This window comes from Nuphar pumila, chromosome 6, assembly GCF_984573655.1.
Source record: "Nuphar pumila chromosome 6, dmNupPumi1.hap1.1, whole genome shotgun sequence".
Taxonomy (NCBI): Eukaryota; Viridiplantae; Streptophyta; class Magnoliopsida; order Nymphaeales; family Nymphaeaceae; genus Nuphar; species Nuphar pumila.
This window is the reverse complement of record NC_143254.1, coordinates 50,011,429-50,588,144: the sequence shown is the minus strand read 5'-3', so window position 1 is coordinate 50,588,144 and position 576,716 is coordinate 50,011,429. Positions and strand designations below refer to the sequence as shown.

General features: G+C 37.2%; 3 protein-coding genes and 1 long non-coding RNA gene across 5 annotated transcripts; 1 reads left to right on the top strand and 3 right to left on the bottom strand.

Moving 5' to 3' along the window:
- Positions 1 to 148,050: 148,050 nt before the first annotated feature.
- Positions 148,051 to 154,238, bottom strand: LOC149834814 (homeotic protein knotted-1-like). Its single transcript, XM_090009458.1, has 5 exons — positions 153,969 to 154,238; positions 153,767 to 153,889; positions 153,517 to 153,652; positions 148,384 to 148,637; positions 148,051 to 148,254 (listed from the first exon to the last, which is right to left on the bottom strand). The coding sequence occupies exons 1-5, from the start codon at positions 154,236 to 154,238 to the stop codon at positions 148,051 to 148,053; spliced, it is 987 nt and encodes a 328-aa protein (XP_089865584.1).
- A 20,044-nt stretch (positions 154,239 to 174,282) lies between these two features.
- LOC149834813 (endo-1,4-beta-xylanase 3-like) lies at positions 174,283 to 192,071 on the bottom strand. 2 transcript variants are annotated; one of them, XM_090011570.1, is made up of 10 exons: positions 191,338 to 192,071; positions 191,092 to 191,257; positions 190,430 to 190,779; positions 190,041 to 190,218; positions 182,730 to 182,884; positions 182,484 to 182,649; positions 181,822 to 182,171; positions 181,433 to 181,610; positions 175,622 to 176,158; positions 174,283 to 175,516 (listed from the first exon to the last, which is right to left on the bottom strand). In XM_090011570.1, exons 1-10 carry the CDS (start codon positions 191,664 to 191,666, stop codon positions 174,413 to 174,415), a joined length of 3,513 nt encoding a protein of 1,170 aa, XP_089867696.1. In that variant the 5' UTR covers positions 191,667 to 192,071; the 3' UTR covers positions 174,283 to 174,412. The 2 variants fall into 2 exon arrangements, with proteins under 2 accessions (XP_089867696.1, XP_089867697.1); XM_090011571.1 differs by lacking the exons at positions 182,484 to 182,649; positions 182,730 to 182,884.
- A 116,040-nt stretch (positions 192,072 to 308,111) lies between these two features.
- LOC149834811 (uncharacterized) lies at positions 308,112 to 534,801 on the top strand. The gene is made up of 3 exons (XR_016432361.1): positions 308,112 to 308,187; positions 534,606 to 534,662; positions 534,747 to 534,801. It is a non-coding gene; the product is annotated as an uncharacterized LOC149834811 (long non-coding RNA).
- LOC149834812 (RING/U-box superfamily protein) lies at positions 467,504 to 471,847 on the bottom strand. The gene is made up of 3 exons (XM_090010305.1): positions 471,495 to 471,847; positions 471,143 to 471,255; positions 467,504 to 467,924 (listed from the first exon to the last, which is right to left on the bottom strand). Exons 1-3 carry the CDS (start codon positions 471,696 to 471,698, stop codon positions 467,630 to 467,632), a joined length of 612 nt encoding a protein of 203 aa, XP_089866431.1. The 5' UTR covers positions 471,699 to 471,847; the 3' UTR covers positions 467,504 to 467,629.
- Positions 534,802 to 576,716: the final 41,915 nt, after the last annotated feature.

Genomic DNA, 576,716 nt, shown 5'->3' with positions numbered 1-576,716 from the left:
ATATAAAATCCCATCAAACTTCAGATAAGTCACCATCTCAATACTGCAAAATTCACCACCTTCATCAGTTTGAAATATTTTTACCTATTTCCCAAATTGAGTATGAATACTTTTATGAAGTTCAATAAATTTTTTAAACAACTCAGATTTATGCCTAAGAGGAAACACTCACATATATCTTGAGTATTCATCAACAAACATAACATAAAATCAATTTTTTTGGTGAAACATAATAGGTGCATGACCCCATAAATCACAATGGATTTAGCATTGCTTTCTTTGCAATGAACATCAACATGTAAAAATGGAAGATGGTAGATTTTACCTATTTGTCAGCTTGAAAATATAAAACTCTTAATAGGCTTCACTTTTATAGAAATAAAATTAGTTTTGGAAAGAAAATCAACAACTTGTGCATGAACAAGCCCAAGTCATTGGTGCCACACATCTTAACTGATGTCTCTAAAGCTCAAAGAGAATAACACCTTATTGACACACACATCCTTATTCAACAAACTATCAAAGTCATAGAGTTCGCCTACTCTACTCTCGGTTGCCATCACTTTGTCTGTCCTCTTGTCCTTAATAACAAAACCATCAACGAAAAATTCAAATAAGCATGGCATGCCAGAAGTTAACTAACTCATAGAGACCAAGTACTTTTTTTTATCTTAGACAACAACATTGTTCAGACCTAAAGACTAATGATTGTTTTCAATCTTAGTCAAACAACATGAGTAATATCTAGTTTGGCACCATTAGTTACTATGATTTTTTCAAAGCCATAGTATTTGTAGTAAGTTTCGAGATTACCTGAATTTACGGTGCTATGCAATATAGTGTCAGTGTCTGGGAACTAGACTTGATCTCGATTATCAACGAGCTTCATGACAGCAAGAGCCTAAGTGACATCTTATTGCAGAGCATCCAAATAGTCGCCAAGAGCAAAGACTACATTACACGACCCACAACCCCATGTAAACAAATTATTTTGGGTTCATTTAAGTTTGAGGGGTATTTTGGACATTTGCTATTTAATTTTCTGAGAATTTTAATGCAATCATCTTAGAAAAATTATTTTAATTTTATGAATCTATTTTTGTGTAAATTCGAATCAATTTTTTATTTTTATTTTTATTTTTATTTTTATTTTTAAATTTATTTTTATTTTTATTTTTATTTTTATTTTTATTTTTTTAGGTACTGGATCTTACAGATCTGGATAGTTATAGTATCCAGTAAGATTATTTTAGGGCACTAAAGGGTTAATGGGGGTATTGGGGTAAATTTTTATTTTTTTAGCAATTTTATTTTGCTCTAAAATTGTTCAAGATCTATTTGCATGAATTGGATCTTATATCAGACACATTGGATCTTCTACCGGATCCAATTCATCTTAAATGGATTCATATTAGCACCCCCACAACTGAACCAAAATGGATCCCATTTGAATTTGTTTTACCAAAGTCAAGGGCAGTGTAGCTTGACTCCCTATTGGTGCAGATGGAGGTGGACTTAAAGTCTCTTTAAGCCCAAGTCACCTCCAAAGTGATCAATAGGAGGACACCTTCTTCTTGACCATCCAAAAGCAAAACATTTCAAAATTGGCCTTCTCATTAGCCATTAAGGTGGTAGCCTCCAACATGGCTAATGAAGGTAGTGCTACCTTTCTTCCTCCCTTAATGAGCCAAGAAAAAAGGTTGAGGGGGTATTTTCTCTCTTGGCTAGAAAAAAATTTGAAGAAAATCCATGGTAGATCTCCCCTAGTCGTCTCCTACCTTGGGATGTTTTATTTTGTTGAAGCTTACTACAGTTAGGCCGTGGTGCAGACCATAGCTCAAGGTGGGCATGAATCAGAGCTGCAAGTAAATCGTTTGTGTGTCTGTAGTTGTAAAAAATTGGTACCAACTGTTGTAGCTAATTCCTTGGTTGTGATGCCCTTGCCGAGTTGGAAGGGAGTAGATTTCCTACTGTTCGTGTTGTTTGTATTTGCGTGAATTTTAATACTTTGCTTAAACTTTACCTTGTGACTTCTAATTGGGTTTGATTAAACTTGTCTCAGTTTGAATTAGTTATACATCTTGTTTGATCTAAGAGATTATCTTCTATGCATTAGATCTTGAATAGATATTTCATACTAGCGTGTTCGATATTTGTGGCTTCTTTATAATCCTTGCTTAGTGTAACCGGAGTTAGGATAAGGTGAAAGGGATTTAACATTGAAAAAGATACATTCAGAAATGTTTGTGTGTGTAGGTTGAATAGTAAACTCCTAATGCTAAAATTTAGATTAAATTAAAGTTGTTCTTGAATCGTGTATCAGACACAGTCGCACTAATCGAAGCATAACTCTTAATGTACTTCATACAAATTGTAACATGATTTCTTGTTGGAAAGCTAACATATGTTGTTACAACTTATATGTTTATCACATTTTCTTATTTATACGTTTTAGCCATCAAAACTGGTCTACAACTGAGAAAATAGTTATTCGGGTGACTGTCAGGACTGTAACAGTCTGACTCCTTGTTTGGTTCATAGCAGAGTTATCTGAAATTCGATTCAAGTGATTTTTGTTGATCTGATTTAATAATTAAATTCTCTACAACTTTTATGTTAAATAAATTTGTTGAATCAATCATATGTATGGTCAAAAGTGTCTTGAAACAGACAGAATAGTCTCATGAGTGACTTTACAGGATTGTACTGGTCTACCATCTTGCTCGGGTCATATTAGAGTCCTACAACATCCAATTTGAGTGATTTTAGTTTTTTCGATTTTAAAACTAAATTTTCTACAACTTTTGTGTTTAGGTCATTGACTGAATCCTTAGGAAATAGTCCTCTTCTGGCCTGTCCATATTGAATAATTCCAGCAAACCCACCTGTGAACACCGGTTAGTTTATATGGTTTTCATATCGTATCTTGACCATCAGTGGTCAAATTTTCAGAATTGTTAGAAAGAAGATTATGTCGTCTACAAAATCCGTTTTGGCATTATCATTCCTGTATTAAAAACTATCAGTTTTTCAAGTTATCCAGTTTAGTTTCTGCGCATCAAGATCTATTTGGATCTTGAATCATGAATCAGCCCCTTGCTAGATCCACATCACATATTTTGCCTGATAAGCATGATTGAATTGGTGCTAATAGTTAAGAGCATTGTGGTTCATCTTATAACATATCTGAGATAAGACACCTTTCTCCTTTCCTTGACTAATTCTAGGCACAATTTCATTCAAATTAGATTTATTTTCATCCTTATTCTAATTTGATCGGCTACCACCTTGGCCGGCTTGTATGAACCTACACTCTTTGGAATTGAATTTGTGATGCCCCAAAATTTTAACCCAAAAATATATGATTTTTTTTTTGTTAATTAATGAAAGACTCTATCGATAACATTGTTTTAACCGGACTAAGTACTAGGGGCCTACATGAGCACAATCGCAAGCGTATATTAGCCCACTAAAATAAAGTTCACAAAAAAGCAAACAAAGAATAAGAATCATTTGTCACAAAAATCAGAAATACAGTGAAAATATTTATTTTGGTATGAGTTAGAGCTTTGGATGGGTTACAAATGTTTGAACACATCATCACCATTCCATAAATCACTTTAAATCATTTATTAAGTAAATGAATTGTTCACAAATCAAGTCTTAAGAACGATAAACAACCATTCAAAGCAAATTCCCAAGATTCAAATAGTTGGTTTACATGGCATCGTCGCAACATCTCACATCTTCTCTAGCTCATTCACTCATTATATATATGTTTAAAAAATAGGAGGTTAGACTTCAACAAGTCTCAATAAAAAACACAATAATCATGCATGTATACACAACACTAAGCACACATGTATTCAATATTCTTTCAGAATACATTAATGAATGCATCATTTATAGGTTTAGAACTCACACTTAGGTGCATTTAGATGTCATTGAGCTAATATATTTTTATCGCATAAATGCATCATTTATAGGTTTAGAACTCACACTTAGGTGCATTTAGATGTCATTGAGCTACGGTTCGAATTTCGTTCGAATTGGACTTAAAACGAGAGAGATATCAGATTTTTAGTGAAGCGGGTCGGACCTCGGGTGAACCGGGTCAAAAAACTGATCCAATTGGCCCATCTGGGCCCTGAATCAATGCCAAATATCCAAGATCCAACCCACCTCAGCCCATTCACATTTTTTTTAGAAAATATTTGCTGAATACCCCCTCAGATGAGGCACCCAGCTAAAAAGTATGTTTTAATCTCTTTTCTAGAATGTTCAGAAAAGAAGCCCTTTTGTTTAAAACCAAAGTGACGCCCTAGCCTCATTTTCGTCTTTGCCTTGGGAGTTGTGCCTCCTCCAGCCGATTCTCATTCCACCACCGTCTTCCTCAGCCAGCAAGTCGCCCCACCTCTTCCTTTCTCCTTCTTGGGTGTGCTTGACTTAGCCAAACCCGCCATTGAAGCGCCATTTTCGACCTCCTCCATTCTTTTTCTCCCACATCTACCTTTCTTCTCCCCTTGCTGCACTAATGGCCCATGCTCCCCGTTTTGAAGGTACAACAGGTCATGGAGGGAGCTGCTCCTAGCTGAAACACTGTCTGCTCCACTAGGATTGACCACCCTCTCTAGTTGGTCGTGTCCTCCTTCCCATCCCTCGGTTCTCCTCCCGCTTGCGTGCTCCAATGAACTGCAGCAAAGAGGACATGGTAGCAGCACCATCGAGGCTATAGACGCACCTTCTGGGTAGAGTCCACCTCCTCTTCTATCCCTCCATTCCTCGGATTGCCGGAATAGGCCACCGGTAAGCTTCTCACCCCTTTCTTTTAGATAAAGCCTCAATGTGTATGTGGTTTATTTTTCTGTTTTTATTGCCTGCGTTTTTCCTATTGTTTCAGCCATAGATAAATGTATTAGTGCTCAAACCAGCACTGTAGATCATTTAGGTGATTGATTGAAGTGGCATTTCCTTGAGATTTAGCATTTTTAATTGTCACTAATTTGTTTTGCAATGTTAGCGCATCAACCGGCTAGGATACCTCTAGCCGGCTGAAGCTATTTAGCGTAGAGTTTAATTTAGCAAATAATATATATTAGTTATGTTTTGAGTGTGTTTACTTAGTTTCTAATTCTGTAAAAACATGCTCTCTGATTCTGTTTTAGAAGATATGCAAATGGCCCAAAATCGTGTAGATGATCTCTACCCGATTTAGGCATTGTAATGTAATTACTGGTAAGGTGTTGATTTTCATATTGTTAGAATTAGATTCAGCAGTTTACTTGTCAATTTATGAGCTGTTGCATTAGTTTAGTAGTGTTGATTAGTTTTGTTGATGAAATTAATCGTATGCATGAGGTGGTTATTATATTCATGTAAAATGCTCTCATATGCTACTTGAAGTGTGTATGGCGTTTTAGGTTAGGTTTGAATCTTTGTTTTAGCAATGGGTTGTTCTTTGCTATAGTGAAATAACTTAGGTAATAGTAGATTCATGTTGCTATGTTTGATTCATGTAATTAACATTATTGATGTGTTAGGATTAATTAGTTGTGTTTACATGCTACTCGACTTAGGTATTTAGTGTAGATATGTTGGAATTGCTTGTTTTGGTTGTTGTTAGTATTTAGTTCAGTCAGTTTAAGGGATGATTACCAGACTATTGTAGTGATTGGGTTAGTGGCTGAGTGTTGTTACTAATTAGAACATTGTTAGTGTTAGCATTAATTAGTTCCCGGTTTTAGCATTAGTTGTGTATGATAATTTATTTTTATTTTTATGAGGTTTAATGTAATGTTTAACATAGTTAGTTTTATTTACTATTATTTAGTTTTATTTAATGACATTAGGTAGGTAAAAGTCTGTTTTTGCATAACATCAGACAAGTGCAAGCAATGCAGTCGTTCAAGTGAATGGTGTATTGAAGTAAAAACCAATATTTTGCACTGTCTTACGCTCACTATATTCTGTGAAAGTTTACTAAGTTTTTCCAAAATCATTGTTCTATTCTATTCATTAGAGTGCTTACTATTTGCAAGCCAAAATTCAGCTCATTTTGAGTTGATTTGGTTTGCCTTTTAAGCGTGTTATAAAATTAGTTTTTTCGCCATTTTAGATTTCGGGTCAAACAGTTTTAGAATTTTTATCAAACTTGAAACGCTTGTATCCGGAGTATCCGGATGATTTTTTCAATTCCGTAAAGTCTGACAGACTCCTGAATCTGTCAGATAGTGAACAAAAGAAAAATACTTAGAATCAGATTTCATTTGCTCCTTCAAACTCTATGTTTGCAAAAACCTATCAGAATCCATTTTTGCAATGTGCATGGACAAAGCAGTCATTTACTTAGTTAGTTTCCGTAGTTTTTCTAACCTGCTAATTGTTAGTATAATGTTAGGTTTCTAACATTAGTTCAGAGTTAATGATAGTGTTTGGATAATTAGTTTAGGAAGTTGACTCTGGTATTTCTCATTTTACGTAGAATTAGGTTAGCAATTAATTTAGAAATAGTTATCTTGATTTCTTTAAATAGTTTTACTAACTTTGTTTCTATGTCGTGCAGGTGATATTAAGTTGCAGTAAGAGTACATCGTCTCAGTGATAGAGTGTCGCATCAAGTAAACTAATGAAAATGCCCTTGTGTTAGCATGCTTGAGTCACTGCGTGCTTCTTTTTTGTTCTTGTTCAATTTTGCTTTCATTGTAATACTTTCTATAATTGAACAAGTTCTATATCAATTAAATGCAAAGTTTAGATTTAAGCTGAGTGTATCTCGTTCCTTGTGGATTCGACTCGTACTCGTCACATTCATGGAAAGTCGACTTTTATTATTACTTGATTGATGATTTTCCAAAACGCTTTCAACGATAAAATACGGTTTTAACAATACCATTACAAAAATACCATCAAGTTTTTGGCGTCGTTGCCGGGGAATGGCGATTATACTCTGTTAATTTTAATTTTGTAATTTGTTGATATTTGCTTAGTTAGTTTGATTAACTGCATTTTATTTTTCTAGTCAATGGGATTAGTTAGTAAATATAGGATTAACGTAGTAAGTACATATAGGATTCACGATTATTTCTCTAGGATTCACAATTTTTTTATCCTTCTGGAGTGCTTAGACAGGTGAGTCCTAGATAACATAGCCTGAATTCCTATTTTTGTACTTAAGTATATTTAGAATAGATTTAATTCTGAAGTTGAATTTCCCTGTTAGCATGATTAGCGTAGTTTAATATCATGTAGTTTTAATTTCTTGTTTTTGTTCGTTGTTTATTGTTTTCTTTTTATTTACGTAGTTAGGTCACATAGTTAGTTAGGTTACGTTGCACACATCAAGACTTAGTTCCAGTGTATGCAAGGGCGCAGGAATTTGGGTGTCCCGCTGCAACCGCTCGTTGAGGATCCAAAGAGAATTATATGTTCTTCTCGAAACTGATCCGAAATGGGGGACTTAGAACCCCAAGCTCCTGTGCGCCCTCTGAGGGAGTACTTCCTACCCACGGAGTACACTCAGGCATCGTGCATTCGCAGACCAACTATTGGGGTGCCACACTACAAGATTAAGGCTAGCGTAATTTAGATGCTTCCATCTTTCTATGGCTTTAGTCACGAGGATCCCTATAGGCACCTTGACGAGTTCCTTGAAATCTGTTTTATATTGAAGATTCAAAATTTTGAGGACGATGCTATGAAATTGACCCTCTTCCCATTCTCATTGAAGGACAAAGCCAAGTATTGAATGAAATCCTTAGACACGGTAGTGATAGGGTCATGGGATCAGCTTCAACAGGAATTCCTGAAGAAGTACTTTCCCATTGGTAGGATGAATCAGTGTCGGCGAGCCATCACTAGTTTTTCAGAACTGGATGGCGAGCAATTTCATGAAACATGAGAAAGGATGAAGAACCTGCTTAGGAAATGCCCTCACCACTAGGTGCCAAGATGGTAACTGGCGCAGCGTTTCTACGATGGATTGTCTGACAGGAATCGTCAGATGATCGATGCTTCATATGGGGGTACATTTATGTTGAAGAGAGAGGATGAAGCCTGGAACTTATTTGACACTCTTGCCGAGAACTCAATGCACCATACCTCTACATCTCGCTCTAAGAGAACCACAATCACACCCAGCACCTCCAAGAAAGGTGGGGGTTTTTAGATCGATTCGACTGTCGCGCTGCAAAGCAAAGTTGATATGCTTTCTCGAAAGTTGGACCAGCTCCTCTCAACCCCATCCCAACCCCATCCGGTGTGCGCGTTGTGTGTCAGCCCGACACACGTTGTTACTGAGTGTCCTTTGGCAGCTCAGTACCCTGAATTTGTGCAAGAGCAAGTTCAGGCAGCTTAGGATTACACCAGGCCCCAGAACAACCCATATTCGTCTACATATAATCCGAAGTGGCATAATCACCCTAACTTCTCATGGAAGAACCCACAGTCTTCCACCCAGACTCAACTCATTTGGCTGCCTCAATTCACTCAGACATTTAAGAGGCCAAGCTATCCTCAATCCACTCCTTATCCTCCTCAGCCTTCACGAGAGTCTGCCCCATAAACTTCTTTCGAGGAGAGATTGCTCCAAGCATTCGACGAGGTGAAAACCTCAAGCCAGAATGCCTTTGAGCAATGTAGCCAGATGTTGAGTTCACATACGCAGTCAATCACAAAATTAGAATCGCAAATGGGACAATTAGCGGAAGCGCTAAACAGGAGACCTGAGGGAAGCTTGCCGGGTCAGGCTGTGATGAACCCTAAAGGCAAAGAATAGGGTCTGAGCAGAATGATGTATCATATGTATATACTAGAATTAGGATTTTCAGTTTAGCATTTACTTTTGTTTTTGTTTCTTTATTTGATTTTATATGAGCTTACATTTGCTTTGATTCATGTAGGCTTATCTGACATTCACCGTGTGAGTATAGGTTATTGATTTTAGGATATGGCTTTTAGAGCAGACAATCGATTAGGTCAGCTAAAAACTGAGCATTGGTGTATGCTTAGTGGTGGAGTGTGATCCAGTCAAGAATCAGCTTTGGAGGCCCCGCATATCAGGTTGTATCTATCTATTTTCCTATCTTGATTTCAAGTTCTTTTAGTGTGCATCTACATTGCATTCTTATATCTCTTCATGCCACTAGAGACAATGTCATTCAAGCATGTGGGGGTGGTTCAGTAGATACACACTATTTTGTTCTATTTATCCTGTTTCAGTAGCTAAAACTCATAAATTAGGCGTTTCAGAAATTTTTTAGCACATATGAATATTTTTGACATAATCTGACATATTAGAAATTTTTAGAAGCCCCATGAGAAATTTTTTTTCTGAACAAAGCTAAAAAGAGTGAGTATTTATGTGAAGTTTAAAGAAAAGACTGTATTCAAATGTGAAAAGATAATTTCGAATCACAAAGTATAAGTAAGCACAGTCTGAAATAAACTACTAAGTAAATGAAAAATATAAGAAAAAGCTCAAGCTCAAAAGGAAAGAGCATGCGTTAGGTTGTTTGGATGATTTCACAATCTCGAGTAAGATGAGTTCAGACGCTAGTTAAAGTGTTTGAATTCCAGCCGAAAAGGAGAGTGAAAACTTTGTGAGCCTCGAAAGCTGAGACCAGACACAAGTTGAAGTGTTTGAATCTCAGGTCGAAAGGGTAAATAAAGGAACTCACTTTTATGCCTAGTTAACACCCTCGACATACAAATAGTGGTATAAGAAGGCATTAACATTGTACAGGGCACAAAATCAGACCACACACAAGCTATCAAAAGAAAAGAAAAGAAAAGAAAAGAATCTGAAAGAATTAAAAAAAGTAGAAAAATTGAAAATCCAAAGAAAATGAGAGCTCAAATGAAAAGAAAAAGTCATTACTTAGAAGTAAAATAAAAGACTGTGCAGAAAACAATACAAGTGAGGAAAAATAAATAATATCATGATAATACATGATTTTCTAAGAAACAATCATAGATAAATGCGATTTTTAGAAGAGTGAAAGAAATTTTTTTATCGTGGAGGCATAAAATCTATAATTATGTTCTAAGAAGTGAAAAATTACATGAAATGTCTGTTAAATTTGTCTTCTGGAATTGCCTAGCATTTTAGAAGAAAAATTTAAATTTTTGCATGATTTCTGATGTTTGTGGGTAGCATCTCTGCGAACCCTCATGACACCTTGCTCGTCCACTGGGGTAACCCAGGGGTTTAAAGGGCATGTTGCATGTGCTAAATGCAACCGTGATTCCTACAAAAGTGAGTTAGTTAGTTTAATAAAATCTTCATTTTACTCGAGTAGTCCATATCTCTATTGCAAGGAGGTGTATTGCTAGAGACTAGCAATTATTCTAGCATGGGGGTATTTGATGATGCATTAATTATTCGTAAATATAATATATTTTTATTGCATAAATGCATCAGTTATAGGTTTAGAACCAGCACTTAGGTACATTTAGATGTTATTGAGCTACAGTTCGAAATTTCGTTCGAATCAAAATTAAAACGAGAGAGATATCACATTTTTAGTGAAGCGGGTCAGACCTCGGGGTGAACCAGGTTAAAAAATGGATCCAATTGGCCCTTCTGGGTCCTGAATCAATGCCAAATATCCAAGATCTAACCCACCTCAGCCCATTCATATTTTGTTTAGAAAATATTTGTTGAATACCGCCTCAGATGAGGCGCCCAACTAAAAAGTATGTTTTAATCTCTTTTCTGGAATTTCCAGAAAAGAAGCCCTTCTCATTAAAACCAAAGTGACGCCCTAGCCTCATTTTTGTCTTTGCCTTGGGAGTTGTGCCTCCTCCAGCCAATTCTCATTCCACCACCGTCTTCCTCAGCCAGCAAGTCGCCCCACCTCTTCCTTCCTCCTTCTTGGGTGTGCTTGACTTAGCCAAACCCGCCATTGAAGCGCCATTTTTGACCTCCTCCATTCTTCTTCTCCCACATCGACCTTTCTTCTCTCCTTGCTGCACTAATGGCCCATGCTTCACGTTTTGCAGGTACAACAGGTCATGGAGGGAGCTGCTCCTAGCTGGAACACCGTCTGCTCCACTAGGATCAATCACCCTCTCTAGTTGGTCGTCTCCTCCTTCCCATAGCTCGGTTCTCCTCCCGCTTGCATGCTCCAACAAACAGCAGCAAAGAGGACATGGTAGCAGCACCATCGAGGCTATAGACGCACCTCTTGGGCAGAGTCCACCTCTTCTTCTATCCCTCCATTCCTCGGATTGTCGGAATAGGCCACCGGTAAGCTTCTCACCCCTTTCTTTTAGATAAAACCCCAATGTGTATGTGGTTTATTTTTCTGTTTTTGTTGCCTGCATTTTTCCTATTTTTTCAGCTATAGATAAATGTATTAGTGCTCAAACCAGCACTGTAGATCGTTTAGGTGTTTGATTGAAGTGACATTTCCTTGAGATTTAGCATTTTTAATTGTCACTAATTTGTTTTGCAATGTTAGCGCATCAACCGGCTAGGATATCTCTAGCCGGCTGAAGCTATTTAGCATAAAGTTTAATTTACAAAATAATATATACTAGTTATGTTTTAAGTGTGTTTAATTAGGTTCTAATTCTTTAAAAATGTGCTCTCTGATTCTGTTTTAGAAGATATGCAAATGACTCAAAATTGGGTAGATGATCTCTACCCGATTTAGGCATTGTAATGTAATTACTGGTAAGGTGTTGATTTTCAGATTGTTAGAATTAGATTCAGCAGTTTACTTGTCAATTTATGAGTTGTTGCATTGGTTTAGTAGTGTTGATTAGTTTTGTTGATGAAATTAATCATATGCATGAGGTGGTTATTATATTCGTGTAAAATGCTCTCACATGCTACTTGAAGTGTGTATGGCATTTTAGGTTAGGTCTGAATCTTTGTTTTAGCAGCGGGTTGTTCTTTGTTGTAGTGAAATAACTTAGGTAATAGTAGATTCATGTTGTTGTGTTTGATTCATGTAATTAACATTAGTGATGTGTTAGGATTAATTAGTTGTGTTTACATGCTACTCGACTTAGGTATTTAGTGTGGATATGTTGGAATTGCTTGTTTTGGTTGTTGTTAGTATTTAGTTTAGTCAGTTTAAGGGCTGATTACCAGACTATTGTAGTGATTGGGTTAGTGGCTGAGTGTTGTTATTAATTAGAACAATGTTAGTGTTAGCATTAATTAGTTCTCGGTTTTAGCATTAGTTGTGTATGATGATTTATTTTTATTTTTATGAGGTTTAATGTAATGTTTAACATAGTTAGTTTCATTTACTATTATTTAGTTTTATTTAATGACATTAGGTAGGTAAAAGTCTGATTTTGCATATGTGTTAATTAGACAAGTGAAAGCAATGCAGTCGTTCAAGTGAATAGTGTATTGAAGTAAAAACCAGTATTTTGCACTGTCTTACGGTCGTTATATTCTATGAAAGTTTACTGGGTTTTTCCAAAATCATTATTCTATTCTATTCATTAGAGTGTTTACTGTTTGCAAACCAAAATTCAACTCGTTTTGAGTTGATTTGGTTTGCCTTTTAAGCGTGTTACAAAATTAGGTTTTTCGCGGTTTTACATTTCGGGTCAAACGGTTCTAGAATTTTTATCAAACTTGAAACGCTTGTATCCGGAGTATCCAGATGAGTTTTTCAATTCCGTAAAGTCTGACAAACTTCTGAATCTGTCAGATAGCGAACAAAAGAAAAATACTTAGAATCAGATTTTTTTTCCTTTCAAACTCCCTGTTTGCAAAAAACTATCAGAATCCATTTTTGCACTGTTCAGGGACAAAGCAGTTATTTACTTAGTTAGATTTCATAGTTTTTCTAACCTGCTAATTTTTAGTGTTTTATTAGGTTTCTAACATTAGCTCAGAGTTAATGATAGTGTTCAGATAATTAGTTTAGGAAGTTGACTCTGGTATTTCTCATTTTATATAGAATTAGGTTAGCAATTAATTTTAGAATTAATTTAGAAATAGTTATCTTGATTTCTTTAAATAGTTTTACTAACTTCATTTTTATGTCGTGCAAGTAATATTAAGTTGCAATAAGAGCACATCGTCTCAGTGATAGAGTGTCGCATTAAGTAAACTGACGAAAATGCCCTTGTGTTCGCAGGCTTGAGTCACTGCGTGCTTCTTTTCTGTTCTTGTTCAATTTTGATTTCATTGTAATACTTTCTGTAATTGAACAAGTTCTATATCAATAAAATGCCAAGTTTAGATTTAAGCTGAGTGTATCTCGTTCCCTATGGATTCGACCCGTACTTGCCACATTCGTGGAAAGTCGGCTTTTATTATTACTTGATTTTTGATTTTCCAAAACACTTTCAACGATAAAATTAGGTTTTAAAAATACCATCACACATTATAATATCTGAAAATTTTATCAAATACTGTAATGACATATAAAGAATTTTACTAGTTTGAATTCTTGTCCACACAAGTGAATTTTAAATAATTAATGAGTTATTCTTATTTACGATGATTTATTATTAATTAACAAATTTAATTAGGGATTTTATGAGATTCAGGATGAGGTATTTGAATTTGAACCTCAATAGAGATTCAAGATGATCAACCCTCACAAATGCAAGTTCAATCTGCCCGAATAAGCACATTGGATCCACTAGATCTTAAGTTATCCAGATTTGGATCTCTGGATGATTTAGGTGAACCCAAATGGGTTTGAGTAAGTTTTATACCCATATTGGGGTTTAAACCGAATATAAGAGAGTTCTGAATTCATTTGAGACTCAAATGGGTCTCACTAAGGATTTGGATCCATTGAAGACCCAAACAAATCTCTTAAAGGTAAACAAGATTTCAAATCCATTTGAGGACCTAAATGGATCTCACCGAAGTAAAAATGGTTTGGATCTATTTGAGACCCAAATGGATCTTGCTAATATTACATGGGAATTTGAATCTATTTGATACTCAAATGGATCTCACTAACACTAAATAGGGATTTAGATCCATTTAAGACCCAAAGGGATTTTACTAAAGTTAAATAGGGATTTAGATCTATTTGAAACCCAAATGGATCTTAATAAGGTAAAAATAAGTTGGGCCGATTCGGGACCCAATTGCATCATATAATATACATATCATATTATATATATATATCATATAATATACATATCAAATGGGTATCACCAAATCCAAGTCTCATAACCCATCGCCTCCACCACGCCCCTACTACTTCAAATAGCCAGCGTCCCTCTCCCATTTGACTATTTAAACCCATCTCCCTTAAGCTTTTTAATATAAAAACTTTACATTTCCACCCCTCCCCGTTTGATCTCTCTCATGTTTACGAGAGCTCACCCACAGCTCTCTTACCCTCTCTCCTTTGGTGGTAAGTCCTCGCCGAAACACCACCACCATTCGCCTACTCGAGCCACTCCTCGCCTGAGCGCCCTCACAGCCGATTGTTCTCTCTCTTTCTCTCTCCACTTTTTGTTTCATGGTGGCACCACCACCACCGTGAACCCCTCTTCCTCTTCCCCTGTTTGGTTTCACAGTGACCACCTCACCATCGACCACCACCTTACTTCCACCACCACCGCCATTTCTTTACCATTACTGGGGGCATCACCACCAACCATCACAGCTGCATGCTCTTCGTTGATGCCCCTTGCATGAAGCCAGCTCTACCGCTTCTCTTTTTCTTTCATTTGTTGAACCCACTTTGAACGGTTGCACCTAACAAACCCCGAGATCATTGCTGCCCATCTGAGTCACTCGGACATCAATCTTCAAATTTGTGAGCAAAAGGTGAGGCCAGTGCTTCTTGTCTCTTTTCCCTTTTGCAATGGTTTTTTTGATGGGTTATCGTTTTTGTTACCCATATGATTCTTGAAATGTATATCTAGTTATAATTTCTGTTACCCATCTAATTCTTGAAATTTCTATCTAGTTTTCTATTTTTGCTGCCCATCTGCTTCTTGAGAATTTTTATGATCTATTTGTCTATACCTTTTTTTGGTGCCAAGCTATTAAGAAATCTTGTATAGTTATAGATATTTTTATAGTTGCATCTGCTGCAAACTTTTGTCATCGCTGGGAGTAGAGATTTCATTTTTTTTTCTCAAAGCAGACTACTGCTTGAAAAGATGCAGCTTGAGGTCTCTTTGTTTTTAAGGTTTTGTGGATTAGGGGTTTAGGGCTTGTAGTTTCTTTATTGAAGGGTTCAAAGGATTTAGGAAGCTTAGTTTGATCTCCTTTTCTTTGGCTATCGTGTGTTCTAAAATTGTTGATGGGTTTGTTCATAAGCAATGGCCAAGATTAATTCAACGCTCTTTTGTTTGGAATTAGGTGTTTATGGCTATTGGAAGAGCAAACTCGGGTGATAATTTGGGGGTTTGGGGTAGGCTTGGGTTTACTTGTTTTTCTTTTTAAATTATTGAAGAACTTCTCTTTTGGGTAATCGATGCATACATAGGGTGTTTGATCAAAGAATTAAGGAAACTTTTGGGCAGAGTTCCTACTTAGATATCTTTGGATTGCCTTTTTGTACGTGGTATTGCAGGTTTCTAGATGGCGTAATTGGTAGCTCTTCTCATTCCTACGATCGGGAATGAAGGTATTGCTCCTTTTTTCTTTTAATTGTAGATCACACTTTTACCTCCAACATTAATATTTCATCCTTAGTGCTGAATGGTTTTAGTGACGAGGCTGGTGTGAGTTTTATGAAAATAATTTTTAAAACATTATTTTTAGTGAAAATCCAGTGAAAGCCCGACACCAAAATTAATAAAAACCAGCTTGCACGAATGGTGGAATCCAGGTCGATCTCAGGGAACGAGAAATACTTTGTATTCAACACAAAATCTATACTACGCTTTATTGCCTTGAAAATAAAAAGAATTAATTAATTAAAATAAACACGAGAGTGTTACCCTAAGCAGAGGGCTTAAGCAAATAATAAACAGTTTTATTACAGACTCAATTAATAATTAAAAGAATTAAAATCCTGATCTAAACTAAAAGAAGGGTTTTCGGTGCTAGAGTCTTTGTCCCCTTATATCTCTTTTCTAATGGAACAGGTAATGCATGTTTTCTTCTGCTCTCAGAGGGCTTGAGGTAGGGGTGGAAAAACCTGACACGACCCGCCAACCAGCCTCTTAGGCGGGTTCGGGTTTGGCTTAAACTAACCCGTTTAATAAACGGGTCGGCCCACCTAACCCGTTTATTAAACGGGTCGGGTTCGCGTTAGGGGTATGCCAACCTGCCAACCCGGTTGGCCCGTTTAATAAACGGGTCGGGGTTGGGTTCGCCTCTTTACCCTAATTCAAGTCCTTCACTTCGCTCTTCTTCTTGCCCTAATTCACGCCCTAATCCTCTACCCCTCTATCCTTCTTCTCTGTGTGCAGGACCTGCCTCTCTCTGTAGACCATGGCCAGTGGCCACCGTCCCGTTCGCCTCCTCTTCCACCGCTCTGGCATCGTTCGAAGGCCTGAGGCCCTCGTGGGTTAGGGTTTCGTCCCTCAGCCACGACGGTCTAGCGCTGGAGAAGCCGGCCTCCGAGAGACTCTCAGTGAGGGCAGCAACCACCTCTCTCCATAGGCCATGGCCACCGTCTCGTTCGCCTCCTCTTCCGCCGCTCTAGCGCCGTTCGAAGGCATGAGGCCCTCGCGGGTTAGGGTTTCGTCCCTTAGCCATGGTGGTCTAGCGCTGGAGAAGCCGGCCTCCAGGAGACTCTCCGTGAGGGCAGCAACTGCCTCTCTCCGTAGGCCATGGCCACCGTCCCATTCGCCTCCTCTTCCGCCGCTCTGGCGCCATTAGAAGGCCTGAGGCCCTCGCGGGTTAGGGTTTCATCCCTCAGCCACGATGGTCTAGCACTAGAGAAGCCAACCTCCGAGAGACTCTCTATGAGGGCAGAAACCGTCGTCGCGCCCAAGGTATTTGGAGTGATCTCCTCAACCCATTTATCCGACCCGACTTGTTTATTAAACGGGTTAGGTGGGTCGTGTCGGGTTACTCATTTAATAAATGGGTCGGGTTTGTGTTTGCCACAGCCGACCCATTTAATAAACGGGTCGGGTTCGTGTTGAGGTATGCTGACCCGCCAACCCGACCCGATCGCCACCCCTAGCTTGACAGAACCTCAAAGGACACATTTAGCAGCAGTCGACTAATGCTTTTATCAGTCGACCGAACAGAATGTTTGTTTTTCAGAAGATTTTAGCAGCAGTCGACTGAAAGGTTTTTTAGTCTACTGATGATATTATCAGTCGACTAATTTTTCTCCAGTCGACTAAGTTTCAAAAGTTCAAATTTTTAAACGGCTCGATTAACAGATCAGTCGACCGACGATAACTGTCAGTCTACTAATAACTAACTATTAGTCGACTAACTGATGTTTCAGTCGACTAATTTTGTCGTTTTCCTGAAACTTCAAAAAGGCGTGTCTTTTTGTTTTTCAAGCGTTTTGATCGTTCAAAATGGATAGTTTTGACACCCTTTCATACTCTCAACATATGGAAAACTTTAACTATAAATATGAGTGCATTTTACACTCAAAACAACAAGAATTCAATCGATTTGAATCATTTACTTATTACTTTTCACTCCTATTCATTCAAGTATTTGTTTTCTCACTCACTTGATATTTTCACTTCAGTTTTTCACTCAAATCACTTTGAGAGATAGTGAATTCGTGAGTAGAGTATTTCAACAACCTCAAAAGCCAATTGCATCTTATTTGCATTCAAAAGAAAGGCTCATAGGTTGTATTGTAAGTTGTTACTTATTTTTCTGTAAAAAGAAGGACTCCTTGGTTTAAAGGAGTTGTTTGCTTTCAGTAGGGTTATTACTGAAAGTGAGACCGATTTTGGTCTGTGTGATCTTGTAGTTAACAAGGTTGATAGTGGAAATCTCAAGCAGGTTTTGCTTGGGGACTGAATGTAGGTCGGGATAGACCGAACCAGGATAAAATCTTGTGTTCTTTGTGTGTTTGCTTTTCGATTTGCAAAATCCTTCAATATTCCGCAGACAAATTTTTAAAGCACTATTCACCCCCCCTCTAGTGCTCGTTGCCTCGATCCTAGTGCACTTTCATTTGGTATCAGAGCACAGGTTTGCTATTACTTTGATTTGACCATCATCTAGCATGACAACTACAACATCTCAGCACAAATAAGGAAGCTTCTTTGTTCGTCCTCCTTTCTTCGACGGAACAAACTATGGATACTGGAAAGTAAGAACGACAATATTCTTGCAATCCATGGATCTCGAAATCTGGAGAGCTATTTCAGAAAAGTACCAAACTCCATCAACTGATTTCAGCCAATGGACCGATGATGAAAAGAAGACTGCTTCACTGAATGCCAAAGCCATGAATGCATTGTACTATGCCGTTGACAAGGTAGGGTTCAATTGCATCTCTCAATGCTCTATAGCAAATGAAATCTGACATACTCTTCTCGTGACTAACGAAGGTACATCAAAGGTAAAAGAATCTAAAATTGCTTATTTAGTTCATAAATTTGAATTGTTCAAAATGAAGCAAAATGAATCTATATCGGACATGGTAACTAGAATTACCGATATAATTAACACTTTGAAATCCCTTGGAAAAGAATATTCACAAGTGGATTTAGTCAGAAAGATTCTAAGGTGTTTAACTTCTGAATGGGAGAGAAAAACCACTGCTATTGAAGAAGCAAATGATCTCAATACTCTCACTCTTGAAGATTTAGTTGGTAACCTTATGGCATATGAAGTTCAACTTCAAGACAGACAAGAAGAAGAGCCCAAAAAGAAGTCTCTTGCTTTTAAGGCTACTTCTGACTCAGAAAATTCAGAAGAAGATGAAGATGAAGATGAAGATGAAGATATTGCCCTCATCACAAGGCAATTCAGAATATTCATCAAAAAGGGAAGATTTCAAAGAAAGGTAAAGAAAGCAGATTCTTCCAATCCCAATGAAGTCAAATGCTTTAACTGCAAAAAGGCAGGACATATCAAGAAAGATTGTCCTCTTCTCAAAATCAAGCCCAAGGACCAATTCAAGAAGAAAAAGGCATTTCAAGCATGTTGGGATGATAGTGACTCCTCTTTCGATGAAGAAATAAATGAAGAAGTCGCCAACATGTGTTTTGTAGCACAAGAAGATTCAGTAAGTCAATTTGACTATGATGAATTATTTGAAGCATTCAATGATTTATATGCTAAATTTAAGAGTCTAAGTTCTAAAAATAAAGAGTTAAAAATTGAAAATTTAACTCTTGGCTCTAAAAATAAAGTGTTACTTCAAGAGATAGAAGATCTCAAGAAGGAAAACTCTTGCCAAGCATTTGAGATAAAAGAAGTTGGAGTTAGAACCAATCTCTTACAAAAAGAAATATCTGGTCTAAAAGAAAAATCAAATGATCTTCTTTTCATAGTGACCAAATTCACAAATGGTCAAGAGAATCTAGAAAAACTTCTTGGTTCTCAAAGATGCTCGGTTAATAAAACCGGATTGGGATATAGCTTCTTTGATACTCAAAATAGACCAAACTATGTGGTGAAAAATCAAAGACATTATTCTCAACCATTTGTTCATAGAACTAAACTTTCTAGTTCTAATAGAAATGCATCTAATCATGGAAACTATAATGCTTATTATTCCAGACATGATTATCCTAGACATGATTATTCTAGACATGATTATTCTAGACATGATAAATCCTTTTATAGAAAGAATATTTATTATCAAAGGAAACCGAAATCCAAATGGATATGGGTTCCTAAGACTAACTCTCATGGACCCGAAAATAGAAAGGGGTCAAATGCTCTGTTTTCTAATTTTGTTGTAGGTACACAACATAAGGAGCAAATGGATATTGGACAGCGACTGTTCCAAACATATGACTGGAAGGCCGGAGTTATTTTCCACCCTCCAAAATAAGGATGGAGGAACCGTCACCTTTGGTGACAATAACAAGGGAAAAGTAATAGGTATTAGTAATATTGGTAATCCAAAATTTTCCTTGATAGAAAATGTTCTTTTAGTAGATGGTTTAATGCATAATTTAATATCTATTAGTCAATTATGTGATAAAGGTTTTCATGTTTCTTTTGAAAATGATTTATGCTTAATTTCTGATTTTCAATCTAAAAAGATCATTTTTAAAGGTAAAAGAAGGAACAATGTGTATGAACTATATCTAGATGAATTATCCACTTTTAATGAAAAATGTCTTATTGTTTCAAATGAAACTCAATGGTTATGGCACAAGAGACTTGGACATGTTAACTTTAAAATTATTTCAAAGTTATCCAAGAATGATCTTGTAAGAGGCCTACCTAGAATACCATATAAGAAAGATCACTTATGTGATGCTTGCCAAAGGGGTAAACAAATCAAGAGTTCTTTTAAAGCAAAAAATATAATTTCAACAAAACGTCCTCTTGAACTTTTACATTTAGATCTATTTGGACCATCTAGAATTCAAAGTTTGAATGGTAGCAAGTATGCTTTTGTTATAGTAGATGATTATTCTCGGTTTACATGGGTAATTTTTCTAAAAAGCAAAAATGATATTTTTTCGGAATTTTCTAAACTTTATAGAAGAATTACAAATGAAAAAGCTACATCTATTATTAAAATTCGTAGTGATCATGGTGGTGAATTTGAAAATGAATCTTTTCTAAAACTTTGTGACTTACATGGTATATCTCACAGCTTTGTTTTTCCTAGAGCGGCTCCACAAAATGGAGTTGTTGAAAGAAAGAATAGAACTTTGTAAGAATGTGATAGAACCATGCTTCAAGATAAAAATTTACCAAAATACTTTTGGGCTGAAGCAATTAATACAGCATGTTATGTTCTAAACCGTGTTCTTATTCGACCAATTTTACATAAAACATGTTTTGAATTGTATTATGATCGTATACCAAAGATCTCATATTTCAAAATTTTTGGTAGTAAATGTTTCTTGTTAAATACCAAAGATAATCTTGATAAGTTTGATTCAAAATCAGATAAATCAATATTTATTGGATATTCTTCTAGAAGTAAAGCTTATCGTATTTTCAATAAAAGAACATCTTGTATTGAAGAATCTTTACATGTTGCATTTGATGAGAATTGTGAGCAGGTTATACCTCTAAGCGAAGGAGAAGAAGTAATACTTCAAGAAGAACCCTTGATAGAGAGTACTTCTCAAGAAAATATTCCTCTTCAACCGGTTTGGAAAGAAGTTCCTAATCATCCACATGAACAAGTTATTGGTGAAATAAAGAGTGGTGTCCAAACTAGAAGGCAATTAGAAAAATATATTTCAAATGTTGATTTCATATCTAAATTAGAACCAAAGAATATCAATGAGGCTTGTGATGATGAATTTTGGCTTTTGGCCATGTCTGAAGAACTTAACCAATTTACTAGGAATGATGTTTAGGATCTAGTTGATAGACCAAAGGATCATCCAGTAATTGGAACAAGATGGGTCTTCCGAAATAAGCTGGACGAAAATGGTGAAGTCATTCGTAACAAAGCAAGGCTAGTAGCACAAGGCTATAATCAAGAAGAAGGCATAGATTTTGATGAAACCTATGCACCAGTGGCTCGATTAGAGTCAATTCGAATGATGCTTGCTTTTGCTAGTTACATGAACTTCAAGTTATATCGAATTGATGTTAAGAGTGCATTTTTAAATAGACACATCAATGAAGAAGTTTATGTGGAGCAATCTTCAGACTTTGAAAATGAGAAATATCCAGAAAAAGTCTATAAATTGAAAAGAGCTTTGTATCGACTCAAACAAGCACCAAGAGCATGGTATGAAAGACTACGAAATTTTCTAGAACAATCTGGTTTTTTCATTGGTCGGGTAGACTCCACTTTATTTATTATAAATCTTAATTCATATATTCTTATTGTGCAAATTTATGTTGATGACATAATATTTGGTTCTACTAATGATTCTCTTTGTAAAGAATTTGCTAAAGCTATGCAGGAAGAGTTTGAAATGAGCTTGATGGGCAAATTAAACTACTTTCTTGGACTTCAAATAAAGCAAATTGAAGAAGAAATCTTCATCAATCAGGCTAAGTATACAAAAGAACTTTTCAAGAGATTTGGGATTGACTCATCGAAATCAAGAAGGAATCCTATGAGTATAACTACTTCTCTTGATAAAGATGAAAATGGTAAAAGTGTAGATACTAAGCTCTACAGAGGTATGATCGGATCTCTATTATACTTAACTGCTAGTCGACCTGATATTATGTTTAGTGTGTGTATGTGTGCAAGATTTCAAGCTAATCCAAAGGAATCTCATTTAACTGCCGTAAAACAAATTCTTCGTTATTTGAAAGATACTTCAAATTTCAATTTGTTTTACCCAAAATCATCTTTCTTTGATTTAGTTTCATATAGTGATGCAGATTTTGCAGGAAGTAAATCTGATCGCAAGAGTACTAGTGGAACTTGTCATTTCTTAGGAAATTCCTTAGTCTCTTGGTTTAGTAAAAAGCAAAATTCAGTATCACTCTCAACAACTGAAGCTGAATATATAGTGGCTAGTTTAGCATGTTCACAAGTACTTTGGATGAAACATACCTTAAAAGATTTTGGTTTGAATTACTCCACAACAACTATTTATTGTGATAACACTAGTGCTATAAATCTTTCGAAAAATCCTATTCAGCACTCAAGAACTAAGCATATTGAAGTTAGACATCATTTTTTAAGAGATCATGTGTTAAAAGGAGATATTTTGTTAAATTTTATTTCCACTAAAGAACAACATGCCGATATCTTCACTAAACCTCTTAAGAATGAAGATTTTATAATAATTAGGAGAGAACTAGGTATTTGCGCATTTTTAGATTTGTAAAAATGCTTTTTTTGAACAAAATCTCAAAATTGCACTTTATTAGTCGACCGATAAAATTCTAGTCGACTGATGTTTTAGAATTTTAGAATGAATCGCACCATATTAGTCGACCGATATATTTCTAGTCGACTGATGATATTTTTAGAATGAGTCGCACATTTTTTAGTTGACCGATAAAGTTTTAGTCGACTAAAATTTTTAAAAAAATTTAAATGAAGGGACCTGATACCCCTTGGATTTTTTTTACCTGTTTTTTTTAAAATAGGCATCGTTTCACTTCGTAACTTTTCGTTTTTCTTAAAAACGAAACCCTTAAAACGAAAACCCTCTTTCTCTTTTGCCTCTCTCTCTTCCAAAAAACCCTCAGAGTGTCGTTCGATCCCATCTTCGCCGGGATTTTCTTGCCGTGACAAGGAGACGCCGGAGTCTTCTGGCCGTGATCTTGAAACGCCAGAATCCTCTTGCAGTAACTGACGCATCTTCAAAACACGCCAGAACTCTCTTGCGGTGACCGTGTATTTTCCGCCATTGCCAGAATCCCCTTGTGGCAGCCTTCACACTCGCCGTCAGCCATCGTATTTTCCTTCGTTTCTGAACGCCGGACAACATTTTCCTCTTGCCGGAAATCGTTTGGAAGCCGACATTTTTTTTGATAAATCTGTTTTTAATCATGCCTCATACGAAGTCTGTATCTGCAAAAGGTTTAGGTTCTCCTCCTCCTACACCTACTTCAAGACATGGTTTTTCACTCAGATTACTCCGAAATCCTCTTTTATATGATACTTTTGGATCAATTTCTGCACTACCTATTTTACCAGGCCGAAATGTTCTATTTCACTTATTTTCTCGTTACAACATAAGAGAATTATTTCTTGGTATTTCACATCATTTTGATGCTTGTGCAGATACTCTTCACTATCATTTTCTTATTCACTTGTTTTACACAAATCTACAAATGGATCATGGAACTGGAATTTTGTCCTCTCTTGTTCGTGATGTTGAAATCGAGTTTGATTCAAAACTACTTGGAGAAATTCTTGAAATTCCACCTTCAGACACTCTTTTCAACACTATTGAATTAAATGATGAAAGAGTTTTTGAACAAATTCTTCTTCCAGGTGCACCTCACTGCCCTCCTTTCAAAAATACTAATCTTCAAACTCGTGCACGCATTGCTGGACGAATCCTTGCCCACAATGTTCTACCTAAAACTGGTTCTTTTGATTATTATTCCACAGATCTTTCTACGACTCTTTATGTTTTATTTGGAAATATTTCTGTCAACTGGGCCAATGCGTATTTTACAAATTTGTGGAAACAAAAACCATTTCTTCCTTATGGTTGTCTTTTAACTCGTATTTTTAGACATTTCAAAGTTCCCTTAACAAATGAAAAATATATTGAGCAAAAAAAGTTCTTTGATCAAACAATTTTTAAAAGAATGAAAATTAAATATCTGCCTCCTTTAAATGTTGATCAAACTGAACCATCTGATCCTACTGAACCATCAATTTCTGAACCTTCACCTTCTGCGACACCTTCATCACATGCAAAAAGAAAGAAATTTTCTACAAGTCAAGACAATGATGAAGTTATGCAGAGACTGGAAGCTTTGGAGCTGCATCAACACACTTTTCGTGAAGATGTGACTCAACAACTATCTTTGATTCAGAAAGAGATTACTTCAATCAAGGATTTGCTCAACTCACTTTTCTGATCTTTGTTGTCTAAACTTTCATACTTTATGGGTTGTAATATTTTAAACTTGTATCGCTATTTTGCTTATGCTATTTCTGCCCTTACTCTTTTTTATTATGACAAAGGGGGAGAAAAAGATAAAAGATCTTGCATTAAATTGAATTTGCAGGAGATCTTGCAAGAGAAAAATCTCATATGGAGAAAAAAATAAAATGCATGAAGTAATGATGAATGGAAATGCAAACCAATCAATATGTGATATATGTGCTTTGAAAGTACTAACTTCTAATGTTTTGCAGCATATTGATAGGGGGAGTAAAATCTCCATCTATGCATCTAAATGCTTCATCTTTGATTAAGTTTGTCATCATAAAAAAGGGAGAGATTGTTACGACAATGAAGCCATACATGATACTTCAAGTACAAGGTTTTGATGATGAGTAAGTGGAATCAACTGCATTTCAGCTAAGGCTATGAAGAAATTGAAGAATTCGATGAAGAATCTTTGAAGACTAGTGTGCAAATGTTTAATTCATTAAAAGTCTTAGATTCTTGTAAGAGCCTTACTTAGAGTGCATATTTAGGTTGCATTTCACCGTAAAAGTCTTAAGAAAAACTTTTCTAAAAGAAACCCTCTTGAAAATGTTTTTAGAAAACTCTTTTCTTAAATTTTCATGTTTATTAGTCGACCAATCGACTTACCAGTCGACTAATCCTTTCGCGCCATATTTTATAAAAAGTCATTTTTGTCAAATTAGTCGACCGAAGGTTTTATCAGTCGACTGGACAGAATGTCTGTTTTCTGGAAAATTAGCAGCAGTCGACTAATGGTTTTATCAGTCGACTGAACAGAACATGTGTTTTTTGAAAATTTAGCAGCAGTCGACTAATGCTTTTATCAGTCGACCGAACAGAATGTTTGTTTTTCAGAAGATTTTAGCAGCAGTCGACTAAAAGGTTTTTTAATCTACTGCAGTCAACTAATTTTTCTCTAGTCGACTAAGTTTCAAAAGTTCAGATTTTCAAATGGCTCGATTAACAGATCAGTCGACCGACGATAACTGTCAGTCTACTAATAACTAACTATTAGTCGACTAACTGATGTTTCAGTCGACTAATTTTGTCGTTTTCCTGAAACTTCAAAAAGGCGTATCTTTTTGTTTTTCAAGCATTTTGATCGTTCAAAATGGATAGTTTTGACACCCTTTCATACTCTCAACGTATGGAAAACTTTAACTATAAATATGAGTGCATTTTACACTCAAAACAACAAGAATTCAATCGATTTGAATCATTTACTTATTGTTTTTCACTTCTATTCATTCAAGTATTTGTTTTCTCACTCACTTGATATTTTCACTTCAGTTTTTCACTCAAATCACTTTGAGAGATAGTGAATTCGTGAGTAGAGTATTTCAACAACCTCAAAAGTCAATTGCATCTCATTTGCATTCAAAAGAAAGGCTCATAGGTTGTATTGTAAGTTGTTACTTATTTTTCTGTAAAAAGAAGGACTCCTTGGTTTAAAGGAGTTGTTTGCTTTCAGTAGGGTTATTACTGAAAGTGGGACCAGTTTTGGTCTGTGTGATCTTGTAGTTAACAGGTTGATAGTCGAAATCTCAAGTGGGTTTTGCTTGGGGACTGGATGTAGGTCGGGATAGACCGAACCAGGATAAAATCTTGTGTTCTTTGTGTGTTTGCTTTTCGATTTGCAAAATCTTTCAATATTTCGCAGACAATTTTTTAAAGCACTATTCACCCCCCCTCTAGTGCTCGTTGCCTCGATCCTAGTGCACTTTCAAGCATTGGGAGTGAAGTACTCCCTAAGAGGATGAGTCAAATATTGATCTTGGACCATGGGGACGGATCGATGAGCACTCCTAATAAAGGACTAGGGGTCCTCAACTAACTCAACAAGCTCGGGGTCAAGCGAGTGTCACCCTTGCATGCACCTCAGGGTAAACTAGTACAACAACCGTCCTAAGTACAAGCTTTCTACCTAACTAAGGTACAATGCGGCCAAACCACAACAAACCACAAAACAGGTAAAAAAGAAAAATAACTAGAAAGCAGGAAATAAACATACACCACACACTTGTACCCAACAAATATTTTGCAAGGGACGTGTGATAGGAAAGAAGAGAGAGAAAGATAGGCAAAATAGAGAATGGGATATATATATATATATATATCAAGAGAGGGGGCATGAGGTAGGGGGAAGAAAACCCCTCATTTATAGCTTCCTTGTGAGATTTCTCAATCCTATATGGAAACTTCTTCCTTTTCTTCTCAAATTGCCTTTCCTTATTTTTTTTATGCCTATATAAAAATCCTAAGCTAATTAGGATTCCAAAAAAAATAAGAAATTTTTAAATATCTTAAATTTTGTTTAAGTTAAATCTACATCAAATCCAATTCTAAATTTAAATTCACATTTAATTCAATTTAAATTGAAACTCAAATTCAAATTAGAATTAAATTGCAAATACATTTCACTTCAAATCAAATTAAGATTCAAATTAACTTGAGATTCAAACTCAAATTAACATACAAATTAAATTCTAATTTAAATAGTAATTCAACCCAAATTCAAGACATGAAAATTCATCTTTATTGATTTAATAATTATAAAAAATTTATGGGTATTACATAATTGATGCTTTCTTTTAGGGCGGTTTTGTTGGTTATCCACTCTATGACCAACGAAGGCAGAGTTTTGATTCATACCTTTTTTATGCATGGAGCGCATAGTCTCATGACCCTAAAGCAAGCCAACAACGTCATCATATAATGGAATTGGGGGGTTTAGCATCGTGATAACAAATGAATGATGCTCATTACCAAAACCATTCAGAAACTAAAAGACCATAGTTTGATCCTCAATAGGGCCAATTGCAGCAAATTCATCACAGATCTTTTTGAAAACTTGAAGATATTCAGTAACAAAAAGATTCCATTTTCGAAAGAATTAAAGTTTCTGCATTAGCAAGAACTCATGTTCCTTGGACACGTGAGCAAAAGACTTTAGTAAGGTATTCCAAACCTCAAAAGACATCTGAGGACAACAACCAATCTGAGCACTTCTTCAAACAACATGCCCATGATCCACCCTTTCAACAGTGGATCTGACTTCCTCCAAGGAAAAAAATCAAGATTTAATTGGTTGCCATTGACAGTTGGAGACAACACCAGAGTCTCTCCATCAATGAACCCACTCATGTCTTGGCTTTGAATCAAGCCAAGAAGATGAGTCTTCCATAGGGAAAAGTTGTAATGGTTGAGTTTGATCGTGATAAAGTTGGCAACATTTAGGTTAAATGAGTAAGAAAACTTGATAGAGGTCGCGTTGGACAATGAAGTCATGGTAGATAGGATCTCTCTCTCACCTAAGACGATTTGCTCTGATACCATAAAAACAAATGATGCACACACAGAGAGAGACACGATTTTAACGTGGTTCAGCGTAATGATCACCTACATCCATGATAACTCCACTCAACGGTTTCAAGTGGTGGAGCCTTCCACTATTTATAAAAATACAAGAGAGGGAGATTTAGTTTAAAAGATTTACAAGAATTGTTAAATTATCTACAAGACTTGGAAACTTTATCAACAAGGAGACTTAGAGGTTAGAGGATCCATTGGATCTCCTCTTGAATTGACGCCGTTGTTGGTTTCCTAATCAACATGGAGTCCTTCCTTGTGAGGCTTCTAATTAGGAGGAGGATACCCAATCTTCTAGTTTCTTTCTTGATGTGTATAAGGCCCTCTGACTAGATCAGGGACAGGGATCCTCTCACTAATAACATGGTGCATCATCCCTAATGGCCGATTTTAGCAAGACTGAGATAGGGTTAAGTAGACTAATTGCTAAATTGTGCCATCTAATCGATTTGTGAGGTTGGTTATGAAAGTTCTTGGGCTTCCCATTTCGATTGTCCTTATTTTTAAATCAAAGTCCAAAAAATAACTAGTTAGTATTTTAAAGATCATTAAAGAAGGTTGGTTCTGGAGCCGCTGTTAAACAGAAAAAAAGTATGGTTGTTTATTCATATTTTTTTTTGGACAGCCGGATAGACAATCATTCAAAACCATGTCTTTACATTATGATATTAGGTTTGGTGACTTTTTACACATGGGAAAAGTAGTGTCACAGGCTTAGAAGCGAAGGCCCCTGCGACGTAGCTTCAGGATTTTGCAAACACCGAAAGCAGGCATTTTAAGCGCACAAGCAATGCACAACACATGTACATGAGCGGAAGCAAGAGTACGCGCATATACAAACACAAAGAGAGCAAAGAGACAATGATGCAAAAAGCTTCTTTATAGATACTTGAAAGCAAAGTACATCAAGAGGGAAAGAGAGGGTCCGAATACATGGGGTTCTTAAGCCGTAAGGCCTTGTGGGGCATTCTAGAGTGTCAAAGAGGTATATACATCAGAGCAAAAAGGTAAAAAATATGGCGGTCCGGAACACGCTCCCCCGCCTAAGTTGGCGCCGTCCTCGACACCAATTCTTCATGGTAGCCTTCTACAAGTTGTCGATGTTGAAACATACTGCTGGACTTCTCCCAGGTGGCTTCACATTCCGACAATCCATTCCACTGCACTAAGTACTTTTTGACTTCTCCTAGATAGTTGTTGGAATGGTTGAGGATGACCTCTGGCTCTCTGCCTGGTACACTGATTGTTGATGGAGCCCGTTGCAGGATCGAAGCACGTTGAGGCATGCTCCGTTAAGAATCTCCTTCATCTTCGTAGAACGACTTCAGGTTACATACGTGGAACATCAGATGCACTTGAAAGTTTGCTGGCAAGTCCAGCCGGTATGCCAAGTTTTCCACACGTTTGATAATGGTGAAGGGACCATCATACTTGCGAATAAGGCCTCGGTGGTGGCCTCGAAAGATAGTTGTGGTCGGGAAAGAGCTTGGCCAACACTTTGTCTTCAACACAAAATTCTACTGGACGACGCTTCTCATCTGCCTATTTCTTCATACGCTTGGTCGCCTTGTTTAGGTATGCCTTTGCCAACCTTGTTTGATCTTGCCAGTTCCTGATGATCTGGTATGCATAAGGTGCTTTGCCACGTCCTCGCGCAACAAGGGAGTGCGGAGTCTGCGACTGTTGTCCGGTTGCAACTTCAAATGGACTGTGGTCGGAGGACTCGGTCTTTTGAAGGTTGTAGCAGAATTGAGCCATATCAAGTAAATCAACCCAATCCCTTTGGTTGGCACTAACAAAGTGTCACAAATATTTCTCTAGCATACCATTTATTCTCTTTGTTTGTCCATCTGTTTGGGGGTGAAAACTTGTGCTGAAATGCAAGTTTGTCCTCATTAAGCGAAACACTTCTTGCCAAAACTTGTCAGTGAAATGTGCATCATGATCGTTGACGATGCTCTTAAGAATTCCCCAATACTTGATTATGTTTCGCACGAACAACTTCGCAGTATCTGTAGCTGAGCAGGTGGCAGGGGCAGACATGAAGACAACATACTTCGATAACCTATCCATAACCACATAGATCGAACTACAACCTTGTGCTTTCGGCAAGCTCACAATGAAATCCATGGTTATGCACTCCCACAGACGACTTGACACAGGTAGGGGCTCCAGTAGTCTATCGGGTCTCTGATTAATGAGCTTGTCTTGTTGGCAAATCAAGCAAGTCTGCACATAAGCATCGACATCATCGAGCATCTGCGGTTAGTAGAACACGCATTCTAACAACGCTAAGGTTCTTTGTTGCCCTGGGTGACCCACCCAGGTAGTATCGTGGCACTCGTGCATCAAGCGTCTCATCAAGGTATCCTGTCGTGGAATATATAGACGGTTGCCCGCTGTGCGAAGCAAATCATCCTCTAGCCAAAATCTCTGTGTCTTTCCTTCCTTCACCAATGCGATCAATTGTTGAGCCATCGGGTCACTTTTTGAAGCTTCTCGCACCTGTTCAAGAAGATCGCTCGTCGGTTGGCTTACACTGGTGTCCCAAGCAAGCAAAGATGTGAGTTCCGCCTTCCGACTCAAGGCATCGACTACAACATTAGTCCTGTTTGGCTTGTATTCAAGGGCCATATCGAATTCTACCAAGAAATTCTGCCAGTGTGCTTGCCTTGGACTCAGCTTCTTCTGAGTCTGAAAGTAGCTTGTCGCAATGTTGTCAGTACGCACAATGAACTGCAACCCCAAAAGATAGTGCCTCCATGTGCAGAGACAGTACACAACTGCCAACATCTCACGCTCGTGTACAATGTATCGATGCTGAGCGTCATTCAACTTTCTGCTTTCAAATATGATAGGTTGTCCTTCTTGAAGCAACACCCCACCAATAGCGAAGTCAGACGCATCGGTCTGCACTTCAAACGATTATCGACAGTCGGACAACTTCAACACTGGCTCCTATGTCAGAGCATGCTTCAACCCATCAAAAGCCTTCTAGCAGGCATCAGACCATAGCCATGGTCTGTCTTTCTTCAACAGATCTATGAGCGCCGGAGCGATCTGCGAGTATCCCTTGATAAAGCGTCGGTAATAATTTGCAAGCCCCAAGAAGGAGCATAACTCTGGAACCTTAGAGGGCGGCTCCTATGCTTGAATAGCCTCAATCTTTCTGTGGTCCATTTTGAGAGTGCCTCCTTCCACAATATGTCCAAGAAAATGGACTTCCTTTTGACCGAATAGACACTTTTCTCACTTGACATACAACTCGTGGTCCTTCAGAGTTTGAAACACAATCTGAAGGTGCTGAACATTCTCCTCCATCGAGTCACTGTACACCACTATGTCGTCCAGGTACATGATGACAAACTTGTCAAGGTGCAGGTAGAAGATCTTATTCATTAAGGTTGAAAAGGTAGTAGGCACGTTCGTCAAGCCAAAGGGCATGACAAGGAATTCGAACGCCCCATATCGTGTTACACAGGTAGTCTTTGGCTCATTCTCTTCTGCAAGTCTGACTTGCCAGTAGCCAGATCTCAAATCCAACTTAGAGAAGACCTTCGCCTTTCCAAGTTGATCAAACAAGTCTGCGATCAAAAGAAGCGGGTACTTGTTCTTCATCGTGATTTTGTTCAGTGCCCTATAGTCGACGTACAACCGCTTCGACCCATCATGCTTTGCTTTAAATACTACGGGTGCTCCAAAGGGAGCTTTGGATGGTTGGATGATCCCTGCTTCAAGCATATCATTCAATTGTTTGCGTAATTCCTATAGCTCAGGAATTGTCATGTGATAAGGAGCCATTGTGGGTGGTCGTGCACCTGGTACTAGTTTAATCTGATGGTCTACCTCACACCTCAGAGGTAGCTTCTTCGGCATCTCAGCAGGCATAACATCACCAAACTTCTTTAATACTGGCGCTAAGGCCTCTGGGACATCCGCGACTTCTTCTGCCTCATTCGTAGTGCGGATTGTGACAAGAAAAGTCTTGTCATCGCTTTTCATGCTTCTCTTCAACTGGAGAGCAGACACCAAGCGCTCACAAGGCTTCTCTGCTATCGCAGTAACCATGCAGGGCTGATTCTCACTCTCAAAGTTGACAACATTGAGGTGAGGCATCGGCACTGCCTTGTTGTTTCTCAAGAATTTCATCCCGAGGATGACTTTAAAATCATCCATAGGTGCAACTGATAACGTAATCCTTCCCGACTAGTTATAGGTCCACACTGGTGCATCACGAGCAACGTCGTAAATGGCCTTAGCCTCCGAATTAACCGCTTTCATGCTGCTCTCTTTTTGTTCCCACTGTAATCCCAATCGTTCTGCTTCTTCACGCAAGATGAAGTTTGCGTGACACCAGTGTCTACCAATGCCTTGATAAGTTTTCCGTTGAGCAAAAGTTCCAAGTACATCAACTCTTTGCATATTATCAGTTCTGCAACAGTTGTGATCTTTACTGCATTCATCATCTGCATTGCACCAATTGTTGGTGCCTCTGCAGGTTGATCATCTTCCTCACCCTAAACAACATTCATAGCTCAGGGTGCTCGGTTATCTTCATTCTCTTGACCGCGGTTTCTATTGGAACATGCATCCTGCCAATGATCCCCGTGGCAGATACGATAGTCACGACGACGATAATTGTTGTCCTGAAAGTTATTTCAATTTTGGTTATTGTTTTGGCCATCTTGTCGGCCATGATTCTGCTGGTTCTCCCGGCCAACATTCTGTCCTTAGTCATCCCTTCGGTTGTTGTGATCATTTCCCTACCGTCTACCTTGAAATGTAGGGTCATTTCTATCAAGCTCGACAAGTTTTTCTGCAACCACGAGCGTCTCAGCTAGTGTTGCAGGGCCGTGCTGAATGAGTTCTTGGTTTGCCCATCCTTGCAGCCCATTGCCAAAATAGAACAACCGATCTTGATCATCCATTCTCTCAACTTCCAGCATTATCGAAGAGAATGCCTTGACATAGTAATGTACTAACCCTGTATGTTTCAACGCCAACAACCTTTTGCGGGACATTTTTTCTTGATTTTTAGGTAAAAAATAGTCTCGCAATTCCTTTTGGAGATCCTCTCATGAGACTATAACAATCAATCCCCGTCGAGCATCACCTAAGTGACGTCTCCATCAGAGAGTCACTTCATCCGCAAAGTATATTATTGTGGTCTGCAGCCTATCTGCATTCTCCTCTATCCTCATAGCTTCTAAAAACTGGTCCATCTCATAGATAAAATTCTCGAGATCCTTTGAGTCTCACGTGCCTTTATACTTTGTGGGCTCAGGTAGCCTGCAACATGATCTATCTACGTATGTCGCAACGCCGCCAACCGGGGCAGTCCTCAACTGCCACTCCAACTGTTCATTCTTTCGTCAGACAACATCCAATTCAGCAGCCATGATGTTGAACCGACCCAACAGATCATCAAATCTGGTTGAAAAGTCCTTCACCGAGTAGTTAAGTTTAGTGGCAAGACTTTTTACCGAGTCTTCCACTCCCTCTACTGTTGTCTTGATCTCTGCATTGAGATCATTAAAAGTGACATAAGTTTCATTAACCAACTTCTCTATGTTGGTCGCTATCTCAATCAGCTCTGAAACATCGCGCGAGATGGCTGACACTCGATCATCGGCCATGAAATCTTCTTCAGCAGGAACCATACTGCCCGAAGAGATCATGACATTCTTCTTTGGGGCCATTGTCACTCCCAATGTCGACAAGGCTCTGGTACAAACTTGTCACGGGCTTAGAAGCGAAGGCCCCCGCGGCGTAGCTTCAAAAATTTGCAAACACCGAAAGCAGACCTTTTAAGCGCACAAGCAATGCACAACACACGCACACAAGTGGAAGCAAGAGTATGTGCATGCATAAACACAAAGAGAGCAAAGAGACAATGATGCAAAAAACCTCTTTATAAATACTTAAAAGCAAAGTAAATCAAGAGGGGAAAAGAGGGTCTGAATACACGGGGTTCTTAAGCCGTAAGGCTTTGTGGGGCACTCTTGAGTGCCAAAGAGGTATATACATCAGAGCAAAAAGGTGAAAAAAGTGGTGGTCCTGAACAGGTAGCATCCTTCACATTCAAATTTTCATCACAAAAGACAAAGCAATTATTCTAGACCTTTATTTTCTTATTTGGAAAGAATATCTTAAAAACTCAAATAGCAAAGCGTTTTTTTTTTTTGAGACATGAGCAAGACGCTTGTTGGGCAAAATTGAGATGTCAATAAAAGTATAAAAATATTAAAATTGTATGAACAATGTCTAACGCGTGTCACAACTTAGCCATTTTGTTTTGTTGCGTTTTATCCCCTAGACAGTTGTGACCCTTTTTGACGAGCTGCCCTGTAACATGGAAATATTATATAGGCAATATTTTCAGTTTGGGAACAAAAATAGAAGCCTAACTTGCAATCAAACTATGTAGAGTAGAGCCGCGATGACGCCAAAATAAATTAAAAGAGCTGGAGTTCCTTACTCAGCAATGAGAACATATAAGAATTGCCTGGCTACCCTTGTTGAATAATTACCAAATAGGAGTTGGGAGTTGTTTCATATCCACCGAGTTAAAGACTTTCCCTTCCTTAGAATTGCAACCACGTCTTGGGTTATTATGCTTAATGTCTAAAAAAAGGTACATGACTTGTCACGTAAAATCATCAAATTACCCATCATAGCTAATGGGTTTGACAAACAGACAGTTTCATAAGAGCAGCTACGTGGCCATGTTGGTTAGCTAACAATGACACAACGTATTGATCGGTTGGAGAGAAATAGGACCTTTGAAGGCTTGGCCGATTCAGATCCAATTGGTCCTTAGCCGATTTCAATCGATTTTTTTTTTTTTAAATATCATTTAAGGGGTTAAAATTTTATTTAGGGTCTTTTTTAAGAAACAGATTCACCTGGTGAATCGATTTTTTTTTTATCTAGCTCTGAAAACCTACACTGTTCCGGAGTAATTAATTTCTTAAAGATTTTGGAACCAAACACATCAAAATTTGGTATCAATTCTTGTAAACTCATTGGTCAAGAAAATATCGGTAAAGTTCTTATAAACTCATCGAACCATAAAATTATAGGACCTTTTTTTTTTTAATTATTACAGTATCCTTTTTGAGAGAGTACTATGACACCATTCAAACTGGTGATCAGATACATAATAAGTTGTGATTACATACATTATACATATCGTAGATGAAATCGTTTACTGCATTATCTCATACTGGGTCCTGTGGTGTTGGATCCACAGAAAATGGGTAAAATTTTTATTGATTTTTTTGTGCAGGAGGGGCAAAACGGTTCAGGTAAGACCTGTTTCCAAGCATCTGTATTTACCCAAATTCTCATCCATATCCGACTAGACCTGGTCACATTTGTACTGGATTTGACCGAGATTCTGGCCTATATTGTCAGATCCAACAACATGGCTTGGATCAAGTTCGATACTGGGTCAGAGATTCAATCCATTACTGTTGCAAGCTAGTGGTGGACATTGGGTCGGGCTGGGCTGGCCCAAATAGGCCATGGTACCTTATTTAACTAAGGCTGTTAGCTTGCACAACAGTTTAGGTTTGGGCTGCCAGTTTCTCAACCTGACATAACCCAAAGCAAAACCTTTAACCGTCTGTAAGGGTGTCATCAGGTCGGGTTTGGTTCAGACCCAGGTGGAACCATACCTGGCCCCGATATCAGGTCCAGTACTTGGGTCTAATCGGACACACTATAAGAAAAACTATACCCGGACTCTATAAGAATTACATGAACCAGACCTGGGCCATACCCGGTAAAATAATAAATTTTTTTATTTTTACATTGAAAATTGCGTGTCTTAATCGAAACTCAGGTCGGGCTCGGGTCTGGTATAAATTTTCACAAACTATACCCGGATCCATGTATTAATTGGACCTTCAGGTCCGGACCAGGGTCTTAATTGGGTCTTCTTATTTATCACCATACCCGGACCCTATAGGGTTTGGTAGGGGTCGGGTCCCGGTTAACCCAACCCAACCCAACCCAACCCAACCCGTTGACACCACTAAACGTCGGAACTTTCTAGGGTTGGATTCTCGTGGCCCCAAAGCGGGTCAGATATCTTAGCCGTTGACAGCCTTTCCATTGTCTGCAAGTCAGAACTAATCCAAACACCACCTTGCTATTTCAAACAGGCAGGGATCCCAAACAGAGCCTTACAGAAGGCAATGGAATTGCAGAAATTTGGCGGAATTGTGAACGGCAATTCCGCCCAAATTTCGGTCGGTGATTGGGGGGATGTTTTATCCTTCGGTCTATAGCTCAAAAAAGTTTCGCCAAAAAACTGGCGTTCCTTGTCTTGTTTCAGTTGCCTTTATCTGAGCGATGCCTCAAACCCAACCCAGATGGGACGAAACCATAGCAGCATGTTTTAAGATCTAAAACGTTCGATTGAAGAGAAACACGAAGTTTATTGTAAGGGGGAAGAGGTTACAATCAAAACCATAGCGGTATGTTAATATGGAAAACGAAATTAACCAGCAGTAAATGGAAACGAAAAAAAAACAGTGTGGGGAAAGCACGATGATGCTCATAAAATGACGCAGTACGACGAGGCCTGAACCTCGGGCTCCTGCAAGGCGTCGGTTGCACCCTCCAGCTTGACCCCAGGCCATGAACGGCACATACAGTGCTGCCCCTCCTTGATCTGCCTATGCACCGAGGCAACGTGCCTGCCGCACCCTCCCCATGTGGTCTTCCCGCATTTGGAACAGCTCACTTGGTAACACATCTCTTCTTCCTTTCTTCTCAGATGCAGAGCTAAGATGGATTCTCACCACAACCACCAATCTCGCCGCTCTTTATAACATACTTCATACTTTCAGCACCCGGTGTTGACTTGGTTTAATAAATTGGTTCTCTCTTCCCACAATTAAATTTTGAAAACTATGGGCGATCAAGGATTGCGCCTGTTTTTATCATTAATTAAGTGTTAGACTTGGTCCGGCAGGCTGAGTCTAAGAGGACTACTCGGCTGGTTTTTGCAAGATTGTGACTAGTCAAGCCCTATACCCAAGGTTTGCCGAGTCGTCAACAGGTCAAGGAGCAGTTGGTGGCGGGTGGATTATTTCATCTGGAAGCTGTAACCTTCTTATTCATTGACTATGACTGGAGCTCACCACCTCTCGACCAGTTCTGCCACTGACTTGACGAGCAATGAAGGGCATATTACCAAACCTGGTTCATCAGTCAATGCAATTGAAAGACTTCGTTAGCGATCTTTCTTTTTTTTATGACACACAGAAACCACTTTCAGGATGGGAGACCTATTCGCGCTGGCTTAGCCTGCCCAACAGATTCTTCCAGGGACCATATGCAGTGCGCGGCATATCATGAAAAACCAGAGCCGTACCTGTGTTTTATGGGGCCTGAGGCGGAGGAAAAAAATGGGCCCCCTATTAATAGTAGGAGTTCGGGGCAGCGCCTCCTAATTTTTTTTAAAGAATCAAAATAACAATAAAATTTGCATTCACATTAAATAAATATAATATTCCAAATATTTATATTATATTAAATAAAAATATATAAATATTTATATAAACTACCTAAACAATACTCGTCTGATTGTTTTAGAGGCAAAAATAGTTATCAAATTAGTTTAATCAAGTTCAACATTAATTAACAAAGATTAACTAATACAAATATTTATATTATTTTTAGATTTAACTAGCAATAACATCAATTAACAGAAATTAACTAACAATAATTAATAGTAATTAACTATCAAAAAATAACTACTAACAAAAATTAGAAATCAGAAATTGCAATGAAACAAGAAAGTCAAGAGAATAAGACACAACCTGATAGTATCATCATTCAAATAACGATAAGATTTATATTTTTACTAAACAAATATGATATTCTAAATATTTATATTATATCAAATAACAATGTCTAAAATATTTATATAAACTACTTAAACACTACTCGTCTAATTGTTTTAGATGCAAAAATATTTATCAAATCAGTATAATCAAGTTGTTCAACCATTTCTTTCTCAATTGACAACATAGTCAATCCATTCAATATGTCCTGAGACATAGTTGATCTAAGATAACTCTTGATTAACTCCAATTTTGAGAAACTTCTTTCTGCTGATGTAACGGTAACTGGTATTGTTAGCAAAATCTTATAAGCAATATAAGCATTTGGGAATAAACCATCCAGTTTCGCCAAATAACGTAGTACATCAATTGTCGTTCTTTCAATGGTTAAATAACACCTCAAGGTCATCAACTCTGTAGATAAATCATAACCATCAATATCTGAATGTCCATCATGACTTAAAAATTTCTCAAGCTTATCACAATACTTCTTTAAGCAATTTAAGGGATCGGCTTCAGTCTTCAACTTCTCTAAGTTTAACAAAAATCCAAAAGTCTCTTCATATCGTTTAAATTGTTCAAACCGGAGTTGAAGGGAAGATCGAGCTTGATCAATTATAAACAGAAAATATTCCACTCTAAAAGATTCTTCACTTGATAGTGTTACATCGTCAGTGCCACTTTCATCAAATTGTTTCTTTCTTTGGGTTACGTGTTTTTCTTGAAATTTAGGTTCAAACCCCATGTCACTTGCTAGTTTCTTAGACTCATCCATGGCACTGGAAAATCCACATTCTCTATACTCATCAAGAAATACACTAAGTCGTTGTAAGAGGTTGACTGCAGTGCCAATATCCATACTTTCAGACTGAAGAAACTTACTGACATTATTAATTGCATATAACAATTTGTACCAAATCACCATTCCAAGTAAGAACTCAAAATTTTTCAAATAAAAAATTGCTAAGGTCTTGGCCTCACTCTTTGTTTTGGAATCTTCACTTTTTTCAGCCAATTCAAGTAAAGCATCTCTTATTTGTGTAGTTTGATCTTTTATAGCTTTTACACTCTCAACATAACTTTCCCACCGTGTTTGTGACAATGTCTTCAGAGTCAGACCAGACCGGGTACCATATCTATAAAAAATTTCCATCTCTTTGGAGAAGAAAAAAACTATGTGTAGATGCGTTTCACTACTCCAAAGAATGATTTAGCTTTAAGACAACATTCCACCATATCCACAATCGTCAAATTAAGACTATGACAACCACATGTAGTGTAGAAAGCTCTAGGATTCATTTCAAGTATTCTTATTTGGACACCTTTGTGTCTTTCACTCATGTTAGCGTTGTTGTCATACCCTTGCCCTCTTATATCATCAATATCAAGCCCAAGTGTAGTTAGCACATTTTTCAATTCAGTTGACAATCTAAGTCCTGATGTATCATCCACCTTAAAAAATTCAATCCAATATTCTTTTATTTTTGGTGTGTCTATCGAATCATCAACACATCGTAGTACTAGAGACATTTGTTCTTCATGACTCGTGTCAGGAGTACAATCAAGAATTACTAAAAAATATTTTGCATGTTTAACTTTCGCAATGATTGCACTTCTCACTTCGTTGGCTAATGTCAAAATTAACTCATTTTGAATTTTGGGTCCAAGGTATGTATACTGAATTTCTCGTGCTTGAGCATGCCGAACGTGCTCCTCTATTACTGGATCAAATTCAGCAACCATTTCTATCATTTGCAAAAATAGGCCATTGTTCTCACCATAGAGTTTCTCATTATCTCATCGAAATGCTCAAGTGTTTTTGACAAGTCTTTTCACAATGGAGATTATTCTTGTCAAAACTTGCCTCCAATGCTGCCTCTCTTTGTTGATTTGAACTTGCACACTCTGATCAATTGTTTGGTTTGTTTTGAGTCGCTTTTCTAAATCAACCCAATAAAACATGCATTTCATATGATCTCTACTAGCTTCATGATTTCTATGACTTCTATGCGTATTATGCCAATTGTTGTATCCATGATTGCCCAATTGCCCCATTTTGCTCATCATTTGTGGTGTTTTGAAGAACTTGCAGCAGAAACAAAATATTTTATCTAAAGAGATAGAATATATTAGTCATCTTCTATCAGATGTCTGCCCATTTGTCAGTACATGTGTATAATGTGATGAATCAAAATGCCTATTGTTTTTATCTTTACGAAACAAGATGTCATCCACTCTATTTGGACCCATTTCTACTAAAAATTTTTGGAGTTTCATATCGATGTTATTCCAATTTGCACAATCCTCTAAATTCGTAGTTGAATCTTCAGTTTCTTTAATCTCTTTAGTTCGAGTTCCATCTTCAGTTTCTTGAAACAAGATGTCATTCACTTCCTCATTTTCATTCAAGTTCATAATTTCATTCACTTCCTCATTTTCATTCAAATGCATAGTTTCATAGACTTCCTCATTTTCATTCAGATCCATGAATTCATGGGCTTTCTCATTTTCATTCAGATCCATGGTTTCATGGGCTTTCTCATTTGGTTCCACAGTTCTATTAAAATATTTGTTGATAGCTCCGGTTTGACTTTCAATTAATATTGCTTTTCTTTTCCTTCTTTTTCTCTTTAGAGCACCAGATTTATGCTTAGGAGGCATTATTTGTTGCTTATAATTAACAAATCACAAATCATAAATACCTGTAATCAACAAATCACAAATTAGAAATCAGAATTTAACAAAAATACCTATAATTAACGACCTAAAAATTAATGAGCAATTAACATACAAAAGTATCAAATTTCAATTTCTTGGGAGATTTCATAAGATGCACCTCAAATTCTGGAAAGCAAATGAGGAACCCAAATTGAAAATGCAGGCATCGAAAAAAAATCAGAAATCCAAGAAACCAATCCCATGAAGTAGGCACCGAAAAGCAAAACACATCACATAATCACAACTTTCATCACACCCCACCACAAAATTCCCCAGAAAATGCATCAACCTTATTTTGGGCAGTAAAAAAATGAATCCTAAATAAAATCCCCCCAAATGGATTCATGTAGAAACAAACACATCTAGTACAAATTCACATGATTTGCATCACCCCTTCCAAAGGAGAGAAAAAAATGAAAAAACTCACACAACATTCAAGAGACAAAAAAACATGCAAACTCACTTGGATTTGGGAGGCACACTAACTGTCATCACAAATCTTCTCGATCGAGAGCTATTGCAGGGAATCACCATCTTTGTGAAGGACGGTTGAGAGGGGAGACACCGTTTCAACGCTATGGCCGCTCTAGAGAGAGACATAAAGCAGGAGATGGTTGGAGGAGAAGATAGAGGAGATCACCAACGATAGCTTCCTTTTGGGAGAGACGCTTGGGGTCGAGAGCTTGGCTTCCATTGTATCCCCTGGCTACACCGCGCTGAAGTGGGCCCAACTTTTTTGCCCCTGATTTTAAATATGGGCCCACGTTCCTGAAATTTCAAATATACTGAATTTTTCTTGAAGAAGACGAGAGGGCGCAGGGGTTTTAGATTGAAGAAGACGAGGGGCACATGGGTTTTTAGTGTTTAATCAGATCCGGGTCGGGTAAAGGATCCAAGTCTGATCCTTTACCCGAACATTTTCAAAACAAATGGGAACTCGAGCATTAAAAATGAGCCCCTAAATTTTTTTTTGCCCAGGGGCCCTGCCTCATTGGCCTCTTTACAGGTCCGGCTCTGTGAAAAACATCCTGATGTAACTCGCATGCTTGGTGAAGCCACGACTATGTGGGAACAGTTGGGACTGAGATCCTTGACAAGTCAAGTTGGCAAGGGCCTAGCTGATAATGCTGGTTCATGATCATGTTGGGTTACACCCTCACTAGGCATAATCTGGACTGTTGAGTGCATTTATGTGAATATATAAGTAACCGAACAAGTGCATATCGACCGAACTGAACGTATTTCCGCATCCGAACTGAAGCAAACCATTAAAGAACACGGCATGGAATCAAATATCAACAGGAGATTCTTGATCTTAACGATATGAGTTTCAAAATACGTGATGAGTCTCAGTCGTATCACCATCACAAGGACTGCGGTATCCATATTTCCTGTGTGTTTCTAACAAGGGGAATGATCGGCCGAATCTTGAATTTTATTTTGTGGAGATTTTTTTTTTTTTTTTCAGCATAGCTTATGTCGTCGATAACTTGCAGGGAATAAAGGAATCTGAGATCACAGATTCACGCAGAGGTGCTCTAATTAAGCATGACCGCTGTGATAAGCCATAACAAAGTAAACGTTGAGAGCACCCACTCAAGTCTTGAAGAACTCTTGCTTACGCACTTGATGATGAATGGCAAGGGGGCCTAGATCATTGACTTGTTGCCACTAGGCAAACAAGGACGTCACTAAGGTGTGGTCAATACGAAGGGCCACCCGGTGCAAGTTTATATATATGTACATATATATGGGGTCGATGGGAGGCAAGAGTTTGTATCTCCAACAAGTTAATTCATTAGCCAAGAAATCATTAGCATCTAACATCGCTCTTCTTCATACAAATTCAGACCATCGAGGATGTGTTTCACTGCGAATTGCTCTTCGTGTGGGAAGACCACATGGGCTGGCTGTGGAAGGCATGTAGCCTCTGTTCATAAGCAGATCAAGCAAGGCCAGCACTGCATGTGCCGGCCGTGGCCCGGGGTACTCGAGACAGAGATCAGATCGTCCACACCTCAGGCCTTCCCCGTTTCGGCCAAGGAGAAGAAGGCCCAACCATCCGTCAAGCAATCCTAGCCTTCACCTTCTCAATTCCTTTCTCGTGTCATAACATTAATAAGAGCTGAGTTAGCCGTGCTTGTTGGTGTTACTTTTCCCGTGGTGCTTCATACATTGTTCGGGTTATTCGTTGCGTTCATCTGGTATTTGGTTCAACCACAGGTGTTGAACCGTAAGGTTCTCCTATTATATTGTAACCTTTTGAATAATGTTATTGTTGATTAGTTAACCACTTCTCCCGATGTTACTCCTTGCCTTGAACTGCTTCATTTGCTTCTTTCTCGGTTGAGAGGGATTGAGAAACACAGAAACAGGAAAGAAATGCGTGATATTGAGCAACCAAATGAGCTCTAGGAACAACCTTCTTGCGATTTGTATTGATTCACTTTAATTTCATCATATTCTATGCACATGGCAAACAAAATGGGGTAGGAAACTTCCCCATCAATTTTGATTAATTTAAAGGGTAACCCATCAAATTAGTTTCGTTTAAGAGTTTAAATTTTCTCACATTTTGGGTTGAACATCATATTTTACCTATCCGCAGCAGCAGGCTTTAGAAACTGCGCTTAGAAATTAGAATCTGTCAAAGTGTGCTCATAAAGGATGGGGTGGAGCCAGTGGGCTCTGAATTCCTAGCAAAATCTGGTTCAAATTTTGCCATTTACAGCAAGCAGCCTATAAAGGAACCATCCGCCAGCACAGAAATCATGTTTATAGAGGACCCGCTTGTGGATTCTCAAATAAATTTGAAAATGTGGGTAGGTTTACATGGTTCATTTAGCACTAATCATGTGATAGATGTAATCTGTGCCATCCATTTTTATCCTTCCAAATATAATCTTTAATGTTGGATTTTATGGATCTGTTTAGCATCTGAACCATGATAAACCATGTATGCAGTTCCATCCACTTAAAAATGTGTGGATAACGTTCATTGATAACAAATTTATGCTACGCATATACAGGCACTCTTAAAAGTTGAGTGAAATTAAATTTCTGTAAAACAATGTAGCCAGGGTGAATTGTACATGAAAACAAGAACGATGAAAATTGAAACATTCTTGTAATATTGTACAAGGACTTGGTAACTAAAAAGGAGTTGACAAAGGAGATGATTGGGGTGCCCAATGTTGGAATTGCCAATGGTAATCAACAGGGGTTGTAGCTGGATTTGGGAGGTGGAAAGGGTTTGGGGCTAATGTAAACACCTCAATTTTTTCAAGTCTATTCCAGACACCCTCATTTCACAGAGGTCAGTCTTCTGCAGGGCAGTATCAAGTCTCACCTCTAGGTTTATCCTGGTGTAAAGGTCATTTTACCTCGTTTTGATAATAAAATTATAATTTTGCCCCTAGGTCACCCTTAGACCTTTTGTTAGTTAGGTTTAACCAAACTCATCTCAAGTTCAGAAAAATTAGAATATTTGTCATTTCCAACTCCCCTGAGCTCACGATGAACGAATCCTGATCATTTCTGACTATTTCAGCTAATTTAGCGCATCTCAGGCGGAAAAAAAGCTCATTTTAGCTCAAATCTTAACCAAACTTTAATTTTTCGACTCAGTCAAATCCTTTAGATCTCATCCTCGTGAGTCTGATCTAAGTTCATCAGGAGTTTGAATAACTCAGTTTCAGTTCAAAGTCACTCAGACTGTTGTTTCAGCTCATTCGAGCTGACTTCAGTCGGTTGAGCTAGTGTTCTGGCTCCGAATTTAATTCATCTGAGTATAATTGGTTTCTTATTCAGTTCATTTCAACCCAATCTAGTTCAATTTAGTTTAGACCAGTTATGTACCATATTTCTACCCTTACAGGGCGAAAACAAAAAAAATACAATTTTTTTAACAACACTATTTTTGACATTTTTTTGAACTGGGACAAGTTCTAATTCAGACTCAGATTAATTTCTTCGTCTAATGCCTTATCAATATCCGAGATCCAATCCATTTCAATTAGGATATTAGATCTAATGCTGGATCTGATGTCTAATTTCTTCCCAGACTTGGATTTTTCATCTGATTCATTCAGAAATCCATATCCAGAGTCCAATTTATTCTTTGAAACCTGTAATATCTCATCAGATATCCAGGATCCAATTGAACCATTTCAGATCCATTTCAGTCTGGATCCACCTTCTAATCCATTCAAAAGTTCAATCGAATCAATTTCTAAACTCAGATTAATCTAACATCTGAGATCCAATTTCTGCTTCTTGGATTTTGATTCAGAACGAAGATTCAATTCTATCTTTTGAACTGGATCCAAGATCCAAAATCAAAATCCCAATTTTTATTATGAATTTGGGGTTTTCCCATTTTGCACTTATTCAGAAATCCATATTCAGGGTTCAATTCCCATTTCAAACAAATTTCCTTCAAATCGAGATCCAGATCCAATCTTTTTCAAAACTTCGGATCCAGATCCTTTTCAAAATTCAATTTTTATTCAAATTTCAAATTCAATCTTTCGATTTTCAAATTCAATCTTTAGATTTTCAAATTCAAATCCATCATTTTGCAAAACTCCTTTGAAAAATACCCTGAATCCAATTCAAAATTCAGTTTGGATTTCGAAATATCAAAATGGATCCATATCCATTATCAAAATCCAATTTTTATTCAAAATCAATTTGGGGATTTCAAATTCAAAATCAAAATCCATTTTTTATCCCTAATTTTAAAATAATCTTTGAATTTCAAAATCCAAAAACACCATTTTTTGCAAAATTTCTCAAAACTCAATCTGGATCCGATTTTTATCCAATTTTGATTTCATAAATCAACATTGGATTTTTGAAATCCAATTATTTCCAAAATCCCCTTTTCATTTCTTATATTTTATTTCCCCTTTTATCTTAATTTCAAAATAAAAAATATTGTTATCAAAGAGGGGTGCTACTTCGCATTTTCAAGATTCAAAATCAAAATCAAAATCGGTTTTTAACAAACCTTTAAAAAAAAACCTTGCTTTTAAAAACCCACATGAACATCACTCACAAGTGATGCCATGTGTTAAATTTTCAAATAAAATCCTACTTTGCCCATCTACAAAATTGAAAAATGACTCACATGGACACCCTCTTGCAAGAGGGTGTCATGTGTCAAATTATTTTGGCAAAGGGCATTCTTGCCCATGCAACAAAGCATAAAACCCACATGGGATTGGTGCCAACCTCTCCCCCCATGTGAACCTTGCCACATAAGCCCTAGATGCATGAAAATATCTCAAATTTGAGATGCCCATATTGCCCTCACCTTGGTTATAAAAAGACCCCATGGGGGCAAGTTTTTCAAGAAGAAAGAATAAAAAAAATCCTCCTCTCTCTCTGAAGTGTTCCTCATCTCCTCTCTTGGTGGCTGAAGTGAAGAAGAAAGAAGCCCAAGGTAGGCCCTCTCTCTCCTCTTTCTATTTTTTTTCTCTTTTTGTTTCCATTTTCTTCCAATTTCCCTTTAGCAATTCTTCAGAAATCCATATTCACGGTTCAATTCCCATTTCGAACAAATTTCCTTCAAATCGAGATCCAGATCCAATCTTTTTCAAAACTTCGGATCCAAATCCTTTTCAAAATTCAATTTTTATTCTAATTTCAAATTCAATCTTTGGATTTTCAAATTCAAATCCATCATTTTGCAAAAATCCTTTGAAAAATACCCTGAATCCAATTCAAAATTCAGTTTGGATTTTGAAATATCAAAATGGATCCAGATCCATTATCAAAATCCAATTTCTATTCAAAATCAATTTGGGGATTTCAAATTCAAAATCAAAATCCATTTTTTATCCCTAATTTTAAAATATTCTTTGAATTTCAAAATCCAAAATCACCATTTTTTGCAAAATTTCTCAAAACTCAATCTGGATCAGATTTTTATCCAATTTTGATTTCATAAATCAACATTGGATTTTTGAAATCCAATTATTTCCAAAATCCCCTTTTCATTTCTTATATTTTATTTCCCCTTTTATCTTAATTTCAAAATAAAAAATATTGTTATCAAAGAGGGGTGCTACTTCGCATTTTCAAGATTCAAAATCAAAATCAAAATCGGTTTTTAACAAACCTTTAAAAAAAAACCTTGCTTTTAAAAACCCACATGAACATCACTCACAAGTGATGCCATGTGTTAAATTTTCAAATAAAATCCTACTTTGCCCATCTACAAAATTGAAAAATGACTCACATGGACACCCTCTTGCAAGAGGGTGTCATGTGTCAAATTATTTTGGCAAAGGGCATTCTTGCCCATGCAACAAAGCATAAAACCCACATGGGATTGGTGCCAACCTCTCCCCCCATGTGAACCTTGCCACATCAGCCCTAGATGCATGAAAATATCTCAAATTTGAGATGCCCATATTGCCCTCACCTTGGTTATAAAAAGACCCCATGGGGGCAAGTTTTTCAAGAAGAAAGAATAAAAAAAATCCTCCTCTCTCTCTGAAGTGTTCCTCATCTCCTCTCTTGGTGGCTGAAGTGAAGAAGAAAGAAGCCCAAGGTAGGCCCTCTCTCTCCTCTTTCTATTTTTTTTCTCTTTTTGTTTCCATTTTCTTCCAATTTCCCTTTAGCAATTCTTCAGAAATCCATATTCACGGTTCAATTCCCATTTCGAACAAATTTCCTTCAAATCGAGATCCAGATCCAATCTTTTTCAAAACTTCGGATCCAAATCCTTTTCAAAATTTATTTTTTATTCTAATTTCAAATTCAATCTTTGCATTTTCAAATTCAAATCCATCATTTTGCAAAAATCCTTTGAAAAATACCCTGAATCCAATTCAAAATTCAGTTTGGATTTCAACAACAACAACAACAACAACAACTACGCCTTCATCCCAAAACAATTGGGGTCAGCGATATGAACCAAAAAAGAAATTCATTTTGGGTCTTCCACATGAATCCTTTTCCTCCAATCATTTCTATCCAACGCCATGTCCTCGGTGAGGTTCAAAGCATTCATATCCTTTCCTATCATCTCCATCCAAGTCTTCCTAGGCCTACCCCGACCTCTTTTAACTAATATATTTTCCCATTTCTCCAACCTTCTAACTGGAGCATCATTAGGCCTTCGCCGAATATGTCCAAACCACCGTAAACGATTCTCTCGCATCTTATTTTCAATTGGTGCAACACCTACCTTCTTACGTATCTCTTCGTTCAGTTTGGATTTCGAAATATCAAAATGGATCCAGATCCATTATCAAAATCCAATTTTTATTCAAAATCAATTTGGGGATTTCAAATTCAAAATCAAAATCCTTTTTTTATGCCTAATTTTAAAATAATCTTTGAATTTCAAAATCCAAAATCACTATTTTTTGCAAAATTTCTCAAAACTCAATTTGGATCCGATTTTTGTCCAATTTGGATTTCATAAATCAAGATTGAATTTTTGAAATCCAATTATTTCCAAAATCCCCTTTTCATTTCTTATATTTTATTTTCCCTTTTATCTTAATTTCAAAATCAAAAATATTGTTATCAAAGAGGGGGTGCTACTTGGCATTTTGAAGATTCAAAATCAAAATCAAAATCGATTTTTAATAAACCTTTAAAAAAAAACCTGGCTTTTAAAAACCCACATGAGCATCACTCACAAGTGATGCCATGTGTCAAATTTTCAAATAAAATCCTACTTTTCCCATCTACATAATTGAAAAATGACTCACATGGACGCCCTCTTGCAAGAGGGTGCCATGTGTCAAATTATTTTGGCAAAGGGCATTCTCGCCTTTGCAACAAAGCATAAAACCCACATGGGATTGGTGACAACCTTTCCCCTCATGTGAACCTTGCCACATCAGCCCTAGAGGCATGAAAATATCTCAAATTTGAGATGCCCATATTGCCCTCACCTTGGTTATAAAAAGACCCCATGGCGGCAAGTTTTTCAAGAAGAAAGAATCAAAATAATCCTCCTCTCTCTCTGAAGTTCTCCTCATCTCATCTCTTGGTGGCTGAAGTGAAGAAGAAAGAAGCCCAAGGTAGGCCCTCTCTCTCCTCTTTCTAATTTTTTTCTCTTTTTCTTTCCATTTTCTTCCAATTTCTCAAAATCCCCCCCCCCTTTTCTTTCCTTCTTTTTTGCAATTTCTTTTCAATATCATGTAATAGCAATATAGATTCATCTTAATTCCATGTTAATTTCTATTTTCTATGATTTAATCCATTCAAATTGTTATTTACTTTGTGTATTTTCATTTTAGCCATTTAGAATTGAGATTTGATCTTCAATAGATCAAATTCCATATTTTATGGGAAAAATCAACTTCAATTTATTCTCTAATGCTTTTAATTTCAATTTTAGATAGTTTAATTCTATTTTTTTATTATTTTCATCATTATCTATTATCTAGAATGATGACTCTCACGTTTTGATCATTGGATCAATTCACAAATGAGATACTATATCATTTAATTATGTTGAGATGATATTTTTCATTATGGTCTATTTTTTATTACAGCAATTCACATATAATTAGGCATCATTTTTATCTGACAATTTTATGACATTTTCATGCATATGATGTCGGGATCTCCACCAAAAATCAAACTAATCTGAGTTGATTGACCCCTCAAAAAAATCGGGATTCAGATCCTACCATTTGACCTTGTCTGAATTTGACCCGAAATTAGACCAACTTCTTTGAGTGATTCCTCCCTAAGCAGAGATGATTTATAAAATATGTAAAAAAGGATGTCTCCATCATTGAGTATAGTTTGTTCATGCCAAAATTAATTAATTTCTATGGTGTTTTCATACCCAATTTTGGTAAAAAACCGCAACCCTATTATACTGTCTCACTTTTAGGGTATAGTTTTTTGCTCATCTTGTTAGAGTCATATCTCCATAATGAAAGACCATTTTCAAGATTTGTAAAAACGATCTTCTCCATCTGAATGTCTAGTTCATCTCAGTATAATTTCATCCATTTCTATGAATCATTTCTATTTCTTTTACACTTTAATTTGAAACCTTGCCTGTTTGCAATCTCAGGCATTGCTTAGGCCTAAGATCAACTTGTTGCATTCATATCTCCCTAATGGGAGATTAATTTTTTGATCTATAAAAAGGATATGTTTCCTTAAAATGTGTAGTTTATGCATGCCGATTTTAATAATTTTTCATCAATTTTTTATTTGCATTCGGATAAAAAACTAGAACACTATCATTTTTTTGTCAAAATTTTTACAGGCTTATCTCAGGTTTTTGGCCAACTTGATCAGATTGGATCTCCTCAATGGAAGATCATTTTATAAATCTGTAAATTAGATATTTCTCATTTGTATGTATATTTTATCTTCATAAATTTTTAACAGTTTCTATGAAGTTTTCATTCTGATTCTTATCGAAAATCAGAACCCTGTCATGTTGCCTCATTAAGCCTTTCTTAAACTGCAGTTCAACTTGTTTAGATGTGTCCTTTCTCATGAAAACTTATTTTCAAAATATGTAAAAAAGGTTTTCTTCCATTTTAAGTCTAGTTCATTCACATAAAATTTCATAAAATTCTACGATCATTTGACCCTTCATTCATTTTATTTTCCAAAACGATTTTATAAATACCATTTTCTTTGTTAAAATAAAGTTAAATTGGGTATTTTAACACTTTTAAATTCAAATTTTAAACACAATTCATGTATTTCATGAAATAAAAAAAAATTATCAAGTTAGAATGCCTTAACCTTATTTTAAATAAATTTTAGAGTTTATTTGCTTTTTATTTCAATCATTTTCAATGTATTTTCATTAAAACCTCAATTTCAAGGTTAAATTCATTTTGAATTCAAGTTTTAAAATAAATTTCTATGTTTTAAACCCCAATTTTGAAAATATAAAAGTCCAAAAACATATTTTGAAATACTTTTGCAAAATTCATGCACATTTGCATTTTATTTTGATTTTTTCTTATTTTTTAGGGCATAAATAGGTTAATCTTGGATTTTCCTTCAAATTTTTAATAATTAAAGAAAATCCATAAATGCCTACATTTCTAACATGTTTGTTCATTTTGCAGAATTTTTCTTTTCTTTATTTCAATTATTGTAATTCATTCAAGGGTTGTAATAATTACATTAATGAGATATTTCATTTTATGCTTAGTTTAGAATGAATGAGCATATAAATTAATTTCAAGTTAATTGCTTATATTTTATTTTTCTTTTATTTTTAATACACTATGAAAAACATGAATGACATGTGCACCATCTAATAAAGGATAAATAGTGCTAAGTAAAGTTTGCATTTTTGGCCCTAGCCAGAATATGAATAATACTTAGAGTTATTATTCTTTATTAAATAAAAATCTGACCTACACTTTTAGGTCATTTTCAAAAATCATCATTTCTTTCATAAATAATAATCTTTTCTTCCTTTATTTGAATTAAAATAAAGATTAATTCAAAATATATTTGTGGCCTTAGTCATGAATATGTTAAAAATTTAATTTTGTTTTAATTATGTAAAGGTACAAAATTCTTTTCTTTATTAAAATTTTAAATAAAGATTAATTTAAAATATATTTGTGGCCCTAATTATGAATATCTGAAAATGAATCTTGTTTTTAATTCTATAAAGCATGAAATTCTCTTTAAAATCCAAATGATTTTTCAAAGAAATGGCATATTCATCATTTAAGATAGAATTACATCATTTTTTAAAATTATTTCAAGTCATTTTCAAATTTCCAAGTGATTTTCGAAATGATTTTAAAAAACAATTTTCATTTCTAAATTCAAAAACCATATTTTCATTATTAAATTCAAAGTTATTCTTTTTAATTTCATTTCCAATTTCATTCAATTTTAAATCCTATTTCAAATTTCTATTTTCAATTCCCAAATTTTGATTTTTATTCTCTTTTTCCATTTTTCAAAATTCCAATTTTAATTTTTACTTCTTATTTCAATTTCAAATATTAATTTCAATCTTTTATTCAAATTTCAAATTTTGATCTTTATTTCAAGTTTAAAATCTATTTCAACTATCCATTTTCAAAATTCAACTTTGAATTTCATTTTATTTTTAAATATCAATTTCAAATTTTCCATTTTTAAATTTCAATTCTTAATTTCATTTCAATTCTTGATTTTTATTTCAAATTTCTTTTTTGGATTTCCAATTATAAATTTCAATTTCATTTCCAAAATTTTAATTTCTTTAGTTTAAATTTCAAATTCAATTACATTTTCAATTTCAGATTTCAAATTTCAAATTTCAAATTTCTCAATTTCAAATCAAAGTTCAATTTCAATTTCAAACCTAATTCTGATTTTCATCTTCAAATCCTAAAATTCCAAATATAAGTTCAAAATTCCACGTTTGATTTCTGAATTCAATTCTCAATTCAAAATCAAACTTCAATTTCAAATCAATTCAGATGTCAAATTTCAGAACTTAACTTTGAATTCAATTTCAAAACTTTCAATTCAAATTCATATCAAATTCCAACTTCTCAAATGCAAAATCGATTTCTGAACTTCAAAGTCATTTCCTAAAGAATTGCTTCAAATCCATTTCAAAATCACTTGGAAAAACCAGTTTTTTAAAGTATTTCTAAAATGCATACATATTTTCAAGTTTAAAATCATAACACAAGCCTGATTCAATGTGCATTTAGGACTTACAATGATTTCTTAGACAAATTTAGGCAAAGCAAAGGCATAAATTCTTTGGTTCAATTACCCTTGGTAAAAGCGCCAGGAATGGTTGAACCTCGTATTGATAAGCAAGCTTCGTATCTCCATTTTCTCACATTTTTTAAAAATGGAGGTGCGTAAATTTTCAAAATCTTTTTCTAAAGGTCAAGTGAGACCTTATGAGAGTTTTTCTCTTTCTTTCTAAAAAGGAAAAAAGAAATTTTTTTCAATGATCACAGATTTGGCGACCGTGATGGGGCTTGTCTTCATTTGGTCAAATTAATGCCTTTGCCTTGTTCAAAATTTGGCTAAATTCATTATTCATAAATGTCAACTTTATTTTCATGCAAACTTAGGAGCCCAGACTCTGACCCAGCTGACAAGATGCATATAGGCTTAAGTATGGTTTGGTAGGACCAAATTGAGGAGATTTATTCATGCTCACTTAGACTTAGGTCTGAAACACAACTTTCCTCAATCTAGAGATTGAATGCAAACAATGTATGCAAGTCTATGCTTCTTTATGATTTTCAAAATTCTATCTCTTTTGGACTTTACATTAGAGACATCTGATTTCTTGCATGATTAATCATATTTCTAAAAACATCCCTTACCTATATTGTCTCGGTCTTCATGTTGCTGGGCTTTCTTTATGAACCGTAGTTCTGGAAAAAGCCTCACAACTGGGCCACTTATTTGGGCTAATAACCCCCCTACCACATACTAAGGGCCTTAGTTCAAAGTATATCGACAGGTGCTTAAGGATGTTGGAAAACCATTACCTTAGAACTGAAGATATTTTTATGCCACGTACTTTGAGCTTTGGCTTGAGTATATCGGCATAGCTTGATTGGATTCAGATGATCTAAACCTTAGATTTAGGATCAGGGTCCTACAACCATTTTTAAACTTATGCATTTAGAGTCAGCTTTTTAGGGAGTGTTGTTTGCGCATCCTTGTTTGTATAGCTTTAATTCTATAATGCTTATGTATTTCTTGTATCTTCTTACCTTTTCTAGAATATTTTTTCTCAAACCTTGGGTATTTCTTTCAAAAATTCTCCTCTATTTTCAAAACCCAGGTGTATATTTCCTATGACTTCACTTTTTCAAATCGGTTTTCTCAAAAACCTTAGAAATCTTTTCTAAAATCTCCTTTGTTTTCTAAAACTCCAGGTGTATACCTCTTTTTCCTCTCTGGATCTCGATTTTCTTCAATCATACCTTCTATTTTCTTCAAAAGTCCTGCATTTATCATCATTCTAATCCTTATTTTTTTCAGTATTATTTAATGGCATCCGATTCACTTGACAACATCTTTCTCAAAGACCATATCTTACATGAGATAAGGCAAAGATTTCCAGATCGTCAGGTCATTCACACCTATCCATTCTTCCCTCGTTGGTATTATTCTTGGTTCGCCAACTTCTCGCGTATGTTTCCAGACCATTTGGATGACTGTGGATTAGAGCTGACATCGGCAGTTGGCAAGCAGACTATCAATGAAAATCTTATTCAAGCCTTAGCAGAATGATGGAATCCTCGTACCTGCATATTCTGGTTCCCATGAGGAGAAATGACTTTGCTCATGGACAAGTTCAACGATATTATGGGATTACCAGAACCAGCTGGTCAACCTGAAGATCCCCGTAGAGCAGCAATTTCTGATTAATATCAAAGGGTTAGATGTTCTTGATGCTTTAGCCAAAGCAATCAGACATAGATCTTGGCCACTAGTCGAGGCAGATGGAAGTCAGTTTGTTAACTTGTTCGAGCTTTATTGCCAGTATGGGACATATGAAGAAGTTGACACCCTATCAGGAGTAGCCAAAGAAAGAATTTAGTGTGTCATGGACTCATGGTCCTATGCACAATAGTGTTAGCTTTTTTTTAAGATGGCCAAAATTTTGTTGACATCTGATTTGTCCAACTCTTGCGAAGATGGAGGAGTCAGCAGACCCGTCATCTCTCAATTTTCATGGCTGTCCTAGCTTTCCTCTACTGTGGTTTGACTCATTTTGCCCTTGGTGAAACTATTTTGGTAATAGGATGCATTTATGCCCTGCAGTCATGGTTCTTGCGACATGTGCCATCCAAAGCCAGTTCATTCAGGTTCAATGGTAAAACACCGCAGTTAACCCCCAGTATCGAGCCTTGATTGAAAGTTTACATCAAGAGGAGATCATTTGGGACTTCTTCAACCAATAGAAAGCACTTCCTCGTTATACTTATGCGCGTAGCAAGCACTACAGATTACGTGGTTCATTCTTTTGTGTTGATTACCAGCCTAAAAGGTGCATCAGACAGTTCTCACAGTGGTAGACTTATGTCAACACTCATTTTCTGACAGGGATTATGCCAGAATTTGATTTGCGGTCAGCTCAATGGTCCAGAGCGTACCATGCGGCCAAATACACTTGGGATTCCTTTGTTACTCTTTTCATTTTCCCTAAACCCAATGTATCTTCTGATTATCAATAGTGGTGGCAAATTGTTTGTTCACCCTCTCTTTGTCTTTGATTTGGCATCAATAAAATTACTTTACTTTTAACATTCTCTCAATGTCTTTTCAAAAAATTAACAATTTTGATTAAACAAACAAATTTATTTCAGTTGCTTACTTCTTAGAAGCAATGTAATGGTCACACTTTTGTGATGACCTCATCCTTGGTAATGGGGTATTCTTTCCAAGTGACAAATCAATCTTCATACTTCTTCATCATGGTTGATGACCTCGCCTAGGTAGCAAGGCACATTTTCAGTTGTTATGAAAATAATAACGCAATGGTCACAATTTATGTGACAACCCAATCCCTGGTAATGGGATAATCTTCCTAAATTATCAACCAAACCTCTAATTCTTCCTTTTTAAAAAAAATTCATTGCTAAATCATTGTCCAAACAGTCTAACCCTTCTTTCTGCAAAGAACCTTGGCATTATCAGATGGTCCAGACAAGGTCAGGGAGAAGAACAATTTCATCTCAGTGCAGTCTAAGTGATGATGAAGGTATGAGTTCCACAGTGTCAGCAAAAGAGCAGAATCAACCAAAGGATGATGGCGTCGACCCGTCAATGTATAAGTTGTTTCAAAAGATGATGAACAAGATGTTGGTCGAAAAGGATAAGGAAGAAGCTAAGAAGGCTCCTATCAAAAAGAAAACCAAAGGCAAGTCGATCAAGAAACATATCAAAATCACCAAAAAGAAAATTCAGATTGATAGCACTTCAAAAGAATCATATTCAGCGGAAGAAATCTCGGATGATGAGAAAGAAACACCTTTCCTAGCCTATCCCGAGCCCAAAAGGTATATCTCTGAACCAGAAATTTTTAGAAAACCAAAGGTGCAGCCAATTGAGGACACTGTTCAGAAGCAGTTGAAGGAAATGACCAGAATGGTCAAAGATTTACAAGCAAGAGACAATGGTAAAAAGGTCTATACAAGCGATGATTTCTATGATGGATTAGAAGGTGATTACCACTTGAGAGACCTCCCCAGAAAGTTCAGCAAGTTTGATGGATCAGGCGATCCTAAGGCACACTTAGCAATGTTCTTCGCTAAATGTGCCAGATTCAAGAGAGACAACTGAGCTCTATTCTTGTGCTTCCCTCGAAGTCTGGAGGGAACCACGGCCAAATGGTATGCAGAGCATGTTAATTCTATCGAACTGCGAGAGTTTGATAAAGTTGTCAATATGTTCATCGAAAGATTCCTATTCAACACAGAGGCCTTACCCACTCTGAACCATCTATGCAATTTAAAACAAAAGGACAATGAGAAAACTCATGATTTCATCTGCAGATGGAGGTCTACTTGCAATAAAATGAGGAATTCGATCTCGGGAGAACATGTGCTCCAAATAATTCTAAATAACTTTGCCCAACCATTGAGAAGTCTGATTTCCACATCCCCTTCTCGATCTTTTATCGAGTTAACAAAACGAGCATAATGGCTCAAAATGGGGATAAAAAATGGGGTCTATAAAGGCATCACTATCGCCAAAGCAAGTCAGGATGCCAAGAAGAAAGCCCACTTCACCTTTTCTGTTGATTCCTAGAGCAAAGGCAAAAAGAATAACCACGTCAATAATGTAGAAGGGTTCAAAGGTCAAAAGGGGAAGTTTTTCAAAGGTAACGATAAGCCTCCATAGTCCAACCCACAATAGAAAGACAAAGTTCAAAAAAAGCCTAAGCACAAGGATTGGGGTAACAATAAAAAATTCACACCTCTAGATCAACCTTTAGAAAAAGTCATAGACTACATGTTGTCCCAAGGGATGATCAAATTTCCTAGGATCGCTGATCCCCCGATAATCATGGGCAGATTCAAGGAACAATTCTGCAAATTTCACAAAACCATGAGACATGACATTGAGCACTGTTTTGTCCTCAAAAACATCATTCAAGATTATATTGACCAAAATCTTCTGGTAGAGGTGAAGGAAGAAGAAAAGTCGACCATCTTAGAAACATCATTCCCAAATCATACAACGACAGTGATTACCGAACAAATCTTTCAACCCCAAGACCACATTTGGTCATGTTCCCATGAAGACATTCTGACCCAACATCAAGTCTAGGTCCTCCAGTCTCATCACACTTAGAGAAAATTGAATATTATGGCAACCTTGAGCAAGGTGAATTCAGCAGTTGAGCTCGTTGGGGCATCTATCAGTGTAGCTAAAAGAATACCGGCCTTCCCTAAAAAATTCATCAAAAAGCAAGTCCTTGAAAAGACAACATCAGGAGAATGTGCAAACTCGGTGCAAAGGCCAATCACAACCTTGTCCAACGTATTCATTTTGGAATTGGCCAGGAAACTCTGGATGATCTATTAAGATAAATCAAGGTGAAGCCGAGCACCACTCTGAAGGACATGGCAGAAATTGTCAATCAGACAATGACCAATGCACCTATCACCTTCTCAGATGACGACTTGCCAAGACCTCATACTTTCCATAACAATGCTCTATATATTATGGTGAGAACCAGAGGAATGGCGGTTCTGCACGTGCTTGTCGATGGAGGCAGCAGCCTCAATATTTGCCCAGAAATAATTGCGAAAGCATTGGGTCTGAAAGAAGAGGAATACTTGCCAGACCCTATTACCATTTACGATTTTGATAACCATGGCCAGGCTGCTAAAGGAAAGATCTTCCTCGAGATTTTTATCAATTATTCAGTGCATAAAGTACTTTTTCATATTGTCAATGTACCACCCACCTACAATCTTTTACTTGGGCGCACATGGATTCACAATGCCAATGTTGTTCCTTCAACTTTGCATCAGTGTATCAAGTGGTTGAGAGGAGGAACAATCACCACCATTATGGGTGAAGACCCTGAAGAGAGGCTATCACAACTGATGATTCCTCGTCTAACATTTACAGTTGATATTCCCAGCATCAGGGAAAGTAACGACATCAATCTCAGTGAGAGCCTGAAAATGCTCAAACTGAAAGAAGTTCATCAAACAGAAAACGTTGCAGCAACAGTCCAATGGCAAGGACCACAATTCTTCAAGTTGGGAGGATGTGTCGACTACCACCTCTTCAAAGATCATCCCCTATTTCCTCAGTTTGCCAAAACTAAAAAGGGATTTGATCTTCTGCTCAAACATGGTTACCAGCCTTTCCGAGGGATGGGCAAGAATAAAGATGGCAGAGTAGAGCCAATCATCCCCACTCGACACTCGACCAATGCAGGGTTGGGATTCACGGGTCAAGAATCCAATAAGAAAACCATATTCGTCAAAGGGGCGAAATGAGAAAGATGAATGCCAAAGTTTTCTGCTTTCTTCCTTTCTTCAGTCATCTTATAGGGACAAGTCAGTTCTAGTCTTTTGTATCCTTTTTGGTCAATACTTGTAAATATTCAGTCCTTGTTATCAGTTTTTCTCATCAATAAAAGAATGATGTTTTTTTTATATCTTGATGCCCCATTTCTCTTATCTCTATGTCATACTCTTTGCTTTCCAATAAAATTGATGTTTGTGGTTTCTCCTAAAAACCCCTATTTTCGTTTTTAGAACAGTTAAAACATGCCTCCCAAGTCAATGAGAAGGCTCATTCTTAATCCAAGATTTTCCGCAAACAATTCAAAGTCAGCCAGGATCCATAAGATAAAGGCAGGAGCAGAGGTTAGCAAAGCAACTGAGCAAACTGAAGAGCCAACAAAATCGTCTTGACTTCTTTTCTTTTTCGCTCATCAGCCATCCTTTCTATGTTTTGCTGACCCTAAAGCACTCGCTGCTATTGGTTGTGTCAGGGCTTTGCTCGTTGGGGTCTCCTCTGGGGCTGGGGAAAGATAAAATCCAGAAGGCGGGACCCTGAAATGAATTCGACTAAGTGAGAAAATTGTAACCAACGAGGTGATATGACGCCTGACTCAGAGCGAGCGCCCCTCTCCCTCTGGGTGTTTGATGAACAGAAACATATCGTGTCTGCATCACTTTCATCTTGCCCTTTCACTCGCATGCTTCCTAGTTGTAGCTGCCAGTTGACTCGCTCTGTACATTCCACTCTCACTATCTCTCGGGATTATTCTCTTTCAGCCCTTGCCACCTCCACTTCTCTAAGAGCAATCACAAGCGGTAACCATTCAAGAATTGCCAAAATTTGCTCATATTCAGAAGCAGGATGAATCATCATCTTTGGTTCAGGATTTGACAGAGGATGTCAATATCGGCTCAAAAGACGATCCTAAGATCCTCAAAATTGGTTCTATCCTGAATGAAGATGAGAAGGTAAAGATCATCCATTTTCTCAAACAACACCAAAAAGTCTTTGCATGGACTTATGAGGATATGCCACGCTTGGATCCCAAACTGGTCGAGCATCGTCTCATGCTAAAACCCGATTTTAAACCAATCAAGCAAAAGCTAAGAAAATTGGATCCTCGAATTGAGCAACAAGTTAAGGAAAGACTTGAAGATTTGCTAAAAGCAGGGCTCATTCGAACCATTGATTATCCAGACTAGCTAGCAAACATTATGGTCGTTCCTAAGAAGAATGGCAAAGTCTGAATCTACATTGATTTCAGAGATCTTAATAAGGCCACTCCAAAAGATGATTATCCACTCCCAAATATTGATCTTTTGATCGATAGCATGGCAGACCATGCCATGTTTTTCTTTATGGATGGATACTCAAACTACAATCAGATCAAACTGGTTGCTCGTGACCAATCAAAAACTTCTTTCACCACACATTGGGGTACTTTTTGCTACATAGTCATGCCATTCGGGCTCAAGAATGCTGAGGCAACTTATCAGAGAGCGATGACCATTATTTTTCATGACCAAATGCATAAGATCATGGACGCTTATATGGATGATATCCTGGTCAAATCCAAATAAGAAGAGAATCATCTTGATGCTCTTGGTCAAGTCTTTGAAAGACTTATTTTCTATAAATTGAGACTCGACTCTCAGAAATGTATCTTTGGAGTGGAGTCGGGTAAGCTACTTGGCTTCATAATCAACAAGAAAGGAATAGAGGTGGATCCTGCTAAAGCAAAAGCCATCATTGATATGCCGCCTCCAACCAATCTCATGGAATTGTGAAGCCTCCAGGGGCGTATCCAGTCCATTAGTCGGTTCATATCCAATTTGGCAATAAGATGTGAACCTTTTAATCACTTGCTAAAAAAAGAGTAAAATTCAAATGGGGGTCAGAATGTCAGCAGTCATTCGAGCGCATCAAGCGATATCTCCTTAATTCACCTCTTCTGAAGCCGTCAGAACTTGAAAAACTACTCCTGTTGTACATTTTTGTCAATCAAAATGCTTGCGGTGGATTTCTTGCAAAATATGAAGAAGACAGTCTGATAGAGCACGTCATCTATTATGTGAGCAAAACATTCGTCGATTATGAAAAGAAATATTCCCAGATGGAGAAAACATGTCTAGCTTTAGTATGGATATGCAAAAAATTAAGACATTATTTGTTGGTGACTGAAGTCAAGCTTCTCTCGAGGCTCAATCCTCTCAAGTACATTCTTGAACAATCATTTCTCAATAGATGGATTGCCAAATGGTAAGTTCTTCTGATGCAATACGACTTAGAGTATGTTTCTCAAAAGTTGATCAAAGGCCAAGTCATTGCAGATCAATTGACAAATTTTCCTCTGATAGAAGAAATTAAAGCAGAAGATGATTTTTCTGATGAGCACATATACAATATCCAACAATCTCTAGTTTGGAATTTATTTTTTGATGGCTCTAAAAACATGGCTGGCATAGGGATTGGAATCCTACTGGTCACACCTGAGAAGAAAATGATCCCCTATTCTCTCAAACTTAGCTTTCAATGCACTCATAACATGGCTAAGTATGAGGCTCTAATACAAGACCTAAGAATTCTGTAAAATTTTAATGTCAAGACAGTGCATGTCTTTGGTGATTCATTGCTCATCATCAGTCAGGTCAAGGCTGAATGGCAAGTGAAAGATCAGAAGTTGATCCCTTATTAGAAAATTGCTTCAGCCCTCATCAATAGTTTTAAGGAATTTCAACTCAATCATATCAAAAGGGAATACAACCAAATAGCCAACGACTTGGCCAGCCTGGGCTCCATCATGTCTTTCAAAAAAGGCGAATCTTGCCATTCTTTTGAAGTTAGCATACTTGATCAACCTGCCTATATTTCAGTCATACAAATAAACCAAGCCGAGCAAAGAGGAAAGCCTTGGTATCAAGACATCAACGATTTCATTAAAACTGGTGATTTTCTACCAGAAATGCCAAAAAGGGAGAAAGAAGCAATCCAGCGCATGTCTGCCTGATATTTCATCCTTGTCGATGTCCTTTACAACTGCAGATTTAGTTCTGAGTACGCCAGATGCTTAGACAAAGATGAAGCTATGAAAGTTGTCCAAGAGGCCCATGAAGGTATTTGTGGTGGCCATGTCGGTTACCAAACTCTTGTCAAGCAGGGTATTGTTGAAAAACCATACAACAAAACTGCTACTGATTTGTAAAGAAGTGCATCAAATGTCAGATGCACGCACCTTCCATTCATGCATCAGCCACATATTTGTAATTTGTTGTCTCTCCATGGCCATTCTATATATGGGCTTTCGATGTTGTGGGCCCAATTACTCCTTCTGCTTCCAATGGTCATAAATATTTTTTTGTCACAATAGAGTATTTTACCAAATGGGCTAAAGTTGTCACACTGTGTATAGTAGAAGGCCGCCATGTGGTTTCTTTCATTCATAAAAATATTCTTTGTTGTTTTGGCATACCGCATGACATTGTTTTAGACAATGGTAGCCACTTTAAGAATGAGAGGATCAAGGTTTTCTGTTCAAAATTCAGGATCCATCATCATTTTTAAACTCTCTATTATCCTCAAGGAAATGGTCAGGCAGAAGCCACCAACAAAATCCTGATTCACATTTTAAAAAGAACTGTGGAAACGGGTCGTGATTGGGATGAGAAAATTCATGATGCACTATATGCGTACCGAACCACCATTCGGACTCTAACCAATACTACTCCTTCAGAGCTGGTTTATGGGACTGAGGTAGTGTTACCTCTTCATGTTCAAAAGTCTGTCCTCAAATTTGTGTCACTCTTGGAATTGTCGCTTGATCAGTATCAGCAACAGAGGTTGGTACAACTTGATCTACTGGATGAAAAAAGGCTCAAGGCAGCCAAACATGCTCAATCTTGTCGTCAGAGGATAGCCCGACATTATGCTTAATCGATCATTGAGAGAAGATTTTGAGTTAATGATCTGGTCCTTAGGTCAATGGCTCATCTCAAGCATCATCCATGTAGCAAATGGTCGCCGAATTTGAAAGGCCCTTACGTGGTTAAGGAGGCGTTACCTCGCAATTTGTATCGTCTGATAAATGCAGATGGAGTGGAGTTGCCTGATCCTATCAATGCCTTACATTTGAAGAAATTTTACACCTAAGATGTGTATCCTATCCTTTTGTACTCTTCAAAGAGTCTTCCTCAATAAACAATGATCTTTTATTCCCAACCTTCTTCTCTTCTACACTGGGGCATCTTTTGTAGAAGTTCATTTTACTTCAAAATTTCTATATGCAAGCAAAATTCAAATAAAATTCTTCATCAATTTCCTCTTCTACCCCATTTAGGGTAAGGGATAATCCTAAAACATTATTTTTGCCCATAACATCTTGTGGACATACGGGATTGAGAGGGTCTTTTTGCCATCAATTTTCATCATCTCTTTTTCTTTATTCTCATTCAGAATAAGGGATAAATCCTGAGACCATGACCACAGGAATAATGCAACTTTGTTCGGGTCATGAACCATCTTAGATTGAGAATTCTCATAAATTTCTCATCTTAATTGGTAATCTCCAGATTCAGTTTTCAATCGTTATCGATTTTTCTCAAAATTTGATCTTAGATTGAATAATTTTCCAGAAACCCAGTCCTCAAACTGGTTATTTTCAAAAAAATTGATCTTAGATTGAACCATTTTCAAGACCTAGTCCTCGTACTGGTCATTTTCAAAAAAATTGATCTTAGATCGAGCCATTTTCAAAACCTAGTACAAGTCATTTTTAAAATCTTCAATCTTAGATCGAGCCATTTTCAAAACCTAGTCCTCGTACTGGTCATTTTTAAAATTCTCGATCTTAGATCGAACCATTTTTGAAACCCAGTCCCAGCACTGGTTGTTTTCAAAAATTTTGATCATAGATCGAATCATTTTCTAAACCCATTCCCAACACTAGTCATTTTCAAAAATTTTGATCTTAGATCGAACCATTTTCCAAAATCAGTCTCAACACTGATCATTTTCTCAAAATTTCAAATCTTAGATCAAACCCCTTTTTCAAAAACCCAGTCCTCGCACTGGCAATTTTCAAAGATTTGATCTTCAGATGAAATACTTTTTCTTCAGAATCTAGCTTTCGGATTGGTCGAACTTCCGAGTTCAACTTCATGTTTAATTCCATGTCTTACAGTCAGACCTTTGGGTCATCAATTCCAAAATGTTTTCCAACCTTCGGGTTGCAATTCTATCAATTTCAATCATTCTCCAACCTTCGGGTTATAATTTTATCAATGTCAGTCATTTTCTCAAACCTTCGGGTTGCAATTTTGCCAATAATAGTCCTTCAACCTTTAAGTTGAACTCATTTTCAAGTTGGCCCAATATCTCAATCAATCATTTTGCTTGTGAAGGACACTTTCTTACAAAGAGAGATCGAGGGATCTCGTTTCTCTCAAGCAACCCATTTCTTTTCTTTCGTTCGCAAGAACCCTATTTTCTAGGGAGAGTTTAAAGGGACTCGTTTCTTCACGAACTGTTTGCAAAACAACAATTTCTTATTTTACACAAAGAAATCCTTTTTTATAGGGAGAGCTTCGAAGGAAGCTCATTTTCTTTGTGGCCCCCTAATTTTTCATTTTGGCATCCCCGTCATAGAGGATTCTCTTTCCAGGAAGAGTGTGATGGACTCGCTCCTCTATGATATATTCTTCGACCCATTTCTGATCGTCTTTCCATAAGAGAAGCCTAAGATTAGGGAGTTTTGACGAAAGCTTAATTTCACTTTGAAAGTTCTGTTTTGCAAACCTCCTCTTTAGAGAAAAGTGAAGTATTTCTTGTCGTCCCGTTCAGGCCAAGGGTTAAACCTGAACTTCTCTTGGGAAAAAGGGAAGTAATTTCCAGCCGTGATTTATTAATTTGACATCAAGTAATTCTTTCACTAAAGATTTCATGACATTATTTGCCAATTTGCTATTAAAACTATTTATTGATTTCAAAATTTTATTGCACAAAAGAATCACCTCAAAATTACCTCTAGTATCATTTTCAAAAGGGTGGAGCTTTTTGCGAAAAGGAGCAAAATTTAAATCTTTTCCTGTTGGTCAACCGAAAGGATAAAGGAAAAATCCCTAATATGACCACAAAGGAACATTCAATGATTTTGAAAAGCCAGAAATGAATTAATATTGATCATAGGTATGATGCATTTTTAAAGACAATTTTCTAGCAATAAGGCAGTGAAAATATCCTGAGTGATGAAGAATCCACTCAATTTTCTCAATAATGCAAGCATAATTGATTATCTGCAAAAGGAATCTCTCAATCATCACCAAGATGAAGGTTGATAGGCAAGTTTGACCCCTGGGGACAAAGAACACTTGAATCATCTCCAAGTTGAAGGAGCATGTGATGAGTCTTTCCAAGAAAAGTTCAAATCATAGCCAAGTTGAAGGCTGATGCGATGAACCTCCTGACAAACCCTAAAGAATATTTAATCTATCATCAAAAGATTTCAATCAAAGAGATAATGTCATCAGTATAATTCTTGAGATAAAGAAGGCTTGGACCACCTCCAAGTTGAAGGAGCGTGTGATGTACCCTTCCAGAGAAAATTAAAACATCTCCGAGATGAAGGATGATGTGATGAACTTCTCGCCAAACTCCAGGAAAGCTCAATTTCTATGTCTCAAAAAGAGTGCAAAAAAATCATCATGGAAAACCCCCAGATATCAAGCTGTCAAAATTGTCAAAAATCATCTTTTCTCATGCAAAATTCTTTTATCAATGTCTTTTCATCAATTGCTTTTATGAAGCTGAGAATAATTCATCTTTTTTCATATCAAGGAAATGGATAGCTTCCTTAAAGAAGCTCAATAGCAACAAAATTTGAATTTGATTCTTAATTCTATGGAGTTAACCTCGTTGAAGGAAATACTCTAAGTGAAAGAGGGAATATCTTTTGCACATACGTGCACATTTTCAACATTTGAATTAGCTACAATTTTATCTTGTTCGCAACATTTCCTAGCTATCCCGACATGAAGTAAAAAACTTGATTTTCTTTTGGTACATCCTAGCAACCCCATTTATCTCTTTTCAAGACTTGATAACTGGAGTTTTCAAGGTCCTTCCCTTTTGATTGGTCTGAGCGCCCGGGCTCTCAGATCCGCACATTTTTCTGCTTTCTCCACTATCCCACCATAGACAGTTATTTTTCAGGTTCAAGATCGAGCCTGGTCTCGCAAAAGGTCATTTTAAAAGCTCATTTCAGTCTCAGTCATGAGACACCCCATTTTCTTTTATCTCTTTTTAAGCTTTAGGGACCCCCATTTTCCATACCTTTTACAATCCCTTTCGGATTTCTTTATGCAAAATTCAAAAGTCCCATTATGGTTTCTTCATTTGAGGATTCCGTATTTTTTTTGTCCCCGTTCAGGTAAGGGTCAAACCTGAGCCTCATCTCACAAGGTATTTTTTTTTTCATTCAGAACTCGAGCCTTATTCTGACGAGGTATTTCCTTTCTCCCCATTCAGATAAGGGTCAAACCTGAGCCTCAGTTCATGAGGTATTTTCTTTCTCCCCGTTCAGATAAGAGTTAAACCTAAACCTCATTCCGATGAGGTATTTTTCATCCCCGTTCAGGTAAGGGTTAAACTTAAGCCTCTTCTCATGAGGTATTTTCTTTTTCCCATTCAGGTAAGGGCTAAAACCTGAACCTCATTTTGACAAGGTATTTTCTTTCTCCCGGTTCAAATAAGGGTTAAACCTGAACCTCATTTCGATGAGGTATTTTTTGTCCCCGTCAGGTAAGGGTCAAACCTGAGCCTCGTCTCACGAGGTATTTTCTTTTTTTCGTTCAGGTAAGGGCCAAAACTTGAACCTCATTCTGATGAGGTATTTTTCGTCCCCATGCAGGTAAGGGTCAAACCTGAACCTCGCTCCACGAGGTATCTTTCATCCCATCCAGGTCAAAGGCTAAAACCTGAATCTTTTTAAAAGGCGTATCTTGTCTCAGCCACGAGACTTCTCTATGATCAAAATCTTCCTTTTTCAAAGCTTTAGGGACTCCATGTTCCTCGCCTTTTTTGCAATCTCTTTCAAATTTTTCTTGCAAAAATCGAAAGTCCCATCACAATTTTCTCATTCTTTTCATCCAATCATTTCACTTTCGAGGATTTCGTTCTTCTTAAAGTCATTTAGGGTAAGGTACTAAACCTGAATCTCACCTCATGAGGACCATTTCTACAATCAATTCTTTCGTACACAGTCAGACTCTTCTAATTGGGGCATTTTTTAAAAATTTGGCATGTTTTCTTTTCCACTAAGCTCGGCTTTCAACCGGCATAGCAGCAAAGAGAGGCATCTATAAACACCCCAAATTTTTAAGTCCATTCCAGACACCCTCATTTCACAAATGTCAGTCCCTTGCAGGGCAGTATTGAGTCTCACCCCTAGGTTTATCCTGGTCTAGAGGTCATTTCACCCTATTTTGATAATAAAATTACCATTTTACCCCTAGGTCACCCTTAGACCTTTCGTCAATTAGGTTTAACCAAACTCATCTAAAGTTCAAAGAAGTTAGAATATCTAGCATTTCCAACTCTCTTGAGCTCACAATGAATGAATCCTGACCATTTCAGCTAATTTAGCTCATCTCAAGAAAAAAAAAGCTCATTTTAGCTTGAAACTTAACCAAACTTGCCCCAAGTCAGTCAAATCCATTAGATCCCATCCTCGTGAGTCTGATCTAAGTTCACCAGGAGTTAGAATAACTCAGTTCATATTCAAAGTCACTCAAACCTTTGTTTTAGCTCAGTTAAGCTCGTTTGAGCTTAATTCAGTCCAAAATGAGTTGACTCCAGTCGATTGAGCTAGTGTTCTGGCTTCAAATTTAGTTAATCTGAGTATAACTGGCTTCTGATTCAGTTTATTCCAACCCAATCTAGTTCAATTTAGTTCAGACCAGTTATGTACTGTGTTTCTACCCCTATAGGGCAAAAACAAAAAAAATATAAATTTCTTCAGAACACTGTTTCTGATATTTTTATGAACTGGGATAAGTCTGTTATCATCGCAAAATTTTTCCCCTCTCTTGCGAGAGAGAAACGATCCTGCGAATCAAACTCGACCAAAGTTTTGAAAATTAACTTGCCTCCGTTTTGAAAATTTACTGGAAAATTCCGTGGAACGGGATCCGCATGTCGGTACGAGGTTCAACCCTTCCTGGCGCCTTTACCATTGGTAATTGAACCAAGGATCAATTATGTGCTTTAACTTGACTCAAATATCTAAATTATGGTTTATTTTTCCTAGAGTGCACAAAGAATCAGGCCTGTGCTATGAAATTCTGAAAAGATGCAAGTTTTGAAAACATGATGTTTGCTTTGGAAAATTGAAATATGCTGGAAAAATGATTAGAAAAGTGATTGAATTTAGAATTTCTGGAAAAATCATTGAATTTCACTGGAAATCAGAAAATGGATTGGAAAATGAATTCTGAGGAAAACCTTGAATCTTGGAAAAATCGATTTTTGAGATTTGGATTACTTTTCTGAAAAAATGGATTTGAGAACCTTGAGAAAATCAGGAATTTCATTGGAATATAACTTTTGAAATGAAAAATGGATTCTCAGGGAAATGGGAACTCTGAGAAAATCGATTTCTGAAAACTTGAGATTTTGAAATTTGAGAATTTTAAAACATTGAAAAATCTTGATTTGAACTTGGGAAATGCTTTGAAATGTCATTTGAAAACTTAGGATTCTGGGAAAATTAAATCCTGAGAAAGACTTGGTAAATCCTTGAGAAAATTGATTTTTTTTAATTGAAATTGGAAAACGAATTTGAAAATAATGCAATTTGAATGATATGAATGAATGAATATGAATTTGAAAGGGAATTTTAATTGAGGAACTGGGAAATCCTTTTGAAACTTGGAGAAATGCAGTGCGTTTTTGAAGTTAGCCTAAGAGTGTAGGCTGAATGTGGCTAATATAAAGATCATAAATCTAGGTTTCATTCATATTCTGACTATGGCCAAAAATACAAATTCCAGCAAGTTTATAAACTTCATAAGAGCTTGTGTACGTGCCAATTCTGTCAACCATAGTGAATTTGAAATAAATGTGCATGAATCATACATCAAACATTGAAATTTGCATAAATTAAACTATATGCAATGCAACCCTATTCTAAGCAGAAATGTAACTCTTATTCCAAATATTACATTGATTTTTACATTGAATTGAATAAAATAAAGAAATAAAATAACTAAGCCTTCTTCTTGAATATTCCTGCAAAACTAGAAAACAAGGTTAGCACAAAAAATGTAGGTTTTTCTAAATTTATCCGAAAATATAGGAAATTATCGGACATTATTCAGATATAAAGCAAAATTCATACCCCCTTTGATATAAACATGAAAAATAATGAATAAATTTTGAAAATAAACTTGAAAATTCGAAATTGGGGTCAAAATGACCAAAATACCCCTCATGATCTTGAAATTAGGGTTTTCTAAAAGAATTTTTGTAAATTTTGGAATTTTGAAAATCAAATGAAATAAATCAAATATAATATGATGAAATATGATGAAATATGATGATATGCATTAAAATTTATGGAATTAAAGATTGAAAATTTGAAATTTAGTTCAAAATGACCAAAATACCCCTAATAACAAGACTATGGCCTTGAAACCAGGGTTTTCTGAAATAAATTTTGCAAAAAATGGAAAATTGAAATGCAAATGAGATTGAAATTAACCGTAATATGATTCTACATGCTCATGTACATGATAAAACCCTAAAATGTCGAAAATATCATAAAATATCAATTTTAACTGGATTTTTGCCTGATTTTTGCTTTTGAATTTAAAGATAAACTAACATATAAATCAAATGAACTTGGAATTGAGCCAAATTTGGCATGGACACCTAGACTAACCCTAAAAACAGAATAAAACTCGAAAATATAATTTTTTTTTATATTTTCTTAATATGGAAAATAGCTAAAATCCTAAGAAAATAAAAATTTTTCCTAAAATCCTGATTCTAAATGGGATTTTGGATATCAAACTTCCATAAACATTTCCCAAATTTTGTGGGGTGACAGAGGACAGTAAGAAAATGATTTTTGCCTTTTACACTTTCTGTTTTTGACCTATGGTCGGAGTTAGACAGCTCTGGCAAGTCGGATCGGAATACGGCAACTCTAGGATTCAGAGGAAATAGACAGGTTTCAGGAGAAAATATGGGGAAAATGGCAAAAAGATGGAAAAAGGCTGAAATTATAGAAAAATATCTCTGACAAATAGAGGAAAATTTGATTTTTTTTTTCATCATTGGGATTCGGGTTACGGTTTGGCAAAGGGCACACTGTTATCAGAGACCCAAATCTCTGAAATTTCTGGATATTAGAATCTGTCAGACAGAAAAGAAAATTTTGGGAAAATACTGATATAGTTCAAAAAATCCCCAAATTTTGATAAATGACAAAAATATATGTTAGGAACAACTTTAGTGTTGAAATTTTTTGCAGACGAGCTACGGGTTGGGCGGAATCGATGCATTAGGGTCTGTTTATACCCTGACACAGGAACATCGAGAATTTCCCAGAGGTCCGGGAAATCTGATTTTTGACAGAGGTCAACACTACTTGGAAAAACCTCAAAATTTCTAGATCATTAGTAGATTCGATTATGAATCCACTGCGATTTTTGTAGGACAATTCAAATCCCCCACATGGGTGATTTTGAAGGTTCTTGTCTGCTAAAGCATAAACTGACAATTCAGAGAGACAGAAAACTCGATTTAGGGATTGATCGGTTTAGATGGGTTCCGAAACCCGAATAGAATAAAATTTTCGACAGCAAAACAAAGACATGTAAACCTAGTTACTCTAAAATTTACAGAATTTTTAAATGCAGAAATTTACATAAAATGATGCATGGACTTCGCACAAAATTGGAATTCTATGGATTCTAAATCAACCATTAATAAAACTATGTAAATTGCATAACAAAATTGAATTAAATGCAAATTTTAGATATGAATTTATCTAAAACATGAAAATAAAATCAAAACCATCATAAAGGGGTGCATGACCTATTTTGATGTTGGCTCTCAAAACGAGAGATTCAATCCAATAGATGGATGAATCTCGTCGTTTATTTAGCTAAATATGTAAAATGAAATCCTATCATAATTATCAAATAAATAAACTATGAATAATGCATTCATACAACTGCTAATTCAATTTTTTATTTAATTCCATAGCATCCATAAAAAAAAATTTAAAAAACTTAAAACCAAAGGACGATAAGAGTGGATTTCATAGGGGCTTTATTAAGAGTGAAAAGGCATGACACAAGGGGACGATGGGTTCACCTTGGATCCACTCTTGTGCTGGTGGTAATGGTTGTAGTAGGCTGCCTTTGTGGCTCGTGGCTGCAAACAAGGGGATCTGCCCCTTTGTTGATGGGCTGGAGCTACGGCGGTGGCGCTATGGTACAAGTGTTGGGCGTGGAGGAGATGGCAGATGAAGCTGCCAAGAAGGGCTGCAACAAGGAGGGTGATGTGCCGGCTGAAGGAGGGAGCTCTTGTGGTGGTGGCTGCAGCTGCTACCAAGGAAAAGCTGGAGGTGGGCTGCAGCTTGAAGACGTTGGAGTGGCTGCTAGAAGGCTGGACTTGAAGGGATGGAGGCTTCAAAGGGGCGCCGGCTGGAGCTTGAAAGGATGGAGGCTTCAAAGGGGAAGCTTCCTTGGAGAGCACGAAGGTTGTTGGTGGCTGCCAAGGCTGGTGGCTGTGTTACTGCAATGAGAGAGAGAGAGGCATGAAGGGGAAGAGGTGGAAGACAGACAACCTCTTCTCCCTTTGGTGCTGGACTTAGGGCCTAATAACTCTTTTCCCTAAGTTTTTCTAGGTTTAATTCCTTAAGAATGAGAAGGGGGAAAAAGCTTTTTCGTGAATGGCTGCAGCCATACTGCTGTGGAGGGAAATAGCAAGGGAGTAAGGAAGAAAGGGGAAAGAAGGAAGGGAAGGAAAAGGAAAGAAGAGGGGAAGAAGGAAAAGGAAATAAAGGGGAAGAAAGGAGAGGGAAAGAGGAAGAAGGAGAGGCTGGAAACTGCCATACGTGAGGGGAGGGAGAGGAAAGAAAGGAGGAAAGAAAGAAAGAAAAGAAAAAGGAAGAAGAAAGGAAAAAAAAAAAAAAAAGAAGAAAGAAAGAAGGAAAGAAGGGAAGGAGGAAAGGGAAAGGAGAGGAGGAGAGAAAGGAAATGGAGAGAAAGGAGGACTAGGGTGGTTGATCCCCCCTTGTGGGTCCCACCTTAGGAAAAAACCAAAAATAAAATAAAATAAAACAAAATGAAGAAAATGAGGAAAAAGGTAAAAAAAAATTATAAATTAAAACAGAAAATGCAAATGGATGGACCATCTCAGAGCGGGTCCAAATTCCATTTTTGAAATTCATTTTGACGATTAGAGGGGTAAAATAGTCTTTTCAGAAAATTTCAAGACGAAACGAGCTCGGATTGTGAAGTTCAATACCTCGTTCCGAAGCAAATCCAGTGTAGAATTTGAAAATTTAATTTTGAAAGAAATCAGATTGTTTTTCTCGAGAAAATATTTCCAAATTTAGATTTCCGGGGGTAAAAATGTCAGCTTTGGAAACCCAGGGTTTGAAATTGATTTATGAAAACTTTTAAAACCCAATCTGGATTGAAATTTATAAAACTGGAGTTCTGGACTTCGAAAAAAAGGAATAAAATGTGATGAAATGTTATAAAATGCTGAGAAATGATATGAAATGACATGAAATGACATGCGAAATGCTAACCCTGAATAAAGAATTTTGAATGTCAGACCCCGATTGACACTTGTACCAGTTCAAAAAGTGTTAAAATTGACCAACTTTGCAAAATAATTCAAGAAATGGTTTTTAGACTATAATGGGTTAGAGTGACACTGAAAATCAAGGTTTGAGCTAAAATAAACTGAAATGAGTTGGATTGAGCTGGATTCTAGAGTTTCAGAACTCAATGGACTGACCAAAAACTGACTCAACTAGACTCTCCGACTAAATTTTCAAGAAATACTGTCATTTTTAGAGAAATGGTACGGAATGCTCACTGGAGTGAAGTGAATTACGAATCTGAGCTGGGTTTGAGCTAAAACCAAGGTCAGTAATACTAACATGAACTAAAATCTTAGCTCGAACAATAGCTTAATTGACTGAACTCAGCTTAATTTCAGCTGAAAGAGCTAAAATGGGCTCCTAGACACTTGGAAATGGTTTTGAACTGGAACTGGAGCGCTTGAACTCCTGGTGAGCTCAGGCTAAACTCAGAGGAGTATGACTGACTGTGAAGGACTGACTCAAAGACAATTGGCTTGGATTTGAGTGAGAAATGAGCTCATTTCTGAAGAAATGATCCCATTTTGGCAGGAAATGGTCAGAAATGAAAATGGCCTTCTCACTACGAGCTCAGATGAACATGAAATGACTGATATTTTGACTGTTCTGAACTGACCAATGAGCTTGGTTGACTTTGACTTATTGGGGTCCGGGATGACCTAGTTGTAAAATGGTAATTTTTCTAATGAAAGTGGGTAAAGTGATGATTTTCTGACACAGACTCAGGGTTTGACTCCTACACTGAGCTAACAGGGTTGGCACTGCTCGAGGAGGGTTGTTTGAGAATGGATGATGAAAATTTGGGGTGTTTACATATGCTCCTCTTTGCTACTAAGTCAGTTTGAAGATGAGCTTAGTGGCAAAGAAAAACAGACCAAATTTGGGCTATAAAAATGCCCCAGTTAGAAGGATCTGACTAGATACGAAGATATTAGCCCTGATGAAAATGATAGATATGGAATGAAGAATGAAGAAGAAAAAATTACTTCAAAGAAGTGAGATTCAGGTTTTGCCCTTAACCTGGATGGGACGGGAAATACCTCGTGTAGAAACGAAGCTCAGGTTTGATCCTTAACCTGACCGGGAAATGAAATACCTCATCAGAATGAGGCTCAGGTTTAACCCTTAACCTGATCAGGAAATGAAATACCTCATCAAAATGAGGCTCAGGTTTAACCCTTAACCTGATCAGGAATGAAAATAATGAGATTCTCGAAAGAAGAACTCATGATGGAACCTTCAGACTTCCGCATAATAAATCCGATAGGGGTTTTGCAAATGGATGAAATTGGGGTCCCTAAAACTTGAAAATGGGTTTGATTTTGGGCGCCTCATTGTTGAGACTAAATAACTTTTGAAATTGATGACCTTTTGCGAGAAAATGATTGGTGGCTAAACCTTAAGCTGAAATTGGACTGTCTATGGTGGGATAGTGGGGACACAGGGAAGTGTGCAAATCTGAGAACCCAGACGCTCAGATTATACCAAAGAAGGGAAGAAATCTTGAAAACTCCCGTTATCAAGTCCTAAAAGAGATAACAACTGATGTCAGAATGCACCAAAGATGAACCTCAAGCTCTCGCTTCACGTCAGTATGGCTAGAAACTATTGTCAAAATGTTGAAAATTTGTTGTTGATTCAAAATAATTGGGAATGATGCACATTGATTTGAAAGTATTCCTTCTTTTCTACCTGAAGTATTACCTTTGGTGGGGCTTAACTCCGTAGAATCAAGATTCGAATTCAAATTTCTTGCAATTGACTTTCTTTCAAGGAGGCTATCAATTTCCCTTATATGAACAAAAAAGAGAGTATTCTTGATATTGTGAAAGCAGTTGGTGAAAGAATATTGATAATAGAATTTCACAAAATTTAAAGAGGATTCTTGGCAGACTTGGCTGTCTGATATCCTGGGATTCTTTTCTCATGATGATCTTTCTGCCCACTTTTTTTTTATTGGCAGAATTAGAGCTCTCTTGGATTTTTTTTTTGGGATTACATCATCCTTCATTTTGGAGATGTCCTGACTTTTCTCTCTCTTTTTTTGGAAGGGTACGTCACAAACTCCGTTATCTTGGAGATGCTCTGATCCTTTTTTTGGAAGGGTACGTCACAAACTCTGTTATCTCGGAGATGATCCAAATCTTCTTTGGCCCCGGGGGTCTAACTCGCATAATTCGTCTTCATCTTGACGACAATTGAGAGATCCCTTTTGCAGATATTTAATTGCAGCTTAAACGATTGAGGAGATATGGAAATTGAATGGATTTTTCTATATCACCCAGGATATTTCGACTGCCTTATTTTCCAAGAAAGATCTTTAAAAATGTGCCATTGACTGCGATCAATACTGATCTCTTATAGCTTTGCAACAACATTGAATTTTCTTTGTTGACCATATCGATGATTTATTCTTCATCCTTTTGGTTGGCCAATAGAAAGATTTTGAATTTTGAATCCTTCTTCGCAAAAGCTTTGTCCTTTTGGAAGTAATACTGAAGGTAATTTTGAGGTAATTTTTTTATGCAATAAAGGTTTTGAAATCAACAAATATTTAATGACAAATTGGCAAAATGCTCTTGAAATCTTTGGTGAAAGAAATTGCTTGAGGTTTAATTGACACATCCCTGACTAAATTGAGTCCTAAAAAGACTCAGTAAAAGATCAACTCAAAAGTTGTGTTTTGTTTTGACTAACCAGCTCGAAAGCAGGATTTGTTGATCGACCAGCTCGACAACAGGATTTGGGTTGACCGACCAGCTCGAAAGCAGGATTTTGATTGAAAGATCGAATTTGATGATTTGAAATTGATTGACATTGATGAAGTTGTAACCCGAAGGCTTAGAAAGTGATAGATATGGATAAAGTTGTAACCCGAAGGCAAGAAAATGACTAAGGTTGGTAAGATTGTAACCCGAAGGCTTGAATTTGGAAATTGATTGCCCCGAAGGTCGAAATTAGAAATTAGTTCACTAGGAACGACGTGGGTTCAATAGGGATTCAACCTAAGAACTTGGATCAGGAGGACTTCAATCTACAAATCACATTTCAGAAAAATACCAATCCAAAAGGGGTTCGACCTAAGGACTTTAAAGAATATTGGATCAGGAGGACTTCAACCTACAGATCAAATTTTTGACAGTGGGATTAGTTTCGAAGGTGTTCAACCTAAGAACCGGGGATTAGTAGGATTTCAACCTACATATCGAATTTTTGAGAATGAGATTGGTTCCAAAAGGATTAAACCTAAGAACCATATTGGTTTGATAGTCGTTCAACCTGCAAATCACATTAGTTTAGCAGGGATTGGGCCTACAAACTATCAATTCCATAGGGATTTAACCTAGGGACCATAGTTTAAGAAGGAAGGATTCAACTTGTGAGCTTTGAATGGACCAGGTGCTTAACTGGGTTTTGAGAAAAGATTCGAATCAGAATTCAAATCTTCAAGGAAAAACTAAATGAATTGGGTTTTTAAAGAAAATTCTAGTCGGAACTTGGATCTTCTAGACCAATTACTAAATTACAGAAAAGTTTGAGTAGGAGTTCAAACCTTTAAAGGAAAGCTAAGCAAATTGAATTTGAAAGAAAACTCGAGTTGAAACTCTAATTTTCTAGACCAATTCTAGACATTTGAATTGGATTTGAAAGAAAATTTGAGTCGAAACTCTAACTTTCTAGACCAATTCTTGACATTTGAATTGGATTTGGAAGAAATTCGAGTCAGAACTCTAATTTTTTAGACCAATTCATAAGGAAAAGAAAACTCGGGTCGGAACTCAAATCTTCGAAGGAAAACTAGATCCATTGTGGAAGAAAAAGAAATTTGAGTCGAAACTCGAATCCTGAAGGAAAAGTAGATCAATTTGGAAGGAAAAAAAATTCGAGTCGGAACTCGAATCCTGGTCAATTTGGAAGGAAAAGAAATCCGAGCCGGAACTCAAATCCTGAAGGAAAAATAGATCAATTTGGAAGGAAAAGAAATTTGAGTCGGAACTCGAATCCTAAAAGAAAAGTAGATCAATTTAGAAGGAAAAGAAATTCGAGTCGGAACTCGAATCCTGAAGGAAAACTAGACCAATGTGGACACTAAATTTTAAAGTGTATTAGTATGAACACTGGATTTTGAAAATGAACCAGTACAAGCATTATGTTTTGAAAAATTACCAGTACGAATACTGGGTTTTGAAGAATTACGAGTACGAACACTGGGTTGTGAAGAATTACCAGCACGAACACTATTTTTTTTTGAAAAATTACCAGTACGAACACTGGGTCTTAAATAATTACCAGCACGAACACTAGGTTTTTGAAAAATTACCAGCACGAACATTGGGTTTTGAAGAATTACCAGCATGAATACTGGGTTTTTTGAAAAATTACCAGCATGAACACTGGGTTTTGGAAAATTACCAGCACGAACATTGGGTTTTTTTTTTTTGAAAAATTACCAGCACGAACACTGGATTTTTGGAAGGACCAATTCAATGATTGGTTTTTGGGAAGGACCGATGTTAAATCAGGTTTTAGAAGGACCAGGTGCTAAACTGGGTTTAGAAGGACCAATTCAAAGATTGGACTTTGAGAAGGACCGATGCTAAATCGGGTTTTGGAAGGACCAGGTGCTAGACTGGGTTTAGAAGAACCAATTCAAAGATTGGACTTTGGGAAGAACCGATGCTAAATTGGGTTTTGGAAGGACCAGGTGATAGACTGGGTTTGAAAGAACCATGTGCTAAACTGGGTTTGGAAGGACCAGGTGCTAAATTGGGTTTACAAGGACCAATTCGAAGATTGGACTTTGGGAAGGACCAGGTGCTAGACTAGGTTTAGAAGGACCAATTCAAAGATTGGACTTTGGGAAGGACCGATGCTAAATCGGGTTTTGGAAGGACCAGGTGTTAGACTGGGTTTAGAAGGACCAATTCAAAAATTGGACTTTGGAAAGGACCGATGCTAAATCGGGTTTGGAAGGACCATGTGCTAGACTGGGTTTAGAAAGACCAATTCAAAGATTGGACTTTGGGAAGGACCGATGCTTAATCGGGTTTTGGAAGGACCAGGTGCTAGACTGGGTTTAGAAGGACCAATTCAAAGATTGGACTTTGGGAAGGACCGATGCTAAATCGGGTTTTGGAAGGACCAGGTGCTAGACTGGGTTTAGAAGGACCAGGTGTTAAACTGGGTTTGGAAGGACCATGTGCTAAACTGGGTTTGGAAGAACCACGTGCTAGTCTGGGTTTAGAAGGACTAGTGCTAAACTGGGTTTAGAAAAGGCTTAACCCGAAGGTTGATTTTGACAAGATTGGCAAAAATGGTTTTGATAAAGGACTTAACTCATAGGTCAACTTAAAAAAAATGATGTTTTGAAAAGTGTTTGTTGGTCACGATGGGAAATTTTCAATCTTCATCTTCGCGATGACTTTTGGACGACTTTGTCGAGGTCTTAGGATTATCCCTTATCCTGAATGGGTAGTTCAGGTTTATCCCTTAACCTGAAGAAGAAGTGAATTAGATACATATGGATGCAAATAAATGCGAATGAATGAATGCAAATGTATGTAAATGAATGCAAAATGATGTAAATGAATGCACATGCATGCAAAATGAGAGATTTATTTGATCCTGCCTGTATACAGGATGTTTTGAAGACAATTTTCAAAGTAATGCCCCAGTATAACTGGGGAGTGAGAAGTTGGATGAAAGGATAAGTAATTGATATTTGAATAATGCTTTCTGACTTTTGATTGATTCTAGAGGGACTTTGAAGAGATCATTCCTTGTGAGAGATATCTTGCAAGAGAAATAAGGCAAATTGATGTTTTATTGATGTACTGGAAAAATAAACCGATAGAAGAATTGGGGTTACATCTTCTTTTCAAAATGACAAGAGTAAGATAGAAAGAATGAGAGCATTAGTATCGTCATTCTTCTTTATGTTCAGGTAAGATAGCTGATTGATCTTCTGACTCAGCCCTTACAAGCAATCCTTTGTCGATGCAATCTTGCACAATGTTCTTGAAGTCAAAGCAATATTCTATGTCATGCCCCAATGCTCGATGATATTTGCAGAATTTATTTTTCCATTTCCCCAAAGTGACAGCAGGATCGACAGCCTTTGGAAGTCTGACCATATTTTTGGCTAACATATACTCGAGCATGCTCTAGAGTGTCTGATCTAATGAGGTGAATTGGCGATCAAATCTCCAACCTTCATGTTTTGGCTTCTTTTAACTGCTTGCTTTCTGCTAGGAGCGAGATTGAAGGGGTTTGGCTAGAACGGTCGGCTGATCCGCCATTTTGCTTTCCCCTAGAATATTCTTATCAACGCAATCCTGGACAATGTTCTTAAGGACAAAACAATTTTCTGTATCGTGTCCTATTGCACGGTGAAACTTGCAAAATTGTTCATTGAATCTGCCCATGATTGTCGGAGGATCGATGACTTTTGGTAAATGAACCATGCCTTTTGCGAGCAGATTTTCTAAAATAGTCTCGAGCTTCTGGTCCAGAGGAGTGAACTTTCGATTAGTGCTCTAGTCTTTGTGTTTTGGTTTCTCCTGATCTTTCTCTTTATGTTGAAGACTAGATTGAAGAGGCTTATCATCTTCATCTGTTGTATCAGCATCCTGAATAGGCTTCTTAGACAACTTCAAAACCTTTTTGACAATCCGGTCCTTTGCCTTCTGCTTGACTTGGGTCTTCTTTGTACTGGCTTCAGCTTGCTCTGCCAGTATCTTGCTCATCATCTTTTTGAACATGGCATATATTTGAGGATCAATGTCATCCTCAACCTGCTGCCCTTGATTTCTGCCTGAACGTGGGAAATCCATTTATTCTTCTGAAGTTGTTGAATGTACCTGCTTTCGACTGGTGCAGTTTTCTTTCTTGACCTTGTCTGAACCATTGAATATCACGAATGCTCTCTGCAGGGCAAAATTGATGGTTAGGATTTTGAAAGAGATTTTGATTGGAAGAAAATATTTGCTGAGAATTTTGGTAGACAATTGAAAGAGTATCCCATTACTAGGGATTGAGTCGTCGCTGGGATTACGACAATTGCGTTGTCATTCCTTTGTAAAGAAAATAAACAACTAAAAATTATGCCTTGTTACCTAGGCGAGGTCGTCAAACCAAGAATTGAAGAATTTGCAAGATTTTTATTTATTGAAAGAAAAACATGATTGCATCAATAATAAACTTGGGAAAGAGGGGGTAGACGGACAATTTGCCACCACTCTTTATAACTAGCAGAGACACGAGGACCGGGAAAAAGTGGAAGAGTAACAAAAGAGTCCTAGTCATATCTGGCAGAATGGTATGTTCCGGACCACTATGCTGACGTAAGATCGAACTCTGGCATGACTCCTGATAGCAGCTGCATCTTTATGTGCTTCTGTCTCTGAGAAAATTGTTGAACACACTGCTCTAGATGATAATAAGCGCAGAAGAATGGACCAAGCAACTTGAATCTCTTACCATATGCATAGGTGTATCTGGGAGGCAATAATTCTTGATCAAAATAGTCCCATATCACTTCCTCTTCCTGCAGATAATCGATCAGGAACCGGTACCGCGCAACTGGAATGAGCTCCTTGCCGTTATATCTGAACGAACTAGCTCTGGTCGGTACATGCTGAAGGAACCACGACTGAAGTGCATAAGTACATCCCTCAACTAGAATGGACTCTCCAAGTGCGAAGCGGGTCAGTCCTCTGTATAGAAAAGCAAATGCGGCCATGGCTATCGAGAGACGGTTGGTCTGTCAACTTCCCCTTCTCCTCAGAAGCTTAACTATTCTAACATCCACATAATTTTGTCCATCTAGAAAGAAAGCAAGTCCCACAGTACACAGAATCATCGCATGCTGAATTCTCTCTCGAGCTATCCTGAATAACGAGCTGACTTCTGCGAATGCCCCGTACTGTCGGTAGATCTCGATCAGGCTCACATATTCATTCTCATTTTCTTCAATCAGTGGTCAAGACTTGCGCCCTATCATGCGAGCTACAACATCTTAAGGGTCCAGACCCTTGACATTGATCAAAAATTGTTGCTCTAATGAATCTCTAGGCTGACCGGCTGGCTCGAGCAGTCCCATAATCTCTGAAAATTTGTCCATCAACAGGGTCATCTCGCCCCATGGGAACCAAAATGTGCAAGTGCACGGATTTCACCGCTCTGCTAGTGCATGGATCAGATTGCCATTAACTGTCAACTTTTCTACTGTGGATGCCAGTTCTAACCCGCAATCGCTCAAGTAGTCCGAAAACATACGGGAGAAGTTTTTGAACCAAATATAGTACCATCGGGGGAAGAAGGGTCCGGTGCTGAGAGATCGATGCTCATGAAGACTTTGTCGCACCTCGTAGGAGATGTGACCCTCAGGAAAGACAGAGTCGAGCTGACTGGATGCCATTGGACTGAAAGATAGGAAGATTGGAATTAGACTTTGGAAAAATACAAGAATTTTGAAAATTGCAGGCAGGATAAAATAAAAAGCTGGAAATTTGAAGTCCAGAGGAACGAAAGAATGAAAAATCACCTGGAGTTTTGAAGAAAAAGTGGATAGTTTGGAAAAATCGTTCAGGGTTTACAAAGAAATGCTTTATAAATAGGAAAATAAAGTATTTTAGAAAATTATCCGGTATTTTGGAAAAATTGGAAAAATTATGAAAAAATAAGATGAAAATGAATATCATATATCCAATCACAAACAATTATGCACATACAACAATCCCTAAGAAGCTGACTCTAAATGCATTGATTTTGAAAGAGCTTTAGGACCCTAATCCTGACTCTAGGCTCAGATCAACTGTGTCCAATCATGCTATGCCGATATACTCGAGCTGAGGCTCGATGTACGTGGCATAAAACTCATCTCCGGGTCTAGGCTTGTGTTTTCCCAACATCCTTGAGCGCCTGCTGATATACGTTGAACTATGGCCCTTGGTACGTGGCAGGGGGCGTTAGTCCAAATAAGTGACCAAGTTGTGAGGCTCTGTCCCGAACTATGGTTCTAGAAGAGAGCCCAACAACGTGAAGACCGAGTAGACATAGGTGGGGTGGTTTTTGAAAACATGAGCACATGCAGGCAAACAGAGGGCTCTAAAACCTAAAGAGATAGAGATTTTGAATTTTTTTGAAGAAGCAAGCATTGTTTTCATACAATTCCTAGATTGAGGAGTGTTGTATTTCAGACCAAGGTCTAAGTGAGCATGAATAATTCTCCTCAATATGGTCCTACCAAACCATGCCTAGTCTACATGCAATCCATGTCAGCTGGGTTCAAGTCTAGGCTCCTAGGTTCACATGATATCAGAAATTAAAAGTTGACAATTCATATAACACGATTTTGATAATTGAGCTAAGTCAAAGCATACAATTGATCAGACGAAGACAGGTCCCATCTCAGTCGCCAAACCTGGTATCATCGCAAAATTTTTCCCCTCTCTTGCGAGAGAGAAACGATCCTGCGAATCAAACTCGACCAAAGTTTTGAAAATTAACTCGCCTCCGTTTTGAAAATTTGCGGGAAAATTCTGTGGAATGGGATCTGCCTGTCGGTACGAGGTTCAACCGTTCCTGGCGCCTTTACCAGGGGTAATTGAACCAAGGATCAATTATGTGCTTTAACTTGACTCAAATATCTAAATTATCCTCTATTTTTCCTAGAATGCACAAAGAATCAGGCTTGTGCTATGAAATTCTTAAAAGATGCAAGTTTTGAAAACATGATGTTTACTTTGGAAAATTGAAATATGCTGGAAAAATGATTGGAAAAGTGATTGAATTTAGAATTCCTAGAAAAATCATTAAATTTCACTGAAAATGAATTCTGAGGAAAATTTTGAATCTTGGAAAAATCATTTTTTGAGATTTGGATTACTTTTCTGAAAAAATGGATTTGAGAACCTTGAGAAAATAAGGAATTTCATTGGAAAATGACTTTTGAAATGGAAAATGGATTCTCAGGGAAATGGGAACTCTGAGAAAATCGATTTCTGAAAACCTGGGATTTTGAAATTTGAGATGTTTAAAACATTAGAAAATCTTGATTTGAACTTAGGAAATGCTTTGAAATGTCATTTGAAAACTTAGGATTCTGGGAAAATTAAATCCTGAGAAAGACTTGGTAAATCCTTGAGAAAATTGATTTTTTTTTAAATTGAAATTAGAAAACAAATTTGAAAATAATGCAATTTGAATGATATGAATGAATGACTATGAATTTGAAAGGGAATTTCATATGCGAAATTGGGAAATCCTTTTGAAACTTTGAGAAATGCAGTGCGTTTTTAAAGTTAGCCAAAGAGTGTAGGCTGAATGTGGCTAATATGAAGATCATAAATCTAGGTTTCATTCATATTCTGACTATGGCCAAAAATACAAATTCCACCAAGTTTATAAACTTCATAAGAGCTTGTGCACACACCATTCATGTCAACCATAGTGAATTTGAAATAAATGTGCATGAATCATACATCAAACATTGAAATTTGCATAAATTAAACTATATGCAATGCAACCCTATTCTAAGCGGAAATGTAACTCTTATTCCAAATATTACATTGCTTTTTACATTGAATTGAATAAAATAAAGAAATAAAATAACTAAGCCTTCTTCTTGAATATTTCTGCAAAACTAGAAAACAAGGTTAGCACAAAAATATAGGTTTTTATGAATTTATCCGAAAATATGGGAAATTATCGGATATTATTCAGATATAAACCCAAATTCATACCCCCTTTGATATAAACATGAGAAATAATGAAAAAAATTTGAAAATAAACTTGAATATTCAAAATTGGGGTCAAAATGACCAAAATACCCCTGATGACCTTGAAATTAGGGTTTTCCGAAAGAATTTTTGTAAATTTTGAAATTTTGAAACTCAAATACAATATGATGAAATATGATGTTATGCATGAAAATTTATGAAATTAAAGATTGAAATTTCGAAATTTAGGTCAAAATGACCAAAATACCCTTGATAACAAGACTATGGCCTTGAAACCAGGGTTTTCTGAAATAAATTTTGAAAAATTGGAAAATTGAAATGCAAATGTGATTGAAATTAACCCTAATATGATTCTACATGCTCATGTACATGATAAAAACCCTAAAATGTCAAAAATATCACAAAATATCAATTTTAACTTGATTTTCGTTTGATTTTCGCTTCTGAATTTAAAGATAAACTAACATATAAAGAAAATATACTTAAAATTGAGCCAAATTTGGCACAGACACCTAGACTAACCCTAAAAATAGAATGAAACTCGAAAATCTATTTTTTTATATTTTTTAATATAGAAAATAGCTAAAATCCTAAGAAAATCAAAATTTTGCCTAAAATGTTGATTCTAAATGAGATTTCGGATATCAAGTTTCCATAAAAATTTCCCAAATTTTATGGGGTAACATAGGACAGTAAGGCAAATATTTTTGCCTTCTACACTTTCTTGTTTTGACCTATGGTCGGAGATAGACAGCTCCAACAAGTCGGATCGGAATCTGGCGACTCTAGGATTCAGAATCCGGCGACTCTAGGATGTGAGTAAAATGGCAGACAGATGGGGAAAAGGCTGAAATTATGGGAAAATGTCCCTGACAAATAGGGGAAAATTTGATCTTTTTGCATCATTGGGATTTGGGTTACGGTTTGGAAAAGGGCACACTGTTATCAAAGACCCGAATCTCTGAAATTTCTGGATATTGGAATCTGTCAGACAGAAAAGAAAATTTCGAGAAAAATACTGAGACAGTTCCAAAAATCCCCAAATTTTGGAAAATGACAGGAAAATATATTAGGAACAATTTTCATGTAGGAAGTTTTTGCAGAGGGCTACGGGTTGGGCGGACTTGATGCATTAGGGTCTGTTTATACCCTAACACAAGAAAATCAAGATTTTCCCAGGGGTCCGGGAAATCCAATTTTGTGACAGAGGTCAACACTACTTGGAAAAAACTCAAAATTTTCAGATAATTAGGAGATTCAATTATGAATCCACTGTGATTTTTGTAGGACAATTCAAATCCCCCACATGGGTGATTTCGAACATTCTTGTCTGCTAAAGCATAAACTGGCAATTCAGAGAGACAAAAAACATGATTTAGGGTTTGATCGGTTTAGATGGGTTCTGAAACCCGAATCAAATCAAATTTTTGACAGTAAAACAAAGACATGTAAACCTAGTTACTCTAAAATTTACAGAATTTTTAAATGCAGAAACTCACATAAAATGATGCATGGACTTCGCACAAAATTGGAATTCTATGGATTCTAAATCAACCATTAATAAAACTATGTAAAATGCATAACGAAATTGAATTAAATGCAAATTGTAGATATGAAATTATCTAAAACATGAAAATAAAATCAAAACCATCATATAGGGGCGCATGACCTATTTTGATGTCGGCTCTCAAAACGAGAGATTCAATCCAATAGATGGATGAATCTCGTCGTTTATTTAGCCTAAATATGTAAAATGAAATCCTATCATAATTATCAAATAAATAAACTATGAATAATGCATTCATACAACTGCTAATTCAATTTTGATTTAAATCCACACCATCCATTAAAAAAAAACTTCAAACCAAAGGACGACAAGAGTGGATTTCATAGGGGCTTTATTAAGAGTGAAAAGGCATGACACAAGGGGATGATGGGTTCACCTTGGATCTGCCCTTGTGCTGGTGGTAATGGTTGTAGTGAAGGTTGCCTTTGTGGCTCATGGCTGCAACCAAGGGGATTTGCCCCTTTGTTGATGGGCTGGAGCTACGGCGGTGGCACTGTGGTACAAGTGTTGGGCGTGGAGGAGATGGCAGATGAAGCTGCCAAGGAGGGTTGCAACAAGGAGGGTGATGTGTCAGCTGAAGGAGAGAGCTCTTGTGGTGGTGGCTGCAGCTGCTACCAAGGGAAAGCTGGAGGTGGGCTGCAGCTTGAAGACGTTGGAGTGGCTGCTAGAAGGCTGAACTTGAAGGGATGGAGGCTTCAAAGGGGCGCCGGTTGGAGCTTGAACAGATGGAGGCTTCAAAGGGGAAGCTGCATTGGAGAGCACGAAGGTTGATGGTGGCTGCCAAGGCTGGTGGCTGTGTTACTGCAATGAGAGAGAGAGAGGCGTGAAGGGGAAGAGGTGGGAGGCAGCCAACATCTTCTCCCTTTGGTGCTGGACTTAGGGCCTAATAACTCCTTTCCCTAAGTTTTTCTAGGTTTAATTCCTTAGGAATGAGAGGGGGGGAAAAGCTTTTTCGTGAATGGTTGCAGCCATACGGATGTGGAGGGAAATAGCAAGGGAGTAAGGAAGAAAGGGGAAAGAAGGAAGGGAAGGAAAAGGAAAGAAGAGGGAAAGAAGGAAAAGGAAAGAAAGGGGAAGAAAGGAGAGGGAAAGAGGAAGAAGGAGAGGTTGGAAACTGCCATACATGAGTGGAGGGAGAGGAAAGAAAGGAGGAAAGAAAAGAACAAAGAAAGAAAAGAAAAAGGAAGAAGAAAGGAAGAAAAGAAAAAAAAAAGAAGAAAAAGAAGAAAGAAAGAAGGAAAGTAGGGAAGGTGGAAAGGGAAAGGAGAGGAGGAGAGAAATAAAATGGAGAGGAAGGAGGTCTAGGGTGGTCGATCCCCCCTTGTGGGTCCCACCTTAGGAAAAAACCAAAAGTAAAATAAAATAAAATGAAAAAAATGAGGAAAAAGGTAAAAAAAAATTCTTTTTTATAAATTAAAACAGAAAATGCAAATGGATGGACCATCTCAGAGCGGGTCCAAATTCCATTTTTGAAATTTATTTTGATGATTAGAGGGGTAAAATAGTCTTTTCAAAAAATTTCTAGACGAAACAAGCTATTTTTGATAGTTTTTGAAACGAGCTCGGATTTTGAAGTTCAATACCTCGTTGCAAAGCAAATCCAGTGTAGAATTTGAAAATTTAATTTTGAAAGAAATTCAGATTGTTTTTCTTGAAAAAATATTTCCAAATTTAGACTCACAGAGGTAAAAATGTCAGTTTTGGAAACCCAGGGTTTGAAATTGATTTCTGAAAACTTTTAAAACTCAATCTGGATTGAAATTTATAAAATTGGAGTTCTGGATTTCGAAAAAATGGAATGAAATGCTGAGAAATGATATAAAATGATGAGAAATGACATGAAATGACATGCGAAATGCTAACCCTGAATAAAGAATTTTGAATGTCAGACCCCGATTGACACTTGTACCAATTCAAAAAGTGTTAAAATTGATCAAATTTGCAAAATAATTCAAGAAATGGTTTTTGGACTATAATGGGTTAGAGTGACACTGAAAATCAGGGTTTGAGCTGAAATGAACTGAAATGAGCTGGATTCTAGAGTTTCAGAACTCAACTGGACTGGCCAGGTACTGACTCAACTGGACTCTTTGACCAAATTTTTAAGAAAACTGTCATTTTTAGAGAAATGGTACGGAATGGTCACTGGAGTGAAGTGAATTACGAATCTGAGCTAGGTTTGAGCTAAAACAAATGTCAGTAATACTGACATGAACTAAAATCATAGCTCGAACACTAGCTCAATTGACTAAACTCAGCTTAATTTCAGTTGAAAGAGCTGAAACGGGCTAAAATGGGCTCCTAGACACTTGAAAATTGTTTTGAACTAGAACTGGAGTGCTTGGAATCCTGGTGAGCTCAGGCTAGACTCAGAGGAGTATGAATGACTGTGAAGGACTGACTCGGAGACAATTGGCTCGGATTTGAGTGAGAAATGAGCTCATTTCTGAAGAAATGATCCCATTTTGGCAGGAAATGGTCAGAAATGAAAATGGCTTTCTCACTGTGAGCTCAGATGAGCTTGAAATGACTGATATTTTAACTGTTCTGAACTGACCAATAAGCTTGGTTGACTCCGACAGACTGGGGTCCGGGATGACCTAGGGGTAAAATGGTAATTTTTCTAATAAAAGTGGGTAAAATGATGATTTTCTGACACAGACTCAGGGTTTGACTCCTACACTGACCTAACACGGTTGGCACTGCACGATGAGGGTTGTTTAAGAATGGATAATGAAAATTTGGGGTGTTTACAAAGTCCCAATTCAGACTCAGATCAATTCCTTCATCTAATACCTTATTAATATCCGAGATCCAATTCATTCCAATTCGGAAATTAGATCCAATACTGGATCTGGTATGTAATTTCTTCCCGAACCAAGATTTTTCATCTGATTCATTCATAAATTCATATCCAGAGTCCAATTTATTCTTTGAAACCTGGAATATCTCATCAGATATCCAAGATCCAATTAAACCATTTCGGATCCATTTCAGTCTGGATCCACCTTCTGATCCATTCAGGAGTTCAATCGAATCAATTTCTGAACTTAGATTAATCTAACATCTAAGATCCAATTTTTGCTTCTTGGATTCTGATCCAAGATTCATTTCCATTTTGTGAACTGAATCTAGAATCCAAAATCAAAATCCCAATTTTCATTATGAATTTAGGGTTTTTCCCTTTTTTAATTCTTCAAAAATCCATATTTAGGGTTTGATTCGCATTTCGAACCAATTTTCTTTAAATCGAGATCCAGATCCAATTTTTTCAAAACTTCAGATCCAGATCCTTTTTAAAATTCAATTTTTATTCTAATTTCAAAATCAACCTTCGGATTTTCAAATTCAAATCCATAATTTTGCAAAAAACCTTTGAAAAATACCCTGGATCTAGTTTAAAATTCAGTTTGGATTTTGAAATATCAAAATGGATCCAGATCCATTATCAAAATCTAATTTTTATTCAAAATCAATTTGGGGATTTCAAATTCAAAATCAAAATCTAATTTTTATCCCCAATTTAAAAATAATCTTTGAATTTCAAAATCCAAAATCAGTATTTTTTGCAAAATTTCTTAAAACTCAATCTGGATCTAATTTTTTGTCCAATTTGGATTTCATAAATCAAGATTGGATTTTTGAAATCCAATTATTTCCAAAATCTCCTTTTCATTTCTCAAATTTTATTTCTCTTTTTATCTTAATTTCAAAATAAAAAATCAAAAATATTGTTTTCAAAGAGGGATGCTACTTGGCATTTGCAAGATTTAAAATCAAAATCAAAATCGATTTTTAACAAACCTTTTAAAAAAACCTTGATTTTAAAAACCCACATGCGCATCACTCACAAGTGATGCCATGTGTCAAATTTTCAAATAAAATCCTACTTTGCCCATCAACAAAATTGAAAAATGACTCACATGGGCACCCTCTTGCAAGAGGGTGCCATGTGTCAAATTATTTTGGCAAAGGGCATTCTTGCCCATGCAACAAAGCATAAAACCCACATGGGATTGGCGCCAACCTCTCCCCTAATGTGAACCTTGCCACATCAACCCTAAAGGCATGTAAATATCTCAAATTTGAGACGCCCATATTGCCCTCACCTTGGTTATAAAAAGCCCCCATGGGGGCAGGTTTTTCAAGAAGAAAGAATAAAAAAATTCTACTCTCTCTCAAGTACTCTTCATCTCCTCTCTTGGTGGCTGAAGTGAAGAAGAAGGAAGCCCAAGGTAGGCCCTCTCTCTCCTTTTTCTAATTTTTTTCTCTTTTTCTTTCTATTTTCTTCCAATTTCTCAAAATCCCCTCCCCTCCCCCCCCCCCCCTTTCTTCTATTTTTTTTTATAATTTCTTTTCAATATCATGTAATAGCAATATAGATCAATCTTAATTCCATGTTAATTTTTATTTTCTACGCTTTGATTCATTCAAATTGCTATTTACTTTGTGTATTTTTATTTTAGCAATTTAGAATTGGGATTTGATCTTCATTAGATCAAATTTCATATTCTATGGGCAAAATCAACTTCAATTAATGTTTCAATGCTTTCAATTTTAGATAGTTTAATTTTGTTTTTCTATTATTTTTATCATTATCTATGATCCAGAATGATGGCTCTCCTGTTTTGATCATTGGATCAATTCACTAATGAGATGTTATTCCATTCAATTATATTGAGATGATATTTTCCATATAGATGATGAGATGCTATTCTCATGAGATGATGGCTCTCATGTTTTTCCATCTCAATTCACACATAATTAGGCATCATTTTTATCTAACAATTTTATGGCATCTTCATGCATATGGTGTTAGAATAGACACAAAAAATTAGATCAACCTGAGTTGATTTGGCCCCTTAAAAAAAATCAGGATTCTACCCTACCATTTGGCCTTGTCCGAATTTGACCCAAAATTAGACCAACTTGTTTGAGTGATTCCTCCCTAACTAGAGATGATTTCTCAAATATGTAAAACGGCTCCATCATTTAGTCTAATTTTTTCATGCCAAAATTCATCAATTTCTATGGTGTTTTCATGCCCGATTTTGGTTAAAAATCACAACCCTATTATACTGTGTCACTTTTAGCGTATGGTTTTTAGTCCATTTTGTCAGAGTCATATCTCCTTAATGAGAGACCATTTTTGATATATGTAAAAAGGATCTTCTCTATCTAAATGTTTAGTTCATCTCAGTAAAATGTCATTTATTTCTATAGAGCACTTATATTTCTTTTGCATTTTAAGTCAAAACCCTACCTGTTTGCAATCTTAGGCATTGCTCAAGCCTAAGATCAACTTGTTTCATTCATATCTCCCTAATGGGAGATCATTTTTTAGATATGTAAATAGGAGATTTCTCCTTAGAATGTCTAATTTATGCATGCCAATTTTAATAAACTTTTATCAATTTTTCATCTATCATTCGGATCAAAAACCAAAACACTATCATTTTCTTTATCAATTTTTTCACAAATTTTCTCAGGTTTTTGGCAAACTTGATCAGATTGGATCTCCCCAATGGAAGATCATTTTCTAGATCTGTAAATTGGATATTTCTTCTTTGCATGTTTATTTTATTTTCATAAATTTTTAACCATTTTTATAAAGTTTTCATTCTAATTCTGATAAAAAATTAGAACCCTGTCATTTTGCCTCATTAAGCCTTTCTTAAACTTTATTTCAACTTGTTTAGATGTGTCATTTTTAATGAAAACTCATTTTCAAAATTTATAAAAGGGGTTTTCTTCCATTCTAAATCTAGTTCATCCACATAAAATTTTATAAAATTCTATATTCATTTGACCCTTCATTCATTTCATTTTCCAAACCGATTTTACATATACCATCTTCTTTATTAAAATGAAGTTAAATTGGGCATTTTAAAACTTTTAAATTCAATTTTCAAACACAATCATGTATTTCATGAATTAAAAATAATTTTTATCAAGTTAAAATGCCCTAACTTCATTTTAAATAAATTTGAAGTTTATTTACTTTTTATTTCAATCATTGTCAATGTATTTTCATTAAAACCTCAATTTCACGGTTAAATTCATTTTGAATTCAAGTTTTAAAATGAATTTCTATGTTTTAAACCCCAAATTCGAAAATATAAAAGTATAAAAACATATTTTGATTTTTTTTTGCAAAATTCATGCATCATTTGCATTTTATTTTAATATTTTCTTATGTTTCAGGGCATAAATAGGCTAATCTTGGATTTTCTTTTAATTTTTCAATAATTAAAGAAAATCGATAAATGGCTACATTTCTTACATATTTGTTTATTTTGCAAAATTTTCTTTTTCTTTATTTCAATTATTGTAATTCATTCAAGGGTTGTAATAATTACATTAATGAGAATTTTCATTTTATGCTTAGTTTAGAATGAATGAGCATACACTATAAGAAAAACTTTAATTAGCGACGGACGTTTGTGATAGAAATAATCCGTCGGCAATTTATGATGGATTAGCTAGAGAAAACTATCTGTCACTAACATTTGCATAATTAGCAACAAATTTTTTTTATCATTACTCCATCTCTACTTGGCGACGGAGTAGCGACGGAAAAATTTTGTCCCAAGTTCCTTCACACTTTAGCGACAGATCATCGACAAAATTTTTTCGTCGCTACTTCGTCTCCATGTAATGATGGAGTGGAGACAAAATTGTTTTGTCGTTAATCCATCGCTAATTTCCCCGATAAAACCGTAATACGAGCCCATTTTTCCTTTTTGTTTCATCTATCGCCTGCCCGTCGCCCACCCACTGCCCGACGACCTCCTCTCTCACTCCCCTCTCATTCTCTCTCTCGTTGCTCCCCCTCTGTGTTTTTCGGCAAGCCCTGTTCAGCGACCTCCTCTCTCGTTCCCTCTCCCATTCTCTCTCTCGTTGCTCCCCCTCTGCATTTTTTGGCGAGCTGATGACCCCAGCCCGCGACGACCCTGTCAGCGACCTCTCATCGGTGCCTCCCTCAGTTAACCCTCCCTCTTTGCCCCTTGCTTTTGTCCCTTGAAATAAGGGTCGTCGACGGTTCGACAGAGGACATCCAACCTCTGCTGGAGCCTCCCCCTTCTCCCTATGGTTGTCGGAAGGCCAGCAGAGGCCCAACAACCTCTGCTAGGCCCTCCCCACCCCTCTGTAGTCACTGGGGCTGGCAAAGGCCCCGATCGTCTTTGCCAGACCCTCCCCTTACCCTGATCTCCGATAGGACAGGGGGCTTTGCTCCCTGTCCTCTTGACTTCTCCGATAGTGGGGCTCCGCCCCCCTGTCCTCGTTATGATCGACAGGGGGACAAGCCCCTTGCCCTTTTGTTTTCCCTGGCAGGGGGTGGCTTCACCCCTCTGTCCTCGGTAATTTTGACAGGAAGCAAAGCCCCATGCCCCTTGTCTGTTTTCCTGGCAGGGGGCAAAACCCCCTACCGAGAAATTTGGCCACGGCAGAGGGTGAGACCCCCCTGCCTCATAATTGATTCCCGAAAGGGGGCTCATCCCCTGCCTCCCAATGCTTTCCTTTGGGGGGTCCCACACCCTGCCTCTTGTGAATGCTCCAACAGAGGGTTTCGCTCCCTGCCTTGACCTTACTGTCGGCATGGGTAGCGCCCCGGCCTATCTCGCTTTTAGCAGAGGGTTCTGTCTCCTTGTTCAAGCTCATTTCCAACAGGGGGCGTCACCCCCTTTGTCATCGGGTAATAAACTTCATTTTAACATAGTGTCTCTTGTAGATTTCGCAACGGATCCCGCTTGTGCCCCCCGACCCGTGGTGAGCAAATGACAAAAGAAATGCAAATCAGGTAAATATCTGTGGTAAGTAAGTGATGCATGCACATCACAGGTTATTTAATTTCTTAGATGCAACACTTTTCTATTCACACATTCACTTAGTTGTGGATATCTAGAACTGCTTTGATGGAGTTCAGAGATCATGCTAAGCATGATTTTAATGTATGAAAATAGAAGTATTCTTATTTTTGGAGTTCAGATTCTATGCTAATCATGGTAGTAGTTAGCGGGATATTGGAGTATGTTTGTTGCAGGTACGTGTTTGATATTGTTTTGATATGAATGATTTGAATGTATTGCAATGTTTGATGCAATTGTATCCATGTTGGCATGAAGTTACTTTCAATTTGATTATGCTTTCCATGTGAAATTGTATCATGAAAATATGCTTCAAATCAATGTATCGTGTTATGAATGAGTTTTCACATAAAAATGAATGATAAGTTATCAATGCTTCAAATATGCTTCAAATGAATGGTTTTGCACATGAAAATATTAAGTTATCAATGCATGCATCATAGTTCTTATGATTGAATGACATTATATATATATATGTGTGTGTGTGATATATATATATCAAATCATTACATCTATCACGAATGCATGATAAATTTGATATTTTCTTCATCATAGCATTCTTATGATTCTCTTTTAACTGGTTAAGATAATATCTGTAACATCATATGACAAAATGACTGCAAACCATGAATGGATGTATCGTAGAATAGTTGACAATGAGGTATCGCTTGAATATATGGATGGTGTTGACAGTTTTATTGAATTTGCAAAGGCAAGTGTCAGTACAGTGGATCCCACTGGTCAGATCAGGTGTCTAAGCACGTTGTGTAAGAACAATCGATTTATAGAACCTCATGGCATTAGACATCACCTATATAGGAAGGGTTTTGTGTGTGGTTATCAGAATTGAACGCTTCATGGTGGAAATTTTTAGAATAATTTTGATACACGGGTGGATGTGGTGCACGATAATCCATATATGGATTTGATATTTGATGCTGCAGGACCATAATTGGGTTCTACTATGGATCCTATTGATGTACCAACTGGGGTAGAGGAAGAATCAACAAATGATGCAGCTTGTAGATTTTATAATTTACTTAGAGATGTTGATGAGCCACTTTAGAATAGTTGTGAGAGTCACACTATCTTGTTTGCAGTTCTTCAACTACTGAATCTGAAGTCCGAGTTTAATTTGAGTCAAACGTGTTTTGACCGTCTGTGCTCTATTATGAAGAGTATGTTGCCCAAAGATAAGAAATTGCCACAAAATTTCTATCATGCAAAGGTTATGGTCAACGCTCTAGGTATGGGGTATCAAAAGATAGATTCTTGTCCAAATCACTGCATGTTGTATTTCAAAGATCAGAAAAATAGCAGATCATGCCTGCCATGTGGGCATCCTCGGTTCAAGCCAAAGACAAGAGGCAATGGTAGCATAAAGTCAAAAGAAGTGTCATACAAGTCGCTTCGCTACTTTCCTCTCACCCCAAGATTGCAACAATTGCATATGTCTTCGAGAACAGCTAAACACATGAGATGACATGCAAATAAAGTTCAACATGATGAAGACAAGATCACACATCCTGTTGACGTTGAAGCTTGGAAGCACTTTGATCGTACTCATCAGACCTTTGCAATGGAAGTGAGAAATGTTAGGCTCGGTTTATGTACAGATGGATTTAATCCATTTGGGGGTAGATCAACTTCATACTCGTGTTGTCCAGTATTTGTCACCCCATACAACCTTCCTCCAAGCTTGTGTATGAAGCGTCAAAATCTTTTCTTGTCTTTTTTGATCCCTGGTCCGACCTCTCCGGGCCAAAATCTTGATGTATATTTAAGGCCATTGATTGATAAACTGAAAATACTGCGGGATGATGGTGTTCTCACGTACGATGCCCACAATAAAAAAACTTCAATATGAAGGTTGCTGTTCTATGGACAATCAGTGACTTCTCTGCATATGGTATGTTATCTGGTTGGAGCACATATGAGAGGTTGGCATGTTCGTACTGCATGGAGGATACAAAATCTTTTAGATTGAAGCATGGAAGAAAGTCGTGCTGGTTTGATTGTCACCGTCGATTTCTACCCAGCAACTATCCGTTCCAAAAACAAAGAAATGTGTTTCGAGCAGGCACAACTGAAATGGAAGGTCCACCTACAAGGTTGTCTGCATAGAGATTTTAAGAAGATTATGATACTTTTCATATGAACTGACAGATGCCCGTAGACCGACGTCCTTTCTTGGATTTGGGAAGGATCACAATTGGACAAAGAAATCTATATTTTGAGAACTACCATATTGGCCAACCTTATTGATATGACATAATTTGGATGTGATGCATGTGGAGAAAATGTGTTTGATAATGTGTTCAATACGGTAATGAATGTTAAAGGAAAAACAAAGGATAATCTGAATGCCCGTATGAATTTAAAAGTAATATGTAAAAGACAAAAATTGAAACTCAAAAAGTACAATGGCAAAGTACTGAAACCAAAGGCAAGGTACGTGCTTGGACCAGGTCAAATAAAGGAGGTATGTCAATGGTTGAGACAGTTGAGATTTTCAGATGGATACGTATCTAACATTGCTCGAACTGTGAAGATAGACGAGGAACAATTATATGGGTTGAAGAGCCATGATTGTCATGTCATTATGCAACGGTTGAAACCTCTAGCATTCCATGATATGTTAGACAAACCTATATGGGGGGTATTATCGGAGTTGAGTAGATTTTTTAGAACATTATGCGCATCGGAAGTCGTAGTATCTGAGGTAAATAATCGCGAGGATTCTGTCGTCACTACTATTTGTCAGCTAGAGAAGATATTTCTGCCAGCATTTTTTGATGTTATGGAACATGTGATCATACATTTGCCATATAAACTAAGGGTTGGTGGTCCTGTGCAATATCGGTGGATGTACCCCTTTGAAAGGTATATATTTTTTTATATTTTTATCTTCAATGCTATTGAGAAATTTATTGTAATTCAAGATGTATATTGTTGACAGATGCATGTTTGACCTAAAAAAAAGGTTCAGAATAAAGAAAGAGTAAAGGGCTCTATTTGTGAGGCCTTTAGAAGAGATTTCAAATTTTTCATCTATGTACTTTGAACCTCACATTCCAACATGTTACACATGCCCACCTCGTAATGATGATGGAGAATAGTTTACTGTAGCTGACAAACTGTCGATATTTCAACCACTTGGGCATGCCTTTGGCAGTTGTCGGTCAAGACTCTTGGAAGATCGAGAGCAAAACGCAACACAAATCTATATCCTTTTTAATTGCTCAGCGATCAACCCATATATCGAGTAAGTATACTTAATATGTAACACTAAGTTTTATACTTGCGTATATGGTTCGGTAATATAAGTATTTGTTAAGTGTAGACAATTTGATCTGGAGTTGCAAAGAGAACTTTCACATCTCACTGATACAAAAGTACAGAAAGAACATGAAAATAAGTTTGTGGCATGGTTGAAAGAGGTGGTAAGAATGATGACATACATTCTTTTCATGTAAACAACAATAAGTTACTTAATTGGTCGTGATCATAGTCATTGTTTATGCTTGTAGGTCCGACATGGTGATGTTAAAGATCAAGGAATATATGATTTACAAAATGGTCTGACCAAAGTTGTGCAATATTACAACGGGTACATCATAAATGGTTGTCGATTTCATATAAAAGACTACGGTGTAAACAAGTCAACGATGAATAGTGGTGTGTGTGTCAATGGTAGCAGCTACAGTGAAAATGAACATGACTACTACGGTGTTATAGAAGAAATAATATAGTTGACTTACTTAGGTATAAATAATAATGTAACTTTATTCAAGTGTCATTGGTTTGATCCCACAACAACAAGAGTCAATAAAGCCTGTAGCATTGTGGAGGTGAATCATAAATCAAGGTTTGGAACATATGAACTATTCATATTAGCCTCGCAAGCTCAACAAGTTTACTATACTTTATATTCGAGTACAAGAAAGTCAGATAGAAATGAATGATGGGCAGTTTGCAAGGTGAAGTCTAAACTATACCCCGAGTATGATCAGTTACAGAAAGACAAGTTAACTGAAGATAGTGAATCAGATGATATGTATGACTTCTCTTATGGTCACGATGTCGCACATGGTATGCATGTCATATCTCCATTGTCCAATGGCACATGCATGGAAGAATGTGATTCAAATGATATACCAAGTAGATGGGCGCCCAATGAAGAAGAAAAAAAAGAAGATAACGAAGAGGAGGATGAGGAAGAAGAAGAATATGAAAGTCAAATAAGTGATGAAAAAGTATTCTTGAGCTAGTGAAATACATCTTGTAATACATACCTCTATTTGATATGAATGATTTGAAATGTATTGCAATGACTTGGATGATTTGAAGGTATTGCAATGTTTGAATGTATTGCAATGTTTGAATGCATTGCATGAAGTTATTTTCGATTTAAATATGTATCTTCAATAGGTATAGAGTTATGATTTGAATGTATTGCAATAATTTGAATATATTACAATATTTGAATGTCTTGCATGAAGTTATTTTCGATTTGATTATGTATCCATGAAGCTATAGAGTTGTGTAACTGATCCAATTGTATTGCAAGTTAAGGATAAGTTATCCATGATTAGCAAGTGATGTCATATCTTATGTTTTAATGTATTGCAATGTTTGATGTGAATGATTTGAATGTATTGAAATGTATTGCAATGATTTGAACGCTTTGAAGGTATTGCAATGTTTGAATGCATTGCATGAAGTTATTTTCGATTTGATTATGTATCTTTGATAGGTATAGAGTTATGATTTGAATATATTGTAACGTGTTTGAATGATTTGAATGTATTACAATATTTGAATGTCTTGCATGGAGTTATTTTCGATTTGATTATGTATCCATGAAGATATAGAGTTGTGTAATTAATCTAATTGTATTGCAAGTTAAAGATAAGTTATTCATGATTAGCAAGTGATGTCATATCTTATGTTTTAATGTATTGCAATATTTGATGTGAATGATTTGAATGTATTACAATGATTTGAATTATTTAAAGGTATTGTAATGTTTGAATGTATTGCATGACATTTTTTATTTGTTAGAATATGGTTCGTGGAGGTTACAGTCGTCTAGCACCCAGTGGTAGCCAGTCGCAGCCTTCATCTTCACAGGCTACTTCGATAGGTATATCATTTAACTAATTGTATACTTGATTAGTTTAAATGCGCATTGTGTGAATTTCTAACTCATTTTCTATAGATGATGTTTCGCCTGCACATGACCCACCTACACCAGTTGTTTATATAAGTCACGAGACAACGCTAGATGCAGAGTCTTCTCAGTCTGACACATGATGACTAATTCAAATAGTGTATATTGATAATCGATCGTAAGTATTTCATTTTCACTTATCCTATACTTATCTATAAATATTGTATATTGATAGTTAATGTGTACCAATTCATATGTAGTGCAAGGTTTGAGCCATAAGAAGTAATACGAGAGATTAGACAGTCACTAGTTCAACATCTATCAGGACCGATCGCTCAATGAAAAGAGTACTGAAAAGAGGTGTTGGACAGATTGTGGTCCTCATTCATGGTATACAATCGTTTCTCATAGTTAATGTGTTTCATATTTAATTTTTTGTTATAGTCATGTCTACTAACTTTCTAAAATTATTTGTAGGCTTCGAATTGCATCGTGACTACGATGGAGGAGCAAGACGTGAGGAAGGTATGGCAGAAGGTGACTGTTAGTCGATTTGCAGACATGCTACACAATATGAAGACTGCATCAAGAAAAGCATCTGGCGGGATAGATGATCCACTGCAGTGGAAGGGCCATGACCCTCCTACTATCAGGTCAGATTTTTGGGATGCAATGTGCGACAAGTAGGCAAGGCATGAATTTCGAAACCACTCAGTGAAGGTTGTACAAAACCGAGCGACAATGCCCATCTACACACAGGTGGATCTAGGGGTGGCAAAACCTGACACGACCTGCCAACCTGCCTCTTAGGCGAGTTCGGGTTGGGCTTAAGCCAACCCATTTAATAAACAGGTTGACTCGCCTAACCCATTTATTAAACGGGTCGGGTTCGGGTTGGGGGTATGCCAACTCGCCAACCCGACTGACCCGTTTAATAAACAGGTTAGTCGGGCAGGTCAACCCGCTAACCCGACCCGTCAACCTGACCCACGAACCTGAGAACCCGTTTTCCCGACCCAACCCATTTATTAAATGGGTTGGCGGGTCGTGTCGAGTTACCCGTTTATTAAACGGGCCAGGTTCGTGTTTGCCACAACCGACCCATTTAATAAACGGGTCAGTTCGGGTTGAGGTATGCTTACCCGCCAACCCGTCAGGTCGACCCGCCAACCCGACACGATTGCCACCCCTAGGTGGATCTAGGACTTTTGGGAGCCACCTAAAGAAAATGGTAAGTTATCAATATATATATTGTCAAATTTATAAGTATTGTTGCATACCTGTTAAATAAATTTTTTATCATTTAACTTGGCAAGAAGCAGAAAAATGAGGCATTGTGCCATACAAGGATGTGTTTGTTGAAACACATAAATGTAAGACCATGGGAGAGTTCATATCACAGAAGGTTGTTTACGACAACGGTATGCATTTATTGTATTAATAAACATTGTAATATACAAGTTATCATAAACATTATAATTCTTAATTATTAATCCACATTATAATCATTACTTTATAGGAGTCATACGAGCAACATATGGTAGAGCGATATGGTGATGACTTCACTCAGCATCCGCCTTTTGATCTTGCAGCATGGGTGAATGCAACAGGTGAACCCAAAAAAGGGTCATGTGTTCAGGTTTGGGAGTAATATGAACATCTCACCAGTCGTTGCCTCCTCCAGTCACAGCTCTTAGAGTTCTCTCGCCAGCATCAGCTCCAAGCATTCGACTGACCCACCTAATTCTTGGGATGGTGTCTGCCAGCTTGTTAAGAACACAATGCGTGACTATTTACATGAAGCAATTTTTGACGTTGTCTGTAATGAGTTGTGCAGTTTTTTTTAGGACAGGGAAACTTCGTCTGCAGGTGCCTGTTAGGTATGAAAGTTTCATGTCATTTGTTTCATGTCATTAGATTTTAAGCTAGTATATACATGATTTCATCACATATGAGCATGATTTCATCACTATGAAAGTTTTTTACTGCCTTATAACACATATATGCATGATTTCATCACTGTTAAAGTTTTTTACTACATTAGAACACATATAAGCATGATTCCATCACTATGAAAGTTTTTCCACTACCTTAGAACACATATATGCATGATTGAATCACTATTAGAGCTTTTTGACAACCTTAGAACACATATTTGCATGATTGAATCATTATAAATTTTTTCCTATCAGCCTTAGAACACATTTGAATTATGTTAATATCCTTCACTTTATTGCTAGCTAGACTATGTGTAATTCACTCATGTTACTTTGATTGCCTTAGCTTAGGTGCATTGCATATAATTTATTTCATTATATTTTGTTTATCAATACTAACCTTTCTTTTCTCTTGTAGGATGCTTAAGATAATCATCGTAGAGGAGCTGAAGGGGCAGCTTAAGACAATGAAGAAAATGACACACAGAATCTTGGCAATGATTAGATTCATGTGTTGAATTTGTTGTACCTTCTTGTTGTTTCAAAAGAAACTCTTTGTAAATGTTCACTTGTAAATAATTAGAACTTGGCGAGGATTATAGTTGATCGATAAATTATTTTAGTTGCTTTGTATATGTATTTTTTATGTGTACTTTGTTTTTTCTACACAGGATATATAAATTGTATCACGAGAATTTTTTTCTCGATATTTATATTTTAAACAAATTTTTTAATTTTTTTTTGCGACAGATTACCGACGAATTTTATCCATCGCTAATTAGTATCGGCCTCCAATTTAGTGATGGATCAGGGGCAGATATTTAACTATCTCAAACAGAATCGACTGATATTGTGCGATAGATTTTAATCCGTCGTAATTTTGCCACTACAATAGCGACAAATTCATATCTGTCGCAAACTCAAATCTCTGCAGTTTAACGATGACCTTGCGATGAATCATAGCATTCGCTTATTCATCATAATTTAGCGACAAAAGTAGCGACATATATGTTATGTCGCTAATTAGCGATTAGAAATTTGTGATGAAAGTTAGCCATCGCTAATCCATCACTAAACTCTACAACGACGGATTAGCGATGGATTGCGGTCGTCGCTAATCCACAGATTTTTTGTAGTGATATAAATTAATTCTATGTTAATTGCTTACATTTTTTTTTTATTACGCTATAGAAAACACGAATGACATGTGCACCATCTAATAAAGGATAAATAGCGCTAAGTAAAGTTTGTATTTTTGGCCCTAGTCGGAATACGAATAATACTTAGAGTTATTATTTTTTATTAAATAAAAATTTGCCTCACACTTTTTGGTCATTTTCAAAAATCATCATTTCATTCATAAATAATTATATTTTCTTCCTTTATTTGAATTAAAATAAAGATTAATTCAAAATGTATTTATGGACCTAGTCATGAATATGTTAAAAAAATATTTTTGTTTTAATTCTATAAAGGCACAAAATTCTTTTCTTTATTAAAATTTTAAATAAAGATTAATTCAAAATATATTTGTGGCCCTAGTCATGAATATATGAAAATTAATCTTGTTTTTAATTCTATAAAGCATGAAATTCTCTTTAAAATCCAAATGATTTTTCAAAAAAATAGCATATTCATCATTTAAGATAGAATTGCATCATTTTTTTAAATTATTTCAAGTCATTTTCAAATTTCCAAGTGATTTTCGAAATGATTTTCAAAAACAATTTTCATTTCTAAATTCAAAAACCATTTTTTCATTATGAAATTCAAAGTTATTCTTTTTAATTTCAATTTTAAATCTTATTTCAAATTTCTATTTTCAATTCCCAAATTTTGATTTTTATTCTCTTTTTCCATTTTTTAAAATTCCAATTTTAATTTTTACTTCTTATTTTCAATTTCAAATATTAATTTTAATCTCTTATTAAAATTTCAAATTTTGATCTTTATTTCAAGTTTAAAATCAATTTCAACTATCCATTTTTGAAATTCAAAATTCAACTTTGAATTTCATTTTAATTTTAAATATCAATTTCAAATTCTCTATTTTTAAATTTCAATTCTTAATTTCATTTCAAATTTCATTTTTGGATTTCCAATTCTAAATTTCAATTTCAATTTCAATTTCAATTTCAATTTTAATTTCAATTTCAATTTCAATTTCAATTTCAATTTCAATTTTAATTTCAATTTCAATTTCAATTTCAATTTCCAAAATTTCAATTTCTTTAGTTTAAATTTCAAATTCAATTGCATTTTCAATTTCAAATTTCAAATTTCTCAATTTCAATTTCAAATCAAAGTTCAATTTCAATCTCAATTCTGATTTTCAACTTCAAATCCTAAAATTCCAAATATAAGTTCAAAATTTCAAGTTTGATTTCTGAATTCAATTCTCAATTCAAAAATCAAACTCCAATTTTGATTTTTTTTTTTCAAATCAATTCAAATTTCAAATTTTAGAACTTAACTTTGAATTCAATTTTAAAACTTTCAATTCAAATTCATTTCAAATTCCAACTTCTCAAATGCAAAATCGATTTTTGAACTTCAAAGTCATTTCCTAAAGAATATCTTCAAATCCATTTCAAAATCACTTGGAAAAAATAGATTTCTGAAGTATTTCTAAAAAGCATACATATTTTCAAGTTCAAAATCATAGCAAAAGCCTGATTCAATGTGAATTTAAGACTTAAAATAATTTCTTAGACAAATTTATGCAAAGCAAAGGCATAAATTCGATCTTTGGTTCAATTACCCCTGGTAAAGGCACCAGGAATGGTTTAACCTCCTACCGATGAGCGGGCCCCGTCTCTTCATTTTCTCACATTTTTTAAAAATGAAGACGAGTAATTTTTTTAAAAAAAAAATTAAAGGTCAAGTGAGACCTTGTGAGAGTTTTTCTCTTTCTTTCTAAAAAAAAAGAAGAAAAAATTTGCAATGATCACAGCTACCAAAATCTCATCCCATCTCATGAAAAAAGTTTTGACAATTATGTGTTTTTCGGCCAAATGTTAATATCAATTGGAGAGGCTTTTGGAGGCACAAGCAAGGCCAACATGTCATATATCGACGGAAAGGGCCAAGTGTTGTGGTTGGTTACTTTTCGGTAGTACTGTTTGTTCTTTGTTTTGCCCGTTTGAATGTTTGGGTCCGGCTGCCCTATTGGTTGAGCTCGGCGGGTAGGTTATATGTTTCCCCCGGGAACACGCATTGTAGCTACAATGCGTGTTCCTGGGTCCTCACTTAGCATCGTGTGGCGCTCAGTGGGGTGTACCGTACACCATCGTACATCATGCAGGCTGGTGTACGGCTTCCCCTACACCCCACTGAGTGCCACGCGGCGCTCAGTAGGGACCCAGCTACAGTGCGTGTTCCGGGGGTGCTAGCAGTCAGAAACTCATTGCAAAAAAAACTCCTGCAGCTTATTAAATCATATGCAACCAACAAAGAGGTGCTCAATGAATTCTGCAGTGCACTCATAAAAATATGGCACTGACTAGCCAACCGAAAACTCATCCTTTGAAGGTTATCATCCAAACAGCCGTGCCCTTGGAGGTAAGTCGATCCCTCAAAGGCATCGTTCGGGCAGCCAAGTTGAGGGGGCGCCCAGCTGGTACAACTAATGTTACTCGATATGACTTTTTTTTTTCCACGTGTTGTCTCTCTATCTTTTCAGTTTGCGAAAAGCCTGGCATCCGTGCATAATCAACTGAAAGACAAAAAGAAGAATAGAAACTCATGCATGATGGAAGATAAACTAGCAATTGAATTATTTTCTACATGAACTAATTTCCGGCTTTGCGCTTAATTGTTACTTTGATGTGTTGTATGCTGAATTGCTGATCCTTTCTTGCTGTTTTATCTCTCTGTTATATGCTTTTTGCTTTGATTTTTGGTGAGCCTTTGTCACCCTTTTTTTTTTCTCCCATTTGATTATTGATATTTCCAAACACTCTCTTTCTTACAAAAAAAAAATCAATAGTAAGATTAAAATTAATGTAGTGAAAACAAAAAACATTGAAAATGATACCTAACTTTTTTGCACAATTCAGAAAATGAACTAATGTTTTTTTTTTCAGAAAGGCACCAAAGTAATTAGTTTATGTAAATCAAAATTGATTTTTATTGTTAAAATTAACATACAATGACATAGATGACAGTAATTGTAGTATAATACCATAACTGATAACCAACTATAAAATAAAGATGGCCAATTTACTATTCTCTTGACAGTTTTGCTTTTTTTGCTTGGTCAAATTCCTGGCGCTTAATTTTTTCAGGCGATAACTTACTTGCGCAAGATTTTTTCAGACAACTTAGATGGCGCCTGATTTTTTTTAAAAGACAACTTACACAAGTGGTTTTACCAAGGTGCCTAATTTTTTCAGGCGACAAATGGTAAAACCATCAAGAAAAAAAATCGATTTGCCAGATTTATCATACTTTGAATCATAAATTGACCATGTTTGTCATATTTTTTTGGTCTTAGCCTCAGTAAAATTATTGTAGTTAATACTAGCCTTTCTTAGACAAGTACAAAAATATTAACGTTTTACCCTCGAACAATATCTTATATGCCAACCAAGGCTTGCAGAGATTTTGAATTAGGTGGGTTTCCATTTGCAATGTGCATCCCTCGATTTTTTTTTATTTCCTATTTTAGATCTATTCTCTCATGTATCAGTGGTGTAGACCACCATCATCATCATCCCTATGCCACAGCAAATTGTTCAACTTATAGAAAAGAGTTCAAAGTTTGGAAGATAAGTGATGTAATAAACTTTTAAATGTCATATTTAAAATTTCTCAATAAATTTAATGCCAAGACAGTCTATGGTTTATTTTCATTAACTATAACAAATTTCAGGTGCACTTTTAAAAAATTGTCATCCGCGAGGTGGATTTTTGAAAATTTGCTGAAAACTTATGTTTCCAATTTGGAAATTACCCAAGAAAGGAAAAGAATAGACAAATAATTGAAAACCCGAAAAAAGTCATCTATAATTGCAAAACCGATGTATCAATGAGAAACAGACTTTAAGCATTTATCATGAATCTATATGCTAATCATCAACTAAGTGATGCCTCATACGCATAGTCAGTCTGTGTGTTGTATTCAACACAAATGGAAAACCACCTCTCTCTCTCTCTCTCTTGCACGCTCATTAGTTCAAAACTAGTGAAACTCACATGCAATGCATGTGCACAGAATCACATCTTTCAAATTGACGCCGGAAAAAAACCAGCTGGGTTTTTCGATAAAAAAATAAAAATTTGTAAATGATATTAATATGTATTAGCACTAGGAGATGAAAAAAGATTGTACTATTCTTGTAAAATGGCGCAATTTTGAAACTGCCTCACAATTCGCTAAAATCCTATTTTCACCACAACAAAGAAGTGGATTAGCGACGACCTCATTCCGTCGGTAACCGGCTTAGTGACGGATTAGCGATGAAGAGGCGACAGACAGCTTACGTCGCGAATTTTTCGACGCTAACTGGAGACGAAATAAATCTGTCGCCCATTCCGTCGCTAATTGCGATGGAATAATGAACGACGGATTCTGTCGCAAATCCGTCGGTACTAAACGACAACCTCGGCTTGGCGACGGATTTACATATATCACTAAGCCGTCGCTAAATTATATGTATAACGATGGATATATCTGTCGCTAATCCATCGCAAACAAGAAAAAAAATAAAAATAAAATTATTTGAAAATTAAATATCGAGAACGCTACAATTTATATTTCTTGTAACATATAAAAGGAATCTACAACAATTAATCGTTCCACTTTAAAATTAACAAGTTTAATTATTTACAATTCAACAATTACAATTTCTAAACAAAAATAAATAAAACGTCTTCAACACATTAATCTAATCATCGCCAAGATTTTGTGTGTCTTCTTGTTCATTGCCTTGATTTGTCCCTTCAGCTCCGCTATGCTGATTATCGCTAGCAACCTACACAAGAAAAAAACAGTCAGTATTGATAAACAAAATATATTAAAATAAATTATACACTATATGTGATTCTATCATGTGCTCATATGTGTTCTAAGGTAGTAAAAAAACTTTATATGTGATTCTATCATGCTCATATGTGCTCTAAGGCAGGCAAAAAACTCTATATGTGATTCTATCATGAATGATATGTGTTCTAAGGCAGTAAAAAAACTCTATATGTGATTATATCATGCTCATGTATTCTAAGGCAGCTAGAAAAACTCTATATGTGATTCTACCATGCTCATATGTGCTCAAAGGCAGACAAAAAGCTATATATGTGATTTGATCATGCTCATATGTGTTCTAAGGCAGTCAAAAAATTGAATATGTGATTATAGCATGCTCATATGCATTCTAAGGCAGTCAAAAAAACTCTATATGTGATTCTATCATGCTCATATGTGCTCTAAGGTAGGCAAAGCAAAAAACTTTATATGTGATTCTATCATGAATGATATGTGTTCTAAGGCAGTAAAAAAACTCTATATGTGATTCTAGCATGCTCATATGTGTTTTAAGGCAGTCAAAAAACTGAATGTGTGATTATAGCATGCTCATATGTGTTCTAAGGCAGTTAAAAAACTGAATACATGATTATAGCATGCTCATATGTGTTCTAAGGCAGTAAAAAAAACTTTATATGTGATTCTATCATGCTCATATATGCTCTAAGGCAGGCAAAAAACTTTATATGTGATTATAGCATGCTCATATGTGCTCTAAGGCAGGCAAAAAACTCTATATGTGATTCTACTATGCTCATATGTGCTCTAAGGCAGGCAAAAAATTATATATGTGATTCGATCATGCTCATATGTGTTCTAAGGCAGTCAAAAAATTGAATTTGTGATTATAGCATGCTCACATGTGTTCTAAGGCAGTCAGAAAAACTGTATATGTGATTCTACCATGCTCATATGTGCTCTAAGGCAGTTAAAAAGTTGTATATGTGATTCTAGCATGCTCATATGTGTTTTACGGTAGTCAAAAAACTGAATATGTGACTATAGCATGCTCATATGTGTTTTAAGGCAGTAAAAAAACTGAATATGTTAAGGCAATCAAAGTTACATGAAATCTAACGACATGCAATATATTGCATGAAACTTTCATACCTAAGAGGGACCTGCAATCGAAGTTTCCTTGTTCAGCAAAAAACTGTTGAACTCAGCTCAGAGAACATCGACGACGGTTTCATGGAAGTAGTCACGCAATGTGTCCTTAATGATCTGGCGTACATCTTTGTCGAAAAGAATAGGTTGCTGCTTGGAGCTTATGTCGGCAGAAGAAGTCTGTGAGTCGTAACTGGAAGAAGCAATAACAGGTGAAGTGTTCATATTACTCTCAAACCCGAACACACGAACCTTTTTGGGTTCACCTGCTACAGTCACCCATGATGCAGAATCAAATGATGGATAATGAGTAGCGTCATCGCCATATCGCTCTACCATCTGTTGCTCATATGCCTCCTACAAAAGAATGTTTAAAGTATGCATTAATAATTAATGATAACATTATGATAACTTGCATATTGCAATGATTATTAATAGAATAAATACATACCGTTGTCGTTCTCGCCTTCTCTGATACGAAGTCTCCCGTGGTCTTCCGTTTATGTGTTTCAACAAACACATCCTTATATGGTACAATGCCTCCTTTTTCTGCTTCCTGTGAAGTTAAATGATAAAAGATTTAGTTAACAAGTTTACAAAAATACTTATAAAATTAATATTATATATTGATGAGTTACCATTTTCTTCAGGTGGCTCCCAAATGTCTTAGATTCACCTGTGTGTAGATGAGCTTCGGGCATTTTTGCTCGATTTTGTGCAGCCTTTGCAGAGCGATTTCGAAATGCATCCCCCGCCCACTTATTGCACATTCCATCCCAATAATCTCTCCTTATAGTAATAGGGCCATGGCCCTTCCACTGTAGTAGATCATCTATTCCGCCAGATGCTTTTTTTGTTGTCATCTTCATATTATGCAGCATGTCTGCAAATCGATTGACCCTTCTGCCACACCTTCCTTGCATCATTTTCCTCCACCATAGTTGCGAAGCGATTTGAAGCCTACAAATATTTTCAGAAAGTTAATAGACATGACTAAAAAAATTTTAAATAGAAAACACATTAACTATGAGAAACAACTGTATACCGTGAATGAGGACCACAATCTATCCATCACCTCTTTTGGATACTCTTTCTATTGAGCGACTGGTCCAGGTAGATGTTGAAGAAGTGAATTCTTAATCTCGCGTACTACTTATTGTGGCTCAAACCTCGTGCTGCACATGAATTAGTACACAGTAAATATCAATATAAAATATTTATAAGATATGCAATAATTGAAAATGAAATACTTACGGTCGATTATCGATATACACTATTTGAATGAGTCTTCTTGTGCCAGACTGAGAAGACCTTGCTTCCTGTGTTGGCTCCTGACTTGTGTGATCAACTGGTGTAGGTAGGTCGTGTACAAGCAAAACATCATCTGTAAAAAAATATGTTAGAAATTTTCAGAATATGCATTTCAACTAATCAAGCATCCAATTAGTTAAATGATATACCTATCACAGGAGCCCATGAAGATGAAGGCTGGGCCTGGCTACTACTGGATGAACGACCTCTGTAACCTCCACGAACCATATTCTAACAAATAACATATGTCATAAAATACATTCAAATAATTCACATCAAGTATTACAATACATTCAAATCATTTGCATAAAGTATTTCAATACATTCAAATGATTCGCAACAAGTATTACAATGCATTCAAATCATTCACATCAAGTACAATACAACTCATTCATTCGCATCAAGTATTACAATACATTCAAGTCATTCACATCAAGTATTACAATAATTCAAGTCATTCACATCAAGTATTGCAATGCATTCAAATCATTCACATCAGGTACTGCAATGCATTCAAATCATTCACATCAGGTATTGCAATGCATTCAAATATTTCAAATCATTCACATCAAGTATTGCAATACAACTCATTTATTCGCATCAAGTATTGCAATACAACTCATTCATTCACATCAAGTATTACAATACATTCAAGTCATTCACATCAAGTATTACAATGCATTAAAGTCATTCACATCAAGTATTATTGCAATGCATTCAAATCATTCACATCAATACTATTGCAATGCATTTAAATCATTCGCATCAAGTATTACAATACATTCAAATCATTCACATCAAGTATTACAATACATTCAAATAATTCAAATCATTTACATCAAGTATTGCAATGCATTTAAATCATTTGTATCAAGTATTACAATACATTCAAATAATTCAAATCATTCACATCAAGTATTGCAATACAACGTATTCATTCGCATAAAGTATTATAATACATTCAAATCATTCAAATCATTCACATCAAGTATTGCAATGCATTCAAATAGAGGTTTGTATTACAAGATTTTGCTCACTAGCTTGAGAATTCTTCCTCGTCACTTGTTTAAATTTCATATTTTTCTTCTTCTTCTTTTTCTTCTTCTTCTTCATTGTTTACCCATCCACTTGGTACATCATTTGAATCACATTCTTCTATGAATGTTTCATCGGCCAATGGAGATATGACATGCATATCATGCACAACATCGTGACCATAAGCGAAGTCATAGATATCATCTGATTGATAGTAATCACTGTCTTCAGCTAACTTGTATTCCTGTAACTGATCATACTCAGGGTATAGTTTGGACTTCACCTTGCAAACTGCCCACCATTCATTTCTATCTGACTTTTTTATACTCGGATATGAAGTATAATAGACTTGTTGAGCTTGCGAGGCTAATATGAATGTTTCATATGTTCCAAACCTTGATTTATGATTCACCTCCACAATGCCTGAAGCTTTGTCGAGTCTTGTTGCAGTTGGATCAAACTAATGACACTTGAATAAAGTTACCCTATTATTTCTGCCTAAGTAAGTCAACTCTATTATTTCCTCTATAACACCGTAGTAATCATGTTCATTTTCACCGTAGCTGCTACCCTTGACACACACTCCACTATTCATCATTGATTTGTTTATATCGTAATCTTTTGTATGAAATCGATAACCATTTATGATGTACCCATTGTAGCATTGCACAACTTTGGTCAGACCATTTTCTAAATCACATATTCCTTGATCTTTAACATCACCATGGCGGACCTATGCACAAACATAAACAATGATTGTGATCACGACCAATTAAGTAACTTAGTGTTGTTTACAAGTACAAAATTTATGTTAGCATTTTACCAACTGTTTCAACCACTCCACAAACTTACTTTCAGGTTCTTTTTTTACTTCTGCATCAGTGATATATGAAACTTCTCTTTGCAACTCCAGATCAAATCGTCTGCAAACCATAAATATTTATATTACCGAACCATGTATGCACGTATAGAACATAAAAGGATTTATAATTGTGTTGCGTCTACATATACTTACTCGATGTATGGGTCGATCGTTGAGAAATTAAAAAGAATATAGATGTGTGTTGCGTCTTGCTCTCGATCTGTCAAGAGCCTTGATCGGCAACTACCAAATGCATGCCCAAGTGGTTGAAATATCGACAGCTTGTCAGCTACAGTTACTTGTTCTCCATCATCGTTACGGGGTGGGCATGCGTAACATGTTGGAATGTGAGGTTCAAAGTACATAGATGAGAAATTTGAAATCTCTTCTAAAGTGTACGCCTCACAAATAGAGCCTTCTACTCTTGCTTTATTACGAACCTTTTTTTTGAGGTCAAACATGCATCTGGCAAAAATATATATTTTAAATTTTAAATAGCTGTCATTAAAGAGACAAATATAAAAAAACATATACCTTTCAAATGGGTACATCCATCGATATTGCACAGGGCCACCAACCCTTAGTTCATATGGCAAATGTATGATCAAATGTTCCATAACATCGAAAAATGTTGACGGAAATATCTTTTCTAGAAGACAAACAGTGGTGATGACAGAGTCCTCGAGATTCTTTACATCAGATATTACGATTTTCGATGCGCACAATGTTCTAAAAAATCCAATCAACTCAGACAATACCCCCATATAAGTTTGTCTAACATATCATGGAATGTCAGGGGTATCAATCGTTGCATAAAGATATGACAATCATGGCTCTTCAACCCATATAACTGTTCATCATCAATCTTCACAGCCCGAGCAATGTTAAAGACATCCATCTGGAAATCTCAATTGTCTCAACCATTGACATACATGTTTTATTTGATCAGGTCCAAGCACGTACTTTGTCTTTGGTTTCAGTACTTTGCCATTATACTCTTTGAGTTCCAATTTTGGTCTTTTACATATTACTTTTAAATCCATACGGGCCTTCGGATTATCCTTCGTTTTTTCTTTAACATTCATTATTATATTGAATACATTATCAAACACATTTTTCTTCACATGCATCATATCCAAATTATGTTGTATTAATAGGGTCGTCCAATATGGTAGTTCCAAAAAAAAAGATTTCTTCGTCTAATTGTGATCCTTCCCAAATCCACGGAAGGGTGTAGGATTGCGGGCATCTGTTAATACATCTGGAAAGTATCGCAATCTTCTTAGAATCTTTATGCCAGACAATCTTGTGGATGGACCTTCCATTTCAGTTGTGCCTGCTTTAAACACATTCTTTTGTCGTCGGAACGGATGGTCGCTGGGTAGAAATCGACGATGGCACTCAAACCAGCAAGGTTTCTTTTCATGCGTCAATATAAAAGCTTTGAAATCCTCCATGCAGTACGGACATGCCAACCTCCCATGTGTGCTCCAACCAGATAGCATACCATATGCAGGGAAGTCACTGGTTGTCCATAGAACAACGACCTTCATGTTGAAATTTTATTTTTTGTGGGCATCATAGGTGGTAACACCGTCATCCCACAGTACTTTTAGTTCATCAATCAATGGCCTTAAATATACATCAAGATTTTGTCCAGGTGAGGTCGGACCAGGGATTAACAGAGACAAGAAAAGATTTGGATGTTTCATACACAAGCTTGGTGGAAGGTTGTATGGAGTTACAAATACTGGCCAGCATGAGTATGAAGTTGATCTACCCCCAAATGGATTAAATTCATTTGTACATAGACCGAGTCTAACATTTCGCACTTCCATTGCAAAGTTCTGATGAGTACGATCAAAGTGCTTCCAAGCTTCAGCGTCAACAGGACGTGTGATCTTGTTTTCATCGTGTCGAACTTTATTTGCATGTCATCTCATGTGTTTAGCTGTCCTTGAAGACATATACAATCGTTGCAATCTAGGAGTGATAGGAAAGTAGCAGAGCGACTTGTATGAAACTTCCTTTGATCTCGTGCTACCATTGCCTCTTGTCTTTGGCTTGAACCGAGGATGCCCACATGACGGGCAAGATATGTTGTTTTCCTGCTTCTTGAAATACAACATGTAGTGATTTGGACAAGCATCAATCTTTTTGTACCCCATACCTAGAGCGTTGACCAAAACTTTCGCACGATAAAAATTTTGTGGCAATTTCTCATCTTTGGGCAACATACTCTTCACAATCACGCACAAACGGTCAAAACATGATTGACTCAAATTATACTCGGGCTTCAAATTCATTAGTTGAAGAACTGCAGACAAGATAGTGTGACTCTCATAACCGTTTCAAAGTGGCTCATCAGCATCTCTAAGTAAATCATAAAATCTACTAGTTGCATCGTTTGGTGATTCTTCATCTACGGCAGTTCTTACATCACTAGGACTCATAGCAGAACCCAGTTTTGTTCCTGCGACATCAAATATCAAATCCATATATAGATTATCGTGCATCACATTCACCCGTGCATCAAAATTGTTTCTAAATTCTTCTCCATGAAACGTCCAATTTTGATAATCACTCACAAAACCCTTCTTGTATAGGTGATGTCTAATGCCATGAGGTTCTACAAATCGATTATTCTTACAAATCTTGCAGGGACACCTAATTCAACCCGTGGGATCCACTGTACTGACACTTGTCGTTGCAAATTCAATAAAACTTTCAACACCATCCATATATTCATGCGATAACTCATTGTCCACTATCGTACGGTACATCCATTCACGGTTTGCAGTCATTTTCTTATGATGTTACGAATAATAACCTAACCAATTAAAAGAGAACCATCAGAATGCTATGATGAAGAAAATATCAAATTTATCATGCAATATATGATGTCATACAATAACAAGAATTATGATGCATGCATTGATAACTTAATATTTTCATGTGCAAATTATTAATGACACGATACAATCATTTGAAGCATGCTTTCATTATACAATTTCACATAAAAGCCATAATCAAATTGAAAGTAACTACATGCAAACATGGATACAATTACATCAAACATTGCAATACATCGTAATCATTCATATCAAACAAATGGCAAACATGTACCTACAGCAAACACACTTCAATATTCCACTAACTACTACCATGCCTATCATGGACTCCGTACTCCAAAAATAAGAACACTTCCATATTCATACATTAAAATCATGCTCAGCATGATCTCCGAACTCCAACAAAGCAACCCTAAATATCAACAACTAAGTGAGTGTGTGAACAATAAAGTGTTACATCTAATAAATTAAATAACATGTGATACGCTTGCATCACTTACTCACCACGGGTATTTACCCGATTCGCATTATTTTTGTTACTTACTTACCATGGGTGGCTAAGCACAAGCTGGTTCCGTTGAGAAATCTGCACAAAAAAACATTGTTTTAAAATGAAGTCACCAAAAAAAAAAAAACCGAGGCAAATGAAAACATTTTGTATAGGCCTTGAGAAGCCTAGTACCCAATGACCTACCAAAACCGCAGGGGGTCGACCCCCTGCAGGAACACAGGGGGTCGACCCCCTGCCGGAAACCACAGGGGGTCGACCCCCTGTCAAAAAATATGGGGGGGAGACCCCCTTAATACCTGTCTCCGGATGGCGGCGAACAGCGGGGCCTGCGGACGGCGGGGCCGGCGAACGACGGAAGTGGGCGAACAGCGGGAGCGGGCGAACGGCGAATGGCAGGAGCTGGAGCAGCGAAAGAAGAAAAGGAAAAGAGGTCTGGGATTAGGTTTATGTGACAATTCGTGACGGCTTAGCGACAGATTAATTCTGTCACTAAGCCGCCGTAAATCAAATTTACGAATATAGCGATGAAATATATTCTGTCGCTAATTAGCGACAGAAAATCTTTCATCACAAACGACGTCGCTAAATGTTGTGTTTGTTATGAAAAAATATTACGTCGCAAAATCCGTTGGTAATTAGCGACGGATTTTGCAATGGGATATCTTTCGTCGCTATTTTCGTAAATTTCATTGATTATAGCGATGGATGTTTTTCGCTCGTTAAGTCGTCGCTAACTAGCAACGGAAGTATTCTGTCGCTAAATGCCATCGCTAACAACCTATTTTCTTGTAGTGTTTGATTTCTAATATTTTAACAATATTTTTACACTTGGCACTAACAAATTTGATGGTGTTCATGTGATAGATACCTATATGTCATTTGAAGGTCACAACATCTCAATAAAAAGAAGATTCACATGAATGTTTTGTAAACCTAATGAATTTCATATAAAATATTTGTAAATATGGCTAACTTGAATTCCAATACAGGATATTCACATATGAAATGCATGGATATTCTAAGATTTGCAAGCCCAATGTGAACCTTCTAGAATTTTAATTAAATTTTGAGTTTGGTAGGTTTATTTCATATATTTGTGGCAATTCTGACATTTGTGCAGACGTCATGCAAACCTCCTTTAACTATAAACTCGCTTAAAATCAAGACATACATCCACAAATGTATGTTTGACCTCGCAAATGTCCTTACCTTCACATGTTTTTTTATTTGAGCTCGATAGATTGATGTCACATATTTGAAGACATCACGACATTCGCACAGCAACCATGTGAACTTCCTGTAACTAAAAACTTGTATAAAGTTTGTATGTACATTCATAAAGGTGTGTCTAACATTCACAAATATGTGTTGTTAATGTCCTTACCTTTGCATGTTCATGATACACATTTGTGGATGTCAGAACCTTCGCGTAGATACCATGGTGTTCATGTGATAGATACCTATATGTCATTTAAAGGTCACAACATCTCAATAAAAAGAAGATTCACATGAATGTTTTGTAAACCTAATGAATTTCATATAAAATATTTGTAAATATGGCTAACTTGAATTCCAATACAGGATATTCACATATGAAATGCATGGATATTCTAAGATTTGCAAGCCCAATGTGAACCTTCTAGAATTTTAATTAAATTTTGAGTTTGGTAGGTTTATTTCATATATTTGTGGCAATTCTGACATTTGTGCAGACGTCATGCAAACCTCCTTTAACTATAAACTCGCTTAAAATCAAGACATGCATCCACAAATGTATGTTTGACCTCGCAAATGTCCTTACCTTCACATGTTTTTTTATTTGAACTCGATAGATTGATGTCACATATTTGAAGACATCACGACATTCGCACAGCAACCATGTGAACTTCCTGTAACTAAAAACTTGTATAAAGTTTGTATGTACATTCATAAAGGTGTGTCTAACATTCACAAATATGTGTTGTTAATGTCCTTACCTTTGCATGTTCATGATACACATTTGTGGATGTCACGACCTTCGCGTAGATACCATGCAAACCTCTTTTAACTAAAAACTTGCATAAAGTATGAACATACTTTCACAAATGTATGGCATGAATTTCACAAATATGTGTTGTGAACATCATGTTAATACAATGTCAATTTATTTAAACATGTTAATGTCATTTTGTGAATGTTCTTATCTTTGCATGCTTTCTAATTTATATATACAGTCATTGGTGTTTTTTTTTTCATTAGAGCTCAAACCATTTTTTTTTTACAAACCTAACTCTTTTTCTTCTCTCTTGAGGCAATTACTGGGAATTTCATCAAGCAACATTTCAATGAGGTTGCAACAACTTTTTGATCAACTTTTTGCATCTTTTGACCCCAAAAACTTAGAACAAAAGTGAGTCTCATATGTGTTTTTTGCTAGATTAAGGTTTTTTAATAAATATATATTTATTAGTTTTATAGTATTTGTGTTTAGTGTTATTATGGATAATTTATGAAAAATAACCATATTATCCTTGTAAATGGCATATTTTCTAAAATGCCTACTAATTTGCTGAAATCTTTCCATATCCAAAATCTTTGATTCTCGACTTTTGAAGACATTTTTTTCCTTCCATAAATATGGTACGACCTTCGGATATCATTATTGTGAATGTCCCTATAATGTGTGATCCTCTTTTAACAAAACACTCTTGATGTACATTCACAAATATGGTACGAACTTCACATATCATTGTTGTGAATGTCCCCAAAATGTGTAAACCTCTTTTAATTAAACACTTTTGACGTACGCCTACAAATATGGTACGACCTTCGCATATCATTAGTATGAATATCCCCAACATGTGTTAACCTCCTTTAACTAAACACTTCCAATGTACATTTGCAAATATGCTACAACCTTCACATATCATTTTTTGTGAATGTCCCCAAAATGTGTGAACCTCCTTTAACTAAACACTCCTGACGTACATCTGCAGATATTGTATGACCTTTGCATATCATTCTTGTGAATGTATTCAAAATATGTGAACCTCTTTTAACTAAACGCTTTGTGCTTGCTTACTCATTTCGAGATACATTTCTCTATGAGCTCACTGGCTTGGACTTCTTCCTTTTTATTATGGTTCACATCCTCATTTTCTTAGGACCATTTTTTCTCTTGATTTATGATAAGGTCATCACTTTTGATGTTATCCTGAATAATGTGCCAAAGGATAGAACATTTTTTGGTGTCATGCTCCACAGCTTAGTGGTACCGATAGTATATAGTTGGATCATTTTCTTTCATTTGTTGTGAGTTCTACACCTCGGGCAACTTCACCAACCCATCCTTCAAAGATCCAGAACATCTGACTAGGCTTGTTGGAACTTGGAGAATACTTTGTCCTTAGTCCATTTTGGGTTTTCATCATACCAATTTCTGTTTGAGTTTGTCTTCTTTAGGGCAGTTCAATGGTTGCTCGCCCTCTAACCCATGTTGGCCTACTTTTGATGGCCTTGGACAGTATTGACCTGACCCTTGTATAGGTCCGACTTTCTGTAGACGTTGTTGTCCATGTTGTACTTTAGAAACCCATCGCAGACTATTCTTTTTATCCCTACCTCAAAGGCGATGGTTTCTTTATGAGCTCGGCATATGTTTTCACCTGAGCCATTCTGATGAGGGTAGAGGTTGGGAGAAGTTATCCATAACTATGATCAAATCATGAGAGTCAGGGATTGACCCCTTCATCATGCTGGTCATAGACCACAATCTGTTGATGAACTCATAAGCCCCTTCTTTCTTTTGTTTCAGGTCATACAACTAGCTTATAATAGGAAGGGCCTCAAAATTAAAGCGAAATTATTCTATAAATAGGTCAATGGCTTGCTTAAATTCTCTGACATTTTGGAGGTTCAGAGTGGCAAACCATTTCAATGTCTCTCCCTTTGTGCTTTTAGAAAACCAACTAATTAACCTCCTATCAATGTTTTGATAGTTGACCATACTTCTCATAAATAGGGATAAGTGAGTCCTTGGGTTCCCCTTTTCAATGAACTTTAGGAATTTTGGAAAGGTCTCATCATCATCATCATATCCCTCCGACTGGAAGTCATCCACGTAGTATTTTCTCTGGTCGATGTCCATGTATCTCAACCTTAAGCTTAAGCTTTAAACCATGTCTTTGAGTGATTTTATTTTTTTATCTGACTCGAACGATATGGTTTGAACTGGATGGGTCAGTCTGAATCTGTGGACTCTCCTCTCCACATCAGATACTTGGGACTCTCCCACTGACTGTACTCTTTGTCCTTTTGTGGTTTCGAAGTCCGTCTGGTCCTTCTAGTCTCTCTGTTGGCCCATGCCCTTTCATATTCTGATTCATGGGCTCTTCTTACTCTTCTTTCAGCTTAGGTATGCTCTCGTTCTAACTGCTCTTGAATTTCTCTCATCATTTCCTCTATCCTTTTTATGTTTTGCCTAGCATGTTTTAGCGCATCTCTTTCTTTGGATCGGGCCTTGAAATGTAAGGTCCTGGGGGTTTGTCCTCTTGTGCACCCACCTATGCTATAATTGTTCATCTCATAACCTGCTTTGGAGACTTTACGAAACTTGTGTGTGTGTCGTTCTTCAAACCAAGTTTTTAAATGTGAGGTCCTGGGGATTCATCTTTTAATAGAGTCATCCGGCCTAGAACTACTCATCTCGTAACCCGCCTTGGTCACCTTACAAGACTGATGAGGGGACTGACGTGAGCTAGACTTGGAGAAGGTTGGGTTCTTTTCCTTTTTCCTTTCATCCATAGACTCATTAGGGATGTCAGCATAAGTCATTTATTTAGGATCATCATCAAATATGATGTTTGGCATCATATGGGGTGACATTCCGTACATGGGATTCTCCATAAGTGGTTTCTCTAGGATGAATTGGATTTGGAGTTTTTGAGCTTTAGGTAGAGTATTCATTATACCCCAAACAATTGGTTTACACAGGTCCAAACAAGTAATGAGAGATTTTTAAAAAACAATAGATACCCTAGTTTTTCTTGAAAAATATGTTCACAGATCCGCGAGATTTCTTCATGTTCTGTGGTTCAGGGTTTCCTTCTGGGTTTTCAACGATATACACAACCTAACAACTTAAGGGTACTAGTGCGGATGATCTAACACCAATATATTCAAGCTAACAACTTAAAGGTACTAGTGGAGAGATCTGAAGATCTAAATGATAGGACAAGAGATTTTTGAAAAAATCTTCAATAAAAGAAGGGTTCTTTTCCTATGAGAGAGAGATTAAAAAATAAGGAGCACACAATGAGATTGCAGTGTCCTAAATAAACTCTAAAACTTGTTGGAAGTTATATTTTTCTAATTTTTACGTGGCATGAAAATCTTCAGCAAGGGTTTCTAAGGTGTGATAGTCCTAAACCTGATGTTGATGTATATATCTAATGCAAGACAACCTATACGTGAGATAAATCAGCCTAAAAAAAATTAAGCAAAAGATCTGTCAAAGGAAAACAAGAAAAGCAATTATGTGATTTGCACTGCATTATACAAACGACAGTCATTCTGATAGAAAAGCTATTGGACGACCAATATGTCAGATGGTATGATCTAACAGATGGCAGAACTGGCCGAAATTACAGGCAGATCGGATAATATTGTTTGTGGTTGATACTGTCTGTGGACATAAAAGTAGTTTCCTTTAATGTTACAGACAGAGCATATGGCATGGTCTATGAATAACACTGTCTGTGGACATAGAAGAAGTTTCCTTCGATGTTGCGGGCAAAGTAGACAACGCTGTCTGCAGATGACACTGTCTGTGGATGGTGTTGTCTGTGGATACTGCAAACAGAAAGAAAAGCTCTGCAAACAAAAAGAGAAGTGTTGCGGATGACACTATCTATAGATGGCAATTGACCTATAATATGACACAATACCGAACGATAGAATCAAGGGACAATAATACTTCTTTTGTCATTTGATGAAGAGAAAACACAAAAATTGAGATTTTTTAGTTTGTTGCAGCTCAAAATTCTTTTGATAATGCAAGTCTCGCTATGAGAAATTAAAAATGGCGTCTTATCATAATTGCCAAAAATTGTTTATAATTTTTTTTCAATGTTTGAAAAAGATAACACTTATCCAGATTCATAAAATCCTTTTTAAAATTGTGGGGGTGTTGTTTGCAAGCTCTGACTGCCCTTTGTTTCAAAGAAAAGGTAAAGTCAAAACAGATTTTTTGATCTTTGTAGCTCAAATCGCACCACCATAGATTCAAGTATGCAATCAAAGATAAAAACGTGTATAAGCACCCAATCAAAAGATTATAAAAAATTGAAATAAGCATACTGGGGATCTGAAAATTACTTTTTTCAAACTTGAGGGTTTGTTTTGCTTTTAGGTTCCTTTTGGTCTGTCAACACCTCCACATAGGCATGAGTATTCTTCAATGGCGTCGGGACAGAGTGTCAACTGGGCATGAGTAGGCTTGTTTGTGCAAAACCAGCACTTTGGTATCTTCTTTTTAGAGGACTGGATCCTAAGAGTCAGTCCCTATTTATAAGGCTTAGAGCATAATATGGATCACAGGATTTTCTGAATTTGGATCTTGTCCTAAATGGATCTGAGTCTATCCCAAGTGAGGATAAGAATCATCCAAGAGAAGCCCTCCCGCCCTGGAAAATGCGTAGGGTGGATGAAAAAATATAAGGATAATTCAAATGGCTTATCCACACGTTCGGTGTGACGGACAACGAAGCAACTATGCCATCCCATAGTGAATGACACTCTCATTTTGTCGTTCCATAGTGGAAGACATACCGTTTTGTGAGTTCTCCCCTAGATGGATGACAATATCTTACTTGTCGTCTGAGTGTGAGAAGTGTTTGATTTCTGCTAGATACCTGCAAACACTTGTTTCGAAATATGTTAGTAATTGGGCATCATAAAAATTTTGGTGTCTGCACAAACATATGTTGAGAGTATTTAGTTAAAAGAGGTTCACATATTTTGGATACATTTATAATAATGATATGTGAAAGTCGTACCGTATTTGTGGGCATACGTCGAAAGTGTTTAGTTAAAGTAGGTTGATACATTTTTTGACATTTGCAATAATGATATGTGAAGGTCGTATCATATTTGTGAAAGTGCAAAAATGTCTTAAAAATGACAAGAATCAAAGATTTTGGATGAAAAGGAATTTTGACAGATTAATAGATATTTTAAAGAATGTGCTATTTTACAATGACAATATGGTTAGTTTTTGAAGAATTTATGTTTGTTTGCTTGTATTTTATTTAATATTTGACATTAAATTGTATATTTATGATTGTTTTGTTTTGTTTTGTTTTGGGGTAAGGGTGTTAGGGTTGATTGTGTACAAGCATTTAATTGGGGCAGTGAGATTAAGATTAGAGAGACTGATTTTTAGGGTGAGACAACAATCGTGGTTGGTGTATGCCGATGTATTAATTGAATGTATAAAGGCTATATAGATGGTCTTTTATCATGTATTATTGTCATTTGATGCATGATATGTTGTACTGGTGTAAACATTCAATATGACCTGGGTCCGAAATTAGTAGTTTTAAAGAATTCATGGATTAATTACTAGTAAAATTGAATATGCTGAGATTTGTCACTATGCCACAAATGGATGACAGAATCCTTTCTTATTTGAGTGGTGCATGTTTTTCAAGGGTATGGTTCTAATACAACAACAACTACTACTACTACGCCTTCATCTCAAAACAATTGGGGTGGGCGATATGAACCAACAAAGAAAATCATTCTGGGTCTTCCACATGAATCCTTCTCCTCCAATCATTTATATCCAATGCCATGTCCTCGGTGAGGTTCAAAGCATTCATATCCTTTCCTATCATCTCCATCCAAGTCTTCCTAGGCCTACCCCGACCTCTTTTAACTAATAGATTTTCCCATTTCTTCATCCTTCTAACTGGAGCATCATTAGGCCTTCGCCGAATATGTCCAAACCACCGTAAACGATTCTCTCTCATCTTATTTTTAATGGGTGCAACGCCTACCTTCTTATGTATCTCCTCGTTCTGAATCTTATCTTTTATTGTATTTCCATACATCCATCTAAGCATACACATTTCAGCTATACTCATTTTTTGAATATGATGTCTCTTGGCAGCCCAACATTCCGTACCATATAGTAAAGCGGGCCTAATAGTCGTCTTATAAAACTTTCCCTTCAACCGCAATGGCATTCTACGATCGCACAACACTCCAATTGCACTTTTTCATTTCATCCACCCAACCTTTATCCTATGATTTACATCTCCACCAATTTCTCCATACTTTTGAATGATCGATCTCAAATATTTGAAACAATCATCCACCGGTACTTCCTGCTCACCAAGCTTCACTACACTCCCATCACTACTTCATTGCTTACTAAACCGACATTCCATATATTTTGTCTTACTCTTAACTTAAAATCTCCTGCTTCCAATGTATGTCTTCATAATTCTAACTTAGCATTAACCCCAGCTCTAGACTCATCAATCAAAACAATGTCATCAGCAAACAACATACACCACGACACATTTTCTTGAATTGATCTCGTAGGCTCATTGTGAACACCCCAAATTTTTCAAAATCTTTTAAATATTCCCTTCTTGCCCCTAAATTCATTTCTTGAGCAAATGGGTCATTTCAAATCTAAATTCCAGTTCATTTCACAAGTTTTATTGAAATTAAATTCATTTCATATGTTTAAATTGATTTCGGATCTGGATCCATTGTCCAGATTCGAATCTGAGTCTCCTTGTTCAAATTTTAAATTAAAATTATAGAAAATACCAAAAATAGTTTTTAAATAGCTCGGACAGTCCATCCGACATCCGTTTGGATCTATCATGTTGTATTTCTCGATTCGAGTGTCAAAACTCAAACATTTTCTTAAAATCTGGGTCCAAACCCCTTTTTTGAAGAAATTTTCCCGAAATGGTCTGAAACTCTCAGGAAAATACTTTTGTAAAAATTTTTTTTTAGAAAAATACAAAAAATTAGGGTTTAATCTTTATTTGCTCGTAAAATCTTAGATTTTCATTCCAAAATATAAAAAAATAATAATATTGAGAAAAGAACAAAAAATCAAAAGTAAATGAAGGAAGTTGCAGTGGTTTTTGAAAACCCGTTTTTAAAAAAAATCTTCTTTAGAAAAACCTCTTTTTGGAAAATTTAGGGAAAAACCCCCTTTTCAAACCTCAAAATCGTGTTAGGGTTCTGGGGAAACCCTCTCGAGTTCTCCCTCTCTGGCAAAAACCCTCTTACAGCTTCCCCTCTCCAAACAGTCGTACGCCCCCATGTGCGAGCTCCTCCATCCCCTCATCTGCCTTTCATCTACAACGACGTTGCCCATCTCTCTTCCTTAATCCTCCGATCGCCAACTGATTCCTTCTCACCCTCCATCCTTAACAACCTTCCTCTCCTCGATCTTTCCTTCTCTTCTTATATAAACCAACATCACCGAAATCTTTAGGGTCGTCTTCTACCCCTCCACCTTCTTCTCCTCTCGACATTGCTTCTTCATCACGGCACCCCTTCTTCCCCTTTTCTACTGGTTTTCCCCAAATAACAAGAAGGATCGACCTTTCCCCTGCGAAACTACAGGTGAGTGACTACTTCATTGTTCATCCTCCTTCGTGGTTACTTTTTTTTTAGGCACGAATGGTAGGGTCGACCTGCATATAGCAGGATCGACCCCCCTATTGCTGCTATATTAATGGAGTAATCCGAACTCCAACACTTATTTCACCTTCTTTCTTTTAAAATTTTCCTTACGTTCAAGCAATTTTAAATATCAATCGGTTAGCATATTGTTATTTGATCTTAAATTTTTTGCCGATATGATTGATTCCCCCATTTTCTTTTTCTTTTTTTTTTTCTTTCTTGCATTTTTAATTTTAGTTTTTTGCTTTCTCTGTTCGACTTATCATAATACTTGATCTCCTGTTTTATCGATCATCGCATTTTTTTCTTGTTTTTCCCTTTTTCATCGTTTTGCATTTTCACTTTTTCGTTTTGTTAGCGGTATAAACCTGTATTGACCTGCATCCCATTCCTCTGATTCATGAGCATCAAAAGTGTTGGTAAGGGTACTGGTATAGACATAATAAAGTCCATTCGTATGTTTTGTGTATTGTGCCTCACTTGCTGAAGAAAATCTTAACGCCTGAATATCTTTTTTTTTCTTTTCTTGGGACCTCCTTATTATTGGGTTAAATCTGACTTGATTTTCAATCTATGGTTGAACTGGATGTTAACTGCTCAGATTTGTAAACTTATTTGAGTTCATTATATGCTTGGCTTCTCTGGTTGAATAATAGGGAATTAGGTCTTTTATGCACTAATTGCAGGAGAAACTAAATCTGTTTCGATCTTCTCTGTTGTTGATATATCTAATCTAAAGTGCATGCATGGTTATACTAGGTTATTGGCTAAGAATAAGTTCTGTATCTTAAAGGCTAACAAGAGCAAGATGGGTAACAAACCCAAATGTTCAGAGAAAAGCTTATTGGACAACTGATATGTCCCTTGTAAATTCATTTCTGTATTTTCCTCTGCTAAAGTCATGTGGGTGTTTCCAGTGTAATGTGTTGCGTCCCACTATACTCAGATTTTCTACTTGGAATGGGGATAACTGATGACTACTGCCCCGGTTTGTCCTATGTGCAAATTCTATTTACGTTTGTTATTGAATTAAGTTCTGTTGGCCCTTCAGTTAAACAAGATGTCACGTTCAGGCCTCATTTTGAATCTCCTGGTATCTACCTTAACCAGACTGTGTTATCATTCTTTACACCAAGACATCAACTGAGTTGATATGCAGTTTAGTAATCTGATGTCTCCGCATCAGGCTCGCCCACCTGCTAGTGAATGATGCCATTTGGTCTGAGAGGCTTCCACCAGAATATCGTTTATTGCTAAACTGGTTATTCCAAGATGAATAACTAGTCAATGGGGGCACGATCTCAGCTCCCCCCCCCCTTTTATGGCGCCACTTTGCAAAATGCTTAGATATGTTGATCACGAATTCCCTCAGGGTTTAATCGAGTTTTACTGACTCAGCAATCACGGCAAAATCTGTAAGTAAGGTGATTTCCAGCAGATCATTACTATTTGTTATTATTTCATTCCAAGAGTTCATTATCTGTATATTCTTTCTTTCTAAATTTCATTGCTAATAAGAAGTTTGCAGGATCTTACTATTTTCTACAGCTGAGTCTTATTGTCATTAACTGGGTTTTGCTGCAAAATTTAAACTGAGTTAAAATTCGTTGATTGAAGTCTTGTTGAGTGGGAAAACATCATTAATAGGAGTTGTGGTTATTATTTCCAAAGTCTACCATGGACTTTCATTGATAGATCATATGTCAAATACAAACCCCAGCGTCTCTCACCATCAGCTGGACAATTCCATTCAAAATTTTATCTATCGCCACCGTAACATCTCAATGACATTACAGCATATCCTGATAAAAGTGCTGAGTAAGAATAGAGGGATACCCATTCAGTCATGTTCTGTGGAATGCAGGCCTTTGCCAGGATCAATTTTGCAATAGTCGAGTCATTGTAAAGTCAATTCTTCGATCATTTTGCGGTTGCTAAGAAGGAAATCCGTCGATGTACTATGTTGAAGCCTTCTTGACTGGTTAAAAGGTACTTTGAAATGCTAAGTAAAATCATCCTGATCTCTTATATACCGAACCCAGAAGGTGCTCTGTATTGATAAAAGCCAATTTGTCATCAGCTTGAGTAGACAATCGGTTTGGCGATCCACTTACTGTTACAATGTATATACCTATTCTGGTTACTGTATAGCATCTCTATTAATATTTGTAATATACTTCATCTGTATGTTCACTGCATGGTGCATGACATATGTACACTGATATCTTATATTTACTTCAGTTTTAGCAAGCATCAGATTTTTTGGGTTTAACCGCAAAACACCATATATGGCTGAAATTTATTTTCACTTATATCAATGCAACATCATTAGAGGAAACATTCTGCCAAAGACTTCAGGTATGTTTCACTTCTCACAACCAGCATTTCATTTAAGCATCTTTTTTTTTTTTTGCACATACCCATTAACACACCTATACAGTGGTTGCTACACTTTCACTACATGCTTTTTGCATTTGCTGCATGTTCATTCCTCACTGCATTGCTTTATATCTTGTCACATAATGCCATTTGCGTTTGTATCATCACTACTCCCTCTGGCCATACCCTGTCTACCTATACCTCAACCTACAATGTCATCCAGTTTCCACTGACAGCATATATCAACATTTTGGGCACCTCCCCATTTGCTGTAAGCTATGTGGCATTATGCCACTGTTCATGGCAAGTCCACACTTGCCCTCACACTGGATACCTGTCAACCAGTTTCTCTATAAAACTCTGGCTGTACCTTCCTCTTTGTCATATTGCATCCACCTTCATAACTGTGTGCCACCAATCACCTGCTGTAGATCCTTTACCTTCCCCTTATCTCCTTGCTGGCATGCCATATTCTCATAAACATTCCGGCAGTAGAGCATTTACAACATCTCTCTATATATACAACAACTTTCGCTTCTTAGGCCATCATATCTTTTTACCTAATTGAAGCATTATAAATTGGCAAACATTAGGTTTAAGCAAGATATGGATAATCGTTCATGCATTGTATATGCTTACGCAAATATCCATGGATTGTCATTTAAACTTGCATATAGCTTTTCATTAGCCCGAGATATCAGATACATTCATATATACTTCATCATAAGCATGAGCATTCCATCAATATATCTTGTATATTTCCTCGTTAATGTGATATATTAACATATTCAATAGAGAGCATGTGTGGGAATTCTTTCTCTTTATGGATTCAAGGTTATATTTTATAAATCTCCCTCTATATGCATCTTTCATTTTTCATGCTAACTCATTTCTTTGTAGGGAAGTCATGAAAATTTTGTATTGTTTTCTTAGATTTGTGACTATTTCAAAGGACATTAATGAGAAAACCTTACCTTTCCAGCTTTTAGATAGAATGGATGAGCATTATAAATATCATGAATTGCCTGTTTTCATGCATTTTTTCCTTTATTTCTCAAATTCTCACGATGGTAAAACACGAATGGCACGTGCACCATTCTTCGTAAGAGGTAATTGATCCTAAGTTGATGATCCACATCAATGGCCATAGTCAGGATGTGGACAAAACTTAGTATTTTTATCTTTTACAAAATAACAATGGATCCACACTGGATCCGTTTTCAAAATTCATCATATTTTCCTTAAAAAAAAATTCCTTTTATCAGAATTTAACTTAAAATTAACTCAAAACATATACCAATGGCCATAGTCAGGGTATATTGAGAGTTTATTTCATTTTAAATTCTATAAAAGCACCAAATGTATTTTATTCTTCACCTGAATTTAAATATAGATTATTATATAATACATTCAATGACCATTGTCAAGGAGGTATTATATCTTCAATCTTATTTTAGTTCATCCAAAGAATGAAATAGCTTTTCAAAATCCAATTTCAAATTCTTTAAATTCATTCATCATTTAGGATAGAACTGCATCATATTCTTCAAAATTCCTTTTTCAAAAACTCCAAGTGATATAAATATCTTCCTCAATCTATCTTCAATTCTTATAAAATCCAATTAATCCTTTCATTTTCAAATTCAATTTTATTTTCAATCTCAAAGTTCAATTTAACTTTGAGATTTCAAAGTCATTTTTTTATTCAAATTCAAATCAGATTTCAGAGTTCAATTTGACTTTGAAATTCCAAATTCATTTTATATTCAAAACTCTAATCAAACTCAAAGTTCAATTTTAACTTTGAGACTCTTGATTCATCTTCTAAAAATCCAAATTCAAAATTTCAAGGTCTAATTTGACTTTGAAATTTGTTTGTATATTCAAATTCTAAATTTCATTTTTCAAGTTCAATTTAAAAGTTCTTGATTCATCTTTTGAATTTAACTCCAAATCCATTTTAGGATTCAGGATTCAACACTCACTTTGGATCTTAGACTTCAGATCCAATTCCTCTTTAGGATCCAGACTCCAATTTTACTTTGGATCTTAGACTTCAGATCCAATTTCCTTATAGGATCCAGAGTCCAACTCTACATTTGGATCTCAGACTTCAGATCCATTCCATTTCAGGATCCAGAACCCAAAGTCCACCTTGGATTCCAAATCTCGGATCCCATTCTGTTTAGGATCCGGAATCCAATTCCAATTCTAGATTTCAATTCCATTTTTGGATCTAATCTGAATCTCTTAAATCCATTTCTATTCTTAAATACCATTTGATTTTCTCAGTCCATTCCAAATTTCAAACTTCAAAATCTAAATTCAATTCCATCTCAGGTATCCATTTCCCTTCCTAAATTCAAGTTTAAAATTCAAAGTCCATTTCCGACTTTGAAACTTCATTTCCTTTCATTTTCTTCAAATCATTCTCAAAATCAAGATTTATTCTTTCAAACCTGATTTATTTCAAAAACTTAGAACTTCTCTGATCTATCTCAAGTTCTAAAGTTAGATTCAACCATTTCTTCACTCCTTACCAAGTTCAACTCAGAATACTTTGAAATTTCCAAAATATTCTTTTCAAAAGAGCATACATCCTTGCATTGCACAAGTATGATTCTTTGTGCATTTAGAGTTAGAATAAATTCTTAGATTATATTTAGGCAAAGCTAAAAGGCATATATTCGATCCTTGGTTCGATTACCCCTGGTAAAGGCGCCAGGAACGGTCGAACCTCATACCAACGAGTGAATCCCGTCTCTCCATTTTCCCGCAATATATTTCAAAACGGAGGCGAGTAATTTTCTAAATATTTTCAAATATAGGTCAAGTGAAAACCCGCAAAAGAGTTCCTCTTCTCTTTTTCTTTCTTTCTTTTCTCTTCTCTCTTTCTTTTCTTTCTTTTATTCTCCTCCCTTCAAAAAGGAGGAAAATAGAGGTTAGAAAAGGAAAAGAGAAGGAAGCGAGAGAAACCATAAAGAGAGGAAATTTTTTTTGCGATGATCACAGTTTTGGCGACCGTGATGGGACCCGTCTCCGTCTGGTCGAATTATGCCTTTGCTTTGCTCTAATATTCTCTAAGTCTTTATTCTTTTATGTCAGCTTCATTTCCATGCAAACCTTAGGAGCCTAGACTCTGTCCTAAGCTGACATCATTGCATATAGGATCTAAGTATGGTTTGGTAGGACCATATTGTGGAGATTATTCCATGTTCACATTAGACTTAGGTCTTAAATACAACTCTCCTCAATTTTAGGGATTGAATGCAAAACAATGTATGCAAGTGTATGCTTCTTCTTATTTAAATCTATCTCTTTAGGACTTGCATTAGAGCCTTCTGGTTTTATTTGCATGTTGATCATATTTTGCAAACATCCCTACCTATATTGTCCCGGTCTTCACGTTGCTGGGCTATCTCACTGAACCATAGTTCGGGAGAGAGCCTCACAACTGGATCACTTATTTGGGTTCGCGCCCCCCTACCACGTACCTAAGGGCCATAGTCTGAGGTATATCGGTAGGTGCTCAAGGATGTTGGGAAGCCTTTACCTTAGAACCGAAGAGATATCTTATATGCCACGTACTTCGAGCTTCGGCTTGGGTATATCGGCGTACCTTGATTGGAAACAGATGATATAAATCTTAGAGTTAGGATTAAGGTCCTACAAGCCATTTCAAATATTGCATATAGAGTCAGCTTTAGGGAGTGTTGTTTGCGCATCCTTGCTTATATATCTATGATTGTGTGATATTTTATATCTTCCTTATATTTTACAAAAACCTGGGTATATATTTTCAAAATTTCTCCTTTGTTTTCAAAAACCCAGGTGTATTTTTCTTTCTCTTCTTCTCCTTCTTCTTCTAAAAATTTCTTCAAAAATTCTTTTGATCCTGCCTGCAGGTTCTTCAATTTTTAAATCTTTACTATTTCCTCTCAAAATTCCATTTTTCCTCCTATTTTCTTCTGATTTTATATTCATGTTTATATTTTCATAAAAATCTCTTTCCATCAAGAGATATCCTTTTCAAAATAAATATTTTCTTTTTTCATATTTTTAGTTGGTTACCCCCCCTCATAGGGTAAACAACTCAATTGTCACAAATTTTGTGGCGACTCAATCCCTAGTAATGGGATACAATTTTTAGATTTCAACCTAAATCCTTCCTTTCGTCAATACTTCTCCAAAAGAGTTTCTTTGGTCTAAAAACCTCCTCTTTCCTCCACAGAGAGCACTGATATTCAAAAATGGTTCAGACAAGAGCGGGAAAAGAAACAGTTCCTTAACTCAGCGACAGTGAGGCGAAAGAGATGAGCTCTCCTAAATCAGTCAGGGGACAAGGTCAGAGCAAGAAGGATGACATCGACCCCGCTATGTATGACATGTTCCAAAAGATGATGGCGAGGATGATGTCGGAACAAGCCGAGGCCAAGCTGAAAGAGGCAGTTCCTAAAAGCAAGCTGAAGAAGAAGCCTGTGAAAAAGACAATCAGAATCATCAGGAAGAAGGTACAGCCAGACACTACTTCTGAGGAATCAGAGTCAGTCGAGGAAGAGTCAGAAGAAGAAGAGCAGATTGTCTACAAGCAGAATCCTCCGAAGCAGTCCGTAAAAATAGCCGCAGAAGAGCCCGAATTCGTCAACAAGCCCAAGTCTGGGGCTCCAGCAGAGGACCTGATGAGCAAGCAGATGAAGGAGATGAATCGAGCTATTAAGGATATTTAAGCCAAGGGTAAAGGCAAGCAGACCTACACTGGCGAAGATTTTTACGATGGTCTAGATGGGGACGATAACCTAGAGAACCTTCCTAGTAAATTTCTCAAATTTGACGGGACTGGCAACCCTAAAGCCCACTTGGCCACATTTTATGCAGAGTGCAGCCGTTTCAGGAAAGATAATAGGGCTCTGTTCATCTGTTTTCCCCGCAGTCTAGAAGGCGTAGCAGCTAGATGGTATGCTGACCACGTAAATCCTATCGAACTACGAGAGTTCGATAAGGTAGTAAATCTGTTCATCGAGCGCTTCTTATTCAACACTGAAGCCTCACCTAAATTAAATCATCTTTACAACCTGAAGCAAGGAGAGAATGAAAGAGCAGGTGATTTCATTCACAGGTAGAGAAGCACCTGCAATAAGATGACCTAGCCGTCATGACCAAGTCTCTCCCCGGTTACTCAGAAGACTGAAGATGTCAGAATTCTCCTACTTTTTTCCCTTTTTGCCAAGACACCTTGTAGAGGGCCAGTCAGTCCAGTCTTTTTGTGACCTTTTGGTCAAAGTGTTTGTAAATATTTCAGTTCTTTGTTATCAGTTTTGCTCGTCAAATGAAATGTCAATTTTCCCTTATACCTCTAATATCACAATACTTTCTTCCTCTGCCATATAGGGGCATTTGCTATTGAAAAACTATATTTCAAAAATCTCTTCATCAGCTTCTATTAAAATCACATTTAAATTCCTGTTCTTTTCAGAATGTGGGACCAATCCTGACATCACTCATGAGAGAACTGATATTACCTATGAGGGCTTTTCAAAAATCATGAAATTTCAAAAAAAAAAAATCTTCGTTATGACCAAGGAGTTCAAATATTCCTTGGTTAAACCTTTGACAAAAAATCAACCCTTGTGTTGATCATATCTTCAAAAATAAGTTTTTCAAACCATTATATTGAAAGATCAACCCTTGTGTTGGTCTTATCTTCCAAAATGAATTTTAAACCTTTATATTCAAAGATCAATCCTTATGTTGGTCTTATCTTCCAAAATGGATTTCAAATCTTTATATTCAAAGATCAACCCTTGTGTTGGTCTAATCTTTCAAAATGGGTTTCGAATCATTCAAAAATCAATCCTTGTGTTGATTTTAAATCATTATATTCAAAGATCAACCCCTGTGTTGGTCTTATCTTCCAAGATTGGTTTTTAAAGCATTATATTCAAAGATCAACCCTTGTGTTGATCTTATTATCAATTTCGAGCTGTCATTTTTTTAAAAAATCAGATCTGTTGTTGATCTTCTTTTTCAAAAATTAGATTTCAAAATCATTGCCTTCAAAAATTAACCCTCATGATGATCTCTCATGTTTGATTTAAAGGATCTGATCTCGCGCTGATCATTCTTCTTGTGGTGGATTTTCTTCCCCCAAAATGATTTCTCATTTATCTTTTAAATAAACATTTTCCTTCCAAGATCCCATATGCAGGCAGGATCAAAAAAACTCCTTTTTCTCAAATCTTATAAATCTTCAGTTAATTCTTGGTATCTTTATCTGTTTCATTCATTTTATTCATATTTTATCAAGTTTACATCAATTTTATCAAGTTTTATCAAGTTTATCAAATATTTCCTCAATTCCATTAAATTTTATCAATCTTTCTACCCTTTCAGGTTAAGGGATAAACCTGATGCCGCTTTTCCATGAGGTATTTCCTTTATTCTTTTTTCCCCTCAGGTTAAGGGATAAACCTGACCCTCGTTGTCCGAGGTGTTCCCATTCAGAATAAGGGAAAATCCTGAGACCCCTTGTAGGAGCGATGACGCTACCTATGAGGATTCTTTTGTAAATACAAGTTTTATCAATCTTTATTGAGTTTCTAGATTTATATCAATTTCCATTCGTTAAATTTTATTCTTGTTACCATTCAGGATAAGGGAAAATCCCGAGACCCCTCATAGGAGCAACAATGCTACCTGTGAGAATTCTTTTCCAAAATAAATTTTCAAAATTTCTTTCCTTTCTTCTTCTCCATTTTTATAAATCTTATTCTTCTTCCCTTTCAGGTTAAGGGATAAACCTGAATCATTCATTTCTAAATTCTCATCAAATGTCTATTCCATTTCCCTCTCAGGTTAAGGGATAAACCTGACCCTTGTTGTCTGAGGTGTTGCCCTTTCAGGTTAAGGGATAAACCTGACCCTCGTTGTCCAAGGCGTTCCCATTCAGGATAAGGGATAATCCTGAAACCCCTCGTAGGAGCCACAATGCTACCTATGAGGATTCTTTTATAAATACAAGTTTTATCAATCTTTGTTGATTTTCTAGGTTTATATCAATTTCCCTTCATTAAATCTCTTTAAATTCTATTCTTTTTCCCATTCAGGATAAGGGATAATCCTGAAACCCCTCGTAGGAGCCACAATGCTACCTATGAGGATTCTTTTGTAAATACAAGTTTTATCAATCTTTGTTGATTTTCTAGGTTTATATCAATTTCCCTTCATTAAATCTCTTTAAATTCTATTCTTTTTCTCATTCAGGATAAGGGATAATCCTGAAACCCCTCGTAGGAGCCACAATGCTACCTATGAGGATTCTTTTGTAAATACAAGTTTTATCAATCTTTTTGATTTTCTAGGTTTATATCAATTTCCCTTCATTAAATCTCTTTAAATTCTATTCTTTTTCTCACTCAGGATAAGGGAAAATCCTGAAAACACCGACAATCATTCTCACTCAAATATCAAGTATCTTAAAGAATGTCGGTGTCCCCTTTTTCTTCAAATCTCCATCAGAAAATCCAGTACTCACACTGGGGCATTTTTTTGAAAAATCCAATACTCATACAGGTAAGCCTAGCACTCATGCTAGTGTCTGGCTGACCGATCAGTTAGCCTCTCAAGATCAGTCTTTGCACTGACCCTTCATCAAAGATCAAGGCTCTAAATCCAATGTTGACCTTCGGGTCATTCAAGTCTCAAATTCAAGCCTTCATGTTATAATCTTTCCTCAATTCTCCCTAAAATTCTGCCAATCTTCTTCTATCCCTTCTCATCAACTCTCCTTTGAGATTCGAGTTTTTCGACTCGAACTTCCAACTCTTTCCTTTGAGATTCTAGCCCTGACTCAAACTTTCCCGTTTTCCTTCGAAAATTTGAGTTTTATCTCGAGTTTTCTTGCCTTCATTAAATGAACCTTCAAGTTTTGATTCGAGCCCTGACTCGAACCTTCCTGCTTCCCTTCGAAAATTTGGGTTTTGATCTCGAGTTTTCTTGCCTTCAATAAAAGAATTTTCAAGTTTTTCCTTTGAGATTCGAGCCCTGACTCAAACTTTTCTGTTGTCCTTCAAAAAATTGAGTTTTATCTCGAGTTTTCTTGCCTTCAATAAATGAACTTTCAAGTTTTCCCTTGAGATTCGAGCCCCGACTCGAACCTCCCAGTTTTCTTTTAAAAATTCGAGTTTTAAACTCGAATTTCTCTGTTTTCCTTGTAGAATCTGAGTCCTGATTCGGATACTCTTTCAAAGGCTTACCTTCAAAATCCAGTTTTATATCAAGCTTGCCTTCCGAACTTTAAATTTACATTTACCTTTAGAATTCAGCCTCATGTTGGATTCTTCCTCAGAATCCCACTGATATGTCAAAATTCAATGTTTAGCAAAGGTTTTCGTCATCAAGGATTTCAGGAATATATTGCCAAATTGCCATAAGATAGTTGTTGATCTCAAACTTTTATTTCATAAAGAATTTCCTCAAATCTCCTTGGTATTCCTTCCAAAAAGGGTGAAAACTTTTGTGAAGAAAGGCTCAAACTCCAAATTTTCTGTTGGTCAACCAAGAGGATGAAGAAAAAATCTTCGACATGACCGGTAAAGGAAATATTCAATGATGCTGAAGAGTCATAAATGAGGTGATATTGATCATAACTATGGCACATTCTTAAAAATTATTCTTTGACAGTAAGACAGTGGAAATATCCTGGGCAGTCAGAAAAGGACCTACCCAATCCATATATATTCTCAGTCCTTCAAAGTTGCAATCAAATATCCGCAAAAGGGATCTCTCAATTGTCATCAAGATGAAGGCAAATTAAGCGAGTAGACCCCCGAGGCCAAAGAAGATTTGAAACATCTCCAAGATGACGGAGTTTGTGACAGATCCTTCCAGGGAAAGTTCGGATCACCGTCGAGATGAAGGCGGATGTGATGGACCTACCGACAAACCCTAAAAAATATTTGATTTTAGCTATCATCTAAATACATTTGAGCCAATGCCATCATATATAATCCCTGAGATAAATGAAGGATCAGAGCATCTCCAAGATGAAGGAGTTTGTGACGTACCCTTCACTGAAAAGAGAGAAAAGTCAGGACATCTCCAAAATGAAGGATGATGTAAAAGCCCAAGAAAGCCCCGTGACTCAAAAGAGTGCAAAAAGATCATCATGGGAAAAATGCCCAGGATATCAAACTGCCCAAACTGCAAAGAATCTTCTTCATCTATGTAAAATTCTTCTATCAATATCTTTTCATTTCAATTACTTTTATGAATCTAAGAGTATTTCCTCTCCCTTCATATCAAGGAAGTTGATAGCATCCTTGAAGAAAAACCAACAACAAAAATTTGGCTTTGATTCTGAATTCTATAGAGTTAACCTAGTTGGGGGTAATACTCTAGGTGGAAGGAGGAATATCTTTTCAAAAGTGCTCACCTTCAAATACCTTAAAACAACTATAAATTTTATCATTTTGGCAAAATTTTCCAGCTTTCCTGATAAAGAAATAAGAACTTGACATCTGTTTTGATACATCTTGGTGTTGCCTTTTCCTTCTTTCGCATAGTCGAAAGAGTTGCCTTCCCCTCTTTCATAAGGATTGCCTTCTCCGTCTTTCGCTTTGTCGAGAGACTCGCCTTCTCCTTGATAAAAGGATTGCCTTCTCCGTCTTTCGCTCTGTCGAAAGACTCGCCTTCTCCTTGATAAAAGGATTGCCTTCTCCGTCTTTCGCTTTGTCAAGAGACTCGCCTTCTCCTTAGGATTGCCTTCCTCGTCTTTCCCTTTGTCGAGAGACTCGCCTTCTCCTTTTCTAAAAAGGATTGCCTTCTCCGTCTTTCGCTTTGTCGAAAGACTCGCCTTCTCCTTGATAAAAGGATTGCCTTGTCTGTCTTTCGCTCTGTCGAGAGACTCGCCTTCTCCTTGATAAAAGGATTGCCTTCTTCGTCTTTCGCTCTGTCGAGAGACTCGCCTTCTCCTTGATAAAAGGATTGCCTTGTCCGTCTTTCGCTCTGTCGAGAGACTCGCCTTCTCCTTGATAAAAGGATTGCCTTCTTCGTCTTTTGCTCTGTCGAGAGACTCGCCTTCTCCTTGATAAAAGGATTGCCTTGTCCGTCTTTCGCTCTGTCGAGAGACTCGCCTTCTCCTTGATAAAAGGATTGCCTTCTTCGTCTTTCGCTTTGTCGAAAGACTCGCCTTCTCCTTGATGAAAGGATTGCCTTGTCCGTCTTTCGCTCTGTCGAGAGACTCGCCTTCTCCTTGATAAAAGGATCGCCTTACCTGTCTTTTTGCGTTGTCAAAAGATTTGCCTTTCTCCTTGATTAAATAATTGCTTTCCTCGTCTTTCGCTTTATCGAGAGACTTGCCTTCGCCTTGTTAAAAGGATTGCCTTCTTCATATCTTACATTTTGCCTTCCCCTTGTTAAAAGGATTTGCCTTCTTCATATCTTACATTTTGCCTTCCCCTTGTTAAAAGGATTTGCCTTCTTCATATCTTACATTTTGCCTTCTTCTTGATTAAAAGATTGCCTTATTCATCTTTTACCTTGATCAAAAGAGTTGCCTTCTCCTTACCAAAAGGATTGCCTTCTTCATATTTCACATCTTGCCTTCTCCTTGATAAAAGAACTACCTTCTTCATATTTCACATTTCACCTTCTCCTTACTATTTCCATCTTCATATCTTCATATTTTACCTTCTCCTTGCTAAAAGGATTGCCATCTTAATCGCCATCTCCATATTTTGCTTTTACCTTCTCCTGTCCAAAGGATTTGCCCTCTTCCATCTTTTTGCCTTGTCAATAGATTCATCTCCTTGATAAAAGGTTCGTCTTATTCATCTTTCACCCCATCGAAAGATTCGCCTCCTGTTACCTTATTCATCGTTCGTTTTTGTCTCACATCTCCTTATTTTTCATTCCCAGAAGAGCTGCCTCATTCAGCTGAAGTATCTCTCTTGTCTCATCACGGTTTCAAGAAATCCGTATGGTTGTTCCCACTCAGGTTAAGGGCCAAAACCTGTACTTCCTGCGAGAGGTCATTAAATTCAAAAGTTATTTTAGTCTCAGCAATGAGACGCCCAAGACCATTCATTTTCAAAGCTTTAGGGAACCCCATTTCCTTCCTCCTTTCGCGAAACCCCTTTCGGATTTGTTCGTCCAAACTCCGAAGGTCCCATCATGGTCTCTTCACTCGAGGATTCCATATGGTCGTCCCCTTCAGGTCAAGGGTTAAGCCTGAACCTCGCCCCTCGAGGTATTTTCCTTTTTCAAGTTTGGGTTAAACCTGAGTCTCGTTTCGACGAGGTGTTTTCCTTCCAAGTCCCATCATGGTTTTTCCCATCGAGGAATCCATGCTTTGTATATCCATATAGGACAGGATCCTAGTTGAGCTTTATTTTTCAAGAGGCATTTTCCAAAAAATGTCCCATCAAGGTCCTCACATATTCCTTTCTCCATTCAGGTTATTTTGAGATATATTCGTCCCATCCAGGTTAAGGGCTAAACCTGAGTCATTCTGAAAAGTTGATCTTGTCTCACCCATAAGACTTGATCAAAATTCTTATCTTTAGTCATTTCGGGATCTTCACCCAGAGTCCCATCATGATTTCCTCATCTCTATTATTTAGTCATATCACTCCTGAGGATTTCGTCTCCCCCAAGCCATTCAGGATAAGGTTTTAAGCCTGAAAAGCCATAATTCTTCCACACCCAGTTCAGATCTGCTGACTGGGGCATTTTCAAAATTTACAGTGTTATCTTTGCCACTAAGCTCGGCTTTCAACCGGATTAGTAGCAAAGAGGGGCATCTGTGAACACCCCAAATTTTTCAAAATCTTTTAAATATTCCCTTCTTGCCCCTAAATTCATTTCTTGAGCAAATGGGTCATTTCAAATCTAAATTTTAGTTCATTTCTCAAGTTTTATTGAAATTAAATTCATTTCATATGTTTAAATTGATTTCGGATCTGGATCCATTGTCCAGATCCGAATCTGAGTCTTCTTGTTCAAATTTTAAATTAAAATTATAGAAAATACCAAAAATAGTTTTTAAATAGCTCGGACAGTCCATCCAACATCCGTTTGGATCTATCATGTTGTATTTCTCGATTCGAGTGTCAAAACTCAAACATTTTCTTAAAATCTGGGTCCAAACCCCTTTTTTGAAGAAATTTTCCCGAAATGGTCTGAAACTCTCAGGAAAATACTTTTGTAAAAAAAAATTTTTAGAAAAATACAAAAAATTAGGGTTTAATCTTTATTTGCTCGTAAAATCTTAGATTTTCATTCCAAAATATAAAAAAAAAATAATATTGAGAAAAGAACAAAAAATCAAAAGTAAATGAAGGAAGTTGCAGTGGTTTTTGAAAACCCGTTTTTGAAAAAAATCTTCTTTAGAAAAACCTCTTTTTGGAAAATTTAGGGAAAAACCCCCTTTTCAAACCTCAAAATCGTGTTAGGGTTCTGGGGAAACCCTCTCGAGTTCTCCCTCTCTGGCAAAAACCCTCTTACAGCTTCCCCTCTCCAAACAGCCGCACGCCCCCATGTGCGAGCTCCTCCATCCCCTCATCTGCCCTTCATCTACAACGACCTTGCCCATCTCTCTTCCTCAATCCTTCGATCGCCAACCGATTCCTTCTCACCCTCCATCCTTAACAGCCTTCCTCTCCTCGATCTTTCCTTCTCTTCTTATATAAACCAACATCACTGAAATCTTCAGGGTCGTCTTCTACCCCTCCACCTTCTTCTCTTCTCGACATCGCTTCTTCATCACGGCACCCCTTCTTCCCCTTTTCTACTGGTTTTCCCCAAATAACAAGAAGGATCGACCTTTCCCCTGCGAAACTACAGGTGAGTGACTACTTCATTGTTCATCGTCCTTCGTGGTTACTTTTTTTTTAGGCACGAATGGTAGGGTCGACCTGCATATAGCAGGATCGACCCACCAATTGCTGCTATATTAATGGAGTAATCCGAACTCCAACACTTATTTCACCTTCTTTTTTTTTATATTTTTGTTACGTTCAAGCAATTTTAAATATCAATCGGTTAGCATATTGTTATTTGATCTTAAATTTTCTGTCGATATGATTGATTCCCCCATTTTCTTTTCTTTTCTTTTTTTTCTTTCTTGCATTTTTAATTTTGGTTTCTTGCTTTCTCTGTTTGACTTATCGTAATACTTGATCTCCTGTTTTATCGATCATCGCATTTTTTTCTTGCTTTTCCCTTTTTCATCGTTTTGCATTTTCACTTTTTCGTTTTGTTAGCGGTATAAACCTGTATTGACCTGCATCCCATTCCTCTGATTCATGAGCATCAAAAGTGTTGGTAAGGGTACTGGTATAGACATAATAAAGGCCATCCGTATGTTTTGTGTATTGTGCCTCACTTGCTGAAGAAAATCTTAACGCCTGAATATCTTTTTTTTTCTTTTCTTGGGACCTCCTTATTATTGGGTTAAATCTGACTTGATTTTCAATCTATGGTTGAACTGGATGTTAACTGCTCATATGCTCAGATTTGTAAACTTATTTGAGTTCATTATATGCTTGGCTTCTCTGGTTGAATAATAGGGAATTAGGTGTTTTATGCACTAATTGCAGGAGAAACTAAATCTGTTTCGATCTTCTCTGTTGTTGATATATCCAATCTAAAGTGCATGCATGGTTATACTAGGTTATTGGCTAAGAATAAGTTTTGTATCTTAAAGGCTAACAAGAGCAAGATGGGTAACAAACCCAAATGTTCAGAGAAAAGCTTATTGGACAGCTGATATGTCCCTCGTAAATTCATTTCTGTATTTTCCTCTGCTAAAGTCATGTGGGTGTTTTCCAGTGTAATGTGTTGCGTTCGACTATACTCAGATTTTCTACTTGGAATGGGGATAACTGATAACTACTGCCCCGGTTTGTCCTATGTGCAAATTCTATTTACGTTTGTTATTGAATTAAGTTTTGTTGGCCCTTCAGTTAAACAAGATGTCACGTTCAGACCTCATTTTGAATCTCCTGGTATCTACCTTAACCAGACTGTGTTATCATTCTTTACACCAAGGCATCAACTGAGTTGATATGCAGTTTAGTAATCTGATGTCTCCGCATCAGGCTCGCCCACCTGCTAGTGAATGATGCCATTTGGTCTGGGAGGCTTCCACCAGAATATCGTTTATTGCTAAATTGGTTATTCCAAGATGAATAACTAGTCAATGGGGGCACAATCTCATCTCCCCCCCCCCCTTTATGGTGCCACTTTGCAAAATGCTTAGATATGTTGATCACGAATTCCCTCAGGGTTTAATCGAGTTTTACTAACTCAGCAATCACGGCAAAATCTGTAAGTAAGGTGATTTCCAGCAGATCATTACTATTTGTTATTATTTCATTCCAAGAGTTCATTATTTGTATATTCTTTCTTTCTAAATTTCATTGCTAATAAGAAGTTTGAAGGATCTTACTATTTTCTACAGCTGAGTCTTACTGTCATTAACTGGGTTTTGCTGCAAAATTTAAACTGAGTTAAAATTCGTTGATTGAAGTCTTGTTGAGTGGGAAAACATCATTAACAGGAGTTGTGGTTATTATTTCCAAAGTCTACCATGGACTTTCATTGATAGATCATATGTCAAATACAAACCCCAGCGTCTCTCACCATCAGCTGGACAATTCCATTCAAAATTTTATCTATCGCCACCGTAACATCTCAATGACATTACAGCATATCCTGATAAAAGTGTTGAGTAAGAATAGAGAGATACCCATTCAGTCATGTTCTGTGGAATGCAGGCCTTTGCCAGGATCAATTTTGTAATAGTCGAGTCATTGTAAAGTCAATTCTTTGATCATTTTGCGGTTGCTAAGAAGGAAATCCGTCGATGTACTATGTTGAAGCCTTCTTGACTGGTTAAAAGGTACTTTGAAATGCTAAGTAAAATCATCCTGATCTCTTATATACCGAACTCAGAAGGTGCTCTGTATTGATAAAAGCCAATTTGTCATCAGCTTGAGCAGACAATCGGTTTGGCGATCCACTTACTGTTACAATGTATATACCTATTTTGGTTACTGTATAGCATCTCTATTAATATTTGTAATATACTTCATCTGTATGTTCACTGCATGGTGCATGACATATGTACACTGATATCTTATATTTACTTCAGTTTTAGCAAGCATCGGATTTTTTGGGTTTAACCACAAAACACCATATATGGCTGAAATTTATTTTCACTTATATCAATGCAACATCATTAGAGGAAACATTCTGCCAAAGACTTCAGGTATGTTTCACTTCTCACAACCAGCATTTCATTTAAGCATCTTTTTTTTTTTTTTGCACATACCCATTAACACACCTATACAGTGGTTGCTACACTTTCACTACATGCTTTTTGCATTTGCTAAATGTTCATTCCTCACTGCATTGCTTTATATCTTGTCACAGCATGCCATTTGCGCCTGTATCATCACTACTCCCTCTGGCCATACCCTGACTACCTATACCTCAACCTACAATGTCATCCAGTTTCCACTGACAGCATATATCAACGTTTTGGGCACCTCCCCATTTGCTGTAAGCTATGTGGCATTATGCCACTGTTCATGGCAAGTCCACACTTGCCCTCACACTGGATACCTGTCAACCAGTTTCTCTATAAAACTCTGGCTGTACCTTCGTCTTTGTCATATTGCATCCACCTTCATAACTGTGTGCCACCAATCACCTGTTGTAGATCCTTTACCTTCCCCTTATCTCCTTGCTGGCATGCCATATTCTCATAAACATTCCGGCAGTAGAGCACTTACAACATCTCTCTATATATACATCAACTTTCGCTTCTTAGGCCATCATATCTTTTTACCTAATTGAAGCATTATAAATAGGTAAACATTAGGTTTAAGCAAGATATGGATAATCGTTCATGCATTGTATATGCTTAGGCAAATATCCATGGATTGTCATTTAAACTTGCATATAGCTTTTCATTAGCCCGAGATATCATATACATTCATATATACTTCATCATAAGCATGAGCATTCCATCAATATATCTTGTATATTTCCTCGTTAATGTGATATATTAACATATTCAATAGAGAGCATGTGTGGGAATTCTTTCTCTTTATGGATTCAAGGTTATATTTTATAAATCTCCCTCTATATGCATCTTTCATTTTTCATGCTAACTCATTTCTTTGTAGGGAAGTCATGAAAATTTTGTATTGTTTTCTTAGATTTGTGACTATTTCAAAGGACATTAATGAGAAAACCTTACCTTTCCAGCTTTTAGATAGAATGGATGAGCATTATAAATATCATGAATTGCCTGTTTACATGCATTTTTGCCTTTATTTCTCAAATTCTCACGATGGTAAAACACGAATGGCACGTGCACCATTCTTCGTAAGAGGTAATTGATCCTAAGTTGATGATCCACATCAATGGTCATAGTCAGGGTGTGGACAAAACTTAGTATTTTTATCTTTTACAAAATTACACTGGATCCACACTGGATCCGTTTTCAAAATTCATCATATTTTCCTTAAAAAAAAATTTTCCTTTTATCAGAATTTAACTTAAAATTAACTCAAAACATATACCAATGGCCATAGTCAGGGTATATTGAGAGTTCATTTCATTTTAAATTCTATAAAAGCACCAAATGTATTTTATTCTTCACCTGAATTTAAATATAGATTATTATATAATACATTCAATGACCATAGTCAAGGAGGTATTATATCTTCAATCTTATTTTAGTTCATCCAAAGAATGAAATAGCTTTTCAAAATCCAATTTCAAATCCTTTAAATTCATTCATCATTTAGGATAGAACCGCATCATATTTTTCAAAATTCCTTTTTCAAAAACTCCAAGTGATGTAAATATCTTCCTCAATCTATCTTCAATTCTTATAAAATCCAATTCATCCTTTCATTTTCAAATTCAATTTTATTTTCAATCTCAAAGTTCAATTTAACTTTGAGATTCCAAAGTCATTTTTGTATTCAAATTCAAATCAGATTTCAGAGTTTAATTTGACTTTGAAATTCCAAATTCATTTTATATTCAAAACTCTAATCAAACTCAAAGTTCAATTTTAACTTTGAGACTCTTGATTCATCTTCTAAAAATCCAAATTCAAAATTTCAAGGTCTAATTTGACTTTGAAATTTGTTTGTATATTCAAATTCTAAATTTCATTTTTCAAGTTCAATTTAAAAGTTCTTAATTCATCTTCTGAATTTAACTCCAAATCCATTTTAGGATCCAGGATTCAACGCTCACTTTGGATCTTAGACTTTAGATCCAATTCCTCTTTAGGATCCAGACTCCAATTTCACTTTGGATCTTAGACTTCAGATCCAATTTCCTTATAGGATCCAGATTCCAACTCTACATTGGATCTTAGACTTCAGATCCAAATCCATCTTAGGATCTAGAGTCCAACTCTACATTTGGATCTCAGACTTCAGATCCATTCTATTTCAAGATCCAGAACCCAAAGTCCACCTTGGATTCCAAATCTCGGATCCCATTCTGTTTAGGATCCGGAATCCAATTCCAATTCTAGATTTCAATTCCATTTTCGGATCTAATCTGAATCTCTTAAATCCATTTCTATTCTTAAATACCATTTGATTTTCTCAGTCCATTCCAAATTTCAAACTTCAAAATCTAAATTCAATTTCATCTCAGGTATCAATTTTCCTTCCTAAATTCAAGTTTAAAATTCAAAGTCCATTTCCGACTTTGAAACTTCATTTCCTTTCATTTTCTTCAAATCATTCTCAAAATCAAGATTTATTCTTCCAAACCTGATTTATTTCAAAAACTTAGAACTTCTCTGATCTATCTCAAGTTCTAAAGTTAGATTCAACCATTTCTCACTCCTTACCAAGTTCATCTCAGAATACTTGGAAATTTCCAAAACATTCTTTTCAAAAGAGCATACATCCTTGCATTGCACAAGTATGATTCTTTGTGCATTTAGAGTTAGAATAAATTCTTAGATTATATTTAGGCAAAGCAAAAAGGCATATATTCGATCCTTGGTTCTATTACCTCTGGTAAAGGCGCTAGGAACGGTCGAACCTCGTACCGACGAGCGAATCCCGTCTCTCCATTTTCCCGCAATATATTTCAAAATGGAGGCGAGTAATTTTCTAAATATTTTCAAATATAGGTCAAGTGAAAACCCGCAAAAGAGTTCCTCTTCTCTTTTTCTTTCTTTCTTTTCTCTTCTCTCTTTCTTTTCTTTCTTTTATTCTCCTCCCTTCAAAAAGGAGGAAAATAAAGGTTAGAAAAGAAAAAGAGAAGGAAGAGAGAGAAACCATAAAGAGAGGGAAAAAAATTTCGATGATCACACTCATCTATCACTATAGCAAATAGGAAAGGGCTTAAAGCAGATCCTTGATGTAACTCAATCGTTATAGGAAAATTGGTTGTCACCCCTCCACAAGTGCAGACATTGGTTATGACTCCTTCATACATATCCTTAATTATACTAATGTACTTGAGAGAAACACCGTTCTTCATCATTGTCCACCAGAGAACGTCCCTAGGTACTCTGTTGTATGCCTTCTCCAAATCAACAAAAACCATATGCAAATCTTTGTTCCTCTCTCTATTTCTCTCAATAAGTTGTCAAAGAAGATGTATAGCTTCCATAGTTGATCTTTCAGACATAAAACCAAATTGATTCTCCGATATCATGACAACTTTCCTCAACCTAGACTCAATCACCATCTCCCAAAGTTTCATAGTATGACTCATGAGTTTTATACCATGATAGTTTGTGCAATCTTGTATATCACCCTTATTCTTGTATAGAGGCACCAAAGTACTCTTCATTCACTCATTAGGCATCTTATTTGTCTGCCAAACCTTGTTAAAAAGATTTGTCAATCATTCTAAACCTTTCTTTCCCAAGCATTTACAAGCCTCGATAGGTATACCGTCTGGGCCCACTGCCCTTCTTGATTTCATTTTCTTCAAAGCCTCTGCAATTTCTTTCTTTTGAATCTTGCGCATAAAGTCATGATTCATCTCATGAAAAGGAATGGACAAGTCTCCAAGATCCTGAGCATGACTTCCATTAAATAGCTTATCAAAATAATCTTTTCATCTCTCCTTAATCTCCTCATCTTTGACTAAAACCCTTTGTGTTTCATTTTTGATACATCTAACCATACTCGGATCCCTCGATTTCCTATCTCTCATCTTTGCAAGCCTATAAATATCCTTCTAGCCCTCTTTGGTATCCAACTTATCATAAACCTCCTTATATACCTTATCCCTCGTGTTTTGAACTACTTTTTTAGCTTCTTTTTTTGCTATCATATACTTCTCCAAATTCTCATTATCACGACTCTTAGATTTCTATAACACTCTCTTTTAACCTTAATAGCTAATTTGACATCCTTGTTCCACCATGATGTATCCTTACTTAGCGGTGCATCGCCTTTAGACTCACCCAATACCTCCTTAGCCACATTTCTCATGCCACCCGCTATCTTATTCCACATTGATTCTGAATCCTTCTCGAGACACCAATCAGCTTCCTTAACTACCAGCTCTACAAACATTCTTTGTTTAGCTCCTTTCAGTACCCATCACTTAATTCTAGGATCTATCATATGTCTATTCCTTTTGCGGCATTGTCTAATTTTAAGATCTAAAATTAAGACTCTATGTTGTGTAGCTACACTTTCTCCCGGTATAACCTTACAATCGATGCAACAACCCCCATCTCTCTTTCTAAGTAGAAAAAAATATATCTGACTCGTATTAACCCCACTTTTAATAATTAATTAAATCTAAATTTTGATTCGTCATAAATATTTTCAATCTAGGTTGCTAAAAAACCTATGTCCAAATCAGATCCTTCTCATCCCATGCATAACCTAAGATTAAAATGCGACGCATATCTCTGGCTTATAGCTAGTGTTATAAGCGGTGATACAGGTATAAGAGTATGGATTCACACTATAAAAGTTATTTTCTAATAGAAAACCTATATAACACCATCGGCGTAATAACATACAATCACATGCCATCTTCTGCTATTAGTTAACATTACCAGCAAAATCATGTAGACTAGCATCTGCACCACTACTTAGATATACAATTATCATATCAGATTCAACATAGAATGGTCCAACCGGAACAACCCGCACCTGCGTATATTATACGAGGCTAAACCTATTTCATAGCATAAACGAATATACCCCCTTACATATCACCATCTCAATTATCCTACAGAAGTTTAGTTGTATCCCAACCAATCAAGGTCTGCCAAAGCAAGTTTTTTTTTTAGATAAATTATTAAGAATTATATTAATTTTCAACTATCCATAGACATGCAAGAGAACGATTGTAGAACAAAAAAGAAACTGAGGCACCTTTTTAATTATTAGACAAGATCATGATAAAAATCATATTCATAATTAATTAACAAGATCAGAGCCATCAAAATTGGACCAGCTTGGGCGCAGTGAGATACATGATGGTAAGCGGGGTCCTGTGTCAAGCTGAAGGCCCAGGATCGAATCCCTCTGCCACATGGGGCGGCTGTTGTTCTGGTAGGGTTCTGCCTAACCCCAGCTTGCCTTTCAAAAAAAAAAAAAAAACATACATGATGATCAATTCGATCAAGATCTGGTTAAAGTTGTCCGGAAATAAAGCAGTCTGCATTAAATTATTAGGCTAAAAAACTTATACGAATCCAATTTGTGAACAATGAAATTAAACCCGATCCAAATTAGAGATGAATGGGCACAGATATATGGATCAACCAATTCAGTGTATGTTCAGCACGGATGGGATTCAGATATGGATTGGAGATAACCCACCCCCTTTGGTCTTTAACGTGAGCCATCCGGATACCTTTTCAAGTTTGGATGTGTACTTGTTTGGCGGCCTAAAAAAATGACTAGTTTAGATGTCATATTTTATAGGATCACATTCACATGCGTGAACCTACAAGTAGGCCATTGACATCTATGTCCCTCGGTGGCGAAGTACCTAGCAATCGCATGAATAAACAACAAAGAGAACCAATCGCGATGTCAATGGAAACTTAATTATGTGTTGGGCGGGTCCATAAATTGCAGTATTTAATTAATACAAGCAACCTAAAGCTTGATGATTAGAAAGCATATAGAAGTTCCCAAATGAAGCCAAAGAAATCCTAGAAGTGCAAAGGCTAGTATGTACATGTATATAGAGCCTATGAGCCTATATTACTGTGACTAGAAAGTTTACAAGACAAAAGAGCACCGTCCGACCTCTAATGAGTAGCCAAAGTTGATCAAGCTCATTTAACAAAATCCCACAGTACATGGCAATGATAAATTATATATACTTTAAGAGAGACCATGTTCTACATACAAAAGGCGTGTGCAACGAGGGGACCAATAAACTCGACCACGTTCGAGCCACAGCAAGAGGGCAAAAATCAGCATGGCAGTCCATTTGAAAGACTCACATTCCCATCAAGTTAATCGGGTTAATTGGACATTGCGGCTTTCTTTTTTCTATTTTTTTTTCGGTAAGAAGAAAGCATTGTGATTTGCAGGCGACAATGAAAAATTAAGAAGTGCACCAGTGTCTTACGAAGAGTAGAGGTAAAATCATTTACCAGGACTCCAAAAGCATGCACATATAGAATATCATGAGTTGAATACATGAGCACAAGAAGTATCATAACCTTTTGAATTATGCAGGACCTTGTCTAGGTAGACAACATACGCTTTTTGTATCAAGGTGTATAGCGTTCCAAATCATGTCAATTTTTTGGCCAGATTGCTAGCCAAAACGGCTATAGCGGGGGGTGATTCGTTGTTGGAAGGATCGCCCCTCTGACTGGCACCCCATTTTTTGAGTTGTACAGTGCTTACTTATTTTCTCATATATTCAATAAACTGGTAGGGATCTGCCTAACCCCAGCTTGCCTTTCAAAAAAAGTAAAAAAAGGTGAAGATTCCATGAACTGTATTGTCGCTGACTCATTCTACATGAATGCATCTGAAGTTCACACAAATTAAGATGATCTCAGACCTTTTCAAAGTAAATTCAAGCTTATAATTGTAGGTACTTGGCTTTCAAACTGGGCACATCATTTAAACCAACTTACCAAGCACCTAGTCATGCTCCTACTGATGGGTACTACCAAAAAATGGCCTTATTTCGAGTAATGATATGTTGAGTAAGCAAGCTATCAGGAGACTTGTGCAGAATCTAGGGGCACTGCCAGAGACCAAGTCTGAATTCCACATAGGACATGAGTTGCAGGTGTTTTGGTCACGTTCAGGAGTTCACAAGTGTTTATCATGACAAGCTGTGGTGATGAAATAAGGTTTCTTAATGGGATCCTAACCAGCCAACGCTCAAACGAACTTATTTGACCAGGACACCCACGTTATGATGAAATAAGGAATGCTGCCCAGAAAAAGCAAGACCAACATCACCATCTGTGTAGAAAACTAATAATATCCAAGTCACTAGCAGCCCCACCAACTTCAGTTACACTTAATAATAGGTAGACAAGACGCAGCAAATCGTCAAGTCGCCTACCAATTTCTGAAAAAAGTATAGAAAACAGCCAAACTAAGTATGAATGAGAAAGGAAATTTTAAAAAGGGAAAAGCACCATCCTAAGTCAAAAGATTGCAGCCTTGTATGAACAAAGAACGACTAGAAATCTTAACCTTGAAGCGCTACTTTGCAAGAACAAATGACAAGGCAACATCGAGCACTCTTGACAGAAAAGGTTAACATTCTAAAGCATCAATTCGCGATGAAAATAGTTACAATACATGGCACACAGAATTGAATGGGCTCACAAATAGTTGGGCCAATATACCACCATGTTGAGCTTATCCCACAAAGCAAGCCGTGTAACTCATGTAGCGTAAACTTATTTGAGCATACTGAAGGAGACAAGTTGCTGTATAAGAAATGACATAAATACAATCAGACTAGACGTCCCCAATAACTTACATGCCCATACTTCAAGAAATGATTCAATATTTGCTGCAGGATTACATTATTGGAACACGGAAGAGTTGGCAAAAGCATTGCATACTCGAGTCTCAAGGACCAAATCGAAATGGAGTGTCACCCATATGGCGATTGTCGATATAGAAAGGAGTATTATGTGGATGATGACCCTCCATCATCACAAACTGCATGTCATCTGAAGGCTTCCAATGACGTTTCCGTTGGTTTATGAACCAATTATTGATCTGTTTCTGGTCAAGCCCTGTTGACTCAGCTAAGGCCACCTTTTCTGCCTCCTGTCAGATATCATAACATGCCAATAACTCATTTGACAAGACTATATCAAACATCTCTTTCTTGACAAGTTGGAACTCAGTGTGTGTGTGCGCAAGTATTGCATGCAATAGGAACATTGACAGCCTTACCGATGGATACGGCCATTTATAGTGCAATTCCCACCAATTCAAGAGTTTCTGTCTGGCTTCTTTGGGCAGTTTCCCTTTCTTCCTCTTCTTGGAAAGTTCTTGCTTGAGGCTTCCTAAATAACCACTATACTTTTTTAGGAGGCGGTGCTTCAGTTCGTTTTCTTCAGCTCGAGGATCGATCTCAGGAAGTTCTGTTTCTCCTCCACTACCACCCTGATCTTCTGATGATGATCCGGTTCCCTCAACTTTGTCATCTGAGAAAATTCAATTTCATGACTCAGTATAATCGTCCAAGATACAGAAATCATAGTACTAGAGAATGTAAGAGTAGTTATTTATTCCACATTTTGCTTAATCCAATCCAAAATATTGTCCTACAGATGGGGATGATCGTGGCACCAGGTAACCAACCAATAGGTCAAGCAGTCAGTCTTGGACAAGTGTTTCTGCCAAATGCCAAAACATTGGGTGTGCGGAGCAACCACATTGCACATCAAAAGTGTGCCGCTGCACCTGACTGCCCTCCATCTCACCGTTGGGCCCCCCAGCTGATAGGCTGTACCCACAGATGGAGGGCAGCCAGGTGCAACAGCACACTTTTGCTGTGCAATGTGACTGCATCCGATCTGCCCTCCACATGATTGCATAGGCATGGGAACTCCATCAGGTATTGAGAACAGTCTCAGGGATCAGTACAATTTTTCTGGCTTGGCCCTGCCTCATGTACGTGCACCTTAACTCATTCAGCACACATCTTATCTAACTCCATAAGTCCAGTCCGAAGCACATGAAAACCCCAAATGTGGGATGCACGAAAAATGGCATTATCTTCTGGCAAAATTTAAGAAAACCAAAAGAAGCATTTCAAGAAGCTAACATTTATTCTAAAGTAACCCATATTGAAAATCATCAAATATTAGGAAAGCATCTACATCCTAATAACATCTATTAGTTTGAAAATGACAGTTACAAGGACATCAATCAACATGTACGAGTAAACCATCAAACAAAAACAAAATTGCCCATATAAGAAAACCGTTTTATAGCATGACAGAAGTGGAACCTCTCAATATTATTCTGAAGAGAACAAGCAATAATTCACAACATTCCTGCGCAATACATAGGAGGGAGAATATGATGCACAAAGGTTCTTGGTACAAGAATAAAATTCAATGCATTAGCTCAGCAAGAAATCGATTTCCCTCTGCATTTCATGAAGAATCCAAAGTGAATAGTCAGCAAAAATAGGGCACTTTCAAATACTATAGAATACATTAGCATCAAGAACCTCCAACATATGGGCAGGTTTAAGAACAAGTCTGGTAAACATTACAAAAATTAAAGCAACGTATGGAGTATGGACACAAGTATGGTTTAAGATGAAAAATTTGTGTATTCTGTACCATAATTATCAAATATCTTGACGCCTCCTTTGAGTATTACCAGTTTCCTGGAAGAAAAAACAGGAAATAGTGGTATTTTAATTATTTCAAACCAATTCCATCCACGTGTTAGAATGTTTCAATTTATATATTTTCCTCATATAGTTATTTCCGAAAGGAATTGAATATTTCCTCAAGAAGTATATAACAGAATTTTCAAAATTATACTTTTTCCATTATGTTTAAAAATTAAAACACATTGATGAATAGGCAAATAAATCCTATTGCTCAAATCATAAGATCCTCATTTTCTACACAGCTGTTATGAAAAAACCCATCGTCATAGAGTGATAGGGATCATTCAGTTCTGATTAGGAGTGGGCAACGGGCCTGCCCACTAATGGAAAGGGCCACATCCTGCTTCGGGTCAGGCTGGAGTTATTATATTATATATAAAATGAATATTATATATAATATTATATATATATATATATACACACACACACGGGCCATTTCGGGAGCTTGGGGCTATTTTTTAGGCCCAAGCCCTGACTGTGGAGGGGCTGGGCCAGGCCGGGCCGGGCCCCCAGCCCGTTGCCCACCCCTAGTTCTGATATTAACAGCCCAAGTGTTTGTGCCAAAATGACTGGACATTATCATATAACCATAATTACATGCAAAGCCACCAGCTTGAGAGAGTATCTAAATCCTAATAACAGAATGTTCTGGAGATTGGTGCCTTCCTCAGATTCACCATCCGTAGAGCTATCTGCAGCAAACCTTTGAATGATCAAATGGATAAGCATATACAAGAGCCATCCAAAGTCTATTGGAGAATTTCAGTCAGAGACCTATGGCCAACATGGAAAATGGGAACTTACGTCCTTTGTGCCAACCATATACATATTTCTGATTAGATTCCATGGTGACATGAACAAAAAACAAATATATGACACAATACAGAGCATGATGACAATCAGTGCATGCATACAAATTGTGGCTTCTGTTGTTAGTATATCGTAGCAGATGCAATAGAATTGCCACAAATTTGTAATATATTATAATCACTAGATTTCATATTGAAAATTCAAGCATAAGGAATTGTAGACCAATCATGAATCAATGTGCAAAAGTTACATAGGTAAAAGTCTGAGCATTAACTTTTTCCATCCAGGATATAAAAATATCAACTAATGCAACAAGAGGAGAACTAGGCATAAGAACCTGAGACTTCTCTTCCAATTCTTGGGATTTACCACACCCAAATGTGGAATAGAGGGATTGACTGATTCAAGGAAAAAATAAATAAGATTGTGATCTTGATACACAATCTAGTGAAGAAATTGAAAAGATACAACTATTAATCAGCATAAATAAGTTGACAGTATTCAATGAATACAAAGCAAAGCTAGTTGCTAAAAGGATCTACTCAAAGAGAAATCATGGACCATAATTACTTAGGATTAAGACTACGGATGTTAGTAAGCTTGCATCCAAAAACAACTACACCTTATGGTTAATATCGAATAATGTTTGGATACAGCAATGCCTTTATCTATGCAAATCAAAAGCTACCGTTGAAAGGCTTTACAACAAGAAATCATACATTGTGTCACCAACGCAAGAAGAGTGGTACAATTTGGACCATACTTGGAAGCTCATGGTAGAATATAGAACTGATGAGACAAAACAAAATGAGACGATTTCCACAGAATCGACAGCTTCACCTTTCAAGGTATTTAGACATGAAATCAGATACATCTTAGTTAAAGGTTGGTTTGCAGATATTCATTGTAGTAGAGGTCATCCGATAAAGGGCAAACTTCATCCAGCCTATCCCTATCTTCTCCGGAAACCATTTATTTTTCTGGGGGCATGAGAATCAATACCAAGTGACAGAAGGCTATTGAAGATTCAAGAGACCCATGTAACGAAAGCGTAAGAAACTTCAATGGCACAAGAAGACTCGTCGAAATATGGCACTCAAATCACAAACAAGATTAGAACCATTTGCTGATATAGATGTCTCACGAAACAACATAGACCTTTGTACTCTTGGTTTTGAGAATTTATCCTTGTACCAACTTCAAAAGGCCAAAATCTATCCAAAAGCCCAATTTAAGATATTCTTATTTCTTCCTCTAATAAAAAGTAATGAATCAAGATGAGCAACAAATAGACCTTTCCCCATATGGGATGCTCAATATTTGCAAAACAATATCTAGCATAGAAAATCAAAATTCTAAAAAAGAAAACCCAGCTAGAATATTTTATTTTGCTCTACGACGATTTTCATGATTCAGCAAGGTGCTAGCTCTACTTCCACATGTTAACATTCTCCTACAAAACCGCAAAATCCCCATCCGTTCACTACATGACTGGCAGTTGATTCACAGCAACCAAATCAGGAGGACAAACTGCTCCGTTAAAAGTCCAAGTACGACAACCTTTTAATATAAGTTTCTACTTTCTGTATCGGCAATTCAAGCATCCAATATAACTTTCCCAAATTACCAAAACAAACATTACGGGATAGGCTACGTGAATTTCCAGCAACTAAATGACGTCGAATAAGCCACTTGCTGTAAATGCGAGCTAAAAGCAGATCCGCCACACTCTCTCTCTCTCTCTCTCTCTCTCTCTCTCTCTGCATGTCTGTGTGCGGCACGTGCATGTCGTTTCAAAACTTAACACAAGAAAATCTATAAAAATAAAGTGAATCCAAGACATGATGTATGTTCTTGTGGTGGCTTATTGAGTATCGTTAAATTTATATCTATATAAAACTAGGGGGCTCAATCACCAAAATCCCGTTTCACCGTTTACAAGAAATACGGCCTGGAAGAAAGCAACGAAGCATACGTAGATCGTACTTTAATCCCCATAAATTAAGATTTACCAACAAATGAGAGAGAGAGAGAGAGCTCTACATCAGACTACCTTCAAAAAAACTCCGTAGCAGACCGATGGGCGTGCCTTATTCTGTCTACTCGCCAAATGTTCCTCTAAACCCCTTAGACCACCATCGTGTTTCCAACAGACCATGACGCTGTGGTACTCACAGCCACAGTACGAATGACTCTAACCGCATCCGATGCTGTCGATTATATATATAATACCAAGCTACAGCCATCTCTCTCTCCTGTCTCTTTCTCTCTCTCCCACCATGACCATCTTGAAAAGTTTAAAAAACCCTAAAGCCTATCAGACCCAAAGCCACCAAGTTTTGAGCTATGAACTCATTACTAGCAGGTTATCAGACTTCAGTTTTTTCTCTTTCTTCTGTGATTGACGGAGAAAAACCCGTTTTCTTTCTCACGTGTTTTCTTTTCCATATCCATGCCGCAATAGAAGAAAGAGAAGAATGAAAAAGACACAAGAAAAAAGGACAGAAGGCGTAATTCGAGGCAAGGTAATCCGAAACAAGAAGAAACCACGCATTATATGATGGTTTACAGCATAAGAAATATTACATTTTCTCGGGGAAGAGGTTTGAAATGAAATAAAATAGATAATTATCTTGAACAGGTAGGTGAGACCCAAGTCTTTTTTTCTTTATATTAAATTTATTCGAGCCCTAACATCGGGGATAGTGAAGGATTTGTGTTGCAGATGTCTACATTATTCTTGCAAGTTTAAAAAAGTAATTAGGCTCCGTTTGTGTGGACGCTAAGAGGCGTTACTTATTTTATCATCTTATTTATTTTAGTCTAAGTAATTAAGCAAGGGAGAAGAGAGATCTTGTCATTACCTAAAGAGAAAACGCGTGCTGATCCATCGCTCAAGGAGTTGAGCTGCGACTCTATCCTCCTCATAAACTGCATAGCTTCTTGTAGAGGCCTGCTCAGCTCCTCCCGGTATTTCACAAGCATATCATGGTAGGCATCCTATATTTCATAGCCATAGGGAAAAAGCAAAAGAAGATAGAAACACCCCATTAAAATATATGGATCTTCAGTTTCTAAAAGGAAAACATTAGAAAAGGAGGGGAAGAAAAATACCATGAATTGATCAAGTTCTGGGTCACTCCCAGAGACACTTCCACTAGTTGATGCTCGGTGCCTTTGTTCCAATTCTCTTCTTATGTCACTCAATTTATCTAAAACTTCTGGTGGAGCTCCAATCTGCACGCTCAAAACATAATGAATAATGGCAAAACTACCAAAAGAAACACAAACGATTTAAACAATAGAAGGACCAAACCTTTTGGCAGTCCATGTAGGCTTCTAATAAGCTAGAGTATTGAGGATGTGCGACGATTTTGGCCTTGATAGCTTCTGTCTCTTCAGAGTTGCCTATTCCCTGATGAGGATTCAGAGATTCTTCACCTCCCTCCTGCCCTCTTCCCACCCCTTGCTGGATCCCAGGATAGTAGTTATTGCAGGTAGTGATGAGGGAATGAGAGGAGGGAACAGCAGAAGCGTGGATGCCTGCTTGCTGCTGGTGCTGCTGCTCTTGTTTTATGAAGGCCATCATGGTACTTGTGCCCACAACATCTGACGAGCCTTGTTGGCATCCGATGCTATTTCTGCCTCCAAACAATGAATTTGCAGCGTTGGAAAAGATGCTGTTAACTTGGAAATGATGATCCATCTTCCTCAAAAATTAGAACCAAAATTCAAAGCCTTTTGAAGTCTTTATCCTTCAACCATCCAGATCTTTCTTAGTGGCTATTAGTATTCACTTTTCTCCTCTACTAATTTCTCACACCTTGGTTTTTATTTAATTAATTTTGAAGATGGGATGGGGAATATGGGAGGCAATGGGATGAGGCCTAGAAAGATGGACTAGATGGGTGCTCTAGGGTGTAGACCTTTCTTTTTGGCATGTCAAATCCAATAAATTTCTTTTAGCTGTCATCCAGACCGGAGATCTATGTGCAACTGTATATACAATGAAATTTGAAGAACCCTAAGCCAGTGGCGGTGGAGCTGTAGGCCTCTTGGAGACTCTCTCTCTCCAACAAACCACATCAACCTTTAGCTTATATTTTTTTTAGTGCGTATCACTGTGTCTTCAAAACTAGGGAGTTTCATACATGATTGAGTCTTGACAGTTAGCAGAACGCAGCAGGCTGAGTCAATCAAATTGCCAATCCCTTCAGTTCATCAATCTTGTCCGATTGCACCAAAGTACACAACAAACAGAACGTGGGTAACAACAGCAGTCTTCAAACAAACGCACCAGAAAAAAAAACTGTAATCACCATGGTACGACTCCGCATCCGCTCTGATCAGATCACCCCGAGCTCAATAGGACCCAACACCTAATCATCCTCACCCCCACTCCATGGGGCCTAGTTCTAGCAATTAGTTAATCAATACCCAAGAATGACCAATAATAATAGATGAGAGAAGAGGTGAAAGACAAAAGTTTGTCTAGGGTTCTAATCTCATACATGGTAAAGGATAGGAAAAAATATATATGTTAAAAAATAACGAATAGTAAAAGGAGATCAAAGGAATCCAACCGTGGGGGAAAAGAATAGATGGGAATAAGGATACTGTTTTTTTCAATGAATAAATAAGAATAGTGATACTGTTCTACTTTTACTTTTTATCAAGGAAAATATTCAAAAGAAAAAATATAAAAGCAATTTCGGTGAGTTCAGTAGAATTGGTCACGTGTAAAGAGAGAGATCTGGGGGGGGGGCGAGACTACTGGTGAGACAGAGAAGAGATTAATGAGGGAGGTTGGGATTGTGGGATTGTGGGGACTAGTAATACGGCGACGGCGCGACATGAAGACCCGCTACACACCAAAGACCCCCGCGTCCCCCGCGCTCTCTTTGGGACCCATCACTGTCCCTCTGACCCGGTCTGGCTCTCTCTCTCTCTCAACCCACTTCCACTTGCAGTTTTCCCACTACCCCCTCCTGTTGTTTTCCTCCCCTCTAAACTAATCTTGCTTTTTTCAAAAGATTGGACGTATTCATATCACTATATGACACGTGTTTTCAGTCTGTCCACGAGACAGCAATCACAGATCAAGAGGTTTCACCCGCTACATCCTTTTGTTCTTTAGTTGGGGGCTTCTTTCTTTTTGCAATAATTGAACATTGTATTGTGCTTGTTGCCTTCTGAGATTGACTGTTAATTTGACAGATGCAGGAAAAATGGGGAGAGGGCAGCCATCTTAACCGTGCCTTTAGGTTCTGTAAAATTAAAAAAGAAAAAAGATTGCTTTTTAGTTATGCTCTAAACTGCTGCTACCATTGATTATGGATGATCGAATGTTTAATAAATCTGGCTATCGGTATCTTCTTTATTAAGACGCAAACTCCGAAAGCTAGAGGCCTCATGATAATCATGCCACTGGAGTTTTAGAGGTTGGTAACTTTGTTTTCTTCGTTTTACTTGAATGATACATAAGTAAAACAATCTAGTGCATACATGGACATTAATTTTCAGTCACTTTTTCTGGCCTATATTGGTGTAATAGTCATAGAGTTCCTTTCCAACTAGCATGTTCTTGCGTATCAGACAGAATTCATATGATGTTATTACAGTGCAGACGTTAGAGGGTCGTGATCATGCCGTAGCTGTCAAGAATCGATCAGCCGTCTGGTCCCCCTGGTCTGTGGAACCCATAAATGTGATGAGTTACTGGGTGGTAAATGTTAGATGCCATTGCAATTCAAAAACAAAAATTGTTAGATGCCATTAGTACTGCGAATATTTCCCTAAAAAAAATGTACTGCGAATATATTTCGCAGTGGTGAGCAAAATCTGAATCGAGGTAGACGATCCAGTATTTGTCCTGCTTCTTCCTTTTGTGTGGATGATATTTCTCTTCCACCTGGTTCCTTAATTTGTGGAATTTTCTAACTGAGACGATGATGTCAACAATTTTCCACCAATTCCATCCATACCAGGAGCCAACAGAGAAACCCCAATAGATGTTAAGTCATGGACGCGCATGTGCGCAGATGCACAAACACAAATGTTGAGTTGGGCCCTATAGCATGCCTTTTTGTAATGCTGCCACCAAATGTTGTATCTAATCATACTGATGTGTTTAGTTTGTTTACTACGTTAAAAGGTTTTCTCATGTCTAATATATTACAAGATCTGATTTTTTAGATGGTGAAATTCAAGGGCTCACAATTCATAATTCATGAAGGTAAAGGGGATTAAAATGATATAAAACACCCAAGTCAACTTTGACATCAAAATGATAAATCAAAAGATGTAAACAAGATTCAAATCTGCTGTTGACCACGCACCTGACAAATCTAAACGGTTTACTTTCCTATGTGGGCGTGTGTGTGACATCGGTTGATGAAGATGCACTGATATATTGTTAAAATAACTAAATTGCAAAATTTCTTGATATGACATGCAGTATCTCACTGCCATTTGCAGTGGGATACTGCATGTCATATCAAGAAATTTTGCAATTTAGTTGTCGGCATGAAAGTTTGTTTGGTTAGAAAGAAATCAACTCATTTTCAAAAAAAACTTTTGAGAAACTATGAGTTTGTTCTTGACCTCTTGAGGTGGGAGGTTACCGATAGAGCTCGTTGGATAGGGTAGGAACGGAAAATTCTATAGATGGATTATGGTGTGGACTGCTGAATGGATGACAGTAAGTACAAGTGAAGGTTGGTGCTTATGAGGTCGGTAAATGCATTGTTATCTTCTCGCTTCATGTTTGTGTGTGTGGGTGGTGTATGTGTGTTATGAGTGTGTGAGTCTCATGGTGTGTAGGTATTATTAGTGTGTTCATGTATATGCCTGTGAGTATTTCTTTCACAGATCTATGACATCTGTTATGGCCACTGTGCTATATCCCGCAGAATGCTAGTTATTGGTTGAGAGGCACTTCGGGCTAGTTGATTGGGCAAGGCTGCAAATGCTGGCTGTGTAGAAAGGCTGCTGCAAGCGCTGGTTGGTTCAAGTGGTCTAGTTTGAGACAATTTTGGATTGGTAAAGATCGAATTGCTCGTGTAGGACGGTCCCTGCTAATGCTAGTTAAATTCATTGCTGAATGGCTTCAAGCGAAATTGGTGAATAGTGTCTTAGAGCTTCTTCTATGAACCACCTTGTTCATGAAAATCAACTCACTAATATTGAAGAACAAGTTTGAAAAAAGCAAAACAGATTTTAATGCAAGAAACCCTCAATGAGATGGATGATCTTTTCCCAAATCTTTTTTTTTTTCTGTTTTTTGTTCTATGTTGCAGCAATTGATATCTCATGCACTATTATGCTAATTTTTTTTTATATTAATAGAATATATTTCTTTGAAAAAAAAAGACATTATCCGACTGATTAAATCTTCTTACCGTTTTAGTTGAATAATAGGGTGGGGCTGTATGATACTGTTTTGCCCATATCAAGTTGTTACCTGTGATTTCAAAAGTCGTGTCAAGTTAAGGGCACGCATGACATGATTTCAGTCTAATCTCAGTGAGAGCTCTAGCTGACGTTCATTAAAGAAAAAAGTGGACAAGATACTCATGTGAACAAGTTTTAAGAGTTTTCAAGCATGAAAATTTTGCCTCATAAAGTTATTATTTATTATATATCCCATTTCTTTGCAGGGCAAGGTTAAAGTCCTTTTCTAATGGCCCCGCTAAACTTAGTTTATTCATTTAAAAGGACAAAGTTGTTAGTTTCTAGTACAAGGGTGCATTTGCTTCACCCCAAAAGAGAACTGCGGGCGATAGAAGGATTCTCATTCGAGCATTTCAAGGACAGTTGAAATCTGATTATAGATCATTTTACTAGCCTTCAAGGGCTGTTGAAATCTGATTATAGATCATTTTACTAGCCCGTTATGTGATTTGTGATTTCTAAGTTATTCTATAGACATAAAAAAAAAAAGATTAACCTTCACTCTATTAAGAGATTTACGGAAAAGAGATGCATGCTAAGAGGATACTCGAACTTCTACCCAACCAGTAGAAACTATACTCTCAAAAGTACTCAAAGCCTATCTCTCTATCTATCTCTCCAGAAGACATACCTCCCCCTTCTCTCTTACCTCATATTTATAAGTAGAATTTTTTTGACCCTCAAGCAAACTTGCCAATCGTTTATCAAAATGTTTTCTTTATTAATACCTAAAAAAGGTCGTTGTTTTTCATATGACTATGAATAAATTTCTTAAAGGCTAAAAAATACGAATTAACACACCCATTTTTATAAAACAAAAATTCTCTACACAGGTTTCTCAAGCGAAGCTCTCTTAATTTTAAAAAGAGGTTGAATCTCAATTATGAAAGGTTGACACAACACATAAGTCCACGGTTTCATTAAAATTTTAAAAATGAAAAAAGAGAATTACAAAATAATAGTTAACATCTTAAGATAAAGGGTGTCTTTATTTTGTTTTGGTTTGTCATCTATCTTTTTGAGGGTTGCATTTTTTCTTAGCATTTGTATTAGTAAAACCATGGTTGCCAAAAATGGTTACGGGTACTAGTTTGGGTAAACGATACTAGTACAGGTACACAAGGGCATGCATAACAAACGGCTCTGAAAAATATTGGTACAAGTTGGTAATATACAATTCGGTACAGTTTCTAAAAGAATTGGTATGAGTTTCTAAAAAGTTGATACAAATTATATATTTTTATAAAGATACCTATAAATTAAAGCGGTTAAACATTATATGTAAATCAATAATTACTGTATAATAATTTTTTACACATTATTGTATTTATTATTTAATAAAAATAATGTTTTTATAAATAAATTTGTTATTTATATGCAAAAATGATAATAAAAATGAACATGATATTTATAATGTAATAAAAACATGTTTATATGTAAGATGGTATGAGTTTCTCAAGTAAATGAGACCAATTTATTAAACATTTGATACTTCATTTTATATATGCTTTCATAGACGAGTTTCACATTGGTATGTCTGATATTAGCTAGGGTGTATCAAGTACCACTGCAATTATGAGCAAAACTGCCACAGGTGTTCACCTGCCTCAAACTAGTGTCAATCGTCAGGTTTGGTTCGGACTCAATGAAACCAGACTTGGACCAGATTTTCGGGCATGGTATCAGGTCTGGACCCAGGCCTAATCGGGTCTATTATAAGAGAAATCATGCCCGGACCTGATAAGAACTACATGAACCAGATCCAGACCATACCCGATAAATTAATATTATTTTATCATTTTTACATTGACAAATTGTGAGTCTTAGTCAGAACGGGTCCAGGTCTGGTATAAAATTTCACAAACTCAAACCCTATAGAGTTTGGTCCGGGTCGGGGGTACGGGTAAACCCGACCCACCCATACCTCAAGCCATCCAATCAAATGATCAGATGGTCCAAACAGTCTTATGTGATCCAAATTGTTTGATTAATGAAAAAAAATAGGTTTTTGATTATATTAATGTAACATGTAACAAAGATTTTCAAGTGTCAAAAACTTCAGTTTGCAATGTACTAAAATTTCATAACTTAAAAAACTATGAATATATTTAAAAAAAAAAATGTGATATGTACTATTCTTGCCAAACAATGTTAAAAACATTTATAGAGATAGATCGAGTGTGAGAAATATTATTGAGCCTGGTGGTGGTGTGGTTGAGAGAAGGTGATATTGAAAAACACCACCAATGGTGATTTTTCTAATATCCACCTTTATTACGGTGGTATGGAGCACTATGGGGAGTCCTTTTAGTCTCCCTCAACGCCATTTTTCGTACAATTAGAGCATTTTAGTGGTACGAACATGCTTCAATGTTGTCAGTATTGGCCTGTATCAAGAGAAAATAGATATGCTTCACTCTTAAATAAGCTATTTTTAATAAATATAAAAAATACTTAAAACTATTTTTAATATTATTTTAATAGATTTAACACATGTTACATTCTGATTGATAGTAATATTTTTTAATTATTATTTGGCCAATTTAAAAAGATTCGCTTGAGTATCGTATGGGCTGATTCACCTGAATCATTTGCCAAGCGACAAAGGGCCGATACTGATACTGACAACACAGGGTCCAGACCATGTTGTCCGAGGCTAGACCCACCTCGTGGGGTGCTAGCCGGAAACCTTAGGCATGCACTTTCAGCTCACCCAATAATTGGGTGTGGGCTGAAGGCTGCAGCCCTGGTCCGAACCTATTGGTTCAGACCAGGGACGCCCTGCGTTGGACCCAGTTGGGTCTGGTCCGACTTGGACCAGACCAGCTGGTTTGTTTGGGCGAGCTTACCTGGGTGGAGTGCTAGCCGCACCCACCTTGGTGTGGCCCTGGGGAGGCCCACCGGCCTGGGTGCTGTGTGGGGGCCAGCTGCTATATGCAACACCTGGTCTAAACATTCGGTTCAGATCAGGGGTGGTGGCCCGGTTGTGGTCTGGTCTTAAGGACCAGACCCCACCATTTCAGTTGTGCCCTGGGCGCCACTTTGGCACTGGGTGCTAAGGGGGGGCTTCGGGCAACCTTGTTGCCCCTTTAGCAACCCATGGAGCTGGGTTAGCAGCCTAGGATCTGAGTCATTCTCAGACTCAGACCTGTGTCCTCTAGACCACGTAAGGTCTGGTCCGAGGGACCAGAACCTACGGTCTTGCCATTGGGTCAGTTGGCACACCACCAATCGATTTTCCCCTTAGGGGCACCAGTTCGGTCCAAGCCACCTTGGGTTCAGACCAAGGTGTGTTCGTGGGCATAGTCGGGTTTGATCCCACTGGGACTGGACCTAGTTGAGTGTCCCTTGGGAGCTCAGCGGACTGGTTACAACTTCCTCGGCGTTGCAGCGAACTTGCAAGGTGAGAACCTGTTAAGCGAGGAATCTCGTTTGTGTGCTTACATCCTACCCTCCTTTAAAAGGATTTCGTCTGTGAAATCACAAACACAAAAGTCGGGATAGTCTTCCCTTATACACGGTTCAGGCTCCCATGAGCATTCTTCGATGCCATGGAGTCGCCAACACACCTTGACCAACAGAATGGTCTCAGTATACAAAACTTTGATCTCTATGGTCCATGATCTTGATAGGTTTTCTCGTTCATCGTCATGTCCTTTTCTGTCGATAGAGCTTAAATAAGCTCGGCCTCCAGAAGACTTCTTCTGGAAAAACTTGGCAATATGCCCGGGTTGTTCACACTTGAAACACTTGCTGTCATAGAGATGGCAAACTCTGAAAGCATGATCCTTGTTGCATCGTCTACACTTTCGTTGAACACTTTGTTGTCGAGATCGATTTCATTGTTGGTGATTCTGGTAGTCTTCCTGACGCTTTTGCTTCTTTGCAGGCGGTGTGGACTCATTTCCACTGGGATCCTTCTCACTGGTACACGCAAGAACCTTGGTCTGTGATCCGGCTCCATTCCACTGGTTCTTCTGCTCCTCGATCTGGGCTTCTTCCAACAGTGTTGCTACCTCGATGGCCTCGTCAAGTGACTTTGGTCCGTTAGTGAACACGTTGGTTCTCATAGTTGGCTTCAACCCATGAGCAAACTTCATTGCTCAATCATTTTTCAGGACATACACGTTCGGACAATATCGCTCCAGACATCGAAACTTAGTGATGTAATCAGACAGGGTTGTTGTTCCCTGTTGCAGGTCCAAAAATTCTTGCATCTTCTTGCTCCGCTCATGCTTGGAAAAATATGCAGAGTTAAAAACCTCTACAAATTCATCCCACGTAACATTTCTGTTTTGAAATTTAACTGTAGAGATCGTGTCCCACCACTTCTCGGCATGGTCCTTCAAACGATATAGGTACTGAATTTCACTTCCTGCTCATCTGGGACATCTAGAATGCGAAAAATATGTTCTATCTCTTATAATTCGAGCATCTTGCCGGTGAAGGCGCATGATTATCATTTATGTGAATTATACATGCCATTGCGCGTTCGAGGCAACCACACACCTCTCATCCTACTCACCGCAGTACGCAACGTACCTGTTCAAAAGTACAACCACAATGAAAGGGGTCAACCCATAGCGAGGGTAGAAACATCTCTTGTGATCTCAAACACGTGTCATTGCACGTTCGAGGTAGACATAGACCTCTCATCCTACTCATCGTAGTACGCAACGTACTTGTTCAAAAGTACAACCACGATGAGAGGGGTAAGGATCTCTCGCAGGAAATCCCAACACATCTGCTTTACAGAAGTCCACAGTGAACTCATTCAAGTTCCAACTTATCGTGCTCGGGTCCTTTAGACAAACGCAAGCATTCTGCCTATTAGGTGAATATCAACATAACAGGATTTAGCTTAATGTGTCAATACACGTTTAGAGGTTACTACATACCTCTGGTTCTTCTCTTTGTAGCCCAAACATATCGTACGTGACTAAGAGTACAATTATAAGAGGAGGTACATGGATTTCTCGTAAGAAATCCAATAACAATACCTTCATGAAGGAAGGAAGGCGCTACTATCTTGGTTGGACCAGAAAGCCTAGAACTAGGTCTGACATCAGAAGTGATGTAACGTCGATCTAGCGGTGGTGCAAGTACCTCAATAGGATTCCCGCCCTACTCGTGCACAGGATCTTAAACAAAGTTATCTGAGTCGTATCGGATAGGCGAACTGAGGTTGTAACACACTTCTCCCAAATACATCGATTTGGGAGATCCATCCGTTATCTCTGCTTTACAAAGTTATACATCTATGAAAATAGGTTTGCACCTAAGACCATCATCTTTTGAGAACCGAAGTGTATAAATGTGTCGTGACTCTTAAGACAAGTAAAACGATATACACTATACACTCGGAGTTGTACTCAGAAAGTGCAAGCTGACAAAGGGCAAACCCGTGCACATACCAATACAAGGACAATCAAGGGGCAAGACTCGATGTGCGAAGCTGCACCGCGAGGGTAGAACACTAGAGCTACGCATGAGGTATGAAATCCTACATTGATCATTGAAACACATAGGCAGACAACTACGCAAGCAACTCACGAAGCATGAGATCATATACCGACTAAGCAAGTGTAAAGGATGACTCACGAGGCATGGGGTTGCACCTCGATAGATCGATAACCGTAAGCAAGTAAAGGAGCATACGACAAAGATAAGAATACATGCACGAAGTGCAGCAACAAAGTAAGGACGAACACATACAAAAAAGTAAGTGCAACAGAAGTACGACAACAACCGAAAAGTAAAGTACGAAGAGCAAAAGCAAGCAGTAAGGCCATGGTGCATAAAGCACGGGGCAATAAAGGTAAATGCAGAAAGCGAAGTGCGAGAACGTAAAAGAGGACCAGGATGAAATCCTATAGTAAAAAGGCAGTGAATGTCGTGGTGCAAAGCGAGGGGAAACAAGAAAATAAAGTACAGAAAGTAAAGAGGACAAGGATCGCGAAATCGCGTCCTTGAGTTAAAAGACATGAAATGTAAAGACAAGAATTAAAATCTTAGACACATATAGCGCGACGGCAACAGAAAGGAAAGTGCAAGAAAAGTAAAAAGGACAAGAATCGTGAAACTGCATCCTTGAAGGTAAAGACATGCGTATATATATTATACCTATACATATATCATTCTTCTTTTAGTTATCTTTCCTTATTTTAGCATTTATCCGCTCATTATCCTTTTATGCAAGAACCCCCTACCTTAAGGGGTTGCAGGTCCTCGTAGCCAGCGGCGTAGGTAAGTGCAAGCTCGAGCCACGAAGGTGAGCTGGATCCATCGTTCAACCTGCAATGCTAAAAGTGTTAGTATATGTCATAATATAAAAGAAAAGCGGGTCCGGTAAGACCTGTAGTGGTACCGGACCCCAAACACGAGAGTAGGCAGGGAGCTCAGCTCCCTGTAGAAAAGCAATAGAAGAGGCAATGCCTCCTGCCTACAAGTGGCAGAGGCAGGAACCCTGCATCCTGCAAACAAGGGTGCCAGAGGCAGGGGCCTCAGCCCTGCTTGGCAACAACAGCAGATGCAGGGAGCATGAGCTCCCTGTCTGCCAGCACAAAGAAAGGCAGGGGAGGGAGCAGAGGCTCCCCGCCACACCTGCCGCAACAAGGCAGGGGGGAACACCCCCTGTCAGAACACGAGACAGGGGCGCAACCCCCTGTTGGGGAGGAGACAGGCAGGGGCTCAACAATCAGAACAAGGCAGGGGGGCAAAGCCCCCTGCCAAAGAACAAACGAGGTGCAGGGGCCTTGCCCCCTGCCCACAAACAAGAAAGCAGGAGGGCTTCACCCCCTGTTGGGAAACCAAAGTAGGCAGGGGGCCTTGCCCCCTGCCGGCAAAGCACAGGAGGTAGGGGGACAGAAACCCCTGCCGAGAAGGAATAAGAGAGCAGGGGGTTCTGCCCTCTGTCGAGAAACACAAAAGTAGGGGGGGGGGGGGGGCTTGCCCCCTGTCAGGCAACAAAAGAAAGCAGGGGGTAAAGCCCCCTGCCGAGAAGCAAAACAAAAGTAGGGGGACCTCACCCCCTATCGGGAAACACAAGGCAGGGGGCGAAGCCCCCTGCCGAACACAGGATGGGGGTAGGGGGCAGAGCCCTCTACCAGAGGACCACAGGAGGCAGGGGCAAACCCCTCTGCCGACAAAACAATGGAAGGCAGAGCTTTGTCCCCTGCCGAAACAAAACAAGAGGCAGGGGCTCCGCCCCTGCTGAGAAATCCACAAGAGGCAGGGGAGGCAGAGCCCCATGCCAAAAAAGCAAGCCAACACAGGGAGCTCCGCTCCCTGCCGGCAAAAGGAAGGAAACAAGTGAGAAAGGGATTTATACCTGCAAAGACTAATGGACACCGGCGGGCAGTTGGTGATGGTTGTCAGTGTACAGATGAGGACGACGAATCAGGAAGGTCGGGGTGGGGATACCGACAACACCATCGTTGGAGGCTGCAGAAGAAGGGGAATCGAGGACAGGGTTCTGGCAAGGCGTAGCCGGCGTCAAGGTTGCTCCGGTGTTGGGTGGTGCCGGCCCAACAAGAGACAAAAAGGGGGAAGATCGATGAGGTTGTCGCCGATGGCGGTCGTTGATGGTCTCGGTGGTCGAGAAATGAAGGGGGAAACAAGGGATCGCCGATCGGAAGGGTTGACGACAACACCGAGGAGGATGGCGGCTTCAGTCGCCAGTGATCGCTCATAGACCGAGAGGCTACGGGGAACAATGACAGAGAAGGAGAGGCTGGAGGACCCGGCGTCGGGGTTTTGGCTCAGCCGACAGTCAGACAGGAGGTGGAGATGGTCGCCGAAAATCGAAGGTCGGTGGCGGCTCCGATCGCCGACGTCTGCAACACCCGAAATGAAGGCGGTGGCCATTGGCGAGTCGCCGACGTCGGTGACAGTAGGGAGGGACGGAGACGGGCGAGGAGAGAGAAGGGGCGAGAGTTTCTACCCCTCGCCCGAGGCGCTTGCATCTTTTAAAAGACGTAGGTTCTCGAGGCTTCGAGAACCGGGGTCTGGGCCCGACACAGCGGACCAAACCCCGACACGTGTCTGACACATGCAGGGCACGTGTCTGACGCAATTTTTTTTTTAACGGGCGTTACAACTGGTATTTGGGGCATACATTGCCAGCCTGCTACCTGGCTGGAGGGTTTCCCTGAGGCCGCTGATGCTTCAAAGGATATAATCCGTCAAATTCGAATTACCCTGGCTGAGCTCCAAGAACTCCACATTTTTCTTCTCCCTCGCATGAGGCGGGAAGTAGTTCTCTAAGAAAGCCTTTCTAAAAGCTTCCCAAGGAATGAGTGAAATTCCCGAAAACTGCACACCTCGGGTCATGTCCCACCAACTGAGGGCATTCTCCTTCAGCCTGAAGGTCCCGAATAACGTCTTCTTGTCATCGGGCATTGACAAGACCTCGAATACTAGTTTCACCTCCTTCACCCAGTTATCGGCCATGTCTGGGTCGGGCTTGCCATCGAAGGTCGGGGGGTCAAGCTTTAGAAATTTCTCATACGTCACTGCGGTATGCGGACTCAGATCAGGAACGGGCGCTGGTTCTCTTTGGAAATGAATATGGTCTCGCATAGCCGCTGCCAAAGAACTTAAGGGAATCCATCACGAATCCCCACTGATCTAACAATTCGTCAACAGACCCTTCATTCGAGTTCCTTGCCATCCTTGGAGTAAACACGGAATACCAATAATTATAAATCTCAGGAAGCTCGAAATAAGCCAAAAACATAAGTACTATTCGTGTTTAACATGAGTATTTTATGAAAACTCAGCAATGTTGGTCCATAAGCAGAACATGTCAAGCCACTTAGCTTAACAATGCAAAATACACCTACTAAGTAAGAGAAAAGGTATACTCACAGCGCGATGCGGATGCTCAATGGTCAAGAATTCTTGCTTTCCTTAGCTCTGATACCAAGTTGTAACGCCCCAAAATTTTAAACTTGTAAACCTTTCAGAAAAATAGACAAGCGACTAAAAAAAATCTCTTTATCTCAGTGATGGTTTATGAAATCAGCGGAAGACTATTCTTTTGTTATTTTCAGAAAGGCAAGCTGACAGTTTTGGGCGTGTTAGCTAAAAGAATCAAAGCACACGACTCATGCTACTTGTAAACACTTAGAAAAGCCACTTTCATTTAAGAAGTTCTCAAAATAGTACAAAATTCGGATATCTCAAGGAAAATCCGTTACAAAACCTCAAACGTCCATAACGCGAGCTAAGAGCAGGAAAAAGAAAGTCTTTGAGCCATCTTGCCATCACGCCATCGCCCATGGTGTACCTAATCATCACCTGCACCCATAGAATGGGTTAGTTTCGCGAAAAACTAGTAGATGCACAAGAGAGACTACAAGAAAGTGAATTATGTACATTTAATTCAGTAGGTTATGCAGTTTAAAGCAGATATACAGTTAAACAGGTAAGCAATGCAAGCAGGTGAATAGTGCAAACACGTAAGTAGTGCAAGCGAGTCAGTAGTGCAAGCGAGTCTCACGACCCAACAACCAATGTAAATAGACTTTGTGTTTCGATATTACTGGTCTGCGGGTACGCGCAAACAAAACGTAAAAACAACTGAGACTAGTTTGGGCGTCTGTTATTCTATGTATTTTGAATAACCCAAATAGCTAGTTGAGTCCGCTCCTAAAAGGATGGCTTTAGCCGAGAGATGATTCTCCCAAGGCTGAAAAGCAATGCCACCAATGCATCCAACTTCTGCAGAAGTGTTGAGCTAACTATTGTAGCCCCTTTCCCCTAACTCTAATGACTGGGGAGGCCGGATCATTGCCCGTAGGGTGGTTGTTAACAACCTGTTCATTGGAGTTTTATACCGCTATGTCCTCTCCCTTGACAGACAACAAGAAGCAAATGGGTGTGTTAGGGGTTGTTTAACTAACGACCCATTCTATGTTGTGGTCTTTAAACCACTCGAGCATCTTACTTGTGAAGAAGAATGTGAGGTCATTTTATGTAATTACAGCATTGTGCATTTAGCACTGTTCGGGGTCGCACGACCGTCTCATCTGATCATCGCAGTACTAGACGTGTCATGCACGACTACAAGTACTCTAGGATGAAGGGGGTATAGCTCATCAATAGAAGCCTCAACAGGAGTGTTTCATAAAGATGTAATGTTTATCAACTTTACCTTTGACATTCTTTATCTTTTGAAACAGCAATACCTTGTGCCAACATTATGCATGCGATTTTCTAGAATCTCATCCGCTATCGGGGTATCTACATGCCTCGCATGACTCGATACCGACCTCGATAGACGGGATATAGGTTTCCCAACAGAACCCCTGCTAAGTAGTTCGCTCAAACCCCAACTCGTCTGCAGGACTGCATACTCGAAGAGTCAGGATCCTTGCAAGGTATCTCTCTCCTTAGACGAGGATGTAACGCTAGCTCCCAACTCAACTCTCGTCGCAAGAGAGAGAGTGGTGAATGCCCCTTGCATCCTTCACGAGGATGCCTTTAAGGCATACGCAAAGAGCAAAAACTTGTGCGTCATCTGCAATAGCAAAGCAGTAACAACACATATGCAAAAGCAAGAGCTTATGCATAAAGCGCAACGACAAAGTAGAGACGGTAAGCAGAAGTGCAACGCAAAACCTCAGCACAACGCACAACGACAAGTAAAAACTGTAAGCAGGAGTGCAACGTAAAACCTTGACGCGATGCGCGACGGTAAGTAAAGACTGATAGATGGTAAAGGGCAAGGATCGCGAAACCGCGTCCTTGAGTTAAGTGCATACTCGTATAAATATATATATATATATATATATATATATATATATATATATATTTAATGGTCATTTTTAGTTTAATTGAACCTAATTCAATTATCCAAGTCTTCTGTGCAATCTTCCCCTACCTCGGAGAATTGCAAGCTTGTTGGCGTCTGCGGGTGTACACAATTGACGACTCAGGACGCGGAGCGCGAGCGGAATTCGTCGTAGCTGCAAATATGTGATATTAACATGCAATCAAGACAAAAGCAAAAATAAGGAGAAGACTCAACTTCTTCAATACATAGGGTTGGGGCAGGGCCGAACGACTCTTGCCGCCAAAAGAACAAGTGCAAGGGCCATCGGCCCCTGCTGGTTATTTTAAAAAGGCAGAGGCCTTCGCCCCCTGCTGGAAATGTACAAAGGGGCAGGGATGTAGTCAACGCGAGTTGATAACTCACGCTTACTAGGAATCCCTCGTTGAAGACCAACCATTGCAATGATCTACCCTCATCACGATGCAATTTTTGAAATATACCCAGGCCTGTCGACCAAGGGTATAGACCCGTGCACAAAGGGCAGGGGGCCATTGGCCTCTGTTGTCAAGCAAAAAGCAGAGAAGGAGAGAGGCGCAGGGGGCCAACAACCCCCCTGCGACTTTTGGGAGCGAAGGCAGGGGCCAAAGCTCCCCCCCCCCCCCCCTCTCCCTGTCGGCTTGCTAAAAAAGGAAACGAGAACAAGAAGCAGGGAGGAGGCTCAGCCCCTCCCCTGCCGTAACAGGAAGCAGGGAGTGGGCTCTGTCCCTCCCCTATCGTAAAAGGGAGTAGGGAGTGGGACTTGGCCCCTTCCCTGTCGTACGGAGATGCAAGGAGGGGGCTTGACCCCACCCCTGCAACCAAAGGGCACCAGGAGGGGAATCGGCCCCTCCCCTACCCTGCACGACACAGGGAGGGGCTCCGCCCCTCCCTCGCAAAAAGGGGGTCGCAGAGAAGGGGATTTTCCCCTCCTCTGCGATCTAGGGCAGCAAAGAAGCAGCTCCCCCCCCCCTTCCTGCGTAACGGAGAAACGAGGGTGGAAAGAAAGAGAGACAGATGAAAGAGGAGAAGAAGGGGAGGAGGAGCGTACCTGGGGAGGCTGCCAAAGAAAAGCTCGCCGGAGACGGGAGGTTGCCGACGTCGATGACAGTGGACGAGCGAGAGGGTAAGGGAGAGAGATGAGAGAACAGAGGGGAAAGGCGGTAAGGGGGGTTTCGTAACCCTCCTTCCGTCTGCCTCGTTGTCTTTAATGACAGCGAGAGGCAGTGGTCCGGGTCGGGTCCGGATCCGGCCCGAATCAATACAATTTTTTTTTTGAGTTGTTACACTTGGTGCTCTAAAGCCATCTGGATCAGGAGCCACCGGCCCAAAAGCCCGTTACATGGACTTTATAGAGAGCCTAATAGATGTTGACATTGTACATGACAAGAAGCAGACTATACGTAAAACTATAAAAATTGAAGGTCTAGGGACTTGAGCAATTAAGTCTGAGGGATACTTTGTATCTGGTGCCCTAAGGTCGTTTGCCCTGGGAGTCACTGACCCAAAGCTCATTACATGAGTCACGAAAATTGGAAATCTGATGTAGTATTCAATAAAAGAAAGAAAGAAAAAAAGTGTAAAAATTTTGAAAAATCCAAGAAAAAGAAAAAAAAGAGTGTAAAAGAAAAAGTTCACTGCTTAAGAATAAGTATTGAGAAAATCTGTGTAGAAAATATATGAGTGAGGATAAGTAAATAATGATATGTGTGTATTTGATTTTCGGAGAATAAAGCATAAATGATTATGATATTTAGAAAAGTGAAAGAAAATATTTTATTCTGTGGTGGCGTGTAAAAGACTCTAATTATGTTTTGAAAGTGTAATGATACAAAATATTTATGAAAACAAAATCCTTAACTGCTTAATGCTTCTTGAACATACATGATAAAGATGTTTGTGGGGAGCATCACTGCAAACCCTCACAAGACCTTACTCGTCCGCTGGGGTAACCTAGGGGTTGAAATGGCTTATTGCATATGCTAAATGCAATCGTGATTCCTACGAAAATGAGTTAGGTTTTTGTTTTGGTTAGTTAGTAGTTTTGCTTTTTGCTTCAGTTTGCTCGAGGACTAACAAATGATAAGCATGAGAGAATTTGATCATGCATGCATTTTATATTTTATTCATCTTTATTTATGCATGATCCATGATAAAATCACATTAAAAACTCATTGTTATCATTGTTTTTGAGGTTTTGTTTTAAATTAATTTTTTTAGAAAAATATCGTATTTTCTAATCCAGCCCTATGTTTTTAGTATTTTTATTAATTTTAGAGTTTTATAATTATAATTTAATTAGATTAGGCTGCAATTAACTTATTTTTATTATTTTAGAAATTTTTCTTTTAAACCCCTTTTGAAAAACACATTATCTAGAGGAGGACTCTTTTGGAAATTATGAAAATATTTTAGACTCTTTTTGAAAACTTGTGTTTTGACCTAGAGTAGCATTATAAATAGTTCTTTTCCAGCCATGAGAAGATATTTTTTTTCCTCTGCAGCCTGCGCCCTCTCTCTCTCTTCTCTGCCTCCCCTTCTTTGTTTCTTCCCCCTTTTCGATCAACTGGTTGCCTACCTCGTTCTTCTTACTTATTATGCTTCTCAATCTATCTTCTAAAACCCATCATCGTCAGTTCCTCGCATCCTCTCTGTCGAAGAGAGGGCTGAAGTATGTTTGGGTGCAGCAAGGTCAAAACCATCTTCTTCTCCCTCTTCTCTGTAGTTTATGATCATATTTGTTTTTCCGCATCTTCATTGCACATAGCATATATTAAGATTTTTATTCATTGCATATAGCATAGTCAGATTTTTGTTTACTTTATTTTTTCATCTTAGATTAGTTCATGGGCCTTATATAAAGTAGGTGTATTCAATTTTCTGGTTATATTTGGTTTAAGCTTGAGTGTTAGTTAATAAAATCGCAACTCGTAGTGAGAACTGATCCGTAGATTTCACTTTACCGGTCTGTTGTTTATATTTTTTTTCATATAGTTCATGTATGGTGTGAAGAGTTGTGTGACTCGGCCCATCAGATAGCAAGCTGCCCAACATGATCGCTTAATAACGATCTGCAGCAAGTCATCTCGGCCAATACTGTCTGATTTGCTGGTTCCCAGCACTATACGATTGGAGATATTGAAAAACATCGGAAGAGTTTTAGGAATACCATCTGGGTTACACATTGATATAACAACGTGAATGCTGTTATTGAGAATTTTTTTCTGTTGCAATATCGTCAATCATGTTATTCACCGTGATTGACGATGTTTGGAGTCACGAGTGATATCACGTTAACACAGCATGCGTGATTTAAGTAGGTAGTATTTTTTATTCATTTCATAGATTGCTTAAAGTATTTGTTTTAACATGTTGCATTAATTATTTTAATTATTAGTTTATTAGTTGTCGTTCTTTAGTAGCCTAGTTCATTAGACGTTCTCTTTTAAGTGCCTGATGTCTATAGTTAATTAAACTTGATTAGTTTGTATTATGAGATTGCTTTCTTTACACAATTTTTTTATATATAGTCCAGATTTAGTTATTTTTATACGTGTGTTAAGTAGTTAGCGAGTTAGTGTTTTTCTTGTTTTCTTAGCTAAGTTGTTAATACTTATCATTAGTTAGTTTTGAAAATTGTTTCATTAGTTTGTTAAAAGTTAGTTTTACTATTTTGTCTTTTCGTCAGTGCGTTAGATTAGGTCATATTTAGATTATTTGTTGAATTTTTAGTGAACTCACTTTCATTTTTTTTCTAGTTTTGTTCGCTTTATTTTATTTTGTGTTTGTGATCTTGCAGGAGAGCGATCGGACCTGCGGTGAACCCTCAAATCTACCTCTGAAGAGCCCTTTGAAGTACCTAAAAGGTCTCCTCAAAAGGCCCTTTAGGCCCTCCGAAGTGCTTTCAGAGAGCCTTTAAAAAAGCAAAAGTTCAAGAAAACATGCATTACCTCAAGAGGGACTAAAGACTCAAGCACTGAAGACTTTTTCTCTTATTTTTAGATTAGGATTTCATTTATTTAATTCATTTGGTTGTGTAATAAAACTATTTATTTATTTGTTTAAGCCCTCTACAGGAGCAACACTCTTAGTTAAATTAATTAATTGATTTTTATTTTTAGCAATAAAGAGTAGTTAGTTGTGTGCTTAAATACAAAATATTTTCCATTCCCTGAGATCGACCCGAACTCCACCACTCGTGCGAGCTGGTTTTATTATTTAGTGTCCGGCTTTCACTTAGTTTTCATTAAAAATATTGTTTTAAAAATCATTTTCCAAAACTCACACCAGGCTACCTAGTTCGCGGCTATAGTGCAACCACCATGGATAGTGGGCCACCAATGATTTAACAATGTGGAGATGCTACATCATTGCGTGCCTATTATGAGATAAGTGTAAGTCCTAATGTCATCCTGAGATTAAAGAATGAGATCTATCATAATCATTACACAATATCACTCGTGAGAGAATTAGTGAAATACGAATTTGAGAATATGGTTCAATGTGTTGAACTTAGCTTATGACTTAGAGCTATACTCACACAGTATTTGAGGACTCTAGATAACCATGGATGGTTGAGAACCATCATGGTTAGGATGTAGCATGAACCATACCGAGATTGAGATTGAGTCTGACTTCCCGGCTAGCTACAGGTGGGGTTCCCTTTTTGTTTCACTGCAATGCCTAATGGTCTAGAGACTACTGAGAGTGTATGGTCCATTGTCTGGGCAACATGTAAAATTAAGGTGTTCTACGTGAATTATTACGTCATTGACGGCTATAACCGGTATAGCCGACTTAGGATTAGTTTGGTGTGATAGAGGTTTTAAGAGAATAATTAAAGGATAATTAAAATAAATGAGCTTGTGTGGTGTGTCGAAAACTAAAATTAGACTAAGAGCTTAAAGCTCACTACAATTGTAAGTTTAAGTGTTTATTTGCTTATAATTATTTCTTACTGGTTATAGACTTACCCTCTTTATAATTACAAGTGTAGATTTTAGGCACACTAGCGCAGACAGAACGTGATCGACTTCTTCGGCAAAGTATTTGGTAGTTTTATCATTCTTGTCATTGAACATTCTTATATTTGTTATTTTCTTTTGTTATAAATGTTGAACATTGTGGAAAAAAGTGAGTTATTGAAAAAAAAAAAACCATGTTTTCTCTTCTCTGTGTGAACTTTGTATGCTTTCCTCTGAGAAGTAATACCAACCGAACTCGGATTCCCGAAGTCCCAGATTGGGGTGTTACAGGAACAGCCAAAATTTGCAAAACATATCCTGGATCTGACCCATTTGCATGCACTATGGAGAACAAACAACATCACCAGAGCAAATCAGGGCAGGTTTTCCCAACATGCCATGCAAACCAAACAGGAATCTATCTTTTATTCATTTCAAATAATATTCACGTCAAACAGAAGATGGAGAACCTTCAACCACATAATGATGAGCTTTACACAAGCAAAAATCGGTGTACTCATTACAAGTTTATTAGTTTATTGCAATCTCCAGTGGAGACTCCCCCTTGTCCACAACAAATGTTAGAGTAATCTTCTTATGCTGATGAAAAATCTCCAGGCTGTATGAACCAAGGAAACCTCTAAATTTGAACTCTCCCTGGTCATTGATGTGCCCATGTGAGTGGGACATCCACTCTTTCCTGAGGGCGAGGTACCTCCTTCCAGCTTCATTGATATCACCTTCAGCATCGACCAAGTACGCATTGTCCCTGCTCATAAACAGCTCCCAGAATCCCCATAGCATGATCCCCTCCACAGCAGGATGAGCATAGCTTTCACGAAGCATAACCTCCAAATCATCAGCTCGTATGTATTCATTGATCGAGGAAACGTCAAGTTCTGTAAACCAAATAGGAAGTCCAAGTATGCCGAGTTTATCCAACGCAGAGCGGACGATGGATCCAACAGGACTGTCAATGTGACCCTGTAGTCCTATCCCCCCAACTGGTGCACCCTGCTCTTGAAGATCAAGTATATGCTCAATGTACTTCTCAGGAGAAGATTGTGTGTCATTACCATCCTCTACGTGGTAGTCATTCACAAAAAGCAAGGCCGATGGGTCCAGTTGATGGGCTGTTTTAAACATGTATGGCATTATGTCCTTTCCCAGTCTATCTTGATAAAATGATCCGTGCAACATTTCATTGTTTACGTCGTAGTGTCTGAACTTGTCCTTGTATCTTGAGAGAAGACCAGTTAGATGATTCTGAACAGCCATCCTCAAGTCATTATTGTTCAAAGATAGGATCCATGGTTGAACCGAAGATTCCACTTCCCAGAAGATGCAGTGGCCTCTGGTGTCTATACCATGACTTCGACACAAATCCAAGAGCTCATCTGCATCCCGATAATTGAAATTTCCTTGCTGTGCCTCTATCCAATACCATTTCAGTTCATTGCCGAAGACAGCCCAATTGAAATTCTTCACAAAGAAATCAACAAAGTCTTCATTGTCTATGTTTGTCCTATTGATGCATGTCCCAAATGGAAAACTGTTTTGGATCTGTTTTACTCTTACTATAGAGCCAACCAGTTCTGAGGATGAGAACTTGAGTATGATATCACGCTTTCGAACCTGTGAAAACAACACAGGTAGCATAATGTAAAAAAAATGTCTCTTTCAAATGGAAGTATAAATCCAGAGAAGCATCAAGTACTAGGTTTATTTTTTCTAACGTACCTTATCAATCTGCGTCTTTAGATGTCTAAATCTTGATTCTCTATCAACAGGAAATATTTGGAATCCTGCTACCATTAGATAAACTCCTGATGCAGGACCTTGAATGTACACCATTACTTTTGATGGTTGTTTCTCTATTCTAAATGAACCCCCAATTTCAAACCATCTATCTTCATTAACCTCGACTTGGCCCCCATTTACCCACTGGCCATCTACACTCAAAGCAACATTAACATTCTGAGGACCATTCACCATAGACCCAACACGAACCCAAGCAGACACTAGATAAGTCAAGAACAATTTCATTTTATCTGTGATCATCTGAGCTGGCCCCATCCAGGTTTGTGTCCGATTGGTTACAAGGATATGGGAACCACTAAGAGGTTCGTGTGCTCCTAGAGACTCCCTTGCCATGGGAGGGAGCAAATGAGGTGAACCGGTAGATACAGTTAGTGTACATGGACCGAGAGGGAACCATCCATTCAAACCATTGGTCAGATTGCTGTTCTCAATTATGTTGACTCCATAAGCAGGATTCTACAGGAGAATAAGAAGTTGCAGGAAATTTTATTAGCTCAATATTTGCAAGTGCTGAACAATATCATTTTGTAAAATGATGAAGATGAGCAGTGCTTAAACAAGCTCTAGCCTAATCTGAGAGTTTTGCATTTAAAGGTTCACAATAATGCATTGGGCATAAATGCAGGCAGGAGGGAAATGTATAGAGGTAAGTCACCCTTGCCGAAGAAGCAAACTAAAAAAGAAGGGAAGTTAACTCCAAACATTCTCCCTAAAAGTCACATATAACAGTCAAAAGCAGCAAAGAAATAAATAAGTCCAAGAATTAACCACATTAGGTCATTCATAAATAGAATCAATTTTTCTCACAGTTCTTCACACTTGTCAGACAAGGAATGACCACATAAATAGTATATTTTGACAAGGAAGCAGTGCATCTTTTATGTCCATATAAATAATTTTTGTTTAGCAAAGTTGGGGGCCCATAAGAATCAGATATCAAACACTGAATATTATCCATATTGCTCTCACCTGTGGAAAATCTAGAAAATCAGAACTCCAAGTATCCAGCATCATTACTAACTGCTCTTTCTTTTAGAGAGAGGGAGAATACAAGAATGATTAAATGCACCTTAAATGTACCAACTACCAATAGAGAAAGATTTCTATGACATGAATGGTAAGTCACTGACAAATACATCCAATGAACTTCCAAGTATTGTGCATGTGTATTCCTATTTTGAAAGATCAAAGCCATGATTGAATTTAGATATTCATATTAATGGAAAATAATTGATCAAAATTTCAATGGGCATCTAGTGTTGTGAGCAGAAGTAATGGCATTCCATGATGAAGGTGAACCTCATAGAAGCAAGAGGAAATGAGCCATTTTGACCATTCTTGGACTTTGCAATAGGAATGCAAAGAAACATTCCCAAAAGTATCTTAAATGGAAAATTCATTTTATGCAGGCATCTGTTTTTTTGGTGTCTTATGCTCATACTTTCACTGAATCAGTTTAAACTAATGGACATGGAGATAGTTTTGCATTATCAGAAGTATGAATATGCAAGCAGGAAAGACAAGTCCATACACTGCCTAGTAATATTTAAAGCCATAGACTTGCCTAAAGCTTCAAAATGTGAACTTTCTGTACTTCATCCATTAAAACTTTCTTATGCTCAACGTTATCATGTGCACAATCAACTTATTTCCAGGAAGATTGACATTCTTTAATACATATCAATAATTTTAAAACCAAGTCATCTAGACAAATACAGTTTGAAGCATTGACTCATATATATGCATTTAGGAATTCATTTATTTGAACATACCTCCAGTTTTGCAACTTCAAATATACTTCAAAATAATCTTCTGGTCTTTCACGCAAAGACTCCTCTGAGTATCTAATTCTATAGGTCAGCTACATGTGACATTTGCACATGCATCCCACCAAGCTGAACAAAGGTAAGCATCTTGAACATTTTGTTCCATACTCAAGTGACCTCTTGTCCTTTAGTGCAGTCATGTGGATAACGATTCTTGGCAAGCTCTCTTTCCCAGAGCCTTTTAGCAAAATAATATGTTGATTTTATGGATTGGACTAAGTGCATACAAAAAACACCATTTTGTTAGATAATTTTAAATCTGTGGAATCACCTTGGAGAGAAAAAAAAGCCAAACCATTCAATCAATTACGAGATCATTTCACCACTATGATCTGAATTGTTGTTTCCTAGTAACCCACATAAATGTCATTTAGCCAAGTATCTGTTAAGAATACCTAAATGAAGTAGTTTAATGAACTCAAACCAGATAGCCAAATATGTCTTGGAATTTAGATTTAGTGCACTGCCTTCAAATATACTATACAGTCATACAAGATAGCTTAGCCCAGAGGAAACCTCTTTTGAGATAAGGCCAACGGTTTCTCCAACCAACACGCATATTACACTGTTAAGAATACCTAAATGAAGTAGTTTAATGAACTCAAACCAGATAGCCAAATATGTCTTGGAATTTAGATTTAGTGCGCTGCCTTCAAATATACTATACAGTCATACAAGATACCTTAGCCCAGAGGAAACCTCTTTTGAGATAAGGCCAATGGTTTCTCCAACCAACACACATATTACACTGTTATTTTCAAGGAGAGGATCTAGACACCATCTGGTTCTCAAGAACAACCGTTTGACATTATACAGGATGTCAATGTTTTCTTGACATCGATGCTTCTTGACAATCCTAGCACCAACTACTAGGATTTGAGACCATGCTTTAAGACAAGTCCACTAAAATCTTATCCCCTTAAGACAACTGAAATAAGAACAGACTTCCCATCATGGACTACCATTTAAAGTCCTAGTCACTATAGAAGCCAACATGAAATACACCCTGTATATAGGAAGCAGGACAAGGGGAAACAAGCTACCTTAATACTCAATCCATATTCAGTGCATCCTTGACACAAAATTGACATATTAAACAGTCCATTAACAATACAAATTTGATCTCTGATTTTATGCCCATGGATAACAAAACAGTTTCTTTTAGAAACTATTTGCATCTGAATGAGGACTGACCCTGCATCTAACTGTATGCTGGAATGGATGCTAATCTCGCAGAGCTAATACTATATATATATATATATATATATATATATATATATATATATATATATATATATAGCTATTGCATATTGTTATTTAGTTAATAGTAATATGTAGTCGTGAGGAAAGATTTAAACACAAAATTAATCACTACATGAAAAAACACTGAATAAGGCAATGGACATTATAAAAAAAGATCTTTAAAACCAGGGTTAATACAATATACAGGATGTGCCATGGTGTATGTTGTTTGCTGATGATATTGTTTTGATTGAAGAGTCTAGAGTTGGGGTTAATGCTAAGTTAGAATTATGGAGACAGACATTGGAAGCAAGAGGTTTTAAGTTGAGTAAGAGTACAACAACAACAACAACTACGCCTTCATCCCAAAACAATTGGGGTCGGCGATATGAACCAAAAAAGAAAATCATTCTGGGTCTTCCACATGAATCCTTCTCCTCAAATCATTTCTATCCAATGCCAAGTCTTCGGTGAGGTTCAAAGCATTCATATCCTTTCCTATCATATCCATCCAAGTCTTCCTAATATGAACCAAAAAAGAAAATCATTCTGGGTCTTCCACATGAATCCTTCTCCTCAAATCATTTCTATCCAATGCCAAGTCTTCGGTGAGGTTCAAAGCATTCATATCCTTTCCTATCATATCCATCCAAGTCTTCCTAGGCATACCCCGACCTCTTTTAACTAATATATTTTCCCATTTCTCCATCCTTCTAACTGGAGCATCATTAGGCCTTCGCCGAATAAGTTGCGGAAAGTGAGGAATAAGTTGAGTAAGAGTAAGACAGAATATATGGAATGTCGTTTTAGTAAGCAACGAAGCAGTGATGGGAATGTAGTGAAGCTTGGTGAGCAAGAAATATCGGTGGATGATTGTTTCAAATATTTGAGATCTATCATTCAAAAGTATGGAGAAATTGATGGAGATGTAAATCAGGGTTACCGGAAGCGCCTAGCTAAAAGGGGAAGCGTGCTTCCCCGAAGCGCGCTTCGGAAGCGCGAAACGTCGCGCTTCCGAAGCATGGGGGGAAGCGTCCCCCTTTTTTGGGAAGCGCACTTCCCTTTAATGGGGGACGCGTTTCCCTTTAATGGGGGACGTGCTTCCCTTTAATGGGAAGCGCGCTTCCCATCACGCTTCCCCCTCACTTCCCCCACGCTTCCCCCTCGCTTCCCCTGTTTTTTCAATTTTTTTGTATTTTTTATTTTTATTTTTTTTCGCTTCCCCCTCGCTTCCGAGACGCTTCCTAGGTCGCTTCCGAGACACTTCCCGAATCGGTCCTAAGTGGTCCCACGCTTCCCCGCTTCCTAAAATTTTGAAAGTGCCTCGCTTCTCGCTCCCGCTTCCCGTATCGCTTCCCGCTCCCGCTTCCTCAACTGGCAACCATGATGTAAATCATAGGATAAAGGTAGGGTGGATGAAATGCAAAAGTGCAACTGGAGTGTTGTGCGATCGTAGAATGCCATTGCGGTTGAAGGGAAAGTTTTATAGGACGACTATTAGGCCTGCTTTACTATACGGTACAGAATGTTGGCTGCCAAGAGACATCATATTGAAAAAATGAGTGTAGTTGAGATGCGTATGCTTAGATGGATGTGTGGAAATACAATAAAAGATAAGATTCGGAACGAGGAGATACGTAAGAAGGTAGGTGTTGCACCCATTGAAAATAAGATGAGAGAGAATCATTTACGGTGGTTTGGACATATTCGGCGAATGCCTAATGATGCTCCAGTTAGAAGGATGGAGAAATGGGAAAATATATTAGTCAAAAGAGGTCGGGGTAGGCCTAGGAAGACATGAATGGAGATGATAGGAAAGGATATGAATGCTTTGAACCTCACCGAGGACATGGCATTGGATAGAAATGATTGGAGGAGAAGGATTCATGTGGAAAACCCAGAATGATTTTCTTTTTTGGTTCATATCGCCGACTACAATTGTTTTTTGGTTCATAAAACAAGGGTTAATAGTTGCAACAATTGTTTGTATGTGCAAACGACTTAGCAACTTCCAAATTTTTTATTTTTTGGTCCAAGTGATCCCATGGATATGATCTACATGTTGTCTTTAGTGGGAACTGGCTTTTGAATCGCCGGAATCAGACCTGTGTCTAGGTTTTTCTGGAGATGCAAAAATCAACCGTTGTAAATGCACTGATTTTTTTCAACTCAAAAGGATATATTTTTTCATCGAGAAAACATGATCCAAGGGTCATTTCCCACTAATTCGAGCATGATGAACACATTTACAAGGTTAGATTGAGTCAAAACAACTTGCATCATGAGATTCAAACTAGATTGTACCTACAATCAACTGTATTAAATATAAACCCTTTAAAGTTTAAACCATCACAGAATTGAACCATGGACTTACTTTTATCAGAATTGAAACATGGACTTACTTTTATGACACTGGACTATATCATCTAAGGGAACCTTCACAGTGAAACAGCTACACCAAAAAAGGATAAAATGTCTAGCCAATGTAATTTCTCAATCCTACATTTTTCTAGTTATAGAACTATTTTCTATCCAATCAATTATAATCAGAAAAGGATACATGTGTGTATGTGTGTTAGTGGGCACATGTGTGTGTGTGTGTGTGTGTGTGTGTGTGCACAAGCATGAGAGAGAGAGAGAGAGCAGTTCACAATTAACTGACCTCAATGATGGGTGGAAGTGAAGGAGGTGGCTTGGCAGCATGTTTGAGAACTAAACTATTTAGAAGGATATCAGTGCCTGCGGGTGGTCCTTCCAAATATATAACTGCTCTAGAGACTGCACCATTTAAAAGAAACTTCCCTTGCAACTGAGTCCACTCCTTATCTGTTGCCTGTGAACTACATAAGCAGCATCCTTCTCTCTTAGTCCAAAGTACTCATCATATCACAATTAAAATGAAATAAAAAAGACCAACAAACAGCACCATATCTTGCTAACAGAGAACAAGTTCAGAAAGATGTAGAGACAAACAATAGTGCTATATCGACAACCCAAGGATGACCAAGTATCCCAAGACAAACTAACGAACATATTCAACAAAATTCTTACTTGGCAATGCCAATGTATTGTTCCCGTTGGTTTGATGTTTGAACCCACAATGTTGCTCGAACATCGGCACTGGAAGAGTTCCCAAATATTCGAACGACTGCAGTGACCTCATAGGCGAGCTTCTGCTGCACACGACCAGTTATTTCCTGTTGAATTCCATTCCAGCTCTGAGTGCGCTCAGTTGCAGAAGCAAAGGCTTTTCCACTCAATGGAAGAACTTTCCCATCTCCCATGGAATCATGTAAAAGGATCTTGCAACCTCTTCCAGACCAATTATTAAGGCCATCTTCAAACCGAGGATTTAGTATGATGTTTTCAACCCCATCATCTTTAAGACCCTCAACTTCTTCCTTTAGTATAGAAAAGAAGCACAACAACATAGTTTTAATAGCCAAGCAGTTCAATCAATGATAGAAGCATGTAAGCTACAACTTCTAACAACATTTTACTTCTTCAATTACATCCATTATCAAATGAAACTTCTACAATGCATGCAGCTCAGATGCAGACAAGTTTTTGTTTGTAGGCATTACTGCAAAAATATTGATGTAAAGTATAAACAAATGATCACACATTCTCTTGATAGATAATTACTTATTTCTGTCATTGGCACAATTAACAGAAAAATGTGAAGATCAAGGAAAATAATTTCAGGAAGTTACCTTTAATTCCTGGCCAGAGCCAGAACAAGCAAAAACGTGAAAATGGTCTATAAGCAAATCAACGCCGGGATCAGGCCCTTCCAAATAAACAACCACCCGCGTCGGAACGCTCGTTAAAGAAAACGTCCCTTCCACCTTAACCCACCTCTCTCTAGACGCCTTGGTGCTGCAACAGGGCAAACACTCACCACCAAACTCAACGGAGACACAAAGCCCATCAAAAAACACAGGAAAATTTGCGGGTACCTTGCTATGTATACAAAAGTTGGCGAGGAACCCGAGTACTCCAATCTGAGCGTAGCTTGGACACGAGATTCATGACAACCACTTACTCGAACAGAGGCAGAGATGGTGTAGCTGGAACGAGGTGAAACTCTTGGGTTGATGTCCTGTTCTAGACCCTGCCAAGAGTGGGTCCGGTTGGACACAACAGCATAGGAAGTTCCTGATTCAGAAACAACTCCTTCAAGGTAACCAGATGACTGTGTTAAATTATGTATATATAAATATATATATACATATACTTATATATATATATATATATACATTAGTATATATATATATAAGTATATATACGTATATATGTATATATACATAATTATATAGCTTTTTCCTGTTTTGTATAAACCAAAAACCCGATAGGGGTGTTTTGGTAATTCCATATGTACTTTTTTGTTTTTTACTTTTCTTTCTTTTTTCCCCTTTTTCTTTTTCCTTTTTTATTTTCTGTTTTTGCTTTTTGGAACCATAAAGGGGCCCCACCCATCTAGTCGTTTGGGCCCCAACAGTCATATTTATGACCGTTGGGTCTCCCAACGACTAGAAGGGAGCCCCCTTTATGGTCCTTCAAAAGTGCTCTCCTCCTCTATAAAAAGAGGAGGTTCCCCCTTGTAATTGTATGGGTTTTTACACCCTTCTCTTCCTTTCTTCAATAAATCCAACTTATGACTTTAAGTCATATTTTTGAGTTTTTGTGTGTGCACATTTGGTGTTTGTGTTCTTGGCTCTTGTAGTCACTCTTAAAGAGTGACTTTTGCCCTATTGGTGCTTCCGCCTCTTTTCATTACATGGTATCAAAGCTCGGTTGGTGATTGGGCTTTTCTTTTGTCATCTTGGAAAGCGTGCCTCTCAAAGTTTTGAAGAAAGGAAGGATATTTGGTGCCGATGGAACGTGACTCTAAAGTGGAGCTCTCTTTCAAGCTAAATGGGTCCAACTATCTCATGTGGGCCTCCGCTATGGAAAATCATCTAAGAGGTAAGAAACTTTGGGGCTTTGTTATGGGAACTACTCCCGAACCCTCTCTTGTTCTTACCAAAATTGAAAATGAAGTTGAAAAGGCTTTAGATGGCGCTGAGCGCATCAAAGCCATTAATGAACATCAATCCAAAATCGAGGATTTGGAAAGTAACCATGCCAAAATTTTGGCATGGTTTATGAACAATGTAGATCTTAAAAATTGTGCTAATATTGCCAAGTTTAGAAGGGCCAATGAGGCTTGGTTTTTCCTTAAGGGCACCCAAAAGGATCTTGCTCGGCAATTCTTTTGTCAAGAAAAAATTCGTTCCACCAAACAAATGGATATGAGTGTCCGGGACTATTTTAGCTCTCTAACCCCTCTTTGGGATGAGCTTGCCCTTCTTGAGCCCAAATGGGTTGCTCCACAAGATATTGAACTAAGAAGGGAACAAATTGAAAAGGAGCACTTTTTTCAATTCCTTCATGGACTTCGCCCGGAATTTGAACAAGTGAGGGCATCTCTTCTCCATAGAAGCAAAGCCCTACCTATTGAAGATGCTCTTGCCGAGGTATGTCAAGAAGAAACTCGACTTGGCTTGAGCATTAGGAATGATGAGGTTTTGGCCGTTAATAGGCCCGGATCAAATGTTAAAGCATATAGACCTCCCCACTTTAACAAAAATATCAATGGGCCTAGAAAGGGGATCATATGCCACTATTGTAATGAACCGGGGCACATTAGACCGGTTTGTCCAAAGCTTAAAGGAAAGGTTGCCGCGGTTGGAGAAAATTCTCCAAAGAAGGAGAAAGTACCAAAGAGGGAGATATCAAAGAAACTCTTAATCATATCTCTGAAGTTCTCCAACACCTTCTCAAGTCTTCTCCTTCAACATCCGGAGCCGCCATCGCCTACTCTTCATCACCTCCAGGTATGTGGATACTAGACTCTGGTGCTTCTTTTCATATGACATCTCATAAAAACTCCCTTTCAAATGTTTTTTCCGAACCCATGTCCTCCTATGTTTCAACGGCCGATGGAACATCATTAAAAATTGAAAGTATTGGAACACTTGACTTCAAAAATTCTCAAAAATTTTTTGTTCCTAAAGTAAGAGTTGTTCCAAAAATTAATTTAAATCTCTTTTCCGTTTCCCAAATCACCGACCATGGATGCCAAGTCTCTTTCTCACCTAAAGATTGCATCGTGCAGGATCTCCAGTCAGGGAAGCTGATTGGGCAAGGCCATAGAAGGGGTGATCTCTATTTTATGGACTTTTTGACGCTTCCATCTAAGTCATCTTGCAATCTTGTTAAAGACAAAAGTATTGGAATTTGGCATGAGAGACTTGGTCATCCAAATTTTGTAAAAATGTCTCTCTTCCCTTTTTTGAACAATACTTGTAAAGACAATCACATGACTTGTAAAGATTGCATTTTTGGGAAATCTAAAGCTACTTCGTTTCCTCAAAGAAGTTATTTTACCACTCGGCCATTTGAACTTGTTCATTCCGATGTGTGGGGACCTTCCCCAATTTTATCTAAAGGAGGTTTTTCGTATTATGTGGTCTTTATTGATGACTATACTAGATTTACGTGGATATACTTCCTAAGTCGCAAATCTGAAGTCTTCTCTTTCTTTAAAGAATTTCATGCAATGGTTAAAAATCAATTTTTGGGAAATCTATCTATTCTTAGGTCCGATTCGGGAGGTGAATATATGTCTAATGATTTTCAAAATTACTTAAAAGAAAATGGAATTTGTCATCAACGTTCTTGTCCCAACACTCCGCAACAAAATGGTCTTACGGAAAGAAAGCATAGGCACATAATAGAAACTACAAGAACATTATTGATTTCAAAAAATATCCCAAAATCCTTTTGGGCCGAAGCGGTTCTAACTTCAACATATCTCATCAATAGAATCCCTTCATCCTCTTTGAAAAATCTTTCTCCATTTGAAAAACTTTACAATATGTCTCCCGATTATAAAAGATTAAGAATTTTTGGATGTAATGCTTTGTTTTAACTCGCAAAAATGATAAACTTTCTCCTAGGGCTATTGAATGTATTTTTTTGGGATATGGCGAAAAACAAAAAGGATATCGATGTTTTGACATAATTAAGAATAAACTTTATATCGCAAAAGATGTCACATTCCTCGAAGAAGAAAATGGTTTTTCGCATCAACCAAATGAAAATATTGACTATTCCTTTTTATTTGACTTGTTACCTCAAGAAAACATCATAGATGATCATATTGATCTTAATGAAGATCTTGTTGAACATCCAAATAATGATCAAAACCTTGAAGAAAATGCTTTAAGACAAATACAAGTCTACTCTAGAAGGAATGAAAGAAATCCTCCTTGTGCCCTTGAAAGATTTTCTCAAAGTGAGTCGATAGAAGAAACCTCTCAAAGAAGATCAAATCACATTCCTAAGATTCCAAATAGATTTGTTTCTTATGACTCTTTTTCCCCTAATTATCGAGCATGTCTTCTTGCTCTTCACTCCTTTCATGAACCATCTCATTACAATGATGCTAAACAATATGCTCATTGGAATGAAGCTATGGAGCTTGAACTTAATGCCCTTAAAAAGGCGCAAACTTGGGAAATCATTGATCCTCCCAATGGCAAGAAACCCATTGGATGTAGATGGGTGTTTAAAGTAAAAACTAAGAGTGATGGTTCATTAGAAAGATATAAGGCTAGGTTGGTAGCCAAAGGTTATGCCCAAGAGTATGGGGTAGACTATGATGAAACTTTTGCCCCAGTTGCTCGAATGACTAGTGTTCGAGCCCTTATTGCTATAGCTTCTGTTAAAAAATGGCCCATCTTTCAACTTGATGTTAAAAATGCCTTCTTGAATGGTAATTTAAATGAAGAAGTTTATATGGAACCACCTCCAGGTATCAATTTAAATGGAAAAGTTTTAAAATTAAAAAAGGCTTTATATGGACTTAAGCAAGCTCCTAAAGCTTGGTATGACAGGTTTAGTAATGTATTAATCAATTTAGGTTTTTCTTCTTGTTATACTGACACTGTTTTTTTTGTCAAAAGAACAGGTGACTCCATTATTATGCTTCTGCTGTATGTTGATGATATGATCATCACTGGGAATGACAAAAAGGGAGTAAATGATGTTAAGTCTATGTTAAAAGATACTTTTGATATGTCTGACCTTGGTTATTTGAGATATTTTTTAGGAATTGAAGTGGCTTATTCAGCGCGTGAGTACATCTTATCTCAAATGAAGTTAGCTGCAGAAATTTGTACCAAATCAGGAATATCTGATGAAAAGAAAGTGGAGACTCCTGAAGTTATCAATGCAAAACTAAGACTTGAAGATGGTGTTCTTCTTGAAGATCCAACCCCCTACCGTCAATTAATTGGATCCCTCACCTATCTATCCATCACACGTCCAGACATAGCTCATGCGGTTCATGCAGCGAGCCAATTTCAGCACGCTCCTACTACGGTTCATATGGCGGCCATAATGAGAATTGTGCGATATATCAAAAATACCATCTCCAAGGGACTCTTCTTATCCTCTTCCTCATCTCTTGAATTGACTGCTTTTACTGATGCTGACTGGGGAGGAAATCCCAATGATCGGATCTCAATTACGGGTCTTTGCATTTTTTTAGGTGAATCTCTCATCTCGTGGAGATGCAAGAAGCAGCAGAAGGTCTCCTTATCATCTACTGAAGCTGAATATCGGGCTATGGCGATGACAACTATGGAGATTGTGTAGCTCAGAAGTCTTCTTGGTGACATGGGCGTTCCCATTTCCACTCCCACCAAGCTCTGTTGTGATAACAAGAGTGCGATATACATTGCCAGCAATCACACCTTTCATGAGCGGACCAAGCATATCGAAATTGATTGCCATTATGTACGAGACGAATATCTCAAAGGGACCATCACATTGCCATATGTCACTTCAGAGTATCAACTAGCTGACTTCTTCACCAAGGCGCTCCCAACTCCACGATTCATGTTTCTTCTTGGCAAACTTTCGGTATTTTCCCCATAAAGTTTGAGGGGGCATGTTAAATTATGTATATATAAATATATATATACATATACTTATATATATATATATATACATTAGTATATATATATATAAGTATATATATGTATATATACATAATTATATAGCTTTTTCCTGTTTTGTATAAACCAAAAACCCGATAGGGGTGTTTTGGTAATTCCATATGTACTTTTTTGTTTTTTACTTTTCTTTCTTTTTTCCCCTTTTTCTTTTTCCTTTTTTATTTTCTGTTTTTGCTTTTTGGAACCATAAAGGGGCCCCACCCATCTAGTCGTTGGGGCCCCAACAGTCATATTTATGACCGTTGGGGCTCCCAACGACTAGAAGGGAGCCCCCTTTATGGTCCTTCAAAAGTGCTCTCCTCCTCTATAAAAAGAGGAGGTTCCCCCTTGTAATTGTATGGGTTTTTACACCCTTCTCTTCCTTTCTTCAATAAATCCAACTTATGACTTTAAGTCATATTTTTGAGTTTTTGTGTGTGCACATTTGGTGTTTGTGTTCTTGGCTCTTGTAGTCACTCTTAAAGAGTGACTTTTGCCCTATTGGTGCTTCCGCCTCTTTTCATTACAGCCTGTGATACCACATACCCATGGCAGCAACTTGGGTGTCAAAACTGCAGGCCTCCTGAGAAGTCATGGTTGAGGATGATGTTGTTATAAGCCATTCAAATGATGACAGGAACAGAGAGAAGAAATAAGGGTAGGTGGGTTCACTGCAACAGCAATGACTGTGGGATGCCGGCTTGAATTGGAAGAAGAACGGGCACTGGGGGACTTGATTAATAGTTTGATACTGCCTTTCCTTTGAGTCTCAATACGTTTATATATATGTAAATGAAAGAAAATAGAATAGAGGCAGAAGAGAGAGAATCAGTCACCGTTTGAGAGGTAGTTGGTGGTTTTGACCTTTGAAACGAAGCGAGAGGGAAGAGTAGGGATGGCAGTGGACCGGGGGACAACGGGGCTCCGTCGGGGCCGTTTGGACCGAGGATGAAGGGCATGAAACGGGGACGGAGGCGGGGATGAAGGTTAAAATCTATTCCCTTGCAGGAATGGAGGCGGGGATGGACTTAAGCTTTTCCCCGCCCCTCCGCATCCCCAATCCTTTAAGGAATGACTATAGACTAAAGGGAAACGGGGCCCCGCCCCGCCTCGCCCCCGTTTGGACCGGGGATGGAGGACATGAAACGGGGATGGAGGCGGGGTGGAGGTTCGGATTTTGAAACGGGCAGAGGTGGAGACCTTGTCCCCCACCCCGGTCTACTGCCATCCCTAGGGAAGAGAGGTGTCATCCTGCTTACGTAATTAGTTTGGACATATTCGGCGAATGCCTAATGATGCTCCAGTTAGAAGGATGGAGAAATGGGAAAATATATTAGTTAAAAGAGGTCGGGGTAGGCCTAGGAAGACATGAATGGAGATGATAGGAAAGGATATGAATGCTTTGAACCTCACCGAGGACATGGCATTGGATAGAAATGATTGGAGGAGAAGGATTCATGTGGAAGACCAAGAATGATTTTCTTTTTTGGTTCATATCGCCGACTCCAATTGTGTTTTGGTTCATAAAACAAGGGTTAATAGTTGCAACAATTGTTTGTATGTGCAAACGACTTAGCAACTTCCAAATTTTTTATTTTTTGGTCCAAGTGATCCCATGGATATGATCTACATGTTGTCTTTAGTGGGAACTGGCTTTTGAATCGCCGGAATCAGACCTGTGTCTAGGTTTTTCTAGAGTTGCAAAAATCAACCGTTGTAAATGCACTGATTTTTTCCAACTCAAAAGGATATATTTTTTCATCGAGAAAACATGATCCAAGGGTCATTTCCCACTAATTCGAGCATGATGAACACATTTACAAGGTTAGATTGAGTCAAAACAACTTGCATCGTGAGATTCCAACTAGATTGTACCTACAATCAACTGTATTAAATATAAACCCTTTAAAGTTTAAACCATCACAGAATTGAAACATGGACTTACTTTTATCAGAATTGAAACATGGACTTACTTTTATAACACTGGACTATATCATCTAAGGGAACCTTCACAGTGAAACAGCTACACCAAAAATGGATAAAATGTCTAGCCAATGTAATTTCTCAATCCTACATTGTTCTAGTTATAGAACTATTTTCTATCCAATCAATTATAATCAGAAAAGGATACACGTGTATGTGTGTTAGTGGGAACATGTGTGTGTGTGTGTGCGCACAAGCATGAGAGAGAGAGAGAGAGAGAGCAGTTCACAATTAACTGACCTCAATGACGGGTGGAAGTGAAGGAGGTGGCTTGGCAGCATGTTTGAGAACTAAACTATTTAGAAGGATATCAGTGCCTGCTGGTGGTCCTTCCAAATATATAACTGCTCTAGAGACTGCACCATTTAAAAGAAACTTCCCTTGCAACTGAGTCCACTCCTTATCTGTTGCCTGTGAACTACATAAGCAGCATCCTTCTCTCTTAGTCCAAAGTACTCATCATATCACAATTAAAATGAAATAAAAAGGACCAACAAACAGCACCATATCTTGCTAACAGAGAACAAGTTCAGAAAGATGTAGAGACAAACAATAGTGCTATATCCACAACGCAAGGATGACCAAGTATCCCAAGACAAACTAACGAACATATTCAACAAAATTCTTACTTGGCAATGCCAATGTATTGTTCCCGTTGGTTTGATGTTTGAACCCACAATGTTGCTCGAACATCGGCACTGGAAGAGTTCCCAAATATTCGAACGACTGCAGTGACCTCATAGGCGAGCTTCTGCTGCACACGAGCAGTTATTTCCTGTTGAATTCCATTCCAGCTCTGAGTGCGCTCAGTTGCAGAAGCAAAGGCTTTTCCACTCAATGGAAGAACTTTCCCATCTCCCATGGAATCATGTAAAAAGATCTTGCAACCTCTTCCAGACCAATTATTAAGGCCATCTTCAAACCGAGGATTTAGTATGATGTTTTCAACCCCATCATCTTTAAGACCCTCAACTTCTTCCTTTAGTATAGAAAAGAAGCACAACAACATAGTTTTAATAGCCAAGCAGTTCAATCAATGATAGAAGCATGTAAGCTACAACTTCTAACAACATTTTACTTCTTCAATTACATCCATTATCAAATGAAACTTCTACAATGCATGCAGCTCAGATGCAGACAAGTTTTTGTTTGTAGGCATTACTGCAAAAATATTGATGTAAAGTATAAACAAATGATCACACATTCTCTTGATAGATAATTACTTATTTCTGTCATTGGCACAATTAACAGAAAAATGTGAAGATCAAGAAAAATAATTTCAGGAAGTTACCTTTAATTCCTGGCCAGAGCCAGAACAAGCAAAAACATGAAAATGGTCTATAAGCAAATCAACGCCGGGATCAGGCCCTTCCAAATAAACAACCACCCGCGTCGGAACGCTCGTTAAAGAAAACGTCCCTTCCACCTTAACCCACCTCTCTCTAGACGCCTTGGTGCTGCAACAGGGCAAACACTCACCACCAAACTCAACGGAGACACAAAGCCCATCAAAAAACACAGGAAAATTTGCGGGTACCTTGCTATGTATACAAAAGTTGGCGAGGAACCCGAGTACTCCAATCTGAGCGTAGCTTGGACACGAGATTCATGACAACCACTTACTCGAACAGAGGCAGAGATGGTGTAGCTGGAACGAGGTGAAACTCTTGGGGTGATGTCCTGTTCTAGACCCTGCCAAGAGTGGGTCCGGTTGGACACAACAGCATAGGAAGTTCCTGACTCAGAAACAACTCCTTCAAGGTAACCAGATGCCTGTGATGCCACATACCCATGGCAGCAATTTGGGTGCCAAAACTGCAGGCCTCCTGAGAAGTCATGGTTGAGGATGATGTTGTTATAGGCCATTCAAATGATGACAGGAACAGAGAGAAGAAATAAGGGTAGGTGGGTTCACTGCAACAGCAATGACTGGGGGATGCCGGCTTGAATTGGAAGAAGAACGGGCACTGGGGGACTTGATTAATAGTTTGATACTGCCTTTCCTTTGAGTCTCAATACGTTTATATATATGTAAATGAAAGAAAATAGAATAGAGGCAGAAGAGAGAGAATCAGTCACCGTTTGAGAGGTAGTTGGTGGTTTTGACCTTTGAAACGAAGCGAGAGGGAAGAGTAGGGATGGCAGTGGACCGGGGGACAACGGGGCTCCGCCGGGCCCGTTTGGACCGGGGACGAAGGGCATGAAACGGGGACGGAGGCGGGGATGAAGGTTAAAATCTATTCCCTTGCAGGAATGGAGGCGGGGATGGACTTAAGCTTTTCCCCGCCCCTCCGCATCCCCAATCCTTTAAGGAATGACTATAGACTAAAGGGAAACGGGGCCTGGCCCTGCCTCGCCCCCGTTTGGACCGGGGATGGAGGACATGAAACGGGGATGGAGGCGGGGTGGAGGTTCGGATTTTGAAACGGGCAGGGGTGGAGACCTTGTCCCCCGCCCCGGTCTACTGCCATCCCTAGGCAAGAGAGGTGCCATCCTGCTTACGTAATTAGACATCCCACTTGGGAAAGTCAAGTGGCTGGCTCTCCCTAGATTTGCCCGAGGAGTAGTTTTTTCCTGGGGATCATCTATGGCTTGACCAAGTTGGAGTTTGGAAGCAGCCGAGTCCATCCCCTTAAACTCTTAAATCAAGCCTTTGTTTGTGGAGAGATTCAAATTTCATATTGTCATAGTTCATATTATCTTAAACCTAGTCCTATCATGTAACATAAAGCTTGGCGCTAGACAGCTAGTCTAGCTACAGGCAGAAATCTGTAGGTAGGGGTAGTCTTGTAATTTTTTGTTATAGCGTGGGCCTGAGGGAGGAGTGTTATTGAGAACCACTCCAAGCTAGGCAAGGTTGGTTAGGGTGTGTCCTCACAATTTGCTGGACCCATTTTTATCTTGTAACAACTACATTGGGAGGTAACTAAAACATGTAATGATGCGTTCCTTCTTTCCAAAGCAATGTTGGTGGGAAGCAATTCCAGTCTAAGGGACCCTTGTACAAGTGAAAACCACACATCATATTATTATTGTTATCATTTCTTTCCCAATCCTTGTCAACCGAAAAGAGCAAGCGGTATCATGCTACAACTGATTGGCAAACAAAAAGATAGCTTATCGTGCAATAGCTTTTTTAGTCATCTAAGCCACTTCAAAATTTGATTCTTTGAGAGAGAGAGAGAGATAGACCAAAAATGAAAACCAAACCACAGGTTTGAATAAAATCTTTTGACAGGTTTGGATCAAATGTTTTGGATGTTAGGGTGGACCAATTTCTGTTTGAAAACACGCTTCAAGTTTTTACCAATCATGTACTCCTAGCCAAACAGTCAATTCCTTGCACGTCTGTGTGGAATGGTCAGACCTGGTTCAGCAAAGGAGGGATGTGAATTAGGAATGGACATGGGTCTAGATGTGAGGCCCGAGTCCGTGCCCACTCATAAACTTGAAAGCTCGCCTCCTTCGAAGCTCATTTGGAAAGTGTGCAGCCACATGCCTCTTTTACACGTCTGAAACTTTGTGAGATGCATGTTCACTGTAAAGCTTGCACAGATGATTGTAGATGCATTAAGGCATAAGTTTGACCTACCTTTTTTTTATGTTATTTCCTACTTCCATTGTCACTTCTTGCTCACTTCTCATGTTTTCTTAACATTTCATGCATTAATTTATTTTTAAATGCCCGTTTTTTCGCTTTGCACTTTGCATGCATATTGTTTCTTGCAACCACTTCTTTGGTAACTATGGTCCACTTTTAGTTTGAATCCCCTCCAATGCAGTTGAAAGAGTGATTGGTTTGTGTAGGAGAGAAAGCAGCTCCATTTACTATACTTTAGTAATCCAAGATTGTCTGTAGAACAGTGGCAAGGTGATTGCCAAATGGAATTGCCAGCTGCAAGTAGTGATATGATGGGGTAGTGAAAAAACAGAACTAAAAAACCAAACAAACACTATCATGCTGATGCTTGTAATTCCACATGGCAATCACAAAAAAATGGAGGTTTTGAACAAGTACCTTTCATGACTTCAACATGGCAATAAGGTCGTTTCTCAGAGCTTATATTTCAAACCCATCAAATTACTTTCCCATTAGCTGCCAACCGCTTTTGCCCTTCAACAAATCCTATTTAGAGATTAATCAAATCAAGCTATCATTTTTATGCTGCCACGAGTACAACGACAGGGATTCTTAAGAATTAACAGAGAGAAAAAAATGATCCCACTTTAATCAATCTCAGGCCATCATGGGTCCTTGTTTTCAAAACACAACAGGCCTTTTTCTCTCCTGAAAAAGATCCAACACAACATATCATTAACTCCTGCAATTGCACAGATCAGTGTGCTTAGCATTATCAATCTTTTAAATAGATCATCACATATGGCTCATTGATAGTTACTCTTTTGAGATGTTCTAGTTCACCATTGGCATAATATGATATGCTCGGACGGAACAAATGATTGTGAAGATGGCCATCCATTTCTGGATATCTTGATCTTATCATTTTAAAGCTTCCATTCATCTGGGAATGATTGAAGTAAATTGATAAATTGGTACTTAATTAATTTGGCCCCGTAAAATCGTTTCAACATGGAAGATTTTGATTCTCAACTTTGTGCTAGATGTTGGGATAAACCACCACGTTGGTGGTGGTTACCCACGATGTGGGTAACGCTCCCCATAATGATGCTCCTTCTGTTAAACCCATTACCGAATAAAAGAGAAACGGTTGCTTAACCGTTTCCATTCGGTGATTATAAAAAAGGGTTTCATAAGCAACCCATGAAAAGTGCAAAAATACAGAGATTAGGAGGGAAGAGGTTGACTCACCGTCTGCATACGGAGGCCTGCGCTTGTGGTGGCTGCAGACCGGCTGAGTTGAAGAGAGCCCTTCTCCGGCAACGTCCTCCGCCCTCCGATAATGGCCGCCTCAGGTACGCTCTGCTTTTCTGTTTTTTTTTATGCAGGGCCACCGCCACACAGGGATGCCGATTAAGGTTTCGCCGAAAAACCCCCAGCCAACCCAACATTGGGTTATGGGCCCACACCCCGCTTCTGCTGCGGGGTGTGCTCTGGGTCGTCCAGCAAAGCAGGTCACCGTGGGGTGACGTTGCTGCTGGTCGCCGGAAGCCGGCGACTGTCGCTGTTGGGCGACAGACAGATAAAAAAAAAATTGTGTTACCTCTGTTTTTGGGGGTTTTACTGTCGACGAGGATACCGCCGGCGTTTCCCTCTTTCACTCGCCATTAAAAGGCTGCAGGAACCGTCACCAGCGACTATTGAGTCGCCGGATTTCTGAAAAGGCTTCTGCGACATCAGTTTTCGCCGGCGGATGGATGGTTGCTTTCGCCGGAGGAGAAACGCCATCAGGAGCGGCGGCGTTGGTCGTCGGCAGGGGCATCGCCGGCAGGCGGTGTGGGTCGCCGGCAGGCGACGTTGGTTGCCGACCGGCGACATTGGTCGCCGGCAATGAAAAAGGGAAAACCCCTGTTTTTCTAAAAAGATCGAGGTTTTCTGCTCTTTTTTTCGTTTTTTCTATCGGGTAGAACTGGATCGGATCCGGTATATACCGGGTCCGACCCGAATCTAGTAGCCCTCGGGTCAGACCCGGATATGGTAGCAACCGGGTCAGACCCGGATCCGGTTAAAACCCGGGTCAGACTCGGATCTGGTAGCTACCGGGTCAGACTCGGATCTGGTAGCTACCGGGTCCGACCCGGATCTGATAGAAATCGGGCCAGACCCGAATCCGGTTATTACCGGGTCTGGCCTGGATCCAGTAAAACCGGATCAGACCTGGATCCAAATCTTAATTGGATCTGACCCGAATCCAGATAACCCCGTGTCTGACCCGGATCCGGCCAGTACCGGGTCCGACCCGGATCCGGACAGTACCGGGTCCGACCCGGATCCGGACAGTACCGGGTCCGACCCGGATCCGGCCAGTACCGGGTCTGACCCGGATCTAGTCATTACCGCGTCCAACCTGGATCCGGCCTGTACCGGGTCCAACCCGGATCCAGATAATTCCGGGTCTGACCCGGATTCGGTTACAGTTGGGTCTGACCCGGATCTAGAAGAGTCCAAGCACTATTTGGCCTAAACCGGATCAGGGACTGACTCAGCCCCTTTCCGGGACCGGTTCGGAGCCATTTTTGGCCGGTTCCTTCCAGTTTCTCACCAGTTCTGAGATGCTAAAACCATGTTTTCTTAAATATAAGAAAATACAGGGATTTCGGCATACGGTTATAGGGTTTTATGAACTTTTGTTCATACTTGACCCGGTTCATAAGGTTCAGAATCGGTTCGGACCTTTGGATGACCGGTTCGGGGCTGTTTCAGACCGGCTCAGAGTGCTTTAAGACCGGTTCGTGAAACATATGACATGTTCATTCAGTTTTAGAACTATTTCAAGAGTCATATGTTTGGTCCATTTGGTTTACGGACTATTTTAAGATATTATTTTGTATATAATATTGGCATTAAGGATAGTCAGATAACTTAGTGTATTTATGTTACCAAAGTTACTGAATACACGTATGTTGTCAAAATGTTGTACTATCATATGGTTTTAGTCAATATTATTGTTGTACTTATATTCATGAAACGATAAACGACCCAAAGGTAGTTTTATCATGTTTGGAATTTAAGTAGGGTAAAATAAGGTAAATGTGTTGAGATACATCATACATGTGTATCCAAAGGTACCTTGTGTTGATGGTCTAACTTCACAAGAACCTTAGTTTTACAGAATATGGTTGGTAGGCGAAGTGGTTTCGCGTGTCGGAGCTCTTACCAAAGTAGGACTTCGATGACCCCCTACACTCGCCTGGAAAGAAGCATATCAAGGGCCTTTATTATTTTTTGCTTTTTCCATTAAAGTTTAAGTCTCGTATGAATGTTTCTTGATACGTGTCTTTTGTCATGCAGTTTCTAGTTCTGTGATTTTAGATGGCTCTAGCTCTATACCTTTTCTAGATGGATCAAATTTTAGTGATTGGAAAGAAACTGTTCTTTTTGTATTAGGGTATATGGATCTAGATCTAGCCCTAAGGATAGATGAACCCGCTGTCATCATTGATCAGAGCACTGCTGATCAAAAGATTGCTTTTGAGAAGTGGGAGCGCTCAAATAGGCTTAGCTTGTTGCTTTTGCAATCTAAAGTAGCTAAGAACATTCATAGTGCTATCTCACAATGCAGAACAATGAGAGAATTCATGAATGCCATTGAGACAAAGTTTGTGAGTTCAAACAAGGCCAGAGTCAGTACCCTGATGTCAAAACTCATATCTATAAAATATACTGGAGGAAGAAACATTCGCTAGCATATTTTGGAGATGAGAAACATAGCATCTCAGCTGAATGACATGAAGCTCACCATCTCTGATTCTTTTCTAGTGCATTTAGTTCTAATGTCCTTACCTTTGTAATACGGACTTTTCAAAATCTTGTATAACACACATAATGATGAATGGACACTTAATGAACTCATGTCCAAGTGTGTTGAAGAAGAAGAAAGGATGAAAGGTGAGAAGGTGCAGAGTGCACATATGGCTTCTCATACGTCCAAGGTAGGACCAAGGAAGAATGCATTTAAGAGAAATGCTAGGAAGAAGCCAACTGGGGATAAGTCATCCCAAGACAAGCAATCGAGCTCTGCTCCCATAAAGTGCTTTATTTGCAAGAAGAAGGGACACATGAAGGCATATTGCATAAAGTATAAGAAGTGCTTGGAAAAGAGAGGTAATTTGTCATTTGTTTCTCATGAATGTAATTTATTACAAATTCCTGAAAATAGCTGGTGGATTGATTTTGGTGCTACTGTTCATATTTTCAACTGTCTACAACTGTTCCTGAGCAGAAGGGAACCAACAATGCATGAGAAAAACATCTATTCGGGAAACAAGATGCATTCACATGTGAAGGGTGTTGGAACCTGCAGGATTATTCTGAATACAGGCGTAGTTTTAGATCTTCATGATGTATTTTATATTCCATCATATAGTAGAAACTTAATTTCAATTTCAAAGTTGGATAAATTTGGATATTATTTTAAGTTTGAAAATTCTAAATTGTTTATATTCAGAAATTCAATTGAAATTGGTTCTGCATCAGTTTATGATGGTTTATATAGATTGAATGTGAAGAGCTAAACTCAGGAGTCTTTGACTTCTGAATACGCATTGGTTGAAAATAAATGTAGCACGACAGATGATAAATCTTACATGCTTTGGCATCGAAGGTTGGGTCATATCTCTGAAAAGATAATAAAGAGACTTGTAAATGAAGGGATCTTGCAATCTCTAGATTTTACTGACAATGACCCATGTGTTGATTGCATAAAGGCTAAGCATACAAACACATATAAAGAGGGTGTCAAACGCAGTAGTGAGATATTAGAAATAGTCCATACGGATGTATGTGGATCATTTTCTCTCTGTTACACAGGCGAAAAATATTTTGTCACCTTTATTGATGATTATTCTTGGTATATGTATCTCTACTTGATTTTCGAAAAATCTGATGTTTTTCAAATGTTTAAAGAATTTAAGAAAGAAGTAGAGAAACAAACCGATAAAGTTATTAAGATAGTCAGGTCTGATAGAGGTAGTGAATATTATGGTAGGTTTACTGAGATGGAGCAAAGGGAAGGACCATTAGCGCGATTTCTTAAAGAAGAAGGCATTGTGCCTCAATATACCATGCCTGGTAGTGCCTATCAGAATGGTGTAGCTGAAAGGAGAAATCGTACGCTTAAGTTAATGGTCAGGGCCATGTTGAATTATTCAACACTTCCCATAAAGTTGTGGGGCGAAGCCTTAAGGACTATTGTGCATTTTTTGAATAAGGTTTCTACGAAATCTGTGCCTAAAACTCCTTACGAGCTGTGGACAGGTAGGAAACCATCACTGTCTTATATGCACATATGGGGATGTCCTGCAGAGGCTAAACTGTATAACCCCCATATTAAAGCCTTTGATCCAAGAACAACCAGTGGATATTTCATTGGTTATCCAGAAAGATCAAAAGGGTACAGGTTTTATTGCACATCTCACTCACCACAGATTGTTGAAACAGATAAGGCTAAATTCCTAGAAGATGGTTCAGTAGGATTGAGTGCACTTCAAAACCTTAGTTTTGAGGAAGAACAGGATCCAGTTTCATCACCTGTTAAGGAAAACATCGAAAGATACCACATTGTTATTCTTAATGATAGTGTGGTTGATCATTCTATTGTTAATGCACAAATCCAAAGTGAACCTATTGTGGACAATGCGAAAGAACACGAACAAGATAATCAGGTTCAATCTGAGCCTGATGAACGACCTGTTTGGAGATCCACAAGGATTAGGAGATCTGCCATACATTCTGATTATGTGGTGTACCTTCAAGAGCCTGGTGATTTCATAAATATGGATAATGACTCATTGACTTTTATGAAAGTTGTTGAAAGCAAACAATCTTCACACTGGATAGAAGTCATGAAAGAAGAGTTAGACTCTATGGCTAAAAATCAAGTGTGGGATCTTGTCACGTTACCTAAAGGAGTAAAACCTGTAGGGTGTAAATGGGTCTTTAAGACCAAGAAGGACTCCAAAGGTAACATAGAGAGACATAAAGCAAGATTGGTTGCTAAAGGATTCACCCAGATGGAGGGCATTGACTATAATGAGACATTCTCTCATGTCTCAACTAAGGAGTCAATGAGGATAATTTTGGCCCTCGTAGCTCATTATGACTTAGAGCTATATCAGATGGATGTGAAAACAACATTCCTCAATGGGGATCTGAATGAAGAGGTATACATGGAACAACCTCTTGGTTTCTCTGAAAATGATTGTTTGGTTTGCAAGCTTAACAAATCAATATATGGACTTAAACAGGTCTCCCGACAGTGGTATATTAAATTTTCCCAAGTCATTGTGACTTTCGGGTTTACAGAAAACATTATTGATCAATGTATATACCTTAAGGAAAGTGGGAGTAAGTTCATTATATTGATGTTGTATGTGGATGACATCTTACTTGCAACCAACGATATAAAGTTACTTTCAGCGACAAAACAATTTCTTGCATCACATTTTGATATGAAAGATATGGGTGAGGCTGCTTATGTTCTTGGTATTGAAATTCGTCGAGACAGAGCAAAAGGTATTCTAGGCATCTCTCAGAGATCCTATATAGAAAAGGTGTTAAAGCGATATGGGATAGAGAATTGTTCTCCTACTTCTATACCCATATCAAAAGGTGACAAGCTGAGACTAAAAGATTGTCCACAAAACGATATTGACAAAGCACAGATGAGTGCTTATCCATATGCATCAGTTGTTGGCATCTTGCAGTACACGCAAACATGTTCTCGACCAGATATTTCTTTTGCAGTAGGGGTACTTGGCAGATTTCAGTCTAATCCAGGTTTACCCCATTGGAAGGCTGCCAAGAAAGTCTTGCGGTACTTGCAAGGGGCAAAAGACTATATGTTAACGTATCATAAAGTTGATTATCTCGAGGTCATTGGCTACTCAAATGCAGATTTAAGAGGATGCCTTGATAGTAGAAAGTCTACTACTGGGTACGTCTTCTTACTTGTTGGGAGCACGATCTCTTGGAGGAGTGAAAAGTAGACGACCACTGCTGCCCACACCATAGAGGCAGAATTCATAGCATTGTACGAGACTACTTCGCAGGCTATATGGTTAAAGAACTCCATATCACAGTTAAAGGTGGTTGATTCCATTGGGAAGCCACTGAAGGTCTACTGTGATAATGAAGCTGCGGTGTCCTTTTCGAACAACAACAAAAGTACTACGTCATGCAAGCATATGAAATTTAAGTATTTTGTTGTTAAAGAAAGGATGGAGAATCATTTAGTGCATATTGTCAATATTGGTACCAAAGAGATGATCGTTGATCCTCTTACTAAAGGGCTAGCACCGAGATTATATTCCGAACATGTAATGAGGATGAGATTGTTAAACTCTTTTTGACATATGCATATAAATAAAGTGATCACTTTCAGTTTTTGATTCTCATTATGGTTGTTGTCAATCTCCTAAGGATTACAGATTCAACTAAGGACCTTTAGAATAGAATAAAAGGGCCATTTTATTCATCAAGTTATTCCCATAAGGTTTTCTGGTTAAAGGGTTTATCGTCGAAATAAGTGGGAGAATGTTGGGATAAACCACCACGTTGGTAGTGGTTACCCACGATGTGGGTAACGCTCTCCATAATGATGATCCTTCTGTTAAACCCATTACCGAATAAAAGGGAAACAGTTGCTTAATCATTTCCATTCGGTGATTATAAAAAAGGGTTTCATAAGCAACCCATGAAGAGTGCAAAAATACAGAGATTAGAAGGGAAGAGGTCGACTCACCGTCTGCATATGGAGGCCTGCGCTTGTGGTGGCTGCAGACCGACTGAGTTGAAGAGAGCCCTTCTCCGGCAACGTCCTCCGCCCTCCGATAATGGCCGCCTCAGGTACGCTCTGCTTTTTTGTTTTTGTTTTTTATGCAGGGTCACCGCCACACAGGGATGCCGATTAAGGTTTCGCCGGAAAACCCCCAGCCGACCCAACACTAGATGCTCTGAGTTGAAGATCCCTTGATCAAAATAGCTCCCAGTGGGATTTTAGATCAAGATTCCTTCCAATTAGTATTTCAATTGAAAATCTGCCAGCCGTTTTGCTGGGGGTTTAGCTTTCACACCTAACAAGTTGGTCACGAAATTAACCATTTTGCTAAGAAGTCCATATGTGAATTGCCCTGCAATTTATGGCATGATACGCGCCCACACACACAGAGAGAGCACCAACAGATGAACTTAAAAGGAAAATATTTATAAAGTGTTATTATTATTATTTATGACGAAGGAACCCTCACCAAATTCGGGTCACTTAATGGGCCCTCCTCCCTGACAATTGAGAAAACATTTAATATCTATATCAATGAATTGCACAATCTCAGCAAGGAAAAATCTCATGATATTTCCAAAAATCTGATCTTTTACCAAAAAAAAATAGATAACATACAGTTAACATATAAATAATATTAAATATTTGCAAACGTTTTAATGTGATACTAACACATTGAAAACATGATATTTTCAATTTAGACCTTTTTAAAAATATCATGCTTTTTATGGAAAATATCACATTAAATTTGCAATATTTCAAATTATCAGCGATATTCTCAGAGGCATGTCCTCGATGGAAATTTTGTCCACTATATCCTCTATGTACTCGACAAGTTTAATTATGTCCTTGACAGAGTTATCAGCCCCGTGAATCAGAATACCGTGATTGGATGGTAAACTGACTTAAAATAGTCATTGGATTAATTATAAGACCATAGCTTGACTATCACCTGGGGCAGGCAGGGTGGTTATGAGGGTGCTGAGATGAAGGCACCAGATCAAACCCTGCTGGCGCACGGGTGTGTCCGTAGCTTTTAGAGATGGGGCACGTAAGGCAGGGTGGTCGTGGGGCCCCACCCGGGGTTTTCCTTGCTTCGGCGAGGGTTCATCATCATAAAAAAAAAAGGCTATCACGCAATAGAAGTAACTAATTATTTAATTGACTAATTAATAAAATTATATTTGTTTCTTATGGATCCTTCTCAAACGAAAATTAAGTTGTGAGTGAACTGACATGATTCGGTTCACTGGCATTCTTATCACAGGACCAACGTTCAGATTGACTTGGTTGAGTCGGAGGTGAACTCAGCCATGTTCCCAGTTCTTGGGATTTGACCTGACCTAGCCTAGCAGATTTATCAGTTAGATTGTTTGTTTCATAAGATGGGAGCATAAAATCAGAAGCATCTCATTGTCCAGACAGATAACAGAAAGTGACACAGTCACTCTAAATTGAACTACATGGCTGCCGCAGTCTGCTAAACAGAATTTTCTCCACAATACAAGCTGGTAAAAAATTTACATTTCATCAAACAATTTTCACATAACTGTGGGGGCAAGGAAACCTACAAAAGTTTTCATCTCAAGTCTAACCCTTGCATGTCTGCCCTTTGCCGGTTTTATACAGGACAACTTTAACTGCAAAATTACCTTAATCTTCCAAATCACAGGGATACGAATGAACACAATCCAATGCGTCAAAATCAAACATTATTCACACGCAAGTCAACCCAAATAGATTAAATATATATGAAGTGGAGACTAGAAAGGCAAGCAACAAATCTCATTAAGTGTCAATTCAAAAGCAGTCAATAGTATTTGCAATACCCTGAACCAGAATACATCAGCACAACTGTGACACACACTATCACCAGAAGTTGGACATGACGTTTAGTTGTCATGCACATAAGTGATTGTTGGACATGATCATGAGATATGTTCTGATGATCAAGAAAACAGGGACGACCAAGTGCCCGAAGCTATGACTCAATAGATCTACGAGCACATCGCCCAACTTTCCTGAAAGCCGGGAAATTCATATAATTTGTTAATGTTGCTGATGCTAGAAGCATCATACATAGAAAAAAAAAAACAACCATCCACATTAATAGACCAAAGGTACCTGTTATAACCCTGAATATCACACTGGTAAAGATGTGTTGCTTCTGGGTTTGAAGGACTTGCTGGATTTGGGTCGGTAAGAAGAGACTACAAAATTCATATAGTCATAGATATTGTCTCAATAAAAGACTCTCTTAGGCATTTGTGCATGCAAATGTGCATAATATTAGTGGCAATATGAGCAAACGTTGTGACAAGGTGACCAAGCATCCTGAATGATGTCCATGCACAATGTACCATCATGATAGACTACAAAAGAAACATGACAACGATAATTTCAACAATGGAACGGTAAACCAAGATCTAAGATGTAGGACATAGATTGAACTGTTAAAATGTAAAACTTTACATATATATATATATATTTCATTTCTTTCTTTTCTGTAATTTTTTTTCCTTTATTTTTATTTTTTGTCTTTATGTCATCTAGTTCAGTTTGAACTAGTCTGCTAGTCAAGTCAAGTCCAGACTTGACTAGCAATAGAGTTGTTGGACTGAAATAGAGTTGTTGGACTTTGTCCAACAGCTCTATTGAGTCCTCTTTCAGCTGTGTATATAATGGGGTGCAGCCCTTCTTGTATTTCATTCCAATGCTTCTTAAGCAATTGGTTTTTCATATCAATAAAGAATACATTTTTATTTTTTATTTTTTCCAGTTATACCCTTTTTAAGGGTTATGCTTTAGTGTCATTCTTGACACTTGCCCTTGTGAATCTAAGCTCGTGTTTCGAAGATCCCCATTTCATTTCATGGTATCAGAGCCACGAAAGTATTAAATCTTGAAGAAAAGCTGCTTCAATTTCCGTGCCCATTTGCAAAAGTGTTTGTCACTTGAAGAGAAGTGTTTTATCACTTCATTGGGGAAGATTTCACATCTTGTTGTATTATTTTTTCTTCTTTCTTTTTCATTTTCTTTCTTGTTTCTCTTCTATCCCTATTCTTTCTCTCTTTGTAATCGATGGATGACAATGATAAAGTCACCATCATGCCTATGAAACTAAGCGAAACGAACTATGTAACATGGGCTTCAATCATGAAGCACCATATATGGGGAAAAGACCTATGGGGGATTGTGGATGGTTCCGATTCGGAACCTAAGCTATCTCTTACTAAAAAGGAGGGAGATAAAGAGGTCCCTCTATCGAAAGAAGAGAAAATCAAGGCTATTGCCTCATACAAGAAGAAATGAAAAGAATGAAGAATATCTCATGCAAAGATAATGTCATGGCTTATCAATAGCGTTGACATTAAAAAATGCTCAAGTCTTGCCAAATTTGTTCATGTCGATAAGGCATGGGAATACCTTAAGAATGTGTATTCCCTTAAAGATATTGCACACGTGTGCAACCTCCAAGAAAAAGTTTGAATGATGACACAAGGAGACAAAACTATTCGTGAATATTACAATGGGTTGTCAGAACTTTAGGAAGAACTTTTTCTTTTAGAACCAAAGTGGCATTGTGCCGAAGACATCGAGCTTCGTTAGAAATAACTCGATGCTGAACATTTTTACCAGCTCATCACTGGATTAAGGTCGGAATTTGAAACTACTAAATTGACCCTACTTCACCGGGGAAAAATTTCTTCTATTGTTGAAACTATTGAAGAGTTAACAATGGAAGAAAATCGTTTCCAGAAAGGTTCTTTAAAAATTAAAGATGATTCCATTTTAGTCGTATCTAGACCAGAGAATCATGTTCGATCATATAGGCCTCCTCACTTTAACCGACAAAATGGTGACTATGATAAGAAGAAAGTTATTTGTCATCACTGTCATGAACCGGGACACTACAGGCCACAATGTCCCAAACTTAAGGAGCTAAGAGAAAAAAGAGCTGCAATTGCTGGATCAGAGCCTAAAGATCAGGATGCACCAGTTTTCCTGACCCAACTAATGGAGATTCTTCAGCCTCTCATCAAATGTGCCTCTTCCTCATCTGAAGCTTCAACCGGCGTAGCAGCCTCATCTTTTTCTAATCCAGGTAAAATTTCTTGGCTCCTTGACTCTGGTGCATCTTTTCATATGACCCCAAATAATCAAAGTCTATCCAAATGTGTTAAAAATAAAGCAAGTGTGTCAAAGGTATTTACTGTTGATGGGACTTCTCTTGAAATAGAAGAAATAGGAAATTTTGAAAAATTTATAAAACAAAGAAATTTTCAATTCCAAAAATTAGACATGTTCCCAAATTAAATTTAAATATTTTATCTGTATCTCAAATTTCTGATTATGGGTGTAATATTTCATTTTCTTCTCATGGTTGTTGGGTACAGGATCGCCAATCAGGCAAGCTGATTGAGGAAGGCCATAGAGAAGGAGGACTCTATTACATGGATTTTTTGGAAATGCCGAAGAAAGCTTTTTGTTATAATATTCAAAAAATAGAGTTGGAACTATGGCATAAGAGACTTAGTCACCCACATATAGCCAAAATCTAACATTTTCCAAATCTAGGGAAATTTTGTAACTCTGAATCATTTGATTGTAAAGATTGTATTCTCGGTAAAATGAAAAGATTACCATTTCAGAACAAAACCTTTTTTTCTTCAAGACCACTTGAATTAATACACTCGGATGTTTGGGGTCCTGCACCAATAATTTCTAAAGGAGGATTTGTTTACTATGTTATTTTTGTCGATGATTTCTCCCGACATACATGGATTTACTTTCTCAAACATAAGTCTGAAGTATTTTCATACTTTCAAACTTTTCATAATATGGTTAAAAATAAGTTTCAAAATGATAGTACTTTTTTTCGCACAGATTCAGGAGGAGAGTTTTTATCCACAGATTTACAAAATTATCTTAAATTGCATGGCATCACACATCAAAGATCTTTTCCTTATACACCTCAACAAAATGAACTGGCAGAATGAAAACATCGCCATATTATAGAAACCACTAGGACTTTATTAATAGCAAATCAAGTCCCAAAAAACTTTTGGGAAGAAGCTGCCTTAACTGCCACCTATCGCATTAATAGGATGTCATCTTCTTCGTTACAAAATATCACTCCCATTGAAAAACTTATGAACATTTCTCCAGACTACTCTAGACTAAGAATATTTGGGTGTAAATGTTTCATATTTACTGACAAAAATGATAAACTTTTTCCTCGTGCGATTCCCTGTGCCTTTTAGGATATGCTGAAAAACAGAAAGGTTATAGATGTTTTGACTTCAAAAATAATTGACTATATGTGTCTAGAAATGTCTCCTTTCTTGAAAAGGAGAGCTTCTTTGATTTTAGAAAATTAAAAGACGCCACTGAGTACTCCTTTTTGCTAGATCTAACATCAACATCTGATGAATATGACCTTGACTGTAATTTTGATGATGATCAAAGAATTATTGATCTTAATATTGAAAATGAAGAAGTTCATAGAGATACTAGTATTCAATATTCCAGGCGACAAGAGTCTAATCCTCCATGTGCACTTGAAAAATATTCTAACATTCCAACTAGACAATCATCCAGAGTCTCGAGGCCTCCAGAAAAGTTTGTATCATACGAGTCTTTCTCACCCACATATAGGGTAGTTATTGCATTAATTCACTCATATGAAGAACCATCCACATATTTTCAAGCAAAAAATGATATCAAATGGACAAAAGCCATGAAAGCTTAATTAGATGCACTTGAAAAGGCTTCTACATGGAATATTCAAGATCTTCCTCCAGAGAAGAAAACTATAGGATGTCGATGGGTTTATAAAATTAAAACCAAGAGTGATGGTACTCTTGAAAGATATAAAGCCCGTTTAGTAGCCAAAGGTTATGCCCAAGAATATGAGATTGATTATGAAGAAACCATTACTCTGGTGGCCCGTATGACAACTGTTTGAACCTTAATTGCCTTAGCTTTTATCAAAAAATGGTCTATTTTTCAAATGGATGTCAAAAATACTTTTTTAAATGAAAAGCTAGTTGTAGAAGTATACATGTAACCCCCTCGTGGTCTAAGTATTCCTAAGGGTAAAGTCATTCGCTTAGAAAAAGCTCTTTATGGACTTAAACAAGCACCAAAGCTTGGTATGATAGGTTTAGTCGTGTTATGATTGATATTGGTTTTCAATTCTGTTTAACTGACACTGTTTTTTTTATTAAGAATTCTGATGCAGGGATCATTGTGCTTCTTCTCTATGTGGATGATATGATCATCACCGGAAGCGATAAACAGGGAGTTGAAACAATCAAAACACTTCTTAAATCTCATTTTGAAATGACTGATTTGGGCTTGTTGAGATATTTTTTAGGCATTGAAGTTGCTTATTCTCCTAGAAGATATTTATTATCTCAGACTAAATTTGCTTTTGATATTGTTTTCAGGTCTGGTATTACTAATGATAAGAAAGTTGACACTCCAGAAGTTGTTAATGTTAAAATGAAGATTGATGATAGAGAACTTCTTGCAGACCCTACTCCTTATAGACAGCTTGTCAGAGCACTTTTCTATCTATCCATTACCAGACCAGATATAGCACATGTTGTTCACACAGCAAGTCAATTTCAACATGCTCCTACTTCTGTTCATATGGGAGCAGTCATGTGTATTATCAGATACATCAAGTCCTCTCTTTCATGAGGACTTTTCTTATCTTCCTCCTTTTCTCTTGATTTTAATTGCATATACTAATACTAATTGGGGAGGTGATCCTAATAACAGACACTCAACCACTGGCTTTTGTGTCTTTTTAGGAGAATCATTGATCTCATGGAGGTGTAAAAAACAGCATAAGGTATCTCTCTCATCCACTGAAGCTGAATACAGAGCCATGGCAACCACGACCATGAAAATAGTTTGGCTCCGACGACTGCTTGCTGACACGGGAGCTGAAGCAACAAAGGCTTCACAAATGTGTTGTGACAACAAAAGTGTGATCTACATTGCTAGTAACAGAACATTCCACGAACGCACCAAACACATCGAAATGGATTGTCACTACGTCAGAGAGGAATATCTACACGGGATAATTGATCTGCCATATGTCACTTCAGAATATTAGTTAACAGACTTCTTTACAAAGCCTCTCGTTGCTCCCCGATTTCACTTTCTCTTAGACAAACTTTCGCTCATTGTACCGTAAGTTTGAGGGGGGGTGTTAAAATGTAAAACTGTACATATATGTATAATAATATTATATTATTATATATATATTTTTCATTTCTTTCTTTTCTGTAATTTTTTTCTTTATTTTTATTTTGTCTTTATGTCATCTAGTTTATTTTGAACTAGAATGACTGTTGCTAGTCAAGTCCTGTCCAGACTTGACTAGCAATAGAGTTGTTGGACTGACACTGTCCAACAACTCTTAATAGAGTTATTGTCCAACAGCTCTTGAGTCCTCTTTCAGCTGTGTATATAAAGGGGTGCAACCCCTCTTGTATTTCATTCCAATGCTTCTTAAGCAATTGGTTTTTCATATTAATAAAGAATACATTTTTATTTTTTATTTTTTCTAGTTATACCCTTTTTAAGGGTTATGCTTTAGTGTCATTCTTGACACTTGCCCTTGTGAATCTAAGCTCGTGTTTTGAAGATCCCCATTTCATTTCATGAACACCAGACTAACTTCCAACATAATTCCCACAATTGCTAGGCTGTATTTTTTTTTTAGTAGTGTCTCAATCATGCAAGATGTAAGAGAATCATGAAAAAATTGGCATCACCTATTATACATATGTCAAATAAATAAAAATTAACCCAAGATGCTTCTAAATCTGACAATTCTGTAAAACAACCATTAGGAGCACCTTCCTCATCAAGACCGACAACAACATCTGCTTATGTCGAACTATTGTGCAATTTAGATTCAATTTGTAGGTCTCTGGCACAAATTGTTGAACAACAATCCCCAAACCATGGCAAATTTGTTTAATCTCAGTTTTAACATTGCAGTTAGCTCTGCACATAGCCAAGAGAGCACCTTGAACATGCCCCATTTGGCAAAAATCAAACAATCACAACCAGCTTGATCTCTGTGCGATGTTGATGCTATTAGTATTTATATCCTTAAAACCCATTTTGTTGCTGAAACTTCTCAAGATATGTAGCAACAGAAAGAAATTTAAACATAGAAAATATTCTCTTTGGCTAAGAACAGAGTTACCATGTATTCTGTTTTCAGTATGTGGTATGTGATCCATGTCCGACTTCTGGATTATGGCCACAACATGTTGTTACTTATTTATGCATTTGTTTTACGTTGAATTTCAATAGGAACAATATTGTAATAACACTTAGCTACAGTAATTTGCACACAAATATTGAATCATCACATTTGAACCAACAACCATCTGCCATGCAATTATCCATGAAGCAGACACTATGTTCTTTTCATACAAATTTTCAAGGATAAATTCTTTTTGGAACAAGTTTACACTGGAGAGTTGGGTTTGATGTTGCAGTAATGACGAGGTGTTGTAAACGTAAAACATAAAGAATCATTCACAAAAGTGGCCACAAGTAATTGGTTCCAGAATGACATGAAAACTTAATTGTAGTTCTACAAATGCCCTGACACGAAATGCCATGAAAACTTAATTTCTGACATAAAATGATATGAAAACTTAATTTTAATTCTGCAAAGGCCCTGAAACCAATAAACTCATTGAAGGGTTTGTGGTGTCAAAGTGATAGCAAAGACAAGAAACAATCACTTTTTTCCCCTTGATATGCCTTTGGGATTCTTTCTTTATAATGTGGAATGGAAGATAATGGTTCACAGACCACATGCTGAAAGCATAATACAATCCATTCTATCAGAGGAAAGGTCAATGACCTGGAACATATAAAATGCTTCATTCATGTGAACATGACATTTAGAAAATTCGTTCTCAGGAATCATAGTTGGCAAACTCGTGACTCGGATTCGGATCACCCAACCCTTGACTTGCGAGTCAGCAGGTCGACTCGGTAACTCGGGTGAGTTAGGACTATGCATTTTCTAGTGTTAAGATATGGAAAAATCAAAATCCATATTGTATAATCACTAAATTTAGCACAACACACGAATGACTAAGCTATATAAGTATTCAACCATACATAATTGTTAATATAAACATATGATTCTTTATAACAAGTATTCTTTTATGGGCATTATGCACTAAAATCACAAAATGCATGACAGAAAACACATAAGAGGAATGTGGATCAGCGGTCCTGAATGGTGACCCAAGTTGGGGTCCAATCCGGATCAACTGGGGCGATTCTCGAGTCAACTTGTTGGGTTTGCCAACTATGCAGAAATTCAACTGCCATACCTAAGACAAAAAAAAAGAATTAAGATTTAGACAGGAAAGCAACAGAAATATATAGTTCTTTACTTTTTCCTCCTGTTTCCCCAGTAGATTCTATATGAACTATCTGCGATCTATTCATCCTAGAAGTCAATAAGTTGATTTTGTGTTAAAAAGTGCTATGAAGAATAAAAGAGAGATTGAACTTGGTAAATTTTTTCTCAACTAAATCCAATCTAACAGTACTATTTCCAAATAAAGACCATAAATGATACTGCAAGCAGACAAACCCTATAGAAGGATAAGATAAATTTTTTTTTCCAATAAAATGGTATGCATGCCCATCTAGAAACACATCAAACCAATAGGCATTGCGGGCATTAATAACATTAACCTCAAGCTTTCTTATAGATTCAGAGACCATTATCATGGTGTTTTCTATTGCACTACCGAAATTCTAGTGCATCAAGCCTGCAATTTGCTTCCTTTCCAAACTGCTGACAACATTAGTTATGTAACACCGCCTAGGTGGGTTATGCTGGCCACCTTGAGAGATTACGGGAAGAGGGGAAAATGCTACCCCTCTCCCTCTCCCACAAAAATGGAAAGTGGGAGAGGGAAGGAGGAAATGTTTCCCCCCTCGTTTATGGAAGGAGGCGGGTGAAGGGGGTAACAGACCCCTTACCCATGGCTATAAAAGCCATGGGTGCCCTCTCTCTTCCCACTCGATCCAGCAGAGAGAGGGATACAGAGAGAACGGGAGAAGGAGAGGAGGATGCACAAACCCACCGGCTGACAGGTAAGTACCCCTCTCCCTCTCATTTCTTTTTATGCAGAGGTCACCGAAAACCGTGAGGTTGTCGACGAGTTGCAAGGGTACAGAGACAAAGAGAACCCTATCTTTGCCTCTTATGGAAGAGGGGGGGCGGGGGGGGGGGGTAGAAAAAGGGTTTCCCTCAACTAATACCCCCGGACGGTGACATGGGACAGGCAGCCGCCGACGATCGCCATCGGTGCCGCCCCATTTACATGGGATGCAGCAGTCCAAAAATAGTAAGGTTGCCGGAACTGCCGCACAAAAGAGGTGACAAAGGGGGGGGGGACCACCTACTATAAAGAGGCAGGAGGTCCGGTCACTGCCTCACCGTCTGCAGGTACAGATCGGAGTAGAAAAAAAAAACAAACCTTCAGAGCCTGTGAAATGGCAGACTCGGTCTACACAAAAGGCAAACCGAGTTGGCCATATCGCTTGGTTTGGGCATGACCCAGACCGAGCCAGGTTAGGTGCAGACCGAGATGACTTGGTCTCAGCATGCCCAGATCGAGCCAAGCAATAGAAAAAACAACAGTTTGACAGACCGAATCGAGTCTGCATATTAGCAACAGATCGACTTGGTCTGAATAAATCGAGTCAGATCTGATATTTGGCAGACCGACTCGGTCTGTTCAAACCAGAGTTACCAGAAGCTTCTTAGGTAGTTGGGAAGCTCATTTCCTGAAAACTCGCTTCGAAAGCGCGATAGTCCTTGCTTCTGAAACTTCATGGGAATCTCGATTCTCACATGCTTCTTCTATGCTTCATACACACATGGTATATGCTTCCTATATGTTTTTCTCACGTTTCTTTTCATGTTTTCATGTATTTTCTCACGTTTTCACTCACTTTGCATGTACTTTCTTTAATTTAGTAACCATCATTGTTAGATTTAAACAAAAATTTAACTCTTTTACTAAAAAATCATGAAATATAAGAATAATCAATTTTATTTTAGTTTTTATTTGTTTCTTGTTCGATTCCTATTCAATTACCATATTGCTTCATTTTTTTAATATTTTGCTTTTAAATTAATACTTCGCTTCCCGCTTCCTATAAATTTTAAAATGCTTCGCTTCTCACTTCTGCTTCTCGTATCGTTTCCTGCTTCCGATTCATAGTTTGGCAACCTTGGTTCGAACGAAGTCGGGTCCAATTAGCTTTAGCAGACCGTCTCAGTCTGGACAGATTGAGTCTGGTCTGTTTTCTTGACAGACTGACTCGGTCTGGATAGACTGAACCCGATTATGTTCAAGGCATACTGACTCAGTTTGGGCATACCGAGTTGAGTCTATTTTTGCGGACCGACTCGGTCCAGACCAAGTCGGGCCTAATTTGGGTCAGACCGACTCGGTCTAGACCAAGACAACTGGACTTTGATAATATATATATATATATATATACGCGTAAGTGGAATCAGACTTTAGATCCAAATTGGACCCAAAGCTCAAATCGGATCGTAGACCCCAAAGTGGATCCGAAACTAAGTGAATTTAGTGAAATTTAGTCCAAATCCAAGACTTTCCATCATAGACGCCATACATATGCTAAACCATCACAAAAAGTTTGGATCGGGCGTATCAGATCCAAGATCCAGTCATAATTGCAGTTGAAAAGCCTAAGTGATCAATTTTGAAATCAGAGTGGATCTGAATCTGGAATTTAATACGAATTAGATATGGCATAAAGATGTGGTGTAAATAAAAAATATTACATGAAACTGAGGGTGGTTAAAAGGTAAAAAGATAATTTTGCCCTCGGTATGCCTGATTAGTAAACAAGGCATAATTTGATACCCCAAAGTCAGATTCAAGTGATTTTTGGATCTTTGGATTCTCCTCTTAAAGTGAGATCCATTAGCAGGGGATGTGATGACAAATGAAAGATTGTAGTCAGAGTTTGGCATTTAAGCCTAGGGGTATTTTGATAATTTTTATAAATATGAGATTATAAATGATAATACAGGATATTCATTGATTTTAGATGAAAACTTGCAAGAAGGCTAAGGTATTTCCTTAGAGTTGGGTTTTAAGCATTTCAGGTAAATAAACATTTGCAAATTCCTTCTTAGTTAAATAAAATACATGCTAGTTGATTTAGGCATCTTTAAATGTGATTTTTTATGCTTTAAGTATGTTAGTTTTATCTATCTTGAATAAAATAATGTGTATCATGCTTAGGAATCCATAAATTGTGATATTTAATATGATGCTTAATATGATGATACATATGGCATGCCACTTGATTCATGGCATAATTTAATTATGAATGTATCTTGTATAGAGGAAATTATGATATTACTTCATGTAAAAGATTGATGTATGATTTTGAGAATTGAGTGTATAGTTTCATAGTCTCGAGGTAGGAAATATCTTGAGAATATCATACTTATGCCTTTGGAGGGGCATTGTAGGTGTCGTGACTGTCTGTAATGGGTTGCTATCCTTAAAGTTCTGACATATAAACACATGTTAAAAAGTAGTTAGTGGATATACATTGATGATTGTATAATGCACTAACTTTAAGAAATGAATATTGAAAAAATGATGTGCATAGGATGACCACACAGAGCATAATAAGGAACTCTATAAGGTGGCATGGTCTAGTGCATTATTGAGGTGTGTACTTTGAGAATATCTTAGACGTTCCTAGGTTACCCTTAGAGGTTAAAACATTGTCTACTAGACACGTGTAGGATGTAGTATGAACCACAAAACCTTGAAAACAGGTAAAGCTTATCGACACCTTGGGGGCAGGTATAGCTCCTTGAGTACCTTGGGGGTAGGTATAGCCACCTTGGCTCTTTGGCTAGCTACCAATTAAGCTCTTTGCAGCTCTCGGCTTGAAACTGGCGAGCAGCTGCAACATTTGTGTCTATAGTTTAGGCCGGTTTGAACTATGTTGTTGTGAGTGGTTCATATGTCTGGTCAACACCGTAGACTTTGAGTTGTCTACATGAGTTGCTATGTCCAAAGATGCTATATCTAGAATAGTCGATTACAGCATAGTATGACTTTGAGAATCATGATAGAGATACGGTAAAATTGGGTAAAATTCATAAACATGTGTGCATAATTAGCAAAATAAATTAAGACTAAGATCTTAAAGCTAACTACAGTTCTAATGGTCGTGTTTATTTGTAAATGAGAACTTACTGGGTTGTAGGCTCACCCCTTTCTTGGTTGCAACTATAGGTTCAGAAACAACTGCTAACTGCAGGACTTAGTAGTGGACCTCGACTCTGCCATCATATTTCAACACATTTGAAGTATGGTTTACTTTGACTCTTCTATTTCTTCTACTTATGATAGTTGTATTTGGATGGTTATGGTTATTGTAAATAGTTGTATGGACCTTCATCTATTGAAAAAAAATTCTGACATGGTTTTTGAGGTTATTGTAGTAATTTTCCTCTAGGAACTAACATCCACAAACTCAGGCTTGAGAGGTCCCGGTTTGGGTTGTTACAAGTGGTATCAAAGCTACCTTTTTTAAAAAAGTTGGATTTTGAGAAAGTTGAAGATTATAATGATTAGGTCTTACAAAAGAGATAATTTGAACCATTCAAATGAATAAGTATCAATGAGTCATAGGAAAGTCTATGTAGTTGATTAGATCCTAAACTTATTGAGTGTTTCATGTTAGTAGGAATGGACGCTAACAATAGTAATGCCAGCAGGAGCGACCGTAAGGGTGTGTGAACACCCCAAATTTTTCAAAGATTTACAAAATGACCCTTTTGCCCCTGACACCATCTTCTGAGAAATCAAAGCAAATTCTTCAGATTTTCTGAATTAAATTCCATATTGGTATATTCAAAGTTAACTTCGGATCCGAATCCAGGACTTTAAATCTATATTTCCCCAAAAACCGGATCCAAACCCATTTCTGAAGAAATTTTCTCAAAATAGCTTTAAAATTCTCAGAAAAATTTTCTTTTTGTAAATATTTTTACAAAAACACAAAAAATTAGTTTTAAATCTTTAATTTCTCGTAAAGATTTAGGATTATTCTAAAAATACAAAAAAAATGAAAAATAACATAAAAAACCAAAAAAATTGGAAAAATTACAAGAAAAGCAAATGCTTCTCAAGGTTTTAAGAAGCTTCTTGCTGAAAACCTCAATTTTCAACTGTTTTACAAAAAAATCTTTTTAAGGGGAGCCTCTTTTAGGAAATATCACAAAAATTCCAACGACCCCTTCCCGCGCCTTCTTCCTTCTCCTCTCCACCGTCCGATTGGCAACAGTCGGCCTGTTCTTCCATCCTCCATCTCCAACGATTTTCGTTCACGAACCTTCTCTTCCATCTATAAAAAAGGAGGAACAAGGGAAAGAAGGGGATCCATTTTTTTTTGGTGCCGATCATTCCCCCCACATTCCATTTTTCTTCTCTGATATCCCTTATTTTCCTAGAGATCGATCTTTCTGCAAGAGCACCCCCTTTTTTTACCCATTATCGATCGAGTTTTTCTCTGCAAAAGGCCATTGCAATCCATCGATTTCATCCATCATCAGCATTTTTCATCCCATTAACGAGGTCTTTCTGAAGGATCCATTGTTTTTCCTGGACATCCATTGCAATCCATCATATTCATCTGCAAGTTTCAAGTAGCAAACCACGAGATATCCCTCTTCTTCCCTCAATCCATCATCCATTTTTTTCTGGAGATCGGTTTTTCACTTCAAGTATCCATCAATTCCCTCCGTCGAAGCATCAAGTTCCCACCATCGATCAACTTCTTCCTCTAATATCAGCTTCATTTTGAGTACGATCGGTTTTTCTCCTGAGCATAGTGAAGCAACGCCTCTTCCCTTTAAACCAAAAGCCTCCATCACGGGTTTCTGTCCCACAAGCATATGAAGAACAGGAGTCAGCGTCATCCTGGTGAAAGGAAGTCGACTTCATATAAAAGCCACTCCTCTTCCCCCTTTAAATCAGAATCTCCATCAAGTGAGTATTTCTTTTTTTTCTGTTCTCCAAATCTTCCAGCACACTTTTTTTTTGTCTATGAAAGCATCCATGGTAACACTGGTTTGCATATAGCAAATCGGACTACCTCAAATGCAACAGTGATGGAATGATCCAATTCCGATACTTTATTTTTTATGCTTACCTCTATACTTTTTTTTTATTATTTACAATCTATCCTTTGTATTATGTTAATTCCCCTTTTTTTTCCTTTTGTATAATTTCTGCTTTAACGCCACAACACAACATTGCTTAGTTTCCCATATGTCATTATATTCTCATGTCTCTGATTACATTTTGTCATCTTCATTTTCATGTCTGTGGCTTAGCACTTTCTCTCTCGCATTTTCCCCTTTGGTACTTCCTATTTATACTTTTCTTGCATTTCAATGATGGGGATTTTGTATATCTAAGATTAATTATTAAATTTACAGTATGTTGCGATTTCAATTTGTCATTTCCTCTGCTACATCGCACCATGTCCTTTGCATCCCCGCTATACCCTTCATCTGACCTCAATTGGGTCTGCTGACCATTCATCCAGTTTGTTAGAGAGGCGGCACAAGTTAGGAATTCCCTGCATAACAATGTTCGAGATTCTGAGAATACAAATGGATCTCAGAAATTGAAATCTGAATCTGGGTGATGATCAGGAAATTAATATCACTTTTGATGAAGATTTAGCATCGGATGAGGTTCTGAATTTTCCTCAGTCAGATGTTCAGCTTCTGCAACACAACTTGCTACAAATTTTTTGTTTATCTTTCACTGCAATAAAAACCATTGATTGCAAAATACAGGATGATCATAAATAGACTTTGCAAATAATATCAAGCATATTTAGCAAAGGCTTTCTTCAAGATAATGTTACGTGATAGACCATGTCCAGATAGAGAGATTTGTAATTTTTCTTTTATTGATGATCTTGAGTGTCAAGGTGACACTGATTCAGTGGATGAATTCCCTGCAAAGGCGATTCAAAAAGAGTTTGGATCGATTTTAGGCATCATGATAAGCAAATGCTCGTGTGGCATGCTGTAGCAGAGTGTTTTTCTCTTTCTGACTAACATCATCTAAACTAAGGATCTAAATGACAGTATGAGTATAAAAAAAAAGTCTAAGCTATCCAATGATGCTGTCAAGGGTTCACGATTCATGCTTATTTTTTTTTTTTTTGAAGATTATGTGCTGAAGTGTTATACACTGGTCAACAAGCAAGGAAACCTTGAGAGACAACATGTTTAAAAGAGGGTTTCGTGTCAAAGTAACTGCAATCAGCAGTAAACCCTGAACACTTCTGCAATCTCGTGGCAGGAAGAAGTTTACTTGTTCTTATTAACTCACCTGTTAGCTTATTTGTTCTTAGCTTATTTGTTCTAAGATTGGCTCAGGTCTGTTAAAAATTCTGAATGAAGTCTGGCCCAGGTCTGTTAAAATTTTGAATGAGGTTACCATGATTAAGATAAACATCGTTGCTGTCTCAACAGTTCTGGCTGCACCCCTTCCTATGATAGCTATGTCCAAGTTTCTTTCTTAAACATCAACAAATTTCGACAGGTGGTTCTGTCATGATCTCCAGCCATTGCCTGCATTCTTCACTCATTCGTTATTCATTTTTTTTTTGATGCCCTGCATACATTATGATGTAATCTCTTTTTATTACTATTATTGTTGTTATTATTATTATTTCTCATTGACCAGGATTGTTAGTTCTGTTTAGTTTCCTTGCTCTCTAGACTGGTTCGGATGCAAAAAATGAAGACTCAGGAGCATGATCAGAGCTGCTGACATTTCTAAATGGAGAAAACATATATATATAACTGTTTACCATGAATGGATTCTGAGTTTGCTTTGAGACAAGATATCACGACCAACAGGATCGTGGAATATAGCGTTTGTCATTCCAAATTGGGTTTATCCCCTGTTACTAAGGCTATTTCAAAGACATAGGATCAAAATTTTTGAGCCCTCAATGTTTCCTCGGCTGTAGGTAATCACATTTTGGTGGATTTACAACCTATCTTGCTCTTTATGTCCAAGGTAGATGGGAGTTTTAAGGTTAGTTCTATAAGCATGAACTTCTAGATAGAAGGTGCAATAGTTATTTTTGCTACTCATCCCAGGCTATGCATCAGAAAATGCAGGAGAGACCTCTTCTTTCCGACTCGAACTTTGGGCAAGCTGCCCATAGCAATGTCCTCCCTGTAGTGCCAGACTTCCTCTATGCCATCAATAAATTGGCATATGATATCCATTTCCATTTCACATTCATTCATATTTGCCCATTCCTATAATCATTCACAGTCACCTGGTTGTCAACTCAGATGAATGCCCATTCTGCATCATGTATACCCTCTCCAGTGACAATTTCCACTCAGCAGCAAGATCCGACCAAAGCTTCTGCTGCCATTCACAGTGTCTCTGCTGCCATTGGCAGCACAGCAGCCCCATTATGCTGCCCATACAGCCCCCTGCTGCATTTGTGCTTAGCCCTTGTAGCATGACATATCACCCACTATTCACCTGCTGCTACCCCATTTTGATGCATTTCGCCCCAGAACATAGGAGCAACCACCATGTTTTACTCACAACAGCATCCCAGCCATACCATCATGGCATGACACCTGTGGTGTCAAAGCTCTTTTACTATGCACTACCCATCTTATCCCAGCCTTGCACCCACTGTGCAATATCTTCTCATCATCTTTACTAGCACTTGCCCATTTCCCTTCATCACACATACCTATCCTCATTCACCACCCACAGCAGCAGCTGCCCTCAGTCTTAAAAATACAGTCCCAACACCATCCTATCTACAGCCACCCTGTGACTATGTCCCTGCAGTCAGTCCCTTACCTACAGCCACTCATCATGTCATCCCATTTTCAGCTGTACTGTACTCTGTTCCACAGCATTTGCAGCATTCACATACTTATCACCCTTTATCACTTCCTGTTTTTTTAACTTACCTATACCACCATGTTTTACTCACAGCAGCATCCCAACATAATTTCCATTCTTAGCACTCACTGCACCATTACCCTCTGCATTACCTCACAACCTTTAGACTTCCAGCCTAGATGGTTACCATTCACCTTAAATGTCATTATAGCCCATTTCCAGTTATCTCATTTTCCAAAGTTCGACATGTCATAACACATGCAGGGGATGTCATAATTATATGTTTTGGGTCTTGATTGGTAATGCAACCTTATATTATTTCTAGATAGTAGGTTCATGTGCATTGTAACCTCCTCCTCATTTCTAAATGTCTTCCATAAACATGAATAACACTTGCACTTTTTCATCATCTTTGTCAAGTACTAACCCTGTTTTGCAGGAAATATGTGGATAAAGTCATCATTTGAAGTTGTAAAATTAAATTCATATGTTGTAATAGCTAGATTTGAATGAGAAGTTACATTTCCTGCTTTAGGTAGAATGGATGAGCATTGTAAATATCATTGAATTACTTGTCTTTCATGCATTTTGCCTTTACTTTTCAAATTCTCACAAATGGGAACACGAATGTTACGTGCACCATTTCGTAAGAGATAATAAATACTAAGTTGATGATCCACATCAATGGCCATAGTCAGGATGTGGACAAAACTTAGTATTTTTATCTTTTACAAAATAACACTGGATCCACACTGGATCCATTTTCAAAATTCAACATATTTTTCTTAAATATTTTCTTCTTTTATCAGAATTTAACTTAAAATTAACTCAAAATATATACCAATGGCCATAGTCAGGGTATATTGAGAGTTAATTTCATTTTAAATTCTATAAAAGCACCAGAAATGTATTTTATTCTTCACTTGAATTTAAATGTGATTATTATATAATATATCCAATGACCATAGTCAGGGATATATTATATCTTCAATCTCATTTCTTAATTCATTTAAAGAATGGAATAGTTTTTCGAAATCCAATTTCAAACTCTTTAAATTCATTCATCATTTAGGGAAGAATGACATCATATTTTCAAAATTCTCTTTAAAAAACCCAAGTGATTTTTTGAATATCTCTTCTTCAAATTCCTATTTCAATTCTATCTCATTTCTCAAATCCAAACTTTGAAATCAAATTCAAAGTTTAAATCCAACTTGATTCATTTTATAAATTCCAAATTCAAGTTTCAAAATCAAATTCCAATTTGACTTTGAAATTCATCCTCAAATCAATTTTCGAAATTCCCAAAATCCAAAGTTAAATCCTAATCTCAACTTGGATCCAGATTTCCAAGTATGAACTCAATTCCCCTTTGGATCTCAGACTTCAGATCTGATTCCATCTTAGGATCCAGAGTTCAAATCCACCTTTGGATCTCAGATTACAGATCCAATTCTATTCTAGGATCCAGAACTCAATTCCCCTTTGGATCTCAGACTTCAGATCCAAATCTATTCTAGGATCCAGAATCCAATTCTACTTTGGATCTCAGATTTCATATCCAAAATCCATTCTAGGATCTAGATCCCCACTCTACATTGGATCTCAGATTACAGATCCAAATTCCACTTAGGATCTAGATCCCCATTCTACTTTGGATCTCAGACTTCAGATCCAAATCCATTCTAGGATCCAGAATCCAATCCTATATTTGGATCTCAGACTTCAGATCCAAATCCATTCTAGGATCCAGAATTCAATTCTACTTTGGATCCCAGACTTCAGATCCAATTCCATTTAGGATCCAGAGTCCAACCCTATCTTGGATCTCAGATTTTAGATCCAAATACCATCTTGGATTCCAAATCTTGAATCCAATTCCATTCAAAATTCCAAATCCAAATTCCACTTTTGATTCCAATTCTTAAAACCAATTCCATTTTATTCCGGATTTCAAATCAAGTTTTCATTTCAGATCCTAAATTCAAAATTCAACTTTGAACCCTATTCAGAATCCAGATCTTGGATTCAGATTTCATCTTGAAACTCCAACTTTTAAATCAATCCCATTTCTCAATTCCTTTAGATTTCCCACATTTCCTTCTAAATTCAAAACTTCAAATTTAGAATTCAATTCCATTCCAAAATATTCATCCAAGTTCAAACTCTTAAATTCAAAGTTCATTTATGACTTTGAAAACCTCCTTTCTTCTCTTTTTATCTCAAAACTTCAAAATCACTTTCCAAAAAATACAGATCTATTTTCCTGAGCTCTTGATCATTCTAAAAGCTTAGAACTTTAATCTTAAGTTCTAAGTTAGAAAACATTTCTTCACTTTATTAGATTCACTTGAAAATTCTTCAAAATATTTTCAAAAAGAGCATACATCTTTGCATTTGCACAAGCATGATTCATTGTGCATTTAGACTTAGGATAAATACTTAGATAAAATTCTTTGCAAAGCAAAAGGCATAAAATTCGACCCTTGGTTCGATTACCCCTGGTAAAGGCGCCAGGAACGGTCGAACCTCGTACCGACGAGCGGATCCCGTCTTCCAGTTTTCCCGCAAAAAATTTCAAAACTGAGGCGAGTTATTTCAAAAATTTTCAAATTAAGGTCAAGTGAGACCCGCAAAATAATTCCTCTTCTCTCTTCTTTTCTTTTCTCTTCTCTTTTCTCTTTCCGTCTTCTATTTTCTCCCTTCAAAAGGAGGACATAGAGGAAGAGAAAGAGAGAGAATATTATGAGAGGAAAAATTTTGCGATGATCACAGGTTTGGCGACCGTGATGGGACTTCGTCTCCGTCTGGTTGAATTTTTGCCTTTTCTTTTACTTTGATATTATCTAAGTTTTTATTCTAACATATGTCAGCTATATTTTCATGCAACCCTTAGGAGCCTAGATTTTGTCCTAAGCTGACATCATTGCATATAGGATCTAAGTATGGTTTGGTAGGACCATATTGAGGAGATTATTCCATGCTCACATTAGACTTAGGTCTTAAATACAAACTCTCCTCAATTCTAGGGATTGAATGCAAACAATGTATGCAAGTGTATGCTTCTCTTCATTTTAATCTATCTCTTTAGGACTTGCATTAGAGCCATCTGATTTCTTGCATGTTACACATATTTTGAAAACCTCCTTACCTATATTGTCCCGGTCTTCACGTTGTTGGGCTGTCTCACTGAACCATAGTTCGGGAGAGAGCCTCACAACTGGACCACTTATTTGGGTTCGCGCCCCCCTACCACGTACCTAAGGGCCATAGTCCGAGGTATATCGGTAGGTGCTCAAGGATGTTGGGAAGCCATTACCTTAGAACCGGAGAAATATTTCTATGCCACGTACTTCGAGCTTCGGCTTGGGTATATCAGCGTATCTTGATCGGAATCAGATAATTTGAACCCTAGAGTTAGGATTAAGGTCCTACAAGCCATTTCAAATATTGCATTTAGAGTCAGCCTTTAGAGAGTGTTGTGTGCGCATCCTTGTTTGTGCAACTTTAGTTGTATGATAATTCTCTCATTTTTTTCATATATATGTATCAAACCCTTTTTTTCAAACCCTGGGTGTATTATTCAAAACTTACCCTTATTTTCAAAAAACCCAGGTGTATATTTCTCTCTACCTACATTTCTTTTCTCTTTTAGATCAAATTTTCTTTAAAACCCTGGAAAATTCCTTTAAAATTTCATCAACCTTTTCAAAATTTCCAGGTTTGATTATTTAAAAAAGTCTATCTGTAAGTCCTGCATTCTATCTAAAATTCCTCACTCTTCTTTTTTTCCCAGTATCATTTCAATGGCGTCAAATTCCCTCGATGCTGTCTTTCCCCGATATCATGTCTTCTATCAGATTCAGGATGGACCCCCGGATCTGCGGGTCATTCAATCTCGACCTTTCTTCCCTCGGTGGTATTATTCTTGGTTCGCCACCTTCTCAAGTATGTTCCCAGACCACTTGGATGACTGTGGGTTGGAGATGGCATCAGCAGTAGGCAAGCGAACCATCAATGGAGCTTTGATTCAGGCCATGGCAGAACGGTGGAATCCACGTACCTACACATTCTGGTTTCCCTGGGGAGAGATGACTCTACTGATGGACGAATTCAATGATATTATGGGATTGCTCGAACCAGCTGGTCAGCCAGATGATCCTGTCGAGCAGCAGTTTTTGATCAACATCAAAGGGGTGGATGTTCGAGAAGCCTTGGCCAGAGCAACAGGGAGCAGATCCTGGCCCCTTATTGAGATTAGTGGGAATCAGTTCATCGACCTATTGGAACTATATCAAAAGTACGGAGCCTACAAAGAGGTTGACACTCTGTCTCGAGCAACGAAAGACAGAATTCAGCATGCCATGATCCTGTGCACAGTAGGGTTAGCTTTCTTCCAAGATGGCCAGAATTTCATAGATATCAGAGTCGCTCAACTCTTTCGAAGATGGGGAAGTAAGCAGACCCGTCAGCTTTCAGTCTCCATGGCCGCATTAGCCTTCCTTTACAGAGGCTTGGCTCGATTTGCCCTCGGAGAGACCATTTTGGTAGAAGGGTGCACTTACGCCCTGCAGTCGTGGTTCCTGCGACACGTTCCCTCGAAGGCCAGTTCTTTCAGGTTCAACAGTAAGCAGCCAAAGACAGTCATCCAATGCCGAGCTCTGATAGAGAAGCTGCATCAGGAGGAGATTACCTGGGACTTCTTTGACAGAAGAGAGACTGTTCCTCGATACACTTATGCACGTGACAAGCGCTACAAGTTGATGGGCCCTTTCTTTTGTGTTGATTATCAACCAGAACGATGTCTGAGGCAGTTTTCACAGCGGCAGGTTAGTGCCAACACCCGTTTCCCGACAGGCAACGTGCCAGAATTCAACCTGCAGTCGGATCAGTGGTCTGGGGCATATCATGTCGCCAAATATACCTGGGATTCCTTTAGTTCTCTGTCTGTATTTTCTGGGCCAAATGTATCATCTGAATATCGAGAATGGTGGCAAACTGTCTGCCCACCCACTCTTTGTCTTTGAATGTTAATATCAATAAAAATTACTTTTTGGCCAAAATTTTATTTCTTGTATTTTGTTTATAGCACAAATAGTCACAAATTTTGGGTGACGACCTCATCCCGGGTAAATGGGACATTCCTTCCACATTTTCTCCAATATATTTCCTCATGGTTGACGACCTCGCCTAGGTAACAAGGCACATTTCTCTGTTATCATCAAGTGGTAACACAATTATCACAAATCGTGTGATGACCCAATCCCGGGTAATGGGATAATCTCTTGAAATTGTCTACCAAATCCCTTAATTTCTTGCTTTTTCTCAAAGAAAATGTGATTTTTAAAAGCTTCTCCATACTCTAACCATTCCCATATTCTACAGGAAAGCTTTAACATCTGAAAATGGTTCAGACAAGGGCTGATAAGAGGGCTGCTCAACATCACAGTGACAACGAATCAGAGGAAATGAACTCGCCTAGATTATCCAAGAAGAATAACACGGGGGACGAAAGCGACGTTGATCCGGCCATGTACCGTATCTTTCAAAAAATGATGACCAAGATGATGGCCGAGCAGGCTAAGACTGTTCCCAAGAAGGCAGCTTCTAAGAGCAAAGCCAAGAAGAAGCCCATAAAAAAGCCCGTCAAGATCAGCAAGCAGAAGAAACAACGTGACAGTACTTCTGAGGATTCCGGGTCAGCAGGAGAAGTCTCTGAAGAAGAAGAGCAGTTGATTTACATTCCGAAGCACCTGCGGCAGTCCAAGAGGCCAGTGGAAGAGCCAGTATCAGTAAACAAGCCAAAGTATGGGGCCCCCGCAGAAGATTCGATTCAAGCTTTGACCAAGATAGTCAAGGACCTGCAAATCCGTGACAAAGGAAAAAGGTCATACACTAGGCAGGACTTCTATCTCGGCTTAGAAGGGGACAAGGATCTGGAGAACCTCCCCCGAAAATTCATCAAGTTTGACGGAACCGGCGATCCAAAAGCCCATTTGGCAATGTTCTTCGCAGAATGTGCCTGGTTCAGCGAAGATAACCGCGCCCTTTTCCTCTGTTTTCCCCGCAGCCTGGACGGGATAGCAGCGAAGTGGTACGCTGAACACGTCAATCCCATCGAATTGAGGGATTTCGACAAAGTTGTTAATATGTTTGTTGAACGCTTCCTGTTCAACACGGAGGCTCTGCCTACCCTAAACCACTTATGCAACCTAAAGCAGGAGCCTAATGAAAAGGCCAGAGATTTCATCCACAAGTGGAGGAGCATTTGCAATAAGATGAGGAATCCCATTTCTAAGGAGCATGCCCTCCAGGTCATCCTCAATAATTTTTGTCAGCCTCTAAAAAGCCTCCTTTTCCCATATCCCTCCAAATCCTTCATCGAACTAACAGAGCGAGCAGAATGACTCAAAATGGGGGTAGAAAATGGGATGTATGAAGGTGTTTCTTCGGCCAAGAACATCTTAGACCCAAAGAAAAAGGCTCATTTTACCTACTCAGCTGATGTCCCGAAGATAATCAGGGCAGTAGCAGTAAAAATGACAGCGGCAGTGGCACGAGGCCCAAGCAGAACAGGGGAAGAAAGGGAAAATTCTTCAAGAGCAATGACAAATCTCTCCCAACCGGTCCTCAACAAAAAGGGGACTTTCAAGAAAAACCTAAACACATCAATTGGAGCAGGGATAGGAAATTCACTCCTTTGGACCAGCCTCTGGAGAAAGTGCTGGAATACCTGCTATCCCATGGGATGGTGAAGTTGCCCAAAATTGCAGACCCTCCAGTATTCATGGGGAAGTACAGAGAGCAATACTGCAAATTTCATAGAGCCATGGGGCATGATACAGAACACTGCTTCGTCTTGAAGCATTTGGTCCAAGACTGTATCGATAAAAGCATCCTCGTAGAAGATGAAGAGGAGGGCAAAATGAAAATTTTATCTGCTCCATTTCCAAAGCATTCAACATCAACCATCTCCGAACACTCTTTCCTTCCACAGAGTCATATACAGCCATGCTCTAGTGAAGAGCTAAAACTCCAGCATCAGGTAATGGTTCTACATCAGGATCAGCCTATGTATCATAAAATGGATATCTTCTCACTTCTTGACCAAGTAAGTGTACCAATCAAGGATGAAAGAATTCCAATCTTCCCAAAGAGCTTTCTTAAGAAAGAAGCCTGCACAGAGAAGGCAGAAACCTCTAAAGAAGCAGAGCAACGGGCTGATGATTTCCAGAAGCCAATTACGGCACTCTCCAACATTTCCATCTTCGAATTAACTCATGATTCTCTCAAACATCAGGAAAAGTTGGATGATCTACTAAGGAAGATCAAGGTGAAGCCGGGCACCACGCCCGAAGACATGGCACAGATAGTGAACCAGGCGATGACAAATGCACCTATTACTTTCTCTGATGAGGACTTGCCAAAGCCTCATTCATTCCACAACAATGCATTATACATCGTAGTCAGGACCCGGGGCATGACTGTCCCGCACGTACTTGTTGATGGGGGCAGCAGTTTAAATATTTGTCTAGAAATGACAGCGAAAGCTCTGGGATTAAAGGAAGAAGAGTATGTGCCTGATCCCATCACCATCTACGGCTTTGATAATCATGGGCAGACTGCAAAAGGCAAAGTCTTTTTAGAGATTTTTATCAACTACTCAGTGCACACAGTCCTATTCCATGTCGTCAATGTGCCACCAACTTATAATCTTCTGTTGGGACGCACATGGATCCATAATGCCAATGTCGTTCCATCAACTCTCCACCAGTGCATCAAGTGGTCCAAGGGTGGAATGATCACTACCATCTTGGGCGAAGATCCTGAAGAGAGACTGCCACAGCCTATGATTCCTCGACCGACATTTACAGCAGATATTCCTAGCATCCGGGAGGCAGAGGAAATCAATCTTAGCGACAGCATAGAGATGATGAAATTAAAAGATGTCATGGACGAAGAGAATGTCACAGCTACGGTCCAATGGTAGGGACCTTGTTTCTTCAAGTTAGGAGGACGCATTAATTACACCTCCTTCAAAGATCATCCTTTATTCCCTCAGTTTTCCAAAGCAAGGAAGGGATTCGATCTGTTGATCAAACATGGATATCAGCCATTCCGAGGCATAGGGAAAGATGAAGACGACATGATAGAGCCCATCATTCCAGTCCGACATGCGGACAGATCAGGGTTGGGGTTCACCGGCCAAGATTCCAGCAAAAAGACAGTTTTTGTCAGAGGAAGCCAATAAAGAGATGATGCCTTAGTTTTCCTACTTTCTTTTCTTATCTTTTGTTTAAATCTTGTAGGGACAATACAGTCCCATCTTTTTGTCAATGTCTTGTAAATACTTTTGCTTCGATCAATGAAAGATCAATCTTTTCCTTATATTCGGGCATCTATCATCTCTTCTTCGTCTATGTCATTGCTCTTTGCTTTATACAAAAATTTGATTTGGCTCATACTTTCTCTTAAACAACCTCTCTTACATTTTCAGGACTATTAACTCCTGAATCAATGACAAGATTCGTTATCAATCCCAAATATCTGAAATTGGCAAGGTTTCCTGAGATGAAAGAAAGAGCAGAGGTCAGTCAGGCAGTAGAGCAGACCGAAGAGCCAGCCGAATTTGATTCCACCATTCAGGATTTACCAGAATTCGCTCACATTCATAAGCAGGATGAACCCTCATCTTTGGTTCAAGATCCAACCGAGGATATCAACATTGGGTCGGAAGATGATCCGAAAATTCTCAAAATCGGGTCGAGTCTAAGCGAAATTGAAAAAGCTAGACTCATCCAATTCCTCAAAAAGCATCAGGAAGTATTTGCCTGGACTTACGAAGATATGCCAGGATTGGATATCAAGCTAGTTGAGCACCGACTCAAGTTGAAACCAGAAGCCAGACCAATCAAGCAGAAATTAAGGAAGTTAGACCCTCGAATTGAGCAACAAGTCAAGGAAGGACTTGAAGATCTATTGAAAGCAGGCTTCATCCGAGCCATTGATTATCCAGATTGGTTGGCAAATATCGTGGCAGTCCCTAAAAAGAACAGAAAAGTTCAGATCTGCATTGATTTCAGGGATCTCAATAAGGCTACCCCGAAAGATGATTATCCGCTTCCCAATATTGACCTGTTAATCGATAGCACAACAGGTCATGTCATGTTTTCTTTCATGGATGGATATTCAGGCTATAATCAAATCAAGCTGACCGTTCGCGATCAGTCGAAGACTTCATTTACTACCCCATGGGGAACTTTCTGCTATACTGTGATGCCATTTGGGCTCAAGAATGCTGGGGCAACTTATCAGAGGGCAATGGCCGTTATTTTTCATGATCAAATGCACAAAAATATGGATGCATATGTGGATGACATTTTGGTTAAGTCTAAAGAAGAAGATGATCACCTCGATGCTCTTAGTCATGTTTTTGAAAGACTTATTCTTTACAAATTAAGACTTAACCCTCAAAAATGTGTTTTTGGAGTGGAGTCCGGCAAATTACTCGGCTTCATTATCAGCAAGAAAGGAATCGAGGTGGATCCGGCTAAAGCAAAAGCCATTATTGATATGCCGCCTCCAACTAATTTGAGAGAACTGCGAAGCCTTCAAGGGTGTATTCAGTCTATTCGCAGATTCATCTCTAATCTGGCCATGAGATGCGAGCCTTTCAATCATTTGCTAAGAAAAGGAGTTAAATTTGAATGGGGATCAGAATGTCAACTCTCGTTTGAGCGCATCAAGTAGTATCTCCTTAATCCACCAGTATTGAAGCCGCCAAAGTTGGGAAAACCTCTCTTACTATACATTTCTGTCAATCAGAATGCCTGTGGTGGATTCCTCGCACAATATGAAGAAGGCAGCCTGATAGAGCACGCCATCTACTACGTAAGCAAAACATTCATTGATTATGAAAAGAAGTATTCTCAAATGGAGAAAACTTGTCTAGCTCTGGTTTGGATGTGTCAGAAATTGAGACATTACTTGTTGGCTTCTGAAATCAAGTTTCTATCGAAGCTTAATCCTCTCAGATACATTTTGGAACAACCATTTCTCACTGGACGGATTGCGAAATGGCAAGTCCTTTTGATGCAATATGACTTAGAGTATGTCTCTCAAAAGTCAATTAAAGGCCAAGCGATCGCAGATCAGTTGGCAGATTTTCCCCTAACAGAAGAGATTAAAGCGGAAGATGATTTTCCTGATGAGCACATCTGTAATATCCAACAGCCCCCAGTTTGGAACATGTTCTTCGATGGCTCTAAAAACATGTCTGGCATAGGGATTGGAGTCTTGTTGATCACTCCAGAAAAAGAAATGATCCCTTATTCTCTTAAGCTTGGTTTTCAATGCACTCATAATATGGCCGAGTATGAAGCCTTAATACAAGGCCTCAAAATTCTGCAAAATTTCAATGTCAAGAGAGTGCATGCTTTTGGCGATTCACTACTTGTTGTCAGTCAAGTTAACACTGAATGGCAAGTAAAAGATCCAAAATTGATTCCGTATCAGAAGATCGTCTTAGCTCTTGTGGACGGCTTCAAAGAATTTCAGCTCAGTCACATCAGAAGAGAGCATAATCAGATAGCTGATGGTTTAGCCAGTCTGGGCTCCATTCTATCCTTCAAAGGTGGTGAATCATGTCGTTCTTTTGAAGTCGGCAGACTTGAACACCCCGCGTTTGATTCAAATATGCAAGTAAACCAAGTCAATCAGAAGGAGAAGCCTTGGTATCAAAATATCAAGAATTTCATTGAGACTGGTGAATTTCCACCAGAGATGCCAAAAAGGGAGCAACGTGCAATTCAGCGTATGTCTACCCGATATTTCATTCTTGCCAATGTCCTCTACCGCCGTGGGTTCAGTTCTGAGTATTCAAGGTGCTTAGACAAAGAAGAGGCCATGAAAGTTATCCAAGAGGCGCATAAAGGGATTTATGGTGGCCATGTCGGCTATCAAACTCTCGTCAAACAAATCGTCCGAGCAGGATACTACTAGAACACCATGCAGCGGGACTGTCATCAATTTGTGAAAAAGTGCGTCAAGTGCCAATTACACGCGCCTTATATTCATGCTCCGGCCGCATATCTACAATCAGTTGTTTCTCCTTGGCCATTTTCTATGTGGGCTTTTGACGTCGTCGGCCCGATTACTCCTCCTGCTTCCAACGACCACAAATACTTCCTGGTTGCGACAGAGTATTTCACGAAATGGGTTGAAGCTGTTACTCTACGCACAGTAGAAGGCCGCCATGTGGTTTCTTTCATTCATAAGAATATTCTTTGCCGCTTCGGCAAACCACATGACATTGTTTCAGACAATGGAACCCATTTAAAAAATAAGAGAATGAAAACCTTCTGTTCTAAATTCAGAATTTCCCATCATTTCTCAGCTCCCTATTATCCTCAAGGGAACGACCAAGCAGAGGCTACCAATAAGATTTTGATTCGTATTCTGGAAAGGACTGTGAAGACAGGTGGAGACTGGCATGAGAAAATTCATGACGCACTTTGGGCATATCGGACCACCATTCGGACTCCGACTAATGCCACTCCTTCAGAACTTGTTTATGGAACTGAAGTGGTATTGCCTCTCCATGTCCAGAAGCCCGCTCTCAAATTTGCTTCTCTTATAGAATTGCCACTCAATCAGTATCAACAACAGAGATTGGTGCAGCTAGATCTACTGGATGAAAAGAGGCTCAAAGCAGCAGAGCACGCTCAAGCTTATCAGCAGAGGATAGCTCGACATTATGCCAAGTCTGTCATTGAGAGAAAATTTCGAGTTAACGATTTGGTACTCAGATCAACAGCTCATCTCAAGCATCGACCACGGGGCAAGTGGTCACCCAATTGGGAAGGCCCTTATGTGGTTAAGGAAGCGCTTCCTCGCAATTCGTATCGTCTAATCAACGCAGATGGAGTGAAAATGTCAGATCCCATCAATGCTCTGCATTTGAAGAAGTTTTATACCTGAAATGTTCACTCTAAAGCCTTTGTACTCTTCAAAAGAGCCATTTCAATAAAATAACGATCTTCTATCAATTCTTACATTCCTCTCCATGATACTGGGGCATTTTATTTTGATCTATAATCATCTTCTTTCATCATATGCAGGCAGGATTAGACGAAAGCTCTTTTCCTCAAATTTGGTTAATTCTCAATTGATCTCATGATCTTTATTTTATTTGGTTCACTTTTTGTTATGATCAAATTTTTATCAAGCTATTGCTCATTTACATCAAGTTTTAACAAATTTTTCAATCTTATTAAAATTTCATCCACTTTTATCTTTAAAGATTACCCCTTCAGGTTAAGGGATAAACCTGATGCCTCCTGTCAATGAGGTATTCTCTTTTTATTCCCCCCCCCCGTTCAGGATAAGGGGACAAAATCCAGAAAGTCGACCACATGCAATTAAACTATGATGGTCCATTAATTTTTACCAAAGAATCTTTATTTTCTCAAAAATTCACTTTGTTTAGCTCATCTTTACAACCCGGTCCTCACACTAGGGTATTTCCCAAAATCTTCAATCATATATTGAGCTCATTTGGAGGATCCGATTCTCGCACCAATAACTTTCTACATTCAATCTTTTGATCAAAATCCTTTCTTCTACAAAACTCAAGTTCTGATTTAAAATCTCCCAAAAGCTGATGTATTTCAAACGTCCCAGTTTTACTGGTCAGGTATTTCAAACGTCCCAGTTTTTACTGGTCAGGTATTTCAAACGTCCTAGTTTTTACTGGTCAGGTATTTCAAACGTCCCAGTTTTTACTGGTCAGGTATTTCAAACGTCCCAGTTTTTACTGGTCAGGTATTTCAAACGTCCCAGTTTTACTGGTCACGTATTTTCGAAAAGATCCAGCATTTCGTTGGTCATATATTTCAAATGTTCCAGCTTCTCGCTGGTCAGATATTTTAAACGTCCCAGCTTTTGCTGGTCAGGTATTTCAAAAGATCCAACACTCGTTGGGCATGTATTTCAAACGTTCCAGATTCTTGCTGGTCAGGTATTTCAAACGTTCCAGCTTTTTGCTGGTCAGACCCAACACCCGTTGGTTATGTATTTCAAACGCTCCAGTTTCTCGCTGGTCAGGTATTTCAAACGTCCCAGCTTCTGCTGGTCACATATTTCAAAAGATCCAACACTCGTTGGACATGTATTTCAAACGTTCCAGCTTCTTGCTGGTCAGGTATTTCAAACGTTCCAGCTTTTTGCTGGTCAGACCCAACACCCGTTGGTTATGTATTTTAAATGTTTCAGCTTCTCGCTGGTCAGGTATTTCAAATGTCCCAGCTTCTGCTGGTCAGGTATTTCAAAAGATCCAACACTCGTTGGGCATGTATTTCAAACGTTCAAGCATTTTGCTGGTCATGTATTTCAAACGTTCCAGCTTTCGCTGATCAGGTATTTCCAAAAAAAAAAGATCCAACACTCGTTGGTCATGTATTTCAAACGTTCCAGCTTTTTCGCTGGTCAGGTATTTCAAACGTTCCAGCTTTTCGCTGGTCACGCATTTCAAACGTTCCAGCTTTGCTGGTCATGTATTCCCAAAAAAAGAACTCAGCTTTTGGTCGTATATTTTCAAAAGACCCAGCTCTCGCTGATCATATATTTCAAAAAATCCCAGCTCACAATTGTCGAGCTCCCAAAATCAACCTATTCCATAAATCAAACTTTCAGGTTGCAATTTCTCCATTCTCTCATTACCAAACCTTCAGGTTTCAATCTCTCAAAATCTATCATTTCCAAACCTTCATATCTCCAAATCTCTCAAGATTATCAATTCTCCAACCTCTGGGTACAATGTTTTCAAAAAATTCACCATTTTTCTCAACCCTCGGGTTATAATCTCCCAATTTCAATCATTCTCAACCTTTTTATTAAAACCCAGTTTTTCATAACCATTCGTGTATTTCCCAAAAGACCCAACACTCGTTGGTCATGTATTTCCAAAATGTTCCAGCATTATTGTTGGTCATGTATTTTAAACGTTCCAGTTTTACTAGTCAGGTATTTCAAAAGGTTCCAGCTTCTCGCTGGTCGCGTATTTCAAAGGTTCCAGTTGTCGCTGGACAGGTATTTCAAAAGATCTCAACGTCTATTTGTCATGTATTCTAGAAGGTTCCAGCTTTCGCTGGTCATATATTTCGAAAAAGGTTCCAGCTTTCGCTGGTCATGTATTTCCAAGGTTCCAGCTTTCGCTGGTCATGTATTTCAAAGGTTCCAGCTTTTGCTGGTCATGTATTTCCCAAAATCAAAAGATTGCGACTCAAGATCTCATCAAAATCTATATTGAGTGATTATTTAAAAAAGAATTCATGAAAATGTTGTCAATTTGCTAAAAGCATTAGTTGATTCTAAAAGTCTTACTACACAAAGAGAATTTCCTCAGATTACCTCTAGCATTTCTTTCCAAAAAGGTAAAAACTTTTTGCGAAAAAGAGGCAAAATTCAAGTATTTTCCTGTTGATCAACCAAATGGATGTGAGAAATGTCCTCGATATGATCAGTGAAAGAAATCTTCAATGATGTTGAAAAGCCGGAAGCGAATTGATATTGATCTTGGCTATGGCGCATGTTTAAAAATGACTTTCTGGCAATCAAGCAGTGGAAATATCTTGAGCTATAAAAAGAATCCACTCAACCTATCTCTTCTTATTTTCGTTTAAAAGTTGCAATCAAATATCCGCAAAATGGATCTCTCAATTGTCGTCAAGTTGAAGGCGAATTAAGCGAGCAGATCCCCGGGGCCAAAGAAGATTTGAAACATCTCCAAGATGACGAAGTTTATGACAGATCCTTCCAGGGAAAGTTCGGACCACTGTCGAGATGAAGGCAGATGCGATGAACCTACCGACAAACCCTAAAAGATATTTGATTTCTGCTATCATCTAAAGACCTTTTGAGTCAATGTCATCATATATAATCCCTGAGAAAAAGAAGGATCAGAACATCTCCAAGAAGAAGGAGTTTATGACGTACCCTTCCCAGAAAAAGAGAGAAAAGTCAGGACATCCAAATGAAGAATGATGTGAAAAACCGAGAAAGCCCAATGACTCAAAAAGAGTGTAAAAAGATCATCGTGGGAAAACACCCAGATATTAAACTGCCAAAGTTGCCAGAAATCATCTTTTCTAATGCAAAATTCTTTTATCAATATCTCTTCATTTTCTGCTTTTATGAAATTAAGAATATTTCTTTTATTCTCATATCAGGGAAATGGATAGCTTCCTTGAAGAAAATCATCAGCGCTAATTTTTTGAATTTGACTCTTAAAACCGAGAAGTTAACCTCATTTGGGGGAAATACTCTAGGTAAAAGAGGGAATATCTTTTGCACATACGGGCACATTTCCAAGCATTTGAATCAGCTACAATTTTATCTCATTGGCAAATTTTTTCTAGCCATTTCAAGAATGAAATAAACATTCAAAATCTATTTTGATGCAACCTAGCATTGTTTATACCTTCCAGAAAAGTTGCCTCATTCAGTTGAAGTATCTCTTCCTGTCCCATCGCGGTTTCTTCAATCAAGGATTCCGTATGGTGTTCCCACTCAGGTTAAGGGTCAAAACCTGAATTTTCTGTGAGAGGTCATTGATTTCAAAAAGCTATTTCAGTCTCAGCAAATGAGACGCCCAAAATCATTTCTTTTTCCAACCTTTAGGGAACTCTATATTTTCCTCCTTTCGCAAACCCCTTTCGGATTTGTTCGTCCAAATTCCGAAGGTCCCATTATGGTTTCTCCATTTAAGAAATCCGTATGGTAGATTTCCTATCCAGGTTAAAAGTTAACCCGGAGCCTCGCTTCGCGAGATATCTTCCTTGCAGGTTTGGGTTAAACCTGAGTCTCGTTCCAACGAGATTCCTCGTTTGGACGAGATGATTTCTTTCAGTCCCATCATGGCTCCTCCCATCAAGGAATCCATGCTTTGTATATCCATCCAGGATAGGATTCCTACTTGAGCTTCATTTCACGAGGCATTTTTCAAAATGTCCCATCAAGGTTCTCATGCACTCTTTTCCTCATTCAAAACACTTTTGATATATCTTTGTCCCATCCAAGTTAAGGGCTAAACCTGAATCATTCCAAAAAGAGTATCTTGTCTCATCCATGATACCTAATCAAAATTCTCATTTTCCACCATTTCAGGATTTTTTCACCCAAAGTCCCATCACGATTTCCTCAATTCTATCATTTAATCACACCATCTTCAAGGATTTCGTCCCCCCAAAACCATTCAAGATAAAGTTTTTTAGCCTGAGAAGCTATATTTTCAAAATTAATTCTTCCACACCCAGTTTCAGATCTGCTGACTGAGGCATTTTCAAAATTTGGAGTGTTGTCTTTGCCACTAAGCTCGGCTTTCAACCGGCTTAGTAGCAAAGAGGGGCATCTGTGAACACCCCAATTTTTTCAAAGATTTATAAAATAACCCTTTTGCCCCTGACTCCATCTTCTGAGAAATCAAAGCAAATTCTTCAGATTTTCTGAATTAAATTCCATATTGGTATATTCAAAGTTAACTTCGGATCTGAATCCAGGACTTTAAATCTATATTTCCCCAAAAACCGGATCCAAACCCATTTCTGAAGAAATTTTCTCAAAACAGCTTTAAAATTCTCAGAAAAAATTCCTTTTTATAAATATTTTTACAAAAATACAAAAAATTAGTTTTAAATCTTTAATTTCTCGTAAAGCTTTAGGATTATTCTAAAAATACAAAAAAAATGAAAAATAACATAAAAAACCAAAAAAATTGGGAAAATTACAAGAAAAGCAAATGATTCTCAAGGTTTTAAGAAGCTTCTTGCTGAAAACCTCAATTTTCAACTGTTTTACAAAAAAATCTTTTTAAGGGGAGCCTCTTTTAGGAAATATCACAAAAATTCCAACAACCCCTTCCCGCGCCTTCTTCCTTCTCCTCTCCACTGTCCGATTGGAAACAGTCGGCCTGTTCTTCCATCCTCCATCTCCAACGATTTTCGTTCACGAACCTTCTCTTCCATCTATAAAAAAGGAGGAACAAGGGAAAGAAGGGGATCCATTTTTTTTGGTGCCGATCATTCCCCCCACATTCCATTTTTCTTCTCTGATATCCCTTATTTTCCTGGAGATCGATCTTTCTGCAAGAGCACCCCCTTTTTTTACCCATTATCGATCGAGTTTTTCTCTGCAAAAGGCCATTGCAATCCATCGATTTCATCCATCATCAGCATTTTTCATCCCATTAACGAGGTCTTTCTGAAGGATCCATTGTTTTTCCTGGACATCCATTGCAATCCATCATATTCATCTGCAAGTTTCAAGTAGCAAACCACGAGATATCCCTCTTTTTCCCTCAATCCATCATCCATTTTTTTCTGGAGATCGGTTTTTCACTTCAAGTATCCATCAATTCCCTCCGTCGAAGCATCAAGTTCCCACCATCGATCAACTTCTTCCTCTAATATCAGCTTCATTTTGAGTACGATCGGTTTTTCTCCTGAGCATAGTGAAGCAACGCCTCTTCCCTTTAAACCAAAAGCCTCCATCACGGGTTTCTGTCCCACAAGCATCTGAAGAACAGGAGTCAGCGTCATCCTGGTGAAAGGAAGTCGACTTCATATAAAAGCCACTCCTCTTCCACCTTTAAATCAGAATCTCCATCAAGTGAGTATTTCTTTTTTTTCTGTTCTCCAAATCTTCCAGCACACTTTTTTTTTTGTCTATGAGAGCATCCATGGTAACACTGGTTTGCATATAGCAAATCAGACTACCTCAAATGCAACAGTGATGGAATGATCCAATTCCGATACTTTATTTTTTATGCTTACCTCTATACTTTTTTTTTATGATTTACAATCTATCCTTTGTATTATGTTAATTCCCCTTTTTTTTTTTCCTTTTGTATAATTTCTGCTTTAACGCCACAGCACAACATTGCTTAGTTTCCCATATATCATTATATTCTCATGTCTCTGATTACATTTTGTCATCTTCATTTTCATGTCTGTGGCTTAGCACTTTCTCTCTCGCATTTTCCCCTTTGGTACTTCCTATTTATACTTTTCTTGCATTTCAATGATGGGGATTTTGTATATCTATGATTAATTATTAAATTTACAGTATGTTGCGATTTCAATTTGTCATTTCCTCTGCTACATCGCACCATGTCCTTTGCATCCCAGCTATACCCTTCATATGACCTCAATTGGGTCTGCAGACCATTCATCCAGTTTGTTAGAGAGGCGGCACAAGTTAGGAATTCCCTGCATAACAATGTTCGAGATTCTGAGAATACAAATGGATCTCAGAAATTGAAATCTGAATCTGGGTGATGATCAGGAAATTAATATCACTTTTGATGAAGATTTAGCATCGGATGAGGTTCTGAATTTTCCTCAGTCAGATGTTCAACTTCTGCAACACAACTTGCTACAAATTTTTTTTTTATCTTTCAGTGCAATAAAAACCATTGATTGCAAAATACAGGATGATCATAAATAGACTTTGCAAATAATATCAAGCATATTTAGCAAAGGCTTTCTTCAAGATAATGTTACGTGATAGACCATGTCCAGATAGAGAGATTTGTAATTTTTCTTTTATTGATGATCTTGAGTGTCAAGGTGACACTGATTCAGTGGATGAATTCCCTGCAAAGGCGATTCAAAAAGAGTTTGGATCGATTTTAGGCATCATGATAAGCAAATGCTCGTGTGGCATGCTGTAGCAGAGTGTTTTTCTCTTTCTGACTAACATCATCTAAACTAAGGATCTAAATGACAGTATGAGTATAAAAAAAAGCCTAAGCTATCCAATGATGCTGTCAAGGGTTCACGATTCATGCTTATTTTTTTTTTTTTTGAAGATTATGTGCTGAAGTGTTATACACTGGTCAACAAGCAAGGAAACCTTGAGAGACAACATGTTTAAAAGAGGGTTTCGTGTCAAAGTAACTGCAATCAGCAGTAAACCCTGAACACTTCTGCAATCTCGTGGCAGGAAGAAGTTTACTTGTTCTTATTAACTCACCTGTTAGCTTATTTGTTCTTAGCTTATTTGTTCTAAGATTGGCTCAGGTCTGTTAAAAATTCTGAATGAAGGCTGGCCTAGGTCTGTTAAAATTTTGAATGAGGTTACCATGATTAAGATAAGCATCGTTGCTGTCTCAACAGTTCTGGCTGCACCCCTTCCTATGATAGCTGTGTCCAAGTTTCTTTCTTAAACATCAACAAATTTCGACAGGTGGTTCTGTCATGATCTCCAGCCATTGCCTGCATTCTTCACTCATTCGTTATTCATTTTTTTTTGATGCCCTGCATACATTATGATGTAATCTCTTTTTATTACTATTATTGTTGTTATTATTATTATTTCTCATTGACCAGGATTGTTAGTTCTGTTTAGTTTCCTTGCTCTCTGGACTGGTTCGGATGCAAAAAATGAAGACTCAGGAGCATGATCAGAGCTGCTGACATTTCTAAATGGAGAAAACATATATATATATATATATCACTGTTTACCATGAATGGATTCTGAGTTTGCTTTGAGACAAGATATCACGACCAACAACAGGATCGTGGAATATAGCGTTTGTCATTCCAAATTGGGTTTATCCCCTGTTACTAAGGCTATTTCAAAGACAGGATCGAAATTTTTGAGCCCTCAATGTTTCCTCGGCTGTAGGTAATCACATTTTGGTGGATTTACAACCTATCTTGCTCTTTATGTCCAAGGTAGATGGGAGTTTTAAGGTTAGTTCTATAAGCATGAACTTCTAGATAGAAGCTGCAATAGTTATTTCTGCTACTCATCCCAGGCTATGCATCAGTAAATGCAGGAGAGACCTCTTCTTTCCAACTCGAACTTTGAGCAAGCTGCCCATAGCAATGTCCTCCCTGTAGTGCCAGACTTCCTCTATGCCATCAATAAATTGGCATATGCTATCCATTTCCATTTCACATTCATTCATATCTGCCCATTCCTGTAATCATTCACAGTCACCTGGTTGTCAACTCAGATGAATGCCCATTCTGCATCATGTATACCCTCTCCAGTGACAATTTCCACTCAGCAGCAAGATCCGACCAAAGCTTCTGCTGCCATTCACTGTGTCTTTGCTGCCATTGGCAGCACAACAACCCCATTATGCTGCTCATATAGCCCCCTGCTGCATTTGTGCTTAGCCCTTGTAGCATGACATATCACCCACTATTCACCTGCTGCTACCCCATTTTGATGCATTTCGCCCCAGAACATAGGAGCAACCACCATGTTTTACTAACAACAGCATCCCAGCCATACCATCATGGCATGACACCTGTGGTGTCAAAGCTCTTTTAGTATGCACTACCCATCTTATCCCAGCCTTGCACCCACTGTGCAATATCTTCTCATCATCTTTACTAGCACTTGCCCATTTCCCTTCATCACACATACCTATCCTCATTCACCGCCCACAGCAGCAACTGCCCTCAGTCTTAAAAATACAGTCCCAACACCATCCTATCTACAGCCACCCTGTGACTATGTCCCTGCAGTCAGTCCCTTACCTACAGCCACTCATCATGTCATCCCATTTTCAGCTGTACTGTACTCTGTTCCACAACATTTGCAGCATTCACATACTTATCACCCTTTATCACTTCCTGTTTTTTTAACTTACCTATACCACCATGTTTTACTCACAGCAGCATCCCAACATAATTTCCATTCTTAGCACTCACTGCACCATTACCCTCTGCATTACCTCACAACCTTTAGACTTCCAGCCTAGATGGTTACCATTCACCTTAAATGTCATTATAGCCCATTTCCAATTATCTCATTTTCCAAAGTTCGACATGTCATAACACATGCAGGGGATGTCATAATTATATGTTTTGGGTCTTGATTGGTAATGCAACCTTATATTATTTCTAGATTGTAGGTTCATGTGCATTGTAACCTCCTCCTCATTTCTAAATGTCTTCCATAAACATGATTAACACTTGCACTTTTTCATCATCTTTGTCAAGTACTAACCCTGTTTTGCAGGAAATATGTGGATAAAGTCATCATTTGAAGTTGTAAAATTAAATTCATATGTTGTAATAGCTAGATTTGAATGAGAAGTTACATTTCCTGCTTTAGGTAGAATGGATGAGCATTGTAAATATCATTGAATTACTTGTCTTTTATGCATTTTGCCTTTACTTTTCAAATTCTCACAAATGGGAACACGAATGTTACGTGCACCATTTCGTAAGAGATAATAAATACTAAGTTGATGATCCACATCAATGGCCATAGTCAGGGTGTGGACAAAACTTAGTATTTTTATCTTTTACAAAATAACACTGGATCCACACTGGATCCATTTTCAAAATTCAACATATTTTTCTTAAATATTTTCTTCTTTTATCAGAATTTAACTTAAAATTAACTCAAAATATATACCAATGGCCATAGTCAGGGTATATTGAGAGTTAATTTCATTTTAAATTCTATAAAAGCACCAGAAATGTATTTTATTCTTCACTTGAATTTAAATGTGATTATTATATAATATATCCAATGACCATAGTCAGGGATATATTATATCTTCAATCTCATTTCTTAATTCATTTAAAGAATGGAATAGTTTTTCGAAATCCAATTTCAAACTCTTTAAATTCATTCATCATTTAGGGAAGAATGACATCATATTTTCAAAATTCTCTTTAAAAAACCCAAGTGATTTTTTGAATATCTCTTCTTCAAATTCCTATTTCAATTCTATCTCATTTCTCAAATCCAAACTTTGAAATCAAATTCAAAGTTTAAATCCAACTTGATTCATTTTATAAATTCCAAATTCAAGTTTCAAAATCAAATTCCAATTTGACTTTGAAATTCATCCTCAAATCAATTTTCGAAATTCCCAAAATCCAAAGTTAAATCCTAATCTCAACTTGGATCCAGATTTCCAAGTATGAACTCAATTCCCCTTTGGATCTCAGACTTCAGATCTGATTCCATCTTAGGATCCAGAGTTCAAATCCACCTTTGGATCTCAGATTACAGATCCAATTCTATTCTAGGATCCAGAACTCAATTCCCCTTTGGATCTCAGACTTCAGATCCAAATCTATTCTAGGATCCAGAATCCAATTCTACTTTGGATCTCAGATTTCAGATCCAAAATCCATTCTAGGATCCAGATCCCCACTCTACATTGGATCTCAGATTACAGATCCAAATTCCACTTAGGATCTAGATCCCCATTCTACTTTGGATCTCAGACTTCAGATCCAAATCTATTCTAGGATCCAGAATCCAATCCTATATTTGGATCTTAGACTTCAGATCCAAATCCATTCTAGGATCCAGAATTCAATTCTACTTTGGATCCCACACTTCAGATCCAATTCTATTTAGGATCCAGAGTCCAACCCTATCTTGGATCTCAGATTTTAGATCCAAATACCATCTTGGATTCCAAATCTTGAATCCAATTCCATTCAAAATTCCAAATCCAAATTCCACTTTTGATTCCAATTCTTAAAACCAATTCCATTTTATTCCGGATTTCAAATCAAGTTTTCATTTCAGATCCTAAATTCAAAATTCAACTTTGAACCCTATTCAGAATCCAGATCTTGGATTCAGATTTCATCTTGAAACTCCAACTTTTAAATCAATCCCATTTCTCAATTCCTTTAGATTGCCCACATTTCCTTCTGAATTCAAAACTTCAAAATTAGAATTCAATTCCATTCCAAAATATTCATCCAAGTTCAAACTCCTAAATTCAAAGTCCATTTATGACTTTGAAAACCTCCTTTCTTCTCTTTTTATCTCAAAACTTCAAAATCACTTTCCAAAAAATCCAGATCTATTTTCCCGAGCTCTTGATCATTCTAAAAACTTAGAACTTTAATCTTAAGTTCTAAGTTAGAAAATATTTCTTCACTTTATAAGATTCACTTGGAAATTCTTCAAAATATTTTCAAAAAGAGCATACATCTTTGCATTTGCACAAGCATGATTCATTGTGCATTTAGACTTAGGATAAATACTTAGATAAAATTCTTTACAAAGAAAAAGGCATAAAATTCGACCCTTGGTTCGATTACCCCTGGTAAAGGCGCCAGGAACGGTCGAACCTCGTACCGACGAGCGGATCCCGTCTCCCTGTTTTCCCGCAAAAAAATTCAAAACGGAGGCGAGTTATTTCAAAAATTTTCAAATTAAGGTCAAGTGAGACCCGCAAAATAATTCCTCTTCTCTCTTCTTTTGTTTTCTCTTCTCTTTTCTCTTTCCGTCTTCTATTTTCTCCCTTCAAAAGGAGGACATAGAGGAAGAGAAAGAGAGAGAATATTATGAGAGGAAAAATTTTGCGATGATCACAGGGTGATAGGAGTGCAAGGAGATGAAGACATCCCGAAGTCATACAGACTGACCAAATGGTCGTCGTCCTCTATCTTTTTGTGACGGCCATAATGGATGTGACAAGGGAAATTGGGAGTATGACATCTTTCATTCCTCCCTCAGCTCCAATTATGGTCATAATCAACTATCGAGAGAATAAGGTTGAAGAGGAAGGGGTAGCACCACCCCAACCACCCGTTGGGGGATCGCCTGGGTCACGGGGACGTCCTCCCTATAGGCACATCAGGAGAGGATCATTGGCAAACCGTGAAGGTAGAGGAGCAACAACGTGTTGTTCGGGTTGCGGTAGAACTCGCTACAACTACTACGAGGTAGGGCCGAGCAACGCTACACCTACCAGTAGTAGGAGAAGAAGTCAGAAACAACCCAGAATATCCTATCACGAGGGTGTTAGGAGGCCAATAGTGCAACAAGACAGGAGTACTACCATCCCAGGAGAAGAACAAGCAAGAGGATTTTCGCAACCTCTTTGAGGAATATCCCTACTTAGGAGAGGTAGAGGACATTTGAATAAGCACTCATACCTGTGTGCTTTTAGCAACACAACAATAGTAGTACTGGTTAGGGTTTCTTCAGACTATGAGGATGAAGAGGACCCCACTTACACTACAAGAAAAATGTTAATTAGCGACGACAATTTGCGACAAAAATAATTTGTCGTAATTTTGCGATGGATTAGCGAGATAAAATTAGTCGTCCATAAAGTTAGAATTAGTTGTGGAATTAGCGACAGAAAAATTCGGTCTCAAAATCCATCGCTAATTAGCGACAAAAATGTTTTGTCTCAAACTCCATCGCAACTTCGCGATGGATAAGCGGCATAATTTTTTCACCACTAATTTATTGCTATTTAGCGACTGATTTTGAGACAAATTTTTTTTGTCGCTAATTTTTAATGTAAAACGGCCCATCTAGGGCACGAAATTAACATCGCGAAACTGCTCTCTCTCACTCTCCTCTCTTCTGCTGACCGCCCTCGCGTTGCTCGCCATCTTCGCCCCCGCTCTCTGACGACCCACCGACAGCTCCCTCCGGAGACCTCGCCGGCCACATCCCATTCTCCTCCCTCGGTTGTTCCCCCTCTGCCGCCCCTTTCCCTCAAGTGATCCCTCTCTCCCGCTCACTCTGCGTCCGGCCCTCTCAGGTGATCTCTTCCCCCCTCTCTATTGTCTTCTTCTTCATCTTCTTTCTTCTCCTCTCTTCTCCATCCTTTGTCCCCTGCAGCTCGTCGGCAACCCCACCCTGCGTTCGGTCACCTACTGCCGTCGACGACCTTAGCCAGAGCACCTCTTGACCTCCTATCCCCACTGCCATCTCCCTCTCTCTAGTTTTGGTTCGTTGGGCACCCAACTGCCTCCCTCTTCGGTAGTCTCGCCGGGCATCTGACCCCGGCCGACACCCTCAGTTTTTGTCAGGCAGGGGAGAAGCCCCTGCCATTTCAGAGTTCCAACAGGCAGGGGCTTCACCCTTGCCTCTCTATATTCTGTCAGGCAAGGGAGAAGCCCCTGCCATCGGCTTGGTCAAATTGACAGGGGCCTAGCCCCTGCCCTTGTTATCCCTTCGGTAGGCAGGGGTGAGGCCCCCTGCTGCCTTGGGGTTTCCGGCATGAGGGCTTTGCCCTTTGCCCCTTTTCATTTCCTTGTCCGACAAGGGTATGTCCCCTGCCCCTTCTTCTTTTATTTTTATTATTAAGCATGCTAATATGTTGTGCCTTCGTAACTCACACGATGAAGCCGCACGTGCCCCGCAGCCAGACACCTTTAGCTCGTATACTCGAGACATGTGTAACCCCCGAAACCCCCAAGGTAGGGGAAAGTGGATACAAGAATGCTAAGCAAAATGTGCACATTTAGCTCGTATATAAATGTGCATTGCAGGTGCGTAGCAGAGCAAAATGCGCGATGCTTAATGCTAAGCATCGTATGCAACTTAAAATGTCATGCAAAAAGAAGCAAGAAAAATGCAAATGCAAAAGCATGCAAATCAGGTAAATACTCGTGGTGAGTAAGTAATGCAAGTGCATCACATGTTATTTATTTTCTTGGATGCAACACTTTCTTGCTCACACACTCACTTAGTTGTGGATATCTAGGACTGTTTTATTGGAGTTTGGAGATCATGCTGAGCATGATTTGAATGTATGAGAATAAAAGTGTTCTTATTTTTGTAGTTCGAATTTCATGCTAGTCGTGGTAGTAGTTAGCAGGATATTGGAGTGTGTTTGTTGCAGGTACATGTTTGACATTGTTGTGATATGAATGATTGAATGTATTGCAATGTTTGATATGACTATCCATGCTTGCATGAAGTTATTTTCGATTTGATTATGCATTCCATGTAAAATTGTATCATGAAAACATGCTTAAATTGAATGTATCATGTTTGTGAATGTGATTTCATCTTTCTAAATACCCTTGTGATGTGTGTAAATATGATGTGATGGTGTTACACACAAAAATAGAGTTATCAATGCATGCATAATAGTTCATGGAATTGCATTTTATGTTAAACATGTTTATGGTAGAGAGGGGAAGAAAATTTATGCATTAACTGAAATAAAAAAAATTGCTCACCAACAATCACCAAACAAGAATTATAGCAAACCAATAAGGAGAAATCAGTCATTATATATATATATATATATATATATATATATATATATATATATATATATATATATATATATATATATATATATATATATATATATATCAAATCATTACATCCACCATCAATGCATGATAAATTAAATATTTTCTTCATCATAGCATTATTATGATTCTCTTTTAACTGATGAAGATAATATATGTAACATTATAGGATAAAATTGCTGCAAACCGTTAATGGATGTATCATAGAATAGTTGATAATGAGTGTCGCTTGAATATATGGATGATATTGACAGTTTTATTGAATTTGCAACGGCAAGTGTCAGTACAGTGGATCCCACCAGCCGGATCACGTGCCCCTGCATGATGTATAAGAACAATCAATTTGCAGGAAGCCGAAAAAGGAGGCATTGTGCCTTACAAGGATGTGTTTGTTGAAACACATAAACGTAAGAGCATGTGAGAGTTCGTATCAGAGAAGGCGAGAGCGACAATGGTATGTATTTATTGTATTAATAAATATTGTAATATATAAGTTACCATGAATTACATTATCATAAATATTATAATTCTTAATTATTAATCCATACTGTAATCATTACTTTATAGGAGTCATACGAGCAGCAGATAGTAGAGCGATATGGCGAAGACTCCACTCAGCATATGCCTTTTGATCCTGCAGTATGAGTGACTATAATTGGTGAACCCAAAAAGGGTTGTGTGTTCGGGTTTGGTAGTAACATAAACACCACACCAGTCGTTGCCTCCTACAGCCAGGGCTCTCAGAGTTCTCCAGCTAGCATCAACTCTTACCGTCCAATTGACCCTGCTATTTCTTGGGATGGTGTCCGCCAACTTCTTTAGGACACAATACATGACTTTTTATATGAAGTCATTTCCAACTTTGTCCATAATGAGTTGTGCAACTTTTTTCGGGACATGAGAACTTCGTCTGCATTCAACATGAGCTCTGGTGCCCGTCAGGTATAAAGTTTCATGTCATTTGTTTCATGTCGTTAGATTTCATGCATGATTGAATCACTGAATTTTTTTGACACATTTAGAACACATATATGCATGATTGAATCAATATATAATTTTTATGACAGCCTTAGAACACATATATGGATGATTGAATCACTATGAATTTTTTTGACAACCTTGCAACACATATATGCATGATTGAATCACTATAAAATTTTTATGACACTCTTAGAACACATATAAGCATGATTTCATCACTATGAACTTTTTTTGACAACCTTAGAACACATATAAGCATGATTTCATCACTATGAAATTATTTGACTGTCTTATAACACATATATGCATGATTGAATCACTATGAAAGTTTTTTGAAAATCTTAGAACACATATAAGCATGATTGAATCACTATGAAAGTTTTTTGACAACCTTAGAACACATATAAGCATGATTTCATTACTATAAAAAATTTTGACTGCCTTATAACACATATATGCATGATTGAATCACTATGAAAGTTTTTTGGCAACCTTAGAACACATATAAGCATGATTTCATCACTATGAAAGTTGTTTGACTGCTTTATAACACATATATACATGATTGAATCACTATGAAAGTCTTTTGACAACCTTAGAACACATATAAGCATGATTTCATCACTATGAAATTTTTTGACTGCCTTACAACACATATATACATGATTGTGTTACGACAATGAAGCCATACATGATACTTCAAGTACAAGGTTTTGATGATGAGCAAGTAGAATCAACTGCATTTCAGCTAAGGCTATGAATAAATTGAAGAATTCAGTGAAGAATCCTTGAAGACTAGTGTGCAAATGTTTAATTCATTAAAAGTCTTAGATTCTTGTAAGAGCCTTACTTAGAGTGCATATTTAGGTTGCATTTCACCTTAAAAGTCTTTAGAAAAACTTTTCAAAAAGAAACTCTTTTGAAAATCTTTTTAGAAAACTCTTTTCTTAAATTTTCATGTTTATTAGTTGACCAATCGACTTATCAGTCGACTAATCCTTTCGCGCCATATTTTCTAAAAAGTCATTCTTGTCAAATTAGTCGACCGAAGGTTTTATCAGTCGACTGGACAAAATGTCTGTTTTCTGGAAAATTAGCAGCAGTCGACTAATGGTTTTATCAGTCGACTGAACAGAACATGTGTTTTCTGAAAATTTAGCAGCAGTCGACTAATGCTTTTTATCAGTCGACCGAACAGAATGTTTGTTTTTCAGAAGTTTTTAGCAGCAGTCGACTAAAAGGTTTTTCAGTCTATTGATGATATTATCAGTCGACTAACTTTTCTCAAGTCGACTAAGTTTCAAAAGTTCAGATTTTCAAACGGCTCGATTAACAGATCAGTCGACCGACGATAACTGTCAGTCTACTAATAACTAACTATTAGTCGACTAACTGATGTTTCAGTCGACTAATTTTGCCGTTTTCCTGAAACTTCAAAAAGGCGTGTCTTTTCATTTTTCAAACGTTTTGATCGTTCAAAATGGACAGTTTTGACACCCTTTCATACTCTCAACGTATGGAATCTTTTAACTATAAATATGAGTGCATTTTGCACTCAAAAACAACAATTCAATCGATTTGAATCTTGCTTTTCACTCCTATCCATTCAAGTATTTGTTTTCTCACTCACTTGATACTTTCACTTCAGTTTTTCACTCAAATCACTTTGAGAGATAGTGAATTCGTGAGTAGAGTGTTTCAACAACCTCAAAAGCCAATTGCATCTCATTTGCATTCAAAAGGAAGGCTCATAGGTTGTATTGTAAGTTGTTATTTCTTTTGTGTAAAAAAGACTCCTTGGTGTAAAGGAGTTGTTTGCTTTCAGTAGGATTGTTACTGAAAGTGGGACCGGTTATGGTCTGTGTGATCTTGTAGTTTACAAGGTTGATAGTGGAAAATCTCAAGCGGGTTTTGCTTGGGGACTGGATGTAGGTCGGGTTTGACCGAACCAGGATAAAATCTTGTGTTCTTTGTGTGTTTGCTTTGAGATTTGCAAAATCCTTCAATATTTCACAGAAAGTTTTAAAAGCACTATTCACCCCCCCTCTAGTGCTCGTTGCCTCGATCCTAGTGCACTTTCATTTGGTATCAGAGCGAGGTTTGCTATTACTTTGATTTGACCATCAAATAGCATGGCAACTACAACATCTCAGCACAAAGAAGGAAGCTCCTCCGTTCGTCCTCCTCTCTTCGACGGAACAAACTATGGATACTGGAAAGTAAGAATGACAATATTCCTGCAATCCATGGATCTCGATATCTGGAGAGTTGTTTCAGAAAAGTACCAAACTCCATCAACTGATTTCAGCCGATGGACCGATGATGAAAAGAAGACTGTTTCACTTAATGCCAAGGCAATGAATACCTTATATTGTGGCGTTGACAAGGTAGAGTTCAATCGCATCTCTCAATGCTCTACAACTAATGAAATCTGGCATACTCTTCTCGTAACACACGAAGGTACGTCAAAGGTAAAGGAATCTAAAATTGCTTCTTTAGTTCATAAATTTGAATTGTTCAAAATGAAGCAAAATGAATCTATATCGGACATGATAACTAGAATGACCGATATAACTAACACTTTGAAATCCCTTGGAAAAGAATATTCACAAGTGGATTTAGTCAGAAAGATTCTAAGGTGTTTAACTCCTGAATGGGAGAGAAAAACCACTGCTATTGAAGAAGCAAATGATCTCAATACTCTCACTCTTGAAGACTTAGTTGGTAACCTAATGGCATATGAGGTCCAACTTCAAGACAGACAAGAAGAAGAGCCTAAAAAGAAATCTCTTGCTTTTAAGGCTACTTCTGACTCAGAAAATTCTGAAGAAGATGAAGATATTGCCCTCATCACAAGGCAATTCAGAAGATTCATCAAAAAGGGAAGATTTCAAAGAAAGGCAAAGAAAGCAGATTCTTCCATTTCCAATGAAGTAAAGTGCTTTAACTGCAAAAAGGTAGGACATATCAAGAAAGATTGTCCTCTTCTCAAATTCAAGCCCAAGGACCAATTCAAGAAGAAAAAGGCATTTCAAGCCTGTTGGGATGATAGTGACTCCTCTTCTGATGAAGAATCAAATGAAGAAGTCGCCAACATGTGTTTTGTAGCACAAGAAGAATCGGTAAGTCAATTTGACTATGATGAGTTATTTGAAGCATTTAATGATTTATATGCTAAATTTAAGAGTCTTAGTTCTAAAAATAAAGAGTTAAAAACTGAAAATTTAACTCTTGACTCTCAAAATAAAGTGTTACTTCAAGAAATAGAAGATCTCAAGAAGGAAAATTCTTGCCAGGCAATTGAGATAAAAGAAATTGGAGTTAGAACCAATCTCTTACAAAAGGAAATATCTAGTCTTAAAGAAAAGTCAAATGATCTTCTTTCTATAGTGACCAAATTCACAAATGGTTAAGAGAATCTAGAAAAACTTCTTGGTTCTCAAAGATGCTCGGTTAATAAAACCGGATTGGGATATAGCTTCTTTGATACTCAAAATAGACCAAACTATGTGGTGAAAAATCAAAGACATTATTCTCAACCTTTTGTTCATAAAACTAAACTTTCTAGTTCTAATAGAAATGCATCTAGAAATGATTATTCTAGAAATGTTTATTCTAAATCCTTTTATAGAAAGAATATTTATTATCAAAGGAAACCAAAATCCAAATGGATATGGGTTTCTAAGACTAACTCTCATGGACCCAAAAATAGAAAGGGGTCAAATGCTCTGTTTTCTGATTTTGTTGTAGGTACACAACATAAGGAGCAAATGGATATTGGACAACGGCTGTTCCAAACATATGATTGGAAGGCCGGAGTTATTTTCCACCCTCCAAAATAAGGATGGAGGAACCATCACCTTTGGTGACAATAACAAGGGAAAAGTGATAGGTATTGGTAATATTGGTAATCCAAAAATTTCCCTTGATAGAAAATGTTCTTTTAGTGGATGGTTTAAAGCATAATTTAATATCTATTAGTCAATTATGTGATAAAGGTTTTCATGTTTCTTTTGAAAATGATTTATGCTTAATTTTTTATTTTCAATCTAAAAAGATCATTTTTAAAGGTAAAAGAAGAAACAATGTGTATGAACTATATCTAGATGAATTACCCTCTTTTAATGAAAAATGTCTTATTGTTTCAAATGAAATTCAATGGTTATGGCATAAGAGACTTGGACATGTTAACTTTAAAATTATCCAAGAATGATCTTGTAAGAGGCCTACCTAGAATACCATATAAAAAGGATCACTTATGTGATGCTTGTCAAAGGGGTAAACAAATCAAGAGTTCTTTTAAAGCAAAAGATATAGTTTCAACAAAACGTCCTCTTGAACTTTTACATTTAGATCTATTTGGACCATCTAGAATTCAAAGTTTGAATGGTAGCAAGTATGCTTTTGTTATAGTAGATGATTATTCTCGGTTTACATAGGTGATTTTTTTAAAAAGCAAAAATGATGCTTTTTCATAATTTTCTAAACTTTGTAGAAGAATTACAAATGAAAAATCTACATCTATTATTAAAATTCGTAGTGATGATGGTGGGGAATTTGAAAATGAATCTTTTCTAAAGTTTTGTGATTTACATGGTATCTCTTACAACTTTGCTTTTCCTAGAGCGGCTCCACAAAATGGAGTTGTTGAAAGAAAGAATAGAACTTTGCAAGAATGTGCTAGAACCATGCTTCAAGATAAAAATTTACCAAAATATTTTTGGGCTGAAGCAATTAATACAGCATGTTATGTCTTAAATCATGTTCTTATTCGACCAATTTTACATAAAACATGTTTTGAATTGTATTATGATCGTATACCAAAGATCTCATATTTCAAATTTTTTGGTAGTAAATGTTTCTTGTTAAATACCAAAGATAATCTTGATAAGTTTGATTCAAAATCAGATGAATCAATATTTCTTGGATATTCTTCTAGAAGTAAAGCATATCGTATTTTCAATAAAAGAACATCTTGTATTGAAGAATCTTTACATGTTGCATTTGATGAGAATTGTGAGCAGGTTATACCTCTAAGCGAAGAAGAAGAAGCAATACTTCAAGAAGAACCCTTGATAGAGAGTACTTCTCAAGAAAATATTCCTCTTCAACCGGTTTGGAAAGAAGTTCCTAATCATCCACATGAACAAGTTATTGGTGAAATAAAGAGTGGTGTCCAAACTAGAAGGCAGTTAGAAAAATATATTGCAAATGTTGCTTTCATATCTAAATTAGAACCAAAGAATATCAATGAGGCATGTAATGATGAATTTTGGCTTTTAGCCATGTCTGAAGAACTTAACCAATTTACTAGGAATGATGTTTGGGATCTAGTTGATAGACCAAAGGATCATCTAGTAATTGGAACAAGATGGGTCTTCCGAAATAAGCTGGATGAAAATGGTGAAGTCATTCGTAACAAAGCAAGGCTAGTGGCACAAGGCTATAATCAAGAAGAAGGCATAGATTTTGATGAAACCTATGCACTAGTGGCTCGATTAGAGTCAATTCGTATGATGCTTGCTTTTGCTAGTTACATGAACTTCAAGTTATATCAAATTGATGTTAAGAGTGCATTCTTAAATGGACACATCAATGAAGAAGTTTATGTAGAGCAACCTCTAGGCTTTGAAAATGAGAAATATCCAGAAAAGGTCTACAAATTGAAAAGAGCTCTGTATGGACTCAAACAAGCACCAAGAGCGTGGTATGAAAGACTACGAAATTTTCTAGAACAATCTGGTTTTTCCATTGGTCGGGTAGACTCCACTTTATTTATTAAACATTTTAATTCAGATATTCTTATTGTGCAAATTTATGTTGATGACATAATATTTGGTTCTACTAATGATTCTCTTTGTAAAGAATTTGCTAAGGCTATGCAGGAAGAGTTTGAAATGAGCTTGATGGGCGAATTAAACTACTTCCTTGGACTTCAAATAAAGCAAACTGAAGAAGGAATCTTCATCAATCAGGGTAAGTATACAAAAGAACTTCTCAAGAGATTTGGGATGGACTCATCGAAATCAAGAAGGAATCCTATGAGTACAACTACTTCTCTTGATAAAGATGAAAATGGTAAAAGTGTAGATACTAAGCTCTACAGAGGTATGATCGGATCTCTATTATACTTAACTGCTAGTCGACCTGATATTATGTTTAGTGTTTGTATGTGTGCAAGATTTCAAGCTAATCCAAAGGAATCTCATTTAACTGCAGTAAAACAAATTCTTCGTTATTTGAAAGATACTTCAGATTTCGGTTTGTTTTACCCAAAATCATCTTCCTTTGATTTAGTTTCATATATTGATGCAGATTTTGCAGGAAGTAAAATTAATCGCAAGAGTACTAGTGGAACTTGTCATTTCTTGGGAAATTCCTTAGTCTCTTGGTTTAGTAAAAAGCAAAATTCAGTATCACTCTCAACAACTGAAGCTGAATATATAGTGGCTAGTTTAGCATATTCACAAGTACTTTGGATGAAACAGACCTTAAAAGATTTTGGTTTAAACTACTCCACAATAACTATTTATTGTGATAACACTAGTGCTATAAATCTTTCGAAAAATCCTATTCAGCACTCAAGAACTAAGCATATTGAAGTTAGACATCATTTCTTAAGAGATCATGTGTTAAAAGGAGATATTTCGTTAAATTTTATTTCCACTAAAAAACAACATGCCGATATCTTCACTAAACCTCTTAAAAATGAAGATTTTATGAGAATTAGGAGAGAACTAGGTATTTGCTCATTTTTGGATTTATAAAAATGCTGATTTTTGAACAAAATCTCAAAATCGCACTATATTAGTCGACCGATAAAATTCTAGTCGACTGGTGTTTTTATATTTTGGAATGTATCGCATCATATTAGTCGACCGATATAGTTCTAGTCGACTGATGATATTTTTAGAATAAGTCGCACTTTTTTAGTCGACCGATAAAGTTTTAGTCGACTAAATTTTTTTAAAAAAAAAAAAATTAAGTGAAGGGACCCGACACCCCTTGGATTTTTTTTTAAAATCCGTTTTTAAAGAGGCATCGTTTCACTTCGTACCTTTTCGTTTTTCTTAAAAATGAAACCCTTAAACCCTTAAACCCCTCTTTCTCTCTTGCCTCTCTCTCTTCCGAAAAACCCTCAGAGTGTCGTTCGACTCCATCATCGCCGGGATTTTCTTACCGTAACAGGGAGACGCCGGAATCTTCTGGCCGTGATCTTGAAACGCCGGAACTCTCTTGCCGTGACAGTGCTTTGCCGGAATCCCCTTTTGGCCGACTTCTCCTCATCGTTAGCCACCACATTGTCCTTCGTTTTTTATCGCCGGAAAGCTTTTTCCCCTTGCCGGACGCTATTTGGAAGCCGACATTTTGGTAACCATGCCTCGCACGAAGTCTGCATCTGCAAAAGGTTTAGGTTCTCCTCCTCCTACACCTACTTCAAGACATGGTTTTTCACTAAGATTACTTCGCAACCCTCTTCTCTATGACACTTTTGGATCAATTTCTGCACTACCTATTTTACCAGGCCGAAATGTTCTATTTCACTTGTTTTCTCGTTACAAAATAAGAGAATTATTTCCTGGTATTTCACATCTTTTTGATGCTTGTGCAGATACCCTTCACTATCCTTTTCTTATTCACTTGTTTTACACAAATTTACAAATGAATCATGAAACTGGAGTTTTGTCTTCTCTTGTTCGTGATGTTGAAATCGAGTTTGATTCGAAATTGCTTGGAGAAATTCTTGAAATTCTACCTTCAGACACTCTTCTCAACACTATTGAATTGAATGATAAAAGAGTTTTTGAACAAATTCTTCTTCCAGAAGCACCTCACTGCCCTCCTTTCAAAAATACTAATCTTCAAACTCGTGCACGCATTGCTGAACGAATCCTTGCCCACAATGTTCTACCCAAAACTGGTTCTTTTGATTATTATTCCACAGATCTATCTACGGTTCTTTATGTTTTATTTGGAAATATTTCTGTCAACTGGGCCAATGTGTATTTTACAAACTTGTGGAAACAAAAACCATTTCTTCCTTATGGTTGTCTTTTAACCCGTATTTTTAGACATTTTAAAGTTCCTTTAACAAATGAAAAGTACATTGAGCAAAAAGAGTTCTTTGATCAAACAATTTTTAAAAGAATGAAAATTAAATATCTGCCTCCCTTAAATGTTGATCAAACTGAACCATCTGATCCTAATGAACCATCTATTTCTGAACCTTCACCTTCTGCAACACCTTCATCTCATGCAAAAAGAAAGAAATTTTCGACAAATCAAGACCATGATGAAGTTATGCAGAGACTGGAAGCTTTGGAGCTGCATCAACACACCTTTCGTGAAGATGTGACTCAACAACTTGCTTCAATTCAGAAGGATGTAACTGCCATTAAGGATTTGCTAAACTCTCTTTTCTGATCTTTGATCTTTGAAAAACATACTTTATGGGTTGTAATATTTTAAACTTATCTCTATTTCTGCTTATGCTATTTTTGCCCTTACTCTTTTTGATTCTGACAAAGGGGGAGAAAAAGATAAAGATAGCATTACTTTGAAATTGCAAGGAGATCTTGAGAAAAAGATGATAGCAATTACATTACAGGAGATCTTGCATGAGAAATGCAAAATTAAGAGAAAAAGAAAGGTTTGAATGAATGTATTTCTAAATGCATGATGAATGGAAATGCAAACCAATCAATATGTGATATATGTGCTTTAAATGTGCTAACTTTCAAATGTTTTGCAGCATATTGATAGGGGGAGTAAAATCTCCATCTATGCATCTAAATGCTTTATCTTTGATTAAGTTTGTCATCATAAAAAAGGGGGAGATTGTTACGACAATGAAGCCATACATGATACTTCAAGTACAAGGTTTTGATGATGAGCAAGTAGAATCAACTGCATTTCAGCTAAGGCTATGAAGAAATTGAAGAATTCAGTGAAGAATCCTTGAAGACTAGTGTGCAAATGTTTAATTCATTAAAAGTCTTAGATTCTTGTAAGAGCCTTACTTAGAGTGCATATTTAGGTTGCATTTCACCTTAAAAGTCTTTAGAAAAACTTTTCAAAAAGAAACTCTTTTGAAAATCTTTTTAGAAAACTCTTTTCTTAAATTTTCATGTTTATTAGTTGACCAATCGACTTATCAGTCGACTAATCCTTTCGCGCCATATTTTCTAAAAAGTCATTCTTGTCAAATTAGTCGACCGAAGGTTTTATCAGTCGACTGGACAAAATGTCTGTTTTCTGGAAAATTAGCAGCAGTCGACTAATGGTTTTATCAGTCGACTGAACAGAACATGTGTTTTCTGAAAATTTAGCAGCAGTCGACTAATGCTTTTTATCAGTCGACCGAACAGAATGTTTGTTTTTCAGAAGTTTTTAGCAGCAGTCGACTAAAAGGTTTTTCAGTCTATTGATGATATTATCAGTCGACTAACTTTTCTCAAGTCGACTAAGTTTCAAAAGTTCAGATTTTCAAACGGCTCGATTAACAGATCAGTCGACCGACGATAACTGTCAGTCTACTAATAACTAACTATTAGTCGACTAACTGATGTTTCAGTCGACTAATTTTGCCGTTTTCCTGAAACTTCAAAAAGGCGTGTCTTTTCATTTTTCAAACGTTTTGATCGTTCAAAATGGACAGTTTTGACACCCTTTCATACTCTCAACGTATGGAATCTTTTAACTATAAATATGAGTGCATTTTACACTCAAAAACAATAATTCAATCGATTTGAATCTTGCTTTTCACTCCTATCCATTCAAGTATTTGTTTTCTCACTCACGTGATACTTTCACTTCAGTTTTTCACTCAAATCACTTTGAGAGATAGTGAATTCGTGAGTAGAGTGTTTCAACAACCTCAAAAGCCAATTGCATCTCATTTGCATTCAAAATGAAGGCTCATAGGTTGTATTGTAAGTTGTTATTTCTTTTGTGTAAAAAGAAGGACTCCTTGGTGTAAAGGAGTTGTTTGCTTTCAGTAGGATTGTTACTGAAAGTGGGACCGGTTATGGTCTGTGTGATCTTGTAGTTTACAAGGTTGATAGTGGAAAATCTCAAGCGGGTTTTGCTTGGGGACTGGATGTAGGTCGGGTTTGACCGAACCTGGATAAAAACTTGTGTTCTTTGTGTGCTTGCTTTGAGATTTGCAAAATCCTTCAATATTCCGCAGAAAGTTTTAAAAGCACTATTCACCCCCCCTCTAGTGCTCGTTGCCTCGATCCTAGTGCACTTTCAGATTGAATCACTATGAAAGTTTTTTGACAACCTTAAAACACATATAAGCATGATTTCATCACTATGAAAGTTTTTTGACTGCCTTATAACACATATATGCATGATTGAATCACTATGAAAGTTTTTTGACAACCTTAGAACACATATATGCATGATTGAATCACTATGAAAGTTTTTTGACAACCTTATAACACATATAAGCATGATTTCATCACTATAAAATTTTTGATTGCCTTAAAACACATATATGCATGATTGAATCACTATAAAATTTTTTGACTGCCTTATAACACATATATGCATGATTGAATCACTATGAAAGTTTTTTGACAACCTTAGAACACATATAAGCATGATTTCATCACTATGAAAGTTTTTTTACTGCCTTATAACACATATATGCATGATTGAATCACTATGAAAGTTTTTTGATAATCTTAGAACACATATAAGCATGATTTCATAACTATGAAATTTTCAAGATATGGGCATTATGAATTCTTGGTCATGACCTTCGGGCTGACGAATGCCCCAATGGCATTCATGGATTTCATGAATAGAGTATTCAAGCCAGTTTTAGACAAGTTCGTGGTGATATTCATGGATAACATTCTCATATATTCAGCCAGAAAGGAATAGCATGCAAAACATTTGAGAATAGTTTTGCAAATACTTTGATAGCATAAGTTATATGCTAAGTTCTCTAAGTGTGCATTCTATCTAGATCAAGTCTTATTTTTTGGACATATCATCAGTAAAGAATGAGTGATGGTAGACCCAACAAAAGTTGAAGCGGTGACCAACTGGCCTATACCCAAGAATGCCAGAGAGATTCAGAGTTTCTTGGGGTTAGTAGGATATTATAGGCGCTTTGTAGAAGGATTATCAATATTGGCAGCCCCAATGACTAAGCTGACAAAGAAAAATGTAAAGTTCGAATGGAATGAGAAGTGCGAGCAAACTTTTAAAGAGATCCAAAAGTGATTAACCACTGCACCAGTGTTAGTTCTACCTTCTGACAGGTGGTTTTACTGTTTAGAACGATGTGTCATATAAAGGATTGAATTGTGTCTTGATGCAACATGGTAGTATTATCGCATACTGTAAACACCCCAAATTTTCACCCTCATTCATAAACACCCTCATTCCTGCCACTGGGATCCACTCTCCATAGTCTTCAAGGGACCAGCTGGTCGATATCTGAGCCGGGGCTATTTAGAGCCTGAATTTTTGTCCCAAATTCAAATATTTCAAGATTCAATCCTCATTTTGGCTCAATTTCAATTGTCAGTTCTCATCCTCATATGAGAATCTCCAAATTCTTTTGTCTCAGCCAGGGATCCAGGATTCCAAGTCCCTCATCCAGGGTTTACATTTTATGTGTCATTGCACATTACTACATGCATTTGGCATATCATCTCATATCATTCATGGTATTGCATGTCATTACATCCCATTGTCGAGATCCAGGACTCTTGTTTTCAAAATATTGGATCCATATTTGAGTTTTAAAACTTTCTTTCAAAATCAATTTCAAAACCTAGGTTTTGATTTGACATTTTGCCATTTGCCAACCCTCAAGACATGTATATTTTAATTATTTTTCTCATAAAACAATCTGGATTCATTTTAAACTCAATTTTAATCGATTTAGGTGGTGTCACTTTTGGATTCCTTTATTTATCAAAAAACTCAAAAATTTCAGAGTCCTAGTTGGATCAGGACTTTGTATTTTCATCTTTTTGAACCTTTTTAAAACTTCATTTTTTATTTTAAACCAGTTGTGGTCATATCCCTTGCCCACTTATGTCACTTTGTCCAAAATCTCAGAATCCCAGTCCAATCAGGACTCTTTCCCAGAGTCCTAGTTGGATCAGGACTCTTTTTCTGTGTCTCAATCGGATATGAACTCTACATTTTTTACCTGTTTTTGAGAAAACCTTTCAAAAATCCTTCATTTTGGCCAAAATTCTAGAGTCCCAATCGAATTAGGATTCTTTCCCAGAATCTTAATCAACTCAGGACTCTATCCTGATTTCACCCTTTACTCTTGTTTTTCACTTGTTTTCAAAACCTTCTCATCTGATTTTCAAAATCTTCCGTTTTTAGCCAAAAATTCTAGAGTTCTAACCAGATCAGGACTCTTTTTTCAGAGTTTCAGTCGGACTAGGACTATCTTTCATCGTTATTCTGCCTATTTTTAACCAAATCCTTTAAAATCTTTCAAAAGAAGTTCAGAATTCAGAGTTTTAGTTGAACTAGGACTCTATTCAAAGAGTCCCAGTTGGATCAAGACTCTGACCTCGATTTCAATTTTGAGAGAATTTTTCCAAAACCTCTTTATTTATCTTTCCAAATTTCAAAATTATTATACCTTTATCATAAAGTTTTAAAATTCTGGGATTTTATCCCAGAGTCTTGATCGAATCAGGACTCTATCCAGAGTTTATTTTCTCACTTCATTTTCATTAGTTTTCAAAAGCTTTGTTTAAATCTCATCATTTGCTTCTCAGAAAACAAAAAATTTTCAGAGTTCTAGTCAAATTAGGACTCTTTCTTAGAATCTTAATCAGATCAGGACTCTGAACCAGACTTTAATTCTATCTTGTTTTCACTTGTTGTTCAAAATCGTTCCATTTGTTTTCTCAGAAAATCCAAAATTCTGAGAGTCCTACTTCAATTACGACTCTATCCCCAGAGTCCTAGTTGATTCAGAACTCTTTTTTGATTTCAATACTTGTTTCTATTTTCACTATTTTCACAAGTTCTTTCATCTGTTTTTTAGAAAATACCAAAAAAGATCTAGAGTTTCAGTCCGATCCGGACTCTGTCCTAGAGTCCTAATCCAGCTAAAAGTCTATTATAAAGGATGTTTTTACATTCATTTTTCATTTTCTCCATTTGTTTTTCAAAAATTAGGTCATTTTATAGAGTCCTGGTTGATTCAGGACTCGATTTCAGAGTTTCGATTGAGTTAGGATTCTAACCCTGACTGTATTTTCCAACTTATTTTTACTAGTTCTGATGAAATCTTTCAAAAACCTCTTCATTTGGCTTTCAAAATTCTAAAATTCTAGAGTCCTAATTGGTTCAGGACTCTGGTCCAGAGTCTCAGTCCGCTTAGAACTCTATTTTCAAAACCTTTGAATTTCATCTGTTGATTTTAACAATTTTTCAAAGCCATTTTAACTCTTTATTTTAAATTTACAAAAAACTCTGATGTGGGGCCCACTCAGTTGGTGCCGTATCTAGAGGAGTTCTGACCCAGTCAAGACTCTATGTCATTTCAAAACTTTCAATCTCAAGTCTACTTTTAAATATCTTTTGAAAACCCCCTCAGTTTCAAGTTTTAAAATCGTTTTTGAAAATTCAAACGGGGCCCACTCGAGGTGGCGCCACATTTGAAGAAGTCAGGGTTAGACTAGGGTTAGCCAGTGTCCTAGTTAGATTAGAGGTTTAGAAGAGTCAAATTTAATTTTGAAAATCCATTTTAACTTTGGTTTTTAACTATTGTTTTTAAAGGTTTTAAATTGGAATTTTAAAAATCAATGTGGGCCCACACTAGGTGGCACCACATTTGAATGGTTTTCTAGGTCAATTAGAAGACTAATTAGATGTTGATTAGGTAGTTAGGGTTAGGGTTAGTTTAGGAAAATTTCAAAAAATTGCCCCCCCCCTCTTAGCCAATCCAATTAATGAAGAAATTGATTTTTTTTAGACTCTCTAGCTAAACCTAAAAGTTTCTATTTAAGAAAGCCAAAGGGGGTCGACCCCCACTCTCTCTCCTCTTGAAATCTTGGAGCTTCTCTCTCCTCTCCAACACTTTCTTCTTCCTCCTTGCAGCTGCATCCATCCAAGGTAGGGTTTTATGATTTTTTTTGTGCTTTTATTAATCTTTTCTTCTTGTTTTATCATGATTTCACCATGGGCGCCCCTTGTGTTCATGGATTTAACCATGGATTCCATCCAAGAACATCAAAACCGACCTAAGAAGATGATCTAACTCATTTTGATGAGTTTTTTCAGGATTCTAATCTGTTAGAATCGTTTAGAGGTATGCTTTCTACGTTCTTAATCAATGAAATATGTGATTTACCCATTAAATCGGTTAAATCCATATTTTCAAAGGTAAAATCAATTTCAGCCATGAATTCCCTATATTTTTTTATTTTCGTATTATATTAATATTTATTTCATATATTTCAACATTAAATTAAATTTCATTTTGATGTTTAGTTTTTTTTTATTGTTTTTCATGTTTAGATCGTAGTTTTAATGTTTTATTAGATTTTCATGTGTTTTGATTCTAGGTCTATAAAAATCATGCTATTTCGTGTTTAAATATATGTTAAAAAATTCTGATTTTTTTATATTTAGTTCAAGAATGTGTCAGTAAGTCTCTGTAAAAAAATCAGAGGTTTTTAGATTCAGAAACTCTATTAGAAAAATACAAAGTCGAATCGTGATTCTTGTGGTTTAAAATCGCTATTCATATTCAAGTATAACTTGCAGTTGCAGTAGCTTTGTATTTGAATCTATTTATTATATTTTTCTGCTACTGTCTGATATTTGTCCTCTATTAGAAAGTTAAATCAACTTTTTAGAATTTGTTATATTTTATTAAAACCCTAAGCGGATTTGTGTTGATCGTATCTCCCTAACCAGAGGTTCGATCAATGATCTGTAAAAAAGTAAACTCTTTATCTATCTGTCTGCTATTCACTTCTAAAATTTCAGAATTGTTTGATAAGATTTGCTATTTTTCCTTGTATTTGCAATCGGAAGCATCTGTTTTGATAGATTTTATATTCGTCATAATTGATCAAATATTTCTAGAGCAATATCTCCCTAACCGAAGATGATTTTTCTGATATGTAAAAGGGAGAATCTTTGTTTTTCTGTCTATTAGTTCTTTGTAAAATTTTATAAATTTCCATGGTGAATTGATCCCTGATTCGGGTCTAACACTGGGACAGATACGTGCCCGCGGGTAAAAATAGCATATTTTAGAGTTTTTATGCAATTTTTATATTGGAATAATGTCAAAAATAAACTTTTATGGTTCCAATTTAATTTTAGGGTTATCATAAGTGCAGGTGTCGATTTTTATCAATTTTGGAATTCATTTGATGCTCGAATTGATTATATTGCAAAACAGGATGCCCGCAAGATCCTGAAACACTGGAAAAATCGTATTTTTTGTGTTATTTTTAATTTTCTTCATGAAAGTTTATATTTTTAGGGTTTTTTCATGTTTAGAATCATGTTAGGTCATTGAATAGTCGATTTGGATTTGATTTGAGTCTTTTTAAACCCTAAAACCAAAGTTTTACCAAAATATTTTTTGAAAACCCTGATTTCAAGGCCATAGTCTTGTTTTTGGGGGTATTTTTGACATTTTTCTCAAATTCTGAATTTCAAAGTTATTTATCTTTATTATTTCTTTAATTTTATTTCATATTTTGTTATGTTTATATCAAGAAAATCATGAAAAAAACTTATATCTAGATAAATCCAATAATTTTTATATATTACTGGATAAATCTAGAAAAGCCAACATATCTTCACTAACAAGTTTTCTAGTTTTGCAGGGATACTCTAGGCTGTATTCTCCTTTATTTTCATTTATTGAAATTCAATTAGTGATGTAAATTGTAAATAAATTTGGAATAAGAATTTTAATTTCTGCTTAGATTAGGATTTTGCATGTGCATATAGTTTATTTATTTATAATAATGTCAATGTGTGATGAATAATGATTTATGTATTATCAAACTCACCATGGTTTACACGAATGGCATGTGCACTAGCTTCTAGGGAGTTGGTAAACTCGATCGAGTTCGTATTTATGGCCATAGTCAGAATATGAATAAAATCTAGATTTACCATCTTCTTTTAAGCCACAATCAGCCTACACTCTTAGGCTATTTTCAAAAACCATTGCGTATTTCAAAGTTTTATAAATATTTTCTCCTTCTAGAATCAAATTAGATACATTTAATCCATATTTGTGGTCATTGTCAGGGATATGAGGCACATTTATTTTATCTAAGTTCTATAAGGCACATAAAATCTCTTTTTCAAACAGTTTCTCTCAAAATCGTCAAAAATCTTCTTTTCAAAACCTTATTCATGCATCATCTAGGTTTAGATGGCATCATAAACATATTATCCAGGGCTACATGCCCCCTTTTTTGGATTTATTTCTCAAATTCATTTCAGAAAATCAATTTTCCTTAAATTTCCCCAGATTCTCCTCAAAATCGATTTTCTCAAAACCTTTGAATTTTCAAGGATGTTTCAAGTATTTCCCAATTCCAATTCATGAATTTTCAAGTTATATTTTCAATTTCCAAGTCCCGATATTCTCAATTTCAAAAAGTTATAATTCAGAGAAATCAAGTTTTTCCAAAGTTATTTGAAATTCCTCATAAATCGATTTTCATTTTTTTCAGAAACATTCTCTCAACAAGGCTCACGATTTTCCAAGTGAAATTCTTTCCAAGAATTTTCCAAGTATTCCAAATCTCTGAGGCATACATCATGTTTTCAATCTGCATTTTCTGAAATTCATAGCGCATGCCTGATTCTTTGTGCATTTAGAAGATAGAACATCAATTTAGGTAAGTCGAGCAAAGCAAAACACTAGATTGATCCTTGGTTCAATTATCCCTGGTAAAGGTGCCAGGAACAATTGAACCTCGTACCGACAGGCGAGTCTCATTCTTCGGAATTATCCCACATTTTAAAACGGAGGTGAGTTATTTTCAAAATCTTTTTCAAATGTTAGTTTGACTTTCAAAAGTAAAATTTTGCAATGATAACACGTACGCATCTTGATAACTAAAAGTGCATGAGATGAATTACCCAACTCATGATCTGGAGTTGGATGCAGTAGTGTTCGCACTCAAAATTTGGTGACACTACTTATATGAAAAATAATTTGAGGTTTATATCGACCATCAAAGTTTAAAATATTTGTTCTCTCAGAAGGAATTGAATATGAGACAGAGGCGATGACTCGAGCTACTCAAAGATTACGATTTTGAATTAAAATATCATCTAGAGAAAGCTAATATAGTACCTGACACACTTAGTCGGAAAGTAGAATCCGTCACAAGACTATCTATGTCAAACCAGCTTGTCAACATCGTGGAACAAAAAACAGAAGTGCAATGTCTTCCAAGTCGGTTGATGTTTGTCCAAACGACCTTAGGGTCAAAAATTTGGGACAAAATTAAGGAGAAATAACCCTTAGACCATGAATTATAAGGAATCAGATTAGCAATATCTAAAGGTGAAGATCCATATTTCAAAGTGGATAACAAAGGTATTCTAAGATTTTGAGATCGAGTATGTATTCCTAAGAAAAAAAACTTAGGAAACAACTTCTTAATGAGGCGCATCATTCCAGGTACTCCATTCACCCTGGCAGTACGAAAATGTACAAAGACTTGAAGGACAACTTTTGGTGGAATGAAATGAAGAGGGATGTTTTTTATTTTGTGAGTAGATGCCTAATATGTCAGCAAGTAAAGATTGAACATGAGAGGCTGAATGAACTATTACAACCGCTACCTATCCCTATATGGAAGTGGATGGATATAATAATGGATTTTGTCATAGGATTCCCTAAGAGCAAAGAAGGATTAAATGCAATCTGGGTGATTGTCGATAGATTAACCAAATCTTCGCATTTTCTCGTATGCATAACAACGTGTTCCTTTGAACAATTGGCTCGTCTCTTTATTAGAGAGATAGTTAGATTGCATGGAGTGCCAAACTCCATTGTGTCCGACAGAGATTCAAAATTTACCTCCAAGTTTTGGCAAAACTTTCAAGAAGCAATGGAGACTCAATTGAAGATGAGCACAACCTTTTATCCTTCGAGAGATGGACAATCGAAAAGGACCATCCAAACGTTGAAGGATATGTTGCGAGTTTATATATTAGAGTATCACAACTCGTGGCACGAGATTCTGCCATTAATGGAATTTGCCTATAACAACAATTTCCAGGTCAACATTGGAATGACTCCCTATGAAGCTTTATACGGGAGACATTGTAGAACGCCTTTACGCTGAGACCAGGTAGGAGAAAGGAAAACCTTAGGGCCTGAGTTGGTTCAACAAATGAATGAGCAGATCAGATTCATCCATAAAAGGCTCCAAACAGCTTAGAGTCATCATAAAAGTTATGCAGATAAGATGCGATGTGAATTAAAATTTGAGCATGGGGATCACGTTTTTTTGAAGATATCACCATTTAAAGGGGTAATGAGATTCAGAAAGAAGGGAAAATTAAGTCCAAAGTATATTGGACCCTTCAAAATTTTGAAAATGATAGGGTCTACAGCCTATCAGTTAGCATTACCCCCATCACACTCTTGGATGCATAATGTGTTTCATACATCCATGTTAAGGAAGTACGTACTAGATCATTCACATATACTAGATATGGTAAAATCAATATTAGATATCCAAGAAGACTTAAGTATTCGGGATGAACCAATCGAGATATTAAAATTCAAAAAGCATAAGCTGAAAAATAGGGTTGTTCCGATGGTCCTAGTGAGTCAGAAGCATCATAATAAGAATCAAGCTACATGGGAGAATGAGGTAGACATTCACGCACAGTTTCCCCAGTTATTTCTGAGCAAGATTCAGGATGAATCTTCTTTTAAGGGAGGTGAAATTGTAATGCTGCCCAGGTGGGTTACGCCCCCCACCTGGGGAGGTTACGGGAAGAGGGGGAAATATTACCCCTCTCCATCTCCCCACAAAAATGGAAAGTGGGAGAGGGAAGGGAGAAACATTTCCCCCCTCGTTTATGGAGTAAAGCGGGTGAAGGGGGTAACAGACCCCTCACCCATGGCTATAAAAGCTATGGGTGCCCCCCTCTCTTCCCACTTGATCCAACAGAGAGAGGGATGTAGAGAGAATGGGAGAAGGAGAGGAGGAGGTGCAAACCTGCAGGCCGACAGGTAAGACCCCCTCTCCCTCTCGTTTCTTTTTATGCAGAGGTCGTCTACAACCTCACGGTTGTTGGCGAGTCGTAGGGGCACAGGGAAAACCCTGTCCCTGCCTCTCGTGGAGGGGGGTGGCAAAAGGGTTTCCCTCTGCTAATGCCCCCAAACGGTGACATGAGACAAGCAATCGTTGGGGATCGCTGATCGCCAGCGGTGTTTCCCCATTTACATGGGATGCTGCAGTTCCGACAACAACAATAAAGTTGTTAAAATTGCTGCACAGAAGAGGTGACAGAGGGGGGGTGGACCGCCTGTCGCGAAGAGGAAAGAGATGCGACCATTGCCTCATCGTTTGCAGGTACTGACCAGAGTAGAAAAAAAAATCCAAACCTTTAAAGCCCGTGAAACGGAAGACTCAGTCTGCACAAAAGGCAGACCAAGTGGGCCATATCACTCGGTCTGGGCATGACCCAGACCGAGCCAGGTCAGGTGTTGATCGAGAGGACTCGGTTTCAGCATGCCCAGACTCAGCCAAGCAATAAAAAAAAAGATAATATTTTCACAGACCGTCTCGGTCTGAACAGACTGAGTCAGGTATGTGTATTAGCAATAGATCGACTCAATCTGAATAGACTGAGCCAGATTTGATATTTTGCAGACCGACTTAGTCTGTTCGAACTAAGTCGGGTCTGATTAGCTTTAGCAGACTGACTTGGTGTGGACAGACTGAGTCAGATATGTTTTCTTAACAGACCACAGTCTGATTATGTTCAGGGTAGACCGACTCGGTCTGGGCAGACCGACTCAGGTCTATTTTTGCGGACCGACTTATTCCAGACCAAGTCAGGCCTGATTTGGGACAGATCGACTCGATCTAGACTGAGACAACTAGACTTTGATAATACATATATGTGCGCATAAGTGAAATCAGATGGGTGTAGTGGAAATCGAAATTGAGAAAATCTCGATTTTTCAATACAAATCGGATCCAAGTTTGGATCCAAATTGGACCCAAAACTCAAACCGGATTACGGACACCCAAAGTAGATCTGAAACTAAGTGGATTTAGTGAAATTTAGTTCAAATCCAAGACTTTCAACCATAGACGCCATACATGTGTCAAATCATCATAAAAATTTTGGATCGGGCGTATCAGATCCAAGATTTAGTCAGAATTGCAGTTGAAATACTTAAGTGATCAGTTTTGAAATCAAAATGGATCTAAATCTGGAATTTAATACGAATTAGATATGGCATAAAAATGTGGTGTAAATAAAAAATATTACATGAAACCGGGGGTGGTTGAAAGGTAAAAAGCTAATTTTGCTCTTAGTATGCCTGATTAGTAAACAAGGCATAATTTGATACTCTGAAGTCAGATTCAAGTGATTTTGGATCTTTGGATTCTCCTCTTAAAATGAGATCCATTAGTAGGGGATGTGATGATAAACTCTAAAAGAACGGAGTCAGAGTTTGACATTTAAGCCTAGGGGTATTTTAGCATTTTTTTATAAAGACGGGACTATAAATGATAATATGGGATATTCATTGGTTTTAAATCAAAACTTGCGAGAAGGCTAAGGTATGTTCTTCGAGTGGGGATTTAAGCATTCCAGGTAAGTGAACATTTATAAATTCCTTCTTAGTTAAATATAATGCAAGCTAGTTGATTTAGTCATCTTTCAATTTGATTTCATGTGCTTTAAGTATGCTAGTTTTATTTATCTTGAATAGAACAATGTATAACATGCTTAGGAATTCATAAATTATGATGTTCAATATGATGCTTAATATGATGATATATATGGCATGTCGCTTGATTCATAGCATGATTTAATTATGAATATATCCCGTGTGGAGGAAATTATGACTTTACTTCATATAAAAGATTGATGTATGATTTTGAGAATTGAGTGTAGAGTTCTAGAGTCTCGGGGTAGGAACTATCCTGAGAATGTTATGCTTATGCCTTGGGAGGGGCATTATAAGTGTCGTGATTTAATAAGTCTCTGGTAGGTTGTTATCCTTAAATTTCTAACATGTGAACACATGTTAAAAGGTAGTTAGTGAACATACATTGATGATTGTATAATGCATTAACTTTAAGAAATGAATGTTGAAATAATGATGTGCATAGGATGACCACACAGAGCATAATAATGAATTCTACTAGGAGGTATGGTCTAGGGTATTGTTGAGTTGTGTACATCATGTATACCTTGAGAATATCTCAGACATTCCTAGGTTATCCTTAGAGGTTACAACATTGCTCACTAGACACATGTAGGATGTAGCATGAACTACAAAACCTTGAAAGCATGTATAGCTTCTCGATACTTTGGGGCTAAGTATAGCTCCTTGAGACACCTTGGAGGTAGGTATAGCTCCTTGAGTACCTTGTGGATAGGTATAGTCACCCTTGCTCTTCGGTTAGCTATCAATTGAGCTCTTTGTAGCTCACAGCTTGCAACCGATGAGCAACAAAAGTACTTGTGTTTATAGTCTGGGTCAGTTTGAACTATATTGTTGTAAGTAGTTCATATGTTTGGCCAATACTGTAGACTTTGAGTTGTCTACATGGGTTGCTATGCTCGAGAAAACTATGTCTGGAATAGCCAATTAGAGTAGAGTATGAGTTTGAGAATGATGATAGAGATACAATAAAAGAAGGTACAATTCATAAATAACATGTATGCATAATTAGCAAACTAAACTAAGACTAGGAGCTTAGAGCTCACTACAGTTGTAACGGTGTCTATTTGTAAATGAGAACTTATTGGGTTGTAGACTCACCCTCTCTTTTGGTTGTAAACGTAGGTTCAGGAACTGCCAGGACTTAGTAGTGGACATTGACTTTGCCACCAGATTTCAGCACGTTTAAAGTATAGCTCACTTTCACTCTTCTTTTGCTTATAATAGTTGTATTTGGATAGTTATGGTTATAGTAAATGTTTTTATAAACCTTTAACTATTTGAAAAAAAAATAGCATGATTTTTTAAGTTGTTTTTAAGATTATTGTAGTAATTTTCTTATGAAAACTAACCTCCACAAACCCAGGCCAGACAGGCCTCGGTTTGGGTTGTTAAAGTTATCATAGTGACAAATGCCCAGGACTCAATTAGTATTCCATTAAGAGGGAATTATTTCAAATCTGTACCAAGTTATAATTTACCAATACCGGCGTCCAAATTTGCATAGAAGCATAGAACAAAATTGCATACCAGCAGATTCAACCAAAAGATCTCTCACGAACATAATTCACCAGAAGGCTAAAGAAAACCAACCATTTGGATGAAAAACTTCTCTGGATAATTATCCCCTAAATCAAGATCAAGGATACCGAAATCAAGATCAAGAAAAAATTAAGAGAAAACCACAAAGACTAAAAAATAATCCAGGTACCCACCCAAGGGGTCTCATCCGGACCGAAGATGGTGGCGCCCCAAACGAACAGATTATTTTCAGAGAGCGGGCTGGCGCTACAACCCTGAGACAACCGATGATCACAACGAAAAACCATAATTCAACCAAATAATCTTTTAATCAGACCCAGAAAGAGAAAGAACAACGGATTGCAAGACTCAAATACCCCAAAAAGCAAACAAAATCAAAATCTTAAAATGATCTAACCTCTGGAGGCTCGTTTCTGAGAGCTTTCAGATCGGACATGAGCCGCAGTTGCGCGGAAGATGAAGACGCCATGATCCCAATCCCGGACGAGTTTTTAGCGCCTGAAAAAGCGCCTCCTGTACGTTAATCACATAAAAACAAGAACTCCGTAATTTCAATCTCGTCACAACCAGAACCGAACACCCATTAAGAAATAACAAGGAACCCCCACAATTCCAACATCTAAACCGATAGCCAAATCCAAATACCCATCAAGAAACAAGAAAGAACCATTTACCATTCCAAAAACAGAAAATTAAAAGAAAAAAAAAATTACCAAGAGGCGGGGAGAGAGAGAAAGAGAGAGCGAGATGGAATGAATACAAGGATGGTGGTAGCGTGTCGTCTGGTTTAATGATGAGGTTAAGGACACAAACAGAGGAATCTGCAATTCTCCCACGAAGAAGAAAAAATAGCAGAAAACCGAGAGAGAGAGACAGAGGCGCCTTCTTTTACCCACAAATTCCCTCCAATAATGGGTAACGGTCGTTTTTTATTTATTTTATTTCCGTCCCTTTTATTTATCTGCAGTTTTTATTTCCTTTTGTTTGATGAATAATTTTTAGTTGGTGGAAACATTCATTCAACTTTTCCTGGTGATATGGACCATGAAAACCATGGATGGATGAAAGCGTGCGAGGCCCATGACGTATGGCTGGATCTAGATTCCTTAGGGAACTCTGAAAAGGCTTTAAGATTATTAGGGGATGATTGAAATCTTTCTTTTTCTTTTCCACTTTTTTCTACTTTTGTTAAGGGGAATAATTTTGTAGTGTAATTACATGCACATTGGGCTTTGATGGTCATATATGTAAATATAAAAATATATACATAGAGAGACGGGTGTGACATTGGACACTTTGTGTGTCCACTGGTAGCGGATGATTTTCCGTCACTTATCCCACACGGATCAGCGGCTATAAATTTTTTTCGTGTTAAAGGTCAAACAGACCCGTTCGACGATGGGGTGTTCCATGATATGTCCAATCGTCTATATATAATCATGTCAACTCATATTTGACGATTTAGTCTATCATGGACTTTGACTGCTACCATTATGAGTAGTGTCAAAGCTTTATAATTTCTTTCATGCACTGTCATTGCATGTGGGCTTTGAATGCCATGGATCTCTTTCTTTCACAGGAATCCAATGGCCATCATTATATTTTTGTAGCCAATGAATATTTTACCAAAGTAGTTTGAAGCAATTTCAATAGCTAGGGTCAAAGGTCAGCATATTATTCATCTATCAGAACATGCGCGTGCCATTTGGAAGCAGATCAGGTCATGCTGAAAATGAGCGTTTTTGCTCATGCGGGCATCTTGGCCGTCTGTTTGCATTTTGGATGCAAGCCACGTGGTTTGGTTGACTTTTGATCTTTTTAAAATGCAAATCGGATGGCCACGATGTCAGCATGAGCAAAAACGCTCATTTTCAGCATGACATAATCAGCTTCCGTGCCATTTTGACGTTTCCATGGTCATGGTACGTGATAATGACACGTGCTTCAAGAATGAGAAATTCAGGAAAGTGTGAAAGATATTTGGCATAACTTAGCATTTCTTAGCTCATAATGGACAAAATGGGAAGCAGGTTATATGTCCCCCCTCCCCTCCCCCGAAACACGCGTGTTCTCGGGTCTGAATGAGCGCCATGTATGTAAGCACGTGGGACTCGTTTCCTCGTGTGTGTCTGCATCACTTAACATTGAAGTTTGGTGCGTTTGTAAAGACTTAAGTATCTTTTTCCGTCATTAACGCTATGAAATGACGTTTCGAGTAATGTACCAAAATCTCCTCCAACAAGAAAATGAAGGATAACCTTTTGTTTTTGCCCTAAGCAACACCTCTGCTTGAAGAGTCTCCACCTCGAAATATGTCGCTCTCTTCGTTTCGGATCACCCTTACACCTCCGGAGGAGCACCCTTTGCCGTTGTCTGCTGTCGTGGGAGCATCCTTTGCCATCGTCTGTTGTCGGAGCACCTTTTACTGTCGTCTGCTGTAGGACCACCTTTTACCGTCATCTGTTGTCGGACCACCCTTTATCGTGCAGCTGAGGATCTATCAGATATTAAATCAATAAGAGCAGATTCAAAAGTATACTCTGCAACTGGTAGCTCCATGTTTTTCTGCAGAAGTTCTGACAACTCTGTATCAGGGGTCAGATCTCACATATCCTTTGCAAGCAAACGAGCTCATCCGTAATGGCAGCCCACTGCACCATTCAAATCGATACAGTTTTTCATATGTTTGTTATGTTCAATATTGTTTCAATTGGTGGTTGTACATACTCAACAAAGAGAAATAATTGAAGATCTTTACAAAGAATGGGTTGACCCTGCCAAAGGAAAGGTGATTCAGTTATTTGTAATGATCTTCGAGTTATTATTTATCATGCCAATAAAAGTAACAATTTATAGTATTAGCATGTTTTGACGCGATTCATACGACAAATATCGTAATAATTAACACTAGCAAGTACATAATATCTATTTACAATGATTCATACTTCAAATAATGTGCAACAAGTTTAATAGAAATCACTAACTGAGCAACGATTTGAATACACACATCGATGTACATATCGCATAATATACTACAAATTGATACGACAATTCATCATAATCGCTTATTCATATTACAAATCGATACAATAAACGTAAGTATTGTTATGCCTCACAAACCCTGAACAACAACAATCATGGTAACTTCATAAATCATAAATACAAATCGCGAAGCCTGATCCATCAGATATTGAATGACACATATTTTGGTAACAAAGTCAAATTGACACAATTTATGATTTATGAGTTATGATTTATACGTTTAAAGTAGAAACGATTTATACATTTAATGTAGTAATGATTTATGATATATAAAGTTACCAAGATTTGTACTCAAGTTTGCTAAATCGTACAACGAGGTTTACTGTTGAAGCCCAAATGTTACAACAATATATACTTATAAAGGGTGTGATTTATACATTAATTTAAAAGTTTGAAGCAACAATTTGTACGTTTAAATTAGAAACGATTTATACATTTGATGTAATAGCGATTTATAATTGTTGATGATAGCATTCACGTGACAACTATTTAATTACAGGTATGATGTTTTAAAGTGATTTTCATAAAAATCGCTAAAAGAGCAACGATTTGAACATGCAAATGGCCACCTCATGTCCCTACAATTGTTATTCCTCACGCATAGGTTTCAATTACATACTACAAGTATCTAACCGTAAACCCTAACCGTAAACCGTAAACCCTAAACCCTAAACCCTAAATATCTTACTAAACCCTAACATCAAACACTAAACCCTTAATATATTACTAAACCCTAAGCCTTAAACCCTAAACCCTAAATCCTAACCCTAAACACTAACCCTAAACCATAACCCCTAAACCTAAAACCCTGAACCCTAAACCCTTTTCCCGAAACCCTTTACCCTAAACCCTGACCCTAAACCATAACCCTAAACCATAACCCCTAAACCCTAAACCATAACCCCTAAACCCTAAACCCTGAACCTCTAAACCCTAAACCCTAAACCCTAAACCTTAAACCTAAACCCTAAACCCTAAACCCTAAACCCTAAACCTTAAACCTAAACCCTAAACCCTTAATATCTTACTAAACCCTAACGCTAAACCCTAAACCCTTAATAAATTACTCAACCTTTAACCTTAAACCCTAAACTCTTAATAAATTATTAAACCCTTAACCTTAAACCCTGAAACCTAGACCATAACTCCGAACCCCGAACCCCTAAACCCTAAATCCTAAACCCTAAACATCGTGTCGATTTGTTCTTTAGTAAGTCTAAACATTATATTGATTTATTTAAAGCTATTTTATTTTAGCCTTTTATGAATCAGTCATTAGGTAAATCGTGATATGATATATCGTTCACGTAGAAAACACTTGTAAAAGCAAATCACGATAGGATATTGTTCACATAGACAAAGGTGGTAAACAAAAATCGCTATAGGACAAATCGTTAACGATTTAGGTCCGTTGCTATACAGATCTTGATAGAACACTTTTTCTATAAAACAGTGATAACAATTTGCAACTTTAACTTAATGTCTGTTGCTGTACAGATCATGATAGAACACTTCTTCTATATAACAATGATAGTGATTTATAACTTTTTAATAGTTATCAAGTTGTAAATTGATTTGTACTTAATTAAGTCTAAACGTCGTATCGATTTGTGTACACATGAGTAAACCCCTATTCTATGTAAAACCCTAATATAGATCTATATAAAACCCTACCCTACCCGACCCATTATCCATGTCTAAAACCCTAATCTATTTAACCTCTCTTCATCTTTTCTGCGGCAACACAACTTCTTCTTCTTCTTTTCCCTCCGCCTTCTTCTTCTTCTCCCTTGTATTTTTCTTTCTTCTTTGTTCTTCTGTGTTCCTTCTATATGTGCTTGATAGATGGGTTTTGATGCTGATAACATAGTTGTTTCACGTCGTGAGGAAAGATTTGTATAATCTTCGATGATGATTATGGTTGTTATCTTCTGTATATACATCGATATATTCATGATACATACGTCTATGGCATATTTGTCGTGAAGTATATCGAAGCTTACGCAGAATATAACGACCATAATCATCTTTAATCGTTGCCGCCATACCACAGCAAGCACAAATATTTTGCATGATAGACAAGGGGTGATGTTGATGTTCATCTATTTGATCTATTCCTACTGTCGGATCCTCCATTGTTTGCAAACCATAATTCGTAGTTGGAAAAATATTTTCCTACCTTCGATATACTTCATGACAAATATGCACATAGTATCAGTTCCTTCTAGCGGTGAGTGCTTGAGTATTGGTTTGTGAAGCATATTCTCAAGAGTGCGCTCATTTCCTACTGCAAAGCGATTCTATGTGCCGATCGCATATATATCTCTCTAGAGCTCTTGCTAGCTAGAATATGAACTCTGTGTCAGGAGTGATAACATTTGAGGATCTCTGAAAACAAAGAATGTGCAACACTCTGGAAGCAAAGAATGTTCAGTTGAGGATATTTGCATGAGAAGCAAAGAATGTGCAACACTCATATATTTTTTAAATGAATGTAGTTGTAATGTATCGTTGAAGTTAACTCTATTTATAGTTTACTATGCCTAAACATCATGTTGATTTGTTTATTGTATTTTCCTTTCCGCCTTTTATGAATCAGTCATTGTATAAATCGTGGTAGGACATGTTCACTTATACAAAGCTCATAAAATTAATTCGTGAAAGGACAATCGGTATCAAGCAAATTGCTTAGACAAAGCTTGTAAAGGCAAATCACAATAGGATATTCAATGTATAAATCGCAATAGACAAAGCATAATATATTAATCATTGATACGACAATTCAGCATAATATCGATTTCTATCATGATTCTGTATATCGATTTAAGATATTGTTTTGATTATTAATATCGATTTAAGATATTGTTTTGATTCTAAATATCGATTTTTAAGATATCAATATGAATTTTCAAATCGATTTATGATATTGTTTTGAATCTTAATATTGATTTTTATGCTGATTCTTAATAAGGATTTAAGATATTGTTTCATTCTTAATATCGATTTAAGATACTGTTTTAATTATAAATATCGATTGTTAAGATATCAATAGGAATTTGCATATTGATTTAAGATGTTTTGATTACTAATATTGATTTAAGATATTGTTTTGATTCTAAATATCGATTTTAAAGTTATCAACATGAATTTCCAAATCGATTTAAGTTATTATTCTGAATCTTAATATTGATTTCTATGCTGATTCTTAATATCGATTTAAGATATTGTTTTTATTCCTAATATCGTTTTAAGACACTGTTTTGATTCTAAATATCGATTTTAAGATATCAATAAAAATTTCCATATTGATTTAAGATGTTTTGATTCTTAATATCGATTTAAGATATTGACTTGATTCTAAATATTGATTTCTATCTTGATTTTGTATATCGATTTATAAGCTATCAACAATAATTTTCATATCGATTTGTATGATATTTGATCATCTGATTGCGTTATACTATGACAATATTTTTGCAACAAAGGCAGATCTTTATAGCCAACAATGACATCATTTTAAAATCTTTTATTATAAGACATGAACCATAAAAAACGTGAACTAACAAAAAATCTTTGCCGGGTCCCATAAGCATTAAACTCCTCGGCTATAAAAGGAGTTCTTTGCAATATTTCCTCCTAAACGTTTCATAAAAATTCTAACATTTCATCTTCTTTCGTCGGAGCACCCTTTGCCGTCTCGATAAGTTTTTGTGTTGTGCAGGTTTCCAATGGCTTACATTCCTAAAAGAAAAAATGCTTCATCGTCAGCGGGGAAAACTCTTGACGTAATCGTCCAAGAGTATGCTTTGTATGAGCAAGTAGAAGCGTACTATAGAATAATGAAGATTGAGAATGATAAAGAAAGGGAGCAATTGTTGGTAAAGTATAGATCGAAGCCTAACTCATCAGATATTGAAGATGATAATCCAACAATGAAAAAAAAGAAAAAGAATGACGAAGACAAGCAAAATGAATAGAAGGAGAAGGATAATAAAAAAAGCAAAGAAAACCAAGGCAAAGGAAGGAGGAGGTGGAGGATAGGGGAAAGCAAAGGAATAATAAGGAGGAGGAGGAAGAGAAGCGAAGGCAAAGGGAGGAGGATAAGGAGAGGGAAAAGCAAAGGAAGAATAAGGAGAATGAGGAGAAACGAAGGTAAAAGGAGGAGGAGAGGAAAAAGCAAAGGAAGGAGAAGGAGGACGAGGAAGAGAAGGAAAGACAAAGGAAAAAGCAGGAGGAGGAGGAGGAGAGGGAAAGACAATTAAAGAATAAGAAGGAGGAGGAAGAGAAGGAAAGGCAACTGATGAAGCAGAAATATTTTGAAAAGCAAAGAAGGATAAGGCAAATGAAGAAGGAGGCGGAGGAGTGGGAAATGCAAAAAAAGAATAAGAAGAAGAGGGAAAAGCAAAGGAAGAATAAGGAAAAGGAGGAAGAGAAGCGAAGGCAAAAGGAGGACGAGGAGGAGGAGGAGAGGGAGAAGCAAAGGAAGAATAAAAAGGAGGAAGAGAAGTGAAGGCAAAAGAAGGAGGAGGAGGAGGAGGAGGAGAGGGAAAAGCAAAGGAATAATAAGAAGAAGGAGGAAGATAAGCGAAGGCAATTGAAGAAGAAAAAGGAGGAGGAAGAAAAGCAAAGACAATTTAAAAAGAGGGAGGAGGAGGAAGAGAAGCAAAGACAATTGAAGAAGAAGGAAGAGGAAAGGCAAAGGAAGAAGAAGGAGGACGAGAAGGATAAGGAAAGACAAAGGAAGGAAAAGGCTGATGAGAAAGAGAAGGAAAGACAAAGGAAGGAGGAAGAGGAAGAGAAGGAAAGACAAAGGAAGGAGAATGAGGAAGAGGAAGAGAAATAAAGAAAAAGGAAGGAGAATGAGGACGAGGAAGAGAAGGAAAGAGAAAGAAAGAATCAAGACAAGGAAGAGAAGGAAAAAGCAGACGATAGACGGAAGGAAGGAAGGAAGAAGTACAAAAGCAGAGGAAGGGAGGGGGTGAAGAGGAGAAAAGTGTGACCAAGGTACGTTAATCGCTATTGTATGTCGTGATGCACTGTTGTAGATATTATTATATATAGCGATTACTATGAATAGTGATTACTATGTATATCGATTATTACATATAGTGATTACTCTTTAAAGCGACTACTGTGATAGTGATAAATACAATAGCGATTACTCTTATAACGATTACTGTGATAGCGATTATTATGTATAGTGATTACTGCGATAGCAATTACTGTGTATAGCGATTAACTGTGATTTGATATTTTGTATTACAGGCAAGTCAAAAGAGAAGCAGAGCAGCAGGTGAAAAGCTGAAAAGGCGGTGTCAGTGGCCTATAGTTCTATCATGGTTCAGAAAGCTGAGTGAATATTAGAAAGACCGATTATAAAATATGCACTTTGATAACCTTCTGGACTAACATTATTTTGAAAATTTCTGGAACACCATGACCTACCTGGTCAATAAGTGGAACCATAAGACAAACACGTTCCAGTTTGGGGGTTTTGAGATCACCATGACCCTAGAAGATGTGGCACAAATTACGGGTCTTAAGTGCCATGGCAGTGCTATCCTAACACGGGATTCAAACTATAACCCAAAGGACAATTGCACGGCCCTTCTAGGAATGTCGATGGAGGAATGACGTGAGTGTATTTCTGGTGGAGGCAATTCCTCATCAATGAAAGTTTATTTTTTCTGTAATAAATGGGAAGGTCGGTCCGCTGCATGTGCATCTAAAGAAGCTGACTAAGAGTTGCATGACTCCCTTCTTTATTTTTTTGGACTTACTTTATTTTTCGATTGTTCTGGATCGGGAATAAGTTACTTGTGGCTGCAGTTCCTAGAAGACTTAGATGAAGTCGACAACTGAGCATGGGATGTTGTTATGCTCGCACACTTGTACAATCAACTTTATCGTACAAGTAGAGGTACAAAAACCGTTGGGGGGTTTTGGCCATTTGTTCAGGTATGTGTTTATTACATATTTAGTGCTTATGGACTAAGCTCGTTGAAGGTTGTAGTCTTACTAATATATTGTTTTTGTAGGCCTGGACTTTGGAGCATATTGTCGCCTTTCATCCTCAATGTGGCCCTGCGGTTTGTGGTTTTCCCATGATCGGCATGTGGGCTTCAATAAATGTCAAGTGCGAAAATGTTCAATTCATTTTAGATGGGTTGCAATTAAATGAGGTAAATGGTTTAAAATCGTTGTAATGTTTAGCATTCTTAAGTAATCATCGCTTTATGATTTTGTCTTTCTTAGTACAAATCGTTATCTTCTATGCATCTAACTTTTATTAGCGTAAATCGTTATATGGTTTAACATTCTTAAGTAATCACCGCTTTAGGATTTTGTCTTCCTTATTAAAAATCGTCATCATATTTGCATAACTTTCATTAGTGTAAATCATTGTAATGTTTAGCATTCTTTAGTAATCATCGCTTTAGGATTTTGTCTTTCTTAGTACAAATCATCATTGCCTTTGCATCTAATTTTCATTACCGCAAATCGTTGTAATGTTTAGCATTCTCAAGTAATCATCACATTCAACATTTTGTTTTCCTTAGTACAAATCGTTATCGCATTTGCATCTAACTTTCATTACCATAAATTGTTGTAATGTTTAGCATCCTCAAGTAATCATTGCAGTTGGCATTTTATTTTCTTTAGTATAAATCATTATCGTATTTGCATCTAACTTTCATTACCATAAATTGTTGTAATGTTTAGCATTCTCAAATAATCATTGCATTTGACATTTTATTTTCCTTAGTATAAATCGTTGTCGCATTTGCATCTAACTTTCATTACCGTAAATCATTGTAATGTTTAGCATTCTTAAATAATAATCGCATTCAACATTTTGTCTTCTTTAGTACAAATCATTATCGTATTTAGCATTTTGCATGAATAATTATGTCTATATCTAAACCACAATCTCGATTGTACAGGTTGTGTGGAGACCTTATGGGGATGGGGTGGACGAGAACGACGAGGTTGTTGCCAATGCTGTGAGACTGTCTGTCTGCGATATTTAGCTCTTTAGCAAATATGAAGTCGAGATGCAGCATGGTAGTTGAGTACTCCTACAAGCTGGTTTGGGACAGTCGATACCAAAATTGCCTCTGGTATTGAAAAGGAAGATGAATAGTGGTGGGGCCACAAACGTGAATTGGCACAAACTTTTTAGGAAACAATTGGATAACTGAAACAAAGGAGGTGTTTGTGCCATACCATATGATTATAAAGAAGGACAATATGACCCCAACTATTTTAAATAATATTGGCAACCCATGCATAGAAATTGACAGATTGAGGAGAAGCAACCTAAAAGTGAGGTCACTCTTGTCCCCAAGCATGTCGTCCTCCAGTATAGATGTAACATCCATCATGTCCATTTGGTGGATACTACGATTCTATTTGTTGTAGTACACGATAAGAAGTAAACACAACTCCCAAAGGAGAAGGTATCGTACGACCAAAGGTTTGCAATGCTGGAGAGTGAGAATAAGGAATTACAGAAGGACGTGCAAAATTTGAGTAAACAAATTGGGCCGCTGGTTGATATGATTACCAGTGGGTTATATAAGATCAAGGAAATGAAAAGGCCACTGAATAAAGAGACTCCACCAAGTGCAAGCAAGAGATAAGTTATAGGTCTATCTGAGTCGTCAAGTGCAAGTGAATAAACATATGTGATTTGTGTATCCTGATAATTCTATGTTGTAATTATGACATTCTTTGTTGTAATTATATAATTATTTCCTTAATAAGTGTAACACAGAAGTGCCACTAACTCTTTCATGATTTATACTTACGTATAGCGATTACTAGATTAGGGTTATCATGTATCACGATTCCTGTGATAGCGATTACTCTGTATAGCACTTAATATGTATAGTGTTTAGGAAGTTACAACGATTTCTACTTACGTTTGCTAAATCATATAGCGATTACTAGCTTAAAGTTTATTAATTTTAGTGTTTCTTGTGATAGCGATTACTTAATATGTCGATTACTCAGTATAGCGATTATGAAGATACCATTATTTGTACTTATGTTTGCTAAATTGTATAGTGATTACTGGTTTAGGGTTTATTATTTATAGCGTTTCTTATGAGTGATTACTTAGTTTAGCGATTAATAGGTATAACGATTATGCAGTTACCACAATTTATACTTCCTGTGATAACAATTATAGCAATTACTAGTTTTGAGTTTATTATGTATAGTGATTCCTTTAGTTGTAAGAAATGTCGCATAACATTAGTATAGGGTTTAGGATCTGACACGCTATTGATGTTATGCTACGTGTCATTCATTTACACGTACTAACATCATGTCAAAGATACTAGCAAATGAAACGACGTCTTTTAATTAATACGCAATGTAATTTATTTATTTGTTAATATTCTTTTTGCGTGATTTTTGAAAACTGGCGGGTTGTGAAACGACGTCAACAATAAATGAATGAATCATCGTGTTCCGCAAAGCACACAAGACATTTCCTTTAATAGAATGGAACAAGCGATGTTTCATTTAAAAAAGAAAATGAGCCTTTCCTATAACCTGCTTCATGAGAAACGAACATAAAAAATGATGTTTCCTCTAACCTCTTTTTAAGCGCAAGTTGTATCGATGTCAAAGGACGCTATGATTCAGTCGAACATCCACAAAAAAGGGTATCTTCGATTTTTATAACCTGCTTTAGCCTTTTTATGTCGTTTACAGTTCGTTTATTGAATATAATGCTACAGTTATTTTACTGAATATTCAGCTAATTTTAGTGTAGTATCTACAAAACAAGGTGCCAGAAAACTCAGCAAAGTGCTCGAAGAGAACATCGACCGGATGCGAGATGAATTTGCAGAAGGACACACAATCAGTAATTTTGTACGTATGAAATCACTCTCAGTTATACATTAACGTATGCCATGGGTATGTATATTAACAAATGCATATTTATTCTAAACAGACTATACACAATTTCGTCATGTATATTCAAAGCAAGGGAAAAACCATGTCGGTCTGCGTCGTTACCCCTTATTTTATGGTATATCGGTTATGTGATATGTTTATTCTGTCATTTTATTTACTAATGTACCTTCGTGTTTTAAACTTACTACTATTATTGTTTTGTTCAATAGAGTATTGTCCGCTGAGTGCCATACATGGATGGATTTCTAGACGGAATACAATATTGGGGTGACGATGACCAAATGGCAGACTTTTTTTCAAGTGAAAAGGTTTGTGACCATATCGATTTGTAAGATGTTAAATCTATTTAAGATCCTATTTTGATTCTTAATATCGATTTTAAACTATCAATAGGAATTTGCATATCGATTTAAGATATTGTTTTGATTCTTAATATCGATTTCTATGCTGATTCTAAATATCAATTTTTAAGACATTGTTTAGATTCTTAATATTGATTTATATGCTGATTCTTAATATCAATTTAGGATATTGTTTTGATTCTCAATATTGATTTAAGATATTGCCCTGAATCATAATATTGATTTCTATGTTGATTCTTAATATCGATTTAAGATATTGTTTTAATTCTTAATATTGATTTCTCTGCTGATTCTGAATATTTATTTTTAAGCTATCAATAAGAATTTTCATAACGATTTAAGATGTTGTTTTGATTCAATATTGATTCCTAATATCAATTTAAGATATTGGTTTGATTCTTAATAACGATTTATATGTTGATTCTTAACATTGATTTTTATGGTATCAGTACACATTTCTATATTTATTTTTTAAGATATTTTATAATCGATTTACAGATATTGATTCCTACATTATGGCAATTAGAAAAGCATTGGGTCTTATACGTGTTGGATGTACGAGAACAAAAATTATGGTTATACAACTCCTTGGACTATGACATTGGTGTGGACCGTGACATTGTGCATTTAGTAAGTTTTTATCTTTAAGATTACCGTAACTTACACCATAGCCCAAAATTTACTTGCTTTTGCATAAACCACAGGTTGGATTATTCAAAGACATGTTGGGTGTCAACATTGGCCCGTCTAGACTTCACGTCACAGAGGATGCTCCTTTACAAAATAATGACGTCGATTGTGACATCTTTGTAATGAAGTATATTGAAGTAATATACTATGGAGGAGCACCAGAATTCACTGTTGTATGTTGTACACTTAAACATTATTTATTAACCTATATTATTGATTACTATATTTTTATATTATTCTCATTTTCATTTTTTTTTCAGGATGATATACCTGGATTCCGCAAAGCACTATGCGAGGAATTGAAGGATTTTCTAGTTGAGGATGATATAAAAACCCAGACTGCAAGATTACCTAGAAAGCTATGAAGGACGTGAGGCCCCCAAAAGTAAGAGAAAGTCATTTTAAGCATCTACTTGTTTTTAAGGATAACGTGAAGATGGTTACGTTCTATAGAGAGAGCAATTTTTAGTTCAACTTTCAATTTCCAATTTTTTTGTGTACAAACATTTGTAACAAATTTTGTAAGACTGTTTACAAAATTTACATTGATCCATAAACTAAAATCATGAACCTGGCACACGTGTGTTGAACACGCAAATCACCACCTCAAGTGCCCAAATCGCAACAATGTAAATTCTGCAACATTTTAAGATATTATATCAATTTTTGTGAGATATTGTTTTGTATGTTAATATTGATTTGTAATATATTATGTTGAATTGTCGTATATAGATTTGTAAGATATTATGTGTTTTCTAATGTCGATTTGTGAGATATTTTTTGGTTGTTAATATTGATTTAAGATATCAATAGGAATTTGCATATCGATTTAAGATATTGTTTTGATTCTTAATATTGATTTCTATGTTGATTCTAAATATCGATTTTTAAGACATTGTTTAGATTCTTAATATTGATTTCTATGTTGATTCTAAATATCGATTTTTAAGACATTGTTTAGATTCTTAATATCGATTTCTATATTGATTCTTAATATCGATTTAAGATATTGTTTTGATTCTTAATATCGATTTCTCTGCTGATTCTTAATATATATTTTTAAGCTATCAATAGAAATTTTCAAAGCGATTTAAAATGTTGTTTTGATTAAGTGTTGATTCCTAATATCAATTTAAGATATTGGTTTGATTCTTAATATCGATTTATATGCTGATTCTTAACATCGATTTTTATAGTATCAATACGCATTTCCATATCCATTTTTTAAGATATTTTATAATTGATTTCCAGATATTGATTCCTACATTATGGCAATCAAAAAAATATTGGGTCTTATACGTGTTGGATGTATGAGAACAAAAATTATAGCTATACAACTCCTTGGACTATTACATTGGTGTAGAATGTGACATTGTGCATTTGGTAAGTTTTTATCTTTAAGATTATTGTATCTTATACCATGACCCAAAATTTACTTGCTTTTGCATAAACCATAGGTTGGATTTTTCAAAGACATGTTGGGTGTTGACATTGGCCCATTGAGGCTTCACGTTGCAGAGGATGCTCCTTTACAAAATAATGGCGTCGATTATGGCATCTTTGTAATGAAGTATATTAAAGCAATATACTATGAATGAGCACCAGAATTCACCGCTGTATGATGTACACTTAAACATTATTTATTAACCTATATTATTGATTACTATATTTTTATATTGTTCTCATTTCCGTTTTTTTTTAGGATGATATACCTGGATTCCGCAAAGCACTATGCAAGAAATTGAAGGATTTTCTAGTTGAGGATGATACAAAAACCCAGACTACAAGATTACCTAGAAAGCTACGAAGGATGCGAGCCCCCCAGAAGTAAGAGGAAGTCATTTTAAATGTCTACCTGTTCTCAAGGATAACGTGAAGATGGTTACTATCTACTGCTGAGAGAGAGAGAGAGAGCAATTTTTGGTTCAACTTTCAATTTCCAATTTTTTTTGTGTACAGACATTTGTAACAAATTTTGTAAGATTGTGTACAAAATTCACATTAATCCATAAACCAAAATCACGAACCTGGCACACGTGTATTGAACACACAAATTGCCACCTCAAGCACCCAAATCACAATAATATAAATTTTACAACAATTTAGGATATTATATCAAATTTTGTGAGATATTATTTTGTATGTTAATATCGATTTGTAATATATTATTCTGAATTGACGTATATAAATTTGTAAGATATTATGTGTTTTCTAATATTGATTTTTAAGATATTGTTTGGTTGTTAATATCAATTTGTAATATATTATGCTCAATTATTGTATATCGATGTGTAAGATATTATGTATTTTCTAGTGTCGATTTTTATGAAATTTGTAGTATGATTTCTATTGTAGAATTATAAAGAATTATAACATTACAATACAGAATTATTAATTTATAACAAATAATTATAGAATTACAACAAAGAATTATTGATTTACAACAAAGAATTATAGAACTACAACAAAGAATTATAGAATGCTAAACATTACAACGATTTGTAAGATATGAAAGTTAAATGCTACAACTATTTTGAAATTGAAGAATCCATAAGCGATTCCTGTGTTGTGTTGCTCGCTTTTGAATTGAACAAAGCTTGTCATGAAACAGAACAATATCAGACACTACATTAAGTTCAACAAGAAATGCTAATATCATCCCAAAATTGTTACATACTAAAAGACTTGTCATACTCATGCCATTGTTCCACTCAAACAGGTCACGTGGATTGCAGGTTTCAACATTATAGTGCATGTCTGTATGGTATTGTTGCATGTTGGAAATTACACAAGTAAAATATTGATAAGTTGCATGTAATACAATTTACATGGGAAGTAATATACTATTTACATACATGTTCATGCGAAGGGCTTGGTTGCTTAGGGGTTTGTTGTTTCTTAGACATTTTCTTGCCAACCAATTCCAGTGCACTCTTTGTCCTCCGACGACTATGATTAGAGGCAAGTTTCTTTTTGATACCCTTCGCTAGGTGAATATTTTCATCATAATCTACAACATTTACTCCTAACTTATCAAAGATGATGTTTACGCTTCAGCGCAACTTCTCACAAGGGACAGGGGAAGCATGATTTTCACCTACGTTGTTCGATCTCATTTTTTTAGATTGGTCTTCACGAGCTGCAAGAGACTCATGGTAAATTAACTGTACTTTTTCAAGTAGTTCCTTTGACATGTTTCTCATACATACATAAGCTTTTTCGCTTTTCGATGACAAATCTGCAATATGCATAAGTGACCTACATAGTTGTTGGTAACAGGAGGCTATCTGGCACTTCTCATCAACACTAGATGGACTCACATTATTTGTCTCTAGCAGTTCAATCTTTGTTTGTCTCGTCCATCTTCACATTATATATGACTCAGGTATTTCTTGTATCTTCTCTTGATTAAGTGCCTTTAATGCATGATGACATAAAATACCTTTGAATTCAAACATTTTGCATGTATATTCAACTGTTATGTTGTCAACATTGTACGTAACATGTGCTTCTTACCTTTTTAGATACTCTTCGCCATCCCATACAACATGGTATTTGTGCACAATCCCATATTGCATACGTCCTTCTATGTTGCAATTCATGACCTGTATAACCTCCTTCTTAGTCCATTCAAATATAGTTAGTGTATACAGATCTGCAGGTCGTGTCAATATTTTCATGCCCAAAGTTACAAGGCGGGTGTTGAAGCATTTCACATTTTGTTCAAGCTCATTCTATCTAAGACCGTCTATAAATAATTCATATTGTTTCATGAAACGAAACATTGTTAAACATGAATATAATGTTTTTTTCAGTGTGACATGCATAGATTCAGCTCTTTGTGTGCTTATCATACCTGCACAAAAGTATTGTCTTACATATGCCAATGCCCACTTTTCTTTGTTTGCATATAAATGTTGTAACCACACACAGTCTTCAAGGTCGTACATCTGAATCATTTGGCCGCAATCAGACATAAAGATGACCTCGTCTATGCTCTCAAGTACACGTTGTATGAACTTTTTATCAAACCCTGTCTTCTGATTAAAAATGTGTCCTATGTTCTTTGCTGCATTTTGAAAGATATGGCACAAACATATGCGATGATGTGCATATGGCCATACATGAGACACTACAGTTGCAATTGCATGATCACCATCTGTAAGTACAGCGCCAGGGCGCTTCCCATTCATTGCCTGTGTAAATACTCTGAACAACCACTCAAAGGTTTCCTTGGTCTGGTCATATAAAAAAGCATCACCTAATATGCAACTCCGTGAGTGATGGTTCACTTCGACAAACTCCGTAAATAGCCACTGTTCCGTATTAATTTTTACTGTCATATAAAAAACAAGCACATCATTGAAGCATTCATAATCCGCTCTTGACTTTGAATCTGCCCAAAACATATTCACAACATAGCCATCTTCATCCAGTTGCATTGCACTAAAGAAACCAAGGTCAATGTTTGATTTTTTCTGTAGGTAATCAACCAAAGAACATATTCCTCTATTCTTCATGTTTTCTGACATCTTCCTTCTCAAGTGGTTTCTTAAATCCATAGGTATGAATGATACATTCTCTCAACCACTATCTACGTGCACACATAAATTGTATGTCTTCCTTGGTGCAATGCCGGCGGTATTAGCTATTTCAGCAATTGCAGCATGCGCTTTAGTTATTTTATGGTGTTACCTTAACATAGGAGTCATAAATGAAGCGGCTAATTCATGGTTATGATCATTGATTAAAGTATGAACTACATATTTCTCATTCGGAAGTCTTCTTAACACCATTCTTGCTGGACAGCCACATCTTGAATATGGCTTGCTCCTTGTTGGATTTTCACTTGACTTCTTCCAACCTTGCTTTGAACAAACATATGCCTTTCTCGCCACGACACCCTGTGCATTTTTTTCCCAAGAATACCTTCTAACACTGAAGCCAAGTTTTAAGGCATAATCATTATAAAATTTGTATGCAGCTTCCTCATTATTAAACTGCATTCCCTCTACGGGAACAATGTCAAGTGTACTATCGCATAGACTTGAGGTGCCTGCACCTTTGTCAAGTGCATTGTCATGATCGTCTACCTCATTATCGAATTGCATTTCGTCTACTGAAATATTCAAGTCAAGATTGAATCCAATGCTTGCACCCTTCTTATCATGTGCATCACTAGTGCACATATTCAATTCTTCAGGTGCGTTGATAGTACAGATGTTTGCTGCTCCATGACTTCCCAATAATTGAGATATGTCATCTTTACTGCAACTAATTGATATGCTCAACACTGTCATGTGCAAAATATCAATTTGTGTTAGCCAGCGCATACGTTTACTACGATTTATTCAAGATGCATATAACGACTACCGATTAGTTAAGCATAATAGCTTACAAATCGATATTAATAAACAACACCATATTTAACAAATCGATACTCAAAAACACATAATATTTTACAAATTGATATATGACAATTCAGCATAATATGTTACAAATCGATAGTAACAAACAAAACAATATCTCACAAATCGACAGTAGAAAATACATAATATCTTACAAATCGATATAAGACAATTCATCATAATATATTACAAATTGATATTAACAAACAAAACAATATCTCACAAATCGATAATAGAAAATACATAATATCTTACAAATCGATATACGACAATTCAACATAATATATTACAAATTGATATTAACAAACAAAACAATATCTCATAAATCGATAATAGAAAACACATAATATCTTACAAATCGATATACGATAATTCAGCATAATATAGTACAAATCAATATTAACAAACAAAACAATATCTCACAAATCATCACTAGAAAACACATAATAGCTTATAAATCAATATACGACAATTTAACATAATATTACAAATCGATATCAACAAACAAAATAATATTTCACAAATCGACACTAGAAAACACATAATATCTTAAAAATCGATATACAACAATTCAGCATAATATATTACAAACAAAACAATATCTCACAAATCGATATACATGTTACTACAACCACAATTTGTGTTACATTGCATATACTGAGTGAATGGACGATACCGGATGGGGTAGAGGCTCTTGCTCGCATGTGTAACCAAGCATGCTTGTCAACAGGTCCCAGCATCTTATAAATGTATTCAAGTTTCCAACCATTGAAACAATAAAATCTACTTAGAATAACAAAACAACGCCTTAATGACACTCACAACGGCATACGTTCTTCAACAATAGCATGATGACATGGAAAGGTACTCACGACGCTTTAATGGCACTTGTTGGAATGTTTGTGCTTCATTGCTTTTTTCTATACTGCCTAACAAAAATGAAGAAGAAGAGAAGACTGTAAAAAGAGATGTCCAACAAATCTCCCTTTGACGCCCACCAATAATCAAACCATTTGTTCGATTTATAGTTATCTCCACGAGGTAGGAACGAATCAGAAAAAGTTTTCTATCTAACAAGTGTCTTTCTTTGCTTCTTCCTCTCCTCCTCCTCCTTCTTTTGCTTTTGTTTTTAGCTTGTGCTACAACAAAGGCGAAACGTGCAAATGTGTATACGGGAAGCGGGAGGACATTTTCGTCCAACGCATATCTATCTTATATATAGGAGGACATTTCTGTCAAAAGAATATCTACCTTTTTTATATGTTATTTTATTATAAAGTCATTGTGGGCAACATTGACATATGAATTATTGTGGGTCCCAAGATATTCCTTCGTACACACAGAAACACGCGAATTTGTGTTTCAAGGAGAACACACACCACCTTCTCGACAAGATGAGGCTACCAACAAAGACCATCATATGCATCCACTAGCACTGGACACTTTGTGTGTCCACTGTTATGCCCAAATATATATATATATATATATATATATATATATATATATATATATATATATATATATATATATATATATATATAGAGAGAGAGAGAGAGAGAGAGAGAGAGAGAGACCCTCCAACCAAAGGAAGGTTTAAAATATACTACAACTAATGATGATTAGACGACTCCACTTCTCTAATGCTTGAGCATCTCATTGATTGAACCTTATATATTTGTTCTTTATAATTTATACACGAAAACTTTACGATATATAGGCATGTTTTTTGAAATGTAAAAAATCGATGTTTCACAATGCATTTAAAACCTTACGATACAGAGTATTCTGAGTCATTGATTTTTTGCACTTTCAAAAACACATCTAAACATAAAAAAATCATAATCCAAAACATGGCGCTTACTAAATGAATGATAAAAATCTAATATGTAAAGTGTGGTCGATAAAAAAATTCAATTATTAGCGAAGGAACATTGTCAATTATCATTGATTGTAGATTTTGAACCTTCCTTTGGTTGGACAGTCCAACTTCCCTATATACACACAAGGGTGTATCTTCGGACGCGCCCAGCGCGTTTGTTATTTTTTTTTCATGATTTTGAGTTTTAGTGGAGGCCGTGAGTGTTGCTAAATCACCCTTTTTACAAAAATAATATTTCACCATTGATCTTGCATGATCAACGGCGTAAAACTGTCTGAAAATCATCAAACTTACGTGTCTGATATATATATATATATATATATATATATATATATATATATATATATATATATATATATATATATATATATATATATATATATATATATATATATATATATATACAGCTAAGCTTAGGTGGGCCTGGGTTCACCATGTATAACAAGGACCAAGCAAAACTGGTAGATCCTCTGCCGTTCGACAACTTTTGCATGTACATATAACAGCTAAGCTTAGGTGGGCCCAAGGGCGTAGCTAGGGGGGGGGCAAGATGGGCTGTAGCCCAGTCCTGCCTCCCAAAACAGTTAATTTTTTTTGTTTTTGTTTTTAAAAGCCCAGTCCTAGCCCAGCCCTGATTCCATATGAAATAGATTTTTATCCATTTTTGTAGCCCAGTCCAGTCCTAGCCCAGCCCTGACTGCAGCAAATAGTTTGATTTAGTCCATATGAAATAGATTTTTATTAATAATTGTAGCCATTTTTTATTTTATCTCAAAAAAAAAATATTAGGTGGTGCTGCCCCCGAACTATCGCACAAATAAATTTTTTTTTCCTACACCCCTGTTTGCCCCCACCTCACATGAATCCTAGCTACGCCCCCGGGTGGGCCTGGGTTCACCATGTATAACAAGGACCAAGCAAAACTGGTAGATCCTCTGCCGTTCGACAACTTTTGCATGTAACATTTGTTGGGTGCAGGTTTGCTTCTGACATGCACCACCCAGAACCGGTAAACCATCAAGCTTTAGCTTTTGACAAATTTTCAAAGTAAAACTTATATAGATGTTTGTATCTGAAGTAATGAATGCCTTAATGTGGGGGCCTGATAAATGAATAAAAGAATAAATGGACCCACGGGTGAAAGGATGAAATGACAACTTTTTATATCAGTTGAACCAGACTGAATCAGAGACTAGTTGCAACCCATGATCCGACGTCATTCATAAAGATGGATCCAAGATCTGGTCTCGAGCCAAATTTTGAGCTGCTGACAGCCACATATTCAAACGTTGGATGCGTACAAATCATGGAAAGTGATTGGTGGACCCCTCTTGGTTCGACCTTATCTGTGGGCATGATTTGGGATCCAACAAAGGCATTGAAGTAAGAGGCCTTCGTTGAAGACACTTTTGTTAGCCTAAGCATTTGGCAAGTGAGATAATGATTTTAGCTTGGTTCTTAATGTTGGATTTTTAGCTCAAAACTATCTAAGTTTTTTACTCTAATTCTTTCATATGCCTAAGTTATGGGTTATTGAGTTTACTACAAAAAGTACTGTAGTAAATTGAAAGTTGCAAGAACTTTCATTGTCCTACCGAGGGGTATTGCCTTAGAGGGCATGGCCTTCAAGGGCATTAGATTTTGTGCTTAACAAACCTTAATTAGATCTTGGACTACACTCAATATTTGGGTTTGATATTCTTTTTTAATCTTATTCAGATCAGTTTGGACCAAGCCCAACGGTTTTATATGGGTATTTATGGTCCAAAAGGATCCAGTAGCTGCTCTTTGACTTGTTGATCACTAATTTTTTGACTTGGTCAAGGTTGGTCCTAATCTTTTCAGGTTCATTTGGGTACCCTCCTTAGTCAGTCGTTTGGGCTTCTATGGCTGACCGTTTTGGCCAGCCATGACCCATTTATAATTGGCCATTTTGGCAGCCTTTATGGGTGGTCTTAAGCTTCTCTCATCCCTCATTGCTCTCTCCTCTCTATCTCAAACTATGTTCTCTTCTCTCTCTCAAGTTGAAAATTTCTCTCTCTCTAGTCTTTGGTGCTTCCCTTTCTCTTAGGTTAGACCCAAATTCAGGTACAGATCTGATTCTCTTACACAGATCCAGTTTTGGTTTAGCCCAAATACAGCCTTGATTACCCATATCCAATTATGATTTGAATCAAGATATAGTTGCAGTTCCGATCTAAATTAGGTTCTAGATAAGATCCAATCCTAAGATCCAGGTCCAATTATACATTACAAGAAAAATGTTAATTAGTGATGGAACTTTGCGATGGATTTTTTTCGTCGCAACGTTGCGACGAATTAGCGAGAGCAAATCATCTGTCGCTAATTTCGTAAATATTTATGAAATTTGCGACGGAAAACATTCTGTCGCTAAGTAGCGACGGATTCGCGACCGAAGTTTTATGTTGTGAAACCCGTCGTACTTAGCGACAGATTGTTTTTCGTCGCTAGTTAGCGATGGTGTTTGCGACAGAAACATTCTGTCGCACATCCATTGCTAAATATCGATGTAAAACGCCCTAGGGCACGAATTCATTTTTTTTTTGCTCTCACCCACGCCACTCTCTCTCTCTCACTCGCGCCGCACTCTGTCGACCGCCCCCTCTCCGTCGAAACGCTAGGCTGCCAGTGAATCAGCGACCCCCGATGAAGGTCATCCCCTTGTTCGGAGGATGACCCACGACGGAAACCCCAACAAAGGTCAGGGTTAGCACATTTTTTTTATTTTCGTCAGGGTTGCTCCCTTCATCGGCGATCGATCATGGTTGTCGGTCGCCAACTTGGGCAGTTGGCCCTGACGGTCGATCGATAGCGACAACAATCGCCGTCAGCCACCACCGACCTCCCGGAGGAAGCAAAAGGGAATAAATCCCCTTTTGATGTTGTAAAAACAGAGTCACTGCCTTCTCAGTTGCAGAAGATGGCTCCGGTGAGACCGATGACGGCAACGATCGGTTGCAGAAGATGACTCCGCCTTCTGTTTAGTTTTTTTTTCCTTTTTTTGGTTTCAAGTTTGGGTTTTATTTTGACTCCTGTATTGGGTGCATGTTAGGGTGTTGTGCCGGGAAGAGAGGTGCGGAATTCATTCTTGAGTCTGAGGCTGATAGGTAGCTGTGGTGGTGGAATTACTGACGATTTGCATAAGGTAAGAAGCCTGCTTGTGATTTATTTACATGGGAATTTCTCGTAGGTTTTGGTTTCTCGTCTCTGTTTTGTGATTTTTCATTGGTGTGCATGGCTTTTTAGTTTTGCCTCATCCTGATTTACTCGTATGTTGATTAATTGCTAAATATTGATTGTTTTGTGCTTCTATATCTCTTCTTCTTTCTTTCTTTTTCTTTTGCCGCTTTTCTGTGAAATGTTTCCCATGTCTGATCCAGAAATTGAGTGCTACATGTTGATTTTTTGTTGGCTTATTTGCATTTCTTTGTGGTGGTTGTCACTTTGTGGAGATTGTTTCATGCCTGGCTATCCCTGTCAAAATTTTTACCACTGCACGTTGATGTGTTGTGAAGTGGTGAACTGTAGATATGACAAGGCTTGGCGAGCTTTGAAGTTGTATGGTCCATCAATATGGAATGAAAATTTTAACTTGGAACAAAGATATTCTTTGATTAGTTTTTTAGAGTTTTATTGTTTTCTCCTGTTTAATGTGATGTTCCACAATCCAGTGTAAACTGTTACCTTTGGACACACTGGTCTGGTCCTCAATTATAGTCCATCTTTTTCCATGAATTGTGAGTTGCATCTTCAATCATGTATGAAATGATCTTGTTTAACGGTAGTATTTTCACAGGGATTTTCCAAAAAGATATCCTAAAAATATGCTACTAATTTTCTGTATTACTAAGTTCGAACTTGTTTAATGTTATGCTGATGTTCAAATGGCATTCTTATGAAAGTATCCTCACACAACATCAAAATTTTGTGATATTTAAACTATTCTTCATTGAATGGTTGACTGGTTGTTGTTTTGATAAAGTAATGCAAGAACTAAGGGCCCGATATAGTATGTTGGTTTGTTTGTGAATCCCATTCAATATTTAGTTTATAACTTTGAGCTCTAGATAAGTTGTTGGTGCACGATTAATTAAATCAGAAAACAAAAATGATAGAATCACATATAAGGTTTTTTTACTGCTTTAGAACACATATGAGCATGATAGAATCACATATAAAGTTTTTTTACTGCCTTAGAATACATATGAGTATGATAGAATCACATATAAAGTTTTTTTACTGCCTTAGAACACATATGAGCATGATAGAATCATATATAAAGTTTTTTTACTGCCTTAGAATACATTTGAGCATGATTGAATCACATATAAGGTTTTTTTACTGCTTTAGAATACATTTGAGCATGATAGAATTACATATAAAGTTTTTTTACTGAGCATGATAGAATCACATATAAAGTTTTTTTATTGCCTTGAAACACATATGAGCATGATAGAATCACATATAAAGTTTTTTTTACTGCCTTAGAACACATATGGGCATGATAGAATCACATATAAGGTTTTTTTTACTGCCTTAGAACACATTTGAACATGATAGAATCACATATAAAGTTTTTTTACTGCCTTAGAACATATATGAGCATGATTGAATTAATATGCAATTTTTTGACTGTTTTATAACACATATGAGCATTTTGTTTATATTATGTTTATATTTATTAACAATTTGGTTCTCTTGTAGGATGTTGAAGATGATCAGCGTAGAGGAGCTGATAGAGGTATGGAGGGAGGGGTAGATTAAGAAAATGAAGAGGATGATGCCCCAGATCTTGACGACGATTAGTGTCATGTATTTAATTTGTTTGACGTACTTGTAATTAATTATAACTTGGCAAAGCTTGTATTTTATTATTTAACTTAGAACCTATGTTAATTTTGTCTCACTTATATATGTATTTTGTTTTTTATAAGCAGGTTATATGAATTGTATTACGAGAATTTTTTCTCAAGTTTCATAATTAAATTTTTTTTAAAATTGGCGACGGATTAACAACGGATTGTATCCGTCGCCAATTTCTATCAGGCGATGGTTTACGACAAACTTTAACCTGTCACTAATCCGTCGCTAACCTGCCGACCAAAAGTTAGTGATAGATTATATCTGGATATACTCTGTCGCTAATTAGCGATGAAGTAAATTCATTGCTAATCCGTCGCTAAATAGCGACGGATTAGTGACAAATAAATTTCATCGCAATTTAGCGACTAAGATTATGCAACGGACTCAAGCCGTCGTGAATCTGTCGCTAAACACATTAGCGATGAAATTTGTGACAGTTTAGCGGCAGATAGCGTTTGTCGCTAATACATTTTTTTCTTATAATGATAGCTCAAATCCCTATACAGGATCCAAATCTAATTGTTGATTAGACCCATATCCAGTTGTTTGGATCTTGACTCAATTATTGTTAAAATCCATATCCAAACTCAAAATCAACCCTAGTCGAGAGGTTGTTTAAGGTGTTTCGTGTCGGGGTTGTTAAGCTAACCCAGTGCAGGATGTAATCCGATCATCCAGTGCAGGATGTAATCCGATCATCCGCAAGAAGGTCTAAGCTCTGTTGTATCTTAGGAGAATAGTTGGATGAATACCCATTACACTGAGGACTTGATCCTAAGTGAAAAAATTATCGCTTGAAAAGCAACACATTTATGCATGTTTTCGAGCTCACTGGTTCAATTTTAGCTGACTGACCCACTAAGTAAGGTAAATTTTCCAATAATTTTCAAGCGATAATTTTGCAAAATGGCGACTGTTAAGGTTGAAAACTAGGAGCTGCCCAAGTTGTTCCAGTTCGATGGCACTGATTTCAAATAATGTCAATATAAGGTGAGCATCTTCCTCAAAATTGGAAAAGTGGTGTACATGCTTATAGAGGAGTATTCAGAAGAACGAGAGGATGAAACCATTGTTGAAAATTACATGAGACTAAAGTGAAAATATGATGACTTTGTGTATCACAGACACATACTTAATGCACTTTCTGACACCCTATTCGACCTCTACTCAGAAGTCAACACAACAAAGAAGTTGTTGGAAGCCCTTGAAAGTAAGTACAAAATAGACGGTGTAGGAAATCATAAGTTTTTGGTTAATAAATATAAGGATTTCAAATTCGTCGATGATAAGTCACTGCTATCTCAAGTTCATGAAATGCAAATTTGGGCTAATCAAATCAAGTTTGAGGGTATGAACCTTGATGAATAATTCAAGTTGGCTGCAATCATTGATAGATTGCCCCAATCTTGAAAAGATTATCAAAATGAATTGAAATATAAGAATGAAAAGTTTATCTTAGAATAACTTCTTTAACATCTTAAAATTGAAGAGGAAGCTAAATGGCAGATTGCCGGTTCATGCTCACCTAGCAATTGTGTCACTTATTCCTAAGGACGAAGCCACATCGGATATCTCGCGGTTTCGACCTATATCAGTGTTAGGGAGCTTATATTGCATTATTGCCAAGGTCTTGGCTAATAGGATGTGGTCAGTCGCTCCTAGGATTTTTTTGGAGGCTCAGTTTGCCTTCATTCCTAACAGAAGGCTTCAACATTCCTTCATTTTGGCCACCAAAGTGTTGCACTCTCTGAAGATCAGCGGGAGGGCCTTCTTCACCCTTAAGCTTGACTTTCATAAAGCCTACGACTTGGTTCATTGGCCGTTCCTCTTCAACATGTTGGCGAACCTGGGCTTCGGTAGACGTTTCTCTAGCTGGGTGCAAGAGCTAGTTACCAATGCCCAGTCACAAATTCAGATCAATGGGGTCAAGGGAAATCAGTTCAAACTTGGTCGTGGTCTTCGGCAAGGATGTCCTCTGTCTCCGTTACTCTTTAACATCGTCTCTGAAGGCATTGTGGTTTTGGTTAAGAGGGCAGTGGAGGATGGTCTAATTGAGTCTCTTGGTATACAGGAGTGTCGTAGTCAGATCTTGACCTTCGCGGATGACATAATTATCTTCGGAAGGGCGTCCATCCAACAAATGTTAAGATTCAAGCTTGTCCTTTTTTTCCTATCGATGTCAGGGTTATCCATCAACTACGATAAGTGTTGTTTATCCATGGTCAATGCCCCTCCATCAATGTTGGACATGGGCCAGGGGATATTCGGGTGCTCGGTATCGGAAAACTCTTTTTCTTACCTGGGTCTGCCGCTTCAAATCAGTCGTGTAACAACGGCAGCCTGGATCGCTACTATTCAAAGGGTTCAGAACAAAATATTGGGCTGGCAAGCTTCCTACCTTTCTATCGCGGGTAGACTGACTCTCATCAAGCACGTTCTTTCTGCTATGCCAGAATTTTTTATATCTATGTTTCTGATGCCTATGGAGGTTAGTAAGAAGCTTACTCAGGTAGTGGCGAATTTTCTGTGGTCGGGGCGAGGTACCAACAACAAACGCCACCTCATAGGGTGGGACACCCTTCAACTTCCCCTATATAGGGGGGGGGGAATCAAGGATCCAAGACTGAGGAGTATGATTCTCGTCGTGAAGCAGAGCTGGCTTGCCCACCAACCTGGGTCCCCGTGTGCAAGCATGCTTCTAGCTAAATACAGAGGTGTGGAATCCTTAGTGAGGGCCACTAGCGTGCGTCAGCGAACAATGTCAAAGCTTCGTCGATCATGGATCAAAGCTTGGTCTGCGGTTATGTTACATAATGGTAATGTTGACTCGCTGTCTCAGTTCGTTGGTCGCATCTTTGCTCCGAATGGATCTTTCCGCTCAAAAGAAGGCTACCACGCTCTCCTTCCGTCTGGGGTGGACTGGTTTCCGACGAGTCTGCTCTGGGGCAAGAGTCTGACTCCGAGATCATGTTTCCTGGCTTGGCTAATCTTACGCGATCGGGTGCAGACTGACAATTTCCTCAAATCCATCGGATTCCATCAGCCGAGTAAATGTGTGTTGTGCGAGGCGGCCGAAGAACCTGTGTTTCACCTTTTTTGGGAGTGCTCTGTCTTTCAAAACATTTTCAAGGTGACTTGGAATAAGCCGGGGGTCAGCGTGCGCCAGGAATCGTTCGCCAGCGATTTGCTGTGGGGTCCTAAGCAAGTTCGTCATTGCAACTATTGGCGGATTATTTGGCGTACCTGGCTTCTCTCGTCATGGTGGGTTGTATGGATGACTCGCAACAACGCTATCTTTAGGCATATTCTGGCAGTGTTCAACAAAATGGTGAACCTTATTTTGGCGGACGTGTATGCCATTCTTCGCATCAACATCCCTGATCTTCAACACAATCTGCCCACAAGGACTATTCATGATCCAGGGTGATGCCCGCCGACAATTTGGAGTTGTTTCGTGTTTTTCTGTTATCTTTTTTTCATTTTTCATTTCTCTTTCTTCTTTTTTCCTTCGTTTTGGGGCCCATTGGCATGTCTTGGGCCTGGTGGGTTATCTAGTAGGTTCAATGTTGGTTGAACCTGTTTCGTAATGTTGATGGTTATAGTTCGTCTCTCTCTCTCTCTCTAGATCTCTCTTGTTTTGAGTGCAGAGAGACCGGATTTACGACACCACTCAGGTAGCTATGAGTCGCTGCCACCATTGTGGAAGCCACAACCTTCACCAGGAATCGAGTTGCCATCATCGCTGCTTCAGCCGCGACATTTTTCCACTCATCGACATCCCACAAGAACCTCAAGGTAGAATCCTTACATCGTTAGTTTTGGATAATTATATAATATATAAATATGCTCATTTTCATATGAGTATGAAAACACATATACATATATAACATGGAAAATGCAAGAGGTATCAGTTACAAGCTTTTTACGAGCTCTTTGGATAAATTATGAGCTTTTACAAGATTTTTGAACATTTACGAGCTTTTGAAATTAGTTACAAACTTTTTAAATATTTATGAACTTGTTAAAATAGTTACGAGCTTTAGAAATATTTACAAGCCTTTTTTAGGAGCTTTAGAAATATTTATGAGCTCTTAAAATATTTATGAGTTTTATAAATATTTACAAGCTTTTGAAATGATTATGAGCTTTAGAAATATAAATGAGTTTTTGAGATATTCACAAGCTTTTATGAACCTTTGAGGTATTTATGAGCTCTGACATAATTACTAACTTTTTCACATGTGTACGAGCTTCTGCAAACCGTATGTTCGCATGTCAAGTTATTAAAATAATTGTGGTACATAACATATGCACGACTTCCAATAGAATTTAGGATTCATGGAACCCGTCAGGACAAGAAGCATGATTTTATGCCCTCTCTTTGTGACTCATGAAATGATGCTCTATTTGTATGTATGTGGGCTCATATTAGAGTTGGGGGTTCAAAGAATGTATGCATGTATGCATGTGGGCCATTAGGCATGTAGTGTGTACAACACGTGATATAATATGGGCATACATGTACTTATGTTGGCTTATACACGAGTTTAGGTTATGCAAACCCGTGGGGTGCCAAAAAGGGGCATCATACTATGATGGATACATGAATACACACATACATATAATGTTGAGATCACCTTCACAAGTGAAGCACTCATATGGGCTAAAGGTATTCGAGCGATGTTTAAATGAGTTGGGTACCTACAAGTGAACCATGATTATTACCCTAGAAAGGTATTAGGTTATTGAACCATAAATCACCCAATGATACGAGGCACATGAAATAATGAGATCACTTAATAAAAACCTTGTAACCCATTCAAACCTGTGGCCTACCTGAAGAGGTAGGAAGTACAAGCCTCGAGTAACAATATTGTTTTTATGGGAGTAAGGCATCTCAAGGGCCTCAAGTCACTTGGAGGTTAGGAGATTCGGACTATCAACATATCCTAGGTGATAGATTTTTAACTATTGCAGTAAGTAAGTCAGGATGCATCATATATCATGTATACTCCATTGCAGGTTTTCTCCCGATCACAGACCGCCTGCTTTGGGTCTTACTCAGTTCGACACTGGATAAAACTATAACTCACGAATAATATACCCCTGGATTGTCGTGATTGTTTGAGATGATCATTTTCTTGGCGTACTCGAGGGGATTATAATAAAGAGAAACAAAAATTCATACTCATAGTTTTAGATTAAAAATATGCATTCACAGATATTGATATTTGAGAAATGCAATACTATTTTCTGTTAATAATTATTACATGTCTTAATAAACTATATTAGAATTGAATCATGCCTTGATGAACTGTGGCATCTTGTATGAAAATAAATATTTTAATATTATATAATTACTTGGGATTGGTGTATACCTACCAAGCTTTCACGAGTCTAACCCTTTAAAGGGATTTTAGGTGACTGGCATGTTAGACAGTAGATGGTGATATACAGGAGTGGCGTCGAGGACCAGAACCTCTAAGGATCCAAAGCTAGACTTAAAAAATTATTTTATTTTGATCCTAAGTACTTGTATTATTGCTACTCTGTCCATTTTACTCATCTCAATTATTTTTGTGACTGATACTTTTAAAAACATAAATCATTTTGTTTTCATTTGTAAAATATGTCTTTGAGTTTATGTTGTCGATTCATACCTGTAACCCACTCTAGAGTTGTTTGATCCCACATAAAAAATAATGTTTTCTGCTGCCTAGAGTTTCATGAAAAAAAATTATTTTTTCCTAAATTTTTGGGTTAAAATTTTCAAGCATTACATATATACATTACCAAATTTGGGTTTCAGCTGGGGTCTTGATATGATAGATATTCTAGACCTAATCACATACCAATAAAAATTATATAAGTTAATGGAATAAACTATTTATTAAGAAGATTATATGCTAACAAAATACAATCTTAATAACTTTTCTAAACAATGTCAAAGTTTAAGTATAAAAAAATATATCCAAGCCAACCAGATATTTTAAGTTGAAACAAAAAAAGAACAATGATATATCATATACAACATGTAGCAAATTCAATAAGTTCTCCAGTGGATGGTGAGATGTAGGAGCGGCGTCGAGGACCAGACCTCTAAGAATCCAGAGCTAGACTTAGGATATTATTTCATTTTGATCATAAGTACTTGTATAACTACTATTATGTCCATTTTAGTCATCTTACTACACTTTTGTAAATGATAGTTTTAGAAATATAAATCATTTTGGTTCTCATTTGTAAAGTATGGCTTTGAGTTTATGTTGTCGATTCTTACCAGTAACCCTCTCCAGAGTCATTTAACCCCACATGAAAATAATGCTTTCAGCTGCTTAAAGTTTCAAGGATTTTTTTTTTCCCAATTTTTTAGGTTAAAATTTTGGGGCATTACACATATCCGTTAATGAATTTGGGTTTCAACCTAGGTCTTGATATGATAGGTATTCTAGACCTAATCACACACCAATACAAAATATGTAAATTAATGGAATCAACTCTTTGTTAAGATGATTATTTGCTAACAAAATACAATCTTAATAACTTTTCTAAACAATGCCAAAGTTTAAGTATAAAAATAAAATCCAAGCCAACCAAATATTTTAAGTTGAAACAAAAACAAACAATGATATATCATATACGACATATCAAATTCAGTAAGCTCTCCCGTGTTACTCTGGGATTCACCTCAACCCACAATTTCAATGACAAAAAGGCAATAAGAAGTATATGCAAAAATGAATTAAAGTTTAGATTACTAACATGCAATGTATATTAGTTCTAAGTTTATCAACAACTTTAAACGTTTAATTGAATATATAATATTTACCTATTAGAAACTTTGGGTATAAGTTGGTTCAAGTATACAATCAGGTCAGTTCGGGTTTGGGTGTATAATCAGTTTGGGTACATAAATGGGTCAGGTTAGGGTCTGTTCGGTTTAAAAATATGGAGAACCACTTGGGTCAGGGTACATAATCGGGTCAAGTCCATTTGGATTCAGGTCTTCATCTACAACACCCAAGATCTGGCCCATTTTCACCATGGATCTATATTTTAACCCGACCCAAACCCATGGGTCCACCAATATCGGTTTGAGTCGGGTATAATCGCTTTGGGACATTAGGTTGGATGGGATATATCCGACCCAGTTACACCCCTAGACCTAGACAGATCCAATGAGATGGGATGGGATTTGGCAACCCTAAATCCCAAACATCTCCCAAATCCAGCTACAACCTTATGGAGGTTAGTTGGCAACTCCAACGTGGGATTGTAGGTAAGTGTTCTGTTCTATAGAGAAAGACCAACTAGAGCATCAAAGATTTACAAATTCTATTACCACTCCTTCCCAATGTGGTTCTACATAAAGTTCTAATGTGTTCTATAGAGAAAGACCAACTAGAATATCTTGGGAGAACGAAAGCAACATCTCAATCGTAAATCAATAAATCATAGCAAGAAATGGTGAACCTCAAAGTCCCACGGCAGCACATCTGCATGGCTTTCCTTTACCAACAAGTTGATGCTAATAAATCTAAAAGACACCCAGTGAAAGGCACATATACACGTACAATGCTATCAGAGCATCAGTGCAAATGAGTATATACTCCAAACCAGACCACGTTTCCTGATTGTAAGCAGTATGCACCCCATGTTTCATCTCCTTACGATATTAACTTGCCGTGTTGTTGGACTTTCTTTGGCAAATTCTCATACCAGTGTAGTACAACCAATCCACAACCTAACCAATTTAACTAGGGCAATCAATGAGTAAGTTTTTACCCCGGCCCGGAATTTTTCAGAAGGGGCCCATGGGTTTCAAACCCTCGCCTGCGTCAGGCTCGACCAATCATACCCAACCTAACAAGGTCCCAGCAACGTGGTCATTCCAAACCTTGCAGATTTTACATGAAAAAGTGCCCTTAGCTAATGCTGGCCAAATCCATGTCTTACAGGTCTTTTACCTGTATTTGACCATATATATATATATAGGAGTGTCAACGGGCCTGGTTTACCCAGACCCGAACCAAACCCTATAGGGTCGGGGTATTGTCATAAATAAGAAGACCCGTTTAAGACCCAGGTCCAGACCCAAAGGTCTGATTAATACATGGTCCAGGGTATAGTTTGCGAAATTTTATACTAGACTCAGACCGGAGTTCCGATTAAGACCCGTAATTTTTTCAATGTAAAAATGATAAAAAAAAGTATGGTTTTACTGGGTATGGTCCGGGATTGGTTCATGTATATCGGGTGTGGGTATGTTTTTTTTTTATAGTGGACCTGATTAGACTTGGGCCTGCACCCGATCGATACCATACCCAAAAATCTGGTCCAAGTCTTGTTCCACCTGAGTCCGAATCAAACCTGACCCGTTGACACCTCTAACCATATAGGGTCTCATTAGGCTCAGTAAAAGGCTATCCTGAATCAGATATAGATCAATATGGTCCCACCTAGACCTGACCGATGCACAGATAATAATGTTTACTGAATTACCTTCCTTTTTTTTTTACTTTTACCCTACTACGATGGGTAAATTTTCAGCTTACAATATGGCTATTTCACATAGTTGATCAGATCAAACAAATGTAAGCATAAATTTTCAATGGTTAACAAGTTTGTGATCTCTCTAATGTTAAGCAATTCATGGTGGTTTCTAGGACGAGTTTGAACAGAAAAAAAGAGGATTTCAGTTCTAAGCCACAAAGCTGTCCAAGCTTAAGATCCATCAACCCATTTTTTAATCATGACTAAATTACAAATTGTAGGCTATGGAACAACTCAAATAATGGACAAACTCTAGGAATAAAATCAAAGAGTATGAAGCAAGATAATATAGGAAGAGGTTTTCTCTATTCAAAACCAGTGAAGGCGAGGCTCTGCAGTTTGTACTAATTGCTTGGCAAGATCATATAATGGGATAAACTCTGGATTCTGTACATGCTATCATTCATATAAGGCTTTCTAATATCTCAGACCATATGTACATGAATATCTTTTAGGCTCCTCCAACGCTATACATCTTGGAGATGGCCGCCATCCAAGACCAGCCATCTGCACCATACACCAGTTGTCCTTTTGTTCTGAGCCGTCCATTTCTAAGATGTGCAGCACTAGGAAATTCTTTTTCTTCTCTTGTTTCTGTGTGTGTGTGTGTGAGAGAGAGAGAGAGAGAGCAACGGATTGCACTTGGGAAATATCATGTTTAGCTCCTCCATACGGCCATTAACCTACTTTTCTTGGGAATCAAGTATCGTGCAACAGTTTTCCAATCATTACTGGCTATACCCCCCCATTTTGTATCTATACTCATTCCTATATGATGCCAAAATTTTGACACAAAAAAAGAGAAAACGAAAAAAAATCCACATTGAATAGTGAAAAAGTAAACTGTAAAGGCTAGGTGTCATTAACTCATATATATGCCCGTATAAAGTACAATTAATAAGAATGCAGTACCCCATAATCTAAAAAGATTACGGAAGAGTTTCTGACTGTTGCAGCGATAGAGCCTACGAAATCCCTCTTTCCCAATGCGAACGCCATTCCCTCCATTCGATAATCCCATGTTATTATCATCATGTAATAAATCACTCCCCCACCCCGTCTTGCTTTCTTCGCAAATCTGCAACGTGGTGGGGGCACGATTTCCTTTCGATTGTTATCAAATGTCTCGTAGAAGATCTCTGCACTCTGCATGGTTCTCTGCTCACCGCCATCCTTCAATCTGCAACATTCTTGAAGCAAGACAAGACGATGCGAAAAAGATGGCAAAAAGTTGGAATTTTCGATCTCAACCATCGTTATCACAACTAAAACAAATCGATCGCAAGCCCTTCAACCTAACTAAAAGGATTAGACCAAACAAGCATCTGTTAATTGCTGCTGATTGAATCCACCACAACAACTAACGGTTTGGATGACCTAGAAAGAGGAGAAAACAAAAAAAATGGGTACCGCCTTTTTGGGACATAGCGTAAAATTTGTTTCCTGTTTGAGGTAGTAACTAGCAACCACCTCTCTGACACCTTAGAAAGCCACTTCACAGAGACAAATGGAGTTGTTCGGAATTTGGATACAGAAAGCGACGTCTAGAGATGTGTGATTTAACAACTAAAAGTCTAAAACCATGTGTTAGAAATTTTGAAGTATATACCCAAACAGAGAGAGAGAGAGAGAGAGAGAGAGAGAGAGATGGTGGCGTGTGAAGTTGGGGTTGGTCAGATGTAAAAACATTAGCAAGAAAAGCACCACACGCCAAGAGAGGCACAGCTGTGATTTCATGTCTCTTGCGGAAACCTAGCTGGTGATGTGGGGCTGAGGGTCTTCGCTGCTTTTGGAGGTAAGACTGTGTTGTTATATCATATATCCATATATGTTATCGATTTATCATTGTTGGGTCATTATTTTCATACTCACTTTTCTGTGTTCTTTTTCTTTTTTTCTGAGAAGATTTTTACTTTTTTTTCTGAGGAGATCTGTTTTCTTTTTATACTCCCCATCTTGAGCTCGTGGACCAATGCGACAGATCGCTGAAGTTTCGTGGGTATTCATGCTTGTTCCATCAATCAAACGTGTATATATATTATGGTTAGGGTGGCATCAGTAGGCCAACTCTTGTTAAGAGCACTCTCTTTCAAGACTGCTTTTTTGCTCTATATTGCCTTGTCTTCTGTCGTTCCCCGTTAGTATAAAGAAGATTAAAGCTAGAGATAACCAACTGAAACTCTCTATTCCTCACTTTTCTTTCTCATGGACCGAGGCTGCTGCTTTTACGTTCTTCTCTATTTTCTGGCGCTCTTCATACTCTCCAATTTGGCTCTCTTGAAGTTCTCTGTTGAGGGTGATTCCATTCTCTCAAAACCTCACTTCTCCAAGTTTTTCCTTTTTTTCCTTAACTCTTCGTCTGAGTATGCTCTCTCTTGTCTTCCTTTTCAGGTAAATCAGCGTCCAAACTGCTCCAGGATCCTAAGGTGATGACTAAAGATTATTACGGATATCTGAACGTCATCTCTTCGTTACTTCTCATTTTTTTCTCTATTCTTCTCGGGTTTCTGCTTTTCTGTTTTTTTTATGATGTATTATTATATGTCGTCTCATTTTGCCTATACCTGTACTGAAGGTGGAAGCTGCCGAGGAAGCGAGCAAGATCGTTTATGGAGGAGGAATGGTGATAGGTTCAAGGCCTCCTAGGTGCCAGAAGAGGTGTGCTTCTTGTGTGAACTGTGAAGCTATACAGGTGCCGGCTACCCCTCAATACAAGAACAGAAAAGGGCACACCGTGGTCTCTTCCACAAGTGCAATAGCTGGTGACACGTCCAACTACAAGCCCATGAGCTGGAAATGCAAATGTGGGGATGCCATCTATAACCCATAGCGACAATGCTATTCTTTCTTTCCTCTCTTCTTAAGATATATATATTAGTATTCTGTGGAATTGTTGCTGATACAAATTGCATATGACTATGAAACTATTCTCTTCACAATGCGCAGAGATTTAATAATGAGAATTGCATGTAAAATTACTTTCGAGTCTTGAGCATGTTGGTGGGGCTTAGGGGTGATGCAGTACGTGTGGTCTGCATCGCGATCTGCAACCTTTTTGAATCGGGAATAGGCAACTGAAGCTAGGGGTATATGTGCATCTTCGTGTGGATGCAGAGAATTAGCAGATGGCGGCACCAACGATGCTTTCAGAGATTTAGAAAACCGATTCACTTTCTTTATTTGAATCTCTGACAGGCTACGACGCTTTTCTTGCTCCTCCTTTTCATATATATTGCCTGTATATATCGTTAGCCTTCTTCTCCAAAAAAGTGTCACCAAATTCTTTTTGTCCGAGTGTTTTCATGCAAAGTGCAAACAACCGTAGGCTTACAGACTATTAGCACTCCCGACCGAGTTGATCACTCATCCAACTTGTACCATCAATTCTTTTGAGTCAACTCAGCTCCGTTCCAAGTTTAAATCAGTCCGTGCAAGCGGGTTCAAGACCCACATACCCTCAATGTTAGAGGGGTTAAACTTGGACAGAGTCAACCCATTGTTCTAGGCTTGAATGATTCTGGGTGTGGACACGTTCAAACCACAAGTTGTTGGGTCGTTGACAATTCCCTTCATTTGGTTGAATGTCATTGGGTAATTCTTGTATAAGTTACCACCGAGGTGGTATCCCATGTGGTAAGCGGGGTCCTGTGCCAAGCTGAAGGCTCAGGTTCGAATCCCTCTGTCACATGGGGCTTACAAGATATCTGGTAGGGGTCTGCCTATCTCTTCCAAAAAACAAAAATTCTTGTATAAGTTGGGTCATATATGTTTTTTTTTTTGAAAGACAAGCTGAGGTTAGGCAGACCCGTACCAGATATCTCTTAAGCACCATGTGACGGAGGGATTGGCACATGACCCCGCTTACCACATGCGATACCACCTCGGTGGAAGGGTCATATAAGCTTTTTGTCAGGGCAAAACTTCTACGAAATTAAGACGGGGATCAAAATCGATGAAAAGATTTTATTCATACAATAGCAAGGTCTAGACTAGCGTCAAAAAGTGTTCTGGACTTGCACCATGCCTTGCTTAGTCGTTAGGATCATGCAGTGGCATCTGGAGGTGGACATCAGGACATCCTGGCCCGATGTGACCCGACTAGGTGCACATTATTCGATGGGCCAGGTCTAACCCTGATCTGACTTTTACGTGGGACGGACATGTCGTTCTCAGGGAGGCAACTATAAATGGACACCCAGGCTGGGCTGTGAAAAGATCAGGTGCAATATGACTGCACAAATATTTGTGCATTAAGCACCTGATCACCCTGCATCTTGGGGACAGGCCTGTCAGTTGTGAGGCTTAAGGCTTGATAGAGGGCGATCAGGTACTTAATGGCACAAAATTTGTGCCATGCGATTGCACCGGATCCGGACTAGGCTGGGTTTGGGTTGCCCTATTGATCTTTCCTTCCTTTTTCCTCATCCATACCTGAGCCCAGCCTGATTTAATTACGGTTTGAGCCAGGTCAGGCCAACGTCTTATCGAGTTTCAGGTTAGGGCCCGAAGCCCCCTTGGGCACATGAACCGATATCCATCGTTGGTTTTCAGCCAATGTCTTGTTCTGTCGTGCCCACCTATCGAGTTATCTGGATCAGCTAGGATAATCCTTGCTGTTCAATAATCACATATCACGATGGAGCCACATTATATATGTGGTGGATCTAGAAAACCCTTTAAGGGGTGTTTGATTCACGGATAGCCATTGACAAGGACACCATGCCCGATCCTGTCCTGTTCACGGATAGCCTTGGACAAGGATACCCAATGACATTTTTTTTAAGGTGTCCTATCATCCCCTGTTGCAGGGTGAGAGTAGAACTCACCTGGACACCAAAGCATGTCCCAAAGGGACACACTGGACACGGTGTCCTGGGTATCCGTGCATCCTGTGCTGGCATGGGTTTGTGGACCCCACACAATAGTTGCTCCGTACATTCAAACGCCCCCTAATATAGGAGAGGGTGGTGTATGTTCGCCCCCGATGATTCACTGAATCCCACGTCTGTGTTCGGGGGGTCGAATGAGCGCCACGTATTTATGCACATGGGGCTCGTATTCCCGTGTATGTTGACATAACTTTGCATCGTAGTCTGGTGCTGTTGCAAAGACTTATTCGATGAAATGACAAAAATATCCTACATTCAAAAGTTGGGAAACTACAGTTCGAGAAAAGGACAAAAAAATCCTCCATTCAGAAAGTTTGATGTTAACTATTTAAAGTGGAGATGTTCCCTATTCATTAAACTCCTACGCCATCTGCTGTAACAATAGCTCCCATTATCAACCCAAACTTTGCCTTCTTCTCCAGTTGAGGTTTCCGCCTTGTTTTTTATCCTGTTTTACAACACATTGTCGCCTTCTCGTGCTTGCCTTGTGTTACAAAACATTCTCGTGTCTTCTCTTCATTTTTGCTGTCGTTAGGCATTATGGAAGAAAGCAATGATGCATAAACATTCCAACCAGTGCCATTAAGGCGGCGTGAGTAGCTTTCCATCTCATCATGCCATCGATGAAGAAGACATGTCGTCTTGTCTGACATTAAGGCATTGTTTGGTTATTGCAGGTAGATCTTGTTCTTACGATGGTTGGAAACTTATCGATATTTGTAAGACGCTGGGACCTGTTGACAAGAATGCTTGTTTACAAATGCTAGGAAGGGCCTCTACCCCATCAGGTATCCTACATTCACTCATTATATGCATTGTATCTCACACTGCTATATTAGTAACATACTCCCATTTTTGTGAGATATATTTTTGTTAGTTAATATTGATTTATTTGCTATTATGCTCAATTTCTTCCGTATGGATTTGTAATTTATTGTGCGATATATTTATCGACCTTTTAGATATTATGGTTTTGTATTGTCGAGTTGTAAGTTATTATGTTGAACTGTCGTATCGATTTTCAATATATTATTCGATATGTATATCGATTTGTAAGATATTATATGTTTTGTAATATGTATTTCTAAGATATTTGTACACAGACTTTGAAAATGTGTGCGTGCAGAAACACATCGTTACACACATGCGGGGGCAATTTTCGCATTCATATCACTGCTCTGTCAGCGATTTCTATTGAACTCGCTTTACAGCCTCGTGGATATAATGAGAGCATTATCATCAACACACATGTACGACATGTGTCTTTTATTGGCATGGTAAGTGACAACTCGATGCTCAGTATAAGCAAATATCAAACCGCTATATTAGTAACATACTCTCGTTTTTGTGAGATATATTTTTGTTAGTTAATATCAATTTGTTTGCTATTTTGCTACCAACACAAATTGATATATTGCTTAAAACATTATTGAGCTTATCATCAGGTTGTAATAAAGATGATGTAGCTCAATCAATTGAAAGATCTGAAGAATTGAACATCTATACTAATGACGCAACTGAAGAATTGAACATCTGCACTAATGATGCACATGAAAAGAAGGGTGCAAGCATTAGACTCACTCTTGACTTGAATGTTCCAGTAGAAGAAATGCAATTCAATAATGAGGTAGATTACCATGACAGTACACATAATAAAAGTGTAGGCACCGGGAATGTACATGGAAGTACACTTGACTTGAATGTTTCAGTAGAAGAAATTCAATTCAATAATGAGGTAAATTTTGATGTCAGTACACATAATAAAAGCGTAGGAACTGGGAATGTACATGGAATTACACTTGACTTTGTTCCTGTAGAAGGAATGCAGTTTAATAATGAGGAAGCTGCATATAAATTTTACAATGATTATGCCTTAAAAGTTGACTTCAGTGTGAGAAGGTTTTCTTGGTCAAAAAATGCACAGGGTGTCTTGTTTAGAAAGACATGTTTGTTCCAAGCAAGGTTGGAAGAAATCAATGAGAAATCCAACAAGGAGCATGCCAGAATCAAGATGTGGATGTCAATCGAGAATGGTTTTGAGAAGACATCCGAATGGGAAATTTGTAGTTCGTACTTTAATCAATGATCATAATAATGATTTATCTGCATCATTTATGACTCCTATGCTAAGGTCACATCGTAAAGTAACTGTAACGCATGCTGCAATGGCTGAAATAGCTGATAGCGCCAGCATTGCACCAAAGAAGACATACAATTTGTTTACCCACATAGATGGTGGTCGCAATAATGTGTCATTCACACATTTGGATCTAAGAAACCACTTGAGAATGAAGAGGACAGATAACATGAAGAATGGAGAAATATGTTCTTTGGTTGATTACTTACAGAATAAATCAAGCAATGAACATGGTTTCTTTAGTGCAATGTAAGTGGATGAAGATGGATATGCTGTGAATATGTTTTGGGCAGATTCAAAGTCAAGAGTAGATTATGAATGCTTCAATGATGTGCTTGTATTTGATACTACAGTAAAGATTAATACTGAACAGTGGTCATTTACGCAGTTTGTCGGAGTGAACCATCACACACAGAGTTGTATATTAGGCGGGGCGTTTTTGTATGACCAGACCAAGAAAAGCTTTGAGTGGTTGTTTAGAGTATTTACATAGACAATGAACAGGAAGCAACCTGAAGCTATACTTACAGATGGTGATCACGCAATTGCGGCTGCAGTGCTTCATGTGTGGCCAGATGACATCATCGCCTATGTTTGTAGCATATCTTTCAAAATGCAGCAAAGAACATAGGACATATATTTAATCAGAAGACAGGGTTTGACAAAAAGTTTACAAGGTGTGTACTTCATAGCGTAGACGAGATCACCTTTATGTCAGATTGAGAGGAAATGATTAAGACATACGACCTTAAAGACTGTCCTTGGTTACAAAATTTATATGCAGAAAAAGAGAAGTGGGCATTGGCATATGGAAGACAATACTTTTGTGCAGGTATGATAAGCACACAAAGCGTTGAATCTATGCATGCCACGCTGAAGAAAACCCTGTATTCATGTTTAACAATGTTTCGTTTCATGGAACAATATGAATTATTTGTAGACGGTCTAAGACAGAATGAGCTTGAACAAGACGTGAAATGCTTTAATACACGACCTCTAACTTTTGACATGAAAATATTGATGCGACCTGCAGCTCTGTATACACTAATTGTATTTGAATGGATCAAGAAAGAGGTGTTACATGTCATAAATTGCAAAATAGAAGGACTCGTGCAAACCGAGAATATGCACAAATACCATATTTTATGGCAGGGTGAAAAACATCACGAAAGGCAAGAAGCACATGTCACGTACAATGTTGACCATGGAAGAGTTGAATGTCCGTGCAAAATGTATGAATTCAAAGGTATTTTATGCTGTCATGCATTAAAGGCACTCAATCAAGAGAAGATACAAGAAATACCTGAGTCTTACGTAATGCGAAGATGGAAGAGACGTGCAAAGATTGAAATGCTTGTTATGGACAATGTGAGTAAATCTAGTGTTGACGAGAAGTGTCACATAGCCTTCCGTTATCAACAATTGTGTAGGTCATTTATGCATGTTGTTGATTTGGCAGCGAGAAGTGAAGAAGGCTATGTATGCGTGAGAAAAGCTTCAATGGAGTTACTTAAAAACGTGGAGTTAATTCACCTTAAGTTCATTGCAGCGACTGAATACCAGTCGAAGATAATGGGATCGAACAGCGTAGGTGAAAATCATGTTTCACTTGACACTCCTGAGAAGTTGCACCGAAGCGTAAACATTATCTTCAACAAGTCAGTAATGAACGTTGTTGATTATGATGGACATATTCATGAAGCGAAGGGTATAAAAAAAAAAGCTGCCTCTGATCGCAGTCGTCGGAGGGCAAAGGGTGCACTAGAATTGGTTGGCAAGAAAAGGACTAAGAAACAACCAACCTGTAATAAAAAACAACAAAGCCCTTCGAATAAACAGGTATGTAAGACATTATATTGCATCCCATTACGTGAAGCTTGTCAATATCTAACTCGTGTAATGTCCAACATGCAGCAATACCCTACAGAAGTAACACCAAACGGTGAAACCTTCATTCCTCCCGACTAGATTTTCGGCAATGATAGCTTCAGTTTTACAAGTCTTTTGGTATGTAATCAATGTTGGGAGGAGGTTTGCATTTCTTGTGAAACTTAATGCAGTGTCTTATATTTTCTATTTCATGACAGGCTCTGATGCATTCGACAGATAGGTATGGGACACAGGAATCTCGTGTGGGATATTAATTTAGTTGACATGCCTCTTTGCATGACCCGATTTCCACATTGTCAGATTTGTTAAGAGTTTATAGTGATTTGTCAGTGACGACTTACGGTCTGTGGTTGGATTTGCTTAAATCGATAGATAGCGATTTGTGACTTCTGCAGGAAGTCAATTCATGACATCACTGAATGGCGATTTGTGGTTATCGTTGAATAACGATTTGTGGCATTGCAACATAGTGATTTGCGGGTATTGTTGGAATGTCAATCCAAGCGGGGTGAAAAGAATTGTTCCAGTAAGCTTTTTTGGGCCATTGATCAAGGTTGTGATTCATTTTATGATCTGAGTAAGCTTTTACCGGCGTTTTTCAGGTAGGTGGTTGCACAATGTTGGACTTGTGTAATGATAATAAAAAGAAAGCATTTTATGATCTGAGTTTTTTGGTTGATTTAAATAATTTCTTTATTTATTGAATTGCGATTTACATCCAATAAATAGAATTTGTCCCAACATAACTGTCAATCTACTTCCAAGATAATATCATGTTCTCAAGCTATGAGTGCCCTTCTTTTTCTTTGTACTTGTTCTTCTTGACAATTTTTTTATGGTGCATGTTCGCCCCTCGTAACTAATAATCGTTTAAGCCCTTATCGACAAGAAAAATCGCTGGGTCTACATGATAAATTGCCTTAAAGTATAAACATCTTGTAAAATAGATTATTATTTTATTTATCGTCATTTGCGCTTTACAAGTGTTTTGGTATGTAATCAATGTTGGGAGGAGGTTTGCATTTCTTGTGAAACTTAATGCAGTGTCTTATATTTTCTATTTCAATATTGGGAGGAGGTTTGCGCTTTACAAGTATTCTGATTTACACAATGATTAAAACGCAAATGACGATAAATAAAGAAGGGCACTCATAACTTGTGAACATGACACTATCTTGGAAGTAGATTGGCAGCTATGTTGGGACACGTTCTATTTATTGGATGTAAATCAAATTCAATAAATAAAGAACTTGTTTAAATCAACCAAAAAAACTCAGATCATAAAATGATTTCTTTTTATTATCATTACACACGTCCAACATAGTGCAACCACCTACCTGAACAACGCAGGTGAAAGCTTACTCATATCATAAAATGAATCGCAACTTTGATCAATGGCCCAATAAAGCTTACTTGAACCCTTCTCAACCCGCTTTGATTGACATTCCAACAATACCCGCAAATCACTATGCTGCGATGCCACAAATCGCTATTCAACGATAACCACAAATCGCCATTCAATGATGTCATGAATCGAATTCCCGTAGAAGCCACAAATTGCTATCCAACAATGCTCATAAATCGCTATCTGGCTCACTGCACAAACTATCCAGTGATGGCAACAAATCTCTGTCCAGCTGACAGCACAAATCGCTTTCCCGCGATAACCACAACTCGCTATGCAGAGAATACGAAGTCGACTTACGCAGTTCCAAGCGATAACCACAAATCGAAGCTTACACTTCTTCGGCGCCATGCTTGGACGAAGAGAGATCAACCACGGAACGTCCATGGGACAAAGATGGAATTCCGGTCAATTTACCAACTTCAAAAGGTAAAGCTATGACATAGCGTCGATTCAACTTCTTCTCTCCATCAGTTCTTTCGTGTTCCCAACACCTCCAATTGCCTTTTGAAATCATTATTGTTATCTTTTGAAAACTTTTAGCTATATAGTATAAATAAAAGGCTAATCGTTGTGTCTTTTCTCTTCCTCCCTTCATTTCTTAGGAGGTAAGTAAGCCTCTTCATCTGTTAAAGGGGGAGCTTTGTTCGCTTTAACAGTGGAAGTGTAAGTGTAAGTGGTACTCAACAATTTCTCACAATCGCTTTGGAGTTCTTAACGTGAGATCTTTCAGATCCCTCTGTGGTTATATTTTTGCGCGCTTCTTTTCTTCTCTTGGAGATTCATCTTCTTTTTCTTGTGAGAATTGCTAGAAGAAATTAATGGGTGTGTCATCCTTCTACCGGTGGCTTGTTGACAAATATCCAAAGATAGTTGTGGCTGCTAAAGAGGAGAGGTCAACAAAGGATGAAAATGGAGTTGAGTTCATAGACACAGCCAGACCAAACCCCAACGGGATTGAGTTTGATAATCTTTATCTTGACATGAATGGGATCATACACCCTTGCTTCCACCCCGACGAGGTCTAGTCCACTCTTTCTTTCTTGGCTCTTTTCATTTTATATTATTAAACTTTTGATTGTTTTGCATCCCAAAATATCTTAGCCCATGGATTCAGTTGCAAGTGCTATTTTGGTGAGTGCAATTTGTTATCTTAGGGAGTTATTAGCTATTTTTACAGCAACCAAAATGTTAATTGGTAGGGCAGGTTTTGCTATTTCGGTTGTTGTTTTCATTAGCTTTAGCAATAGTAGTGAGCTACTATAAACCAAGCACATATGAAGTTTTCTGCATTTCTACGTTTTATTTTTTCTATAAGAACTTTCATTTTTGTGTTGCTTCTCAAGTTTTATTGCTTATTTTACCAAGTGAATTCAATATATTCGTTGTTGGTAATATAACTATTATACTCATGCCTGGTCGTATTGCTCCCATCGTCCTCTTCTTCGGCGCCATGCCTGGACGAAGATATCGATGTTACCTTTGCAATGCAGCTACGAAATCGACGTCGTTAGTCAAATATAAAGGAAATGTCCTTTCACATGCCGCCCTGTTTCGAAAACCACCCGCAAATTAAATGATTGCGTTTTAAATAATTAAAAAATCGTCGTTTCGACTTCATATTATAACAATAGTTGATTGGGAGATTGACCCGACCCGAACAAACAAGTTTTTCAGGTATGAATAATCTTTGACGATTATTATATTGATTATCATATATGGATACATCGATATATTCATGCCACATACTTTCCTTATCGATTTTTTAACAAGAAACGTTCATTATCGCTTTATACTAGTATCATTTAACACCGTAAATCGATGTTAACTTACACCATTTACAAAAGCCGATTATTACAGCACAAATCGCTTTCCCGCGATAATCACAACTCGCTATGCGGCGAAAATGAAGTCGACTTACGCAGTTCCTAGCGATAACCACAAATTTTTGATTTATCATACATTATTCATTGATCACGGTGGTTGAGCAGTAGATCTTTTGGCTCATAAATAGTCGCACAAGTACTGGATGGTGTGATTATCTTCTACTTCGTGAACCAGCAACAGTCAAACCGATGGTTCCTTTATAAACCTGGAATTCCTCTCTCGAACATGTAACCAGCTACATAGAAAATTATGGTCGGTGAGGTAGACGAAGACAGCTACACGACCAACAATGGCGAATCATGCGTATATTGTCTACACATCGTCTCCATTTTCATCAAAATCCGTCTCTTTTATGCCATTTTTGCAATTTGTGTTGTGTAGTCTATAATGTAATTTCAATATCGCTCATTGCAATGTCCTTATTCATTTCAGTAGAACATCCACCGACGAAGTTGGGCGAAAACTTAGTCAATCACTCTTAGAGGACATCAAACGAATGCACAATGAATTCGCATAATGCAACATGATCAGTAATTTTGTTCGTATGAAACTAGTAGGAGTTGTCTATATACGTAAGTCATGTGTACGTACTTTAACAACACCATATTTGCTGCAAACAGACTATATCCGATTTCGTTAGTTATATTAAAAGCAACGCACCAAGCAAGACTATAAGCATCGTCAGTACGTATTTCATGGTATATCGGTTGTATTTTATGTTGTTTTTGGTTATTGATTTAGTCCAGTTGATTTGTATGTTAACATTGTTGTTAACAATGTTTCGGTTTGCAGACTATCTTACGTCGTTTGCCATACTCCAGTGGATTTAAAGACGGCCTACCTTATTGCGTTAACGGTAATCATTGCAGAGACCTTTTGCCAAGTGAAAAAGTAAGTAAACAAACCTAGAGTGCAAGGTTACAGCATAACAATGCTAACAACATTTTTACGATCCATTTGCAGATATTGATTACTACACTCTGGCAATCTGAAAAGCATTGGGTCTTATACGTGATGGATTTACACGAAAAACAACTATGGTGTTACAATTCGTTGGAAATTGACAGTGGTTTACGGCTTGACATTTCCCATCTCGTAAGATTCCATCTATATAAGTATCATGTTGTGTACTGGGGTCATGAATTTACTTTCGGCCGCATTATTCTCAGATCAGTTTCGTCAAAGCCATTTTGGGAGTCGACGTTAGCGAGTAGATCTATTGCACGACATACCATGCTCCTTTATAAAATAATGGCGTTGATTGCGGCATATTTGTAATGAAGTACATTGAAGCAATATACAGTGGTGCAGAACCCTATTTCGACGTTGTATATCATTTATTGGCCTCTGTTATTGGGGATTAAATGCATGTCTATTGGTTCCACATTACAATTTGTCTTTGCAGGTTGATATACCTGGATTCCGCGAAGAACTCTGCAAAAAATTGACGTCCTTTCTAATTGACGAGGAGAAACTAACGGAGCCGCCACAATAATCTAAAAAGCAACGACCAACGGTGCCCACCACGCAAGAGTAATTTCATGTTCGTCTATTTCAAGTAGATTTTAGAGACAGTACAACCAACTTGTGTGTAATCTATAATATGTTGACCGAATATTAGAAGTCGTTGTTGACTGCATGAATCACAATCATTTTTCGCGGTTTGCATTTAAAGTGTCTCAGCAAAAGAGTGATTCTTGATCAGCAAACAAATCTTACCGCTATTGACCTTTACCATGGGAGCATATCTTACAGCAAAATGTATATGTTCGCCCAAAAAATAATAATACTCAACAATGATAAGGAACGGTTGTTGTTCTGAAATCGCAATATTCTTCGTCGTCATTTAATGCTAACCGCAAGGAAAACATAGGATTTATACGATAAGCATGCGCAAATAATAAAAACTTGTAATTGATAAAAGATGTGCGCTCAACCCGCATGATTGACAGTCGCAGAATTAGATTGCGATGTATGCAATGAACAAAGGCTTCTAATGTTCGAAATGATAATAGTCAACATCGATATGAAATGTTTGATGTTTAAACATCGTTTTATTGCTGACACGCAAAGAATGAAAATCGCAGAAGAGATTCAAGATGAATACGGTGAACAAGAACCATCAATGTCACTTTCGTAATTAGAAATAGTACACAACGATAAGACAGGTTTGATGTTCAGAAATGGCGGTCTAACGTCATCTTCACTGCTACTACCATGAAATCTTGTGTAAGAATTTGAAAATTTTTAGAAATTTAAACAACGTTTCCTTTAATTATGATATTGCAAACATATGAAAAAGGTCTAGACGAATACCTCAACTACGTCGAAGCCGCCTATACACTCGATTCAAGAACAAGTCGTTTATACAAGAATTATCGGTTTGGCGGTTCCTTACTCACGAAGCAAAGTGGAACACATCATTAACCTGTGTGATGTGTCATTCAAATATTAATTAAACGTCCTATCACCCTCCGTCAGTTTGTGGTTTGACTTGATTCAGCTCACTATGAATTTGTTCGTGTTAGGTTCATATAACTAGAAAACTAAACTACGAGCAGCTCGTTAACAAAAAAAAGTCAAGCACGAACAAAGGGTGCTCAACTCAGCGAACTCGAATTCGACTGGGCTCATTTACCTATGAGCATGAGAAAAGCTCCAACTGAGTTGCATGGTAAAAAAGCTGAACCTGAACAAGGTTGGGCTCGGCTCGTTTGGCTGGTTTACAAGCCCTAACTACATCCTGCTCTGTTTTTCTTTTCTACTAGGGAGTACACTTGGGGTAAGTTTGGTTTGGTAGGTTACATGTTACTCCAAACTGAATCACAACCACAAGAGGCCCTTTGTGATTCTGATTCCCCACTCATTTTCTTATGTTTGGTTAAGCATTGCCAATCAGATCGATTCTCTCATTCTCATGAAATCCCGAATAATTTCTTAAGACGCTAACAAACATTAGCTCTCAATACTACTAGCATTAGTTAAGCACATACAACACAAAACTATTTCTCGATACGATTTAATTTTCGTAGATGAAGCAGTACAATGATTTACAAGCGTGTTTTGTAATGTTCAAATTATATTTCAACGGAGACATATTTACAAAATTTGTAGTCTTACAAAATTTGCCTACCGGAAGTCCTCCTATATATCTCCAGTCTGTCTCTCTCTCTCTGTCTCGATCTCTCAGATTGTGTTGATACCAGAAACCAGACGATTCAGATTCCGACGAGATGAACCCCCGTCACTGGAACGACCGCTCCTCTGAAACCTCCTCATCGCGAGGGAGAGGAAGAGGACGCGGTGGAGATCCTACTGGCCACCCTCAGCACGCCGACCGCGTCCCTCGCCATGCAGACCCGCCTCCTCCCTCCCAGCGCCACCCCATCCCTCCGCCAACCCACGCTCCCTCGCCACCGCTGACGACCGCTCCTCACCAGCCCATGATTGCACCGTCGGCAACTCCACCTCCGCCGACTGCTCCTCACCATGCTGCGACTACACTGCCGGAGTTGGTGTCGAGGAGGAGGGCGAGAACGGTGATGACGGAGCTTGTTAGGTTGTACAGACAGAGCAATCGATAGGTTTCACGTTACATATTTTGTCTGACATTCTTTTTAAACTCAATCAAATTTCAACATATTTCCTCGCGTACTTCTGATATATCTTCCTGCAACAAAATATGTAATGTGAAACCAATATATAACAGGAATCCCCAATAACAACGGATACAAAGCTCATATAGTGTCGAAACAAGGTTTTTCTCCTTTGTATATTGCTTCAATATGCTTCATTACGAATATGCCACAATCGACCCCATTACTTTCTAAAGGAGCATCATCAACACAGAGCAACATCCACTCGGCAATGTCGACACCCACAAGGTCGTTTAGGAATCCCGCCTGTGATAAAGGGATAATATAGTACAGTCTGGTCCACTTTAAATAGTTACGATTCACCTATGGGCAGAAGCTTACCAAATGCATAGCGTCACGTTCTACACCATTGTGGCAGTCCAACGAGTTGTAGCACTATAGTTGTTTTTCCCGTAAATTCATCTCGTATAAGACCCAATGTTTGAGATTTTGCCAGAGTGTAGGAATTAAAATCTGTGAATCGATACAATAATTTATAATTTCATAGACATATCGTGATGGAGATGTTACGACTAAACCTTAGAGAAGAGGTTTGTTCACTCACCTTTTCAAAATTCGAAAAGTCTACGCACTCATCATCGTTGTTCCAACAAGGTAGTGCATCTACGAATCCACTGGTGTATGACTTTTGTCGGACGTACATCTGTTGCACGAAATAGTAAGGTTTAACCATCAAGAAACGTGAGTAAGTCATAAAAGCAAATAAAACAATAACATACCAGACATACCATGAAATAAGGGGTGATGATGCGTACTGTATTGCTCGTTCGTTGCTTTGAATATAATTGACAAAATCACACATTGTCTGGTTGCAAAAATTTACGAACTTCAAAACATACAAATCGATGACATAGAAAATGATACTAGTTACATACGTACAAAATTACTGATAGTGTTCGCGTCTGCAAATTCATCTTGCATCTGCTCGATGTCATCTACGAACTCGTTAGGGCATTGTCGCCCACCCTTGTCTGTGGATGTTGCACTGAGTGCACCATGAGCGTAGTATTCAGAATTTGACATTGAAATTATTTTCTACAGTAAACAACACAAGTCGAAATACGACATGAAAAGGCAAACGTTGACTAAACTGGTCAGAAGGTTCAAAAAATATACACCTTAAGCGCTAGTGATGGTACTGTGGATGTGGTTGTCTTCTTCTTCGGGGTCGTGCCTGGTCGTATTGCTCCCATCGTCCTCTCCTTTGGTGCCATGCCTGGTCGTATTGCTCTCATCGTCCTCTTCTTCGGCGTCATGCTTGGTCGTATTGCTCTGATCATCTTCTTCTTCGGCGCCATGCCTGGACGAAGATATCGATGTCACCTTTGCAACGCAGCTACGGAATCGACGTCGTCAGTCAAATATAAAGGAAACGTCCTTTAACATGCCGCCTTTTTTTCGAAAACCGCCTGCAAATTAAATAATTGCATTTTAAATAAATAAAAATATGTCTTTTCACATGCCGCCTTTTTCGATAACCGCCCGCAAATTAAATGATTGCGTTTTAAATAATTTTAAAACTGTCGTTTCATATGTCGCCCTTTTTCGAAAACCTTTCGCAAATTAAATGATTGGTTTTAAATAATTAAAAAACCGTCGTTTCGACTTCATATTATAACAATAGTTGAGTGGGAGATTGACCCGACCCGAACAAACCCGTTTTCTAGGTATGAATAATCTTTGATGATTATTGTATTGATTATCATATATGGATACATCGATATATTCATGCCACATACTTTCATTATCGGTTTTTTAACAACAAACGTTCATTATCGCTTTATACTAGTATCATTTAACACCGAAAATTCGATGTTGACTTACACCGTTTACAAAGGCCGATTATTATAAGTCATTGTCGTTTGCGTTGTTGACCTCATGAATTGCAATCCTATTTCGCGGTTTGCATTGAAGGTGTCACTGCAAATAAGCGATTTCTGACCGGGAACCATATCGTACCGATGTTAGCTGACCAACATCCTATTGCGCGATTTCAATTTACTGATGATCATCAGTAGCGATTTCTGAGCATCAAACTTTTCTTATCGCTATTGACTGTTATCATTTACGATGTCAAAACTTGTTCAATTATTGTTCACGGCATACATCGCAAATCCTAATTATGATTTTCTATCAAGGCGGAGACAAATACAGCGGTTGCTGAGCAGAAATGCTCTATCATAACGATGACGACCTTAATCATTTCCTAACATCGATTACGAGACCATATTGACCGCATAAATCGCATGTTTTCTGCGATTTTCATTAAAAAATGACAAGTTATATTGCGATTTGTGAACAATATTACTCGTGCCAATCAGACATCTATTGCGACTGTCATTCAAAAATGACGAGTTAAATTGCGACTTATATTGTGATTTTCAATCAATCAAGGAGGTTAGGCAATGCCACGATTTCTGAACAATAGACATTTATTTTTTATTACAATTTATTTATTTACGAGATCCATAGACGAAACATGTCTGTTAGATGTAATAATAAAGAATTAAACAATAAAAAAATGTCACGTTACGACAATTAATTATACAATTACAACAAATATCTATCGTGATAAAAAAGAATACCTAGGGTTTATTCCATGGCACTTGACGAATCAGATGAAATATCATAGACTTGTCACTCTTTTTATTAGTGGACTGCCTATCCTGGGTGGCCTCTTGAATGTGTCCATCTTACTAAAAAAACTGGTCATCATCTCTACCATTGAGTTCAATTGTATCCCCATATTGCTTACTTCTGTCCTTAATTTCTTATTCTCCCTCTCCATAAGTTCGAACCTTGCGGCAGAGACAATGTTCTCTTTTATAGCAAGTGTTCGCTCTTCATCGCGCTTTGTTACTGAGAGAATCATTGTTGTAACCAGAGAGAGACAACGTTTTGGTTGTAGAGGCTGGGTTGCAACATGAGAGAGGGTAGTTGAGAGGCATGATTTCACAATTTTCTCAATCTTCAGATTTCGCCGCATTGGTTCCCAATACCTTTCGAAATAGAAGGGATCAAATTGTCCTCCTTTATAATCATACGATACGGCACATACACCACCTGAGTTCCAAATTAATAATTCGTCCATGTAGCAATCACGCCAATTCATGTTCATGCTCCCACCACTATTCATCTTTCCTCTCACTTCCAAAGGCTTATTTGGGATAGACTGCCCCAAGCTAGATTGTAGGAGAACTCGACTACCACGCTGCAACTCAGCTTCATAATTGCAAAACAGACACAAACCGTGGTCAGACAATCTAGCAGCTTCTGCAATAACGTCTTGGTCATCGTCCTCCCCATCTCCATAAGGTCTCCACAAAACCTGTACATTGGTAATTCTTTTTAATAACGAGTGACAAATATATTACAATTTACTTAAGTATGATATGACGACAACAATATGTACTACGAAAGATAATCCTGCAGCGATGATTACTTAAGAATGCTAAACATTACAACGATTTATAATACTCAATGATAAATCCTGACACGATTGTAAACAATTTTAGAACGTTTACCTCATTTAGTTGCAGCCCATCTAAAATGGACTTAGCATTATGAACTGTGACGTTTATTGTAGCCCATCGACCGATCTTTGGAAAACCACAAATCGCAGAGTCACAACGTGGACGCAATGAGATAATATGTTCCCACGCCCAAGCCTAACAAAAACAATATTATTAGTAACACTACAACCTTCAAATTAGTCTACAATTACTAAGTATGTAATCAACAAATACCTGAACAAATGACCAAAATCCCCCAACTGTTTTTGTACCATTACTCGCACGACAGAGTTAACTGTACAAGTGTGCGAGCATAGTGGCACCCCAGACATAGTTGCCGACTTCGTCTAAGTCTGCTAGGTACTGCAGCCACATGGAACTTATTCTCGAACCAGAACAATCGGAAAATAATGTAAGATCAAAAAATAAAGAAGTCGCGCAACTCTTGGTCAGTTGTTTCAGATGCACAAGTAGCGGAGCGACTTTCCCATTTATTACGAAAAAATGAGACTTTCATTGATGTGGACTTGATTCCACCAGAAATACATTGACTTCATTCGTCCATCGACATTCCTAAAAGGGCCATGCATTTTTCCCTTGTGTTATATTTTTAATGCTGTAATAGGACAACGTTGTCATCGCACTTAAAGCTAGTGATCTTCGCCACATCTTCTAAAGTCATGGTGATCTCAAAAGAATCAAACTGAAATGTGTTCGTCTTATCATTCCACTTATTTACCAGGTGGGTCATGGTATTCCAGCAAGTTTCAAAATATTGTTGGTCCAAAAGGCCACCGAAGTGCATATTTCATAATCGGTTCTTCTGATATGCACTCAGCTGACCATACCACGACAGAACTACAGGCTATTGACACGACCTCCGAGCTTTTCACTGAGTGCTCTACTTCTCTTGTGACCTTCCTGTAATACAAAATAACATATTATTCCTACCAATTGTAAATTAATTTAATTTGTACTTATAAATAATATTCTACTGATTGCTATAAATAATATTGGTTGCACATAATCTATCACAGTAATCACTATACATATTAATACCTAACACAGTAATCGCTATACCAAAATCGCTAAACATATTATTAAATCTTCACAGACAGGACAAACTTATTTACCTTAGTCGCTCTCCTGTTCTCCCTCCAACCTAAGCCTTTCAGGTTGGTCAACTGTCTCCCACTGCCTTTCTCTTTCTTTCTCTTCCGGCTTCAACCATTCCTTCCTTTCTCTCCCCTTCTTTTTCACGCCCTCCTTCTCCTTCCTTTCTCTCTCCTTATTTTTCTCATCCTCCTTCTCCTTCCTTTCCCTCTCCTTTTTCTCATCCTCCATCTCATTCCTCTCTCTTTCTTTTTCTTCTTCTCCTTCTCCTTCCTTTCTCTCTCATTTTTCTCCTTCTCCTCCTTCCGCCGCTTTTCTTTCTCTTCCAAATATTGTTTCCTTCTTTCCTGCACTTCCTCATCCTGCTTCTTCATTTCTCTTTCCTTTTGTTCCTCCTCCTCCTTCTCCTTCCTTTCTCTCTCCTTTTTTTCGTCCTCATCCTTCCGCCGCCTTTCTTTCTCTTCCAAATATTATTTTCTTCTTTCATGTACTTCATCCTCCTGCTTCTTCCTTTCTTTTTCATTTTCTTCCTCCTCCTCCTCCTTCCGCCGCCTTTCTTTTTCTTCCAAGTCTTGTTTCCTTCTTTCCTGCACTTCATCCTCTTGCTTCTTCCTTTGTCTTTCCTTTTGTTTCTCCTCCTCCTCCTTCTGTTGCCTTTCCTTCTTTTCCTCATCCTCATTTTCTTGCCTTTGCATTTTCTTACCTTCCTCAAACTCCTTCTCCCTCCTTCGTCTTTCCTTTTCTTCCTCATCCTGAGGCTTATTCTGTTTCTTCTCTTCTTCCTTCTTATTCATTTGTCTTCGCCTCTCCTCTGCCTCCTTCAGTAGCTTTACCCTATTTCGGCTTGCTTTAAGCTCCAAGTACATCATCTCCACTTCCGCCTTAGCATCCTTCATTCGATTGTTAAATTCCCTTTCCCTCTCCTTCTCCTTCTGTTTTTGTCTTTCCCTCTGCTTTGCCTTATTTCTCCGCCTTCTCTTTTCATTATCCTCCTCATTTCTTTGCTTTGCTTCTCTTCGTCATCCTTCTTTTGCATCTTTCGTTGTTCAGAATTCTTCCTTTGCTCCGCAGCCTCGATATCTAAGGGATAATCCTCCGCATAATACAATTTTAAGGCTTTCGTCCTGTTTTCATCATTCTCAATCTTAAGTATATTTTGGTACCTCTCAAAAACCTTAGATAGATGAGGCTGGTGGATCACTTCTCTAATACACAAACCATAGAACGACGGGGTATCTCTAATCTGATGAGTCACAGACATTGCTAACCTGCACAACACATTAAACGATCATCATGATTAGAAATCATTAGAATATTTGGGTTCATAAGTACACATCGTTGTAAGATTTATCAAACTTACAAATCGTTGTATAAGAAGCAACCTTCAGATTGAATAACGAAACTTTACACGAAACTCACCGAAACGATAGGATTTTGAATATTCCAATTGTAGAATAAGCAACAATAACAACTAATACGCAACAGAAGGTGGCAACAATGCTACGACTGCACGTAAGACAGAAACGGATGCTCTGACGATAGCAGAACAAAGAAAATGATGCTCCGACGACAACAGATGAAAGCAAAGTATGCTTCGGTAGAGTTTTCTGCTTAGGGCGAGAATGCGAAGCAGGTTGAATTATTTTGAACTATTTAAATCCTACAACATACAACTTGCTACATACGCAAACTTTACGAAACATTTTGACGCGATAACGATAGATGGCAGTTTTGTCCTTTTCACGAACCGTCAATTCAGTTTTCTAGATGGAAGGCATTTATGTCCGTTCGAGGAAGAAGAAGAGAATGGCGGTAAAGAGTACTTAAGTCTTTGCAACGGCACCAAATTATGATGCAATATGATGCAGACACACATGGGGATACATGTCGGTCTGCATCTTATACGTGGTGCTCTTTGGAAACACTCAAACATGAGATGAAATACCGGCCCTGTTCGGGGGGGGGGACATATAACCTGCTTTGCTAATATAGTGTTGGTATTTGGTGCTTACACTTTCAGGGATTGCTTTCTGTGACAAATCAGTGTAGTAAGATTTTCATCCCTCAGAGATCAACCAGCCCTGCCAGACTACAAGTTGACCCACTGCTTTTGTATGGAGTGCCAGCTCGTGATCAGCTTATAAAGCTTGGCTCATAACGAGCTTGGGCTCAGCTCAGCTCGTGACAAGCTCACGAGACGAGCCCGAGCACTGTTGCACCCTTAACGTGCCGAGCCTGAACAACCCAAGCTCGGCTGGGGTTTCCGCATGGAAATAAAAGTTTGAGAATGGGATAATGGTCCCATCTTGTCTCATTTGTCTTGGATAACTGGGATGTATCCCACAGTCGCCAAGTGGATAGACTTTCAAGTTCCGCAAGATACAGAAACATCATTCAGGTTGGACATTATCCAACATCTGACCCGAATTTGAATCTGATTAATAGGATCTAGTAGCCAAAGTAGGATCTGATTAATATTTAGACTCGGACTTGGTATTGTTTTTGCATTCGAATCTGGGTCTGAGTCTGACCAAATTCTGAATCTGACTAGAATCAGAATCAGAATACATGTAAATGTCAGATTTTAAGTTAGTAAGCTCCAGGTTTGGTTTTAACCGATCCCATACAACTTCAATCCGAATCAGATTAGGTCTGACTCAGAATTGCTTGGATCCAACCTGAGTCTGATCCATTTCCATGGAATTTCAAATTCATGGTTGCAAGGCTCCCTGATGGGCGAATGTGGCAGTCGAGCGGCTTTAGCCACTTGTGGGTGTGCCATGCCGCAAGGCAGCACTCTCTCCCAGGCCCCACCACCTGAACTAGGGTTTCCTCCCTTGAAATATCACTGGAGGCGCGACGATAACTGAAATGATAAAAGAATTTGTCATCAAATACTTTTCTCAAGATTAAATGTAAAATAATCTACGATTCTGAATAATAAACAAGTTAAAGTAAACCCTTACGAGTTATACAACTCTACCATAGATTCAAACTTGCAACATCCCAACACAAGGTGACGTGTACTAACTGGCGGAGCCCCCGTTGGTAATTCTGACAATACTTGTTAAAAGGGCAAGCCATGCCTAACCTGCGCGCAGTAGCAAAAGGATATTGTGCTCATACTTGGCTGTGCGAGTTAAGGTATCCTAAATGTTAGGGCATCGCTCACCTTGTTTAGCAGACCCTTCATATTGAACCAAGAAATTTTGTTCCTTCTTAGCAGGAAAATAATGATGAGGAAACAACATTAGTCCAAACCTGCTATGATGCAGTTGCAGAAAAATGGCTACCATGGTTAAAACTAAAAGATAAATCCCAAGCAGCAGCCCATGTAGGAAGGAGGGTTAGTGAATTTTTATTTTTGCCACTCGTGAATTTATAGGAGATGGAGGGTGGTTTACTTTAATAGGATCATGCAGTAATTTATTTGATGGAAAGACGTTTAAAAGAGAGATAAGGAAACATTTTCAAAAGGGAGTTAGAAGAGAAGACTAGTTTGAGAGAGAGAGAGACGTTTTGAGAATGTGAATCATTAGGAGATATTTTAATACAACGAACTTAACAGGCAAATTTTGATGTGTCATTATTAGATATTTTAATAGCCATCACGAAATAGTATCATGTATTTTTGTAACTGTTCATTTTTTATATAAAAAAAAAATTACCAAATGACAAGTAACACATCAGTGGAACAAACCCCATTGGCGCACGGATAGCTTTCAGAGGTGAACCCATTGGGCAGAACCAGTCAGGCGTAGGACAAGATGCATATGGCCCACAACTAGAGCTGGGGGGACCTCTCTCTCTCTCTCTCTCTAAGCAGTTCCCCAATATTTTTTGAAAGGCAAGCTGGGGTTAGGCAAACCCCTACCAGAACAACAGCCACCCCATGTGGCAGAGGGATTCGATCCTGGGCCTTCAGCTTGACACGACCGATACCACCTCAATATTTGCCAACTTGGTGACCCCAATGGTCATCAGGAAACGATTAGGAGCTGGAGATTCCTTCATCCCAATGGCAAACTCTCCGTCACGCTGATAAGCAAGACAGCTGAACTGCTGAAGCAGAGAATGGGAAATAAAGAACACCCCTTGCACCAGAAAAGAAAGGAGCAAAATGCCATTGTCCCTTCTTTTCTTTTAACGTGGTAGGCCTTTTGAAAGAGAAAAAAGGCATTCTAGGACATTTCCCCCCACAGTTTCACCCTTTTCCCATTTCCCCTCTTCCTTGCTGACATTGGTTTTCTCACTCGAGATACGAAAGATTAAAATAATCCCCAACCACTACAAGAATATGGGTCAATAGCCACAAATTTTGTTGCCGCTAGTGGTCTCTTTGTCACCGCTATAGGTCTATATAACAGCAACAAAAAGTGACTCTAGTTCCGTTAAAGGATACACCCCAATAGCAATGACTTGGCCTATAACAGCAACAATTAAGTCGCCATTATAAGAGATAACGGTAAAAATTAAATTTCGTTATATCTTATAACGGTGAGAATTAACTGGCCATTATTGACCTATAGCAGCAACTTTAGGTCGCCGCTATTGACATATAACGGCAAAAAAAATATATTTATTGGCCTATAGTGGCAACATTTTGTCACCTATAGGTCTATATAACAGCAACAAAAAGTGACTCTAGTTCCGTTAAAGGATACGCCCCAATAGCAATGACTTGGCCTATAACAGCAACAATTAAGTCGCCATTATAAGAGATAACGGCAAAAATAAAATTTCGTTATATCTTATAACGGTGAGAATTAACTCGCCATTATTGACCTATAGCAGCAACTTTAGGTCGCCGCTATTGGCATATAACGGCAAAAAAAAAATATTTATTGGCCTATAGCAGCAACATTTTGTCACCGCTATAGGCTGTAGCGGCGAAAAAAATTAATAGAATAATCAGTAGAGCAATCCAATCGTTATGTTGCCAGATTTAAATGTAAACACTGATCACAACAGCTGCAAGCAATACCATGGAGCCAGGATTACAAGCTTCCATTAGGAACAAGCTCATAACAGAGCAGATGTTGTGAAGAAATAAAATCCATGCATTCAAGAAATTTATATCTCCAACTTTCTTTGAAGAGAAAATTTTCACATATTCATGCATTTGAAAACAGATCAAGTAACACCTCCAAGATTGATGATCTTACCAAAAACATAAATCATGCCTAGTTTACACAGTAAATTAACAGCAAAGTATTCTCGAAGTTCAAACAGCAATTACTCACACCAACAGCATAATTGACATCCAACTTGGCATCTAACTTTTGCTCACATCCCCTTCCTCACAGATAAAAATGTTGAATATATGGAGCCTTGGGAAACAAATGATGACATGGCTTTCTGAGCAACTCCATAGTTCTTTTATCCATTCTTTTGATGAGGAGGATTCCTAGTTTCCAATATATCCCAAAAGGCCCAATTTTCACAGCATCATGTCATAAATGCCTAATTTGGGATATATGAGTACGACACATGAACTTTAAATAACAGTGACTCCACAATTTCTATAACCTGCCTTGCATAAAGTTTTCAAGGCTAAGGTATCGAAAAGAAAGAAGTGGAACACAAACTGCAGAAACATGAACGCATGATAGAACTAGTTAGACTGTTCTCAAGTGCAAAAAAATCCAAAGATGTGAAAACATACCAGATTCCTGGAGTGGCTGGTGCTTCTTCCCCTTATAGAGTGTGGAAGTGTAAATAACTAGCATGGATATGACAATAATGATCAGGATACCCGAACCTATGTCAATAATAAGAAACAAACTTTGGTGTTTGTTTTTGTTTCTATCCCCAGATGATATTCCATTGGAGGAAGAAGGGAAAGGCGCCAAACAAATATAAAAGCTTAGTCATCGCAATCCTTGGTCAATCATAGCAGGTAAACAATCTCAAGTACAGCCAAACAAATATAAAAGCTTCAAGAAACCAAAAGCCCTATCATATCACAATACAAATTATTCAATAAAATGTGCTGCTTCCCCGTAAGCTGTTTTGTGAACTGCCAAATATTTGCACACAATTCCCTAAAATGTCTAATAAAAAGGCCAATAAATAAACCCCAGTAACACGTTTCATGCAAAACACTGTTAGACCTTGTTTTTGTTGGTGTAAATGGCCAATAGACAAATAGCTGAAATCAAATGACCAACATTATTAAGATCGTAAGAAAGCAGAAAATGCAATGCAACCCCAAGGACATGCGAAAAAACACCAGAGAAAAATTCACAGTTGGAACAGAAAATAAAAATAAATAAAAAATCATACCAAAGCCAACACATAAAATCGGCCAAGTACTTGACTAGGACATAGATAAGATAGGGTTTCTTTACATACTCGGCATGGATTGGGCAAGGATCCCTCCAGATCGTATACAAAGCAAAGAACGGGCGATACAAGTAAATATTGTTGGACAACAATCAAATTGTATGCCGCCTATTGCACAACAATTGATGAGAAGATCAAAAGGACAACCATCCAAACATTGCAGAACACATCAAACAACGGAACTGAGAACACAATCATAACCCGAAATACAACTTTTGACGCAAATAAAAAGATAAAAATCTTAATAAGAATCATCGATCAAACCCAAAAAGAAAGAAAGAAAAAGCAGCAGAGAATCAAAGCACAATCGTGCACGACTCAACTCAAATCAAGTAAAGAAACAGGCAAAGAAGAAAAAAACATGGGGAGGAGAGGATACTAGGATGAGATCGAAGAGGGTGACCTGGTTGACCTTGACGAACTCGGCGTCCCAGACCTTGAGCTCGTCCTCCTGGGTCTTGTCGTCGTCGTTCTTTTGGGTGTCAACGTGCTTCTTGCAGTACTTGATGACTTGGCGAGGATCTTGCTGGTGACATTGGGGAGAGAGATGCCCGTTTCGGCTCAACCATCCTCGATCATGTGGTTGATCGTCTGAGACTCCTGCCTCCACCTCGAACACCTCCTCGTCAAAGCTCTTCAGCGTCACCGTCTTCCCCTCCTCCTTCGCCATCTCCCTCGCTGAAAAAAACCCAAGATGGACGAAAATCTAACTAGAGGGGACCACGCACACAGAAACAAAGAAAAAGGAGAAAGAAAATCGGAGCTCTCTCTCTCTCTCTCCCTGGGGGCTTTGATGTTTGTTTTCATCCCCAAAAGGTCTTCCACCGATCCGTTGCGATCGCCGGAGGCGCACAGAGAAGGCGGTGGAGCCGAAGGCAAACATGAGAAAAGAAAAAAAAATTGTAAGCCTAAGGTTTACAGAAACCGATTTTTTTAGATTTTATACTGAATTTACAGACTTAAAGATCCGTTAATCTCATGTCATGTCAAATTTAGACCAAAGAAAATATTTGGTATTATTTATGCATTACTCATGATTAAGAGTGGTAAAATATAACCCGACCCGCAACCCACCGAGTTAGGGTTTGGCTTAAACGGGTTGGTGTCGTCAACCCGCCTAACCTGTTTATTAAACGGGTCATGTTCGTGTTAGGGTTATGCCAACCCATTTGACCCGTTTAATAAACGAGTTAGGCGGGCGAGTCAACCCATTTAATTATTTATGTTTATCTTGATGATTGTAAGACAGTTTGGTGGATATGTTTGTAGTATGGTTGTAACTTGTAAGACAATTATGTTGATGTTGTCTTTATGTTTATGACTTTATGTTGAAGTTTTATGTTGATGTTTTATGTTAATGTTGGTAGTATAATTCCATATTGAGATTTGCAGAAAAAAAAGTATAATATGTATTTTTTTTTTCTAATTGTGTTATTCGGGTTAGACAGGTTATTCGGGTTACTCGAGTCGGTTATTGTGTTTATGTTATCGGGTTGACCCGTTTAATAAACGGGTCGTCGTGTCGTGTCGACCCGACCCATTTATTAAACGGGTTAACTGTGTCGTGTCGGGTTACCCGTTTAATAAATGGGTCATGTTTGTGTTTGCCACATCTAGGGGTGGCAATCGGGTCGAGTTGGCGGGTCAGCATACCTGAACACAAACCCGACCCGTTTATTAAATGGGTCGGCTGTGGCAAACACGAACCCGACCCATATTAAACAGGTAACCCGACATGACACGGTTAACCCGTTTAATAAACGGGTTGGCGGGTTGGCGGGTTGGCGGGTTGGCGGGTCGAGTTCTGGTAAACGGGTTGGCGGGCGGGTTCGGGTAAACAGGTTGGCGGGCGGATCGGGGTCGGGTAAACGGGTTGACCCGCCCGCCTAACCCGTTTATTAAACGGGTAAGCCGGGTTGGCGGGTTGGCATACCCCTAACACGAACCCGACTTGTTTAATAAATGGGTTAGGTAGGTCGACCCGTTTACGACACGAACCCGGCTAAGAAGCGGGTTGGCGGGTCGTGTCAGATTTTGCCACCCCTAGCCACATCTGACCCGTTTAATAAACGGGTCGTGTTGAGGTATTCTAACCCGCCAACCCGTTAACTCGACCTGATTGTCACCCCTACTCATGATTCCGCATAAAGACAAATAATTATAACATGAATATCTTCTACTTTGCTATATATGCATTTATTAAAGTCATAAATTCTAAAATCATATAATGACCTTAACAATTCACAAACTTTTTTTTATTGACCCAGTGTGATATAACCTTCAGGTTGTTCTATATAAATTTTTTCTTCTAAGACACCATTCAAAATTGCACTTTTGACATCCATTATATGAATTTCAAAATTATAAATTGATGTGAAAGCAACCATAGTTCTAATAGACGCAATCCTACTTACAAGAGCACGTGTCAAAATAATCAAATTTGGGTTTTTGTTTGAAACCTTTAGCTACTAGTCTAGCTTTAAATTTTTTCAATAAAGCCATCACTTCGAAGTTTCTTTTTGAAAATCCATTTGCATCTCAAAGGTTTAAATCAAGGGATAAATCAACCAAAACCCAAGTTTTATCTTCTATAATAGAATCTAATTCACTCTCTATAACTTCTGTCCAAGAAAAAGCATCAGGAGAGATCATAACTTCCGAAAAAGAAACAAGATCTCTATTTATTATATAGAGATGAAAATCTTGACCAAAATCTTTTGGTTTTCTTGATCATTTACTTTTTCGAATTTCAAGATTTTCAAACTCATAAAATTCTTTTCTCTTGATTATGTTCAATAACTTTTAGAACTTTAAGTGATTTTAAAGTTAAATCTTCTCTAAATTCAGCTTGGATATATTCTAAAATCACTTTGGTTTCAATATCAATAAATTCATGTCTTATTATTTTGAGAATATCCAAGAAAGACACATGTTCTGGTTTTTTGACCTAGTTTGGTTAATTTTGGTTCAGTAAGCTTTACATAAGCAATACAACAAAAAACTTTTAAATAATTTAAATTTATTTTTCTCTATTTTCAAAGTTCATAAGGTATAGTGTTTGACTTAAAATATGAAATACTATTTAAGATATGACATGAACTAAGCAACACATCACCCCACATGTTATAATCTATACCAGAACTGATATGCATTGAATTAACCATGTCAATTAGAGTTTTATTTTTACGTTTAGCTACACTATTATGTTGAGGAGTATATGGATTAATATTTTTTCTATGTATTTCATAAATTTCACAAAATTCAATGAACTCATTTGAAAAATATTCACCACCTCTATTAGATCTAAAATATTTTATTTTGCAATTATGAAATTTTTCAACTTCTACGTTGAAAAACTTACAATTTTCAAATGATTCATCTTTTGTTTTCATGAGATAGACAAACATATTTTGTGAAATCATCAATAAAGGTTATAAAATAATTATTACCCTCACATGTTGGAGTATTTTTCAAATCACTCACATCAATATTTATAAAATCTAATAATTTAAAAGTTCTTTCAACACTTCGAAATGGTTTTTTAACAAACTTTGTTTAATACAAACATCACATTTTCTAAGATGTTCAGTTTTACATTTAGGAATCAGTCTTAAGTTACTCATGCTTCTCAAAGATTTATAATTTACATGTCCTAATCTAGCATGACATAAATCATATCAGTCAAGCATATAAACAGAAGAAGAATCAACTTTATTACTCAAAATGAGTCTGAACAACCCATTGGTAGCGTAGCCATTGCCTACAAACTTGTAGTTCTTCGACCAATATAATATTGTTGGATTCCATTGCAAATTTGAAACCATAAGTTTTAAGCAGATAAGCACATACAAGATTTTTCATGACGTTAAGTACATAATACACATTTTGGAGGGTTAAACATTTCTCAGAGGTGAAGTGAAGTTGTGTACTCCATTTTCCATGAACTTTAGCTTCATGTTTATTTCTCATATATATAATATGATTTTCTCCCACGGTTTCGTATGTTTTGAACATACTTCTATCATTGCATAAGTGGATCGATGATCCATAATCCACATATTATACTTTATCTGAATTAATCATGAATACCTCACTAATTACAACCACCAAGCCATCATTGGGTTTACTAGCTTTATTGCTTTAAAATTTCTTCCTGTGTCGGCATTCTCTCGCATAATGATCCGATTTTCCACAAGTATAGCAAGAAGCAGTCTTTCTCCTTTTAGCATCGAATTTGGATTTCTTGTTCTTGTTCTTAAATCCAGGTTTGAACCTTAGTTTACGTTCAACCATGTTTACCTTAGCTCAAACTTCTTTTGTGTCATCTTTTTTATTTCGAGATCGAGCTTCCTCTCGATTTTAAGATGTTAAAGAAGTTGTTCTAAGGTAAATTCTTCATTCTTATGTTTCAATTCATTTTGATAATCTTTCCAAGATGGGGGCAATCTCCCAATGATCGTAGCTACCTGGAATGATTTATTAAAGTTCATACCCTGAAACTTGATTTGATTAGCCAAGATTTACATCCCATGGACTTGAAGAGAGAGAGAGAGAGATGAACTTTGTTAGTCCATCAGAACGCTTTGATGACCGATATAGAGCTGAAGGCACAGGGATGAATCCCGCTAGTGCATGGAGGTTGTTGTTGCTTTATCACGGTTGGAGCACATAAGGCAGGGTGGTTGTCTCCTTAACTCAAAGTTTTACCTCACAAGGAGGTGGGGCCATTAAGTGACCCGGTTCTCAGTGAAGATTTTTCTTTGTCATAAAAAAAAGTATAGAGGTCGAATAAGGTGTCAGTATGTGTCCGCGACACATGAAGTTATCCTATTTCCACTTTAGTCTCCTGAGATTTTTAGCAATGGTTTCGTCCTCCCGTTCTTCTGGATAGTTCTCTATGAGCACCTACACACTTTTGTAATCGTGAAGAAGATGAGTACTTTGTGTTGCCATCATTTGAAATTGATGCCATCGAACCAAGACAACTTGGGCACCTCCTAGTTTCCAACCTTCGCAGTTGCCATTTTGCAGAACTATCACTTGAAAATTGTTGAAAATTTTACCTTACTTAGTGGGTCAGGCAACTCAGTTTGAACCAATGAGCTCGGAGGCATGTGTAAACACACTGTCTTTCAAACGATAGTTGCCCCACTTAGGATCAAGTCCTCGATGCAATGAGTTAGTGCAAATATGCTCCCAAGATACAACTGAGCTTTCGCCTTCTCACGAATGATCAGATCACGGCCTGTATTGGGTGAGTCTAACAACCTCGACACAGACCACCTTGAACAACCTCTTGACTAGAGTTGAATCGGGTATGGATCCTAGGTTCTATCAATAACCAGATATGGACCCCATATGGGAATTAAAATTATAATGGATCAGGATCTTGAATAGATATTCAAACTATAACCAGATTTGGATCTTAGATAGAGATCCAAAGTAATAACAAATCTAGATCATAAGATTGGATTTGAAACCATATCTGGATCCAAACCACAATTGGATCTAGATCCAAATCAGAGCTAGATCTGGATCTCTACTTGAATTTGGGTCTAACCCATGAGAGAGAGAAGCACCAAAATTAGAGAGAGAATTTCTCAACTCAAGAGAGAATAGTAGGATAAACTGACCCTATCATACCTTTAACTATCCTTAGACCGGTCAGAGTCAACAGTCAACAAGTCCAAGGATAAGGACAACGGATCTTGGAATGTTTGGGTCTTAAAGACCATGCAAATCAGTTTGATAGGATAAATGCATAGTATTATGGCTTGGTCAACAAACATATATAGACTTGGGATCAAAATTGTCCAAGTACCAAAAAGATCAAAGCCTAGTCAGACCAGACAAAACCGAGTTCGAGCCGAGTTGGATCGAAGTCCAAGTCTGAGTCTCAAACCCAAACCCAAATCCAAATCCAAATCCAAATATAAATTGTTTGTGATCCAAGATCTAAGATTTGTTCAAGCCCAAAATCTAATACCCTTAAGGGTCATCCTTTAAGGAACCACCCTCTTATATAAGGACAAAGAAAGTTCATACAACTTTTAATATGGGATTAAACTTTTGTAAGAAACCCTACACCCACGTACTTAGGAAAAATTGAACAGATGGATGACATAGGTGGTTTTGAGACAAAACAACAACAAAACAAACCATATTATAGTAAAAAAATATTATTGATTCATGCTCATAAAACATGCAACCATATTGAAATGTCAGTAAAAAAGGAAAGAGGCACCAAAAGAAGAAAAGAACTTTGAAATACAAGTCATGACAAATTAGTCTTTACTTCCCAAAGAAATCCACACGTGCATCAATCTCTTGCCTTTTGTTTCCCCTGTTCTGATTTTGGTTTTGAGGTTTCCCTGGTTGGCAAAGACAGGATTTGTCATGCTCGTCCATAATAACCAAAAACATCTCTAACTGTAGTGTGTCAATATCTTATTCCTTTGTTTTCACCAGACAAACCTTTTCTATAAGCTTCCCTGAGAGGATTCTTTTATCATGCTCATCTAAATTAACCAGAAAACACTTCAACTGCAAAATCCCTATGATTAGTAAAAAGGCTAACAAATACTTCCATTTTTTTTAATCTCAATGAACAGTGCTTGGATAATGAAAACCATTTACAGGAAGGTGAAGTTCCATCTCAAACAACTGACAAATGGAAGAATTAAATGCCAAAAGGTCAAATTGACCTCCATATTTTTGTTATACAACCATTAGCACATGGAAGCATACTGTCAGAAGTTTTGCAGTTGAAAAGCTTGACCCAAGGACATCCATCCACTTATTGAGATACTTCACAATTTTTTTAGGATTTCAATATTGAAAACCAGAATCTGAATTTCAAAAAAACATGGTTGATTTCTCCTAGAAACCCACATCCTAAACTTTCATGGGACAAAAAGGTCAGAGGATGATCATCTCCAGAAAAAAATATTTTTAGCATAAATTAATGCATTTTTTTAATATTACAAAATTCTCTCTAAAGTCTTCTACTTATGAACTCTTGCAAGCAGTGTTATTAAAAACGTGCCTCAAGGCGCAAAAAGCGTGCCTCGTCTCAAGGCGCATGTACAAAGCGCAACAACCCCAAGGTGTGCGCCTCATACGCCGTGAGGAACACGCCTCGAGGCAAGGCGCGCCTTGAATTTTTTAGTCAAATGAGGGTCAAAGCCCTCATTTGACCAAAAATTAGGGTTTTTATGCAGTTTTAACTAAGCTGATAGTAAAAAAGGGTATTTACTACCCTATTCAAGCCTGTTGACCGTAAGTACGTCTGGCAAAGTCAACACGGCCAGGTCTTTGATCCTAGGGGTGGTTTCTATGTGTAAATATAAAAAAAAAAGCATGATAAATGCACAGACAATGCTAGGTAGGGGTGTCAATGGGTTGGTATTACGAAAACCGCGAGCAAGAAACAACCGAAGGAAACAAAACACAGTAAGAACACACAAATTTACGTAGAAAAACCTCCCCTCAAATCCGAGAGGGAGTAAAAAACTATGGCCGCCTAGAGAAAAAACCTTATTGCTCTTTCTCGACAGATACAAGAGAGAAAGAAAAGAAAGAATTTATAGCAAGGGCGACAACCCTAAACCTAAACAAATTGGGTCTGATCCATAAGACACTGGGTCTCAAACATAAGCCCCAAAAAAAATCTTCCAGAGGATGCTACCCCCTTAAGACGCCCGTCAGGGGCGGCCCCCCTGGACCCGCGCAGGGGGACCCCTCGGACCCCCCTTACTGCAAGGACAAAAACTCTGAATCAGGTTCCACAACTCATCAGTTGGACCTATGTTAAAATGACTGGGTCCAAACCTGAATCCGACTAAGTAATGTAGGTATCAAATCAAGATTCGGGTTTAACTGGATTTTTATAAGAAAAAATATACCCAGATATGATAAAAATTATATAAACTAGACCCAGTCCATACCTGGCAAAATAATATTTTTAATTATTTTACATTAAAAATTTGAAAATCTTAACCGAAACTCCAGTCAGACCTGGTTTGGTATAAAATTTTATAAACCATACCCAACCCATATAATAATCGGACCTCATGGGTCCAACCTGAATAATTAATCAGAATCCCTTCTTTGCAACCAAACTCTGGCCCTATAAGATCTATTAAAATATTATGTCTCTTTTAACTGTAAACTGAAATACCCATCAGGGGTATTTCAGTCCTTTTACTCAATAGGTGTCAGCCACTCTAATGGGCTAACATTTTTACTTTTTCTTTTTTTATTTACTTTTACCTTTTACACCTTTTTCTTTTTACACTTTTTTTCTTTTTGACTGTTGTGAAAGGGACAACTCCATATAGTTGTTGGAGCTGCCCCAACAGTCACAAATGTGATCGTTGGGTGCAGCTCCAACCGTCATATTGAGCTGCACCTTGTTGCTTCTTTTTGCATTATAAATAGGCCTTAGTGGCCCTTGTAAACATATCCTTTTTTGTGAGTGCATATGCAATAACAATGCTTTTGTAAAGCCCCTCTTTGGAACTTATGACTTGAAGTTCATTTTGTTTCATGCTTTTGTGCATGTGTATTCGTGCCTTCGTGCACTTGTGAGTGTTCTCCTTTGTGCCTTTGTGCACTCTTTGTATTTCTTGTATTGTGGTGTTACACACAATCTCTTTTTATAGAGATTTTCACATGGTATCAAAGCAAGGTTTGGAGAAAGAAATTGGTGTGATTCTTCTCAATATCAAGTGCCTCGGAAAATGTGCCTTCAACTTTTTGGTGATTGGAGTGAAGACTCTTCTTCATTCAATATTTTAGAAGATTACTACAACAAAAAAAATTAAAATCTTATTATGGTATGTATTTTTTTCTTTCTTCTTTCCTCTCTAATGGGTGAGAAAGACTTCCATTTTTCTTTTGGTTTCAAGCTAAATGGCTCAATATATCACGTGTGGGCCAGAAATATGGAATCTCACATCAAAGGGAAAGGGCTTTGGGGTTACATTCAAGGCTCGATTCCGGAACCATAGCCTAAAATTACTTTGGTTAAAGAATGAGAAATCAAAATCCTTGAGAGAGATGAAAGAACTAATGCTCTTGAGGAATATAGTAGGAAACATGAGGAATGAGAAATGAAGAATTTCAAGATTTTGTCTTGGATTTTCTCTTCCGTTGAGACAATGATTAATGCCAACATTATAAAGTTTAAAAAGGTTTCTCAAGCGTGGGAGTATCTTGAGAAGATGTATACTTCTAGGGACTTGTCCCATAAGTATTATCTTCAAAAGAGAGCGTTAACTCTTGTTCAAGGTGATATGTCTATAAGAGAGTATTTTGCGGAACTCTCTTCAATTTGGGATGAGCTTGCCATGCTTAAACCCAAGTGGAGTGGAGAAGCCATAAAGCTTCATCATAAGCAATTAGAAGAAGACCGATTCTTCAATTTTTTAAATGGGCTAAGGCCTGAGTTTGAGCAAATAAGATCTTCTCTCCTATCCTCTTTTACCTCTCCCTCTCTTAAAGATATCTTAACTAAATTAAGTGGAGAGGAAACTTTTATGGGCATTAGCAAGCAAAATCCTAGTGTGCTTGCAATGTCCACAAACTAAGAAGAATGTGATGGTGTTAATGTCGTTTCTAGACCCGATAACAATTTAAGAACATATAGACCTCCTCATTTTAAGAATCAAAATCAAGGTAATCAAGGAGGAAGAAGAGATTATAACAAAATCTCGTGTCACTTTTGCAAAGAACCGTGTCATATCAAATCGGTTTGCCCAAAATGGAAGAAACTTCTAGCAATGGCAACTACATCTCAACCATCCAAAGAGGAATCTTCAAAAGAAGCTCTATCTCTCAATCAAATTGTGGAGGCTCTTCAACCTTTTCTAAAGGGAGCTATTTTCGGTGCTGCCGTATCCACCTCTTCTCTTCCAGGTAAAACTTCTTGACTCTTAGATTCGGGTCCATCCTTTCATATGACCCCAAACATTTCATCTCTTTCCGAGTATTCTAAAAATGTGTCACCTTCTTTTGTTTCGACCGCGGATGATACTTCTCTCGAAATTAAGGGAATTGAAAATTTTAAAACCCAAAACTTCTTTATTCCAAAAATTAGACTTATACCAAAATTAAATTTAAACTTGCTTTCCGTTTCTCAACTCACGGACCTTGGGTGTAACATTCAATTCTCATCTAATAAATGTTTAATACAGGATCACCGGTCCGGGAGATTGATTGGGGAAGGCTCTAGGAAAGGCGACTTGTACTATGTGGACTTTCTTCAAATTCCTAAAAACACCTTTTGTAATGTGTCCCAACATAAAGACATAAATGTTTGGCACAAGAGACTTGGTCATCCCAACATTACCAAGTTATCCTATCTACATTTTGTTAAAGATCTTTGTAAAAATACTTTCTCTTGTAATGATTGTATTCTTGGAAAAATGAGAAGTATACCTTTTGAACCAAGAACTATGTTTAGTACTAAACCTTTTGAAATTATTTACTCAGATGTTTGGGGATCGACACCTGTCATATCCAAAGGTGGTTTTGCTTACTATGTGATTTTTGTGGATGATTTCTCATGATATTGTTGGATATATTTTCTCAAACATAAGCATGAAGTTTTTTCATGTTTTAAAACATATCATATGATGATCAAAAATCAATTTAATAGTAATTTAAAGATATTTAGGACCGATTCCAGAGGTGAATATCTCTCTAATGAGTTTAAAAAATATCTTGAGGATTATGGGATTGTCCATCAATGATCCTGTCCTAAGACCCCACAACAAAATGGTTTGGCCGAAAGAAAGCATAGACATATCATTGAAACCACTAGAACCCTTCTCACTTCCCAAAATATTCCTAAATTTTTTTGGGCCGAAGCGTCTCTTGCTTCCGTCTATCTTATCAATTGACTTTCATCCAAAAATTTAGATAAAATTTCTCCCTTTGAGATTCTATATGAAAAAGAACCCGATTATAATAGATTGAGAGTTTTTGGTTGTAAGTGCTTTGTTCTTATCGATAAAAATGATAAACTCTCACCAAAAGCCATTCCTTGTGCTTTCCTTGGCTATTCAAAATCTCAAAAAGGATTTCGATGTTATGACTCTAAGAATGATAAATTATATGTTTCAAGGAATGTAACTTTTTTGGAAAATGATAGTGGTTTTGAAAAAAATGAATCTCATTTAGAAAATGCCGATTACTCCTTTCTTTTTGACCTTTTATCTAAGGATGATGATATCTCTAGTGATGATGAATCAACATATAATAGTGAAAATGAAATGGTTGTGATCAACAATAACTCTAACCCTTCTACCCCTCAAGAAGAAAATGTATCTAGAGAACCCATCACTTATTTTCATAGAGATAGAAGCACCTTTAGGAGTGCTTTTGAACTATATAGTGAACCTAGTGAGACTATTTCCACTCATGATTCTCATCCTAGGAGAACTGAAAGAACTAGAAGGACTCCCTCTAGATTCGTATCTTTTGATTCTTTCTCTCCTAAATATCGAGCTTGTTTGAGTGCCATTCACTCTTATTTTGAACCAAAATTTTTTAGAGAAGCCAAACAATGTACTGAATGGAGAGAAGCCATGGAGAGTGAACTCAAAGCTCTTAAGAAAGCTAACACTTGGGAATTTCAATCTCTTCCCAATGGAAAGAAAACTATAGGATGTCGATGGGTGTTCAAGGTCAAGACTAAGTGTGATGGTTCTCTTGAAAGATATAAGGCTCGTCTTGTAGCTAAAGGGTATAATCAAGAATATGGGATTGACTATGAAGAAACATTTGCTCTAGTAGCTCGTATGGTTACTGTCAGATGTCTTATCGCCATTGCTTTAATTTGAAATAGAATATTTACCAAATAGATGTCAAAAATGCCTTTTTAAATGGAGATCTTAATGAAGAAGTTTACATGAATGCTCCACCTGGTATGGAAATCCTTAAAAATAAAGTTCTTCATCTTCGTAAAGCTCTTTATAGACTGAAACAAGCACCCAAGGCTTGGCACGATAGGTTTAATAATGTAATGACTGAAAATGGTTTCACTTAATGCTATACTGACACTGCGTTGTTTGTTAAGAAATCTGATGCAGAGATTGTTATACTATTGTTATATGTTGATGATATGTTAATAACAGGTGATGATATCAAAGGAATCAAGAGCATTAAATCTATTTTGACTTCAAGATTTGAAATGTCAGACTTAGGATTTCTGACATATTTTTTGGGAATTGAGGTTGCCTATTCTCAGAGAGGCTATATTTTGTATCAAACTAAACTTGCTTGTGAGATTCTTGATGGATCAGGAATCACAGATGACAAGGTCTGCAAAACTCCTGAAATAGTAGGTTCAAAGATGAAGATTGATGACGGGATTCTCCTAAAAGATCTCACACCTTACCAGCAACTGGTTGGATCCCTAACGTATCTCAGTGTTACCAGGCCTGATATTTCTCATGCAGTACATGTTGCTAGTCAATTTCAACGTGCACCTACTACAGTCCATATGAGCGTCATCCTTCACATCATCAGATACATAAAGGGTACAATAAACAAGGGAGTATTTCTATCTTCTACGTCCGAATTAAGTTTAATTACCTATACTGATTCTGATTGGGGAGGTGACACAAATAACCGTCACTCCACCACTGGTTTATGTATTTTTTTAGGTGAATCATTAATCTCTTGGAGATGCAAGAAGCAGCAAAAAGTATCGCTTTCATCCACCGAAACTGAGTATAGAGCCATGACATCTACTACCATGGAGATTGTTTGGATTTGCAACTTGTTGGAAGATATGAATATTCAAGTTCAAGGGCCCACAAAATTATGTTGTGATAATAAAAGTGCAATCTATATTGCCAAAAATCACACATTTCATGAGCGCACGAAGCATATCGAGATGGACTGCCACTATGTTCGTGAAGAATATTTAAGAAAAACCATTGACCTTCCTTATGTTACATCAAAATATCAACTGACAGACTTCTTCACCAAGGCATTGTGTTCTCCAAGATTTAACTTCTTGGCAAACTTTCAGTCGTGACACCCTAAGTTTGAGGGGGAGTGTTAAAATATTATGTCTCTTTTAACTGTAAACTGAAATACCCATCAAGGGTATTTCAGTCCTTTTACTCAATAGGTGTCAGCCACCCTAATGGGCTAACATTTTTACTTTTTGTTTTTTTATTTACTTTTGGCTTTTACACCTTTTTTCTTTTTAACTGTTGTGAAAGGGACAACTCCATATAGCTGTTGGAGTTGCCTCAATAAATGTGATCGTTGGGTGCAACTCCAACAGTCATATTGAGCTGCACACTGTGCCTTTTTTTTGCATTATAAATAGGCCTTAGTGGCCCTTGTAGACATATCCTTTTTTGTGAGTGCATATGCAATAACAATGCTTTTATGAAGCCCCTCTTGGGAACTTATGAATTGAAGTTCATTTTGTTTCATGCTTTTGTGCATGTGTATCCGTGCCTTCGTGCACTTGTGAGTGTTCTCCTTTGTGCCTTTGTGCACTCTTTGTATTTCTTGTATTGTGGTGTTGCACACAATCTCTTTTTGTAGAGATTTTCACAAGATCCAATATATGTCAGGATCGGGTCATACCCAATCCATTGACACCCATAGTAGCAGGTTCACCAATTTGCAGTCTAATAGACACTCAAAGAAACCACGTTAATGAAGTCATTGAGATTAGTTGCTTCGTTTCACAGAAAATTAATATCACCGTGTCAACTTGTTCAATGTATTCAATTTCGTAGGAGCAATAATCTCATATAGAATGTGATGTTAAACCCTTTTAGTGGCAAAATCAAGTCATGCAATTACATGCCGTCACAACCCTATATATATATATTAACATTTGGTTGTTAATGCTAAAATGCATTTTTTAATTATGACATGATATTGTTAATGCTAATATGCATTTTGTTGTTAATATTAATTTTTTATTTAATGAATGCTCATGTTTTATTTCTTAGAAACTTACATAGATCAAGTTGTGGCATTAATGCTATTTTTACATGTTAATCTCATATTTTTTCAGTATTTATTTGAGATTTTTTATTTCTTGTTGGTTGTTGCTTCATCAATAAAGATTTTTTTATTTATTTATAATTTTAGATATTTTTTATAGTTTTTTCAAGTTTAAAAAAAAACTTTAAGGCTTACGCTTTACGCCTCGAGGCTTACGCCTAGTTTACGCCTCGAGGCTTACGCCTAGCCTCAGATTTTGGTGGAGCGCCTCGCTATGTGATCATGCATTATTTCTACACATAAAATCATATATTTTTCATGTATGATCATGTCAATAATTGCTTAAAAAATGCTTGTTTGCGAAGGTTTTCAAAGTTTTTTATCAGATATTAAATTGAGCAATGTGAACCCTTTCAGAGCCTTTTTGAGAAATTAATTAAGTTTTTGGAAAATACTTTCAAAAAAATAAAGTTGTTTGAAATATTCGAAAAATATACAGACTCCTTTTGATTTTTTTTTCCAAAACCTAATTAAAACATTATAAATTAGATGTTTGAGAGAAGAAAGGGGTCTCTCTCTTGGGAATTCACGCCTCCCACTTTGAAGCTCTCTCTCTCTCTCTCTCTCTCTCTTCCCAGCTTGTTTCTTAATCTCCTCCCTTCTTCTTCTTCTTCTTTATTCTACTTCTTTTCCTCTATTTCTTTTCTTCTTCTACCTTTCTTCTCCCCGGCAGACTCTTCTTCTTCGTTGGGACAGCGTGTGCATAGCTGGGATCTCCACCCTCTTCTTCCCAATCCATCCATCGGAAGCAACCCACAGTTTGTTTCTTTCCTCTTGTCTTGTTTCGCTTCATGTAGTGCATAGCATTGCATTTTAGAAATATTTTATTTTATTTTTCATCATTGCATTGTGCATGTAGATCTGCATAGCATATTACATTCATCATCTGAAAACTTCAAAAAAAAAAAAAATACTGAAAAAAAGGGTGTATCTTTCTTGCTAGGGTAGTCGAACTCGTGCATCTTGAATAGCGTTGTCTTTTATACAACATAGTTTTTATTTCCAGATTTGTTATGGTTTGTTAGCATACCCATAAGTTACGTCAGATCGTTCTTTATTAGTTAGCCTAGGGTAGTAGGAGTTTCATGAGATTACATTAGAAATAGTGAGATTTTGTTATTATCGTTTTTTTTTGTTCTTTGGATTATCGTGTATTAGTGTAGTCGATTTTGAATAGGGCATCTTTTCTGTTTTAGATTACATCAAAAGTTGTTTTCCAGCACTTAGAGTAGGGTTAATTCTGTAGTTTGGATTAGTTAGGTAAATTTGATTGAATTCAATTAATATAGTTTGTAATGATTAGTAGTTGATTTCCCTTATATTATCAATTATCGTGTTCTTTGATAATTTATTGTTTGTGTGATTGCATGTTGCTGTAGATTAGTTCTAGATTAATTTGCTGCATTAGCTAGTTCAAAAATCAGGTTAATATATGTTAGATGAGTGTTAGAGTTAATAGCAGTTTAGAATTTTTATTACTTTCATGCATCGTTAGATTTATTAAATCATTAATAGCGGATTTTCTCATCACACGGTTCTTGTTTGAAATCGTTTTTAGTCATTAGTTTTTATTAGAATTGTGTAGCAGGTAGATGTGTTGGGTGTTGCACTAGGTCTGATAGCATTAGACGTCATTTGCTTGGTTTGGTTATTTTCATATTGTGTTAAACATTAGCTGATTTTCAGTTTTTCCTAATTGTTGGTTGTTAGAAGTCCACTTTATTGTTACGTATTGCATATAGTTGTAGCTTAGATAGTTGTTATTTAGTTAGTTTAGATTATATTGAGTGCATAGTTTGCTTCTATTAGTTTATTTGAGTACTAAATAACTTAGGTTAATTATCATATTAGTTTCAGTTTTAGATGTTTCACTTTAATAGGCATCGTCTGGCTGTAGCTAGCCTAGTCTTGATTACATTAGCTAGTCTAAATCCTATTGAATTCACAGTACGTGTTTTAGAGTTAATTTTTATGTAGCATGCATACTAGGATAGCCGATCTTCACCTTATTGCATTTGTTATATCTTAGGTTAAACTTTTATTTCTAGTCTTTTTTATTTAGTGCAAAATCCGTATAGCATCTTTCATTGTGTCAATCATTAGTTAGTTTGTTGCAATTGAGGTTCTTGATTGTTAGTTAGGTAGTTTTTTTATTTCGTCATTTAGTGTAGGTTGTTACAAGTTGATTTGTTGAAATAGTTTAGTTCATATTTTGTTTAGTTTAGTCAATTCAAATCTTGTTTTTGCTTAATTCTTTTTATCATTAGTTCATAAATTTGTGTTAGTTGTCTGCGTACTGCTTGTTTTATGTTTTTGTGTTTTGCAGGAAAGCGTTGGAACGTGTGGTAGAGCCCTTTTCGTGCCCTAAAAGAGCTCTCTGAGGTCTCTAAAAGGTCCTCTCATGGGACCCTCAGACCCTCAGAAAGACCCCTCAGGGTGCCCTCAGAAAAGCAAAAGTTCAAGAAAACATACATTACCTCAAGAAGGGACAAGAAGACTCGAAGCACTGAAGCCTTTTCTTTTCTTTTTAGATTAGGGTTTTATTTTATTTGATTAATTGGGTTTGTAATAAAACCATTTATTTATTTTGTTTAAGCCCTCTGTGTAGGCCCGTACTCCCTTAGTTAGTTAATTATTTAATTAATTCTTTTTATTTTGGCAATAAAGAGTAACATAGTTGTGTGATTGAATAAGAGTATATCCCGTTCCCTGAGATCAACCCACACTCCACCACACGTGCGAGCCGGTTTTTATATTTTTGGTGTCTGGCTTTCACTTGATTTTGATTAAAAATATTATTTAAAAAAAAACCGTTTTCCAAAACTCACACCAAATTTTTGGCACCGTTGTCGGGGAACGGCGAAATACTAGTGTTCACTTTATTGCCTTGTGTTTGTTCTTGTATTTATCGGTTGTTAGTTTAATTCAGTTCTTTAATTAGGATTGTTTAGTTTGCTTTTCGCATTTAGGCTTAGAACCACGTGTGTGCATACCGTAGAGACAAGCTTACTTTTTTGCACAGCTCACCCATTAGGATCCCCTTAGAAGTGACTGTGTACGATTGATACTGTGCACATAGATTTCATTTTCGTAAATTCTCTACTGAGTGCAACTGCGTGGTGCTTGTTTATTTTTTGTTTTCAGTAATTGTTTTTGTTACTCGCTTTGTGGTTTGTGTGGTTTGGCCGCTAGCGCGTTAGTTAGGTAGAAAAACTCAATTTAGGACGGTTGTTGCACCGGTCTACCCTTTGGTGCATGCACGGGCGACGTTCGCTTGAACCTGAGCTTGCCGAATTTGTTGAGGATCGCGAATCTTTCTTTAGGAGAGCCCATCAATCCAGCCCCATGGCTAAAGATCAACAGTTGATCCGTCCTCTTAGGGAGTACTTCATGCCCAACACATACACTCCTGCCTCCTGCATCACAAGACCTGATGTGGAAGCGAACCATTTTGAAATCAAGGCCAGTGTCATCCAGATGTTACCCTTCTTTTATGGCCTTATAAACGAAGACCCATACCAGCATCTCAACGAATTTCTCGAGATCTACTCTACGGTGCAGATCAACAATTTTGGAGATGACGCATTAAGGTTGACGTTATTCCCCTTCTCCCTTAAGGATAAAGTCAATCATTGGCTGAAGGCCCTCGATACAGTTCAAATTACCACTTAGGAACATATGCAAAGGGAGTTTTTAAAGAAATACTTCCCAATTGGTAAGCCGAACCAGTATCGAAAAGCCATCAGCAGCTTTTCACAGATCGAGGGAGAAATGTTTCATGAAATGTGGGAGAGGATGAAAGATCTTCTCCGCAAGTGTCCCCACCACCAGGTGCCCCGCTGGCAACTGGTGCAATATTTTTATGATGGTCTCACTGAGAAGAACCGTCAAATGGTTGACGCTGTCTGTGGGGGCACCTTTATGCTCAAAAGTGAAGATGAATCATGGGCCCTTTTTGAGACCTTGAGCGAGAACTCCATGCACCATGCTTCTGCTTCACGATCTGAGAGGGCCACACCTGTGCAAGATGGCACGAAGAAGGCTGGTATATTTGAGATAGGGATGCACCTTGAGTTGCAAAACAAGGTCGACCAACTGTCCCAGAAATTGGATCAGTTGTTGTCGGGTCCCTCTCCAGTCCTACAGGTGTGTGCGTTGTGTGCTAGCCATGCACACCATGTTGTTGATTGCCCCGTTGCGCCACAGTACCCTGAGTTTGTCCAGAAGCAAGCTCAGATGGCGCAGAGTTTCGCTAGGCCCGCACTCAATCCATATTCCAGTACATATAACCCGGGCTGGCAGAACCATCCCAATTTTTCATGGAGAAATCCACAAGCCCAACCTCCCAACCCTTCCCAAAGTCAACCCAGGCAAGGCGGTTATGCACCTGGATTTCAGAGAACTAGCTACCCTTCAGCTCAGCCTACTTATAATCAACCCCAGTCTCAGGAGCCTTCGTCCAGCCAGTCCTTTGAGGACAAGATGCTGCAAGCCTTCTCGAATATCAAGGCAAATCTGAGCTCCCATACACATTCTATTGCGAAGCTTGAGACGCAAATGGGACAACTCGCCAAGGCGCTTAGCAGGCGGAGTGAGGGGGCTTTACCTAGCCAACCGGTGGTGAACCCTAGGGGTAAGGAACCGATGCATGGCCTGCACATGATGGATGCCCATCAAGAGCAGGCTCAAGCGGTAATCACCCTTAGGAATGGGAAGCAATACCAGGTGAGGGAGGCTGCAGAAGAAAGAGAGAGAACGAGTGAGAAGCAGCCTGTCCCTACCGTCCCACCTCATGAAAGCGAGAGGGCTCTACCAACTGAGCCTTCAAAGTCCTATACTCCCAAAGCCCCCTTTCCTGAGGCGCTAGAGAGACCGAAGTCATTAGGCAAGCATGGAATGAATATGCAGGAGATGCTTGAGAAATTCAAGCATGTTCAGATAAACCTCCCCTTGCTTGATGCCATTCAGCAAGTCCCTGCATATGCGAAGTTCCTAAAGGAGCTTTGTACGCAGAAAAAAAAGTTGAGGTCACAAGTGCCGAAGAAGATATACTTGACTGAGCAGGTGAGTGCGGTGTTGCAGCACCAAACCCCACCAAAGCTTAAGGACCCAGGGACTCCAATTATTTCGTGTGTCATAGGAGACATCACTGCCGAGCGTGCATTGCTCGACCTTGGGGTGAGTGTCAATATCTTGCCGAGTTTCTTTTACGACAAATTTAGATTAAAGGAGATGAAGCCAACACCTATGACCTTGCAGCTTGCAGATAGATCAATTAAGGTCCCGCTTGGGATTCTGGAAGATGTTCTAGTCAAGGTAGAGGACTTCTACTTCCCTGTCGAATTCATCATTTTAGATATGGAGGGAGTCAATGATATGCGACAGACCCCCATCATTCTTGGACGCCCCTTTCTGGCCACTGCCAATGCGTGCATTAATTGCCGCACAGGCGCGATGGATGTCTCATTTGGCAACAGGAAGATGAGGCTGAACATTTTTCATGAGGTGATGGGACCTGCCGGTGATGAGGCTTCTTTCGAGGTCGACTTCATTCAGAACCTGGTAGAAGCAGAGCATACCTGGTTATTGAGTGATCCACCTCAGGAGGAGGTTGATGAATCACTCAAAAAAGATTGTCATGGGTCGATAGAGAGTCAGACAGGTGATCTGAGTTGGATCTGGCACTTCGAGCTGCTTCCTGAATTGGCAGAAAAGCCGGCCCGACCATCCATAGAGAGTCCGCCTGAGCTTGAGTTGAAGCCCTTACCGGCCAAACTCAAGTATGCCTTCCTAGGCAAGGATCAGACTCTCCCTGTCATTATTTCTGCAGACCTGACTGACACACAGGAGTGTCAACTTTTACAGGTCTTGCACGAGCACAAAGAGGCGATTGGATGGTCGGTGGCAGATCTGAAGGGGATAGACCCCTCATTTTGCATGCATCGAATTATCATGGATGAGGGGGCTAAACCCTCAAGAGAGGCACAAAGGAGACTAAATCCCCATATGAAGGAGGTGGTAAATAAGGAGGCAGTCAAATGGTTGGATGCTGGGATCATTTATCCCATCTCCGACAGTCAGTGGGTGAGCCCTACCCAGGTTGTCCCCAAGAAGTCTGAGCTCACTGTAGAGATGAATGAAAAAGGAGAAAGTGTCCCCATGAGGACTACCACGGGATGGCGAGTATGCATAGATTATAGAAAGTTGAATAGTGCAACTAGGAAGGATCACTTCCCTCTGCCGTTCATTGACCAGATCTTGGAGAAACTCGCGGGTCAATAGTATTTTTGTTTCCTGGATGGTTATTCAGGATACAACCAGGTGGCCGTTCATCCCGAGGACCAGGAGAAGACGACAATCGCCTGTTCATATGGCACTTTTGCTTATAGGAGAATGTCGTTTGGGCTCTGCAATGCCCCGACAACATTTCAGCGGTGCATGATGGCGATCTTCTCACATATGATGGATGATGTCCTTGAGATTTTCATGGACGATTTTTCGGTCTATGGCTCTTCATTTGACGATTGTCTCCAAAAGTTATCTCGTGTGCTTCAGCGTTGTAGGGAGACAAATCTGGTTCTTAGTTGGGAAACGAGTTATTTTATGGTGAGACAGAGGATTGTTCTTGGACATATTGTGTCTGAGAAAGGAATCGAGGTTGATAAGGCCAAAGTGGAGACCATTGCTAGATTAGCTTTACCGACCTCTATGCGGCAGGTGCGATCATTTCTAGGGCACGCAGATTTTTATAGAAGGTTCATTAAGGACTTTAGCCAGATTTCTCGACCGTTGTGCAACCTGCTAACGAAAGATCAACCATTTTTGTTTGATGATGCCTGTCTGAAGGCATTCTTGGCCCTGAAGGAGGCTCTGACTACTGCTCCTATTCTTCGATCTCCTGAGTGGTCAGTGCCATTTGAGATTATGTGTGACACGTCAGATTACGCGGTTGGAGCGATTCTCGGTCAGAAGATTGAGCGACAATCTCATGTGATTTATTATGCTAGTAGGACCCTCTCTGATGCGCAAATGCATTATACCACCACAGAGAAGGAATTACTAACCGTAGTTTTTGCTCTTGAGAAGTTTTGCTCATATTTGTTAGGCTCCAAGGTCATCATTTACTCAGATCATGCAACATTGCGATATTTGATGAGTAAAAAGGATGCCAAACCACGTTTCATTCGATGAATCCGTCTGTTACAAGAATTTGATCTCGAGATTCGAGATAAGAGTGGATGTGAGAATCTTGTAGCAGATCATTTATCCAGACTGACAGTGGAGACATCCACTGATCAGGGGCAGATTGATGATTCATTTCCGGATGAGCAGCTCTTTCATGTCAAGCATCTGCCTTGGTTTGCGCATATCATCAACTTTTTGGTGACTGGAGAGTATCCTGTGCACTGGAACCGCAATGAGAGAGATCGATTTTTCTCGCAGGTAAAACACTATTTTTGGGAGGAACCAGAGTTGTTTCGATTATGCCCAGATCAGATGATTCGGAGGTGTGTTCCTGAGGAGGAGTATGACTCCATTCTATCATTTTGTCATTCCTTGGCTTGTGGAGGCCATTTTTCTAGTCGAAAGACTGCCGCGAAGGTCCTCCAGTCAGGATTTTGGTGGCCGACACTGCATAGAGATGCCCATGATTTTTGTAGGAGGTGCTTGCGCTGTCAGCAGACAGGACACATTGCCAAGCGTGACATGATGCCCTTCTTCCTATTTTGATTGTTGAGATTTTTTATGTGTGAGCCATTGATTTTATGGGTCCTTTTTTGCCATCGTTTGGATTTGTATACATTTTAGTGGCAGTTGATTATGTTTCAAAATGGGTCGAGGCCGTGGCCACCCGAACCAATGATCATAAGGAGGTGCTTCGATTTATCAAGCACAACATTTTTAGCCGGTTCAGAGTCCCTAGAGCGATCATTAGTGATGGTGGTACACACTTTCGTAATGTGCAAGTAGCTTCCTTACTTAGGAAATATTTTGTGCATCATCGTATTGCTACACCTTACTACCCGCAGACCAGTGGCCAAGTTGAGGTCTCTAACAGAGAGATCAAGCGGATTCTTGAAAAGACAGTCCGACCAGACCGCAAGGACTGGTCTCAGCGCCTTGATGATGCCCTTTGGGCCTATAGGACTGCTTTCAAGACTCCGATTGGCATGTCCCCATACCGATTGGTTTTTGGGAAACCATGCCACCTTCCTGTTGAATTGGAGCATAGGGCATATTGGGCTATCAAGAAGTTCAATTTTGATATGGCCCAAGCTGGCACTGAGAAGAAGTTGCAGTTGAGTGAGCTTGAGGAGTTGCGCAATGAAGCCTACGAGAGTGCAAAAATATACAAGGCTCGAACCAAGCATTTCCATGATCAACATATTGTGAGGAAGCAGTTCGAGCCTGGTCAAAAGGTGTGGCTTTATCATTCACGTCTCCATCTTTTTCCAGGGAAGCTGAAGTCCAGATGAGATGGACCATTCATAGTCCATAGAGTTTTTCCACATGGAGCGGTAGATCTTTTGGACCCTCGAACGAGTAGCATTTTCAAAGTTAATGGGCAGCGACTGAAGCCCTGCATTTCTGATATGGTGGTGCAACAAGACATTGAGGCTATTAACCTCGTGGATGCATGAGGGGGAGCACGGGTTTGTATGTTGTATTTTTAGTAGGATCTAGTAAATATCATAGATGTTTTTTTGTTATTTTGCTTTGCTTTCTTGTATCTCATGAGTATATTGTTAGATCAGGTATCCATTCTTGTGCATTCATAGGACATGCATTCATATGTCAGGTGACTTCTACTCTTTTCTCCCGATTATCTTGTTTTCATATGCAGTCCCTTAGTTTCATATAAGCATGGGGGAGTGCCACTGAGGACAGTGTCATTCAAGCATGGGGGGGGGTATAGTTTGCACACCCAATTTTTTTCATGTCTTTATACTTGCATTTTTATGTCAACTCATAAAAATTAGACTTTTAGGGAATGAGTTTGAACTTATATGACTGCTTTGCAACATCTAACATTTTTAGAGAATTTTTAAGCCCCACGAAAAACTTTTTCTAACATGAATCTAGAATACCATGGTTATTTATGTGGATTTCAAAGAAATGATTATAGATGCATGTTAGAGTTTATTTTGAATCACAAGTATGGATATGCATAGTTTTATTTTTTTTGAAAAACTAAGCAAATGAACAATATTGCATTTAAGAGCTCAAAAAGTGAAACAAGCATACGTTTAATTGTTTGATATCTTCGTACTCCCTAGTAGCTGGGCTTAGACACAAGTTGAAGTGTTTGAGTCCAGGTTGAAAAAGATAACAAAGGAAGTGAATTCTTTATCTACGTTGATATCTGTAGCCTATTTTGTTCGAGCAAGTAGAGCCTGAGGGGTGTTTACACCTGATGCCCTAAAGCCATCTGGTTTGGGAGCCATCGGCCCGAAAGCTCATTACATGGACTTTATAGAGAGCCTAATAGATATTGACATTGCACATGACAGAGAAGTAGACTATACGTAAACTATAGAAAAATGAAGGTCTAGTGACTCGAGCAATTAAGTTTGAGGGATACTTTGTATCTGGTGCCCTAAGGTCATCTGGCCTGGGAGTCACTGACCCAAAGCTCGTTACACGGGTCACAAAAACTGGAAATTGGGTATAGTGCTCGGAAATTATTTTTTTTTTTAAAAATGTGGAAAATTAAAAATCAAGAAAGAGAAAAGAGCGTAAAAGAGAAAAGTTCATTGCTTAAAAGCAAATATTGAGAAAACCTGTGCAGAACACATATGAGTGAGGATAAGTAAATAATGATATGTATGTATTTGAATTTCTGAAGATGAAACATAAATGATTATGCTATTTAGAAAAGTGAAAGAAAATATTTTATTCTGTGGTGGCAAGTAGAAGACTCTAATCATGTTTTGATGATGCAATGACATGAAATATTTGTGGAAACGAACTCCTTAACTGCCTAATGCTTTGTGTTTTAAAATTCTTATGCATACTTGACACAAATGTTTGTGGGTAGCATCACTGCAAACCCTCACAAGACCTTACTCATCCACTGGGGTAACCCAGGGGTTTAAAGGGCTTGTTGCATACGCTAAATGCAACCGTGATTCCTACGAAAGTGAGTTAGGTTTTTGTTTTTGTTAGTTTATCCTTTTTGTTTTTGCTTCAGTTTGCTCGAGGACTAGCAAACGATAAGCATAGGGGTATTTGATCATGCATAATTTCTACACATAAAATCATATATTTTTCATGCATGATCATGTCAATAATTGCTTAAAAAATACTTGTTTGCGAAGGTTTTCAAAGTTTTTTATCAGATATTAAATTGAGCAATGTGAACCCTTTCTGAGCCTTTTTGAGAAATTAATTAAGTTTTTGGAAAATACTTTCAAAAAAATGAAGTTGTTTGAAATTTTTGAAAAATATACAGACTCCTTTTGAATTTTTTTTCCAAAACCTAATTAAAATATTATAAATTAGATGTTTGAGAGAAGAAAGGGGTCTCTCTCTTGGGAATTCACACCTCCCACTTTGAAGCTCTCTCTCTCTCTTCCCAGCTGGTTTCTTAATCTCCTCCCTTCTTCTTCTTCTTCTTTATTCTACTTCTTTTCCTCTATTTCTTTTCTTTTTCTACCCTTCTTCCCCCCGGCAGACTCTTCTTCTTCGTTGGGACAGTGTGTGCATAGCTGGGATCTCCACCCTCTTCTTCCCAATCCATCCATCGGAAGCAACCCACAGTTTGTTTCTTTCCTCTTGTCTTGTTTCGCTTCATGTAGTGCATAGCATTGCATTTTAGAAATATTTTATTTTATTTTTCATCATTGCATTGTGCATGTAGATCTGCATAGCATATTACATTCATCATCTGAAAACTTCAAAAAAAAAAAATACTGAAAAAAAGGGTGTATCTTTCTTGCTAGGGTAGTCGAACTCGTGCATCTTGAATAGCGTTGTCTTTTATACAACATAGTTTTTATTTCTAGATTTGTTATGGTTTGTTAGCATACCCATAAGTTACGTCAGATCATTCTTTATTAGTTAGCCTAGGGTAGTAAGAGTTTCATGAGATTACATTAGAAATAGTCAATAGTCAGATTTTGTTATTATCGTTTTTTTTTTTGTTCTTTGGATTATCGTGTATTAGTGTAGTCGATTTTGAATAGGGCATCTTTTCTGTTTTAGATTACATCAAAAGTTGTTTTCCAGCACTTAGAGTAGGGTTAATTCTGTAGTTAGGATTAGTTAGGTAAATTTGATTGAATTCAATTAATATAGTTTGTAATGATTAGTAGTTGATTTCCCTTATATTATCAATTATCGTGTTCTTTGATAATTTATTGTTTGTGTGATTGCATGTTGCTGTAGATTAGTTCTAGATTAATTTGCTGCATTAGCTAGTTCAAAAATCAGGTTAATATATGTTAGATGAGTGTTAGAGTTAATAGCAGTTTAGAATTTTTATTACTTTCATGCATCGTTGGATTTATTAAATCATTAATAGCGGATTTTCTCATCACACGGTTCTTGTTTGCAATCGTTTTTAGTCATTAGTTTTTATTAGAATTGTGTAGCAGGTAGATGTGTTGGGTGTTGCACTAGGTCTGATAGCATTAGACGTCATTTGCTTGGTTTGGTTATTTTCATATTGTGTTAAACATTAGCTGATTTTCAGTTTTTCCTAATTGTTGGTTGTTAGAAGTCCACTTTATTGTTACGTATTGCATATAGTTGTAGCTTAGATAGTTGTTATTTAGTTAGTTTAGATTATATTGAGTGCACAATTTGCTTCTATTAGTTTATTTGAGTACTAAATAACTTAGGTTAATTATCATATTAGTTTCAGTTTTAGATGTTTCACTTTAGTAGGCATCGTCTGGCTGTAGCTAGCCTAGTCTTGATTACATCAGCTAGTCTAAATCCTATTGAATTCACAGTACGTGTTTTAGAGTTAATTTTTATGTAGCATGCATACTAGGATAGCCGATCGTCACCTTATTGCATTTGTTATAGCTTAGGTTAAACTTTTATTTCTAGTCTTTTTTATTTAGTGCAAAAGCCGTATAGCATCTTTCATTGTGACAATCATTAGTTAGTTTGTTGCAATTGAGGTTCTTCATTGTTAGTTAGGTAGTTTTGCTATTTCGTCATTTAATGTAGGTTGTTACAAGTTGATTTGTTGAAATAGTTTAGTTCATGTTTAGTTTAGTTTAGTTTAGTTTAGTCAATTCAAATCTTGTTTTTGCTTAATTCTTTTTATCATTAGTTCATAAATTGTGTTAGTTGTCTGCGTACTGCTTGTTTTGTGTTTTTGTGTTTTGCAAGAAAGAGTTGAAACGTGTGGTAGAGCCATTTTCGTGCCCTAAAAGAGCTCTCTGAGGTCTCTAAAAGGTCCTCTCATGGGACCCTCAGACCCTCAGACCCTCAGAAAGACCCCTCAGGGAGCCCTCAAAAAAGAAAAAGTTCAAGAAAACATACATTACCTCAAGAAGGGACAAGAAGACTCGAAGCACTGAAGCCTTTTCTTTTCTTTTTAGATTAGGGTTTTATTTTATTTGATTAATTGGGTTTGTAATAAAACCATTTATTTATTTTGTTTAAGCCCTCTGCGTTGGGCCGTACTCCCTTAGTTAGTTAATTATTTAATTAATTCTTTTTAGTTTGGCAATAAAGAGTAGCATAGTTGTGTGTTTGAATACGAGTATATCCCGTTCCCTGAGATCGACCCGGACTCCACCACTCGTGCGAGCCGGTTTTTATATTTTTGGTGTCAGGCTTTTACTTGATTTTGATTAAAAATATTATTTAAAAAAAAACCGTTTTCCAAAACTCACACCACTATGCCTCGACGCTTTTCACAACACTGCTTGCAAGTCTTGCAAATGGATGCAGACCACTCACTTTTTTCTTCACCCCACTTGGCAAAGCCTCTTCAAGGGTCACATTTCTCTAAAGGGACTCATCACCTATGTCACGTGGACTCTCCAATTTGCCCTCCATACCCGTGTCGACATGCATCGACACTTTGACATAACATTTTACCCTCCGTACATACAAGTTTGTATTCAATTTAAAATTTATAATTATATTTTCAATTTATAAGTTTATATTTTCAGTATATAGTATATATTTTAGATATATCATATATATTTAGAATATAATAAGTTTATTTTGTATTTATGTGATATTTAATATATATATAGCCATGTCCCTGTACCCACATTTTTTGGAATTGCCGTGTCGTACACGTCGTACCCACACCCAGGTGACATAGCTCATCACTAAATGATGTTTCAACAAGGGTACAAAACTTCTACTAAAACTACTAATATGTCTTGAGGTTACATATCCAACAACACCCCCCTTGAAAAGTGGGATGAGGTTTCATGTCTTGTTTGTTCTCCCTATTGGCTACACCTATCAATTGCACTTTCATCACAAGAGATGTATTATCGTTTTTTTTCTTCTTCAAATAGATTAGGGTTTTTCCTTTTTACTCAAGAGGAAGTAAAGACCCTCCAAACAATGTCGCATGGATTAGGGTTTTTTCCCTTTTAAATAAGTTTCCTATATTATTTGTATATAAACGGATAGTAGCAATGGCGATATGAAGATGGAGAGTACAAAATAGAGAGGAAAGATCTTGTACAAGGGCAAAGAAGGTACCTCACCAATTAGAGGATGTGAATTCTAAGGTTGAGGTTAATGTAAAGGCTTCTCAGGAAGTCGAGGTGAGTGAGGGTCATTTGGCTAGATTGGATGCTGAGGGAGATGTTGAGGCTGGGGTGAAAAGTGCACAGGACGATTCTAAGGAGGACCATTTGAAGGGATCGGAGAAGCACCTCAGGAGTCCGAGATTGATGCTTTGATAAATCAACCCTTAGAAAAGAAAGTGCATGGTCCAGGGAATAGGTCACAACGAAGAACAAGGTTTGATGATCGTAGAGAGGTAGTTTGTTCATTTGCTATTTTGTATATATATATATATATATATATATATATATATATATATATATATATATATATATATATATATATATATATATATATATATATAAGAGAAAGGGGGTGGGGATGGAAGGACACAACATTAGGGTCAGGGTGGGCACTGACCCAAACCCCCTTATTGGGGATTTCCAGGTCAAGGTGGGCACTTGTCTACCCTGGCCAACATGTAGCTCCGCCCCTGGGTGGGACAAATTGCACAGACACAACAAATCAATAGGACCATCAATGTCCCATAATATAAAACTCAAAATTCCCACTAACCACCACCTCAAAATCCTATCTTTGACCCTTAATGAGCAAAGGGGCCAGTTCTTCTTACTTGAGCCCTTTTCCCATTAAACAAACATATCCTACAAGAGCCCATTATGCAAGAGACACTATCTAGAGACAATAACATTGACAATAGCAATATGATGATGATGATGATGATGACAATAAATAAGAAAAAAATAATGAAGATCATCATCATCTACAATGTCAAAAGCACAACTAAAAACCTGCCAGGTTGGCTAGCTGGCCTAAGCAAGGCTCGTCTATTTTCCATAAACTATGTGAAATATAGTAGGCATAGCAACACCAAATGACTGACTGGGCCTCACATAATTGCATCATGTTCATAGATATCAATAACTGAATTATCAATTAAACAACTCAATATTTTGACAGCTATTCTAAGAATAAGAAAGTTCTCGATGTAAGCACTTTTAACATAATTGCTTAACACATTTATCTCCAATTACCCTCATGTTCAGTGTTGCTAATGCCCCCCTCCAAAAACATTTATATTGATGGTATAAATGTCCAACATCTGATGTTTGTCCACATCCCAAATTATTACAGTTTGTGAATCAGTCTGCCCACCAAAGTATGACTAATATCAAACAAGTGGTGTTTGTTCTAAACCTTAATGTTACCCCAAAATTCCCATCATGTCACCTAGAATGAACGTATTACAGATCTAGTTTATATCCATCATAAGATAACTCAAACTATTGTTCATCTTTCCTTATAAGGTTACTTAACAGACCTTTTCATTGGCATGTATCTTGAGTTCATCATGCATGGTTATAATCTTAAAGAAAAGATCAGTGTATGGAACAAAGAGAAATTGTTTTAACACACAAATCAGGCAAAAAGAAAAATGTAGCTGATGGATGAGAACAAAACAAATCCTCTCAAGTTCCAGCACTCCCATGTACACGGTTATGCAACAGAGCCACAGTCATTTTGAACTACATACAACAACCAAAAGACAAGTAATAGCTTTAGGAGGAAGTGGGCACAAACTTAATCCCATAAAGAGCTGGATCAGTTCCTACATTCTGCATTACAAGCAAGCACAACCTTTTTAAACATTCATGTTAAGTTTTGTTCAAATAAGCCTTAAAAAAACATGTGTACACCTATTTCGCCATATAGTTACCATCAAACATGTAGCAGAAAATTATCCCTGAAGTACCAAAGACATTCTCAATGAAGCATGAATAAATAACAGTCTTGCATTCACGCAAGCAATGGAAGGAGAGCTTGCAGAACAACAGAGTATAAACTCATGATTAAGCACATGTCAAACAACTGATGGTTAAGGTTTTTGATCTATAGCGGACATCCACCAAAATACCCAAAAGCAAACAACCCTACCCAAACTCATATCCCAAAGATACCAAACTTGAGCTTGAGATGGATGAATATTCTGTTACAAGCACACTGTTTTCCATAAGGAACTAGCATATCTGTTTCATGAACAGTTCCTGTTAGATGTCATAAAGATTTATTTCAAGTAGGGGAAGTAGAAAGGATATGGTAGGCCTGCACCGTCAGTCCATCAAACTTTTCTTAAAAGAGAACCATATGCGTTGAGTTTCTAACCAATACACAGGGTGTCGTGGTGAGAAATGCACAGGGTGTCGTGGTGAGAAAGATATATGTTTGTTCTAAGGAAGGTTTGAAGAAGTCAAGTGAAAATCCAACAAGGAGCAAGTCAGATTCAAGATGTAGATGTCCAGCGAGAATGGTGTTAAGAAGACTTCTGAATGAGAAATATGTAGTTCGTACTTTAATCAGTGATCATAACCATGAATTAACAACTTTATTTATGACTTCTATATTAAGGTTACATCGTAAAGTAATTGAAGCGCATGTTGCAATTACTGAAATAGCTGATAGAGCCGACATTACACCAAAGAAGACATGCAATTTATGCGTGCACATAGATGTTGGTCGCAAAAATGTGCCCATTTACACTTATGGATATAAGAAACCACTTGAGAAGGAAGATGACAAATTACATGAAGAATGGAGAAATATGTTCTTTTGTTGATTATTTACAGAAAAAATCAAGCAGTGACCATGGTTTCTTTAGTGCAATACAACTGGATGAAGATGGATATGCTATGAATATGTTTTGGGTAGATTCAAAGTCAAGAGTAGATTATGAATGCTTCAATGATGTGCTTATTTTTTATACGACAGTGAAGATTAATATTAAATAGTGGTCATTTGCGTAGTTTGTCGGAGTGAATCATCACTCAAAGTTGTATATTAGACGGTGTTGTTTTGTATGACCTGACTAAGGAAAGCTTTGAGTGATTGTTTAGAGTATTTACACATGCAATGAATGGAAAGCAACCTGAAGTTGTACTTACAGATGGTAATCACACAATTGTGGCTACAGTGTCTCATGTATGGCCAGATGCACATCATTCCTTATATTTATGGCATATCTTTCAAAATGCAGAAAAGAAGATAGGACACATATTTAATCAAAAGATAGGGTTTGACAAAAAGTTTAAAAGGTGTGTACTCGAGAGCATAGACAAGGTCACCTTTATTTCTGATTGGAAGAATATAATTCAGATGTACGACCTTAAAGACTGTGTGTGGTTACAAAATTTATATGCAGACAAAGAGAAGTGGGTGTTGGCATATGAAAGACAATACTTTTGTGCATGTATAATAAGCACACAAAGAGTTGAATCTATGCATGTCACACTGAAGAAAACCTTGTATTCATGTTTAACAATATTTTTGCTTCATAGAATAATATGAATTATTTGTAGACAGTCTTAGATAGAATGAGCTTGAATAAGATATGAAATACTTCAATACATGCCCTATAATTTTAGGCATGAAAATATTGATGCGACTTACAAATCTGTATACACTAACTATATTTAAATGGATTAAGAAGAAAGTTATATAGGTCATAAATTGCAACATAGAAGGATGTGTGTAAATCACAAATATGCATAAATACCATATTGTATGGGAGGACGAAGAGCATCTAAAAAGACAAGAAGCACATGTTACGTACAATGTTGACAACGAAATAGTTGAATATACATGCAAAATATATAAATTCAAAGATATTTTATGTCGTCATGCACTAAAGGCACTTAATCAAGAGAAGATACAAGAAATACCTGAGTTATATTTAATATGAAGATGGACGAGACAAGCAAAGATTGAATTGCTAGATACAGATAATGTCAATCAATTTGGTGTTGATAAGAAGTGTCACATAGCTTCTCGTTACCAACAACTATTAGGTCACTTATGCATGTTGTAGATTTGGCATCGAAAAATGAAGAAGCCTATATATGCATGAGAAAAGTATCAAGAGAGTTACTTGAAAACGTGCAGTTAATTCACCATCAGTCTGTTGCAGCTCATGAAGACCAGTCCAAGAAAATGTGAGCGAACAACGGAGGTGAAAATCATGCTTTCCTTGACACTCATGAGAAGTTGCACCGAAGCATAAACATCATCTTCAATAAGTCAGGAGTCAACATTGTCGATTATTATAGAAAAAATCACCTAGCAAAGGGTATCAAAAGAAAACCTGTCTCTGATCGCAGTCATCGAAGGACAAAGAGTATACTAGAATTGGTTGGCAAGAAAAGGTCTAAGAAATAACCAACCCCTAATCAAAAGTAACCAATCCCTTCGCATGAACATGTATGTAATACATTATATCATTTTCCATGTAAATTATATTACGTACAACTTATCAATATCTAACTTGTGTAATTTTCAATATGCAGCAATACCCTACAGATGTGCACTACAATATTGGAACCTTCAATCCTCCCGACCAGTTTGAGTGGAATAATATCAGCAGTTTTACAAGTCTTTTGGTATGTAATCAATGTTGGAAGGATGTTTGCATTTCTTGTGAAACTTAATGTAGTGTCTTATATTGTTTTGTTTCATTACAGACTTAGTTCAATTCAAAAGTGAGCTATGAAACATAAGAATCATGTGTGAATTCTGTTTATTAATGTATCATTCACATGTATAAATCGTTATCTCATCTAGCCTACAAAGCTACAATTTTGATACCGTAAGTAAATCACTGTTGTTCAATGCTTATATGATTTGTAATTTACCAATAAACATTATGTCAATTTATTTTTTCTTTTTCTTTTACATCTTTTATCAATTATTATGTAAATCGTGATATGATAAATTGTTGTACATATACTGTATTTTAATCATTATACCAGATAGTGTCCAATAGCAATTTACACAATGACGTCTATGTCACGTGACAATAATTTTTGTTTGCTACAAATAACAATCTAACCTAGTGACGTGTTTGGTCAAATTGGGGTAATTGTTGAATTTTTATTTCAACCTAGAGAGATTTACATAATTTATATAAACAGTCTTACAAAATTTGTATATAGTCTTAAAAAATTTGTATACACAGTCTATAAAATCTGTTACAAATCTATGTACATCATATTAGTCCTAGGGAGTCGCATCGTTCGTTGCCTTCTAGGTATTCTTTTCATTTGAGATTTTTTCTCTTTTTCAATTAGAAACTCCATCAATTTTTCACATAGTTCTGTGCAGAATCCTGGTATATCATCATGCAACAAAAAGGTAATGTGAGACCAATATATAAATTAAGTTCCCAATAATATAGGATAATAAAACATGTTTAAGTGTAGAGCATACAACATCAAAATTAGGTTCTCGTTCATTGTATATTGCTTCAATATACTTTATTATAAATACACCATAATCGATGCCATTGTTTTGTTAAAGAGCATCGTGTGCGCAGTAAAACCTTCACTGGCCAATGTTGATGCCCAAGACTTCTTTGACGAATCCCTCTTGTGGTTAATGCAGAAGTAAGTAAATTTCGAGCTACCGTACAAGATACAATACACTTATAGATACAAACTTACCAAATGAATAATGTCACATTGTATACCAATGTGAAAGTTCAATGAGTTGTAACACCATATTTGTTTTTTTTGTAAATCCATCATATAAAAGACCCAATGATCACAAGATTGCCACAATGTAGGAATCAATATCTACAAATTGATAATAAAATATCTTACAAATCAATATAGAAATTCATATTGATAGCTCAGAATCAGCAAATAAATCGATATTAAGAATCAAAACAATGTCTTAAATCAATATAATATCTTGGACAATAGGTTTCTTCACTTACCTTTTCAATTGATCAAAAGTCTCCGCAGTGATCATCGTTATCCCAACATTGTAGTCCATCTTGAAATCCAATGACGTATGGTAGTTGACGAATAAAACTCTATTGAACGAAACACTGATAATAGTAAGGTTAAAACACCAAGCAATAAGAGTAAATAAATAATATATATATATATATATATATATATATATATATATATATATATATATATATATATATATATATATATATAAGAGAACCGATATACCATGAAATAAAGGGTGACAACGCATCTAGTATTGGTTGTTGCGTTGCCTTGAATATACATGACGAAATCATATATAGTCTGTTTGCAACAAATATGCACGTGTTAACATACATTCCCATGGCATAAGTAAATATATAATTGATAGTGGTTTCATACGTATAAAATTACTGATAGTGTTTCCTTTTGCAAATTCATCTTGCAACCGGGTGATGTTATCTTGGAGCACTTTGTTGAGTTTTTGGGCACTTTTTTTGTGGATGTTTCACTGACATTAGCAGAATATTCAATAAACGATATTGCAATTCCTTTCTACAATACGTAACATAAATCAAATATACGTCATACAAGAGATAAATTTTGAAGAAACTCATCACGAGGTTTAAAAAGTATATGCCTGATTCACCATCGTTGGTCATGTAGCTGTCATCGTCCTCTTCCTCTCCATCGATACCCCCTTTACGACAAAGCATATTATAAAGGAAATGTCAGTTCGTCTGTTTCTTACTCACAAAGCAAAGCGAAGCGACACCCTCCTAAACTTGTGCGACGTGTCATTCATTTATAAAAGAAATGCCATTTCACATATTGTTTATTTTAAAAAATTATGCACAAATAAATTGCAATGCACATTAATTAAATTAAAAAACATCATTTTATCTGCCTTTTACAAAAAAGAATTATAATTGGTTGCAAGCCAATCAGTATCAAGAAAATCACGATAGCACGTATCGTTACAATGAAATTGATTTTTAATTGTTACTTAAATCGGTATTAAGTTGTAAATCGATTTGTATTTATGAAGTTACCTCAATTTTTACTTTATCTAGTCTAAACATCACCTCATTTTATTTATTATTTTTCTTTTCTACCTTTTATGAATCAATCATTATATAAATCACTATAGGACATATCGTTCACTTAGACAAAGCTCGTAAAGGAAAATCGCAATAGGATATTCAAACGGATTTGGTGGGAAGGGATGTATTTGATTGTTGGATTGGTTTAGGTGGGGGAGTGATTGAATTGGGTTGGTTGTGAGATCCATTTAGCTCTCATCAAATCCAAACCTAATCTAAACTATTATATATATATATATTAATTTTATTTGGTTATCAAATGAACCCTAATTCTATTTGTTTAAGAGACTCCATTCAAAATTTAGATAGATCCAAAACTTAAAACCTAACCCCCAAACCCTAAACCCTAAACCCTTAAAACCCCAAAACTTAAAACCTAAACCCTTAAAACCCAAAAAACTAAACCCTAAATGCTAAACCATAAATTCTAAAACCCTAAACGCTAAACCCTAAATTCAAAAACCCTAAATCCTAAACCCTAAATTCTAAAACCCTAAACCCCAAACCCTTAAAACCCAAAAACCTAAACCCTAAACTCTAAACCCTAAACCCTAAAACCCTAAACCCTAATCGCGATAGGATATATCGTTCGCATAGACAAAACTCGTAAGCACAAATCACGATAGGACAAATCATTTTCGCTTTATGTTCATGGCTGTATAGATCATGCTAGAATACTTCTATAAATCACGATAGGAAATATCGTTGACATAGACATAGCCCATAAAAGCAAATTGTGATAGCACGTAACCTTCATGAGTACAAATCATTTCAACCTTTTATCAATCATTATATAAATCATGATAGAAAGACCATAAAAGAAAATCATAATTTCCACTATACACAATGCTAATCACTTTTACGATTTTTATTTACGAAGGCCGAACATTACAAAGAGACAAATTTTGAAGAAACTCATCATGAGGTTTAAAAAATATATGTCTAAATCACTGTCGTTGGCTGTGTAGCTGTCATCGTCTCCTTTGTCGCCATCGATACCCCCTTTGCGATGAAGCAGGTTACATGTTTGACCCACGAACACGTCGTTTATAAAGAAAACGTTGGTTCATCTGTTCCTTATGATAAAGCAAAGTGAAGCGATACCCTCTTGAACTTGTGTGATGTGTCATTCATTTGTAAAGGAAACATCGTTTGATATACCGCTTATTTTAAAAAACTATGCACAAATAAATTACATTGCGCATTAATTAAAAAATATTCTTTCATTTTTCATTTACAAAAAAGAATTATAACGGGTGTTGATTTATAGTTTACTAAGTCTAAACATTGTGTCAATTTGTTTATTATTTTCTTTTCTGCCTTTTATGAATCAGTCATTGTGTAAATTGCATATACAAAGCTCAAATAGGCAAATCACAATAAAATATTCAAACGGATTTGGTGGGATGAGATGCATTTGATTGAATTGATGGGTTTAGGTGGGGGAGTGATTAGATTGGGTTGATTGTGAGACCCATTTAACTCTCATCAAATCCAAACACAATCTAAACTACTATGTATATATATAGATACATATTTACATATATATTTTTAAGTATGATCCATTTTAAATTTTGATCGATCCAAAATATAAACCCTAAACCTCAGACCCCAAACCCCAAACCCCAAACCCTAATGCCTAAACTATAAACCCTAAACCCTTAAAACCCCAAAACCTAAACCCTAAACCCTAAACCCTAAACCCTAAACCCTAAACCCTAACCACTAAAATCTAAAACCCTAAAGCCTAAACCCCAAACCCTAAAGCCTAAACTATAAACCCTAAACCCTAAATCCTAAACCCTAAACCCTAAACCCTAAAACCTAAATCCTAAACCCCTAAAATCTTAAACCCTAAACCCTAAACCCCAAACCCCAAACCCCAAACCCCAAACCCCAAACCCTCACCCTAAACCCTAAAGCCCAAACTATAAGCCCTAAACCCTGAACCCGAAACCCTAAACGATATGTTGTTGTTTGTCTTTGTGAACAATATCGATATGTAATATAGCAATTTACTCATATCGATTTGCAATTGTTACTGCTATAGCGATATGTCTTTGTTTGTATTTATGAACGATATCAATATATAATATTGTGATTTACTTATATCGGTTTGCAACTGTTACTAAAATATTATGAACGAAATAGTGAAATCGATTTGCAACTATTACATAAACCGGTCTCAAGTTGTAAATCGATTTGTATTTATGAAGGTACTTCGATTTGTACTTTACTAAGTCTAAACATCGTGTTGATTTGTGTACATGTGCATAAAACCCTAGTATATGTACAACCCTAATATATATATCAGTGTAAAACCATATTCTATGTAAAACCCTACCCGACCCGTGGTCCATGTCTAAAACCCTAATCTATTTAACAACTCTTCCTCTTTTCTGCGGCAACACAACTTATTCTTCATCTTCTTTTCTCTTCTCTGCCTTCATCTTCCTTCTTTTTCTTCCTTGTATACCAAAGAAAGCACAAATATTCTGCATGATAGACAGGGAGTGATGTTGATGACCATCTATTTGATCTATTCTTACTATCGTACCCTCCATCATTCATAAACCATCCTTCACAGTTAAAAAATATCTGCCTAATCTTTGATATACTTTGTGACAAATATGCTAGTCGTGTGGGCTGCATCTTCTCTGCCTGTTGCGATTCATACCTTGTGCAGCTTGTTCAGTTTTGCCTCGAAGCTTTCTGCACTAGCAAGCTGGATTTCATGCGCACTTGGATTGCACTCGAAGCATATCGCTATTTAGACGTGGGGGTGATGCTGATGATGATGTCTGTTTTCTTTAATGATGATGGTCATGTATTGTATCTAAGACAAACCATTGGTCATGATGTATTGCAACTAAATACTCATATTTTTTGTAAATGAATGTAGTTGTAAATCACGTCGATTTGTACTTATAAAGTTACCACGATAACAATATGTCTTTGTGAACGATGTCGATTTGTATTTATGAAGTTATGTCGATTTGTATTTATGAAGTTACCTTGATTTATAATTTACTAAGTCTAAACATCATGTCGATTTATTTATTTATTTTTCCATCTTTTATGAATCAATCATTGTGTAAATCACGATATGATATATCGTTCACATAGACAATGCTCGTAAAAGCAAATCGTGATAGGACAACAAAGGATTTATACACTTATAGAATGTCACGTTACATAAAAGAATTATAGAATTACAACAAAGAATTACAGAATTACAAAAAATAATTATTGAGACGTCGATTTGTATTTATGAAGTTACTATGACAATGATATCTTTGTTTGTATTTGTGAACGATATCGATATGTAATATCGCGATTTAATCATAATTTCTGTAGTACATAACGCTTCTTTGATTTTTTTTTTATGAAGGCCGAACATTACAATGATTTATTCAGTGACACTTGTGTGTAACACTTATTAAAAAAAGAATTATACATTTATAGAATGTCACATTACAAAAAAGAATTATAGAATTACAATAAAGAATTATAAAATTACAACAAATAATTATTGAGATGAAAAATCACATAATGTTTATTCAGTGGCACTTGACGACTCAGATGGACTATGACATACAAATCGTCTCTTTCTTTTTCTTGGTGGACTCTCTTTCCTCGATAGCCTCTTAGTTTTCTCGATCTTAATAAAATCACTGATAATCATCTCTACCAATGTACATATTGTGACCGCATTTGTCTCCCCAAATTCCTCACCTACTTCTGTAACTCCTTATTCTCCCTCTCCAACATCTCTAACCTTATGGCAGAGATTACCTTCTTTTTTTAAGTTGTGTTCGCTCCTCATCATGTACTGCAACTGAGGTTATCATTGTTGTAGTCGAAGGAAAACAATGGATGTTTTTTCTATGTTGGGAGACGACATGATGAGAAACAGAAGGGACACATGGGTTTCCAATATTTCCACATTGCTTCTTCTCAATCTCCAGATTTTGACGCATGGGTTCCCAATATTTTTTGAAATAGTTGGGATCAATTTGTCGTTCTTTATAATCATATGTTATGGCACGAACACCTTATTTATACCAGCTATCCAATTGTTCCCTTAAGCATTCATGCTAATTCACATTCCTGGCCCCACCACTATTCATCATCCTTTTCACTTCCACAGACTGCTTTGGGGTAGATTGTCTCAAGTCAGCTTATAGGAGAAGTCGACTACCATGTTGTAACTCAGCTTCAGATTTGGTAAATAGCCAAATATCGCAGCCAGACACTCTCGCAGCCTCAACAACAACCTCTTGGTCTTCGTCCTCCCCATCTCCATACACAACCTGTACATTAAAGATTATGGTTTAGGTATAGACATAATTATTCATGCTAATGAATGTTAAATATTAAAATGATTTATAATAACGAGTGCTAAATATATTACAATGACTGTTACTAATGAGTGATTTGTATTAAAATGATTTACACTAATGAATGCTACATATTACAACGATTTACAATAATGAATGCTAAATGCTAAAATGATAACGCTTTGTACTAACAAAGACAAAATCTTGCAATGATCATTACTTAAGAATGCTAAATATTATAATGATTTATACTAATGAAAGTTAAATACTAAAGTGATAGCGATTTATACTAAGGAATACAAAAATCTGCAACGCTCATTACTTAAGAATGTTAAATATTAGAACAATTTATACTACTGAATGCTAATGCGATAACGATTTGTATTAAAAAAACAAAATTCTGCAATGATGATTACTTAAGAATGCTAAATATTTCAGCGATTTATACTAATGAATGATAAATGTTGAAATGATTGTAAACGATTTAAAATCATTTACCTTATTTAATTGCAGACCATCTAAAATGAACTTATCATTATCCTCCTTGACATTTATTCTAGCCCACCGGCCGATCTTAGAAAAACCACAAATCGTAGGGCCATACTAAGGATGCAAGGCGACAATATGCTCTCATGCTCGGCCTACACAATCAATATATTAGTAAGACTATAATATTCAATGATCTTAGTCTACAACTACCAAATATGTAACAAATAATTACCTGGACAAATAGCCAAAACCCTCCAACGTTTTTTGTATCCTTACTCGCATGGTAAAGTTGACTGTACAAATGTGCGAGCATAGCAATACCCCATGCATAGTTGTTGACTTCATCTAAATCTTCCAAGAACCGCAGTCATAGATAACTTAACCTCAAACCAGACAAATTCAAAAATAAAGTAAGTTCAAAAAAATAAACAAGGAAGCCGCACAACTCTTAGTCAGTTCCTTGAGATGCACATGTAGCGAACCAGCCTTCCCATTTATTAAGGAAAGAAAAAACTTTCATCGATGTAGAATTGCTTCCACCAAAAATACATTGACCTTAGTCCTCCATCGACATTCCTAGAAGGGCCGTGCACTTGTCCCTTGCGTTATAGTTTGAATCTCGTAATAGGACAACACTTCCATGGCACTTAAGACCCGTAATCGGCGCTATATCTTCTAGGGTCATGGTGATCTCAAAAGAATCAAACTGAAATGTGTTCATTTTATGATTCTACTTATTTACCAGGTGGGTCATGGTGTTCCAACACGTTTCAAAATAATGTTGGTCTATAAGGCCGCCGAAGTGCATATTTTATAATCGATTCTTATGATATTCACTCAGTTGTACATACCATGACAGAACTACAGGCCACTAACACCGCTCTCTGAGCTTTTTACCTGGTGCTCTACTTCTCTTCTGACCTCCTTGTAACACAAAATAATATATTATTTGTATCAAATCAAAATTAGTCTCATTTATACTTCTACACGTTACTGTACATAATAATCATTATATATAATAATCGTTACACACTCGTTATTACAATAATCACTATACATAGTAATCACTATCACAATAATCGCTATACATAATAATACCTATCATAGTAAATCCTTCACAATAACCGTTATATATAGTAATCGCTATTATAGTAATTGCTTTACATAATAATACCTATCACAATAAATCGTTCACAGTAATCACTGTAGATAATAATCACTATCACAGTAATCACTATATAATAGTAAATCATGACAGATAAGAGCAATTTACGTACCTTGGTCACACTTTTCATCTCTTCATCCCCTCCCTCCATCCTTTGCCTTTCTCGTTGCTCCATCATTTACTCCTTCTCCTCCCTTCTCTGTCTTTCTTGTTCCTCATTCATTATCTCCATCTCCTTTGCCTTTTTTGTTGCTCCTTCGCTCCGCCGCCTCTTTCCTCTGCTTTTCTACTTCTTCCTTCATTCGCTCATTTGCCTCCCTCCTCTGCTTTTCTACTTCTTTCTTCCTTTCCCTTTCCTTTTCTTCCTCCTCCTGCTTTTTTCTTTTCCTTTCCTTCTCTTCCTCCTCCTGCTTCTTTCTTTCTCTTTCCTTATCTTTCTCGTCCTCCTTCTCCTTCCTTTGCCTTTCCTTCTTTTCCCCGTCCTCCTTCTCCTTATTTTTCCTTTCATTCTCTTTCTCGTCCTCCTTCTCCCACCACAACAAAGCAGTGGATTAGCGACGACCACATTCCGTCGCTAACCGGCTTAAAGACGGATTAGCGACGACGAGGCAACAGTATGCTTACGTCGAGAATTTTTCGATGCTAACTGGCGACATAATAAATTCATCGCCAGGTCCGTCGCTAATTACGATAGAATAACGAGCGATGTATTTTGTCGCCAATCCGCCGGTACTAAACGACGACCTTGGCTTGGCGACAGATTTACGTCCGTCGCTAAGCCGTCACTAGATTTATATGCATAGCGACGGAAACATCCGTCGCAAACACGAAAAAAATAAAAAATTTATTTGAAAATTAAATACCGAGAATGGTATAATTTATATTTCCTGTAAATAAAAAACAAACTACACATAAAATTTCATATAAAAGGAATCTACAACAATTAATCGTTCCACCTTAAAATTAACAAGTTTAATTATTTACAATTCAATAATTATAATTTGGAAACAAAAAAAAATATAACTTCTTCAACATAGTTCTCTAATCATCGCCAAGATTTTGTACGTCTTCTTGTTCATTGCCTTTATCTGTCCCCTCAGCTCCGCTATGCTGATTATCGCTAGCAGCCTACACAAGAAAAGAACAATCAGTATTGATAAACAAAATATAATGAAATAAATTACACACTATATGTGATTCTATCATGTGCTCATATATGTTCTAAGGCAATAAAAAAACTTTATATGTGATTCTATCATGCTCATATATGCTCTAAGGCAGGCAAAAAACTCTATATGTGATTCTATCATGAATTATATATGTTTTAAGGCATTAAAATTTTTTTATATGCGATTATATCATGCTCAGATGAGTTCTAAGGCAGCTAGAAAAACTCTATATGTGATTCTACCATGCTCATATGTGCTCTAAGGCAAGCAAAAAGCTATATATGTGATTCGATCATGCTCATATATGTGCTAAGGCAGTAAAAAAATTGAATATGTGATTATAGCATGCTCATATGTGTTCTAAGGCAGACGTAAAAACTCTATATGTGACTCTATCATGCTCATATGTGCTCTAAGGCAGGCAAAGCAAAAAACTTTATATGTGATTCTTGATGTCTTCTTTTAAATCGTTGTAATTTTGAAAAGATTTTTATATGAAAAACATGTGAAAACCAGACATCAAATAATAAAAACCGGTTCTCACTAGTGGATGAGACCGGGTCGAACTCAGGGAACAGGAATATATCGTATTCAAGTACACAAATCTAAACTAATCTTTATTGCCGAGATATTGAAATGTAAAATGTTCAGAAAAGGTAAAAACAACTAACTATTACAACAAATGAATACCCTTCGCAGAGGGCGTAAAGTGCAATATTTACAAACCCAATTTCAATTCCTAATTCTAAACTAAAAAGTAAAAAGAAGCTTTATTCTTTGTACTTCGTGTCACGTAATCAATTTCGCTCCACTTATGTGCTATCCTGCACAATTCAAATGACACAAGCAATACCAGAACTAGAACATGAAAGAAATGATAAAAGACATCTAAATGACTAATTACAATTGAAAAACTAATTCTAATTAAATCTACTAAACAATTAACTAATTAGAAAACAACTATTTACTGGACTACTAACTAATGCTTTCTTAACAAAACAAGGAATGAGCTATTGAAGAACACAAGAAAATGAACCATTTAAAAACAATAGGAATTTAATTGAAAAACAAGGAATGCTAACATCTATCAGTTACTTACTAAACTAGTCAAACTAATTAAAAAAAAAACAACAAAACAGGAAATTCAAAATGTAAAGAAATAAGATTTGAAAAAAAAAAAAACAGGAATTAGACTTATGAGAAAAAATGAAATATAAACTAAAAAAAACAGGAATCAGAAATGTAAGAAATAGGAATTACATACTTCAAAAAATAACATGTGATAAAAGAAAAAAAAATAGAGGAAAAAAAAAAAACTGAATGAATAAAGAGCAAAACGAATTTCATTACATGATATTAAAGCATAAAAAAAAAAACAGAAAATAAATGTGATGCTTAACATGAAACTCAAGGAATGAAATAAACTGAAAATTCAAACACTAAACAAAAATTAGGCAAATCGACAAAACAGGAAAATCTAAAGAATCACTGGAAAATAAAAGATTGACCGATGAAAAAAAAATTGAGAATATATTTTTTTCATTTTCTTTTTTCAGTTTTTTTTTTTTAATTTTTCTTAGTTTTACATAAATAACAGCAATCAAGAAAAGAATCTGAAGAAGAAGTAGAAGATATCGGAAGAAGAAGAGGAAGAAGAAGAACCCGATCAGAAGAAGAAGAGAAAGAAGATCTGAATCGGAAGAAGAAGAGGAAGAAGAAGAATCCAATCAGAAGAAGAAGAGAAGGAAGATCTGAATCGGAAGAAGAAGAGGAAGAAGAAGAAGAAGAAGAAGAAGAAGAAGAAGAAGTAGAAATCGGAAGAAGAAGAGATAGAATTTCTTACCGTAACTGAAGGGGATTGGGGATTGAAGTGGCGACCTCCACCATGCTGTCACCGGACAGAAAAATCCACCACCGCCGGCTGCCGGACATTGACAGAGAAAGAGGGAGAAAGGGAAGGTAGGTAAGGGGAGTAGCCACCGGCGATGGTGGAGGAAGGATAGAAGAGAGGGAATAGAGGGAAAGAGGGGAAAGAGAGAGAGGCTTCAGCCGTTTAGGGGAGGCGCCTGGTTTTTGCGTTTTTTGGGGTTTTTAAAAACACAAAACCGGCTGGAACCGGTTTGAAACAAATTTTTTCAGTTTTGAAAAAAATGCAAACCGGTTCAGGCCGGTTTGCTTATTATTATTTTTTTTTAGTTTTTTAACAAATGCAAACCGGTTTGAACCGGTTTGGTTTATTATATATATATATATATATTTTTTAGTTTTTTCAATTTTCAAAAATTACAAACCATGTAATGCTTTGTTTTTATATTTTTTTTTTCAAAAATCTACAATAAACTATTTAAAAGTTTTTATTTGCTAAAAACTCAAAACCTCATTTGATTATTATTATTTTTTTCTAAAAAATATAACTATTCTATTTTTTTTTTCTTTTCTATAAAGAAAACCAAAATGATTTAACTAACTTGCAAAATGAAACTATGTTTCTCTATTTTCTTTATTTTTAATTTTTTATTAACAACTAAAACTACTACGTAAATACAAACATTAAAATATGTACTAAAATGCAAAATGACACTATTTTTTATGCATTTTCTATTCTTATATTATTTTAGCACATTTACTCAAAACTAACATAAAATTGGGTTTTTAAATCATTTTCTCATGAAATCATGCATATTTTTATATGAAATATCCTTAAAATATATGCATGATCAAATACCCCCATGCTTATGTTTTGCTAGTCCTCGAGCAAACTAGAAAAATGCACGAAATCAAAACTATCAACTAACTCACTTTCGTAGGAATCACGGTTGCATTTAGATCATGCAACAAGCCCTTTCAACCCCTAGGTTACCCCAGTGGACGAGTAAAGTCTCGTGAGGGTTTGCAGTGATGCTACCCACAAACATCTCTGTCATTTATGCATAATATTACACATCCTCATAAGCAGTAGGTAATTAAAGGCTTTGTTTTCACTAATATTTCGTGTTACAAAAAAAACAAAGACATAATTAGAGTCTTTTATCTACCACTACAGAAAAAGAATTTCTTTCACTTTTCTAAATATCACAATTATTTATGTTTTATTCTTAGAAAATCCAATAAAAACATATTATTATTTACTTATCCTCACTCATATGTTTTTTGCACAGGTTTTCTCAATCACACTTCTAAGCACTGAACTTTTCTCTCTTTTTCAGCTCTTTTCTCGATTTTTTCATTTTTTTACGCTTTTTCTTTTTGCGCACTTATTCTTCTCTTATAGCTTGCGTGTGGTCTGCTTTTATGCCTTGTGCAATGTCAATATCTTTTATACTTTTTCAATGCATACCAAAAGATATCAACTAAGACATAAAAGTGACTTCCTTCATTCACCCTTATAACATGAGAGTCAAACATTTCAACTTGTATCTGTTCTCAGTTACTTAGGATCACGAAGTTTTCCACTCTCCTTTTCAAAAATAGAATTAAAAGTTTCAACTTACATCTAAGTTCCATCTACTAAGGATTGTGGAATTATCCAAACAACCTAACGCATGCTATTTCTCACTTTTTGAGCTCATTTTTACGCGTTTGTTCATGTGCTTAGTTTTTCAAAAATAGAACTGTGCATATTCATATTTATGATTCAAAATAAATTCTAACATGTATCTATCATCATTTCTTTGAAATCCGCATAAACAACCATAATTATTAGATCTATGTCAGAAAATTTTTTCGTGGGGCTTAAAAATCCTCTAAAAACATCAGACTTGAAATAACATTCATATAAGTTCAAACTCTTTCTTTAAAAATCTACTTTTCATGAAAGATGTGTAAACATGTGCAAGAACGTAAACAGAAATATCAAGATGTGCAAACTACACCCTCCCCCATGCTTGAATGACACTGTCCCAGTGGCACTCCCCCATGCTTATATGAAACTACGTGAATGCTCATGAGAGAAATAAATGAGGGAAAAGAGTAGAATGACCTGACATGAATTAAAAATATACGTTCTATGAATGTAATGAATGCAATATATACATGACAAAACATAAAACTCATAGAAAGAAACAAAAATAACATAAAAAACTCATGAAGAAAACTAAAAAGTAAAAACAACATAAAATCTATAAATTCTAATCAAATCAATAATATACAAGATATGGGTTGCCTCCCATAAAGCGCTAAGTTTCACGTCCCCAGCCAAACGGATCCCTGGAAAAACCTTCATCGTCCATGAGATCAATGGACATGAAGTCAGGCTCAATCGGGCTCTCTATGAAAAATAGTTTCATTTGTGACACTGCGCACTATGTTCCCATCCTGTCTACCTATCAATGGCTCGAAGTGCCTGATCCAACTCAGCTCACCTATCTGATCTTCAAGTAATTCTCGGTGATCCTCTTCTAGTGATTCCTTATCCTCCTCATGAGGTGGATCACTCAATAACCAAGCATATTCTGCTTCTACGAGGTCTTCAATGACATCAACCTCGAAAGAAGCCTCCTCAATAGCAGGCCCCATAGCAGCACGAAAAATGTTTAACCGCATCTTCCTATTTCCGAATGACACATCCATTGCACCAGTGCGGCAATTAATGCACGCGTTGGCGGTAGCTAGGAAGGGGCGACCGAGAATAATAGGAGTCTGTTGTGGGTTATCAACTCCCTCCATATCTAATATCACGAAGTCGACAGGGAAATAACAATCCTCCACCTTGACTAAAACATCTTCAAGTATCCCTCTTGGGATCTTGATAGATCTATCTGCAAGCTGAAGAGTCATAGGTGTAAGTTTCATCTCTTTCAATCCAAATTGGTCATAAAAGAAACCCGGCAAGATGTTAACACTTGCCCCAAGGTCGAGCAATGCACGCCCAACAGTGATGTTTCTTATGACACATGAAATGATAGGAGTCCCTGGGTCCTTAAGCTTAGGTGGGGTTTGATGTTGCAATACTGCGCTCACCTGCCCAGTCAAATAAATCTTTTTCTGCACATGAGACTTTGACTTCCTTTTCTGCGTACAAAGCTCTTTGAGAAACTTTGCGTATGCAGGGACTTGTTGGATGACATCTAGCAAAGGGAGGTTTATCTGAATGTGCTTGAATATCTCAAGCATCTCTTGCATATTCACACCAGACTTACCTAATGCTCTCGGTCTCTCTAACGCCTCAGGAAAGGGGGCTTTAGGAATGTAGGATAGTGAAGGCTCAGATGGAAGAACCTTCTCGCTTTCCTGAGATAAAACCTTAGGGACAGACTGCTTCTCACTTATCTTCTCTCTTTCTTCTGCAGCCTCCCTCGCTTGGTACTGCTTCCCACTCCTAAGGGTTACAACTTGAGCTTGCTCTTTATGTGCATTGGTCATATGCAAGCTACGCATGGGTTCCTTTCCCTTAGGGTTGACAATAGGCTGGCTAGGCAGTGTCCCCTCACTTCGCCTGCTAAGCGCCTCGGCGAGCTGCCCCATTTGAGTCTCTAATTTTGCAATAGACTGATTATGTGAGCTCAAATTCGCTTTAATATCAAAAAATGCTTGTAGCATCTTGTCCTCGAAGGACTGACTATGCGAAGGCTCATGAGACTGGGGATGAGTATAAACAGGTTGGGCTGGGGGATAACTGGATCTCTGAATTCCAGGCGCATAACCGCCTTGACTGGGTTGACTCTGGGAAGGGTTAGTGGATTGGATCTGTGAGTTGCGCCATGAAAAATTGGGATGGTTTCGCCAGCCCGGGTTATAAGTGTTGGAAAATGGATTGGGTGTGGGCCTAGCGAAGTTTTGAGCCATCTGAGCTTGCTCTTGGACAAACTCAGGATACTGTGGTGCAACTGGGCACTGAAAAATATGGTGTGCAGGACTCACACACAACGCGCACACCTGCATGGCAGGAGAGGGACCCAACAAAAACTGATCTAATTTCTGGGACAGTTGGTCTACCTTGTTGCTTAACTCAAGGTTTATCCCTATTTCAAAAATACCTGCCTTCTTAGTACTATCCTGTGCAGATGTAGCCCTATCGAACCGTGAAGTTGTCGCATGGTGCATCGATTTTTCGCTCAATGTCTCAAAAAGCGACCACGCTTCATCCTCACTTTTTAGCATAAAAGTGCCCCCACATGATGAATCCACTATTTGCCTGTCCTTCTCGGTCAGGCCATCGTAAAAATACTGCACCAGTTGCCAACGAGGCACCTGGTGGTGGGGACACTTGCGGAGAAGATCTTTCATCCTCTTCCAAGTCTCGTAGAATTGTTCTCCCTCAATCTGCGATAAACTGATTATGGCTTTCCGAAACTGATTCGTCTTACCAATTGGGAAGTACTTTTTAAGAAATTCGCGCTGCATTCCTTCCCAAGTGGTAATCTGAACCGTATCGAGAGCCTTTAGCCAATGTTTAGCTTTATCTTTGAGAGAGAACGAAAACAATGTCAACCTCAATGCGTCATCTCCAAAGTTGTTGATCCGCACTGTCGAGCAGATCTCCAAAAAATCATCAATATGACTATATGGGTCTTCGTTGCTTAGGCCATGAAATGATGGTAACATTTGAATGATACTGGCCTTTATTTCAAATTGATTTGCTCCTACATCAGGTCTCGTGATGCAGGAGGTGGGAGTGTATATGGTGGGCATAAAGTACTCCTTAAGGGTACGGAACAACGACCGATTTTCGGCCATGGTGATAAGATGAGGAGTTCTCCTAACAAGAAACTCGGGACTCAATTAGCTTGGGTCGAGTGATCGTTGCCTGTGCATACACCTTGAAGTAGACCGGTGTAACACCCGTCCTAATTTTGGGTTTTCTAACTAACTAACGCACTAAGCGGCCAAACCACGCAAACCACAAAGCGAGTAAACTAAAAACAACAAAAACTAAACAAACACCACACAGTTACACATAACAGAGATTATGCAAAGAAATATAACATCTATGTGTACGGTACCAATCGTATACAGTCACCTCTAAGGGGATCCTAGTAGGTAGGCTGTGCAGAAAAGTAAACTTGTCTCTAAGATATGCACATACGTGGTTCTAAACCTCAATGCAAACAAACACTAGGCAATAAAGCGAATACTAATATTACGCCATTCCCCGGCAACGGCGCCAAAAATTTGACGTCTTCTTTTAAATCGTTGTAATTTTGAAAAGATTTTTATATGAAAAACATGTGAAAACCAGACATCAAATAATAAAAACCGGTTCTCACTAGTGGATGAGACCGGGTCGAACTCAGGGAACAGGAATATATCGTATTCAAGTACACAAATCTAAACTATTCTTTATTGCCGAATTATTGAAATGTAAAATGTTTAGAAAAGGTAAAAACAACTAACTATTACAACAAATGAATACCCTTCGCAGAGGGCGTAAAGTGCAATATTTACAAACCAAATTTCAATTCCTAATTCTAAACTAAAAAGTAAAAAGAAGCTTTATTCTTTGTACTTCGTGTCACGTAATCAATTCCGCTCCACTTATGTGCTATCCTGCACAATTCAAATGACACGAGCAGTACCAGAACTAGAACATGAAAGAAATGATAAAAGACATCTAAATGACTAATTACAATTGAAAAACTAATTCTAATTAAATCTACTAAACAATTAACTAATTAGAAAACAACTATTTACTGGACTACTAACTAATGCTTTCTTAACAAAACAAGGAATGAGCTATTGAAGAACACAAGAAAATGAACCATTTAAAAACAATAGGAATTTAATTGAAAAACAAGGAATGCTAACATCTATCAGTTACTTACTAAACTAGTCAAACTAATTAAAAAAAAAACAACAAAACAGGAAATTCAAAATGTAAAGAAACAAGATTTGAAAAAAAAAAAAACAGGAATTAGACTTATGAGAAAAAATGAAATATAAACTAAAAAAAACAGGAATCGGAAATGTAAGAAACAGGAATTACATACTTCAGAAAATAACATGTGATAAAAGAAAAAAAAAACAGAGGAAAAAAAAAAAAACTGAATGAACAAAGAGCAAAACGAATTTCATTACAGGATATTAAAGCATAAAAAAAAACAGAAAATAAATGTGATGCTTAACATGAAACTCAAGGAATGAAATAAACTGAAAATTCAAACACTAAACAAAAATTAGGCAAATCAACAAAACAGGAAAATCTAAAGAATCACTAGAGAATAAAAGATTGACCGATGAAAAAAAAATTGAGAATATATTTTTTTCATTTTTGTTTTTCAGTTTTTTTTTTAATTTTTCTTAGTTTTACAGAAATAACAGCAATCAAGAAAAGAATCTGAAGAAGAAGTAGAAGATATCGGAAGAAGAAGAGGAAGAAGAAGAATCCGATCAGAAGAAGAAGAGAAGGAAGATCTGAATCGGAAGAAGAAGAATCCAATCAGAAGAAGAGAAGGAAGATCTGAATCGGAAGAAGAAGAGGAAGAAGAAGAAGAAGAAGAAGAAGAAGAAGAAGAAGAAGTAGAAATTGGAAGAAGAAGAGATAGAATTTCTTACCGTAACTGAAGGGGATTGGGGATTGAAGTGGCGACCTCCACCGTGCTGTCACTGGACAGAAAAATCCACCACCACCGGCTGCCGGACATTGACAGAGAAAGAGGGAGAAAGGGAAGGTAGGTAAGGGGAGTAGCCACCGGCGATGGTGGAGGAAGGATAGAAGAGAGGGAATAGAGGGAAAGAGGGGAAAGAGAGAGAGGCTTCAGCCGTGTAGGGGAGGCGCCTGGTTTTTGCATTTTTTTGGGGTTTTTAAAAACACAAAACCGGCTGGAACCGGTTTGAAACAAATTTTTTCAGTTTTGAAAAAAATGTAAACCGGTTCAAGCCGGTTTGCTTATTTTTTTTTTTTTTAGTTTTTTAACAAATGCAAACCGGTTTGAACCGATTTGGTTTATTATATATATATATATATATATATATATATATATATATATATTTTAGTTTTTTCAATTTTCAAAAATTACAAACCATGTAATGCTTTGTTTTTATATTTTTTTTTTTCAAAAATCTACAATAAACTATTTAAAAGTTTTTATTTGCTAAAAACTCAAAACCTCATTTGATTATTATTATTTTTTTCTAAAAAATATAACTATTCTAATTTTTTTTTCTTTTCTATATAGAAAACCAAAATGATTTAACTAACTTGCAAAATGAAACTATGTTTCTCTATTTTCTTTAATTTTAAATTTTTTATTAACAACTAAAACTACTACGTAAATACAAACATTAAAATATGTACTAAAATGCAAAATAACACTATTTTTTATGCATTTTCTATTCTTATATTATTTTAGCACATTTACTCGAAACTAACATAAAATTGGGTTTTTAAATCATTTTCTCATGAAATCATGCATATTTTTATATGAAATATCCTTAAAATATATGCATGATCAATTCTATCATGAATGATATATGTTCTAAGGCAGTAAAAAAACTCTATATGTGATTTTGGCATGCTCATATGTGTTTTAAGGTAGTCAAAAAACTGAATATGTGATTATAACATGCTCATATGTGTTCTAAGGTAGTCAAAAAACTGAATATGTGATTATAGCATGCTCATATGTGTTCTAAGGCAGTCAAAAAAACTTTATATATGATTCTATCATGCGCATATGTGCTCTAAGGCAGACAAAAAACTTTATATGTGATTATAGCATGCTCATATGTGCTCTAAGGCAGACAAAAAACTCTATATGTGATTCTATCATGCTCATATGTGCTCTAAGGCAGGCAAAAAGTTATATATGTGATTCGATCATGCTCATATGTATTCTAAGGCAGACAAAAAACTGAATATGTGATTATACCTGAGAGGGACCTACAATCGAAGATCCCCTGTTCAGCACAAAATTGTTGAACTCATCTCGGAGAAAGGGGGCGACAGTGTCATGGAAGTAGTCATTCAGTGTGTCCTTAATGATCTGGTGTACATCATAACCAGAAAGAATAGGCTGCTGCTTGGAGCTTATGTCGGTGGAAGAAGTCTGTGAGCCGTAACTGGAAGAAGCAATAACTGTTGAAGTGTTCATATTACTCCCAAACCCAAACATGCGACCTTTTTTGGGTTCACCTGCTGCAGTTACCCATGCTGCAGGATCAAATGATGGATGATGAGTAGCGTCATCGTCATATCGCTCTACCATCTGTTGCTCATATGCCTCCTACAAAATAATGTTTAAAGTATACATTAATAATTAATGATAACATTATAATAACTTGCATATTGCAATGATTATTAATAGAATAAATACATACCGTTGTCGTTCTCGCCTTCTTTGATACGAAGACTCCCGTGGTCTTCCGTTTATGTGTTTTAACAAACACATCCTTATATGGTACAATGCCTCCTTTTTCTGCTTCCTGCGAAGTTAAAGGACAAAAGATTTAGTTCACAAGTTTGCAACAATACTTATAAAATTAATATTATATATTGATGAGTTACCATTTTCTTCAGATGGCTCCCAAATGTCTTAGATCCACCTGTGTGTAGATGGGCTTCAGACATTTTCGCTCGATTTTGTGCAGCCTTTGCAGAGCAATTTCGAAATGCATCTCTCGCCCACTTATCGCACATTTCATCCCAATAATCTCTCCTGATAGTAATAGGGCCATGGCTCTTCCCCTGTAGTGGATCATCTATTATGCCATATGCTTTTTTTGCTGCAGTCTTCATATTGTGCAACATGTCTGCAAATCGATTGGCAGTCACCTTTTGCCACACCTTCCTTGCATCATTTTCTTTCACCGTAGTTGCGAAGCGATTCAAAGCCTATAAATATTTTCAGAAAGTTAGTAGACATTACTTAAAAAAATTAAATATGAAACACATTAACTATGAGGAACAACTGTATACCGCGAATGAGGGTCACAATCTGTCTAACACCTCCTTTGGGTACTCTTTTCATTGAGCAACCGGTCCTGATAGATGTTGAAGAAGTGAATTCCTAATCTCCCGTACTACTTCTTGTGGCTCAAACTTCGTGCTGCACATGAATTTGTACACAATAAATATCAATATAAAATATTTATAAGATATGCAATAATTGAAAACGAAATACTTACAGTCGATTATCAATATACACTATTCGAATGAGTCTTCTTGTGCCAGACTGAGAAGACCCTGCTTCCTGTGTTGGCTCATGACTTGTGTGATCAACTAGTGTAGGTGGGTCGTGTATAGGCAAAACATCATCTGTAAAAAAATACGTTAGAAATTCTCAGAATGCGCATTTGAACTAATCAAGCATCCAATTAGTTAATTGATATACCTATCATAGGAGCCCGCGAAGATGAAGGCTAGGCCTGGCTACTACTGGATGAGCGACCACTGTAACCTCCACGAACCATATTCTAACAAATAACATATGTCATACAATACATTCAAATAATTCACATCAAGTATTACAATACATTCAAGTCATTCACATCAAGTATTACAATAATTCAAATCATTCATATCAGGTACTGCAATGCATTCAAGTCATTCACATCAAGCATTACAATGCATTCAAATCATTCGCATCAAGTATTACAATGCATTCAAATAATTCAAATCATTCACATCAAGTATTGCAATAATTTAAATCATTCGTATCAAGTATTACAATATATTCAAATAATTCAAATCATTCACATCAAGTATTGCAATGCATTCGAATCATTCGTATCAAGTATTACAATACATTCAAATAATTCAAATCATTCACATCAAGTATTACAATGCATTCAAATAATTCGTATCAAGTATTACAATACATTCAAATGAAATTTTTAATCATTCACATCAAGTATTGCAATACAACTCATTCATTCACATCAAGTATTACAATACATTCAAATAATTCAAATCATTCACATCAAGTATTGCAATGCATTCGAATCATTCGTATCAAGTATTACAATACATTCAAATAATTCAAATCATTTACATCAAGTATTGCAATACAACTCATTCATTCGCATCAAGTATTACAATACATTCAAATAATTCAAATCATTCACATCAAGTATTACAATGCATTCGAATAATTCGTATCAAGTATTACAATACATTCAAATAAAATTTTTAATCATTCACATCAAGTATTGCAATACAACTCATTCATTTGCATCAAGTATTACAATACATTCAAATAATTCAAATCATTATGTTCTATGTATTTCAATGCATTTAAATAAATGTTTGTATTACAAGATTTTGCTCACTAGCTTGAGAATTCTTCCTCGTCACTTGTTTGACTTTCTTCTTCTTCATTGTTTACCCATCCACTTGGTACATCATTTGGATCACATTCCTCTATGAATGTTTCATCAGCCAATGGAGATATGACATGCATATCATGCGCAATATCGTGACCATAAGCGAAGTCATAGACATCATCTGATTGATAGTAATCGCTGTCTTCAGCTAACTCATCTTCCTGTAACTGATCATACTCGGGGTATAGTTTGGACTTCACCTTGCAAACTGCCCACCATTCATTTCTATCTGACTTTTTTATACTCGGATATGAAGTATAATAAACTTGTTGAGCTTGCGAGGCTAATATGAATGGTTCATATGTTCCAAACCTGGATTTATTATTCACCTCCACAATGCTTGAAGCTTTGTCGAGTCTTGTTGCAGTTGGATCAAACCAATGACACTTGAATAAAGTTACCCTGTTATTTATGCCTAAGTAAGTCAACTTCATTATTTCCTCTATAACATCGTAGTAATCATGTTCATTTTCACCATAGCTGCTACCCTTGACACACACGCCACTATTCATCATTGATTTGTTTATACCGTAATCTTTTGTATGGAATCGATAACCATTTACGATGTACCCGTTGTAGCATTGCACAATTTTGGTCGGACCATTTTCTAAATCACATATTCCTTGATCTTTAACATCACCATGGCGGACCTACGCACAGACATAAACAATGATTGTGATCACGATCAATTAAGTAACTTAGTATTGTTTATAAGTACAAAATTTATGTTATCTTCTTTACCAACTGTTTCAACCACTCCACAAACTTAGTTTCGCGTTCTTTTTGTACTTCTATATCAGTGAGATGTGAAACTTCTTTTTGCAACTCCAGATCAAATCGTCTGCAAACCACAAATACTTATATTACCGAGCCATGTATCCACATATAAAACATAAAAGGATTTATAATTATGTTGCATCTACATATACTTACTCGATGTATGGGTCGATCACTGAGCAATTAAAAAGAATATAGATGTGTGTTGCGTCTTGCTCTCGATCTGTCAAGAGCCTTGATCGGCAACTACCAAATGCATGCCCAAGTGGTTGAAATATCGACAGCTTGTCAACTACAATTACTTGTTCTCTATCATCATTACGGGGCGGGCATGTGTAACGTGTTGGAATATGAGGTTCGAAGTACATAGATGAGAAATTTGAAATCTCTTCTAAAGTGTACGCCTCACAAATAGAGCCTTCTACTCTTGCTTTATTACGAACTTTTTTTTTGAGGTCGAACATGCATCTGACAAAAATATACATTTCAAATTTTAAATATCTGTCATTAAAGAGACAAATATAAAAAAACATATACCTTTCAAATGGGTACATCCATCGATATTGCATAGGTCCACCAACCCTTAGTTCATATGGCAAATGTATGATCAAATGTTCCATAACATCGAAAAATGCTGGCGGAAATATCTTTTCTAGCAGACAAACAGTGGTGATGACAGAGTCCTTGAGATTCTTTACATCTGATACTACGACCTCCGATGCGCACAATGTTCTGAAAAATCTGCTCAACTCAGACAATACCCTCCATATAGGTTTGTCTAACATATCATGGAATGCTAGGGATATCAATCGTTACATAAAGATATGACAATCATGGCTTTTCAACCCATATAACTGACCATCATCAATCTTCACAGCCCGAGCAATATTAGAGACATATCAATCTGGAAATCTCAATTGTCTCAACCATTGACATACATGTTTTATTTGATCCGGTCCGCGCATGTACTTTGCCTTTGGTTTCAGTACTTTGCCATTATACTCGTTGAGTTCCAATTCTGGTCTTTTACATATTAATTTTAAATCCATACGGGCCTTCGGATTATCCTTCGTTTTTCCTTTAACATTCATTACTGTATTAAACACATTATCAAACACATTTTTCTCCACATGCATCACATCCAAATTATGTCGTATCAATAGGGTCAACCAATATGGTAGTTCCCAAAAAATAGATTTCTCAGTCCAATTGTGATCCTTCCCAAATCCACGGAAGGGTGTAGGACTGCGGGCATCTGTTAATACATCTGGAAAGTATCACAATCTTCTTAGAATCTCTATGCTAGACAATCTTGAGAATGGACCTTCTGTTTCAGTTGTGCCTGCTTTAAACACATTCTTTTGTCGTCGGAACGGATGGTCGCTGGGTAGAAATTGACGATGGCACTCAAACCAGCAAGGCTTCCTTCCATGCCTCAATCTAAAAGCTTTGGAATCCTCCATGCAGTACGGACATGCCAACCTCCCATGTGTGCTCCAACTAGATAGCATACCATATGCAGGGAAGTCACTGATTGTCCATAGAACAACGACCTTCATGTTGAAATTTTGTTTTTTGTGGGCATCATACGTGGTAACACCGTCATCCCACAGTACTTTTAGTTCATCAATCAATGACTTTAAATATACATCTAGATTTTGGCCAGGTGAGGTCGGACCAGGGATCAATAGAGACAAGAAAAGATTCGATCGTTTCATACACAAGCTTGGTGGAAGGTTGTATGGAGTTACAAATACTGGCTAACATGAGTATGGAGTTGATCTACCCCCAAATGGATTAAATCCATCTGTACATAGATCGTGTCTAACATTTCGCACTTCCATTGCAAAGTTCTGATGAGTACGATCAAAGTGCTTCCAAGCTTCAGTGTCAATAGGATGCGTGATCTTGTTTTCATTGTGTCGAACTTTATTCGCATGCCATCTCATGTGTTTAGCTGTCCTTGAAGACATATATAATCGCTGCAATCTAGGAGTGATAGGAAAGTAGCGGAGCGACTTGTATGAAACTTTCTTTGATCTTGTGCTACCATTGCCTCTTGTCTTTGACTTGAACCGAGGATGCCCACATGACGGGCATGATATGTTGTTTTCCTGCTCCTTGAAATACAGCATGCAGTGATTTGTATAAGCATCAATCTTTTTGTAACCCATACCTAGAGCGTTAACCATAACTTTCGCACGATAGAAATTTTGTGGCAATTTCTCATCTTTGGGCAACATACTCTTCACAATCATGCACAAACAGTTAAAACATAATTGAATCAAATTATACTCGGACTTCAAATTCATTAGTTGAAGAACTGTAGACAAGATAGTGTGACTCTCACAACCGTTCCAAAGTGGCTCATCAACATCTCTAAGTAAATCATAAAATCTACTAGCTGCATCGTTTGGTGATTCTTCATCTACGACAATTCTTATATCACTAGAACTCATAGCAGAACCCAGTTTTGTTCCTGCGGCATCAAATATCAAATATGTATATGGATTATTGTGCACCACATTCACCCGTGCATCAAAATCGTTTCTAAATTCTTCTCCATGAAACATCCAGTTTTGATAATCACTCACAAAACCCTTCATATATAGTGATGTCTAACGCTATGAGGTTCTACAAATCGATTATTTTTACAAATCTTGCAGAGACACCTAATCTGACCTGTGAGATCCACTGTACAGACACTTGTCGTTGCAAATTCAATAAAACTTTCAACAACATCCATATATTCATGCGATAACTCATTGTCCACTATACTACGGTACATCCATTCACGGTTTGCAATCATTTTCTTATGATGTTACGAATAATAGCCTAACGAATTAAAAGAGAACAATCAGAATGCTACAATGAAGAAAATATCAAATTTATCATGCAATATATGATGTCATACAATAACAAGAATTTTGATGCATGCATTGATAACTTAATATTTTCATGTGCAAACTATTAATGACACGATACAATCATTTGAAGCATGCTTTCATTATACAATTTCACATGGAAGTCATAATCAAATTGAAAGTAACTACATGCAAGCATGGATACAATTACATCAAACATTGCAATACATCGTAATCATTCATATCAAACAAATGGCAAACATGTACCTGCAACAAACACACTTCAATATCTCACTAACTACTACCATGCCTAGCATGGACTCCGTACTCCAAAAATAAGAACACTTCCATATTCATACATTAAAATCATGCTCAGCATGATCTCCGAACTCCAATAAAGCAACCCTAAATATCAACAACTAAGTGAGTGTGTGAACAATAAAGTGTTACATCTAATAAATTAAATAACATGTGATACGCTTGCATCACTTACTCACCATGAGTATTTACCCGATTTGCATTGTTTTTGTCACTTACTTACCACAGGTGGCTGAGCACGAGCTGGTTCCGTTGAAAAATCTGCACAAAAAACGCTGTTTTAAAATAAAGTTACCACAAAAAAAAGAGGTTGTTCCGGCAAGGGGTCGACTCCCCTGCTATTCCGGTAGGGGGTCGACCCCCTTACAAAACATAGAGAGTTAACCCCCTTACAGAACATAAGAGGTTAACTGACCCCCTGATCGGGCAGGGGGTCGACCCCCAGCCTTTCCACCAGTGAGTCGACCCCCTGCCGAAACGGCAGGGGGTTAACCCCCCAGCCAGAACAGCAGGGGGTTAACCCCCTGCCGGAACAGCACGGGGTCAACCCCCTGCCGGAAAATGCGGGGGGGGGGGGGGGGTCGTTTACCTGTCTCCGGGCGGCGGGGCCTGCGGACGGTGGGACTAGCGAACGGCGGGAGTGGGACCGGCGAACGATGGGAGTGGGCGAACGGCGGGAGCGGGCGAACGGCCGGAACTGGCGAACGGCGGCAGCAGCGAAAGAAGAAAAGGAAAAGCTGTCTGAAATTAGGGTTATTAAAAAATTAGCGATGGATTAATTCTGTTGCTAAGCCAACGTAAATCAAATTTACGAAACGAGCGACGGACTATAGTCTGTCGCCAAGTCCGTTGCTAATTAGCGACGAAATAACTTTTGTCGCAAACGTCGTCGCCAAATGTTGTGGCCGTAACAACAAAACAATATGTCACAAAATCCGTCGCTAATTAGCAACGGACTTGACGACGAACTATATTCCGTCGCTATTTTCGTAAGCTTCATTCATTATAGCGACAAATGTTTTTCGCTCGTTAATCCGTCCCTAACTAGCGATGGAAATATTTTGTCGCTAAAGTCCGTCACTAATAACGTATTTTCTTGTAGTGTCCTTCCTTTGCCTTTCCTTCTTTTCCTCGTCCTCCTTCTTATTCTTTTTCCTTTCATTTTCTTTCTCGTCCTCCTTCTCCTTCCTTTGCCTTTCCTTCTCTTCCTCGTCCTCCTTCTTATTTTTTTTCCTTTCATTCTCTTTCTCGTCCTCCTTCTCCTTCCTTTGCCTTTCCTTCTCTTCCTCCTTCTCCTTCTTTTGCCTTTCATTCTCTTCCTCGTCCTCCTTCTTCTTCCTTTGCCTTTTTTTCTCTTTATCGTCATCCTTCTTCTTCCTCTGCCTTTCCTTCTTTTCCTCATCGTGATGCTTCTTCCTTTGCCTTTTTTCTCTTTCTCGTCATCCTTCTTCTTCCTCTGCCTTTCCTTCTTTTCCTCATCGTGATGCTTCTTCCTTTGCCTTTCATCTTCTATTTTCATAATTTATCTTTTCTTCTCTTCCTTCTTCAATTGCCTTTTCTTCTCTTCCTCCTTCTTATTCTTTCTTTGCCTTTTTCTCTCCTCCTTCATTTGCCTTTTCTTCCTTTGCTTTTCATTCTCCTCCTCCTCCTTTTTTTGCTTTTCCTTCTCTTCGTCATCCTTCTTCTTCTTCTTCTTCATCTTTAGTTCTTCCTCATCCTTCTTCCTTTGCTCTTCAACATCAATATCTGATAGATAATACTCCACATTATACAATTGCAACACTTTGTTCCTGTCTTTATCATTTTCAATCTTCATTATATTTTGGTACCTTTCATAATGCTCATATATATGGGACTGACAGATAATTTTTCCAATAGTCATCCCATCGAACGATGGGGGCCTTCTTGTCTTACGAGCTTTAGTCATTGATAACCTGCACGACACGTAAATTTAACCGTATCATTATATGTTACAACCGCCTCTCCAAGTATATAATATTATAAATTATCCCATTCGTTAAATAATCACCAACATTGCAAATCATCACAATATTTGGCTTCATAAGTAAACATCATTGCAAGATTTAGCAAACTTAAGTACAAATCAAGATAACTTCATAAATACACATCGCTACTGCTTTAAATGTGTAAATTGTTGTTGCTTCAAACTTATAAATTGTTGTAGAAATTGCAACCTTCATAAGTACATATCGTTGTAACGTTTGAGCTTCATAAGTAAACATTGTTATACGATTTAGCAAACTTAAGTACAAATCGTGGTAACTTCATAAATCATAAATACACATCGCTACTGCTTCAAACATATAAATGGTTACTGCATCAAATGTACAAATTGCTACTGCATTAAATGTATAAATCATTAATGCATTCTAACGTACAAATCATTGTAGAAATTTAGCCTTTATAACTACATATCGTTGTAATGTTTGACCTTCATAAGAACAAATCATGCTAACTATTTTTTGATGCCTAGAAGATGTATAGGTACAAATCGATTTGTTTCAGTATGAAAATATGTGTTATTTAGCATGAATAGTACAACCAGTTGTAAGATTTAACATTCAGATTTACAAATCGATTTGTTTGCATAACAAAACCTTAAACGAAATTCATCGAAATGCCATGAGTTTTGGTAATCCGACAATGGAGGAGAAACACCCAGAAGGTAGATGCAACCGATGGTGGCAATAATGCTTCCATTACGTAGACGACGACAAATGATGCTTTGACGGTAGCAGACGATGACAAATGGTGCTTCGGTGGCAGCAGATGACGGCAAAGGGTGCATCGTTAATTAGAGGGAGCTCCTGTTACAACAGATGGTGCAAACGTTTACTGCTTAGAGCGAAAATGGAACGTTTGAACTTTAAAGAGTTAATATCATCCTCCATTTTTTGTATGAAGGATATTTTTATCATTTTCTGGAACCGGCGTTTCACTTTTCTAGATGAAAGATCTCGAACCGTCATTTCACTTTTCTAGATGGAGGATATTTTTGTCCTTTTCTCGAACCATCGTTTCAGGACAGGAATGGCGAGAAAGTATACTTAAGTCTTTGCAACCACACCGAACTCCCACGCTAAGTGATGCCGACACACATACGAGCCCCACATGCTTATATACGTGGTGCTCATTCGGACCCCCGAACATGAAACATTTGCTACAGTGCATCTTGGGGGGGGGGAGAGAACATAAAACCTGCACCGAAATCAGATGAAGGTGGTGTGCTACACAAGAGGTCCAGGGTTTTCTTTCTATCGTTTTCACATCTTCTGAGAATCGTTGCATAACGAATGGGATGAGTTCATAAAACCAGCTCGATTAATACCCGTGTTTAAACAAAATATTCAAAATAGCGCTTAACTTTGTGGCTTAGTTCACAATTCTCCTATCCTATGCTTTGAAAACTTTTTAAAATTGCACCAAACTTTTGTTTAAGTCGTTTAAAATTTAAAATAAACTTTATGCATTTGAATAAGTGCTGCCAAATCCATCTTTAATTGTAAATACAAAGGATAAAGGGCTTTACTTCACTTCCCATCCCAAATGCACAAATGCCCATCCTAGTGTCGTGATTCCAAACGTGACCACCATAAGCGTTTGACCAAGATTTTGCATCAGAAACACCAAAAGCATAAACGCCTACCCCAGCGCCAAGATTCCGAACAGGACCTAAGAGCCGTTTGGATGACGCCCAAAACCAGAATTTGGACATAAACTGGGTTTTACCCTTAAAACCCATTTTTATGACATGTTTGGATGCCAAAAGACTGGGTTTGGTATTTCAAAAATAGGTTGAAACCCCAGTTTTGAAAAAAATGGCTCAAGGTGGTTCCTCCAACCCAATTTATATCGGGAGTAACCCCACCACCCCCTCCATGGGTTCATCCATGCTACTTCATACAACCAGCCATTTCCAGAGAGCCACTGGTTAAAGAATGGCTGGATTGGCCAAAAATAATTAAGGTTTTTATTTTTTAAAACCCATGATTTTTTGGACATTTTTTATCAGGTAATTTTACTTTTTTTAATGTTTTTTAAGTCGATCGACCATTTTCTGGCCACCCACAGGCCGGGATAGTGTTGCGTGGCACGAGCAACACGTTCCTGACCATTTTCTGTTCGATGGGTGGGTGAAAAATGGTCAGAATCTATTTTTTGTTTTGTTTCTTCTTTTTTTTTTTTTTTTTGACATTTCAATCATTTTTGGTCAACCATTAATCTAATTTTTTTTTAAGTATTTAATAGCCAGAAACCTGATTTTTTTGGTTTTGGGTAATCCAAACAGGTTAGCAATAGCAAGCCAGGTTGATCAAAAACTAGGTTTGCCTTTGATCTTTCACACCTGAGTTGGTAGAAAGATATTGCCTTTGATCTTTTAATAATTAGAAAAAGCAAATTGCTGGTCATATGCCAACTTGTGTTTTGGAGGCTCATGAGTTATGTGAGTTTTGAGTTCATATCGTAACCAACCCAACCCTAGGAAGCCTGCCTTTTTTTTTTTTTTTAATATCATCTCACCGAAAATTAAACATTGGAAGAGAAGAGAGGAAAAAAGTTATTAGTGAAATTTTACTGGTCATATTTTGAATTTTTCTTTTTTGGAAATTTGAAGTGAACATTTTGATTAACTATAATAACAAGGAAGAAGAGCATTTCCAAAATATTTCAAACGAAATGTGCGTTTTTTTTTTTATTATTCTGATTTTTAAAAAGGTGCTGTCGTGGTTCTCCCTTTTGACTTGCGAGCATGGCAACACGAGAACGTTGGCTGTATTTTTAGGTGTGCATCGATGTCACGCAGCATTTGCTCTTACATGTCTTGCTCTTATCTGATTGGTCCTTGAGAACAAATAATATAACGTTTTTCTTTGCGAATCTTGGAGAATTTTAATGCAAAGAAAAGGTAAGGGAGTTAAAAGGTTTGGTTTGGATTTGCATTTAAACGCAACCAGATCCGACTTAGTTAGAGGATGAACTTAGGTTAGAGATGTAAACGGTTGGGATTCGAATCGGATGTAGCCAAGACTATATCCAGCTATTCTGGTGTAGGCTATAAATGAATTTGAATTCGGAAGGCAAAAAGTTCATACTAAATCAGCTTTTTTACATGTAAACATATTGGGATATCCATCAAATGTGAATATTTGTCGGATTTGGTAGCAAAAAGCGGAAACCATACTGGCATCCAATTATAATCAAATATGGTTTTGGGACTTTTTGGCTTTAACAATTGCAGCTGAATATTGAATTGGAATTAGGTCGGATAAAATCCGATTGATTGACATCCCTAGACAGACCAGATGTTTATGGGATCGGTCCATCAGGGTATTTAGAAAAAAATGGGATCTGTTAAGAAAGGAAGACGACAAAAGTTGTTGCAACTAATATAAAACCTCAATTTCAAAGTGGGCGACCGTTCTAAAGTTGTTGATTTACGGGGTGCATTTTTTTCCCCTGAAAGATGTGATAAATCTGATTCCATAACAAATCGTTTGCAAACAAGGAAAAGCAGGCTGCAGGAGTCCAGAATCGGCCGATTCAACCCCAATTCACCTTAAATCAGGCAGTCCGATTCAGGCTGAGTCGGCCCTTTTGTTTTGAAATTTTACTTTTTTAATAAAAACATAAAATTGGTTGATTGAGCTGGATTCAGTGTTACTCTGAATCGGCAGGATCTCTGAATTGATTCTGGCTCGACACCGATTTTGACAGCATTACACACAACTAGAAGAAGAAGAAGGGAACCCAATGTCATGGGCTTATCTGGAAGCACCACGTTGTACCTGGTGATTCCAACTAGGTCAGCCTTCCAGTGTGCACAATAACAACGCCAACACCCCATGCCAGTGTGCACAATAACAACAAAGTGCACACAATCTCAAAGAGGGCAAGAGAGAGAGAGATAAAGAAAGTAACTCTCCTTTATAAGTTTCAAAACTTACATAGAGAGTGAGAGGGAGAGAGGAAAGACCTGTTGCTATTGTATTTTACGGAGGATCCTAGGTCAAAGGTTATTTATGTACACTACAAAGGACCAAAACGATACTCACATCAAGGAAAAAAAGTGTCAACATAGTAAGCTGGAACACGCTCCCTTGCCTAAACTGGTAATTTGCTGTTGGTAGTCTTCGATGGATTGTTGAAACTGACGAATATTGCATAGAGTCTCCCAACTGGCATTGCTCTCTGGTAGTCCTTTTCATTTTACGAGATACTTCTTTACTTCTAATAGATAAATGTTGACGTGATCCATGATGAACTCAATTTTTTTGGAGGTCGATGCTGACGTTGATGTTGAAGCTTGCTGAAGAATAGAAGCTCATTGAGGTAAATTGCGACTGAGATCCTCTTCATCTTCGTTGAAGGACTTTAGATTGCACACGTGAAAGACGCGGTTGACTTGGAAACTTACAGGAAGGTCTAGCTTATATGATATCTTACCGATCCTTTAGTGAGGAAAAATGGTCCATCATATTTTTGAATGAGTCCTCGATGATGCCCCCGAAAGATAATCGTTGTCTCAAGGTATAATTTGACCAACACTTTATATCTAACTCAAAACTCAGTGGGTCGAAGATCTTGATCCGTCCATTTCTTCATTCGCATAGTAACTTTTATATAGAAACACCTTTGCTAATTTAGTCTGATCATGCCAGTTCTTGACAAAGTTATAAGCAAATGACACCTTTCCCCGACCTTGGGCCACTATGGACTGCGGAGTCTGTGGTTGTTGCCCTTTCACGATCTCGAATGGACTATGCTTCGACGATTCACTCTTTTGAAGATTGTAGCAGAACTGAGCGATATTCAATAGCTCCATCCAATTTTTTTGATTTACACTCGCAAAGTGCCTCAAGTATTCTTCTAGCATCTTATTCATACGTTCAGTCTGACCATTAGTCTATGGGTGAAAACTGGTGAAAAAGTACAACTTAGATCCTAGTAATCGAAAGACTTCTATCCAAAACTTACCTGTAAACCGAGCATCACGATCATTGATAATGCTCTCCGAAATGCCCCAATACTTCACAACGTGCTTCTCAAAGAGTTGAGCCATATCTTCAGTTAAACAATTCTTAGGGCCAAGCGTAAAGGTTGCATATTTTGTGAACCTGTCAACCACAATAAAAATGATATTGCACCCCTTAATCTTCGGTAGGCTAATGATAAAATCCATAGAAATGCTCTCCCAAGGTCGACTTGGGATGGGGAGAGGTTTTAATAGTCCCCCACGTAGTCTTTTGATTCATGGCCTTATCCTGTTGACAGATCAAACAGGTGCATATGTAAGCATCTACGTCATCGCGCATTTGAGGCCAATAATAAACTCATTTCATTAACGTAAATATCTTTTCTTGCCCTTGATGTCCTACCTAGGGAGAATCGTGGCACTCCTTCAATATCTCTAGGTGCAAGGATCCCCATCGGGTCACATATACTCAATTCCCAGTTGTCATCAACAGTTCTTCTTGTTCTCAGAATCGTCTCGTCTTTCCCTCTTTCACTAGAGAGAGAAGATGTTGCCCCATGGGGTCTTCTCGTAAGCCCTCTCAGATTATGTCGAGGAGGTCGCTTCGAGGTCCAGTATCCCCACTTTTATCTTCAATCAAGGCTGTCAACCCGACCTTCTTGCTTAATGCATCTGCCATTATTTTGGTTTTTCTAAGTTTGTACTTCAGAATCATGTCAAACTCAGCTAAGAACTCCTACCACCAAGCTTGTTTAAGACTAAGTTTTTTTTGTATTTGAAAATAGCTCGTGGCAACATTGTCTCTATAGACAACTAATGTTGAACCCAATCGGTAATGCCTCCAGGTACGTAAGCAGTGGACGATGGTGACCATCTCATTTTCATGTATCGTATATCGCCGTTCAACACTATTCAGCTTTCGACTCTCGAAAGCGATAGGGTGACCATCTTGCATCAATACACCTCTAATGCCAAAATCAGACACATCCATGTATACTTCAAATGGGTTTTCTAGGTTCGACAACTGTAATACCGGTTCTTTTGCCATGACATCCTTAAGAGTCTCGAATGCTCCCTGACATTCTTCTTGCCAATCCCACTTTTTGTCCTTCTTCAATAATTCTGTTAAAGGTGTCGCAATAACTGAATATCCTTTGATAAAACGACGATAATAGTTTGCTAGACCAAAAAAAAATTGGAGCTTGGGGACCTTGGTTGGAATTCTCCAATCCTGAATGACTCTTACCTTCTGACTATCCATCCGTAGACAACCCTTTCCAACCATATGACCCAAGAAACTAATCTCCTCCTAGCCGAACATACAATTTTCTCTTTTGACATACAAATAGTTGTTCTTTAGAATCTGAAACACCATGCGCAGATGTTGCATGTGTTCCTCCATGTTTTGGCTATAAACAACGATATCATTCAGATATACGATTACAAAACGATCAAGATAAGGATAAAATATTCGGTTCATCAGTGTAGAGAAAGTTGCAAGTGCATTCGTTAAACCAAACAACATCACTAAAAACTCGAAAGCATCTTATCGTGTAACACAGGTAGTCTTGGCTTCGTCTCCTTTCGTAATCCTAACTTGGTAATATCCCGATCATAAATCTAATTTTGAGAAAACTCGAGTTTCTCCTAACTGGTTGAACAAATTGGCAATTAGGGAGAAGGAATATTTGTTCTTGACAGTTAGTTTGTTGAGTTCCCTTCAAACTGGTTGTCAATAATTTTTTTTTTCAAAAATTTAGAAGCTTACTTGGAGTCATGAACCAAGAGTCAACAATGATGCAGAGAATATAGAGTCATTACAGACTCTTAAGGCCCCGTGAAAACCGAGCCAGGATAAGGTGCCATCACATGGCACACTTTGAGTTGCCTGAATTTGGCAATGGTGTCTTTCAAAGACCAAATTAATTTTGACCTTTATTTATTTTCAGTTTCATAATGGTTGGGTTTTGGGCTTTATTAGAAAAAAGGAAACTTTAATGTGGTCTTAAATTGTTAAGGGGGTGAGGGTCCTTGTGAACTATCTCTTACTAGTATAAATAGGATTGCTTACACCGAAAATATAGTAGTTTCTTTGTGAAGCTTCTCTCTTACTAGGCCCTGCCAAAAATCTCGGTGTGTGGGCCCACTAGTATCAGGTTTGAATCAACCACGTGGTATAAGAGCTCGTTGTCTTGGACTTAGGAACTCAACGCCTTCTTCTACACAGTCTTGGACTAGTGTTGGTTGCAGGCTCGAGCTGGTTCATACAATTCTGTAGCAATTTGCATATGGAAGAACTTTTATAATGGAAGTGACTATGAAGTTCTTATCTGATTTGAACGTCACCAATGATTCTGACAGTCGGATTTGGAGCATTTCCAAGGATGAAAATTTTCCTAGGAGTCTGTGATTTTGCTAAGGCCACAATTTGGGGGTGGGATTTAATGGGTCGCACGCAATGCACAGGTGCAGCGCAGAGGCGTCATGCAGGCACTAAGCACACGTGCGCCGCGCGTGAGTGTTGTGCACATGGGCACTGTGCACGAGTGCACACACATGACTGCAAGAACATGCGGGCCATGCAGGCGCAGTGCCATGTGTGCCACACGAGTAGTGCACGCATGCAAGGCCACGCCATGCGATTCACGCGGTGTGAGTGCGTGCCACATCAGCAGATTCGTTGGAGTTAGTTGAAGGTTGCCAACCCTATACCACTTGAGAAGTCTTTAAACCACTAAGGGTTCTGGGATTTGTAAGCCACCTTTGATAGGTCTATATAAACCAAGGTGGGAAGGGGTTTGAAAGCTTTTGTCATTTGAGAATTTCTAATAATACAATTTATGGGTTGTGAGCAGTTTTTTCTTCTTGCTTGAATGCTTGTTCAAGTACTGAGATACTTGGTAAACTCAAGTTCCTTGGGACAACTTACCATTTTTGAGAAATTGGTGAGTTTGGATAGTTCATTTGGTGAAGATCAAGTGAACCATCACACAACCAATGAGTGTAGGTGACATTGGCGAGTTTGACTGGTGATGGAACTCGTGAAGGTGCAGCCAACACAACGGTTTCTTCCTACCTTCATTATGAATAATTCCACCATTAAAGATTGTCAATATGGCGGTGCTTGCCCGCCGAATTGGTGAGTACCTTGACTGTCTTTGTAGGTGAAATCTTGAATCCATTTTCACCATCCTCCTCATTTTCTTGGATCATGTGGACGATTTTGGAGGTGAGTGGTGAATTCTTAGAGATGTCCTTCTTCATCTTGGTTGGTCGATCAATCCATAACGGGTGCAACCTCAAAGTTTAGCCACACACTTCATTGAATCCACCTTGTGCGAGTTAAATTGATGCAACCCACACATAGCCTCTTCTTCCCGAATCTTTATCAAGGTAACATACATGCTTTCTTGATAATACATAGGTCCCAAGATTGTATAAGTGATCCATAGACTTGTGCATTGTCCATTGCACGAAAACCCTCATTGTGGAGATTCTTGGCACATGGTTTGGTGTGTGAGACTTGCTGGTAACCGACCGGGCAGAATTGTGATTTTAAACTAGCGCTATACTTTTCACTTTTGCATTTTTGCTCAAATTTTATGAGCACATTAAAGCTTGTATAAGGACATGCATGTCCAATTTTGAGGCCCATTGGAGGTTTGTAAATTGAGTTTGCATGCTCGTGATCAGAACTTGTAAGAACTAGCAATCGGCTAGACGAAACCCCTATTTGGCCTCTTTTACATTTCTTTTGTGTAGACCATCCTTGTAATGCTGGATTCTCTTGAAAATTTCCTAAGGGCATCACGTTCTATGCCCCGGGTGTAAGATGATCAAAGTCATTTTGGTCTTTCTTTGCGTACACATTCTCGAATCTCACACGAGTGCACGATATGGACAATCCATCTAGCCCGAGTCAAGATCCATCAATAAGAGAGCCAACAATTGGTATCAAAGCGAGTGAGGGCCTCATTCCTCAAATGAATCATAGAGGAGTTTCCTATGATGAATTTAAGGAATCTCATGAGGAGCTATTGCGCACCATATCTCAAAATGAGGTGAATGCAAACAACCGAATGGAGAGGTTGAAACCTCTTGTTGCGAACATCAACCAAGGTGTGGATGCATGAGAGAAGTACACCAAGATATCATGAAACTCACTATAGAGCCATGAGACATGAGGCAACTTGTAGTCATGATGAGACAATGAGGGCATATGATGAAGAGAGATATGCGCATAGAAGAAAACTTGTAAGAAAACCATAGATTAAATTTCCACCATTCGGGTGTGAAAATCCAAAGGAGTTGTTATACAAAGCTCACCATTATTTTGAATGTCTTCATGTTTCTCATGAACAAAGAATAGATGAAGTGGTGACTAAGTTTGAAGGGAGTGCTATCCGATGGTACCATTGGTACCAAGTCATGTATGGGCATCCTTTTTGGGAGAGGTTTCAAGAAGCACTACTTGAAAGATTCTAACCTTCTAACATGGTCAATCATAATGTGGTTCTTAAACAACTATGGCAAAGAGGAACTCTAGAGGAGTATCAAAGTCAATTCGAAGAGTTGTGTTCTACTTTGCCATACGTAGATCAGATGAGTTGAGAATATAAGTTCTAGCTTCTAATGTCCAAACCCCGGGAGAGGCATACAAAGTTGACAAACTTTTTGAAGAAAAATAAAGGTTGAGGTGGTCTCTCCATAGACCAACCAAAAAACCTAAAGAGTTGTCGAAAACAACAAAACCATTTGCCAAGAATGTGAAGACGGAAAGTTTTCAAAAGCCTAAGGTGGATTATGTCACTCCAAAGCAATTGAAAGAAAAGAGAAAGAGAAGCAAATGTTACAAGTGTGGGGAGCAATGGCATGTTGGACACAAGTGCCAAACCCTTAAAATTCTCCAAATCATAGATGATGAGGAGAAGAATTGTGAGGAAGCAATTGTAGACAATAACAACTCAGCAAGTAAGGAAGAAGGTGTGGAGTACCATGCCCTCTCAAGAATCACCGGTCCACAATCTATGAAGCTTCAAGATGAGCTTAATGGTCAACTCATCCAAGTGCTTATAGACACCGGTGCCACTCACATTTTTCTAAAAAAAGAAGTGATTTACAAAGTGGGATTAGAAGCCAACTATTGCTCAAGCTTTGAGGTGATGCTTGAAAATGGAGAGAAGATCAAATGCAATCAAGTTTGTCAAAATGCATGTTTGCAACTTCAAGGAAATGACTTCAAAGTCAAACTATACTTGCTTCCAATTCAAGGGATTGATTTGGTCTTAAGCATGAAGTGGTTGTAAAACCTTGGCACGGTTACTTGAGACTTCAAAAACTTGTGCATGTCATTTGACAATGGAACAAGGCAAATTGTGTTAGAAGGAGGCCAAGGGGCGACTCTTAAGGAGCCCACTACCTTGAATGCCAAGTTAAGCATCCTTACAACCATATCTTGTGAATGGGGAAGAAAGGTTTTAGAACAACAAGGGAAAGATCAGAAGTTAGCCAACCTTGTGAAAGAACTTCAAGAAGATCCGAGCAAGGGAACTTTCTATACACAAAAAAGGGGAGTGTTGTATTATCAAGGTTGATTAGTAATACCAAGTGGCAGTAGCCTATTCTTAGAATTGTTAAGTGAACACCATAGCACATTAGAGGCAGGTCACATGGGAGTGTCAAAGACCTATCAAAGATTGAAGAAGGTCCTCTATTGGAAGGGAATGAAGAGGATAGTCCAAGAGTTTATGAAGAATTGCCAAGTTTGCCAAGAAAATAAGTATAAGGGCTTCAAGACTCCAGGACATCTCATACCTTTGCCAATTCCTCAAGGAGGTTGGCAAGACATAAGTATATATTTTACAGAGTTTATGCCACCTTCGAATAACATGGAAGCCATCTTTGTAGTAGTGGACATATTAACCAAATAAGCTCATTTCATAGCCTTGCCTAAGAACTACACTATTTCACAAGTAGTGCAGGGTTTCTAAGATCATGTAGGGGAGCTACATGGGATGCCACGAACGATAGTATATGACCGAGACTCCATATTTTTGAGTACTTTTTGGAAGAAATCATGAGTGGTACCAAAATGCAATTCAATTCAATTCAGCCTACCATCCATAAACAAATGGCCAAGCTGAGGTAGTGAATAAAATAGTGGAAACTTACTTGAGGAGTTTTTTTGCAAGCACCAAACCAAAGAGTTGGATTACCTTTCTATTTGAGGCCGAGTATTCATATAACATTACCTTCCATTCAACCATCAAGATGACTCCATTCGAAGCTCTCTATAGATACCCTCCACCATGCCCTATCACTTATGAACATGGTAGTTCACAAGTATTAGAGATCGACTATGCTCTAAGGACAAGAGATGAGATATTAAGGTTGTTAAAAAATAACATATCTCGAGCACGAGAGCAGATGAAGATTTAATTCAATAGAGGAAGACAGGTCCATGAATTCAATGAGGGGATTGAGTATGACTAAAAAAAACTTGGGCACACAAACAAAAGAGTATGCATTCACAAGAATACTCCAAGCTTGTGCCACAATACTATGATCCATTTCAAGTAGAGGCAAGGATAGGTAGAGAAATATACAAGTTAAAACTACTGAGTGGATCCAAAGTCCATCCAGTTTTTCATGTCTCTCAATTAAAGCCACACATAGGGGAGCAACCAGTAAAAATCATACCTATAGAGGAAAGAAAACATCCATTAAGAATCATAAGAAGTATGATTCGAAGGAGAGGAGAACAAGTACGAAGATTGAAGGTTGAGTGGGACAATAACGGCAAAATCTTGACTTTATGGATGGAAGAAAAAGAATTTTTAAAAATTCTCACACTACACCTTTGAGGACAAAGGATGAAGGAAAGCATGGTGGGTTGATGCATCATGTGTAGCCACGCGCGTACCGCATAGAAGCAGTGCAGAGGCATCATGCATGCGCTAAGCACACACACACACACACACCGTGTGCATGGGCGCCATGCATGAGCATGCATGCATGAGCGCCATGCATAACCGTAAGAACATGCAGGCACAGTGCCATGTGCGCCACATGACTCATGCATGCATGCAAAGCTGCACCACACAATTCACGTGGTGTGAGTGCGTGCCACATTAGCAGATTCGTTGGAGTTGGTTGGAGGCCGCCAACCCTATACCACTTGAGAAGTCTTTAAACCACTAAGGGTTCTGGGATTTGTAAACCGCTTTTGGTAGGTCTATATAAATCAAGGTGAAAAGGGGTTTGAAAGCTTTTGTCATTTGAGAATTTTTAATAATATAATTTGTGGGTTGTAAGGAGTTTTCTCTTCTTGCTTGAATGCTTATTCAAGTGTTGAGATACTTGGTAAACTCAAGTTTCTTGAGCCAGCTTACCATTCTTGAGAAATTGGTGAGTTTAGATAGTTCATTTGGTAAAGATCAAGTGAACCATCGCACAACCAGTGAGTATAGGTGACATTGGCTAGTTCGACTAGCGGTGGAACTCGTGAAGGTGCAGCCAATACAACACTTTCTTCATACCTTCATTATGAATAATTCAACCATTAAAGACTGCCAAGATCGCGGTGCTTGCACACCGAATTGGTGAGTACCTTGACTCTCTTTGTAGGTGAAATCTTGAATCCGTTCAAATCATCCATCAAATCCATTTTCACCATCTTACTCATTTTCTTGGATCGTGTGGACGATTGTGGATGTGAGTGGCAATTTCTTGGAGTTGTTCTTCTTCATCTTGGTCATGGATCAATCCATAATGGGTGCAGCCTCAAAATCTTGCCACACACTTCATTGAATCCACCTTGTGCGAGTTAAATTGATGCAACCCACACATAGCCTCTTCTTCCCGAATCTTTATCAAGGTAATATATGTGCTTTCTTGATAATACATAGGTCCCAGGATTATATAAGTGATCCATAGACTTGTGTATTGTCCATTGCATGAAAAACCCCCTTGGGGATATTCTTGGCGCACGGTTTGTTGCGTGAGCACTTGTTGGTAACTGATCGGGCAGAATTGTGATTTTACACTAGCGCTATACTTTTCACTCATGCATTTTTGCTCAAATTTTATGAGCACATTAAAGTTTGTATAAGGACCTTTATGTCCAATTTTGAGGCTCATCGAAGGTTTGTAAATAGGGTTTGCATGCCCATGATCAAAACTTGTAAGAACTAACAATCGACTAGACGAAACCCCTCTTTGGCCTCTTTTACATTTTCTTTTACATAGGCCATCCTTGTAAGGCTGGAACCTCTTGCAATTTTCCCAAGAGCGCCATGTTATAGGCCTGGGTGAAAGATGATTAAAGTGATTTTGGCATTTCTTTGCATACACATTCTGCGAATCCCACACTGAGTGCACGATATGCACAATTCATCTAGCCCAAGTCAAGATCTATCAATAAGGGACTCAACAGATCCCTCACCATGCGTGCCCTGAAATCTTCTCTTGGCTTGTATCACTCAACAAGGTGGCTATGCTAAATAACTTGCAAAATTTGTGTCCTTGCTAGTAGATATCTAATGTGCTATCAACTGAAAAACATTTATTTTGGTATTGCACTTTCTTTCAAAGGCTGGTCAAGTTAGCGTGGCTGAGTTCAAATACTGGTATTAGAGATGAGTTTTGCTTTCGTGACCTACTGACTGGCCCAACCAAGTTTAGGAACACCCGAAAGTAGTTCTGCTTATAGATATGGTGGCTACGATCTGCATGGTGGTATATTTGGCTTGAGAGGAATAATTGTTGAAAATTTCTTGACAATCATTGTAAGGGATCTGGAACCCTTTGATCGATGAGAACAATGCTTGGAGGCACTTTCTTAAAAGCGACAGTTTCCCCACCAAGTTTGATCCTCGGTGCAGTGGGGTTGTTCACAACTTCGCTTCTAGAATATAACCAAGCCTCACCTCTCGTGTAATACTAACCACACCTGGCACTGAGTAGGCAATGGTGGGGCCATCACTTTAAGATCGAAATGAGGGCTAACTTATTCTTCTTGAGTATGGTTCTCAAGAGAACGGTGTGCGAGCGGATGCTCCAAAACAAAGCCTAGGTGCCTAAGTTCTTCTTGTGCCTTGGCTCTTGAGAGAGGTGTCAGTGGTGTATGAGTGATTACAACAAGCCCTAGGCTAAAGAACAAAAAATTACAAGGCCTTAGGGGGGTTTCGTTTAGCCGGTTGCTAGTTATTACAAGTTCTGATCACTGACATGCAAACTTAGGTTACATACTTTAGAAGGGCCTCAAATTTTGACATGCAGGTCCTTATACATGCCTTCAATTGCTCATAAAATTTCAAGAAAAATGCACGAGTAAAAAGTAGTGCTTCTTTGTAAATCGGGTGTTCTGCCCAGCATGTTGCAGACTTGTGCATGTGTGCTGGCACTATGTTGTGAACAGGCTGCGGCTATGCTTGTGCAACACGCAAAAGCAGTGTGTCAAGAACCTCCCCAAATGGGGTTTATTTGAAATTGATAATGCACAAGCATAAGGACCTTAGACTCAATCCTAGGCCTATGTATTTTCAAGAATGCACATAGCAAAACTCGAATAAAAAACTGAGCGAACAAGGTTACGCGGTGGCATGTGGGTACGGACTGTGCGCGTGGTGACTGCAATAGTTGCATGGCTGTGCGTCTGTGGCTGCAACATCTCTTCAAGCTCTAATGCACACGTGATGGTTCGGGTGAGGATTTGATGCTGCAAACCTCCTCTAGTTCTCACGACCAAGAAAATGGTGCTTCACGCACCAACCGGTTGGATGGCTTCAAGAATCAATCCAAGCCATCCAAATTATCTCCAAGACTAAAAGAAACCGAGAATAAAGAACAGATGTGATGAGAGGATGAATTGCACGATTTTGTTGATGAATATAACACCCAAACAAAGAAAGCCAATGTTCTCACCAATTTTATGAAAGAACACTGTAATCTTGACAATCTTGTTGATGATAAGGGTTTCACGATGTTGAATCTGTTGTGTCGACCACACCTTCATGAATATGTGCCTTAGCCGAACTCGTCAATGTAGCCTTTCCACTCGCTAGATATGCGGTGAGCAAGGCTAAGCAATATCTTAGCCTAATGCTCTAATCCAAAGCAAGCCAACCACACAATTGAGCTATGCTTGGCCCAAGAGCTTTGGTTAACCAAGTGCTCTAATGACTCACCCGTGAATCACAAAAGAAAAGAGTGGAAAAGCCAATTCAACATTATTCTCCAGTTGTGGCAAATGCAACGGTCTTGGCTTATATAGCACCAGGCTTGCTGGAAACCACAAACCACTATGCACATGGTTTTTATAAAACCACAATGGTTTACAAGTAACAAACTTAACAAGTAAATCAAAAATCTATAACTACTAACACTTTTGATGTTAACAGGTCTGGAGTGGTGCCAATTGGGCTTCAACAAGCTGATGTTGACAGCTTCCATGTCACCCAATTCGGTTGGCTATGTTAGTGCTGAAGAGGCGATGTTGATGTCTTTGGCCATGTGTGCCATGCTGGCTGGCTGTGCCTATAAGGCTAGGGCTGCACCTATTTAACTTAGTGCATTCATGTGAATTGATCATGTGGGGTTGCACCTAAGGCTGCATCAGTCCACCACTACTTCCCTTAGCCTTTGTTCTTAAAGGGATGATCCCTCTCTCTATTCTTCTCTTCTTCCTCAATTCATGACAATGCATTAACAACTCTATTTTTTATTTTCTTTTTGTATTCCAAGTCAAAATCATAGCTTTGCAACTTAACAATCCATCATTCTTGACTCGTTATAGTGACTTTTTGCTCGAGGAGAAACTTTAAACTCTTGGGATCCGTTCTTACCACAAATCATCTCCCTATGATATATTGTCTCCACTTCTCGATTGCTAAAACTATCACCAACATTTTCCGATTGTAAGCACTTAGGATATGAACTCTTTTTGGAATTTTCTTACTCATAAAGGCTATTGGATGCTCACCTTGTATTAAGACCCGCTCCACTCCATAGTTACTTGCATCGGTTTTTATGACAAACCTCTTGGTAAAGTTGGGTAGTGCCAAACCCGGCACACTAGTTATAGCTTTTTGAGTTTGTCAAAGGCATCTTGTTCCTTAACTGTCCACATGAATGCATCTATGCAAAGAAGAGTGACAATAAGAGTTGCTATGGTGCCATAATCATGAATAAAGAACCTATAGTATTCCTGTCAATCCAAGGAATCCCCACAACAACTTGGGTGTCTTAGGTATAGGCCATTTTTCCATATTTTGAATTTTATTCAGATCCAACATTACCCTATTTTGAGAAACAATATGGCTGAGGTACATGACTTGGGGAAGTCCAAAATGACATTTGGACCTCTTGGAATAGAGTGTGTTTTCCCTTAGGATGGCTAGCACTTCTCTCTTATGCTTGAGATGATCTTCCCATGTCTTGCTATACATGAGGATATCATTAAAGAAGACTAGGACATACTTCCTTAACAAGAATAAAAAAACATTATTCATAACTCTTTGAAAAGTTGTCGAGGCATTAGTAAGCCCAAATAACATGACAAGGAACGCGGATTGCCCATCATGAGTATAAAAGACTATTTTGAACACATCTTCTTCGTCCATTCATATTTGATGGTAGCCTGCCCCTTGGTCCAATTTGGTGAAGTACTTGACCCCAAGCAACTTACCTAGCAATTCTTCAATAGTGGGTATGAGGTGTTTATCCTTGACCATTATTGTGTTGAGAGCACAATAGTCAATACAAAATAATCAAGTATTTTCCTTTTTTTTGACAAGTAAAACTGGTGAGGAGAAAGAACTAGAACTTAGTCTTATTATCCGACTCTCTAACATTTTTTTCACCATGCTTTCCATAGATTCGTTTTGAGACATTGCATACTGGTATGGCCTTACATTAACAAGCTTAATATTGAGTTCCGAGACAACGTAATGGTCTTGGGACCTCTTGGGAGGTAAGTCTATGGGTTCTTAAAAAACCTCTTGGAATTCCTCTAGCACTTGGGTCATTTCTGGGTGAATCCTTGTCGTCCCCACTAGTCTCTTCCATTCTTTGAACTAAACAAAGAACTGCATATTGGGAGTGTTTATAAAGTTTGAGAGCCTCTTTGTCACTTGTGGAGCTATGAGCTTTCAAAGTGACCCATGTGTCTCCTTCTTTAAAGGTTAATTTCATAGTGTCACTATGTCACTTTCCCAAGTCCCTTTAAACAACTCATTTCAAGCACAATGTCTACTCCCTTAATAGAAAGAAGGTAGAGATCAACCCTAAATTTTGATTTTTGAAGAGCCAAGAGAGCATCTTGACACACATGTAGGCATTGTATATGACCACCAACCCTGATTACCACTTCAAACCTAAGATACTCCTTAATCTTACACCCAGATTGTGTAGCCACCTATTCTTGAATGAAGCTATGAGTAGCCCCGGTGTCTATGAGTACATAAACATTGTTACCATTGAGCTTGCCCATTAGCTTCATAGAATGAGGACCCTTTATCTTCGATAATGCTTGATATTCAATGCAATCTTCTTCCTCACTAGTTGATTCCTCTTGTTGTGGTGCTTCCTCACAAACATCCTCATTATCAACCATTTGGAGGATTTTAAGGCTTTCACACTTATGAACCTGGTGCCATGGTTCCCCACAATGGCAACACTCTCCTCACTTCCTCTTTAGCTCAAGTTGCTATTGGGAGAGACTTTGGATTTTTGAAAACTCTTTTTTCTCTCCAACTTAGGAACCTCTCTTGGTTGATTGGCTTTTTGAAATCCTCATCTAAGTTTTTGTTTTTCATCAAAGAGCTTAGCAACTTTGTAAGCCTCCCTTATAGTTTGCACATTAGAGGCTAAGACCTATATTCTCAATTCATCTTTTAGGCCTCCAACATATGAACCAAATAGTGTGCTTTGGTCCACATGGGACAACATAGAGCGTACTTCTTCAAATTCGGTTTGGTAGTCTTCTAATGAACCTATTTGCTTCAATTTCTTCAAAACCACATTGTGATCGACCAAAGTGGTTAGCCCAAAGTGCTCAAGCAAAGTATCTTGAAAGACTTCCTAAGTACGCTTTTCATGCATCACTTCAAACCAATGATACCATTGCAAAATACTATCCTCTAATTGTGCTATGACCTCATTCACTCTTTGTTCATGAGGAACTTGATGACATGTAAATAAATGCAGTGCCTTGAACAACCACTCTCTTGGTCCTTCACCTTTGAATGAGGAGAGTTCAACCCTCATCTTGTTATCATAGTTTCGGTTCCACTCCATAGTTACTTGCATCGGTTTTTATGACGAACCTCTTGGTAAAGTCGGGTAGTGCCAAACCCGGCACACTAGTTATAGCTCTTTTGAGTTTGTCAAAGGAATCTTGTTCCTTAACTGTCCACATGAATGCATCTATGCAAAGAAGAGTGATAAGAAGAGTTGCTATGGTGCCATAATCATGAATAAAGCACCTATAGTATTCCTGTCAATCCAAGGAGTCCCCACAACAACTTGGGTGTCTTAGGTATAGGCCATTTTTCTATATTTTGAATTTTATCCAGATCCAACATTACCCTATTTTGAGAAACAATATGGCTGAGTTACATGACTTGGGGAAGTCCAAAATGACATTTGGACCTCTTGGAATAGAGTGTGTTTTCCCTTAGGATGGCTAGCGCATCTCTCTTATGCTTGAGATGATCTTCCCATGTCTTGCTATACATGAGGATATCATTAAAGAAGACTAAGACATACTTCCTTAACAAGAATAAAAAAACATTATTCATAACTCTTTGAAAAGTTGTCGAGGCATTAGTAAGCCCAAATAACATGACAAGGAACGCGGATTGCCCATCATGAGTATAAAAGACTATTTTGAACACATCTTCTTCGTCCATTCATATTTGATGGTAGCCTGCCCCTTGGTCCAATTTGGTGAAGTACTTGACCCCAAGCAACTTACCTAGCAATTCTTCAATAGTGGGTATGAGGTGTTTATCCTTGACCATTATTGTGTTGAGAGCACAATAGTCAATACAAAATAACCAAGTATTTTCCTTTTTTTTGACAAGTAAAACTGGTGAGGAGAAAGAACTAGAACTTAGTCTTATTATCCGACTCTCTAACATTTTTTTCACCATGCTTTCCATAGATTCGTTTTGAGACATTGCATACTGGTATGGCCTTACATTAACAAGCTTAATATTGAGTTCCGAGACAACGTAATGGTCTTGGGACCTCTTGGGAGGTAAGTCTATGGGTTCTTAAAAAACCTCTTGGAATTCCTCTAGCACTTGGGTCATTTCTGGGTGAATCCTTGTCGTCCCCACTAGTCTCTTCCATTCTTTGAACTAAACAAAGAACTGCATATTGGGAGTGTTTATAAAGTTTGAGAGCCTCTTTGTCACTTGTGGAGCTATGAGCTTTCAAAGTGACCCATGTGTCTCCTTCTTTAAAGGTTAATTTCATAGTGTCACTATGTCACTTTCCCAAGTCCCTTTAAACAACTCATTTTAAGCACAATGTCTACTCCCTTAACAGAAAGAAGGTAGAGATCAACCCTAAATTTGGCTTTTTGAAGAGCCAAGAGAGCATCTTGACACACATGTAGGCATTGTATATGACCACCAACCCTAATTACCACATCAAACCTTAGATACTCCTTAATCTTACACCCAGATTGTGTAGCCACCTATTCTTGAATGAAACTATGAGTAGCCCCGGTGTCTATGAGTACATAAACATTGTTATCATTGAGCTTGCCCATTAGCTTTATAGAATGAGGACCATTTATCTTCTATAATGCTTGATATTCAGTGCAATCTTCTTCCTCACTAGTTGATTCCTCTTGTTGTGGTGCTTCCTCACAAACATCCTCATCATCAACCATTTGGAGGATTTTAAGGCTTTCACACTTATGAACGTGGTGCCATGGTTCCCCACAATGGCAACACACTCCTCGCTTCCCCTTTAGCTCAAGTTGCTATTGGGAGAGACTTTGGGTTTTTGAAAACTCTTTTTTCTCTCCAACTTAGGAACCTCTCTTGGTTGATTGGCTTTTTGAAATCCTCATCTAAGTTTTTGTTTTTCATCAAAGAGCTTAGCAACTTTGTAAGCCTCCCTTTTAGTTTGCACATTAGAGGCTAAGACCGATATTCTCAATTCATCTTTTAGGCCTCCAACATATGAACCAAATAGTGTGCTTTGGTCCACATGGGACAGTATAGAGCGTACTTCTTCAAATTCGGTTTATTAGTCTTCTAATGAACCTATTTGCTTCAATTTCTTCAAAACCACATTGTGATTGACCAAAGTGGTTAGCCCAAAGTGCTCAAGCAAAGCATCTTGAAAGACTTCCTAAGTAGGCTTTTCATGCATCACTTCAAACCAATGATACCATTGCAAAACACTATCCTCTAATTGTGCTATGACCTCATTCACTCTTTGTTCATGAGGAACTTGATGACATGTAAATAAATGCAGTGCCTTGAACAACCACTCTCTTGGTCCTTCACCTTTGAATGAGGAGAGTTCAACCCTCATCTTGTGATCATAGTATCGGTTCCACTTCATAGTTACTTGCATCGGTTTTTATGACGAACCTCTTGGTAAAGTCGGGTAGTGCCAAACCCGGCACACTAGTTATAGTTCTTTTGAGTTTGTCAAAGGCATCTTGTTCCTTAACTGTCCACATGAATGCATCTATGCAAAGAAGAGTGATAAGAAGAGTTGCTATGGTGCCATAATCATGAATAAAGCACCTATAGTATTCCTGTCAATCCAAGGAATCCCCACAACAACTTGGGTGTCTTAGGTATAGGCCATTTTTCCATATTTTGCATTTTATACAGATCCAACATTACCCTATTTTGAGAAACAATATGGCTGAGGTACATGACTTGGGGAAGTCCAAAATGACATTTGGACCTCTTGGAATAGAGTGTGTTTTCCCTTATGATGGCTAGCACGTCTCTCTTATGCTTGAGATGATCTTCCCATGTCTTGCTATACATGAGGATATCATTAAAGAAGACTAGGACATACTTCCTTAACAAGAATAAAAAAACATTATTCATAACTCTTTGAAAAGTTGTCGAGGCATTAGTAAGCCCAAATAACATGACAAGGAACGCGGATTGCCCATCATGAGTATAAAAGACTATTTTGAGCACATCTTCTTCGGCCATTCATATTTGATGGTAGCCTGCCCCTTGGTCCAATTTGGTGAAGTACTTGACCCGAAGCAACTTATCTAGCAATTCTTCAATAATGGGTATGAGGTGTTTATCCTTGACCATTATTGTGTTGAGAGCACAATAGTCAATACAAAATAACCAAGTATTTTCCTTTTTTTTGACAAGTTAAACTGGTGAGGAGAAAGAACTAGAACTTAGTCTTATTATCCGACTCTCTAACATTTTCTTCACCATGCTTTCCATAGATTCTTTTTGAGACATAGCATACTGGTGTGATCTTACATTAACAAGCTTAATATTGAGTTCCGAGACAATGTAATGGTCTTGGGACCTCTTGGGAGGTAAGTCTATGGGTTCTTAAAAAACCTCTTGGAATTCCTCTAGCACTTGGGTCATTTCTGGGTGAATCCTTGTCGTCCCCACTAGTCTCTTCCATTCTTTGAACTAAACAAAGAACTGCATATTGGGAGTGTTTATAAAGTTTGAGAGCCTCTTTGTCACTTGTGGAGCTATGAGCTTTCAAAGTGACCCATGTGTCTCCTTCTTTAAAGGTTAATTTCATAGTGTCACTATGTCACTTTCCCAAGTCCCTTTAAACAACTCATTTCAAGCACAATGTCTACTCCCTTAATAGAAAGAAGGTAGAGATCAACCCTAAATTTGGCTTTTTGAAGAGCCAAGAGAGCATCTTGACACACATGTAGGCATTGTATATGACCACCAACCCTAATTACCACATCAAACCTTAGATACTCCTTAATCTTACACCCAGATTGTGTATCCACCTATTCTTGAATGAAACTATGAGTAGCCCTGGTGTCTATGAGTACATAAACATTGTTACCATTGAGCTTGCCCATTAGCTTCATAGAATGAGGACCATTTATCTTCGATAATGCTTGATATCCAATGCAATCTTCTTCCTCACTAGTTGATTCCTCTTGTTGTGGTGGTTCCTCACAAACATCCTCATCATCAACCATTTGGAGGATTTTAAGGCTTTCACACTTATGAACGTGGTGCCATGGTTCCCCACAATGGCAACACTCTCCTCGCTTCCTCTTTAGCTCAAGTTGCTATTGGGAGAGACTTTGGGTTTTTGAAAACTCTTTTTTCTCTCCAACTTAGGAACCTCTCTTGGTTGATTGGCTTTTTGAAATCCTCATCTAAGTTTTTGTTTTTCATCAAAGAGCTTAGCAACTTTGTAAGCCTCCCTTTTAGTTTGCACATTAGAGGCTAAGACCTATATTCTCAATTCATCTTTTAGGCCTCCAACATATGAACCAAATAGTGTGCTTTGGTCCACATGGGACAGTATAGAGCGTACTTCTTCAAATTCGGTTTGGTAGTCTTCTAATGAACCTATTTGCTTCAATTTCTTCAAAACCACATTGTGATTGACCAAAGTGGTTAGCCCAAAGTGCTCAAGCAAAGCATCTTGAAAGACTTCCTAAGTAGGCTTTTCATGCATCACTTCAAACCAATGATACCATTGCAAAACACTATCCTCTAATTGTGCTATGACCTCATTCACTCTTTGTTCATGAGGAACTTGATGACATTTAAATAAATGCAGTGCCTTGAACAACCACTCTCTTGGTCCTTCACCTTTGAATGAGGAGAGTTCAACCCTCATCTTGTGATCATAGTGACCACCCCTATGCGCACGAACTTCATCATGTCTCCAATGAAAATCCTCATGTCTCATGGTTTCTTCATTTTCCACTGGCCTCATTATAGGATCATAAAGCCTTGAAGTACTCCGCTCATGTGTATGCATCACAAGTGTTTCCAACTGATCCATTATTGCATTAGAATCATTCTCATTTTGAGACAGTTTTTACATTAGCTGCATGTGATTCCATAAAGAATGAGTATGACACTATCTCATCTTTTTGATGAGATGTAGAACCCTTATTGACCCTTGAGCCCTCATTAGCTCTTATCCCGTTTGGTGGGGCCATCACTTTTGGATCGAAAAGCGGGCTAACTTGTTCTTGAGTATTTGTTAAACTTTTTACAGTGGTATTTTTAAAGTATATTTTTCAATAAAAGCTTTGAAAAATTGTCAACCAAAGGTATAAAAATCGACTTTCCATGAATGTAGCGAGTATGGGTCGAATTCTTAGGGAACAGGATAATATTCATAATTATCTCTAAAAATTCTAATTTATTAATATAACAATTACTTACAATAAATTAATAAATAATTGAAAATTAACTAAAACACTCTAAATTTGGCTGTTCAAGCCTTCTCTAGATCACAGGGGCATTTTTGTCATTTCACCAAGTATAACTTTCTTGTGTTTGATGAAATTAACCTTGTAACCTGTAGCTGCTTGTCAACCTAAACCATAAAAGCAACAAGTCTGTAAACAATTATGATAATTAATTCTAAAAATTATATTAAAACTAATTCTAAAATTAATTACTAAATCTAAATTGTAATTAAACTAAAAATAAACTAAAAATGCAATATCTAATTAAACTAACTAATTATATTAAATCCAACTAAGTTAACTACTGTAAATATACTAACTAATATGCAAAAAAACAAGAAAACTATCAAAAACTAAGTATTAGCAAAATGTCAGTTTAATTTGCCCTCAATATAGTGCAAAATTAAATTCTGACAGGTTTTCAAAAATAGACTGTTTAGAGAAGCAAACAAAGTTCAAAATTATTGAAATTTCTTTTGTTTTATTTCTGACACATTCCAAAATCTGTCAGAGTTTACAGAATTGAAAAATTCATCTGGAAGCTCTGGATATAAGCGTTTCAAATCTGATAAAATTTTGAAAATCGCTTGTCCTGAAATTCAAAAACCTGAAAAACCTATTTTTGGAAAATGCTTAAAAATTAGACCAAAATAACTCCAATGGAGCTGATTTTTGGTCAGTTGATAGTCAACACACATATAAATAAAATTGATTTTACAAAAAAAATTCAAAAAAAAATTCACATAAAATGATGACTGCAAGTTGCTGCAAAATCTGATTCAAAAATTCAATTCACTATTCATATGCAAACATTCAATTCATGCATTGTTAAATTGAAACACATGCAATAACAATCATTATCAGTCCTAAGGCTAACTAAATATCAGTAAATAAAATATACTATGTTAAACATTATATTAACTCTATAGGAAAATAAAAACTAAGTTATCATGAAATGCAGAGACTAATTGGGAATGCAAATGAAAAAAATCATGAAATGCTATTTTGGTTAAAATTACAAAGCTAAATTAATTAACTAAATCTTAGAACCTACCAAAACTGACATACATTGAATCTAGACCACTCAAGACACCATCCTAAACCAACCTAAAGTTGTAACCCTCAGCAATGGCTACCTTCCTCTGTGAGGAAGACAACAACCAATAAAACACCAAAACTCAATTTTACCTACACTAACAAAACAATTTTTTAACTAAGCAAAATTTGAAACACTCAAAAACTAATTTTCTAATTACCTTAAACCACAACTAAGATCAAATCTAGACTGTATAAAACCACCTTTTAACCTATTGTTTCTGCTAAAAAAAATCAGATCAACACAATTTGAAAAAAATGTCAAAATCGGCTAGACTATGTCTAGCAGATTTTGCAATTTAGCAAATTATGAATCATGTAACTCATGAACACTCAAATTTAACATGACACTCGATCTTAAGACTATAAAACACTTAAATGGTAGACGTTTACTTGCTGTAAAAAAAATCAGAAAATAAAGAAAACAAAATTGGGTATGACTCGACTAGCAAGGGGTTGACTCGATCTACACTAGAAGAAGGAGGTGAAGACGACTAACCTCAAGGGAGATCCGATGAGTGGAGGGGGAGAAAGAGTGATTAGTTGGAGTTGAAAAATGCGCTCTGCATGTTCCTTGACAGTCTGCTATATCCCCTTCGCTGCTGCACTCATCGAAGAACCGTTTTAGAGAGGGTTCAAAGAAGAAAGGTGAGAGCCGTATGGAGAAAGGGACGACCACTCATTGATGCAGATGACACACCACTGAGAAGAAGTTCACCTTTAATATGCAGCACCTGCAAGAGAATATGATAGCCAACCAAGAAATAAACGAAACAAAAAGAAAGGAGGAAGAGAAGAAACACATCAATGGTGTGTGAAAGTGAAGAGGGAAGAGAAGAAAAGAAAAGGGGAGGGGCGTGTGAACACCCCAAATTTTTCAAAATCTTTTAAATATTCCCTTTTTGCCCCTAAATTCATTTTTTTTTGAGCAAATGGGTCATTTCAAATCTAAATTCCAGTTCATTTCTCAAGTTTTACTGAAATCAAATTCATTTCATATGTTTAAATTGATTTCGGATCTGGATCCATTGTCCAGATCCAAGTCTAAGTCTCCTTGTTCAAATTTTAAATTAAAATTATAGAAAATACCAAAAATAGTTTTTAAAAAGCTCGGACAGTCCATTCGACATCCGTTTGGATCCATCACATTGTATGTCTCGATTCGAGTGTCAAAACTCGAACATTTTCTCAAAACCTCAGGTCCAAACCCATTCTTCTGAAGAAATTTTCCCCGAAATGGTCTGAAATTCTCAGGAAAATACTTTTGTAAATATTCTTTTTAGAAAAATACAAAAAAAAATTAGGGTTTAGTCTTTGTTTTCTCAGTTTTTCATTCCAAAAATATAAAAAAATAAAAATATTGAGAAAAGAACAAAAAAATCAAAAGTAAATGAAGGAAGTTGCAGTGGTTTTTGAAAACCCGTTTTTGAAAAAAAAAATCTTCTTTAGAAAAACCTCTTTTTGGAAAATTTTTAGAAAAAGCCCCCTTTTTGCAAAAATCAAAAGGTCGAGTTAGGTTTTTTTTAGAGGGAGGAGCTTTTTCGGATTCTCTCTCTCTGGCCGACTCCCTCAGCCACCGAAACCCTCAGCCATCTTCCCTCTTTCCTTCCCTCCATCCCCCCTTCTGGAAACCTCCTCACCATCGGACTCGATCGATCGCCATGGCCATTCGCCTCAACCGCTCATCTTCAACCGAGCCTCCTCCTTCTCCCCTATAAAGGAACCATACAACAAAAACCCTAGGCACCGCTTCTTCACCTCCTCATTTCTTCTTCCCGGACCGCGTTTCACCACTGCACCCCTCTCCGATGTAGGGTTACCTCCTCTTTCCCCTTTCACTCCTTTTCCTTCTGGTTTCAATGATTGGAAGGGATTCTATCCCGCAGAAACACGAGAAAGGAACCATTTCCCCTCATTGCTTCAAGTTCATAGTAAGCGCCCTTCTGTTCTTTTTTTTTTTTTCCTTTTTTTTGTTCTGATTTGTTTCCTTCTTACCTTTTTTTACGAATTTCTGAATATTTCTTCGATTTCTGATAAACAAGCCCCTTTGTAATGGCAATCTGTGCTTAGCAAAATCGACTTGCATACGGCAACATCAAAGGAACATTCATGTTCCGACAAATTTTTCTTATTTTTTTTTATTTTATTTGATCTCCGATTTGATGTTTGCATTTTAACTTCCTTTCTAAGTTTTAGTTTCTTGTTGACATTTATATCTTTCTTCTAATGATCGATCCTCTGTATTTGTTTGATTGCCTTCTTTTCATTTTTATTTATTTATTTATTTTTTTATTGCATTATTACTTCCCGTTTCGTGTCATTCTCTTCATCTATGTTTTCTCAATACTGATATGTGTTTTGTATTCACGACATTGCATCCATTAGCATCTGTGTCATCATATCGAACATCATTTTTTTTTAGCATTCATCGACATCATTATTCATTGTAAAGTTAGATTCGTGTTTCCTACCATTCCAGCATTTCTTTTCCCCATAGTCACTTTTCTGAATTTACCCATATTTATGTAATATGCTCAGCATTTTTTTTTCGTAGCATTTTCTTTTTCCCATTTTATTCTCCTGCGATTGGTTTCTTTTTCTTAATCTTATTTGACATGGTACACCATCCGATGCTTTCAGCTCAATGAACATCGGTTTTGAAAGGCCTCATCAGGTCCCTTGAGTCTGACATCTCGTCATGAATCAAAGAATTTATCTGATCTCGATTTGAACTGTTGTACATCCATTCTGATCTGCTAAAAATAGGAGCTGAGCCTCTACGATATGAATGCAAGTTATAACTAGTTATACTATGCAAATCCAAATTTGTTGGAGTAAATCAATGTATTTGATTGTTTGAAATTAACCTGTTTATCTGAATTCCAATTTGGGAAAAGTCTGATACATTAAAGTCAAATTGATTTTGAAGGACCTGCTACATAGATTCAATCTAAATTTTCAGTGATTCCCCAATGTTATGAGATGGGTACATATGTATGGTGCCAATTGAGTAACATACCATCTTCAGATTTTTTTTAGTTGCAGGATTCGTATTTTGTGGATCTTGATTATCGCAGGAATTGATGGATGGCCAAATGGTGTTCGGTGTCACCAAATCGTGAAGGTAGTAACCAATGTCATTTTTAGCCGGAGATCTTGCAACTACTATAAAGTGAAGCGTATAGTTCAGCTATCTCAGCAAAGCTATCAAATCCCTCAGGTAGAAAAGATAATTCCAAACTACCTCAGAATAGCTTGTTGTTACTGTAACTAATTTGTTTCAGCTATTTTGGCAATGTCTGTAGCATAACGCTCCACCATATGTTAATTACAGGTTTGTGCGATACCCTATAAATGGTTGCATGTTTTCCTTAATACTTATACTCTCAACCTGTAGCATATCTCTTTTCTTCAAGTGGTCTTTGTTTCTCTTCTTCTTTGCTCTGCAAAAAAATTTCTTACTTTACTTTTTTTTTTTTCTTTCTCAGGGCACCAACAAGCCTTATCTCCAGAGGAATTGAGATATTACGCCCATTTATAAATAAAGTTAAGTCTAGGGTTATTATTTTAGCAAATTCTGCAATAGGGTTAATTTTCTTTTTGGCTAATGATGGTCTAAATTCAGTATGATAAGGTTTTTTTTCTCATCATCGTTGGGTGCACTATTCGTCATTCACATGTCCTTCATTATTTGCTTTCTGTTAATGTCAAAGGTTAATGCTCTTGTATGTGAGAATTTTGGGGCAGTGCCTTGGACAATTGAAATCATGTTCCAGGTCATGCTTTTGTGAATTGTTTCTTTTGGGTTTAGCTGGCTCTTATACAACCCCCTTCATTACTCATGTTACAGGAGTCAGTAAGGATGCACTAATTTACAGAGGTTAGATTTTGTGCAGTCTCTTAACTAATATGGTTGAGGGACTTGCCAAAAATACTAGCCTCCATGGTTGCCCTTTTTAATACCAGTCATTCCTATTTCATACACTACATTTCTAACCCCTTACCATCACCCTTATCATCTGCTGTAATCCACCTGTCAGACACCACTATAGGTTACCCCACCAACCCAAAATTTCACCAGTAAGGCCCTTTAGCATTTACTCCAGCAACACCCAGGCCAACACCCAACGTTGGTGGCCAAATGGAATCAAGAAACTCTACATTTCCTCATTATGGTTTTGCATTGTTTACCCACAACATCACTTACAATATCCTATCCTTAGCTCACTGCAACATTCTCTGCAACAGCCAACCCTCACCAAAAGCCACAACAGCCCATGCTTTTCTTATTTTTGAATCTATCAAATTCTGTAGTAAAATCTATTTTGGTGTCACCTATGTTTTTTTACTGGCAATCAGTCGCAGATGTGATTATCCCATAGAATTTAGTTTGCAGAAATTGTTTTGTCATGTGCAAAATGACATGTTGTTAAAGCAGGTTTAAAGGTTTATCAATTAGCCGCTGCTGAGAACCACCTTGAAAATGCTATGTAGAAGCCATCTTTGAGGTGCTGTTATAGGAATCAGTGGCTTAACATCATCAGAATCTACCTGCTAAAAATTGGAAGTAGGAATTTTACTTGCCTCAAAGCTTAAGGGACCTCTTGTGGTTCATGTATTAGACAGCAAAGAGGATGGTTCCATTCATCATCAGAAATCTTACACTGATGCTTAGCTACATGTGCCCTGTACACGGATGCTTCAAAGTTATGAGGGACAATCAACCAGAAATTGAATGCCATGCGCTGCAAGGCATGAGAATAACTCGTTTGAACTGCAAGGGCAAAGGTAAGTGACATGGCCGTTATGTATTGTCAGAAGGTTGTGATTATGGTTAGAAACTCCTAAATATGTTGCAGCAAGTATTCGTTCTGCCCTTTTCAGTCGTTAGTCAAAGTATATAAAACAGAGAGAATGTGGTAAGTTTTTTTTCAACACCACTTTCCCCTTTAGTTTGCACTCACCCTCATCCATCTGTCTCTCGTAGCTTCATTTATACCATACTCTACCACTCATATTCCCTTTACTGTTCAGTGTCATATCTCTATCATTGTTGCATGCTCTCTTCCCAACATCATCTAGACTGGTGGTTGTTACTGATTATTAAATTGTTGTAGGGTTTATCTAAGTTCGGTTGAGTTAGCAGTAACTGTAAATCCAATCAGAAATCATCTCCAAAGCCTGCCATGGACTTTCATTGTGGGATCATAGGAGATCATGGTCACCTTTGGGCGTTGATTGCAAATTCAGGTCCTATGGTCCATCCATACTCCGGTCAGGTGAGTTTACACTTTTTCGATGTGTTTCAGTAGTTCCTTTTTTTTTATTATTACTATCTGGAATCTATATATGCTGATATGCATTTGATATTAAGTTCCAGCATTCATAATATGTTACTGTGTCATATTTTGATTCAGACCATTTTATTTGAATTCTAGGTTGTAGTTACAGATGCTTATGGTGTAACTTTTCCATTTAATTAAAACCCCTTTTCATTTGGGGATCATGATGCGATCTTACTGTAAATTATCCCCAAAAGTATGTGTGGAAGCACCTTTGAATTAGCATCTAGATTTAACAGGACTTGAATTGTAGCACTGAGATTTTATTCAACAGTATAGGCATGTGTCAGTCTTTGTTTATATAAGGGACTCTGTGTTAAACAGTGTGACAACATTAGGTGAATTAACATTAGGATGTGAGTTAACGCACATTACTTGTTTGGATTGGGGTGTTAGTCAGTCCATATAAAAAATTAGTTAATCCACCAGTCAGCATAAGCAGTGTTAGTTGATAGTTAAGGCATGTAAGCTTCTTGTCAGAGTATGTTAACATTGTATGAGTGGCATAGTATGTTAAAATAGCAAAATAGTGTGTCAGCAGCAGAGTTAGCATGTATATTAAACATTGTATGAGTTAGCAGTCTGTCATTAGTCTGTTAGGTCAAGCTTGTCAGATAATGAAAGGGGATAGCAGCAAAGATCGGATGACATAAGCATTAAATAGTTCGTGTGAATTGGCCTAATGATTAGCATGAGCAACTCATTTGGATCAGGACATCATATGGTTAGTCTATGTTAGCGATGTATCAGGCAGTACAGTGTATATAGTTAGCATTGTGTTTAGAATAGTGGGTCAAAATAGAGTGTTATAGCTGTTGTTTTTCTTTTGAATTTTACATCTAAGTCTTGAAACTAAGTTTAACTGAGTGTTGATGTGTCTTCATCTACTGTTGGGTATTAATTCAAAATCCTCTTTCTAATTGCTGGTCGTTTTTTTCTATAAAATGTTTGACTTTTCCTTAATGTTTTCCTAAATATTGCCTTATCAAGTCTATATAACAGCAATTTCAGCCTTTTATGGCACATATTAACACTGGTTCTAGTATATGTTCTATCCTTGGCATTTACATAATAGGCCTTAACACTATCATGGGCATCATAATATATGACTCTCCTATTGGTTTGGTATATGTGGTTATACCCAATTTCTCATAGAGCTAGGGTGTCATTCATGCATTCCAAATGTGCCTATACTTAGTTAGCCCTTAGATAAGTGTGTATCTTAGCAGGATGTGTCCTTTCTATATTTGGATATTGCTAACTTGAAATTTTGCAGGAAATGGGTGAGATATGTTCATTTCCTTTGGGAATTAGAAGCTTTGTAATTTCAAACCTAGTGAAATCTGTAAATAGCTAGGTGATCAATGAAGATTATTTACATTTCCAGTCTTAGATTAGAATGAATGAGCATAGTAGATGTCATGAATTACTTGTTTTCATGCTTTTGTCTTTATTTCTCAAAATCTCACATTGGTGAAACACGACTGGCACGTGCACCATTTCGTAAGAGGTAAATCAAACCTAAGTTGATGATCCACATCAATGGCCATAGTCAGGGTGTGGACAAAACTTAATATTTTTATCTTTTACAAAATAACATCAGATCCACACTGGATCCGTTTTCAAAATTCATCATATTTTCCTTAAATATTTTTCTTTTATCAGAATTTAACTTAAAATATATACCAATGGCCATAGTCAGGGTATATTGAGAGTTAATTTCATTTTAAATTCTATAAAAGCACCAAATGTGTTTCATTCTTCACCTGAATTTAAATATAGATTATTATATAATACATTCAATGACCATAGTCAAGGATATATTATATCTTCAATCTTATTTTAAAATTCATTTAAAGAATGAAATAGCTTTTCAAAATCCAATTTCAAAAATTAAAATTCATTCATCATTTAGGATAGAATTGCATCATATTTCCGAAATTTCCTCTTCAAAAACTCCAAGTAATGTAAATACTTTCTTCAAATCTATCTTCAATCCTTATCAAATCCAATTCATTCTTTCAATTTTCAAAATTCTATTTCATTTTTTAAATCTCAAAGTTCAATCTAACTTTGAGATTTCAAATTCATTTTATATTAAAATTCAAAATCAGATTTCAAAGTTCAATTTAACTTTGAAATTCCAAATTCATTTTATATTCAAAACTCTAATCAAACTCCAAATTCAATTTTAACCTTGAGACTCTTGATTCATCTTCTAAATTCCAAATTCAAATACTCTAAATCAAATCCAAAGTTCAATTTAACTTTGAGATTCCTTTCATCTTCTAAATTTTAAATTCAAAATTCAAGGTCTAATTTGACTTTGAAATTCATTTGTATATTCAAGATTCAAATTCTAAATTTTATTTTTTAAAGTTCTTGATTCATCTTCTGAATTTAACAAACTCCAAATTCATTTCAGGGTCCAGGATTCAACACTCAAATTGGATCTCAGATTTCAGATCCAATTCCCCTTTAGGATCCAGAATCCAAATTTCACTTTGAATCTCAGACTTCAGATCCAATTCCCCCTTATGATCTAGAGTCCAATTCCACTTTGGATCTCATACTTCATATCCAATTCCCCTTTAGGATCTAGAACCCAATTCTACTTTGGATCTCAGACTCTAGATTCAATATCAGATTTAAAGCATGATATTGAATTAAAAACACTTTTAAAACTTTTTTCAAACCTATTCCATATCTGATCCACCATGGATCAGCCCGTAGAATTGATAAAACACATAATTCACGCGTTTGCATCTGATCTATGCTACAAGTAAGATGAATCTTACCTGAAACGTGTTATCGGATGTACCAACACCTTCGTCTCCCATCTTAGCACCTTGGAGCAGCTTTAATGGCTGCTAGAAAAGATCTGAAGAAAAAGAAAAAGATGCAAAAGAAGAAGAAGATAGAAGAAGAATAGGAGATAAGGGGAAGATGGGCTCATAAAGTCCCTGTAGGGGCCGTTCTTCCCTATAGTCTCTCTTAACTACCTAATAGAGATAGAATTTTATCTCTTCTAACTACTAGGTGGGTCGACCCACCTAAAAGCCTCCTCCTATAGACTTCTAACTAAAATTAAACTCTTCTTCTATAAGAGTTTAAATAAACTAAAAGAGTCCTCTAGGAATAAAACTCGATTGTAATTAACTAATGTAGGGTTAGGGGACATCCCATCCTCTCTAGAACAGAATTTTTCTTGTCGATTTTGACTTTGAAAGAGCAGAATTTTTCTTAAGGCAAGTATGTTATGGGCCCACGTAATGCCAAATTAGTCAATTTTGTATTAATGTCTTCCTTTCTTCCATTAATTAGATTGATATAGTTAAATTCATATTTTACAAGTTAGGAAAGATTGACTTAGGTGTGTAGAGTAGTGTTGCATTCATTTAACTAGTAGTGCATGCATTTAGTCGAATATCATTTCATTTTATGATTTATTTAGATATTAAGTAGGTCCCACCTAGGGGATGACCCATATGACATTGCATTTAGATGAATGTAGTTAGATAAGTGTAGGTGTTTTATTTACTTCTTTTTGTATTGGGTTTTCATTAATTGATAGATTCTTATATTAGCATTTCTAACCTTAGGTTGCATTCATCTTAGAAAGCATGAATATTAGTTTAGGTTGCTCATATCATTTCATAGTTTAGTTACTTAGTTTTTATTTTCCTAACCTACCTAATGTCTAACTACCCCTATACTAACCTACCTAATGTCTAACTAAATGCAGAGACTAATTGGGAATGCAAATGAAAAAAATCATGAAATGCTATTTTGGTTAAAATTACAAAGCTAAATTAATTAACTAAATCTTAGAACCTACCAAAACTGACATACATTGAATCTAGACCACTCAAGACACCATCCTAAACCAACCTAAAGTTGTAACCCTCAGCAATGGCTACCTTCATCTGTGAGGAAGACAACAACCAATAAAACACCAAAACTCAATTTTACCTACACTAACAAAACAATTTTTTAACTAAGCAAAATTTGAAACACTCAAAAACTAATTTTCTAATTACCTTAAACCACAACTAAGATCAAATCTAGACTGTATAAAACCACCTTTTAACCTACTGTTTCTGCTAAAAAAAATCAGATCAACACAATTTGAAAAAAATGTCAAAATCGGCTAGACTATGTCTAGCAGATTTTGCAATTTAGCAAATTATGAATCATGTAACTCATGAACACTCAAATTTAACATGACACTCGATCTTAAGACTATAAAACACTTAAATGGTAGACGTTTACTTGCTGTAAAAAAAATCAGAAAATAAAGAAAACAAAATTGGGTATGACTCGACTAGCAAGGGGTTGACTCGATCTACACTAGAAGAAGGAGGTGAAGACGACTAACCTCAAGGGAGATCCGATGAGTGGAGGGGGAGAAAGAGTGATTAGTTGGAGTTGAAAAATGCGCTCTGCATGTTCCTTGACAGTCTGCTATATCCCCTTCGCTGCTGCACTCATCGAAGAACCGTTTTAGAGAGGGTTCAAAGAAGAAAGGTGAGAGCCGTATGGAGAAAGGGACGACCACTCATTGATGCAGATGACACACCACTGAGAAGAAGTTCACCTTTAATATGCAGCACCTGCAAGAGAATATGATAGCCAACCAAGAAATAAACGAAACAAAAAGAAAGGAGGAAGAGAAGAAACACACCAATGGTGTGTGAAAGTGAAGAGGGAAGAGAAGAAAAGAAAAGGGGAGGGGCGTGTGAACACCCCAAATTTTTCAAAATCTTTTAAATATTCCCTTTTTGCCCCTAAATTCATTTTTTTTTGAGCAAATGGGTCATTTCAAATCTAAATTCCAGTTCATTTCTCAAGTTTTACTGAAATCAAATTCATTTCATATGTTTAAATTGATTTCGGATCTGGATCCATTGTCCAGATCCAAGTCTAAGTCTCCTTGTTCAAATTTTAAATTAAAATTATAGAAAATACCAAAAATAGTTTTTAAAAAGCTCGGACAGTCCATTCGACATCCGTTTGGATCCATCACATTGTATGTCTCGATTCGAGTGTCAAAACTCGAACATTTTCTCAAAACCTCAGGTCCAAACCCATTCTTCTGAAGAAATTTTCCCCGAAATGGTCTGAAATTCTCAGGAAAATACTTTTGTAAATATTCTTTTTAGAAAAATACAAAAAAAAATTAGGGTTTAGTCTTTGTTTTCTCAGTTTTTCATTCCAAAAATATAAAAAAATAAAAATATTGAGAAAAGAACAAAAAAATCAAAAGTAAATGAAGGAAGTTGCAGTGGTTTTTGAAAACCCGTTTTTGAAAAAAAAAATCTTCTTTAGAAAAACCTCTTTTTGGAAAATTTTTAGAAAAAGCCCCCTTTTTGCAAAAATCAAAAGGTCGAGTTAGGTTTTTTTTAGAGGGAGGAGCTTTTTCGGATTCTCTCTCTCTGGCCGACTCCCTCAGCCACCGAAACCCTCAGCCATCTTCCCTCTTTCCTTCCCTCCATCCCCCCTTCTGGAAACCTCCTCACCATCGGACTCGATCGATCGCCATGGCCATTCGCCTCAACCGCTCATCTTCAACCGAGCCTCCTCCTTCTCCCCTATAAAGGAACCATACAACAAAAACCCTAGGCACCGCTTCTTCACCTCCTCATTTCTTCTTCCCGGACCGCGTTTCACCACTGCACCCCTCTCCGATGTAGGGTTACCTCCTCTTTCCCCTTTCACTCCTTTTCCTTCTGGTTTCAATGATTGGAAGGGATTCTATCCCGCAGAAACACGAGAAAGGAACCATTTCCCCTCATTGCTTCAAGTTCATATTAAGCGCCCTTCTGTTTTTTTTTTTTTTTCCTTTTTTTTGTTCTGATTTGTTTCCTTCTTACCTTTTTTTACGAATTTCTGAATATTTCTTCGATTTCTGATAAACAAGCCCCTTTGTAATGGCAATCTGTGCTTAGCAAAATCGACTTGCATACGGCAACATCAAAGGAACATTCATGTTCCGACAAATTTTTCTTATTTTTTTTTATTTTATTTGATCTCCGATTTGATGTTTGCATTTTAACTTCCTTTCTAAGTTTCAGTTTCTTGTTGACATTTATATCTTTCTTCTAATGATCGATCCTCTGTATTTGTTTGATTGCCTTCTTTTCATTTTTATTTATTTATTTATTTTTTTATTGCATTATTACTTCCCGTTTCGTGTCATTCTCTTCATCTATGTTTTCTCAATACTGATATGTGTTTTGTATTCACGACATTGCATCCATTAGCATCTGTGTCATCATATCGAACATCATTTTTTTTTAGCATTCATCGACATCATTATTCATTGTAAAGTTAGATTCGTGTTTCCTACCATTCCAGCATTTCTTTTCCCCATAGTCACTTTTCTGAATTTACCCATATTTATGTAATATGCTCAGCATTTTTTTTTCGTAGCATTTTCTTTTTCCCATTTTATTCTCCTGCGATTGGTTTCTTTTTCTTAATCTTATTTGACATGGTACACCATCCGATGCTTTCAGCTCAATGAACATCGGTTTTGAAAGGCCTCATCAGGTCCCTTGAGTCTGACATCTCGTCATGAATCAAAGAATTTATCTGATCTCGATTTGAACTGTTGTACATCCATTCTGATCTGCTAAAAATAGGAGCTGAGCCTCTACGATATGAATGCAAGTTATAACTAGTTATACTATGCAAATCCAAATTTGTTGGAGTAAATCAATGTATTTGATTGTTTGAAATTAACCTGTTTATCTGAATTCCAATTTGGGAAAAGTCTGATACATTAAAGTCAAATTGATTTTGAAGGACCTGCTACATAGATTCAATCTAAATTTTCAGTGATTCCCCAATGTTATGAGATGGGTACATATGTATGGTGCCAATTGAGTAACATACCATCTTCAGATTTTTTTTAGTTGCAGGATTCGTATTTTGTGGATCTTGATTATCGCAGGAATTGATGGATGGCCAAATGGTGTTCGGTGTCACCAAATCGTGAAGGTAGTAACCAATGTCATTTTTAGCCGGAGATCTTGCAACTACTATAAAGTGAAGCGTATAGTTCAGCTATCTCAGCAAAGCTATCAAATCCCTCAGGTAGAAAAGATAATTCCAAACTACCTCAGAATAGCTTGTTGTTACTGTAACTAATTTGTTTCAGCTATTTTGGCAATGTCTGTAGCATAACGCTCCACCATATGTTAATTACAGGTTTGTGCGATACCCTATAAATGGTTGCATGTTTTCCTTAATACTTATACTCTCAACCTGTAGCATATCTCTTTTCTTCAAGTGGTCTTTGTTTCTCTTCTTCTTTGCTCTGCAAAAAAATTTCTTACTTTACTTTTTTTTTTTTCTTTCTCAGGGCACCAACAAGCCTTATCTCCAGAGGAATTGAGATATTACGCCCATTTATAAATAAAGTTAAGTCTAGGGTTATTATTTTAGCAAATTCTGCAATAGGGTTAATTTTCTTTTTGGCTAATGATGGTCTAAATTCAGTATGATAAGGTTTTTTTTCTCATCATCGTTGGGTGCACTATTCGTCATTCACATGTCCTTCATTATTTGCTTTCTGTTAATGTCAAAGGTTAATGCTCTTGTATGTGAGAATTTTGGGGCAGTGCCTTGGACAATTGAAATCATGTTCCAGGTCATGCTTTTGTGAATTGTTTCTTTTGGGTTTAGCTGGCTCTTATACAACCCCCTTCATTACTCATGTTACAGGAGTCAGTAAGGATGCACTAATTTACAGAGGTTAGATTTTGTGCAGTCTCTTAACTAATATGGTTGAGGGACTTGCCAAAAATACTAGCCTCCATGGTTGCCCTTTTTAATACCAGTCATTCCTATTTCATACACTACATTTCTAACCCCTTACCATCACCCTTATCATCTGCTGTAATCCACCTGTCAGACACCACTATAGGTTACCCCACCAACCCAAAATTTCACCAGTAAGGCCCTTTAGCATTTACTCCAGCAACACCCAGGCCAACACCCAACGTTGGTGGCCAAATGGAATCAAGAAACTCTACATTTCCTCATTATGGTTTTGCATTGTTTACCCACAACATCACTTACAATATCCTATCCTTAGCTCACTGCAACATTCTCTGCAACAGCCAACCCTCACCAAAAGCCACAACAGCCCATGCTTTTCTTATTTTTGAATCTATCAAATTCTGTAGTAAAATCTATTTTGGTGTCACCTATGTTTTTTTACTGGCAATCAGTCGCAGATGTGATTATCCCATAGAATTTAGTTTGCAGAAATTGTTTTGTCATGTGCAAAATGACATGTTGTTAAAGCAGGTTTAAAGGTTTATCAATTAGCCGCTGCTGAGAACCACCTTGAAAATGCTATGTAGAAGCCATCTTTGAGGTGCTGTTATAGGAATCAGTGGCTTAACATCATCAGAATCTACCTGCTAAAAATTGGAAGTAGGAATTTTACTTGCCTCAAAGCTTAAGGGACCTCTTGTGGTTCATGTATTAGACAGCAAAGAGGATGGTTCCATTCATCATCAGAAATCTTACACTGATGCTTAGCTACATGTGCCCTGTACACGGATGCTTCAAAGTTATGAGGGACAATCAACCAGAAATTGAATGCCATGCGCTGCAAGGCATGAGAATAACTCGTTTGAACTGCAAGGGCAAAGGTAAGTGACATGGCCGTTATGTATTGTCAGAAGGTTGTGATTATGGTTAGAAACTCCTAAATATGTTGCAGCAAGTATTCGTTCTGCCCTTTTCAGTCGTTAGTCAAAGTATATAAAACAGAGAGAATGTGGTAAGTTTTTTTTCAACACCACTTTCCCCTTTAGTTTGCACTCACCCTCATCCATCTGTCTCTCGTAGCTTCATTTATACCATACTCTACCACTCATATTCCCTTTACTGTTCAGTGTCATATCTCTATCATTGTTGCATGCTCTCTTCCCAACATCATCTAGACTGGTGGTTGTTACTGATTATTAAATTGTTGTAGGGTTTATCTAAGTTCGGTTGAGTTAGCAGTAACTGTAAATCCAATCAGAAATCATCTCCAAAGCCTGCCATGGACTTTCATTGTGGGATCATAGGAGATCATGGTCACCTTTGGGCGTTGATTGCAAATTCAGGTCCTATGGTCCATCCATACTCCGGTCAGGTGAGTTTACACTTTTTCGATGTGTTTCAGTAGTTCCTTTTTTTTTATTATTACTATCTGGAATCTATATATGCTGATATGCATTTGATATTAAGTTCCAGCATTCATAATATGTTACTGTGTCATATTTTGATTCAGACCATTTTATTTGAATTCTAGGTTGTAGTTACAGATGCTTATGGTGTAACTTTTCCATTTAATTAAAACCCCTTTTCATTTGGGGATCATGATGCGATCTTACTGTAAATTATCCCCAAAAGTATGTGTGGAAGCACCTTTGAATTAGCATCTAGATTTAACAGGACTTGAATTGTAGCACTGAGATTTTATTCAACAGTATAGGCATGTGTCAGTCTTTGTTTATATAAGGGACTCTGTGTTAAACAGTGTGACAACATTAGGTGAATTAACATTAGGATGTGAGTTAACGCACATTACTTGTTTGGATTGGGGTGTTAGTCAGTCCATATAAAAAATTAGTTAATCCACCAGTCAGCATAAGCAGTGTTAGTTGATAGTTAAGGCATGTAAGCTTCTTGTCAGAGTATGTTAACATTGTATGAGTGGCATAGTATGTTAAAATAGCAAAATAGTGTGTCAGCAGCAGAGTTAGCATGTATATTAAACATTGTATGAGTTAGCAGTCTGTCATTAGTCTGTTAGGTCAAGCTTGTCAGATAATGAAAGGGGATAGCAGCAAAGATCGGATGACATAAGCATTAAATAGTTCGTGTGAATTGGCCTAATGATTAGCATGAGCAACTCATTTGGATCAGGACATCATATGGTTAGTCTATGTTAGCGATGTATCAGGCAGTACAGTGTATATAGTTAGCATTGTGTTTAGAATAGTGGGTCAAAATAGAGTGTTATAGCTGTTGTTTTTCTTTTGAATTTTACATCTAAGTCTTGAAACTAAGTTTAACTGAGTGTTGATGTGTCTTCATCTACTGTTGGGTATTAATTCAAAATCCTCTTTCTAATTGCTGGTCGTTTTTTTCTATAAAATGTTTGACTTTTCCTTAATGTTTTCCTAAATATTGCCTTATCAAGTCTATATAACAGCAATTTCAGCCTTTTATGGCACATATTAACACTGGTTCTAGTATATGTTCTATCCTTGGCATTTACATAATAGGCCTTAACACTATCATGGGCATCATAATATATGACTCTCCTATTGGTTTGGTATATGTGGTTATACCCAATTTCTCATAGAGCTAGGGTGTCATTCATGCATTCCAAATGTGCCTATACTTAGTTAGCCCTTAGATAAGTGTGTATCTTAGCAGGATGTGTCCTTTCTATATTTGGATATTGCTAACTTGAAATTTTGCAGGAAATGGGTGAGATATGTTCATTTCCTTTGGGAATTAGAAGCTTTGTAATTTCAAACCTAGTGAAATCTGTAAATAGCTAGGTGATCAATGAAGATTATTTACATTTCCAGTCTTAGATTAGAATGAATGAGCATAGTAGATGTCATGAATTACTTGTTTTCATGCTTTTGTCTTTATTTCTCAAAATCTCACATTGGTGAAACACGACTGGCACGTGCACCATTTCGTAAGAGGTAAATCAAACCTAAGTTGATGATCCACATCAATGGCCATAGTCAGGGTGTGGACAAAACTTAATATTTTTATCTTTTACAAAATAACATCAGATCCACACTGGATCCGTTTTCAAAATTCATCATATTTTCCTTAAATATTTTTCTTTTATCAGAATTTAACTTAAAATATATACCAATGGCCATAGTCAGGGTATATTGAGAGTTAATTTCATTTTAAATTCTATAAAAGCACCAAATGTGTTTCATTCTTCACCTGAATTTAAATATAGATTATTATATAATACATTCAATGACCATAGTCAAGGATATATTATATCTTCAATCTTATTTTAAAATTCATTTAAAGAATGAAATAGCTTTTCAAAATCCAATTTCAAAAATTAAAATTCATTCATCATTTAGGATAGAATTGCATCATATTTCCGAAATTTCCTCTTCAAAAACTCCAAGTAATGTAAATACTTTCTTCAAATCTATCTTCAATCCTTATCAAATCCAATTCATTCTTTCAATTTTCAAAATTCTATTTCATTTTTTAAATCTCAAAGTTCAATCTAACTTTGAGATTTCAAATTCATTTTATATTAAAATTCAAAATCAGATTTCAAAGTTCAATTTAACTTTGAAATTCCAAATTCATTTTATATTCAAAACTCTAATCAAACTCCAAATTCAATTTTAACCTTGAGACTCTTGATTCATCTTCTAAATTCCAAATTCAAATACTCTAAATCAAATCCAAAGTTCAATTTAACTTTGAGATTCCTTTCATCTTCTAAATTTTAAATTCAAAATTCAAGGTCTAATTTGACTTTGAAATTCATTTGTATATTCAAGATTCAAATTCTAAATTTTATTTTTTAAAGTTCTTGATTCATCTTCTGAATTTAACAAACTCCAAATTCATTTCAGGGTCCAGGATTCAACACTCAAATTGGATCTCAGATTTCAGATCCAATTCCCCTTTAGGATCCAGAATCCAAATTTCACTTTGAATCTCAGACTTCAGATCCAATTCCCCCTTATGATCTAGAGTCCAATTCCACTTTGGATCTCATACTTCATATCCAATTCCCCTTTAGGATCTAGAACCCAATTCTACTTTGGATCTCAGACTCTAGATTCAATATCAGATTTAAAGCATGATATTGAATTAAAAACACTTTTAAAACTTTTTTCAAACCTATTCCATATCTGATCCACCATGGATCAGCCCGTAGAATTGATAAAACACATAATTCACGCGTTTGCATCTGATCTATGCTACAAGTAAGATGAATCTTACCTGAAACGTGTTATCGGATGTACCAACACCTTCGTCTCCCATCTTAGCACCTTGGAGCAGCTTTAATGGCTGCTAGAAAAGATCTGAAGAAAAAGAAAAAGATGCAAAAGAAGAAGAAGATAGAAGAAGAATAGGAGATAAGGGGAAGATGGGCTCATAAAGTCCCTGTAGGGGCCGTTCTTCCCTATAGTCTCTCTTAACTACCTAATAGAGATAGAATTTTATCTCTTCTAACTACTAGGTGGGTCGACCCACCTAAAAGCCTCCTCCTATAGACTTCTAACTAAAATTAAACTCTTCTTCTATAAGAGTTTAAATAAACTAAAAGAGTCCTCTAGGAATAAAACTCGATTGTAATTAACTAATGTAGGGTTAGGGGACATCCCATCCTCTCTAGAACCCTCTAATTAATTAAATTAAATGAATGAATTAATTAAATGAATTAATTAATTAAATGTCTTCTAGAAAAAGCAAAGTGGGTCCCACCTAGGTGGCACCCTACTTGGGTCAAGATCCAAGTGATCCAGATCCACAAACCCCGATCTGAATCCAATCCCAAATGGGTTGTGTCCAGAAACCAAATAACAAACCAAATCCAAAGCTTAAATTAAAGATCCATATCCAAACATGAGATCCAAATTATCATTTGATCCAAAACTTAGGTTTGGATTTAAACATAACTCACCTAGGATCCATAAAACTCTGAGTCTGCCCTGAACCCCTGTGGGCCACCCTAGCACCACCTGGCACCCCACTGGGCTGAGCGTGACCCCATGTGCCTCTTCTAGAACCTAGTTTGAGTCCAAAACACAACTCGGTCAACTTAAAACAAACCAATTTAGAATCTGATCCAAGTTAAAAAAAACTCAAAATAGAGGCTGGTAAATTTTAAAAATTATATTTTTTTAAACCAACCGTTAATCAAAATCATCAAATTTGATCTCCTACGAGATCTACAACTCGTTACAAACCTAACTAGAGTCCTAGTTTAATTTAAACTCTCGAATTTCACCTGAATTTATCTTGAATTTTGCTTAAATTTAAAAGTTAAAATAAATTAAATTTGCAGGTATTACATCCATGCCACCCAATTCGGTTGACTGTGTTGGCGTATAAGTGGGGATGTGCTGACATCTTTGGCCATATGTGCATAGGCCTATGCCACTCATTTACCATGCTGGCCGGTTGTGCTTATACGACTATAGCGATGCCAATGCAGCTTAGTGCATCCGTGTGATCTGACCATGTGGGTCTGCATCAACAGTCATCACGACCGGGTTACCCTGAACAATTTCATATGAGAGAGAAAAATAAGGAGAAAACCCACTAAAAAATGAAAAAATCCAGAGTTAGTTTCACACTTACTTTTTTTCACTCTTAAAACCTAACATTGGTCTCATCTCCCTGCTCTCTCTATGTATTTGTGCATGCATATACTTTTGCTTATGCTCTTACATGTGTGTTGAGAAGTTTGCTTGTGCATTTGAAAAACCTACTTTTGGTGTTGAGATAAATTGAGGCGTCATCGCGGGGGCCTTCACTTTTAAGCCCATGACAAGTTGGTATTAGAACCTTGTTGACATTGAGATTGACAGTGCCTCTAAAGAAGCAGAACGTGATCCTTTCGGGAAGTCAGGTTCCTCCCAAAGAAGTTGATGATTACCATGACAACTCGTGTGCGATGTCGCGAGCTGATGGATAGTGTAACTGTGAACACCCCAAATTTTTCAAAAAATCCAAAAATTCCCTTTTTGCCCCTGACCTCACATTTTCTGAATAATCGGGTCAACTTTTGATAAAAAAATCCATTCATTTCTTAGATTCACTGGAATCCAGATTCAATTTTTATTTCTGATCTAAATCGGATATCTGGATCCAATTCTGATCCTGAATCTCTTATTTTTTAAAAAATAAAAAAAATCAAATTCTTCATATTTTCTCAGAGGTTTTTCTTAGAGGTTTTTCTCAATTCAGGGTCCAATCTTAATTCAAAATCCAAATTCTAATGTTTTACCAAAAATCTCGGACCCAGAGCCATTTTGAAATCCTAGTTCTAAAATTAACCCGGTGTTTTCTCAAAAACCTCATTTTAGAAAATCTTGAAATATTTCAAAAACAAATATTTTACCTTTCAAAAACCTCGTCTGGATCCTGTCTTATGAAATCCTTCGTATCTTCTTCGTATTTCAGGTTGTCCTTCAAAAACTTAAAAAGAAAAGCTTTCAGAAAAGGGGCTCCACCCTTGTTTTTGAAAGTTGTCCTTAAAGAAAGATCACCTTTCAGAAAATTTCTGCAAATTGAAGGATTCCTTTTGAAAAAGCCTCTAACGACCGACTGTTTTAAAAAACCCATCGCAGCAGGGTCTTCGTTCTTCATCGCCTTCACCTCTCCCCCCTTCTGTGCATACTGATCTCTTCCTTTTTCCGACTTCTTCTCTTTCTTTTTGTTAAAAAAATTTTGATCGGCCCTGCACGACGTACAGAGGAGATCCCACTCCCTCTCGATCAACCCCTAGTAAGCACCCTTACTCTTCTATTGTTTTTTTTGTTTTCTTTTCTCTCCCAGTTTCTCTCATCTATGCACCCATGTGGGGTCGACTTGTGTATAGCAAGATCGGCCCACGTATGTGCAATACTAACAGGAATAGCCATATTCCAACATATCAATGGAATCATCGTGTTCCAATATTTTATTCTTTTGTTTCTATAATTTGTTTGTCTGAACTTCTTCCATTTATGGAGATTTAAATCTTTGTTCATGTTGTTCTGATTTAATACTTCTTTTGTAGTTTATCATTAGCTAATTGTCACACTCTGCGATTTTTAAAATTTCATCATATGATTCACATTTTCGTTTCCTCCCAATTTCAATGGTCTGTTCAACACTATTGATCTGCACTGCATCATGGATCATATGTGTTGGTTAGTTTCTCACACCTTGATGTCGCATTCCTGCATTTCCTTTTTTTATAATTCAGATTTGATTCATTACATTGATATTTCATTAATCATTTTTTTTACTTTAGTATCTATGGTCCCCATCCACCACTAGATGCTTACGCATTGTGGTTCACATTAGTCGTATATGAAGCCTGTTTAGTCATTTCTTAGATTCTTGATCAATTTCCTAAAATAGTTCATGATTGATCTCCTGCAAGATATTAACCCTCAGTCGGGCACTAAATAATCGTCCATTAAAGAGATACAAGAATTGAATAACAAAAAAAAGGGGATAAGAAGAAGATTTGAGTCTTGGATCTGAGTGACCCTCACATGAAACATGATTGATAGAGTAAATCAGTGAGAAATTGCTTACTGCTCATGTGTAGCCTTTAGTTTTCTTGCTGGACGGTATGCAATTTCTATAGGGAAGGTGTAATCCAAGCCGATTCCTCATATTCTGGTGTTAGGCACGGTCGAGGAAATACGCAACTTCAGATTTGCTTGGCCAAGGTACTATCTCATGAAATTTTATGCGCTTATGACTGTAGTATCATCCTCAATACTGTGGTAATATAAGAGATCCTTTCCTTTAAGTGAGATTTTGACATCATGTTTTAGTTAAAGAACAAAAGAAGTTATCTCTGTAATAGCTGCTTGCATGAAAGATGAGTTAGAGAAAGATCTTGTGGATATTTCCAGTTTTCTATAAATAGCATACATAGCTTCTCCTGTTCCATCAAGAGCATCTTCTGGTAAAGATGTCTCTTGATCATTTGGGTGATTTCCCATGCATTAAATGGTGGTAACCACTGCATTTTGAGCCTGTTCTGTTGTCTATAGTCAAATCGTGTGTTTTGTGAACCAATTAATCGTTATATTCGTGCCATTCTAATTAGCATGTTTTCGATGTTTTGAGAGATCTGCATCATGTTCAGCCTCTATATTTCCCGTAGAACATTTGTATCAGTTCTTGCAACGTGATTGCCTTATCAGACATCATCTAAGTGCCCTTTTTATTTTTATCTCATAGCTTAGGCATTTTTGTGGGATTCATCCTTACCTGTTCATCGCATGTTGTCATCACTTCCCCATTTGTGTCATCACACCATGGTCATCACATTCATCTTCGCATCTTTCATACTTTATTTGAGCATGTTCAGTTATAAAAAATAATCCAAATGCTAGCTGGTTCTTTTGGATTTCATAATGCAACTGTGAATTCAGAATGGGTTGAAGTTTTTATCAGGAATTCTGCAGTCCTTGTTATATCTCATGCTTTCAAGTGTTAAAACCAGATCTAGAAGAGCTGAGTTTTATAATGTCAATGTGAGGAAATGGCTTGACTAAACGGTTTCACCATCAAGGCCTTCACATTTCCAAACAGTTAAGATCAGGCATAAGGCACTTTAATGTATTCCTAAGGGATATAATTTTCCATAAGCTGGTGTTGATTCCTTCACATATAGGTCTTTTTGCCACCACTAGTTCTTCTATTTTGGATTGTCAGTTTTATGAATATGAATGCTCTTGGACTGTTAGCCTAATTTGGCTATATATTATATGCCCTTTCCTGTTCACTGCTGCAATATTTCATCCCAACACACCACTGTACTTCATAGAGATTTCCTTTTCTTTGGCTATACTCTTATTAGGTGCAACACCCTCCACCACCTTGTTGTTCACTATCCACAAACTACACCATCACAATCCCCTGTTGTCGCCCCACTTCATTCCACTTAATCACATGTGCCCTGCTACACAACAATGTTCCATTATCAGCTACATCCCCCCTCCCAAGCACCTCACCTCCACTTAAGCCCCATGGTGATTCAAATTTTCCCTGCAAAAGTCACTATTCACCATGCACTTTTACACCCCACTTCAGCTGCACATATCCCATACTACAACAATATATATTTAGTTGCATTTCATTCCACAATCCTCTACTCACTGCAGGATGATATTCCGCCACACTGGCATCTTCAATATCACCTTCCTGTGCACTTAAGCACATCACATGTGCTGCCTTCATCCCATACCATGGTCACTCAACCCCTTTTTATCTTTTCCATTTGCTGCAATCTCCATCCCCAGCATCTCCATTCTTTCACAACAGTGCATCACTCATAGCTGCCCCACTCACTTGCAACATACCAATCCAACATCCCACTCACCTGCTAACAACATTAGCTACACCATCAGTCAGCACCTTCTACTGCCTCCCCTGCATCCTCACTATGCACCACTCTGCACCTATTCACGTAGGCACAACACATGTGCATCACCTCTATTAGCTACACTATCTGTTGCATATACCAAACTCTATCATCCACCTATACTTTCAACACTTCTAACTATACCTGCAACACCCTTCCCAGCATATCACCTTCATAAACCTTCACCTTAGCACTTATATTTCACTACATTGTTACTGCATCTTCTAGCCCCATGGCATCTCTTCCATATCTATTTGCCTTCTTCCTCATCTCATAGCCACTTCCCACATCTGCATTTACAACCTCCCAACACTATCTTCACCTGTTATCTCACTATCCCAACTTACATATACATTGTGCATCTTACTGATATCATTGTTACACCTGCTGCATACTTGCAAATTTCTTCTTTACTTCATACTTCTAGCATCTACCCTGATCCGCCATCACCTTCTCCACTTGCCATCTACCATTTGAAGCATCTACATCTCTACCTTGGCATACTGTGTTCATTTTAGATATGTGCATCCTGTGTATTACCATGCTTAATCTAAATATAGTATTTTCTTCATCTAATATAGACATCATAACATGCATTTTCTTATTAAACCCAAGACATTTCATGTGCATTTTAAACTCATTTTCTCATTTGCTTAGCGTATCATATATGCCTTCTTTCATCAGTATACCCATCTTAGTTCCAATTCAACCTTTGTTTTCATGTTGGATATTTTGCTTTGTAGCTAACTCAATCTTTTTGCAGGAAATACATATAAAATGTTGATCTCCTTCTTAGATTAGGGATATTAACTTCGAATTTCAATTTCGAAGTTATAATAGCTAGATATAATGAGAATTCTTTACATTTCCAGTTTTAGATTAGGATGTATGAGCATACAAAAATCAAGAATTATTTGTTTTCATATCATTCTCCTTTTATTTCAAAAATCCTACAATGGTGAAACACAAATGGCACGTACACCATTCTAATAAAAGGAAATTAAATCCTAAGCAAATGACTCACATTGATGGCCATAGTCAAAATGTGGACAATACTTAGGATTTTTATCTTTTATGAAATAACATTGGATCCACACTGGCTCTCCTTAAAAAATCATCATATTTTCTAAATTTTTCTTTCTTTATCAGAGCTTGACTTGTAAATTAACTTAAAATATATATCAATGACCATAGTCAGGATATATTGAAAGTTAATTTCATTTCAAACTCTATAAAGACACCAAAATGTATTTTATTCTTTATCTGAATTTAAATGTAGATTAATTTTATAATATATCTATGAATATAGTCAGGAATGTATTATATATTTAATCTTATTTAAATTCTCTTAAAGAATGAAATATGCTTTTCAATGTCCAATTTTCAAAAATTCTTTAATTCATTCATCATTTAAGATAGAATTACATCATATTTTCAAATTATTTCAATTTTTTTTCAAAAATCAAGTGATTTTGAGATAATTCTTCAAATATCTTTTTCATTTCTCAAATCAATCTTTAATTATTATCTATAAATCCAAATTCATCTTTCTATTTCTAATTATATCTTATTTTTAAAGTTCAGACTCTAATTTCCCAATTTCAAAGTTTAATCCAACTTTGAAATTTCAAATTCATTTCTAGATTCAAAATTCAATTTCAAACTTAAATCAAATTTCAAAGTTAAATTCAAACTTTGAAATTTCAAATTCATTTCCAAGATCAGGATTCAATTTTAAATTCAATTCAATATTCCAGATAAAATTTCAAAAGTTCAATTCAACTTTGTATTTTTAAAAGTTCATCTCCTGATTTCAAAATTCAAATTTAAAATCAAGTTTATTCCTTATTTTTCAAAATCTCCAAAGTTCTATCTAAAGATTGAGTCTTGATTCTCAAGTCAATTCATTTATCCAAAATCAAGGTTTTGAGATTGATTCTGAATCTCAAAATTTGATTTTCCCTAAATTCAAGGCAGGTTTCAGATCAATTCAGGATTAATCAAAACCAATTTCAAACCCGATTCCATTTTCAAAATCCACTCCCAATTCCAGATTTCAAATCAAATTCCATCCCAACTCCGGATTTCAAATCCAATTCCATCTTGGATTCCAGATTTTCAAGTCCAATTCTATCTTGGATTTCATATTTCAAATTCAATTTCATCTTGGATTCCATATTTTCAAATCCAATTCCATCTTGGATTCTAGATTTTAAACCCAATTCCATCATGAATTCCGGATTTCAAATCCAATTCAAAACTCGATTCCATTTTCAAATCTCATCTGGATTTCAAGATTCCAATTCCTATTTCCAAAACCCTCTTCAAATCTATTTCCCAAGTCTAAATTCAAATTCAATTCATGTTTTAAGTTCTGAATTCAAAAAATTTCAAAATTGATTCATGAGAATCAAGTTCAAATTCAAAGTTCATTTTGACTTTGAAAATTCATTCTTACTTCAAAAATTCTATCTCAGTTTCAAATCTCCCCTTGTCTTCATTTCTTCAATTCAAGATTTATTTTCAAGATCTCTGATTATTCCAAAACTTAGAACTCCAAGTCGCTTTTCAGATCTATCTCAAGTTCTAAGTTAGATCTAAAATCTTCAAAAACCATTTCTTTACCATATTCTCAAGTTTATTTCAAAATTACTTGGAAAAATCATAAAATTTTCTGAATTCTCTTTCTCAAAAGCATACATCTTCGCATTCACATTTCACAAGCATGATTCTTTGTGCATTTTTAGACTTAGAATAAATTCTTAGACAATATTTAGGCAAAGCAAAAGGCATAAATTCAATCCTTGGTTTGATTACCCTCGGTAAAGGCGCCAAGAACAATTGAATCTCGTACCGATGAGCGAATCCCGTATCTCCATCATTTTCTCACAAATTTTCAAAACGGAGGTGAGTAATTTAAAAAAAAAATCAAAATTAAGGTCAAGTGAGACCTTTGCAAAAGAGTTCCTCTCTCTTCTTTCTTTTCTTCTCTCTCTTTTTTTCTATCTTTTGTTCCCTTTCAAAAAGGGAAATAGAGACTAGAAAGGAAAATAGAAGGAAGAGAAATAATAAAGAGGAAAAATTTTGCAATGATCACAAATTTGGCGACCGAGATGGGACTCATCTTCGTCCCGTCGAATTTGTGCCTTTTGCTTTGCTTTGATATTATCTAAGTCTTTATTCTACAAATGTCAGCTTCATTTTCATGCAAACCTTAGGAACCTAAACTCTGTCCTAGCTGACATAATGCATATAGGATCTAAGTATGGTTTGGTAGGACCATATTGAGGAGATCTATTCATGCTCACTTAGACTTAGGTCTGAAATACAACTCTCCTCAATTCTAGGGATTGAATGGAAATAATGTATGCAAGTGTATGCTTCTTTTTATTTAAATTCTATCTCTTTAGGACTTGCATTAGAAACATATGGTTTTATTGCATGTTGAACATGTTTTAAAAAACATCCCTACCTATATTGTCCCGGTCTTCATGTTGCTGGACTGTCTCACTGAACCATAGTTCAGGAGAGAGCCTCACAACTGAACCACTTATTTGGGTTAACACCTTCCTACCACGTACTTAAGGGCCATAGTCTGAAGTCTATCGGTAGGTGCTCAAGGATGTTGGGAAGTCATTACCTTAGAACCAAAGAAATATTTCTACGCCACGTACTTCGAGCTACGGCTTAAGTATATCGGCGTATCGTGATTGGAATCAGATGATCTAAACCCTAGAGTTAGGATTAAGGTCCTACCAGCCTTTTCAAAATATTGCATTTAGAGTCAGCTTCCAGAGAGTGTTGTTCTGTGCATCGTTGCTTGTATGATTTTGCTTCTTTTATGAATATAACCTTATAAATTTTCAATTTTTTTACCTTTTTAAAACCTTGGATATTTATTTCAAAAAAATCCCTTTATTTTCTCAAAATTTAGGATTATGTATTTCTCATTCTTTATTCTTTCATAATTTTCTTAAACCCTGAACATTCTTTTAAAACTTTTTCTCAAAATATAGGTATACTTTTCTCTTTCCATGTTTCTTCAGAGTCATTTTTGAAGTCTTCTTCTATTTTTCAAAGTCCAGGTGTATTTTTCTTTTTTCTCTTATGATTTATTTAATTCTTTTGATCCTGCCTGCAATTTTTTAAATATTCAAGGTCTTGTCATCCATCTTAAAATATGTCTTCAAATTCTATTTTCTCATCTAAGATCTCTTTTATCAAGAGATCTCTTCTCAAATCTTCTAAATCTCCTTCAATATCTCTTTTTTTTCTCAAAAATTCTTCAAGTCTAAACCCTTCCTTTATTCTACAGAATACATCAGGCATTCTATCATGGTTCAAACAAGGGCAGGAAAGAGGGCAGCTAGGCAGCACAATGACAGTGATGTAAAGGAAGTGAATTCTCTCAGATTATCCCAAGGACATGACTCAGAAGAAGATGATGTTGATCTAGCAATATACAAAATATTTCAGAAGATGATGGAAAAAATGATGTATGAACAGGTCGGGACAGGTTTGAAGAAAACATCCTCTAAAAATAAGGTCAAGAGAAAGCCAGTGAAAAAGCATGTCAGGATCAGCAAGAAGAGAATCCAGCAAGACAACACCTCCGAGGGTACAAAATCGACAGAAGAGGATTCTGAATAAGAGCAGTTTGTGTTCGTCCCAAGACATTTGTGACAACCCAAGAAGGTGGCAGAAGAGCCCGAATCAGTGAACAAGCCTAGAGATAGGATCCCGACAGAAGCCCAAGAAGGTCGTTAATCTGTTTGTGGAATGATTCATGTTCAATTCTGAGGCACTACCCACCCTCAATCATTTATATAATCTGAAGCAGGAAGACAAAGAAAAAGCCAGAGATTTCATTCGGAGGTGGAGAGATACCTCCAACAAAATGAGAACCCCCATCTCAGAGGAGCACGTGCTTCAGGTTATCTTGAACAATTTCTTTCAACCTCTCAAGAGCCTTATTTCTATCTACCCGGCAAAATCATTCATCAAACTTATTGAACAAGCTGAGTGGCTCAAGATGGGAATGTACAATGGAATGTATAAGGGCATCACCCTCATCAAGAGCAGTCAAGATTCCAAAAAAAATGTGAATTTTACCTTCTCAGCCAACTCTGGCGGCAGTAGCAGTAAAGATGGCAAGAATAAACAGGCAGGTCAGCGAGATGAACTCTTCATTTGGATCACATTCTTCCATGCATGTGCCATCAGACAATAAAGATATGATATGCATACCATGTGTAACATCGTGACCATAAGAGAAGTCATACATATTATCTGATTGATAGTAATCACTCTCTTCAGTTAACTTGTCTTTCTGTAACTGATCATACTCGGGGTACAGTTTAGACTTCTGTTATCATTGCAAAATTTTACTTTTGCAAGTCAAACTGACATTTAAAAAAGATTTTGAAAATAACTCACCTCTGTTTTAAAATGCGGGATAATTCTGAAGAATGGGACTTGCCTGTCAGTACGAGGTTCAACCATTCCTGGGACCTTTACCAGGGGTAATTGAACCAATGATCAATCTTATGCTTTGCTTTACTCAACTTGTCTAAATTGTTGTTCTATTTCGAAAATGCACAAAGAATCAGGCATGTGCTATGAATTTTTGAAAATGCAGGTTTGAAAACATGATGTATGCTTCAGAGATTTGAAATACTTAAGAAGTCATTGGAAAAGGAACACTTAGAAAATCATGACCCATGTTGAGAGAACAATTTTTGAGGAAAATGAAAGTCGATTTCTGAAGAAATCTTAAAGTTTTGAGAAAAATTGATTTCTGATAAAACTCAAAATGTCTTAGAGAAAGTTGATTTCTCTGAATCTGAACTTTGAAGTTGAGAATATAACTTGGAAAATTGTGAATTGGGATTGAGAAATGTTTAAAAGAACTTTAAAAAAAAAACCAAAGGGGTTTTGAGAAAATCAATTTTGAGGATAATCAGGGCAAATTTGAGAAAATCGATTTTCTAAGATGGAATTTGGAAAATGCATCAAAAGGATGGGAGTGTGGCCCTGTGTAATACTTTCATGATGCAATCTAAACCTAGATGATGCATGAATATGATTTTGAGAAAAGATTTCTGAGAAAATTGTTTAAAAAAGAAATTTTGTGCCTTATAGAATTTCCATGAATCAAATTCTCCACATATCCCTGACTATGGCCACAAATATGGATTGAATATAACCCACTTGATTCTAAAAAGATAAAAACATTTATAAAAGATTGAAATATGCTATGGTTTTTGAAAATAGCCTAAGAGTGTATGTAGATTGTGGCTTAAAAGAAGATAGTAAATCTGGATTTCATTCGTATTCTGACTATGACCATAAATACAAACTCGATCGAGTTTACCAACTCCCTAGAAGCTAGTGCATGTTCCATTCGTTTAGACCATAGTGGAATTGAAATATGTGCATGAATGACAAACATAACAGTTATATATCAAAGTTTAAACTATATGCAATGCAAAACCTGATTTTAAGCAGGAATTGAAATTCTTATTCCAAAGTTTAATCACAATTTACATCACTAATTGAATTTAAATAAAGAAAGATAAAAGAATTACATCCTTGAATATCCCTGCAAAACTAGAAAACTTGTTAGTGAAGATATGTTGGCTTTTCTAGATTTATCTAGTAATATCTGAAAATTACAGGATTTATCTAGATATCAGCCTTTTCCATGTTTTCCCTGATATAAACATAATGAAATATGAAATAAAATTGAATAAATAATAAAGGTAAATAATTTTAAAATTCAGAATTTAAGAAAAAATGACAAAAATACTCCTGAAAACAAGACTAGGGCCTTGAAATCAGGGTTTTTCAGAAAATATTTTGGTAAAACTTTGGATTTTGAAATCAAATAAATTCAAATAACCATAAAATTCAGTGTGAAGCACTCTTATATGATTATAAGCATGCGAAAACCCTAAAAATATGAAATTTTATGAAAAAAATGAAAATATCTTAAAAATCATGATTTTGTCAGTGTTTCAGGATCCTATGGGCATCCTGATTTACAATATAATCAATTCAAGCATCAAATGAGATCCAAAATCAATAACAATCAACATATGCACTCCTTATAACCCTAAAATTAAATTGTAAATAGAAAGATCAAATTTTGACATAATTTTAACACAAAAATTGCAAAAAAACTCTAAAATATGCTATTTTTACTCGCTGGCACGTATCTGTTTCAATGTCAGACCCAAATCAAGGGTCAAATTACCATGGAAATTCATAAACTTTTCCAGAGAACTAATAAACAAAAAAACATAGATTCTCCTATTTACAGATCAGAAAAATCATCTTCGGTTAGGGAGATATCATTCTGGCAATATGTACTTGAATTTAACAAATATAAAATCTATCAGAATAGATACTTCTGGTTTTAAATACAAGGAAAAATAACAATTCACATCATAAAATTCTAAAATTTTAGCAGTGAATAGAAGATATGCATATAAAAAATTTCCCTTTTTACAGACTATTGATCGAATCTTTGGTTAGGGAGATACGATCAACACAAGTTGAATTAAGGTTTTAATAAAGCATAACGAGTTCTGAAAAGTTGATCCCACCTTCTGACAGAGGAAAAATAGCAAACAGCAACAGAAAGTTATGTAAAACTTACAGCAAATAATAAACTCTAATACAAATCTACTGCAATTTACGGATCATGAATTGGATCCTGGATGACAAAAATATTATATCTTCAACTTACACCTAAATATCAATAGCGATTTTAAGTAACGGAAATCACGATCCGACTTTGTATTTTTCTAACAAGGTTTCTGAACCCAAAAACCTCTATTTTTTTACAAAGACTTATTGACAAATCCGTGGATTAAAAATAAAAAAGTTAGAATTTTATAATGAAGATTTAAACACGAAATAACATGATTTCTACAGACCTAGAATCAAAACACACGAAAATCTAATAAAACACTAAAAACTATGATTTAACATAGAAAATAAAAAAAATACATAAACAACATAACAAAATTTAATTTAATGCTGAAATATATGAAATAAACATTAATATGATAATAAAATAAAAAAATACAGAGAATCCATGGTTGAAATTGATTTACCTTTTGAAAATATGGATTTAGCCCATTTAACGGATAAATCACATATTTCATTGGTTGAGAACATAAAAAACAATAATATAAATGATTCTAATGGATTAAAATCTTGGAAAAACTCATCAAACTGAGTTAGATCACTTTCTTGAACCGATTTTGGGGTTCTTGAATGAAAATCATGGTTGAAATCCATGAACACAAGGGGTGCCCATGGTGAAATCATGATAAAACATAAAAAATAATAAGAAAAACATAAAAAAAAGGTATAGAATATTACCTTGGGGGCTGCAGCTGCTAAGAAGGAAGAAGAAGGTCGTAGAGATGAGAGAGAAGATCCAAGAAAGAGGTGAGAGAGGAATAGGGGTTGACCCCCCCTCTTGCTTCTTTAAATAGGCACAATTAGGTTTTGTTAGTTAGGGTTATTTAATTCCAAATTTGCCCTTTTTAAAACCTATCCAAAGTCATTAGTGGGGGTGTTTTTTTTGAAGTTTCCTAGCCTAATGTGGACTCTAGCTAACCTATCTAAACTTCTAATTAACCTAAGAGACTCCCAAATGTGGTGCCTCCTAGTGTGGGCCCACATTGGTTTTTAAAACTTTAATTTAAAACTTTTAAAAATCACTAGTTAAAAACCTAAATAAAATGGATTTTCAAAATTGGTTTTGACTCTTTTAAACCTTTAATGTAACTAGGACACTGACTAACCCTAGTCTAACCCTGGCTTTTGCAAATGTGGTGCCACCCCGAGTGGGCCCCATTTGAATTTTCAAAAATGATTTTAAAACTTGAAAATGAGATGTTTTTCAAAAGAGATTCAAAAGTAAACTTAGAATCAAAAGTTTTGAAATAACACAGAGTCCTGACTGGGTTAGAACTCCTCTAGATGTGGTGCCAACTTGGTGGGCCCCATATCAGGGTTTTGAAAAAATTGAAATACTGACTGAAAATAGCTTTGAAAAGGGGTTAAAATCAACAGCTGAAGTTCAAAGATTTTGAAAATAGAGTTCTAAGCATACTGAAATTCTGGGTCAAAGTCCTGAACCAATTAGGACTCTGAGATTTTAGATTTTTGAAAGCCAAATGAGGGAGTTTTTGAAAGATTTTATCAAAACTAGTAAAATAAGTCAGACAATACAGTCAGGGTTAGAGTCCTAACTCAATCAGAACTCAGAAATAGAGTCCTGGATCAACCAGGACTCTTCAAAATGACCTAATTTTGAAAAAACAAGTAGAGAAAATGAAAATGAAAGTAAAAACAAGATTTAGAATAGAGTCCTGGTCAGATTAGGACTCTAAGACAGAGTCCCAATCGGACTAAAACTCTAGATTTTGATTCTTTTCTAAAAAACAGTTGAAAGATTTTGCAAAACCAGTGAAAATAGCAACAAACAGTGAAATCAAGATAGAGTCCTAATCCAACCGGGACTCTGGGAGCAGAGTCCTAATTTGCCTAGGACTCTCAGAATTCTAGATTTTATGTGAAAACATATGAGAGGATTTTGGAAAACAGGTGAAAATGAGTTAAATATTGAAGTCAGGTTAGAGTCCTAGTTCAATCAAGACTCTGAGGAAGAGTCCTAATTCGATTAGAACTCTAAAAATTTTGGTTTTGTGCAAAGCAAATGATGAGATTTTTAAAAGGAACTTTTGAAAACTAGTGAAAATAAAGTGAGAAAATGAACCCGGGATAGAGTCCTGATTCAATCAGAACTCTAGGATAGAGTCCTGATTCGATCAAGACTCTGGGATAGAATCCCAGAATTTTGAAACCCTATGATAGAAGTGTAGCAATTTTGGTTCTCGAAGAGATAGATGAGGAGATTTTTAAAAGATTCTCTCAAAATTGAAATCAGGGTCAGAGTCCTTGTCCAACTGGGACTCTTTGAATAGAGTCATGATTCAACCAAAACTCTGAGTTTTTTATTCTTTTCGAAAGATTTTGAAGAATTTGGTTGAAAACAGGTAAAAAATAACAACGAAAGATGGAGTTCTAATCCGACTGAAACTCTGAAAAAGAGTCCTAATCCTACTGGGATTCTAAGATTTTGACTCTTTTGAAAGTCAGATGAGAAGGTTTTGAAAACAAGTGAAGGACAGGAGTAAAGAATGAAATCAGGATAGAGTCTTGATTCGATTAGGACTCTGAGAAAGAGTCCTAATTCGAATGATATTCTAGAATTTTGGCTGAAGCGAAGGATTTTGAAAGATTTTCTCAAAAATAGGTTAAATGGTAGTGAAAAGCAGAGCCCTGATCCGACTGGGACTCTGAAAAAAGAGTCCTGATCCCACTAGGACTCTGAGATTTTGGCCAAAAATGGAGGGAATGAATAGGGGATATGACTACCACTAATTTAAAACCAAAATAGAATTTTGAAAAAGGTTTAAAAAGATAAAAAGACAGAGTCCTGATCCAACTAAGACTGTGATTTTTTAAGAATTTTTATAAATAAAAGAATCCAAAAGTGACACCACCTAGATGGCTCTCATCTGAGGATTGAAATCAATTGAAATTGAGTTTAAAATGAATTCAGATTATTTTTTGAGAAAAAAAATTCGAAATATAAGATCCTGGGGGTTGGCAAACGACAAAATATTGATTCAAAACCTAGGTATTTGAAATTGATTTAAAAAAAAAGTTTTAAAATCGAATCTGGATTGAAATATTTTGAAAACTAGAGTGTTGGATCTTGATAATGAGATGCAATGCTATACAATGCAATGAATTGATATGTCAAATGCATACAATGATATGCAATGACACATGAATTGTAAACACTGAATGAGGGTGAAAATTTGGGGTGTTTACAACTTCACCTATCAAACTTCCCACCATTCATTTCTATCTGACTTCCTTATACTCGGATATGAAGTATAGTAAACTTGTTGAGCTTGCGAGGCTAATATGAATGGTTCATATGTTCCAAACCTTGATTTGTGATTCACCTCCACAATGCCTAAGGCTTTGTCGACTCTTGTTGTTGTGGGATCAAACCAATGACACTTTAATAAAGTTACCCCATTATTTATGCCTAAGTAAGTCAACTTCATTATTTCTTCTATAACACCATAGTAGTCATGTTCATTTTCACCGTAGTTGCTACCTTTGATGCACACAACACTATTTATCTTTGACTTGTTTACACCATAGTCTTTTGTATGGAATCGATAACCATTTACAATGTACCCGTTATAACATTGCACAACTTTGATTGGACCATTTTGTAAATCACATATTCCTTGATCTTTAACATCACCATGGAGAACCTACAAGCATAAACAATAATTGTGATCACGACCAATTAAGTAACTTATTGTTGTTTACACGAAAATAATGTATGTCATCATCCTTACCAACTCTTTCAACCATGCCACAAACTTATTTTCATGTTCTTTCTGTACTTTTGCATCAGTGAGATATGAAAGTTCTCTTCGCAACTCCAGATCAAATCATCTACACTTAACAAATACTTATATTATCGAACCATATACGTACGTATAGAACTTAGTGTTACATATTAAGAATACTTACTCGATGTATGGGTCAATCGCTGAGCAATTAAAAAGGATATAGATTTGTGCTACGTCTTGCTCTCGATTTTCCAAGAGTCTTGACCGGCAACTGCCAAAGACATGCCCAAGTAGTTGAAATATTGGCAGTTTATCAAATACAATAAATTGTTCTTCATCTTTATTATGAGGTGGCCATGTGTAACATGTTGGAATGTGAGGTTCAAAGTACATAGATGAGAAATTTGAAATTTCTTCTAAAGTGTACGCCTCACAAATAGAGCCCTCTACTCTTGCTTTATTCTGAACTTTTTTTTTAGGTCAAACATGCATATGTCAACAACATACATCTCGGATTACGATAAATTTCTCAATAGCGTTGAAGAGAAAATTATAAAAAAGCATATACCTTTCAAATGAATACATCCACTGATATTGCACAGGACCACCAACCCTTAGTTTATATGGAAAAAGTATGATCACATGTTTCATAACATCAAAAAATGCTGGCGAAAATATCTTCTCTAGCTGACAAATAGTAGTGACAACAGAATTCTCAAGATTCTTTACCTCAGATACTACGACTTTTTATGCGCACAATGTTCTAAAAAATCTACTCATAGGTTTGTCTAATATATTATGGAATGCTAAGGATATCAATCATTGCATAATGACATGACAATTATGGCTCTTCAACTCATATAATTGTCCCTCGTCTATCTTCACAGCTCGAGCAATGTTAGAGACGTATCCATCTGAAAATCTCAACTGTCTCAACCATTGACATACCTGCTTTATTTAATCTGGTCCAAGTACGTACCTTGCCTTTGGTTTCAGTACTTTGCCATTGTACTGTTTGAGTTCCAATTTTGTTTTACATATTAATTTTAAATTCATACGAGCCTTCATATTATCCTTTATTTTCCCTTTGACATTCATTACCGTATTGAGTACATTATCAAACACATTTTTCTCCACATGCATCACATCCAAATTATGTCATATCATTAAGGTCGGCCAATATGATAGTTCCCAAAATATAGATCTTTTTGTCTAATTGTGATCTTTCCCAAATCTAAGGAAGGGCGTCGGGCTACGGGCATCTGTCAGTCTATATGAAAAGTATCACAATCTTCTTGAAATCTCTATGCCAGACAACCTTGTAGGTGGACCTTCAATTTCAGTTGTGTCTGCTCGAAACACATTCCTTTATCGTCAGAACGAATGGTCGCTGGGTAGAAATCGACGGTGACAATCAAACCAGCATGACTTTCTTCCATGCTTTAATCTAAAAGATTTTGTATCCTCCACGCAGTACGGATATGCCAACCTCCCATGTGTGCTCCAACCAGGAGATTGAATCCTTTGAAGAAGAGACGGAAGAGGAATGCGTAGACGAGGAGGTGTTTCTACCTAATAGAGGCAAAGCCCTCGTCTCTAGACGAATTTGTTTAGCCCCGCATTAGGAAAATGATCGTTGGCTTCAGACGCACATCTTTGAATCTGCTTATACCATCAATGGAAACGTGTGCCATTTCATTATTGACTCTGGTTGCTGTGAAAATATGATATTGATCGAAGCCATAACCAAATTAGGCTTGAGTTGCCGGACTCACCCGCGTCCATATCAGATGTTGTGTCTCTAAAAGAGCACTAATGTTTGTGTCGACCGACAGTGCTTGGTTAAACTTTTCATTGGGAACATTTATTTCGATCAAGTCTAGTGCGATGTGCTCCCTATGGATGCGAGTCATATCATTCTCAGAAGGCCGTGGTAGTATGAACGATCTGTTATCCATAATGGCCGATCTAACTCATACTCATTTACGTTTGAGGGATGAAAGATTCATTTGAAGTTGTCCAAGGACTTACCACCTTTGTCTTCTTCATCTTCATCTGCATCGTCATCTCGTACTTTACCTACCACCCAAATCTCCCACCCCACTTCATCCAAGCCTACTGCATCGAAGGTTAAGCTTTCACGTGCTTTCATTGCCAGACATGAACTCCAAGAGGCTCTCAGTCAATCAAACATGTGTTACTTCCTATTCTCTATTGATTCTGGTTCATCACCTGGTGAGCTTAATCCTATCAGTGTGGATTCTAGAGTTACACCACTGTTAAAAGAATTTCGTGAAGTCTTTCTCGATGAATTACCTGATGGATTACCCCTTCTGTGGGAAGTCCAACATCATATATACTTCCGTCCAAGGTCAGTGTTACCACATGCCCCACATTATCACATGAATCCTACGGAGTAGGAAGAACTTCGTAGACAAGTTGAGGAATTATTGACTGAGGATCACATTTGTGAGAGTCTTAGTCCTTGCATGGTTCCTGCTCTTCTTGTGCCAAAGAAGAATGGGACATGGCAAATGTGCATTGATAGCCGAGCTATTAACAAAATAACTGTCAAGTATAGGTTCCCCATTTCAAGATTGGATGATTTGTTGGACCAACTAATTGGTTAAAAAAAATTCTTCAAATTAGATCTGCGTAGTAGATATCATCAAATATGAGTTAGACCTGAAGATGAATGGAAAATCGCATTCAAAACTCGTGATGGTCTCTATGAATGGCTCGTGATGCCATTTTGATTATCCAATGGTCCATCTACCTTCATGAGAATCATAAATCAAATTTTTGGACCTTACATTGGCAAATTTTTGGTCGTCTATTTTGATAATATTCTCATTTACAGTCAAACTGAGCCCGAACATATGAAACACTTACGTTTAGTGTTCGACATCCATAAACGAGAATAATTTTATGCATCCATAGATAAGTGTGTCTTCTGGGCCACTGAAGTTTTGTTTCTCGGTTATGTGGTGTCAACCTTGGGTATATCTGTTGACCCTTCGAAGGTCGAGGTGATTCGAGATTGGCTTGTGCCAACTTCTATCACTTCCGTTCGCAGCTTCCATGGATTAACTTCTTTCTATAGGAGGTTTATCCCGCATTTCAGTAGTATAGCTGCACCATTGACTAATTACATCAAAGGAAAGACTTTTTAATGGAATCCAGAAGCTCAACAATCTTTTGAGCGTTTAAAATGCTATCTTTGTTCGATGTCTGTGTTGGTCTTACCCAATTTCAAGCTTGCTTTTGAATTATCGTATGATGCGTCTGGAGTAGGAATAGGTGTGGTTTTGAGTCATAAAGGTAAGCCTATTGCTTACTTTAGTGAGAAGCTGAATGAAGCTAAATTGAAGTATAGCACCTACGATAAAGAATTTTATGTGATTGTTAGAGCCTTAATGCACTGGAGACATTATTTGATTCATCGAGAATTTATTCTCCATACTGACCATAAAGCTCTCAAATACGTCAATGGTCAGCATAAATTGAATGCCCATAGAGCCAAATGGGTCAAATACTTGCAAGAGTTTACATTTGTTCTGAAGCATAAGGTAGGAAAGGATAATGTTGTGGTGGATGCCTTAAGCAGAAAAACCATTCTTTTGTCTACCATGAAGTTATTCGTTTGGGGTTTTGAAGAATTTGCTTCATTATATGAGTCAGACAGTTATTTTTCAAAAATTGTTAATGAAGTGAATAATCATCCTCATGATAATTTTTCTCTAGTCGATGGGTTTTTATTTAAGGGCAATTTGCTTTGTATCCCAGACTGCTCCCTCAAACAACGCTTAGTTTCTGAGATACATAATGAGGGACATTTTGGTCGTGATAAAACTATGCAGTTGGTTACTTCAACCTGTTGAGAAACTATGTTTTGATGATACATAATAAATATGATATGCTGTCATGATAAATAAATATGATACATGATAAATATATGATATGCTTTCATGCGATATGATAAATATGATATGCCTTCATGAATATATTATATTATGACTGGATATGATTTGTCATGCATTTAACGAGTATTTGATACAAGGTTATTTCACCTAAGAAGAATGGAGACAACCTGATCAAGTACAACTATTTGATGCAATCATACTACTCTGAAAAAAAAGCTTGATGGGCCATTCATTCATAAAGTTTATCCAAGAAGATCGGCTACTTCAAGATGAAGATTTTTTTCTTCTTTAGAGTCATATGTAACAGAACCTTCAGAAGCATGCATATTTCATATTACACTATATGCTTTAATATCATACAAGTCATCTATTTACAAAAAAAACTAAGCTTTCATAAAAGGATACGTTATTTCAAAAACACCTTTTTGAAACAAATCATTGTACTTCCTACAAACATTTATGAAAAAGATATTTTGACAAGATATAATAGCTCATGATTTCAAAAGCATTAATTATACCTTCTAACAAACATTTATGAAAAAGACAACTTGAAAAGATATAAAAGCTAATGATTTCAAATATGAAAGAAAAAGATAAAATGTATTAACTCATAATACACAATCGTTCATCTTGAATTGACGATTTGAGAAAACAAATATTATTTTATACGCAACTACTTATTTTTTAACAAGACAATTAAGTTTGGAAATGATCTTTTACTTATTAAAAAATACACACCCAAGAATGGCGACTTATATCTAAAGTCATCATTCTTTTTGTAAACATTAAATGCCACTTCAAAAAGCATTTGAGAAATGACCATTTATAAATAAAGTACTTAACAAGCATTTATTGTACTTACATACACTTAACCAAAGAAGTGACGATTTGTAAGAAAACTATTAATATACAACAAATCATTAAATTGAGTAAAGACAAAATTACATTATAAATTACACTTCAACGTTCAATGTACTACAAATCATTTATTATGAGAAAAGACCCATTACAAATTAAATCTTATTTTAAATACAATAACGTATAGTGTACCTCAAATGTTATATTTATGGAATGACGACTTTTTGAAAAAGTAATATAGTACACACACTCTTTTATAAAAAAGGTGTTTTGAGATGACCTGACACCTCACACTCAAAAGGACAATCATTTTAAAAAGCAACGACTAATTTTAAAAACCTATATATATATATATATATATATATATAAACAAAATAATATTTCAAGACACACATGTGAGCTTTCAAAGAAAAAAACTCTTACTCGATATTATGAAAAAAGAACTTAGAAAAAGAAAGAGAAAAAGATAAGAAAAGCTCTTTGACAAAAGAGTCAACTGTGTGTGAAAAAGAAAAGAACATTCTGTTCCTCTAAGTGATTACTCTGCCCATTTTCAAAAGAGAGAACATTCTAAGAATCTTCATACGTGCATTCATACACTGCATATCATTTTGAAGGTTCTTTAGGAAAGTGTTATAACTTTCAGTTATCCACTATATCCCTTCTCTGTTGAGAGAAGTAGACCTCTGTGAAAGAGGCTGTTTCTCTTCTCTGTTGAGAGAAGTAGACCTCTGAGAAAGAGAGTGTTTCCCTTCTCTGTTGAGAGAAGTGGACCTCTGAAGAAGAGGGTGTTTCGCTTCTCTGTTGAGAGAAGTAGACCTCTGAGAAAGAGGGTGTTTCCCTTCTCTGTTGAGAGAAGTAGACCTCTTAGGAAGAGGGTGTTGTACTATTTATCCCGTAACACAGATTTTATAGTGAAAGGCTCAAGTGTTTTACTTGGGGACTAGATGTAGGTTAGTAACTCGACCGAACCAATATAAATCCTATGTTTACTATGTTGTGCCTTATTGTCTTTAATTTTATTTTATCGATCTATATTGTATTTCACTATTTACCCCCCCTCTAGTGGAATTTCATTTGGTATCAGAGGAGGTTTTGCTGGTTTCGACATAACAAGTCTTCCAGCACAAATGGCATCAACCTCTTATGCTCGTGACATCGAAGGTCAACACGCATCTCGCCCTCCTTTCTTCAATGGCTCCAACTATGGATATTGGAAATACAGGATGACCATATTTCTCAAATCTATAGACTTTGCTGTGTGGAAAATTTTTGAATGTCCATACTCGTCCCCATCTTCAGACTATAGTTTATGGTCTGATGAAGAAAAGAAAATGGAAAATCTAAATGCAAAGGCTATGAATGCTTTGTATTGCGCCATTGATCAAAATGAATTTAACAGAATATCAGTCTGTGAAACTGCATATGATATTTGGCACTCTCTGGAGGTTATCCATGAAGGAACCAACAGAGTAAAAGAAGCTAAGATCTCATCTCTGGTTTGAAAATATGAGCTATTCAAAATGAATAAAGATGAGCCCATCGCAGAGATGTTCATAAGATTCACCAACATCATTAACAATCTTAAATCTTTGGGAGAAACCTATTCCCAGACCGATAAGGTGAAGAAGATCTTGCGATCATTTACAACTGACTGAGAGAAAAAAACCACAGCTATTGAAGAAGCTCAAGATTTATTCAAGCTTACTCTGGATGACTTAATAGGCAATCTTATGACCTATGAAGTTCATATGAAAGAAAGAAGGGAAGAGGAACAATCTATAAAGAAAAATCTAGCCTTCCCAGCCATTTCTGAGGATGAGGACTCAAAAAAGAAATCTGAAATTGCGTTGCTTACTCAAAAATTTCCGCGCTTTATGAGAAAGAACAGGCTATTAAATAAGCATAAGAAAAAGAAAGACTCTAAGGAAGACACCATGTGCTATCAATGCAATAAGCAAGGTCACGTAAAACGTGACTGTCCTCTTCTGAAAAGAAAATCCAAAATCGAGGAACCAAAGAAAAGGTTCTTCAAGAAAAAGGCTCTCCATGCTCAATGGGATGAATCATAACCATCTACCAGTGAAGAGTCAAGTGACGATGAAGCCGAAACTGCAAATATGTGCTTCATGGCAGAAGAAAGCTCTGTAAGTGAATCTTTTGATTTTTCTTTTGAAGAACTTCTAAGTACATTTCAAGAACTTTTTGAAGAAACGAGGAAAATAATTCTCAAAAACAAAATTTTAAAATCCAAGAATTTAGAGCTTTCCCAGAAAAATGAAAAACTCAACATTGAAAATTCTGAGCTGAAAAAGGAAAATTCTATTCTTACTTCTGAAATCAGTTCTACTAGTTCTAAGACTATATATCTTCAAGTAGAAATTTCAGAATTAAAAAGCAAAACTGAAAACCTTATGAAAATGGTTTTCAAGATCACCAAAGGGAAAGAGAACCTGGACAAACTCCTGTCCTCTCAAAAATTCTCTTTTTACAATAATGGTATTGGTTACTCTCATCTAATTAGACCTTCTTGTATGAATCAAAAGAGTGCATTTGTCAAAGGTTCTATTGAGCCTAAGCAGGAGTGTTACAACTTCAATTTTAATACCATGTACTCCTCTAAGTCTGTAGCCAAACCCAAATCAAAATGAATATGGGTTCCAAAGTCTAACAAAAAGGGACCCGATCGGGTACCAAAAAGAAGTTTTACTTGATCTATTACAGGCACTAAAAAAGAAGAACAGATGGATACTAGACAGTGGATGTTCAATGCACATGACAGGACATCCAGATCTTTTTGTTGTTCTTCATCATAAAGAAGGAGGAACTGTCACCTTTGGAGATAACAACAAAGGATTAATAATTGGTTTTGGCAACATTGGTAACATCGATAAACCTCTTATTAAAGACGTTCTCCTTGTTAAAGGTTTAAAACATAACCTCTTAAGTATAAGTCAAATGTGTGACACAGGATATAATGTTAACTTTAAACATGATGCATGCCTCATAGCAGACACCAACGAAAATATTATTTTGAAAGGTATAAGAAAAAATAATATATATGAATTACACCTAGAGAATATTACTGAACACTATCTTATAGCTAATAATGACTCTCAAAATTTATGGCATATGAGAATGGGACATGTTAACTCTAAATATATGTCTAAATTAGCTAAAAATAACTTGGTATGTGGGTTACCTAAAATATCATTTAAAAAGGACTATTTTTGTGATGCTTGTCAATTAGGAAAACTGTCGAAATCATCCTTCAAATCAAAAAATGTCGTGTCAAGTAAAAGACCTTTAGAGCTTCTTCACCTGGATCTTTTTGGTCCTTCTAGGATAGCTAGTCTAAATCATAATAAATATGCATTTGTCATTGTTAATGATTACTCAAGATTCACTTGGGTAATATTTTTGAAAAATAAAAGTGATACGTTTTATAAATTTAAAATTTTATGTAAAAAGTTACAAAATGAAAAGTCTTCTACAATTGTTAAAATTCGTAGTGACCATGGAGGAGAATTTGATAATGATCTTTTTGTAAATTTTTTTAACTTGCATGGTATCTCTCATAACTTTGCATTTCCTAGAGCTGCACGTCAAAATGGTGTAGTAGAAAGAAAGAATAGAACCCTTCAAGAATCTGCTAGAACTATGCTCCAACATAATAATCTTGCTAAATATTTTTGGGCTGAAGCTGTTAATACTACATGCTATATCTCAAATAGAGTTCTTATCAGACCCTTATTGAATAAAACTCCCTATGAACTATTCTATGACAGAACTCCAAGAATAGACTACTTCAAAGTCTTTGGGTGTAAATGCTTTATCCTTAACACAAAAGATAGTCTTGATAAATTTGATGCTAAATCTGTTGAAGGCATATTCTTAGGATATTCAAGTCATAGTAAAGCATACAGAGTTTTTAATAAGAGTACTAATTCTATTAAAGAATCTATGCATGTCAGTTTTTGTGAATCTGTTGATCAATCTGTTCATAAGCAGACTAACGATGATGATCTTGAAAGTACAGATTTTTTCTTAGATAACACAGCTAAATCTAATGAAGATGGTCATCAAAGAACATTTGCTGAAATCAGAGATCATCCTCAAAAGCAGATTTTGGGAGACCTGACTAAGGGGGTTCAAACAAAAGCTCAGTTGAAACGTATTTCAAATATGGCTTTCATTTCTCAACTTGAACCAAAGAAGATTGACGAAGCCATCATTGACGAGTTCTGGATGCTAGCCATGACTGAAGAACTGAATCAGTTTCAAAGAAATGATGTGTGGGATCTTGTACCAAGACCGAAAGATCATCAAATCATTGGGACAAGATGGATCTTTAGAAACAAGCTGGATGAAACAGGTAATGTTATCAGAAACAAGGAAAGGTTAGTGGCTCAAAGATACAATCAGAAGGAAGGTATTGATTTTGATGAAGCATTTGCTCCTATTGCTAGACTTGAATCTATAAGAATATTTTTGGCATATGCAAGCTATATGGATTTCAAACTATACAAAATGGATGTTAAAAGTGCTTTTCTAAATGGTTTTATAAATGAAGAAGTTTATGTAAAACAACCTCCAGGTTTTGAAAATGAATAATTTCCTGCTCATGTTTTTAAACTAAAACATGCTTTATATGGTTTAAAACAAGCACCTCGTGCTTGGTATGATAGACTTAAAACTTTTCTATTAAAACCCGGATTTTCTGTAGGCAAAGCAGACTCAACTTTATTTATAAAAATAGTGGATGATCATACCTTAATCGTTAAAATATATGTGGACGATATCATCTTTGGATCTACTAACAATGGTCTTTGTGAAGACTTTTCTAAGTCCATGCAGAACGAATTTGAGATGAGTATGATGGGAGAACTCACCTACTTTCTTAGGCTGCATATTAAGCAAACCAAGGATGGAGTCTTTATCAATCAGTCTAAATATGCTCATGAACTTCTGAAGAGGTTCATCATGAACTCAACTGCTTCAAAGAATACCCCCATGAGCACAACCATTGTATTGGACAAAGATGAAGATGGTAAGACTGTGGATACAAAGTTATTCAGAGGTATGATAGGATCACTACTTTATTTAACTGTTAGCCGTCCAGATATTATGTTTAGTGTTTGCTTGTGTGCAGGATATCAATCAAATCCAAAGGAATCACATCTTAAAGCCGTAAAAAGAATAATGAGATATCTAAAAGGAATAGTTGATTTTGGGTTATTTTATTCAAAATCATCTACATTTAATTTAATCTCATACAGTGATGCTGACTTTGCTGGAAGTAAATCTAACAGAAAAAGCACAAGTGGAACATGTCATATGCTAGGGCACTCACTAGTTTCATGGTTCAGTAAGAAACAAAATTGCGTATCATTATCAACTACTGAAGCTGAATATATAGTTGTAAGCCTAGCATGTACACAAGTCATCTGGATGAAACAAACATTAAAAGACTTTGGTTTAAAATTTGAAAATACAACTATTTTGTGTGATAATACAAGTGCTATTAATTTATCTAAAAATCCTATTTTTCACTCACGCACAAAGCACATTCAAATTCGACACCACTTTTTAAGAGAAGTCTTAAACAACATAATCAAACTGGAATTTATACCCACTAATAAACAATTAGCAGATATTTTCATTAAACTTTTAAAAAATGAAGACTTTATACGAATTAGAAGAGAATTAGGAATCTGTAAACTAAGTGACCTATAATTAATCACACTTGTTTGTAGTTTTACTTAGATAAAACTTTGCAATATCTTATGATTTATTTTTAGTTTATCTTTTATATATTTTAAGTTCTTTTCGAATCTGATTCCTTCTTGTCGATTCTTATTTTTTTTATCTTTCATCTTTTTATCTTTCGAATATATTGTTTTTTTTTCATCATCTCTTTTACCACCTTTTCAAAGTAAAAAAGAGTCGTTCTCATATTCACGTACATTCATAAAAACCACAAGCTTTTTAATACAAAACAAATACTTTATGTCACTCTTTTCTTTCAAAAATGTTATATCTTTCAAAATACGCATCACTTGATGACCTATCTCCTTTCACGCCTATCCATAAAAACCACTTTTACATTAAATAAGCAATCATAACTTTTCTCTCATAACTCTCTTGTCTCTTTCTCAAAGCATCCCTTACGAATATAGAATCTATCTTCTTTAAGTAAAATTAATTTTTTTATATATACCAACTTGTTGTTTGTCTTATTAGGCCATTATTCAACCTTCTATTCCACATGGTATCACTTTATAGCATTCTTACACACATCCCTTCTCACGATATCTTTTATTTTTCTCATTCCAAGACTCTTCATATCTCATCACCTCTTTAATCGAAATCTTTAAAATTTGTGGGTCATTATTTACATCGTGCAACACACCTTTTTGTTTCTATTCATCCCTCCTCTTTTGTCCATCCATTTTCAATCATACATAATAATTCCAAAGCGCACTTCATACTCAAACCATGACTACTCTCTCAATTCAATGGACTCTCCTATATCAAGTTTTCATTCTAATAAAGAACAATTTTTGAAACTATATTTTTTTGTCATCTAGCATAATATAATAAATTCTCATCCACACACTCTTCCAAAGAGTGATTTGATCTCTTATTCACGAGTGCTTTAAGATATAAATAGATATTCACGAGTAATGCACTCAACTAAAGTCCAAACTTTATTCACTTCAATTGTCATTCACTTATTATTATAATAAATTTCATCATTCTATTTAATAAAATGATTCACTCTTCATGAATTCATCACCTATTTGAAAACTTCTATCAACCTACATTCTCTCCAAGTTCATTTCTTATTCTCTCAAGTTACTCGCCATGGCCTCCTCTTCCAAATCCTTCTCTGATGATGTCAGCATGATTGAATCCTCTGAACTGAGATATCCAGATCACATTCACAACTACAATTATGTAAGCTCTCTTCCTATCCAAACAGGTAGGTTAGTCCACTTCCAAGACTTCACCTCCTTTGATCTTGAAACTTCCCTACAAGACTTTGTTCCAATTTTAGGATCTTCAAACATTGCGTTATATTATCCCCATCTCATCAAGATTTTTTACACCAACCTCTCGGCAAACAATGACCAAACGACTGTCACTACCATGGTTCATGGTAAAATCATTTCCTTTGACATTCACTCATTAGGATGCATTCTAAACCTTCCATCCTCTGGCATCGATCTCCCAAACATAGTACCTATCGATCGTACTGTGTTAAAAAAGGTGCTTCACTCCACACGATCCACCCACTTTCCGTGACATATGAGCAATCTGAAACCTCATGCTTAGCTTTTGTCACAAATCCTATCCCACAATGTCTCTCCCAAACAACCGTCCAAGGGATTGTGGGATAGGATTTGTGAGAGACATTGAGAGACATCGTTAAATGCCAAACAAAATCTCTTTTTTAATCTACGTGATTTTTTGTTCCTTCCCAATCAACTGGTCGAGCATCATATTCAACAACATGATTAATTTTTGTGTCTTTCGTTCAATTCCATTTAGATGTTTTAACACTCATATTCTTAAATACTTCAATGTGTCATTTCACAATGACGTCGTCTTCTATTCTGCACATGCATTTGATGATACCTACTTCTCCAAAAAAGGGTCACCCCCACAACATTCTGATGACGAAGGCCCTAGTGAGGCAGATCCGGCTCTGACATTTGAACTAGATATATTCTCAACTCTTGTAGATGTCCAGAACACACAGGATCTCCTGCTAAAGAATCAAGCATCTCTGCAACAAGCCTTTCACTCACTGAAGATTGGCCAAGATGCTCTCCTTCGCAAATTTCATCCCTCATCTGATTCCGAATGAACTATTTTTTTTGGTTTGTAATAATAACTTCCCTACTCTGATCCCTCTTTTTTGTCAATGACAAAGGGGGAGAAAAAACCTATCTCTCCTATGTGGGAGAAATTCGATTTCTTGAACTTAAACTTTTAATTAAGTTTTATATACTATCGTCTTATGCATTTTTTATCTATGATATCATATTCAAATTATCATTATGCATATGACTTATTGACAGGGGGAGCATATATTGTCATCATAAAAAAGAGGGAGAATGTTGAGAAACTATGTTTTGATGATACATAATAAATATGATATGCTGTTATGATAAATAAATATGATACATAATAAATATATGATATGCTTTCATGCGATATGATAAATATGATATGCCTTCATGAATATGTTATATTATGACTGAATATGATGTGTCATGCATTTAACGAGTATTTGATGCAAGGTTATTTCACCAAAGAAGAATGAAGACAACCTGATCAAGTACAACTATTTGATGCAATCATACTACTCTGAAAAAAAAGCTTGATGGGCCATACATTCATAAAGTTTATCCAAGAAGATCGGCTACTTCAAGATGAAGATTTTTTTCTTCTTTAGAGTCATATGTAACAGAACCTTCAGAAGCATGCATATTTCATATTACACTATATGCTTTAATATCATACAAGCTATCTATTTACAAAAAAAACTATACTTTCATAAAACGATACGTTATTTCAAAAACACCTTTTTAAAATAAATCATTATACTTCCTACAAGCATTTATGAAAAAGATATTTTGACAAGATATAATAGCTCATGATTTCAAAAGCATTAATTGTACCTTCTAACAAGCATTTATGAAAAAGACAACTTGAAAAGATATAAAAGGTAATGATTTCAAATATGAAAGAAAAAGACAAAATGTATTAACTCATAATACACAATCGTTCAGCTTGAATTGACGATTTGAGAAAACAAATATTATTTTATACACAACTACTTATTGTTTAACAAGATAATTAAGTTTGGAAATGACCTTTTACTTAATGAAAAATACACACCCAAGAATGTTGACTATATCTAAAGCCATTATTCTTTTTGTAAACATTAAATGTCACTTCAAAAAGCATTTGAGAAATGACCATTTATAAATAAAGTACTTAACAAGCATTTATTGTACTTACATACACTTAACCAAAGAAGTGACAATTTGTAAGAAAACTATTAATATACAACAAATCATTAAATTGAGTAAAAACAAAATTACATTATAAATTACACTTCAACGTTCAATGTACTACAAATCATTTATTATGAGAAAAGACCCATTATAAATTAAATCTTATTTTAAATACAACGTATAGTGTACCTCAAATGTTATATTTATGGAATGACGACTTTTTGAAAAAGTAATATAGTACACACACTCTTTTATAAAAAAGGTGTTTTGAGATGACCTGACACCTCACATCTCAAAAGGACAATCATTTCAAAAAGCAACGACTAATTTTAAAAACCTATATATATATATAAAACAAAATAATATTTCAAGACACACATGTGAGCTTTCAAAGAGAAAAACTCCTACTCGATATTCTGAAAAAGAGCTTAGAAAAAGAAAGAGAAAAGAAAAAGAAAAAGACAAGAAAAGCTCTTTGACAAAAAGTCAACTGTGTGTGAAAAAGAAAAGAACATTCTGTTCCTCTGAGAGATTACTCTGCCCATTTTCAAAAGAGAGAACATTCTGAGAATCTTCATACGTGCATTCATACACTGCATATCATTCTGAAGGTTCTTTAGAAAAGTGTTGTAAGTTTCAGTTATCCATTGTATCCCTTCTCTGTTGAGAGAAGTAGACCTCTGAGGAAGATGGTGTTTCCCTTCTCTGTTGAGAGAAGTAGACCTCTGAGGAAGAGGGTGTTGTACTATTTATCCTGTAACACGAATTTTATAGTGAAAGGCTCAAGTGTTTTACTTGGGGACTGGATGTAGGTCAGTAACTCGACCGAACCAGTATAAATCTTGTGTTTACTGTATTGTGCCTTATTGTCTTTAATTTTATTTTATCGATCTATATCATATTTCACTATTCACCCCTCCTCTAGTGGAATTTCACATCCTACTTTTGGCCCCACATTCGAAAGGACATAAATAAATTTGTAGAAAAATGTCATGCGTGCCATATCGCTAAAAGAAACATCACCAATGTAGGGTTATATTTTCCTTTACCTATTCTTGAGAAACCTTGGCAAGATATAACCATAGATTTTGTTTTAGGGTTGCCTAAAAGCACTCATGGTCTTGATTCTATTTTTGTGGTCGTCGATAGATATACAAAAATGGCCCAATTTATTCCGTGTCGAAAAACCATGGATGCGTCTCACATTGCAGATTTATTTTTCAAAAAAAATTATAAATTACATGACATTCTGAAAACTATCACTTCAGATAGGGATGTTAAATTTGTAGGTTATTTTTGGCGATAATTATGGAAAAAGTTAGGAACCAACCTCCAATTTAGCACTGTGCATCATCCGCAGACTGACGGTCAAAATAAAGTTGTTAATCGATCTTTAGGAAACCTATTATGAGCCTTAATTAATGATAAACCTAAGACATGGTCACAAATACTTGCACAAGCCGAATATGCGTTCAATAAGTTTGTGAATCGTTCTATTGGATTTAGCCCTTTTACTGCTCTTTATGGTTTTAATCCATATTCTCATGTTGATTTAACTCCTATCCCTGTTGTTGGTCATGTTTTAAATTATGTTTCAAGATTGTATTTCTTTTCTACAAGATATTCATGAACAGGTATATTTGAAGCTTCAGCACAACATAAGTAAGCATAAATCAAGTTACGACAAGAAGCATCGACAGATATTATTTGAAGCTAGAGATCTGGTATGAGTAACTCTTATTAAAGAACGTTTGCCTCCTGAATTACATGGTAAGTTGGTGCCTAAGTGCATTGGTCCTTGTGTAGTTACTGACGTCATTAATTCTAATGCTTACAGGGTTCAGCTGACCCTCAATTCAAGACTTCAGACATGTTCAATGTCAAACACTTGGAGAGGTACCATGGTGATGCCGGGAGTGAGGAGCCGACTTCAAGGACGAAGCCTTTTCAACCTGAGGGGGATGATGCAGAGCATCCAGAGGTTCAGAGTTCAGAAACGGAGTTGGATCCCAGTCCAACTCTCCAGACCCAATCCGGGTATCGCTATCCGAGGTGATCCACCCACGTGCAAGACATCCCTTGTCTTAGTGGATTCACAATTTAGTCGATGCTCGCCTTGATCCTTCGCTTGATTCCATTACGCTCTTCATGGAATCATATTTTGGACATTTTGTTGTCAATCCTTATTTTATGTAATTTTTATTTATTATTATTTTTTTTAGGTATCGAATTCTATGGATCCGGATAGTTCTAGTGCTCTATAGAATTGTTTTGCAACACTAGAGGGTGTATGGGGTACTCAGGGTAGTTTTTTTTTTCGATTTAAAAAATCCAACATTGTGAAGGGTTTTTGGAGCAAAAATATCATTTAGATCTTGGATCTTATCCAAGGTCCAATTCAACCCAAACCCTAATTGACACCACTTTGAGTTGGACACATATAACCCCTTTTTGAATCAGTTTGACCGTAGAAGGTCAAAAGGGGCTATTGGATAAGCAATGATAGTCATTTTTGAAAGGAGCCCATGCATTGGGCAAGTGGGCAGCGACTTGGGAAAGTTCACCTCCCTTTGTGCATGATTAGAGCAAGTGAGTGGCAGCATTGTGACACCTTTTTGAGAGCTTAAGAGCTTCATGGTGGTCAAACATGGGTTGGTGGCTTTTGTTTTGAGAAAGAAAAAAAAATCAAAAATGGAATGGAGAAGAGAGATTTAAAGGTTAAAGACAGTCATAGTATTTTGATCGTATCTACCTAGATACTGGTTCAAATTGCATGATCTTTAGCTTGTTGGAAAGCTAAAATCTTGCTCTACAAGTTTGGTTTTTACCACTTGAATTCAGCTCGGTTAAGCGAGTAAAGTCTAAGAGAATTTACCTACTGACGACATCCAGGATTTTTGTGAGGAGAGTGAGCTTTTGAGAAGTCATTCTCGTGGTGGTTGTGACAACATTGGTTTGTGGTTGCTGACCTTCAAGGTGTTTATTCAAGTCTGTTCGTGGTTCAATATTGGCGTCGGTTGCTTCCCACCGACGACCATTGTCATCTTCAAGTTGGATATTCGCTGGTTCATCGTTCTTGCTTGTTAATTTTCTTGCATGAATCTTGTTGCTCAATACATTTGCTTGTAAGTGTGACAAGTTTATTGTGGATTTTGAATGCATGACTAGGAAGAATTTATATTAAAAACTTTGTTGCTTATTCAAAATATTTCCTGGATTGTTACATGGGTTTGGAATTCGTTTGCTAAGAGAGAAACTCGTGAAACGCCGACTCTAGTTGTTAGAGACTTTCTCAAAGAAACAATCATATCGACCTTGATACTGATCTGTTTTGGACGTTCTTTAGCTTCTCAGAAAGCTAAGATGATTGTCTTCAACTTTGTAGTTGAACCCATCTCGTGATTCATCCGTCTGCTTCTCTGAAATTTGTTGTCAAGATGTCAGACTGATGGAAGTCCACTGTTACATTCCTGTTACAGAACCATTCTAGTAGTGTTCGGTATATTTTAGTTATCTGGAGATTCCCTGCATGAAATTTCAAGTTTTTTTATTATGTGGAAAGCTAGAATCTATATCTACATCTTTCATGTTTTGAGTTTTAATTGAATCGTTATCTTTGTTCATCGAAAATATCAATCTCCCTACTGCTGTCGTATATTTGAAGTGTTAATATCTCATAGCATTTCATAAATTCAAAATTTTGTAGAGGATTCTAGACAACTCAAAAAATTCTGATTCTTAGTGTTTTGAAAAGGTCTGAATCTGACCTTTGTTTTGTTAGTTGTGAGTTTTTACAAATTATAACGTTTGAGGGGCTGAAAATCCCTTCGAACAGTCTGATCGTGGAATCTAATAGTCTGTCTTGGACTTGTTTATCAGTCCTGGTTCTGAGTCCGTAGAATAAACATTTCTGCTCTGAATCTGGTGTTTTTAGATTCGTTGAAAAGCTGTGTGAGTCACACACAACTTTTATTTGGACCGCCTATGTCAAAACAGAGCGCACAGGTCCCAAAAATATATTTTCAGAATTTTGTTCAGACTCTACATCGTATAAGCTTCCGCGTGCGTTTGGATCCTGAATCGTGGATCGGTGTGTACCGAGTCTACATTATACCATTGCATCAGGCCCCCTTATTGACATTCGAAAGGATAGAGGCGAAGCCCCCTATCCTGCCAGAGATCGGAGCAAGGGGAAGGCCTGGCAGAGGCGATCAGAGCCTCTATCAACCCTCGCCGACTATATAGGAGTGGGGAGGGCCCGGCAGACAATGTCGGGCCTCTGTTGGCCCTGCGGCAACCATAGGGGGAAGGGGGAGGGTTACCTGCGGGCGAGCTGGGGTTGTCGCAGGCTGGGGTTGTCGACCCTCCAGCAACCAGAGGGGGAGCAACGAGAGAGAGAACAGGAAAGGGAACAAAAGAGGAGGTCGTTAGACAGGGTTCGCCGGAAAAAACTAAGGAGGAGCAACGAGAGAGAGAATGGGAGAGGGAATGAGATAGGAGGTCGTCGGTTGGCGGACGAGCGATGGTAGGTCGATGGGCGGGCGGGCGACGGGAGGTCGACAGGCGGGCGACAGATGAAACAGAAAGGGAAAAGGAGCTCGCATTAATGATTTATGAGAAAAATTAGCAACGGAATAATTTCATCGCTACTCCGTCGCTACTTGGCGACGGAGTAGCGACGGAAATTTTTTGTCGATGATCTGTCGCTAAAGTGTGACAGAACATGAGACAATTTTTCCGTCGTTACTCTGTTGCCAAGTAGCGACGGAGTAGCGATGGAAGTTTTCCGTCGTTAATTATGCAAATGTTAGCGATGGATAATTTTCTCTAGCTAATCTGTCGTAAATTGGCGACGGATTATTTCCATCACGCTGGTCGCTAATTAAAGTTTTTCTTGTAGTGAATGAACGAGAGCTTAAAGTAGGGCACCTAATGTTTCGTTTGGTTTGGTCACAACTATGATTTTTCAGCCTATAATTCCTGGTAACAAGTTCAGGCTTGTGACCAATTTTCTTAGGTAAAGGTGCATAGAATCACAGCTGTAATTCCTCAACTTTCACATGTTTGTGTTGCTCTGTGAAAGTTGTGGTTGTGACGTATAATGACAAAAATCGGAAAAGCCTCATTTTCATAGGGCGTTGGAAGTACGTGCCTTGAAAGAAATACTTTTTTTTTGTATAAAAGAAAGATTAAAGTTGTCAAATGAACAAAGAACAACAATTATACACTTAAAATATACAAAAACATTTTGAAAATGTTACCATATTAACATGATATTTATATCATGTTGACATTTTAGAAAACATCAAGATGTTTTCATATTTTTATCTGCTGAGACCAGAAAATACATACCGTAAATCTTCCAATTATAGGTCACAATGGTAACCAAGCTTAAACCACCCATTAGGGATGCCAACAGATCAGATATATTATCAGACCGGATGCTCAATCCGATTGTTCGGATTGGGTTAAGAAATTGGATCTGATCAGTAACTGGATTCGCTTGACGGCATTATAAATAGACATGCGATTTGACATGGGACACTGCACATCAATGGTATCAGAGTCGTACAAGGCATTATTTGCTGTTCTTGTCTGCCTTTATATTATGGAGGAAGCACCACTTTAATTTTCTTCTTTTTGTTTTTCTAAATTGTCAAATAACCACCTAAGGTTTTCCTTTCTCTAATTAAGCCGCAAAGTTCTCCGATCAAATTGACCGTGTCTGATTTGATCAAAACAATTTGCAACATTGAGATCCCTGAGAGGGATGGGTGAGCGTGCTTTTTTAGCAATGGTTTCATGGTAAGGATGTGCTGAAGGTGTGCAAACAAAACAAAGAGAGTTATTTTTCTTCACGACCTCCTTGATATGCAGAATTGCACACGCACCCATCATAAAGCACAAAGTGTTATTTCCTCCTTTTCTCCTTGCACGAGTGCAGCTTTTTCTTTCTAGCCTGGCTTTTGAAACAGAAGGATCTGCTTTCGACAGCATGGGCAGATGGATTGGGTCTTGAGCCACGGGATGATGCAGCCAGAATGGAAGTAGTGGCTGCAAGGAAGGTGCACCAAGAGCTCGCTCACCTTGAAAGGCTCCAGGCAGACCGCACACTCGTCCTGGCGAGGCCGCTCCCAACTCAGCTTGCACCAGTTGAACTTCTTCATACCCAATCTCTTCTTCAAGCCAAACACTTGCTCGTGCAGAGGACCCACCAATAACCTCGACTCAATTTCTTCATCCTCGATCCTGTACAACCACCATCAATGCCATTTTAAACCCTGCTTCTCTACCCTTCCAAATACTATGACGGCGATAAATGCCAGTTGCAACTACTCTTTCTGCCCCCATTACTAGGGTCCGTTTGATTGCGCGGACAGTAGTGTCCGTGCCCCCACGCACCCAACACAAACGGCAGACATATGGCAACTGGCGTGCTCAACAGGACACTTTCTAGGCATTTCCCAGTGTTTCACCCCCACCTCTTGAAGCTGTGGTGTACGGAACAGCTGGGACAAAAAGAAAAGAAAAAGGGGTGCACCCTTACTCGAGAGCGGATCAGGGACAAGGGACCTTGGACAAAAAACTATCCAAGGTACCTTCAACACCGTCCATCATCAAGATGAATGGCAGCCAAAACCAGTAAAAAAGAATGGTCCCCGCAAAAAATTTCAACGCCATTCACTTGACAGATGAACCACATCAATGGTGAAAAAATGGGCGGCTGAAATTTGTCTGAAACATGAAGTTTTTGATGGGTTACTGAATGTCATTCATTTTGATGATAGACGATATTCAAGGTACCTTGGACGGTTTTCTGTCCAAGGTCCGCTCTCCCCTTACTCGGCTTGTATATATAGGACAACTTACGCCTGGTCAGTAGTAAACGGAACTGTTCTACACAGTTTTATCTGCGCAATCAAACGCCTCATATGAAACAGAGCGATCAACTCCAAAAAAGTTATCCTCTTCAAAAGCAGACACGTTCTTTATGGTCAATAGCGTCAGCTTTTCCGGTTGAGGTGAATCCGGCTGACATAGGATGAGTTTCATCCTACATCCGATCCTAGCCGTCCAACAAACGACTATGTCTACATGTTTTCCTGGATGTAGACTGATCGTTGACATACAGATGCTGAGGCTGGATGGCTAGGATTGACAAAGGATTGGATCCTTCTTGCAATAAAGATCTAGGCAGAAAGAGGGATTGTCAGAGTCAATGCTAATGATAAGGAGGAGACAGTTGGTCTGCCTGCGATTATTGGATCTATGTCAGTCCTATGGTAAATAATACACATGCTGGTACAAAGAAAGTCACCAAACATATACTAGTGCGGATGGAGTGGCCACGACAGTTCAATTGGGGAGAATTTTTCCTGGTGGTAGCGTTGTAAAATGAGATGGGATCAGGTCAGTGTGCTCTGACAGTATTATCCGTCGTCAGAGCACCTTCTTTTTTCCGATGGGCCCTTCTTTTTTCCGATGTGGTTCATGTTTGGATGGACAGCATGAAGTGGTTTAAAATGAACAGCTCACGGTGAGCTTGTTCATTGTTTTGATGGGTGTAGTTCACGCTACAAGAAATGGCGCCAGCAGTTGTGCCAGGAAAGGCATCGCCGTTAATGCATTTCCTAGCGCAACTTTACACAGCTAAAAAAAAATGTTTTTTTTTTCTTTTCTTAAGGTTGAGAACGGGTCTCTGACCTGATCCTCTCTCGTTCAAGGTTGAGAACGGGCCTAAAGTTAAAAAGAATTTAACTAAAAGAATAAACTATCTGAAATAGTATTTTTTTAAAGGCAAGCTGGGGTTACGCAGGAATGGGTTTTGAACCTGCAACGTCCCAACACAAAGTGACTTGCACTAGCTGCTCCTACCAGACAACCGAAGCCCCGTTGGTAAACTTTCTTGCATAGTTACAGCAGAGCATGCACCTTATGTACAGTAGTGAAAGGGACAGCCTCAAGATTGATCAGCCAAAAGGAAAATCATAATACAAGGGATATTCGGAGCTTCAAAGCGTCTTTTAAGTGGCCTTTAAAAAGAGTGGGACCTAACCTTAAAAGCAGCCAGCTGTGGGCATTGTTTACTTTTATTATTTGGTTTCTTCTTGAAATTAGAAAAAAAAAAAGTAGAACCGAGAATTCGAGAAACTAAGGGTGCGTTTGGGAGCTCGGGTCTCGAATCCTATGATCTGTAATCTCATGCAAAGATCTGAGATCCCTGATTTTAAGGGAAAAAATGAAGCGGGGATCTGAGAGCCGTTGGAGGGAGGGGGAGATCAGAATATCTGAGATCCTCGGTTCTCAAAACTCATTCTTCGGATCTGAGGCTTATGTGTAGGGCAAAAGCCACACACACTGCCCCCCAACAATCTATTCTCATATCCTGGTCTGGACTTGATGAGATTATACTTTTGAATATCCTAATAAACCTGTATATTTTGTTTCTGTCCACAGTAAAGTTGACAGTGAAGATGACAATTGACACCTTATCCTCCTTTAGTCCTTTAGAAACACTAATAAAGGCGTTCACTGTTCACCTCTTTTTCTTTTGACCACCAAGTATGGGACATAACCTAACCTAAGAGTCACTCTTTCTCTCTCTGTCTCTGGCCCAAACATGAGATCCGAGATCCATTCTTAGATCCTAGAATCTTAGTTCCCAATCTCAGAATCACCTCAGATAGATCAAATTCTAGGTCATTTGTTAAAATATGGTTTCTGGATAGATCAAGTTTTTCTGTGCCAAAGGGCTCCTGGATATCGATGGCCTTTTTCTCTCTATATAGTAAAACACAGAGCTACCAAAGTTGGGCATTTGACAGCCTAGAGGTAGGTCCAGACATTGACGATGAATTGACATAAATGAGGAAAGAAAAATTGTTTGTAAGGCAAGTTAATTGGAAATACACAAAAAGGCTTTGTGGCTGGAAACTTTGGAAAGGAACGGTACGTTAGTTTGAATACGACGAGATGACAAGCATGTTCATGTCATACTCGATAATTTGCTTTCTCGTTCATTTTCGCACCAAAAAAAAAAGATCAGACTACTAAGAATAATGCTATTTCACAGAATAGCTGTAAGATTCTGCGATATTTATCGGATATCCACCTGCTCTATTTTGGCTTAATATGAGTTTATTTCCGTCAATTTCCCTTACTTGCCCTTGACTGTCATCATGAGTGGCATCCAAGCATCCATGGTCATGCATGCATTTCTTTCGTCATTTTGAATTTTAACACTTCGATGCCCTACATTTTGAATGAAACAACGGCATCCAGAGTCCATATTGGCCCCATTCATGATGGAATGCGTGCACCCTACGCGAACTTTGTTGCCTTACATAATAATGATGGTGACTTGATCCACTCCAACCAAGACTCGTGCTGGTCTAAGGACTCCGATTCATCATGTGGATGTGTGTGTGTGTGTGTGAGAGAGAGAGAGAGAGAGAGAGAGAGAGAACCTTATCATGTTGGGTATGGGGTTTCCCCTTGTTTTCAAACGCTCGTCCAGCCTTTCCCTTGCTTCTCTTGCAGCCTGTGCAAGTTTATCTCCTCTCTTCATCATACCCCTTTCCTGAAAAAGTTATCAAAACCAACCGCCTTTAGTTCATTTTGAGATAAAGAGAGACACAGAGAGTTGCAAGAAAAATTCGAGAGCAGATCTAGTGATCCTCACCGTCCACAATGTACACAAGACCATGAGGTCCTTGTGGGATGATGCAATGGACGGTGAAGATGTCAAAGCACTTTCTTAAAGTGATTTGACAGATCACCTGATCTGCTGTCGAAAAAATCATCCTCAAATCGGTGAACCTGTTGGAAAAGTGAATGGAAATGGTGGTGTTGATGAGAAGAAGGTTGGTAACTAGTGGTCGTATACAAGCAGAAGGAAGAGCGCCTGGTTCCTTTCTTCTCCACATTGGTCTGCACACCATCCACCGAGACAGCTGGTGCGCTTCCTCCTTGAGGGAATCTCCTCCTCCTCGCACATTCCACCCCTGGAAGCATTCCAGCCATGCTGCCTCCCTACTATCCCCAATCCCCACCCTTCCTTTCCTTCTTCAAATAGTTCCCCTTGGCTTTAGAGGGACAGGAAGCCATCAGCAGCCTGTTTTATTATACTGCTATATAGCTACCTATCTCTCATCACACCAAGTGAAGTTCACGCAAAAATGACACACCAACCATGATTGCATGACCACTTTAGGAGCACCTAATACATACTCTTCACCAAAAAAATCTTGATGAACAAGTCAGATAAAGGTTACTCATCCATCGTTATCTACCGTGCATTCCGCATAGCGCAATAATAAGGTTTGCCCATTCATTTAGAGGGGACGGAGATGGCCCTGCCCTTTGATGGATATAAACAGGAACTTGAGTCGGGATGTAATGGAGTTTTCCTATAATTATCTCCGTACACCAATCATTTATGCTCTCTCTCTCTCTCTCTCTCTCTCTCTCTCTCTCTCTCTCTCTCTCTCTCTATATATATATATATATATATATATATATATATATATATATATATGGCAATACTTTAGTGAGCATATGGCTTAGGCTTGGTATGAGCCAAGTGGTAAGTGGTAAAATCCTACCTGCTAACCATGGTCCACAAGGCTGGGTTAGAAAGATTGTGATCGTACTTGGTCCCTCTTGTACAATCTACCTTTTATTTGACCACGGAAACCTGCTTAACTAAGCAAACTAAGGTTGGTCATGATCTAGTTGGCCTGAATCCGCTGGATCCAGATCCAAACCTTTTATAGCCCAATGTCAAACCGAATCAAGTCCATCCACAAACCAGATCTGGTACTGATGAGGTTAAATGCGATGAGAGTCCTGAACCCTACGTGGCATTTTTTCTACTTAAACCGGAAAGCTTGTTTCAAGCTTGCTATATATGGGAACATTTGCATTTTCATGGAGTCAGTGGCCTAACCGACCATATTGCACTCGTCGGTAGAACCAGATCCACCTCTCTTTCTCTCTCTCTCTCATATATATGTCCCACGGGGATTTGAATCATGACCTAACCAATCTCATAAAGCAAGTCAAGACCACCAATCAGTGCAATCACATGGAGTTGTTTGGAGTGGGGCCCACATCCAGGTGTTGTAAGGTCCATGGATCGTTATGTTTTTTTTTATCGTCGTTATCATAAAGGTAATTTCCTGATACAGACCCATCGTTTACATGATATTACATATCAGTACCACAATTTTTTAAATCCCCGATGGACCCAACTTAGCGAGGCAGGTTATATATGCACCCCCCAACACGCAAGTGCGTGTTTGTGGGTTTGAATGAGGGTATGTAAATACATGCGGCTCATATCCTCATGTTTGTTAGCATCAGTTAGCGTCGGAGTTCGGTATAGTTGCAAAGACTTAAGTACCTTTTCTACCATTGGTGCCATAAAACGACGATTTTAAAAAAAAGAGCGATTGCAAATACAAGTACCTTTTGATGAGTTGTGGAGCTTGATTCAGAGTTTTTGCCATTACAGAAGGGGGTCTCCCCTGGGCACGGGTCCTGAGAAGTCATCCCTGGTAAGGAGTCATAGGGGGCAACGCTCCCCGAATTTTTTTTTCTTGGGCTTATGTTTGAGACCCGGTTTCTTATGAATCAGACCCAACCTTTTAGGTTTAGGGCTGTCGCCCTTGCCTTGTATAAATTCTTTCTTTTCTTTTCCTCTTGTAACTGTCAAAAAAGAGCAATAAAGTTTTTTCTCTGGCAGCCATGGTTTTTTACTCCCTCTCGGATTTGAGAGAAGGTTTTTCCACGTAAATCTGTGTATCCTTGTTGTGTTTTGTTTGATCATTCTTGTTGATTGTTTTCTTTAGTTGTTTCTTACTCGCGATTTTTGTAACACCCATTTTTGCTATTGGTGCCATGAAACGATGATTCTAGAAAAGGATAAAATTTCTTTTTCTTTTTTCGCTATGCGATTTACGAAAATCGAGTAGCGATTTACCTTTTTTTTCGGAACGTGATTTAGCGATTTACAAACGATTTGTGATTTTTTTTTTGCTACCGATTTTCGTAAATCGCTACTCGATTTAGCGATTTGCCTTTTTTTTTTTGCTACGCAATTTTCGTAAATCGCTACTCGATATACCAATTTATGAAAATCACGTAGCGATTTGCCATTTTTTTTTTGCTACGTGATTTTTGTAAATCGCTACTCGATTTAGCGATTTGTCGTTATTTTTTTTGCTACGTGATTTTCGTAAATCGCTACTCGATATAGCGATTTACGAAAATCGTGTAGCGATTTGCTAATTTTTTTTTGCTATGCGATTTGCTAATTTTTTTTTGCTATGCGATTTTCGTAAATCGCTACTCGATTTAGCAATTTGCCGTTATTTTTTTTTGCTACACATTTTTCGTAAATCACTACTCGATTTAGCTGTCTTCATGTCGGGAAAGCCGGAGAGGAACGTGCCATTCTCGATGTTGGCGGAGAGGTGGTTTCTGTCGGAGAGCACAGCGCTGGAAGTCTAGATGTGAACCTAGTGGTGCCATAACCTGACGAATGCCCGCCAGGACTTGAGGGTGCGAACGCCCATGTTGAGCAGCGTCAGGGTGACCTAGAAGGCATAGCCCTGATCAGAAGTATTGTCGATGTAGGGGTAGATGCACCGGTTCGCTCACCTAAAAGTCGTACTGGAGGAAGATTCCATTGTAGGTGTCTCTCAAAGGCGGCAGAGGGGCCGTTGCAGTCGGTTGTTCGCTGGACAAGGGCACCATTTTGGCCACTGCTAGCGGGAAGAGGACGATGATTGTCATTGGATCGTCGACTCTTTACCTCCCTTAATTTCTTTTCTAGAGAGAGAGAGAGGGTTTTACAGTGTTTCACGAAGAAGGAAGAAGAAGAAGATGATGATGAAAAGTTCAAACGGAGAAGAAAGAGAGTGTGCTTCAGGTTCGTTTCGCTGAGTCTTAACGTGCATTTTTGTAAATAGCTATGAGAGGACATTTTCGTCAAACTTATATCTACCTTTTTTATATGTTATTTTATTATAAATTCATCGTGGGTAACATTGGCATATGAATTATCATGGGTCCCAAAATATTCCTCCGTACACACTGGAACACGCGAATTTGTCTTCGAGGGAGAACACACAACACCCTCTCGTCAAACAGGGATCCTGAGTTAACCTCCCTCAATGCAAAGCATCGGGAACGTGTGAAACATCGAAATGGCAAAACTACCTCAACTGAGTACTAACCCACCCTTTATTTTAAGTTTATGAATGGGTCCAAGTTTTGAGTCAGGTCTGAAATGGATCGGACCCATATTATGTTTATGGATAGCATAGATCCAACACAAATATATTTAGGTTTACTTCAACCGAGATTGAGACTGAGTAAGCATTGCAGTTGGGTTGGGCTTCCTCAAAAACAAATCCATAACAAATATATTTGGGTTAATTTGGATCTAAGTTGGAAGGCGAAAGTGTAATAATCCGAATTTGGGTCGAATTTGGGTCAAGCCCGACTCATCTTTTCTTGAAAAAGATTGGTTTGACCCGTTTTCAACAAATCCAATATCACAAGGTTGCATCCTGTAACCAGATCTGTGTATGCAGTATAGTCTGATTTGGGCCAGAATTAGGTCTAACCCAACCTATTATTATTTTTTACTTGAAAATCAATGGGTTTTACACATTTTCAGTATCTGGATCTAGAATGCATGGTCTCATTTTTAGTGGTTCTAGATCTCATGGTTTCATTTTCTAACTAGATTTGAAATTGTATGGTGTGATCTAAGTTGTATCAAGGCAGGAAACTAGAACAAATGTTAAAAAGAAAACAAATCTGAAGCCAGATCTAATCCATATTTTCAATTCTAGATTTAATATACTTGACTTGGATCAATGGAGGGCTAACTGAAGTGCTTGTTTCATGAGATCTGTGTATATGCCTCTTCCAATCCTGGAAGGGATGCTGTTAGGAGCTTAGTAGCAAAGGTGGGGCCTCTTTTAACCAAAATAGCATCACATAGGTTGTGTAAAAACTGTGAAGAAGGTAAGGAAAGGCAATGGAGATGCTAGAAAAAAGATAGGGGAGTGGTGGAGACCATAGGAAAACGAGGAGAAGTGGGATCATGAGAAAAGGGAAATGGTGAATAAGCTCCTTTTGGAATCTAGCAGTTTGATGGAAATTATGCATTTGAAAAAGTGGTAGCTGCCACCTACACTAGAGATGGTAGCCAACAATTCCATTCTTTAGGGTACGTTTTAGTGCCACCAAAATAGGAGGGTTTCTGGAGAAACGCACAAAGCACAAAGCTAGCCCAACCTGGCTACACAAAAACTGCCTTCTCTTTTTCCACAGAAAGAGGGCTATTTTCAACATGATACCCCTTTTTGCTGAAAGCTTTCCCAGTGTGTGTGTGCATGTGTGTTGGGGGGGGGGGGGGGGGGGTGTTTCAGCAAAAGAAGACTCTGCAGAAACTCTCTGTTGCACACAAATGCCCTTTTAGTGTAAAAGAGAAAGTACCTCACTTCTCATCCTAAATCAATAAACACCTATCCCAGCTACCAGTTTCTAAACGTCCACCACCAAGGTAGTTGAAACAAGGTTTTACCAATTGCATTAACTCCCATCACAGCTACAAGTCTCCAAACAGAGCCTAAAAACAGTGAAGACAGAGAAGTCTAGAATCTGTGGGAAAAAAGCGCTAAGCACAACAAGAAAAAGAGGAGTCACAGGGAGAGTGGAGAAAAAGCAGTAAAAGGGCATTCTAGACATTTTAAGATATCCAACTCAAGTTAAGTGGTTGAGTTTCACCATAAGTTATAAAAGGCCCTATTTGACCATTGTTAGAAAAAGTTGGATCTAGAGCAAAATTTTAGAAAAGGTGGTACTTGACATGAAATATCAGGTAAAAGTTGGGTCCGTATATGGAAATTACCCTTATTATAATGCTTATCACAGTGCTGATCAGATAGAATCTACCACCTCACGTTGACGCTCGCCTTATGCTTCTAGCAACAAATCACGAGGTGAAGGCCCAGGTTCGAATGGGGGCTCAAGAGATATCTGGTTGGAGTCTGCCTAGCCCCAGCTTGCCTTTCAAAAATGAAAAAAGATCATGATACATGACACTATGGAACATGATGGGCACCTATATCCATGTCCATGTCAGTCACACACCTGGCCCACACACATATGAATGCATATCAGTAATGTTAGATGTCGTTAATTCATGTGATGAGCGACATTTCATGTTGGGATGTATGGCTATTATCCGCATATCTAAGCATATCTACGAACAAGGGCCCATTCGTGGATATGTTTGGGCAGTTATTAAAACCAATTTCAAATAAAGCTTTATAAAACCGTTTTTGTTTTTTGCCCATTTCAACAATCTCGCTGAGGTTATCTGCAAAGTTGAGCCAAAGAGAAACTGAGAAATGCAAGTTATAAAATGGGTACATGCTCAACAGTCGAGTGTGTCAACAACACAACAGAAAGCCTCTCGAAGCAAGCCTTACAAACCCTAACTTTTTTTTTCTTCCTCTCTTGCTTAAACTACTATTGTTTCTTCTGTTGCTGCGTGCCTCTGCTGCGCCATTCATCAGTGGTATCAAAGCAGTATGAGATCCTTGGAGTCTGCTGCATCCTTATTCTTCTTCCTCCTATCGAAATCTGCAAGGAAAGTGTGACAGGTTAGTCGGGCTTTAGGAAGCCCTCTATTTTTTTTTGTGACTGCAAATTTGCACAGACACAAGATATTTTCTTTAATGCATTTCTGCATGAAGGATTAAAAGATCAGAGACCTTTCTTTGATTTGTGTTGCGTCTAATGTTTGAAAGCATGCAATAAACATTTCCTTCTGTGTTCTGTGCTACTTCTATATATCTGAAGAGAATTGTACCTATGATGAAGAGTTTTTTTTCTTTCATATGTAGCAACCTACAACAAAAATACGAATCTAAATAAAAAAAAACTATTCTTCGTTTGTTTGTCACCGTTTCTTTTTTTTTCGACGATCGCTGCTACTTTATCAGCGGCCCCGACCTGTGACAGGATTTTTCTATCCTCTCTCTCCTTGTTTGAAATTGTATCCGGTAGGGAAGATATCCATCAGTGTTCCTGAAAAGGCAAACAAAACAAATAGTATACCGAAAAACTAATTTGAGAAAATCCCGGAAAAGGAAAGTAGTGGAAGTCAGTCATCCGGCTACCGGTTTGGTTTAGATCTCTTCCCACAGATAGATCTGAGCCAGAAGCACCGACCCAAACACTTGGTAGAGCTTCCCATCGGAATCCCTGGCCGAAAACTTGAAAGAGGAGTTCGGCTTCTTCGACGAACTTCTGAGAGAAGAGAGAGAAAGTTGACTGAAAAATAAAATTTCTAGTCGACTTTAGGGTATTTATACCCTGAGGTGCAAAAATACATTAATGCCTCTCTATTTTGCGGGTTATTCAAAAAACCAGTTATGATATTTTAAATTTTAACCCACATACTTTTTTTTTTTTAAAAATGCTAAAAGAGGTTTATGTGTTTTATTTTACCAAAAAATCCATTATGTAGCTCAAGAATGTTTAAATTTACAGAAACGGGTTTTTCTAGTTTAGTATTAATATTTTTTCATAATTCTGGCTAAAGACTACTTATTATTTTTTTTGTTGATTCTTATTTTCTTGGTGTAACATTTTATAGGCCGATACTGATTCATGGTTTACTATTTCGTTTCTTAAATATATATATATAAATAATAATAATAATAAATAAATAAATAAAATATAATAACAATAAATAAATTGCTATAAATTAAATATACAAAAGCGTAACAGGATGACTAGTCGTGTGTGTGCTTCTAAACTTGCCAAAACTGATAAGTTAAATGGAACAAACTTTTCAATCTGAAAAAGAAGAATACCTTTAGCTCTTACACTTGAGGGTTTGAAATATGTACTATATAAACAAATAGAAAATCTCAGAGAAACAACATCAAAAGAAGAGAAAGAAAAATATGAAAAATATTTAAGAGATGATCTTATAGCTAGAACAATTATACTAACATATATGGATGGTGACCTGATTAGAGTCTTTGAAGACTATAAAACAACTAATGAAACGATGGAAGTAATTGGGTCTAAATATAATATTATATAACAACACAACTTATAAAAAATGAAAGAGTCAGACAACGTAGTTGATCATGTGAACCATATATTGGTCATGACAAAAGACTTAGCAATAGCTGAAAACGTGATACTTGATAGGATGCAAATCTCAACAATCTTGAATAGTCTTCCTGTATCTTGAAGGGTGGTAACCACAACACTTAGGCTGAATACTAAAAGTTTAAACCTTAATGAGTTACCTCTCTAACTGACAATAGAACAAGAACACATGGTCAAGGACAAAAAGTCAGAACTCATGATAGCTCAAGATGTCCCGTCCAACAATCAAGTACCATTTAAAAGGAACAACAATAACTTTAAAGGAAAAAGAAACAACAAGTTCAATAAAGGACAAGACACCAACTTCAGAAGGCCTCAAAGAAATGAACCTCAATTAAAGTGCTTCAAATGTGGAAAGATGGGACACATCCAAAGGAACTGCAGGACAAATACTATAAGAAAAATGCGCATTAGCGATGGACGTTATCCGTTGCAACATCCGTCGCTAACGTGTTTAGCGACAGATTAGCTATGGCATAGCGGCGGATAGCGTCCATCGCATAACCCTAGTCGCTAAATTGCAGCAAAATTTATTTGTCGGCAATCTATCGCTAAGTAGAGACTGATTTGGTTATGCGATAAAATTTAATCTATCACTAATCTTTAATGAGGGATACGTATTCGTCGCCAATTTGGATGACCATTAGCGACAACTTAAATTCCATCGCAAACCAACGACTACTTTAAATTGGTGATGGAGTAGCGACGGATAATATCCGTCGCTAATTTAAAAAAAAATTATTTATTTTTTAAATATTCTGAAACTCGAGAAAAATTTCTCGTTATACAATTTATATAATGTGCTTATAAAAAACAAAGTACACAAAAAATACATATACAGGTGAAACAAATTTAACACAAGTTCTAAGTTAAACAAACTTTAACAACCAAATACAGTCCCTGCCAAGTTATAATTAGTTACAAGTACGTCAAACAAATTAAACAAATGAATCTAATCCTCGCCAAGATTCTGGGCATCATCCTCTTCATTTTGTCGATCTGCCACTCCCTCCATGCCTCCATCACCTCTACACTGATCATCTCTAGCATCCTACGAGAGAACCAAAATGTTAGTATTTATAAACAAAATATAATGAAATAAATTATATGCAATGCACTTAATCTAATGCAACAAAGTAAATGGCTAAATGACACATAGACTAGTAATAAACTGAAGGACATTAACAAAATTCAGATATGTGTTCTAAGACTGAAAAAAAAAATTATAGTGATTCAATCATGCATATATGTGTTCTAAGGTTGTCAAAGAATGTCACAGTAATTCACGCATGCCAATATGGTTTATAAGGCTATCAAATAAATGTGTTATGTATCATAATCATGCATATATGTGTTACAACACAGTAAAAAAACTTTCATAGTGATGAAATCCTGCTTATGTGTTCTAATGTTGTCAAAAAACTTTCAAAGTGATTCAATCATGCTCATATGTGTTCTAAAGTAGTCAAAAAACTTTCATATTGATTCAATCATGCATAAATGTGTTCTAAGAAAAATTTTATAGTAATTCAATTATGCATATGTGTGTTCTAGGGCAGTAACACAATTTCATAGTGATGAAAGCATGCTTGTATGTGTTCTAAGGTTGTCAAAAAACTTTTATAGTGATAAAATCATGCATATATGTGTTCTAAGGTTGTCAAAAACTTTCATATTGATTCAATCATGCATATATGTGTTCTAAGGCTGCCAAACAACTTTCATATTGATTCAATCATGTATATATGTGTTATAAGGCAGTCAAAACACTTTTATATATGCTAATATCATGCTCATATGTGTTGTAAGGCAGTAAAAAAACTTTCATAGTGATTCAATCATGCACATATGTGTTCTAAGGCAGTCAAAAAACTTTATATGTGATTCAATCATGCGTATCATGTTCTAAGACAGTCAAAAAAATTTATAGTGATTTAATCATGCATATATATGTTATAAGGCATTAAAAAACTTTCATATATGCTAATATCAGGCTCATATGTGTTCTAAGGCTTGTATGTGTTCTAAGGTGTTATCATTGCAAAAAAATTTCTCCCTCTCTCTGCGTGAGTGAGAAGAAACGATTCTGCGAGTCAAACTCGACCAAAGTTTAGAAATTTGATTTTGAAAATTACTCGCCTCCGTTTTAAAAATTTGCGAAAAAATTTCGTGGAATGGGATCCGCCTGTTGGTACGAGGTTCAACCGTTCCCGGCGCCTTTACCAAAGGTAATTGAACCAAGGATCAAATGTGTGCTTTAACTTGACTCAAATATCTAAATTATGCTCTATTTTCCTAGAATGCACAAAGAATCAGGCATGTGCTATAGAATTTTGAAAATATGCAAGTTTTGAAAGAATGATGTTTGCTTGGAAAATTTGAAATGTACTTGGAAAATGATTGGAAAAGTACTTGAAATTGGGATTTCTGGGAAAATCATTGAGTTTCATTGGAAATCAGAAATTTACATTGGAAAATGAATTCTCAAGAAAACTTGGACTTTAGGAAAATCGATTTGAGATTTGAATAGCTTTTTTGAGGAAATGAATTTGAGAATCTTGAGAAAATCAAAAAATTCATTGGAAAAGGATTTTTGAAATGGAAAATGGATTCTCAAGAAAATGGAAAATCTGAGAAAATCGATTTTTGAGATTGGAATTAAGGATTCTGAGAGAATCAATTTCTGAAATAATTCAAGGAACTTTGGAAAAATCAATTTTGGGATTTGAAAATGAAATTAAAAATGTGAAAATCTTGGAAAATCATGGTTTGAACTTGGGAAATATTTTGAAATCTCATTTGGAAATTCAGAATCCTGAGAAAATCAAATCCTGAGAAAGACTTATAAATTCTTGGGAAAATCATTTTTTTTAAATGGAACTGGAAAATGAATTTGAAAATGATGCAAATTGAATGAATGAATGAATTTGAAAAAGAATTCTTTGAGGAATTGGAAAATCCTCTTGAGATTTGGAGAAATGCAGTGCATTTTTTTAAGTTAGCCTAAGAGTTTAGGCTGAATGTGGCTAATACGAAGATCATAAATCTTGGTTTTCTTCGTATTCTAACTATGGCCATAAATACGAATTCCACCGAGTTTATAAATTTCATAAGATCTTGTGCACGTGCCATTCGTGTCAACCATAGTGATTTTAAAAAAATGTGCATAATTAAAATTTTCAGAAATTTAAACTATATGCAATGCAGTCCTATTCTAAGCTGAAAAGTAACTCTTATTCCAAATATTACATTGTTTTTCACATTGAATTGAATAAAGAAAAGAAATAAAATACCTAAATCTTCTTCCTAAACGTTCCTACAAAACTAGAAAATAATGTTAGCACAAAAATGTAGGTTTTTCTGAATTTATCCGAAAATATAGGAAATTATCGGATATTATTCAGATATAAACCCAAATTCATACCCCTCTTGATATAAACATGAAAAATAAGAAATAAATTTTGAAAATAAACTTGGAAATTCGAAATTGGGGTCAAAATGACCAAAATACCCCTGATGACCTTGAAATCAGGGTTTTCTGAAAGAATTTTTGTAAATTTTGGAAATTTAAAAATCAAATGAAATAAACCAAACATAATATGATACAATATGATGATATGCATGAAAATTTGGAAATTTGAAGTTTGGAATTTCGAAATTGAGGTCGAAATGACCAAAATGCCCCTGATAACAAGACTATGGCCTTGAAACCAGGGTTTTCTGAAATAATTTTTGCAAAAATGGAAAATTGAAATGCAATGGAGATTAAAATTAACCCTAATATGATATGACATGCTTATTTACATGAATGAAACCCTAAAATGGTGAAAATATCATAAAATATCAAATTTAACTTGATTTTCACTTGATTTTCGCTTCTAAACTTAAAGATACACTAACATATAAAGCAAACGAACTTGAAATTGAGCCAAATTTGGCATGGACACCTATAATGACCCTAAAAACTGAATAGATCTCGAAAATATAATTTTTTTGTATTTTATTAACATGGAAAATAGCTAAAAAATTTAAAAAATCAGAATTTTGCCTAAAATATTGATTCTAAATGGGATTTCGGATATCAAACTTCCATAACAATTTTCCAAATTTTAGGGGGTGACAGAGGACAGTTAGGCAAAGATGTTTTCCTTTTAAACATATCGGTTTTGACCTAAGGTCGGAGCTGTACAGCTCCGGCAAGTTGGATCGGAATCCGACGACTATAGGATTTGGGAGAAACAGACAGGTTTCGGGAGAAACAGACAGGTTTCGGGAGAAAATGTGTGAAAAATAGCAGACTGATGGGAAAATGACTGTAATTGTGGGAAAATGTCTCTGACAAACATAGAAAAATTTGATCTTTTTACAGTATTGAGATTCGGGTTACGGTCTGGAAATGGGCACACTGTTATCAGAGACCTAGATCTCTGGAATTTCTGGATATTAGAATCTGTCAGACAGAAAAGAAAATTTTGGAAAAAATACTTGGATAATACCCAAAATTCCCAATTTTTGGGAAATAACAGAAAAAGGGGTTAGGAACAACTTGTGTGTTGAAAGTTTTCACATTCGGGCTACGGGTTGAGCGGACACAGCATGTTAGAGTCTGTCTATACCCTAACAAGGAAAAATCAAGGTTTTCCCAAAGGTCTGGGAAAATTGATTTTTGATAGAGGTCAAATCTACTTGTAAGATCTCAAAATTTTCAGACAATTAGTAGATTCTACCATGAATCTAGTGTAGATTTTAGGGGGAAATTTGAATCTTCCATCTAGGAGATCTCGGAGGTTCTTGTCTGCTAAAATAGAAACTGGAATTTTCCAGAGGATTAAAATCTAGTTTAAAACTCAATTTATTTAACGAAGTTGAAAAATCCGATTTGATTTGGGTTTTTTATAGAAAAACAGGAACACATAGGTGCATTTAGTATGAAATTATCAAGATTTATGGGCAAGAAATCAAATATGAAATGCCGACTAAATTAGACACCAGAATTAACCCCTACAAACTAAAAGATACATATTAATGAAACTAAATAAGATACTTATGAAACAATAACATAAACTAAGTATGGTATCTAGAGTACGTAATCTATATGAAAACAACAATAAAATAATAGAAAGTCAGGGATATATGAATTTTTATATTTATATTAGCTATTGAAATGAGGGATTCAATCCATTTGAACGGATGAATCGCGTCATTTGTATAGCCTTGTCATACCAACCTTTCATGTGGCTTAAACCTATAAAACAAGGTCTGATTCCAATTTTCATTTTGATTTCTCACTGTGTTCATAACACAATACCAAAGAACCTTATATTATATTCAGCAACAAAACAATAATCAAAACAACGAGCAGAATCAATATTTACCTTAGGAAGGGTGGCCTTACTTGAACCGGCTGAAGGAAGAGGCTATGGAGCGTCAGTTGGAGGTCTTGGAAGATCTGAACTTGCTGCAATGGATGATGGGAGAAGGCTGTGCATGAAAAAGAGTCATTGCAGAGGCTGAAGGTGGCGTTGTAGTGGTGGTGTGTGCCGATGGCTGGGATGCAGCGGGTGGTTGCTGCTAGCTAGAAGTGGAGGCTGTTGTTCTTGCTGTAGAGAGGATGGAAAAGGTGCAACCTCTTTGTTGGTTGAAGGCTGTTGTTCTTGCTGTAGAGGGGATGGAAAAGGTAGAGCAATGAGGGATGCAGCCCAAAAGAGAGAGAGAGAGAGAGAGAGAGAGAGAGAGAGAGAGAGAGAGAGAGAGAGAGGCGTGAGATGGATAGGGAGGCAGTTGTGAGAGAGTCTTGTGTTTTCCCTCTTTTTTTTAAGAGAAAAACTTAGGTCTTTAATTGACCTCTACCTAGGGTTTAATGAGACAATGAAAGAGGGAGAGAACCCTTTACGTGAATGGCTGAGCAAGAGGAAAAGGAAGGAAGGGAAGAAGGAAAGAAAGGGAAGAAAAGAAAGGAAAGAAAAGGAAGAAAGAAGGAAAAGAAGAAATAAAGAAGGAAAGAAAAGAAAGAAGAAAAAGGAAAGGAGAAGAAGAAAGAAAGGAAATGGAGAGGAAGAGAGAGGACTAGGGTGGTCGACCCCCTTGTGGGTCCCACCTTTGGTAAAATAATTAAATAATAAAAAAAATAAAGAGAATGTAATAAAAATTTTTTTTTTTATATTAAGAAGACAAATGTAAATGAATAGGCCATCTCAGAGCAGGTCCAAATTCCAATTTTGAAATTCATTTTGAAGATTAGAGGGGTAAAATAGTCTTTTCAGAAAAATTTCAGACGAAACGAGCTTTTTTTTGGCAGTTTTTGAAACGAGCTTGGATTTTGAAGTTCAATACCCCGTTGCGAAGCAAATCGAGTATAGAATTTGAAAATTTGAGTTTGAAATAAATCCAGATTATTTTTCTTGAGAAAATATTTCCAAATTTAGACTCCCTAGGGTAAAAATGTCAATTTTAAAAACTCAGGGTTTGAAATTGATTTATGAAAACTTTTAAAACTCAATCTGGATTGAAGTTTATAAAATTGGAGTTCTGGACTTCAAAAATGAAATGAAATATGATGAAATGTTATGAAATGCTGAGAAATGATATGAAATGACATGAAATGCTATGCGAAATGCAGACCCTGAATGAAGAATTTTGGATGTTAGACCCTGATTGACAGCTGTATCAGTTTAAAAAGCATTAAAATTGATAAAATTTGCAAAATGGTTGAAGAAATGGTTTTCAGGCCCTACCGAGCTAAAGTGACACTGGAAATTAGAGTCTGAGCTGAATTGAACTTAAATGAGCTGGATTAAGCTGGGTTTTAGAGTTTCAGAACTCAAATGAACTAATCAAACACTGACTCAACTGACCTTTCCGACTAAATTTTCAAGAAAAGCTGTCATTTTTAGAGAAATGGTATAGAATGGTCACTGGAGTGAAGTGAATTACGAATTCGAACTGGGTTTGAGCTGAAATAAAGGCCAGTAATACTTACATGAACTAAAATCGAAGCTCGAACACTAGCTCAACTGACTGGATTTAGCTCAGTTTGAGCTGAATGAGCTAAAATGGGCTAAAATGGGCTCTTAGACACTTGCAAATGGTTTTGAACTGGAGCGCTTGAACTTTTGGTGAGCTCAAGTTAGACTCTGAGAAATATGAATGACTGTGAATGACTAACTCAGAGACAATTGACTTGGATTTGAGTGAGAAATGATCCCAATTTGGCAGAAATTGTCAGAAATGAAAATGGTCTTCTCACTATGAACTCAGATGAGCTTGAAATGACTGATATTTTAACTGTTTTGAACTGACCAATGAGCCTGGTTGACTTCGACTGACTGGGGTCCGGGATGTCTTAGGGTTAAAATGGTAATTTTCTTAATGAGAATGGGTAAAGTAGTAGTTTTCTGAAACTGACTCAAGATTGGGCTCCTACACTAACCTAACAGGGTTGGTACTGCACAAGGAGGGTTGTCTGAAATGAGTGTGGAAAATTTGGGGTGTTTACAAATGCCCATCTTTGCTACTAAGCCGGCGTGAAGACGGGCTTAGTGGCAAAGAAAAACACACCAAATTTGGGCTATAAAAATGCCCCAGTTAGAAGGATCTGATTGTATATGAAGAAATTAGCCCTTATGAAAATGGTAGATATGAAGTGGAGAATGAAGAAGAGAAATTTTACTTCAAAAAGAAGTGAGATTCAGGTTTTGCCCTTAACCTAGATGGGACGGGAAATACCTCGTGTAGAAACGAAGCTCAAGTTTGACCCTTAACCTAACCGGGAGATGAATTACCTCATTAGAATGAGGCTCAAATTTAACCCTTAACCTGGCCGGGAATGAAATACCTCATCAAAATGAGGCTCAGGTTTAATCCCTTAACCTGACCGAGAAGATAGAAAATGGTAAATTGGATGTGAATAAGGCAACTTTTTTTTTTAAGATGACTCTTTCGTCAACGCGAAAGATGAATTCTTTCGACAATGCGTAAAACGAATTCTTTCGACAACGCGAAAGATGACAAAGGCGATCCAAAGGAGCAAGGCGATTCTTTCAACAATGCGAAAGATGAATTCTTTCGGCAACGCGAAAGATGACAAAGGCGATTCAAAGAAACAAGGCGATTCTTTTAACAAAGCAAAAGATGAATTCTTTCGACAACGCGAAAGATGAATTCTTTCGACAACGCGAAAGATGAATTCTTTCGACAACGCGAAAGATGGCAAAGGCGATCCAAAGGAACAAGGCGATTCTTTCATCAACACGAAAGATGACAAGGCGATTCTTTTGACAACGCAAAAAATGGATTCTTTCGACAACGCGAAAGATGAATTCTTTCGACAACGCGAAAGATGGCAAAGGCGATCCAAAGGAACAAGGCGATTCTTTCAACAACGCGAAAGATGACAAGGCAATCCAAAGGAGCAAGGCGATTCTTTTGACAACGCAAAAAATGAATTCTTTCGACAACGCGAAAGATGAATTCTTTCGACAACGCGAAATATGGCAAAGGCAATCCAAAGGAACAAGGCGATTCTTTCAACAACGTGAAAGATAACAATGCGACCCAAAGGATCAAGGCGATTCTTTTGACAACGCAAAAGATGAATTCTTTCGACAACGCGAAAGATGGCAAAGGTGATCCAAAGGAACAAGGCGATTCTTTCAACAACGCGAAAGATGACAAGGCGATCCAAAGGAGCAAGGAGATTCTTTTGACAACGCAAATGATGAATTCTTTCGACAACGCGAAAGATGGCAAAGGCGGTCCGAAGGAACAAGGAGATTCTTTCAACAATGTGAAAGATGACAAGGCGATCTAATGGAGCAAGGTGATTCTTTTGAGAACGCAAAAGATGAATTCTTTCGACAACGCGAAAGATGAATTCTTTCGACAACGTGAAAGATGACAAAGGCAATCCTTTAGGAGAGAAGGCTAATCTTTCAACAACGCAAAAGACGATAAAGGTTACTCTCTCAGGGAGGTAAAAGGTGATACCGAGATGTATCAAGATGGACATCGAGCTCTTCACTTCATGTCAAGATAGTAAGAAAATATTGCCAAAATGTTAAAAATTGTTTGTTGATTCAAAATGCTTGAAACTGAATGTATATTGGTATGAAAATCTTTCCCTCTTTTCTACCTGAAGTATTACCTCCAATTGGGCTAACTTTGTAGAATCAAGATTCAAATTCAAATTGCTTGCGATTGACTTTCTTTCAAGGAAGCTATCAATTTCTTTGATATGAACAAAAAAGAAAATATTCTTGATATTGTGAAAGCAATTGGTGAAAGAATATTGATAATAGAATTTCACAAAATTTAAAGAAGATTCTTGGTAGATTTGGCAGTCTGATATCTTGGGATTCTTTCTCATGATGATCTTTCTGCACTCTTTTTTTTTTGGTAGAATTGAAGCTCTCTTGGATTTTTGAGGATTGCATCATCCTTTATTTTGGAGATGTTCTGACTTTTCTCTCTCTTTTTTTTGGAAGGGTACATCACAAACTCCTTCATCTTGGAGATGCTCCGATCCTTCTTTTCTCTCATGGATTATATTGATGGTTATTGGCTCTTTGGGTGAAAATCTCTTTATGATAGCAGAAATTAAATATCTTTTAGGGTTTGTCCGGAGGCTCCTCGCAGTCGCCTTCATCTTGACAGTGATCTGAACTTTTCTTGGAAGGATCCGTCACAAACTCCTTTATATTGGAGATGATCCAAATCTTCATTGGCCCCGGGGGTCTAACTTGCATAATTTGTCTTCATCTTGACGACAATTGAGAGATCCCTTTTGCAGATATTTAATTGTAGCGTAAGTGATGGAGGAGATATGGAAATTGAATAGATTTTTCTGTATCACCCAGGATATTTCAACTACCTTATTTTCCAAGAATGATCTTTAAAAATGTGTCATTGACTGTGATCAATACCGATCACTTATGGCTTTGCAACAACATTGAATTTTCTTTGATGGCCATATCGAGGATTTATTCTTCATCCTTTTGGCTGGCCAATAGAAAGATTTTGAATTTTGAATCCTTCTTCGCAAAAGCTTTGTCCTTTTGGAAGTAATACTGAAGGTAATTTTGAGGTAATTCTTTTATGCAATAAAGGTTTTGAAATCAACAAATATTTAATGACAAATTGGCAAAATATTCCTGGGATCTTTGGTGAAATAAATTGTTTGATATTCGAGTTGACACATCAGTGGAATTCTAGATGAAGGTCCAATACGAACTTGAACTCTAAAGGTAAATCCAATACGAAATTGGAATCCTGAAGGTAAGTCCTAGCACAATGCTGGATTTTGAAGGTAAGTTCAACTCAGAAGTTGGTTTTGAAAGAACATCTGAATCAGAACTCGAATTCTGCAAGGAAAGCTGGAAAATTCGAGTCGAAACTCGAGTCTTCAAGGAAAAACTAGAAAGTTTGGTTTTGAAGGAAAGAAAATTTGAGTCGGAAGTCAAATCTTCAAAGGAAAAACTAGACCCATTTGGTTTTAAAGAAAAGGAAATTCGAGTCGAAACTCGAATCCTAAAGGAAAAACTTAGACCGATTTGGACTTAAAGGAAAAGAAATTTGAGTCGGAACTCAAATCCTAAAGAAAAAGTAGATCAATTTTGAAGGAAAGGAAATTCGAGTCGGAACTTGAATCCCGAAGAAAAACTAGATCAATTGAAAGGAAAGAAAATTCGAGTCGGAACTCAAATTCCGAAGGAAAACTGGATCAATTGGAAGGAAAAAAAATTCGAGTCAAAACTTGAATTCCAAAGGAAAACTAGACAAAAAGAAGGAAAGGAGATTCGAGACGAAACTCGAATCCTTAAGGAAAACTACACCAATGTGGACATTGAATTTTAAAGTGTACCAGTGTGAATATCGGATTTTGAAAATGAACTAGTTCAAGCATTATGTTTTGAAAAATTACCAGTACAAATACTGAGTTTTGGAAAATTACCAGCACAAACACTGGGTTTTTAAAAAATTACCAGCACGAACACTGGGTTTTTAAAAAATTACCAGCACGAACACTGGGTTTTTTAGAAAATTACCAGCACGAACACTGGGTTTTTAAAAAATTACCAGCACGAACACTGAATTTTTAAAAAATTATCAGCACGAACACTGAGTTTTTGAAGTTTTATCAGCACGAACACTAGATTTTTGAAAAATTACCAGCACGAACACTGAGTTTTGAAAACTTACCAGAACGAACACTGGATTTTTGAAAATTTACCAGCATAAACAATGGGTTTTAAAAATTTACCAGCACGAACACTAAGTTTTTAAAATTTTACCAGCACAAACACTGGGTTTTGAAGAATTACCAGCACGAACATTGGGTTTTTGAAATTTTACAAGCACGAACACTGGATTTTTGAAAAATTACCAGCACAAACACTGGGTTTTGAAAATTTAATAGCACGAACACTGGGTTTTTGAAATTTTACCAGCGCGAACACTAGGTTTTGAAGAATTACCAGCACAAACACTGGGTTTTTGAAATTTTACCAGCACGAACACTAGATTTTTGAAAAATTACCAGCACGAACACTGGTTTTTTGAAAATTACCAGCACGAACACTGGATTTTGAAGAATTATTAATTGATTTTGATAGAAGATTTTTAGTCTTCACCCTCACGATGACTTGGACAACTGTCCGGGTCTCAGTATTTATCTGTTATCCTGAATGGGCAACTTAGGTTTATCCCTTAACCTGAAGGGGAAGTTTAGGTTTATCCCTTAACCTGAAGGAAAATTTATGAATTTGATGCATATGAATGCGAATGAATGCATGTAAATGCAAATGAATGCGAATGTATGCAAAATGATGTAAATGAATGCACATGTGTGCAAAATGAGAGTTTTGTTTGATCCTGCCTGCTTTTAAGATGTTTTGAAGACAATTTTCAAAATAATGCCCCAGTATAATAGGGGAAGAAAATTTTGGATAAAACGAAGATAATTGACGTTCGAAGAATGTTCTTCGAAGGTAACAAAGCAACTGACTGTTGATTGATTCAGGAGAGATTCTGAAAAATATCACTTATCATGGAAGGACATGGTGCAGAGAAGGAGAACAAGCTTATGAGGAAAATTGATAATTTTATTGATGAAGAAAAAATGACAAATCAAGGAAAGATAGACAGGATTACATCACCCTTTGAAGGCAAAATGAGAAGTGGGAAATGCTAACATTGTCGGCCTTGAGTAATTAAGAAAAAAATGACTAATCTTTCTTTTCATCTTCAACGAGGAGATTCTTATCAATGCAATCCTGAATGATGTTCTTGAAGATGAAATAGTGCTCAGTATCGTGTCCTACTGCCTGATGGAATTTGCAGAACTGGTCCATGAACCTTTTCATGATCGTGGGAGGATCTGTGGCTCTTGGAAGCTTTACCATTTCTTTGGTCAACATATATTCGAGGATTTCATCAAGAGGTTGCTCAAAAGGAGTAAACTGACGATCGTCACCCCAACCATCCCGTTTTATCTTTTCTTTCTGCTAACTCAATTTTTTATTCTTCTTTGAAGACTTTTCTTTCTGACCTGCATGATTGCTCTTGCTATTTTTGTAGTCGTTGCGGCCGACATTGGCAGAGAAGGTGAAATTTTCCTTCTTCTTTGAATCTTGATTATTCTTGACAAGGGTGATGCCATCATAGACCCCATTCTCTATTCCCATCTCGAGCCACTCGGCTCGTTCAGTAAGCTCAATGTAAGATTTGGAAGGCGAGGTGGAGATAAGACCTCTCAAAGGTTGTGAGAAATTGTTCAGAATAATCTAGAGTGCGTTCTCCTCTAGGATGGGATTTCTCATTTTATTGCAAGTGCCCCTCCATCTGCGGATGAAGTTTCTGGCTTTCTCATTATCTCTTTTCTTTGTATTATAGAGATGGTTCAACATTGGCAATGCTTCAGTGTTGAAAAAGAATCGTTCAATGAACAGATTGATCACTTTATCAAATTCCTTCAACTCGATGGGATTGATGTGTTCTGAGTACCACTTGGCGGCGGTGCCCTCCAGACTGTGAGGAAAACATCTGAACAAAGCACAATTGTCTCTCTTGAATCGATTGCATTCCGCAAAGAACATAGCAAGGTGAGCCTTGGGATCGCCAGTCCCATCAAATTTGACAAATTTATGAGGGAGATCTTCTAGGTTGTCATCCCCATCTAGATCATCATAGAAATCTTCGCTTGTGAAACTCCTTTTGCCCTTGTCGCGGGCTTGCAGATCCTTAACCATTTTGACCACATCTCTGAGTTGTGACTGGTCAGAGTTATTAGGAAACTGATCTTTTAGCTTATTGGCTGACCCCTGCCCCTGTGTCATCTTCTGAAAAGCTTGTTGAGCCTCACACTCTTCATCGGTGTCACCTCCTGATTTTGCTTCATCAGATGTATCCTCATGTTGGATACACTTCTTGGATATCTTCAGTTGTTTCTTCAATGTTCGGCCCTTGATATTTTTCTTGGTAGGAATCTTGTCGGAACTGGTCCCTGTTTGCTCTGCCATCATCTTATTCATCATCTTTTGAAACATGGCATACATCTAGAGATCGACATCATCATTGGCTTGTTGATTTTGGTTCCTAGCAGATCGCGGATAATCCATCTCTTGCTCACTGCTACTGTTAGGGTGCTGAAGCAACGTTGTTTTCTTCCTGGATCTGGTCTGAACCATTCCACGATGCCAAACCTCTCTGTAAGATAAATGGAATGATTAGAATGAGGGAAAATTCTTAAAGGCAATGACTTGGAGAATAAAATGAAAATAATGGATGAAGATCTGAAATTGGGTTGACAGTTTGAAGGATATCCCCTTACCAAAGATGGGATTATTGCTGGGATTGTGATAATTACATTATTATTCCATGAGAGAAAATAAACAACCGAGATATGCCTTGTTACCTAGGCAAGGTCGTCAACCATGAAGAAAAAGACATTTTTGAAGGAATATAACAAATTAATGCATAATTGGTAATGAGCTTCCTTGTGAACTTGGTAGATTATCTGAGAAGGAAGGCAAGAAATTTTTTTTCAGGGAAAAGCATTTATCACAAAGGGCATATTGCATGAGAGTTCAGAAAATAACATTATGAAGAAAATGACCTCCAAATATAAGGAAAACTGATGATTTTATTGATGTCTTGAAGGAAGGATGACAAATTTAAAGAAAGCAACTAGAGACTACATTTATTCAGAGAAGCAAAAAGCAGAAATGATGGAAGTGAGAAAGCATTAGCATTTGTCATCTTCATGAATGATCAAGGAAAGGCTCGGTCAAAACGACCGACTGGTCTTCCTCTTTAAAGGGGAGATTCTTGTCAACACAGTCTTGAATGATATTTTTGAAGACAAAGCATCGCTCAGTATCATGCCTTGCAGCTCGGTGGAATTTGCAGAAGCGATCTTTCCATTTCCCTAGGGAAACCGGAGGATTAGCAATTCTTGAAAGTTTAACCATTCCTTTGCTCATCATGTATTCAAGGACCTCTTCGAGGGGCTGATCTAGAGAAGTGAGCTTGCGGTCATAACCCCAACCTTCATGCTTTGGCATCTTTTGACTGTTTGCTTTCTGCTGGGAGCAGGATTGAAGGGATTTGGACAGGATAGGCGGTTGATTTGCTGTTTTGCTTTTCCCCAGAATATCCTTATCAATGTGATCTTGGACGATATTCTTGAGGATGAAATAATTTTCTGTATCGTGTCCTATTGCACGATAAAACTTGCAAAATTGTTCTTTGAATCTACCCATGGTTGTTGAGGGATCAACAACCTTTGGTAAATGAACCATGCCTTTTGCGAGCAAATTTTCTAAAATAGTCTCGAGCTTCTGATCTAGAGGGGTGAACTTTCGATCAATACTCCAGTCTTTGTGTTTTGGTTTTTCCTGCTCTTTCCCTTTATGTTGGGGACTGGACTGATGGGGTCGAGCATTCTGACTGTCCATTTTATCCTTCTGACCTGCGTGGTCATCTCTGCCTAGATTTGAGTTTCCTGATCTTCCACTATGATTTTTTCTACCACCCCTTTTGCTTTTGCCATTGTTGTTGCCCTCGATGTTCACAGAGAATGTGACTGGTGTCATCTCCTCAACTGGCTCCTTTCTGATGCTTGACTCGGGTAGCTCCAATAGCATCTTTGTCATCATTTTTTGAAACATTCTATATATGACTGGATCAATCTCATCTTCACTTGTCTGATCCTGCTTCTTGACTGACCTCAGAGAATTCATCTCTTCGACACCGCTTGACGTTGTTCTCTTTCCCGACCTTGTTTGAACCACAGTAAAAAAATGCCAATGCTTTCTGCAGAGTAAAGGAATGGTTCAGACTGAAGAATTTTTGAGAGAAATAGAGACGATGAAGGAGATATTGAGGATGATGAAAGAGAGAAATTTTGGATAGAATTTGGAAGACAAAATTCGAACATTTAAAAAAATTGCAGGCAGGATCAAATAAGGTTGGAAATTCGAGATCCAGAGGAAAGGTAGGACAAGAGAAATGACCTCAACCTTTTGAAGAAAAATATGAGGTTTTGAAAATCGTCCAGGGTTTTGATAAAATCATTAGAAAAGTAGATGGAATTTGGAAAATGATGTAAAAGGTAAATAAAAGGGAATTGAGAAATAAAAGAAGAATGTATTCAATCACATCCTGCATAAACAATTATGCACATACAACATTCCCTAAGAAGCTTACTCTAAATGCATCAATTTTGAAAGAGTTGTAGGACCCTAATCCTGACTCTAGGCTCAGATCATCTGTGTCCAATCATGCTATGCCGATATACTCGAACCGAGGCTCGATGTACGTGGCATAAAAATTCATCTCCGGTTCTAGGCTTGTGTTTTCCCAACATCCTTGAGCGCCTACCGATATACGTTGGACTATGACCCTTGGTACATGGCAGGGGGCGTTAGCCCAAATAAGTGGCCCAGTTGTGAGGCTTTGTCCTGAACTATGGTTCTGAAAGAGAGCCCAGCAACGTGAAGACCCGGTAGACATAGGTGGGGTGGTTTTTTAAAACATGATCACATGCAGGCAAACAAAGGGCTCTAAAACCTAAAGAGATAGAGATTTTGAATTTTTTTGAAGAAGCAAGCATTGTTTTCATACAATTCCTAGATTGAGGAGTGTTGTATTTCAGACCTAAGTCTAAGTGAGCATGAATAATTCTCCTCAATTGGTCCTACCAAATCATGCCTAGTCTACATGCAATTCATGTCAGCTAGGTTCAAGTCTAGGCTCCTAGGTTCACATGATATCAGAAATTAAAAGCTGACAGTTCATAGACCACAATTTTGATAATTGAGCTAAGTCAAAGTATACAATTGATCAGACGAAGACAGGTCCCATCTCGGTCGTCAAACCTGTTATCATCATAAAATTCTTTCTCCCTCCCTCTGCGAGAGTGAGAAGAAATGATTCTGCGAGTCAAACTCAACCAAAGTTTTGAAAATTGATTTTGAAAATTACTTGCCTCTGTTTTAAAAATTTGTGGAAAAATTCCGTGGAATGGGATCCGCCTATCGATACGAGGTTCAACCGTTCCTGACGCCTTTACCAGGGGTAATTAAACCAAAGATCAAATGTGTGCTTTTAACTTGACTCAAATATCTAAATTATGCTCTATTTTCCTAGAATGCACAAAGAATCAGGCATGTGCTATGGAATTTTGAAAATATGCAAGTTTTGAAAGAATGATGTTTGCTTGGAAAATTTGAAATATACTTGAAAAATGATTGGAAAAGTACTTGAAATTGGGATTCCTGGGAAAATCATTGAGCTTCATTGGAAATCAGAAATTTACATTGAAAATGAATTCTCAGGAAAACTTGGACTTTAGGAAAATCGATTTGAGATTTGAATAGCTTTTCTGAGGAAATGAATTTAAGAATCTTGAGAAAATCAGGAAATTCATTGGAAAATGATTTTTGAAATGGAAAATGGATTCTCAGGAAAATGGGAAATCTGAGAAAATCGGTTTTTGAGATTGGAATTAAGGATTCTGAGAGAATCAATTTCTGAAATAATTCAAGGAACTTTGGAAAAATCGATTTTGGGATTTGAAAATGAAATTGAGAATGTGAAATTCTTGGAAAATCATGGTTTGAACTTGGGAAATACTTTTAAATCTCATTTGGAAATTCAGAATCCTGAGAAAATCAAATCCTGAGAAAGACTTATAAATTCTTGGGAAAATCGATTTTTTTAAAATGAATTTGAAAATGAATTTGAAAATGATGCAAATTGAATGAATGAATGAATTTGAAAAAGAATTCTTTGAGGAATTGGAAAATCCTTTTGAGATTTGGAGAAATGCAGTGCATTTTTTTAAGTTAGCCTAAGAGTATAGGCTGAATGTGGCTAATACGAAGATTAAAAATCTTGGTTTTCTTCGTATTCTGACTATGGCCATAAATACAAATTCCATCGAGTTTATAAACTTCATAAGATCTTATGCACGTGTCATTCGTGTCAACCATAGTGATTTTGAAAAAAATGTGCATATGCATCATACAACAGATATTGAAATTTTCAGAAATTTAAACTATATGCAATGCAGTCCTATTCTAAGCTGAAAAGTAACTGTTATTCCAAATATTACATTGTTTTTTACATTGAATTGAATAAAGAAAATAAATAAAATAACTAAATCTTCTTCCTGAATGTTCCTGCAAAACTAGAAAACAATGTTAGTACAGAAATGTAGGTTTTTCTGAATTTATCCAAAAATATAGGAAATTATCAGATATTATTCAGATATAAACCCAAATTCATACCCCCCTTGATATAAACATGAGAAATAAGAAATAAATTTTGAAAATAAACTTGGAAATTCGAAATTGGGGTCAAAACGACCAAAATACCCCTGATGACCTTGAAATCAGGGTTTTCTGAAAGAATTTTTGTAAATTTGAAAATCAAATGAAATAAACCAAACATAATATGATGCAATATGATGATATGCATGAAAATTTGGAAAATTGAAGTTTGAAATTTCGAAATTGAGGTCAAAATGACTAAAATGCCTCACAACAAGACTATGGCCTTGAAACCAGGGTTTTCAGAAATAAATTTTGCAAAAATGAAAAATTGAAATGCAAATGAGATTGAAATTAACCCTAATATGATATGAAATGCTTATTTACATGAATGAAACCCTAAAATGGCGAAAATATCATAAAATATCAAATTTAACTTGATTTTCGCTTCTGAATTTAAAGATAAACTAACATATAAAGCAAATGAACTTGGAATTGAGCCAAATTTGGCATGGACACCTAGACTGACCATAAAAACAGAATGAAGCTCAAAAATCTGTTTTTTTTGTATTTTCTTAATATGGAAAATAGCTAGAAAATTTAAAAAAACAGAATTTTGCCTAAAATGTTGATGCTAAATAGAATTTCGAATATCAAACTTCCATAAAATTTTTCCAAATTTTAGAGGGTGACATAGGACAGTTAGGCAAAGATTTTTTTCTTTTACACATATTGATTTTGACCTATGGTCAGTGTTGTACAGTTCCGGCAAGTCGGATTGGAACCGGGTGACTCTAGGATTTGGGGGAAATAGACATGTTTCGGGAGAAAATGTGAGAAAAATAGCAGACGGATGGGAAAATGTCTGGAATTATGGGAAAATGTCCCTGACAAACATAGAAAAATTTGATCTTTTTATAGTATTTGGATTTGAGTTACAGTCTAGAAATGGGCACACTATTGTCAGAGCCCTAGATCTCTGGAATTTCTAGATATTGGAATTTGTCAGACAGAAAAGACAATTTTAGAAAAAATACTTGGATAATCCCTAAAATTCCCAAATTTAAGGAAATGACAGGAAAAGGGGTTAGAAACAACTTTTGTGTTGAAAGTTTTCGCATTCGGTCTACGGATTGAGCAGACACAAAATGTTAGGGTCTGTCTATACCCTAAAAAGGAAAAATCAAGGTTTTTCTAGAGGTCTGGGAAAACTGATTTTTGACAAAGGCAAATCTACTTGTAAAGATCTCAAAATTTTTAGACAATTAGTAGATTCTACCGTAAATCTACTGTAAGTTTTAGGGAGAAATTTAGATCTTCCATTTAGGAGATCTCAGAGGAATTTTCTAGGGGATTAAAATCCAGTTTAGAACTCAATTTATTTAACAAGGTTGCAAAACTCAATTTGATTTGGGTTTTTTATAGGAAAACAGGAACACGGGAACACATAGGTGCATTTAGTATGAAATTATCAGAATTTATGGGCAAGAAATCAAATATGAAATGCTGACTGAATTAGACACCAGAATTAACCCCTACAAACTAAAAAATACATATTAATGAAACTAAATAAGATACTTATGAAACAATAACATAAACTAAGTATGGTATATAGAGTACGTAATCTATATGAAAAAACAGTAAAATAACATAAAATCGGGGATATATGAATTTTTATATTTATATTAGCTATTGAAATGAGGGATTCAATCCATTTGAACGGATGAATCACCTCATTCGTATAGCCTTGTCATACCAACCTTTCATGTGGCTTAAACCTATAAAACAAGGTCTGAATCCAATTTTCATTTTGATTTCTCACTGTGTTCATAACACAATACCAAAGAACCTTATATTATTATTCAGCAAGAAAACAATAATCAAAACAATGAGCAGAATCAGTATTTACCTTAGGATGGGTGACCTTACTTGAACCGACTGAAGGAAGAGGCTATGGAGTGTCAACTGGAGGTCTTTGAAGATCTGAACTTGCTGCAATGGATGATGGGAGAAGGTTGTGCATGAAAAAGAGTCATTGCAGAGGCTGAAGGTGGCGTTGTAGTGGTGGTGTGTGCCGATGGCTGGGATGCAACGGGTGGTTGCTGCTAGCTGGAAGTGGAGGTTGTTGTTCTTGCTGTAGAGAGGATGGAAAAGGTGCAACCTCTTTGTTGGTTGAAGGTTGTTGTTCTTGCTGAAGAGGGGATGAAAAAGGTGGAACAATGAAGGCTGCAGCCCAAAAGAGAGAGAGAGAGAGAGAGGCGTAGGATGGATAGGGAGGCAGCTGTGAGAGAGTCTTGTGTTTTCCCTCTTTTTTTTAAGAGAAAAACTTAGGTCTTTAATTAACCTCTACCTAGGGTTTAATGAGACAATGAAAGAGGGAGAGAACCCTTTACGTGAATGGCTGAGCAAGAGGGAAATGAAGGAAGGAAGGGAAGAAGGAAAGAAAGGAAAGAAAAGGAAGAAAGAAGGAAAAGAAGAAAGAAAGAAGGAAACAAAAGAAAGAAGAAAAAGGAAAGGAGAAGAAGAAAGAAAGGAAATGGAGAGGAAGAGAGAGGACTAGGGTGGTCGACCCCCTTGTGGGTCCCACCTTAGGTAAAATAAATAAATAATAAAAAACAGAAAGTAAATAGAATGCAATAAATTTTTTTCTTTTTATATGAAAAGGACAAATGCAAATGGATTGGCTATCTCAGAGCGGGTCCAAATTCCAATTTTGAAAATAATTTTGAAGATTAGAGGGGTAAAATAGTCTTTTCAGAAAATTTCCATACGAAATGAGCTATTTTTGGCAGTTTTTTAAATGAGCTCGGATTTTGAAGTTCAATACCCCATTGCAAAGCAGATCTAGTATAGAATTTGAAAATTTGAGTTTGAAATAAATCCAGATTATTTTTCTTGAGAAAATATTTCCAAATTTAGACTTCCGGGGGTAAAAATGTTAATTTTAAGAACCCAGGGTTTGAAATTGATTTCTGAAAACTTTTAAAACTCAATCTGGATTGAAGTTTATAAAACTGGAGTTCTGGACTTCGAAAATGAAATGAAATGTTATGAAATGCTATGAAATGCTATGAAATGATATAAAATGATATGAAATGATGAGAAATGACATGAAATGCTATGCGAAATGCAAACCCTGAATAAAGAATTTTGGATGTTAGACCCCGATTGACAGCTGTATTAGTTTAAAAAGCATTAAAATTGATAAAATTTGCAAAATGGTTGAAGAAATGGTTTTCAGTCCCTACCGAGCTAAAGTGACACTGGAAATCAGGGTCTGAGCTGAATTGAACTGAAATGAGCTGGGTTTTAGAGTTTCAGAACTCAAATGAACTGATCAGACACTGACTTAACTGACATTTTCGACTAAATTTTCAAGAAAAGCTGCCATTTTTAGAGAAATGATACAGAATGGTCATTGGAGTGAAGTAAATTACGAATTCGAACTGGGTTTGAGCTAAAAAAAAGGTCAGTAATACTGACATGAACTAAAATCAAAGCTCGAACACTAGCTCAACTGACTGGATTTAGCTCAATTTCAGCTGAATGAGCTGAAATGGGCTAAAATGGGCTTTTGGACACTTGAAAATGATTTTAAACTGGAACTGGAGCGCTTGAACTCCTGGTGAGCTCAAGTTAGACTCTGGGAAATATGACTGACTCAGAGACAATTGATTTGGATTTGAGTAAGAAATGATCCCATTTTGGCAGAAATTATCAAAAATGAAAATGACCTTCTCACTATGAGCTCAGATGAGCTTGAAATGACTGATATTTTAACTATTTTGAACTGACCAATGAGCCTGGTTGACTCCGACTGATTGGGGTCCGGGATGTCCTAGGGGTAAAATGGCAATTTTCCTAATGAGAATGGGTAAAGTAGTAGTTTTTTGAAACTGACTCAGGATTGGGCTCCTACACTGACCTAACAGGGTTGGTACTGCATAAGGAGGGTTGTCTGAAATGAGTGTGGAAAATTTGGGGTGTTTACATAAGGTTGTCAAAAAACTTTCATAGTGATTCAATCATGCATATGTGTGTTATAAGGCACTAAGAAAATTTTATAGTGATGAAATCATGCATATATGTGTTGTAAGGTTATAAAAAAACTTTTATAGTGATTCAATCATGCATATATGTGTTATAAGGGTGTCATAAAAATTGTATAGTGAGGCAATCATGCATATATGTATTCAATCATGCATATACAAGCTTGAAATCTAATGACATGAAACAAATGACATGAATCTTTATACCTGACAGACACCAGAGCTCATGTTGAATGCTGATGAAGTTCTCCTGTCCTGAAAAAAGTTGCACAACTCATTACAGACAATGTTGAGAATGACTTTATTTAAAAAGTACTATATTTTATCCTCAAGATGCTGACAGACACCATCCCAAGACATAGCAGGGTCAATCAGACGTTGGGAGTTGATGCTGATAGGAGAACTCTGAGAGCCATGGCTGCAGGAGACAACGACTGTTGTGGTGTTCATGTTACTCCCAAATCCGAACACAAGACCCTTTTTAGGTTTATTGACTGCAGTCACCCATGGTGCAAGATCAAAAGGCGGATGCTGAGTGGAGTCATCATCATATTGTTGTACCATTTGCTGCTCGTATGACTCCTACAAAGTAATGATTAGAATATGAATTAATAATTAAGAATTATAATGTTTATGATAATGTAATTTATAATGACTTGTATATTACAATGTTTATTAATACAATAAATACATATCGATGTCGTTCTCACCTTCTCTGATACAAAATCTTCCATGCTCTTACGCTTATGTGTTTCAACAAACACATTCTTGTAAGGTACAATGTCTCCTTTTTCTGCTTTCTTCAATGTTAAATGCTAAAAAAATTGATTAATAAGTATGCAGAAATACTTATAAATTTGACTATATATATAGTTACCATTTTCTTCTGGTGGCTCCCAAAAGTCCTAGATCCACCTGTGTGTAGATGGACATCAAGCATCTTTTCTCGGTTTCGTACAACCTTTACTGAGCAATTTTGAAATTCATTGCTTGCCCACTTGTCGCACATGTCCTCCCAATAATCTTTCCTGATAGTAGAAGGCCCATGGCCTTTCCACTGCAATGAATCATCTATTCCACCAGCTGCTTTTTTTGTTGCAGTCTTTATATTGTGCAGCATGTCGGCAAATCGATTGACAACCACCTTCTGCCATATTACCCTCACATCTTTCTCCTCGTTCGCATACATGAAGCGATGAGAAGCCTACAAATACTTTCAGAAAGTTAGCACACATGAGTATAACAAAAAATTAAGTATGAAACACATTAATTATGATAAACGATTGCATACCATGAATGAGGATATTAATCTGTCCAACACCTCCGTCGAGTACTCTTTCCATTGCTTGATCGATCCTAGAAAATGTTGCAATAGTGACTTCCTAATTTCTCGTATTACTTCTTGCTGCTCGAACCTCGCACTGCACATGAATTGATACACATTAACAATGGACTGCCGATATACACTATTTATAAGATAAAAATTGGACAAGTGACAATGAAATACTTATGGTCGACTATCGATATATACTATTTGAATGAGTCATTGTGTGTCACACTTAAAAGACCCTGCATCCGGCATTGTCTCATGATGCAGATGAGTAGCTGGTGTAGGTGGGTCATGTATAGGTGAAACATCACCTGCAAAACAATGAGTTAGAAATTCACATAATGCACATTTAAACTAATCAAGTATACAATTATTTAAATGATATACATATCGAAGCATTGTGTCAAGATGAAGGTTGAGTCTGCCTATCACTGAGCTGGGATCCTATAAAGACGATCAACAAGTAACAATGTTTATATTAACATATAAGCAAAAACATAATGAGTGACTATATTTAAATATAATACAAAGACATTTACCTAATGATGTCCCACGGCCTCCACTTGGTCCTCGACCACTGTGACCTCCACGAACCATATTCTAACAAATAAAAATGTTATTTAGATCAGTTACATGATATGCAATTTCATGGATACATATTCAAATCGAAAATAACTTCATGCAAGCATGGATACAGTCACATCAAACATGGCAATACATTCAAATCATTTATAACATATCAATGTCAAACATGTACCTACAACAAACATACTCTAATATTTCGCTACTACCTCATAACTACTACCTCATCAAACATTGCAATACATTCAAATCCTTCATAGCACTCAAACATGTATTTCACTAGATCAAGTATGCTTCATCATCACTTATTTCACTTTCATATTCTTCTTCTTCCTCCTCCTCTAAATCTTCTTCTACATTGGGTGTCCATCCACTTGGTATATCATTTGGATCACATTCTTCTATACATGTGTCATCGGATAATGGAGATGTGACATGCAAACCATATGTGACATCGTGACTATAAGAGAAGTCATACATATCATCTGATTGATAGTAATCACTCTCTTCAGTTAACTTGTCTTCCTGTAACTGATCATACTCGAAGTATAGTTTAGACTTCACCTTACAAACTACCCACCATTCATTTCTATCTGACTTTATTGTACTCGGATATGAAGTATAAAAAACTTGTTGAGCTTGTGAGGCTGATATGAAAGATTCATATGTTTCAAACCTTGATTTATGATTCACCTCCACAATGTCTGAGGCTTTGTTGACTTTTGTTGTTTTGGGATCAAACCAATGACACTTGAATAAAATTACACTATTATTTGTGCCTAAGTAAGTCAACTCTATTATTTCTTCTAGAACACCGTAGTAGTCATGTTCATTTTCACTGTAGCTGCTACCCTTGACGTACACGCCACTATTTATTGTTGACTTGTTGACACCGTAGTCTTTTGTATGGAATCGATAACCATTTACGATGTACTCATTGTAACATTGCACAACTTTAGTCAGACCATTTTGTAAATCACATATTCCTTGATCTTTAACATCACCATGGCGGACCTACAAGCATAAACAATGATTGTGATCACGATAAATTAAGTAACTTATTGTTGTTTACATGAAAAGAATATATGTCATCGTCCTTACCAACTCTTTCAACAATGCCACAAACTTATTTTCATGCTCTTTCTGTACTTCTGCATCAGTGAGACGTGAAAGTTTTCTTCACAACTCCAGATCAAATCGTTTGCACTTAACAAATACTTATATTACTGAACCATGTATGCACATATAAAACTTAGTGTTACATATTAAGTATACTTACTTGATGTATGGGTCGATTCCTGAGCAATTAAAAAGGATATAGATTTGTGTTGCGTCTTGCTCTCAATCTTTCAAGAGTCTTGACCGACAACTGCCAAAGGCATGCCCAAGTGGTTGAAATATTGACAGTTTGTTAGCTACAGTAAATTTTTCTCCATCATCATTACGAGGTGGGCATGTGTAACGTGTTTGAATGTGAGGTTCAAAGTACATATATGAGAAATTTGAAATCTCTTCTAAAGTATACGCCTCATAAATAGAGCCCTCTACTTTTGCTTTATTCCAAACCTTTTTTATTTAGGTCAAACATGCATTTGTTCACAATATACATCTCGGATTACAATAAATTTCTCAATAGCATTGAAGAGAAAAATATTAAAAAACATATACCTTTCAAATGGGTACATCCATCAATATTGTATAGGACCACCAACCCTTAGTTCATATGAAAAATGTATGATCACATGTTCCATAACATCGAAAAATGCTTGCAGAAAAAGCTTCTCTAGCTGACAAATAGTAGTGACAACAGAATCCTCAAGATTCTTTACCTCAGATACTACGACTTTTGATGCACACAATGTTCTAAAAAATCTACTCAACTCGGACAATTCCCCCCATATAGGTTTGTCTAACATATCATGGAATGCTAGGGGTATCAACCGTTATATAATGACATGACAATCATGGCTCTTCAACCCATATAATTGTCCCTCGTCTATCTTCACAGCCCGAGAAAATAATAGAGACGTATCCATCTGAAAATCTCAACTGTCTCAACCATTGACATACCTGTTTTACTTGATCTGGTCCAAGCACGTACCTTGCCTTTGGTTTTAGTACTTTGTTATTGTACTCTTTGAGTTTCAATTTTGGTCTTTTACATATTACTTTTAAATTCATACGGGCCTTCAAATTATCCTTCGTTTTCCCTTTCACATTCATTACCGTATTAAATACATTATCAAACACATTTTTCTCCACATGCATCATATCCAAATTATGTCGTATCAATAAGGTCGGCCAATATGGTAGTTCCCAAAATATAGATTTCTTTGTCTAATTGTGATCCTTCCCAAATCCAAGGAAGGGTGTTGGGCTATGGGCACCTGTCAGTCCACATGGAAAGTATTACAATCTTCTTAAAATCTCTATGTCAAACAACCTTGTTGGTGAACCTTCCATTTCAGTTGTGCCTACTCGAAAAACATTCCTTTGTCATCAGAACAGATGATCGCTGGGTAGAAATTGACAATGACAATCAAACCAGAACGACCTCCTTCCATGTGTCAATTTAAAAAATTTTGTATCCTCCATGCAGTATGGACATGCCAACCTCCGATGTGTGCTCCAATCAGATAACATACCATATGCAGAGAAGTCACTGATTGTCCATAGAACAACAACCTTCATATTAAAGTTTTGTTTTTTATGGGCATCATATGTTTGAACACCGTCATCCCACAGTATTTTCAGTTCATCAATCAATGGCCTTAAATATACATCAAGATGTTGGCCCGAAGAAGTCGAACAAGGGATCAATAGAGACAAAAAAAGATTTTGACGCTTCATACACAAGCTTGGACGAAAATTGTATGGGGTGACAAATACCGGCCAACATGAGTATGAGGTTGATCTACCCTCAAATGGATTAAATTCATCTATATATAAACCTAGCATAACATTTTTGACTTTCGTTGTGAAGTTTTGATGAGTATGATCAAAATGCCTCCAAGCTTCCGCGTCAACAGGATGTGTGATCTTGTCTTCATCATGTCAAACTTTATTTGCTTGCCATATCATTTGTTTAGCTGTCCTCAAAGACATATACAGTCGTTGCAATCTAGGGGTGAGAGGGAAGTAGCAGAGTAACTTGTATGACACTTCTTTTGACCTTTTGCTACCATTTTTCCTTGTCTTTGGCTTAAACCGAGGATATCCACATGATGGACATGATTTGCTATTTTCTTGAACTTTGAAATACAACATGCAGTGATTTGGACAAGCATCTATCTTTTGATATCCCATACCTAGAGCGTTGACCATAACCTTCGCACAGTAGAGATTTTTTGGTAATTTTTCATCTTTGGGCAACATACTTTTTATAATAGAGCAAAAACGGTCAAAACATGATTGGCTCAAATTATACTCTGACTTCAAATTCAGTAGTTGAAGAACTGCAAACAAGATAGTGTGACTCTCACAACCATTCCACAATGACTCATCAACATCTCTAAGTAAGTCATAAAATGTACTAGCTGCATCGTTTGTTGCTTCTTCTTCTACCCCAGTTGGTGTATCACTATGTCCCATAGCAGAACCCATTTCTGGTCTTGTGACATCAAATATCAAATCCACATATAGATTATCGTGCACCACATCCACCCGTGCATCAAAATTATTCTAAAATTCTTCACCATGAAGTGTCCAATTCTGATACCCACTAACAAAACCCTTCTTGTATAAGTAATGTCTAACGCCATGAGGTTCTATAAATCGATTATTCTTACACATCGTGTAGGGGCATCTGATCTGACCGGTGGGATCTACTGTACTGACACTTGCCATTGCAAATTCAATAAAACTGTCAACACCATCCATATATTCATGCGATACCTCATTATCAACTATCCTATAGTATATCCATTCATAGTTTGCAGTCATTTTGTTCTATAATGTTACAAATATTATCATCACCAGTTAAAAGAGAATCTTAATAATTCTATGATGAAAAAAATATCTAATTTATCTATTAATTCTTGTTTGGTGATTGTTTGTGAGCAATTTTTTATATCAATTAATGCGTAAAGTTTCTTCCCATCTATACCACAAACATGCTTAATATAAAATGCAATTCCATGAACTATTATGCATGCATTTATAAACTTAATATTTTCATGTGTAACACCATCACATCATATTTATACACATCACGAGGATATTTAGAAATATGAAATCACATTCCATAAAATGATATATTCATTTAAAGCATGTTTTCATGATATAATTTCAAATGGAAGGCATAATCAAATAGAAAATAACTTCATGCAAGCATGGATACAGACACATCAAACATTGCAATACAGTCATATCAAAGCAATGTCAAATATGTACCTGCAACAAACACACTCCAATATCCCGCTAACTACTACCATGCCTAGTATGAAATCCGTACTCCAAAAATAAGAACACTTTTATTTTCATACATTAAAATCATGCTCAACATGATCTCCAAACTCCATCAAAGCAGTCCTAGATATCCACAACTAAGTGAGTGTGTGAACAAAAAATTGTTGCATCCAAGAAATTAAATAACATGTGATGCGCTTGCATCACTTACTCACCATGGGTATTTACCCGATTTGAATTGCTTTTGCATTTTCATTTTTTTCTTATTTCTTTTTGCATTGCATTTTTACCCGCATGCGATGCTTAGCACTAAACATCATGCAATTTGCTTAATAATGCACATGCAAAGTATAAATATACAAAATAATACAGGGAGGTGGCTTGACCCTTCCCTAGCGAAAAATAAAATAGGGAGGGGTCAGAGTCCCTCCCTCACATCTCATAAGATAGGGAGGGGGCTCGACCCCTCCTTGGCGAAAAAAATATGAGAGGGGGCTGAGACACTCCCTCACATCCCATAAGATAGAGAGATAGGGAGGGGGCTCAGCCCCTCCCTGGCGAAAAAAAAGGGAGGAGGCTTGGCCCCTCTCTCGCAAAAAAAAAAATAGGGAAGGGGGTCGAGCCCCTCCTGCGCATCCCGTAAGACAGGGAGATAGGGAGGGGGCTCGGCCCTTTTCTAGCGAAAAAAATTAGGAGGGGGCTCGGCCCCTCCCTAGCAAAAAAAAAAAGGAGGGGAGGGGCAGCACCCCTCCAGCGCAACCCGTATACCTGGTAAAAAAATCACACCTGTGAGGGGGCTCGGCCCCTCCAGCGCAACCACTATTATCTTACACCAACAAGGAGGGGCTCACTGCCCCCCCCCCCCCCCCAGCAAAAAAAGCACACCTGCGAATGCTGACCGAAGGGTGATAGAAAGTTAAAAAAAGGGACGGAGGGTTAATACCTGCGAACGTCGACCGATGGCTGGTGATGTCGTCATTGGCTAGCAAAGAGAACACGGGGGAGAAGGGACTCAGACGGATGCCAATGGACACAGAGAGGGGAGCGAAGACGGTGAGAATGCCGACAAACGAGATCAGAGAGAGATGGTGTCAGGGAGGGGGTGGCTCACCAGAGCTCCGGTGTGGGTCGTCGGTTGCCATAGGGGAAGCTAGAGGAGACACGGAGAAGGGTTCTCGAGGTCTTCGGGGTGTCTGCCAGACACAAGGAGGACGAGATGGCTAGGGCGATCATCGCAGGGTGGGAGGTGGGTGGGGTGGTCGCTGGAGGGCGGTAGGTGGTCGGGTCGGTCGTCAGAGAAAGGTAGGTGGACAGGGCGAGCAACACGAGTGAGAGAGAGAGAGAGAGAGCAAAGTTAATTTTGTGCCCTAGATGGGCGTTTTACATCAAAAATTAGTGATGGATTCGCGACGGAATAATTTTGTCGTCAACACTAACGCAATTTAGCGACAGATTCGAGATAGAAACATTCCATCGCAAACACCGCCACAACTTAGCGATGGAATAGCGACGCTACTCCGTCGCTAAGTTGTGACATAGTTTGCGATGGATGTAAGTCCATCACTACTTAGCGATGGATTTGGTGACGAAATTATTTCGTCGCAAATCTCGCAACTAAATCAAACTTTAGGGATGACTCATTTTCTCTCACTAATCCATCGCAAAATTGCGATGGATTATTTCTGTCACAAATTTCTGTCGCTAATTAACATTTTTCTTGTAGTGAAAGACCTTCAATAGGAACAATGGACAACATGGAAAACATAACAACAAAAGAAGACCTGATAATAAAGAAGTTATCTGCGTAGTGTTTGAGTGCCTCTTTGCAAACGAGGAACTCTCAGGATGGTGGGTTGATTATGGAGCAACCCGACATATACCCAAGACCACAAATGGATCTGTAAACATGAAAGAACTAAGTCTAGGATAACATAAGGTGTACATGTAAAAAAACACCTACTACGATGTACGTGGAATTGGGTCTTATAGACTTATGTTAGTGAAACAAGTATCTTTCTTAAGGAAGTTCTTTATGTACCCTCGATAAGGAGGAATTTGTTTTCTGTCCTTGTATTGACTGAAAAAGGATTTGAAGTCAGATTCATTCCTATGAAAGTCATAATAAGAAAACATAGTAGAGTCCTATTTGAAGGAACGTTTATCAAAGAACATTTATGTTTAAGCTGTGTGATAATAAAGAATCAGTTTATGCTTATATTGATTGTGTCTTTAATATTGATATAAATGCATGACATAAAAGACTTGGACATATAAGAATAAAGAAAATAAAAAATTTAACACAAGGAATAATTTCTACATTCAATGAATTACACTTTGAAAAATGTAAAACTTGTATATATGGAAAAATGACTAAGAAACCTTTTCCACCAAATGTTGTACATGCTAAAGAATTGTTAGAAATAATCCATACTGATATTTGTGGATCATTTAGAGTCCAAACTCACAACAGAATGTTATATTTTATAACATTTATTGATAATTTCTCAAGATTCAACTATTTATACCTGATTAAACATAAATTAGAAGCTCTTAGAAATTTAAAGAATTTAAAAGCAAAGTTGAAAGACAACTTGGAAGATATATTAAAATAATTAGGTCAGACCGGGAAGGTGAATACACCTCAAATGAGTTCTGTAAATTTTGTAAAGATCTTGGCATTAACAGGCAAAAAACCATGCCAAGAAGACCACAACAAAATGGTGTTGCAGAGAGGTGCAATAGAACCCTCTTGAACATGGTTAGGACCATGTTGGCAGGAGCACAATTACCCAAAGTTTTTTGCGGTGAAGCTGTAAATACAACAATGTATACATAAATAGAGTAAGCTGCAAAGTTGACCCAATAACTTCATATAAAAGATGGACTGGTATGAAACCATATTTGAGCCATCTTAGGAGATGAGGATCTGTAGCATATGCTATGATCTTGGATCCAACTATGGATAAGTTGGACAATAGATCTGTTAGAGGTATTTTTATCGGATATTCTAAAGGATCAAAAGGCTATAGGTAATATCATGAAAGGTTGAGACTGATTGAGAGTAGAGATGTTGAATTTCTAGGACTCAACAATGAATCCAATGATCCTATTGAGGATCCCTTTGATTTACTTGATGATTTTGATGATCAAGATGAACAGTTTGGCAATGAACCAACTGTGGATCAGTCAGACAATGAGCCAACTGATCTAGGCTCCTTTACTTCTCAAAGTTTAAGCAATCATAAGAGGACTAAAGCTCCTCCATCCTATCTGGATGATTATTATGTGTATCTGACTGAAGAGTTATGCTATTCAGTAGATATAGATGAAATGACCGACAATCTATCATATTCTGATGCTATCAAATAAGATTATGTTTGAGGATGGACTGCAAAGAGTTGATTAGAGCCATATTGAATGCCATCCGTATGGAGGTTATACAAATTAGGAATAGACGAGAAAAGAACCAGTTTTTCTAAAAGTGGATGTAACCAAGAAGATGGCTCCCTTCGAATGATGACTGGATCAAGATCAATGTATTCAGTATCCTCAATCAAAGATGGTGTCGGTTTCACGATAAGGAATAGTGCCCAGTTAGTTTGGTGATAGGATGGGTTTTGAAGGATCAACAGATTCAGATGATGGAATGAGCTGCATGGACAAATATCCTAAAGATGTGCAGGATCAATCCTGTTTAGTTTATGCCACTGGAGGAGTTTTTCTCGATCGTGAACCATTCCTGTGTGCACTCGCCTTAGTCAGCCACTAAAAAAAAATTAAAATACATAGCATAATAAACACCTGAATGGTCTCGTCTGTTTCATAAGATACCCTTCGGATACCCGATAGACTTGGTAAGCAACAGGAACAATGCATTAGTTAAGTATGTATAATTTTTTATTATGCAATTGCATATATATCTTGTAAGTGTTAAAAAACATGCATTTGATATTGTTATGTTTAAATTAATGATATATTTTAATATTATGTTACGTGAATTTAACTATTGTAATTATCATTGTTTTTGTTTTGAATTAATATTCATTACATGTATGCTTAGTATTATATATGCATGTTTGTATAAGGTGTTACCTTCTGATACTTGTTGAAGTTTGACCCCTTATAATTTATACAAATACAAGTAATGAGTGAACATGTTATAGTAGGATGTTGCGGGGTACCATGTGAACTGTAAATTTGAATCTCGAGAACATGTTTTGATTAATTATTCAATTTAAGACTGATTGTATAAACAATTTATATATTTGATGAATGCTTTATATTAATTTATGGATGAAGGGCGTTTGAATTCCTGCAACCCGCCTAAAGTTTTACCCAAGTTAAAACAAATGGTTTTTAGTTGTGCTTTAAAAAAAAAAATTACATAATTTTTTGGGTTAAAATTTTTGAGCATTGCAGAGGAAGATTGACCATAGAAAATGAAATGGGGGATGAGTGGAACCAAATTGCCCGACTGAGCATGACTAAAATAAGCATATGCTCTTGCACGGTATTTCTCTCCCAAATAGAGTCTTAGCACATAAACCAGGTTTTAAGCCAAAAACAGGTTTTGGTGCCATTTGGGTGATGCCAAAACTTGTGTTAATAAAAAAATTCCCTTCCCCCAGGTTCAAAACGTGGTTTATCGAGGGAGAGTATTTTTTCAACCCCCAACCCAACGTTTTCCACACCCCTCCCCAAGCCGCAGTTCAGTCTGGCCACTTTCAGGCTGATGGCTGGCCATAAAGTGGCCGGACTGGTATCGCGAAAATGGGAGTAAACTCCCTCTCTCTTTTTTTTTTTTTTTAATTTGAAGCCTAGCCGGCCAGTTTTTCATTTTTTTTTTGTATTGGGTTGTCCGGCCACCCGCCAGCGGGGAAATGGCCGGGATAGTGTCGCCCGGCGTAGGTGACATCATCCTAGCCATTCCATAGTCAGTGGGTGGCCGGAGTTTCATTTTCTTGTTTTTTTAGTTTTTTTTTTTTTAATTTTCAGCCGTTTTTTAACCAGACACCGGCCGGGAAGGTGCCGGAGACGCCATCCCCATCATTTCCTGGCAGGTTTCTAGCTGGAAAATGATCAGTTTTTTTTTTTCTGTTTTATTTTTTAATGACCAAAAACTTGGTTTGGTCATCCAAACAGGTTAAAACCCTGGTTTTTGGCAAATCAGGTTTGCCAATAACTTTGGTTTTGAGGAAAAACTGGGTTTTCTCAAAACCAGTTTTTGCCCCTTGTTATCCAAATGGCCCTTTAAAAACTGCACTGTAGCTTAGGGAGTGTATCTGAATGCCCATGACAAGATAAAAAAAAATGAGAGAAGATGGGAGAGGAAAAATCGTGAAAAAAGATAAAGTGAAATAACATAACAGCACCCATCATCTGCTGTTGAGACACCATAGAATAGAAAAGATTTTTGGGTGCTCAGGTGCAGCAGCACATAAAAATTGTGCAGTGTGATTGCACCTGTTCCACCCTCGGTTCACAATAACTTATGTTATTTTTTGACCTGAGCAAACTTGGTCACCTTGCATCGCATTTGAACAAAATCATGCAAATAAATTTTCTGCTTCTTATTTCCAGAGTTATATTAGTTTACGTATATGCATGTTCGAGACCATTCAATAAGAAATTGATAAAAGTCATATTGTGATTTCTCGTTTCTCGAGTCCTTCGGTCAGCGTGTCAATTTTTGGACTGTTTGATTGTCTGGGCCATCAACCATGTGACTCCAAGCTTGGGTGGACTCTCCACCTAGCCCATTGTTAATTGCCTGAGTTGCCTGGGCGAGTTTCATAATATAGCATGCTCAATCGTGTGAGTTGGCTGAGCGAAACCACAAAACCAGACCCTTGAACGAGAAAGGAGTTGGGCAACTCGGCAGGGTCATTTGAGTTCGTTCATGGTCCCTTCTTGGCTCTAACCTAGCCAACTTGAACCAAGTCAGGGGCCAAGCTTTTACGTGCACTGGCAACAAAGCCATGTGATTTGTCGAGATGGTGCACATCCCAAGCAGATCAAATCAAACATATAAAAATGACAGCGAAAGCCCTAACCACAGTGTAGGGGAGAGGGCTATACTCCAAGTGGGGCTGTGTGTCATATTTTGTTAATGGTGATTCGTAAAGCGAAAACATTTCATTCATGGCATCATTTTTATTGCCCAGAGTACGAATCTATATAGTTAAGATCTCATTTTTAAAGCATATAGTATGAAGTCTATAAAATATAAATGAAGCGTGGAAGATATCAGAAGATTGGGAAAATAACACTATTCCCTTGCATGCCGGCATCAAAGCACACCACGCTTGAGCTTTTAGCTCTTCCAGCAATTTTATGCCCTTTCTGAGAGCACAAATATAGAAGTTTTTTTTTCTTAAATTCTTTTCCCATAAAGCGCTGCATCTAGCTAAGAAGTCCCATTTCTATCATAATTTTTTACCTTCATTATTTTTAATAACAAAGACGTAGATGATACTCGCTTTTGGCACCATTTCATGTTTTTGCTGAGACCAAAAACATGATAAATTTAGCTAATTGATTTTTTTCTTGCAGCTTTACTCTTTGGTGGCCAAAAAAATTAGACACTTTGGTCAAACCATTTTGTTTAGGTTGTTGCCTTAAAATATCAGACTCCATGTAAACTGTCGCCTGAAAAAATCAGGCATCATTTAAGTTGTCGCCTGAAAGAATCGGACGCCATGTATGTTGCCACGTAGAAATATCGCGCAACATTTAAGTTATTGCCTGAAAAAATGAAGCGCCATGACAAAAGAGCACATTTGTCAGAAAACAGTAAATCAACAATGTTTTTGTTTTTTATATATTTTAATATGTAATCAGTTATAGTATTGTGCTACAAGCTAACGCTATCTAGGACATTTTTTGATATTTTTATTGACCACTAGAGTTTTGACTCATGGGATGTTCATGTTTGTATGGACCTGTTACGAAATTGCTTAGAAAAATGGAATACACCAACTACAGGACAAGGGAGGGTGGTGTATGTTCTCCCCCAATGATTCACTGAATCCCACGTCTGTGTTTGGGGGGGGGCGAATGAGCGCCACATATTTATGCACATGGGGCTCGTATTCCCGTGTATGTTGACATAACTTTGCATCGGACTCCGGTGCTATTGCAAAGTCTTAATCACCCTTACTTGCTTTTCTTGCCCTGAAATGACGGTTCGAGGAAATGACAAAAATATCTTCTATTCAAAAGTTGGGAAACTACGGTTTGACAAAAGGACAAAAAAGTCCTCCATCCAGAAAGTTTGATGTTAACTATTTAAGGTGTAGACGTTCGCTATTCATTAAACTCTTGCGCCATCTGCTGTAACAGTAGCTCCCATTGTCAACGCAAACTTTGCCTTTGTCTCCAGTCAAGGTTTTCGCCTTGTTTTGTATCCTGTTTTACAACACATTGTCGCCTTCTCGTAACTGCCTTGTGTTACAAAACATTCTCGTGTCTTCTCTTCATTTTCATTGTCCTTAGGCATTATGGAAGAAATCAATGATGCACAAACATTTCAACCAGTGCCATTAAGGCGTCGTGAGTAGCTTTCCATCTCATCATGCTATCGATGAAGAATGCATGTCATCTTATGTGCCATTAAGGCATTGTTTTGTTACTGCAGGTAGATCTTGTTCTTACAATGGTTGGAAACTTATCGATATTTGGAAGATACTGGGACCTGTTGACAAGAATGCTTGTTTACAAATGCTAGGAAGGTGTTATCATCGCAAAAATTTTTCCCCTCCCTTGCGAGAGAGAAACGAATTTCGCGAGTCAAACTCGACCAAAGTTTTGAAAATGGTTTTGAAAATTACTCGCCTCCGTTTTGAAAATTTGCGGGAAAATTCCGTAGAATGGGATCCGCCTGTCGGTACGAGGTTCAACCGTTCCTGGCGCCTTTACCAAGGGTAATTGAACCAAGGATCAATTATGTGCTTTAACTTGACTCAAATATCTAAATGATGCTCTATTTTTCCTAGAATGCACAAAGAATCAGGCTTGTGCTATGGAATTTTGAAAAATGCAAGTTTGAGAAAATATGATGTTTGCTTTGAAGGAGGAGCTGGATGCTTGAAATGAGACTAAATAAATAATAACGAATCTAAAGTATTAAATCTAACCTCAAACGGAAGAGTTTAGCAGACTTAAGGGTCCTACCTTGGATCGGCAAAGAGGTGGCTGTTTGAAGGTGGTGAGGATGGTGCTTCCAGGTGGAGACCGGCTGAAGCAAGGTGGAGCTGATTTGGAAATGGTGGCTGTGGCTGAACCTTGATGTGTTGAAGGAGGGGCTCGGTTGGAGCTTCACCAAGGATTCAATAGTGATGGAGGTTGGGGCAAATAGGGGAGTAGCTGGGGCGTCTTGTTGCAAAGGAGCCGACTGGAGGTGGTGATGATGAGCAATGGAAGGTGTCAACTGCAACAATGGTTGGAGTTGCTCCTTGATGGCTGCAAGCTGTGTGGAAGATGGCTGCACCTTGGCGTGGCTGTTGGCTGGAGCAGTGAGAGTGGAACCGGTGGAAGAAGCCGTTGGCTGGTGGCTGTTGGCTGGAGCAAGTATCTTGGAGGTGGGCTGCGGCAAGGATGGTGTTGCCTTGGTGCAGCTGAAGCAAGAGGGTTGCAAAGAGTTGGTGCTGGAGTACCAATGGAATTTGATGGTGGCTGCTGCAGGGGTGCTGCTGGAGATGTCACCTAAGCAAGGGAGTTGGGGAGTATCTTGGAGATGCTAGCTGAAGGTGGGCTGACCGGCTGAAGAAGGAAGGTCTGCTAGAGAGCTGTTGATCCCAACCGTATGGTGATTGCTTGGGCTGAAGCTGCAGCCAAGTGGTGGCTGTCGGCTGGAGAAAGGAGCTTGAAAGGGGGCTGCAACAAGGATGGTTGCAATGGAGAGCCAAGAGGGAGGGAGAGAGAGAGAGAGAGAGAGAGAGAGAGACGTCAAGTTGAATCCTCCCAGCCGTTCTTTTTTTTTCTTTTCTTTTTATCATAACTTAGGTTTTGATTAACTCAAAACCTAAGTTACTAATAATATCTCATGAAGGCATATACGTGAATGGCTGCAGCCATTGCTTTTGGGGGGAAAATCCAAAGGGAGTAAGGAAGAAAGGGGAAAGAAGGAAGGGAAGGGAAGAAGAAAAGAAAGGGAAGAAGAAGAAAAAGAAAGAAAATGGAAAAAGAAAGGAAAGAAAGAAAAGGAGGGAAAAAGGAAAAGGGAAAGAAAAAAATGAGAAAATGGAAAGTGGGGCTGGAGGCTTGGGTGACCACCTTGTGGGTCCCACCTCCTCTCTAAAAAAATAAAAATAAAAAAAAAATAAAAATCAATAAAAACAAAAATAAACAAATAAAAAGAAGCATTTTTTTTATATAAAATAGAAAAGTAAATGAATGGGCCATCTCAGAGCGGGTCCAAATTCCACATTTGAAATTCATTTTGATGATTAGAGGGGTAAAATAGTCTTTTTAGAAAGTTTCTAGACGAAACGAGCTATTTTTGGCAGTTTTTTGAAACGAGCTCCGATTTTGAAGTTCAATACCCCGTTGCGAAGCAAATCCAATGTAGAATTTAAAAATATAATTTTGAAAGAAATCCAGATTGTTTTTCTTGAGAAAATGCTTCCAAATCTATTTTTAGACAAAACGAGCTATTTTTGGTAGTTTTTGAAATGAGCTCGGATTTTGAAGTTCAATACCCCGTTGCAAAGCAAATCCAATGTAGAAAATATAATTTTGAAAGAAATCCAGATTGTTTTTCTTGAGAAAATATTTCCAAATTTAGACTCCTGGGGTGAAAATGTCAATTTTGGAAACCTGAGGTTTGAAATTGATTTCTGAAAACTTTTAAAACTCAATCTGGATTGAAATTTATAAAGCTGGAGTTCTGGACTTCGAAAATGAAATGAAATGTGATGAAATGTTATGAAATGCTGAGAAATGATATGAAATGATGAGAAATGACATGAAATGCTATGCAAAATGCTAACCCTGAATGAAGAATTTTGGATGTTAGACCCCGATTGACACTTGTACCAGTTCAAAAAGTGTTAAAATTGACAAAATTTGCAAAAATGGTTGAAGAAATGATTTTCGAGCTCTGCCAAGCTAGAGTAACACTGAAAATTAGGGTTTGAGCTGGATTCAACTGAAATGAACTGGATTGAGTTGGGTTTTAGAGTTTCAGAACTCAAATGAACTCAACAGACACTGACTCAACTGGCCTTTCCAACTGAATTTTCAAGAAAAGCTGCCATTTTTAGAGAAATGGTATGGAATGGTCATTGGAATGAAGTGAATTACGCACCTGAACTGGGTTTGAGCTGAAGTAAAGGTTACTAATACTGAGATGAACTAAAATCGAGGCTCAAACACTGGCTCAACTGACTGAACTCAACTCAATTTCAGCTGAAAGAGCTGGAATGGACTAAAATGGGCTCCTAGACACTTGGAAATTGTTTTGAACTGAAACTGGAGCACTCGAACTCGTAGTGAGCTCAAGTTAGACTCTGGGGAATATGACTGACTATGAATAACTGACTCAGAGACAATTGGCTTGGATTTGAGAAATAAGCTCATTCCTGAAGAAATGATCCCATTCTGGCAGGAATGGTCAGAAATGAAAATGGTTTATTCATTATGAGCTCAGATGAGCTTGAGATGACTGATATTCTAACTGTCTTGAACTGACCAATGAGCTTGGTTGACTCCGACTGACTGGTGTTCGGGATGGCCTAGGGGTAAAGTGGTAATTTTCCTAATGAAAATGGCTAAAATGGTGATTTTCTGAAACTGACTCGGTGTTTGACTCCTACACTGACCTGACAAGGTTGGCACTGCCTGAAGAGGATTGTTTGAGAATGGATGTGGAAAATTTGGGGTGTTTACAGATGCCCCTCTTTGCTACTAAGCCGGCTTGAAGACGAGCTTAGTGGCAAAGAAAAACACACCAAATTTTGGCTATAAAAATGCCCCAGTTAGAAGGATCTGACTGGATATAAAGAGATTAGCCCTGATGAAAATGGTAGATATGAAATGGAGAATAGAGAGGAAAATTTTACTTCAAAAGAAGTAAGATTCAGGTTTTGCCCTTAACCTGGATGGGACGAAAAACACCTCGTGTAGAAACGAGGCTCAGGTTTAACCCTTAACCTGACCGAGAAACGAAATACCTCATCAAAATAAGGTTTAGGTTTAACCCTTAACCTGATCAGGAAATGAAATACATCATCGAAGGAGGCTCAGGTTTGTACCCTTATCCTGATTGGGCGGAAAATGAAATACCTCATCAAAGGAGGCTCAGGTTTGTACCCTTATCCTGATTGGGCGGAAAATGAAATACCTCATCAAAGGAGGCTCAGGTTTATACCCTTATCCTGATTGGGCAGAAAATGAAATACCTCATCAAAGGAGGCTCAGGTTTGTACCCTTATCCTGATTGGGCAGAAAAATGAAATACCTCATCAAAGGAGGCCCAGATTTATACCCTTAACCTGATCGGGTAATAAAATACCTCATCAGAATGAAGCTCAGGTTTGTACCCTTATCCTGATTGGGCGGAAAATGAAATACCTCATCAAAGGAGGCTCAGGTTTGTACCCTTATCCTGATTGGGCGAAAAATGAAATACCTCATCAAAGGAGGCTCAGGTTTGTACCCTTATCCTGATTGGGTAGAAAAATGAATGGAATCCTCGAAGGAAGAAACCATGATGGAACCTTCGGATTTCCGCACAATGAATCCGATAGGGGTTTTGCAAAAGGATGAAATTGGGGTCCCTAAAGCTTGAAAAGGGATTGATTTTGGGCGTCTCATTGCTGAGACTAAATAACTTTTGAAATTGCCTTTTCCTGAAATTGGTGGCTTAACCTCAAGCCGAAATTGGACTGTCTATGGTGGGACAGTGGGGACACAGGGAAGTGTGCGAATCTGAGAGCCCATGCGCTCAGATTATACCAACAGAAGGGAAGGAATCTTGAAAACTCCCATTATCAAGTCCTTAAAAGGGATAACAACTGATGTCGGGATGCGCCAAAGATGGACCTCAAGCTCTTGCTTCACGCCAGGATAGCTAGAAAATATTGTCAAAATGTTGAAAATTATTGTTGATTCGAAATAATTGAAAGTGATGCACATTCCTTTGAAAATATTCCCTCTTTTCTACCTGAAGTATTATCTCCGATTGGGCTTAACTTCGTAAAATCAAGATTCGAATTCAAATTGCTTGCAATTGGCTTTCTTTCAAGGAAGCTATCAATTTCCCTGATATGAGCAGAAAAGAGAGTATTCTTGATATTGTGAAAGCAATTTGTGAAAGAATATTGATAATAGAATTTCACAAAATTTAAAGAGGATTCTTTGGCAGATTTGGCAGTCTGATATCCTGGAATTCTTTCTTATGACGATCTTTCTGCCTACTATTTTTTTTTTTTGGCAGAATTAGAGCTCTCTTGGGTTTTTGGAGATTACATCATCCTTCATTTTGGAGATGTCTTGACTTTTCTCTCTCTTTTTTTTTTTTTTTAGAAGGGTACGTCACAAACTCTTTCATCTCAGAGATGCTCCGATCCTTCTTTTTTCTCTCAGGGATTATATCGACGGTTATTGGCTCATTGGTTGGAAATCTCTTGATGATAGCAGAAATTAAATATCCTTTAGGGTTTGTCGGGAGGCTCATCGCAGTCGCCTTCATCTTGACGGTGCTCTGAACTTTCCCTGGAAGGATCCGTCACAAACTCCTTCATCTTGGAGATGATCCAAATCTTCTTTGGCCCCGGGGGTCTACTCGCCTAATTCGCCTTCATCTTGACGACAGTTGAGAGATCCCTTTTGCAGATATTTAATTGCAGCTTTAGGTGATTGAGGAGATATAGAGATTGAATGGATTTTTCTGTATCACCCAAGATATTTCGACTGCTTTATTTTCCAAGAATGATCTTTAAAAATGTGCCATTGACTGCGATTAATACCGATCACTTATGGCTTTGCAACAATATTGAATTTCCTTTGCTGGCCATATCGGGGATTTATTCTTCATCCTTTTGGTTGGCCAATAGAAAGAATTTGAATTTTGAATCCTTCTTCGCGAAAGCTTTGTCCTTTCGAAAGTAATACTGAAGGTATTCTGAAGTAATGTTTTTATACAATAAAAATTTTGAAATCAACAAATATTTAATGACAAATTGGCAAAATGTTCTTGAAATCCTTGGTGAGAGCGAGCATCTAAAGCACAACGCAACGCACCCATGACAAACATTTTCTTCTCCTTTCCCCAAAGGAGAAGATTCAGAAATTGGAAATAGGAATTACTCCTCTCTTCCCTGAAGAGGAGGTGTTTGCAAAACGAACTTTCAAAGAGAAATTAAGCTTTCGTCAAAACTTCCTAACATTAGGCTTCTCTTATGGAAAGGGGGCCGGTAATGATGAGGTCGGTGAATTAGTCATGAAGGAACGAGTCCATCACACTCTCCCTGAAAAGGGGGTCCTTCATGATGAAATGGCCTAGTTTGAAATTGCGGTCACAAGGAAAGCGAGCTTCCGTCGAAGCTCTCCCTGAATTAAGGGTTCCTTGTATGAAATTGGAAATTTGTTTTGCAAACGGTTCACATAGACACGAGTCCCTTCAAACTCTCCCTGAAAAGGGGCTAGTTGAACAAAGGATAGCATGCAAAAAGAACGAGCTCCCTTGAACTCTCCCTGTAAAAAGGGTCTCTCGCAAGAGGAAATGACTGAAATTGGTATTGGGTGACCAAAAGGTCGAAATTGAAATTTTGAAATTTTGAAATTTTGAAATTTTGAAATTTTGAAATTTTGAAATTTTGAAATTTTGAAATTTGAAGCTTGATATTTGAAATTAGAAATTTGGAATTTTGGAATTTGGAATTTGGAAATTGAAAATTGATTGACCCAAAGGTTGAAACTGGTTGACTCAAAGGTCGAAATTAGAAATTTGGAAATTGGATGGCCTCAGGGCCGAATTGGTAATTGAAATTTGAACTTTGATGAATGATCAGCACAAAGACTGAACCCGAGAGGTTGACTGATACGACCCACCAGTGAGACACTAACACAAGTGCTCAATCTTGAAAGAACACCAGCATGAATACCGGGTTTTGAAAATATGTCAACATAGACATTGGATTTTAAAAATATATCAGTTCGAGCACTGAATTTTGGAAGTGTACCAGTTTGAGCACTGGATTTCAAAATTGTACCAGTTCAAGCACTGAGTTTTGAAAATATACCTTGTTTTTAATTTGAAATTTGAATTTTTAAAAGAGACCTATGCTCTTAAAGTATTTGGGAATTGTAACGAGAATGATTGTCGGGGTCTCAGGATTATCCCTTATCCTGAATGGGTAACGAACTTGATGCAAATGCATGCCAATGAATGCAGATGTATGCAAATATGAAAATGATATAAATGAATGCCCATGCGTGCAAAATGAGAGATTTGTTTATCCTGCCTGCATACAGGATATTTGTAAATAAAAACAAAATTTTTAAAAAAAAATGCCCCAGTATAACTGGAAAAGGAGAATTTAACCATTATTGAACAAAATTTGGAGGAATTACAAAGAATAAGACATGGTTTAAGTATAGAATTTTTTCAAATGCCGAGCATTGATGGGATCTGGTAATTCCACTCCGTCAGCATTTATGAGCCGATATGAATTACGAGGTAATGCCTCTTTGACAACATAGGGACCTTCCCAATTTGGTGACCACTTGCCACCTGGGCGGTGCTTGAGATAAGCCGTTGATCTGAGCACTAGATCATTGACTCGAAATTTTCTTTCAATGACTGATTTTGCATATTGTCTGGCTATCCTCTGACGATATGATTGAGTGTGCTCTGCTGCTCTGAGTCTTCTTTCATCTAGCAAATCAAGCTGTACTAGCCGCTGTTGCTGATACTGATCAAGAGGTAATTCGAGAAGTGATGCAAATTTCAGAGCAGGTTTCTGAACATGTAGAGGCAATACTACTTCGGTTCCGTAGACAAGTTCTGACGGAGTAGCATTAGTTGGAGTTCGAATGGTGGTTCGATACGCCCACAATGCATCATGAATCTTCTCATGCCAGTCACGGCCTGTTTCCAAAGTTCGCTCCAGGATTCGAATCAAAATCTTATTGGTGGCCTCTGCTTGGCCATTTCCTTGAGGATAATAAGGAGAGGAGAAATGATGATGAATTTTGAACTTCAAACAAAAAGTCCTCATTTTCTCATTCTTGAAATGACTGCCATTATCTGACACAATATCATGTGGTATGCCGAAACGACATAGGATATTCCTATGGATGAACGAGACCACATGTCGACCTTCTACTGTGCGTAGAGTGACTGCTTCTACCCATTTAGTAAAATATTCTGTTGCAGCAAGAAAATATTTATGGCCATTTGAAGCAGAAGGAGTAATAGGGCCAACAACATCAAAAGCTCACATAGAAAATGGCCATGGTGAGACGACAGATTGCAAATATGTCGCTGGCGCATGAATGGAAGGTGCATGCATCTGGCATTGAACGCACTTCTTCACAAAATGATAACAATCTTGTTGCATAGTTCTCCAGTAATAGCCTGCCCGGATGATTTGTTTGACAAGAGTTTGGTAGCGAACATGACCACCGCAGATACCTTCATGTGCTTCTTCCACAACTTCTTTGGCTTCTTCTTCGTCCAAACATCTGGAATATTCAGAGCTGAATCCACGACGATAAAGGACGTCGGCAAGAATAAAATATCGCGCAGACATGCGCTGAATTGCTCGCCGCTCTTTCTTTGAGAGTTCTGGAGGAAATTCGCCAGTTTCAATGAAATTCTTGATGTCATGATACCAGGGCTTCTTCTTTTGCTCCGCCTGGTTTACCTGCTCTACTGGGACGAAAGCAGGTTGATCAAGTCTGCCAATTTCAAAGGAGCGACAAGATTCTTCGTTCCTGAAAGACATGATGGATCCCAGATTGGCTAAACTGTCTGCAATTTGATTGAAATCTCTCTTGACATGGAAAAGTTGGAATTCTTCGAAATTGCTAACAAGAGTTGAGACGATCTTCTGATAAGGAAGTAACTTCTGATCCTTCACTTGCCATTCAGCTAAGACTTGATTGACGACGAGCAAAGAGTCGCCATAAGCATGCACTCTTTTGACATTGAAGTCTCGTAGAATTTTCAGACCTTGTATCAAAGCTTCATACTCGACCATATTATGAGTGCACTGAAAATCTAATTTGAGAGAAAAGGGGATCATCTCCTTCTCAGGTGTGATCAACAGAATCCCGATTCCTATGCCTGCCATATTCTTGGAACCGTCAAAGAATAAATTCCAAATTGGGGATTGTTGAATATTGCAGATCCGCTCATCGGGGAAATCATCCTCGACTTTAACATCTTCTGCTAAAGGAAAATCTGCTAATTGATCTGCAATTGCTTGGCCCTTGATAGATTGCTGAGAGACATATTCCAAATCGTATTGCATCAATAAAACCTGCCATTTGGCAATCCGTCCACTGAGGAAGGGTTGCTCTAGAATATACTTGAGAGGATTTAATTTGGATAGGATCTTGATTTCAGATGTCAACAGATAGTGTCTCAATTTCTGACACATCCAAACTAGAGCTAGACATGTCTTCTCTATCTGAGAGTATTTCTTCTCATAATCAATGAAGGTTTTGCTCACATAGTAAATGGCATGCTCTACCAGACTGCCTTTTTCGTATTGCGCCAAGAATCCGCCACAAGCCACTTGATTAACTGAAATGTATAGCAGTAGGGGTTTCCCTAATTCTGGCGGCTTTAACACAGGAGGATTGAGCAAATATTTCTTGATGCGTTCGAACGATTGCTGACACTCTGGTCCCCATTCGAATTTCACTCCTTTTCTGAGCAAATGATTGAAAGGCTCACATCTCATGGCCAAATTGGATATGAATCGCCGAATTGATTGCATGCGTCCCTGAAGGCTACGCAATTCTTTCAGATTAGTCGGGGGAGACATGTCAATGATAGCTTTGGCCTTAGCGGGATCAACTTCTATCCCCTTTTTGCTGACTAGAAAGCCTAACAATTTGCCAGATTCGACTCCAAAAACACATTTTTGTGGATTGAGTCTTAGCTTGTAAAGAATGAGCCGCTTGAAAACTTGATTGAGAGTTTCGATGTGATCTTCTTCTTCTTTGGATTTTACCAGAATATCATCGACATAGGCATCCATGATTTTGTGCATCTGATCATGGAAAATGACGGCCATAGCACGCTGATAAGTGGCTCCAGCATTCTTAAGCCCAAATGGCATGACTGTATAACAAAAAGTGCCCCAAGGAGTAGTGAAAGATGTCTTGGACTGATCACGAGCGGCCAACTTGATCTGATTATATCCGGAATATCCATCCATAAAAGAGAACATAGCGTGACCTGCTGTGCTATCAATCAAAAGATCAATATTAGGAAGTGGATAATCATCCTTAGGAGTCGCTTTATTGAGATCTCTGAAGTCGATGCAAATTCGAACTTTACCATTTTTCTTGGGAACAACAACAATATTTGCTAGCCAATCTGGATAGTCAATGGTTCGAATGAACCCTGCTTTGAGTAGGTCTTCTAGACCTTCCTTAACTTGTTGTTCCACTCGAGGATCCATCTTTCTCAGTTTCTGCTTAACCGGCTTGACATTTGGTTTTAGGATGAGACGATGCTCAACCAATTTGGTATCTAGACCTGGCATGTCCTCATACGTCCACGCGAACACTTCTTCATGTTGCTTGAGAAAACGGGTGAGCCTTTCTTTCTCTTCCGGGCTCAAACTGCTGCCAATCTTGAGAATTTTAGGATCGTCTTCTGATCCAATATTGATATCCTCAGTCGGATCCTGAACTAAGGATGATGGCTCATCTTGTTTCTGAATTGCTGCAAATTCTGGTAATTCTTGAAGAGCTGAATCAAATTCTGCAGGTTCTTCTGACTGCTTTGTAATCTGACTGCATTCTGCTCTTATTTTAACCTGATGAATCATTGTTGGCTTTGAAAAGGCCTCTGGATTAAGAACGAGCTTCTTGATAGATTGGGAAGACATTCTGAAAATTGGAGAATAAATCGATTCAGGAAAATCTCCTATCATAAAACAAATTACTTTTGTTAAGAAAATAATTTGAAAGATAAAAGAGAAGAATAATGGCAAATTTTCAAAGATTTGATAACGAGAAGTAAAGAGACAAATGGCATCCAGATAGACAAAGGAAATTTGCAACTTTATTGAAAGATTGAATTGAGGACAATGATTGAAATGAAACGGGATATCATCCTAAATGTGAAAACAAAAGAATAGAAATGAAAGACAAGCAGATGCCCTTAGTGCGTCCCTTTGATAAAGATAGTGCCCTTCTGAGATCTTCTGCCACTAAAGCCCAATCCGGCCCTCTGAGGATAGTGCTGATGAATTACTTGCTCGAGACGACCATTCCCATTTTTTCCCAGGCCTTGAAAAGGCTGATAACCATGCTTTACTAACAGATCAAATCCCTTTTTGGCCTTCATAAATTGGGAGAATAGTGGATGATCTTTGAATGTACTATAGTCAATTCGTCCTCCAATCTTGAAAAACTGTGGGCCTCTCCATCGAGTCATGGCCACTGTATGTGCTGGCTGTTCAGCCGTCTGCAGTATTCCCGAATTTTCTTCAAAGCTGACCTCATCAATGCCCCTAATGCTAGGGATATCAGTAGTGAAAGTGGGCCTAGGAACCATGGGTTGTGCAAGCCTCTTCTCCGGATCCTCGCCCAAGACTGTTGTGATCATTCCACCTTTTGACCACTTGACACACTGATGCAAATTAGACGGCACCGCGTTCGTGTTATGAATCCACGGTCGTCCCAACAACAGATTATACGTTGGGGGTACGTTGACCACATGAAAAAGGACAGAGTGGACCGAGTAGTCAATGAAAATTTCCAAGAAAATTTTCCCTTTAGCTGTCTGGCCATGATTATCAAACCCGTAGATAGTGATCGGGTCTGGGATATATTCCTCTTCTCTAATGCCCAAAGCTTTGGCTGTCATTTCTGGGCATATATTGAGGCTGCTGCCTCCATCTATCAGCACATGAGGAACAGTCATTCCTCTAGCTCGAATCACAACATACAAAGCGTTGTTGTGAAACACATGCGACTTAGAAAGATCTTCATCTGAGAAAGTGATTGGAGCATTTGTCATGGCCTGATTGACTATCTGGGCCATGTCTTCAGGAGTTATGCTCGGTCTCACTTTGATTTTCCGCAACAGATCATTCAACACTTGCTGGTGCTTGGCGGAAGCTTGGGCTAAATCCAAGATTGAGACATTGGATAATGCAGTAATCGGCTTTGGTGCCGATGTCTCACCTTTCTCCGGAGCGGGCTTAATAAAGTGCTTGGGGAGCCATGGCATTCTTTTAGCCACCTCAGGAGATACCCCAGCGGGTTTATCAGATACTTTCATTTTACCAAAAGCTGCAATGAGATCCATTTTCTGAGCTTTGGACTGAGCCTGCTGCAGCACAAGGACCTGATGTTGGACTTGCATATCCCTTTTAGAGCATGGCCTAATATGCTCCTGCGGCTGAAAAGGCTGTTCAGAGACGACCATCGTAGAATGATGGGGAAAGGGTTTCTTTAGAATATCCATATTTTCATCTTCGGCACCCTCTACCAGAAGATTCTTGTCGATGAGATCCTGAACAATATTCTTGAGAACGAAGCAGTTCTCAGTATTGTGCCCCACTGTTCTGTGAAATTTACAAAATTGATCTTTGAATTTTCCCATGGGAACAGGGGGATCGGCCAGCCTAGGCAGTTTGACCATCTCCTTGGTCAACATATACTCGAGCACAGTCTCGAGGGATTGGTCTAGTGGAGTGAATTTCCTGTCATAACTCCACCCTTCATGCTTTACTTTTTCTCGGGGCTTCGGTCCCTATTCTAATTGAAGTGGCTTATTGTATTGAGGCACTGATTTGCCTTTCTGATCATTCTTGTTGGAACTTCCTGCCCCATAACAGAAATCTTTGTTCTGCCCCTTATAGTGGTTCCAATTATTATTTCTGACAGAATGAGTGAAGTGAGTTTTCTTCTTCTGCTCATTCTGGCCGTTGTTCTTGGTGAAAGTGAAGCCTTCGTAGAAACCATTTTCCATGCTCAACTCGAGCCATTCAGCTCGTTCTGTCAGTTCAATGAATGTCCTTGATGGTGCAGTAGAGATGAGACCTCTTAGAGGCTGTGAGAAGTTACTCAGAATTAGGGACAAAGCATGTCCCTCTGATATGGGGTCCCTCATCTTGTTGCAAGCTGACCTCCATCGGTGGATAAAATCTCTGGCCTTCTCATTTTCTCTCTGTTTAAGGCCGCAAATATGGCTATGGGTGGAAAGTGCCTCAGCATTGAAGAGAAATCGCTCAATGAACATGTTTACCACTTTGTCAAATTCCTTCAACTCAATTGGATTCACATGCTCCGAGTACCATTTAGCTGCGGTTCCCTCCAGACTGCGAGGGAAACATAGGAAAAGTGCACGATTGTCTCGTTTGAATCTGGAGCATTCAGCGAAGAACATGGCGAGATGAGCTTTAGGATCGCCAGAACCATCGAATTTGATAAACTTTCTGGGGAGATTCTCGAGATTGTCGTCCCCATCCAAACCATCATAGAAGTCTTCGCTGGTGAAGACTTTCTTGCCCTTGTCACGGGCCTGCAGGTCTCGAAGCATTCTGACCACATCTTTGAACTGCGGCTGGTTAGAGTCATTGAGAGATTGCTCTTTGAATTTGTGGGCTGACCCCTGCCCCTGGGTAGACTTGCGGAATGCCTGATGGGTCTCAAACTCTTCATCTGAATCTTCCACTGATTCCTCTTCATCAGTTGCATCAACATGCTGAGCATGCTTTTTGGATATCTTCAAGGCTTTCTTGACTGCCCGGCCTTTTGTCTTTTGCTTCACCTGTGCTTTCTCTGTACTGGCTTCAGCTTGTTCTGCCAGCATTTTAGTCATCATCTTCTTAAACATGGCATACATTTGAGGATCAATGTCATCCTCAACCTGTTGCCCCTGATTTTTGCCTGAGTGCGGGGAATCCATTTCTTCGTCTGAAGCTGTCGAATATGCGATTCCCTCGACTGGTGCAGTCTTCTTCCCTGACCTTGTTTGAACCATTGACTGTCACGAATGCTCTCTGCAGGGCAAAATCGATGGTTAGGCTTTTGAGAGAGATTTTGATTGGAAGAAAATATTCGCTGAGAATTTTGGTAGACAATTTGAAAGAATATCCCATTACTAGGGATTGAGTTGTCGCGGGGATTACGACAATTGCGTTGTCATTCCTTTGCAAAGAAAATAAACAACTAAAAATTTAAGCCTTGTTACCTAGGCGAGGTCGTCAAACCAAGAATTGAAGAATTTGCAAGATTTTTATTTATTGAAAGAAAACATGATTGCATCAATAATAAACTTGAGAAAGAGGGGGCGGACAGATAATTTGCCACCACTCTTTATAACTAGCAGAGACACGAGGACCGGGAAAAAGCGGAAGAGTAACAAAAGAGTCCCAGCCATATCTGGCAGAATGGTATGCTCCGGACCACTGTGCTGATGTAAGGTCGAACTCTGGCACGACTCCAGATAGCAGTCGCATCTCTATGTGCTTCTGTCTCTGAGAAAACTGTCGAACACACCGCTCCGGATGATAGTAAGCACAGAAGAATGGACCAAGCAACTTGAATCTCTTGCCATATGCATAGGTGTATCTGGGAGGCGATAATTCTCGATCAAAATAGTCCCACACCACTTCTTCTTCCTGCAGATAGTCGATCAGGAATCGGTACCGCGCAACTGGAAGGAGCTCCTTACCGTTGTATCTGAATGAACTAGCTCTGGTTGGTACATGCTGAAGGAACCAAGATTGAAGAGCATAAGTACATCCCTCGACTAAGATGGACTCTCCAAGTGTGAAGCGGGTCAGTCCTCTGTATAGAAAAGCAAGCGCGGCCATGGCTATCGAGAGACGGCTGGTCTGTCGACTTCCCCATCTTCTCAAAAGTTGAACTATTCTGACATCCACATAATTTTGTCCATCTGGAAAGAAAGCAAGTCCCACAGTACACAAAACCATCGCATGCTGAATTCTCTCTCGAGCTGTCCTGGACAACAAGCTGACTTCTACGAATTCTCCATACTGTCGGTAGATCTCGATCAGACTCACGTATTCATTCCCATTTTCTTCAATCAGTGGCCAAGACTTGCGCCCTGTCATGCGAGCTACGGCATCTTTGGGGTCCAGACCCTTGACATTGATCATAAACTGCTGCTCTAACGGATCTCCAGGCTGATCGGCTGGCTCAGGCAGTCCCATAATCTCTGAGAATTCATCCATCAGTATTGTCATCTCGCCCCACGGGAACCAGAACGTGCAAGTGCGCGGATTCCACCGCTCCGCCAGTGCATGAATCAGATTGCCGTTGACTGTCAACTTTCCCACTGCAGATGCCAATTCCAACCCACAATCGCTCAAGTGGTCCGGAAACATACAAGAGAAATTTTTGAACCAGACATAGTACCACCGGGGGAAGAAGGGTCCGGTGCTAAGAGATCGATGCTCAGGAAGACTTTGTCGCACCTCATAGGAGATGTGACCCTCAGGAAAAACAGAATCGAGCTGACTGGATGCCATTGGACTGAAAGACAAGAAGACTGGAATTAGACTTTGGAAAAATATAAGGAATTTGAAAATTGCAGGCAGGATAAAATGAAAGCTGGAAATTCGAAGTCCAGTGGAACGAAAGAATGGAAGATTTCCTGGAGTTTTGAAGGAAAAGGTGGATAATTTAGAAAAATCGTCCAGGGTTTTTGAGAAAAAGGAGATATTTCATAAAAAATGAAAAATGAGGTATTTTGGAAAATTGTTTGGTATTTTGGAAAACTTGGGAAAAATATGAGAAAATAAGGCGAAAATGAATATCATATATTCAATTACAAACAATTATGCACATACAGCAATCCCTAGGCAGCCAACTCTAAATGCATTGATTTTGAAAGAGCTTTAGGACCCTAATCCTGACTCTAGGCTTAGATCAACTGTGTCCAATCATGCTATGCCGATATACTCGAGCCGAGGCTCGATGTACGTGGCATAAAACTCATCTCCGGGTCTAGGCTTGTGTTTTCCCAACATCCTTGAGCGCCTGCCGATATACGTTGGACTATGGCCCTTGGTACGTGGCAGGGGGGCGTTAGCCCAAATAAGTGGCCCAGTTGTGAGGCTCTGTCCCGAACTATGGTTCTGGAAGAGAGCCCAGCAACGTGAAGACCGGGTAGACATAGGTGGGGTAGTTTTTTAAATATGATCACATGCAGGCAAACAGAGGGCTCTAAGTCCTAAAGAGATAGAATTTTGAAAACTTTTGAAGAAGCAAACATTGTTTTCATACAAGTCCTAGATTGAGGAGTGTTGTATTTCAGACCTAAGTCTAAGTGAGCATGCATAATTCTCCTCAATATGGTCCTACCAAACCATGCCTAGTCTATATGCAATCCATGTCAGCTGGGTTCAAGTCTAGGCTCCTAGGTTCACATGATATCAGAAATTAAAGCTGACATTTCATAGAACATAATTTTGACAATTGGGCTAAGTTAAAGCACATAATTGATCAGGCGAGGACAGGTCCCATCACGGTCGCCAAACCTGTTATCATCGCAAAAATTTTTCCCCTCCCTTGCGAGAGAGAAACGAATTTCGCGAGTCAAACTCGACCAAAGTTTTGAAAATTACTCGCCTCCATTTTGAAAATTTGCGGGAAAATTCCGTAGAATGGGATCCGCCTGTCGGTACGAGGTTCAACCGTTCCTGGCGCCTTTACCAGAGGTAATTGAACCAAGGATCAATTATGTGCTTTAACTTGACTCAAATATCTAAATGATGCTCTATTTTTCCTAGAATGCACAAAGAATCAGGCTTGTGCTATGGAATTTTGAAAAATGCAAGTTTGAGAAAATATGATGTTTGCTTTGAAGGAGGAGCTGGATGCTTGAAATGAGACTAAATAAATAATAACGAATCTAAAGTATTAAATCTAACCTCAAACGGAAGAGTTTAGCAGACTTAAGGGTCCTACCTTGGATCGGCAAAGAGGTGGCTGTTTGAAGGTGGTGAGGATGGTGCTTCCAGGTGGAGACCGGCTGAAGCAAGGTGGAGCTGATTTGGAAATGGTGGCTGTGGCTGAACCTTGATGTGTTGAAGGAGGGGCTCGGTTGGAGCTTCACCAAGGATTCAATAGTGATGGAGGTTGGGGCAAATAGGGGAGTAGCTGGGGCGTCTTGTTGCAAAGGAGCCGACTGGAGGTGGTGATGATGAGCAATGGAAGGTGTCAGCTGCAACAATGGTTGGAGTTGCTCCTTGATGGCTGCAAGCTGTGTGGAAGATGGCTGCACCTTGGCGTGGCTGTTGGCTGGAGCAGTGAGAGTGGAACCGGTGGAAGAAGCCGTTGGCTGGTGGCTGTTGGCTGGAGCAAGTATCTTGGAGGTGGGCTGCGGCAAGGATGGTGTTGCCTTGGTGTAGCTGAAGCAAGAGGGTTGCAAAGAGTTGGTGCTGGAGTACCAATGGAATTTGATGGTGGCTGCTGCAGGGGTGCTGCTGGAGATGTCACCTAAGCAAGGGAGTTGGGGAGTATCTTGGAGATGCTAGCTGAAGGTGGGCTGACCGGCTGAAGAAGGAAGGTCTGCTAGAGAGCTGTTGATCCCAACCGTATGGTGATTGCTTGGGCTGAAGCTGCAGCCAAGTGGTGGCTGTCGGCTGGAGAAAGGAGCTTGAAAGGGGGCTGCAACAAGGATGGTTGCAATGGAGAGCCAAGAGGGAGGGAGAGAGAGAGAGAGAGAGAGAGAGAGAGAGAGAGAGAGAGAGAGAGAGAGACGTCAAGTTGAATCCTCCCAGCCGTTCTTTTTTTTTCTTTTCTTTTTATCATAACTTAGGTTTTGATTAACTCAAAACCTAAGTTACTAATAATATCTCATGAAGGCATATACGTGAATGGCTGCAGCCATTGCTTTTGGGGGGAAAATCCAAAGGGAGTAAGGAAGAAAGGGGAAAGAAGGAAGGGAAGGGAAGAAGAAAAGAAAGGGAAGAAGAAGAAAAAGAAAGAAAATGGAAAAAGAAAGGAAAGAAAGAAAAGGAGGGAAAAAGGAAAAGGGAAAGAAAAAAATGAGAAAATGGAAAGTGGGGCTGGAGGCTTGGGTGACCACCTTGTGGGTCCCACCTCCTCTCTAAAAAAATAAAAATAAAAAAAAAATAAAAATCAATAAAAACAAAAATAAACAAATAAAAAGAAGCATTTTTTTTATATAAAATAGAAAAGTAAATGAATGGGCCATCTCAGAGCGGGTCCAAATTCCACATTTGAAATTCATTTTGATGATTAGAGGGGTAAAATAGTCTTTTTAGAAAGTTTCTAGACGAAACGAGCTATTTTTGGCAGTTTTTTGAAACGAGCTCCGATTTTGAAGTTCAATACCCCGTTGCGAAGCAAATCCAATGTAGAATTTAAAAATATAATTTTGAAAGAAATCCAGATTGTTTTTCTTGAGAAAATGCTTCCAAATCTATTTTTAGACAAAACGAGCTATTTTTGGTAGTTTTTGAAATGAGCTCGGATTTTGAAGTTCAATACCCCGTTGCAAAGCAAATCCAATGTAGAAAATATAATTTTGAAAGAAATCCAGATTGTTTTTCTTGAGAAAATATTTCCAAATTTAGACTCCTGGGGTGAAAATGTCAATTTTGGAAACCTGAGGTTTGAAATTGATTTCTGAAAACTTTTAAAACTCAATCTGGATTGAAATTTATAAAGCTGGAGTTCTGGACTTCGAAAATGAAATGAAATGTGATGAAATGTTATGAAATGCTGAGAAATGATATGAAATGATGAGAAATGACATGAAATGCTATGCAAAATGCTAACCCTGAATGAAGAATTTTGGATGTTAGACCCCGATTGACACTTGTACCAGTTCAAAAAGTGTTAAAATTGACAAAATTTGCAAAAATGGTTGAAGAAATGATTTTCGAGCTCTGCCAAGCTAGAGTAACACTGAAAATTAGGGTTTGAGCTGGATTCAACTGAAATGAACTGGATTGAGTTGGGTTTTAGAGTTTCAGAACTCAAATGAACTCAATAGACACTGACTCAACTGGCCTTTCCAACTGAATTTTCAAGAAAAGCTGCCATTTTTAGAGAAATGGTATGGAATGGTCATTGGAATGAAGTGAATTACGCACCTGAACTGGGTTTGAGCTGAAGTAAAGGTTACTAATACTGAGATGAACTAAAATCGAGGCTCAAACACTGGCTCAACTGACTGAACTCAACTCAATTTCAGTTGAAAGAGCTGGAATGGACTAAAATGGGCTCCTAGACACTTGGAAATTGTTTTGAACTGAAACTGGAGCACTCGAACTCGTAGTGAGCTCAAGTTAGACTCTGAGGAATATGACTGACTATGAATAACTGACTCAGAGACAATTGGCTTGGATTTGAGAAATAAGCTCATTCCTGAAGAAATGATCCCATTCTGGCAGGAATGGTCAGAAATGAAAATGGTTTATTCATTATGAGCTCAGATGAGCTTGAGATGACTGATATTCTAACTGTCTTGAACTGACCAATGAGCTTGGTTGACTCCGACTGACTGGTGTTCGGGATGGCCTAGGGGTAAAGTGGTAATTTTCCTAATGAAAATGGCTAAAATGGTGATTTTCTGAAACTGACTCGGTGTTTGACTCCTACACTGACCTGACAAGGTTGGCACTGCCTGAGGAGGATTGTTTGAGAATGGATGTGGAAAATTTGGGGTGTTTACAGAAGGGCCTCCACCTCATCAGGTATCCTACATTCACTCATTATATGCATTGTATTTCAAATCGTTGTATTAGTAACATACTACCGATTTGTGAGATATTATTTTGTTAGTTATTATCGATTTGTTTGCTATTATGCTCAATTTCTTTCGTATCGATTTGTAATTTATTGTGCGATATATTTATCGACCTTTTAGATATTATGGTTTTGTATTGTCGATTTGTAAGTTATTATGTTGAACTGCCGTATCGATTTTCAATATATTATTCAATATGTATATCGATTTGTAAGATATTATATATTTTGTAATATGTATTCATAAGATATTTGTACACAGACTTTGAAAATGTGTGCGTGCAGAAACACATAGTTACACGCATTCAAATCGCTGCTCTGTTAGCGATTTGTATTAAACTCATTTCACAGCCTCTTGGATCTACTGACAACATTATCGTCAACACACATGTACGACATTTCGTGTCTTTTATTGGCATGGTAAGTGACAACTCGATGCTCAGTATAAGCAAATATCAAACCGCACTTGCTTTTATACTGTCATTCATTAAATCGATTCTTTGACTTGCTAACCCTTATCGGTATCTATTGTTATATGCATCCTGATTAAATCATAGTAAACGTATGTGATTGCTAACGCAACATGATATATTGCTTACAAAACATTCCTGTGTCTTCGCTTCTTTTGCATTATCGTTAGGCATTATGGAAGAAAGCAATGACGCACAAACATTCCGACCAGTGCCATTAAAGCGTCGTGAGTAGCTTTCCATCTCATCATGTTGTCGATGAAGAACAATGTCATCTTGTGTGCCATTTAGGCATTGTTTTGTTACTGCAGGTAGATCTTGTTCTTACGATGGTTGGAAACTTATCGATATTTGTAAGACGCTGGGACATGTTGACAAAAATGCTTGTTTACAAATGCTAGGAAGGGTCTCTACCCCATCAGGTATCCTACATTCACTCATTATATGCATTGTATCTCAAACCGCTGTATTAGTAACATACTATTGATTTGTGAGATATTGTTATGTTAGTTAATATCGATTTGTTTGCTATTTTGCTGGCAACACAAACTGATATATTGCTTATAACATTGTTGAGCTTATCATCAAGTTGTAATAAAGATGATCTAGCTCAATCAATTGAAAGTTATGGAGAATTGAACATCTATACTAATGACGCAACTGAAGAATTGAACATTTGCACTAATGATGCACATGATAAGAAGGGTGCAGGCATTAGACCCACTCTTGACTTGAATGTTCCAGTAGAAGAAATGAAATTCAATAATGAAGTAGATTATCATGATAGTACACATAATAAAAGTGTAGGCACTGCGAATGAACATGGAAGTACACTTGACTATATTCCGGTAGAAGGAATGCAGTTTAATAATGAAGAAGTTGCATATAAATTTTACAATGATTATGCCTTAAAAGTTGGATTCAATATGAGAAGGTTTTCTTGGTCAAAAAATGCACAGGGTGTCGTGGTGAGAAAGACATATGTTTGTTCCAAGCAAGGTTGGAAGAAATCAATGGGAAATCCAACAAGGAGCATGCCAGAATCAAGATGTGGATGTCAAGCGAGAATAGTTTTGAGAAGACATCCGAATGAGAAATTTCTAGTTCGTACTTTAATCAGTGATCATAATCATGATTTATCTGCATCATTTATGACTCCTATGTTAAGTTCGCATCGTAAAGTAACTGTAGCGCATGCTGCAATGGCTGAAATAACCGATAGCGCCGGCATTGCACCAAGGAAGACATACAATTTGTTTGCCCATATAAACGGTGGCCGCGATAATGTGCCATTCACACCTTTGGATCTAAGAAACCACTTGAGAAGAAAGATGACAGATAACATGAAGAATGAAGAAATATGTTCTTTGGTTGATTACTTACAGAAAAAATCAAGCAATGACCCTGGTTTCTTAAGTGCAATGCAACTGGATGAAGATGGATATGCTGTGAATATATTTTGGGCCGATTCAAAGTCAAGAGTAGATTATGAATGCTTCAATGATGTGCTTGTATTTGATACTACAATAAAGATTAATACTGAACAATGGCCATTTGCGCAGTTTGTCGGAGTGAACCATCACTCACAGAGTTGTATATTAGGCGACGCGTTTTTGTATGACCAGACCAAGGAAAGCTTTGAGTGGTTGTTCAAAGTATTTACACAGGCAATGAACGAGAAGCAACCTGAAGCTGTACTTACAGATGGTGATCACGCAATTGCGGCTGCAGTGCTTCATGTGTGATCAGATGCACATCATCGCCTATGTTTGTGGCATATCTTTCAAAATGCAGCAAAGAACATAGGACACATATTTAATCAGAAGACAGGGTTTGATAAAAAGTTTACTAGGTGTGTACTTGAGAGCGTAGACGAGATCACCTTTATGTCTGATTGGGAGAAAATGATTCAGACATACGACCTTGAAGATTGTCTATGGTTACAAAATTTATATGCAGAAAAAGAGAAGTGGGCATTGGCATATGGAAGACAATACTTTTGTACAGGTATGATAAGCACACAAAGAGATGAATCTATGCATGCCATGCTGAAGAAAACCCTGTATTCATGTTTAACAATGTTTCGCTTTATAGAACAATATGAATTATTTATAGACGGTCTAAGACAGAATGAGCTTGAACAAGACGTGAAATGCTTCAATACACGACCTCCAACTTTTGGCATGAAAATATTGATGTGACCTGCAGATTTGTATATACTAACTATATTTGAATGGATCAAGAAAGAGGTGTTTCATGTCATGAATTGCAATATAGAGGGACCCATGTAAACCAGGAATATGCGCAAATACCATATTTTATGGGAGGGCGAAAAGCATCACAAAAGGCAAGAAACACATGTCACGTACAAGTGGACAATGGAAGAGTTGAATGTTCGTGCAAACTATATGAATTCAAAGGTATTTTATGTTGTCATGCATTAAAGGCACTTAATCAAGAGAAGATACAAGAAATACTGGAGTCTTATGTAATGCGAAGATGGAGAAGACAAGCAAAGATTGAAATGCTTGATATGGACAATGTGAGTAAATCTGGTTTCGACGAGAAGTGTCACATAGCCTTCCGTTACCAACAACTGTGCAGGTCATTTATGCATGTTGCTGATTTGGCATCGAGAAGTGAAGAAGGCTATGTATGCATGAGAAAAGTGTCAAGGGAGTTACTTGAAAATGTGCAGTTAATTAACCTTCAGTTCGTTGCAACAAATGAATACCAGTTGAAGATAATGGGATCGAACAACGTAGGTGAAAATCATGCTTCGCTTGACACTCCTGAGAAGTTGCGTCGTAGCCTAAACATCATCTTCAACAAGTTAGTAGTGAACATTGTTGATTATGATGGACATATTCATGAAGCGAAGGGTATCAAAAGAAAACCTGCCTCTGATCACAGTCGTCGAAGGACAAAGGGTGCACTAGAATTGGTTGACAAGAAAATGTCTAAGAAACAACCAACCTCTAATTAAAAGCAACAAAGCCCTTCTCATGAACAGGTATGTAAGACATTATATTGCTTCCCATTATGTGAAGCTTGTCAATATCTAACTCGTATAATGTCCAACATGTAACAATACCCTAAAGACGTAATACCCAATGTGCTAACCTTCATTCCTCCCGACCAGATTTTCGGCAACGATAGCTTCAGTTTTACAAGTCTTTTGGTATGTAATCAATGTTGGGATGAGGTTTGCATTTCTTGTGAAACTTAAGGCAGTGTTTTATATTTTGTGTTTCATGATAGGCTCTGATGAATTTGTAAGAGAAAATTGGTACACAAGAATCTCATTTGGGCTATTAATTAAGTTGTCATGCCTCTTTGCATGACCCGATTTCCACATTGTCGGATTTGTTAAGAGTTTAGGATTTCCAAATGAGCTCGTTTACTGAGAAATTGTTGGGTTTCTCTTCTTATTCGAACCACAACAGAACTTCTAGGATGTCCACTGATCTTGCCGAGGAAGTCTTTCGTATTCGCTGGATTTTGATTTGTCGGTGATGATTTGTGGTCCGTGCTTGGTGGTGCGTGAATCAAGTACATATAGCAAAATACAATATAAATTGAGACAAAAATTGAACATGAAGCCTCAACCCGATTCCTTATAACATAAACCTTATACCCTAAACCGAATGAACATCGGAGAACACATTTGCGATTTATTCGGTCAACACAGGCATGTAATCGACGTTCGGAAATGATAAAAGTAAAGATCGATAAAAAATGATTGACATTCATAAATCGCTGTAATTCTCTACCTCCTGTACTGAAAATTGCAAAATAAATTTGCATTATATGCTGTAAAAAAAACATGGTAATGTTTCCCGTTGAATGATAATAATGAGTAGCGATAAGGTACGTTTGTCGTTCAGAAATCACAATTTTCCTCATCGTCATTGAATGTAAATCGCAGACACATATGCGATTCATACGAACAACAAAGGATGTATTGGCAATTTTTTCATTGATCATACATTATTCATTGATCACGGTGGTTGAGCAGTAGATCTTTTAGCTCATAAATAGTCGCACAAGTACTGGATGGTGTGATTATCTTCTACTTCGTGAACTAGCAACAGTCAAACCGACGGTTCCTTTATAAAACTGAAGTTTTTCACTCAAACATGTAACCCGCTACATAGCAAATTGTGGTCAATGAGGCAGATGAAGACAGCTACACGACCAACGATGGCGAATCAGGCGTATATTGTCTACACATCGTCTCCATTTTCATTAAAATCTGTCTCTTTCATGTCGTTTTTGCGATTTGTGTTGTGTACTGTATAATGTAATTTCAATATCGTTCATTGCAAATTCCTTATTCATTTCAGTAGAACATCCACCGACGAAGTTGGGCAAAAACTCAGTCAATCACTCCTGGAGGACATCAAACGAATGCACGATGAATTTTCACAATACAACATAATCAGTAATTTTGTTCGTATGAAACTAGTAGGAGTTATCTATATACGTAAGCCATTTGTATGTACGTTAGCAACATCATATTTGCTGCAAACAGACTATATCTGATTTCGTCAGTTATATTAAAAGCAACGCAACAAACAAAACTATAAGCATCGTCAACCCTTATTTCATGGTATATCGGTTGTATTTTATGTTGTTTTTGGTTATTGATTTAGTCCAGTTGATTCGTATTTTAACATTGTTGTTAACAATATTTTGGTTTACAGACTATCTTATGTTGTTTGCCATACTCCAGTGGATTTAAAGACGACCTATCTTACTGGGTTAACGATAATCATTGCAGAGACCTTTTTTCAAGTAAAAAGTAAGTAAACAAACCTAGAGTGCAAGGTTACAACATAACAGTGCTAACAACATTTTTACGATCCATTTGCAGATATTGATTCCTACACTCAGGCAATCTGAAAAGCATTGGGTCTTATACCTGATGGATTTACATGAAAAACAACTATGGTGTTACAATTCGTTGGATGTTGATAGTGTTTTACGGCTTGACATTTCCCATCTCGTAAGATTCTATCTATATGAGTATCGTGTCATGTACTGGGGTCATGAATTTACTTTCGGCCGCATTATTCTCAGATAAGTTTCGTCAAAGGCATTTTGGGAGTCGACGTTAGTGAGTGAATCTAACGCACGACATACCATGCTCCTTTATAAAATAATGGCGTTGATTGCGGTGTATTTATAATGAAGTACATTGAAGCGATATACAGTGGTGCAAAACCCTGTTTCGATGTTGTATGTCATTTCTTGGCCTCTGTTAATGGGGATTAAATGCATGTTTATTGGTTCCACATTACAATTTTTTTTGCAGATTGATATACCTGGATTCCGCGAAGAACTCTACAAAAAATTGATGGCCTTTCTAATTGCAGAGGAGAAACTAACGCAACCGCCACGAGAATCTAAAAGGTAACAAACAGCGGTGCCCACCACACCAGAGTAATTTCATGTTCGTCTATTTCAAGTAGATTTTAGAGACAGTACAACCAATTTGTGTGTAATCAATCATATTTCGACCGAATATTATAAGCCATTATTGACCGCATGAATCGCAATCCTATTTCGCGGTTTGCATTTAAAGTGTCTCAGCAAAAGAGCGATTTCTGATCAGCAAACATATCTTACCGCTTTTAACCTTTATCATGAGCGCATATCTTACAACAAACATGATTTATGCATGTTTTAAAAAAATATGTATATGTTCGCCCTAAAATAATAATACTCAACAACGACAAGGAACGTTTGTTGTTCTGAAATCGCAATATTCTTCGTCGTCATTGAATGCAAATCGCAAGGAAAATATGCGATTTATACGGTCAGCATGCGCAAGTAATGAAATCTTTTAATTGATAAAAGATGTGCGCTCAACCCGCATGATTGACAATCGCAAAATTAGATTGCAATGTATGCAATCAACAAAGGCTTGTAATGTTCAAAATGATAATAGTCAACATCGATAGGAAATGCTTAATGTTTACACATCGCTTTATTGCTCACACTCACAGAATGAAAATCGCAAAAGAGATTCGCGATGAATACGGTCAACAAGAGCCATTAATGTCGCTTTCATAATTAGAAATAGTACACAGCGATAAGAATGTTTGTTGTTCAGAAATCGTGGTCTAATGTCATCTTGACTGCTACTACCATGAAATCTTGTGTAGTAATTAGAAAAATTTTGGACTGTGAAACGACGTTTCCTTTAATTATGAGTTTGCAGACATCTGAAATAAGTCTAGATGAATACCTCAATTGCATTAAAGTCGGTTATACACTCGATTCAAGAACAAGTCGTTTATGCAGGAATTGTCGGTTTGTCGGTTCCTTATTCACGAAGCAAAGTGGAACACATCTTTAACCTGTGTGATATGTCATTCATATATAAATGAAACGTCCTATCACCCTCTGCCAGTTTTTGAATAAATACGACAGTTTTAAAAAACAGCGAGCAAATCTCAAATAAAATACACTCCGCATTAATGAAATTAAACAATGTCATTTCATACAGTTGTATACAAAACTAATCAATGTGATTGGACATAGTAGTTCAAATCACGGTAGCACGTATCGTGTGGGTTTGATTTTAGAAATATTTTTTGGTCTTATATAAATTCACAACTTCGTCCACCCTCGTCCCAACAAATCGCCTTAGGTGTAGATTATGGATTTATACCTCGACAATGGGTCGGCCCGAGTCACTCTCCCAACTAATCCCTTCACAGAAAATGAGACATTGTTCAGTTTGGTTCACCATTTGCGATTTTAATTCAATGACATTGAGCAATAGAACGATTTCTAAGCATCAAGCATCTCTTCTAGCTATGCACTATTTTCATTCACGATGGGGCATATATATTACGATTTTCATTCTCGTAAGTTCAGCAATACCGTGATTTCTGAGGAACAAACCTTTCTTATCGATAATTACTTTGTCATTTGTTAAGGGCGAACATTACGTGCCTTTGTGGACCACATAAAGCAGAAATCTATTTTCGCGATTTTCATTCACGGAATGTGAGTTATATAAAGATTTCAGAACAACAACAAAATATCTTTCGTTGTGCATTATTTTTAATTACTAAAGAGCAGCATTACTAGCATTGGTCTATTGCATACAACATAAAACTATTTTTTGTTACTATTTAATTTTCGTAGATGAAGCAGTACAACGATTTACAAGCGTGTTTAGTAAAGTTCAAATTATATTTCAACTGAGACAGATTTACAAAATTTGTAGTCTTACAAAATTTGCCTACGGAAATTGGTGTAGACAGTCTCCAAGATCTGTTAGAAATCTATTTGCATCCTTTTAAACTTTTCTGAATCGTGCCGTTCGTTTCGTTTGTAAGTAGTCTTGTTGGCTGATTATTTATGTCTGCCGACTTTTTAAACTCAATCAAATTTCGGCATAGTTCGTCGCGTACTTCCGGTATATCTTCCTGCAACAAAATATGTAATGTGAAACCAATATTTAAAAGGATTTCTCAATAACAGCGGATACAAAACTCATACAACGTCGAAACAAGGTTCTTCTCCATTGTATATTGTTTCAATATGCTTCATTATGAATATGCCACAATCGACCCCATTACTTTGTAAAGGAGCATCGCCAGCACAAAGCAACATCCACTCGGCAATGTCAACACCCAAAAGGTCGTTTTGGAATCTCGCCTGTGATAAATGGAGAATATAGTAAAATTCGGTCCACCGCAAATAGCTACGGTTCACCTATAGACAGAAGCTTACCAAATGCATAGCGTCACGTTCTACACCACTGTGGCAGTCCAATGAGTTGTAGCACCACAGTTGTTTTTCCCGTAAATTCATCTCATATAAGACCCAATGTTCAGGATTTTGCCAGAGTGTAGGAAGTAAAATCTGTGAATCGATACAATATTTTATAAATCCATAGACATATCGTGATGGGGATGTTAGGACTAAACCTTGGAGAAGAGGTTTGTTCACTTACCTTTTCAAAATTCGAAAAGTCTACGCAGTGATCATCTATATTCCAACAAGGTAGTGCATCTACGAATCCACTGGTGTATGGCTTTCGCCGGACGTACGTCTGTTATACGAAATAGTAAGGTTTAACCACCAAGAAACGTGAGTAAGTCATAAAAGCAAATAAAACAATAGCAGAACAGACATACCATGAAATAAGGGGTGATGATGTGTACGGTATTGCTTGTTGCATTGCTTTAAATATAATTGACGAAATCACACATTGTTTGGTTGCAAAAATTTACGAACTTCAAAACATACAAACCGATGACCTAGAAAATGATAGTGGTTACATACGTACAAAATTACTAATAGTGTTCCCGTCTGCAAATTCATCTTGCATCTAATTGATGTTCTCTTCGAACTCTTTAGGGCATTGTCGCCCACCCTTGTCTGTAGATGTTGCACTAAGTGCACCATGAGCATAGTATTCAGAATTCCATATTGAAATTATTTTCTACAGTAAACAACACAAATCAAATATATGATATAAAAAGGCAAATATTGCCTAAACCGGTCACGAGGTTCAAAAAATATACGCCTTAAGCGCTAGTGCTGGTCCTGTAGATGTGGTTGTCTTCTTCTTCGTTGACACTGACTGTCTATCTGTCGTCTTCTTCTTCGGCGCCATGCCTGGTCGTATTGCTCCCATCATCCTCTTCTTCGGCGCCATGCCTGGACAAAGATATCGATGACCCCTTTGTGACACAGCTACGGAATCGATGACGTCAGTCAAATATAAAGGAAACGTCGTTTCACATACCACCCTTTTTCAAAAACCGCCCGCAAATTAATTGATTACGTTTTAAATCAATAAAAAAACATCGTTTCGACTGCATATTATAACAATAGTTGAGTAGGAGATTGACACGACCCGACCAAACCCGGTGTCTAGGTATGTATAATCTTTGATGATTATTGTATTGATTATCATATATGGCTATACCGATATATTCATGACACATACTTTCCTTATCGGTTTTTTAACAACAAGCGTTCATTATCGCTTTAGACTATTATCATTTAACACCGGCAAAATTGTTCTGTCTTGTTGTCCGCATATATCGCAAATCGATGTTGACTTACACCGTTTACAAAGGGCAATTATTACAAGCCATTGGCGGTTGCATGAATCGCTAACCTATTACTCAACTAAACATTAGTAACCTTTGTTAATTATATACAATTAAAATTAACGTGTACAACGATTGTTGACAATATACGTCACATTCAAGGAGGTTGATCTAATGGAGCCATTTTTGGCTCCATTAATTGCGTATGAGTTTTGCGATTTTTATTCATTGGCGACGAGGAAAATTGCGATTTCTAAACAACAGACGTTCTATTTCCTACATGGCCAGCCTATTGATGACCTATATCCCTTTCCACTTAGTGTACTCTAGAACATGCGAGGCGTGTCAGTAGTACGACGATTGGATGAGAATGCCTTATGACCTTGATTAATGCTTTGTGCACGTTGTTCAGCAATACTGCCATTTGCGATCAACAAAATCTTCTTATCGATGATTTCATTTACGAAAACCGAATATTATAAGGCGTTGTTGACCTCATGAATTGCAATCCTATTTTGCAGTTTGCATTTAAGGTGTCCCTGCAAATGAGCGATTTCTGAGCAGGAACCATATCGTACTGCTTTTGGCCGACAACCTATTGCGCGATTTGAATTTACTGATGATCATCAATAGCGATTTCTGAGCATCAAACTTTTCTTATCGCTGTTGACTGTTATCATTTACGACGTCAGAACTTGTTTAATTATTGTTCACGACATACATCGCAAATCCTTTTTGCGATTTTCTATCAAGACAGAGACACATATAGCGATTGTTAAACAGAAATGATCTATTATATCGATGCTGACCTTAATTATTTCTTAACGTCGATTACGGGACCTTGTTGACCGCATAAATCACATGTGTTCTGCGATTTTCATAAAAAAATAATGAGTTATATTGCGATTTGTGAACAATATTACTCGTGCCAATCAGACAACTATTGTGATTTTCAATGCGATTTTCATTAAAAAATGACAAGTTATATTGCGATTTTCATTCAATCAAGGAGGTTAGGCAATGCCACGATTTCTGAACAACAGACATCTATTTTCGATTACAGTTTATTTATTTACGAGATCCATAGACGAAACATGTCTGTTAGATGTAATAAAAAAAAATTAAACAATAAAAGAATGTCACGTTACGACAATTACTTATAGAATTACAACAAATAACTATAGTCATTTCTGAGCATCAAAATTTTCTTATCGATGTTGACTGTTATCATTTACGATGTCAGAATTTGTTCAATTATTGTTCACGGCATACATCGTAAATCCTTTTTGTGATTTTCTATCAAGACAGAGACACATATAGTGATTGCTGAACAGAAATGATCTATTATATCGATGCTGACCTTAATCATTTCCTAACGTTGATTACGAGACCTTGTTGACCGCATAAATTGCATGTGTTCTACGATTTTCATTAAAAAATGATGAGTTATATTGCGATTTGTGAACAATATTACTCGTGCCAATCAGACATCTACTGCGATTTTCATTGTAATTTTCATTAAAAAACGATGAGTTATATTGCGAGTTATATTGCGATTTTCATTCAATCAAGGAGGTTAGGCAATGCCATGATTTTTGAACAACAGACATCTATTTTTGATTAAAGTTTATTTATTTACGAGATCCATACACGAAACATGTATGTTAGATGTAATAAAAAAGAATTAAACAATAAAAGAATGTCACGTTACGATAATTACTTATAGAATTACAACAAATAACTATAGCGATTTCTGAGCATCAAACTTTTCTTATCGCTGTTGACTGTTATAATTTACGACGTCAAAACTTGTTCAATTATTGTTCACGGCATACATCACAAATCCTTTTTGTGATTTTCTATCAAGGCGGAGACACATACAACGATTGCTGAACAGAAATGATCTATTATATCGATGCTGACCTTAATCATTTCTTAACGTCGATGACGGGACCTTGTTGACCGCATAAATCACATGTGTTCTGCGATTTTCATTAAAAAATGATGAGTTATATTGCGATTTGTGAACAATATTACTCATGCCAATCAGACAACTATTGTGATTTTCAATGCGATTTTCATTAAAAAATGACAAGTTATATTGCGATTTTCATTCAATCAAGGAGGTTAGGCTATGCCATGATTTCTGAACAACAAACATCTATTTTCGATTATAGTTTATTTATTTACGAGATCCATAGACGAAACATGTCTGTTAGATGTAATAAAAAAGAATTAAACAATAAAAGAATGTCATGTTACGACAATTACTTATAGAATTACAACAAATAACTATAGCGATTTCTGAGCATCAAACTTTTCTTATCGTTGTTGACTTTTATCATTTACGACGTCAGAACTTGTTCAATTATTGTTCACGGCATACATCGCAAATCCTTTTTGTGATTTTCTATCAAGCCGGAGACACATACAACGATTGCTGAACAGAAATGATCTATTATATCGATGCTGACCTTAATAATTTCTTAACGTCGATTACGGGACCTTGTTGACAGCATAAATTGCATGTGTTCTGCGATTTTCATTAAAAAACGATGAGTTATATTGTGATTTGTGAACAATATTACTCGTGCCAATCAGACAACTATTATGATTTTCAATGCAATTTTCATTCAAAAATGACAAGTTATATTGCAATTTTTATTCAATCAAGGAGGTTAGGCAATGCCACGATTTCTGAACAACAAACATCTATTTTCAATTACAGTTTATTTATTTACGAGATCCATAGACGATACATGTCTGTTATATGTAATAAAAAAGATTTAAACAATAAAAGAATGTCATGTTACGACAATTACTCATAGAATTACAACAAATAACTATCATGATAAAAAAAAATAGCTATGGTTTATTCTGTGGCACTTGACGAATCAGATGAAATATGATAGAGAACTCGTCTCTTTCTTTTTCTTGGTAGACTGTCTATTCTCGGTGGCCTCTTGATTGCGTTCATCTGATTAAAAAAACTGGTCATCATCTCTACCACTGAGTTCAATTGTCTCCCCATATTGCTTAAATCCGTCCTTAATTTCTTATTCTCCCTCTCCATCAATTCGAACCTTGCGGCGAAGACAACGTTCTCTTTTGTAACATGTTTTCGCTTTTCATCGTGATTTGTTACCGAGGGAATCGTTGTTGTAACCGGAGGGGGACGACGGATGGGTTGTAGATGCTGGGATACAACATGAAAGTGGGCAGTTGGGAGGTATGGGTTCCCAATTTTCTCAATCTCTAGATTTCGCCGCATAGGTTCCCAATACCTTTGAAAATAGAAGGGATCAAATTGTTGTCCTTTATAATCATACGCTACAACATAGACACCACCTGTGTTCCAAATTAATAATTCGTCCCTGTAGCATTCGTGCCAATTCATGTTCCTGCCCCCACCACTATTCATCTTCTTTCTCACTTCCAAAGGCTTATTTGGGATAGACTGCCCCATGCCAGATTGTAGGAGAACTCGACTACCATGCTGCAACTCGGCTTCATAATTGCAAAACAACCATAAATCACGGTCAGATAATCTAGTAGCCTCTGCAACAACGTCTTGGTCATCGTCCTCTCCATCTCCATACGGTCTCCACAAAACCTGTACATTGGTAATTCTTTTTAATAACGACTGATAAATATATTATAATTTACTTAAGAATGATATGGCAACAACGATATGTACTACGGAAGACAAAATCCTGCAGCGATGATTACTTAAGAATGCTAAACATTACAACGATTTATAATACTGAATGATAAATGATGAACCGATTGTAAACAATTTTAGAACATTTACCTCATTTAGTTGCAGCCCATCTAAAATGAACTTAGCATTATGAACTGTGACATTTATTCTAGCCCAGCGACCGATCTTTGGAAAACTACAAATCGCAGGGCCACAATGTGGACGCAATGGGATAATATGTTCCCACGCCCAAGCCTAACAAAAACAATATATTAGAAACACTACAACCTTCAATGAACTTAGTCTACAATTACTAAGTATGTAATAAACAAATACCTGAACAAATGGCCAAAATCCCCCAACTGTTTTCGTACCCTTACTCGCACGGTAGAGTTGACTGTACAAGTGTGCGAGCATAGCGACACCCCATGCATAGTTGTCGACTTCGTCTAAGTCTTTCAGGTACTGCAACCACATGTAACTTATTCTCGAACCAGAACAATCAAAAAATAAAGTAAGACCAAAAAAATAAAGAGGGAAGCCATACAACTCTTGGTCAGCTATTTCAGATGCACAAGTAGCGGAGCAACCTTCCCATTTATTAAGAAAAGACGAAACCTTCATTGATGTGGAATTGATTCCACCAGAAATACATTGACTCCATTCGTTCATCGACATTCCTAAAAGGGCCGTGTATTTTTTTCTTTGCGTTATAGTTTGAATCCCGTAATAGGACAACACTGCCAACGCAATTAAGGCTAGTTATCCGCGTCACATCTTCTAGGGTCATGGTGATCTCAAAAGAATCAAATTGGAATGTGTTCGTCTTATCATTCCACTTATTTACCCAGTGGGTCATCGTCTTCCAGCAAGTTTCAAAATATTGCTGGTCCAAAAGGCCACCGAAGTGCATATTTTGTAATCGATCCTTCTGGTATACACTCAGCTGACCATACCACGACAGAACTATAGGCCACTGACATCGACCTCCGAGCTTTTCACCTGGTGCTCTACTTCTCCTGTGACCTCCCTATAACACACAATAACATATTATTCCTATCAATTGTAAATTAGTACCATTTGTACTTATAAATAATATTCTACTAATCGCTATAAATAATATTGGTTGCACACACACTATCACAGTAATCACTATACATATTAATACCTAACACAATAATCGCTATACAAAAATCGCTAAACATATTATTAAATCTTCACAGACAAGACAAATTTATTTACCTTGGTCGCACTTTTCTCCTGTTCAACCAATCCCTCCAACCTAGGCCTTTCTGGTTGGTCCACTGCCTTTCCCTTTCCTTCTCTTCCTCCTCCACTGTGAACACCCCAAATTTTTCAAAATTTTTAAATATTCCCTTTTTGCCCCTAAATTCATTTTTTGAGTAAATGAGTCATTTTAAATCTAAATTCCAGTTCACTTCTTTAGTTTTATTGAAATTAAATTCATTTTATATGTTTAAATTGATTTCGGATCTGGATCCATTGTCCAGATCCAAATCTGAATCTCCTTATTCAAATTTTAAATTAAAATTATAGAAAATGCCAAAAATAGCGTTTAAATAGCTCGGATAGTCCATTCGACATCTGTTTTGATCCATCACATTGTACTTCTCGATTCGAGTGTCAAAACTCGAACATTTTCTCAAAACCTGGGTCAAAACCCACTTTCTGAAGAAGTTTCCCCGAAATGGTCGGAAATTCTCCGAAAAATACTTTTGTAAATAATTTCCCAGAAAAATACAAAAAAATCAGTGTTTAAAAACTTAGTTTTCTTTTAAAATCTCAGTTTTCTACTACAAAACTACAAAAAATGGAAAATGATGCAAAAATCGAAAAAATTGGGAAAAGCAAAAGGTTTTAAAAACTTGAAAAATTGAATTTTTGCCAAAAACCTCTCTTGAACCACTCTTTTTACAAAAATTCTTTCAAAGGGGGCCTTCTTTTGGAAATTTGGAAAATCTCCAACAAACACCACCCGCGCACTTTCCCTCTCACTTGCCGACCCTTCATCTCGAAACCAACTTCTTCTCCCTCAACCCCTGATCTTCAACCATCTCCCTCTCTCGAAGGCTCCTCTTCCCCTTTAAGAGGAGAGCTCGTAGAAGGAGCAAAGGGCCGTCTTCTACCCCTCCACCTGCCTCTTCTCCACGAAGCATCCACTCTTCACCCCTCCTGGTCTTCTCTTCCTTCTCTCTTCCCCTCTGATCGAGCGAAGAAAGCCTGAGTCTCTGCATAATTATAGGCAAGTAAAAACACTCCTTCGTCCCTTTTAATTTCCAACAAAAGTTTCTCTTATTTACGTATCCTTTTGTTTTGTTCTTTTTTTTTTTTTCTCCTTCTTTTAAATTTCCTGTTTAACCACCCACATTAAAGCATCCACACAGCATCAATCTTGCATATGGCAAGTATTGATCTGTGTAAGTATGCAACATTAAAAGGAGCGACTGCCTTTCGACATTCCCTTTTGTTCGGTAAATCATTCTGTTGATATTACCAGATTCAGCAGGGTCATATAATTCGTTTGAATCTCAAATCGATTTTCCTGCTAGTTTCCAATCTTAACTGCGTTTTTTTTTTATTTTATTTTTATTATTCTTATCTTATTTTTTTTTTCCCTGTTTATGTTGTAATCCGCAGATTCTAACATTTTCTTTGTTTCTTTACAATTCATCTCAATCTTCCTCAGTTTATATGAGCCTAGATATGTGTTTATATTGTCTTAACTGTAATCCTCCCTGTTTCTTACAATTTGTGCTTCATCCCTACCATCGATTTATTTTGCTATTTTCATATCTGTTCATTTTTATTGTCCATTTACAGGTGTTTTCATTTTCTACGTTTTCCTTTTTCCCATGTTTATGTCGATTTCTAAAATATGTTAGCTTACCCTGCATCTTTTCTATTATCACAATGTGCATATTTTTCCTTTAATCATCATGTTGTCTTTGTTTATTCTCATGCTCTGCATCCAACAGCATCATATGATCCTTCTGCATATTTTCCTTTTTTTCTTTTTTTCTTTCTTTCATTCCATGAATCTTCGTTTTGAATTAATCTCAGTTATTTGTTCACTGTAATATCTCATACGTCACATGATTCCTTGTGTATTGGTTTGATCTTTGCTTGCGTTCCCCTTTATATCAGAATTTTTTTTTTTTATCAGTGATATGGTTACGTCAATTTTGCTTGATTTCATTTCAGCATGAGTCTTAGTTTCCTGATCTAATGTTGTGCTCATACCAATCATACTGTATGAGCTATAGGTATAAATTCTTTATCGAGTGCCTTCTTAATTTATAAGCACCAGTATCGGATCATTATTATTAACATCAGTTCACCGGCCCTTGTGGGCAATGCCATCTCTGTAGCTTTGTGAGTTGTATGTGTTTGCGGCAAAAGGAAACCTCACTTGGTTCAAGGCTCCTCAGGAAGGGATTCATCTTGATTCAAGTCCCAGGCCTGGTAAGAGAAAGGAGAAAATCTTGTTGGTCTGAATTAAATCGTGGCATGGTGGCCAAACTTGGCAATACCCTTGGGGTTCTCGGATGACAAAATTTGAAGAGTTTCTGAATATAACCTAAACAGATCCAACTCAACAGTTGACGCTGAATAAGGAGATGGTCGATGCCGATAGTTGTTCAACTCCCAATATTGAGCTGGGGAGTGTATGATTTGTTTATCCCTCTGATCCCTAATTCTTTTAATGGCAAATTCAGAAGTTTTATAAAGCATGCTGAGATTACATATGGATAGTATAGTTTAAGCATTAGAACTCTTGTGATTACAGGTAGCAGCTGTGAGTCAGTTATTAGTTTAATATCCAGTTAACAATCTTGATTAATAATTCCTATGACCTTATTTAGAATCACAGCTGTGACATGCAAGCTATGCTGTGGCAAGAGGCTTATCAAAGGTAATGCTCCCCATTGTCTAAACAGTAGAAGAGTTGGTAAAGTAATGTGTTGGGTCACTTGAGATAACTGCTAACCTACTGATTTGCACTAAAAAAATTGCTACTTGCTCAAAACTATTATTCTGATTGCAAATACCTGCCACAGTAGATATAAACAAGATATCAAGAGATTCACTGTTAATACAACTATAATGGTTTTTTGTTCCAACATGATCCTTTTTTTTTTTGAATAAATTCCTTGTGTAGGTAACAAGATTATGTTTTGCTGTAAATTGTAAATACTAATACAGCGTATCTCTCTGCTAAAATTTTGGCACCTGTGCACCTTCTCTCCATCGTCAACATGCACTGCCCGGCGCCATCTCCAGGTAAGTCATCTGTTCCTGCAAACATCACCTACTGAATACTTCAACAAATCCACAGTGTATAATATCCTGTTATACCCCTATATATACCAAACTTTATAGCACCTGTAAACCTATAAACTCCATACCCTTCCACTTATCTAGCATAAGTGTCCCCCTCTATAGCTGCTCGTACACACCCATACCTATCTGGTGATACCAATTTCCACCTTTGCTTTCATTATTGCAGCATTCAGCTGCAACTTGAGTGTCATTTGCTGTGTACACCATAGCACCCATGGTCATCTTTATTTTCCATCATACCTGTGTGCATCCACTATACCATAGACACTCCACAACCCTACTGTCCTCGTTAGTCCCCCGCGTCATGCCTACATCATAGCAGCATGCTTTCACCTATTTACCATGCTTCACCTAGTATATTACCACATTTTTTTTTTTAGTCACATTAGCACCATTTCACAGTGCCTTGCTACATTTCCACTTGTATCTTCAATTAGCCCCTGCTGTTACACATTCCACTTGCTCACCTGCTGCACACGCACTCCTTTCATTTCTTACCTCAATACACTTCATCACTAACAGTACCCTTCAGTCACTACTTGTAGCCTTCACCACAAACATTAACCGTCTTTATCTTTCAGCCATCTCTTGCTGCGCCACATCACATCACTCATCTACTTTTTCCTGCTACATTCTTTCTCCTCACCATACCTGCTGCTACAGCCTCATTTGCAGCAGCAGGTTCATCTTGTGGTTAGTACATTGCTGCACCAGCAGCATTCACTACCCACACAAGCATATGTATCTCATCATATCAGTCCATCTGAATATTTGTTGAACCTTGCATACATTTACCCCCAGCAGCATGATATCCACCTACAATATCCCTTGACATCCAACATTATCATACTTGTATATTCAGCTTAGCAATCATTTACCTTGGATTCTCACCCACATAACCCATCCTCATCCACCAACATTAAGTGCATGCCACACCCGATATATATATATATATATATATATATATATATATATATATATATGTATATATACGTATATCTAGACATACATGTACATATATAGGTATATAAAGTCATTTCTCCATCTTTTTCACTATTTATATCTTGACATCCTGACTTTTACCATTGATATCCATACGATATATACAAATTTCCTCTATGATCATACTAATCGAGAGTTTCGCAGGGAATATGTGGAAGATATCATCATTGGGAGTTGTAAATTCAGTTTTGGTGTATTGTAAATAGTTAGATCTTAATGAAAATTTACATTTTCTGCTTTAGATAGAATGAATGAGCATTATAAATATCATGAATTACTTGTTTTTCATATTTTCTCCTTTATTTTCAAAAATTCACGAATGGGAACACGAATGGCACGTGCACCATTTCATAAGAGGTAATTAATCCTAAGTTGATGATTTACATCAATGGCCATAGTCAGGATGTAAACAAAACTTAGGATCTTTATCTTTTACAAAATAACACTGGATCCACATTGGATCCGTTTTCAAAATTCATCATATTTTCCTTAAAATATTTTCTCCTTTTATCAGAATTTAACTTAAAATTAACTCAAAATATATACCAATGGCCATAGTCAAGGTATATTGAGAGTTAATTTCATTTTAAATTCTATAAAAGCACCAAATGTATTTCATTCTTCACCTGAATTTAAATATAGATTATTATATAATACATCCAATGACCATAGTCAAGGATGTATTATATCTTCAATCTTATTTTAATTCATTTAAAGAATGGAATAGCTTTTCAAAATCCAATTTCAAAAATTTAAATTCATTCATCATTTAGGATAGAACTGCATCATGTCTTCAAAAATTTCTTTTTTTTAAAACTCCAAGTAATGGAAATATCTTCTTCAATCCATCTTCAATTCTTATAAAAAAAAAAACCAATTCATCCTCTTCATTTTCAAATTCAATTTCGTTTTCAATCTCAAAAGTTCAAATTTAACTTTGAGATTTCAAAGTCTTTTTTATTCAAATTCAAATCAGATTTCAAAGTTCAAATTAATTCTGAAATTCCAAATCCATTTTATATTCAAGACTCCAATCAAAATCAAAGTTCAATTTAACTTTGAGATTCTTGATTGATCTTCTGAATTTAACTCCGATTCCATCTTAGGATCCAGAATCCAACTCTATATTGGATCTCAGACTTCAGATCCAAATCCATATTAGGATCCAGAATCCAACTCTATATTGGATCTCAAACTTCAGATCCAAATCCATCTTAGGATCCAGAAACCAATTCTACATTTGGATCTCAGACTTCAGATCCAAATCCATCTTAGGATCCAGAACCCAATTTTATCTCGGATCTCAGATCTCAGATCTTAAATCCATCTTTAAATCCAACTCCATTCCCAATTCTAGATTTAAAATCCAATTCCATTTTCAGATCTCATCTGAACTCCTTAAACCCACTTCTATTTTTAATACATTTGCTCTTCTCAGATCCATTTTTAAATTTCAAATTCAATATCACTTCCAAATTTCATCTTCCTTCCCTAAATTTAAGATCAAATTCAAAGTCCATTTCCGACTTTGAAACTTCACTTTTCTTCATTTCAAAAAGCTTCAAATCGTTCTTTCTCATTTATTCTTTCAATTCTGATTCATTTCAAAGACTTAGAACTACTCTGATCCATCTCAAAAGTTCTAAGTTAGATTCAAATCATTTCTTCACTCCCTTATCAAGTCCATCTCAGAACACTTGGAAATTTTCAAAACATCTTTCAAAAGGAGCATACATTTTTGCATTGCACAAACATGATTCTCTGTGCATTTAGAGTTAGAATAAATTCTTAGATTATATTTAGGCAAAGCAAAAGGCATAGATTCGATCCTTGGTTCGATTACCCCTGGTAAAGGCGCCAGGAACGGTCGAACCTCGTACCGACGAGCGAATCCCGTCTCTCCATCTTTTTCCCGCAAATTTTCAAAACGGAGGCGAGTTATTTGCTAAATATTTTTCAAATCAAGGTCAAGTGAAAACCCGCAAAAGAGTTCCTCTTCTCTTTCTTTCTCTTCTTTTCTCCTCTCTCTTTCTTTTTCTTTCTTTTATTCTTCTCCCTTCAAAAAGGAGGAGAATAGAAGTTAGAAAAGGGAAAAGAGAAGGGAGAGAGAGAAACCAACAAGAGAATAGGAAAAATTTTGCGATGATCACACCTTCTCCTTCCTTTCTCTTTCCTTCTTTTTCTCGTCCTCCTTCTCCTTCCGCCGTCTTTCTTTCTCTTCCTCATGTTGTTTCCTTCTTTCCTCCACTTCCTCCTCCTGCTTCTTCGTTTCTCTTTCCTTTTCTTCCTCCTTCTCCTTCTCCTTCCTTTCTCTTTCCTTCTTTTCCTCATCCTCCTTCTCCTTCCTTTGTCTTTCCTTCTCTTCCTCAAACTCCTTCTTCTTCCTTTGCCTTTACTTCTCTTCCTCAAACTCCTTCTCCCTCTTTCGCCTTTCCTTTTCTTCCTCATCCTGAAGCTTATTTTGTTCATTCTCTTCCTTCTCCTTATTCAATTGCCTTCGCCTCTCCTCCGCCTCCTTCAGTAGCTTTACCCTGTTTCGCATTGTTATATGCTCCAACAACAACTTCTGTGTTTCTGTCTTAGCATCCTCCTTTTGAATGTTCAATTTCCTTTCCCTCTCCTCCTCATTCTTTTTTTGCCTTTCCCTCTCCTCTGCCTTCTTCCTTTGCCTTTTCTTTTTATTCTCCTCCTTATTTCTTTGCTTTGCCTTCTCTTGGTCATCCTTCTTCTGCATCTTTAGTTCTTCAACATTCTTCCTTTGGTCCGGAGCCTCAATATCTGATGGATAATCCTCCGCATAATACAATTCCAATGCTTTTTTCCTATCTTTATCATTCTCAATCTTAAGTATATTTTGGTACCTTTCAAAAAACTTAGATAGATGGGACTGGTGGATCAATTCTCTAATACACAACCCATAGAATGACATAGTATCTCTTCTCTGATGAGCCACAGACATTGCTAACTTGCACAACACATTAAATGATCATCACGATTACAAATCGTCGTAATATTTGGTTTCATAAGTACACATTGTTGTAAGATTTAGCAAACTTATGTACAAATCGAGGTATCTTAATAAATACACATCGCTATTGCTTTGAATGTATAAAGCATCGTAGATTCAAACTTACAAATCGTTGTATAAATCGCAACCTTCAGATTGCATAACGAAACCTTACACGAAACTCACTGAAATGATAGGATTTTGGGTATTCCAACTGTAGAGTAAGAAACAGTCAGAACATATACGCAACAGATGGTAGCAACGATGCTGCGACTGCGCATAAGACGAAAACGAATGCTCTAGCGGTAGCAGAGCAAAGGAAAGGATGCTCCGATGGCAACAGAAGAAGGCAACGGATGATCCGATGACAATAGATGAAGGCAAAGTATGCTCTAGTAGACTTTTCTGCTTAGGGTGAGAATGGATTGTTTTGAACTATTTAAATCCTACAACATAAAGATTGCTACATACGCAAACTTTGCTGAAAATTTTGGCACGATCACGATGGAGGGAAGTTTTGTCATTTTCACGAACTGCCATTTTCGTTTTCTAGATGGAGGGTATTTATATCCGTTTCAGGAAGAGGAAGAGAATGGCGGTAAAGGGTACTTAAGCCTTTGCGATGGCACCAAATTACGATGCTATGTGATGCGGACACACATGGAGATACTAGTCAGTCTGCATCTTATACGTGGTGCTCATTGGGAACCCCCGAACATGAGATGTAGCTACCGACCCTGTTCGGCGGGGGGGGGGGGGTAACATGTAACCTGCTCCGACAGCACAATGGCAGTATGTCAACTTTTAAAGTTAAATGGGTACACTAAAAACCCATTAATTTTAAGATCCGTGGTTTTAAGAGAAATGCTATACAAACCTGTAGGGGTGCACACGAGCTGGGCTTGATTCGAACCTAGGCTAAAAAACCTCAACTCGTTCAAAAAATTGTATGATGAAACTTGGGTCAAGCCCAGGCCAAACTTGAACAACCTGTCCAATAACTTGGCTTGGCTGAAGTTGGAGCCTGGCTGGCATGACTCAAGCCAAGTTTATTGTAATTTTTCTTACTTTCAAACATGCCCTTAGTTCAACCAAGTCATATATTTGTAGAATTAACTCGATAAAAACTTGGTTAAGCATACTTCTCAATAAAATAATGGTCAGCATGCCCTCTTTTAGACAAATCACCCATAGCCACTTTGCTAAGCGTGCTTTATTGAATTTATGCAAACTATGAATCCCCAAACTATCGAGATATAGTGGTTTTAAAATTAGTTGCCAACTTGCCAGACAGTTAAAAGAGCCATACGAATTCTGATCAAATGAATCTTTCGAATAGTCTAATGAACATCTTTTTCACCTTGCTAGGAATTTTAAAAATCTGCATGTAGTGTAGGAGCATGGGGTGATGTTAAATTTAATCAAAGAAATGAGTTTGGCCTTAGAAACCAAGCGGCAAACACAATTTTGAATCTTTTTGGTGACCCTATTCTCAAGGTGTGATCAATGAAGTTCTCTAGAGATGCCCAAGTGAAGAGGGAGGCCAAGATATTTCAAGGGCAAGAACTCCAATTCACTTTCAAAGATTGAGGTAGCCTTCCTTTGCAACTCATCCGACTGATCATTCAAGACCAAGATTTGACTTTTAGCACCATTCATGCGCAAGCCATAAATAAGAGCGAAACTTTGAAGGAGAATCCAAAGAACCCAAAATTTGTATATAGAGGCTTCACCAAACACAAATAGATCATCGACAAAGAGGAGGTGAAAAATAGATACACTTTTCAAGACCTTGGAACCCATGAATTTTTTATTTGCCACCACCGAAGAGATCATAATCGAGAACCTCCATTGTCAAAACAAATAATAGGGGTGAGTGAAAAAATAACAAACAAGATGATAAACTCGATTTTCACTCTCTTGTCCATCAAGAGGATCAAGTATTCTATTTATAAGCATAACAATGTTTACAATGTTTTGTTACGACAATAAAGCTATACATGATACTTCAAGTACAAGGTTTTGATGATGAGCAAGTGGAATCAACTGCATTTTCAGCTAAGGCTATGAAGAAATTGAAGAATTTGATGAAGAATCTTTGAAGACTAGTGTGCAATTGTTTAATTCATTAAAAGTCTTAGATTCTTTTAAGAGCCTTACTTAGAGTGCATATTTAGGTTGCATTTCACCTTAAAAGTCTTTAGAAAAACTTTTCTAAAAGAAACACTCTTGAAAATCTTTTCAGAAAACTCTTTTCTTAAATTTTCATGTTTATTAGTCGACCAATAGACTTACCAGTCGACTAATCCTTTCGCGCCATATTTTCTAAAAATGTCATTTTTGTCAAATTAGTCGACCGAAGGTTTTATTAGTCGACTGGACAGAATGTCTGTTTTCTGGAAAATTAGCAGCAGTCGACTAATGGTTTTATCAGTCGACTGAACAGAACATGTGTTTTCTGTAAATTTAGCAGTAGTCGACTAATGCTTTTTATCAGTCGACCGGACAGAATGTTTGTTTTTCTGAAGATTTTAGCAGCAGTCGACTGAAAGGTTTTTCAGTCTACTGATGATATTATCAGTCGACTATTTTTTCTCAAGTCGACTAAGTTTCAAAAGTTCAGATTTTCAAACGGCTCGATTAACAGATCAGTCGACCGACGATAACTGTCAGTCTACTAATAACTAACTATTAGTCGACTAACTGATGTTTCAGTCGACTAATTTTGCCGTTTTCCTGAAACTTCAAAAAGGTGTGTCTTTTTGTTTTTCAAACGTTTTGATCGTTCAAAATGGACAGTTTTGACACCCTTTCATACTCTCAACGTATGGAAAACTTTAACTATAAATATGAGTGCATTTTACACTCATTAAAAACAAGAATTCAATCGATTTGAATCATTTACTTATTGCTTTTCACTCCTATTCCATCAAGTATTTGTTTTCTCACTCACTTGATATTTTCACTTCAGTTTTTCACTCAAATCACTTTGAGAGATAGTGAATTCGTGAGTAGAGTATTTCAACAACATCAAAAGCCAATTGCATCTCATTCGCATTCAAAAGAAAGGCTCATAGGTTGTATTGTAAGTTGTTACTTATTTTCTGTAAAAAGGACTCCTTGGTGTAAAGGAGTAGTTTGCTTTCAGTAGAATTGTTACTGAAAGTGGGACCGGTTTTGGTCTGTGTGATCTTGTAGTTTACAATGTTGATAGTGGAAATCTCAAGCGGGTTTTGCTTGGGGACTGGATGTAGGTCGGGATAGACCAAACCAGAATAAAATCTTGTGTTTTTTGTGTGTTTTGATTTTCAATTTGCAAAATCCTTCAATATTCTGCAGAAATCTTTAAAAGCACTATTCACCCCCCTCTAGTGCTCGTTGCCTCGATCCTAGTGCACTTTCATTTGGTATCAGAGCCAGGTTAGCTATTACTTTTATTTGACCATCATCTAGCATGGCAACTACAACATCTCAGCACAAAGAAGGAAGCTCCTCTGTTCATCCTCCTCTCTTTGACGGAACAAACTATGGTTACTGGAAAGTAAGAATGACAATATTCTTGCAATCCATAGATCTAGATATTTAGAGAGTTGTTTCAGAAAAGTACCAAACTCCATCAACTGATTTTAGCCGATGGACCGATGAAGAAAAGAAGACTGCTTCACTTAATGCCAAGGCAATGAATGCATTATATTGTGGCGTTGACAAGGTAGAGTTCAATCGCATCTCTTAATGCTCTACAGCTAATGAAATCTGGCATACTCTTCTCGTGACACACGAAGGTACGTCAAAGGTAAAGGAATCTAAAATTGCTTCTTTAGTTCATAAATTTGAATTGTTCAAAATGAAGCAAAATGAATCTATATCGGACATGGTAACTAGAATGACCGATATAACTAATACTTTGAAATCACTTGGAAAAGAATATTCACAAGTGGATTTAGTCAGAAAGATTCCAAGGTGTTTAACTCCTAAATGAGAGAGAAAAACCACTGCTATTGAAGAAGCAAATGATCTCAATACTCTTACTCTGGAAGATTTAGTTGGCAACCTAATGGCATATGAGGTCCAACTTCAAGACAGACAAGAAGAAGAGCCTAAGAAGAAATCTCTTGCTTTTAAGGCTACTTCTGACTCAGAAAATTCAGAAGAAGATGAAGATGAAGATATTGCCCTCATCACAAGGCAATTAAGAAGATTCATAAAAAAAAAAGATTTCAAAGAAAAGTAAATAAAGCAGATTCTTCCAATCCCAATGAAGTCAAGTGCTTTAACTGCAAAAAGGCAGGACATATCAAGAAAGATTGTCCTCTCCTCAAAATCAAGCCCAAGGACCAATTCAAGAAGAAAAAGGCTTTTCAAGCATGTTGGGATGATAGTGATTCCTCTTCCGATGAAGAATCAAATGAAGAAGTCGCCAACATGTGTTTTGTAGCACAAGAAAATTTGGTAAGCCAATTTGACTATGATGAGTTATTTGAAGCATTTAATGATTTATATGCTAAATTTAAGAGTCTTAGTTCTAAAAATAAAGAGTTAAAAACTGAAAATTTAACTCTTGACTCTCAAAATAAAGTGTTACTTCAAGAGATAAAAGATCTCAAGAAGGAAAACTCTTGCCAAGCATTAGAGATAAAAGAAATTGGAGTTAGAACCAATCTCTTACAAAAAAAAATATTTAGTCTTAAAGAAAAGTCAAATGATCTTCTTTCTATAGTGAACAAATTTACAAATGGTCAAGAGAATCTAGAAAAACTCCTTGGTTCTCAAAGATGCTCGGTTAATAAAACCGGATTGGGATATAGCTTCTTTGATACTCAAAATAGACCAAACTATGTGGTGAAAAATCAAAGACATTATTCTCAACCTTTTGTTCATAGATAAAATAGAAATGCATCTAATCATGGAAACTATAATGCTTATAAGCCTAGACATTATTCTAGACATGATAAATCCTTTTATAGAAAGAATATTTATTATCAAAGGAAACCAAAATCCAAATGGATATGGGTTCCTAAGACTAACTCTCATGGACCCGAAAATAGAAAGGGGTCAAATGCCATGTTTTCTGATTTTGTTGTAGGTACACAACATAAGGAGCAAATGGATATTGGACAGCGGCTGTTCCAAACATATGACTGGAAGGCCGGAATTATTTTCCATCCTCCAAAATAAGGATGAAGGAACCGTCACCTTTGGTGACAATAACAAGGGAAAAGTGATAGGTATTGGTAATATTGGTAATCCAAAATTTCCCTTGATAGAAAATGTTCTTTTAGTAGATGGTTTAATGCATAATTTAATATCTATTAGTCAATTATGTGATAAAGGTTTTCATATTTCTTTTGAAAATGATTTATGCTTAATTTCTGATTTTCAATCTAAAAAGATCATTTTTAAAGGTAAAAGAAGGAACAATGTGTATGAACTATATCTAGATGAATTACCCACTTTTAATGAAAAATGTCTTATTGTTTCAAATGAAATTCAATGGTTATGGCACAAGAGACTTGGACATGTTAACTTTAAAATTATTTCAAAGTTATCCAAAAATGATCTTGTAAGAGGCCTACCTAGAATACCATATAAGAAAGATCACCTATGTGATGCTTGCCAAAGGGGTAAACAAATCAAGAATTCTTTTAAATCAAAAGATATAGTTTCAACAAAACGTCCTCTTGAACTTTTACATTTAGATCTATTTGGACTATCTAGAATTCAAAGTTTGAATGGTAGCAAGTATGCTTTTGTTATAATAGATGATTATTCTCGGTTTACATGGGTAATTTTTCTAAAAAGCAAAAATGATGCTTTTTCAAAATTTTCTAAACTTTGTAGAAGAATTACAAATGAAAAATCTACATCTATTATTAAAATTCATAGTGATCATGGTGGTGAATTTGAAAATGAATCTTTTCTAAAGTTTTGTGATTTACGTGGTATATCTCAAAACTTTGCTTTTCCTAGAGCGGCTCCACAAAATGGAGTTGTTGAAAGAAAGAATAGAACTTTGCAAGAATGTGCTAGAACCATGCTTCAAGATAAAAATTTACCAAAATACTTTTGGGCTGAAGCAATTAATACAACATGTTATGTTCTAAACCGTGTTTTTATTCGACCAATTTTACATAAAACATGTTTTGAATTGTATTATGATCGAATACCAAAGATCTCATATTTCAAAATTTTTGGTAGTAAATGTTATTTGTTAAATACCAAAGATAATCTTGATAAGTTTGATTCAAAATCAGATGAATCAATATTTCTTGGATATTCTTCTAGAAGTAAAGCATATCGTATTTTCAATAAAAGAACATCTTTTATTGAAGAATCTTTACATGTTGCATTTGATGAGAATTGTGAGCAGGTTATACCTCTAAGCAAAGGAGAAGAAGTAATACTTCAAGAAGAACCCTTGATAGAGAGTACTTCTCAACAAAATATTCCTCTTCAACCTGTTTGGAAAGAAGTTCCTAATCATCCACATGAACAAGTTATTGGTGAAATAAAGAGTGGTGTCCAAACTAGAAGGCAATTAGAAAAATATATTGCAAATGTTGCTTTCATATCTAAATTAGAACCAAAGAATATCAATGAGGCTTGTGATGATGAATTTCGGCTTTTGGCCATGTCTGAAGAACTTAATCAATTTACTAGGAATGATGTTTGGGATCTAGTTGATAGACCTAAGGATCATCCAGTAATTGGAACAAGATGGGTCTTCCGAAATAAGCTGGATGAAAATGGTGAAGTCATTCGTAACAAAGCAAGGCTAGTGGCACAAGGCTATAATCAAGAAGAAGGCATAGATTTTGATGAAACCTATGCACCAGTGGCTCGATTAGAGTCAATTCGAATGATGTTTGCTTTTGCTAGTTACATGAACTTCAAGTTATATCAAATTGATGTTAAGAGTGCATTCTTAAATGGACACATCAATGAAGAAGTTTATGTAAAGCAACCTCCAGGCTTTGAAAATGAGAAATATCCAGAAAAAGTCTACAAATTGAAAAGAGCTTTGTATGGACTCAAACAAGCACCAAGAGCGTGGTATGAAAGACTACGAAATTTTCTAGAACAATCTGGTTTTTCCATTGGTCGGGTAGACTCCACTTTATTTATTAAAAATCTTAATTCAGATATTCTTATTGTGCAAATTTATGTTGATGACATAATATTTGGTTCTACTAATGATTCTCTTTGTAAAGAATTTGCTAAAGCTATGCAGAAAGAGTTTGAAATGAGCTTGATGGGCGAATTAAACTACTTCCTTGGACTTCAAATAAAGCAAACTGAAGAAGGAATCTTCATCAATCAGGATAAGTATACAAAAGAACTTCTCAAGAGATTTGGGATGGACTTATCTAAATCAAGAAGGAATCCTATGAGTACAACTACTTTTCTTGATAAAGATGAAAATGGTAAAAGTATAGATACTAAGCTCTACAGAGGTATGATCGGATCTCTATTATACTTAACTCCTAGTCGACCTGATATTATGTTTAGTGTTTATATGTGTGCAAGATTTCAAGCTAATCCAAAGGAATCTCATTTAATTGCAGTAAAACAAATTCTTCGTTATTTGAAAGATACTTCAGATTTCGGTTGTTTTACCCAAAATCATCTTCCTTTGATTTAGTTTCATATAGTGATGCAAATTTTGCAGGAAGTAAATCTGATCGCAAGAGTACTAGTGGAACTTGTCATTTCTTAGGAAATTCCTTAGTCTTTTGGTTTAGTAAAAAGCAAAATTCAGTGTCACTCTCAACAACTGAAGCAGAATATATAGCGGCTAGTTTAGCATGTTCACAAGTACTATGGATGAAACAGACCTTAAAAGATTTTGGTTTGAATTACTCAACAACTATTTATTGTGATAACACTAGTGCTATAAATCTTTCTAAAAATCCTGTTCAGCACTCAAGAACTAAGCATATTGAAGTTAGACATCATTTTTTAAGAGATCATGTGTTAAAAGGAGATATTGCGTTAAATTTTATTTCCACTAAAGAACAACATGCCGATATCTTCACTAAACCTCTTAAAAATGAAGATTTTATAAGAATTAGGAGAGAACTAGGTATTTGCTCATTTTTGGATATGTAAAAATGTTGATTTTTGAACAAAATCTCAAAATCGCACTATATTAGTCGACCGATAAAATTCTAGTCGACTGATGTTTTAAAATTTTAGAATGAATCGCACCATATTAGTCGACCGATATATTTCTAGTCGACTGATGACATTTTTAGAATGAGTCGCACTTTTTTAGTCGACCGATAAAGTTTTAGTGGACTAAATTTTTTTTTAAAATTTTTAAATGAAGGGACTCGATACCCCTTGGATTTTTTTTAACACCCGTTTTTTTAAAAAAAAAAAAAAGGCATCGTTTCACTTCGTTTTTGTACCTTTTCATTTTTCTTAAAAACAAAACCCTTTAACCGAAAACCCTCTTTCTCTTTTGCCTCTCTCTCTTCCAAAAAACCCTCGGAGTGCCATTCGATTCCATCTTTGCTGGGATTTTCTTGCCGTAACAAGGAGACGCCGGAGTCCTCTGGCCGTGATCTTGAAACGCCAGAATCCTCTTGCAGAAACTGGCGCATCTTCAAAACACGCCGGAACTCTCTTGCCGTGACAGTGTATTTTCCGCCATTGCGGGAATCCTCTTGTGGCCGACCTCTCACTCTTCGTCAGCCATCGTATCCTCCTTTGTTTCTGTTTCACATTGCCGAACAACATTTTCCTCTGCCGGAAATCGTTTGGAAGCCGACATTTTTTTTGGTAACTATATTTTTAACCATGCCTCGTACGAAGTCTGCATCTGCAAAAGGTTTAGGTTCTCCTCCTCCTACACCTACTTCAAGACATGGTTTTTCACTCAGATTACTCCAAAATCCTCTTTTATATGATACTTTTGGATCGTCTCTTCCATCTTGCCTAAAATTTGTGGAGAATCGACATCCCTTTTCAGTGGGTTGTTACTTTTGATTATTTTGGCTCAATTTACAGAATTGTTACTTTTTGATTTTTTTTGGCCACTGCCAAGGTGTATTTTACAAATTTGTGGAAACAAAAACCATTTCTTCCTTATGGTTGTCTTTTAACTCGTATTTTTAGACATTTCAAAGTTCCTTTAACAAATGAGAAATACATTAAGCAAAAAGAGTTCTTTAATCAAACAATTTTTAAAAGAATGAAAATTAAATATCTGCCTCCTTTAATAGTTGATCAAACTGAACCATCTGATCCTACTGAACCATCTATTTCTGAACCTTCACCTTCTGCGATACCTTCATCTCATGCAAAAAGAAAGAAATTTTCGACAAATCAAGACCATGATGAAGTTATGCAGAGATTGGAAGCTTTGGAGCTACATCAACACACTTTTTGTGAAGATGTGACTCAACAACTTGCTTCAATTCAGAAGGATGTAACTGCTATTAAGGACTTGCTAAACTCTCTCTTCTGATCTTTGTTGTCTAAACTTTCATACTCTATGGGTTGTAATATTTTAAACTTGTATCTCTATTTAGCTATTTCTGCCCTTACTCTTTTTGATTCTGACAAAGGGGGAGAAAAAGATAAAGATAGCATTACATTGAAATTGCAGGAGATCTTGATCTTGCATGAGAAATGCAAAATTAAGAGTAAAAGAAAGAAAGCTTTGAATGAATGCATGAAGTAATGATGAATGTAAATGCAAACCAATCAATATGTGATATATGTGCTTTAAATATGCTAACTTTTAATGTTTTGCAGCATATTGATAGGGGGAGTAATATCTCCATCTATGCATCTAAATGCTTCATCTTTGATTAAGTTTGTCATCATAAAAAAGGAGGAGATTGTTACGACAATGAAGCTATACATGATACTTCAAGTACAAGGTTTTGATGATGAGCAAGTGGAATCAACTGCATTTTTAGCTAAGGCTATGAAGAAATTGAAGAATTCGATGAAGAATCTTTGAAGACTAGTGTGCAATTGTTTAATTCATTAAAAGTCTTAGATTCTTGTAAGAGCCTTACTTAGAGTGCATATTTAGGTTGCATTTCACCTTAAAAGTCTTAAGAAAAACTTTTCTAAAAGAAACACTCTTGAAAATCTTTTCAGAAAACTCTTTTATTAAATTTTCATGTTTATTAGTCGACCAATAGACTTACCAGTCGACTAATCCTTTCGCGCCATATTTTCTAAAAACGTCATTTTTGTCAAATTAGTCAACCGAAGGTTTTATCAGTCGAATGGACAGAATGTCTGTTTTCTGGAAAATTAGCAGCAGTCGACTAATGGTTTTATCAGTCGACTGAACAGAATATGTGTTTTCTGTAAATTTAGCAGTAGTCGACTAATGCTTTTTATCAGTCGACCGGACAGAATGTTTGTTTTTCTGAAGATTTTAGCAGCAGTCGACTGAAAGGTTTTTCAGTCTACTGATGATATTATCAGTCGACTAATTTTTCTCAAGTCGACTAAGTTTCAAAAGTTCAGATTTTCAAACGGCTCGATTAACAGATCAGTCGACCGACGATAACTGTCAGTCTACTAATAACTAACTATTAGTCGACTAACTGATGTTTCAGTCGACTAATTTTGTCGTTTTCCTGAAACTTCAAAAAGGCGTGTCTTTTTGTTTTTCAAACATTTTGATCGTTCAAAATGGACAGTTTTGACACCCTTTCATACTCTCAACGTATGAAAAACTTTAACTATAAATATGAGTGCATTTTACACTCATTAAAAACAAGAATTCAATCGATTTGAATCATTTACTTATTGCTTTTCACTCCTATTCATTCAAGTATTTGTTTTCTCACTCACTTGATATTTTCACTTCAGTTTTTCACTCAAATCACTTTGAGAGATAGTGAATTCGTGAGTAGAGTATTTCAACAACCTCAAAAGCCAATTGCATCTCATTCGCATTCAAAAGAAAGGCTCATAGGTTGTATTGTAAGTTGTTACTTATTTTCTGTAAAAAGAAGGACTCCTTGGTGTAAAGGAGTTTTTTGCTTTCAGTAGGATTGTTACTGAAAGTGGGACCGATTTTGGTTTGTGTGATCTTGTAGTTTACAAGGTTGATAGTGGAAATCTCAAGCGGGTTTTGCTTGGGGACTGGATGTAGGTCGGGATAGAACGAACCAGGATAAAATCTTGTGTTCTTTGTGTGTTTTGATTTTCAATTTGCAAAATCCTTCAATATTCCGCAGAAATCTTTAAAAGCACTATTCACCCCCCCTTTAGTGCTCGTTGCCTCGATCCTAGTGCACTTTCATGTTTAGAATACATCGTTCTAGAATATCGACTTACACAGTTAGATATGATAACAAAACAACTAACAAATGATAGTAATTATCATTTTTTATAACAATATCAAAAACAATAATATTCGATACACTGTTGGCTCGCGATACTTCTGATCGAATACGACTTCCTGTAACTTTATTTGATTTATCCAAAACCTGTTTGCAATTGGTTTTTGAGAATCCATTATCATTAGGAGATGTAACCGTATGAGCATTATCCTTATCATGCCCCTGCGAGCTCAACGTGGGGTCAACCACATTGAGCTTATCACAAATGAAAGCAAACTTTGAAAATGGAATAGGCTTAGTTAAACCGTCAGCCAGCTGGTTAGAGGAGGTGACAAACTGAACTTGAAGATGACATTTTTGCACATGATCTCGAACAAAATGAAAATCGATTTCCACATGTTTGGTCTGAAAATAAAAAATCGGATTCACAGTAAGATATAAAGCCCTAATATTATCACACCAAAGAGTAGGTGGCAAAGGAGGAACAAAGCCAAGCTTAGTTAGAAGGGACTTGAGCAAAAAAAAAACCAGAAGCAACACAAGTGAGAGACTTGAATTCAGCTTCAGTGCTGGATCGAGCTACGGTTCGTTGCTTGTGAGAAGACCAAGAAACCAAATTAGAGTCAAGAAAAATAGCAAAACCACTGGTAGACTTTTGGTCATCAAGGTTGTCAGCCCAACCAGCATCACAGAAGACACTGAGCTGAAAAGAGGAAGACAGGGTGAAGAACAAACCATGTTGAATGGTATCCATGACATAGCGGAGGATGTGTTTGATAGCAGACCAATGGGTAACTGTGGAATGATGCATGAACTGACAAACCTTGTTGACCGCAAAGGCAAGGTCAGGTCGTGTGAAAGTGAGATATTGTAGATCACCCACGATCCTCTGCTATAAAGTAGAGTCATGAAATAAAGGGGCATCATCCTTAGATAAACATGTAATGGAGCTCAGAGGAGTAAAAATTGGATTCGTATTGGCCATAGAGGCACGACGAAGTAGCTTGAGCATATATGTGCTGACAAAGAAAAATACCTGAGGAGGCATAATGAACTTCAATACCCAAAAAATAATTTAAGTGTCTGAGATCTTTGATGGGAAAGGCAAGACTGAGACGCCAAATCAACTACTTAATAGCAACGGTGGAGCTACCGATGATGATGATATCATCAATATAAACCAATAAATAAATAACCAGACTGCTATCTTGAAAAATAAATAACGAAGCATAAGAAAGAACGATACAAAAATGGTGAGACTGAAGATAAGAGTTGAGACGCTCGTACCAGGCATGTGAAGCATGCTTGAGGTCATACAAGGCCCAATCTAACTTACATACATGCTGAGGATACGAAGAGTCTTCAAAACCTAGAGGTTGTGCCATATAAACATCTTTAGAAAGTAGATCGTTTAAAAAAATATTATTAAAATCAAATTGATGAATCAACCAATCTGATGAAACTGTAAGAGTAAGAACAACATAGATGGTAGTGGGTTTCACAACTAGACTAAAAGTCTTAAAAAAAGTTATGCATTCCTCTTGATCAAAACCTTTAGCAATAAGATGAGTTTTGTAGCGAGCCATTGAGCCATAAGCATGTCGTTTAATCCCAAAAAAAACTATTTGGAGCCAATGACATTATAATGAGATCGAGGAGGAAAGAGGTGCCAAGTATAATTAAGTTGAAGCGTGTTAAACTCATCTTGGATGGTTGTGCACCACTTGGGGTCAAGATTAGCTTGTTTAAATGGAGTAGGTTCGAGTGTGAGTAAAACAAAGCTAAAGTAGGCAAGGGAGAGTGGATAGCGGGTAGTGGTGAATGCACGGGGTTTAAGAGAGCTGGTCATAGAATGAGTGATCATGGGATGGGTATAGTCAGACAGGCTACTAATGATAGAATCAGAAAGAGGAGAAGAAGAGAGCGATGGCAAAGAAGAGGTGGGTGGGTCAGCAGCAAAAATTTACACCACAAGGAAGAAAGGGGCAGTCGAATCAGAAGAGACAAGGATATGAGAGGGGACCGTTCGAACAGGAAGAAGCGGCTGGGGAGGATCAGAAGAAGGTTGGACAACGGTCTAAGAAAGACCCCATTCAGAAAGATTAGGTGAGGAAGGATGAGCAGAGGAAGAGACAGGCCCAAAGACAGATTCATCAAAGTAAGCATGATGAGAGATATAGGTGCGATTTTAAGAGGGATCAAATCAAAGATAGCCCTTATGGCGAGAGGCATAGCCAAGAAAAGTATAAGGAGTAGTTTTGGGCTGAAATTTAGAGGTATAATAGGAGGTTAAAAGCATAAAACACCAAAGATGAGGAGATGGTGATAGTCGGCCGGTTTGTAAAAGAGAAGCTCGTATGAGGTCTTACGATTTAGCACTAAGGTTGGAAGATGGTTGATAGTGTAAATGGTTGTGCGAAAAGTATCAACCTAGAAGAAATAGGATAGAGAGGAAGTATGTAATAGGTTGAGCCCGGTTTCAATGACATGTTGATGTTTGCGTTCAATGAGCCCGTTCTGTTATGGAGTATGCGGGCATAAAAACTGATGAAGCACACCATGGTCCCGTAATTTTTTTTCAAAATTATGATTGATAAACTCACCTCCATTATCAGTTTGAAAGGTGCAAATGGAGAGTTAAAGTTACATTTCAGTGACATGCTTGAAAGACTTAAAACATTCAAACACTTGAGACTTAGTATGCAAGAAAAAAAGCTATGAAAAATGAAAAAAATCATCCACTATGAGGAGATAAAAATGAAATCCTTCGCGAAAAGAGACTGGAGTAGGTCCCAAAACATTGGCGTGGAGAAGTTCAAGTGGTGATAATGTAGAAGAAAATGAGTGACCAAAAGGTTTATGAGATTTGCCAACAAGACAACTCTCACATACTTTATTTTCTTCTTTTTATTAACAGAGATAGCATAACTAGAGTTTAAGTAAAAAATGATCTTATTTTCATATTTGAGCCATTGGTGCCATATATCAAAAGATGCTACTTTTTTTACGTATGTCGCTACTTGCATATGATCATCAGATTTGATTGGATAGAGTCTCGCGCTGGATTTCAGTCTCCTGAGATGAATCTTGCCTTTTTGACAATCCTTGACAAGAAATTCAAAGGAAGTGAATTCAAAAATACAATCATTATCTTTTGTAAATTGACTCAGATAAAAGGTTATTCATGATATCAGGAACATGAAGACTGTTTTTTAAATCAAAGGAAGAGCCATGAAATTTCAAAATGAGATTACCAGTATAGGAGATGGGGATCATCTTACCATTGCTAACATAATTTGCTCACCCCCATGATACTGTGATTTATTGGAGAGTTGTTGGTCCTCTATAGTTAGATGATTTGTAGCACCAGTGCCAGGGTACCGGTAGTCATCAGTGGATTGCTGAAGAGACATGACAGAGAAGGCTTTAGGGATACCCCAACAAGTTTTGGCAATATGTTCATATTTTTTACAATATTGATAGGTGACTACCCCATGACCACCTTGAGTTTGGGCAATTGGGTTGTTATTAGACGAGTCTGGAGAAGAATTTCTTCCTTGGCCTCTGCCATGACCTCGATACAAAACGTGGTCACGACCTTGACCCCCGAAGGCAGTTTGCTGGGGTTTGGGCATTTCAGGTGGCTTGGCATGAATCAGAAGCATACATTTTTCCTTATTAAGAAGCAGATCATATAGATCTGTGAAGGTATACAGGGTTGGATTGGTGGTGATGAAGGTCACAAAACTTTCATATTCGAGATAAAGACCATTCAAAGTTATTTCAACTAGTTCTTCATCTTCTATAGGGTGATTGGTGACAACAAGAGAATTGGCTAGAAACTTTATGCGCTCTAGATATGACAACATATTGAAACTTTCTTTCTTAATGAAAGTCAGATCTTTCTTCAGAATCATGAGTCTCAAAGGAGATTGAGACCCATATAATTTTTTTAGGACAAGTCAAGTTTCACAGGCTGTTTTATTCTCATGATTTGATCGAGAACAGTTTCAGAAATTGTAGCTTTGATCCAATTGGTCAGAACGAACCCAAATAGGATAATTCAGATTCTCTAATTTACCTTCATTTGTCATGACAATGAAGAGAACTGTTTAAGGTGAAGAGTCATCGATGAACTTGAAGAGATCTTGGCTGATCATGACTGATTTGAGCTGAGATCTCCATAACAAGTAGTTGTCTCAATTTAATTTTATAGAGACATGGTTGGCGATAATGTTCCACTGGGTCACGGGAGAGGAAAGTGACGACGAGAAATCCATTAAATACTCATTTGAATTTGATAGCTCTGATACCATGAAAGAATAATGAACAAGATGATAAACTCATTTTTTACTCTCTTGTCCACCGAGAGGATCGAGTATTCTATTTATAAGCATACCAATGTTTACAATGTTTAGAATACACGGTTCTAGAATATCGACTTACACAGTTAGATATGATAACAAAACAACTAACAAATGATAGTAATTATCGTTTTTAATAACTCTATCAAAAATGATAATATTGGATACACAGTTGGCTCACGATACTCCTGATCAAATCCGACTTCTTGTAACTTCATTTGATTTATCTAAAACCTGTTTGGCACAATTGGTTTTTGAGAAACCATTATCATTAGGAGATGTAACCCTATGAGCATTATCCTTATAAGAGAGGGTCCCCTTGATGCAGCCCCCTCGTCAGTTTGAAGAGATGGCTACTATCCCCATTGATTGACACCACAATAGAAGAGGCATTAAGTAAACCCTCAATCTATGAGTGTCATTTGCCATCCATGCCTAATAAATCCATATAATTTAAAAGAAAACATCAATTCAAGGTGTCTAAAGCCTTTTCAAATCAATTTTATTGCTTACTTATGATTTAATGGAGTGTAATACTTTGTAGGCAATAATGCAAGAAGCGTGCAATGTTTTACCAAGAATGAAAACGCTTTGGGCATCCGAGACTAGAGACCCAACCACAAGCTTGAGTCTAGCTGCATCCGGGGAGGGTGATCATCCTTAGTGACTTAAAACGGGATAAATGCTACCGTAGAGTGCTGACCAAGAATTTGGTCATTTCACTATTGATGGAACCTACTCAATCGATAGATTGCATTTTCACTTCAAAAGGGGAGTTACTGCTTTCCTTTTTTGGAAGCAAATCAGGTCATGCTGAATAGAAGCTTTTTTGCTCATGCCAACATCGTGGCCGTCCGTTTTATATTTTGAAAACTTAAAAAGTCAACAGAACAGTTATATGCTACGTGGCATTCATCCAAAATGCAAACAGACCGTCACGATGTTGGCATGAGCAAAAAAGCTCATGTTCAGCATGACCTGATCTGCTTTTTCTTTTTTTTACTTTGGAAGGATGAAACGTTTTAGCAACTTACTTAAAATTCACCCCCCTCCTCTCTCTCTCTCTCTCTCTCACTCATATTTGAAAACCAGAGTACCATTTGCAGCTTTTGCTAACTGGGGCCACGCAAAGCAATACACAGGGAGACAACTAAAACCCTCCATTTATTTTAAATCCAAGGAACTGTTTGTAACTTGTGCTGGGTTACCTACACTTTCGGTAAACCCTCATCAGCTGGAGATCGAAAGGATCAGAGGAGTTACCCACTATCGGGAACTCTATTCTTATCGTTTCCTCTTATATAGCGTTACCTCCTCACACTTGTAACTATTATCAAATGACTTGAATGAAACATATTTCCCATGTTCCCCGTGGATGTAGGCAATGCCGAACCACGCAAAATCATTTGCCATGATGTTCTATTATTCTCTATCTACCGCATGCACCTTCGCTCTCACATTTTAACACTAACCATAGCTAGGGCAAAATACAAAAGGAGGCAACTGAAAGAAGAGAAGCTATCTTCTATATCTAAAAAATTAAGGAAATACAAGTATCTTCGGCACCACTGAGAGAATTCAACACCAGGAGAGAGATTTTAGGTAAAGTTACTAAAACGGTTCATCTTCCTTCCCAAAGTGAAAAAAAGACAAAATGAGAAAAATATAGCCCACGAGTTTCCCTTTTGAAGTAGAAACAGGTTTACAGGTGGAATAAGTTCTACCAATGGATGCCTTCTAAATGGACTGATGAGACTCGTGATTAGCGTTCTATAAACCCTTTGGGGTGTACAATGAGCCAAGCTAGCACGAGCTCAGCTCGGACTCATTTGAGTAAGTAATTGAGTCGAGCTTGAACGAAATGCTCAGGCTCGTTAATTATAAATGAGTCGAGCTTGATCAAGTTCTGAAACTCGATTAAGCTCAGTTAATGCAGACTGTATAATGAGTTTTAGCATATGTATAATTTTTGTTACGTAAAAAACTAAAAAGGGGTTTCACCCAAGTTGTTAGCACGCTAGGCACTCGTGTATTGATATGATACTTTTTTTAAATAAAAAAAATTTACTTGTTTGTGTAGTATGAGAAAAACAAAATTAAAAATGTTAAACAAATGAGAGAGAGAGGCGGAGGGGGTGTTGGTGGAGCAGCTACTCCACCATGGCTGCCACCCTCCGACTACTGTTCAGCCGGATTTTGCACCATCAGCATCCTTAGTTGCTCCGTCCTTAGTTTCATCACCTCTACCAAGCTTCTTTCCCGCATTCTAGTTGTTTTTTGGGTGGGATTCTTCTCGTTTTTGCTGCCAGCATCACTACCCTTTCTGCCAGCTTTCTTTTCTGTTTTATCCTCCTCCACTCTCATGTAATCGATGGAGAAGATGCCTACTGATTTTACGTTGCTCCTTTTGTGGTGGGCTTAAAGAAGATTCTAAAAAAGAAAGAAAAGATTAAAAAGGTGAAAACCCTTAAACCTAATAAAAGAAAAATGAAGGAAGAAGAGCTCACCATCCTATCAGGGAAGAACCAGGCGATGGCACGCGGAGGACAAGGCGATGGTACGCAAAAATGAAAGGCAATAGTGTCTAGAGAGACAAAGCAGGTTATATGTTACCCCCCCCTCCGAACAGGGCCGGTAGCTCCATCTCATGTTCGGGGGTTCCCAAAGAGCGCCACGTATAAGATGCAGACCGGCTAGTATCCCCATGTGTGTCTGCATCACATGGCATCGTTATTTGGTGTTGTCGCAAAGACTTAAGTACCCTTTACCGCCATTCTCTTCCTCTTCCTGGAACAGACAGAAATACCCTCTATATAGAAAACGAAAATGGTGGTTCGTGAAAAGGACAAAACTGCCCTCCATTGTGATCGCGCCAAAATTTTCAGCAAAGTTTGCGTATGTAGCAAGCTTTATGTTGTAGGATTTAAAACAATTCATTCTCTCCCTAAGCAGAAAAGTCTACTGGAGCATACTTTGCCTTCATCTGTTGTTGTCGGATCATCCGTTGCCTTCTTCTATTGCCGCCAGAGCATCCTTTCCTTTGCTTTGCTACCGCTAGAGCATCCGTTTCCGTCTTACGCGCAGTCGCAACATCGTTGCCACCATCTGTTGCGTATACGTTCTTACTGTTTCTTACTCTACAATTAGAATATCCAAAATCCTATCATTTCGGTGAGTTTCGTGTAAGGTTTCGTTATGCAATCTGAAGGTTGCTTCTTATACAACAATTTGTAAGTTTGAATCAGCGATGATTTATACATTCAAAGCAATAACGATGTGTGTTTATTAAGAAACCTTGATTTGTACATAAGTTTGCTAAATCTTACAACGATGTGTACTTATGAAGCCAAATATTGTGACGATTTGTAATCATGATAATTGTTTAATGTGTTGTGCTGGTTAGCAATGCCTGTGACTCGTCAGAGAAGAGATACCCCATCATTCTATGGGTTGTGTATTAGAGAAGTGATCCGTCAGTCCCATCTATCTAAGTTTTTGAAAGGTACCAAAATATACTTAAGATTGAGAATAATAAAGACAAGGAAAAAGCGTTAAAATTGTATTATGCGGAGGATTATCCATCAGATATCGAGGTTGCGGACCAAAGGAAGAATGTTAAAGAACTAAAGATGCAGAACAAGGATGACCAAGAGAAGGCAAAGCAAAGAAATAAGGAAGAGAATGAAAAGAAAAAGCAAAGGAAGAAGGCAGAGGAGAGGGAAAGGCAAAAAAAGAATAAGAAGGAGAGGGAAAGGGAACTAAACAATCTAAAGGAGGATGCTAAGACGGAAATGCGGAAGCTGTTGTTGGAGCATATAGCAATGCAAAACAGGGTAAAGCTACTGAAGGAAGCAGAGGAGAGGTGAAGGCAATTGAATAAGGAGGAGGAAGAGAATGAATGAAATAAGCTTCAAGATGAGAAAGAAAAGGAAAGGCGAAGGAGGGAGAAGGAGTTTGAGGAAGGGAAGGAAATGCAAAGGAAGGAGAAGGAAGATAAGGAAAAAAAGGAAAGGCAAAGGAAGGAGAAGGAGGATGAGGAAAAGAAGGAGCAGGAGGAGGAGGAAGAAAAAGAAAGAGAAAGAAAGAAGCAGGAGGAGGAAGTGGAGGAAAGACAGAAACAACTTGAGGAAGAGAAAGAAAGGTGGCGGAAGGAGAAGGAGGACGAGAAAAAGAAGGAAAGAGAAAGGAAGGAGAAGGTGGAGGAGGAAGAGAAGGAAAGGGAAAGGCAGTGGACCAACCAGAAAGGCCTAGGTTGGAGGGATTGGTTGAACAAGAGAAAAGTGCGACCAAGGTAAATAATATCGTCCTGTCTGTGAAGATTTAATAATATGTTTAGCGATTTTGGTATAGCGATTACTGTGTTAGGTATTAATATGTATAGTGATTACTGTGATAGTGTGTGTGCAACCAATATTATTTATAGCGATTAGTAGAATATTATTCATAAGTACAAATGGTACAAATTTACAATTGGTAGGAATAATATGTTATTGTGTGTTACAGGGAGGTCAGAGGAGAAGTAGAGCACCAGGTGAAAAGCTCGGAGGTCGGTGTCAGTGGCCTGTAGTTCTGTCGTGGTTTGGTCAGCTGAGTGCATATCAGAAGGACCGATTACGAAATATGCACTTCGGTGGCCTTTTGGACCAGCAATATTTTGAAACTTGCTGGAATACCATGACCCACCTGGTAAATAAGTGGAATGATAAGACGAACACATTCTAGTTTGATTCTTTTGAGATCACCATGACTCTAAATGATGTGGCGAGGATCACTGGCCTTAAGTGCGATGGCAGTGCTGTCCTATTACGACATTCAAACTATAACGCAAGGAAAAAATGCACGACCTTCTAGGAATGTCGATGGACGAATGGAGACAATGTATTTCTGGTGGAATCAATTCTACATCAATTAAAGTCTCATCTTTTCGTAATAAATGGGAAGGTCGCTCCGCTACTTGTGCATCTGAAATAGCTGACCAAGAGTTACACGGCTTCCTTCTTTATTTTTTTAGTCTTACTTTATTTTCTGATTGTTCTGGTTCGAGAATAAGTTACATGTGGCTGCAGTACCTGAAAGACTTAGACGAAGTCGACAACTATGCATGGGGTGTCGCTATGCTCGCACACTTGTATAGTCAACTCTACTGTGTGAGTAAGGGTATGAAAACAATCGAAGGATTTTGGCCATTTGTTCAGGTATTTGTTTATTGCATACTTAGTAATTGTAGACTAAGCTCATTGAAGGTTATAGTGTTACTAATATATTGTTTTTGTTAGGCTTGGGCATGGGAACATATTATCCCATTGCGTCCACATTGTGGCCCTGCGATTTGTGGTTTTCCAAAGATCGGTCGCTGAGCTAGAATAAACGTCACAGTTCATAATGCTAAGTCCATTTTAGATGAGATGCAACTAAATGAGATAAATGTTCTAAAATTGTTTACAATCG

Coding starts and splice junctions, on each gene's coding strand:
- LOC149834814 (XM_090009458.1), bottom strand. CDS start 154,238: ATGGCCTTCATAAAACAAGAGCAGCAGCACCAGCAGCAAGCAGGCATC. Junction 148,638..153,516: donor AGCACGCGTTTTCTCTTTAG/GTAATGACAAGA, acceptor GAATTTTCTCAG/ATGACAAAGTTGAGGGAACC. Junction 148,255..148,383: donor ATAAATGGCCGTATCCATCG/GTAAGGCTGTCA, acceptor GATATCTGACAG/GAGGCAGAAAAGGTGGCCTT.
- LOC149834813 (XM_090011570.1), bottom strand. CDS start 191,666: ATGGCCTATAACAACATCATCCTCAACCATGACTTCTCAGGAGGCCTG. Junction 191,258..191,337: donor ACTTTTGTATACATAGCAAG/GTACCCGCAAAT, acceptor GCCCTGTTGCAG/CACCAAGGCGTCTAGAGAGA. Junction 182,885..190,040: donor CACTTCCACCCGTCATTGAG/GTCAGTTAATTG, acceptor CACTCTTGGCAG/GGTCTAGAACAGGACATCAA.
- LOC149834812 (XM_090010305.1), bottom strand. CDS start 471,698: ATGGCTGGAATGCTTCCAGGGGTGGAATGTGCGAGGAGGAGGAGATTC. Junction 471,256..471,494: donor TCCATTCACTTTTCCAACAG/GTTCACCGATTT, acceptor TAACTTTTTCAG/GAAAGGGGTATGATGAAGAG. Junction 467,925..471,142: donor CCCATACCCAACATGATAAG/GTTCTCTCTCTC, acceptor GTGGTTGTACAG/GATCGAGGATGAAGAAATTG.